This window comes from Vicugna pacos, chromosome 12 (assembly GCF_048564905.1).
Source record: "Vicugna pacos chromosome 12, VicPac4, whole genome shotgun sequence".
In the NCBI taxonomy this organism is placed as follows: domain Eukaryota; kingdom Metazoa; phylum Chordata; class Mammalia; order Artiodactyla; family Camelidae; genus Vicugna; species Vicugna pacos.
Window position 1 is genome coordinate 43,993,824 of NC_132998.1, and position 521,443 is coordinate 44,515,266.

General features: G+C 37.5%; 1 protein-coding gene, 2 long non-coding RNA genes, 1 other non-coding gene and 2 pseudogenes across 16 annotated transcripts; 3 read left to right on the forward strand and 3 right to left on the reverse strand.

The window, feature by feature from the left end:
• Positions 1-25,307: 25,307 nt before the first annotated feature.
• On the reverse strand, positions 25,308-435,965 carry TMTC2 (transmembrane O-mannosyltransferase targeting cadherins 2). 12 transcript variants are annotated; one of them, XR_012078575.1, is made up of 18 exons: positions 435,902-435,961; positions 402,447-402,515; positions 250,887-251,457; positions 212,724-213,552; positions 193,658-193,772; positions 165,785-165,870; positions 165,142-165,326; positions 163,972-164,050; positions 147,035-147,156; positions 111,171-111,252; positions 97,809-97,923; positions 86,442-86,505; positions 36,287-36,364; positions 35,706-35,924; positions 29,153-29,443; positions 28,951-29,052; positions 26,227-26,306; positions 25,308-25,367 (listed from the first exon to the last, which is right to left on the reverse strand). XR_012078575.1 is itself a non-coding variant. In XM_072973320.1 (13 exons), exons 1-13 carry the CDS (start codon positions 435,934-435,936, stop codon positions 42,043-42,045), a joined length of 2,532 nt encoding a protein of 843 aa, XP_072829421.1. In that variant the 5' UTR covers positions 435,937-435,959; the 3' UTR covers positions 39,537-42,042. The 12 variants fall into 12 exon arrangements, 10 of the variants coding, with proteins under 10 accessions (XP_072829421.1, XP_072829424.1, XP_006197932.1 ...); XM_072973320.1 differs by lacking the exons at positions 25,308-25,367; positions 26,227-26,306; positions 28,951-29,052; ... (1 more) ...; positions 35,706-35,924; positions 36,287-36,364 and adding an exon at positions 39,537-42,222 and having other exon boundaries at positions 435,902-435,959; XM_072973323.1 differs by lacking the exons at positions 25,308-25,367; positions 26,227-26,306; positions 28,951-29,052; ... (1 more) ...; positions 35,706-35,924; positions 36,287-36,364 and adding an exon at positions 39,537-42,222 and having other exon boundaries at positions 435,847-435,907.
• Positions 118,741-118,845, reverse strand: LOC116282729 (U6 spliceosomal RNA). Its single transcript, XR_004192310.1, has one exon. It is a non-coding gene; the product is annotated as a U6 spliceosomal RNA (small nuclear RNA).
• LOC140700230 (uncharacterized) lies at positions 255,013-256,667 on the forward strand. The gene is made up of 2 exons (XR_012078578.1): positions 255,013-255,077; positions 256,287-256,667. It is a non-coding gene; the product is annotated as an uncharacterized lncRNA (long non-coding RNA).
• An 8,921-nt stretch (positions 435,966-444,886) lies between the features above and the next one.
• On the forward strand, positions 444,887-446,212 carry LOC102540273 (large ribosomal subunit protein uL29 pseudogene; annotated as a pseudogene).
• Positions 446,213-447,205: 993 nt separating this feature from the next.
• On the reverse strand, positions 447,206-447,730 carry LOC116282707 (large ribosomal subunit protein eL21-like; annotated as a pseudogene). The gene has a single exon (XR_012078876.1). The product of XR_012078876.1 is annotated as a large ribosomal subunit protein eL21-like (transcript).
• A 574-nt stretch (positions 447,731-448,304) lies between these two features.
• On the forward strand, positions 448,305-467,234 carry LOC140700475 (uncharacterized). Its single transcript, XR_012078877.1, has 5 exons — positions 448,305-448,892; positions 459,123-459,310; positions 464,220-464,338; positions 465,019-465,103; positions 466,954-467,234. It is a non-coding gene; the product is annotated as an uncharacterized lncRNA (long non-coding RNA).
• Positions 467,235-521,443: the final 54,209 nt, after the last annotated feature.

Consider the following 521,443-nt stretch of genomic DNA (forward strand, 5'->3'; position numbering starts at 1 on the left):
ATAAGCTCAGGGTCTTGTCTTCAGTTTTCAGATTTAAACAGTCAGGGTTTTTGGACCACACAAGGGTCAACTCATCCACGAGAACGTCCTTTTTCGCCTAATAAAAACCCTAACCCTTCCCTCAATAGCAATACCCACCCCCACATCCCTCTTTGTCCTTTTCCCCCTACTTGATTTTTTTTCAGAGCATTTATCATGTATAAAATTAATTATTCAGAAGGCTATTTTGAGCATTTTTATAAATGTCTCTTGGTGTACTTGTTCACAAGGTTCTCTAGTTAAGAAGGCTTAATATAAAGTATCATAATTATTGTTTTGTACATTTGTTTAGATTTCCTCACATGCTTTATCATGTTCTTCTTTCTCCAATCCTCTTTGCATATCAATGTTCCTTCCCAGGTTAGCTTCCTTATTCTTGAAATGCATTCTATAGACATCCCTTTAGTAAGGATCTCGTATCAATAAAGCTTCTCACTCTGAAAACATCTATATTTCATCTTCCTTCTTCAAAATATATTCACTGGGAATAGAATTCCAGAATGAAAATTTTCTCTTAACATCTGTGTGGCTTTCTCGATCCCATTACTGAGAAATTCTTTGTTGTTATTGAGAAATTACCTGTCAGTCTAATTGAAGTTCCCTAATAAGTTATCTCTCTCCCTATTTTTAAGATCTGTTCTTGGTCTCTGGCAGTCTGTATTTTCACTGTGTTAGTTCCAGGTACAGATTTCTTTTTTTTTTTATCCTACGTGAGATTTGAGGGGGCAGGGTAGTGCTTCTTGAATCTAAGATCAGGTATCTTTCATCAATTTGGCAAATTTTTAGCCATTTATCTTTTTAATTACAGCTCCTCTCATTGCTTCTTTTATCGTCTCCTAAAACTTCAGTTAGTTTTACGGTGGAACATCTCTCTTCATTAAATTTTTCGGTTGCGTCTTCTCAAATTTCTTCAGCTCCATCTCCTGCTTACCATGTCTTCCAGCTTTGTCTAATCAGTGTTTATTACAGCTCCACGTTTTATTTCTAATATAAACAATTTTTTTTAATTCTGAAAGTTCTAGTTGGTTCTTTTTCCAATCAGACTTGTCAAACTGGACAATCAGAATTGATCATTTAAATAATGTTTCTTTCCTTCCTAAGCAATAACCATGTAAATTATGTAAACATGTAAACTATATAAATTTTTTAAATTCAGTAATAATTCAGAAAAAGATTATATTTAACAGTAAAGATAAGTCTTTCCTTCCTTATAAATTCAAGGTACAATTTCAATGTATAATTTCAACGTAGCTTTGTTTTTTAGGTAGTAAATACTTCAAATTCTATGTGTGATCTTTTCCCACATTGGCAGGTTTGGTAGTCTGATTCCATAGTTTGTTCCTAATGACTCTTATTGATGGTGTTTGTTTCCTTGTCTGTTTAGTCATTTTTGATGGTGATCTTCATATTCTCTGGAAATTTATCTGTAGAAATTCTTTGACTGGTTTTAAAGAACATCCCTTCATAGAGTATTTGCTTTTTTTCCACCAGTTTCCTTTACCCACAAGGTAAGATAGGCAAATACCCCTTACAACTAGGTGAAAAATATTTAATTTCTCCACTGTGGGTGTCACTCTGAATTTCCTGTCTTTTTACAAGGTTGTCTGTGCCAAGTATCTGTCCTCTTTGCTCTAGGGTTTTTCTCTTGAACTTTGAATAAGTGGTCTTGCAAATCTAGGCTCTACAAGTTCCAGAACATGGGGAAACTCTACAAGATTAACCATCTGGTTTTTCCAACAAATAAATTGCAAGGAAAAGAGACTGAGATAATCCTTGTGGATTATAAAAGATTTATCAATTCAATCACTGGCAATTTAAATCTTATTTGGGTTCTGATTTAAGTGGAAAAGAATTAAAAAAAAAGACAGACAAACAAAAAAGCCAAACCATTGGGGAAATTTGAACACTGACTATATATTTGTCGATATTGAGGAATTATGTTCATTTTTCAGGTGTGATAGTGGTAGTATGACTAAGTTGAAATAAAGAATGCTTATCTTCTAGAATAAAAAACTAAGACATTTACAGATCAAATAATATAATGTCTTGGATTTGCTTGCAAACAATCCCATGTAGGGAGGGGCATAGTGGATAGAGATATAAATGAAATCAAATGAGTCATGAGTTGATAATTGTTCAGCCTGGATGATGGTTTCACAGGGTTCATTAGACATTTATCTCAACTTTTGTGTATGTTTGAATTTTTATTTAAAAGAAAAAAGAAAAAAAGGCCCCTGAAGAATTTCTTGACTTTCAAACCAGATCATCCATACGTTTAACAAAAATTTCTTATGTTGAATCCAACACTTCTAAGTATGCTTTCCTGGGCAGCATCTCACTCATTATCTGATCTGCCTTATTTCAGGAAAGAAATGTCTCAAAATACTTCTTGAAGGTGACCCTCTTCAGTTGCTCAACTAGAATCTTGACTCTCTCGCCTGCTTCCTTCCATCAATAACTGTGTCCTGCAAATTCTACTTTCTAAATTTTTCACTTGTCTGTGCCCTTGAATCTCTCCATCTGCTTTGTCACCATTCTAGTCTGATCCACTGTCTTCTCACTTCTTTCACTCTGCAAATCGGACTAATCTTATCTCATTCAGTCTTGTCTACTTTAATCCGTACTTTATACAGCAGCTCAATTCATCTTTTGATCCATGCAAATTATATCATATCAGTCCCCTGCTTGAAACTCTATTATGCTTTATCGTGACCTGATTATAATTCTAAAATCCTTAAACAACCCCTGAAGCTCTGCACAAACTCACGTCTAGCCAAAAACTCCAGTTTCACACTGTGCTACTTGCCCTATGTTTATTCTTTACGATCCAGTCAAATGAGCCTTGGTTTCATTCTATGCTAAGCTCCTCCAGGGCTCCGAGCCCATGTGTATACTTTCTTCTGCCTGGAACTTCTTTCCTTTTCCCACAGCAACAAGCGACCACCTTACTCTTTTGGTCACAGCTTAATATCACTTCCTTAAAGGAAGATTTCCAAACACTACACTCTCACATGGGCAGTCCTGTATACATTTCTGCAGCCCTGGAGCCTTGTCTCAAGTAAAATTGCTTGATCAATATTTATCTTCCTCACTAGTCTGTAAGAATCAAGAAGGCAGGAACCACATTTTCTTGTTAACTATTCCATCTCTAGTGGCTAGGAAAATGATGACATATAACACATGCTCATTGAAGGTTTAGAATGAATAAACGTCAAGCACTATGTTACTTGCTACAAATAGAATGATGACCAATGTAAACACAGTCCCTACTTTCAGGGTGCTTACTGTGGAGAAGATGAATAATAAAATAGGAAGTTAATCTACAATAAATGTGGCAAGCTATATGATAAAGAGAATACAGTGTGCAATGCTTTTCTTTTCTTTTGTCATTTCTTTCCTGGGGCCAGTGAGGCAAGTGGTTCGCAGTTTGCATCATTCTATGAATTCACAGTAATGACTATTTTTACCACTGACCCCCAAATTTTTTAAGTCAATATTATTAAATCATTTGTTGCCCTTTCTATTTGAGATTGCTCCCACCTCCACACTCCATGCCAGGTTTTATATGTAACATGCCAGCCATGCAATAGACTTACAATTAACCCATGTCTCCATTGGAGACATCCAGGCATTAACATTACTGATGGGGATATTACAGAGGCCAGTTATAGGAACTAAGATAAACCTGGGGTTAGTTTCTACATGGAAGATTAACATTCATTCAGTTGCTACTATCATTTTTGTATTTTCAATTTGATTGAAAACTTGCTCACCTCACCACAACAGACACATATTAGGGGCCTAATTGACACTTCTGGATACATGGACTGAAACACTATTGGTACCACATTATAAATGCCTCCCAAGGCCAGGTGAATTGGAGTCAACACTCTTCTGTTATTAAGCACTCCATCAATGAATAGTATACTGCCGGCAGAATTTGGCAAGTGCTTAATCCTACACTGTTGGCACAATACTTTGGCTGTGTTCCAGTACTGTGTTCCTCTGGCGAGCTTAAAATCAGTAATAGGAGGGTTAATTCTGGCATCTTCTCAGCCCTTAAACTGAAGGTGTCTGCTCTGTAATAAGAAAAGTCACCTTTGTCTATTTACTTATTTACCTTTCAGGAAACAATGCTCGAGAGTGTGTGTTTTATCTGTATAGTGTCTATAAAATTTACAGCCATCTTTGCACATGAACAACAGTTTCTTGTAGAGCAATTCAATTTTTTTTTTCTTGTTTGTTTCTACAGAAAATCTGTTCCCCAGGCTCAGGACTTTTTTCTTTTTCCTTCCTTCAGGACATTGTTTAGAATGCCGAGGATGTTAGCCACGATAAGAGGATTCCAACAAGGACTTGTCATAAGCAATTGCATGTAATTTGGTTGAGTATGAGGTTGTGGGTGTGGATTTTGTCCTTGACACAATGTCTCTGCTGAATTACTGACAGTAATTTGCGGCTGTTCTGAATGTTCAGGAATCTCAAGCCCTGATACATATTATACTCTTCTTTTTGATGTCTGGAAGACCCACAAGAGACACAATATATACTTTCTAACTTATTCTTTCCCTTTCAGACTCATTTCTTGTCTCAAGTCATCTCTGTTATTTCCTTACTCATCTCTCTGTTTCTTATTCTCTACCTTAACTGAACTCCCTTTCGCAAAAGGAAAGACATTTCTTTTCCCCTTTATGTATTTGGCTTCTGATTCCACAAAGGGCAAGCACTACAAGACACTGTTTTCCAAGAATAACCTGAGGATGATTCCGTGGCTAAACTGATTTGAACCAGGAGCTCCATTCTTCTTGTTTTCTATGTGAGTCCCAATGGAGAGTCTTCTTTCCTCCAGAAATCTCATGTATTTTCCTGACATTTTTCTTGAACTTCTTTGGTGTTAAAATGAAGATGCCTAATAATAATATAAGTAATAATGACAATTTATCTTTCATCTCTAATTTTAACATGAAGTATCCTTTGAAAAAAATTTTTAATTGAAGTACAGTCAATTACAATGTATCAATTTCTGGTGTACAGCACAATGTCCCAGTCATTAACATGAAGTATCTGACTTAAGGAAGTACATGGGCATATATTTTTTGAAATGTGAAAGACAATTTATATCTTCCTTTGCTTTAATGTTAGGAGTAACTGGCCTTTTGAAAACATTTACAGAGCACTTTCCTAACTTGAGAATTAGTTTTCATATGATCTGCTAGACCAACGTTTATCAAACCTTAACATACAAATGAATCACCTGGGGGTCCTGTTAAACTACAGATTCTGACTCAGTAGGTCTGAGGAGGGCCTGAGATTCTGGATTTTTAACAAGCTTCTAGGGGATGCTGATGTGGTAGTACGCACTGTTCTTTCAATGCAAGTGCTACAGCAATCGCGACAAAGGAGAGAAGACCTTGACTTTGCTGCTCATCACTACACCTGTTTTATCTACTGTAGTGTCTATTACATGCTTGGTTTTCAGTAAATATTTATTAAGAGAATAATGAACACCCTGAATAGTTCACAAGGCACTGAGAGTCATGGCAGACATTATGTTCCAAAAAGAAAGACGTTTTTCCATTTTACAGACATTCCAAAAAGTAAAGGGTTTTGCCTGTAGGTTACACAGTAGCAGAACCACATAGCTAGCCTGCTTGTCTAGTTGCTGTTAATGAAGGATAGAAACCACTCCACTTTCCAGTGCCTGCTCACTTATTTTGCCTTTGAAGATGCCAGAGGTTTCCAGTGATTCTGGTGTACATAACTCTGCATTTGACTTCTATGAGTTACAGATGAAGCTGTCTAGGAGGAAGCAAATTTATCTTTGAAGTGCTTATATAGCCACTCACGTGGTCATGTATAAAAGCTCTTGTAAAACTGCATGGATTTTCCCAGAGACCATTTGTGCCTGTTTCTCTTTGAATGGTAAAATTTGGGAATATCATTTAGGAGGGAGGAAGATTTAAGATTCCAATTAAAAAAAAAAGGATTATTTAACATCACCATAACCCTCCTCCTAAAAAATTTCACAAAGAACAAAAATTCAAGGATATAATCACCTTGTTAAATTTGGAATTGCAAAAACAATGTGATCAGGAGGGAACATGAAGCCCTCCCATCAAGACTGTGATTTAGGGGCTACTATTAGTAGCTTCTGAAGTCGTGGGAGTAAATCATTTTCAAACGTTGGAAGCCAATTAACTGTAATGAAATATAGTTGAATAACAATTAGTAATTCTACTTCAAAGTATAGTAATGGATGGAAAATAAACTTTCCAAAGAAGCACGTTCATTGTGCAGTTCTTTAAAAAACCACTTTAATTGTCAGGTCCCTTTTGATTCAAGGTGTTCAAAACCACATTTTAGCAGGAATTGTGACAGCTGGGAAAAATCACCTGCTAAGTTACTACCTTTTAATTACCCAAAGAAAGAACAAAGTAGAAAGCATGACAAACTTAAATACAAGAAATGAATTTAAAGTTAAGAAAGATATTATTCATGAACTCTGAGGTTAACTTAGCTCTCCCACGGATGAGAGAAGAAAACCATGTCTCTTACTTACAACTCTTCCTGACTCCTTTCCCTGAACTCTCTCTAAGAAGATGACACCTTAGGGAAACTCCTTTGCCCTGCTGAATAGAGCAGCAGATAAGATAATTTTGGAGGATGCAGGGGAGGCAGGAGGCAGGAAGAGAAATAAACCATTGCTAAATTGTTCCAATAAGAGAAGGAAGTATGACTTATGAGAGGAAGGGTGGGGCAGACTGAAGACTGGAGTTGTGAAAACAGATGTGACAGCCGCCAAAGACGGAGAGCAGAGGTGATTAAGATGGACTTTTAAGGAAGTTTTATATGGTGATAGGTTTTGTAAGGTCCATATCCATCCAGTCTAGGGTTTCTCAGCCTGAGCATCAAGACATTTGGGGCTGGAAAGCTCCTAATTTGGGAAACATTCTTATGCATTCTATTAAGTTTCAGAGCATGTGCTACCCACTAGAGACAACAGCACTCTTCCCCTACAGTGACACCCAAAAATGTCTCTAGACCTGGCTAAATGTCTCCTGGGGGCAAAATCACCCACACTTGTGAACCACTGATCTAATCTCAAACCTTCTGATAAAGGTCTACATTATTTATCCCCGCCTCAAGGGTTTAGTAGGTGTACATATGTAGCATTTTAATTTATTTTAGTGTTCCCATTTGTTTGCTTTCCTCAATGTGCAGATGGGTCTCAGTGCAGCCAAGGGAAAAGCAGTGGTTTCCAAGTGGGTCCGATTACATTCAGATGAACCCTTGAGGCTTTCTGTCTAGAATATTTTGCCCTAAAATGCAAGTACAGCTATAACTCAGCTTGAATTATCAACTTAGAATCAAGGCAAAAGGGCATCGCCATAATGACAGTGAAGGACAAGTCAGTGCAGATCAAGCCAACAAGAGGTGTGATGACATCCAATTTAGAGTAAGAGTGTGGAAACCCCCCCCCCTCCATCATTCTTTCAGTTTTTGACAGCTGAGAGAGTTAAGGAAGTGTTCAAGAAGGGCCATTTCCATTGAAAATGCTGGTGGACACAATGCTATAAAATCTTATTCCAATAAAATAATCCAAGGGAATCCATGTGAAATTCTAGACTGAAAATGGCCATTTAACCCAAACTCTCCATACATCGTATGTCTTAATAAGTCATATTTTCCCTGGAAAAGAAAATCAAAGAAAGGTCAGGGATGAACAGATGTGTGATGGCAAATGTTTTACCAAAAGCTATTTGGAAAAAAAAAGCATTCACTTGGAACATAAATTTGCCCATGTCTATGGTGTAAATACTCCCACCACGGTCAGTTTCAACATTGATATTGTCATTAACATGATATCACTGAACAGAGGGATACAAATAATTGCACACAATTGGCTCTCTTGAACCCACAAGTGCAGGCTCTAACACACTACTAGGTGTGAAGCAGAAATGTTTGTGCTGGTTCAGAGCCTTGGTCTGCTTCACCTGCTCAAAATGATCCCGTGGAAAGAGAAATGCTTATAGGCTCTAGGGTATATTATAAAGTAGGTTTTAAAAACACTGATCTACCAGCCTCTGTGCCATTTCAAAATCCTTCCCTTTGGTATCTCTTCTCTCATTTTATAGAATAATTTAGTCACCTTTATCACTGAAATCTCTTGAGATGTTATTATCTGGCACAGACTGATGAGAAACACTGGCACTCAGGCGAAAACTTATTTTAGGTATGTAACATGTTTACATTTGGTATGTCATATGGCTAAAGCACTGAAATCTGAAAGTACACACATACGTGGGATGTTGCCTTCCAAGTCGTGATTAGAACATGCCTCTTAGTGCTGTATTGTACATGAAGCCTCACAAGTACACAAGTAACAGAGATGACCTAGGAGTCTATAGGATTCCAGTACTGTAATGATATGAGAACTCAATGCCCCAAAGCTCTCTGTCTATAGAAGAACACTGCATTTCATTCAGAAGAGCTTAAGAAAAGATGGAGAGATGTATGGGTTCTTATACTTATAAGTATATGTAAACAGTGGAGAGAGATTTGCCTGGAATATTTATACAGAGTCAAAAGATTCTGGTAGCAAGGTCTGGAAGGTTATGGGGAGTGCAGTTTAAAGGACTGGAAACGCCTGCAACAAGGTAGTCAATGATGTATCAGCACGTGGGCACAAGGGACTGAAAAAGCTTAGGACTCCCAAAGCTGGTACGCTTTTACAGATTATTGCAACCAAGTTAGAAAGAACGGGGGAAAGCAGAAGGTGTTTACCCTGGAGGAATAAATAAGAAAATCATGTGAAGCCCCAAGCTGGTGTAGGTCTGCCTTGGAGAACTTGGAGACCCGAGGTTGGCTTCTTGACCACTAAGGCCCTCAGGAAGGAGGCTCAACTTCCAACTCCAGTCCAAAGGCTCCTGAGAGCCAGGCTGGGCCCTCAAATCTGCATCAAACGTGGTGACATATGATGTAAGCAAGGTCACCATGATCACACGGGCGCTGTTCACTTAGAACTAGACCACGAGGCTGGCAGGAAAACTTTAAGATCACTCCACTCCCGGGAGATGGAGATCCTCCCAGATGTCATTGTCAGAAAGTAGCTCTGAACATCTGATCCCTTTTGAAGACATAGGTGGCACTAGGAGCTAGAGTGGACGGTTATTACACTCAGACCTGCTGAAGTTCTATCAGTGGACTTTCCTGAGTCCCAGGGTTGATTTGTGCCACAGAACAACATCCCCGGAGGTTTCAGTGATAATGTGGGGAGAGACTGTCAGAGTAAATAGTGCAACTCAGTGTAAAAAAGATCAGGAAGTTGGGATTTTTTTTGTTGCTGTTGTTTTGTTTTGTTTACTAAGAAGAATATGATGGAAAATATTTTGCTATATATCAAAAGTAAGAAATATATATTATAGCAACCTAGTAAACACACACACACAATTGTAGCAAAAGTCTTACAAAACAAAACGTCCTTATTTTCTGATCTACTATATTTCAATCAAAAACCACTGATCTTACCCTCTACACCGATTTCAGGATTCATTAATGGATAAATATCTATATTTTGGAAACGATGTTTTATAAAACTTCCTGTTTCAAGGTGAGTTGATCCTAAGGCTAAATTTTTCTACATAATAAAAGATCACAGACACACAAAGAGGGGAAAGATTTTTAGAGGTCAAGGAGTTTGGTGGATCAATGCAAAAAATGGTGACAAAAAAAGCAGGAAAAACTGATTAGAGAGAGAGGAGAGGGGGTGGATTATGTAACATTGACAGGATTAAGAGGCACTTTGAGAAAAGAACACATATGATTACAACGTATTTAAAGAAAGACAAAAAAAAAAAACTGGTTTCAGCACAAACTAGCTATGTGGCCTTGGCCATAATAGCTGAGCTCTCCAAAGCTTGGGTTTTAAAGGATGAATAATAATAATATCTACCAAAAGGGAGTTAGAAGAAAATATGCCTGAAGTATTCATAGTAAATTTAGCTATTATTAAAAGTTGTTGAATTTTTTAATGCTATTTTAACACATCTCAAAGAGCATAAAAGTATCTCTATCATGAGGTCCAGCTGTTTTACCCAATGGGGAAAAAACGCGGACAAAGATACACATCACAAGATACTGGTCACAGTGTGGTTCACATTAACATAGAGTAGAAATAATTCAGGTATTAAAAAACAGGATCACAGTAAGTAAATTAAGATATAACTATAGATAGAATATTTTATAGTTATTAAAAAGTGCTGTGATAATTTTTAAGGCACATTAAGTACAAACAACAAAACTTTATATTATGGTATGACCTTAACAAACTAAATACACCTAGAAAAAGACTAAAAGGAAATAGAGTGTGCCAAGATTATTAATAGTTGTTGTCTTTCCCTAAAAGCATAATGAGTGGAATATTTTCCCTATTTTTATGTCTTCCTACTCTCCAATATCTGTACAATGAATATAAATTCCTATAATGTTAAAACATTTTTAAAAAATTCTGTTACTTTCTATTTCTGGTCTTTATATAAAAAGATACAGATACGCATGCAGACATAGGTCTGTCTGTCTGTCCATCTATCTATCTATCTATCTAATCTTATTTTTAGGAGGAAACTCAGAGGTATAGACAAAATTCCAATGAAGGAAATTACACAGACTTTACGCCCTTCCAACATTTGAGACAGTAAGCTCTCCAAAGACAAGCAGTATTGCTTTAAAATCTATTATAACCCACCTAGGACTCAGCTCAGTGAAATATACTGAGTGGTTGGTAGTAAATGATTGACTATATGAACTAAATATGTGAATATGACTGAATGTATAAATAAATGAATACTTGTAGCATAGATCTGATAAAGTACTCCTGAAAATGATTCTTATTGCTTCATTTTTATTGTAAATTCTTTTGTACTTAGGACTTCATATCATGTGCATGTATCACTTACCCAAAAACGAAATAAACTTTAACTGTAAATAACTAAAAATATTAGTGATTATCCTATTTTTATAATACAAAATAGAATTCAGATGTGTTTTGATCATTCATATGCCATAAAGCACTGTAAGACTTAACAATAATTTGGAGATATAGTTCACTGCAGGTCCACAAAATTTTATTAGACATCTATTATATGATGGACTGTTATATACTAAGAACTCCAGAGATGCAGTGGGTATTCAAAGAACTATGAATACTCCAGGAAATAAGAATACCACACAAAAAAGAGACAGTGTTGTATTAACAGAGCCTAAGCAGCATGCTGTATTATCTACTATGGAAAATACTTTATTATAAAATTTGAACTATCCATAGCCATTTTTTTTAAAATTTCATTTGTATCACTCCTAAGTTTTTATTAATCTCAAATAGCTATATGAATAAAAGATACTTTATTATTTTTATATCTCCTTTCTCTTTACCAATTATTGATAAACATAAGATTTATCATCATGATGTGATATGCAGATTTTATGTAAAAATAAATAAGATCACAATGTAATAGGCAGGACCAAAACGTAACCAAGTTATTTCACACAAAAATTGATGGCAATTTACCAGCACATTATTGCTGAGGCTTTTATGAGTGAGAAATTAATCAGAAGGAATAACATTATTATTGTTTATGTTGTTAGGAGTACAAGAGTAAAAGTTGCATGGTGTGAAACATTGTTAGGCATTCATTAAGCACATTACTAATTAAAGCTCTTCCACAACTTGCTGTATGAATAAGTAGCTAAACAGAATTGGACTTCATTCAATTAAGAATTTCTTTTTACGGTTCTTCATAGATGCATTGTTTTAAAGAATGAAGAAAGTGGCAAGTTACCGATTGCAAGTTATTATTTTAATCATGCCAATCTTTGCACAATTGGTAACTGTTAAGACATGTCACTGATAAATGACTTTGGTCTCCATTTCCTCAATATTTCAGTATTATTGCAAAACAGGAGGTCATAATAATTGGACTGATTTTTTTTCAAGTAATATTTATTGAGCTATACAGTAAGGACTAGGCTAGATGCTAAGTGAGTAAAATCTACAAATTTATTGCCCGAATAGGGATGTCATTCCAGTGGGCAAGTTAAACATTAAATAAAGGAATAAAAATATAATCAAATTAAGTGTTGTTTTAAGTGCTATGAAAAATAAGAGTAGGTGGCAATGAAGCAGAAGTGAGGACGTGCAATCTATTTAGCTGGTAAGAGAAGTCCTCTCCCAGATGAGGATCTCTGAATGGAAACCTAGAGCATGAAAACTTGACACAGGATGGCTGAGCTTTATAACCAGGAGGTAAAGGGCCAGGATGAGACTGGAGACGTAGGGAGGGGCAGATCACGCCAATTCCTAGATTTTGCTGGAGATACAACAGGAAGTCAATGGAGGCTCCAAGAAGAGGGGTGCCATGCCTGAATCCATATTTTTAATACATGGCTGCTTTGGGGAGTAAGTTGGAATGAGACAAGAATGGAAGTCGGGAGAGCAGTAAGGAGGTTCTTACAGCAGCCCTGACAAAGTATGATGGTGGCTTGGTCTAGAGTGGTAGCCATGGAAATTGAAAGCTCTGAACATGTTTTGATCTGGGTTTGCTGATGGATTAGATGCAAAGAAAATGAAGAAGAGGCAGTACCATCAGGCAAGATGCCTACATTTCTACTTGAGCAACAGGTGAATGGTGGTGTCACTTACAAAAATTAGGAGTAGGTTTTGAGCGTAGAGAGTGGGATCAGTTGTTCAACCTGAGATGTGTTAAGTCTGAAGTGCCGTAAGCCAGGCAAGGGAGGTTAGATACACTAAGCGGAGAAGACTGAGACGTAGACATTATCGCAGGATCATTTATCATATTTATTCCAATAATCTACTGACGTATCTGCCTACCTTGATACAGTGTGAACCACCTGAGGACTTGTACATTTCCAGCTCATCACTGTTCCCCAAATTTCTGATGCTCACTACTGAATAAAAGAATGTATGAATGAATAAAAGAATGTATGAATGAATGAATACTATGAACTTAATCTCCAAACTTGAACATGTACATTTTTAATTGTACCATATAAGAATTAATAACATTAACAATGTTTAGCCTTTGTTTTCATGCTGCTGAACAGCTGTGTCAACTCCTAAAATTAAGATTAAGATCTGGAAAATATGTTAAGAATCACCTAATAAAACTCCCCTTTTCACAGGACAAGAAACTGGAGCTCAGACGAAGAGTTACTCAAGACTGTACTTGTTATTTGTTAGTGTCAGAGTTAGAAGTAGACCCCAAGTGTTCTTACTCCATAACTGGTGATCATTCCAGTATTCTGCAGCTTTCTGAGCAAAATCATGTAAAAATGGTTCAACCCGTTGGCATGGCACGGATATAACTAAAAGTTTCACACAAGATCACAAACACTTTAAATTATAGACTTGCTTATGAAATAGATTCTCCTCAGAAGTAACAAAATGTGGAATACTAACACACCACTTTTTAATTTACTCGCACAAAGAACTTCATAAATTAAAGAGAAAAACACCCACATACACATTAAATGACTAAATGTTCTTCGGTTTCCAAGGAATTCTCTCACTGGGCCTTACAGCAGAGACATTTATGATGGAAGATGAAGTCACTTTTGAAAAGAAAACACTGGCTCTTTTGACTATATGGAAAAGCAAATGTGTGTCAATATGTTGCTGACTCAAACAGACCACAGGAACCATATGAGAATACTCCACCGTGTTCCCAGACTTCTGAATACCTATGACATTTTCCCATGTTAAGACTATATCTAAATGACAACAACAGTAAAAATTTGTACAACATAAACATGGCCACACTGAAGAGGACACCACTGGTCCCGTATTTCCAGCACAGAGCTGGCGAAACCCGCATCACAGACTATATAAATTGTTCATGAAAAACAGAACTCTTTAGTCTCTCATTGTCATTTATAGAGAGCTTTAAAACACCGAATTCTTCCTTCAGGACTTAAAAACACAACAAATTTGGAAGTCCATGAATACTTCTGACACACAGAGAAATAGCTAAGCCTTAGAACACTGTCACTGTACAGGGTTCTTTCAACTCTGTTAGATCTAGTTTAAGAAAACAACACTGGCTCCCCAAAACTGACATACGCTTTCTAATGACTGCAAATTCAGGCATGTGTTGGCACATCTGAAAGGGCAGTCTGTCTGTCGGAAGAAATGAGAAGACTCTTGTGAAAGAATTAATCCAAAGGGAATAGGGTGTAGACACACAAGTGTGATCCAAAGAGATGAATCGAAAATTTCCAACCTCAACTTGGAACTAAAAAGTGACAGAAATTCTACGCTGTTTCCTTATCCCGAGTTCATTCCACCCCTCCAAACGACGACTCCAAACTCTGCTCTCCTGAAGCCGCTACGTCCTAGCCCTCTCCCTTTCTCTCCACAGATGGTTTCACCTCCCAACTCTAAGAAGGAATAGAAGCAACCAGGCTGGAAGACCCTCAGTTCTTACCAGAACTGTAAACTTACTGACAACCCCAGCCATTCTTTTTAATGCTTTGTTGCTATTCAGGAGGAATGACATCCTTCTTCCTAGTCATTAATAAATGACTTCAACAATAAATCACTGTAGAAGGCTTTGAATTCCACCTTCTTTGGGGAAACTCACTCGCTGGTTCTCTTCTCTTTTTCCTCTATCTTCGGTCTCTCCCTTGTTACTGAACCTTTCCCCACAGCATTTAAACATATTCAGATTTTCCTCATCTTAAAGACATAAACATACAAAAACAAAAGTTATTCCTTTCACCAGAGCTTTCGAGTCCCCAGTTCTTACCTATGGTAGCCCTTTCCTTCTCAGACAAATGACCCTAACAAGATGTCTCTACCTCTTTTTTAGCTCCATTTCTACTCCTCCACTTACTTTCCAACCCACCCCAGATGGCTTTCAACCCAACCATTCTTTTGAATATGCTCACTTTTATATTAACCTCTATAGAGCAAAATGCAACAGATTATTTTCATCCCGTCTCTGGCTTGGAGTAGCATCAGCATTCAAAACTGATAGATGCCCCCCTTTTCTTAAAAATAATTTGCTTCCTTGGTTCCCTGACTCCATATTCTCCTTCCACCTCTTCTCCCCCCATATTTCTATGGCCTCTTCCTCTCAGCCTCAGTACAGTGTGACATCCCTCAGGGTTCAGTCCTCGGCCATCTTTTCTTCTCCTCCTGTGTACTCTATCTAATCAACTCCATCTACTCTTACAAATTCGATGACCTCCCACACAGTATATGCTGGTGATCTTCAAACTTTGTCTCCATCTTGGAATTCTCTATTGACCATCAGACGTATTTTCCATACATCCCTGACTTCTGTAGTTGGGGAAAGCAACTCAAATTCATTTTCCAAAAACTGGATTTATTACCTCCACCCATTCCCAGAGCTGTCAACACAATCCTCATTCTCCTCCATCAGTAAAGAGGGGCACCTGTGACCAAGTTACTCACGCCAGGAACTTGAGAGTCACTTGACTCCCTTCTCCTCTTCACACCCTCATAGCCAAACACATAACCCAACACTGCTACCTTCTAAACAGCTCTAGAATCTGTCTACGTTTCTCCCCAAAGTTCCAATAACTGCTCAACTGCACTACTGTAATAGCTTCATAATGATCTACCCTTGTGATTGCATTCTCAAAGTGTAGCCAGACTGAGCTTTAAAAACAGTCTCTACTGTACACCTCCCTGCTTAAAAGCCTTTAGTGACTTTTACATTTTTACTACAGAAATTTGCTTCCATAAATAATAGATAATGTTTATTGATGTATTTAAATGTTTTATACATGAACGATATCCTGGATATTCCTCTGGAATTAGCCTTTTTAACTAAACATTTTATTTTTTAATATTACCCTCAAAAATTCACAAGCTCCAAGGCACTTTTTTTTTCAACTGATGAATAGGGTTCCATTCTATGACTAAACCATGGTTTCTTTATTCATCTCTCTACTGAGGGCTATTATGTTAGCCCTACTTTTTCATTGCAACAAACAATGCTGTGATTAAGTTTCTTGAAAACGTCTCTTGTGCATATATGTGAGATCTCTTGAAAATGAATACCTTGAAGACAAATGGCAAGGTCCCAGGGGTTGCAGTTTCTGAGCTCCACCCATTGCGTAGGGCTGATACATCCCAACTTCGGGATAGCGGTTATCTGGGAAGAGAGGAAGGGAGGGAGAGGGCAAGAAGGGATTTCAGCTGAAATGAAACAGTTTATTTCTTTAAAACATGTTAGATTCAATGATAACTGTGAGGTGCCCAATGTAATATTTCTTTTTACATTATTTTGTACTTTTATAATATTTTGTAATTTAAAGTATTTTTAATCAAGCTTTCAGTGTTTCTCATTATCTTAGAATAAAATCCAAGCCTTCTACTGTGACGTATAAGGTCCCCCTTGATCTGGTTTCTATTGGTCTTTCCAGCCTCACTGAAGAAAGCACACCACTTTTACCTGACCTCTTCACATGGGGTCTGTGCTCTGAGAGGGCAGGGTCTTCTCACACTTTGCCTCTGTTTGAGGCATCATCGCTTTTCCTCCAGTTTTCCCCACAGCCATTGACTTATTTAATTCCTTCTGTGCTCTCAGATCTCAGCCTAGATGTTACTTGAGGAATCCTTCCCTGACCTCTAAGGTTATTTAATTTTCCTCACTAGACCTTTCCATAGCACTCTTTACTTCCCATTTGCAACAACCCTTACATGTGTCATTATTTCTTTCATATCTATCTTTAAACCATAATTGATTGATTTACTTGTTTGCATCTATCACCTCCATTAGATTCTAAGCCCCCTTAGCTCAGAAATTGTCTGTCTTGTCCACAAAAATCTATTTCCAGCACCCAACCTGATGCCTAGCATACACATGTTCAATCAGTAGTCTCTGGACAATGAAGCTGTTGGAGGAACATTTGTGAACAGTGCTAGGCAGGGTATGTTGGACCCGCCAGATCATCCTCCAACCCCCAAACTACGGAGATCTAAGGCAAGAAGCATGAAACTTAAAAACAATAATAATAATAAAAGGAGAATCACATTGCTAAACATCCGTAAGACACTGAGAGCATAAGCAACAAGATCTAGTGGCCCATATAAGGCTCAAGTTGATGTCAAGTCAACTTTCCGCTTAGGGTATGACGGGTGGGGCAGGACAGAACAAGAATGGGCCACACAATGAGCTGCAAGCAAGACCAGCCAGATCTGGAATCAAACACTAGACTTTTGACGGACAGGAGACATCACTGGGCTAATTAATGGGAGAAGTGACCCAGTGGCAGGATACCATGGCTGAATCAGGAGTCCCACAGGTGTAAGCCCTTGGGAGGAGGTCCCACTTACCACAGAGTGGGTCGGGGCAGAATGGTAGAAACAAAGAACTGTTACTCTTATTGCTGCCCTATTGTGCAAACATTTGAGTATTTTGTCACAGGATCACAAAACGAAGACTAGGTAAGTGAAACCTTTTCATAATTCTACGTGACATGGCAGAGCTGGAAATCATAGGTATATACCATTAGTTTCATTTAAAACACAGAAATAAAAGCTGTGTCAGATCTTTAAATAAGGGCCAATCTAAGGCAAGGAGAGTTCAAGTTTGCAAACAATCCATGGCTTTCAGTAGAAACATCTGCTTTTAGCATTGTTCATACCTTATCAGCTGCTGTCAATTACCTACATCCTAAGAAAATACTTATTTATGTCACATATATGCACAGAGTGGAATAAAACATCTAGAAGTATCTTTCCCTTCAACAAATTATTTTTTCTAAATGGGCTATTTTGACTCCCTGGTCCTAAATCCCTGAATTGACTAAGTTCCCCTATTTTAGCTGGCTGTTTTATTCTGTTAATTATTTCACTGCCAGAATATCATTTCTGTATATAAACCCGGCAGAGATCATGAAAACATACGCAGTCTGAAGCAGCAGCTCTTTAAATCCACCAACTCCCTCGCTTCTCTTGCTCTTATCCTGGTGCTGTTACAAAACATATTACTTTCCTGACCTCCTGAGACATTTCTTGGGGCCAGTATACTAGACCCCATAATTCACTCAAAAGCTAAAGTTATTGTCAAGGCAGCAGTTATATTCCCAAGAGTTGTGATAAATAATTCATCCAATGCATTCATTTCCAGAAGATCCACTCAGCTATGAACTTGGTTCATCTTCAAGAAAGTGCAAACATTGCCTCAAAATTGAAGAGCTGCTTCAGTGTGGACCAAATACCGGGAAAGCTGGGGTAGAAAGACACATTTTAGTACATAAACATTGAAGAAGACTGTAAATTGCTTGCAAATGTATTGCTGTCTTCCAGAGGCATTTGCAACCACAGGGTGGGAGAGGCAAGGGGAGAATCCTCAGACTCTACAGGCAGTTCCCAGCAGTGCCCCAGGGAACAAGCAAAAACCCCACACGGCTGTGACCTCTAGAGAGACAAAGGAGGTCCAGAATCAGCTTTTCACCCATTTCCTCCTCTTCAGTTGATATGCATTCACGTTTCTCCAGATGGCCTCGCCAAAAGTGAAAAGTAACAATCCTCGTCGCCTGCCATTTACACAAGCAGAACTGTATTCAGTTTAACCCTTGTCACGTGAGGCACAGCATATCATTCAGCAAAAGTAATGGCCATTGTGCCCCTACCATTTGGAAGGAAAAGAATTTCCAAGGCATTTTATTTTCTGTGAACTTGGAGCTACATGTAAATACAATTTTTTTTCTCTTTTTTGATGAGATTCCCTATTATTGAGTAATATTTTTTAATGTGATCCTGTGCTATGAAAATAGCTTCCCTGGTTGAAGAGCAGACATAGGCAACATTCCAGGGCAGGCAAGTCCAAAAAACATATTATTACTATTATAATTTTATTTAAGTAATGCTAGTTTGAGGCCACTAGTTTGGAAAATGTGTGTGGACCTGCACACATATAGAAACACTGCCAGAAAATTGCAGAAACATTGACCATCCATTCAAGCACCAAAGAAGAAAGCTGCTGGACTCATTAATAACACATCTCTCAGGGTTCTTGCTACTTACCAGACCAGCCATTTTAATTTTCTTACATTTCTCAGAAGCTAGGCTGAAGATTTTCTCACTTGCACAGAGAGAGCGACAATAAACAAGTAAGAAACAAAATCTACGTTACTACCAGGAAGAAGGCAAACCAGGGATCTGAGGAGACGTGGTAAAAGGAAAATCTGGAAAGTTGGTAGTTTGATAGAATTTGACCATTTTTGCTAAAAGGAAGTCAAGATTTAAGGAAACATGAGGTTGCACTTTGACTTTCAGCACCGCTAGAGTTTCAGTACGCTGAAAAATCTGTTCTCCTAATTTGGATCTTCAAATTAGGAGACTGAAGGAGCCCCTGAGGACTTTGTTTTATGCATCAAGTTATCATCCCCTTTTGTATCAGGTCTGTTGTAAATGTTCATTATAATCACTGCTGCTTCCTGTGGCAGATGGTCAGAACTGAACAGTTCTTCTCAGAGGAATTAAATATGGTTATGTCATCTCCCAAGCTGACTTAAAAGAAGTAATCTGAGATCAAGCAATGTTTCAGCTTCACTATTAGTTCAGAACCATCACCACAGGTGTTTTCTTTCCTCCATTTCTATAATTTTGATTATCTGTGATGAATGTGCATGGATCTCCATTTTTTTTGGCTTGATGTTCTTCAATAAATAAATAAAGATGAATAAATCATTGTACCCTCACCCCACATTTTGTTACATGCTTCCTCAGGAGCCCCCATAGGGATTTTCCTATTATATTTGCACAGCACTGTTTCTCATCTGTTGTCAGCAAACGCAAGGTGGATAGAAATTATTTCTTACACCAAACTGCTGGTACGTGTAAATTCCACTTCCCATGAATACCTTGCACTGCTCTCAGGATATCGGTGGTCAAATATAATTAGCACGAAACACAGAGACTTCATCTAAAAAAATTCTCAGAATCTCCTACCTACTAAGAATGTCATCTGTTTTTTGTTCAACAGATCTTCAGTTGGCCAAGGGCTGTTTTAAGCAGGATGATACATTTTCAAAGACAAGAATCTGAAAAGGGAGAGACTGTAGCTCCCGATCTGTCTCTAAGTAACAAGGTCCTTCTCCCCACCCTGGGGTCTCTTTCGAAAAGGCAGTATTTCTAATCCAAGATTTCACCATTCATAAAGGCTTATTCTTATGTGTTACTCAACCTTTCTGAACTTCCAATGTCTATGCTCTCTCAGCCTCCAAATCTTCCTGTTGGTTTTCACCTCAGACACCACAGGAGACAAAGGGTGGGGGCTAGTATTTAAGGGTATGCATAGATGGTTGATAGAGTCAGGGGAGCTCTTTACTATGCCTTGTGTTTTGTATATAGAAGCTTTCTTCTGAGGAAGTAAAGGATCTTAATTTCAGATAGGAAGTTGGCTTTGCAATTCCCCTGTGAAACCGGCAAATTATACTAAAACAGACAGACATCTTCTAGCAAATGTTGGGACTGTAACAGAAAAGTAGTCAGGAGACCTGGGTTTGTGTTCGTGTCTGCCACCTGCTAGTGCTTTAAATTTCACATCTCTCTGTTTTAGTATCTTCTTCCTAACCACAAATTATGAAGAGGCATATAATAATGGGTATGTATAATAATGTGTATGAATAATGGACACACATTATTATATATATTTATATTTTATATCCTTTTATATATACCTATGTTATATATTAAATTATGCATATATACAAAGTAATGTATATATAAATAACACACATAAAATATGTATACATTCCGTATATATGGAAGCTATGAATGATAAAAATACTGTTTGTATATAAGGTATTTTTAACATTATCATCATCAGGAAACTCTCCTCACTCTGCAGATAAGTTGCAAGAAAGGAGTGGTAAGATGCCGTCCACGGGCATCCTTGTGCCCTGCCTCAGGCTGTTTTCACGACCGCTGCTTCCTTCTCGGCAACCCCTGAAGGAGAAAAAGGAACAGATGTACCCTCTGCCCTGTGCTTGGTCAGCTCCATGCTTTGTATCCCAATCATGAAGATGGCAGCTACTGTGCTGGTGATAAATAGCAGTCCAGCCTGGCTTGAATAGGTCTGCAGCTGGCCTCCCAAGAGAAACCATCTCCCTGCCTGGCACAGGGGAAACAGCGTACGTTTTATAGTCCGGGACAAACTCATTTTCTAATGATGGCTTATCTGCTTACCTATCACCAGTGGAATCCATGGCAGTAACTCAATCCTTGTAATTCTTGTAATCTTGGTTCCCTCCTCCTAAATTTGAAAGAACCGGACTCCCCTTTCAGGAGACTGTAAAGGTTAAGTGAGAAATTGGAACGAAGCTTCTGGAGAGCCGGGCCAAGATGGCGGGGTAGGAGGGCGCCTGTGGCTCCCCCTCCCCCCCCCCAGTACAGCGAAGGGCCATACGCGGACCCACCCGTTCGCTCAGAACACCTGCTGAACTTTGACAGAACACTGCCTTCTTCAAAAGACAAACTACACCACCAGTCTGGTAACACAAAAGGAAAAAAGAAGGAAGAAAAAGGAAAAGAGTGCGGGCCCAGCCCCGCGGGGAGGGAGCGGCAAAGGAGGGAAAGCGCCCGGTCGCCGGGGCTCCCCTCTCCCGCGGCGAGGCCAGCAGGCCGGAGCGGAGCCTGCGAGGCTCCGGCCTGTGCAGCGCCGCCCTTGGCCGACAGAACTAAGCGAAACGGGCACAGAGGGTCCCTGCGGCACCCAGCCCAAGACGCGAACTGGGCCGGGAGGGACGGGGCAGGCTGCCTGAGCCGGAGCACCCCCATAAAATACAAAAAAAAAAGCAAAGCAACACTGCTGGCGTGCCCTGGGGGGAAGGGCACCGTAGCCTTTGTCTCCTCAGACCCTCGGCGCTATTCATGGTGCTTCTCTGGAGAAGAGAGGCGGGGCGCAGCCACAGCCGCCACATCCTCCCAGGGGCTTCGCAACCTCATAGGCGGGACTGAGATTTGTTTACAGCCCTGCTGCCTCTGTGAACTCTTACCTCTAAGACAAACCAACAAGGAGCAGAGCTCTGGCACAGAGCAGGGGTCACAGCTGGCACGGCCATTTTCTCCAAGCCCGCCTGCGCGCCGCCAGGACGCGCGTTGGGAGGGGGCGGGAACCGCCCGCCTACCTTGCGTGAGAGCGCGGAGCCTAGACTCGGTGCTGGGAGGAGGCGAGATCCGCCCGCCTAGTGGCACTGGGGGCAGCACAGCCTGCGAGCATGACCTGAGGGCCTCTGGAACCAGTGAGCGGAGTTCCCGCAGCAGGGTGAGGGCAGGAGCGGCGACAACCACAGGACAAAAAGGATGCCCCACTCAGTAGCCAGGGCAGGCTCTGGGCACCAGAACACCGGCCACACCCCCAACCAAGAAACAGACAAAAAGCATGGAAGGAAGACTTGGCAACCATCCATACTAAAGAAGGACCTCTCAGCAAAATTATTAAGAGCACAGTCTCCATGGGAACACATTCACTTTTTTTCTTTCCTTTTTTCTTTCTTTTTAAATTTTTAATTAAAAAAGTTTTTTTATGTTTCTATTTTTAATCCCTTTTATCATTTTCTTTCAAAGTATTTTTATTAATTTTTTAAAAATTAGTCTCAAATTTATTTTTATTTTTAAATTTTATTTATGGAAATAACCTAAATGTCCATCAACAGATGACTAGACAAAGAAGTTGTGGTATACTTATACAATGGAATACTACTCAGCCATAAAAATGATAAAATAATGCCACTTGCAGCAACATGGATGGCCCTGGAGAATGTCATTCTAAGTGAAGTAAGCCAGGAAGAGAAAGAAAAATACCATATGGTATCACTCATATGTGGAATCTAAGAAAAACAAAAAAGAACAAATGAACTTATATATAAAACAGAAACAGACTCAAGCACATTGAATATAGACTTGTGGTTACCAAGGGGAAGGTGGGTGGGAAGGGATAAACTGGGAGTTCGAGATTTGCAGCTACTGACTGGCATATATAAAACAGATAAACAAGTTTATACTGTATAGCACAGGGAAATATATTCAATATCTTGTAGTAGCTTATGGTAAGAAAGAATATGAAAATGAATATATGTATAATCATGCATGACTGAGAGATTTTGCTTTACATCACAGATTGGCACAGCATTTTAAACTGACTAAACCTCAATTTAAAAATAAATGAAGCTTCTGCCACAGTTTTGATCACTTAGCAGATCTTAAGACATGGTGTATCCTGTCCTTATTCCATCCTCAGTTCTTTTTTCTATTCTTTAAGCAGCAGACAAGAAGCTGTCAGGATCATTCACTGCAGACTCTCTCTAGACACATACTTCTCAGCCCACCCCCTCAAAACCAGTATCTCCCCTAGAAAAAGTCTTCTGTTTTCCTTCCCACAGACATCAGTGACATTCATTGGAAAAGTTATCCTTTTGTCATAATTTTGTGATCCAAAGTAGCTTTCCAACTAATTCTTTATTAGGATTATTATTGTATTCTACAAAACAGAGGATGGGAGAAAGCATGAGAGACCTCTTATGTTCTTTTCCTTTACACCATAGTATTTGGGTTTATAAGTTTTTGTCTCAAACTGAGCTTCATTTGAAACCAAGGCAAAGCTTTTCATCTGCAGCCCATTCTTTTATAAGGATATGCAAGTTTTTATAGACAAAGTTTTGCTGTCACTTTGCATTTCTTTTACTTGAGTTTCCTAGTGGTTATGCCAGGAATACAATCAGTTGTGTGATTCAGAGATAAATTCTTCTAGCAAACACTGATAAAAGAGTAATGGTTATTAAAATTTCATATAATACAGTCAATTCAAAGAATCTGAATTTTGAACTATATGAGACCTTGAAGATCACTTGCTTCACTACCTTATTTTTAAACAGCAACCATTATAGAACATTTTCAAATGTCATGACATGTTCTACTAAATGTACCACGTGTACTGTTTAAATTCCACCTGATCACCATTTAACAGATGAAAAACTGAGGATCTGAAAAGTTTAATAAATTTTTCAAGGTCAAGAGGCAGAGAAAGATCTAGAAATTGCTGATTCTTCACTTTGGCTCTTTTTACTAAGCAATGATGTGTTGCTTTATTTATGTAAGAGGAAACACATATCAAGGGCTCTTAATTGGTTTGAAGAGGGCGACAGAGGTGGAATGAGACATCTCGGCTCCTGAACACCGGATTTAGTCTTCCTTTTGACCTTATTACCCATTAAGATATTATTAGATGGGTGTTAAAAAGTCCACAAACAATATATGCTGGAGAAAAGGGAACCCCCCTACACTGTTGGTGGGAATGGAGCTTGGTGCAGCCATTATAGAAAACAATATGGAGTTTTCCTTAAAAAAACTAAAAACAGACTTATGCTATGATCCAGTAATCCCACTACTGGGCATATATCCAGAGGAAACTCTAATTCAAAAAGATACATGCACCCCTATGTTCATAGCACCATATTCACAATAGCCAAGACATGGAAGCAACCTAAATGCCCATCGGCAGATGACTGGATAAAGTTGTGGTATATATATATATATATATATATATATATATATATATATATATATATATATATATATATATATATACATACAATGGAATACTACTCGGCCATAAAAAAGAATAAAATAATGCCACTTGCAGCAACATGGTTGGAACTGCAGGTCATCATACTAAGTAAGCCAGAAAGAGAAAGGAAAATATTATATGATATTACTTTTATGTGGAATCTAAAAAACTGACACAAATGAACTTATTTACAAAACAGAAACAGACTCACAGACATAGAAAACAAACTTATGGTTACCAGTGAGGAAAAGGGGTGTGGAGAGATAAACTGGGAGTTTGGAGTTTGCAGATACTAACTATTATATAGAAAATAGATAAACAATAAAGTCCTTCTGTATAGCACAGGGAACTATATCCAAGATCTTGTAATGGTCTGTAATGAAAAAGAGTATGAAAAAAAAAATATATATATATATATAACTGAAACACTATACTGTACACCAGAAATTAACACAATATTGTAAATCAACCATACTTCAATAAAAAAAAGAAAAAAGATATTATGAGACGGGCTTCCATCATATTTTCTTGAGGGTTTTCACTTAATATTGAGGAATTAAACACAAACATGGTCCCCAGTCTTTTTACTTTGTCTTAGTTTTCCACTTTTATTCACATTTTCTTTCTCATAATTCTCTACTTCTAATTCCATTGTATTGTTTCTTTTCGTTATGTAGGGCCTTTTAAACCTCCTCCATTCTTTATGAGCTAGATAAGGAATGAATGAATGAAAGTATAAATAGTTCTATAGAGAAATGAAAAATGCACAATCAAATGAAACAGTTTAGGGCTATAAAAAGTGTGATATTTGGAACATCAGATGGTACTTCTTGCCCTCTCTACCCTGTATTTTATTCTACTCTGTATAGTAAAGTAGCGCAGTCCACTGCATACCTGGAGAAGTACAGCCAGGCTGGGGCCCACAGAAGTAACCAGGAATTCTCCAGGAACTTTTACAGCAAGTGCGTCAATCACCTTGATTTGCTCCAACATTTTTACCCATAGCTCGGCTGTATCCCAGTTCTGATTTAGAGCTTTAACCCTGGCTTTTGATTCTACCTCCAGGACTGGGACTTGATAGCTGAGCAAGGCTGGCTCTCTGGGCTTGGATTTTCCCAGCTTTCCTAGGCTCTGGCTGAAGCTCACTCTTAGCGCCTTCTGCTCCCTTCTCCTTCAGGATCCATTTGTCTCCTGGTTCCGGGCCTACCCCCCAGGTCTCAAAATTCTGCTCTCTGCCAGATGGAGAACTATTCATGCCAAGACTGCTCTTCCCCCTTCATTAGACCTGTTTCCCTGAGGCAGTGATAATTTTATCCTTGTCTCTCCACCATCACATGGTCTCCTCACAGCAGCAAACATTAGCACAAGGCAAAACTTAATTTTTAACAAATTCAGGAGGTCAGAGGGTAAAGAATGTAGCCATACAGGGAAATAAAAGTCTTGATGTGAACAGTAACTTTGACATGGGGACAACAGACATAGCTAACCACTTGATCACATGGCACCAGGGATCATCTTAAATTCATGGGGGAAAAGGAGTGGAAGGACACTGCATCGTTTATCTTACCTCCCTGATGTTCATTCCTGCTACACCACCTTCTCTCCCAGCCTGCATCCATGGCCTCACAGGGAGTTCCCAATGATCAGCTGCCAGAGAAAGAGAAGACTTGAGCCTGGTTTATAGATGGTTCTGCACGATATGCAGGCACCTCACGAAGCAGTGGCACCACAGCCCCTCTCCGGGACATCCTTGAGGGACAGCGGTGAGGGGGAGTCCTCCGGTGGGCAGGACTTCAGGCAGTGCACCTGGATGCGCTCTTGGCTTGGAAGGAGAATTGGTCAGATGTGCAGTTATATACTAATTCATGGACTGTGGCCAATGGTTTGGACAGGAAGGGACATGATGAAAAAATTGATAACAAGGATGTTTGGGGGAGAGGTATGTGGATAGACCTGAGTGGGCCCAAAAAAGTGAAGATTTTTGTGTCCCATGTGAAGCTCACTAAAGGGTGACTTAGCAAAGGAGCATTTTGATAATTAAGAGGGAAAAATGACCTGTTCTGTACTGTGGATACCAGTCAACCTCTTCCCCCAGCCACCCCTGTCATCTGTCATCACCCAACAGGCTCCTGAACAAAGTGGCCATGGTGGCGAGAATAATTTTTTATGCATGGGATCAGCAACATGGACTTCCACTCACCAAAGCCAACCTAGGTAAGGCCCTGCCTGAGAGTCCAGTCTGTCAGCAGCAAAGACCAACACTGAGATCCCCCTGATGGCACTGTTCCCCAGGTTGATCAGCCGGCTACCTTGGAGGCAGGTTAACCACATTGGATGGCTTGCATCCCAGAAGGGGCAGAGTTTTTTTTCTTACTGGAAAAGACACTTACTTTGGATATGGATTTACCTTCCCTGCAACAATTCTGCCAAAACCACCCTCCGTGAACTTACAGAACGTCGTATCTACTATCATGCTTCGCATTTCTTATCAAGGAACTCATTTCGCAGCTAATAAAGTTTTTCTCCCGCCTTCAGACTCAGACTTGGATTCAGATTGGAACTTACATCTTTCACACTTCTGGTTTTTGGACTTGAACTCAGACTTGGGCTGGAACTACAGCATCAGCTTTCCTGGGTCTCCAGCAGATCTTGAGACATCTCAGCTTCCATAAGCTTGTGGGCCAATTCTTCTCGTGAGCCAATGTATCCTACCCATTATAGCTCTGTTCCTCTGGAGAACCCTAATATGCCTGCTCAACACTTAATCACTACTTGTCATTATACAATTATTTGTGAGATCATTTATGGTCTGACTACATGTCCCCTCAGTATAAGGATAATAGTCATAGCTGTTATTATTATTATAGTGTAATTGTTACAAAACTATCCACTACAGCAATAATAATAATATCCAACCCTTGTCTTACACTTAAAAAATGCTGGGCACTGTTTTAAGTACTTGACATGTATTAATTCATGCAATCCCTACAACAGACCTGTGAGTTAGATACTATTATGATCCAATTTACTAATAAGTAAACTGAGGCAGAGAGAGTTTAATTAATATACTCAAATACATACCACAGCTAGGACTTGAAACCCAGCAGCCTGGACCTAGATTTTCATCATACCAAGTGTATCTTCTATTATTCTGCTCTGGAATTCCTTAATGGAGGGCAGTGGTTTTCTTCATACTGTATTCCCTGCATCTAATACATCAGAGAATCAGTTCAGAAGTACAATAGTAAGTGGAGAAGCAGTATCCTGGAACTAGATCTACTGGGTATGAAGCCCGGTCCTAACACAAAGACTTTTTTTAATTGAAGTATAGTCAGTTACAATGTATCAATTTCTGGTGTGGCGTATAATGTCCCAGTCCTACATTTATATACATATATTCAGTTTCATATATTTTTTCATTAAAGGTTGTTACAGGGTATTGAATATAGTTCCCTGTGCTATACAGAAGAAATTTGTTTTTTTATCTATTTTTGTATATAGTAGCTAATATTTGCAAATCTCAGAACTCCCAGGTTTACCTTTCCCCGCAGTAACCGTAAGATTGTTTACTGTGTCTGTAAGTCTGCTTCTGTTTCGTAGATGAGTTCATTAGTGTCTTCTTTTCTCTTTTTTGTGATTGGGGGCAAGTAACTTAACCTCTCTGTGCCACAGGTTTTTCACCTAGATTATTGTTAATATTAAATAAATCAATACTTGTAAAGTACTTAGAACAGTATCTTGCATTTTGTAGCTACTCAATAAATGCTAGCTTTTATAATGATGCTACTTTTATTCATCGCTTTATCCCCATCACCCAGAAAAAGTAAAATAATAGGGACTCAGTGACTATCTGATAATTAAAGAATACATTTGTTGTATTCCACGTTGCGTTCTTTCAACTGACAACTGTGCTGCCTGTTTTCCTTCCCTTCATCCCTTCATGACCTACAGTGTATGAGGCACTGTGCTAGGATGACAGAGATGCATAAGTCATAATGTTCATAAGCATTTGGAGCTGAGACATAAGACACATAATATGGTGTCACAAGTGGAATAACATTCTAACCTAAACATTATAGGAGAACAGCGGGTGGAACACCTAACTTGGGGTGAGGGGGGTCTGGAGGGGAGTGGAGTACCACTACCAACAACAATGCAGATGACCTTCTCCTGTGAGCTATTTGTTATAACAAAGGGAAATAAACCGTTTTCCACCATTTGCCCAAATATCAAAATAATGCGGCTGGAGACACTGGTCTGGCAGGGTGAGCAAACTCAAGTGTGACTTTACCTGCAGAGAGATGAGACAGCTACTGACTTACTGCTTACTGAACGAATACCAGGAAGGGTTCCCCGGCCCCCACAATTCTTCTTATACGACTGAGACCATGGCCTAAAGGAAAGAAAGAGGGCACGTCGGTCAGGAAGGCACTGGTGTGCTGGTGATCGCATCCCAGGAAGACTGCCCTACAGACAGGGACAATTTTTCTCACATCGCAGGAAGTCCGGTAATAAGCAGGTGTTGGCCTTGGGTCGACACTTTTATCAGGAATTCAAGTCCTTTCCTTTCCTCTTGGGTGTCAGCTTTTACTACATTTATGTTCACCACCCTATGGTGGCAAGATGGCTGTTCTCACACCCAGATTTGACTTTCATACTCAAGACCTGAAGGGGGAGTTAAGATGCCAGCGTTCTATGAAGAAAGCAAAGCCTTTCCAGAATTCCCCCGGCAGACCTCTGCTTGCATCTCATTGTCACATGGGCACAGCCAGCTGGACGGGAGCCTGGAAAAGCAAGAGACAGGACTATCACAATTCGCTTAGACAAGGGGTCGGCAAACTCACTCTGTAACAGGCCAGAGAGTAAATATTTTAGGGTTTGCAGGCCACACAGTCCCTGCTGTAATCGCTCAGCCCTGCCATCCCAGCCGCCATAGACGACACATAAACGACCGAACGCTGCTGTGTTCCAACGGCACTTTATTTATGGACACGGAAATTTGACATAACTCTCACACACTATGAAATACTATTCTTTTGATTTTTTACAATCATTCAAAAATGTACAAAACAATCTGAGCTCACAGGCTGTATAAAAACAGATGGTGGGTCCGATTTGGCCCAGGCGACCATAGTTTGCCGACCTCTGGCTTGGGCCAATGACAATCCATCAACTGGATCTGGGCAGAAAGCTACGACAAAGCTGGCGTGCTGATGGCTGATTCCAAAGGAGGAACAGCTACTGAACAGGCAACTAACAATGTGGCAACAGAGGGCAGGTTTAATCTTCTATATGAACTAGGACGTGTGTAAACTATTTAGTGTATGGTGCTTCCTTTCTGTTGTCTCCACTTTAGTGTCGACTTCTTTCTTACTCATAAAGGCCTCTGCTCGGCCCCATTCAAGCAGCTGTTATCCAGACTCTGGTTTTTAAGTAATTAATATCAGGAAAGTTTCTCGGAGGGGTACCTATCTTTCAACCAACATGGGATTGATTACTTCCTATGGCCACACTTTAAGAGAAAGCTAAAGAGCTCTAAAAATTATGAATTAGAAACTCTATGTAAGTTTTATAAATGTTTCACAGTTTTCTTCCTGGCTTCCAGTGGTGAGGAAAATGCAAATAGAACCCAGCCTAGAAAAAGATATTCTGCATTCTGCTTTGGCCCAATCTCATTATCCATTCCCCATTTATAAGAGAAAAAAAAAAAAAAGGGAAGATTTGTAGCAGGCAAAAAATAGCCTCCCTCTTTATATATTTAATTACAAAGGCAATTTCCTTTATAGCCTACTTACAGGAATACCTCTTAGCATGTTGCCAACAGTATCACAACTTGTTTATTCAAAGGTTATGTGTGAATGAGAGCTTTTTTGATATTAATCAAGTAATTTGCTAGCATTGCTGGGAAAGGGAAAATGTTAGCTTTCTCCTAAAAAATGAAACAGCCCATTAATCAAGTTCACTCTATTGAAGACAATTATGGAGAAAGGGCAAACAGACCCTTTAGATAAGAAATTCCTAAACTGAATAAACTTTTAATATGGTTTGGCATAGACTTCTGCATAGCAAGTGATGATGTAAACTAACTTTATCACCTGACAAATTATACATAGCAGGTATTTACAGATTCAAAAATTATCGTCCGTTATTAATTGGAAAAAAGAATCCTAGTCAATGTACCAAATTCAAGAGCAAAATTCTGGTATATGGGCTACTTTGTTGGTGTTCATTTATTATCTCCAGTTAGAGTTAAAAGATGAAACAGAATATGCATGTTTTTAAACATCTGTCTCATTTTCTGGTTCCCTTAGCAGCACACTCTTGCTAGGTTTGAGACTGGGTCTCCATCAATCAAAATCAAATTCTGCAGTAGAAGGCATTCACAAGTATTTGTATAAATGTAGCCGAATGGATACGGTTGCAAGATAAGGGATATGAAAAATAACTCTGTGCTGAGGCAATATGGTGCATAAGGTGGGGAAGTCTTTTGTCTGATGAATAGCAAAAATCCATTAGTCAAACACCAACAAAGAGTTAAGCTTTATAAGCCAGGGATTATCTGAACTACCTAATAACATTAAGGCTAGTTGAAAGGAAAGAGAAAAAGTTTTCATAATATTGCCAATTATTCCAATTCATTTGTAAATTTTATTGTTACTAAAATTAAAAATTTCAAAACAGTATTGTTAGGCAGTCAGATAGAAATAAGCACCTGGGCAAGGGGAGAAGAAGGGGGAGGGGGCAACCCCCAAAATAACCGTACGCCTGCACTCAGGATAAGCGGCTCCGGAAACTTTCACTTTCTCTGAATGGGGGGGGCCAGCAAAGAAGCCAGCTAGGATCTAACGCTGTGGCTGCACAGTAGAGAAGGACCCGGCTTACCTGAGCAATGCTCATTGTAATGTAATGAACATTGCAGTTTGAGCCCCTGCCCGCAGGTTTCTCTGTGCGTGTCATGGGCAAAAAACTTGTGTAAAAGAGATGGGCGTGCCTGAGCACAAAGAACGTGGGCTGTCAGTCAGCCTGAGCACTCACAGAACGGAAGCCATCAATAATCACGAAAACGCCCCCTAAGCCAGGATATGAGAACAGGGAAAACAAAGGAGAGGTGCCACTTTTCCTCTCTTGCATTTGGCCTGCTTCTGATTCTCGGGGGTGCACTATATTTTACTACCTTTTTACTTCACCAGCAAAATCTTCTGTTTATATCATGCTCTCGGTCTCCCGTTAAAAATTCATTTTTTTCAGGTGACCAAGAACTGAGGTAACTTTTATTCTCCCCTCCCAGTAACAGTATGATGTTAGCCACCAGGAAAACGCAAATAAATACTACAATGAGCTACCACTTCCCACCCACTAGGATCTCTATAATAAAAAAAGGGAAAGAAAATATCAAGTGTTGGTGAGGACATGGAGAAACTGAAACTCTCATACACCGCTTGTAGAAAAGCAAAATTGTGCAGCCACTGTGGAAAACAGTTGGGCCATTGCTCAGAAGACTAACTGGAGAATAACCTTCTGACCCCGCAATTCTACTCCTGTGTGTCTGTCCAAAAGAACTGAAAACACGTGTTCCCAGTAGCACTGTTCATAACACCCCAAAACTGAAAACAACTCAATTTTTTAAAAATGGTATGATAGAATTTTTAGTCTTAAAAAATTTTTCAAATATTTCAAAAAATTACAGATAATCATCATCTTTGAACGTTTCCAATACATTTTTATAAGCTCATGTAGTGGAGAGAAAAAAAAGATTAACAGAAGATGTTACAGTCCCCCATTAAGGGAGGAACTGCCTTTGATTAGAGCAAGAGTCTTATACTCAAATGCATCTGGAGGTCAGGCAGAAGCTGGAGCGCTGGGGACAGTGACGTGCCTGAGAGTAAAGTCCTATCTGAACGGAGCAGCAGCTGCCGCAGAGATACGCCCCCGGTTGCCAGATATTTTGTATTTCAAGGAAAGTCAGACACCCAAGCCTTTTTTAATTTTTTTTAAACTCTAGATTTCTTCTTAAAAAATACATCAATTTTATTTACAAGCCAGAAATAGACTCAAGGACATAGAAAACAAACTATGGTTACTAAAGGGGCAAGAGGGGAAGGATAAATTAGGAGTTTGGGATTAACAATTACATAACACTATACATAAAATAGATGAACATTGAGGAACTACTGTGTAGCACAGGAACTATATTCAATTTCTTGTAATAAGCTATAATGGAAAATAATCTGAATATATGTCTGTGTGTGTATATATATATATAGATATATAGATAGATGTATGTATATGCATAATTGAATCACTTTGCTGAACACCTGAAACTAACATTATAAATCAACTACAGTTTGATTAAAAAAAAAACTCTCTAGATTCCTATTTGTTCACATTTTGGAAAACATGTATGAGAGGCTAAACTCAGGCTACAGGCTGTCAGTTTTCAAATTTTTTTAGGAAAAACACCTGGATAATCAGCTTTCCTTACAGTAGGACAGGTCTGGAGGCCCTCACAGAAGCAGGTAACAGAGTTTTGAGACTGGACTGAGCACAGGAGAGAGCACAGCCTGAAAGGGGGCTGAAACCAGTGGAGAGGGGGAACCAGGGAGAAAGAAACCCCACCAGTCACGGGCAGCTAGAGAAATAGGGGTCCAAGGATGTACAATATTCCATTTTAAGTTATTTGATTAAAATCACTTTGCCACCAAAACCTTCCAAACTGGCCACACACACAAATGCGAACGGTTTTAGAGGAAATCAGGAAAGAATCTGTTCTGCAACTAGTGAAGGCAGAGCAGTAAGAAGAAGCAGCCAGGAGAGAACAGCAGAAGCAGAGGCTCGGAGCCTCAGGATGTGAGGGGCAGGTATTTGCAAAAACTAGGCAACAGCATCCAACGTCTCACAGAAGATGGGGGTGAGGGGCAGGCTGAGCTCAGCTGACACCCGAACTGCAGGAGAAAACTTCAGAAGTGCAACATTTTAAATAGAAACAATTAATGCCAAACCCCTGATACTGAGAAGCAGAGAAAGATAACAAAGTGGTTGGACAAAAGTGAAATTATTTTTGTGGTCTGTGCACCTTACAGTTGAGTGATCCTCTCCTGTTTCTATCCTCCCACCATGGAAGGATGTAGTTTGAATCAGTCTCCAGTTTTGAGAGAAAATCTTTCAAATGGAAACACTCCTTCATTGTATCTGATCCTAAGGGGCTAAGGGAATAAGAAAGGAAAGCAGGAACCCCTGGTGTACTGATTGTACCCACACCCATTCATGCCTACCCAGGACTTAGACTAAAGTCACAGGATAAAGAGAGAGACCTGCTTTTGAACAGAATGTGATCTTGGGCGAGTCGTATGGCCATTCTAAGCTTCTGAGTTCTCCTCTGGAGTTTGGATTTGAGAATAATTATGTTTCTCCTGTCTACTTTACCAAACTGCTTTCAAGAGCTAAATATCCAAAAAAAGAAAAGAAAAAAAAAAAAAAAGAAAAAAGAAGCCTTTTGAAAACTGTGAAATGCTCTGCATGTAAAAAGTATAATTACAACAGGAACACAATCTTGAGAGTGAAGGAATGAAATAATTAACTCTCTTCATTCAGATTTGTATCTATGGGCAGGCCCCCCCTGCCCTGTAATTCCAAGGAGCAAGTTGAATGCTATGTATGGGATACAACGTCACCTGGGGAGCAAAAGCCAGTGGGGAAAGTGGATACAACTGGGGTGCTCCCGTGGGCACCTTATTTTCAGCAGTGCTCAGAATTACTGAGTGTTGGGTCCTGTACTAGATAATTCGCATTATTTAATTATTTGGTTAATGTCTCCAAGATGAAATACGTTTAAAACTAAGATATTTAAAGGTCACTTTAGTAATTTCTCTTATCCTGAAAATGGAGAGCTGCAAATTGATGCATGTCGTATCTTCTCTTTATCTGACTGGTTTTTCTTTTCCAGAAGGAGGGCTGGAAAGTGCCCCAGATAAAGGGGTGATTCAGCTTGATTGCTACAGGCATAGAGGCGAGTGTGAAGAGACATGCCAGGGTGTTTACAACAATGTCTTAAGAAATGCCTGCCCTCATCTCCTTTTGACTCTTCCTTGTCTAAATTTAAATCACTCATCTGAGGACAAAAGCTTTGATCTCACTTTATTTCCTCTGCTCATCAAAACATTTCAAATTATGTTTCAGTCCTCATAATGATTTCCATTAGTACAGATGCTTATGTTTGGACTCATAGTTGTAGACTTTCCAGCCCCACAGTGAGTGTGTGTGTGTGTGTGTGTGTGAGTGTGTGTGTATGTGTGTGTGTGTATATAACAGAGAGAAGGTGGACAAGGTCGGTGAAAGGCAATCACATAGATTGGCCAATGATCATAAAGACTTGTAGCAAATGTATTTACTGTTGTTACACTGCAATAGGAAAATGAGATGCTATCCATATTTTACAGTTATTCTCTGGCTATAAAAAAGCTTTCATGAAGCCAGTATGCTCCAAAAAATTTACAAAGAGCCTCAGGTAAAATAAAGGAAAAAATGCTGGGCAATTTCATCATGAAGGGTCACATCCAGTTTGGTTATGTCTACTGCAGTCTTGCATACTGAACCTGCTGTCATGGGCTCAGGAACTCTGGCTCCCTGATGCACAGTGGCCAGGTCAGAAGAAAGAACCATGCAGTATCATCAGATGACAGGGATGGCTCTTTGGAAATGGTTTCATCTACCCCAATGCTCCTCTGTACTACTGTTACTTAGACCAGCTGTGTTCAGCTAGTCATGGTTCATAAGTTTATCCTAAAATGAAGAATTCATGCCTTAAATCAAGGACCCAAACTAAATTAGTGTTACAGGATTTTCAGGAAGTAATGTCTTCCATGTCTGCAATCCATAAAGAAACCCTGATGGAACCTTCTCTGTGAGCTTTGGTTCTACCCTCTACTCCAAAGAAGAGATGTTTCACAAACCCTGGATAGGTGGCATGGGCCATGCAGGATGTAACCTGCAGCTGATAGTCAACACTGTACCTGCTACATTGGATCCACTGTAAATGAGAAAGCTTACCTATGTCATTTGACTGCCCTAAACTACAACATCTTCATTGGAAAGTGCAGAGGTCAAATCTAACGTTCTCTCCTGCTCTCCGATGTTGCTGTTACAATTTCTGTGAATGTCACTTTGGGGCCACTTGAGAAACAGCAGCAGACTAACTCATCTTCAGCATCACTCACAGGGCAAAAATTTTGGAATTAATAAAATTCCAAACAAAATTGAGTTCTTCATCTACAAAACAGAAACAGACTCGCAGACATAATAAACAATCTTATGGTTACCAGGGAAAGGGGGTGGGAAGGGATAAATTTGGGAGTTTGAGATTTACAAATTTTAGCCATTATATATAAAAATAAATTCTAAAAAAAGTTTCCTCTGTATAGCACAGGGAACTACGTTCAGTATCTTGCAATCACCTTTAACGGAAAAAAAAATGTATGTATATGCATGACATTGTGCTGTATGCCAGAAATTGACACATTATAACTGACTGTGCTTCAATAAAAAAAATTTTTTAAATAACCCTTCCCCACAAAAAAATGAGTTCTATAAAAGAGAAGTGACAAAAAAACTGATAAAGTTCCTTGACTCACCTTATAGAAAGAGAGAGGTTTTGTCGGTATAGTAGCATTTTATAAATATCATCAACAGAGTAACTGGGAGGGTCAGACCTGATGGGATATAATAAAACATAATATTGATGAGCTCTTCTCTATCATATAATGCAAGATTATTAAATTACATTTTAATAGAATAGTATGTTTAACATCTAAATATTTGGTGGTATAGAACAGATTTCTATTTTTTGACTTGTAGCAAATATTACTATCAAACTCAGCATAGAACCTATTTCTAAAAAGACACTTTAAAACATCACAATTCCAGTGAGACTTCCCAAATTGCCATCATTATCAAGTGGAGGCAAAGGCACATTCACAGAATAATAGTCTACTGCAAAGGAAAACACAAACATACAGACATTAAGCATGACATATTTAAAATGACACAAAAGGATTAAAAATGAAAGCCTACTGAGATTATTAATTGGCTTTATGTAATTTAATAAGTTGATGCCTGCAGAATTAAAAAGCTAATTATTACTAGAGTCAATATACCATTTCTTGCTAAATGAGATTAAAAAAAGGGCCCACAGTTAAATCCAAGGTTTCCACTCCTCACACACAAACACCCTCCTCCTCCCTCACCAGTTCTGATTTTCCAGTAATAAATGACCTTTTACACTATACAAGAGGAGTGTCCAGCTGAAAAAAGGCATTTTAATCCCTACATGACATTTTTAGTATTTTTGGAAATAAATTGCTTGATTTTTCTCTCAATCATGTTTTTCAAACTTTCACTATAGTCTCTAGCTGCTCAATGGTGTTGCCAAGAGAAAGTTCTCAGAGGAGTTATTTCATCTTGAGTCTTCTAGGATGGAAAAGAAAGATACATGGTAGAAAATTATTAGAAAAAGCATTTCTAGGAGTCTTGAGCTATTACTAAAATACAGAACTCTGTTCTCTCTGACAGGAGAATGGCTGATAGCTTTGTCTTGAATGAGGGATATTCCTGTCAGATCCAAAGGAGGCAGGTGAGAAATTAAATTTATTTCAGATCAGAATAGATGGCCAGTTCCAGTTGAGACTTCAAGTTGTTTGGACATTTTTTCCAGCATCTCCTTTGGTTATATTATCCACTCTCTTATTTGTTAGAGCTTTCCCCCGCTGCAACACAGTGGCTTAATCTTGGCAGGTTATTAAGCAACCAAAAAGGACACAATCTCAAACTATTCTAACCAAATCCTCCACCTCTACAACAAAAACTTAATGATTACTAATTGCAATTAACCATTAATTCCCCATGAATTTCCCCCCTAACTTTCACCTTTTGGGAATCACTAGAAACTTCCCAAATACCATTTTAGATATTATATTAACTTCGTAGATTCCTATAGTTTTTTTTTTTAATGACCTCAATCAAGTTGTCTCACGTATTTGAAACGTTCTCATTGGATCCATGATTTTCTTGCTAAACAAAAGCTCTTCTCTCCACTCTTTGGAATTATGCAAACGAATAACACAATAGCATCAGAGAGCAGTTGTAAGAAGTTAGGAGAATGTTTAGGGAAATGTAAAAGAAAAACTTCACAGAAATGTCATGTTACCAAGAAAGGTCAAATTCCAACAGTACTAGGTCAGGGATAGGGGGAATACTTCTCAAATCTCTGAAATAACAACAAAAGGCCAATATATGAAGTGGCAGATGGAATGAAAGCCAATTCAAAGCCCACTCTGATTGCATTCTGCAGGCAGACCACCCAAAAGGACACAGCAAGAAAGTTAAATGCATTTTAAGGCATGCATTTCTCTGCTGCAAAACTAAACCTAACAGAGTAGCCCGACGGCACTGCCATTTCAGCGTGTTCTTTCTTTACAGCATGTGCCCAGTCCAACGCGTAAGCCCAGTTTTGTAGCAGTACCCCTTCATTCAACTGAGTTGAGTTTTAAATAGCAGGAAGTGTACCGAAATCTACGGTAGTAAAAATATTTAAATTAAGTGAAAAGCACATTCCAAAGGTACATACAAATGAATTGGAATTATTACAATTCTTAAATTATCCATAGAAACCCTGTTTTTTCCCTGTAATATCACAAAACACACCAGACTGGGTAGTTTATAAACCACATAAATTTATTTCTTACAGCTCTGGAGGCCAGACGGGAGTCTAAGTTTAGGGCGCCGGCGTGGTCAGGTGAGGGTCTTCTTCCGGGTTGCAGATTTCTGTACCCTCACACGGTGGAAGCGGTGAGAGAGTTCATTAGAGCCCCTTTTGTAAGGGTATTAATCCCATTCATGAGGGCTTTGTCCCCATTACCTAATCACCTCCTAATAGCATCACCTGTGGGCATTAGGTTTTCAACAGAGAAATTTTGGTGGGATGTAAATAATCAGACCATAGCAACCTCCTTTCATCTTCGTGATCATTTGCAGTAAGAGAGGTAGAGAACATGATGTATGGAAGATCGAACAGCTAGAGAAACCCCCAAGGGGGTGAGAAACCTCATCTATGGATGCAAGTTCACTGCCTGAGTGCTCACATGACACAGGACATGGGCGTTCAGGACAGCACGGGAACAGGCCTGCTGGCTGGCTTTGGGCTGTGGGCAGGTTATTTCATACCACTGAGCCCTGGTTTCCTTAGCTGTAAAACTGGAACATAACTTCACAAATCTATAGGGTGTTTAGCATAAAACAAAATGCTTTTAGCTAAATTTTATCTTGTAATAAAGGAATTAGGTGATACATAATCATGTTATTCTATAACAACGATTTTAACAAGATTATTGAATGCTGCCAGTTTTCACCTTGTCTAGTGTATTTTATGTTCTACTCAACAACCACCTGCGATTTCCTTATAACGGACTCCTGAACGTGTTGTACCCATGTCTCCCAGCAGAACAGGGATGTGCTCTCCTCCAGGACCAGAGCTAGAGGAACAGCATCTTCTAATAATGGCCATTTTTACCAAACAACCTATGAAGTGGGGAATTGGCCCTGTTTGGGATATTTCCCAACACTTTTCTATAGGTCATCAATAAAACAAAACAGAATGAGAACTATGTCATCTTTTTAGAACATGGCAAATCTGCTATCAGCAACCCTTATTATTATCATAACTACTACAAATTAACGATCAATGATGATTATTGATGATGTATTAGCTACAATGTATCTCTAATTTGACTAACAATCTCTACCTTTTTTAAACTTTCTCCCAAGTCTGTTAAAATCCAAGTGTAGGTGTTGTTGCTATCGAGGATTTTAAAAAGGCTTATACAACGCATTTGTTATCAATGCTTTATTGTTGAAAACAAAATCGAAATTCTCTGGCACATAAAACAATTATTTCTACAAAAGGAAAGCCTACAAATCTTGATAATTTATACAAATAACAGTTTCTCAAAAAATAAAATTTTAATTTAGTAAACTTGTCTTGTGCTCTATATTTTTAGCACTGTCTGCAATAATCCACCATAAATCCCTGAGCGGAGACATTTTTTGACCATGTTCTATCGACCCTCCAGCCCTCCCCCCAAGTTGGTCAGTTACTAAGCCCAGCCCTGTAGTGAAAGGTGTCAGGGACATTTAGTTATTAATGATCCATGCATTTTATGACACAGACCCAATTATTAATGCTACTTGGGAACTGGGTCAACATGAAGTGCCTCTACTGTGCAATCGGCGAACCTATTAAGAACCAAGTGTTTGAAAGGAAGAACAATAACAACAGAAAGACATAAAATGTTAAGACTAGGAAGTCATCATAGGTCAATAACTATTTAAATAAATAAAAATGTTAGACACTGAATTCATCTCTATATCCTTATATTAAATTCTTTTTTTTCCTTTTTTTTTTTGCAATCTGCCAATGCACTGGAGGATGAAAAATATATTTCAACCCACGCTTTTTGTTTGACCGTGGGTTTGTTGTTGTTAAATGTTAAATATTGTTCTGAAAACACAGTGATTTAGTTATAATTTAACTTTTGGCCCTTCAGTTAAATGCTTACTAAATAATATACATATTAGAAGGGCCTTCTTTTAATGCCATCAACAAATCTCTCTCACTATACTGCCCTTCTCATAAAAACACCAATGCCATAGGAACACTACTTTAAATTCTTTATCCCACTGTATTCAGATATGCAGCAAAACATATAAAATACAAGGAAAACATAACATGATGTATTTGCAAGTCCAGCTTCCCTTTAACAGGAGTGCTGACCATATATACATGGAGTGTGAAAGGACAGGAGAAAATGCTAATTTCAACTTGCAAAGAACTGGTTTAATGAATCAAGTTTTGTTATTTTGCTATGGAAGAATAATAAATAAATAAATATGTAGGGTATTGTCTAGCTACTTTCTCTAGGAAGAAGTTTGAGAGTAGACTGTTATTTCTACAAAGTTAATTTTTAGTAGCGAAGTTTGACGGCAAGTCAAGAAATGTTTCTCTCTACTTCAATTATAGTCGTTTACTTATGAAATGATCATTAAAGTGGTTACTGATAGTTAAGGAAATAAAATGCCAAATTTACTAGTGAAAAAATAGTTTTCAACTGTGAAGAGCACTTGGCAGGAGACTTAGAAACACGTGGGTTAATGCTCCAGTCAATTGCAGCTTAAAAGAAGTCATTTTTTAAATGTTTTTTGGGGAGAACAAAATATGGTAAAAATAATTCCCTAAAAACTTATCAGCACTGCTGTTTAGGTACCTTTAAGAAAGTGATTAGTATTTCATACCAACTCTTCTCAAACTATAAAATCATTGGCAACCACTCCTTTGCACAGACTTGATTTTTAAACCTGCAACATCTTGGGAGTCACAAAGCATCTTCCCTTTTGTCTAACAGCTGCTCGTCAGTTATGGGAACCGGAACACTTTTTAAGCTTCTCTTTGATTTACTCCTTATATAAGTGTGAGCATTAACCAGGAATAGCCATTTTAAAAGGCAATATCAAAAGCCTAAGAATGAATACAATGAATTTTTCTAGGCAGTTCTGGGCAGAAGGCGGGGCAGGAAGGGTTGGGGACATTAAAGTAAAGAAACGCCTGCCTGGCACGACTACAGCCTCCCCAGCCTCTCCCACAAGACCAGTGAGAAGTATGGTTCGCTTTCTTCTGCAGATCCTTCTCAGAACACGAAAAGCCAAGGATGCCCAAATGACAGTGACATGTAAATCATAAACGTTACGTGCACTAGTCGGGAAACAACTAGATTCCGACAGATCCTAACACGGTATTTAGGAAAAAAAAAAAAAGTCTTCTACATTTTAGAAATCGACAAGCAGGCTGCCCCAAAGAGGGAAGACAGCAGCGCCAGGACGACGAGCCAGCTCACCAGGATTCACACGCACTACACTTGAATCACGCCCTGTGAACACTTGACCTTAATGGTTTACCATGGCTGAACAGACACTCTGACTTCCTCTCACAGTGTTTAAGGAACAATTTCTCAATTAGCTTTCAAAGATGAACAAAATTTGAAACTTCGACCCCCCCACCCCCCCTTTAAGAATGCCAAGAGATCCTGTGTTAAGTGCTCTGGTTCACAGTTCTACGGGTAATAGACGCATCCTTCAGCAGGTTTCCCACGTTCCCTTTTTTTGGTGTTAACGGCTGTGCCAACAGCGAAGTGGATGCTTCCAGGGGCGGCAGTGATCTCAGTGACCTCTCCCTGGGTCTTGACGTCCAAACTAGCTCTTGTCATAGCACGGCTGGGAAGCTCTGTTCGTTATTGAAGGCAGTTTTAAAATAGGGAGGAGGACGAGGTACCGTCCTCCTGTGTCAGGTCTTGGAAGTCTTTAAGCCTTGCTTTTCCATGATGTTCCAGAGTTTGCGGAGGTTGGATTGCGTGATGACGTCGTCCGGCTTGAGCTGCAGCGCCCGCAGGTAGTTGGCCTCAGCCTTCTGGAGCCGGCCGTTGAGGTGCAGGATGGCTCCCAGGTTCATCAGAGCGGCCGGATACTGGAACCAGAGAGAGGAAGGAGAACGATTAAGAGGCCGTTGCAAGCTTTCCTTCGTGGAAGACAAAAATCTTCATCCACTTATGCAAAGGATTCCCTCATGCCTGGGGGTATTTTATGGAAGCAATTTGCAATTTATACAAATAGACAAAGATAATCAGGAAGGAAAAGAAGTTTTCAAACAGCAGCTGTGTACTCTACGCTTTAAAGAAGGCAGGCAGCTAAAGAATTTTTTACTTCTTTAATGAGAGAGCATAGGTTACATATGAAGACCTAGTAACTTAGTCAAACAGCACTTTCTTGAGAAAATAGTTAAAAGGGATACAATTGCAGATAGAAAGAACTGAACATTTTTTCAACTCAACACCAAGAAATCAAAAATTAAGTGGGAAAAGTTGACAGATCTAGGTCTATCCATCCTTTGCTTTCTCTCCTTAGCAATATTCCAGGTCAATCACGGTAGTATAAAGAAAGAAATAAAACATACTGTAAAATTGTGCTGGTGTTTTCAAGAGTAAAAACTCTGAAAAAAAAATTCAAATACAATCACTAAAGTCCTTTCCAAATCTAACCCAAGTAGTTTTATGAGACAGTCTTTATTTTTAAGTCAAACAGCTTTTAAATTTCTAATGGTCAATGTTAACAATAAATACAGCAAGGTAAAAACACATCAAAATGGATAAAATATGGTACAGAAAAATGTAATCCTTATAAGAAAAGTTTTATATTATTTGTTTAAAATTAGTTAAGTGATTCTCAAAGATAGAATTTTCTGTGTTGTGTGACAATTGCAATACAAAGTTATCATGTGAAAAGCAAAGTTAAAAGTATGAGTTACTTGGAACTAGTTTAATGCAAGGGTTTCCACCCTCTAGTTCTCAAACATTAGTTAATACCAACGGGCCCTTCCAAAAGGAAAAAACACGTTGTATGTTATCTATGAATATGGGCTGTTCTGTTCTTGTCTTGTCCCTGGAACTTTCTGGCTAACAAAGAGTAGCTAATATTTTGGCAGTTACATAAATGCATATTTCAAACATCAGATAAAACTAAAATTGTTTATGCTAAGATTAGGTTTTCCTTCTACAGATGGTGTCAGCTATTAATTCTTCTGGCAACGCTATGATACAGGCGAAAATAATTCACAATTATTTGTACGATTTAGTGTTTTTACAATGCAAGCATTTTTCAGCTGAATTCATGTGACTCCACTCTTTACTGTAAAAACAATTATTTCTGAACCAAAAACAATGCTGGGGGAGGGCTAAAGAGCTCACAGTAAATCAACTGGGAAGAGATGATTAAATTTAGATTTTAAGAGATCTGGATTTGAGTTTTTCGTCAACTGCTGGCTGTGACCCTGGTGAGATCCCCTAACATATCTGTGCCCCAATTTCTTCATTTATGAAATACTGAAATAACATCAACTTTTTTGTGTGTTGTTAGAAAGATAAAAGGAGAAAATAAATGGAGCTTAGTACGTGCACATAGTAAACACTCCACAAATGTCAAGTTCACTTTTTCTTGTCTCATTTGCTTTGCACATGCATGTTTGTGATTTTTAAAGTTGTTATACATACTTTATAACTTTATTTCAATAGCTACATGTCTCTGGATGGACATCAAAGTTCTCTTAAGTCCTCAACTGCTGAGCATTATCTTCCAACTTTTTCTACATCTTCTTCTCTTTTCCAAAAATAATGTTGCAAATACAAGCTATTCCTGACCTTCAAAAACCTTTTGGTCAGGATGACTCCATACTTATCAAGAAAAATACAGATGGTCAATTTCTAATTTTAAATACCAATCCAAATAAACATAGCTCTAAAATTACATGTGCAGTAAATAGCTCCACGTTGGAAACCTAAAATAACACCACCAACTCTGTCTTCCTCAAAGGACTTTGTTATCCTACCACCCATTATTATCCTGAGTTTCTTGGTGCCAGGCCAGGACAGACTTTTGAACTATATCCCCTCCCAGAGCTTAGCACAAGGGTCAATAAACAGCTACTAAACTGATGGTGAAGTGTGTTCACAGCCTGACTTACTAGAGATGCTAAGTAGATGAAATGTTCAGACTTCCTGCCATCCTGAGTGGGAAGAGAGGAAATGGGGAGGCAGAACCACAGTTGGACACCATTCCTTACTAACCAGAAATAGAAGAGGCCCAGGGATGGGGCTGAGAGAAACCAGATGGCTCCGTGGGGTAGTGGTTATATTTTGGATCACTTTATCATCAGTGTCTGCACCTAACTATAACTGCGACTCGAGGGGATTATTAAAAACACTCAGAGTTTACAGAGTTGCACTAACTAGGTTGCAATGCTAGCTCTGCTCCAGAGACGTGGGCACTTGGACGAGTGCTCTCTGAGCACTGAGACCTCCATTTCTTGTGCAAATGGGATGGTAATGGTACTTTCTTCATAGGGTTGCTGATGAGATTTTATGAGGATACACAATTTATTGTCTTTTCCCTCTTCTGCCTCCTCATCATCTCAAACAAACAAAGCAGAATCTTCATGTCGATGTGCCTAAATGACCACTGAGTCCAAACACGGAGGATTTGTGAACTGGCTCTGCCTTTACTAGGTTTGTGGCCTTTCTTAGATTAAACTTGGAAAAGACAACTGTGAAAACAGGAAGTATATATCCCGCCACATAAAAAGACTTTATTCTTGTTATGAAATTGCAGCCTGGGGTCCTATTATCCTTAGAATACTTCAAAGTCAACTCTCTACTAACAAATGATGGAAAAAAAGTTAATATTATGCTAAGAAAACACAATTAGAAAGTTCAATCTGTTATCAAAATAAGTTCTGAGAGCTAATTATAATGGTGTTTTTGGAATAACTTTAATTTTGCATAATCCATGCTAGTGTATTACTGAGACAAAAATAATCACAAATTGACATCATGAAGTTAATGTGGGATAGCTGATCTCATAGAAGCTCACATACACTCATTAACTGTGTTCCCTAAAGAGTAAGAGCCGAAGTACACTAAGAATGTGCATATTTAAGAAATCATTCACTATTTTTAAGCAGCTATGGATTTCTATGTTCAGATGAAACATTTTGGTTTGAATGTGTCTATTTTAATAGAGTTAAAAAGTTTTTTTTTTAGTTTTAAAGATCTATGAACATACATTATGTAATACTTAAAACATCACTATAGCTTTGCATTTGAGTGAATAGAAACTGATGAAATTTACATACTGATGTGCTCAAACGTGAGTAAGTGGGGTATCAATGCCTTAGGTAACAACAGTTATTTTGACATAACAATTTCAAGTGTTTGATTTATGAGTAAAACTGGAGATAGACTATTTTTTTCTTACATGATTGTTTTCTCTCTTCAAAGACAAGGGCTTTATCGTTAAAGTCTGCCAAGTCTCGTCTCCACAGCAGTGGCTAGGGTAGCTTAGTGGATGCCCAGTGGACTGAATGTCTTCAGGTCTCCTAGCCTTGCTACAAAAATTGCAAGGAGTAGCATTAGAATTACCTGGGAGCCTGAAAGAAATGCAGAATTTCAAGTGCCACTTACTGAATTAAAATCTGAATTTTAACAAGATCCCCCAGTGTTACGTGTGCACGTTAAAACTTGAGAAGCACTATTATAGAGGTCATTTCCAGATTCTGGATTATGTCATTTTACAGTTTTTGAGATGAACTTTTCTAGAGGATGAGGAAGCTCCTATAGAACAAAGTATATCAAATCAAACGTCAATCCTTCCCTGAAGTAGAATTTTTCTCTTGGCTGTGCAATTATTTAAGGTAGTAAATGTTCAAATGAAACTATATTAACAGAAGCTGTAAATGACGAAATATTGTTAGACAGAAGGAGAGGGAATAAAAAGCCTTTCCATCACCAAATAAGAGCTTGTAAAAGTTTCTAAACAGACTTGAAGACTACCTAGCTATGTAACTGAAATGTGAGAAACCCAGGTGATGGGCTGGCTGAGTACATATCAGTGTCACTGCTCTCTGCCAGCTGTGACTCCCGGGCTGGGGAACAGGAACCCAACCACAAATGCTGCTGTCTTCCCTCACACAAATCTGCTCTTATGAAAGACAGCCGATGAAATTCTCAGCATGTTAACAAAGGCAAGTCAAGCAGCTTGCAATGCAGTAACATGGGGCTTGTGGCTCCACACAGCAAATGACCCTGCCTCTTACTTCACAGACTAGAAAGGAGAACCAGACCTTTCTGGTTTCCTTGAAGAGGGCAGATACTTTACATCAAAGGGGTTGTCTAGCCATCATACTGAGGCAACAAATGATGTCTTTTCCAAGTCTCTAGGGAATTAAGCCTTTTTTATTTTTATTCACTTATTTATTTTGCTAGTTTACTGTGGTCTCTGGCTTACTTCTCCAACACTGGAAAAAACAAGCAAAATTAAAAATAATAGATGTATACTGGGGTGGGATGGAGCAAAGGGCAAGATTGTGAAGGTTTGATGCTAGTCTAATGCCCTAAAGGTTCCCAAGGAAGCCAGCTGAACTCACAGGTATCCTGACCACAGAGGACTGGAAGGCAAAGAAATTTTCATGCTCTCTGCCTATTATGCAGTCTTGGAAAGATACCTATGGAAGAGGAAGAGTGAGACAGTAAGGGGATTTAGGGTTGGGAATTCATGTTTCCACTGGAAATAGGACTAAAATATAGAACATTGAAGAGAGGACTTGGGTGAGGCCCAGAAAGAGGAAAGGAAGGACTTGGTGGAAATGTTCTGGAATTGTAAACCCACACAGGAACTGGCCTCTCTGCATCCTATTAGTCCTTGTTACCACTTCCCTTTTATGAAAATAAATCAACAGGCAAGAGAAGCTATGAAAAAGAGGAAGACAGATAACAGACCAAGAGTTCTGGTTTTATAAATATATCTACTTTCACTCAAAGTGTTGCTGAAATTATCCATATAGTTGTATCTTTACTGCTGTATGAACTAAATAACTTAAGATAGAATGTCAGAAGTTAGCCTTACCCAGTTATTACTCAGTTAATACACTACACATTTGGGGGATTTTTTTCAAGATAACCACCTTTAACTTTCCTTTGGAATTAGCAAACTTAAATGACTCTGCAGAGTCTGAAGTTTTTAATGGAGTCTCACTCTTTTTTGGTACCAAATAACTTAATGAAGGCTGTGGACTGCCATTCAACTGTACTCAGTCGAAACTGCTTACCCAATTTAATTTACTGGAGTGGTAACGATACTACGATGCTTCAAAACTAATGGTGTAAACTTTTAAGAAACATTTTCATGAAAAAGAGTATTTACACATCAACTCAAGGGATTTCTTCATGTTTATTGTGCCCTGTACATGGCAATTAATTAATAAATAATTACTGAATTAAAGTTTTCAAGATTATCTATATGCCTTACGGAAAAAAAGTGTTTAACAGGGACTGAGACACAATGAGATACCTTATGCTCTGCAGTTCCAATAGCACTCCTTCTCCTTTGTCTCACTGGCATGCTTAATGGTCCGATGCCAGGCTGGAAACCTAAATTAATTATCCTCGATTCCTTGCCTTCCTCCATGCCCACACATATACATTTATCCAGCTGTTAAGTCTTGGCAACTTTACCCCCAAATCTCCCTTAACTCTGTCTTTTAATTATAGTCTGTCCGTTTCTCCCAATTTGGTTTAAGCTATAATCATCTTTTCTTAGATTGTTTAAATAAAATTATTTTGACAAAAAAGAATTAATGAATGGGTAGTTGAAACGACTGATGGGTGACAGATTAAATGAATGGACACAGAAGTAAAGCCTTGCGCAGGGTCTTTTATTATAAACATTTTAGGCATACACAAATTTCAGAGAATACAATAAAAACTGTGCCCTTAATAAAGACAATCAAAGCCCCCTGTCCTGTTCCTGAACTCACCCCCATCTTCCCCAAGAAAACCACTACCCTGAAGTTAGCATTTACCATTGCACTGTATGCGTTACATTTTTATTTTTTTGTATGCCTGTAACAAATACATGATCACATACATTGACAAGTTTTAATTTTATAAATTTCTCATTATCCTCATGGGAAGCCATCCTGCCAAGCACCCACCTGGAACTTGAATTTTTTGCTCATCATTTTGTTTTTCAGATTTATCCACATTGGTATATGTAAGGTTCGTTGGTTCTTTCCCATGAATTCCATTGAATGACTACTCATTCTCTGAAGGAGGGACACACAGACTCTTTAAAGGAGACTGCCATCAATATTCTTGTGAACATCTCTACACATATGTATGGGAGAGTTTCTAAGAGCAGAATGGCTGGATCACAGGGGATCTTCAAGTTAGCCGGGTAGTTTACCAAACTGCTCTTCAGGGTCACTGTATCCAAATGCATTAGCATCAACATGTGACAGGGGTCTCTGTTTCACATCCTTCCTAACACTCAATATTGTCTGGCTTTTTAAACTTTGCAAATTGAAAGTTGTAAAATAGTACCTTATTCTCTGTTTGATGTTTTTCCTGATGGCTAGGGATGTTAATAACATTTTCATAAGTTTACTAGTTTAAAAAAGCTAGTGCGTAAATATTTCCCCGTCAGTGACCACCTGTTCTTCAACACCTGGACAGAACAAATTTTGGAAGGGTTGTCAATGATGCAGTGATATTTGAAAGTTAATTACTCAGAGTTCCCACTACCTCAAAACGGCCCAGAAATAGGACTGTCTGGTCTGGTGTTTCCCTGGTCAGAGTCAGTTTCCCAAGACTGACAACCAGCTAACTGCTGTTTCTAAAGTGAAAAAATCAGTTATACACAAAATGGTAAATCCTTGATATAGGTTCACTTTCCACGTGGTGAGAAAAGACACGAATCTGGGCAGTGAGAGGGACAGCAGGAGCCACACAAATGTGTCACAGTACCTCTGGGGCCCTGGATCACTGTGTGTGGGAGGAGGATGGCGGCTCCCAGCTAGCGAGCACACGAAGCCGATTTCTCTTCCTGATCGGCTTCTCTGTCTTTATCCCGCTTTTTTCCTGCTTTCTGCCTTTCTCCTTAGTTCTTTTTCTCAGGGCCAACAAGAACATTTAAGATGAACAACGTGTTTCATAGTCTCCCTCCATTTCTACCAGTACTGCCTGGGTTAGCACTGCATCCAATTCCTCAATTCCGCCAACCTCCTAGTCTCCCCACCTTCCACTTCTTCCTTACTCCAGTGTCTTCCACCTGACCTTTGCCTTTCTTACACACCATGGGGCTTGAGAGGGTCAACTTGTGCCTACAGAAAAGAATCCAGACTCTTCTGCCCAGTACTAAGAACCCTTTACAACCTGGGACCCAGTAAACCCCCCATATACATTCTGCATGAGCCACGTGAAACTTCTCTTTCTGCCATGTGCTACTGTGAACATTCATTTCTCACCACCCTGCTCTCCAGACAAAGCTCTTCTTCCACTTTCTTTTCCACAACCTTCAGCTCACTTTTAAAATGAACTGAACAATCTCTTATCCATAGCTTCCTTCTCTGTGTTCCTAGAGTTCTGTCTCTATACATTAACTGCAATGCTTACCACGATGAAATAGGTCTACTTGTAAGTGTCTGTCTTCACTGGAGGGTAAGACAGAGAATTTAACTGTAGTTATAGTGTTAGGAGAGGTGAATTCTAGCCCAACCTCAATATAATTTAACAGACATTTATTAAGCACTTACTATACGTCAAGATTGCGGCCAGATACTCTAGGGAAGTGGTGAAAAAGAACAATATGCCTTTTTTAGTCTCTGTGGGACTTTAGCTAACTTTAGTAGCACACTTGGCATTTACCACAAACTCTTAGGAGGTACACATTCTAGTATACCATGTATGCTCCTGAAACCTATGAGGTAGGTGAAACTGACATTCACGCCCTGTTTTATAAACTACAGGGTACTGCCCAGAAGGATTCATCACCCTCAAGGAGTTTGCAGTCCAGTGCACGAAAACAAAGTCTTTTATTCCAGAGAAGAATCAGACATGTCCACAAGGGAGATACAAGGACTGAGCTATGGGGTGAAGGGAGATTATTTCCTTATAGGTGTGAAACTCTTAGACAAGATGAATTATCAGGTTGCTTTAAAGTCTTTCTATTCTTCCAAATTAAGAATAATCTATAAACTTTGGAAATGAGTGGGTCAGATCAAAATCAATTTTTTACTTTTTAAAAGGGTTTTTGGCAAACTGCTCAGAGCGAGCCAGCAGAAGCCCTAACAGAGCAGAGTGTGAATTTCAATTAGGCTTGACATTCAGATGTCAGTGGCGACAGCCATGCTAACCCTTTTGAGACAAAACCAAGATGAAAAAAACAAATCTTACTAAAAACCAAAATCTTAATACAACAAACTAAAAGACCTTTCACAAAATTTATGACCAAAAAAAAAAAAAATTTCCCAAAACCACAAGCACTGCAGCGCTCCCAATTCAGAAATGACAGTTCTCTGTAGTCATGTTTTGACTATAGTCATATTTTGAATAAAGCATCTTGGGAAAAAGATTTGCCAAACTGTACCTACAGCAAGGGACTACAACACAAGAAATCTGGTCATGGTGAGGCAAATTCTGACAATAACAGAAATGATTCATTCTGATTCTCAGTTTCAGCACAGTATTTGTGTTTCTGCAATAACTTTGAATAAAACAAAACAGACAGAGGTGACAAGCAGGACACAAAGCTGTATTAAGGGAGCAGTTTCAGCTTGTCAGTGCCACATTTTATCCTGTGTGCTGAAGCCTTCTCTCCTACATCTGTCCCATTCCAGCGGGTGTTACAAGAATGTTCATTTAACTTTTATGATGGGCGTGATTGCCACATTGTGGAGTGCTATTCATTTCTGTGGCAACCAAAATGCCAACAGCTGTGGTTTAGGGGACAGCAAACAGTGACTGTAACCAAGTCATTTCAAAGGTGGTGATTTCCAACACATTTTAAAGTGCGTCTACTAAATTAAGAACATGACCTCAGAAATTACTCCTCACTGAAGATGATCCTGTTCCAAAGATAGGTGTTCCTGATGTCTTTAATTTCACAGGAAGTCTCTCATATGATCCAAAAGGAAAACCATGATCTCAGGCCACCTGAACTTCACTCACAGCTTTTTTGTTTTAATTTTCATTGTTTTACTTTTTATTTTTTTTATTGAATGAAAGATTGTTGAAATTCTATGGTACTTTACAATTTTCAAAAGTTTCATAGACATGATTTCATATAATCTCATAATAACCCTATTTCTCGCTACCCCTCACTCACAGCTTTTATAAAACGCAGTCACTATACTGTTGAACTTGACCTGCAACAAGTACCTAGCTCATCACTTGAAGGAAAACTACTAGATAAAAGTTCTACCTTCGCTAGAAAATATATGATGACATAAAGTGCATGCAGAGTAGAAAAATGAAAATAAGTAGAAGTTATTGAAGGTTAAAAACCTGGAAGGAGAGAAGTTTAGAAAAAGACCTGCACAACAGACAAACATTATCTCCCTCGAACACCCAAGAGCTGTCTTCCCTTACTAATCCAGAGAGCTGCTGCAAAACCCCACAGCACCTTGTTCTCTTCTTTAAACCAAATTCCTTGCCTATTTCTAGTCCAAATATGATTTCAGCAACATAATTCACTCTACACTTTTTTCATTTCTTTTTAGCATGAAGGGGCAGGAGAAACATGTGCGGTATGCTTTCTCGATCACAGTCATATTACGCAGAAGGATTTCCAGCTGTACAAGAATCCAAATGCGTGTGTGTGAAGCGTGAGTCTGAATATATCTGATGCTCATTTCAAAAAGTTCATACATGTCACTGCAATAATCACATTGTTATTAAAATACATTTCAGGGATATGTTGGAAATTGAGATTTGGGCTTATGGGAATTAAGAACTCAACTGTCATGGAAAACAGAAGTAGAGCTGTTTTTTTTTTTTTTTGGCTGGCCTTTTTTTTTGCTATGCAAATTGATCTGATCAAAAAATACAATACACTAAGAAGTATAGACATACCGCATTGACAAAATCAAAGCTGTGCTGGAATAAAGACTTGACAGAGGCCACCACAATCAACTTCAGGAAATTATTTCTAACCTATGTACATCACTTCTCTAATTGACTTCTGTTTGCCAATAAATAGCTTTGATCTGAGGGAGGTCAACTGAGAGATACTAGTTTGCATGTTGTGGAAATGAAAAATGTGTTCCTGAATAGGATTAACTGAAAATATTCATTTTTTTATTATGGAAATGAGCATGTCAGAGACCTCAAAACAGGGGATTGAAATGAAATTTAGGTTAGGTGTACACACTCGAAAGATGGGTGAGACTTTTTTTTCCCTCTCATGAAGCAGATGGGGACCCTAGTGTGAATGAGCAGGATTCATGCAAGGGTGGCAATGTCACTCAGAGCAATCACATTAGCAACATGACATGAGAAGACAGCAACTGTCCACCCATAGAATGAATAGGAAAAAACGTCTCCCTGAGAGAATTCCCTGCAGGCTTCATGCACGCAGCAAGCGGAAAGCTCTGGGAACGCTCTGAGCTAGGATGACCAGATCAAACGTAACAGGCAGAAGCAGAGCAACCCCTCCAGAAACTGTAACTCTTTCCAGGTACTAAAAATCAAATGTAAACACACTGTCTGATGCATGGCATTCTATTTGCACTTTCACAGGGCCAAGACTTTGTTGATACATGCTTGGAAAAATAATGATGCAAGGTCTTCACACATCATTTCAGAAAATATCCCATCAGGACACACCAATCACGGGGAAGCCATGCTTTACTCCAGGCCACTACACTTGCCAAAGTGTCACACCTGCTGAAAATGTAGAAATAAACATGGCTCGTGTGTAGCTAACCTTATGGCAAATCAAGGGAGGGTTAATGTCAGAACTTCTGCCATTCACATGGTCTAAGCTCAAGTCTCCCCCTCAAGATCGTTACATTCGATTGTGCACTTTGCCTTTATTTCTAAAATGTTCAGATCTGAAATCATCACATTCAGATTGCACCTCATAAACTTAAAGCCTGTACAGTCAGCACATTACAGGAAGGTTTTAAAGACTGCCTTGATGACATTCCTCTGCATAACAGCTTCCAAAATTGTCTATAAAACAGAGTTTGTACTGCCTTGACCTACTCTACCAACTTCTTATCTTTCTGAGCAACTCTGTTTGAAAGTGCTACACACTTAGTTTTGTGCCTCCCTTCCTTGATTCCTTGATCTACCCTATTAATATAAAACAAGCAAGCAAGCAAGCAAATGACAAGCAATCAATAAAGCAATCTCACAGACCAAGAGTCCAAGCAACTGCTAGCCTCAAATGTATTTATTGAGTACTTATTCACCCATACTCACAAACAACAACCACAACAAGACCTGAACAGGAAGGCAAAACAAAATAAATGATTCCGAAGATTAATTCTCATATTCCAACTCTGATTTCTTTTAGACTCACCTTCAATACTGAGTTAGGGAACCACAATGATTATGGGATACATGTCAAATACGTTTTTACAAGATCATCAAGTAATAAATTTTTACCTACTCAAAAAATGTAATTTTGTATTGATGATGCAACAGCCTTGAATAGAGATCTGATATTTGACTACAGAAAAACTTGGCTACATATCCCCTCTACCACCTATGATTCATGTCTGAACAAACAAAATGAACTTCTTTAGAAGTACAAGAAAGGCACAATTTCTCAATTCTTGAATGTAAGAAACCAGAGGCAAGACCCTGTTCTGCTATTACACATTAGCTATGCTTGAAACAAAGTATGTTATGAATATTTCGCTAACTATCTAATTAAATTGGAGGCCATTTGTCTCATAAATGCTGAACGTCCATTACATATAATAACTAAATCCAATTTCAGTATCTTGAAATGGCTCATAGAAATTAAGCTACGCTTTAATGCCTGTAATTTAACACTTTTATTTATGTCAGGCAAAGACAAAAGTTTAAGAACTTTGTTAACTTCTTGGGTCAAGAGAAGTAGAAATTAAGCAGTAATTAGAAAGGCAATATTCTGAGAAAGTTAAGCCCTGGAGGCTAAGTGAGCATGACCACATCCAGCACCAACTGAAAGCGCAATCAATGTCCAGCAGAGAAACAGGGGGGCGTGTGGCTGACGTGCAGGTCTACTTAACTCTAGCACCTGGAGAACCACAGGAGGACAGGAATCATGGCCATCCCAACAAGAGGATCAATGTATTAAGGCATCTCTTAGGAAATAAATGGGGTTTAGGGAGGATGAAAAGAAAATCTGGAACAATGAAATAATTTCAATTTTAATAACAAAGTCACTGAAGGAGCATTCTGTAGGCTGCAAGTGGCTGCAATCTTTCTCCTGCAGTTAGTTCTATGACTATAATTTCTAAAATACATAGGAGTTCTTCAGTGATCTCATTCATTGTAGCCAATTTTCTTTCCTTTTTAATGTAAATTTGTTCATTCACTTATTCATTCATCTCATCACTGGGCACCCACATTGGGGATTCGGTAGTACACAAAAAAGTTCAAAATCCCAGGCCTCACAGAATAAAAAATAAGTAAAATATATAGCGTGTTGTATTTTGATATATGATAGGATAAAAAAATATAGCAAAGAAAAGGTTTAAGGAATGCACATAAGGAGAGAGGTCAACAAACTATGGTCTGTTGGTTGTCTAGATGATACATTTTCAAATGGTTTAAAACCCTCACATGGAAGACAAATACATCACGATACATGAAAATTACAAAAAATTCACATTTCAAGGCCTACAAATAAAATTTATTGGAATGTAGCCACATTCACTCATGTATGGATTATCTATAGCTGCCTGCATGCTATGGCATGCAAAGACCTGAGTAGTTGCAACAAAGACATAACTGCAAAGCCTAAAATATTTTATCATCTGGTCCACTGCAACCAAAGTCTGCCAAATTCTGGTTTACAATATAAACAGGGAGCTCACAAAAGGTCTCTGGAGAAGATGGCACTAGACTGAGGAACTGGAGGAGGAGGCTTCTCAAGGGGTGATGTGATCTGACTTATGCTTGGAACGCTGTATTGAAAGGAAACTCGTGAAGAAGGGGTCAAGTTCAGTGAGGTTGAAGTCTTTGACAAGGATAGCTGCAGTGGAAGTTGGCTTGTGCGACCAGAAGAATGAAATGACTTACTACAGTGGAAAAGACCATATGAGAAGAAGGTGTAGGAAGATGATCAAGAGGTCAGTTTGGAACCAGTAGCTTGAGGAGTCCCTGCAAGTGGAGATACTAAGAAGACACTGGATAGATTAGTCTGGAGTGCAAAGAAGAGATATCAGCCTGAGATGTAAGTTAGGAAGTCATCATGGCTTTAAATACTATTTAAATACTTTAGTATTTAAAGCCATGAGAGAAGATGAGATCCCTGACAGAGGGAGTGTACAGAGAAGAGTCAAGAGGCCCAAGAAAAGACGGGAATTTCAAGGTTAAGAGATTGGATGGTTGGGAAGGAACCAGCCAAGGAGATGACAGATATGAGGGATCTGAGTTAAGAGGCAGCAGACAGAGGGTGTGATGGTAAGAAAGTATTTCCAGGAGAAATGAGTAATTATCTATGTCAGAGGAGACTGATAGGACAAGTAAAATTAGAACTGAGAACAAACGGATTTAACAGTATTGTGTGTTGTTCCAGTAACTTTGACAAGAGCAGTTTTGGTGACGTCATTGGGGAAAAAGCCTGTTTGGAGTAGGTCCAAATGAAAATGGAAAGTTTTGCTATAAAGGGAAGGAGGGAAATGAAGCGGTAGCTGGAGGCACAAATGGGCTTGAGAGGCTTTTTGTTTTTCAGTTTTGGGAGACATCACATCTTGTGTAAATGCTGATGGGAAAAATCTGGTAGGGAGAAAATGTTTAATTTAAAAGTGTCAGAGATACAGAAACAGAAAAACAGAGGAAGAAGGAGAGACAGAGGAAGAGGATTCACGTTCTTTAGTCGAGAATAGAGGCATCTAGTGAAGAAATGAAGAGGTTGGTTTGAGCTAGAAGCATGGACAGTTTAACCATAACAACGGGAGGAAAGGTAGCATTTAAAGGCACAGATGCTAACAGATGGCTAGATTTGGTGACGGAATCCTCTGGAAGTTCTCTCTCATTGCCTTTAAATTCTCAGTGAAAGAGGAAGCAAGGCCATCAGCTGAGTGTGATGACGGAGGAAGAGCTGTTGGAAATTTTAGGTGAGACAGTAAAATATGAACAGAAAAATGCCTAGAAAAATGTCAGACAGAATAGACTAGAAAATTCTAGCATGTTTGCCACCCGGCACTGAGGTCTCACTTTGAAGTTGCAGTACTGAGCTTAAAGTGAGTTCTCTTTTTCTCTAGCTATGTTTAGCTTTAAGATGCAGACCTGGAATAGGCAGGGATGGATTTAACCAGGTGGTGATGGGGCCCCACAAGTACGATGAGGCAAAAAGAAGCAAAGGGGTTGAGGCTGCCTGCAAGGGCGTGATAATGATTGACCTTGAACTTTAATCCCAGCAAGGAGGAGTGCGAGGTATAATGGTCAAGAATATTGAAGCACTGGTGATTTCCAGGGGGTGGCTGAGGCATTTGGGAAGCTGGTGGTGCCAGAGCTAGAGACTGTAGGCAGGTAGTGCACTGTCTGAAATAAGATCATGGAGGCAGAGAAAACAGCAACAGGGTCAGAGGGCTCTCTTGAGAGACCACAGTTAATAAAATATTTCAAGAGTTGGGGAGTGATGGGTGATGTAGATGAAACACATATACCCAGAGGCTTATGGGAATTTGATCCTGGAAATAAGAGATGACCTGTGAGAACTGGGCGTTCTGGGGGTGACTTCTGTGAACAGGTATAGAAAACACGACTGAGATTAGTCCTGATGGTACCAAACGGAAAAAAAAATGACACAAGAATTTTACTAACAAATATTAGCAAAAAAGGGGCGTGCATTAGGATAATTTTGTTAGTAAAGTTAATTTTTTTAAAGATAATCTCTACTAGTTAACACCTAACTTTAAGCACTAAATGGGCTGTTACTTGAGCCTCTGCAACTTTCATCAAAAAGTAAGCATGGCACCAAAAGTATGCCCTAAGATGTTTCTAATAACTAATGAATACATTTCTTAATTTTATTATCAGATTGCTCTAGCAGCCTTGTATTTCAAGTTCTTAATCTTAATTTTCCATGTACTTCAGTAGCTGGCTAAAACTGTAATAGGGAAGAACAAATCTGACTCCATATTAGATCCGTTCCTTCAGCTTTATTTCCCATACTTAGTCATGCTGGCTCGCACCTTTGGTAAAAGAAGGTTGCCTGTAGCCTGAAATAAACAGGATAGCCCATTCTCAAGGCTCTGACCTTTAAGGGTATTAACACTTTTCCATTCATATGACAAGTTGCAGAATAGAAAATAACATTTGTTTGGTTGGAGGTTTACAGGGACATCATGACCTGACCCACATGGACAGCTGCAAGAACAAAGGATTCCAAAACCAAGAAGTTTGCAGTGACTAGCCACAGCCCCTCCCCTTTTTAGTATAGAAGCAGCCTGAACTCCGGCTTGGGGAAGATGGTTCTCCAGGACACAGTCTGCCATCTTCTTGGTCTGCAGCTTTCCGAATAAAGTCATTATTCCTTGCTCTAATACCTCATCTCCCGATTTACTGACTTGTCATGTGGCGAGTAGGATAAGTTTGGACTCAGTAACAAAATCAGTATTCTCCAGGGAGGATTTGTGTCTGTCTCTGCAACTAGCCAGAGAACACCACCACCTAAAACACTACATTTCTCCTGGAGGGTGTTGACCCCATCACAGGCCCTGCTCCACCATACTGGCACAGGCACAAGGCTCATTAATGGGAAGGCAGGACTGCTACTGGCCTCCATGCAGAAGAGAGCCCTGCTTCTCCAGGTGACTCACCACTTAGAATCTCAGTTTGAAGATGTTTTCTTTCACCCCTCCCCTACTTTAAAGGGTGGTTCTTACCTCTCTCTTAAAAGCCCAAGAGCATCTCAGAAGGAAAAGATTATTCCATCCTCTACCAGGAGAGAGATTCTCTGTACTCTGCTGGACTGACCAAAGTTGAAGTCTTTGTGATGACAAAAGTCATTGAAATTTCAACAGTTATAAGAATTGGCTTCAAAATTCCCAGGAGATGAAGAGTTAGTCAACAACCCCCAATTTGGAGTCTGCATTTTGTGCAGAAGACCACTGAGACTAAGAGGGGGAGTTAAGAGTAAAGTGGATCTTTTTCTCAAAATGTTTTCAAACTCAAAGGAAAGGAGGATGTGGCAAATACAGATGAGGAACATAAACAAATAAATGCGTACAGACAGCTCATGAAACACGCTGACATCCTCCTGAAATGTTATCCACTTTTGGCGGTACTCCACTTTGTTTAGCTTACAATTGAGAACCACTACACAACCCACAGTTTATGTATCAGAAGTATGCAGTGCTTTTCTCACAGAGAACGCTGACTGATTTGCATTTTGACACAGCCTTTTTCTTATATTTCAGTTTGATGTCATGTCAGCAGAGCAATTCTACTTCTGGCCAAGATAGAGTCTAATTTCATCCCCACAAAAAATGAGAACGAAGGAATTTGCTTTCCTTCAGCAGTTCTCTCCCTTTATCTTTAAGCAGCAAATGAGATTAGTGACCATATATATTTTGTTCCTTTCTTCACTTATAGAGAGTATAATGTGGTTAACTTTCCATGCTGCCAGGACTGATGTTCACAGGATGGATGGGGACTCAATGTGCTTACTTGCCTTGCTGTCTACTCAAAATCAAACTTTTTCTCACATGGTCACAAATGCACCTATAGGAGTATCTGCACCCCACGGGCCTGAAAGTGGCAAAGGTCTACCCAGTTGTAAGGAGCTGATGTCAATATGTAAGCTGGTTATGTATGCATGACTGTCTTTCAAATTTAGTATTTTGGAATTATCTTTATAATATTAATTTGTTACCTGCTTTCTACATGCAATTTCCCTAGTGAAAACAATGTTAGTCAGTTGTTAACTTGATAAATCACTTTCATTCTCAGTGTAATCATTTGGTCAATATGCATTGTACACAAAGGCCCTAGGTCTTCCTTAGTTTTAGTGTCTTAATGGGTCCAAAAGTCTGTCTTCCATTGTTTATACTATAGGTATCTTACTCTTTTATGTGTGCTATTTTTAAATCTTTCAAAGCACACATGCTTACACAGTCTCACTGGTTCCTTGTAAGTGACCAGAGAGATCTAGATCCTGAAGGATTAAGGTGTTTGCAGTAACACAGCCAGTGATCAGTACTGCTGGGTCCAAAACCCAAATCTCTCCACTCTCTTCCCACTTCTCTTTCCACTCCACTATTTCAATTGATTATGATGGTACTACGATGATTGTTTTCATTCTGGGAAACACGGACGGTGATTCACAATGTTTGTCACAAGCATTTGAACAGACTGGATTGATAACATCCTGTAACTATAGTGTAAGGACATAAGGCTAAGTGGAAGGACGGAGGGAATGAGAGACAGCGGTATTGACTGACACAGAAAGTCAGTCTGCACCAACATGAATTTCCTATGATTTTTCTGAAACATACTAAAAAGTATTTGAAGTTGATGAAATTATTCGGAATTTAACCTTCCTTTGTTGCTTGGTACTCTAAGAATAAAAATAAATCAATGTCTACTTGGAGAAACGTAACATTTATATCTTTATAATTGGCCCACTGCTCACAAACTATAGGGTTAAAATTATAATGCTTAGATAGTTAAAAACAAGACACCGCTGTTCAAGATAATTTAATCCCATCAAATATTCTATTGAAGTTTTATCTTTGAATGCAAAAATCATGTCATAAACAATCATGCTAAATGCCTGTTACTTTAATTTACTTGATTTATAAATTTACTTTTCATTTATCAAGTTCTATTGAATGAAGACTGATCAAAAATGTGATCAATACTGTTTTTAGCTACCTACCAACGTACAGGGAAAACTAAGATGGTAAGACATGAATTGTGAAGCAGTTCAGTAATAAAATAATTGTTAATCACTTAGAAGCATCTAGGATGTGCCGGTGGTGCCATGCTCACTTTCTGGAAGAGTCCAGAGGTTTTGCAATACTTACTTCAGTGTTTATTAGGTGGTAGAAGTGGAAAGATGACCTTACCGGCAGCTATTCTTGCTAGTATTTGCCAGTGGAAAAGAATACTGTTCTAGGTAAGGAAAATACAGAAGAGCCCCACATACATGACCTAGGTTAAGAAGCATTACAACAGGCTTTTTCTCCAATTTGTCTGACCTACACAGTTATATTTTGTTCAGCCAGATCGTTCTTACTGAAAATAACAAAAAGATCTCAGATTATAATGGTGTTAAGGTGTTAATAAATTAAATCCTAAATCAGGAGGAACTGTTTTAAGACAAATATACCAAAACAGTATCTATGTCTATGTGTGTCTGTGTATATATATATATAAAACGTCAAGTGAGAACAGGTCTGAGTTAGTAGTAGGAAGACTTAAACTTTAATTTTTACTTTGAGCTTTCCCTACCTATATGACTTTGGAAAAATTACCCAAAATTGCCGAGTCAGTTTGCTAACTGAAGAAAAGAACTGCAAAAATCGCTGCTGTTTCCATATTAGGTATTATGAGGAACACTAAAGTAGGTATTAGAATAATTTACAAATGTCTAGAACCCCACAGAACTATTAGATAATTATTTTACAGCATGTTACCAAAAGAAGAGCTGTAACACTTCAGTGGTAACGTGCAAACTTCCAGATGGTACTGCCTTACCAGAAAGACCTAGATCAAGGCTGACAATACATTATTTATAAGGGCAAGGTGACCCAAACTGGAAGAAAATCAACACTTTTCTTCTTTTAATTTGTGGGGGAAACATTTGTTTTGTAAATTCTTCACTTGAAGAAAAACAATAATAAACCTTGGAGAATCTCTCAGTCTGGCTTACTCTCAAGAGGCATCTGAGGAGACATAATTATTGGTGCACAGAACATATATACAAATACATTTCTTTTTCCTTCCTAATGCTGGAGGAATTCGGACTCTGGGATAAAGGAAAATATATTAATAGCAGCACAAGGAAATTCAGAACCGCATACGGTTAAACTTCAGCTCTAAATCACACGCGTACATTTAAAATCCAAAGTGCGGAAACTGTGTGGATGTTGTGCACAGTAAGAATTTTATTAGAGAAAAAAGTGAAATTGAACTCATCTGTCTGCCTATGGGGTTGTTTCTATGTAGTCTGGAAATTTTCACTACTGTTATAAATCTTGACCATAAATGCTAAGGAATAACACCTATGGTGTAAGAGAAAAAGAACAAAATTAAGCTTTTAATCAAGAAATTAGGAGCTCCCCGGGAAACAGCTGGGGAAGGCGGATATAACACATTTCATTCTTTCACAAAGTAGGAAACACTGAAAAAAATATTGAACCTTTATAGGAGGATAATGGCATTAAGAGAACCTGATGATTATGGAGAAAAATCACTTTCAGAGATAGAAATAGATTTCTCTCTCTCTTAGTATAGCATATTCATGAAAAATTCATTAAACAGACATGACATATTCTAACTTATTCTAAATTCCTTAAAAGGGTGTAACATACCCTAATCTATCTGATAGGTCATCTCAGTGGACATTTAGGCTCTTTCCACCTTCATGGCTATTAGAAACAATGCTGCAGCACAGATTAGATTATGGCATTTGACACAGATTTTCAAGGATGAATTCATGGGGCCAGTGAGAAGAACAGGGCTGGACATACAGGCAGAAGACTTCCAAAGAACAAAAGGGTAAATAAAGAGCATGGAACTTCAGAACACAGTTGGGTTCCTGGATGGCAGTGATGCTGGAGGTGGCGGGTGAGGAGAGTAAAACGAGGTGACTGGGAATGTTATGGTTGCAAGTAGTGGATAGTTTGGCACCCTTGCTATGGTGACCTCATTTTTTACATCTTTCGTTTCTGATGAAACTGCTTAGAAAAATGACTTTGCTGCCGCCCCCCCAATATGTGGGAAAAGATGATCAGCAATGAGAAGTCAAAGATCATTTGTAACAGTCATTTGAAAGAAATGTGTTTTAGAAAGATGCAGCTCTTGTGGCTTGATTGGAGGGTGGATTTGAGGGACATGAGATACGCGGCAGAGAGAGCAGTTAGAGACCTCTTGAAAATGGCATGCCAGGAGCTATGGAACCCTAAGCCAAGGCAGTGAAAAGAGAGACAAAGAAGAAGTATTTCAGCAAGCCATTCTAGTTGTTATTTGATAGGATTTGGCGATTTCCTGGTGGAGGATGAAGGGAAAAGAAGAGAAAGGTAAAAGTAACTTGGAAATTATTAGCTTGGCCACTTGAGTGGGTAAATGTAATAACTAACATGAAGCCATGAGGAAGAGATGTTCTGGGATGGAAGGACAGAGTTCTTTATTCTGAATATGTCCATTTTTGCCTTGTCTCTACACAGGACCAAACCATCACCGCCTACAGCACAGACCACTGCAATGGCTGGTTAAGGATCTCTCTGCTTCCAGCTTGTCCTTACGATTCATTCTCCAAGCAGGAGCCCCAGACATCTCTGTAACACTTACATAAAATTATTTTACTCCCGCTTAAATTAACCAAGAGATTTCCTTCTGTGCTTAAAATAAAACCAGTGATTCCTGCCTACGCCTACTTAATCTCCACCCTCCACTCCTGCCCCTCTCCCCCTCTCGTATGCTCCCTCCACACGGGCTCTCTTCCGGCTCTAAGCTTCTTTCCATCTCATCTTCAGTCCTTTACACAAGCTGTTCCCCTTCTTTGCATGACTAGCTCTTTGGTATTTCAGTCCCAGATTATCTCCCATTTTTCAGAGAAACTAAACAGCGATGATCCCCAACTACAGTATGTGCCCCTCCCCCAATTCTGTATTTTTTTATGGCTTATGCTTTATTTTTTCATAACATGCATCATTCACTAAATAATATTTCATGTTTTCATGTCCTTTCCACCACCAGAATAAAAATCCTTTCGTAAATAGAAGGGACTTTATTTACCACATTTACTGTTCATTCCTAAGGTCTAGAGAGGTGCTACGAATAGATGTTCAATAAATATGTGGTAAATAAAAGAATAGATGCTGGGTCTGAAGTGCCCATCTCTGCATGATACTGATGTGCAGAGAGCTGGGAAGTAGTTTTGAGCCCTGGGGAACGAGAAAGCCTGGGGAGACAGCTAGAGGGAGTAGGTCCAGCTGTCCTACAACTGACATGTACCTTGTAGGCTCAGTCGTCACCTGTGTTTGCATATGTGAGACCGTGTGTGTGTGTGTGTGTTTAAAAAGAATGATTTCTCCATAATAATTACTAGTAAATAACGTCATCATATACTTTCCAGGATACAGAAGCAAATGACAACTCATCTCTCCCTGATTTCTCTCCGGATGACTAGCAGCCTGAATTGAAACTGCAGCTCCACCACCAGTGAGGTGTGTGACTTCAGGCAGACCACCTACCTTCATATAGTCACCTGGCAACTATCTACTAAGCCCTCACCATGGAAAGACCCCCGTGCTGGCGTAATGAGTGTGATGCTGAACTAAACCTACACAGAACTGCCTTCATGGAGCCTATACCCTTGTGAGGAAAACGAACAAGCAATTCCACCACTAAATAGAGATCAATTCTGATACGAACTACAAACATGAAGCAAAACTGTAGGGAGCAGATGCTGTTCAGAGCAGGTGTCCCTAGATGATGATGGCCAAGTTGAGGTCAGATGAGTGAGGAGATATCAGAGATGAGGGAGGTGCAGGCAGAAGCTCAAGTTCCTCAGTCGGGACTGAGCAGAGCATGTGGAAGACCCCGCTAGGAAACCAGGCTGATGAGCGCCTGGAGAGCAAAGGAGAGAGAGGTGGGGGACGAGACTGCATAGATCGCTTGAGACCACACGGTGCAGCAGCTGAAGGCCATCTTAGGGACTCAGTGAATGAAGGGCCCCCTACGTGCTGCCTTTCCCTGGTAGCTTCTCACACTGACAACACCACGCGCACAAGGCAGAAAGCATACTATTCCAAACGGTGGCTCTAAAACTCATGAACTCTTTCAGATATGCAGAAGGTATATTTGAATAATCTGTAAAATACTTGTAAAGGGAACTGAATAAAAGTAACTTGGTTTGTGTTGGTTCAAAGTGATGTACCTGTGACATTTGCAAGGTTTTTCTTCTCTCAATCACACATGTGCTCGTGATGTCAAATTTCTCTAACAGTGAGAAGTCATCAGTTCTGATTTCAGATCTAGAGGCAGTCTTCCTCATCTGAGTGTAACTTTCCATTTCTAATATCTAACAAGAAAGAGCTTGTTAAGCAAATTAATATCGTGAAGAGGGTTTCCTGGAGGCATATTTAACCTACTTGCGAGGCCAACTACTTTATAATACATGGCTTACATGCAAATGAGAAGCTACTAAATGCAAATTAGTTTGTTCATTACAATGGTCTAGTAAGGCTCAGAAATACATTATCATTAGTTCAGTCACTGTGATAAACTTACAAAGCTGCATTTCTATTGAAACTGATTCTCTATTTCTTTCACTCATTCATTCATTCACTCAATAAACGTGCTTCTTGGGGAAGTCTTCCCCATCTCAGGACATGACAACTCCATCCTTCTGAAAGTTGCTCAAGCCCCAAGCCATGGACTCTTCTTGACTTTTCTCTCTTACACCCTACATCAAATCCATCATCCAAAACTGTAGACTCGAGATTAAACATACATGTACATGCAGACACAGACACGCATACGTACACCCACAATCATCTCACTTCTTGAAGAACTTCTTCTTAGTCACCTTTGTAAACTTCACTTCTAACTGGCATTAACATGTCAAGTTTGGAAATCACAAAACCTCCTGGTACCTTTCCATGGACCCTAGGTTTAAAACATTTATTCTACGTGTTCTCTCTGGGTTTAAAAAAATACAAAAAAACTTCCAAACCTGTATCACTAGCCCTGAACTCTCCTCTAATTTTCAGGCTCATATTCAGTTGCCTGATAGGCATCAAGCACATCCAGTGGTCAAGGTCAGCGCATTACCTTGCCTATCAGAATGCTCATCCTTCAAGATTCCTTATTTTAATACCAAGTGGCAGAGTCCACTGGCTCACCCAAGCTGCAAACTCCTCTCTCTTCCTTACTTCCTTGCCCCTATTAAGGAATCATCAAACGCTGCCCATTTGATCTCCTAAATACTTCTCAGAAATGCCTCTTGCTCCCTTCCCTACTTACTAGTGCCCTAGTGTAAGGGAGCTCAGATATGTTTTTTTCACTTCCTAGGCCTTAATGTATCTCCTCTTTTGTTCATGCAAGAAGGACAGGAGAGGAGGTTCCTCTGTAGAGATTTAGCAGCTATAAGCTTAGCATAAACTCATCTACTGCAATCCTTGCTAATTTCTAGACTCTCACAGAAACAAAGCAAACAACAAGCTGACAACTTATCTATACACAGAAAAGAGTCTAAAGGAAGAGTTATAAAAAATATTTTATTGTCTTTTCTTCCCTGTTTCACATGATACATTTGGGAAATAATTCACTGGAGGTCCTGTGCCATTCACTGAACTTGGCAGTTTTGACTCTCGGATACAAAGAAAATGGGAAAATCTGGAGATGTCTGGAGTGTTGTATTTGCCTTTTTTTTTTCTTCTTTTTTTTTTTTTTTGGTTAAGTTCAGCCAGGGCAGAACATAAAAATATGTAAAATACCACTTATAGACTTAATTACAAGAAATTTAGCTGTGCATCTTAGTGTTTGCAAGGATTTTCTTCTCTAACATTGCGTTACTCGATAACTTGCTGAGCTATTCCACATGCTTCTAAGGTAAAAGAGAATCTGACAGAGGAATGTGCAGCACACACACACACACACACGCACACACATAGTGATATCTTGAACAGGTAACAGTTTCTAGTATGCCTTCCAAGAGACAGTGTGGGGATGTCTGAAGCATAACAATACTTCAATACTGAACACATCATATCTTAAAAACGTTCCACGTTACCACCATTACATTTCAAACCAGCGTGTGAATAGCTGTCTACATAACCATAGGGGGAAGAATGTGTTATGCTTGTATTTAACTTTGCCACTTATCTATTTCTCAAGACAAAGGACATCCTAGCTTTGCTTGTCTCTTTACAGTCACTGTATTAAATACCACTGGATACTGTTTGACCAAGGGATGTCTGATAGGTGACCCATGAGAAAAGGTTTATTTTTAATCATGGCGACAGCAAGAACAGAACATGGATGCTATTTTTATTTAACTGAACTATGCAAAACAATCTATTATAAAAAGAAACATGTATTTAGGAAGATAAAAGTGATGAAAACCATATAAATAATACGGTGAAGACTGCTGACTGCTCCCCCAGTACAATCTAGTTTTCCCTTCTTCCTGGGTACAGGGTAGTCAGCTGGGTACCATATTCCCCACTTTCTCTCATGGCTGGGCTTGGCCAATTAATGAAGTTCTCACCAAGGAAATGTAAGCAGAATGGATGTGTGTCACCTGCATAAAAGGCAATCCTGACCCTGAACTTCCTTTCTTTTGTTCTCCAACACATGAGGACAGAGCCACGCCTGGGACTGCTTGTGACCATGCAGGTGAGGCTAACTCTCTGTGAGACAGCAGAATGACAGAATGGAAAGAGGAGTCCCTTAGACTCTCTTGGAAGCTGGGAGCAGCTGGGGCTGCCCTCTGTCTAGGTAAGAATACTGCAAAAGTATACCTTTTGGGAGAAAACAAGATGATCTCTAAAACACAGTGACAACCATGGAGACGCAGGCCAGTGAGGGATGCGCCAGGAGAACAAGGCTCTTGAAGAAACAAAGGTGCACTTTCCCAAAAAAGGCTTACAATTTCCATTTCTTCCTTTCCATCCAAACCAATACGTACATGTTGGGACTTACTCCCTCACACATATCCTTCCATCCCCCTTCCTCTATATAAGCGTAAACTCACATGCCATAGTGGGAAAGACAGACAGCTTGATAAGAAGAAAACCCAGTAGAAAATGAGCAAAAGATATATTAGAGGCAAAAAGATGACTAACAAATGATTAATATATAAAACACATGAAAAGATGTGCTACCACAGTAGTTGTCAGAAAGATGCAGCCTGAAATAACAAGATAGCAATTTTTATTCTCAGGTTGTTGATAATTAGAGAAGATGGATATTATTCAATCTGGCAGTTGTGCTGGTATAAATGGGAACTGCTGTATCTTTTGGGAAAATAATCTGACAGTATAGCAACTATTAAAATTGAGAATGTTCACTTTCTTTGACTCAGCAATCATACTTCTAGGAATTTATCAGAGAGAAGTATAAACAAAATGCTTAAGGAAATATGTAAAAGGAACCCTGCAGCACTGTTTATGACAGCATTTAGAGAGAGAGGAAAAAAAAGCAAATGAAATGCTCATCAATAGGGTAACATTTGCCAAAATGATGATAACACCTTAGTGAAGTTTTACTCTTCTTTAGAATGACCTTTGGTTATCCTCCAGCACCTTAAAATGTTTCAAGCCCAATACTGGTGTCTCCTGTGCAAAAGGCAGTTTAAAAAGGGGATTGCATGCAAAGCATGCTGGGAGGAGAGCAGTGACAGGAGGGCAAATAGGATGTTCTGGGCCTTAGAACAACGCAGGTTTGGATAGAGAAAGGAAGCTTGTAGGACTAGAAACCCCCCACCCACAGCCCCAGACACTTCTGTAAAACATGTAACCATTCTTTGGGGAGAAATCTTGAAATTATATAAAGGGTTAATTCAGTTGCTGAAATCTGTGTATTAAAGGAAATGTGACTTTATTTGGCAGTTAAGTTGAGGCTTGGAGGTATCTGGGTTATATATATGACCGAATGTCTTTGTTGATTTATCAACCTTTCAATGAAGCAGAGCAAAGAGGAGCTCTTGGGAGCGCTGGGTGTCAGAGAAACCTGACGAGTGTGAACTTCATTCCAGAGAGTAATGTGGCGAGATTTACATTTTATTTCTTTATTTCTTTAACTGAAGCACAGTCCATTTACAATGCTGTGTTGATTTCTGGTGTCCAGCATAATGATTCAGTCATACGTATACATACATATGTATCTTCCTTTTCATGCTGTTTTTTCATTCTAGGCTGTACAAGATATTGAATACAGTTCCCTGTGCTACACAGTAGAAACCTGTGGTTTATCTATTACATGGTAGTTAGTATCTGCACAGATTTACATTTCAGAAATATCACTCTGCGGCGACCCCGGACATGGATCTAAGCAGGAGGCAAACAACTCTGGTTGGTTGGATGGTAGGATCGTTGTGAGGGGCTGTGAGTGGGCAGTGTGGACAGAGATGGAAAGGGGGAAGGCGGATTTGAGAAATGAAAGAGGGAACGCCTAGCAAAAGGGCGGACTCGGGGCTGCTGTCTGTCTCTTACTCAGTGCCTGGGCAGATGATGACACCATTCATAAACTCTGGAAATTCAGGGTGGAAAAGCTAATCTCAGAAATTCATCTTATCCAAAGAGGTTAACTTTTTGCAGACACCTTTTTGTGATATGTCAGCTGCAAGACTCTAAATGCACAACAATGGAAATGGAACCTTCATATTAAATTACCTCTCAAATGAGTTTTCTCTCTAAAGGGCACAAACGTGACACTCGTAGCAGGATATGATGTTAAAAGAAAGTACTTCAGTGATTATATTTCATTTGATTTCTCCAACTGTAATTGGTTTCTTTTCTCCTTCACTCAGCACATGGTTTTAAGTAATTTCTTCAAGACACAGACTAAATTTAGGAAAATATATCTACATTTCCCCTTCCCCTTCTAATGCTTCTGAAAATTAGAGATTTTAATGCCACACTTCAAACATCTAAATCATGGTAACAGTCTCATAGTGTATTATGACTGAGCATAGTCTTTCCAACCAACCTATTAAGAACTTGGTGTGAAACTGGAGGCATAAAAATCGCTAAATATGGGGAGAGGAAGATGCTTTTTCTCTCTCTGTCTTCCATCACAAATTGAATTCGAGTCCATGAGCCCAAGTTGACTATAATCCTAGGGTGTATGCACTGAATTCTGCAAAATGTAGGAAGCAGAAAGAAGAGGCACAGCAGCACTAAAAATAACATAAAAATCTGCCTTTTTGTTTTTACACTATCAAGCCAACCCCTTGTTCTGCCTTTATCAAGTCACGAAGCATCACTGAAAACCCGAAGAGTCAGCACTGCCTATGGAAAGGTTGTGACTTAGACGAGGTCAGGATTTGGAGTTGAAAGGGGCTTCTTTGCTCACCACCAGGCAATACTTCAAACTGGGATTCTCATGACGAGCCAGTAAAGATTTTCAGAATGTAAAATTTAAGGATTTTATGGCTATGTTTTTGTTCTTACACTTCTTACACAGGCATCATGCTGGCTACTGGAAAGCAGGCGACTGCTCTTTGATTTAGTCCCAGAGGGCTTATTGTGCCAAAGTGATTACTTCGCTTGGCTAAAAGCACATAAAAAATACAAAAAATGTATCTGCTGTACTGTGAATTACTTATCTTCTGAAACACCACAGCTAAGAATAGCAATAGTACTGTAAAGTTAATAGAAAACAGTAATAATTACAGTGACATTTATTGAATGCTTATGAAGTGACCTTCAATTTTTTCAATTAATTCTCTCACCAACTCTACGCAAAAGATAAAGTGAGGAATTAGTTAATTTGTTTAAGGCAATACAACATTTAAGTGGCTGATCCAGAACAAAGGCAAAAGCTTCACTCAGTTTTCTAAGGGAGTGAAAGCACAAATGAGCAGATGTTCCAGAAGAGTCCAAGTCAGGAAGCACACAGAACGGAGCAATCCAAAGGGTCACTGTTAACACTTAGATTTTAAAACTGAGATGACAATGCTGATGACAGCTAACCTTTGGTGTGTGCTCATTACGTTTCAGGCACTATTTTAAATGCTTAAAATCTGTTAACTCCTTGGATTCTCAAGATGATTTTATGATTTAAGTACAACGAATGTCCCATCTGACAGAAGAGTAAACTGAAAGACTGAGAAGTTAAGAGACAGACCCAAGGTCACAAAGTAAATGGTTTAGCTGGAACTGGCTGATGGAAGCAAAGCCAATTAAGAACAGAATGCTAGCCTTTAAACTAGGGGTCCACAATCTTACTGCACATTAGAATCAACTGAGGAGCTTTAAAGACTAGGAATGATGGGCTCTGTCTTTGACCAATTAAAATCAGAGTGTCTGGTGAGACCCAGGACTCAGTTATGTTACAAAAGTTCCCTGGGCAATTCTCATGCAGCTAGGGCTGAGAACCACTGTATAACACAAAGTCAAGATGACTATTTCTCTCCTCAGAAAATAACATTTGTGCTCAAAGTCAATGGCAAGCAGTAGATTAAAAATTTAGTAGTAAATAAGAGAGCTATACCACCATTATCTTAGCTGTGGTTGAAAATTTACTAGCATTGATTGTAAACAAGAATATTATAGATAATTTAAAACACACTTCCAGAGTGAATGTAGAATACTGTGTTTATTTAAAGAGTCTCAAAGCCGACTTTCCCATCAGTTTTAACTGGACAGTAAATTTACCCTATTGTTTTCAGAAACAGTTCAGGAATACCATGTTAGGAGAGGCCATGCAGGATCTTTTTTAAATTGAGCTCAAACAGGGTTAATTCCTACAGTGTTAATTTCTAAGATGTTAATTTCATTCTGTGGCCCTATTTTTCATGGTCCTTTATTTCCAGTATACACAGAGGGCAATATTTTCAAAGCATAAGAAATATTCTCCCTGATTCAAGTGAATACACACCACTAACATCCCACTGTTTTGTGAACAGAGGTTCAAACAGAATTTCCTAAAGAGAAGTCTGAGATGCAAAACTATGTGTAGCATGATGGAAACTGTCTATGGATTGCCATTAAGAAACTAAATAAGTAAAACTCTGCCCTCTCTCTGGGGCAAATAAAAAACCTCCAAGGAAAAGGTAAGGCAGATAAAGGATAATGCTCGGTAAACCTTATCCCTCCCTGTTGAGGGAAGTGAGGACAAATACTGACTCCATCAAGACATTTCCTCAAAGGCATAGTTTAAAAAAAATGGAAGCACACTCCTTGGTTTCCGCTCCTTATTTTTCTTTTCCTCAACCAATGGAACTGATGGAAGAACTACTAGCAAATGTACATTGTGGAGGGGCTCAAATTGAGTACTCTTTTCCAGTCATGATGATTCAATGACCCCAGTACAAACAGTCAGAACACCACCACCACCACCACACCACGACATAGGATTGTAGTCAACATTCCGGTCCCTGCTTCGGCAAGACCCAAGAGACTCACTGCCAGGCTAGTCAGAGTGATGGCAGGAAAGGGTCTGGGAAAAAGAGAAACTCTCCCTGGAAAGCATGCATGCTAGTTCAGCCAATTTGTTATTTTTATCTTAAAAATTATTTAACCACAGTCAGGTTTCTTAAAATGAGGCAGTTTCTTTTCTGGAGACTATGGCCTTCCGGCTCATTCCTCTGGTTGACACAAAACCACGGATGCGCCAGGCTGCGGCTTGTCATATTAGGTCTCTGGCACGTTTGCCCTCTCAGTATAGGTGCCTCACCAGTTTTGCTTTTTGTGTGTTTGTTTTGGTTTTGTTTTTGTCATTTCCCTTTTCATTGATGCTCTCCTCCTACTGTGGCTCCAAATAACAAAGTAAGTCTTCTACACACAAAAGCACAGCAGAATAAATCACAAAATCTAGTCTTTTAATTTCCTCATATAACTGACTTATGGGGAGGAAAATGTTTTGGCTTATTATTCTTATCCTAAGTTTTTTTCACATATCTTTCTTATTTTTAGCCTTGAAATATTCGTCATTGCTTTTTCAGAAAGGAAATCTTACATAGTGTAAGTGATCTGTTGAGAGGGAGCTATGCCCTTTCGAGGTTCATTTTTTGAAAATCATTGGCCAGTTTTCAATCAAGTCTGAGTGGTTTTATAAATTATATGGATTATAAAATCAGCTTCTACCTTTCTATTTAGTTTGTGTTTTCCAGCATAAACGTGACGTCAGTAAAGTAGGGATACCATCAGGTCAAGCAAAGAAGTTCAAGGGTTATACTGCTTTTCTAGGTAAGAATAAATACACTTAAAAATCCAAAATTATACAGCTCTCTAGCAGCTGGTCCAAAGGTTTATATCTATTTATTCTGTTTGATTTGTTGTCACTTCAACCATGGGCTGAGTTTCAGAATCTAAATGTATGAACACTTATCAAGAGACCCAACTTTCTGGGGGACTCTGAATTTCCTGAGAGTATGAATTCATTTAAAATTAGATGGAGCTCCCAGTTCACAGTGATCACTGTCTCCTGAGACTCAAGCAGACTGACTAGAGAACAGGACTCGGGGATGAGGTGCACGTCAGGGGTCAGGAGAGATTTCAATGTTCTACCTTCAGTGAGAGCTAAAAATCAACTTTATTCCTGAAAATTTCTTTTTTAAAAAAATCACTGAAATCGTTCTTGAAGTAAACCACAGCACAGCCTCTCAACGTGTTCTTGGCAGCCAGTACTGTTGCGTTTGGTTTTACTTCCAGCATTGTAAAAGATCACCGTGTTTTGTGCTGAGCAGCCCATGTTGTGGTTGGCTTGCATTTAGAGGCTGAGTTTTATTGGGGGAGAGGACATGTTTAAAACAGCATGTTGAAAACACAAGAACCACATTCCGTACTGCAAGATGTCCACGCTGTGAAAGGACAGGAAGCCAGCACAGACTGAGGGGACAGAAGCTTCCCGGGAGTTCCTTCACAATATTGACTGAGCACCTACTGTCTTCCGGGCACCACTGTACGTGCTGCGGAAAGCCAAGTACAGAAAACAAAGTCCCTGCCGTCACAGAGCTCATGTTCTAGAGAGCAGAGGCAGATCATGTAAAGATATAAGAAAGTAGGTAGACTGCAGATGGTGATCAGACCAAGAAGAAAAAGCCCAGGAGGACAGGATAAAAGAGGTAAAGTATATTACTAGTAGTACAGGGATGTTTGCTATGGGGCAGGACGGGAAGTCTTACTGATATAAGGTGTTATTTGAGCAGACAGTTAAGAAATTGCCAGAGCTAGCCATGGAGGAGAGCATGGCAGCCGAAGGAGGGAGTGAGCATGATCATAAATGCCTGGAGGAAGGGAGCATGCTTGAGCCTAAGATGGGCAACATCAACTTATTCATTGTTTATGTGACCTGGCAAATGGAATGGACTTCTTTATTTAAAAATTATTGTCTCTAGAAAAGGGAACCCTACTACACTATTGGTGGAAATGGAGTTTGGTGCAGCCACTCTGGAAAACAGTATGGAGATTCCTTAAAAAACCAAAAATAGACTTACCCTATGATCTAGCCATGCTATTCCTGGGCATTTATCCAGAGGAAACTCTAATTTGAAAACACATGCACCCCAATGTTCATAGCAGCACTGTTTACAATAGCCAAGACATGGAAGCAACCTAAATGTCCAACGACTGACTGGATCAAGAAGTTGTAGTATATTTATATGATGGAATACTACTCAGCCATAAAAAGGAATAAAATAATACCATCTGTAGCAACATGGATGGACCTAGAGATCATCATTCTAAGTGAAGTAAGCCAGAAAGAGAAAGAAAAATGACATATGATATCATTATTATTTAGATTATATGTGGAATCTAAAAAATTGATACAAATGAACTTATTTACAAAATAGAAACAGACTCACAGACATAGGAAAAAAACTTGGTTACTGGGGGGAAGGGGGTGGGAAGTGATAAATTGGGAGTTTGAGATTTGCAGATACTAGCTACTATATATAAAACAGATGTACAAGTTTCTACTGTATAGCACAGGGGACTATATCCAGTATCTTGTAGTAACCTATACTGAAAAAAAGTGAAAATGAATATATGTACACATATGTAAGACTGAAACATTATCCTGTATACCAAAAACTGATACATTGTAAACTGACTATATTTCAAATAAAAATAAAAATAAAAAGTTATTCTGTGTTAAGAATACATAGGCAAATTGCTGTAAAGTAAATAATTTAGGACTGGCTATACACCAAGCAGTATGCTAAGTGCTCTGTCTGTATTGTTTCATGCCCATAACAAACCCTCTGAGGTAGTTTTTATTACCTCCATTTACAGAGTGAGCAAATGAAGCTGAGGGAAGTCCACAACATACTCAAAATCCCAGAGCCAGGTGCAGGTGAAGCCTGGTTTAGTCCACTCATGCCATCAAATTCCAATATCACCCACCAGGGCTGGTGAAAATGGCATGATTCCACTGGGACTTCACTACACAGACCGCTCTTTCCAAACCAGTGACATCACTGAAGGATGTTATTTACAGCAACACCTAGTAAATAGATGAATTCTATGTGCTACACGTGTCTCATTCAGGAAAGCGAAACCCCAAGTTTATTTTGTGAAATGTCATGCAGGAAGTAGATATCTTTTTTTTTTTTAATTCCTGCCACACCATGAGTGGAATACATTTTAGCCCTAAACATTTAAGAATTTGTGATGCTATTAAGGTACACAAAACATACATTCATGTTTAAGACTTCACTTTTTGACATATAGCATATATAAGCTATAGCATGTGGGGTGGGATGGATATAGGTTCCTGAAAATATATTAAAAGAAAAACTTGATACATATTTGAAGGTGCCACACTATATCAAATTTACACTGTATCAAGGATCATTTAGCATTACACACTGTGATTTTATGAAAACGTTTAGTTCGAAATAGGCGTTCAAAATCTGCAATGATGAATTGCCCCTTGACTGTCAAGCTTTACTGATGGTGCGTATCATGTTTTGTCACCATTCCTGCCTTCACTGGGGATCCTGACTTGTTCTAAGACTACTGCCAACACTCAACTGGCAGAATTTTGGTTATTCCCAGAGCCTAGCACGATCAAACACACTTTAAGTGCTATAGCATGCATATATTTGAGGAGGTAATAAATTTCCATTAAAGCAGAGTTGAAAATTCAAACCAAGTTTTAAAAAGAATTGAGTCATATAATATCTTCATGCTATAGTTCCTTTTACATAAACAGCTTTACCATATCCAGTAACTTCAGTTTAGCCATATAAGGAAGTGCTTGGAGCAGACTAATATTAAGGACTGAAAGATCAATTCTGAATTACTCAGTAAGACTTTATACTGTAATAGTCTATTAATAAAGTTTCATTTAACAGATTAACAACCTACAATCAATTTAGCATATTTCCAAGTAGGTTTTATTTTTTTTCAAGGAATTTGTTAAAGGAGAATATTAATATTACTTTATTTATATGTGGAGGAATTTTAGATTTCTGTGTATTTAAACATTTTTGCACTGGACATGAAGTCACAATAACCTTAATATACTAACTTTTCCTCAAATAGATGTCTAGACCATAATAAACATAGAGTAGAAATAAAATCTGTTGTGATACATCCATTCTACTATAACTCTCATTTAAAGAACAGAAATTCAGTAACAGCAAAACTTCACAAATAAACTGCCAGATAAGTAAGAACCTATTGTCCAAAGTACCTGGCCTTCCAAATCCTAAACCAACATTGCACTAAGTCATTTTGCTTGCTTCAGCTTATTAAAGGAAATAAAGTATCTTTAGGAGAAAATGAGAAGCGTATTTACTGCAGTTGTATGAGTCAGCCCAGGGTAACGTAACCAATGCCTTTCAAGCAATAAGAATAGTACTCTGTTTGATATGTTCCTTGAAGTCCCTAAATATTCTCTGAAGACTCAACATGGTAAATGGTTGAGTTCATGCCTTTTTAGGCATTGTTGTATGAGCTGTGGAAGATGCAAACTTTCAAGACAAATGACATAAACCACTCATGAAAAAAAAATTAAGACACAATTAAATGCTAAGTCTGCATCAGCTCCATCTCTGAAAGGGCAGGAATCACATTCTTGGTTCTCATTATATCCCTGGTACCCATTTGAGAAACTGACATAAAATAGGCGCTCTGCTTCTTCAGCTTGAAAACCTATGTCATTTCACTTTTTGCCAATCAGGGCCCACAGGCCATGTGGCGTGGGGTGGATATAGCTATAACTTGCTGATAGCTATGTATAATAGCATTCTTGTGGTTACAAAGAAGAGCACAGCCAGCTGAAACAGATGAAAGCTGTGATTACAAAAATTTAAAAAATAGTATGGCTCTGTGGGAAAAGACAGTTAAACTTTCTTAAGAAAAAAGGAAAACCACCTTTGGTTTCAGGAATGATAGTGGAAAATGCACTGTATATTTAAGAAAAATAATTTGTCTTACAGGAAAACTAAATTAATACTGTATTAAGGATTTTTATTCATTTGTTTCTGTAGCTTTTATTAGGATTCCCATATAAACAACCAGTGAAAATTACAAGTGGAGTCAGAAATAAATTGCAGTACAATAATAGAGTCCATGGGGAAAATCTGGTCATCTTTCATGTGATTAAACAATTAGATAAGGATAGAGTAACTTAGAGTGGAGAATAAGAAAAAAAAGTGATTGACAGCAGTAGCAGTGTTCTAAATCTATTCATTCTTGAACTTGTTGAGAATGGTCATATCACACTTGCAAAAACACAGCTTCTATATGTAATTTAAGCGATTATTTTTTTAGTTATAAATTGTTGTAAGCACTATATATATACATTCATATGTATACTTACATATTCATGTATTTATATATTTACATATATTTATAAAAATTTTGGTAAAGCATTCTAACAAATCTGTTCACAATTGCTTCTCTTTAAAATGCAGCATTTCTAAGCTGAGGAAGTTACTTTTAAAATGAAACCAATTTGATGATGGACCATTTCAAACTCTCATCACAAGGTCTTTAATGGCAGCATATTTGCGCTCTTTCAGTTACCACTCACTCTTCAAAAGGGCAATGTATCATAATACATCATAACACGTCACAATATGTCATAAAGCTCTATTTCTGGGAATTACGTCAGTAGAGATCTCACTTGAGAAAGCGACACAACAAAAAATGGAGATGAAAACCACAAAGGAATAGTGAGAGTTAGTGAAATATAAATGTCCTATTCTTAAGAAATTGAGTTCTCTATATTTTTCGATGTAACCACAATGTGGGATCAGGATAGCGGATAAAACTCGGAATACTGCACCACACTGGCCATTTGTTGGAACTTGGTATCTAAGGAAGTAACAGCTGATTTTAAGACAAAGAAAAAAATTTTGCAGCATACACGCTTTTTCCCCTCCTTAAAGATGTCATTATTTTCAGTTATTTTCTAGGGTTTGTTAGCAAAGACAATCTTACAGCAATATACTTAAGCAAATTTTTCTTACGTGGATAAAGAGAAACTCTTAATTGTGACATTATCTAGGGACAAGAAGTTTAGCACTGTAACAACTCAGTCTGGGGAAACAGTGTTGTCCAGGATGACGCAGATGCTCTAAGACTAAAGGAGACAGATGCCCCTGAGCCCCCTCTTTGACTAAGCCTCATCCTTGGGCCTTTTCTTAGGCTCAAGCTGTAGCAAGAAGTCTACTAAGTCAACTGAGTGAGACTCGCCCCACTCCTGGTATCTGATAACACTGGCTGGCCTTCGGCTAGACTTCTGTTAAGTTGCTTTACCAAGAATCTCCCTGCCCTTGATGTCCCTTAGTAATTTTCAGTCCACTGACCTTCCCCAGCTGCCCCTGCCGTATCCCAGGTTGAACCTCGTCTCTCTCCCCTACTTCCACAGTCTTGACACTTACCACAATAGTCCTGAATAAAGTGTTCCTTACTATTTTTATAAGCATCAGAATATATTTTTTTTCCTTTAACAAAGACACAGCACGTTCAAGAATAAAGTCATCTACCAATCTTGGAATTTTTCAGGATCTGCCCAACTTTTACTTGTCTTGAGGGTAAAGTATAAAATAATTTTTATCTGTAGATGTGAGAGTACAGATAGATAACAAGGAATTAGGAGCAGTGGAAACAAAAATAGGAGCGGAATGTTACAGAACAATCCAAAGAGGGAGGGGGTGAAGATTCTGACACAAACGCAGCTTTTTTGTTAATGTTTCCGTGCATATTTAGAGAAACATGACCCCATATGGCCAATCAAGGATCAGAAACATAAATGTCTCAAAGGTTAAGGGAAATGGGGGAGGCCAGCTGTGGAAATAACCAAAGGGGATTATGAGGAATGTGGTGACTGGGGGTAGCGGGGAGGTCACATTTTTGTGATGGTGGCAGCTACTGGTCCACCCAGGTTGATACTCCCAGGTATGAATGTGGGCTAATGTGGTTAGATCAGCTGAGTTAAAACAAAAATAAAAACAAAACAAAACAAAACGAAACAGAAAAAAACCCCAAACTCAGGAATTCAGTGTCTCTGGAGGAGAAGGGACTAAATGAAATTTTAGTGTGTGGTCCCACAATTGAAACAATTATAGCCATAAATCTATGCAAAAGATACCCCCACAAAGAAATGTGAGTAAAAATAAACATGCTTGGATTTAGGGAACATAATTAAGTGGAATTTCCCAAAGGTTTTGATGTTCCTCAACCCCAAAGTACTCAAGCTGATTTACTTTATAGCCAAGAGCCACGAGTTCCTGCCCAGGCCTGACACCCTCCTCACCGCCACCCCTCTTTCTGGTTGTGAATCTAAAACACACACACAACACATACACACACTTTCAAAAAGTGGTGCTCAGAAATGACTGCATGTGGACTGTGATGAATAACAATACCCTGAGGATGGGAAAATGTAAAGTCAGCTTCGTTCAGCCCAGGTATCTGACCCCAGTCTAGGCGACAACAAGCCCACACCAACAGTCAGTAAACAAGTGGGTTGTATGAACCATCTGTGTCTCCTAAGCCCAAAGAGCTATTATACAAGATGATAAACAAAAGAAAAACAGTAACCACTTCAGAAATACATTTTTTTTCTCCTGGTTTATCTAACATTTTGGAAAGAGAAGTGTACTATAAAGCAACAACAACTTAGGCAGGACAGAAAAGAACGCACCAAAAACTCAACTTTGTAACTTGTCAGAAGAAAAGCAACATCTAAGTAATTTGGAAATAGGATCTACAGGAGAAAGGGGCTTGAAGGGGTGTGATGGGACTGAAACTGATCTTGGCATAAGTGAAGTTCTCAGCAAAGTGAGCATCTCTTTTGCTGAAATTAGATGAGAAGAATTAGACATTTGATTTCTACTGCTGGGTTCATAAATATACATAATAACAATGAGATGAAGCCTGTTCATGAACTGAAGTAGAATTAGGGTTTGCTGACTTAATCTGGGTATGTGTGACTAAATATTAGTCTATTTCAATGACATCTCTGGCCCCATTTAGTAATAAAAGCAGGTAAAAGGTAGGGGAAGCTGAAGACGATTTCTCCCTCATGGAACCCTATTTATTCTGGGTTTGCCAACTTACTCCATTTTCTGACTGTAAAATAGATAGAAATATTTGAAACTGAAGTGCCTAGTGAGAGTGGGAAATCTATTTGCACTATGAAACACATTTTCCTCATAAAGTCAATCTGATGATTCTGGGATCCGTGTATTACTAATGCCTGAAAGTCAAGAGACACACGGTATGTAATTTTCCCACATCACAGAAGCTTGTGGAAAGTTTTGGAAGGGCCATATGGTTTTTCCTCCATTTACAAGCAGAAATGTGGTTTAACTGCTTCCCAGACAAATTATTATTAATGCTGTCATTTCCACCCCCCCCCCCAATGAAACAGCAATCTCAGTAATACCCCCTCTGCCCCAAATCCCTTGTATGGTCAAATCTGAATCTGTTTAAGTTAATTTCATGCTTTCTTATTCTAATTAGGGTTGAGGAATATCTTTGTCATCAGAAGACAACTGAGTATTTTCTAACTCTTCTATCAGAAGGTAATTCTTAACCTTTTCCCCCAGATCCTAATCTTAGTGGTGATTTCTACAGCAGAGCCATCTCTCCCGACCCCATTCCACTACCATATTTACCATAAAAAAGGGCAGTCCAAATTGAAAGTAGTGTACTATAGAATCCACGTACTAGTTCATAACACAGTTTCACTCTTACGGTAAGCTCATTTCTTTAAATCTCGTATTTCTCATTTGATCTTTTGACATATAATCATTGCTAAAGAGCTCAGATAGCATCAGCTTTGATTTCATAATAATGCTCTGATATAATTTGTGTCCTAAGTGCCTGGGAGAGGTATAATGCATGTGTGTAATTTTCTATTGTATAATCTGATCCTTGGAACACATTCCCCTTGAATTCATATGTCATGAATGCACACTGGGAAACATTTATAAAATAGTATACATAGTAGAGATATAAAAGGTAAAGTAAACATCTAGCATAAAAGTCAGAGAGTTGAATCAAAATTAGAAGTAATCTACTGGTGGTTTGAGAACTTCTAACCTCATATTTAAACACACACATACACACACCCTTTAACACCTGTCTTTAATATTCAATAAATACATACTTAGTATCTCTTTGGTATGGCCCTCTTTCATTTCCACTTACTTACAGAATAAGTTTATACTCTCTGCTTCCCATTCTCTGTTTCCTCAACACCTTAAAACCTCCTGCCCATGTCATTTGCATGAAACTGAACTCGTGAAGGTAGTCCACGTCACCTTATCCTCCAAAATCAAATGGCTTTCTCAGTCCTCTTTTTCTTTACTGTTTAGGAGCAATGGAAACTGCTCACCAGTGATGATTTCTACATCCTGCTGTTGCCTTATGTCTTCTGTGCCCCATATTCCAAATGCAGAGATGCTCAGGGGTGTGAAACTGGCTCTCTTCTCTCTTGGACATTCTCTCCTTTGATCATCTCATTCACAGCTTTGAGGCTATCTCCTTCCTGCAAACTTCTCTGTCCCTAAAGATGGCCTTCTCCCCTAACCGCCCACTTGATAGGAATGTACCACAGAAAATTAGAACATCCTCCCTCTAACTTAGAATCTGCTTGGTCCAAACTTAACACTTTCCTCTTAAAACAAACACAGTCTTTTGTCCTATTTTTGTGTAGGATTTTTTTTCCCCCAACACTTACTGGGCCAATAAATTTTCTTATTCATATCCTACAAATAATCTGCATATTTCCCCTGCATGTTCTTTTCCATTCTGCTGTGTTTCTGTACTTTAGGATCTATTATGCCTTCTGTCTACACTATTATAATGACCTTTTATTTGGTTTTCCCAAAGCTGCATCTCCCATCTCTACTTTCTCAAATGCAAGTCACATTCTTCATTACATCATATAAATGGCCATCCTAAAATCCCACTTTCATTACGTCATCCTGCTTAACTTAATCCTAGATTACAAACTCCTCATTCTTAGCGTGGTAGTCAATGCCTTTTATCTGATTTTCTATTATTTGCAGTTCTATTGCCCCTACCTTTTCTCTCTGCCCCGACTCCCCTCACTGGCAGTGTTAAACACATACGCTTACTGATTTCTGAGGCCATGTCCTCGTTCAGGCACATGCCTCTACCTGCCATAATTCTCTCCTTTCCTCTCCTCCTGTTAAAATCTTCACCTATAAACAACCAATCATTTCAAGATTCTCTAAGTTTGCCAACTCTGACTCAACGTCTTCTAGGCTCAATCCAGCTGAAAGTAATTTTTTCTCTCCTGTGTCCTTTTCCAACCCCTAGCTTACATCACTCACAGAGTACTTTCGTAGCATCATTTACCGCCCGAAGCGTGAGGATTTGGATCTGTGTGTCCTCTCCTCTACTCTCTCCCCACATTAGATAGCACATTTCTCAAGGTCAGGGCTAATTTTTCATACCTTTGAAATCCTACTGCACTTGGCATAGAATTTTACACAATGTTGGAACTTGATTAAAAAAAAAAGAAGTTGAATGAATTCAGACCTAAAACAAGTATAGGTAGAAAAATACAAATTCTAGAGACCTGATCATTAGGAAATACCCTCTTCCAACTCTAGAGTTTACTAAAAGCCAAGTAGAAGTGAATGACTTTGTACTATGCAAATTCCCCAACCTTCTCATTTTTAAAAAAAAATTAAAAATTCAGAAATTAATGTAGAAATTGGTTTACTTCCCACAGGAGGAACAGAACAGTTTCCTTTTAATGTTCCTTTCAGTCCTCAAGAGTCAGCAGTTTTTGATGTGCGTAAGTGGGAGAGAAGACACAGAAAAGTATTGCCTTTTTAAAGTAACTGCCACAGAAAGATCGATTTTATTTATAAAAATGGCAAACTGAAAGTGTGCAAACTTAAAATGGAAATTTTAGGAAAGAGCTTTCCCACTAGAAAAATGTTTTAATATGAGGTTTAATTTTAGAGCAATCACCCTCGACAAACAAATAAAAATTTTTCTGGTGTCATTTCTGTAATAAATATATTTCTCTAAATGTGCACTTCAGTAAATGGCAATGTATTAAATATCCCTGATGAAGAGACAATGTCAGAATCTAAAAGTTAAAATTACATGTGCCTGCTAATTTAGATTTGTCATTATTTTAGCATTTGGTCACCAGAATTCTTTGTATATGAAACAATCCAAAAAGTCAATTAATAATTTTAAAGTAAGTTGTACAGAAAAATAAGGCTTTTGTAGAATAGAAAAAATGAAGCAATTCATCATGGGACATACTGAAGAAATGGAATAGGTATTTTACTAAGAAAGAAATCCATCCTACAGGTAATCAATAATCTTAATATGATGATAATAAGTGCTCATGCACAAGGGTTGCAATCACTAATTGTCCTTTGCATAGTCATGATCTGACATGAGCAAGGCTGAAACATCCACAGAGTCCTCATACAGAGCTGCTGATTATTGTAGTTGAAACTAAACAATAGAAGAAAATGCTTTATGAAAAATAAGGGTAAAATTAGATTATGGTGTAGACAAGGAAGATAGAAAGACTAGTGAAACTAAAAGAGGGAATAATGAGGGGAGGGTATAGCTCAGTGGTAGAGCAAACGCGTACCATGCACGAGGTCCTGGGTTCAGTCCTCAGTACCTCCATTAAAAAAAAAGTGGAATAAGTTTGTTTTCTATGTCTGTGAGTCTGTTTCTGTTTTGCAAATGAGTTCACTTGTGTCTTTTTTTTTTTAAGATTCTGCATAAAAGTGATATCACATGATATTTTTCTTTCTCTTTCTGGCTTACTTCACTTAGAATGGTGATCTCTAGGTCCAAGGAGAAAATGGGAGTTCAAGATTTGCAGATACTAACTACTAAATATAAAATAGATTTTGTACAAGTTTCTACTGTATAGCACAGGGAACTATACTCAATCTCTTATTGTGATCTACAATGAAAAAGAATGTGAAAAGGAATACATGTATGTATATGGATGACTGAAACGTTATGCTGTGCACCAGAAATTGACACAACATTGTAAACTGACTAGACTTTAATAAAAAAAAAGTGGACAAAAAAAAAAGGGAATAAGAGTTGAGGTCTGTTTACTATGTTCTCATATAAACAGGTAACTCAAATATATTAAAGTACAGAAATAACATAGGATCTTTTTATGACAAAAGGAATAAACAGCTATAAACAAGATAAATGTCAGAGGGATGTTTTAATTTAGATCACATGCTAACTGCTAATAAATCATTACGTGGGGCTGTTGTTTAAATCAATCTCTTCATTTCAGAATAGAAACCTGTACTATTGTCAAGGTTTGTATTTTATCAGTGACAATTTGGTGGCATCTTACTTTCCTACATTTTGTACAGACACCCAAACACAATTCATAGAACAGATTAGGGGGAGACCACGTCTGTTGCTCCAGCAACTGTAGTATCAGTTACCTATTGTTAAATATAAACTTCCTATTCTATCCAAATCTACAAAATATTTAATTCATTGCTGCCAGATAAGGAAAATATTATTTGAATAAATGCATTTTTCCAAAGCAATCTGCAGCATGTTTATAAAGAAAGTTTTTTAAGGTTTCAGAAAAAGTGGCTTCAAGTGGGAGATTAAATATTGATTTTACGATTTGGCCAGTCATTTAAAATACATAATCTCATAAGTCAGGCTTACATCTTCTAGTGCTTCATTGTCTTTTTCATTTTGTAGGTAAAGTCAGAGAGTTCAGACAGCCCTTCTCTGGCTAATCCATTACAACGTGCTGAAGAAAACCATCTGATCAATGACTTAAAAATAAAAGTGACGGTCAAGGGAGTGCTACTCAACAAATAAAGGTTGAACTTATCATTCAGAGTATGTGTTTGTGTATAAGAAGTATTACATCCTTGTATTAATCAATGTGAAGGGAAAACAGAAGGGAAAGGAGGGAGTGAGGGAGAAAGGAAAGAAGGAAGGAAGAAAAAGGAGGAAAGAAAGAAAGACAAAAAAACTCTGAGTCCTATCATCAATGAATTTATAATAGTAAGTTAAAGGTCTAAAATCCAACCCTTTTCTTAGAAATGCTACATAAAGATGCCCAAACTCGGGGGTTTACAAAGCCGTGCCTCTAGGGTAACTTCCCCTGCCCGTCCTAATTCCCTGTTCTTGCTCCATTTTTCTCCAGCGCACTTACCACAGTAAGACATACTATAGACTTCACTTATCTGCTCTGCTCAGTCTCCTCGCCACTAGATTAAGGTCCTAAGGGGCAGAGACACCTGCCAGTTGTGTTCACTGCTGGGTATCCAGTGCTTGGAATAGTGTCTGGCACTTAACAGGAGCTCACTAAATATTTTATGAATAAATAAATGAGAGGACCATTATTGTTTTGGTTTCCTAGACTTCTGGCTTACATTTTCTTTCTAAGATATAACTGCATTTTTACCATCAAATTTTCTCTTATGCACACCAGCAGCCTGGGTTACAATGTGATTCCACTTTCTAGCTGTGGTACTGGGTGAGTTGTTAAATTCTCTGAACTTCAGCAGAATGGGGATCACAGAAGTATCTGTGGGTTGTTGGAGAAATGAATGAGAGAAGTCACATGAAGTACTCAGCACAATGCTCGACACATAGGTGTTTAACAAATTTTAGTGGTTATTGTTCTTACTATTATAACTAGTAAATTGTCCTCATCTGTTGCAAACAGCTCACTGATTCTTAAAGCACTTCATAATTAATGAAAGTGGGGACATTCAGATTCAGGACTAAGGTTTACATGATTGAGTCTCCTGAAAAAAAGTTAACTTCCTATGCGGGTTGCGTTCAGGAAGGATTAATCCTTCTCTTGTGCTCCCACAGGACTGTCTATACCTCTGTGTAGGAACCGCCACATTGTATTTCAATTAGTTGATTATGTTCAGTCTTCTCTGCTACACTGTGTGGTCTTTTAGGGTATAAAATTTCTGTATCCTATCACAAAGCAGGCATTCTATAGATGTTTGCCCAAAGGATGAGTTACCGTAAAGATGAGACTGATTCCATTATTTGTAGTCGCATCACATGTGCACTTTCATTACTGTTTGAAAATTACATTTCTCAACAGACAGTATAGATCTAGAGAGCAGGGCAGAGGTTTTAGAGTCGGAGAGTGATGCAGGGCAGCATGTGTGAGGATAAAAGCAATGCCCTGGAATTCAGTGATGGACTGTGAATAAAGAAGTGCTTAGAAGACCCATATAAAACCAGTTCTTATTTTCTCATAAATGGTTACTCTATTTCAATAGTAATGATCTCATTTATATCCATCTTACTTTATGGAAGTGTGACTACCCAGGGAAAAATTCTAATAAAAACATACTTGATCAAGTTGAAAAGCACAGTTATTAGAAACAAAGACTGGGGAAATGGAAAGAAACCCCCAGCTTCAGGTTTGACTCTTATGTAAGAATCAAAAAAAATTTGAAATGTGAGGAAGTCCACAGGTATGTAACACCACAGCAAAAATACTTTCAAAGAACTCATTTTAAAAGTCATCCAGATGCAAAATACTGAATAATGCTAAAACCTGTATTCAAATGATGAAAATTTACAGTGCTTCACACAGGATAGTAAACAGCAATTTGTACCTTTGGAAAAAGAAGGACGCTGGAGACTGGCAGATTTTACCGTTGAATCAGCCATTTAGTGTGTATTCAAAACAAAAGATCAGAGAGAAAAATACCCAGGATCATAAGGCTTCTCTGCCTCAAACTCTCACCTGCTGTGAGTCTATCCCTCTGAGTCATGCTTCTCATTAGGAAGGTACTTACATTAGGCCTCAGCCTGGCCGCCAGATCATAATACTTCTCAGCTGCTTCATTGAGGCTAGCCTGTCTGTTAAAAAAAAAAAGGCAATCAGATTATATCATTTATTTTAAAATTACAGATAGGTGAACAGAATCATTATGCAGCAAAATCATATTAACTTCAAAAAATTATAATCATGCCAATCAAATAATATGTTGACTAAGCAGAAAAAGGTCATTAAAAGTTGAATGCACACCTATACACCAGAAACTAACACAACACTGTCAATCAACGATATTTCAAAAAAAATTTAATGCACACAGTGGTCTTTAAGGCACACAGTGGTCTTTAAGGCATTGTAAATAGCTCAACATAACCCTATTCAGTAGGTATCATTATTTTAAACTTACATATTAGGAATTAGAAATGCTATTTTCCTTTCCCAAGCTAACCCAGATAATATGTTACAGGGTTGGGATTCTCTGACTTCAATACAATGTCCCAGAAAAATCTTAATTTTTAAAAACAAACTCAAGATTATTATTTCGTTGCTTTTGTTTTATGAAAATAGTGACTATTTGCAGGTTAAAAAAAAAAAGTCCTGTATCTATCTAGACAGCTACTCTTTTTCCAATTCAGGAGGGAAACCTTCCATTGTGTATAGTCTTTAGAAGGAAAAAAAAATTTAAAAAAAAGGTCAGTCTCCTCTCTGCTCTCTGGCCACCAGGGTAGATGCATGGCATTGCCTAAGCTAGTGGAATGTTCTTATTCAGGACTTGCATTCCTGAGTGAGTGACAGGAAAATGAAGGGATGGCTAGAATTTGCTCATCTAGCAAATTCTAGGGTGGATGCATCCATCTAGGGTGGATGCAACCAGGCTGGTCAAACTCCTTCCCTCAGGAGCTGCTATTGGATGTCCTGCTTTTTTACAGGAAGAGGCTGGGTGACCTTGTTTCCGGCTGATTCAAGCTGTGTCTTCCAGCCAGTAGTGAATTCTGTAATTCCCACAGCCTTCAAATAGCTACAGTCAGCTTTTTAAAATTACCAACAAACACCATGAGTAAGTGGCACAGCTGACGTACACAAATAAAATGCACACTGAACCTAATAGGTAAGTTTGTGCATTGTCCATTCTTGTAGTTCACAGTAAACCCCCTGGTTCAGCCAACTGGTTAGCAGAAGAAATCAAAGGTCTGAATCCTGTGTAAGCCCAGCCAATTAGCCATCAAAACACAGTATGTTTTTCGATCATGACACACTGCTTCAGAAAACCTTCCAAGATGGTAGGTGGTAAGAGCTAGAAGCTCTTGCAGATTGTGCTGTAGTTTGGTGACCATATTTGTAGGGTAGAGAACGCTATAGAAAAAGGACAAATTCAACTTCATGATGATGTAGATAGCTCAACTATGATGTGAACAGTAGTACTTAATGCCTTGGGGTCCTGTCATTAAAATGGAGGGTTCTCTTGCAACTGTGATGTTAAAGAAGCTTTTCAGAAAAGAAGATGGCAAAGAGGTCAGGGATAGAGGAGAAACAAAAATTAATTTTCTCAATTAGAAAACCACATTCAGGTTTTAAAAGAGAAGGCAAACTAGCCATACCTATAAAATTGAATTTGCACTTCGGTCAAGGCAGATAAGAACTATAAAGACATATGCCATGCAACAAAATAAATTACAGGAATAAGTGATGATAACATCTCTCTGGAGAGCAGGACAAATACTTTTTTCAATTTTTAAAGGAAAAATAATTAGAAACACTGCCATTTTTAATGGGGTTATAGAGAAAGTAAAACCCTTGACTTAAGGCTCTACTGGACTCATGACATGTTACAATGTGCTGTTGCAATTTATATTCTCATAAATGTTGAAGTTCAATTTCAATATGTCAAAAAAAGTACTTTAGTCTGGTAGGAAACAGTAAAAATTCTCTCGCTAGGGTATTTAATGACGGTTTCCTCCACCAAGCTATAGAATCACTTTGGTTCAGATTCATTTGGAAATCTGAACCAGAATTTGTTAGGTCATGCCCTGGAAGGGTTTTCTCCAGAGGAAAATAAAAGGCATGGAGGTAGGAAACGAGAGTAACTTAATACTACAAAGAAGTAATTGACTTTGATGCAGATCAACCAATAGACGTCTAACATAGAAAGCATAGCTACTACCTTTAATATTCATTTTTTTGTGGACAATCAAACTCATGAGGTAGATAAGGATCAAAAGAGAAAACAAGGAATTCACTAGGTAAAACGTCTTTAAAATAATAATCAATGAAATTGAAAAAAGGCTTTTCCCCCTAAAAATGGTATGTTTTTCAAGTCTTCACTGTCTTCAGTCTTCAATTGTCAAAGAAAAATCTCTAGTTTAGAAGATTTAGTTTCTTAAGCCAGAAGTAGAATTGATGATATTATAATGAAATAAAAATAGAGATAGTAGAACTTATTAGATTTATCATATAACTGAAAATTAATTTTGATTCTAGGACTTGGCTTCTAAAATTAAATGGTTTTTTTTTTTGACTACTAATCAGTGGGCATTTGTGGCAACACATGGAAAACTGTAGGGAAAAGAGTATGTCCATTTTGTCCATGAAATCTTCATGGATAACCTGGTTTTACGCTCTACAAAGAGAGAAAATGCATGAGGAGCTGTCCAGTGTCTATTTTACAGCGTAAGCTCTACCACACACTCCCCTCTGCAAGAAGCATCCTGGGAGTGCTTAATAAATTTTAATTGCAAAGTGACTGAGTCATTAATCAACATTTGAAAACTGAGGAAATTAACAATATTCTACCTATTGCTTAGGGCATTCTATTAAATATTGTCTAGACATCAACCACTGGATTGTTAGAGACTGAATGCCAGACTCAGGTTCCCGCGACTATTGGGATCAAACTATTTAAAGAAGCTGATAAAATATATTTTTCCTGAATACCCATATTTTCTCTTTGTTCACTCTGTCCTTTCTGGGACAGTAAATTCTCTATCTATGTATCACTGAAAAAATTCCATGGATTACTCCATTTTCCAGTTGCATCAATACCATGAATCAATTGCTATTATTAACCACATTTCAAACATGATTAAAATGAGGCTTGGAGATGTTGATTACTCCCCCAAGGTAATACAGCAGGTAAGTGATTGAGCTTGGAATCAAGTACTCTAACGCAAAATAGCTGAACAATAGGATATTTGTAAGAACCAGGATGTAGCAGAAGGACATGTAATACACTGTTCCGTGGTAGATGACTGCAACAATTCCTACATCAAATACTAAGCAAGGAATAAAGCATTCTTTTTGATTATTATTTTTTAAATGGTGATTTAGATGTCAGAAATGAGATGTGAAAAGGGGCGAACAGGGAGAACACCTGCAATCACAGGTTTCACTTTCTGCCCAACCCCAGCTCCCAAGCTGACAGCCGGGAGCTTCACCTGACCCAGGTGAGCAGAGGACAGTTTTTAGAACAAACAGAGTGAAATGGACTTTTGAGTTCCGTCCCATGTACCTCGTCCTCTCCCAGAAAGGGGGGGGGGAAGGGAGGACCTCAAGGGAAAGGCAAAGAAATAGGGAATGAGACAAAGCAAGAACTGTGTTTGGAGACTTACTGTCTTACCCCCACGATCTCCCATGTTTGGTGTGAGGGTGGTCACAGTTAGACAGAGGGAGGAACCATGAGTTTCTGACAGGTCCAAGTAGAAGACTCAGAAGGTGGGGAAAGGGGAAAGCTGTTGGCTCTGCCAAGAGATCCCCTAGGCCATATGGATGCAAGCTTGTGTTCTGGCCACAGCACACTTTACAAAGGCCAGGAATGAAATGGTGAGTAAGAAAAATTACTCTTACCAGCAAACAGCACTGGGTCCAGATGGGGAACTATCCTCATTTAACACGTCACCCTGAGAGTCGACATTACGTCCTATATCTAGAGAATACACAGGTAATCACTATACCAACAGCAGACTGATCAACTGGAGACCCATGGAGGCTCCTTGCTCATCATGAACTCCTGCCCACTGTGTAGGCGGGGCCCTGTCCCTCTGCCGTGATCTGTGGCTCCTCAGAGCCAGCAAACGCACAGAGCTAGCGAAAGCCTAGATGGTGTCTGTAGACTGGACTACGGAGCAAACCTTGAATTCTGAAGAAATCACTGCACTAGGTTGTTATATTCATGACGTCTTTAGATTCAGTTTTTCCATCTTCAGTGAAAAGGTAGGCTCAGAGCGAAAACGAACAGTAACAAAAGTCACAAACAAATGTCCTCGTTCGATTACTACAGAATTCCGTTTTTGCACATGGGACTACGAAACTTACATCTGTTAAAAAATACAGAAATACATTTCACACAGCTAATGCCTCTCTCTCGTATTATTTTATGAGAGAAAAGTATCTTTTGGAACACAGGGTTAGGGCTCAATACCCTTGTAAGAAAAGACGCATAAAAGAAATCTGAGAATCAATTACATTATGAAACAACAACTTAATATACCCTATAAAATGTTTGAGGAGAATCTGATTAAAAGAATCATTGATGATTACCTACGTTTGTATGTATTCTGTGAGGATTATAAAATTAAAGGTTGGCAAATTTAAAATCACTTCCTTGAAAAACTAAAAAATAAAAACTCAAGTAGCATTGAGAAGACTCCTTAACTATAATTATTAACAGTTGTCAATTGTCAATCTTGAATTAAAATTATTTAATATGGATAATAACCACTGTTTGACTCATACAAAAGATAGTACTTTATTAAATAAAGTCTTGGTGATTATTTTCAAGGATAACTTATGAGCAGCATTTTTTTTTCGAGAACTAGAGCTGTTTGTTCCTATATCATGAAAGTAGAGTGAACCCGTAGCAAAGATATCCTGGGTCCCTGCCAACTTGCTAAACTTACACTTAGCTGTAAGTTACTCAAAGCAGAGCTAAATTTTAATTCTAGTTGATAAACTGTACAGTAGCAACCGCAGTAGAACAGAAACAAACAAGAACATAAAAATGTAGAGAAAATCTTAAAATAGCAAAACCAGGGTCACATGTATGTAAAAATAATGAAGCAGGAAAGAGCCTTATAATGAAACTCCTAGAGTACACCGTTTATGATCACCAAGCCTTCTTAAATAAAACTTCTCAGTCAGGACATCATGACCAGTAGGCAACTGTTGCAACACTAAACATAAAGAACAGAGAGGCAGAGGAAATGGAGCAGTAACAGGAAAAGACTGCTGTTGGTTTAGTGTTACAAAAAGATTCCTTGAAGTCAGAAATTGCTTGATGCGACCATTCTTTCATGGCCTCAAATCTTTCAGGGCTGCTAAGGACAGGTGAAGCCGGTATCTAGAAAGATTACTAATGTACTGGATCTTGGTAATGTCAACTCTAACATTCCTCTATAGCAAATTACTTCTTATGTTCAAGGTGAAATGCTTGGGTGGGGATAAGGGGTTGAGAGGGATGAGAAGGAAATGCAAGATGCACCTTGCCTGCAGGGGTGGTCCAAGAACCAACATCATAAGCAACACCCGGGACTTGTTAGATGGGTAAAACCTCAGGTAGGCACCATCCAAACGCAAGAAATCAGAATATGCAGTTTCACAAGATCCCCGGGTGACTGACATATACATTCATGGCAGAGGGGCACTGGGTAGGGAAACGTCTACCTCCAACCTCATCTGCCAGCCCCTTTCCTTTAAAGACCTTATAACCCATGACTATCTAGTCGAAATAAGCCCCTCTTGACCAAAAGTTTGCGATAAACTACAATTTATAAGTGGAAAACCCACTAATTTTTCAAGTGGTCTTTGGTAATCTGGAAGTGTCGAAGAAGCAAGCAAATGGCTTAGAGGGCCTTGGAGATGCATGCATCTCCAATGTCCAACCTGTATATGCGTGTGTGTGTGTGTGTGTGTTTCCACAATCTGCGCCGAGAAAATAAAACGATTTTGTTCCTTTATCACTTAAAAACTTGAATTTCATGTCACTTTCAGTGAAATTATTTGAGAATGAAAATTGAAAGGTAATTCTTTCTCATATATTCACACTACTCTCTAGCAGCTTGAGAAACCATGGGAACCAGTTGGCAGAGTGCAATTTTGCGTTCTTTACTTTAGGAAGCAGTGATGATGTGGGCCCTTACACTTGGAAAAAAGGTAACTGCACACTTATCTCAGCAGTGTGTCCTTCTTCAGACAACATACCATGATAGTATTTCTAAAATCTTAATATCCCTTCGGGAGTACAGACTTAAATTTCTCTCTCCTATGGCTATAAATCTACTTTCTAAAATTAACTATAAAGGGATAATTTAATAACTTTGGAAAGATTTATGTAAGACTTAGACATTTGATGACCTATTATTCTCTATAAATCCTGTTTCCATTAATAAACTGAGGAATCACAGCTTCTAGGTAATCCCCCAGTTACAAAGATATGACGGAGCCAATGAGACACAGTGAAAACAGTATTATACTTGGTCAGAATACACTAAGTTTAAATTTCAGCTTTGCCAACTGTGGGAAATAGCAATCTTCTTTGACCCTCAGTCTCTTCTTCATCTGTAAAACGGGAATAGTGGTGTCTATTTCACATATATGCAATTATAACTAAGAGGGTGACATATAAAATAAAAAATATGATGCCAGGCAGATAGGAGATACTCCAATAAATGCTACTTTTGTTCCTTCATTACCCTGTAAGTGGATTAAAAAAAAAAAAACAACTTTCCACCACAGCCCATGAAAACTGTGAATAAGTTAAGTCTGTTTTAGTGCCTCTAGACTTCCTCTCAGGTGTAAAATATCTTCCTGCACTTTCTAGCTTCCCCAGTTCTGGGAGAAAATTGAATAAACCCATTCATGCTTCTAACAGAATAACTGATTCAATAATTTCCTTTCCCAACTCTATAGACATACCTCTACTTAGTTTTAGTATTTTAAAATCTTTTGATATTTTCCTTTGATGATAACCAATCTGCTTTTTTTTTTTTTATGCTCTCATCTGGAAACATTCAGTACTTTTTCCATTTTATTTTAAGTACTAGAAGTGTCAACACGTGTGGTCACCATTCATTATGTGAGGTCATTCAACATCTGTGATCACCCTCCCTGGAAATATATTTGGTAATTGGCCATAATGTGGGTCCTGTCTTCCTGAACCAGGCAGAAACCAGAAATTCCCTCATCTTCCAACTTTCTTTCAGCCAAGGTATCAGCACATGACCCAGGTTCCACCAATCATAGGCAACCTCAAAAGACTCAAAGTCAGATGAAAGCATCATGGGGAGACAGCTGCACCCAGAAGAATCATCTTCTAACGAACATGGTGCTTGCTCTACTTGGTTCCTCGTGGGTGGTGGTGGGAGAGCTCCAGACTGGAAAAGCTGCTAAGCCTCAAGGAAAGCCTGGTGGTTGGGCATTATTTCTGGCTGTGTAGAGTGCTCTTGAGCCTGTGGGAGAGTCTGGGGGCTATAGAAGACTCTTCAGTAAATCCTGTTTCTGCTTAAACTGGCAAGAGTGGATGCTTTTGTTTGCAAGTAAAAACCGTGACCCATACAAGTAGACAATTTTAGGAGCAGATTTATTTTCATTAATTTTGCTTTCAATATGATGATTAAAGACTTTCTTCTTATCTTGGAAATTTTCTCTATTTGTTGATGATTGCTTATCTGCTCCATGTTCTCCTTCAGAAATTTTCTATTTACATTAACTTTATATAACTAAACAAATGAAATTATATATGTATATATGCTGTATATAACTACATACCCATATATACAGCTTACAATTATACACATATTTATATATACACAGACAAAAGTATATATCACATATTACATAAACACTACATATATACTATACATATGTGTATATATTTAACTATATGACTATAGTTGTATATACTACATATAATTGTACAAACATATGTATATGAGTATATATACACTATTATCAATCTATCCTCAATCTTTCATCCTTTCAGTTATCATTTTTCATGTTTTTAGTATTTTCCATTAAGTTCTAGGAAAATATATATAACGTAAATTATCAATCTATTAATTATACATTGTCTTCACTGTAGTTATTAACTCAGAGAGTCTATTACTTGCTTAGTAATATTTTATGATGTTTTATATAGCTCCTCTTTCCAATCTATTTTATTTTCACAGATATATTCTGTATCAGTTAGGACAGGTTAGGGTACCCTGCGATAATAAACACATCCTAAATCTCAGTGAATTAAGACAAAATTTATTTTGCACTCAGTCAGCCTATCCAGTGTAGGGGAGAGGGGAGGTTTGTCTCTCTTTGCTTATTTCAGCATCTATTTCCACAATTTCCAAGGCAGAAAAAGGGAAAAGCACTGACTTTTACAGTTTTGGCTCAGAAGTGACATACATCACATTCACACACAATGACCTCATTAAGACCTACGAAGTTCTTCAACTTGGAAGAAGGCAAGAAAGTGCAATCCTATTATGCCTTCCAAAGGTGAAAGGCCAAATATATTTGGTGAATAGCATCAGTATTTCCTTATCACACAGTGTTCTTGCCAATCACTGTGACAACAGGAATTAGAAATGTTTTAACTCCAGACAGAAAAGATCTTTATCCATGATTGGGAATTAAATGAGTCTGTTAGAAATTTCTGAAATTTCAAGCCTCTTGAAGGTTCCAGTAAGATAAAGATTTTGCTCCTTGATGGCCTCTTCCAAGTAGGATGACTTTTTTTTTTTTTCTGACATTTGTGATAAACAGGTTTTTTTCCTCATTAATAGATTCTTTGGGTCATTTCATTGAGAAATAGTCAAGGAAAGAGAAGTTAAATAAGTGTGCTTCAAACCCTATCTTGAACTGTAACATTTTCTAAATTGCTGATTTTGGATGTTAGGTCAATCATGAATCTGGCTAACCAAGACACAACCAGGGAGACATCTGCCCTCTCTCACACCCAACTGATCACCAAACCTTGCCAATACTGTCTCCTCTGAATATCTTAGAAAAGAACACAGCTCTTGAAGAAAATATTAATACCAATGCAGTTTAGAACAATTTGGCATCCCCAGGGCGCCATGTTAGATGTAACATTGAATAAGCAAAATCTTGGCAGCTAACCATTCTGATAAGGCTGTATTCAAGGGAAAAACTAATAACCTTTCTTATTCTTTTCAGCAAAGTCCAAAATGCTCTTGATTAATAAAGAAAGAGGCTGGAGTTCAGCTTGCACAGTAAGCATTCAAGAAATACTTGAATTTGTCAGAGATGAAAAAATAAGTAAAAACATTCATAGGGACTGCCACCGAGTTGAACATGATATGGCCAGGCTGCTGTGGTCATACTTGCAATCAATATAGAAAGGCACTGACTGAATGTAAGTTAACGAGGAATGCAGACTGCAGAAAGCTAGAGAAGGTTTTGAAAAAGAAATCCTAAAGATTTCCACATTGCCAATGTATAACAAAAACTTTCCGCTGGTTTCTAGCACTATGGTAACTAAGGTAAAGTTACCAATGATAAATTTAACAAGGACATTTTTTATAATGTTCTTATAACGTGTTTCCACTGGTAGACCTTGAATTTCAGCTACTGATTTACTAGGTAGCAAAGCGCCTTGCTGATGAAAGTATCTATTATTATTAAGATGAATTAGCTTGTAGAAACTTGTGCATTCTCATCCTTGCAAATGTTTTGTTGTGATTAAAAGCACAGTATTTTATTCATGAAGAACACAAAAGTCCTCTTTCCAATAACAGCACCTAGCCTTGTCATGTAAAATTACAGTGTCTTTTGAAAATTATCCTTCCATTGAAGGTTCTTGCAAACTAGCTACAGTTTATTTTAAAAATATATCAACAACAAATTGAACCCTGATTTCTCCTTGTAGATATCTGCACTAATATGGAGTGAGGGTATGCAACTGAAACCTCACAGTACATGCTTTCCACTCAAATAAATTTTGAATTTTTTATTTAAAACTTACTAAAAGCCAAGGAGGAAACCACTAAAATACAGTTATAACAATAATCTCAAATTATAAATCCAAGGTAATCTATAAAACTTGCTTTAACTATTGGTTCCTGGGGGAGAGGGGTAGGTAGAAGGCTGTGGTTATAAAAGTACAAGAGGTATGCTTGTGGTGATGGAAACTGTCTGCATTTTGACTGGAGTGATGGATACATAAAACAATACATGTGATAAAAGTGCACACAAGTAAATACACACAGATACAAAGATACACAGGGGTACAAGTGAAACTGGGGAAACCCAATAAAACCAGTGGGTGGACTGCATCAGTATCAATCTCTTGGTTTTGAGACTGACCGTATGGTAGTTCTATAAGATATTACCATTGGGGAAACTAGATAAATGGTATAGGAACTTTTCTGTGTTATTTCTGAACTGCATGCAAATCTACAATGATCTCAAAAAAAAATTTTTTTAATGTTCCTCTACTTTTCTCAAAAGTCCATGTTTTAAAACCATCTAAATGTGGACCAACTCCTTTGTTATTTTCCGTCTCATGTAAGAGTAATCTACGTAATTAGAAACTTGTCCCTAGAAGCCAGGCTCAGAGCTCATAGTGTGAACATCACCTAATGAAGCATGTAAGTGGAGATTTAACAAAGTGAAATCCAGACAAGAGTGTGTGAAAAGGGGTATATGTATGGCTAATAGAACGAATAATACTTTTTAAACAATTGTTTAAAACATTTGAGTTTCTTAAAACATTCATCTTTAAACACATTGACTTTCATTTTATATTCACAAAATAATTGTTGATCTGCCTTTTAATCGTTTTGCCACTACTGTAATTAGCTTTTAAAATAATCTTTCTGAAAACATAAGCACTAATGGTCTAAAAACATATTGTTTCAATATATAGCAGCAGTGCCAATTATAGGGCCATTCTGAGAATTTCATAAGCCTTAAGTATATTTGTATTTTATAATCAGCTCCACTACCAAGCATAATAAAATGTATCCACACGCCCTAGTCAATATAATTAATATAAAATCACAAATACTGAGATGCAGTTGACTAACTGACATAATATTTAGCTTTGGAGACACTGAACTAGACAGATATTAATTTCAACTTTGCAATTTTCTTTTTGTGTTTTAGGGCCAATAATTTTTGAAGGAAAGGGGAAAGGGACCCTAATAATTTTCAGAGAGTCCTAAAAGCTCAGATATCCCATGTGCTGTGCACATAAACAATAATGAATTAAACAGACCTAATTTTAACACGGTTAAGTAGCATAATTCTCTTAATTTTCTTTCAAAATGTGCAATAAGGCGGCACGGTACAGAAATTAATATAATTAATTTAATTCTATTAGTTTTATATAATTAAAGCTATAGTGTGGGTCTTTTAAGGTACAGTGGCAAAAGCTAACCTGAGCATGTGGGCAGCATTGAAGACCACATCAAACTCTGTGCTGTCCAGTTCAGCTGCTTTTTTTGCCATCTCGGCTGCTTCTATGAGGCGAGCTTCTTCCAGAAGAAACTGACCTGCAAAGTAGGAAGTCAAGTGAGTTTAAACTTGGAGTAATAATCCTGTGAAACAATTAAAGCTGCTGTAAGAGAAAAGTGTAAGTACAGTGGGAAGGGTGATATAAAGCAAAGATTTATGCGTGCTCGACATCTGTGTGCTTATTATTCAGTCACATTTTATATGCTTTTTCCTTCATTGCAGGACATCACATTGTACCCAGTGTGGTACATTAACAACATTTTTTTCCTTACAAATCCTCCATAGACTACTGAGGCAAGAAATACAATGAACAAATTTAGGGATATATTACAAATATGAACATTTTAAAAATACATACATAAAAAAGACTGCTGGGAAGATTATGTTTTCTGATGGTCAAAGTATTTGCAGTTGAAGGCACTATATTAGCTCCACTGCTAAATCTACAGCCTGGGTGTAAGTTATTTCAATAAGCCACCAATCAACTGGTTTAAACACCATTTGTTGCACCTATAAAGTTGTCACTACAATAATCATATGTTGTACCACTAGTATAAAATTTAATTATTAGCTTTAAGCCTCTGAGATCCTAAGATGATAGATGCTTTGTAGGAAAAAAAAAAAGATACATTACAAGATACATTTGATTTTAATTACTGGTCCTTTAAAACAGCTTCTGTCTCTGATGCATATGCACAAACAGGGCTATCTCTACTGATTAATGTAACTGATTTAAGTTACATTAAAATTGCTAAAAGAACAAAAAAAAAGGTCGGTTTAGCATTACCTTAATTAGGCTGACTAATAAACATGGAAGAAATACTGACAAACTCAGATTTTTGAGATTACTTTCACGTTAGTTTTGCAAGGTTAGGATTATCGTGCATAGAATCACACAATTCTTTAAAACTGTACCTCGAGAATTGTTACATGATACTATTCCAGAATCATACTGTAAATTCAAAGAAAACAACATAAAAGTTGGCCCCAATTTTAAGGCTGTAAGTAAACAGAGAGAACAGGCTGCTTTTTTATAGCTGGGGATTTATTAACAGCAAAAGTAGTGATGTTAACCCTTATCTGATACAGATACTAAAATGAAAATCTAATCAACAGATGACAGAGATACGCAGAAACCATTCGCACAGCTGACAGGCTTCAGAGGTATTTTCTAACAGAGATACTGGGGATTGAACCCGGGACCTCGTGCATGCTAAGGACACACTCTACCACTGAGCTATGCCCTCCCCCCTTAGAGTTGTTTTCTATTTATTATTTCTTTTTGCTCTGAGATTCCTGTTTGCTTAAAGTTTAAGACTTTAACTGTATGGAAAATAGTTATAAAAATGATTTGCAAATCCCAAGCTACACATGGAAACAGAAAAACTTTAAGACTGGTAAGTCCTCCCGCCCCATGCCTGTTAGAAGCGCCCACTGTTTACGGCTTATCAAATAAATTTACCAATTGTCTTCTGACCTCAAGGAGCAGTTCTTGCGATACAAGGGGAAATTTTCCATTTTAAGGATTTACAGTAAACCGCAGCCACCGCTTCTACTTCGGCATTTCTAAACTTCAGCTGGGAAGGAGTGGTAAGTAAAGACAGACCTGGGATTCTCATCCTATTTTTTAAAAGGAAGAGACACAAGTCTTCAGACCGGGAGTTGGAGATCCTTCAGTTATTTCTATAAAAAGTTTGTATTACTTTCTTAGTTTGTCACCTAACATTTGGTGCCTTTCTCATCTCCCAAAACAAACATAATTGTTGGGTCAAAAAATAATTAAGAAAACAGAGTTGTAAGCAGTTGTGTTTATAAGTAGAAAAATGTATTACTTATGAAATTCATGTAGAGGTTAACTCTACAAACATGTTGATATGAAATTCAACTTAAAGTATATGTGGTTTTAAAAAAGTAAAGTAAAAATCAGATATTCTGTGGCATACTGAATAATTAATATCTCCTCATCTATATCTTAGTAAAGGACCCTAGGCTAACCTCATTTTTCAGTTAGCTATGTTTATTAGAGATTAAAAAAATTAAAAGAATATTAATTGCTACCTGTTTTCAAGGCATATATATCTAATTAAATGCATTCATAAATATATTAATTAGTCATGTGATATTTAAACAAAAAATAACGGAGGAATTTATTGTTCTTTTTCATTTTCAGACAGCTATTCATTCTAAAATATATTCTGTATTAATAGTTAGGAAAATGCAACAATGAATGGAATAATTAAGGTTATTTTCTTAAAATTCATTACTCCAGATGGTAAGAGGGAAAAGGAGATATATTAGCCCTGGTTAAAAAAAAAAAGAAAAGAAAAAGAGGAATGATGTCTATACTGTCCATACATAAACAGAGAGGGGTAGTGACAAGAAGTCTATGTGAAGAAGACAGTGATATTCAGTGGCTAACAGGACAGTTTACATGCAAGTTTCAGGGCAGAGCCTTTCAAGTTTTGTTAATGCTGAACACTTCTCCGATGCTCATCAATAAAAATTCATTAGCTAGCTGTGTAAAATCAAATATACAATTTTTAAAATATTTCCTTATGCCACAGAACATACACTTTGCAGCAGCTTCCAAGATCTCAGAGCTACATTTAAAACAGTAGAATTCATTTAATTGTATTAACACTCAGAAAAAAAAAAAAAACAGTTACACAACACATTAGTAAGGTATTTGCCTAATTCCCACCATTTTGTTCTCGACGGGGCCACATATCTCAGTAGTCCAGCCTTAGCATTCTGCTCTGATAAAGGCATAAAACATTATGGAGTGTGAATCATTTGGGATCTTTTTTTCTAACTGAATTTGAAAATCTGAACCAAAGGTGAAAGTAAATGATCATTCTGCTATGTTATACAATGATTGGTTGTTGAAAGAGTCCACAATTGATGGAAAATAGTCACAAGGATTTCAAACACACAGAATCAGCATAAATAAGGAAACAAAGACATACTAGGTTTCTTCTAAATAATTATCTGAAAGAGCCTACACTGGTATGTTATCAGGGGACTAATAGGAAACACAATTTGCCCTTTCTCCTCAAAGACTTCACCTCAGATCACTCCTCTGCCCCCAGCTTCTTCTGTTATTGCTCCCACTGGACCCTGGCTCTAGACTCTGAACTACTTCCACTTACCTTAGTCCCTTAATCTGATGTTTCACAACCTTATTTGTCCTGAACTCTCATTCTGTAAGGTTTCTCTGCCGTGCCCTACCCCAGCCTCCAGTCCGGTCTTGCCTATCTATTGCAATAGGATACCTTTCATTTTTATTCCCTAAAACATGTCCTTCTTGGTGAATCCTTCTTTGACCACTTTCCAAGTGTTAGAACTACTTATGATGTAAGTTCACTGTAACGTAACTTACCAGCTAAACTAGAGCACTTAAAAGAGTGAAAGGGAGTGGTATTACTAATTGTGCTGGAACAAGGGGGGATAAACCAGAATTGTCCCAGTATGGCTGCTCCACTTACAGCCTATGTGCTAGGGCTGTGGATCTCAGTCCTCCAGACTTGGTTGCTCCTCTGAAGTGAACTGTTTTACACAATAAGGCACTGATTTATTGTTAGGAGAAATGATCAATACTAGCAAGTGAGACAGAGGTGCTCTCCATCAAAGAACATAAAGTCGTGCCCAACAAGACTGAGCCAGGTCCTGAAGCCAGGTGGGCAGGAGCTGCTATGGGGGTTCCGGGGGTAGGGGGACAGACTACAAGTTGCAGCCAGGACACCATAGGGACTGAAGGGTGTTAGAAAAGAAAAGCAAGAAAACTTGAGGAGGGCAGGCATTCTGGGGAATCTACCGGCATTGGTGGTTTCTGTAAAGCCTCAAAGGTTGCCCACTTCAGTGGTTCTCCAGCTTTAGTGCACATAGAATCTCCCTTGGAGTTGATAAATAAAACAGGGAGCAAGGCCCCATGCCTAGAGTTTCAGATGTAGCAGGTCTGGGTCACAGCCTGCAATCTGCACTTTTAACAAGTTCCCAGCTGATGCTGATGCTGCCAGTCCAGTGCCCACAGCTGGGGAACCAGGTGTCTTATGGGAACAGGAAAGGTGTTTTGTACCATACTCTGGACTCCATGTCTGGGATTAGCTACCAGTTAGACAGAGTTCTTCTGGTAATCACCTGCATAAGGCATCCTCTTCCTTATATTATGGGCACAATGACCAGGTTCCATATACATGTGGAGCTAGAAATATACATGTGTATGAATCAGATATCCTCATTACATATACCTTTACCCTTTTAAACTCAAAATAAGGAGATTGCAGAGTTTTATCCCACATTTGTGGAATGATCTCTGAGAAATCATTTCTCTTTTATATAGTACAGATAAACACATTCTTGGGTTTGATAATTGAGTAGAATTTCAAATAAACAAACCACAAAAATTTAAGTAAAATACATCTTGTTCTCCTGGGTGCATTGTGTGACCACACAGTATCATTATTTCTTTGGTTTGTAATTTGTCTTACCCAAGTTAATTATCATCATTTAATTTGTCTCTAATCAAAGGGATGAAAAAAAACAAGATGAGAAGTTGTCAAGAACAAGAACAATGAAAAGACATTCAAACAGGGAAAACTAGAAGAGGATATAAAAAGAAAAAGCGTTCGTTAGAGGTCCAGGTATGAAGAGTGTCAATCTCCCCCCAGGGCTAAAATGGGAAAAGAGAAACAGCCATCAACAGTTCTGGACTCAACTGTTTTGGCATTAAAAGAGGTCTCCCATTTCCTCTCTGGACAAGTCTCTAACTGAACAATTCAAATCACCTGGTAGATTTTTACCAACACAGCAATATGACAATCCTATGAAGATCAATATTTCATTAATTCCTGGATTTAAATAGCTGTGTGAATAGTAGAAATCCATAAAATTATAAAGCTGGCCCTAAGCCATAGGCTCAAATTCTGCTTTGGAAAAGTTCTGCATAGAAATTCCCTAGATGAGTTGGGACTGTCATTTCTTACTAAAAAAAAAACATGAAACATTCACTGGTATGATCAATGCAACTAAAGTCAGGAGCTAAAACAATCTGCAATCAGCGTTGTGATGATCCAATTTTCTTCAGGAAAAATCATTCATATATAGCTTTAAAAAATGTTCGAAGCAAATGAAAAATTTTATTTATAAAATAACAGCTAGAACATAGCGTTTGCATGAAAAGAGCTCTCCTTGGGAGACGACATCAGATCATCAAAATGTATCCAGAACCGTCTTTTACTGATACCACCTTATCTCAAGCCATCATACCTCCCCACAACCCCAGATCACAGCAATCACTTCCTAACTGGTCTCCACGCTTCTGCCCTGGTTCTACAGGGTATTCTCAACACAGCAGTCAGAGAGGTTCTGTCAGATCCTGCTCCTCTCCAGTTGGCTCAGGGAAAGTGAAAGTCATTAACACTGGACTACACTGCCCCATAGGACCAGCATAGAGTTCTCCCTTGACCCTCCTACATCAGTCCTCTGACCTCATCTCCTTGTCTCTGACTATTCTCCCTCTTGGCCATGTACAATATCTATATTAGCCTCTTCCTGTTTGTCTAACACATCAGAGGAATAAACATCCCTGCTTCAGAGTCTCTGCCATTCCCTCCGCCTGGAAGGTATCACAGTAGCTCACTCCCTTACTTCCTGGCACACTATGGGGATTTAACAAACACATGTTCAATGACAGGGCTGAGTTAACTAACTATATCTCCCTATGTGGCTAATTGCTTCATCTTCCAGAGCAAGCTAGAACCTGGCCAGCATAGATCACCAGGCACTTTTCTATTCATGGCAGAGCTGCAGTGGATGGTCACACGTGTTGGGCATTGCGCAATCCCCAAGGACACCATTCACAATGAAGTCTGTGACTGTGCCTCTTGGACTTAAGTAACATGGTGGCCCAGGTCTTAGAGGTCTGAATTTCCCTTTTATACAACAAATAATCCAGATATCAACAATACCTTCAGAGATATTAATTCCAGAACAGTTCAGACTATGCAAGGTGGCTAAAATGTATTACATTCCTTTGTACTGTGGAATCAATTCAATAGTCTGGGAAAAGAAGAAACTAGTTAATGTATCCAACCCAAGATACATATATATTTTGCCTTGTATACACAAGATATAGTGATACTCGCTATGGGGGATACAAAGATGAATTCAGCCTTTATCCTTGAGCAGTTCCTATTTAGCAGAGGAAAGATACCGTGGGGATCGTTTAACCAATGGATACAAGCTTGAGAAGGGAGGCGTGCAAAGTATCACAAGCTAAGTGCATCACTTCTGTATGGAGGTGAATTGTCTGGTTTTGTTCAACTTATAATTAAATTTAAACATCCATAGAGTAAAGGGTACAAGTAATTGTTATCACAGGAATGTTTACAAAAACGACTCTGGTCATTTAATGAGAAGCCAGACCAAGAAAAAGGAGTTCACCAGCATCCAGAAGCAATTGTCTGTACCCGAGGGCTCTTTCCAAAGATTTAGATGACTGGAACAGGGACAAAGCCCCAGTGGAATTATTTGGGCTGACTGGCTTTGGTGACATTTAATGGTAACGGGAAAAGTGGGTGAAGTGGAACTGAGGTGAGTCCTTCATAGGCTGTTTCTTTGTTTATTTTAATAGAAGTATAGTCAATTTACAACGCTGTGTCAATTTCTGGTACACAGCATAATGTTTCACTCAGACATATACATACATATGTTCCTTTTCATTCTCTTTTTCAATAAACATTACTATAAGATATTAAATACAGTTCCCTGTGCTATACACTAGAAACTTGTTTACCTGTTTTACATATAGTAGTATCTGCAAATCTCAAACCCCCAATTTATCCCTTCCCACCCTTTTTCCCCCTGGTAACCATAAGTTGATTTTGCATGTGAGACTTCTTTTTTATATTATTATTACAGTGTTGTGTCAGCAGTCTGTTTACTATGTCGTGTCCGTCTTCATGGGTTGTTTCTATGGGCTGTGATGCTCCCTGGGAAGACAGGGTGGGCTATATCCCAATGGGCAGGATTTAGACTAGCTGTTGAAGAGAGATTCTCCTCCAGAGAGGCTACTTGTTCTTACATGCTTACTACGCCTGCGAGAAATAACGTTATGGAGGGGACTCTGCCCTTTTGCTTCTCTGAAGGGAGGCTTACTGAATGTCTGAGGGGGGTACGTTCTCAGGTTTCAAGCCAATCTCTCTCCCGTTCCCTTCTATTAGTTTCGCTGCTTTATGTGTTTGTGTTTTGGCAGCCTGAGTTAAGAAAAGCTCTGGTTTACTGAGACAGACCCAGTGTGATAAATGTGCTGCAGTTACTGGCTAAGAAAACAGGTGGGCCGGGGAAGCAAGGAAAGTACGCCCAGGAGGTCAATTAGACCGCCCACTTTGAGGCTGGAAGGCCTGGATCTGTCCCTAAGTGAATATGAGACCAAGAATTTGCCTGAATTGGACAGATGGCACAAAAGGTGTCTAGTGCAAAAGAGATCAGAGGAGCAGCAGGCCAGGGCTCCACGCTCAGCCAGAAGGGAGGTCGGGAAGACTGGCATTGCTTTATTGCACTGATTTCTCTCCTGACTCTTTTCAGAAGGATCTGAGATGCCAGAAAACCACTGAGAGAGTTAAAAAACTATCAGATGGGGATTGGGAATTGGGGGGTGGGGGGAAGGAGCAGAAGAGGGGAGACTAGGGAGGAGCTGAAGAGAAGACATGGGAAAGAGGGGAGGAGTGGGGGGAAGAAGGGTCAGGGAGGGGGCAGGAACCCAATCCCATTATAGGTTTAAGTAATATAGAGAGTCAGCAGGAATCAAGTGTGCTTTGTCACAGATAATCCATTCCTGCTAAGACTTCAATCTGAGTTTCATCACCTGAAGATGAAAGGTGGTACCACCTGTAGAAGAGGGGTACCACCTCACCAAAGGCAGAGGTAAGTAGCCTCATTTTGTTCTAGGATATTGTACAACCTGAGACAAGGGTGCTGGAAGGGAAGAGATGAGGTAGACAGAGGACTCAAACGCAGGTGCTGAAGTCACTAAGAAAGAAGCTGCCTCTGAGACTAAGTTATGTGGGTGGTAACGAGAATGGGGAGGGGTGGTCAACGAGCTTACATCCTCCTCCTAAGAAGTGCTCAGAGTCTTCTCATCATGCTCCCCACCATCTTCGTGGACTTTTCAAGCGTCCATGGGGATACAGAGGAGCTAATGGCAGAATACACAAACTTTGGGAACAACTGTTTTAATTACTTCTTCTTATAAGCTGTGATTCCCTTTCTCTCTGGTCTGTCTGCATGTTGATGGGTAAGGCTTTCTTCTTTCTTCTTCTTCTTCTTTCTCCTTCTCCTTTTTTTTTTTTCCAATTCCTAGGTGTTTACTGTCTCCTCTTCCCCTAATTTCTGTTTCTTTTTCAGATAGGAGGATATCAGTATGGTTTCCATTATAAAGTTAAAAGAATAAATGGTCATTGTTATAATTTACTGAGCCTTTATTACACACTAGTTACTTTATAAAATCGTAGGTGAACCCTCACAACTTGAGGCAGTAGCAATCATCTCCAGTTTAAGAAACTGAGGAGCAGAGAGGCTAGCAGAAGGTGGAACACACTCAAGGAGATGATAATCAGCTGTGGCTGGGTGTGCCTCATTCTAAAATCCAGGATCTACCGTCCAAAATCCAGTGCACTCTCTACTTCCAAACCCAAAATTTAATTCAGTTCTCATCATCTTGTGTTTATGGCTTCTTGAGTCCTATACAAAAACTTGAAAAGAATATATATAAGTTGTGGTTATGGTCTGAATGTCTGTGCCTTCCTCCCATTCATATCTTGAAATCCTAATCCCTAAAGTGATGCTATTCGGAGGTGGGACTTTTGAGAACTGTCTAGGTCATGAGGGTGAGGCCCTCATAAGTGGGATTAGTGCCCTTATGAGAGAGACCCCAGAGAGCTCCCTTGCTCCTTCTACCACGGAGAACACAGAGAGAAGACGGCTGAAAGTGAGGAGGCAGTCCTCACCAGACACCGAATCTACCTGAGTATGATCTGGGGACGTCTAGCCTCCAGAACTGTGAGAAATAAATTTCTGTTGTTTATAAGCCAGTGTGTGATATTCTGTTATAGTAGCTTGAATAGACAAAGATAGTGAGTCAGACCTGATGTCGTTTTGGAATCTCAGAAGCATGGTATTACAAGCATTTTCCATGTGGCAGAAGCTTCCTATTGGAGCAAAAAGGAAACTCATGGAGAATCCCTTGAATTACAGGGCCCATATGAGACATCCTGGCACCAAAAGCTTACCTTACATTTATAAACTAAATTCTATAGTGATTCCACATGACTTGTTTCATATGGACATGGGAATACATTGTAAGCTTGAGGAGCTATGAAGGCAACACTAAACACTTACTGGTAGCTTAGTTTGAAACCTATTGTTATACACTTCTTACAACTTCTCATGAAAGACCAGTGGAGAAATTAAGTTTATATTAGCAACAACATGAAGTACAAGTGCTGGAAAGCATTTTGGAAGCCCACACCCGTCCTTTTAGTTTACAGATGAGGAACCTTAACCCCAGAGGCTGACACTGAACCAACTTATTTAACCTATTTTATAAACCTCCCTAGCTTCCCTTCTTGCAAGCCAACCTGAAGAGAAAAGGCACCCTCTAATGCAATCCTTTCTCCCAAGACATAAAACTAGTGGATTCAAAATACAAATAACTAACAGTATTTTTAAATGCTGCCTTCTAATTGCCATTGCAGCCAGTATAAATTCCTGTAATTCCCTCTGTCCAGTTCCAACTGGATGGCACATTCCAAGTCACTTGTATCATTAACAAGCAAATCAAGCAAATTAAAAGTATGTAACCACCCAGCAGAGTGAATTTCCAAGAGAATAAAACTCACCAACTCTGACATTTTCAACGGCATTTGCAAAAGCATTAAAAAAAAAAGAGACTCAAAACAACATTTAATATTTCATTTACATTACATAAGCATTCATTCAACATTAACATTTCATTTAAATATTTATTTTTAAGCTGAGAAAGTGTTATTATTCATTCCGTCCATGGGTATAAATATCCTATCTATAACCAGTAAATCAGAACTTATGTAAGAATTATAGTATGTATCTTCTTGGACAAGAAGTAACAAAAATTCTAACAGAACAAACTTTCAGTCAATTTTGGAAACTACCTCCAATTCTAAAATGGAGAATGTAACTAACTGAGCTCAACATTTATTGCACATCACTGTGACACGGCAATGTGCTAGATATTGACGGTGCAAAAATGGAAAATAGGTCCTCCCTATTCATTATCTTAGCTTTTTCTGAATAAGGTAAATGCATAATTTTAGTATAAATATTTACATTCCCACAACCATTCCCCAGTTCAAGCCACCATCATTTCTTGCCCGTCAGACAGCAGCAGAGTTCCCCATGCTCTACTCTGATCTTTCTCTAATCCTATTGGCCACATGGTCCCTTCCGCTGCTCTTGAAATAAAATGTGAACTCCTCAGCTTGGTTACAAAGCCTCGGGGGCTCTAGCTCTGCCAGCTCTCCAGTTTCATGTCCTCCCACTTTCCCACCAGGTTCCATAAGCTCCAGTCACATGAGCCTCTTTCTCTGCTGGGAACATGAGCTTGTCTTTGTCTGCAATTTTGAACTTTTTGTTTCTTTTGTCTGCAGTCCTCTTATCTGGCTCTTCAAAGGGTTGGCATAAGCTTCAGATTTCAAATATCACCTCCTCAAAGATGCTTTACCTGATTTTTTGGTTTCAAGAAGGACCCTACTTCTCACCACATCACCTTCTAAAAATGACATCGTCCTGTTTATTTCCTACATAGCACTGCTCACTTTCTGCAAGTAGAACAGTGCTTTGCATCCATTAGGCACATCTTATATATATTAAAATTAATAAAAACCCTTCCCTAAGAACTTTAAGCTAAGTCGTGACTTACATGAATTTGACATTCTAAAATTGTGCACAGAAGGCCTGACTAATCAAAAATATCTGTCTACCTACACAGACACCTACCTGTCTGCCTATCTACCAATGTTGTAAAAAGAAATGGAATATACACTATAGAAGAAAAAGCAATGATCATTATCAAGGGACCCCATATTTAGTTACTACAACCGACTTGGGCAAACCAACTTCCTCTCTCTAGGTTTAATCTGCTTATTTTATACAACAGAGGTTGTATAAGGTAATTTTAACAGAACTTTTCAGTTCTAAATTTTAGTCATTTGAAGCAGATTTCTCCCAAATAAAAATATTAATATTCCTTTAAATGTTTATTTTTTAATAACCTGAGCACACTGAGTAGGAATATCAAGCACTCAGTTACGGGCATCCTGTCTGTTTGTAGATTATTTTACCTTAACTGTTCCTTTTTGATGCTGCACCCTGAGTTCATTTCCTATTACAGAGTGGGGAGAAAATATATTGAAACTATTTCATAAAAGTATATTGAATTAGGCAGTCATGCCTCCCTTGGAAAATAAACGTACTTCTAATAATGGATGTATGTAAAAAAAATTAAAATAATCCAAAAGTACTAAGAAGAATCAGTTTTACACATGTTTACACAGAACATCTACCACTCTTTTCCAAATAATGTACACAATAAAGAATTCGGTGCATTTTCTGTTAAATCTAAAACAAAAATTTCTCATAGGAGAAATACTCCCTACTACCACCACTGGAAAACAATTTTTTTTCAAGAATATAATGTAATATAAAAATAAATAAATAAAAAGTTAGAATTGGGTAAAGACAGACTAGCCAGTAAAATAAGGAGGCTAACTCTTAAAATTAATAGTAATTTTTTTTTCTAACAGCAATTTAAATGAAGCAATGATGAAGTTTACAGGACCTGAATGTGAAAAATCTAAAGCATATAATAAAATTATGGGAAACAATCTTAGACGATGCAGTGAGCAGAATTAGTTTGAGGTACAGGAAAAGAAAGCAACAAGATAGGAGAAAAAATTCCTTTTCTGTAAAATGACAAGAGGTCCTTCAGCGCTCAGAGAAAATAATCAGGGAACTGCTTTAGCTCAGTAGGGGTACCCAAAACAGTATGCAAGAGAAAAATACTAATTTAAAATATTTCATATAAGAAAGGATGAAAAAATAAAATAAATTCTGCACCAAATTTAAATTAGTTGACTATTGTTTTAACACAGCAATAAAAACTGCACTGTGAAACAAAATCAGGAGTAGTTACGCAGTATGCTGTGTGAAATTACATGCTGCAGGATGCTGGAAAGATAAAGTATCACAACACTAGGTTTATAAACATATATGCACAATATAAATACACAAATGGACCTGTGGTTGGTTAAGAGTATCCTCCATTTTATTATTCCCATTTTCCACACTCGTAGCCTGTCACTGATTTATTTTTTACTAGTTGGAAAATGGAAGGAAGAATTTAATATTATACAAGCATATGAGCTTTATTTCCTCGAGACTTTTCATTTCCATCCACCTTTAAGTTCACTACTTGATAATAACTAACACATCAAAGACAAGAATGGTCAAAAAAATTAATTCTATTTTCCAAGGGATCAGCAAAGTAAAGACTTTTTGGCTCCTTGAAAGCCATTCCAAATGCAAATCTGGGAGAAATCAGCACATTTTAACCAACACTAAACCAGATACACACTTCGTCTCTCTGAACATACAACTTACTCCTAATGATAGCGTGGAGTGTGACAGAGTTGTTACATAAGGCCATTCTGGACTGATTAAGACCAAGGATAAACTAAGTGAGAGAGACATCCTCTTACAGTTTACAGACAACCCTTTACAGTTTTTATTCTTGACCCCAATCTCAGGCACGTACAACCATATCTTCCAGTAAGCAAGAATTTGAGGCCAAAATGTAAGCCTCTAAAACTTCAAAATGAGGCATTCAATGAACAGTATCACTTAGAATGAAAAGAGAGCTAGTATTTTAATTATATCCCATGCATCAGACAAGGAGCGAGATGATTTCCTGGTAAGACCTCATTTAAACTTCAAACTGAACTTGAAAAAAAAAAACAAAACTGAAAATTCCTTTCCCCACTGAAGTCCTATGAAAATTACTAAAGGGAAACATAACGCACAGCCCTTGTTAACGTGACTGCTTTGAACAAGAACGTAAGACTACAGCACGAGGCAAACTCTGCAACAGCAAAGTCAACACCCTCTCAGAATGTTCTTTGACAACAAAACCTATATCTCATATCAACATTCATAGGAAATGTGGGGGACACGGAAAAAACTATCAACCACTCACCATAATGCATGTAACAGTTTCCTTTGGTGGGATCCAGCTCAATAGCCTTCAAGAAGAATTTTTCAGCCTCACTCTTACGACCCTTGAAAACAGAGAAAATGGATGATTCAGCAGCGGATCATAAGGGACTCGTCACCTCCTGGGCTCAAATGAAGCAGACTCATGTCTACTTGGTAATCATCTTTTTTTTTTTTTAAGTGTTTTGTTTTTATCTAAACGAGGATGATCAAGGAGGATATGCTGAGAGAGAAGACCAAGGTCAGAACCCCTGGGAAACATCAAGATTAGAAGAAGAGACAGTGAGAGTGAGTTCATCCAAGAAGGCAAAGAGAAGAGACCAGGAGAGCAAGAGAAAAAAGTGAAAAAAATGGTTTCACAGAAACCAAAAGGATAAGATAGTTTCAAGAAATGGTGGGAAACATATTTTTATTTTCTATTTTATTTACTCCTTTCAATTTGTTTCGTCTTCATTCACTGATTCTTCCTTGTAAAGGATTATCACCATCTGAGCTTCTGAGATGATTCTGTCTTCAGTTTCACACTCTATATATGAAGGCACTAAGTCATGATTTATTCAGTCTCAAGCAACTACTGTTTGACCTCATTGCTGTCACTCAGGACTACAACACTCCTAATCAGGATTTAATCTAAAGCTGCATCTTCTTCCCAGCTATGGTTTTAAGTAAACATTACTATCATCTTCAGAAGGAAATAAGCAAAAAGTAGGGGGAAAGCCTCATATGCAATAAACTCATTTTTCATTAAACAATATAATCCAGGCAGATTCTAAAACTATACATTCTTTAGCTTCTTGAACCAAAAAAGAGGTGGCTCAAGGTAGGAGAATAGCCCAAAGAAGAACTTTCCTATAACAGTTCTGTCTTGTCTTACAAGGTTGGAATGAAGATTTATGCTGACTGGGCGAAAGCAAGGGACTGGTTGGTGTCCAGAAGCTACAATGTTATCTGCTTACTCTTTCTAATTTATACACCATCTACTACATGAACTTCAGGTGATATCCTTTTTTCCTTTGCATATATTTTTAAAACCACTGTTATGCAGATAAATCTTCCAAATATAGAGGCGTCTAGTTAACCTAACATTCTACATTTCAGGCAACTTTGAGTCATTTCTCCATATGGCCTCTCCTTTTTGTTTATTCATTCATTTAAAACAATTTTTTAAAATAAAAATTCCCTGTTGCTGTATCCTTTATTCACCCATGATCCCTGAAGCTATCGATAACCAAACGACCAGTCAATTCACTTCCTCCTTTCCTCCATTTTAATAGTGCTACTCCAGCCAATGACTCCTCTTAAATTTACAAGTCTTGTCCAACCCCCAACAACTAAAAATTCCCCACAATATTTCTCACAGCATTTTAACTTCAAAGGAAAGCATAGACAAAATACTTGCCACACATCTCACACTCTGATAAAGTTAGTAAGAATCAGCTAGCATCTTAGCAAGTTAGGATTCTCTACAGGATTAAATAGCTGCAATGAATCGGGCAGTCTAACATATGAGTCAAGAGCAGAGATTCCCAACAACTGGACAGCTCCCACACTTAGGAAGCTATGTGACCCTTAGAAAATCATTTTATCTCTTGGCTCTAATTTTCTCTATGACAAAAGAGAGGACAGGTGGAGCACAGAGGACTTTTAGGGCAGTGAAACTATTCTGTGCGATACTGTAATGGCAGATACATGTCATTATACATTTGTCAAAACCCGTAGAACACACGACACAGAGAGTGAACCCTAATGTAAATTATGGCCCTTGGTCAATAATAATGTATCAGTATTGGCTCATCAATTGTAACATGTGCAACACGAGCTCAAGTTGGTACAATTAGGGAAACTGTGTAGGATAGTCGGAGTGTGATAATATAAGGCAATTCTGTACATTTTGCTCAATTTTTTTTATAAACCAAAAACTGCTCTAAAAATAGTCTACTATTTTTAATAAGGATAATAAAATCTGTTTTATGAGTACTGAATTATCTGAAAGGATACACATAAAGTAGTTATTCCAGTACACAGGCCTATTTTAAGTTTATAATAAATGTTAACTGTCATTTTATATGTAGATATATACATATGTATATGTGTATAGTCTGCAACTGAATGTTGAGTTCTGAGTGACACAGAGTATGTTGTGTTATTCACACAGCCTCAAAACACAGGGTCAGCCTTTAAATCATCACTGGGAAATAATGTACAAGGAACTTGCAGAAGATAATAAAAGATGCAAAATGAAAACTATCATCAGTGTAGAGACTGCACACATGTTACATGCAAAAGTATAAAAGGGTCTGTGAACTTTCATTTAAGTTTTAAGGACAGAAGAGAAGAAAGTGGCTCATTTATCAATGTCACAGTAAACAGGGCAGTAAAATTCTTACATGTAGTCCACTGGCAAAGCTACAGCACGTAGCTTTAAAAAATGCATTAGAACTCAAAGGACAGTGGTCTCAGATTACTCAAATGAATCAGGTTATTAAAGGCAATGAGTCCGACCACCTCCTAAATGCAAAACAAATACACTGAAGGCCAGAAGAGTCTTTTGAGGGGGAGTATCAAACCATCATGCAAGAACCGATCTTTCTGCTCTGACCACTATTTATTCAAGTGCCAAATAATGAGGAAAATACAATTCTCATGAGGGAATATAAAATCAAGAGTCAGCCGAATGCATAAGTCAACCAAACATACACAATACTGGGTCTTAGGAAGGGGTGGTTGGGAGGTAACACTGCATTTAATCAACTTTACTCTTCTCGCTATTACTATTATAGAGGGATGGTAGTTAAGAAAGTGAAGAAAAAAAGTCATTCTCAGCAGTTTTCTCTTGGTGTCTTTTAGATCATGTCAGTGTTCGCTACAAGCAAGCGATACAGATTAGTCACTGGTTGTACAAACTCCTGACACCAAACACCATTACTGGTTTTGTATATTGGTTGGGATGTTTGGGCACATGTGGTGGTTCAGAAAACCAAGAAAAAGTGACTGCAGTCAGCTGTGACAAACAAGAGAAGTGGGAGCAGAGAGGCTTGGTTTCCACTGCCAGGTCTGACTTATTTGCTTGTTCATGTGTTTTTGTAGGTTAATTTTTTTTTTTTAATTTGATGCCTACCATTTGCCTTGCACTGTTCTAAGGACTGGAAATAAAACATACAGCCGTGAACAACACAGAGTGCTTGCTTCCAAGTCCTAGTCACAGGAGGCACAGAGCAAACAAATAACCCAATCAGCAAGGGAATGTCACAGAGCACTGAGACCAAGGGCTTTCATCATCAAATAAGGTGGTTGGCAAGTGAAATTTCAAGTTTGCAAAGTTGTAATTCTAGGAAAGTATTTAACAGTTTGCATGTGACAATTCAGTATCCAAACGCAAGGCAGTTAAAATAGCAAAAACTAAGTATGCTGACACAAAGAGTGACCGACGGTGGAAAAGATGAGAGTCAAGGATATCAAACAGAGCTATTGAAATACTTGGTAAAAACTTTAATCTTAACATCAGAACTTTGAACAATTCTAGATAAGACATTCTCTGCAGTTAGCATATTAGTGCTGATATGCAGAATTAACCTGTCGTACTTAAAGCGGCACGAATGACTCTGGGATCAAGGGGAAGAGCTAGAAAGATAAGGAAAGAGGAAAACTGACCAGAACCAGTGCAAAGACATCTTCCTGGCCAAGGGCTGCACCAGTAGTTCGAGCTGAGGGATTTGAGATGATCAATATGTAGCCCTGTTATTATAATATTTGTAGCACTGTATTGAGTATTAAAAACACACACTCAAGATTAGTATCATTTAAATTCATGAAAAACAGTATCCTTAATGAGGACTAGGCTTTGTCAGGTCCTCTTCTGAATGGCAGCAATAAAACATACACACGTAAGATATTCAGGAAAGTTTAGACAGACTGTTTCACAGCATAGGATTCATTTTCAGCTCATTTATTTTGTTTTCTAATTAAACTGGAAGCTGCTACCACAGTTCAGAAATAGGTGCCTACCCCTGAGTGGGTGTACAAGGCAAACAGTATCTCTTCTGATTGCTGATCAATACCTTTCCAACTATAACATACAGAAATATTAAAAAAAATATATATACATATATTTATATACACATATCCCCTCTCCCCAAATACTCCTGGAACTCCTACTTGACAAAGCACTCAGGAATATTAAACAAGAGAGAATTATACTATTAATGGTTTCAGATTGAACTGTTGTCTTTTAAAAAGTAAACCATACACCAAATTTTGTACTTATTTTTAGTAATAAATTACTCATTGTATCAACCACCCCTCCACAGTGTGTTTTGATGCCATAGCTCAGAACTGCTATTTTACTGAATGAACCTGAAAACAGCACGACTTTGCACTGTTACGCTGAATTATGAATATATACACATACACGGTGTAATTACTGAATCCATCTTGTCTTATAAACTAGATTACTCACTCCTGTAAGATACTACTTTTCTCCTAGAGCCATCTGAGCATGCTGTAAATATAATTACCAGTCAACAAGTAAACGAGCTACTGCTGTTTTCTTATATATAACTTAATAGAATAAAGTTACTCCTTCGTTATCTAGTTTGCATGTTTTCAGTAAACTGCAGAGCTGTGAACACAGCAGTAACTTCTCCTTTTTACCTCTGGAAACTGGCATATGAACTAAGGTCTACAGATCTATACGAAGATCTTGGAACTAGCCTGATTCTCAACCAAACAGTCACATCCTAACGAGGGACCACCTGGGCCTCCAGCACTGGCAGGGACACCAATGAGACTAATACGAAGAGCAAACCACAGCACTGCCCTTAGGTGGCCCCACTCACATTTAGAAGCTGCTTTAAGGTAAATTGTAGAAGAATCTTCTTCTGTGACTGTGTGTCCAGCAGCCACTTCCATACACTCAGTGTTTACTTCAGAGGACTGTCTGACAATTGTGAATGTCAGTCATTTTTCACAACCAGTGACAATCACATCTTCAACTATGTAGCCAACAGATAAGAATGGGAAGCAGTCAATAAAATGGGTCCAAAAACTTATGTGTAGTTTGGTAAATGTGCTGTTTAAACCTGTCTTATAGTTTAATGAATATAAATGAAAAAGCAATGAAACGGTCTTGAAAAATTAATGTGACCCCCAACATTTACAAATAGAGAAAGCATTGATAGTCTATCTTAACATCAGTCTTTATATGCAGTGTGTCTTCAGGATATAAAAGTGTTTCTTCCTCACAAGAAAAATATCATTAAAAAAATCTAACAGTAGAATTAATTCTTACAAACCAAGATGATTTACATCAAGGCATTTAGTTCTAAAGTCCCTCCAAGTCATTATATATAATCAGCCAGAGTTAACCTTAATTAGAGGCAAAGTGAAGGGATGGGCAGTGGTAACTTTCATGATGAAATATTCTTATCTCCAAACTACTGAAACATTTTCCATCAAATTATTAGAGACCTAAAATTTGACCATGATATTCATTTTTTTTTTAGGGACAGATAATATTTCTTCTGGAAATCTTTAAAATAAAATGGAATAAGGCTACCAGATACAGAAATAAATGTGGGTAAACAGTGTACTGATAGTAGCTTGTGGGTTTCCTCCCTGTGTCCAAGTTTCACTTTCTATACATGTCAGACCTTTTGTTATCTGTTTTCCTAATTGTCCCAAAGTAGAAGCTGCCTGAGAGATACCTGGAGGTTATTGTCATAAGCTTAAGCTCCATGAAAATGTGTGTCCAATGACACAGAGGGCAGGTGCTGGCGACAAGGGGTGCCCTCAGTGTGTTCAGGAGCAGCATCCAGAGAAGCTGTTGAGACCTCAACTGGGAGGGATGGCTCTGGAGTGTACCTAGGGCAAGGCTGGATCCCAGAACCGGAACTCCCAACCTGAGCAAAGCTTCTCTGAAAAGCATCCCATCCCAGGTCCTATTTCAAGGTAGAGGTATCAGCTCAGGCTATGATGACCAAGACAACCTCCCTCATAGCTTTCTGAGCACCATTAAGCCTCCCAGATTTAGGTGAACACTTGGAAGGAGAGGAGGTCACAAAACTGGCTGAAATTAAATGACTGACCAAGTGGGATGAAAAGCTGCAATAGACCAAACTTCAGTCCAAGAAGTTAAAGTGGGCCATCCACATGCAGCTGGGGTCCTGGCTCAAATGTCAGCACGCTTCACGAGCAGCAGGCACAAATAAGCAGTTTGCAAATACCGAAAAATAGAGCCCGATATCCCCATTAAAAACATGTTAAACTTACTCAATAATCAGTTCACTTAATGTAAATTAATACATTGAGATGCTATTATTCATCTATCAGTGAAGTTGTCCCCAAATGACAGAACTCGATATTCCTGAGGGTTCATAAAAACAGACACTCAGATAATACATGGCTAAAACACAGTAAAAGACAAGACCTTCCTGGGAGCAATCTGATATGGATCAAAGCCTTTAAGTCAAAGATACACTTGGGCCAAACAATTCTATTTCCAGGCATTTGCCCTAAGGAAATATCTGTAAATACCAAGAGACGGCTATTTATTTTCATTGCAGTGTTGTTTATACAGATTCAGTGTCCACTAGCCCAGGCTTGATTAATCAAATGTAATTTCAATGAAATATTATGTATCTATTAAAACGACTTTGTAGAAATTATTTAAACCACAAGAGATTTTCATTATTTATTGCTAAATGAAGTAAGTAGGTTGTAAATTATAGTTTATACCCTAATGATAATTCTTTTTTAAAAAAAGCTGAAGGAATACCTGTATCACTGGCTCATTTTACTCTGGGGTTTCAAAGGTGAATGAGCGGGTTGGGCCTTTGGTGTTTCGAGACTGTGACTGAGGGAAGGACACATCTAGAGGGGACTCTTTAAAAACAGTGCTGTGTGAGTGTCATCTAAGTGTCTCAAGAACACAGAACAACTGAGTCTACTGAGAAGGGAAAGAGAATGCTTTAGAGATGTGACATTTCACTCCACAGAAATGTCTTGAGCTCCTGCTATGGAACAGGCTGTGTTCCAGGTCTTGGTAATGACGACAAAGTTCCTGCTGTCCTGCAGTCCACTCTAGTGGTGGAGTGATAGTTCACACACCAGCAGGGGACACTCTCAGCCTAACGCAGTTTGGTTAAAAAAAAAATAACACAGGCTAATAACACAGGAAAGAGTAATACATATTGTGGGTAGGGTGTTTTCGGATAAAGTGGTTAAGAAAGGCCTTTGATGACACCTGAGAAGTGACCTAAGTAAAGGGAGTGAGTGAACCACGCAAAGATCTGGCATGTCTGGAATGTTAGGGCTTACCAAGAAAACCAATATGGCGGCAGCAGAGTAAATGCCACAAAGAATCATAGGAAATGAGGGTGAGAGATAGGGACCAGACTGTGTAGGACATACGAGGCACTGGAAGGTATTTGGAATTAATTTTTCTTTTTTGGTAGTAAAATTCACAGTTTCAGGACTAGATGCCACATGTTGCTTTGATTCATAGCATTTCCTCAGTGTTAAACCAGCAAAGCATCGAAAAGCCTCTGGGAACTGCACAAAATATGGAAAAATTCTCAAGTGTGTGTCATCCTTGCATGGAGGCCATGCTAATTCTCTCTGTGTCATTTCAATTTTGGTATATGTGCTGCTGAGACAAGCCCTGGAATTTCTTTTGACTAGGAAGGAACACTGTGGAGGCTTTTAAATAGAGGTACAATATGATCTCACTTATATTTTTACCAGAATACACTACAGTTGTTGGATGGAAAACTGACTGGAGGGGACACAGAAGAGACAATAGGGAGATCACTTAGGAGGTTATTAATATTCCACGGCTAAGGTTAGGGTGAAAGCAGTGGAAAACGGTGAGATGTGGTTAGATTTGGAGTATCTTGCAGATAGGTGACTGATGGATTGGGTAGGGGTATAACCTAAAAACAGGAGTCAAAGATGACCGCACAGCTTTGGCTTGTGGCTCCAGGTGAATGCAGGAATCATTTATTCATATGGGAGAGATGTCATGGAAGCGAGTGTTGGTGGGAAGACTGGTGTGCAGTGGAGTAATCAAGTTCTGTTTGACCAGGATGCTGGGGCATGAGAATATGGAGGCCTACTGAAGAAGGACCGGCTGGGGAGGAGGCCACAGACTGAGCATTGGCAAGGAAGAGGAACACCCGATGTCTGGTACCCTGCCTGAGAAGAAAGTAAAAGAGAGCTTGCAAGAATGCAAAGAGGAAAGCAAAAATGGGCAAAAACAAAAACAAAAACCTCTTGTATATCAATCATGTTTCAATAAAAGGGGAAAAGAAGGATTTTAAATAATTATTTAAAATAAGTTACTTGCCATTCATAAATATTTAAAATATCTGATTAATAAAAAAATTAAATTATATGTTGCTTTCTACACAGATTTGACATTATGATTTCAAGTTAGATTTCGAGGTATAAATACAAATAGCAATTTCTAAAATGCGACATAACTGAAGGTGTTTAGCTCATTCAGATTTGCTCTTATATAACAAGTTTTCATCTCCTTTCTACAGCTGCTCACTTGTATATTTTCTCTTCAAGATTAAAGAGGTCATCCACACATACTGTAATAACATTTTAGTGGGAGATAATTAATTTGAAAGGACACAACCACAGCTTAGGCTCCATCTGGGCAAACTGCTTAGGCTGTTACATTGTACTGCTATACTAAACTCTAAGTCAAGTTAAAGCCAACATCTTAGCAAAACACTTCTCCATCCATAATATCAGCTGATGAGAACGATATTCAGATATGTCTGAGGAAGTTGTGGTGAAGTAAGGAGAAACTGTGTTTGAATCAAATTTATAATTAAATTGTAGATAAATACATACTAAAATTTTATCTGAAATTTATGCAAACCATTTTTAAATCAAAATTGGCTATTTTCAGACTTTAGAATAATACATATAATTTACCTTTGACTCACAGACCAACAGAAAAAATATGTCTGCTTGAAATTAAAACAATAAACTTTCAGCAATTCATTAAGTTTATTCATTGATTTCCTTAATTCAACAAATATTTATTGGGCACTGGGTCAAGCACTAGGATGAAAATGGTGAATAAGGACATGACCCTTGCCCTTGCGAAGTGTCCAAAATTGTAGCTGTTATGAGGATGACGAAAACAAGGACAGTGAATTTCACCTCAAATCTAGTTGAAGAAATCAGGAAACATTTCCAAAGGAATTGCTGCTTGCTCTAGGAATCTGAAAGCTGAGTATGATTAACTAGTGAAGAGGAGACCAAAGTATTCACAGTAGAGACACAGCAAAGGTAAAATCTATGTGGCAGGAACCCAAAAACACTGCATGGAGCCCAGGATGCCGGAGGCACAGAGGAGGAGTAGAGACAGATCATGTGAAAAGAACAGTCTGGCTAATGGGTTACAGGAAGGACTCTGTCCTGGTCTGTTCTGTAAATATCACTCCGAGGGCAGTGTGATGGAGATTGTGATGGGAATGGAAGGGATGTAGGCAGATTAATCTAGACTTTTAAAAGAGAGTGATGGGGTTGATAATGGAGATGACGATTAGGGGACCAACAGGAGGCATACTTGGGTAATCCAGATAGGGAGAGGGAGGGGGCGTGGGGAGGAAGGCAGAGGTTGCAAAGATGACCTCAGGTTTCTGATTCTGAAACTGAGACAAAGCTGGTAAATAACAGAAAAAGATCAGGTTAAGGAGACAGCTTATGAGCTCCGTTTTGAGACTTGTAGAGACTGAGGTGCATTTGAGACATCTGAGCTATCAAAGGTGTGGTTTACTAATCAGGCTGAATCAAGACACGTGAGGTATAGTAAAACCATATTTTCAAGAAGCTATAAGTAGTCAATTATGTCAATTGCTGAAAAACACCCAGTGGATTTAGTGACACAGAGACTGGCAGGTTCAGTCAGGTGTATTTCTACAGCCAAATAGGTCCTGAAGCCTGAAGGACTGAGGGGAAGTTTGGAGAGAGGAGTGAGGAAACAGATACCCTCAGTCAACACATCTGGCTCTGAAGGAGACGGGGAGTGACCGTGTCAGCAGACGGGGATGAGACAGAGTGAGTGCTTCGAAAAAGAACACAGAAAATCAAAACATAAATCACAACTGGGCACAAAAATTAATGCCTTGAGTTTTTTTTTTCCTAGTTTAACTGACCATTAAAAGAGAAAATACCCCCCAAAACTCTACTTCTAGAATTCTTCGTTAACTTTCCAATTACGGCCATGGCCAAACTAAAGCAGTCCAGAGTTCTTTACCCTGAGTCAGCTCCTCCTGGTGCTCTAACAGCACTTCATTCCCGCTTTTGTTGTGACACTTCCCATATGCAGGCTAATTACCATTTGTTATCTTCCTGTCTAATGGTAAACCACTTTGGACTTGTTTAGTCAACACTTAGCCAAGGGCCAGATGCATAGTAGGTGGTCATAAATGCATGAAAATGTTAAGTATCTTGGAAAAGCAAACACTCAAAACACTCTTCAGAAATGCATACTTTCACTGGGAAGTCCTGTTGCCTTAATGACAGAGGACATAAGTTTCAGTGGGTAAATCTGACTACATCTTGAGGCCTGAGTGATACCCTGAATGTCAACCCTGTCGTCACTGTCAACAGCTGCTCTATACAAGGGGGAAAAAATAGAAACCACAGTTTTTATCAGCATTCTGTGGTCCATGAGATGGCACCACAAGTTCACAGAAAATAGTTTCCAATAGGGAACTTTGCTTTAGGTGGAGAAAGTGGTCCCTGGGATCTCCGCTTAGGGAATGAGTGCAATTGGAAAGCCCCTGAACCTCAGCTATTAGCAACGACGCCACCCATTCGGCTGGGGTGTTTGTGCAGTGGGCGCTTCCGGTCTGCCATGAGAATTCACTGGACCCCTCCGTCGCAAGTGGTTTAGCAACGGCAAAGGAAAGCGGCTATGCTGATCGGTCCCCACAGAGCCGGCCTTGGCTCACGGAGCTCAGGGCTGACACGCTGGCTGCAGAAGTTTAAATCCCTTGGGGATGGTCAGGAGCGCTGCACTGTGAGAGTGGAAAAGCAGGAGCCTCGACAACAGCTGCTTTGCAGCTGGGTCACAAAGGAGGCGAGAAATCCTGACACCGTAAAAGGTAGCGGATGATGGGAAGGCAGTCTCTGCGCCTCCCCGTCTGTCACTGGCAGGGTGCCACTGGCTCTCAAATCCAAATGCTCTCACAGGAGAATAAAGCCAGATGTAAATAATTCCCTAATTTTAGACTTTTTTCTTTTTGGTAGAAATCTTCTGCAGTAAAGGATACAGAGTGTTATTTAACTTATTTAGACACAATTTTTTTTTAATGGAGGTGCTGGAGATTGAACACAGGACCTTGTGCATGCTAAGCATGCGCTCTACCACTAAGCAATTTCCCCTCCACACTAGACACAAAATTCTTTGACGATTTAACCAGGGTACCAAATAAAGCACTGGAATCCATCACAGAAACCAGAGTTCTAATCTGGTTCTGATACCACAGAGGTGAACCACCAAGGAAACTCACTAATTTGAATAGGTTTCATTTTTCTCAGGTGTCAACCAAAGGACCTGGGTTCGCTGAACTCTACTGGTTATGAGTCTCTGCTTCAAAAATGGAATTCAATTCAGGGATGTAATCACTGGTTAAAAATTTAGATTAAAGAAAAGTTAAATTCTTAATTCATGGCATCCTCCTTCGCTTCCATCACTTTCCAATTCATGACAGGGAGGAGGAATTGGCCCTTCTCCCCCAGATTCAGTCAGCTAACCCTGAGACTGGAAATAGTAGCTGAGACCTAAATTCAACCATAGTTGAATGTACTAACAAATGAAACGGAATGGAGTTGGAATAAACGGTCCATTTAGCATCTTCTGAAAGTACTTTTGAGGTAAAGATGTCTATCGAAGGTAGAATATCCTAGACAGGGCCTCATACCAACCAGACCACATACATATTTAAAGTGTATTCTATGTTTTTGATTTTGTAAGTAATTTTAGTAAGTAATTCTAGTTTCCCTGAAACTCCTGTCTACATACATCCACTGTCCCAGGGTAAAAGTAACAGCTCCCCAGCTCCCTCTTCCTGGTTGGGACAAATATTTTCTAACTACCCTAATTCTTACTTCCCTCTCACAAGTGTTCATCTAAATCAGACGAGTCGACAGTGGTTTCATGACACGGCAGTGTCCCAGCAGATGAAGCCAGTAGGCTCCATGAGCAGCGTCAGTGAGGTCTTACTGTGACCAGTGTTCTATCCCCCACCACACTCCTAACAAATAAAGCTTGAACAAAGATGTCCTTTCACAGCACAGGATGACCACGTGACCTCTGTCAAGCGTAATTAAGTTTCCATTCATCACTAATAAAGATAGATTTTTCTAGAAGTCTGTTGTCCGAGCACATTGCAATTCTACTTTATCTTTACAGGTTATATGATAAGAACAGAAACATTACAGAGCAGCTGACTGTACCAGGCATCATTCCAAGAACTTTCTGTGTAACATCACAGTAAAACCTCAAATTGAGATATTATTATCCACTTTACAAAATAAGAAACTGAGGGACAGAGAGGTTAAGTACCTTGCCCAAGGTGCAAAAGCTTGATTTGGCAGAGTTGAAGTTAAACAGGTAGAATGTGTGCTTAGCATGTGAAAGGTCCTGGGTTCAATCTTCATACCTCCATCAAAAAACTAAATTAAATAGCAATTACTATGGAGGACAGTATGGAGACTCCTTATAGAACTAAAAAAGACTTATCATATGATCCAGCAGTCCCACTCCTGAGCACTTACCTGGAGAAAACTATAATTCGAAAACATACATACACCCCAATGTTCATAGCAGCACTATTTACAATAGTCAAGACATGGAAGCAACTTAAGTGTCCATCAGTAGATGACTGGATAAAGAAGATGTGGTATATATACATAATGTAATACTACTCAGCCATAAATAAGAGTGAATAATGTCAATTGCAGCAACATGGATGGACCTAGAAATTATCATACTACATGAAGTAAGGCAGACAGAGAAAGGCAGATATCATATCACTTACATATGGAATCCAAACAAATGACACAAATGAACTTATTTACAAAACAAAAATAGACTCCAGACACAGAAAACAAACTTAGGGTTAACCAAGGGGGAAAGGGCAGGGGAGGGATAAATTAAGAGTTTGGGATTAACAGATATACATTACTATATACAAGATAGATTAAAAAAAAAACAAGGACCTACTGTATAGCACAGGGAACTATCTTCAATTTCTTGTAATAACGTATAATGAAAAAGAATCTGAAGAGAAAAAAATATGTATGTATGTATATGTATAACTAAATCACTTTTCTGTGCAACTGAAACTAACATTGTAAATCAACTACACTTCAATACAAAATCAAATTGAAAAAAATTAAAACATTAAGAAAAATATAATGAAGTAAAGATAAGCTTTATGAAGTAGGTCCACACTCATGCACCCACCCATCCACCCATTCCTCAGCATGTATTTAGGGAGTGTCTATCATATGCCTCACATGATGTCTGACACTGGACAGGTGAAGATAAAATGAGATGACTCCCACCTTTATAGACTGAATAGCATCATGGTGACTCTGAAAGTAGGCCCTTTCCAATTGCAAGATCATACTTAAATGAGCACTTGTTAGACATGTGCATAGGACATAAGGTGAAAACAGAGACCAAGGCATCTCTTCTGCCTGAGTCAGTCAGTGGAGGTCTCTGAAAAGGAGGCGGCATGCTTCAGCTGGCTCACAGATGGAGGAAGAGTTGGCCAAGCATTAAGACAACTAACTGTAAGGCTCTGTCCAAGTGCTTGGTGGCTCAAAAGTTCTCTTTACAAGATCCACGTTAAGAAAATTATTTAGAAATTCAGCTGAATGGAGAAAATTTTCCTTATTTTAGCACCATGAAAAGGACCAGTGGCTTACCAAGGTTAACTTGGACCCACCAACTCAAAACACATCTATTTAAGAAAATGAGTTTTTTGAACAACTGAAGTTACCAAATTTCTACTTTCTGTCCGGCTAACAATTCTTGAACCACTTTTGGGGAACAATAATTTTCTGTGACTTACAAAGAAAGAAAGATCTTTTGAAAATGGCATTGTTTAGTAAGCAACATACACTTTAATTTCTAGAGTGTGAAGTGAGTGTGAAGTGACCAGAGGTAGTATACAGAAGATTACAGGAACCTTTAATCTAGGCAAAAATGGGGAAGACACATACACACACACACACACACACACACACACACACAGACAAAATGGTCAGAGGCTGGCGCGTTACCAGCAGAACAGGTCTGTATGTATAAATTCGTATGACAAGCATATCGTGGAATTGGATCCTTCCCGAGTCCTAGAGGTACAGTGCACTAGGAGAAGTACACACACATGAGCTTTGGCATTATTACAGAATAAGATTCTTTTTCTCTCTCTCTCTCTCTCTCACAGTAAGAGAAAATGTACAGTATCACAAAAAATGTGGGTCACTAATAGGAAAAAAATTGAGTACAGAGGTGACATGGAGACGGAAAATAGGAAGTCTGAGGCAAAGTCTCCTTTGCCTCTAGATAGACAATTTAATAGTAGTGTGGCCGAGGGCTAAATTATCACTGTCAACATCTCAAACCCTCTTGACCCTGAGAGGAAAAATACACCATGAAGGCTGCATAGGACTCATTAAACACCAGCCTCCCAAACGGTCTTCATCACATTCTGCAGATTCATTGACACCTGCATTGGCACCTACACCTGTGAGATCAAGAGGGGCTGAGCTGACACTCCCAATCACAAGCGCATTTTTACCGAGGCCACGTAGAGGTATATAGGAGGGTGGTATAATCAACTTGACATCACTTCTTGCAAGACTGTGATAAATACAGAAGGGACTTCGGAAGAAACATAAGGACCTACTCAACATCTCCAAATGGAATCCATGTGCCCATTGGGGGATATGGTGTCATGCCATGAAAAACAAAAACATAGCTCTTTGAAGACTTGGGGGGAAAGAGAAGCTATTAAATTACTAAGTCATTTAAAGCAATTTTAATTTTAAAATAAGCATAGATATGTTATAAAAAGAGAAGCAATGGCAAAGAGGAAAGAATTCAGGCTTGGGGATTAGATAGATCTGAGTTTCCTCACCTCCTCAAGAACAGTCCCTAAAGAGTTGGGCCACTTGGGCAAGCTGTTTAACGTCTTCAGAAATTCAGCACTTTACAGGGATAAGATGATGCCTCCTGATTAAGTTTGTAACTGAGATAGCACATGTAAAGCTCTCACATGCCTGCACGGTAATACAACAAGTGCTGAACAGTCATTCAGTTGTTTTTTTTTTTTTTTTTTTGTATTTTTTTGGGGAGGAGGTAATTAGGTGTATTTATTTATTTTTTAATGGAGGTACTAGGGATTGAACCCAGGACCTCATGCATGCTAGGCACACACGCTACCACTGAGCTACACCCTCCCTTACCAGGTGCTCAATGAACGTTAGCTGCTAAGATGTTTGTGTCTCATAGGAACAGCAGTTGCTACTGTGCAATATCTTAAAAGGACTAAGTAAAATATATTTTAAAAAGCATACCACAGCAATATGTTGTGAGCAAAGAAAAAGTGAGTTCTATTCCTAACTAGATCTTTTATATTTAAATCCATTTACCAAAGGTAGGTCATGGGTATGCTCTTTACCACTCAGCTATACCCTACCCCCATTCATGTATTTTAAATACCATTGCTGTAACACACCCACATGAAGAACTTTCTGCTCCAAAATATTCAGCCATCAACCAAGCTGTCTCTTGTTCCAGAATGTCTTAGAATATCATGGACAAAATACACCTTTGAGTTTAGAAGATGTGAAGAAAAGAGAAAACAAGAATACCAAAGCTCGAAACTGAAGTTACAGTAAAAAGTACTCATGAGCACTTTTGATCAAACTGGAAAACCCATATAAATACCAGTGACAGTTTGGAAGAATGTATTTCCCCTTATTCAGACATATGTATTTTCCAAAAGGTCCATTTTCGCTTCAAAATCCTGACGTGATTTGGCAAGCTCAGCCGAAGTAGTTAACAGAGATCAATCTGTGACCAATCTTAGAATAAGAAGAAAGTAGAAAACTTAGAACTGACTCCCATTATTGCAATACACTGATACCGGGTATTTCGTGGAAGCAAAACTTTGGTTAATCAAAATACAATTTGATTCAAATCTGCCATACTTCCCACTTCTTTTTCAAAGTAAATGACTATATAGATGACCATATTAAGGGAGGAAGGAAATAGCTCAGTGGTAGAACACATGATTAGCATGCATGAGGTCCTGGGTTCGATCCCCAGTACCACCCCCATTAAAAAAAAAGGTTATCATATTAATATTTTATTTTGTTTTTAAAAACATAATAATGAAATAAGGCAATGGAGGGACAATAAAAGGAAGTACAGAAAATGCTGAGAGAGGACATTATTTTTGGCAGATGACTTTTGTACTGAAGGATAAACAAGAAACAGTAGAAAAGACATTTTGAGGATTGCGAGGCTTACTAGATTAATGATCCAATGAAGTTAGGAAAGCATGAGGAGACAGAGCTAAGTGCCTAAACAAGGGCCATTTAAAATAAATAGTATTATCTTTTAGAAAGATTTTATACAGAAGAACATATTCATTCTTTCCGGGATAGTGACTATTTTAGCTGTGGGCGGCTTACAAGAATATGACCAATCCACCCATTTCACAAATATTTGGATATCTGCAATGTCATTACAAAAAAAGAAAAGTTCCTCAGAGTTCCAAATAAAGATTTCTTAAACGTACAGTACTTATTTTAATATTTGTTTCAAATTGAGTAACATCGTATTAATTCAAAGTTAATACTTTTTAACATCACAAATGAAGTTCAGCAAAACTAGAGCAAAAACCCTGAAAAGAAAAGCGTGTTCTTCTGTAACCATCTTCAGTGTAAATTCCACCTAATCACTTCCAACAGAAAATATTTCATATTGCTCTCTAGCTCATCAAATTTATACATCAAGCTGACTCTTCAAGCAAAATGTATAGATATTATGATAGTCTCTATAAAAGATATTATTCCTGCTTGCCGTACATCATACTTAATAATAAAAAAAGAATGAAGGATTATCTGTATTCCATTATACATGTCAGAAACACAAATTCATTATCATCACTACCACTGTTCATGAATTTCTACAAATTCCCTCTGAAATGAATGATTTATATTACGCACTCTACTGAGAGTACATTCCAAGGCTATCAGAGAAAAACAGATAGTCAAAAGATCATATTCCATTATGTTACCAAACAGAAAAACATTCCATTTTGTGTTTTTTCATTTCTACCTTTCAATAACAATCAGGATTTCTATCTTTGTAGGATTACCATAACATTTTTACTGAGACAGAAAGGAGAGAGAAATTTTCCCAAAATGCTGTTATCCAACTATGTGACCCTTTAAATTCACTCATCAATCCTTTTTTAATGCTAAGGACTTGACATTTTTAACCAACAGAATAAAACAAAAAACTATGTTCTCACTTTTTTTACTCGCTTGAACCTACTGTAAACATCAACTATTATCCTTTCTCGTTACTTGTATACTATACTTCCTCTTTGCCATGTATTCTTTCAAATTTTTATTGTTCTTTTCTCTCACCATCTCCTTTCACCATGCAACACTAAAATAATTTGCCTGTTCAACAAATAGTTACTGCTGTACAAGACACTCCCTTGGCATCTAAAAAATGATTAAGACCAAGCTGATTATCTAGATTAGCTCCCAGGTTAGTGCAGAAGACAAGACATGAAAATAACTAACAATAATAGAAACTGATGGAGTCACGTTCATGGGAAAACAGGTAACAGAAGAGTTAAGTCGGGGGGGAGGGTAGGGATATGTCAGTGCTATATCCCAACAGAAGAACTTCACTGTGAACGGGCCGATCTCTGATTCAAAGCCATTTCATTTATACATATTCAATTAATATTTATTGAATAAATATGTGCTAAGCACCAAGCTAGTAAAAGCAACGAAGAGACAGGGTCTCTACTCTCACTGCCTAAAAAAACAAATGACAGTAATACATTAGTATGCAGCTATTTTAGATATTCACATGCAAACTCTAAAAGAAAGCACTAAGGCTGCATGGAAGAATCAGTCACTATTTTATGAACCAGAGTATTAAAGATGAGACTGGATAGGTGGGTGGCACTCTGCTAAGTGGAGAGACATAGGCAAAAGACATTCTAGGCCAAGGCAGCAGTAGACTTGGAAAAGACAAAGAATGAACAGATTCTGTCTTAACACACTTGAAGAGCCATCAGAAGATCAATACTGTGAGGGTCAATGGCTGATGAAGTTTAACAAGAAAGGCTGTGACCAAATAATAAACAATGTTCCATGTCACATAAAGACCTAAAGATCTTACTGAATGAGAATCTTAATATTGTTCTTACTGCTAGTGGTTAACAATTCCTCAGTCCTTACAACATCCATATGAGACAGTGTTCTAGATGCTTTTACACTGAGACTCACTTAACTTCTGGACCCTCTCAAGAGGGAATTATGTTTGCCCTCATTATAAACACAAGTAGAATGAGACAGAGAGAAGTTAAATAATGTGACCAAGACCACTGAGCCAGTAAGTGGTAGAATAAGCCAGGCAATCCAGAGCCAGTGTTCACATTGATGATCCCCTCCAAGATGAAAGAGGGCTAATGGAGAAGGGAGGCAAGTTATGTCATCAAATATATTTTTCTAAATATCTGTTTCTGTACCTTTGAATTACTAAGAAAATAACTACTGAGCACTTACTGCTTACAATACATTATGCTTTAAGCCATGGGAAACTAAAAATATATACTGCATCCTATCAATACCTGAAATTCCCAATATATTCAGACACAGATTGAGATAAACAGAGATAGACAAGAGCGGGTCACAGCCAAGATCTGCTTATCTGATGTAGAAGACAATGGAGCCATAAACTGGTAGGCCCAGTGGACTTTTGATGACTTGCTAGAGACTGAGTGTGGACTAGCTTGACACTGAAAATCTCCCGAAGGCCAGTCTTTGGGGGGCTCCCACTCTTTCATAGTCTTTACTTCCAGGAACTGGACCAAGTTCTCATAGTGAAGAACCAAAAAATAAAAAAGATCCCCTCCTGGTGAGGGCAGGGAAGAGTAATCCTTGTAAAATACACACAGAGACATCTCCATGACAAAGACCTTACTGTCCCAGGTGAAAGACGTTACTAGAGCCTTTTCCCAGGGCTATGGCCAAAAGGAACTGTCTGACTTCACCCTCCTCTAGCCTTTCTGTCTCACCTCAGGTGGTGAAAGGGGAGCAGCGATACAAGCAGAAAAACTCGTGAAGGTCATGGGACAGATACACAGGCTGAATCAAAGACTGAGATTTAACTGAACCATTACAGAACATTCCCCCTCCACCACACCTCAACACCACTACAACAGGGCTCCGGTATGATAATACCAAAGTACACATAAAACAGCTTCAAGACATAGAGTCTCACTGAGAAAGAGTATTAAGAAAAGCCTAACATCAATAGAGGAGATAAAAACAATGACACTATAGAAATTTGAAGCCTTTAGCACCAACAGCTACAATAAACACTAAACAATGCTGGACTCCCATCCAGATTAACATAAATCCTCTTATTAGAGGCTTTTTCACTTGAATTCCTATTATGAATTCAATATGTCCAACATTCAACAAAAAATTACAAGGTATGACAAAAAGAAAGAAAAATATAGTCCAAAAAGACAACGCTAGCATCATAATCAGACTGAGACACTGGGATAGGAAACAGATGTTGGAACTGTCAGAAAAGGAACTTAAAACAACCATGATTAATATGTTAAGGATTCTAGGGAAAAAGTAGATGACAGGCAAGAACAGATGTGTAATGTAAGCAAAGAGAAATTCTAAGAAAGAATTAAAAGGAAATGCTAGATATCATAACAGAAATGAATGCATTTGATGGGATTATCAGAAGACTCAGCATGATCAAGGAAAGAATCAATGAGCTTGAAAATTGGTCAATATAAACTTCCCAAACTGAAATGAGAAAAATGAACGAAAGTACAGAACATCTAAGAACTGTGGGAAATGTTCCAAATATGTAACACATGAGTAACTGGACTATCAGAAAGGGAAGAAAGACAAAAAGGCAGAAGAAATAATTAAAGTAATAATGATGGAGAACTTTCCAAAATTAACAACAGACAACAAATCATATATTCAGAAAACTCAGAGAACACTAAGCCAGATAAATTCCCCAAATAATAAGCCTAGGCACAGTATATCCAAACTGTAGAAAACCCAAAGCAAAGAGAGAATCTTGAAGTTAGAGGGGGGGAAAACTTACCCGTGGAGGAAAAAGGTTAAGAATTATATTGGACTTTTCATCAGAAACCATCAAGCAAGAAGACAGCAGAGTAAAACATTCAAAATATTGAGAGTATAAAGAACCTGCAAAACTTGAATTTTATATCCAGCAAAATTATCCTTAGAAAATGAAACAGAAACAAAAACTTTCTGGACAAATAAAAACTGAGGAAATTCACATGTTCATCTCAACTAACACAGAAAAAAAATGACAAAATTCAATATCCTTTCAAGATAAAAGCACTCAAAAACTAGCAATAGAAGGAAATTATGTCAACAATAATAGAGGTTAGGTATGAAAAGCCTATAGTTAAAATCACATTCAACAGTGAAAAACTGAAAGCTTTGGCCCTAAAATCAGGAACAAGACAAGGATGCCCACTCTCACCACTTTTAGTCAACATAGTACTAGAAGTTCTTGCCAGAGCAATTAGGCAAAAACAATATGTAAAAGGCATCCAACAGAAAGGGAAAAAAAAAAAGTAAGATTATCTCTGTTCTGAGATGACATGATCTTATATGTAGAAAATCCAAAGACTCTAACAAAAAAAACTGTGAGAACAAATTAATTCAACTAAACTGTAAGACACAAAGTCAACACACAATAATCAGATATTTTTCTATATACTAACACTACATAATCTGAAAATGAAATAAAAATAAATCCCAATTATAATGGCATCAAAAATACTTAGAATAAGTTTAATCTAGGAGGAGAAGGCCTTGGACGTTGAAAACTAAAAAAAAAATTGCTGAAAGAAACTGAAGAAGACAAATGAAAAGACATTCTATGTTCATGGATGGGAAGGCTTAATACTGTTAAAATGTCCATACTACCCTATGCAATCTACAGATTCAATGCAAAATCCAACTGGCATTTTTTTTTTGCAAAAATAATTTAAAAAACTTCCTAAAATGCATATGAAATCTGAAAGAATCTCAAATAATTGAAAACATTTTGTGGGGAAGAAAAAAAAAAGCTAGAGTCCTCACAGTTCCTGTTTTAAAACATCTTAAAAAGCTATAATAATCAAAAGAGTGTGGTAGTGGCATAAAAAACAGACCTATAGACCAGTGGAACAAACTTGAGAGCTCAGAAATAAACCCTTATGTGTACTGCTCAGGCTATGCAGTGGGGAAAGGATGGCCTCTTCAACAAATGATGCAGGGAAAATGGAATACCCATGTAAAAACCAATAAAGTTGGACCTTTACACCGTATACGAAAATTAACTCAAAATGGATTAAAGACCTAACATACGACCTGAAATGATAAAGTTCCTAGAACAAAACAAAAGGGAAGAGCTTCATGACAGTAGATTCCACAGTAATTTCTTGGATATGACACCAAAAGAACAAAAGTAAAAGGAGACAAATAGGACTACATCAAACTTAAAAACTCTGTACAACAAAAGAAAGAACTAACCAAGTGAAAAGGCAATCTATGAGATGAGAGAAAATACTGCTGACCCTTGAACAACTTAGGGGTTAACTGACCAATAATTTATAGTCTGTCCTCTGTAGCCAAGGTTACTCTGAAGCCACAGATTCAACCAACTATGAACCATGTAATGCTGCAGTACATATTACTGAAAAATACCCATAAATAAGAGGACCTGCACAGTTCAAACCCAAATTGTTCAAGGGTCAAATGTAACTGCAAACCATATTTCACAGGGGTTGGTATCAAGAATATATAAAGAACTGTAAGTCATTAACAAAAAATAAATAATCAGATTTTTAAAATAAGCAAATAACTTGAATAGAGATTTCTCCAAAGAGGATGCACAAACATGAAAAGGTGCTAAACATCACTAACAATTACAGAAATGCAAGTCTATCACCTCACAATTACCTCACATCGGTTAGGGATGACCACTGTCAAGAAAACAAACAAACAAACACCCCCCGGAGAATAACAAGTGTTGGTGAGGATATGGAAAAACTGGAACCCTTGTACACTGCAGGTACAAATGTAAAATGGTATAGCTGTGATGGAAAACAGTATGGAAGTTCCTCAAAAAATTGAACATAGAATGACCACATGATCCAGCCATCTCACTTCTGCGTATACATCCAAAAGAACTGAAAACATGATCTTGAAGTGCTATTTGTGCACCTGCATTCACTGCAGTATTATTCACAATAGCTATGAGGTAGAAGAACTTAAATGCCCATTCATGGATGAACAAATAAGGAAAGTATGGTAAATACATATGATGGAATACTACTCACCTTTGAAGAAGAAGCAAATTCTATTATATGCTACAATATAGATGAATCCTGGGGACATTATACTAAATGAAACAAATCAGTCACAAAAGACAAATGCTGTGCGTTTCTGTCGATAAATAGTCAAACTCTTAGAAACAGAAGGCAGAACAGTGGTTGCCAGGGACTGCAGGGAGGATAGGGGAGCTATAGCTCACCAGGTATAGTTTCAGTTTTGCAAGATAAAAAAATCCTGGAGATCCGTTGCACAATGTGCCTATAGTTAACACTATTGTGCTGTATATTTAGAAGTGGCTATCATGGTAAATTTTATGCTTTTTTTTTTTTAGTACAATAAAAAAATAAGGTGGAAATGTTAAAAAGAGAAGAAAGAAGCCTCTGGCAACAAATAGAAATCAGTTATAAACTTGGCTGACATTTACTCAAATACATCAAATAATCACTCTAAATGTAAATCGTCTAAAGGTACCAATTAAAAGAGATTGTCAGAGTGAATAATAATAATAAACATTCAAGTATATGTTGTCTACAAGAAAGCCACTTTAAATATAAAGACTGACGGTAAAGCAAAGAGGTAAATAAAGATAAACCATTCTAACACTAATTCAAAGAAAGCGATAATATTAATTTCAGACAAAGAAGACTTGGGAGCAAGGAGAATTATTATAAATAAAGAGGGGCATTTAGGAGGTCAGGAGATACCAAAATTAAAGATGGAATGTGACAAAAATTATCATAATATAATACAAATATATAAAACAAGCTCACTGAATGGGGTAAGGGAATGAGGTGCTTATCTGCCTAAGTCTGGAAATAAGTGGAGTCGTAAAACAGAAGGCAAAAGAAATTAGATATGAGAACAGCCCTCTAGTTGATAAAATTTCTTTCCATGGGGGCACAGGTTAACAATTCTAAAACTATACATGAATACTGGAATTTGAAAACCTAAGAAAATGTGTGGTAGATGGTGGAAGCCAGGTTTCTCTTTGTTGGAATGGAATAAACAAGGAGAGGAGGCTAGAAAGATCCATACGGTAATGGATTAAAGTTGAAGATATCACTATGAGCCGATGTTTAGTGAAATATATAGACAGTTACATACAGAATATATATTTTAGATGTGTATATATACATTGGTTAGTACACAGACACATGTCTCCCTGTTCTGTTATCTGGGAGATCCTAGAAGCAACAGCACCCAAGTAGCAATCAGCACACACAGGTCTCAGTTTCAAACCATTCTTCAGCAAACTGAGCCTTGGAAAATGTCTACATCTTGGGCAGGAGATACACAGGATAAGCCTGGAATACGTTATAGTGACAATGAGGGAGGGATGTCAAACAGACTTAGAAGCTTATGAAAGAACTCCTGGGCAACAGAACCAATTTAAACAATGAAATAAAACAGTATTGTGTTTTAACCTAATGTATAAATGAAATGTCCCTGAGTCCACACTAATATACATATAATTTTGAATAAATAACTCAGGAGAAGAGACAAATCCCCCATAAATTCCAAATTTATGTAGATAATCTGTCCTCAAGGAGAGAGAACATAACTTCCCATCCTTAAGTGTGGATTACATCTACTGACTTCCTTCCAAAGACTACAATAGGGAAAGCGAGGGAAAAAAGGTTTTACAAAGCAGAAATTTTACAAAAACAAACTCAAGCCGGATTATCAAAGTTAACCAGTGATATGTCATAATGATAGCATGTAACTTTGATGTGATGGAATAAGGACATTTTAGCTCTGTGGTCCTCCTCCCCAGAACACATAACCCTAGTCTAATCATGACAAAGGACTGCCAAATGCCAACTGAGGAATATTCTATAATATACATGACCAGTACTCCTCAAAACTCTCAAGGTCATCAGAAACAAGGCCGACCTGAGAAATTGTCGAAACCCAGAGGACCCTAAGAAGAAAACGCAACTCAAAGAAACGTGATGTCTTAGGTGGGATCTGGAAACCACAGAAGGACAACAGAAAAAACTGAAGAAACCCGAATAAAATATGGACTTTACTTAATGATAATAGGTCAATATTGGCTCACTCATCGTGACAAACGTACCATACTAATGTATAATGTGAATAATAGAGGAAACTGGGGGTAGGGCATACTGGAACTCTCTCTACTAACTTTGCAATAATTCTGTATCTAAAACTGTTTCAAAAGAAAAGAGTTTATTAACAAATTAATTTCTTAAAAATCTAATTAAATGCCACAAAATTTTAGCCTTTGTTTTATTTGAGTTTAAATACATGAATATCTGTCACACTATTGTCTCTTTCTCTATATGTTTGAAATAGTTTCTAACAACAACAAATTCGTAAGATAATTTTTTTTTTTTAAAAAAACCTTTTGTGACTCAAGCTGCTCAAAGGGAGAGTGAGAGCATTCTAGGCAAAGGGAAAACCTCAAACAACATCATCACTACTTCCTCTGATGGACTGATCACTCATCGGAGGACCGAAGTAGCAGCTTTTACCACATGTAAGTCTGGAAAAGATGTTAAATATTACAATGATCAAATGCTATTTCTCTTTCAGGAATTAAAAGCAATTAAAAGATAATTTGCATCTGATCACAAATTAATAAAGTGAAATTCCTCTTTCAAAATTATGGCTGAAATTTAGTGAGCACGAAAACAAAGTTGTTTTGTTCCACCTGTGTTCCAGAGACTATAAACACATCCTCATTCCATCATAACATTATCAACTGTACAGCTCACTTTGGTTTGGCCCACTTCAAACAAACGGCTATCTTTAGGGTAGCTCTAGTCTTGAGGTAAATAACAACTTTTTTTTCCTTCCAAAATGTTGACTTTGGTGGTATCTCCGTCCTGAGTTCCTGGAACTTTCCTCCTATCCTGTTCACCCACAACAGAGGAAAGCAATGAAGTACACTCAGTTTTACCAAATTCTTAGATGTTTAAAACTGAACGATGACTGATGAAAGAAAGAAATTACTAGATTTGCAATGGCTCAGATGTTCTAGCTCTAACCCATTGGTCTACCAGGTAAAAATCAGTGTCTTCTTCACTCAGGTATATTTCTAGAACGTCTGTGGTGTCCACTGTTTCTCCCGGCTCAGTTTGGTATATTATAAAGTTCCTCAGAGTTCATTCAGCAGTATGTATGATATGTATGATAAAAATGTATGTATGATAAAAGGTTCAACTTGAAAAAAGGGTTCCATGATAAATCTACTAAGTAGGGTTTTAAATACAAAAAGACTTTCAGAGTCTTTAACGGGCAATATGTCTATTAACATATTTATTCACATATGCCTATTAGCATATTTCCCTCTCCCACACTATCTGACTACTTAATTGTTTCTAAGGAACATCTAGACATACTAATGTCTGTGGAATACATTTTGGGAATGTGTTTTGTACCTTTGGGGAACACTGCTTTAATAGAAACTATCGAAGCAATAATGGCAGTGGTAAAATCTTGGCACCCTTAAATGTCACCATATTGAAGTTTCTCATTTTATTATCAAGTAAAAGCAATTGCTGTCATGTAACATTACTACTTTTTTAATTAATTTTTTTTATTTGTTGGGGGGGTAATTAGGTTTATTTACTAATTTCTTTAATGGAGGTACTAGGCATTGAACCCAGGACCTTGTGCATGCTAAGCACACACTACCACTGAGCTGTTACCCTCCCCAGTAACATTACTATCTGAATCAGCTTTGTTAATATTAAAAGGTATCAAATTTAGTAAGTGCCATATATATGCATTAATTTATACAAGTAAGTTGAGGACTGCTGAAGTGGCAAGGAGGGGAGGATGGAAAACCCCTTTTATACATAAATTGAAACGGAGTGGAGAAGATAATCACCACTTTGGGCAAAGATGCATCCTGGGTGGAAAAGAGAAAAATAGACATCTTCAGGAAAACTATCTGGAGCCAAAGCAATAGATTTCAACTCACTCCTATACCTCTGCTGAGGTCATCTCTTTGAGATATGCAAAGATATATTAAAACAGAAGACTACTCATCAGGAATTTTCTGCTTAAAGTAAGTAAATTTCTGTGTCAAGAAGACAGAAATTCTCTTCTTCTAGCCATTGTTTCAGCCCAAGAAATGAGAAGTAGAACAAACTCTACAGCAGATCACATCTTCAAGACCCATTTCTCAGGGACAAAATTTTCCCAGATTGACCGTATCTACCAACTACACTATCTATTTCTCCATTCTATGGCCTTATACTACATGGCTTTGTTCAATGGTCAGTGCCCACCTTAAACTCACTGCCACATGACTAATGTCAAAGGGACCAAAGGGTCCTATTTAACTGGGACTCCTCCTGCATGTTAACATCTTCCACCTAAAGTATTGTCATTACAGTGCACGGAGAATTACAGGGCAGGCTCAAGAGCATACCCCACCCTGTCACTTTTGACAAAGAACCTCAAATATACCTCAGAAATAAGAGTCCCGCAATTTTAAGTCTTTTCAAAGAATTATGCTTTTCACTGTGAGAAGAAATAAATTTGTAGGCAGGTATGTGCTCAGGTGCTCTGGCTCCAATAAAATGTTCTACCAGTTAAAGGTGTACCAGGTAAAAAGGTCAGCAGTTACCTCACTCGGGCCGCTGACCCTGTCCTTCACTTTAGTTTGGAATATCATCATGTTTCCTTCAAGACTTAAAATATGAGAGGAATTATACACCACACATGCTACACCACATTTAAATGAAAAATTCCACTTCAAATTTCACTATCACTATTTCCTTGCACACTTCACCTGTACAGATACCGAAATCCTTTTTTAGAATTACCTATGTTAAAGTTCTCTTTTAATTTAATGATATACATGGGGATTGTCTTTTTACTTCAGAACTGCATCACAAAAACACCTAAACGCTGAATGCAGATTTTCTTTAAAAATGAACTTTCATGCATTTTGAAGTTAGGCATTTGTGCACATGAGGCACCATGTATACACATTTTATCATGATAAACAAAAGTTAGAGAGCATATTAAATGGTACAGCTTTCAGAAGAATCGAGTATAATGCAGTAGGCTTTGGACATGGGTCTGAACCCCTGTGAACCTCAGCTTCCTCATCTAGAGAGTAGGTACCGAGATCATGGGATCACATGAGGTGGTGTTAGAACAGCATATTCACAGTGCCTGCTTCATTGCATGATAAAGAGTATGAGCTAATCCCAGGAAGTCCTGAGATTGATACAATCATTGAAGAGGTGGGGTAAGGGGCCACCCCATAAGTAATACTTAATTCTTTGTTAGGTAGGAAAGCAACGGATGAGGATTTATGTCAAGGGAGAAGGAAATGAATGAGAAGTACAGATGGGCCTAGGAGCTCAAGACTTGAAAAAAAGAAGTTGAATGCAGAATTAACTCTTGTTTGGAAGAAGTATAATTTTAGTGCAAAACTAAGGATAAAATCTACAAGTCTGAGGACTTCATGTTTCAGGCTGCTGAGGCTCATGGGCCTCAAATGTGGGTGAAGATAAGGGGAAATGACCAAAATGTTATGGGTTTGTGAACATGTTCATGGCTGGGCTGGTTTTCAACCCATTTAGGAGACTGCAAAAATGAAAACTTTCCCATCTCTGAACATATGTGTCTTCCTTTATATACACGCCTGTGTGTGTGTGTCTGCCTGCATGTATGAATATATATACCCACATCCAGATGCTACAGTAAGGAAAATAGGCAATCTTTTTTTGTGAAGTGTTAGTCCAGCCACTTAGTAGGAAAGATATTTTGGAGGATGTCGGTTGTTGGTACCACCTTTCTTTAAAGGTAAACACAGGCTTAGACAAGGATGCTGTTTTAATAAGGAAAGATACTCAAATTTTCTACTATTAGAAAAAAAAATGATCAAACTAGGAAAATGTAAACATAAATTAAAAATAGTTTAACTCACATTAAAATGTGTTCATGCTTTATTACATGATGGGAGCATCAACATGTCGCAGGAAGAGGAACAAGCTGGAAGTCATGACGTCACGTTGTGTTATCGATGGGGCTTATGTAACAAATTAAAGTACTGTCAAGTGGGAGAAAAATGCCTACTAAGTGGTGTGGAATCCCATGCGTATAATAAAAATTTAAAAGAAAATAACGTTAAAGTACCTACATAATTGTCCTTTCTGATACAAAAGCCATTTCCACCAGTCTTAAGCATGGCAGCCCACTGCGGAAGCAGCTGCAGACAGGTGCTGTGAATTTCTCCTAAGCAGAAGGCTCTGAGACCTTCTTTAGACTAAAGAAATGCCCAGCTGGTCTTTGTATCACCATTGTTTATTAGAGATCATGACCAAGTTCAGGTTTAGAAAATGTATGTCGAATACAGGTTTTTATAAAGCACTGCTTCCTGAGATTCCTGCAGGAAAGCCCAGCTATATTTAAGGGGCACAACCACTCCCCTTCTATATCCCCCACAACAACATGGGATATCAGAGTCCTGAGCGACTTTGAGGCCTGAGCCTGCTGGGCTATTTAAATTGCACTAAATGTTAACTATACACCAAATACACAAACCAAACAAAACAATGAAATGTAAGGTGGTTTCAAAGCAATATAATCTTATTTATTCCTAAATAAAAAAGCTAACATTTCGTTTCAAACATAGCATCATGTATATGTGGACATAAAGCAGCTAGAATTATTTCCTGTGACCTTTAATGTCTGCGAATGTGAGTATTTTGATTTTATCATTCCTGAAACTACCTGGCAAAAAAAAATCTCTAACAATGACTTTTAGAAACTGACATATAAAAGCAGAATAAAAGTCGAGGATACTTTGGAGCTATTTGGATTCCTGGGTCACTTAGTGGCAACAAGTAGAGAAATTTTAAGATTAATTCTACAACTATACCTCAATTTAAAAAAAAAAGACTGATTCTAGATATCAAAATGCACGTCTTAAAGTGAGGAGGCGATTTCTAAAAAAATGAACTACTAGATTCATTATGCCTGAGAGTAAAAACAATACAATGATAACTATATTGCCTCTAGAATGCCAATCAGCAAGTTTAGATACGGCAACTTCATAGAAAACGCTTAACTGCGTACTATATTGAGTTAGCTTTTCCTCTGTATCTCTTCCAATATTTCAGCAGCAAAATGTATGTGATATACGCCTTATCTTTTCGCAGAATACATTTTGCAACTTCAATGGTACATATCCATAATAATCATTCAGTCAGAGTCACAGGAAAATTTTTTGTTCCCTGCTCCCTCCAATCTAAACATGGCTGTGCAGTGATTATAATCAGACAAAGAGACCTAAATGTTAATCAACATGGACAATAGGAAGAACTTTGCTTTAAAGGACTAAATGGAAAAATAATCTCAGCTCTAAATAGTAACAATTATTATAAAAGGCCCAAGGAAACACACAGCACTGGACTTTCAGATAGACTACACTGACACCATGTTAGCCTGGGGTATGGAACTTTTCCATGGAACTTCAAGTACTTTCACAACTGGAGTTTTATGTAGCCCAATTAACTTTGGCTAGACACAGAAATCTGGCTCAGGGCTTCCATGCAGTAGCCAAAATAAAGGTTTGCTGTATCAAGAATTACTGTCAGAGTCTCCCATATCCTTCCTTCTCTCACTAACCTAAATCTGGAAAATAAGCTAACAGCCAAGTTGCTTTTACCACAATTTAAGTCAATATTAATTTTACTGGCTCACAAAACTGCAAAGTATCTGGCTTAAATAAATGGAACGAGACAAAAAGAAAGGATCAAAAAAAAAAAAAGTCAAAGTAAAAGATGTGCACGCAACTGGAGAACACACACGGGTTTGGAAGCAACTATAAAACCATCTGAAACACCATAATAATGGACGTGTTACTCCTTCCTTTCTCTCTTAATTCATGCCCAATTTTAAATTCATGGTATTAGCCCTAGGTAACAAAGGTCAAGCAAGGAATAAATCACAATTTTAAAGAGACCTTCTGCTTAGTATTTTAATTGGACATGACATTGGTATGAAAGTTCCACATATTCTAAAGAGATGCCATCTGGGTCCAACTATATCTAAACATGGAGGCTACCAGTGACCCTAAGGCAGAACTAACTCTTCCCTAGGGTACCCTGGAACATTTATATTTGCATTATAATGTAATGTAGGACCTAAAAGTGCCCATAGCCAAAGACAGAAGTCCTAAGTTCATGACCTATAATGCCTAATAATAAAAATGTGTTTAACCATTCAAACTAAGCTAGTATTTAGAGGTAATGACAAGAAAAAAGTTATAAAAAATGGAGAGGGAAGAAGCATTAGTTTACTTTTAAAATCTCTAATCAGATATAAAAGAGAAGGAAAGATTCTCTAACTGTGTATAAAAGGGAGGAAAATGCTCGACACTTAAAATTATTTAATATAAAGTGAAAATTAATGATGCTTAATTCAGAAGCCCTTGAGGATGTATCCAATTCTACTATTTAGTAGCTTATTTATTCTTGGGGACATTTCTTAAATCTTTAAAGCTCAGGTTCCTCATTTGTTAAAAAGAGGATAGTACTCATTATAAAGCTTCATGAAATAGCTCATGTCAGTCACAGGCACTCGAGAGACAAACATCTCTCTTTGTGACCACCTTTCCTTCCAGGGTCTTGGAAGATTACACTGTGTCCATGTTATAATCATGCCATTCTCATTCATATCATTGGGAATTAGAGTGATGCCTAGCATGGATGAATAAGTCTCAATACATGTGTTGGCAAAATGAAAGGACTAATGAGCAAATGAGAATCAGGCTAGGGAAACAAAAGTACTAAAAAGTCATGTGCCCTGTACACCTTACTTACACTTATAGAATGCTATGTGTCAACTATATCTCAATAAAACTGGGGGGAAAAAGTCATATGCCCAGCCATTACATAACTTAAAAAGGAAAACACACAAGGAGGGTACAGGGAGAGTTACCAAGATAGTGAAATGCCACATACAGAAGAGATAAAAAGATAAAGTCTTAGTCCCTGTCCCATGTCTAGGGTCCAAAGACAGAGATTTGTGTCTGCCATTCAATCAGAGAAATGCTGCTACAGAATTCTGAAACCAGTGCCATGAAAGCACAGAGAAAAATAACTGCATGAAAGACTCAGGCAAGACCTCACAGAGGACATAAAACTTGAACAGGCGGACACAGGCAAAGGGACATTTTTGTCAGAGGAATAAAAAGAGAATCTGATCTATGGAACCTGTCAAAGCATTCTGGGAAACTCTAAATCTCTTTGACCTTTTCTAAATACTATAAATACTACAGATCTTTAAAGAAAATTGGTATGAAAGATGTTCAGAGAGAATCACTCCACTGGCTATAATAAAAAGCACCCAAAATCAATTATTTTTTCTAATTTGTCTTATAAAAATATAGTTCTGTATATGAGAGCCTGTTCTATAATCTAAGTCTAATTTTGTTGCATGTCAGTTTTACATGTTTTGCCTTTGGTCAGTTTTGATGGAACAGTAAAAATACCATTCCATTTCTATTCCTCTTCTCTTGGAAGTAATAGGCAGTCCCATTCTATAATATTTTATATTTAAAGCATTCAGAAGTCAAAATGTGTGGCATTTTCCACCTTACCAGTTTCATGTTAAGTCAGTGGCATATTACCAGACCAAGAAACCCAAAATTAGACAAAGGCAATCTACTGGGATCAGAAATTTGCCAAATCTCATAATTCAAAAAGAAACTGTTAAGGATGGCTGTGAGGTTTTTGGCACTGTCAGTTTAAGCCATTCCATAACGGGGTTTGTATTTCATCTAATCAGCAAGTCAGAAACTATAAAAGTTCTGTTGGTGGGGGGGATTAAAGTTTGGATTGTAATACATGTGTCTTTCCTTCCCTTCCATATGTTTCAGTAAATTAAAACTGCTAAATCTTGTTTTTAAAAATGCATTCTAAAAAATAAAGCAGCCTGTAAAGTCGTATTTTGGGAACAGGAAACTTAAAATATTCAGGCTGGAAAAGAAGGAAAAGAAAGGACACGTGGTTTCTATATTCAATGTAGTGTCACAATTGAGGGATACTCAGAATTAAGTACATTTAAGCATTCTTTTTTTTTTTCTTTTTCTAAAAGACTTTTAGAGGGGTGGTAAATTAGGCATCTGAAACTTTTCTAGATGATTTTTGAAGGTGGCCATTTATCAGTCTAATCAAAAATGTTTCCATTTGAAATCCATAAGAACATCTCAAAGACAGTAGTTGAGGCAAGAGGATTCTACTCTTTTATGGAGCTGTGTGAATTATCATTCTATCAGAATAGAAAATGGAGAGTTTTCACGAGGTAAAACAATTTTTTAACTCATTAAGTTAGACATATTATGATCCTATAAATTGTCAAAATAGCATCTCATACCCTTCAATTCTGAGCAATGTCCTTTCCCTTTCTTTATTCCTTCTCTATTGGGCCCCCACATTGATTTCTTTCATAATTTCTTCTTTCCTGTTTCTTCATCTTTTTACTTGTGTATGAAAACATTTTCTCACCCTTCTTCTCCTATCCTTCAAATAAAAATCACTTTGCCATCATATTTTTAATTTCGAAAAACTTTTTCTTATTTTTCCCTTACTAATTTTTTATGGCATCCTGAACTTCACAAAATGCTACGTTACCATCTCTAAGGATTTTTTTTCTTCTGTTTCCTCCAGTTTCCTTCTGCTAGTCATTTGTTTCAGTTTCAATCTTTAACATTTGAGGTTTTCCTAATATGGCTGATGACCCTTGGTTACCTGTTGCCATTTAAAAGCTGAGTAAATAAAAGCTGGATGAATTCCTCAGGGATAGGGGTGCTTTCTAGACTGAAAAGATTCACTTTTGTATGTCTGGCTTGGGAGCTAGTCATTTACAGAGATCTCCAAATGTAGGTAGATAGAAATCTTTTCCCTACAGTGATTCACTTTCTCCAGATAAGAATTTAACAATCTCTTAGGAGGCGGGGCACATGTGTGTGTGCTTGTGTGTCTGGGTCAGTGTGTTGCTGAGGGAGTATAATCTCTCTGTCGCTGTGTTCTGCACGTGGTAGTGGAGAGGTATTGACAATCTGAGGACACTGCTGGAGGACGATCAATCCTCTTTTCCGTCCTCTCTGCACTCCACCTTCGGCTGTGCAAGCCGTTCCTGGGCCATCATAGGAGCACTCTCATCATCAGCTGCTCCACCACCGCGAACCTCCTTTCCCCTGACTCGGAGGTGAGTGCCTGCTTGCTGGCACCGGTGCGCACAGGGAGAGACCTGACCGTCCCATGCGCAGGTTATAACTGATGACCCTATTTGATACTCCTCAGCTCACTCTCCTTTACGCCAATTGCCTCCAAGTGTTGAATCTCCCCAGATTTCTTTTCATTGTTATCCCGTTTCCAAAGGCCATTTAGATGGTGGTTTACTCTGTTCCAACAAATCAATTGTTAATACTTCTCTCTTCTTTCTGACTTTTCAGAGATCAGCTTAAACCGCATCTCCCCTCCCGTTCTTACTGTTCCTGTAAGGTTATCCTCAATATGTTAGTTAGTGAAAGTTTATTCTGATGTTCACACATAATCACCATTTCTTTGTTCACCATTCTCTTTGCACCCCACTCAGTAACTCCTCCTAGATTAACTGTGTTCTTTTGAAGGACATCTTCAATAATGTCTTCAGCAAGACTTTTTAGTGGACTGACTTTTATTTAATTTCTTGGCCTAGGAATTCCCTGATCATTCCAAAGCAAAGTAAGTTCAAAACCCAAAGCCTGATAAAGGGAGGGCAATAGTGGCAAACTCCTTGCAGGGATTTCAGACTCTGTGCTGAGACAGGCAAACCTCACTCTGCCCTCTTGCATGTGAACTTTTCTGCATAATTCTTTCACTGAGGGTATGAATTTTCCTGCTTTATTTAGGTATCTAATCCCAGGCCTTCTGTGTGTCCAAAGCTTTGTCTCTTACTCCAAACAGAATGAAAACAGACAAATAATAAGCTCCTTCCCATAGTTGTTACAATGGGTAAACTATCCCAAATCAGCTGCACGATCAGCCTACTGTTGACTGTTTAGTTATTGCTTCACTTCCTCCCGGGGAAATTCTCATACGACTTTTTGAGCTGAGCTATGCAGTAAGAGCATATGTGTTAATATTTTATTAAGCATATCTAGATGTTTTTAGTGGGATGTTTTCTGGTTACTTAGTCTGTGTATATAATCTCTTTAATAGCATTTTAATGGTATCTTAGAATGGATACATAATACTTTTAAGTGTTTAGCCAATCATCTTCTGCGGGAGGTATTATTTTAAAACAATTATCAGATATCTTTCTATGAAGTCACTTTGGAATCACTTTCCTCATCTTTAATTCTATGTTTTGCTAGTGTTCACTTATTTTCATTAATATTGGAGAGAGATTAAGGGATATAACTAAAACAGCATAGATAATGGAGTCAGATTAGGATTAAAAGCTAGTTCTACCATTTCTTAGCTGGGTGAGCTCAGAAAATTTACTGAAATATTTTGAACAATCCCCCATTTTATAAAAAAAAGGATTAATTACTTTGAAACCCTATTTTGAAATAAATAAAATTACAATTTTTGTAATTTTTGAAATAAATAAAATTACAATTTTTGTAAGTCACAATGGTAGAATATCAACAACTTCTTATGCTTCAAACTAATACTGCTTTCACAGAAATGTGGCCAAGATTGCTTGTCACAGGGGTGGCCAAATAATGGCTCCCTCCTCTTACAGAATGATTTCCAATTAGTAGGACTTCTAGGTGACAGTGATGGACACACATGCAATTTCTTATACAAGCTGGTTACTTAGAAAGAATCAGACTTAATTCCACATTAAAGCCAATCTTGGGTTAACATTGGTTTGGAGAACATAATCTTTATACAAATATTGTTATTATGACAAGTTCATTGTACAATTACATATCTGCGGTTCTCCATTTACACATTTCCATTAAGTTACATCAAGGATACAATGTCACATTTTGTCTATGGCAAACCCTATAGCCAAAGGAGCACATTTTTCCATATTTTCTGTACAGAATTCTAACTTAGTATTACCATCGTTACAACCTAACAATTGGAGTTAACTAGCCAGGAACCAGTACCTCAAACCCTATCTACCTCAGTCTGCACAGGCAGAACCAACCTCTAAAGAGTGAGAAAGGTAGTTACTCACAGTGAGAGCAAGCAGTTTCCCATAGGTGAGATGAGCTGGGATGTGGTCAGTCTTAGATCTCAGTGATTCCATATACCAGTGCTCTGCTTCAGGGAGTTTGCTTAATCGCATGTATGCTTCACCTGGCAAGAGAATCGTGACAATCAATCTGAGGATACAGCTTTCCAAGAACATTTGCAGCGGCAGCACATCATCATGTTTATATTCCATAAATTTTCAGATTCTGTGGCAAGTGCTCTCATCCATTAGCTCATTCCATTCCCCAAAAGTCATCATTTCCATTTTACAGATGAGAAAATTTGTGCTGGGAGAAATTAAGCAAAATGCCTAAAAGTCAAAAATGCAGTAAGTGGTAAAGCTTTGATTTTTTTTTTTTAACCTAGAAACATCTAACTCCCAAGCATATGTGCTTCGTCATAATTTCTTTTCCTTTTCCTTTTTAAAGTCTGTTTTTTCTCATGTATAATCACTTGTTCTTTTTTATTCATATTCATTCAATTCCTACAGAAACTCAAGTATTTACAGAAAAACTACTAATTGGAGAGTACTACGCAGGACCTAGACAAAAGAAGTTAAAGGTCTTCCCGTTAAGGCTTACAACCTCGTTGAGAAAGTAAGACCCAAAGAAGGAGTTAAAAACATTCTGGATTAAGCACTGGTTGGTGCTAGATTTTAGTTTTTTTCAGAATTGATTTGCATTTTATCTTTTAATCAGTAAATTAAAATTGACCGGTTTCATTTGGAAAACCCAGTGAATACATGACAATTATTTAGCATGCCCATCACTATGTGCAAAGCTAGTCTAAGGCCCTTCAGCCATCAGCAGTTATTTTCAATTTACACAGATCTTTCCTACCAGGGAGCATTTCACTACCAGCCAAGCCAAGAGGAAAAAAGTTGGAAATAAAGCCAAAAGTTTATCAGTTGCCTACTTATTATTATCCCCCTCTCCCTTATATGCCTGTGGTATGAAAGAATATTCACCCCGTGTGAAAATTATATTTTAAGATGATTTGTGCATTTAAGTTAAATATAGTAGTTATAATAAACACTGCAAATGTAGAAGCTACTCGATTTCTGAGACCAGGCAGCAGACTGGTAATCTGCACTATTTCTCAAGCAGACTTTTATAGCTTATCTAATCATAATTATAGTGGCTTTTTCCATTTAGAGGAATAATCAGGGGCTTTTCCTAAATGTATTATCCACACTGGTTATGTATCTTTGCTTCAAAGGAAGAGCTAGCTTCCTTTTCTTTTAATCAAATTCTCTTTGCATTAACACAGCATTGTTAGTACAAATATGTTTGATGAATTGAATTGATTTGAGCCTCCTGACCTTTTGAGTGCTCTTTGCTTGGCTGGTTAGTAAAAAAAAACCAAAAAACAAAAACAAACAACAACAAAAATATATATATATATATATATGACAAATAATATGTAATATGCACAAAAATGTATGTACCACTCACACACATCTATGTGTTTCTAGTTCTGAGAACAGCCCTTAAACTAAACTATCATAACAGTCCTTAAACTAAACTATCATAAAAAATGATAGCTGAAAAAAAATTTTTTTCCTAAGGCTTAAAACCTGTTTGCATTTAAAGAATTTGGTTAGATGTAATCAAATGCTCAGGGTGAGATGCAGGAAGTATTTAAAGCAAACACCAGAATGAAATACACAAAATAACCATGGTTGTTAGAGTGGTAGGAATAGGCACGGATTTAACTTTTTTCACGTTTCTGTAATAATTGCATTATTTTTTTATTATAATATCTCTATAAGTGAAACACTGTCAAACAATTTTCTTCTTGCCATGTTGAATAAATACATGTTTCCAAATAAAACAAACCGTAAGTTTTCCTAGGGAGTGTGAATCACTTCTTCATACTAAAACAATATTAGATATGATTTATGTAAGAGCAAGGATGCACAATTCCTAATATTAAAATGTTTGAAAGCAATCAATGACAAACCATATCAAAATATCTCCAAAATGGTTTCTAAAGCCAGTAGGAAACATACTAATTTCAGAGTGAGAGCTGAGAGATGGGCCTGCATTATAGATTCTGCTTGGAATTAACCTAAAATTCTACTTTGGGTCTTCAGGTGCTCATAGATCAGTTCTTAGAAGTTCTACAACCATTGCATTTAATGTGGCTTCTCCTTTTCCTTTATTAAAACTTCAATTAATTTGTAGAATAGTAACAGTAGGTTACCTGTCTAGAAAAAGGCTTTGAGAGAGCCTCAATTCTAGGGTGCTTTCCAGGTTCAAATCTGTATATTTAAGTGGTTGATGTTTGAAAATCATGTCAGAAAGGGCACTACATTTTTTTTCAAGTCAGAAATTCATCATTATTAAAACTCATTTTGGAATGAAACATTATAAATTTGCTAACTGCTTAGCGTGGCCAATTTCATTCAGTAAGAAGTCATGAGAAGCTTATTAATTTATAAAGCTTGTGAGGTGAGGAAATATCAAAGGGCCACAAATAAATATACTGTAATAGTGCATCTCAGCAAGTATATGAAAAATGTAAATCACTGGCCTACTTAGGTACTACTCATTACAACTTAGAGAAACTTCATGTAACCATTCATTTCATTGCATCTCAGTAACAACAATGATGACAATGTCACTCACTGAATGCTTATTATGAATTCAGGTATCAAGCTACAGGGGGCAAATGTCTGGCTTAAGATAATACCCATTCCTCCCATTCTGTACCTTTTGGCATGTGGAATGTTTTCCCAGTCAGCCCTACAAGGAGCCTTAATACATCCTCCTCATCCAACCAGTATCAACCAACTTCTCAATTACATTTGCAAGATGAAACATATTTTCAATCTCTGTATTAGTTGCTTAATAGATGCATCTCATTTTTTAAATTAAGGAGTGTCCTTAATTACCTGGATTTTACAGATGAAAAAACTGAGAAGTGGAGTGGCCAAATAAAACACAAAATCGTAAATGTGGAAAGGGGTTAAGCTGCAGTTCAAACCCAGGATGACCTGACCTCAAAGCATACTGCCAGCCTGTTGGTACTGAGCAATCACAAACTTGCCAAGTCTCCAGCTCAGGTGAAAATTATACTGTGTTGCACTCACAAAAAGTTATTTTTGAGCTTGGGATACCCTGGCCAGCGAGTTCATTTCACTTTGCCTTGGGCTTATCTATTGAATTAAAAGAATAAAGAAGAGCAATAATCATCCACAGCTGACCTTTAAAAATGTTTCTGCTGCATATGTTCCTCAATGCATAAGAGGGAAATGGGTAGCACAGAAGATGCACTGCAGTTCTAAGGTTAACCTTAACACAAAAACAGTCTGTAAAAGTGGTAATAAAATCAAGATGCAGAGCCTAAAATGCAAGAAAATAATCATGGGTGAATTTCAATGTGTTTAAAAGGCAATTCAATAAAGATGTAGGCGACAAACAAAACAAGAACAGGCACCTGCTATATCCTGGCAGTGCCAAGGAAGGAGCTTCATATTTCTCACTTCTAATTCATATTCGGGGTTAGAATACTCATTTTATGGATGAGCAGCGAGGCTCAGGAATATGTGACTTGCACAGTTAATAACTGTATCCTAAAAGGTCTGAATGGGTCGAAAGCCTGTGCTTTTCAGCACTGCATCAAACTGCCTACTACATAAGGTTTATTATTTACTGAATACCTACTAAAGTATTAAGTATATTATCCTTATACTTTTAGCTTATTTCTACACTGTAATTAGCATTGGTTTCACTTTACAAATGAAGGAACTATGGCTTACTGAGCTTAACCAACTTGCTCAACATTCAAAAACAAGCAAACAACAAATTCTGATTCAGATTAGAGTTCTCTTTCTTTCCACTATACCATTCTGTCCAAATACTGTAAAAAATAATTAGAGAAGGGATAAAATAACTGTAAAAAGTACTATCAGTTTTAGGAGAGAATACATATATATATATATATATATATATATATATATAATCTCTCAAGTCTGATTAAAATCTGAAAATCACAAAAAGTCCATAAAGGAAATGGACACAGAGGGAAAAAAAATCAGTAAATTCAGTAAGGAAGGGAACGAAGATACTTGATCAGGAATAGAGTGGAGGGAGGAGGGTTAAACAGCCACCTTCTCTGGTCCTGTAACTCTTCTTAACTTATAATAGCAGACAGAAATGTTTATAGTACCCAGGAGGAAAGAAGCAATGATGACTATTTTTCCTTCCCATCCTACGAAAAAATGACATAATAGAGGCACTTTCCTAAGAATTCGAAGATTTGCTGTGTGATGATGCAGTGATCAGGTTCATCACCCAGATTTATTTCCAATTCACTCACAGACAAAAGGGATTTGGATGTCTCCAGGCTGGCTTCAGGCAAATATAAACTAGTTTCAGATGTAGAACAAATAATGTCACTCTTCCTCCCTAAAAAGCCCTGAGTCTAAATAACCCAGGCAAAGGCTAACTCCTTAAAGGAAAGAATGCTGGATTATTGATGATGTAATAGTCCAGATCTCATTGATTCTCGTGTTTCAAGTTACTGGACAGTTCCAGCTTACAGATAAAGAACAGAGCATGCAGTGGGGCCATACGGCCCATACCTGCCAGTGTTACCTTTTGTTTCTCCTGCCCTTGCTCAACATAATCTATTTCTATGTTAAGATTCAGTTTAGGTTTCCTATTTTTTTTTCTTTTGGTTTTATGTAGATATAAATGACATACAGCACGGTAAAAGTTTAAGGTGTACAGTATAATGACTTGACATATATTGTGAAATGATTATCACAATAAGTTTCATTAACATTCATCATGTCATACAGAGACAAAATAATTTTTTCCCTAGGGATGAGAACTTTGAGGATCTACTCTTTAAGCAACATTCAAGTATGTCTATAGCAGTGTTAACTACAGTCTTCATGTTGTACATTATACCCCTAGAACTTCTTTATAGATGGACAGTTGTACCTTTTGGCCACATTCATCCAGTTCCTCCAAAATTCCCTACTTAAAAAAAAATTTTTTGGACCACCTTTACCAAAAGTAATCACCCCTTACTCAACTCTTACAATAATTATTAAATCTCCTTTTTTAATTCTTAAATACACATCTTGCACATTAGTTTAGGTTAGCCACCATGAATAATACATTTGACAGTAAACCTGCTTTCATGGTCCTTCAATCTTGGGACAAAGAGATATACTTATCGGCATGTTCCAAAGGTTGATTTTTAGATGCACATGAAACAAACAACACAGAACCTTCGAAAGCATTTTAGTACTTAAAAATTTCATTCAATCTGGGTTTAAAAGTGAAATTTCATACACGTTTTGAATGAAGAAAAATATCAACTAAACAATACGACAGATGGTAAGTGGTTGTGAGCAAAATCACAGTGCATAGTGGAACATGAGTGAAAAGGTGTGAATGAGACTGAATTGCATGGACCTAGCCATAACTTGAGAAATTATAAAAGTTTTAGAAGTGTTTGCAAAATTCTGTGATACCAGCCCACTGGGGGGAAAAACTATTTTTGTAAAAGGCCTCACATGAGTTGGGGCATTTTTTTTTCCTGGCCTCTAAAGAATGGAAGCACTCAGAAAATGGCCCCACGTGATTTCTAGCAGGCTTCCTGCTGCTGGTATGGTGAAAGCATCTCATTGTCAATATTGCACATTTTTAGGACACTTTGCCTGAAGGTCAGGCGTCCCATGGTAATCTAATTTCTAAGCTTTCCAAGTTTGAGGACTTAGCTGGTCACTAAGGAAATCATTGCATTTTTTGGAAATGCTTATTTTCCATTTAAGACATCAGGTTTATTTGGGTGGTTTTTATACTTAGTGGTTTTCTGTGTTGGTCATTTTTCTTTCTTTCTTTCATTTTTTAATTGAAGTATAGTCGGTTTACGATGTTGTGTTAATTTCTGGTTTACAGCACAGTGATTCAGATACACACACACACACACACACATATTCCTTTTCATATTTTTTCATTTTAGGTTACTCCAAGGTATTGAATACAGCTCCTCGTGCTATACTGTGGGAACTTGTTGTTTATTTTACATATAGTAGTTACAAATAGGATCTGCAAATGAGCATTTTACTCATCGTCAAGTTTGTTATGATTATTTTTTATGTTACTTTTAATTCTTTCCTTATGAACTAATTTTGCATATAATTTAAAAATGAAATAAATATATTTTAATTAACTGACTGATTAATTTGGCTTTAGATCAGGACAACACTGCTGGTAACTGCTGTAGCTTCTTCTAATATGTTTAGTATCAAGTAGAGCAAGTCTCATCCATTATTCTTCTCTAAAACTTTTCAGCTCTATTTTCCTTTACATCTACCAGATAAACTTTAGAGTCATTTTTGTCAAATTTTTGATAAAATTATTTTTGAGATGGTTTATTGTGACTGAATTATAATCCAGAATCAATTTAAGGGAAATTTTACAAAACTGAGTCTTCCTACACAAGATTAGAACTCAATCCTTCATTCATTCAAACTTCTACTCTCCCCGTCTCTTTAATGTACCAATAGGACCTACCTCGCCAATTGACCTTCAACCAGACTATGAGATGTGCAAAGCTAGGAACAAAACCCTTCATCTCTTTATGTGTCCTCCAAGCCCCTGGCTCCAAAGAGTCTTGATAAATATCTGATAAATAACTGATCACCTGATGCATCAACTTGGATTTAGATGTTACATTTTTACCCAAGAATGTCACTGAAGAGAAATTCCCAAGTAACTCCCTTTTTCCAGAATCTATGGTCTGACAGAACCACAGAACATTGGGAGCCTATTATGTCAAAAGTTTAACTTGCTGTGATTTTAATTCTCACTTTTTACTTCACAGGGTTGGCATTAACATGGAAACATTAGGGAGTCTGGCTTTCTTTCTCTTTCTTCATGTTGTAAACTTGCTCTAACTATTGGCTGTTGAATTTTGTGAGTCTTTGCATTTCCATCCTAATCTTTCCCTCAGCCTTATCTTATTCTTATAAAAATAACACAGTCCAGTGGCCTTAGACATATTAGTCCTGATTGGAAATCCTTAAGAGCTAGTGTACAGAGCAGGAAAAGACAGAGAAAAAATTTAAATGATTCTAGAAATTAGAGAGGCTATTTAGTATCTGACAACAGATTTTAACAAGTATAACTTCCTTCTTTGGGGTGGAGTGATTGAAAGTAAATGAAATATAATCCAAGTCTTAAAGTGAGGGCTGTGAAAAAGTTCAGTATGTAACTCTTCAGTGAGCTCTACAGCATCAAATTTAAGGGGAAACCCTTGAAGCCAGAAAGGGTAGTTTTAAAGCAGAGATGAAACACAGCTGGGGGGGGGGGAGGAAATGAATATATTTCAGTAAGTAAAAACTAATCACGAAGAAAGAGATTAAACCAGTGAAAGTTAAAAAGGTTCCTAATAGCTACTGTGAGGTTAGACACCAGAAACATCTGATGTGCCATTGAAATTTAACTTGGAAAATAGCCAGGAGCCTGTGCCAATATCTCTCTTTTTGCAACTGGGGATCCTGAGATTGTCTAGGTAAATCAACTTCCTCAATGTTTTCAAGGAAATAAATCACTAAAAATAATCAATCAACAAATGTTTCAGCCAATCCCATAAAATGTTCAGAATTTTCCAAAAAAAGAGAAAGTGAGAATATGTGTGTGTCCATGTACATGTTGGAGATGTTGATCCTCTTCCCCAAAATATAGTACAGTCCTTCAAGAGAATTACAGTGGAATAAATAAAATGGCTTAATACAACTGAAACATTCAGGGAATCCTAGAAATATATTCAAGGAGGTGCTAAATTGTGCTTAGAAAAAAACAAAGTTTACACCAGAGAAAAGAAAAAAGAATGAGTAAATGTCATACTAGCTTGGAAAGAATTAATGAAAATAACAGTATTCTGAGAAATACGATGTAAATATTTGCAGGAAAATATCAGAATAGTATAATAAAAGCATTTTCAGTTTTATATACGTCTTCTTAGGAACACATTCCACATGTACTCCTGGATCAATCAATATGTCTCTATAATATGTAGTGAATAATTTATTTTATAGTATAAATTTTTTGTTGATGTTAATTACTAAGATACATCAGAAATTTTAAAATTCATCCTATTTTTAATAAATAATGTAAAAATAAGATTCTCCAAGAGCTCACAAAACCCGTGCTTATAATTTACATTTTGGCAAAACAGACTTGCAATCTGGAATCAAATTTTACATGCTCTGGTTTAATGCTTTATTCAATTTGAATATGACAACAGTTTCTATCAGTGTAAATAAATCAAAACTAAGTAACAGTTCACTGAGGAGTTAAATGAGATTTTCATGTAGAAAACAGCCTTTCTCTACCTATTAGGAGAAACAGATATAAATACACACAGAATAAAGTACATACCACTTGCCTATTCTAAATATGTGCAATGACTTACTGTTTCCTTGACACTGACTTTCAAGATTGTATCCTTCATACAAGATTTTCAGCTTCCTCATGATTATGTTCATCTCAATGCCATCAAAACTGGCATGTTTGAAGAATGCCAGAATTTGAAATTTAGTTAGTTTTCCAAGTCTAACATGAAATCACTTTTATTTTCTAAGAAGAACCCAACCCATATTTACTACTGAGTAAAAGATTCACCCCACAGATAGTGCCCAATAAAAGAGTAAAATACACATTTTTTCTCATTTATTTCTACTGAACCCTCCGAAAATATATTTTTCAAGTAGAACATATTGAAACTATTTGGGAGTCGGAAAATAAGAATATAATTAGGTATTAATTTGAGTATATTCATTTCCGTATAACTCAATTTAAACATAAAGTTTTTAAGCTTCGATCTTTTCCTTCACCACTAAACTGGCACAAGTAAGAATTAATGTAACAGGTGGGCTTGTGTGATTTTAATAGCAGTGAAATATAATCAGCTGTCTCATATCATATTTCCAGGAAAGCAAGCGACATCTAGACCCAGGCATGATCCTTAGGCAACCTTAGAATTGGCATGAAAGTATTCAACCTCCCCATAGGGACCATATATCTTCTGGTCCTGAGTTTAATTGAAACTTTAAACAAAATATATTACCTATTTAATGCAGCTAAACTGGAGGCTGGCCTTTGTAGTGTAGAGACTAATGCCTAGCAAATTAATGTTTGTAACCACAGTATATAAGGTAGAATTTATATCAAGCGTGAATGGTCAAAAAAAAAAAAAAAAAACCTCTGTGGTGTTATAACAACAAACGAATTTTTAGGAGCAAATTTTGTACATACATTTTATATATTTCTTCTCTGTGACACACAGCCAAAAGCTTGTGATTGCCTTATCTTACTGGCTCCATATCTTATAAAGTGAATTTCTACAATTTCTCAAATGTATGTTTCACTTTTCTGGACTGGTAAACTACACACCTGGCACTGGTCTTCTCCTTCCTCCTGGTCTTGTCCTTTCTGACGATGGAAAAAATAAAAGTGCAATGAATAGATTTATCTTAAAAATTAGAATAATATTCTTTTGGGGGAAATACAGATCAATGGCTAAGCTAGTTATATGGTCATATCATATGGGAAGAGCTGACTCACTGATTTTCAACAGTGCCAATGGAAGCAATCATAGGAAAATCACCAGAACTCAAAATAGGGGAAGCAGGTGGTATAAAAAGCTTAACACTACTGGAGTGTTAATGCTTCCACACTTGAAAGATGTGAAGTTCAAATCTCACACAGTTAAAAACCATCTCTTTCACAGTCGGCATGCTAAATGCCTTGAGCAATCCACTTAAGAACCAGCAGTCAGAGAAGAAAATATTCAGCATGTGAACCATCCTGTCAAAAATTTACTCTGAATATTTCTATTCTAAATATATTCTGGAACAAAGTGAGGTAAACACACACACATAAACACACTCACTAGAATTATCCAATGAAAATAAATGATTCAGCTAAAAACCCAGAAGGCTGAGAGAAAAACAGACTTTTTTAATAGCCCTTCTACTAACTGAACTCAGCATATGGTGTACATCCTTCAAGTAGAGTAAGGATAAATTTACAAGGGGGAATTTTTGCATCTTGTTTTCAGGAGCTGCATTTGACAGCTTGCTTGTCAGTTCTTCGCACCTAAGTAAGAGTACAGAATCTAAAGATCACTGGTAGCCGTTTATGACACAACTTCTTCATTTCACAAGTTTCTTTCTCAAAAATACAGTTCTAAAATTTGGGCAAGTGTTTTACTCCCAAAATTGCTCTAATAAATTCATCGTGTTTCCCATGTATTGGCTCTTTCACCATTCTTATTCTGACTAGTTCAATGAAATTAATTCTTCATTTAATTTCATAATTAAAGGGCTGTTTGAACAAAACTGAAAGTTAAAAGATTCTGCCCTTTTGATAGATGACTTAAATTGTCGGGTACCCCTTCACTCCTGTTTCCAGGATGCTCTTTGAAATGGGACAGTTTGATGATGCAGAAGACTGAGGTGCAGCTTTTGCCTGGTGGGGGAATGGGGGGCTCCTCTATATAAGGTCTCCTTCTTTGAGGTGAGATGTCACATTGAGGTGATTTCCGAAGTCAGGCACATAGACTGGTGTTAAATAAAGTCTGCTGTCCCCCAGTTCTGTTTGGTCATCGTTTTTAATAAGCTCCTCCCAGGAATTTGTGGGTCTACGCCTGTGTCAGGAGGAGTCATGTTCTTTATAAAGGTAGGAAAAAAAAAATATTCCTCCCTTCTTAGGAAAGAATGTGAGGAAAAAGCATCTTTTCAATTTTAAACCCATGTAAACAAAAGATTTGTTAGCTGCAGATTTGTGGAGGAAAATATATTTTCTAATACTGACCTGGGATTTCATAAATAACAGGGATGTGTATAAAAAAATACAGGAATTACTGGGAATAAGAGAACCAAAAGAGTAAGATCAAAATAAAGGCAAATGAGGTAATAAACAGCAATAATTGTTATCATGCAATTCCCCTGGAAGAAGAGTGTAATCTCTCCCTAACATACAAAAGCATGTCATCCAACATAAACACATTTTTTTAAAGGACAAGAAAATAAGAATATGTATACAACTGTTGGCACTAGTGTCATATTAGGGAAAAAAAAGGCTTGATATTTTTCTTTTTGTTTGGTTTCTTTGGTCCAGTCAACATAGCATAGCCTACATAGTTATAAACAAAATATTCTTGAGGCTAGAATAATATAATTATCCATTTACTCATAGGCATTTACTTATTAAGGAAAGATAGTAAAGAGCTCTAGATCAACTATGAAATCACCTGGAAAGTTCCATGAGAGCAGGAACCATATGGACTGCTTCCATTTCATCCACTACCACCTCTATAACCCCCCAACTCAGGATTTGTGACTGAAGTTGTTTTTTTTTTTTTTTTTGCACACAGAGGTTATTCTAAACATAGTGATTATAGGTTCCAAGGACAAGGCAGTAACTCAGGATTCTGTTCCTCCATGAATGCATCATGCCCTTTTGTTCTCAAGATATATTACCAAGGTGAAATGGCCTAAACTGCTTATATAATTAAACCCAACAATCACTTTGCATTGAGAAAGCCAACTAATTTTATGTTAAACAGTAAATACACTTAAAATGACCTTTGGGATTGGAAGGGCTCAAATTGGTAAAATTAAAAGTTACAGCCTAATTTGGTTTGCCATAATCTCTTAGGATTATTCAAAAGCAATGCTTAAGTATACCTACTCAGGGAAATAAACAATTAGAGAGAAAAAAAGAGAAAAACTGAGGGTGGTTAAAAATTATTCTACCTCTTAATATCCTGCATATTTCAGGCATCTGCGCTAAAGCCACAATTTTGTAGGTGTTTTATAAGAACTATATCCATATATCTATTTACCTGTATCCATAGATATAGATATTGCTGGGTTTTAATGGGTAAAGATAAGCTATATTGACATAGTAAAGAATGTGCCAGTTTTGGCAACACAGAAAGGCTAAATGAAAAAAGCATTTGAATGTAAATCAGTAAACTACGCTGCTGGTTCTAACCAAACAGTAATCCTAAGCAGATCATCCTAACTCTTCGGGTGTTAATTTCTAGCTTGTAAAATAAAAGACTACGTTAGGAGGATTTTAAAGATACCAATCTTCCATCTCTAACATTCCATGATTCTGTCACTTAGAATTTGAGAACAGAGGAGAAATTGAGATTCAATCAAAGCCTACAATAGGTGTCAGAATAAAGAATAATTTTGACTAAGTCTAGGGGAAAAAACATGTCATGAAAGGAAAAAGAGAAGAAACTCAAAACTGAATATGACAGTTTTAATTTAGATGGCATACTCTATTAATAGAATTAAGTTAACGAGTATGCGGTTTCACTTCTGGTTAATGTAGTTACTAACAAAAGGAGAATTTTGACTCTGGTTGTTGAGAAACAAGGGGAAATGGACTTTGAGTAAAAATACAGCAATTCTAGAAAGGACAGAACTAAATAGAATCCCTGTTAAATGTTGGTGACTCCAAGGCCATCACTGTGTCAAAATCTTAGCTACAGAGAAATAATATTTACATTGATAAATACAAAAAGAACTGCCAGAGAATACAGTAAGTGACTTTTAAAGTCCACAGAAAAGATGGTTAAAATGGAAGGTAATATTATGAAACACTTACTAGGTTGGAAATTTGGTCCAGTACACTTTATCTTCACTATCTCAATCCTCAAACTGACACTACCATTACAGGCACCTTATGGATGGGGAATCTGAGGCTTTCATTTAAGTAATCTGCCCAAGGTCACTCAGCTATTAAGTGTCAAAGCCGTAATTTGAACCTGGGCTATCTGACTTCACACTGTACTGAGTACCCATTTAATCCAATCCCTTCACTCAAAAGGAAATTGAGGTCCACAGAAATAAAGTCACATAACTGGCTAGGAGCAATTTTAACAGTTATTTTGTGATTTGGTCTGCTAATATTTAATATATTCTTATACCTTGCTAATTACAACTGCCACCTAGCTGAAGGTTTAATTTTTATTTGTAAAATAATATTTAGTATCTTTTAAAGTATTATTTGTATATGCTTGTAATTCACAGTTTTGGATGGGCTGATACTCCTCAGTTATTGTTACTCAATCATCTTGATCCTATGAAATCAGAGAAGAATGAGAATATACTTTTAAATAGCTTTTAAGTGTACTTATAAACTACCACAATAAAAATTAATAGTCTTACGATAAAATACAGAAAAATTTAAGTTGGGTCATCAATTAATCACACTTATTATTTGCTATTAATTAATATACAAATGCGAAAAATAGTCTCATTTGATGTTCAGGATAAGCTAACTACTGGTATGCAGCATAGAGTGATACATTTTTCATAAAGTGTTCAAGGGAAGAGAAAACGCAAAGGACCGGAGTGGCTTTTTAAAAAGCAGCTTCAATGAACTGAGATATCAGACTAACAATAACATTCAAATTTAACTATTTTTTCATATGTATTCCTTTATTTTTCCTAACCTCCAAATAAAAGAAAAAAAGGCTGAAAAAAATTATGTTTGCATATATGCATACAAGTGCTTGGGGGCAGTGGTCTTAAAGGGGTAAACAAATGAGCCATGAGAAAAATGAGTACTTGCAGCCTAAATCCCGCCAGACATTATAATCCATCACTGATCCCTAAAGGGCACCAATAATATGCAAATGTGAGAATTAGAAAACACATTCAAGGCTGTTGATAAACTTGATAGGATAATCAGCACATGCTGACAGGTTAATGAAACTGATGAACTGATAGCGCAGCTTATCTCCGGGGCCATTTTTTCCCCCTTGTCAAATGGAGGCTAATCAAAATGTACTAGGAGTTAAAGCAAACACTCAGAGGATTTCACCCATTTGATTAGGAGGTGAACTCACCCTCAGAGAAAATTATAGTTTTCATGAACAACTGAAATGACAAAACCTGGTCAGCTGACAGACCTTCACATAAAATTAAACAGAAGGCAGTCACCATAATTATGGGAGAAATCTGGAATTGTAAATTACATTGGGATTCTCCCCTCACAAACTGTCAGAGTGCTTTTCAGAGTCTGGGCAAAGCGACTCCCTCCTTCTATAATGGAAAATAAGACAAAGGACTCAGCACTAATAACCTAGGGACACATTTACCTCTTGCCGCCTGTATAGGCTGAGCGTCTGTGTAACCATATGAGACACAGATCCCAAGGCACCAGCTGAATTTTCAATCGAATTTATTTACATAAAATAATTGAATGAATTTTCTGAAATCATTAACTATCGTGAATACCACATTTCCTATTAACAATAAAGATGCCATATGCAGTCTGCTGCCAAGGATCTGAGTCCTTTCCTAATTTAAAAAAAAAAGATATTTTATTTGATAATTGTGGAAAATTGAGAAAAAGTCCTTCCCAAGTATTAACATAAAAAATAAAATTATAAACGAAAACCACTGTGCCTCCTTAGACAAAAATTAAGAGAAAACAATTCCTTCAATATTCATTTTGACATGAAAAACCATTAACCCAGAAAAGTTAATTCAATGGATAAATCCACATACTCGAGGCACTCGCTTTATCAACATGTATATTTCACCTGGGTGGACAGACTGATGGTAAAATGTTAGACAGTAAAAGGGGCTGTTTTAATTCATAAGACTTTAAGGGCAAAAGTACATTTAGGAAAGCTAGATTTTACCCTTTAGAAATTATACCAAAGAGAAAAGGAAACAGCAACTAAAAGTACTCCAGGGTCCTCTTTAACATAAGCATTAAATCACTTCTCTGCCGCCCAGGCTAACTGGCGGCGGGATTCCCAGCGACAAGCAGTGAATCTATGAACCTCTTCCAGGTTTTTTGTTTCTTTTCCCCCCTATTTACTGACTGGTGCCTCACTCTTTTTAAACTATTTCTAAATTTTCTCTCTTTTAGGAAAAAGAGAAAATGAGTGTACTTGCTAGGCGTATATTTTCCAGTTTGGGAGGATCTGGGATTTTCTGTGTGTACTCGAAAGCTATACAGCTACTATCAAATTTCTCAAATCACTGAACACAGAAGCAGAAAATAATCCTAGAGATCTTGTAGTCACATTTAGTTTATATGCATAAGGGAGGCCTAGAAATATTAAACAACTTCACCAAGTTTAATGAAAGTGTAAGGAAAATCTGAGTTTGCACTTTGTGTTTTGGTGAAAAAGAAATATTTGAGGACAAAACAACCCTTTCTCTTCTCTCTCTTATCAGGAAACAGCAAAATTAATCATCAGCAGAACAGGTTAAACTTTAGGGATTCTTTTCAAGAGTCACATACTGAATAGGCAGTTTTCAGTGGTGTCATCATCAATTAGCTGTCGTAACAATTTATTAAAAGGCAATCACAGATCAATTGCAGTGTGAAGAAAAACCGGGCTGGTCTGACAAGATAACTCATAAGTCTAGGAATGTGAAGGAGAGGCTGGGCTGGTCTAACAAGATAACTCACAAGTCTAAGTATTGGAATACTGATCTGAGTTCTGCTAGACTAACTTGTAAATCTAGGTTAATTAGCGTTGGTTTGCTGTTCATGTTTTTTGCTAGCCAGCTGGGTTTTCAAAGATACATATCTGGCTTTGGAATGTTGGTTTGCTGCCTCCCTGCCTCCACTTTTGTGATGATGCTGCTGCTAAAGCTGTTCCATGCCTACTGGCCGAATACCCCAAGTTGTACTTTACCCTATAAAACCTCATGCACACGTCTTGGAGGTGCTCAGAGCTTCGGAGCAGAAGCCCCTCTGAGCCCGCCGGCGTAATACATCTGAGTACTCCAACCCTCCGAGTGGTGCTTGTTTCTTGACTGGCCTGTCGTTTCCGTAACAGCAGGGGACGGGTAGATTATTCTGCTAGGAATTCTAATTCTTGACCCCTTGTACCTAGAAAAATCCATACACTACCTTACATATTTTCTGACAAATAAGAGAATTAAGCGAATTTTTCCACATAGAAAAGGGAATAATCATAGTAGAATATGTACATTCTTCACAGTATTATTTTTACTCTAAAATAATACTCTGAAAAAAGCCTCTGGCGATCCAAGTCTTTACCAAGGAAAACCATACAGTTGGCTCAGTTAATCTCATCTTTAATAAGCATCAGAAATCATATATCTCAGAACATCAGCTATATATGGAATCTTAAAAAAAATGATACAAACGAATTTATTTACAAACCGGAAACAGATTTACAGACATAGAAAACAAACTATGGTTACCAAAGGGAAAGGGGCGGCAAGGAGGGATAAATTAGAAGTTTGGGATTAACATACACACACTATTATATATAAAATAGATAAACAAGGAACTACCGTATAGCACGGGGAACTATATTCAGTATCTTGTAATAACATATAATGGAAAAGCAGCTAAAAAGGAATATATTTGTATATGTATAACTGAATCACTTTGCTGTACACCTGAAACTAACACAAAACTGTAAATCAACTATACTTCAATAAAAATAAATTTTAATGAATCTCTACATCATAGCATAGCCACTTTTAGGAATATTCTGATTAAGGAAATAGCATAATCAAAAATTATTGTGCATTTGATGAATTCATTAAAATCTATGTCTTTTTTATTCATCATTTTCAATCTCTAGAGTTTAGCTAATACTAAATACCCACATGGGTTTATGAACCCCTCAGCAACAACTCTGGGACCTGACCAATTTGTTGAGAATCCCTATGTTAACACGTTTATTAGCATCAGAATAAGGGTGCTTTGTGAAAATTCAAATGTGACACCCAACTGTGAACAGGGTTTTGTTTTTTTTTTTTAAGTGACGCTTAACAATATGATTTATTAGAATTACATTTAACAGAAGCACTGGTTTTAATTTCTCCACAGGTCCCTGAAACATCATTTAAAATATGACTGCTTTACTTACCCATCATGTTGTACAAGCTTTGGGGGGCAAACTGCCTTGGCATTTTCTGAATTGCTTCCTTGTACACACTCAGAGCATCCTAATTTAAGAAACAGAAAAAGAGTACAGGGATTTTCGCTGGAAATAAAATAATAACATCCTTGCAAAATTAAACTCTCCCATTGCTCTTTCTCAGTGGTTCATTTAGAGTAAAATAACTGAGCTGTCCTCTGATACCCTATTACCTCAATTTCATGAATAAAAATATTCAACCCGATCAGTGAAGAAGGTCATATAAAATTAGTTTAACAAGGAGTCGAATGCTACCAATGCTCTTTTCCTTTGCTATAAATTTTTCAGTTCACACAGATTATGGAATAAAAATAACTAGAAAAATTCACCCAGAGTCATTTAAATTCATAGTTACTTCGAATCAGGCAATCAAAGAGGATCTAAATAAAATATCAGCTAACCCCTCGTCTAGCTACTGAGACCGACTGAGATTATTAAATGCAATTATTTTTAAAGTAGTATCTTTATCTTTATATTGCAGTCTTGATACATTGTGTAAGAGTAAAAGGGCGTGTGGTCTGAGAGAGGCAGCAGAGGAATGAGAGAAGAAACCCATGAACGTGCAGGCAGACTTAGCGGGAGAGAGGGTGGGTGGGACTGGGCAAAACACACAACTTCCTGTACATGAGCCTATCCCCATCACTTTTTCTCTCTTCCCAATTAAAAAAAAAACAATAAAATTACTTTTCATTGCAATAGGATTTTAAAAAGAATTAAAGGGGTAGGATTCAACATCAAATCACTTTCTTAATAGAGTACAAAAATGTATTTTTTAACATCAAACAACAGATATAGGTAACAATAAGAATGTGTCTTGAAATGTGTCATAAAAAAAAGAAATCAAGGAGACAGTAAGCTAATAAGCTTGAGAAGCAATGCATGTTATTTCCCTTTCAGAAGGAGTCGCAATTACTCTGATGAATTCATAGTAAAGATCTGTTAAGTTTTGTTTAGCAGAATTCTTCAAAAGAATGGCACCATGAAACTCTTTTAATGAAAACATCGATTAGCTTCTTAAAGGATCATAGTGTCCCTACAATGAGATCATAGGTAGGAAACATTGAGATGGGATCAGAGCAATGGGAAGGAATAGGGCAGAGAGAGAGGTTTCAGCCTAACCTCATAGTGTCCCTGCTCATGGTAGAGCTTCCCCAGGTTGTAAAGACAGCTGGTCACCGAGCTCTTATGCGCATGCGGGTCCTTCAGGTTTTCGTCTGGGATCTCAGAACACTTTAGGAATGTGCGTCGGGCTTCTTCTGTCTTTCCTTGGTTCATAAGAATAATTCCGGTGTTTAAATATGCAGCTGAGGGGGAAAAGTGGAAATATTGGTGTAAGAAGATGATGTCCACTGTAGAAACAATAAAGCTCTCTTTACTTCAATTTAGTTTCTATGTATGACTTCTGATTTTAAAAGAAAACCAAGAAATAAATACCTCAGGAACAAATATACAAAAGAACAACAATATAGCAAAAAGTAGAGGTGTTACTGAAAAATACATGTTTTAGTCTCTGCCTTGAAGGAGCTCAGAACACCATGAGCTTAAAATTTAGATGAACAAGTTGTATTTATTTTAGTATCTTAGAATGGTAAACAGATGTCAAAACATTAAAATTGAGAGAGATGTCATTGTTAAGGGCTCATAATTTGATCAGCAAGTGTTCAGAAACAGAAATACCATGTTTTTTAATCTGTGAGGTTGTAGGTCACCATTTTTACGGAGAAAGAAAGAGATATTTTAAAACGATTTGACTATTACTTACAAGCCAGGGTAGGCCTGCTCCCGATCGCCAATTTGTAATAATGCAGTGCTTCTGCAAACCTGCTGTTCTCCTGCAGGAGTAACCCTCTGCATGAGGAAAATAGAAATTTGGAGACAGGACTGTATTACTAGACATAAAACCACAGATTTTTATTTTATATTTCAAAAATAAAAATGGTTAGCAGGGCCATAAAAATGACCTAGTACTATAAAAATAAATTCTAAATAGAAGGAAATGATTCCTCAGGAGAGAAAATACCAGAGAGGTATCAGTTGCATTTACGTTGCATTAGAAAGTATTAAAAAGTATTTTCAAAAAGCCCTTTACTTCCCCCACTGAACTTTCCCCTTTCCAGAAGTCTTTTCCCTCCCACTAGAATTACACACCACCTGGATTTCTCCTTGGAACACACACAGTTTTTCATCATTTCAGAAAGGAAACTTGTCTAAGGCTGTGAGATATATATACATATACATATATATATATAAAATTAACATGAGATGCCTCTCTTACTAGCCATATGGCTTGAGAAATACTGGCCCATGACTGCCCAAAAGGCAAAAGGCAATCTGAGTCAGTAAAATAAAGAGAGACAGAATCTAATCAGATGACATCAGGGAACAAAGACGGAAAATCATCCATATTATTTCCTTATTAGTTGGATTTGGTCAAATAAGCTTTGAATTTCAGAACACTGGGCAAATTTCAGTTCACTGTTTTGAGATACGCTTTTGTCTACGAACCCTCAGACTCCACGGGCCTCTCCAGGAGGTTCCTTTGGCAGTGAGGGACCATGTGGATTATTCCAGCATTTCCAAGCCCTGCCCTCCTGACCTCAATGAGAATTATAATCATAGCTATGAAAATGCAGTGTCAAGAAATTGGACTAAGTTCCAAAAGCAATCATGGAGGGCTTTCTGGTCTATCACTATTCTCTTACAATCAGCACATGTCTTTCAGACGTTTGGCACCTCTCTTGGGCCTGAGGACTGCTGTCATCAACCTCAAATTGCAAATTCCACTTGCCAGCTTCCAAGGCCTTCGAGAGGCTGGTAAAATGCAGGTTTGTGAAATGAGAAGGCTATGGGCAAAAACTTGTCATTCTGTAGAGTATTTTAAAAATACTCAGCTTATTATTTAATGGGCATGATTGAAAAATAATGAAGTAAATCATTTGTAAATTAAAGTTTGCTCACTTGTGTCATTAGCACATATTCACCTCATTATTCCTAATATTTGTTAAAAGAGCCATTTGAACAGATGAAACCATTCCAAAACTCATGAACACTAGCATGTATACAGAAATGTACATGTCTATAAGCATTTCTGAGCAACAATTTGATTAGGAAATTGATATGCTTCACTATTAAATGCACTTTTCAGTTGCTGGGAACAAGGGAGAATGAAGGTTCCTGCAGTATTCAAGAGCATGTGAATTTTTTTTTTAATTGCAGTTTACAATGTTGTGTCAATTTCTGGTGTACAGCATAATGTTTCAGTCATACATGTACATACATATATTCATTTCCATATTCTTTTTCATTATAGGTTACTACAAGACATTGAATATAGTTCCCTGTGCTATACAGAAAAATCTTGTTTATCTATTTTATATATAGTAGTTAGTATCTGAAAATCTCAAACTCCCACTTTATCCCTCCCCTCCTATCCTCCCTGGTAACCATAAGTTTGTTTTCTATGCCTGTGAGTCTATTTTTGTTTTATAAATAAGTTCATTTGTGCCTTTTTTTTTTTAGATTCTACATAGAGTGATAATCACGTGGCATTCTTTTCCTTTCTGGCTTACTTCACTTAGAATGATGATCTCCAGGTCCATCTGTGTTGCTGCAAATGGCATTATTTTATTCTTTTTATGGCTGAGTAGTATTCCATCATATAAATATACCACAGCGTCTTTATCCAGTCATCTGTTGATGGACATTTAGGTTGTTTCCATGCCTTGGCTATTGTATATAGTGCTGCTATGAACATTGGGATGCATGTGTCTTTTCAAAATACGGTTCCCTCTGGAGGGAATTCTAATTCGTAAAGATACAACTGTCTTTAAAAGCAAGTAAAACTGATAAAGAGAATACTCACACACTTTACAAATAAGGAATAATATGCTTTATAAAAATAATTTTGACAAAATGCTCTCTAGTGACCTAAGCTCATATACATCATCTCATTTCAGAAACTTATCTACAACCTTAATTGTCTTTATCACGTTCCTGTGTACATACGTCCAATGACTCAAATCTCATTTGCCCCTAAATCTAGTTTAGGCTCTTTCTTGGAATTCTGCTGAAATGTTATCATCAAATTTCCTCTAATTATCAAAACCCCCAAATAGTACGAACCACCCAATCAACTGTAGCACTTCTGACTGTTAAACCCGTCTTCCTTCCTGAAACTACATTTCCTCCACTTCTGGGGAAACAAGTCTCCCCTAGTTCTCTATCCCTGGGACCATATTTCAGAGAATGAAGAAAAGTGTGTATATTCCTTTAAAAGAAGCTGGCGTCTCACAGGACTTTGTCTTTTTCTCCTTTTCTTGGTAAATACTGTCCCCACAAGACAGCACGCGTACCTGCTGCTCATATGTTGACTGTTGTCAATTCTCAAATAGCAATTTCTCTCCTGACATCCAGATCTGTTGAAAATTCAGCAGCTTACCGAGCCCCTTCAATCTAGGGGCTCACTGGCATTTCAAAATCAACCCATCCAAAAATTGAAAACAGTATCTCCCACTGCAATTCTTCTTTTCCCTCAACAGAGGCACTGAGGATAGAACCCAGGACCTCGTGCAGGCCAAGCACGTGCTCCACCACTGAGCTACACCCCACCCTCCTCCCACTCAAAATTAACTAAAGAGATACATGAAATAGATTTTAAAAAGTCTCTTCAGGCATCAGAGGAGAAAAATCAGAAACCTGGTGATCACTCTTGACTTCTCACTTATCCCCACCATTCTAGGTTTAAAAAAGTCTTGAAAGCCTACCAGCTCTTATCTTCTAAGGCTCTTTATTCTGCCCCTCAAGGTTCACTTTTATGGCCCTTTTTATCTTTTCTGCCACCTAAATAACAGCAATAGCCCACTAATTAGTCTCGCATAATTACATTTCTAAAGGGCAATATGCTGCTAGGCCAGGCAGAAAGGACAGGACATGAGCACGAATCTTTGACAGTATGCCTAAAGACCAAAAACCTTGAAAATGATGTATTCAGCCTCACGGGCTCCCCAGTGCTGATGTATTACAGTTCCATCATTCTCCAACTCATAAAATATAGCTTGGGAGCCACACCTCGACAGTCCGGTCCAGCCCGTCCCATTCTTTGGAAGAAATAAGTCACACTGAGGGATGCAGCAGCCAAGTCTCCAGGATTATTTATCAAGTGGCCCTTTGAGTTAGAGACCATCATCTTCTGCCTGTATCATCTGAATAAAGTTAGCAATGCAGTGAGTCCAAGTTAGATGGCTATTGTGACTGATTTCTCATGGCTTACGGTTTAATTGAGCATCAACTATGCCCTAGTATGCATGCAGCAATAGGAACCAGACAAATGCACTCGCCTGTGGATGCACAATCTATTGAGAAAGACAAATAAGAAAATAAATGGTGCAGAAAATTACTATGACAGAGGACAGAGGAGCAACACCACTCCAGCTCAGAAATGGATGAGGGGAGGTTCAGAGTCCAAGTGACATTGGCAGAGGCTTGAAGGTAAGGAGCAGTTAGCCAGCAGTAAAAAGTGTCATCATCACTCTAAGGTTTCAGGAAGAAAGAGTGATCCACAGAGAATTCACCGACTAACTCTAGGTTTTATGGTTAATAAGAGGCAAAGCCAGGACTGGAACACAGTTTCTCTGATACTAAATTCCATGCTCTTTCTAAAAGGAAAAAAAAAAAAAAGAGAGAGAGAAAGAGAAGATAATTCAATTCTAGATACATGTACACTAGGCTACATTTCCTTTGGTCTCAAACTCTCCAGATTTCATATAACATAAACTTGAACTGATACTCTGAAAAGGAATGAAACGTCATTTTGGCAGTTCAGGATGAACTGGGGTCAATTCTGGTGCTGTAACAATGAAGCTTCTCTTACTGCTGTTTTCCACATTTATAGAATTCATTCTTCATTTTACTGAAGATTTGATAGAGGGATAGAAACCCTTCACATCATAATAGTTATGGTGATGATGATAATGATGATGATGACGGTAGCTAAATGTATTTGACACTTACAATGTTACGTATATTACCTTACACTTACACATACTAACTTAATTTGTACTTATCAATAATCTTATGAAATAGGTGATTATTACTAGCCCCGTTTCACGGATAATGAACCTGGGGCAAGAAAAAGTTCAGTAACATACCAAAGGGCACACAACTAGCACGAATTGTGCTACAATTCAAGCCCAGAAGTCCAAGTACAAAGGAGGAGCTGTATTTTAATAAAGCCTTCACAGAAAAGCCTTTTCCACAGCTGTTTAAAATTGATGACATAATTTGTTTACATGCTGATCATATCAACAACATTTCTGGTTTCTATGTATGTTAAAAACAAAAACACATTTTAATATACTCTCAAGCCAGAATCTAATGAGAAAAAAATTGTATTCATATTATGCGAAGTTGCTTTACAATAAGGAAACTGACCCATAATATACACTGATGTGAAGTTAAAGTGTCTTTTGGGGGAGAAATTTAAAAAAATGCTACTGATCTCTAAATAACAAGCAGCAGGATTACTTTTATACGTCTGTGTGTACTTGGCTATATGATAGTATTTTTAATAGAAAAAAATATTTTACTTCTCATATTTCTCCTTCAGTGATTTATCTTTCAGAAACACAGTCACTGAAATTAAGCAGCCAATGAAGAAGGATATAAATTGGGGAAACAAAGCATAAATACTTGTCATAGTCAAAGGAAGACAACACATCTGGATATACAAAGTACTGTTCACTCAAATTTAAATTCTAGGAGACCACTTTACTTCAAGAAAGAAACAATAAAATTCTCTCCTTCAAATCCTTTCTGCTTTTTTTTTTTCACATGAGTTTGATCACACATTCTAGGAACGGCCAGTGAGTGCGCAGAATTTCTTATCCTGTGAGAGTGCTCCCCTAACAACCCTGTCTTTGTCTAAAATGCCATTTAAAAGAATCACCATAATCTAGACACTTGATAAATGAAAACCAGTCAAACCCAAGGTAACAGTGGATTGGACAGAATTAGATGCAAACATTAAGTGTAAAAAGGCATACAAATCCCCAGCTGATTCTAAATATTGACAGAGACAGAAGAGGAACATTTTTTAGCCCAGTTGTTTCTCAACCAGGGGCAATTTTGCCCCCAGGGGACACTGGACAACTTTTGGAGACAATTCTGATTGTCACTAGGGAATGGATGCTACTGGGTAGAGACCAGGTACACCACTGAATATGTAAACATGTTAGAAGATAGCTCCCAAAACACAAAATGTCAATAGTGCTGAGGTTAAGAAACCACATGTAACATTTCATATATACTAAGGGCAACACATTTTTTGGGAACATAAGGTCCACATGTCCCTGACAATCACATACACAAACTATGTAAAGATTAGAAAATGTAAGAAAGCAAACTACAGGGAATAAATTATTTTTTAATAAAAATCTAATCTATCATTATTCCCACTGATTGTTCTCCTTTTAACTGGCAAAAAAATTTTTTTTCTAAAAATTAAAAAAAAAGCATGCCCTCCCCCACCTCAGTCAGTACAACCAAACAAAACATCAGCGGCTCTTTGTAGAAGACTGCCCTTCATACAGAACTGTCAAAAAAGCTACATATCTTCGAGTAAAGCTACCCTTCGCCTCAGGTTCTAACAAAGGACTTTAAAAATGATTGAAATCTGACATATTCAAAGGTTGGTATTGATAAAGCACATCAACAGATTAAAAAGTATACTTTTCAAGAATACATACTGATTGCAGTTACTAAGCCGATGTTTACACAGAACGTGGGTAACACAGGATGTGGTTTTACATAGAATCATGTGTCTTTAAAACTAAGGAAATACTATAGGATAGTAGCTTTCTTTGTTTTTCTGATTCCACTAAAGCATAATTTGTGGTACTCCTACAAAATATTACACATTGAGAAAAAAATTACCAAACAATAAATACATAGTTTTTGAATGAACTATCTCATGGTGAAGACAGACAAGTAAACTTTCACAGTATAGTGTAAATTAAGCATCAAATGTTTGGGGAACCCACAAAAGGGATATCTTTCCAAGATGACAGGTCAGGTAAGATTCCTAGAGAAGTCAAGCATGCATGGAGTGGAGTTCCAGGAAGATCAAGCTTCCAAGTGTATGAAAAATCAAAGTTACAGAGGATTGCATTTTGATCTACCAATAGCAACAATGACAGCTTCATGGGAACTAAATGACAATCTACGTAGGAAGCAGTTTGCAAACTGAAAAGCTGAGGCAACTTAAATTATGATTATATTATTGAGAATATTTCAGTAATAAGCAGTTTGGCTATTCCCTGGGCAAAAATTCTTAGTAATCCAAATAAATCAGATAGCTTAATGCTTACAAGCAATGGTACACAAAATAATTTATAATCACCAAGGTCAAATTACTAACAAAAACATCATGTTCATTTTAAATTGAGGCTTTTTTTCTGAATTTCATTCTGTTTGATTATCCTTTAACACATACGGGTACTTAGAAACTAAGATTTCTTTCCTGAGAGATAAAATATTATGTATTTTATTTTTTATATTATATATTTTAATGTTCAATTTTTTTCCAAGGTATTTATGTCTTTGGAATTTCCCAACTGAAATTAATTAGCACTGGTTTGGCATCATATTTGAACTTTGCATTCATCCAAATTTCCTAATCAAATTTGCTAATTTAGCTAATGACTCTAGTAATGAGATTTTATATAATTTAATTGTGAAATGGCATTACAGTGGCATTTCTTCTGTTATTCCAAGATTTATGCTTAGTTTAGGCTAAGTTTATAAAAACAGGGTATTTTTAAAATCTCTATTATCAAACAGAAGTGATAATTAATAGCATGTCACACTCATAACACAAAAATGCCCTCAAATCTTGCTTAATAAAATGGGTATCAGGCTAAAATCTCAAGTCACTATCCCAGTGGTAAATAGAATCAAAGCTCTTTTTTAAAGTGAAAACTGTAAATGAAATAAGTTACTACTGTTGGAATCAACTGCAGTAATTCCAAAGTTCAGAGTAACACAAGAGCTTAGAAAGTAAATACCTAATATGCACCAGCCATTGAATACAAACAAAGAATGCTGACCAATCAGGTTGGCGATCTTGGTCACGTGACTAAATTCTGTCCAACGAAATGAAAGCACAGCAGTCCAAGCACCTCCAGGAAAAATCCTTAAAGTGCAGGGAGAATGTTCTCCCTTACTTTTCCTCTGTTCTGACTATAAGGTGGAGGCCCTGTTCTGAGGATGGTGGAGAACAAACTGAATGGAGTCCAGGAAACTGAGCCTTTATAACAACTTTCCTATGATCCCAGGAATGCACACTTCTGGATTTTTTTTTATAAGACAGAGAATGCAACTTTAACTAGTTTAAAGTTCATTTTATTTGGGATTTCTCATCACTTACAAACCAACCTCTTCCCTACCGATAAGAAAGCACATGTATTGTTTTGTTTGTTTTTAGCTATGTAAATTCATAAAAACTGTAATCCCAAGTATGGCTCTTACAGAGAATTTTAAGAAAAACTTATTTTAATTATATTTGAATGAATACAAAGTATGAGTTGTCTGGTTTTCAGTGATAACCAGCCCAGGCAATTGCCAAGTGTGAAATTTGCAATTAAAATATTCAATTAAACTTATATAATTTAAGAGCATAATAGGTGCATGAAATTGGAACTCTTAAATTAAATGCCTAGACATCAGAGTGGTCAGAGTTATCACTGTTTTCCCAAAAGAGTAATGACATTCGTAGCACTTTTTTTTAAATAAAAGCATTTTAATTAATCTTCTCAATCCCCAAATAACTAGAAAAAAAGGAAACTCACAGGAATTATCAAGTGAAAAAGAAATAGGTAGGATTTTCATCTCAGAAAAAAGATTCAGTGAGATGTAAGTGATTGAATTTGAGCTCCACAGGAGATACCAGAGAAAAAATTATATAAATTTTCTGGTCTCACCTGGCACTTCTATGGCTTTCAGGTCACCCTAGGATAATAGACTTTGTATTTGAGAATCAAGCAAAAGAATTCTCTCTACTTATATTTTTTTTCCTCAGATCATAAGCTCATCTGTCCTTCTCTCCTTTCCCTTTTTTTGAACTAGACTATTTCAATTTAATAGGTAAAAATGACATTTTTACAAAGAGGGTCTGGGGTAGAAAAATACTAAGAGAGGAAGGGAATGTATTTTAAATAGTTAACTTTTTACAGAAAACACAATATTTTAATTTATTAGAATAATAATACATGTGCTACAAAAAGTATAATTTAATTGGATACTTATTTTAAATGACTGCTAAGTCATTATACATAATTATTATACACTATATGTACTGTGAGCAAAATCAAAAGATGCCACTTGTTGAAAAGGTTAAATTCCACGGGGCAGGGTAACGAGCGAATTGCTTCCCAGCTCTGTACTTTTATTGCATGAAGAAGAGTGGAAATGGAGATGCAGAAATAGACAACAACCATGTGACATGAACTAGACAGCTGTGCACACGTGATTCTATTACATAGCTCCCCAAAGCTGAAACCTGCTTCACTGGGTGGCACTTTTAAGTGTCACAGAACTGCGAAGTAGGTTACAGAAAATACAGTTAAGCCTCATCTCTGGTATCTTCTTTTGACAGAGACCTGTTTATTTGTTCTAAATTGAATTTTGTTTAGACTTTGACAGGTGAATAAAGTACAGTAATAACATCCTACTTCATAAAGATGCTTCTTAAAATTCTAAGCTGTCAAATATGGGCAGTAGGCATCCAATCAAAAAACTGGTTGTATATTTCCAATGCATTACTAAAAACTCTATCAATTAATATCAGGGGGAAATGAACAAGTTGTAGCTTTTATTTACATTTTTCATTTTAAAATTAGCTTTTGCTTAGGGTCTAAAGAAGAAGAAGTATATTCTCACTATAGTACAATGTCTGAAAAATAGGTGAAGACATAGAGCATTCACTACAAAGGTGCTTCTCCTGAGTTTGAACCTGGACTATGACATCTAAATAAGCCTTTATCCCATATAAGCCCATTTCTACTCTGAAACAGGTCCTGAACAAAAGGCTTGACAACAATTATCTTGTGTAATTCTCTCAATAATACTATAACGGTATAATTCCCATTTTACAAATAAGGAGTCCCAAAATCAGAATGGTTACTCAAATTCACGTAGCTAATTATTGTTGGATCTAGGAGTCACAGACTGCACTGTATATTAATACATGCATAATTCACTTTACAGGTGTCTTCTGAATGTATAATTAAGGCTATATTTTCCTCTACATGTCATACAATAATAATAGGTGTGAATATACCTTCCTAATTAAAAAATTGTACTTAATAGGAAGTAAGACAGAGAATTAATACCAAGTGGTTTTATGATAGTTTTCTACATTATTTCTTTTCACCTTTAAAATTAGCAGTTTAAAATAGTATTACTCTTTTCACTTTAGAGATATGAAAACATCAGAGAGAGAGTTAAACAACTTGCCCATGGTAACAACAAATGGAAAGTCTGAAGATGAGATTCAAATTCAGAGCTGCCAGGCTTCACACCACAGTCTTCCCACGGCCCCACACTGATCCATTGGAAGCATGTGCCTATTCTTTGTTGAAACTTTAATAACTGCCCCCTCTCTCCTGCTCATAGAGCCAGTGCTGTTTCATTTTTGGTATCAATAAACTTCTTTCTTTCCAGATTCATACAATATAAAACCTCTTGGATTTGCTTCAAAGGTGGATAAACTACAGCCTCCAATTGCCTCCAGTTGCCAATCAGCTTCACCAAGAAATGCATCCTAACCAATACACTGAGAGTAATAGCTAATTTTATGCGTCATTTTCACTGGATCATAGGATGCCCAGATAATCTGGTTACACATTATTTCTGAGTGTGTCTGTGAGGATGCTTCAGGAAGATTAGCACTGTATTCGGCAGACTGAGCAAAGCAGGTTGCCTTTCTCAATGTGGGTGGGCGTCACCCAATCTGCTGAGGGTCTGGAGAGAGTCAAAAAAAAAAAAAAAGAGAATGGGAAGATTTGCTTTCTCTCTCCCTGGGCTGGAACACTAATCTCTGCCTTCAGATCTCCTGGTTCTCAGGTCAACAGACTCAGCCTGGAATTTACACCAGGTTCACAGGCCTCTGAACCACATCACCATCCTTCCTGGGTCTCCAGCTTACAGAGGGCAGCTTGTCGGACTCCTCAACCTTCGTAATTGCATGAGTCAATGCCTTATAATAAACTTCTTTACTGTATATACATACTATTGGTTCTGTTCCTCTGGGGAGTCTGATTAACATATCTCATAAAGGGGTTTTTCTTTGTGTTCAGGGCCTACTTCTCTTAGTGGAAATGTTTACCAGTGAGTGTAGGCAATATCCCCGTGCAGGCATAGCTGTGAGTAGTTAGAATCAGAATAAGATTAACACCTAAAAACTCTTTAGCCTTTATTATTATACAATTATATCAAGCTTCCAGGTATTTTATTTAATCCTTGCTATAACTCTAGGCGGCATCATAACCCAGTTTTGCAAATGAAGTATAAGGATTAAGCAATTTGACCAAGGTCCATCACAGGATCAAAAAATGGGAGATTTGAATCCAAGCCTGTTTACTGCCAAAATTGATGCTCTTAGATATTTCACAAAGCTGCCTCCGTGTTACAAAGAGTTAAAATTTTTTAAAGACAAAATTTTTTCCCTCTTCCCCACTCTATTCCTCCCCCATGAAAACAAATACTATTCAGGTAGGTCTATATGTATTTCCTGGGATCATAGTCAAATCTCTTTCAAGTATTTCCTATGCCTCCAGGAGAATTCTGTGATATAAAACAAACAAACTTAAGAACTAAAATGCACCTAACACAAATTAAAGGCATTAACCACCAATGATTGAACTTCAAACCCATACACAGACTTACTATTTACTCTTTGCTATTTACAGGGGCTATCCACTATGGATGACTAATTACTATGTAATGTTTTGAAGGAGAAATATTTATCAGTTGGATGAGGTACCATCACTGTGGAGGAAATTCACACTGGGATACAGGCTTAGGGCAAAGCCTGACCTGCTCAGTAAAAGTCAGTGTAATTAGACTGCTGATTTGTTCGTTCATTCATTCATTCAAAACACATTTTGAAAGTACCACTACAGAGATTTAATGACTAGCTGAAAAGAGTCACAATAAAAAAGCAGGAACAAAGTTGTGTACAGGTCATGATACAGTATGATGCACCATGGAAATCTGTAGCAAGAAAACCTAACAAACTAGTTGGTTCAGGCACTTGGGGCGGGGGGGGGGGGTTGCAGGGGAAGAACATTTGTGACTTCTGCAGGAATCAACATACTAAAAAAAAAATTACAAAAAAAAAAAAAGCTTCAGGGTCTGATTCCATCATAGATATGGCTATAATTTGGGTTAGACATGCTCCCATGGGCATATAGTGATTTAGTGCAGTGTACTCACTTTAAACATAAATGTTCAACAAAGTGGGTGTTTTCTTTGTCCCTTAACAGCAGGGCTCTAACAAAAGTCTGCTGTTGAAGCAATAAATTATGAAAGGAGGAAAAGGGATCATGTATCTCACAGACCAGCAGGAATGGGTGTTAGGTCATACCAGCAGTTTCTAACTTAAGAATGAGCAAGAGGAGTTCCAATATGAAAATGTGTGTCTATCTCTTTTGGCTTGGAATCAATTTTACAACCTAGAAACAATTCACGCAGACATCCGGAAGTACTTGAGGAATTGAAGGAAAACACCATTTCTAACAATGTTCCTGAAATGGCCTTTGCAGGTTTAATTTTGGTGCTGAGAAGGGCTGCCCCTTCACCCAGCTCCAGGGTCAAGGAGAGCAAGGATCTTTTTGTGGCAGGAGTCATCATTTACAGGTTCTGGCAGCAGGAGAAGGAGGTGAATTAGTGGCTGGAGACGGGGAAAAAGCTGGAAGGGTGCCAAAAGACGCAAATGGAATGATAGGAGGTTGGAGATTGAGGTGCTCAGTGAAGAGAAAATTGGTGAATGCTTTCAGCAGCACTAGCTTTTCCTTTTCTTATCTTTTCTGTTCACTCCACCCTCATGTTTTATGAAGGTACTGGTCTTGCCCAGAGAAACTTCTCACCCCTGAATGCTTCCCATTAGTTTTTTTTTCTTTTTTTCAGGACAGAGTCTAGAAATTGGCCAGCTTGTTTCTTTCCTCGATATCAGCTGCTGCTTTTGATTAAAGTTCCATTCTCTTCTCCAACCTTAAGTTTCAGGAGACTGAGCACACGTTTTGCATCCCAGGATTGCACCCATCCCTAAATCTGGTCTTTGAAGATTTGGAGATTTTTCTAAAGATACTTACTTCAATAGGCAAAGATAGAGGGGATACACACACACACACACACACACACACACATGATAATTAAAACCAACAAACCAAAGGCTAGTCATAGAATATAAATGATGTTAAAAATTGGATTACCTCTAGATTTCAAGACAGCTTAGATTATTCCCCTAATCTGGACTTCCTTTTTTTTTTTAAATTGAATTATAGTTGATTTATAATGTTTTGTTAGTTTGTGCTGTATAGCATATTGATTCAGTTATACACACTCACATATATACATATATATATGCTCTTTTTCATATTCTTTATCATTACAGGCTATTAGAAGAAACTGAATGTAGTTCCCTGTGCTATATAGTATGACCTTGTTGTTTATCTGTTTTATACACAGTAGTTAGTATCTGAAAATCCCATATTCCTCTTCTCTGAGAAAGTGCCTGCCTATCATTTTTGGAGCTGGTCATCACCAGATGTGGTTCTACTGACCGCTGGACCTAGTTCTTCTTCTCTAGGTGATTGGTGATCATTTCCCCACACTGTCTTCCTTATATCAGAACAAGATAGGATCATTCCTCCCTCCTGCCTCTCATCCAGCCCCTATCTAGTCATTTCCAACAACCAGGGAACCTGAGGCCAAAGTCAATGTATGGACACTATAACTGAAAGCAATGGAGGAGTAAAGAGAAAAGGCACCCTTAGTACTCTTTGATTCCACAGAGGTCAACAGGCGCAGAGGGAAAAAGAAAAGGCAGGGGGGCAAGTCTCTAAAATAATCCATGATGCACCCGTCACATATGAAGAGTTTAAGGAAAGTGGATGTACCTAAATCATGGACAGCAGGTACATAGATACATCTATCAAATATTTATCAAGCTTTTACTGTGAACTAAGCACCATGCTAGGCACTTAGGATCTATATAAAAGCCCTGTCTTCTGGGAGCATAAGTGTTAGAAATATACAACATAAACTGTACATTTGCATTAATTTGAATATCACTATATATAGAACAGGAAATTATAAATTTCACTAGAAGGTGATAAATGTAATGTGAAAAGAGGAATTAAGTAAAGAAGAACAGGTGAGGGGCAGAGAGCGGTTGCAGCTGAAATAGGGCAGCTGGGGGCCCGCATACGATTCTTGGAGCAAGAATTGAAACAAGTGAGAAACATGAGATATAACTTAGCCCCAGTAATAATTTAATATATATATTATTTATATGAACAACATATAAGAGATAAATAAGCAGCAGATGACAAGATATTAATTTTTAAAATTCATTATCATCTTAATACCCAGATGGCTTCCCTCAAACTTCAATTATACTTTAAGCAACTTTTCCAACATAAGAGCAAAAATCAGATAGGCATTGTATACAAGAAAAAATAAGTTAAATGGAAGACAATGTTACTATATTTCCTAGTGTGTCTAGGAAATAATTCTTAAGTCACAGTAATTGGAAAACTGCAGAGAACTGATTGAAACTACACAGATAACAAATTTACATCTGCTCATTTTTCTTCAGGAGCAGAGGGGAAAAAAACACTATTTACATAAAGCAAAACTTCCTTCTGAGAAAACTGAAATTAATTTACTTGAAATTCTGCTGCATATCAGCCTGCACTTTCCACAGGAACATAATTTTAGGAACAACAAAACTGCTTCTGGTCATGACAGCAACTTTCAACCAGTTTTAAAGTTAAACCAAACAAAAGGCATTAAGAAAGAATGCAATAATGAACTTTATAAACCCCTTTTACGGGCCTTCTAACACAGGGCTTCAAATTTACCTACAGTGCTCTGGACAGAAATGACTATAAAATTAAAGGTCGTTTTAATGAGATTTCAGAAAAATGCCTTTCATCATTTTTCCATGGAAAATAGTTTAACTCTCTCTGTACAGTTAATTTTGAATGAATATTTCTACATGGAAAAGCATGATCCACACAGTGCCATTTTAAAACTACATTTATAATAGAAAACCTATAATACAAACAAGCGTATGAATGATTTAATATCCTCCTTTTTTTTTTGTCAGTCTCTAAGAAGATTCTCATTTCCCTCAATTTCACTTTGGGTTGCAGTGGGGAGGGCAAGATTTAACAGTTAGTTCCAGCAAGCAATCCTCAACACCAATACTACAATGTGTAGTTTCCATCGGTATAAAAGAAATGAGTGTGAAATTTTATGTGGTTTAATTCAACTCTATCCTCAAACATTTGTGAGTACCAAGGAGGTGTCAAGGACTTTATGTGCTAGAAACAAAGACATCAATAATTTACATCCCCAGCCCCCAAGGAGCTCCTAGTGTGAATTTCAACTCTTTGGCCATTGTGTCCATGCATCTTATAGGGTAGAATTACTCTCTAGGATATCCTGTAGCTATGTGATGACAAAATGTTATTCTCTACTACATTGAGGAGAAGTGAATACTATTTCTAAGTTTCTAGACTCATGATTGATGCCACTATTTCCACCCCGCCCCCAAAGGAACATAAAAACCTTATAGAAATAGTTAACTTCTCTATAGTACACAGTCTTTGGCCATTTCTCCCCTTACTGTCCTAATCATAGCATCAAACATCCAGGCTCCTTTCCTTCAACCTCAACATAACTTTATGCTTCCACTTTCTCTATCAAGTTCCTTCATTATTGGTACTCCCCAAGATTCCATCCATGGTCCTTCTTTCATTTATCCTTATACATATTATACACACATACACACACACATACATATTATTTACAGTCAGTTTCAGTTTTCATACTTTACTCCAAAATCTACATCCTCTATTTCAGAATACTCTCGTAAGTGGTAGAAACACATTTTAGTTGCCTACTGGATGCTCAACAGTCACTGGAAACTTACGTAGTAAAAACTGGACAATTCTTCCTCTAAACAACTTTGTTCTTTTATTTTTCTTGTCCTTTTTTTATTATTAGGTTTTCTTTTTCTTCAGGTTGATTTGAATCTCTGTCTTCTCATAATAATATAACCATCTCCCTTAGAAGAGATACTACCTTAATACTTAATATTTTTTAAAAATTCAAACTTCAAACTACTCGAGGGCAAAAAATACACTCTCCTGGTTAGCTTACTCTCATCATCTAATACAGTGCCTATCACTCTGAAGCACTAATATTTGTTAAATGAATTAATGAATCCTTATTTCCAAAACATGAGTTTGTAAATGTGTTCATCTCTATAAATGTACTCAGAAAATGTGATTCATGTTAATCAAACGTTATCAATGGTCATTTTATCTCATAAATGTGTGAAAACTGGTGATGTCTGACATAGGTGTTATAAGAATTGGAGATTTTAGAGCGGCAAGAAAACAGATTTCACCTTGAGAATTTAACTGTAAAAATCAACCCACAATGAATCGGAGAACTGGTGTACAAAAATGAACTATGGAAAGAAGGTGGCTCAGAAGCTAGCAGGTATGAAGTGTTAACTTGTCTAACTGTATTAACACAGCTGAGTACGAAATGTAAAAGTCTGCATGAAAGAGCAGTGGTGTAACTTAGAACAAAGTCTGTAAGTGAGGATTTACAGAGGCAAATGCCAACAGTACTCATTCCAGCACCTTCCAAGGAAGGAGGAGCTTCAGCCAAGAGGTTTCATAGCATCAGGCTGCCTTAGACTAATATCATTATAAATTAACTCACCCAATACTCTTTGGCCTGATGCTCTTATAAACTGAATGTTTTTAACACATGGATAGATTAGATATGTTTATCAAACTTAAGATTCCCACGTAGACTTGACTGGACTGAGTCTTTCTAGTACCTGTGACAATACAGTGGAGGAAATTCCATGAAGACACTAGCAGAGAGGAATTTTCTCATCCTTCTGTGTCTTTTTGTTATGTAAGTACATCTCTCTGGGACTGATCACCCCAGGCAACTAGGCACCTCGGACACCTGAACTGATTGTTTCTTTCCTCAGACCACTTGCAGAAATTTACTGAATACTTTAAAGGCTGCACAATGAGCTTTCATGTTACACACAATTTGTAACAATTTGTAAGTTGAACTATTAATCACATATGATGCTTTACACCATAAAAACTGCAGTAAAATCTTTCATCTTGTGCCTTTTTCTGTTTTTAATTGACCTGGATGTATTATAACTGCAGCTTCTCCATTAAATGTCTGACTTCCTCTTTACCATTCTGCAGACGTCCAGGGCATCCTATATTAATTCTCTTGCTTTAATCTATCCTGGCATCTTGACAAGACGGATTTGGCCAAATTTCTTGACTGTAGTATATCATGGCCAAAACTCAAGAATGGATAATTTAATGCTAAAATATACTCAGAATTTACACACACAAATGCATATAAATGGTTGATGAAGTCATTAAGCATGGTTAATTTGCCCTAGTTTCAAATCATTGCTAATTTTTACTTTTGAAAATATTCTCAAAAAAGGCTGCACTTAACATCTTTAGTTGATCTACTTGTCCTGTGGAGATGGCTAATGTTACAGTAAGTCTACAAATTCGAACTGAAAATTACTAAAAGCCAATTTTAAATAATGTGTTTCTATAAACAAATATCAGTTGTAGAGCAACTAATACATCTCAAGTAGGATTTCAAAGAGACTACTACTATTTTAAGAATCATGGAATATCTTATTACCACAGTTTTATTAAATCAGAATAGAAGTATACCCTTCATATTTGCTATTTAATTTTTTTGATTAACAAACTAAAATATTAAAATTTATTGTGTTCAAAGATCCCCTGGAAGGTTATCCAGTTATGTAACATATCCATTGTTTTATCTTACTGATTCTGAAAAACAGCTTGGTTTCAATATGTTTGTAATAAAGAAAATTTTTCGGGTTAGGTGGGAGAAAGGGAAAGAGAACTCAAGTCTTGACACTAGATGATATATTTCAGAATTGTTATGCCACATGAGTATGGAGACAATAACCATGGTCTCTGTGAGAGAATTTCACTACTCTTATGGTTTTTGGACAGTAACCCTTCATAGATATATATAATGGAAAAAGTTGTGGAATAAATCAACATGGAGAGTCAAATATGTGAACATGGCCAGTAATGAGCTGGGAAAGAAGTGGATCAGCAAGATATAACAGGTAGGACATGGGACGGTTGTCTAGCAAACTTGAACTTAGTTGATTTATTTTCATTCACTAATGTTGTCATTAATCATTTCACTTAATAGTTTATTAATTTGTTTGTTAGTTAATTAATCAACATATCCATAGTTTAATTCATTCATTAGCTTATTAATCAAAATGTACATAATTTAAAGCCCATGTGGTTGGCACTGTGCTTGGTACTAGAAATAGAATGGTACCTAAACATCCCCTGGCCTTAAAGACATTGCACTGTAATTAAGGGGAACATGGTATCATATGTAAATATGATTCACACTAAAAAGAGCCAAGTGTTAGCTGCTAATGGTGGCATCTGGGATGGGTAACTATCTTCCAACTCTGAAAATAGGAAAGGTATCGTCCCAGGAAAGTGTCACTTGAGCTGAAATAGGAAGGATGTACAGGTATCAGGTCAGACAAACAGGATGGGGAGTAGGGTGTAAAGCAGTCAGAAGAGGAGAAAATAGTAGAGAATGTTGCAGGCAAAACAAATGGTATGTGCAAACGTCTCCCAACAGATAAGAATATAACATATTTGGGAAAACTCCAAGAAAGAAACTTCAACTAAAAATCAGAAATATGATAGAGCAACAACAACAAAAATTTTGAATCAGGCATATTTAGAAAAACCTAAAATCTAAACAATCAGGAATAACCAGTTAAAAATGTAATGAGGGGGAAAAAAGGGATCTAATTCACATTAGCAAAAATACTCTTGAAATCATTGAGAATAAATTAACCTCAAATATGTGTGACCTTTGTGAACTAAAATACAAAGTTTTAATGATGGGAAACTTAAAAATTGAAATAAATTTAGAAATACACGTATCTGGAAGAGAAACTTCAAGAGTGTGACAGTGTCAGTTTCCCTCACTATAACATATAGACACTGGAAAACCAACCAAAAACCCAACTGGACTTCTAATGCAACTTTACAAGGCTATGATCAAGTTCGTATTAAAGACAAAACACATAGGGATAATCAAGAAATGCCTGGAAACAAATAACAAGGATGGGAAACTCGACTTTTAAAATACAAAATTTAGTAGATGTTACAGTAAATGAAACAATTTGTTCTTGGTGTGGGCTAACAAAAGACCAGAAGAAAGCCCACAACAACGAGCCTATATTTACATACAAACAGTCTAGGTGACATGAATGTAAATTATTACAAAGATACTAGTTTTCATTGTGGAAAAAAAAATATATATATACACCTTAATACAAAAAATAATATATTCAGGGTGTCTTAAGTATATAAAGAAAAAAACAAAAATAATTCTAAAACTATTTTAAAAACATAATAGCCTTTTTAAAAAAATTAGCTGGTGAATGGTCTTCATAAAGACACAAAATACATAGGGTTTAAAGGAAAGGACCTGTGGATTTTTTTTCTATATAGAAATTCAAGTTACGTACAATAAAGATGATCATAAGAAATGTAAAAACACAAGCCAAAACTAGGAGAAAGTATTTGTAGAACGATGTTTGTATACATACATATATACATATACATATACATGCGCGCGCGCACACACACACACACACACACACACACATACACTTTAAAACCTGCAAATCAACAAGAAAAACTTCACCCAACAGAAAACTAGGCAAGAAATAGGAACAATTAATTCCCAGGAAAACTACCAAGAACCAATAAACAAAGTAAACTCCCGTTTTAATTAGGCGCACAGATTAATTATTAAGGAACATGGTTTTGAAACCATCCCATCGGATATTTATGAATGCTGTATATGTAATGGCTCCATTAGGAACGATTTAATGTCAGTCAAAGCAGGGACAGTCATGCAAGTCCTGACACATCTGGACACACACAGAGAAGTAAGAAATCAATGGTGATGCACGTATACAGGGGAAAGTGAAGTGTGCATGTATGACTTCCATGCTCTAACTACATATATAAATGCTTATTAAAAATGAGAAGATATATACCAGAGGAGAGGAAACACATGTAATGACTTTTATGCTTTACTCCACATTCTTCTATACTGCTTCAATATTTTACAAGGTTATATTCGTGTATTAGTCAAGTAGTAAAAATTATCCATTAAAACAAAATGAAATAAGAGGCCTTGCTCTTGCCACGTGAACAGGAAGGCATATCTGTAAACCATCTTACCTTATTCTAGGAATTACTAAAGGGCCAGATGTGTTGTGTGCCCAGAACTCCAGTGATTGCAAGCCAGTGGAATTTCACCAGAATCTCTCAGTCCCATTCACTTTATCTTAGACACAGCAAGCACTTCCTGGTGCTCCTGTTTGATAGCCTCTCCTGAATTCTCTATTTTGGGAGATGAGTTTGCTCACCTGGTATTTCGTGGATACCTCCCCCCATCTCTCACACACACTCACATACCCACATCCATGGAACCTGGCAAGAAACCTTGTCCTGAACTGTAGCCATTTGGCCAAGGGTTATTTTCCCCTCATTTCTGCCAGTCCCCATTTCATAGGCTTCTCATGCCTTGTTTTCAATGAGGCTCAAGGAATAGCTTGGCCTCATTAACAGGTAGTGAGACCACTTCCATTCTGTAAACTCTAATCCTTCTAATCTCTCAAAGGTTCTCAAAATCAGGCCCTGAATGTACAAATAGATCTCTCATTAGAACCAAATCTAAGGTGACAATCACCCTACATTTCCCTCACTGCTCTATCCTCCTAAATTACTTCCTCCCAAGACAGAGTTCTTGGCATCATGAGATACATGAACTTGTTGAAATTCTATGCAAAATTAACCTCATAAAGGTGCCTTTTACCCAACCCCCTTTTCCCATTAAAAACCACTGTCTGGCTCTCTGCCTCTTAAATGGAAGCTCAATGGGCAGCTGTTACTGAATGAATTACGTCTCTCCAAAAAAAAAAAAAAAAAATTGTCGACATCATAACACCCAATACCGTAGACTATGACTGAATTTGGAAATAGGGTCACTACAGATACAATGTGACAACAGAGGTGGGTCCCTAATCCAACAGGAGTATCCTTATAAGAGGATGTGAGGACAGTTACCCACGGAGATCATCATGTGATGACAAAGGCAGAGATTGAAGTCATGTAGCTGCAAGTCAAGGAATTCCAATGAATTCCACAGGAAGGAGGCCAGGAAGGATCCCCCTACAGGTTTCAGAGGGAGCGTGTCCTGAGGACACCCAGATATGGAACTGCTGGCCTCCAAAACTGTGATACAATAAATTGCTATTATTTTAAGCCACCTAATTTGTGGTACTTTGTTATAGCAGCCCCAGGAAATTAACATACAAATCAACCTAACATAAATGTGTTTGTTTCTGAAATGTGAAGAAAACACAGTTCTAAATATCTAATTCAAGAAGGCTCTGACAACCCAGAACTGTTTAGTGACAATGATGAAATTATACTTACACAATTCAAAGAATGTGGTTATTTAATACCGCCTACTACTCTTATCACTTAGGTGATAAACGGAGTTCCCTTGCTCTGACATGGACTTCATAATTCATTCATGCAATCAACAAATACAGGTTTCCTCTAGGTATGGAGAGATATAATGACCAGTAAAAAATTTCCACCACTTCAAGAAGCTGAATATGGATGGTAGTGATCATATTGCTTCAGTATTAAATAGGATGTTGCTATTAACTTTAGACATAGATAATCTTTATGTTGTAGAAGTATTTATTTATTCCTGGTTTATTTATAGGTCTTGTTTTCTGAGGCAGATGTTTATCAAAAGCCTTCTGGCATTTCTAGAGATGATCATAATTTTTTTCCTCTCTTGACTTTTTAAATTGAAGGAGTATAGCGATTGAACTGTTGTACTGAATATTCCACTATAAATTTGAGAAAAAATCCCATCTGATAATGGTGTTTTAATCTTGACTATGCTGCTGCACCTACTGTATTAATTTTAAAACATGTCTACATTTATATTCACAAGTCTAATTGGCCTGTTGTGGCTCTGTTATTTATTCCTGCTTGTTTTTTGTTGGTTTTTTGAGTTTGTCATTGTTGTCATTATTCTTTTTGTGTGTGTGTGTAATGTTAAATAGGGTCAAGACCTTTTGCTGTCAGTTTTATCTAGCTTCACAAAATAAGTAAGAAGTGTTAACTAGTGCAAAAAATACCATTTGATTAAAGATTTGATAGAACTTATGAAATGTCTTAACTTAGTTTCTTAGGGAGAAAATTCTTTAATATGGTTTTCAAATTTTTCCAAGATTTTTGAATCAGACTGTCTACTTCTTCTTGGGCTAATGTTAATCATTTATATTTTCCCAGAAAAGTATTCATATTACTAAGATTTTCACATGTATAAAACTAACATTTTGTTACTTTAAGCTTCCATATTCCTGGTTGTAGCCCCTTTCTCATTCTCAATATTATATATTTAAGATTTTCTATTTTGTCCTATAATTTCCCTTGCCAGTTGCCTGTTGATCTTTCAAAGAACAAGCTCTTACATTTATTCATTACTTCCCATTGTTTCCCTAAATTCTACTTCATTAACATTTTCTTTTTGCTTCCTTCAAATTTATTGTTTATTTTATTGCTCCTTTTTTCCTAGTTTCTCAGATTAGATGATTACTTAGATTCTTAAAGAACAAAAATGAAAACTAACTTATAGTGCCAAATCCCTCTTACCCACAGAAATGATCCCCTTTGTTATGTATTGATTTAAATCACATTAAATTTATTATCTGCATTCTGAAATCTAATGCCTAATGAAATATTCAATGTTCTATTGAATTACCAGTTTAAATAGCAGTTGGAATAGACTGACTGGGCCAAATCTATAACAATGAAAGAACACTGAGAGTTTTTCAGACTAGAAATCAATTATATTTCAAATGGCAGTGAGTGGTGCAGTTAAAAGGTTGAAAGTCGACTATATATTTATAAAATTTGACAGAGTAAATCACTAAGCAATGGTCCATTGGCTTTGTCCCTGAAAATTTATTATGCTTGAAAAGAGAAACCAACATCATAAGGCAGATCTGTTAAACCTGGTCTTAAAGTTACTTGAGTGAACTACTGAATGTTAATAAATTGGCAATATGAATAAAAGGCTATGTAATAAACACAATACATCTGTTGCCATTAATGGTAGGGGGGGTAGGTGGAATGGGTGAAGGAGGTCAAAAGGTACAAACCTCCAGTTATAAAATAAATAAGTCATGGGGATGTAATATATACTATGACCACTAGTTAATAATACTGTATTGCTTATTTAAAAGTTGCCAAGGGAAATTTGCAAAGTAAAAGTTCTCATCACAAGAATAAAATTTTGTAACAATGTTTGGTAACAGATGATAACTAGACTTCCTGTAGTGATCATTTCACAATTTATACAAAACTGAATCATTATGTTGTACACCTGAAACGAATAAAATCTTATATGTCAATTATACCTCATCTCAAAAAAGTAGTACTATTTTACGTTTTACATTATATGACTATCATCTGTAAGCACAGATTGAAGTGATAGCAAAACAATGTAATAATGAATGGATTTAGATAATTCAAAACAATTTCTACAGTACTTTCTTCTTTTATAAAATTAAAGTTCACCTTTATTTTGAACAAATTGCTCTATCTGCTTTTTTTAATGGAGGTGCTGAGGATTGAACCCAGGACCTTGTGCATGCTAAGCAGGCACTCTGCCACTGAGCTGTACCCTCCGCCTTGTAATTCTTTCTTCTTGAAAGCAACTCTTGGCTCTGTTATGCAAACCCACGATCTTTCTAAAAGAATCTACAGCGTGAGTTTAGTCAACTCAGTAACTGCCATTAAAAATAACTTATACTTTCAATTAGATGTAATTCCAAGTATTTTTTTTTCCTACATGAAAGGTGATTTGACTTAATTTTTTTTCTGAATTTGAAAGCTGTATACTGAGGTTCCCCCCCCACCCTTGGTTTATTTCTGCCAGCTTGAGCAGAAAAACTTCTGTTGCATGGATATACAATCAGAACCTCTCAAATTCAAACACGGGATCCTTTACTATTTGTGTGATCTTCCACAAATTCCCTCCGAGTTTCCTTTTCCTCATTCTGTAGGCTTCATTTGAAGATGAACTGTCATAACATACGAAGGAACTAAGGAGAGTGGTTGGCACATAAAAGTTACTGAAGAAATTGCTATCCTCCCAAATTAAAATTATTTCATTATTTTATAAGTAGAAAACACAACTGTATATATGCACCTCTCAGGTATAACTTGGTATTACTCCTGCAAAAAAAGTCCTTAAATTTAAAATCTTATAATGCATGTTCCCTAAACTTCAGACATAACCACATATCATGTATATACTATTGCTTACTTTTTTCCAAATCATCCTTTTTTCTCTATCCTCTCCTAGAACATTATCTAGATGTGCTGGTTATATATTTTTAAAATATAAACATAAAAATAAAATTGTAGGGATTAATTTAAAGATTATCTCTGGTCTCTTAGAATCATCTTGTGTCTGGTCTGTGGTGGTATACCTCACTTTAGTAATTATTGTGTTGAAGTTATGTAATGATGTATGTCTCCAGGTTATATTTCCAAAACAATTTTTAGCAATAGGATTTTTTCCCACTATTTTGCAAAGCAAGTAGATTTATGGACACTGAATTATGTTAAAAAAAAACCTAGGTTACTGATTAAAAATTAAATAGAGGATATAACAGGAGCTTATGATTCCCAAAAGCTTCTAAAGTTCACTAATAAATACGGGTATTTCATGCCAACTAATATAATAGCTTCATTAATTTCAGCCTTTGGTCACAAAATGTCTTTAAGAGACAGAACTACAACCAATGATATGAAATGTGATTAATGACTGCTGCTACCACAAAGAAATGTTGTTGGGTTAAGTTTACTGATAAAACTGATCAAAGCAAATATCTTTCCTTTCAGAGACTTGAAATAGAACTAAGAGGAACTTCTGCATTGAAATAGAACTAAGAGGAACTTCTGCATTTCAGAGAAAATTATGTAATAAAATAGCATATAAATCTCAAAAGAAAAATTTGTAATTTGTCATATAGTCTCTAATTGTCCATGAGAAAAAACCTGGCTCTTTTCCTAACTATGTAAATAAACAGAAAGAAAAGTTTGCTCCAGGGACATATGATACTAGACGTTTTTATGATATTACAGATTGCAAAAAATCTATCTTGTTTCATTAGGTTAAGATTTGATTAAAAATCATTGTTAAGAATTCATCTATTTTGAAACCTAATTACTTGGTATGAGAATTTTGTCCACTACATAAGTTATATAATCCAAAGCTTCAAAATCATTGTCAACATTTCTTGGGGAGTTTAAACCTGTCCATTTGAGCTGACGGTTAAGTGTAGTTTAAAAAACCTGTTGCATTAGCAAAATTGTTTTGGAACTATATATGGTATTTATGCCATATCCCATTTTCCACAAATGGTGTGTGTGTGGTGGTGGGGTCTTATCTTGTTAATAACCACTTCTCCAGCAAGAATTTTTCTTTAGTGTTTGGAGAGGTTTATCTATATGCTTTTTTATTTTAAATTGAAAAGTAGTCAGTTTACAATGGTGTGTCAATTTCTAGCATACAGCATAATGTTTCAGTCATACATATACATACATATATTCATTTTCAAATTCTTTTTCATTATAGGTTACTACAAGATACTGAATATAGTTTCTTTATGCTTTCATAGTTCATATATGCATCCACAGGGGAAGTTATAAGGTACAGCTTTTAAATGACATGTAAAGGATAGACTCATTTCCTTTCTCTTTTAACCCTTGCCCAACAAGTATCACCAGAAGGTAGTTAACTTTTAACCAGTGGCTGTAGATAAGAGAGAGAAAAACAAGTTCCAAGAAGAGATACTGGTTGTTTAGCTTATTTTCTTCCCCAGTAGTGTATGAAGAATGGGCACCACAAGAAAACTGGCATCCCATATCACAGGACAGGAGGTCTCTTTGGTAACAGTATTTTCAGATGCAAACAAAAACAACCCAAAATATTTGTGTAAATTTATCAAATCGTTAAGGTTCTTTTTCATAAAATGAAAAAACTATTGATCAACAATATAGTAACATCACATTATTTAGATTAAGAGGACGGGGGAAAGCCTTTGTTGGAGTATCTAGATATATTCACTCAAGTAAAGGAAAAGATGCAGTCTCAAATTATTTCAGGGGAAAAAAGATTGTTGTATGTATGATGAAGCATGAAACACAGCAGAGAATGAATATCAGAGGTAGTGCAACCTGGAGAGGGAGTGCCCCATCTGAAGGCTTTCCAGGTTAAAGAGAGAAAATTGAACACTGTGCAGGTCAACAAAAAACACACGCTGACCTAATACAGACTATAGGCCATGAGACTGAGTCCCAGGGTTAAAGTAGAGGAGGTTGAAGACAAGGTAAATGTACAAACGGTAAGTTAAACTGAGCTCATCCTGTCTGCTTCCCCTTAAATATCAAGATATTTTGGTGTTTATTTTCATTTATTTTAAATTTTTTTTAACATCTGTGCTTTTAGATTTAGCCAGTACAAAAGATTTAGATGTAATCAGAACATAATAAACAAATACTAAAAATAAAGCTGACAAAGTAGTTTGATACTGTCAATATTACATACAAGTCATTAAACACAAGCAGGAAACATCTTATTATGCCTGGTTCCTTCCTGCAGGGAATTGCTCCTTCTCCATTCTATTCCAACTCTGGAGGCACTGTCAGTAGAGGGCTCTTATAGCCCCATGCCATGGGGAAGAAAGTAAGCTGAACAACTAGCATCTCTTCTTGGAACTTATTTTTCTCTCTCTTATCTACAAACACTGGTTAAAAGTTAACTACCTTTTGGTGATACTTGTTGGGCAAGGGTTGGAAGAAAAGGAAATGAGTCTATCCAGGCTTATTCTTTGCTGAGAAAAGAAATTTATTCAGTTGGACAGATAGATACACGTTACTTGTCATTTAAAAGCTGTACCTTATAACTTCCTCTGTGGATGCATACATGAACTATGAAAGCATAGAGAAAGTATATTCAGTATCTTGTAGTAACCTATAATGAGAAAGAATATGAAAATGAGTGTATGTATATGTATGACTGAAACATTATGCTGTATGCTAGAAATTGACACAACATTGTAAACTGACTACTTTTCAATTTAAAATTAAAAAGCATATAGATAAGCCTCTCCAAACACTAAAGAAAGAGGACACATGATCCCAGAAAGGTCAGAGACCTTTTTCCAGGATTAATAGAGGCATTAAGACAATTCTTTCAGAGACTGACAAGAGTCTATAAGCATAAAGGTGCAGGAGTCATCTCATTAACACCGAGTCCCACAGAGAATGGAGTGAATCCAGAGGGAACCAAAGACACAGAATGAAGACAAATTCCAAAAACATAATAAAACACCTGGATCTCATTGTGTCTACATCTAGTCAACTCCAGGAATTTTCAGTTATGGGGCTTAATAAATTCTCTTTTGTGTTGAAGCAAGTTTAGACTAAGTTTCTATTACTTATAAACAAAAGAGTGTGATAAATATAAGAGACAAAGAAGGGATTTCAGTTTAATTTGCATTTATCCACTTACATCTAAGTATACCCCCTATGGCTTTCCATTCAAAGAACAGATTTCTAGCCCACCCCTACTCCGGGATTTTTCTAACCCAACAGACACATTATCCCATTATCTCAACCTAATCATTAGTGCCTTTGTGGGGGAAAGTATTACCTTATTTGATAACACCCCAGGGCTAGTACATGTTCTATATATACTTGGACACCAGTAGTTCTTTAAAAAAAAAAAAAAAAAGAGGACAAAATCTATTATAGTAATTAAGATATCAATTATATAGAGTGTCATACATAACAGCCTTATTTTTTCAACCCAACTAAGTATTAACGAAGCAAACTTTAAAAAAAAAAATTAAAAGCATTTAAACGAATTTTTAGGGTATATGGCATAGTACTTCAAAAAAATTTCAGCCATATCAATGATGTGGCCCAAAACACAGAGATTACAAACACCATCCATTTACTAGTCTTAAGATTCACAAAAATACTATTTCAGAGCACAGCTATCATCATCTCCGTTTCCAGCAGTTAAACCCATAGTCCCTCTCACCACCTGTCAAAGATGAACCCAACCAGAGAAAGCAACGCATACTCACAAATTATAAAGCATGTCGGCCATGTTGCTTCGGTAGTACAAAGCGTTTCTATAGGCGCTTTCAGCTTCAGAAATTTTGCTCTGACTCTTCAGAACATTTCCAAGGTTACCCCAGGCTGCCAAAAACAAAAGAAGTATTCAGGCGGAGTGTCATTCCAATTATATATAACATAACATCAGGACATCAGGAAGTACCACAGGGAGAGAGAAAATTCTCGTAAAACATTCTTAAGAAAGAAAATTTGTATCCTTTATACTCTAACATTTCATCAAACCTGTGGATTAAATACAATGAAAGCCTAAAAAATATTATTATGTCTCAAAGCTGATATACACACACAGTTTATCCTAAGGCCAAGAACTACGTTATTTTAAGATCACCTACAAAGACTTCATGCTCTTTCAAATTTTACTAGGGGTCTTCATGGACTCAGATTATTGTATACCTACTGAATCAGAAACTGTAAGAAATCATCTTAAAATTAAAATTTGAAAGATTTCATTGAAATATGAAAACACTGATAAATGACACAGAACTGGGGATAAAAAGGAAGATAACTAAGTAAGATCAAAAACTTCATAGAGAGTCTTAATAGTCATCAGGACATATCAGTAAAACACTACACTTCTTAAAACAGTTAAGTATATATGTTTTATTCAGATACAATGTTCTTTTATACCCATCCTGCTAATAAATTCATTTGTGGGAAAAATAAGTGATTCAGTATTTTCGTACATAATCATGTTAAAAATCTTTATTTTCTGTATGTCTTTTATTTTTCACTCCAAATAATCAAGATTTCTCAACATTATAATGAACAAAATATATCCCATAAACATACAGCATCTGTCCCTCAAACCTGGGTACTTCTCTTGCCTTTCCTTCCCATAAGAAGATAGGGTGCTAGGCCTGAACCAGAGTCCCTCCCAGCTAGATGAGGATGAGAAGAAGGCTGACATGTGTCAAGATCTATTTATGTGGGTAATTACCAGTTTTATCTGAAGGATGAAAGGGGTTTTCAGATACCAATTTTTAATGCATAAAAAAGTATAGAATCTTTTAATCCCAGATTTGTCTATGTGCCCTGTAATTTAACACTCTGTGCTTTCATTCACTCACCTGTAAAATGGGGAAAATAGTATCTCCTGGATTTTGTAATGAGGATAAAATGAGTTAGTATATGTGGGGTATTTAAGACAGTGCCTGCCAGGTGACTAATACTCAATAAATGCTTGTTAATTTCATTAATATCATTGTCATTGATGCCTTTTGCAATTGACAATGCAAAGCACAGCTTTTAGAAACAGCATCAAATATAATGCACTTTCTGTCCTTAATATTATCTACAGCGAATACTAATCTTTCATATTTGGAAAGTCATGTATCTCCTTTTGTTTCAGATGGAAAACGGGAAAAGCACTCTACTCACAATTATACAACACCTAATCATGCATATTCACCATATACAAAGGTAAACTCCAGAAAGTTTTAAAAGATAAATGTGAAAAAATGAAGTTAACGGAAGAATATAGAGATTATCTCTGTGGAAGGGAAAGGGACCTCCGAACAGAACTCAACAAGTAAAAAACTGATGAATTTGAGTATCTCGAAAAGAAGAACTTCTATTTATTGAAGGACATTATGGACAAAATTAAACATGCATTAATATACCAGAAGATATTTCAAACATCTAAACAAGACACTATACTTAGGAACTAGAACTCCTAACAAAGCAACAAGAAATGATAAGAAATCCAACGAGGGGATAAAAATGGGCAAAGGATGTGAACAGGAATCTACAAAAAGGGAAACCATAATAAATACCAGAGTAAAGTTTAAAAATTTAATACTCAGATTCCTCAGTAAACACAAGTTATAACAACAAGACTTGAGATTGGCAAAAATTAGAAAACTGGATAAAGCCAAGTCCTGGTAGGGATATGGGGAAGGAATATGCATTATTGAGAACAGTGTAGCCTGGGGAAGCCATTGTGTTATGCCATCTGTCAATATGCTGTCAAATCAACAAATGTCATTTGACTACGTCATGAATAATCCCTGACCAGCAATCCCACTCCCAGAGAAACTCTCATCTAAGAGAACATGACAGGATGTTTCATGCAAGCCTCTTAGTGTTGGCCAACCACAGGAAGTAATCAACCTGCCCATCATGGGAGTATATGTGGGATGACCACACAACAGTGAGGACCAACAAATTCCATGTAAATATTGTGGTATGAATGGACCTTGAAAATTTACAAAAATTCAAAATATCTAAAATATTCTGTCACCAGTTATAAATATTAAAAATTTGTTCCCACTCAAAATATCACTACATACTTCACAAGGGTACATTATAACTCAAAGGATGCAACTCAAGTATGGTAGACCAGCTGCCTATGGTACAAAGGGAAATTGAAGTTAGGGATAGAGATAAAAGGGAATAAATATGTAAATAAAAGAAAGGAAATTTGTAGGGATCATCCTAAAAATTGCCCACAAACTGAGGGATATAATTAATTCAACTTCTGCAACTGGGTGGTAGGGGAGAAGAAAAATAAAAAAAGGGAGAAAAGGAAAATTAAGGCCAACAACTCACATTCTTTTAGAATACAGATGAAGTTATCCTATATCCTACTTAAGGAATAAGGAGTTTTAACATTCACTAAACTTTTTCTTTTACTATGACAATTTGAAACAGATGTTTGAGATTATCTTCAAATTTTCACTTGGTAATTATACTTTGGACTAACAAAACTTAAAGAGCTTATATTTTCATTAATATTTAATGTCATTTATATTTTTACATTTCTAAGACCGTATATTTTATTGATGCATTCATTTCATGACGTGATCTTTAAAAGTACAGTTTTACTGGAATAAAATCCCTGAAATTCTTCCAAGAAATTGTGATGAAGCCTAAAAATAAGTATCTCGTTTTTGTAAAGTATTTTAGTAGACAGCATGCCCAGATGAATCCAATTCACACATTAAACTCGGGAGATAATACAACACTTATGTGAAGTTCAGAAAAAGGTAATTATTTCACTCTAAAAATCTCAGTGTAGTTTTTACAAGTTTTTCCTGAAAGTGTTTAAAAATATTCAGAGTACTTATTTTATTCCTGTTGTTTGACACAATGAATAAGAAGTTGCTTTCATGTGAGGGACGTCTGTCCCATCTGATAGGTTTAACTTGTAGCACTAGGGGCCTTGGTGGAAAAAAAGAGAGAAAGAGGAGAAAAGGTGAAGGGAGAAGGGGAGGTATGGATGGAATAAAAATAGATGTATATTATGACAATAAAAATAATCATAGTGCTTTCATTTATTTAAAGTTTACCAGATACTTGACAGTGTCCAGAATTTATTTAACCTAATAATAACCTCACAGGTACAACACTAGACCCATTTCACTGATGAAAAAACTGAAGTTCACTCCTTAAACTGCAAAGTTCATTACAAGGGAGAACCCGATCTGTTTCCAGGCATCGGAAACTCACCCTTTCAAGACTGTGTCTGAATATAAAGTAGAATAACATATTATAGCACTCAAAATTTTCATATATTTAATTGAGGGACTAGAATCTAATATGAAAACCAAAAAAGTTATCCAAATGAGTCATCCCCTCAGAATGGCTAAAGGCAAAATACTCCAGAAACAATAAACTAAAGCTATCTGGTACCCATATTTCATAATGTATTTTCTATCCTACAGAAAAATTAATGCAAATAATATATCAAGTGTTTTCCATTTCTTTGGGAATGTAATTTTAAATGTTACGTTTTCTAGTTAATGCAATGGAAACAGAACACACTTTACTGATGGAAACAGATGGTTGCTGCTCAAAGATACTGGGGATTCAGGTACATTTATCAGTAAGTGCCCTAAGTGCCCTGAGGATGCCTTATGTGTGAAAGAGAGTTAAAAAGCATTGTTTACTACTGTGGTGATCATTTTGCAATATATACAGATGTTGGATCATTATGTTGTACATCTGTAACTAATTTAAGGTTATATGTCATTTATACCTGAATAAAAACAAAACTAAAAAATTTTTAAATAAATTAAAAAATAAAAGCATTGTTTACCAAGTACATGACTTATTTCTTAGGACTAAGCGTATATGATGATTATATTTTTTAAAGAGGCAAACAGATGCTTCTAGAGGGCTTTAGAAAATCTCATCGTGAAGTTATTTTCAAAAAGAAAACTAAAATTTTCTTTAAAAAAAATTCAGGAAGCAAAGAAACAAGAATAACTCTTATATCTCAAGAGCCCTACACACTGTTATTTAAGTGCATCTAAAAGGTGTCCACTTATTAAGAAACTTCACCTTAATTCACAAGGAAAGCTCCTCTCGTACTTTCTGCCACAGTTTATGTTCTTTGAAAGGCAGAAAAACAATTAAATATTCCCATCTTGTGAAAATTTTTCTAAAGATCAAATGTGAGCTCCTTCTGGAAATGTTAAGTGATTTATAGCAATGAATACCTCCAAAATTTTTTCAAAGCCCTCATTCAAATATAGTAGTTTTAAGTTCATAAAATAAATTCAAACTTACTGTAAAGTAACTACTGCAATTTCATAGCTCTTGATGTATTTCATAAAATCAATGTGAAGAGATTTAAGTCATTTTTTCCAAGGATGTTTTTACTCTACACTGGAAGTTTGAAGATATTTATATTCATTTATTATAAAAAATTTAAATAATTTTCTTATGGTTATGACATACTTTGCTCTTTTAAAAATTAGCTAATAAGATGAATGAATCTGTAAATATTAATATTTAAATTTTAGCTACTTAATATTCAGTCAAGCAATCATGCATCAGGGTTAGCATGTCAACATTTCCATTTCACTGGTACACTGAGAACACAGCTACCAAAATCAGTAAGGACTCCCTCCTATTTCTGACTTCGGCCTTCAGCTGTAATTTATTTTACTTTAGAATTTTGAGATGTCTTCAGTCCCTATGTTAAAATTTTGAGTTCTATGTAAAGATCTGGCAAAATCAAAACATTTAACTGCTTTAAGGTGCTAAATCCTAAATTTTGCTTCCTCCAATTCTGAGTTATTTGTTTGAAATCAGAAGCTATCATCAAAAAACAGTTAAACATTGAAATCTTGCCAGTTAGCCACACCAGCTGCAAAAGAAAATAAATACAGGAGCACAGCCTAACGTATCTGATAAGAATTGTTTCTCTTCCAATGATAGGCCTATTTTTAGGCTCCATTTTATGTGAATATCTCTTTATTCTCATAATAAAGATTATCATCCAGTTGGTAATGGATGAGGAAACTGTGCCTCAGAGAAATAAAATAACACTTAAAAGCTAATACAGCTAAAAGCTGTGTCTGTCTGGTTTCAAAGCTCTTGGTTGTTTTTGTTTTTTTTAATTGAAGTGTAGTCAACTTACAATATTGTGTTAATTTCCGGTGTACAGCATAGTGATTCATTTATGCATATACATATATGTGTATATATATATATATTTTTTTTCCTTTTCATATTCTTTTTTGTTTTAGGCCATTACAACGTTTTGACTATAGTTTCCTGTGCTATACAGTAGGACCTTTTGTTTACCTACCAAAGCTCTTGCTTTTAATCACTATGGGACACGTGGACTTCAGATGTGTTCCAAAAATGATGTTACCAAGGATATGTTAAATAAATCTACTTTTAAAATATAAAGGTTAATTATGTTAAACTTCCTACTCTCAATGGAAGGAAAAAAGAAGAAACAAAGTAGAGAGAAGAGAGAAGAGCCATTTAAGTACATGGAACTTAAGATAAATGTGAATGTGGTTTTTTTTTTTTTTTTTTTTGCCTTTTTAAACAGAAAGCTTTCTCACTCTATTCATTAACAAAGGTTGTAAGGGGGTCAACATCTGTAGTCTGGACTTTTTACCAATTATATGATAGTCATTTCATATGACTCCAGGGAAATAAGAGTCCTTCTAAGCCTACAAGAACTTATTTTTCCTAAAGTAATTTTACCTTGGATTATTACAAAAAGAAACATAATTTTAAATAGGTCAAAAAATTGTCCAGTTAGAATGTTAAATGGAGAAAGTAGACATAATTTAAAGATTACGATTCATATGATACCAGAATACATATACTATATACTTTTATGTAGTTCTAATTATAGCGAGTTTATAACATGCAATTATTTCTCTAGTTTCCCTACCTTTGGTTATTTCAGATGGACCTGAAAATAAATTTACTCCTAATCAGGGAAAACAGCATTAAAGATGAAAAGATAAAGTTTAGTATTCCAATGATATGTTAACATTGTCTTGACAATTCTGTTAGTCACTATAATATCTATGTGCATACTGCAACATTCACATATACAATTCAGTGCAGGTTTTTGGGGTTTTTTTTTTTTCAAACATATCTAGGGTTGTTCCTTAGCATTTTACCATCTGCCATAGCTACCATATTCCTAACTTTGACTATGAGCCACCTCCACATCAATGGTCCAGTGTCTGCGGTCAGTACCACCCATGGTCCTTGCGACTAGGTCTTACCTGTACCTGCCTTCACTCATTAACTTCCCATCTGTGTTCAGAATTTTTCCCATGGCCTCTCTATCAAAGCAAAACAAAAAATCTGCCTTATGTGCCTTTCTAATAGCAATGTGCTCTCTGCAAAGTTTCTGATTAACGAATCCATAGTACTATATGTGAAGACAGTAAATACAATTGCATCTACAGATATGACTGGACAAGGAGGAAGAATCTGGTAGCACCTGAGCTATGAAGCCCTCCTTGTATTTTACCATGAGGCCTTTTTTTGCCTATTACACTGTTGAAATTAGTCAATAGAACACTTAAATATATAATTGGCATGCCACAAATAGTGACCCTCTTTATACAAAAGACATACCACTTCAGTAAAGGCTCATTAGAAATTCCTCACATCTGGCTGATCTCTTGGCCATGAAGTTGTTCAATCAGTACTCATAGACTGTAAATTCTGAAGAGTAGTTGAGTTGCTTCTGATTTCCTATTGGGGATAGAACTGTCCCAAAGACTCTCTTACAGTTTGCCTCTATCATTTGACTCTGGGTCAGCTCTAAAAGAGGAAGAAGTTTGAAAAAGGCCAAGAGTTTGGGAATTCTAAACAACTCCAGAGGGGAACAGAGAAGCAATTAAAAAAAAATTCCCTCCTTTGTTCTTTTATAATCTAATCTCATAATCTACTTTATCTCAGAGAATCCAGTCTTCATTTGGATGGGTCCCCGCCATCTAATGGCCCTGGGTTAGTTTCCCACTATATGTCACTAAAAGGAAATTTGACATGGCAATGTAAAACAAAATATCCCAAGCCTATGTTTTTAGTTCTAGTCCTGTCACCAGTGAGATCTGGGTACAGTGAAGTAAATTACTTGACTCTCCTGTTTCTTGTTAGCAACAGTAAAAGCAATAATTTAGTCAGCATGTAATCTGGGCCAAACCCTGGGCGAGGCGTGCTGCACAAACCCTGAACCACTCGGTGGTGTTGCTATACTCACTGTACAGATCAGCCACCTGTAAGGGCAACGATGACAGTTATGAGTGTCCAGGTTAGGATCAGTATGGGTATCTACCCTCCTGCAAAGTCTGCACTCTCCCATGCCATTTCTCCTTCAGCATTCTGCCTCTCTCTCAGTTTCTCATCTGTAAAACACGAGCAGCAATGCTTGCCCAAGTTAAACTCCAGCATCACTGAGATAACTGAATAAGATAATAGACGTATAATTCTCTGAAAAGTGCATTATTCTGGAAAAAGAATAATATGTCATTATGAGAATATCATCCCTAGAAAGCATAACCAGTTAGATGTGAACTTTTATACTACATCTCCTATATTCAGAATCTAGGGGCATGCTGTGGAGAATTCCATTGCCAGATAAATCCAGGCCAAAAAAAACAAAACTCAGAGCAACATTAAATACTCTCAAAGCCAGTTTTAAGATAAGAAAAATAATGAAAGTCATAAAGATTACATTTTATCTAAAAAAAGAGTCTGCTCCTGAGAAAAAAAATATAGTACATCTCAAATATATCAGGACACCACGTTCTACCCTATATTAACTTCTAGATATTAATTTTTGACAGTCACCTTTAGCTCAGCAGCTAATGTTGAACACGGCAAAAGTTAATACTAGAGAAAAACGGCATTTTAAAAAGAAGTCATCAATAAAAATACAAATTACAAGAATAAAATATTTACAAGGGAACAAAAATATTTATGCATGCTAATGAGAAGAAAAGAGAAACTAGCTATTAAATAACTAAAAGAAAAGTCTAAGAACTATCAATTGCCTTTGCTAGGGACACAAATCTTGGGCAACTATTATTTTAATGTATTTTCTTCTGTACTTTAAGCTGACTGTGAACAACAGGAAAAAAGAAGGAGGTTAATTTTCTTTTTTTTTTTCTTCTGCCACAGGACATGAAAGGCCATGCAGCAAATACTTGTATGAGACATTTTTGCATCTCTTGAAAAATGATATTGAACCAAAAAATGCTATCACTCATTTAACAGTCATAAATGCACAACTCATAAAGATCTACTTTCAAACAGCAAAAGGAAGCAAGTACATAAAAGGCTAAAGTAAACAGGCAAGACCAGAAGTGTCAATGCACAAAATGACATTCCCACACCAGTTCTCTAAGAATGATGACTTCTATGAGTTCTATAGAAAAGAGGACTAGCCCATTCTCCCAAAGCTCTAATCTTAACTGGATTGGATCCCAACAGGGGATCCTCAGAGGCCATGAAAGGATCTTTCACACTGAACACATCCACTGGACACATATTAGTCACTAATGAATATTACCAACTAGAAATTATGACTACATTATGTGGTTTTAGAGGTATAAACCCATATATCCCATCCATGAGTCCGAAATAATGTTGTCATTCAGACGATTTTCATGGTAGGTGGATTAAAACCCACAGAAAAGCTGTATTTTCCTGTGAAATCATCAGGATTGGGGTTTGGATATTCTTCTTTAAGCCTGAACTTTTAACTTAAAACTTCAGAAGTAAATATCTACTCCAGGCTTAGTTTGGAAATGAGCTGAGAAACAAAGCCACAACCAAAGCATGGCAGGCCTCTAACCAAAGTACCACTTAGAGCCTCTTGTTTCTAGAATCGCACCACAGAGCCCAAAGGTATGGCACAAAAAGAATTTTAGTGACTGTACTGCTTGCCCCCCAAAAAACAATCTCAAAATCATTGTCCCAGAGTGTAAAAGGGTTTGTACACTATCATTAATATACTCATGTTTTCTTTATATAAGCCCAGAAAGTTACCTCTACTTTAAAACTGTTCTCAACACTCACATGAATATGGACAACATCACTCAAGTTTAACCACCAGAGTGACTGTGACTTGAAACCATCCTTGGAAAATATCCAGATTATTTGAAAAGTGAGTAAGTGGAGAAATGAGGTATTCTATACCAGTATTGCAAACCATCCAAACCACCAAAGCTTTATTTGTAAAACTCAAAGAGAGTAAGCCACCTGATAAAGTAAAACTAGATAGTATCTCCAATATCTCAGGCCTGGTCTTTGCTGGTAGTCTCCTAGTACAGAACTTGAGAAATTTACTTTCTTTTCCCAAAAAAGAGAAGAGGGGAAAAGAAGAAAAAAATGTTTATCACATTTCTTTAATATACATACTCCCAGTTACAACACAGAGGGCCCCAAACATTATAAGGCTGTGAGTTTCTCTGCCATCCAGGCAAAGAACTACACTTAAGAAAAAAAGTTGGTTGACACCTCAGTTATCTGCTCTTGTCAAAATCTGACTCTCAACTATTGTATTGTATATCTAATCTAGTTCCTTCTTCCTAAACTTACAATTTCTAGAGAAAAAGTTCTCCTAATTAAAATATATGGCTCCACTCCAATGTGAAGAAACCAAACTGTGACTGAATAAAATGATCAGAGTGGCAGCTATCATTGTCATTTAGAATCCTAAATATAAGACACAATAAAAGCCTCTAACATAGTTCTGCCCTCAAGAAGAGTTTGTTTGTTTGTTTGTCTTTTATTTTTATGTGTTTCTTTCTATCTACAATTTAATCAAATCAGATTGTGGTTTCTTACTCAGAAAACAGTATTATCATTTTTAAATCAAAACTTATAGCGTTTGATCCCTATTTAATTTTTTCATAAGCACACATGCGTTTTTTTGCTAGATGGTACCCTGGATGGTAAGATTCATATTTTCACATTACACATAAATACTGATAGGCAAAATTAAAAAGATGAGATTTCTAACTTAACACCCATATGTATAAAAATAGGGCTCATACTTTATCTTAGTCATCTTCCCATAGAGCTACATATAAACAGTCCTCTACATCCAAGTCTCTTCCAGGCATTATATGACTTGGAACATCTCAGGTTTTTCCATAATCCCTTGAGACTTAACTGGAATTTTCCTTCATTTCCATGGTCACCAGTAATAGGTGTGCATGTATATTAAGAGTAAAACTAAAAATATGTGTTTGTCTTCTCAAAAATCTGCTATTTCTGTGACATTATCTATAACTTTATATTACAGCAGAAAATGAACATCTTTTACCCTTCTATATTTTATAAGGGTCAAAAATACCTGTAATCTGATTCTGCCTGAGACAGTGCTCTAATACACTTTTTTGGCTTACTTTAGCAGTTTGGTTCCCTTTTGCTGAAGGAGAATTTAAAAATTCAAAAGTATCAGCTATGTCTTAAACAAACACAACTCTAGTCTCAAATGCAACTTCTAACATAGCTAACTCATTCCTTAATAGAGGCAGATCCAAAGATCTTTCTTAGGTTTCCCTTTTGGGTAGTATGGTGAAACTCAGAGAGGTTCCCTCCTTGTCCAGAAGACATAAAAAGGCTAGATAGAAAATACAATAGTTGTTAATGAATGTATTAACTGATGGGAAAGTAAAGGAAATCTTCAAGTCTAGAAACCACTAGAAAGCAGGAGTCCAGAAGGTTAAACTGTCCTGAAAATGGCATTCTGCTTATATCTGCGAAACTATGAGGCACCAGGGCTGGGGATTTAATTGGCTTCAAAAGGGAATTCGGACTGCAGCAGCCACACAAACTCAAGCCCCCTGAAGGGAAGTACTGATCTCACTCAGGAACATGGGTGAAAAGCAAATTTAGAAGACTATAAATACAATATTATAAGTAATGCATTCCAGGAATGCAAAGTAGGTTCAACCTTAGTAAGTCTATTAATAAGGGAGAGGTATATAGCTCAGTGGTAGAGTGTGTGCTTAGCATGCACAAGGTTCTGGGTTCAATTCCTAGTACCTCTATTAAAACTGAATATAAAGAAATAAACAAATCTAATTACCTCCCCCAAAAATAAATTTAAAAAAAGAAAGTCTATTAACATAAATCATTAACATAAATTAATAGATTCAGTGGTAGGGGATCCCTACCATGATCAATATTATTTCATTAAAAGAAATCTTAAATTAGAAATAAGAGGAAAACTCTACTGATAAAAGCTCCTACTGAAAAACTTATAAAATGCATCTAACTCATGGTGAAATATTTAAAACATTCTTCTTTAAACAAGGATGAGACAAAAATCCTCCTGTCATCACTTCTGTTTAACATAGTAACGGAAGTTCTAGCAGAAAATAAGAGAAAACAAGTAAAAGAAAGAAAACTGTGAAATAAGGAGAGGAATGGGGAGAGGTAATCAAAGACTCTGGTAATGACTTTTTCTTAATCTGCAAAATGGGTTATCTGTTTTAGTAGTATTCTTTAAATGGTACAAATATGATGTGTGTATATATTTCTCGGTGACTGACACATTTCATGTACTTAATAAAAGAAAAGCAAAGAAATGGGAGAGCATTTTAAGAATCAAATACAAAAACCATTACAGACATCAGAATAATGTAACTTCATACTTATTTTAGTCATATGTGAGTTTCAGTTCCTTTGAAATATAGCTACTGGTAAAGATATTCAACCTAAGGCAACACATTCTAGGTTTGAGGATTTGCAAAAACCCAGAACGATTCCAAGGGTTTCGTTACGGATAATTCCAAAGACAGGGTCAGCAGTATGTCAACTACTTCATCGGTAATATACCATAGGACCATTTTCACTGAGTCTATTGTGGTCTGGGTTATTTTTTTTTTTCCCTACACAACTATACTTGCAGGCATTAGAGCTGGAACCAAAGAAAAGATTTATGTGCCACTCCATTCTTAGAGGCAAGGAAACCATATGCTTTTGAACTTCTGTGACTTAATCCAACCTGAGAAACAACCATAGTTGATTTCCTCAAGACTAAAATGTTTAAAGGAGGCCTTAATTTAATAATTTAGCGTATTTAATTTTAAAAATATTTTAGTTGAGCCAATGAGACATTTTCATTTTATTCTTGTTTTATATTATTTCATATATATATATTTTTTTTCACTCACAAGAGACAAACTGATCAGAAAAAAACAATTTCTTTACCGTATGGAAGCCTGGGTCAACTTTGTGTTATTTTTCTCTTAATCAGCCTTTTTGGGGGCTTTTAGCTAGCTATCTCCTCCCACATTTCTGTTAAAAATGAAAATCTATATTTTCCAGCTTTTTAACTCAGGCCAGCCAATCTTAACAAAATATTATACTGGTTTTCCTTCCTGACTTAACTGCTAAATTTTATTTTTTTATAAAAATCTGAACCTCTTTTGAAATTTTTTCATCTTACTTTAGAAGCAACATGACAAATTACCTAAGAAGTATAATAAAATTTATTACACAGTTTCAAAGCGCTGGTTCATTGCAATTTACCACAGTTAAAGAAGACAGTCAATTAGAGGTAATCAAAAACTTAGACCATAAAATCCACAACAAATTAGTCAAGTTTCACATGACTTAGAGGTTTAGATTTCATTTAAACTATGAATTGTTTCCTATGTGAAATGATACTCCTTCAACATACTTATTTGTTAAAATCTGAAACCATGTGAAGTTGACACAGAAATGTCAATTTTACAGAAATCCAGGGGAATAGAAAATTGTCAAATGTGACATGGCTGAAACAACCATTTTGTCTCTGTTTTTCTATATCTAAATGAGAAATATTTTTCATTTGCATAAGGAGGGGTTGAATATAGGATGTCTGAAGTAATCACCTTGAGTTTCACATATGTGCAACATTCAATATAAATCATTTTTTAATCTACCATTCACATGTTTACATTGAAGCAGGCATTAAATAAACATTAGCTTGTTAAATTTTCTTTGGATGAACGCTGCTTAATTGTTCCTAATTATTCTAAGAAATTGTTTCCAAACAAAAGTCATAGTCATACGTTCTTAAAGCAATCATTTTATAGAGCTGATTTGATTTTTAATGTAAAATTTGAAAAAATGTAAATACCTTTTTAGCATACCAGATATGCTGCCTATATTCTATTGTTCTTTTTTATGTATATGTTCCTGTTTATCCATAATTCTGTTAGTCTGTGCCTATGACCTTTATTAATAAGGAAGTCAGCTAGTAGGTGGTTTTAGGGAAGACTGGTGATGATTTTGAGAGGCTGACAAATCGTCTAAGTGGAGAAATTCCACACAGATAAGAGGTCACGGGGAGAATAACTTAGAAATTCAATGACACATTTATTGACCCCCTACAGGTAGTTTTCTAGATTCTATACATAAAGGGAAAAAAGGCAGTCTTTGAACAGAATCTTGAAGAATGAGTTAGTTTTGGAAGGAGGCAAAACCATACAAGAGAGAGCTGCAGAAAATGAGAGAAAGAGAGTCAACATCATGTAGTGCGCCTTGAAAGCCAATGTAGCAGAAACCAGTGGTGCCAAATTCTATAAAAGCCAAAGACACCTGGGAATTTAGATGAGACCAGAGGCAAAAGCGAAAGTGATTATACATTTAACCACTCTGGCATGAATTAAGAAATGCTTTTTTCAAGCAAATACTCATCAACATGGTTAATCAAATACAGTATTTTAAACACACCAAAAAAAAAAAACTTACAAGTATTATATGGCTTGCTTATTAAAGCAGTCATCAGAGAAAATTTCCTCTTTCCAAAGCACAAAAATGCAAAGAGTCATTGTGAAATCAGCAAACTATAGTAATCAACTATGTCTAGTATTTTCCTGACATTATTAACCACATAATGGGATAGGACTTGTGGTTTACATAGTCCAAATCAGCTATCATTTCTCCACTATCCAGATTTAAACCATAAATTAGCAACACAGTCCCCATGACAGGCTCTACCCATCATCATTTGCATCCAATCAGCTAATGACTGGCAGCTGTCTGCAGGACCCATCACTGAAAGCAGACACTTTCACCTATAATGCTTCATGAGGCTTAAAATCATATTCTGTTAAAGCACATGGTAGACGGAAATACTCCAAGATTTGAAAAGGCTTTCAAAGGAGTGAAAAAAAAACCAAACCTAATTCAATGAAATAACTGTAATCTCAGACAACCTGACGAAAGACTGACTTTAAAGGGTTTCTGACCATTGGGCAGGCTCAAATAACATAACAGACTAAGGAAAATCTACCTTAAGGAAGATTACTACCAGTCTCATAATTGCTAAGGAAGTAACTGTAGCCACAGCTATATTATTAGCATGTTATAAATAGAAAAATTAAGGAACCTGGATTTCAAGAGCTTTGCATTGTATCAAAATGGAAGCATATGTCACAGAAGGCAGTCAGGGAATCCAAAGTTAACTCTGCTCCCAGTTCTACCCATCTTATACATGGAACATGCCTCAGTACCTGGTCTGTCAATAGCATACTGTATACTTTCACCTCCTTTAATGCATGTACATCTTATCTCTAAACAGGTTATATCAACTCTTTGAGGAGAAGGATTGTGATTGACATTGATTTGTCAGTGTATTCATTACTGAGTCTTCTCTCTCCTGGGCAGTGTCCTACTCACTACATACATTTTACAAATGCACAATTCCTTGACTTCTTATGTCACACATTTTAGTGTATACTGACAACACATTGAAACAGCAGAGATGTAAACATGGAAAACACAGTATGGCAAAAGATAATAAGTGTTATGAGAAAAACAAAGCACAGAAAGAGGATAAAGAATGCTGAATAAGGCAGCGGAAGAGGAAGAGCTGCAATTTTTTCAAAGGGTGGCCAATTTTACATAAAGTACATTTACTGGGAATGAAACATATGACTGAAGATCTAGAAGAGGTGAGGGAGACAGAGGTGAGACTATCCTGGGAAACACATTCCAAGAAGAAGCAATGACAACTGCAAAAGCCCTGAGGCAAGAACTTGGGGTCCAGGAGGGCTGGAGCGAAGGGAAGGCTGGGAGATGTAGTGTGGAGCCTATGACCGTGTGCTTTGACTTTGGGATAAATGAGTGCCCGTGGTGGGTAGGGGCAGTGAATGTCCTACTCTGGCTTATGTTTCTAAAGAATCATTAGGGCTGTTAATTTATAAAAACAGAAGCAGGAGTTCAGCTCAGACAGGTAAAAAGCTTGGAACTCATCACCCCCATTCCTAGAGCAAGAAAAAGCCAAACTGAAAAATCAATGGCTTTTCTTGGAGTCATCAGTGAATTTAGGTCATAGGGCAAACCATCACCTTGAAACTTAGAGAGATAGGAAAATCCAGTCCCGCAGAGATGAGATGACCTGGGGCAGAAGCTGATAGGAACAAGTAACTGGCAATTTTGAGAGTTTCTGGAAGCTGAAGGTGGACTTGTGAAGTACGAGTGAGAAACCCCTGGAGGCCACAGTCCTAATGCCTCTACTCTTTTGTGGCTTTTACCTCCAAGCACCCCACCAGGTTCTCACATGGAAGAGCCAAGAAAGGGGCTCTCCTGGCTCTGTAGGAGAGGAAAAATAAACCTTTTGAAATAAGCCCCAGTCCTCCTCCATAACAAAGGTGTACTTTCTAATGGAGACCTTCCCACAGCCTTTTCCCAAAGCTGTGGCAGACAGGCACTCCCCTCACTCCTGTCCCCTCTGCCCTTCCTGTCCCAACCAGGAGAGGAAGGGAAAGCAAAGAAATGCTCACAAAGGTTACAGCCCAGAGGCACGAGGATTGAATCATCAAGAGAACACCTCTCCTCCCAACATTTAACCAACACATCTATGGGGTTCGAGGCTCCGAGTTCTTAGGGAAGTCTGAAGACAACAGGGGGGACAAGAACAAGGACCCCAGCACAATATGATGCCTCTGGCACCTACAGCTACAGCAAATATTAAACCCCTATCCAACTCCCAGCCAGATTAACATTGAAGCTCACATTAAGCCTATCTGCCTAAGTTCCTATTACCTGACACATCATGTATGCCTTTCACTAAAACATTAGGAAGCCATGCTAAAAAGGAAGAAAACAGAAAGCAGGGAGATCAAGTGAGAGGCCTTTAGTAATAATCTGATGCGAGATGATGGTGGCTTGGGGCCATGATGGGAGGCACGGAGGTGGTAAAACGTGGTGAAGTTCTGGATGTACTTTTGAAGACGGAGCAGAGAGGATTTGCTGATGAAAAGAACGTAGGATACAGGGGAAAAAAAAAAGAGGAGGTATGGATGGATGACTTCTAAGTATTGGTCAGAGCTTGGGGGAAAATGGAATTGCCGTTAACTGGGATGGTAAATGCTGCAGTTGGCTGGGATGCAGGTTGGGAAGGGAGGTTATATAAGAATTCAATTTTGGGGAAGAGTGTGTGGGTATAGCTCAGTGGTTGAATGCATGTTTAGCATGTACGAGATACTGGGTTCAATCCCCAGTGTCTCCATTTAAAAAAAAAAAAAAGAAAGAAATTTTAAAAGCAAATTCACAAGAATTCAACTTTTGATATCTCAAAGGGCTTATACTACTGATCGGTTGTGTTAGGAGTACCTAAATACTATAGCACTTCTTAGGTAATAGGGAGGAGACATGGAAATGTACTGGAAACCAAGGAAATGTTTAATAATTATTTTACTGAGTGAATGGATAAATGAAGAAATAATCAAGCATTTTAACCATGTCACCAGAGTAACCCCAGCAAAGTCAGAATCATAACTGCCAGCGGTATGTCATATAGGAGTTTACAGAACGCTTTCGCCTTCTCTGGGACAGAGACTGCTGCTTAGACCAGCATCCCAACATTTGCCCTCTTCTTCAGGAGTAATAAAATGTGGCTGGGTACTTGGCTTCCCAGAATAAAGATAATATTTCCCAGCCTCCCACGCACATAGGTGTGGCCAATAGTCTGGGAGCAATTTCTGTGGTATGCTCTTGAACAGAATGGGTACACCCACCATTTGCCCTTTCTCTCCCTCTTCCTGTTAGCTGAAGTGCTGATGTGATAATGAGGTATCCTGGACCATGTGGACAGGGTGACAGTACTGAGATGGCAAGGGAACAAAAGCGAAGGAACAGGGATCCTGAAAACCCATGGCGCCATCTTATCAGCTCAAGACCGCACACGCTCAGATTGCTACATGAAAGAATAAAGCTTCTATCGTATTTAAGCCACTGTTATCTTGGCTCTTCGTTACAGTAGCTTAACCTGAAACTTAACCAATAAATTTAATAAATCCTGAGAACAACCGTGCTATGAAATTAACATGCTGGAGTTTTTCTTTTAATTCCCTAGCATGGATCTCTTTTAAACACCAAGAAAATAAACTGGCAACATAGCCTTGTTTTATATACATATATCTACCAGTAAAGAAAACTAGCTGAAAAGCCTTCTGAGAGAACTGATCGCAACAATTTTTACGGCAAGATTTGGGTTCAGGCACTCAATAAACTGTGCAGCACTCACAACCTACAAAAGGCACATGGTAAGGATTTTTCCATAAGAATTCAGGAATTCTATGCTAGGTACTAATTCAATTTTAATGTTTCTACTCCCAAGAAAATCCCTGCAATCTATTAAGCATTATAAGTACCAACAATTAGTCCCTTGGCTTAAAGAAATGTATAGTTGCCCACTGAATTCTTGATTTAATTGGTAATCATATAAGGATGCCAAAGTTGTTTCTGGGGTGTCCAAATCTTTGGATATATATCAGCAGGCCACTTCACTCACTTGGAACAGTTTCATACTTTCAATATTTGACTACTGGTACAGAACTGTGTTGGAAAAAAGTAGAAAAAGCCATGTATAAATGCTACGCAAGCAACCGTAATTTAAAGGATAAATCACTGAAAAATGGCTTATGAAGAACAAGATTCCCTGGCACTCTGTACTTTGATATATTTCTGCTCTTAAAATGTACATTTATTTTCATTCAACTGCTCTCTAGCTTCCATCATCATTTCATTGCCTAAACCAGAGAAACCACTGTTAACAGCTTGTTGACTATTCATTTATGCTTTAAAGTCTCCTTTCTACTCTAATGACAGATTCTGAGATTTGGTAAAATAATTTTCTACATCAAAAACAATAATGAAAAAGATGCTCAATCTTCCCTTGTATAGCGAAAAGTGTATTTCCTTAAGTGACTTTAAGGATTCAAAGCAGAATATGCTGTTTCGCAACACCCAGATTATTGAGCCTCTGCAAAGCTAAGGGTGAATCACTCTTGCACGCGTGCACACTGACGCCTACCGACACGATGCCAAGACTCAAAGGTAGCCTTACCTCCAAATCTCTTAAAGATGTCAGTGTAAGCCTTGTGGTATTTCCTCAGGTGATGTTTGGAAAACGGAAGAGCTAAAGTATACTTACGTAGGATAACCTGACTTCTATTACATGATGAAAAGAGATGTCGTCCATATCAGTATTTTAAACTGTGGCAACCAAGCATTTTTCTAAATTCTTATGATAGTATTTTTACACAACAGGATTGCTACTCCTCTGGACAAATATAGTCAGGAACATAGGGAAACACATCCCTGTCCCAAATATGGAATGCTGGATATGCCTCTAAAGCAGCTGTACTGCTCTCTCTTAAAAAAAAACCAGAAAGATACAGGTATTACATAATAGGACCTCTTCTTCCTTAATGCTGTGTTTTAAGGCAAGAAGTAAAGATATAAAAAGGCAGAAAGAGTAAACTGTCCAGGCAAAAGCATAAAATAAAATATTACCTTTGGCAGGGTTTACTTTTATCCCTGACCTATAGAGCATTTCCTCATTCTGCCAGTCTCCATTCCTGATTGCGGTCTTGAGTCCATAGAAAACAATTAATGTAGCCGTTGCATAAAAAATCAAGGTCTTGAGAAACCGCTTTTGGACTTTGACATAAAGGGCTCTGGCACCCACAGTAATGAGGAGGCAGAAGCCCATACTAGGAATGTACAATACTCGCTCTGCAATTACAAAGCCGACATAGAAAAACAGGTTCGTGGCAGGAACAAAGGGTATTACTAACAAAGATAAAGACAGAACAACAATGTTCTCCGTAGAAGGAAGCTGTGTTCTCTGTGATGCATTATTTTTAATGCCATTTTCTACTTTGGATGCAAAGCTGGGCTTAATCTCTGAGTTCCGGTACTCCACGTCTGAATGGCAGCTATGTCCATTTGCATTCTGCTTGCCGTTTGTTACAAATTTCCCGTTGCATTCTCTTTCTACGCCTGGGCTCTTCAAACAGTAGTAGGCGAGGAGGAGGAGTCCAGTATAGAAGGCCACAGTGTGTAGGTTTCTCCAATCACAAACTGTTTTGAGCAGAGGCACGGCATCCATCGACCAATCAAAACTGAGGGTGTCTGGGCATAGCAACAGCCACAGGTTCTTGGTTGGCAAGTAGAAGAAGGTGAGCGTGCGAGCCAGGAGGCTGTCCGAATCAGCGGCTGGGTTGTCAGAGTTGGAAAAGCTTGGTGGTTTGTTTCCCATCCAGTATAAACGGGCACCCAAAAGGAAAGTCCCCCAGAAAGTTAACAAACTAATGCTGAGAAAAAGAGACAAGTTCTTCCTCTGAAATCAAAAGAGAGGGGGAAAAAAATTAAGATCATCATCAGTACAGTATTGGAAGACTTTACTTAACACTTAGAGATGAAAAATACTTTTAAATGAACCTTTAAAACACAGCAATAGGTTTCAAATATGTGACTTCACTTCCATCTCCTTTAAACATGCTTATGGATATTTTGAGCTTAAGAAAATGGACTGTGGGATCCTATGCTGTATGTAACTTTTGATGAGTATCTTTTCTTCTTGTTCCTCTCTAAAATACCAATAACCAAACCTTCAATTTCTTGACCTCTATAAAATGGGTTGAATACATTCCCCTTTCCCTCTTGGAATTGGTGCCATGTCAAAATGAGACCATGATGCAGAAGTACTTAGCACTCTATATGAGATATAATAGACGTCTAGTGATTGTCTTCCTTCATTTTATAGTTTAAATTCCGGGGAAAACAAAGAACAGACATGCCAAAGAATATGCAGCATATAGGATTCTGCATGGCTCAAAGGAGAAATGGCATTTAGCAACAGGCATCCCCTGCTTTCCAAAAATTCACTTTGTGCCACTTTGCTTTTTACAAAAGCCCGAAAGTAGTACCTGTTTTCGTTAACAGAACAAAACCAAAAAATCCAAGGATTTTCACTATTACAAAAAAAGGTGAAGCGTGTAATAGGTTCAGCATTTGTTTTTTCAGGGGGCCATTTATAGAGGCGGTACGTACCCCAAGCACTGAAAGTGACACTGCCAAGTTTCTTCCTCGAGAACCTCACTCAGCATCTCAGCATCAGGCTGTCATAGCTTTGAACTGTGAGCATTTGAATTTTATCTTGATTTATTTTATGCATCATTTAGCAAGGTGTGTCCAAGGTAACTGTTCTTTGCTTTACGCCATTTCAGCTTACAAAAGGTTCCACAGGAACAATCTACTTTCGGATAATGAGGAAAACCTCTATGCCTATGCCAGTCCCCATATAACTGTCTTGATTCTCCTTGTAGAATTTATAAACCGGATTTCATCTGCTACTCTGGTACTCTCAATGACATCAGTGACATCAAACATTTAATAAGACTCCCTGTGAGAGGCTGTGGAGAAAGGGGAACCCTCCTACACTGCTGGTGGGAATGCAGTTCGGTGCAGCCACTATGGAAAACAGTGTGGAGATTCCTCAAAAGACTAGGAATAGACTTACCATATGACCCAGGAATCCCACTCCTGGGCTTGTATCCAGAAGGAAATCTACTTCAGGATGACACCTGCACCCCGATGTTCATAGCAGCACTATTTACAATAGCCAAAACATGGAAACAGCCTAAATGTCCATCAACAGGTGACTGGATAAAGAAGAGGTGGTATATTTATACAATGGAATTCTATTCAGCCATAAAAACCGACAACATAATGCCATTTGCAGCAACATGGATGCTCCTGGAGAATGTCATTCTAAGTGAAGTAAGCCAGAAAGAGAAAGAAAAATACCATATGAGATCGCTCATATGTGGAATCTAAAACACAAAAACAAAAACAAACAAACAAACAAAAACAAAGCATAAATACAGGACAGAAATAGACTCACAGACAGAGAATACAGACTTGTGGTTACCAGGGGGGTGGAGGGTGGGAAGGGATAGACTGGGATTTTAAAATTGTAGAATAGATAAACAAGATTACACTGTATAGCACAGGAAAATATACACAAAATGTTATGATAACTCACAGAGAAAAAAATGTGACAATGAGTGTGTATATGTCCATGAATGACTGAAAAATTGTGCTGAACACTGAAATTTGACACAACATTGTAAAATGATTATAAATCAATAAAAAAATGTTTAAAAAAAGACTCCCTGTGAATCTCAAATTTTTCATGTTGATGATAACTTTTCAAAAATAAAATAAAAAATAAAGTTTAAAATAAATAAAATAACTTTAATAATGGACTTACTTATTTTAAGAGAAAGACAAAATTATAAGAGAAAAGCCAAAAGACATCCATGTTAATGAGAATTTTCTGGCAAGCACTTTCAACCTGAGTAACAATTTGGTGACTTCACACAATCTAAGTCCTGAAGAGGCAGTGGGGCTGGGGGGAAGGACAGACACTATATCCCAATTTTAATGATTCACTGGTAATGCGATCTCTTACTGCACACATTCCAGCACTGCACAGAACCATCTTCCCCAAAAACATTCAGAATGGTGCTTGGAATCTTCCAAAGAATATGCCAAATATTTAGGTAAAAAAAACAATCCATAAAAGGCAACAAAAGCAAAAATAAACAGGTGAGACTATACCAAACTCAAAAGCTTCTGCACAACAAAGGACATACAACAAAATGAATAGGCAACCTACTAGATGTGAGAAAACGTTGCAAGTCATGTATCTGGTAAAAGGGTTAACATCCAAAATACATAAAAAACTCATACAACTTAATAGAAAAAAAAAAGCAACAATCTATAAAAAATAGGCAGAAGATCTGAACAGACATTTTCCCAGGGAAGACATGCAGATGGCCAACAGGTATATGAAAAGGTGTTCAACATCACTAATCCACAGGGAAATGCAATTCACAACCACAATGAACTCTCATGTCACACCTGTAAGAATGGCTATCATCAAAAAGACAAGAAACAGCAAGTGTTGACAAGGAAAGAAAAAGGAATCGGTTTACACTATTGGTAAGAATGTAAATTGGTACAGCCACTACAGAAAACAGTGTGGAGGTCCCTCAAAAATTTAAAAATAGAATGACCATATGATCCAGAAATTCTAATTCTGAGTATTTAACTGAAGATAACAAAATTGCTTTCTCAAAAAGATATCTGTATCTCCATGTTCACTAGAGCATCATTTACAATAGTCAACACATAGAAGCATCCTAAGTGAACAGATGAAGGAATCTAAAAGAAAATGTGCTATATATGTATAATGGAATATTACTCAACCATAAAAAAGAAAATCTTGCCAATTGCAACAATACAGATGGCCCTTGAAGGCATTATGCTAAGTGAAATAAGTCAGACAGAGAAGGACACATACTGTATGATCTCACTTATAGGTGGAATATTTTTTTAAAAAACAACTCATAAAGAGAACAGATTGGTGGCTGCCAGATGCAGGGGTTCGGGGGTGAGCAAAATGAGTGAACAGATAAAGGTGATCAAAAGGTACAAACTTCCAGTTATAAGATACGTCCTGAGGACGTAACATATAGCATGGTAACTATAGTAAACAATATTGTATTGCAGTTAAACAATACTGTTATCACAAGAGTAAAACAAATTTTTGTAGCTGCTTGTCTTGATGGATGTTAACTAAACTTACTAGGGTGCTCATTTTACAATATAATCATATGCCAGATCATTATGTAGTATACCTAAAACTGATATACTGTTAAGTGTCAATTATACCTCAAAAAAAGAAAAAAAAAATCTAGTCTACAAAGCAATCTACCTTGAGCATGTACAACTTCCATTAAAACAGTCTCTGTATTAAACTGCCCCTAGACTCTCCTCTGACTCTCACTCACCCTATTTCCAATTGCTGGAAGACACAGAACTCGTCATAAACCATCTGTTCCATCTCTCCTCTGAAGCCAATGGTCTCGGCAAGTTTCATGATTTTAAAAAATTATGAGTAAATACTAATAACACCACCTTAACTTTCCTTACCTGTTGGGCATAGTCATAGATACCTTAGGTACCTCAAACTCAAAATGCCCAAAATGGAAACTGCTCATTAATACAAGATTATGGTAATGCTAAATTCACAGAATTAATTCCCTCAGTGCTGTAGAAACACCTGTGACAGACTTCTGCTCAAAATTAATTTATATGATGCTATCGGGCATTTTTAATGATAGGAGGGGTAATATATTCAGTCATCACCAACCTTTCAATTTCAGGTGTGTCCTGGAAAAATGCAATGGTTTAAAGACTCATCATCTAAGAGTAACTTTTGCAAACTATTCCTTTGCTCCTCTGAAATTCTACCTAGCAAAAGTCCTAAAAGTTCTTGATTTTTAGGGAAAAAAACACACAAAACCATACATTAAATGCTGTAATAACTTGATGGATCAATCACATAATTAAGTATTCTTAGCTTACACAAGAAAATTACACAAATATTCTTAGATAACAAATATCATTTGGCAAAGATAAATGAGGCAAGGTATTAGGTATCATAAAGAAGACAAGTCTTGAAAAACAACTCAATTTTGAATTTGTACCAGAAGTCCATTTAGTAACTAAGTGTTAAGTAAGTATACCAAGTGTGATTAAGGCCATTCTATTACAGTATCTTCTGATGGCATAAGGAGAGAGGAGGAGAGGGCATTACAAAACAGCTATAATCAGGCAAGAAAAGCAAATGAGCAGGAGAACCACATGGGGAGGGAAGTGTAATCAGGTTTCTCTGCTAGTCACGAAACTCCAAAAGAACTTAGTCTCAATGATTACATAATTCTAGTTTATTCCTAAAGACAGAACCATCATAAGGCAAAACTATCTTATCCATTCATTTTTAGTAAGTCATCTCTATATTAAGTCATAGAAAAGTTATTGTCAAAATAAAATATTAAGACTGAAGATACGGTAACAATGATTCTAGTATTAATTATGCTGAAAGAATATTTGAATATATTAAACTCCAAAATAAAGATGTGAGTAATGAAAACTATTCAACAAAAAATATTTTATAAGATGACTAAGTGCTGAGAAAGTGATGAAAATGAAAATGCTAGCATTAATTTATGACATGCTTTACACTGTAAAACATTTTCATATAGTCTCCAATTGAAACAATCGACATAATAACTAAGATTAAGAGACACTAAGGTTTTGAAGTGAGATGCTCTTATACATTCATTCTACCTTAATGGTAAAGCCTGCCAGGACTGAAATAACACTATTAAAGGAAAACTGAGCTAACAGGCAAAAGAAAATTGATGTGTTTTTTTGGTGGGGGGGATTATTTTTATTTTTAATGGCGTAGTGGGAAGTGAACCCATGATCTGGTGCATGATAAGCATGCACTCTACCACTGTGCTATATGCCCCTTCCATGAAAACTGATGCTAAATGTTGAAAGCGGAAGATTTTCTAAGGCCTCATGATTGGTGGCCATCTTTTTAAGTATAAGCCTAAATTGGAAATTGCAACTTTCAAATCTCTTTAATGCCTTCTCATAGAATTTTGTTTAAAGTTGTCACCTATAAAAATGGGATTTTGATAAAGCTAAATCTCTCTTCTAACCTCACACTATTTTTCTGGAGATTGCATTAAAAATAAGGTAGGAAAAAAAAAGCATAGAAAGGTTTTATTTGTTAATTTCAGTCCCTATGCTTTGATTTTTGCATTAAATCAAACTAAAACTTTCATTGAGCTACAACCAGTAACTAAGTGACTATACAAATAGCCTCAGCATTTCTTCATTTTTGCTGTTGTTCTTGGCTTGGTGCATCAAATGGATTCAACATAGGTATTTCCAAGATAAGGCATGAGAGTTCTGATGAGTTGCCACCATAGACTTTAAAGTCAGAGCTCTTAAAAAAAAAAAAAAAGGCACATAGAAGATGAGACTCCAAAGTCTGGGAACTTAAACATAATCTGAGTAGTACCTTTGATTGGGAGCATTAGAAAATGAATGCAATTTAATAGCACAAACAGCATCAGTTCATCCAACATACATATCATTAAGGCTGCCTTATGTGCACTCTTCTACTACGTGCGGGACAAACACCTGTAAGAAGAGATGAGAGACCATGCGCTCTTCAAACTTTGTGTACTCTATTCTTTTATGGTGTGGGTCCAGAAAAACATTTTAGAAGGAGAAGAATCACTGTGCTTTAAATGATACTTTTCAAACCTAAAGGACCATCAATATCAATTGTAAGCTTTTAAAAATACCCATGCCTCAGTCTGAATAAAATCTCTATACGAGATTCTAATGTGGCTGAGGTTGAGAATTACTGCATATCTGCACAAGTCTAATTCTTAGTACTGCCAGTAAAAAAATACTGTTAGACTCTGGCTTTCATTTTACAAAGTCTGAAGCATGTTTTCCTCATTCAAAATGAATAAACCATAATGAAGTATGAATAATGCTTTATCCCAGGCTTTGGGACAAATTGAATTCTTAGCATAATAAATGAGTGTCATGAAGGTCAGGCTACAAAGGAATTGAGATCTTTGTAATAAATAGAACTCAGGGTTGAAATATTCAAGTCTTGTTGCAAAATATAGAAGGCAGAGGATTTGTTTCCAGAAAAGAAAAAAAGAGCCCTCTAAGTATGAACCACAAAAAGCAAATAATCCAATAGAAAATACAGATTTAAAAATACAGACGGAAAATCAGAGAAAAGACAATAAATATTTTAAAAGATGCTCAGTCGCATTCATTAATATAAATGAAAGGTAAAACAAAAGCAATATATTTGAAATGAATCTGAGTGAAAAAAAACTGGATATAAAAGTCACTGAAATTGTGTTGAAACAATAACTATCACACACTGGGAAAATATAAATTCTACAGTTTTGGTGGGAAATTTGGAAGTATTTAAGAAAACTAATAATTTGTATCGCCTGCTATTTGGTAATCTGGATTTAGTTACATATTCTCTAACAAAACCTCTTAGATTTAAATACAGCGCCATCTAATGCAGCATTATTTATAAAAGCAAAATAACGAAATAGCTAAAAATTTCAATAGTGCAATATGAAAATAAATCATGGTATAACCATGTTATCTAATCTATAAGGTAATTAAAAGGAAAACCACATATATAAACTATATGTATAACATATATAAAGAGATACCTATATATATGCATACATATACACCAACATGAAGTAACGCTACATAAACTAAGACAAACAAAATCACTATATAGTAGCATGATTTGTAAGAATCAACTCGCAGAATATGCATATTCTAAAACCATACTGGCCATTCAGAAAAAACACCATGTTTTTCACAAATGCATACGTATGTATGCAAAGATCTTTTTTTCCCAAGTCTAGAAATAATTACACCAAACATGACATGATGAACTCCCTGGGGCAGGGCAGAGCAGGGCAGGGCAAGGAGATGGATTGACTGACTGGTCGGTAAGAGACAAAGATGTCTTCAAATTCCTGAGTGGTTGCTATTTATTCACAGCCCCCAAAATTTTATTGTAAAAACAAAAAGGTTTGATAACCTGATATGCCTAAACTTCTATTTCGTGGGTTCAACAATTTTTTTGAAACAAATACACAAATAATGCTAACAAATATAAATTCTACTACAGGCACTTAAGTGTCTGATATGTTAGTTTCCATAGTTTCCTATCTTTAGTATTTACTGTAGCTGTTATTTTATAATTAAGTATCAATTTAAAAAAAAGTTTCCTTGTCCCTATTCAATCTACCTATAATTATTTTGTGATCCTTACCTTAATTTTGCTAGGAAATCTCGTTTCACAATTCAACATAGTTAGGATACAAAATTATGATAACATTACCCGAAAGCACTCTTTTATATCTGAGCTATAATAACTGACACGTCTTTGAATCCTCAGAGGTCAATACAGACCCTGACATTTGTAGGTATTCAAATAAATTATCCTTAAACTAACTCTGACCCTCAAACCAGAAGTCTGTTTATACCTGTCATCTCATATATTTTGAATCCTGTTATGATAAATCCTCACTCAGTACCTTACAAAGGCTCATATATTAAACAATGTTGCACAACTCCAAGGCCATTTAAAAAGAACTTAGCTGTCATCATATACAGAAACTTGGCCTTGTCACCTTTACATCATAATATTTTTTGCCTGTCTCCATCAGTCTCCATGAAAAGTATACATAAAAGCAATGACATGTGTTCTGGAGGAAAATTCTCCTGACTACAACTTCAATCCCAAACTGGAAATAGAAATAGGAAAATTACTGCATCCCTAAAAACATTCTTATCTGACATTTTATGCCAATTATTGAATGGATGGGGTTCCTTCATGGAACCACATTTACAGAATGATATTAATCTGCTTTCTAAAAGTCTAGCTTCTCTAAAAGTTCAAATTTATTTATCTTTTTAAAAGTTATTCTTTAAGCTAAGAAGAGAAATCAGCTAAGAATATAAAGTTCAAGACTGAAAATTTGACCTCTAGTCTTTGGATGCACTAATGGAAAACAAGAATGGAGTGCCAGCTTAATAAGCAAATAACAAGAAATGTATCGTAAAATATCAAATCCTTCCCACATGTCACCAGAAACATGAAGGCAAAGCTGGTGAGAAGATCTTGTCATGTTAACTAACCATGATGTCTTTACAAAGAGGCCCTGTAGTGATTTTCTTCTATGGAGAGTCTTTGACTACAGAAGTAACACAAGAGAAAAGCAAAAAGCAACTGTAAGAGCTCACCTCTCTACTATTCAAGGAAAACTGCCATTCGTGATGGCATCGTCAATATTGTCTTCTGATCTCAGATCTTGTCAGACATAAAGGAAGCTGAAAGGATTATTTTAGACTCAATGAAAGAAAAATGTAAACATTCTGCCTTAGAGTATTAAAAACCATCATGGGACTCACTTTTTGGCAAACTAATGGAAATAAATTACTTAAGCATAAGGCTCATTTAATTCCAAATTAAGCCCTTGGCAATGATAGTAGAGTTGTAATAATAAAGTAGATAAAAATCAGTATCTGAAAGCTATAAGAATAACTGAGAGAAAAGGTTATCCAGACATAACAAAAATTGAGCATCCTCTATTTTGTATCCACCATTCATCACTGACGTCAAAAGCTTTGCTTATAACAATAATATAGGATTTCTCCCAGCTGCCCTCCTTTCTAAAATAGCTCTTGTTGGAGGCTCACCCCAAAACATGAATATAAAAGCATGTTTTTCTGAATACGTGACAAGAAGACTACATGGCTAAAAGTAAAACTAAATGTTTTTTTCCTAGAATATTTCATGTGATGAATCAAATTTTGCCATAATCAAATTGTTGGGGTAGTTCTATTCCCCTGTAAGGAAAAAAAAATGGGTTTCCTTATTAATAAACACCTCCTATGCAACATTAGAAACTTTTATTCCATATCAACAGGCAAGATAAAAGAATTTTAACATCTGGTATTTCAAAAGCTATAAAGAGGTTCGATGGATGGGCACAACTAGTCTTTGTGAGGAAAGAATTTAAAGATTAAGGGTATAACAAAGTATGTTAGTGAGATACTTAGCACTTTAGATTATAAGGAATTCTTCCATTCATTCAAGCTGACGCTATAATACACCATAATACTGTCTGTTAAGGTCAGCCATCCAGCAGAAAGTACTTGCACATATCCAGATAAATATTTAGCAGCAAATAAAATCAATTATACGTTGAAATTCACTGATGAAAATGTATGGATTTTTTAGACTGGATTATAAGTTACCAAACCAGGTTCTCATCAAGGGAGACTAGAATTATATAAAACTGTACAGTGTCAAAGCATATTTCATGTAGTTGATGTAATGAATGACACACAATATTTTCCAAAGTTTAAAGTCAAACATATTTGGGTTGATTTGATAGTTAAAGGTCACCAGAGACAACAGGTTTTTTTTTCCCTTATTTTAATTACAATCACAACTATTAGCCTACTTGAAATCCCTCAGAGGATCTATTCATATATATGATAATAGCTAACACTAGTAAGAATGAACATTTTATTTAGAACATTTTAAAAATGTAATGTAAAGAGAAGAAACTGAAGATGTCTATCTATTCTTTCATTTAAGTATACCTGAAAGCAACTCTTCTTAATTTTACTTAAACATTTGTGGGTTTGTTTTTTTTTTAATTTCTTAAAAGGCATTACCTGGTGTTCACATTTTGATTTCTAATACCATTTTCCAATAAAAAGAAACACAGTTCCTTGGAGAAATGGACTAACTTTGCTATTGGGGCAAGAAGTATACAAGATGAGCCTGGAGCATTCTGTAGTGCTAGGAAGTAGGGAAGGGCACAAAACACATACACACACAGATGGGATATGTCGAAGTGTCAAGGGGACACAGGAGCCTGCTTCAAGAGCTCCCTTGGCCAAGGTCACCCTGCACTGTGGTAAGTCATGTTGATAGCATGCCCCCTTCATCCTTGATATTATGTGATGAAAAGGTCACTTTACCTATGTTCTTCCTCTCAAAACCCATAAACCCAGTCTAATCACGAAAAACCATCAGGCATATTCCAAAGGAGAGCATTTTGCAGAAGATCTGACTAGGAATCCTCGAAACTGTCAAGGTTATCAAAAATAGTTTGAGAAGCCATCACAACCAAGAAGAGCCTAAGGAGATGTGACAAATAAATGTGACATGATATCCCAGGTGGCATTCTGGAACAGGAAAAGAGCATTAGGTAAAAATGAAGGAAATCTCAATACACTATGAATTTTACTTAATAATAACAAATTGGCATTGGTCAATCTGTTGTAACATATACACTATACTAATGTGAAATGTCAATAACAAGCAAAGTGGATGTGAACTATATGGGAATTCTTTTCTACTCAATTTTTCTGTAAACGTAAAGCTGTTCTACGAAAATAAAGTCTACTTTAAAGAATGGCTGTTACTAGAATAAAAGCTGTTAGAAACCAAATGAAATGAAGTAGATGGGTTGGATAGCTATCTGAAAGCTGCACGTCAAGACATATTAATAACTGAAAATTAACAGCAACATAAGTGTCTTAACATTTTAAATGTCTTCAAACTTTAAAGCATAGAACAAAAGAATGAAATTAAATTCAGTTCAAATGACCACAGCTGTTTATATGGATTCGACGAGACATGATATATTGATTTCAAATCCTGTTTGGGTTTTGTCTGACACTCCACAGCTTTTGTAGTTTACTAGAAACCCCCAAATGAGAAGTAAGTATTCAGGGAAAGATGCTTTCTAAACCCATTGCTAGGGTGTTTTTGTTGGCATGGTGACCCATTCTTCTTCATTAAGCTAACGCGGGGAAATCGAGCAGTTAGCAATTTCTTGCATCCCCATGGCAAGCTGCTTCTAGAACTAACTATTAGAAACACAAGTACCCAAAGAGTTCAATTACTGGAACGGCAAGGGGTGGGCCACAGCCTCTAACCCATTACACTAAAAGCTAGCCCCCCCAGATGTCAGCCTTCAGAGTAATCTTGTTTAGCCAAAAATAAGAGGTTTAACACTTCCCACCAGGCAGTGCGCCATGGTCAAAAACAGCTTAGCTATGAAACAATCCAGCCTTTATGAAGAAAATATGTGATGCAAATATCCTTTGTGACCTAAGAAACAAAAAATGCTTTGAACAAAAGAGGACACCTCTCTTTAGCTATCAAAACACTTTTGGTTTGTATGAAACCTCTTTCCCTAGACTTTGAGAATACTTCTAATGAGGGAGAGATCAAGATAAAAGACCTCAAAATTCACTGAATTTGGAAAAGGAACTTTTTTCCATCGATCTCTCCTCAAGTTGGGCAACTGCATTGCACGTGGATTTCCTGGGCCAATGGATTAAACTGCAACATTCTTTTAACTCCGTGTGGCTTTAGTGCGACAAACTGGCCATTATGAGATGCGTTCCAGTCTCATTAATGAGTTAAGCATGTGAGCCCAGCATTTTGCAAACATAAAGAGACAAATTATAATGAGACTTCACTCTGTGGGGAGGCCAAGACACGGTCGTCCTCTCTCAAAGATCATATAATAGACAGCTATTTAATGAGTGTGGGAGACTTCCTATGAAGACACAAGACACCAAGGAGAAAAAGACGATTTTACACATATAAATAAAACAACATACATATCTTATGGGTAGATATTCACTAATAAGCATAATTGTAATGTTTAATGTTTTTAAATAGAAATATGTTCCCACTCTATAATTATGCTTGTCTTCTGCTAAACATAAAGAGTAAATTCAATGTCAAAATGGACAACTATTTACTCTTTCTCAAAAATAAAATTGCAGCCCTTTCTCTCTACATTTCTTATGTGGATTTTGTCTTTATTCTCAAAATGCCCACTGATTTATAAAAGAACACTTGTGTTTTTGATTGGGGAAACTGAGGCATTAGAGTAATTAGAATTTTTGAAAAAAAAACTTTTCACTTGTAAAAGCATCCATCAATTTTTAAATTCTTCTTTCCATATCTGGTGGTTACAACTATTCAGAAATTCCCAGAAAACACTCTGGCACATACTTTGGCATTATAATTATTAGTCCTCAATAAGAACCCCCGAGTAGAACATTCTGGTTTTCCTGAGTGAGCAGACCGGGTCATCACCTATCCTCCCCTAAAAGAAAACAGAACAAACAATCGCCCATGCCGTGCATCCTAATAGTAAGGGGAGCTATGGTTACTAGAATCTATTACAGAAAAAACACCTCTACTTTCAAATCTTTTGCTGGTAGACTATTTGGTTTGTTCTCTTTAATGTAAGAAGAGATGTAAGGAGCAGCAAAGTAGTGACCTAAGCCTAGTAATTTGAAAATACGTTAAAAACAAAAATATAGTCTAGGGAATGGGTGATGCGGGAAAAGGGGAAAATATAACTCAAATTCTCATGAAGAGGTATCTCTCACATCTATGCACTTATTACTCAGAAAGTGATATTCTTTTGAAAAGTAAATAGTAATCTAGATGGCACTACTTATTATAAATAAATGAGATTACCTTTCGAAGAGCACCAGTTAATACTGAATATGCATTTTTAAATGCACGCCTTTATTAGCTGAAATTAATCATACAGGGTGACCCTCAAATCCTACTTCCTTTATGAATAATAAACTAGTGGCATGTTTCATGTTATGCAGACAGAGAAATGACTGCTAGAGCAGCCCAGTGGCCACGAGCCAGACGTTTGAGAACAGACAAAAATACTAAAAAGGTTTTCAGTTCAGGTTCTGTGCTGAAGACACTCCAAGAGTGCCTTCCTGCCGGAAGCAACTTGGCAAAATGCAAATTTTGGAGCCTTCTGGTGATGGTGGCTACCAATCTAAACAGATGAAATCTTTGCGTAAGTGGCATCTACCTATTTTTCCTTTTTTTAATGAGATTTGCAATTAAATTTTAATCATACAGTAACTTAAAGATTACATATGGGACATGAGATATTCAGAAAGTTCATAGGCAACTTCACAAGAAGATTTTGAAACAGAAAGGAACTTGACCACAGTGCAACCCATGTAACCACTACAGTATTTGTCTTCCACTTGAATAAGACTTCAAAACAACCCACAAGTTTGATCTCACTTCATATTAGTTTAAAAAAAAAGAATTCTGCATTTATTAAATACCTATTTTGAGGGCCATTAAAACTCTCCCCATTAAGCATCCTCTTTAAGCATGTCCAGCCTTTGTAGCCATCATGAAAGTACTACATTTCAAATCATTTCAAACTGTGTAAAAATCTGGTATTTTTCATTAAGATGTAGATCTTTGCTTTTTAGCAGTATCAATAAAAAAATTCTAGAGTTTAGTAAGATTTATGGCAAAAATCTCTCATGAGTCTTCAAAACATATTTGGATAATTCATTCAGCCCGACACAGCTCCAATTAGCACTAATCATTGCCATGCCCTAATTATTTAAAATTAAATAAGTTGAATGTACACGTGCAAACATTTTGCAATTCACCCTGCATCCACTTCTCTTTTCAAGTTAACTCGTAAGATTAGACAACTTGTTTTAATAGATTATTCTCTTTGGATTCGGTCCAAAAAGCATTCATCTTATGGGAATTCTGTCTACTTTAACAGTTGTGGTTTAGTGGATGCTCCTTGACTGAACTGTCACTCATTTTGACTGGCTCATGGCCCTAAGAACCCTGCTGGGAGACAAGCAAGAGGTTTTTTTTCCAGGTGCGTGCCGGGCACTCAGGAAGTTCGGATGACGTACTTACAGGGGAAGTGAGAGGGCCTGGTTAAAAGATCTGACTGGAATGCTCTGGCTGGCTCCCTGCCCCATGCTTAACATGCCCTTGTTCAAATGCATGGGTCGTGCCTGTCCCTGGTACTGTGCCCCGTTAGACAGCTTCAATACAGCAATGAACTCCAGCATCACTCTGAAGTGCAGAAAACTCACGCCACCAACCCATGACTTCACCCATGGTGAAGTCAAACATTAATAAAACCAAAAGATGGAAAATCATAACACTGCGCTATAAATTTTGATAACCAGAAAATAATAAAAATTACAGGATGTGCCTGTGTCTTTATTTAGCCTCTATAATTGAAACATTCCCTTTTAAGTAGTATTATCAGGAAATTCCATTCTTGAACAGGTTCCGTAACAACTCCTAAATGAAACACACCAGAAATTTGACAGTGAGGATAATATTAATAAATCCATTTTTGTTCAATTTTGTACCATATCTCAAATCTTGTTCCTTCAATAATCTTAACAAGTGCAGGTCATCCAAATGATAGGCTAAAGTGAGTCTTAATTAAGCTCCATTCTTTTTTTCCATGAGAGACCAGATATTACGAGAAAAGAGAGAATTGTGTATAATTGCCTAATGAATTCAAACACCTGTTAAGTCATTTTATACCTCCCAGATGAGGTCCCAGAATCCAGTGAAGAGAGCAGTGCCTAGAAAACAACATTCTATTCTGTCATTATACTTCACTATGGAATGCAGGGGAAATCATTTATTAGTAGTAGTAACACTAATTATCAAGGTTTAGTAAACATGTCACAGAATGTTTTTACATAAATTATCTCAAGTAATTCTTTCTGAAACCCTGTTTGTAAACTTTGTGAATTAGTATTTTACAAAAGGGCAGGTGGAACTCAGATGAAAGATGTTGCCCACAATCCCACAGCTAAGGGGGAGAAGAACTAGGACTCCAAGCCACGTCCTTTACAAACCCAGGATGCTCTGCCCTGCCCCACCCTAATCCACCCAGTTCCCACAGTTCAACCACCATCTCCAGTCCCTCACCAACCACATTCCTCAACCTGCCCCCTCACCTCCAACTTTCAGATGAGATCTGACTTAAAAGACCATTAACTTCCACAGGAGAGATTCAAAACCATAGATGAGTAAATGCTAGAAGAGATCCGAGATCCAGCGATCAGAAATCCCTATTTGTAAAATTCCAGAACTTTGGAGATTATCTCATTTATATTTGCAGTGAAGAAACGAATGTCCAAAGAGTTTAAATGTGTTCCCCAAGGACTCAGAGCAACGGGGTTGAGGCCAGGACCAGAAATGTCATCTGCCTTTGTGTTTGTGGCATGTACTTGATCCCTTTATTTCTATTTTTAATCACTACTCTTCAACAAGAATCTACAGTAATTCTTGAAAACAGGAATAATCAGATTCCAATGTCTTTGATCTAGTATTCAAAGCTGTCCAAAATCTGGCCTACAATTACTATCTCAACTTCAAAACTCCCTAAGTAATATTGGTATCTTTGTTCAAAACTTCAAAACTCCCCCAGAGATATCAATCTCATTATTTCATATATAAAACAAATTTGTATCCATCTACCTAATGCTGCCACTATCTTAAATGTTATCCCTCACCTCCAGCTTCAATTTTAGTTCTTCCACAAGCCATCCCCAGTTTCTCCAGGCTATATTAATCCCTGCCTTCACAAAGCTCTTCAGTCTTATAATTTGTACCATACATGAAAGATATCATACACTGTAAAGGTCAAGTCTGAAGCTGTTAAGGCCCAAAGTGATACTAAGCCTACATCATCTTTTCAAAAAAAAAATTGTTTTTTTGTAATGGGAGAAGTAATTAGGTTTATTTATTTTATTTATTTCTTCGTGGAGGTACTGGGGATTAGACCCAGGACTTGTGCATGCTAAGCAGGAATTTTACCACTAAATTATACCCTCCCCACCCTAAGCCTACAACATATTAATGATTACCACATTCTTCAGAAATAAGTCTCATTGCTTCCACAGGAATACAAGCTCCTAGAAGGCAGGGATTTGTCTGCTTTGTTCACTGAAATATACTATCCACAGAAACTAGACTGGCACCCAACCCAGGCTAGGCATTCAATATAAGACAGATGAAGAAGTACATGAATGGTTGAGCAAATGACTTGAATGAATGAAAAAAAGAACAATGAACCAAGACAACAGTCTAGAAGGGAGCTAGAGGAGAGTATATGAGGGCAGTTTTAGATACACCAGAATCTTGATACAATTATCAAATTGTCCAACCTGATCTCTCTAGTCTATGTACCTAGTGTTTAAAACACAGAGAGGGGGCTCTTTATCCCAGGATTTTTGAAGTCTACACAGCTAGGTAGTAAGGTAGCGCCTCATTTCCTTAATATACATATTTGATGTCAATGTCTACAGTTTCTTTAACAATTTGATCTTTTTTTCCTGGTGGGTACTGAATTAATTTAGGAGTTAGCACAATGATAAAGCATTTAAAAGTCCCTGTAGCTAATAAGGCCTGTTTTCTTTATTGCAGGAAAAACTTCAAATGTTTTTTAAATACACTTGAAATATGAAGCTAGGTCAAGTTCTGAATCCTTAGGGCTATTTTTCATTACTGAAGAATAGGACAAAAATACAGTGTCTTAAGAAAGAAAAGAAAAAAGGAGAGGGAGAGACAGAAAGAGGGGGTCAAGGAGAAAAGGAATCAGGAAGACAAGACTTTTAAACACTAGACTGGCAAGTTCACCTGAACAAGATCACAGTAGTCAAACTACATGAAAGCTCTGGGCATCCTCAGCTCTAAATGAAGAGCCTTAAAACACCCATTTCGCTTCCTGAGAGCTTCAGGAAGTGATCTGAATTGTCAGGAAGGTTTGTAAGCACTGTAACACTGGACAAATGGGAGACATTGCAGATATGAGGGATGGATATTCTTGAAATAGCAATGTCAGTTCCTTCAAAAGGATGCTACTGTGGGATGTGAGATACGTCTAGGTAATCACTTATTTTCCAGTACTGGAGACTGTGATACCAGGGAGGAAGCTATTTTTAATCTCATTTCTAAACATCTCTGTTAAAAACGCAGTCAATTCCTAGTTTAGTGTCACAGGTAGTAGTGAATAGTAATATGTTAACGACTGATAATATAGAAACTGACTAATATCCTTGCAATGTTAGATAACCGTATCAGAGTAGTCACATTTGTTGCAATTCTATGACTTCTAAAAATATATATTAAATAACAGAAACAACCCTACATATGATCTTTATGGCACTTTATTTTGTTTTGTTTGTTTGGAACATATTTTTAAATCAGCTAATCTGCAGAGAAAAGTAACCATCTTAAATAAAAATAAAAACAGTTCACATTATGGAACACTTAGTGTGTGCTGGGCATTCAGAGATTTCTGCATATTAATTCATTTAATTTTCAAAAAACTCTAAATTTAAGATGTACTGAGTTACAAAGAGGTAAAATCAGAATTTCCAGGTCATGCCACTATTAAAGCAACAGGCATTATATTTCCTCAGGCAACCAGCTGCCTCATTAAGAAAGGGAAGAAAATATTACAAGTCACTGACAAAAAATTCTTAAATAACTTTGAAAAAGGCCAAAGGTAGAGTTGCACTTAAAAAGAACAATTAAATACTTATGAGAATGTATTCACAGAACATTGAGGACTGGAGATTTTGACTTGATGAGTTTGGAAGAAAGGAAACTATATGTCAAATTCACAGGGATCTTTGCAGATTTAGTTATCTTGGATTTTTAAAATTCTTAACCAATAATTCTAATGATGTTTGACTGCCCTAAGTGATCCTCATTTAGACAGAAGGAAATGGCTAATTATCAAAGAGATTGGATGAGAGATGCAACACAGTAAGTATAACATTGTTAAACTTTCTGCTACCTCACAACAGAAGTACGCCATAACCACCAACGTACTGATCACCAAGATCATTGAAAAAAAAAAAATCACTGCCAAAGCCAATAACTTCATATCCACTTAGGAAATAAACACAATAAAACACCATCATTCCACTACTTCCAGCACCAACTCCAGCCATGAAAAAGTATATTATTAAACTGATATTTACTTCTCAGTGTTTGTCTAGCGACAGCTCTCTTTCAGGGTAAAAGTGATTGGCCTCTGTATTAAGACCAACTAATAAATATCCTCAACATATCTTTCCAAGTAATTTGACAAAAAAAAAAAAAGGAAAATGAAAAAAAAGAAAAATTCAAGTACCCTCATATTACAAACTAAATTTCTACTAAAGATATATTTTTACAGCTGCTATGAACTTCTAAGAGCAGGTTATTCTTGGAAACCACCTTCTGCTTACTTGGGCTTCCTTTAGGGGGGAATTGTTACCAAAGTTTACTTTGTGTGATTATTTTGAATGAATTCAGTATCAAGAGAATAGTCACAGTGCTAAATCTGGACTTGAATTTACTTTGAAAATTTAGGGTAAAGGAGAGCATACTAACACAAAGCAGGACTGGAGGTATCTGTTCAGTGAACTAATTGGTACTCACATGAAATATAGAGCAAGAAAAGAGAATAAAGATCTTGCGTTCTTAGGGTTATCTCAGGCAAATTACACTGTAATAGAAAAGAACAAATCTGACTTCATGTTAGATCTGTTCCTTTGGCTTTAAGCCTGTGCTCTGTTTCCTGCTGGTTCTGCACCTTTTATAAAAGAATGTTGCCTATAGCCTGACATATACAGGATAGCCTATTCTCAAGGCTCTGACCTTTAAGAGTATTAACATTTTTGCATTCACATAAAGATTAAAAAACTGCAGAATAGAAAATAACATTTGTTGTGTTGGACGTTTAAAGGGACACCAGGACCTGACCCATGTGGACAGCTGCAAGAACAAAGAATTTCAACACCAAGCAGTTTTCAGTAAGTACACCTCCTCCCTTTTATAGTATAAAAAGAGCCTGAATTCTGACTTGGGGAAGATGGTTCTCCAGGACATTAGTCTACCGTCTTCTCCATCTATTGGCTTTCCGAATAAAGTCGTTATTCCTTGCCCCAACACCACGTCTCCCGATTTATTGGCCTGTCATGCGGCAAGCAGAACAGGTTTGGACTCGGTAACATCACTCTAGATTTCTTCAACTGTAAAAGAAGACTAATATCCTCTTGACAGAAGTATTAAAGATCCAGATAAAAATAAAAAGTGAGTGTGAAAGCCCTTAGTAAAATGCATGTGACTTGTATGAAATTGAATGACTGATACTATTATAAAGATATTATCCCAAATTTAGTCTCTCTGGAGAGTCTGTATGACTTAATTCACGTGTATTAGCTAAGTTACCAGACAGAGTCAGCAAACGGGCCAAATCTAGTGCCCACCTCTTATGTTCAGATAGTTTTGCTAGAACACAGAACATCCACTTGTTTGCAGTAATCCCACAAACAGTTGTAATGGAGCCAATGAAAATATTTACTCTCTTGCCCTTGACAATGAATGCTGGCTGACCTCTGGGACAGAAGATACAGTATGGCGGGTCCTCTGTCCAGACCACTGTTTGACACTTGACAATATTATTTCCTTTAGTTTTTTTTTCTTTTCTTCTTTAAATTTCCCTATAGAGAATGGCAAATTCAACTTGGTATTTCAGGAAAACATGCTATTTTTCTTGAATGGAAAAAAAGAATCAAAGCCAATTTCTAACTATATGCCTGAAATGATAGCACTGCACACGTAAAATGACATAAGGAAACAATTGTGAAGATTAGAATAGGGAATTAAACACTAGAAAGTATGATGGACTTCTTAACGTATCCATTTCAGAAAATCAAGTGTTAACTGTATTTAAGTTTAAAAGGTAACGAAAAAGATATATTCAAATCCTCATGATAAAAGGGAGATATGAAGATATTTTTAACACAAATAGATTCCTCTGAAGATGAAACAAAACATAGAGCCCACTGCAGTTTGCAATAAACACTTAGTCCTCAAAAAACATTATTATAAGTACTTAGGGATCTGATTTCTGTTCTTGGAATGAATGGAGAACTGCATAATAATTACATCTTTCCAATCAGATTGTTTCAAAGACAAAGAAAGTCATGATTTTACCAAAAAAGAAAAAAAAAGATTAGCAACAAAACTATCTTTCAAATTATGTTTAAAAATAGTATGATAAAAGTTGGTTCTTGAAGTATCCCCTGAAACTTCCATATTAGGAAAATAACCCCCAGAGAGGTTAAATGACTTGTCCACAATTACACAACTAGGTGGTGGCAGAAACTGTGAGAACCCAGGTCTGATTAGAACTGCAGGATTTGTCATTATGCTGTACGGCCATACTTTTCACAGCATGTTCCCTTTATCTCTGAAATCACAACTTCTCTCAAGTGTCTAACATTTTTCAGAGGCTCTCGTGTAATTAACCTAGAAAAGGCCACCAGCTGGATGCAAAGGTGTAGCTTCAAACAGCCTCTATATAAATCCGATGTAAATCAGCCAATGTCTTAATGGCATATTAAATTTTTACAGAATCGTTCTCCCATAATTAACTTTATGTTATTGCTCTTTTAAAATTGCTCAAAAGTAAATCTGCCTCTAGGAAATAAGCTGAAACCTATTTCTAGAATGGCCATTTCTTTAAAGGGGTAGAGAAATACTCTAAATTCTGTTTCATCTTTAAATATATTTAGTTTGTCTAAAATTATGCTTCCTATTTTCAAAAAGGTCAGGGAATGGAAATTGGGTGTATTCTACATTTGACAAGCACCTTTCCACTTTGATAAACCCCTGGTCACAGCTAAAAACAAATCAACAAAATGTGTTTAAATACAACACAATTACTCTGCATGTGTAAGACATGCGGAATACACACTGAGAGACATATATATATATGTCTATATATATATATAGAAAAGACTAAAAAGGACCCAGATTCCTATTTACACGACATGCCACTGTTCCTCATTCAAGAACCAAGGGCTGCATGTACCAAACACACAGCCAAGAAAGCAATCAAACACTGACGTCAGATTCTCGCTGCAGAAAATTGCATTTTATGTAGGGGCCCACAATTATCATAGTTTTGAAGAAACAAAGTAAGATCCAAGCATTCTGACCCAAACATAACCCCAGGGAAGATACCCTGATTCCCCAAACTCTGTTACCTATTTGCTAAACAGTAAATAAGACAGACAAGCATATTAAAGACACCAGTGAAAACATTCAGGAGTCTCAGAAAGACTTGAACCAGGTTTACCAAACCACATGGATTAAAGTCAGAATTTTTCTCTACTGATTCTGGTAAACTTGAAACGTTTTTTAAAAAGCAAAAAAAAAAAAAAAGAAAGAAAAAAAAGAAAACGAAAACAACAACAAACCTACCTCTTCGAAAAACATTAACTATGGATTCAAACTCCTTTATGCTCAACTTTAAAACACAGAATTAAGATTATGGTGACAGTTGCAAAAATTTGGTGAACACATTCAAAACCAATAAATAAACTGTACACTTTAAATGGACTGATTTCATGACATGTGAATTATACCTGCATAAAACTGTCACACACACAAAAAAAAAATACAAAAAGGCCTGACCTGAACTGACATGAGGCTATTTACAGTCTTTATTCCATTTATTGTAAACAGTCATGTATTTCCCTTCAGAAATACCAAAAAGTTTCTTACTCTGAAATGCCGCCATGTTAGGGGTATTACGTAATACAGAATTTATGCACCCTGTTACCTCTAAATAATTTTTTAAAAACCAGAATTACATCTGGCCTCAAAGGATATGGATACTGAATCAGGAAACCTATAGTCCTTTATTATATGAATAAAGGAAAGCTCTGATTCCAAAAACATTCTTTACAATCCACATCCAACAAGACCTGACATCCTGTGCAGGCAAGGACCCACTAAGACACACAGGCACTCGCTGGCATCACAACACTGCTAGTTACTCCAAGCTGTTTTATATTTGTAATGAAATTTACAGAGAAAAGTTTATATCTGAATTATAATGCAACCGCTGTAGCACAGACTCATCTTCCCCCTTACAAAGCCATTAGGAATGCATTGCCTCTCAAGGACACGTAAATCAGTTAATATGGTTGACGAGCAATGATGCAGCAACAAGAAATTCAGGGCCAAGCCAAATGTTTCAATGTGAACTGACTCCAGATAATTCTATTTTGCATGCTTGTGAGAAACACCATGCATTTCAGAGGCGGTAGAGGAAGTTGAAAGGAGTTTAAGAAGCAAAGCTAACCCAGCACAACCTCAAAGGCTGTATGTACAATGCCTCTCTTAAATCTGTTCAGTGTAGGTCAAGGCCATGGCAGAGATGCTATGCCCTTGCAGGCCAATGTGATGTTGACAATCAAACTCAGAATACTGATTATCTCAATGCCTGTTTCTCTTCTGGGACAGGGAGCTGCAAAAGAAAGAGTATCCTGTCCTTGATCTCAAGGTTTCTAAACCAACCCCACCACCCACTCCACACACACATTCAGTACTACTTATTATATACCTTAAATAATCAGGCCACATTTTACTTGAAGGAACTCAACTGAAAGACAATGATCTGCACTACAAATGATCACTGGATTTGGAATTAACATTGCCTCTGAAATCCAGTTTCACTGTATGCTAATCGATTAAGGGGAGTTCACTCAACCTCTTGTAAAATGGGTACAAATAAGGACCCGACAGTTAAGTTCGAAAACAAATGTAAATTTTAAGACAGCAGATTTGTCTGTTTTCTTCACTACTTCATCCTCCACATCTAGAAGAGTGCTTTATACCTAGAAGACACTCAGCGCCTATTTTTCAAAAAAATAAATATCATAAAAAGAGAGCATCTAGCAAATTCCTTGTCACATGACAGGCATTGAAGGAAAAAAAAAAGGAAGTTAATTTAACTCTGAACCCAAATTAAATGTAGAAGCGTGAAATGGTTCTAAACTCCAAAAAATAAAAATAAAAACAACAAAATCCTGGATGAACTGAGCTATTTAGATGCTACTACTTTTCTGTCACTCAAGACTCCTTCCTAACCAGGCTAAATTAATTTGTCAGGCATGTGTACTTCTCCAGTACTTTATATGAAATTCTATTAGCACTTAAAGCACAGAGATATAATTAATGCACCCGTCTTATTTTTCCTGGGGACTGGAGTAATGCTACACATCTTTGTATTTTTAGCACTTATAAAACCAGCAATTGCATGTGAAGTGTAGATTATTTGTATTGAAAGCTATTGTAGGCAAACAGCATTGGTCCCAAGGTCAATGGATGAGTCTTTCATAATCCTATTTAGACCTTCCATTTTAACCAAACTTGCACAAAACAGTACAATGGAAAGATCACGAGCTTTGGAGTCAGACCTCTGAAGGGAGACCTCTTCTCCACTATGTTCTCTCTGTGAATACTTGGGCAAATTACTTCACTCCTATAAACCTCCGTTTCCTTATCTGTAAATGAGTTTAATAATCCCTACTCTCATAGAACTGAACGAAGTAATGCACAAAAGACACAGTAAGCCTTGATAAATGGTGGTTGCTATCATTATTACCACCAGTTTTGTGTATATGCAAATGAAAGCTAATGAATTCAAGTAGGGTATTTCTCTTCCTCTTTAAACAATATGGAAGTCAGCACAGCCGTGGAGATTACACTGCAGAACGGGAGAAAATCCAAGACTACAAATTATCCTGTCCAAGAACCAGAAACTTTAGGCTGCTGCTTTGACAGCTTAAATTCAGCCCTTTTCTCACTCAGCTTGCCCATTTTTCAATGGGCACCTCTGCATTTTTCTCCTTTCTTGTAATTTTACCTCTAAAGTACATTCATTTGTGGAATCATCCTATTTTTTTGACATAAGAGTTGTCACCCATTCAAATATTCACCCAACAATGAGAAACTCAAGTCATGTTGTATGGTCAGAAGAAAGTTTAAACGCCTTTAAGACTCCAGTGTTGCCCCACCACATTCCTGGAATTCAGGAAACCAGGTACCAGGCTGAACAGTCATACACCCAGCTGATGAGTCTACTGCTAACACCTAAAATAGTTCTTGCTCCTGAGTTGGTGCAGTGGTGTCCTGTAGAGCAGGCAGAGGGTGTCAAAGAATAACTACCCCAGCATTTGTTAACTCTCCACCTCTAGACCAGTCTCAGGCTCAGTATCTTTCATCAAAGGGAAGATTTCTCTCTCGAGGGGTAACCTATTTCAAACAATAATACACGGCTAGCAAAGAAAATGAACCAAAATAGAAAGAAAAATTTACTGTGATTTTAGGTTCTTTGGTTAAGCTTCTGGTAACTATAAAAGTAAATAATCCATTCGAATGTGGACTTCAATCAAGCTGGAGCCCTAGCATGGCCACGTGCAAATAGCTGAATCCTCAACTGAAGTTAGTTTGGGGGTGGAGGGCACAGACAGGGAAAAGAGGGGCCTGGGAGGAGGGAAAGAACCACAAAATAAAAACCAACAGCCAAATGTCAAAAGCTGCCCTGGTATTAACAACAGAACAAAAGAGAAAGAACCGAGGGGGAAATAAGGGCAGAGTTGTAATTAATGATGAACTTGAGGGATGGTACATGGAAGTCTACTGCATGGTCTCTAGTCCTAACTGGCAAATAGAAAATTATTTCCAGAGTAACAAATTTTTATAAATTTAAGGCAGGAAAGCAATGTACCATGGCAAAAGCATTGCACCTAGAGGAAGAGGTCCAATGTCAATTCTACTCTCAACTAATCCTGTGACTAATTTCCATGGGCCCCAAATTCTGTGAAAAGAGATAGAGTAGCATATAGGTAGACAGGTCAATTCTAATGCCCCTCTCCAGCCATGAAATCTTGTGTTTTGATGAAAATCTTACGTTGAAATATTATATAGGGGATCTAATTCTAAACGTACACACATCACTGAATCCCAAACACAGCTATTCATCAAAATCACAAAGGGAGCTCTTAAAAAGTTGTTTTGAGGGGGGAAGGTATAACTCAAGTGGTAGAGCCCATGCTTAGTATGCATGAAGTCCTAGGTTCAATCCCCAGTACCTCCTCCAAATATAAATAAATAAACCTAATTACTTCCCTCATAAAACAAACAAAAAGCAAAATGTGTAAAAAAAAAAAGTTGTTTTGAGATACACACTACTCCATATAAAACAGATAAACAACAAGGACCTACTGTATAGCACAGGAAACTATCTTCAATTTCTTACAATAAAATACAATGGAAAATAATCTGAAATATATATATGTATATGTATAACTGAATCACTTTGCTGTACATCTGAAACCAACTATACTTCAATAAAAAACAAAATTAAAAAAAAAAGTTGTTTTGAGGGTGGGGAATAGCTCAGTGGTAGAGTGCATGCTTAGCATGCAAGAGGTCCAGAGTTCATTTCCTAGTACCGCCATTAAAATAAATAAATCAGTTAATTAATTAATTAAAATAAAAAGTTGTTTCTTTACTGCTACCGCTCCACCAGCTCCCTCTCTACACCTCAAAAACAAAACAAAACAAAAAATAAGCAGAGCACAATGTTCTTATTCAGTGGGTTCTGGTTTTGGGCTACAATCTCTGGTTTAAAATAGTTCCCCCATGAGAGGCTGATGATCATCCCAGTTTTAAATATTAAAGAAAACCCATGATGAATCCTAATCTTTAAACAGTCACTACCCTCCTGTTTCACCTCTCAATTAAACCCGATTTTTAAGTATTGGATTTTCTGAAATCAAATCCAATTTTACCTACAGACTCGTCTCAGCAAGTCCAAGCTACTAGGATTTACATTTCTGTAAAAATAATTTGGTCTGAATGTTATTAAGGGATCTAAAATATTTTCTAAAAATTTTGGCAGCCAGCAAATTGTACTGCTTTTAAAATAAAACTTTTTGCCTTCCCTACTCTCCCTAGGAGGTAGAGAAATAAACCAAACTGTGGAACAACAGTAACAGCAAAAAACAGGCTCAATGTTTCCCTGAAAAGGTTATAAGAGATTCTAGAATCAGCAGCAACAATATTGCCTGCCAGGTCGGGGAAGAATAGGAGGAGGAAAGAGATGCACGTTCACCCTTAGGTGATAACGGTGCTTCCTCTTTCTCCAAAGAATAGACTTGAACCACAAGCCACTGCAGCTACTGAACTAATCTTCCGTACTCTAAACCTTGCTAAGAGGAAACATACAAGAAACAGGGTGGTGGGGGGAACAGAACAGAAAAAGCTCCTCTCCCCTCCAGTTTCAGATATATAAGCAACAGTACCATCCTGAGCCTGAAGGGGAAAAAAATCAGGCTCTAAAAGTCAAATGATGGTGAGATATTATCAATGGAGAAAAATTAAGGAGTGACTATGTCTACTTGTCTTCAATCAATTAAACAAAAAGTAAATGATCATATTGTGTTGTTCAGAAGAATTATCCTTGATAAAAGTCCTTTTCTCAATATTTTTTAAATTGTCAGTATTGGTGAACAGTATAGCAAACGCACTGATTGACGTGTCAACCCATATGTGACTAGAAAAGCCACAGCTACACTGAGTGCTCTGTAAAATGACGGACAAGAAGTTTGCTACTACTGAAATGCTATGGAAATGCAGTAAATGCTGATGACCATGATGAGATCCACTACAGAAAAGGAACTTGGCTAAAGAGTGTACATTTCCAATACTCATATCTGAAAACAACTTTGCAAGGCAAATATTGTATTCCTATCCTACAGACCGTGTGACGGATGCTCAGTATGTTTAGCAGTTTATCCAAAGTCACATAATTTAAATCTAAATCTGCGGGCTCCAGTTCTCTGGTCTTTTCATATTGGCCTTACTTGCACCTATCCATGAGAATGCTAGCCAATCATCAAATGGTTATATTCAAAGTGAACAATACTTTTCTTTAATTAATTTTTGTTGTTGTTAATGGAGGTACTGGGGATTAAACACACGACCTTGTGCAAGCTAAGCATGTGCTCTTACTGCTGAGCTATGGCCCCCACCTCCTAGCATTTGTTTTTATAGTATTAGACACATTTAACTTTTTAATCACTCTATGCCATAAGATCTTAAGAAAGAAACTACACTTGATGGAATACGGAAACTGGTAAATTTTTGCCTGAATCTTCAAATTTGGAGAAATAATTCTTTGTAATTTGGAGTGCATCGTTTCATCAAAGTTATGGAAATACCTTCAAATCATTCATGTACAACCTTGGTATAATCTGGCTATTACAGAAGAATGTATTCATGCAGCTTATTCTGATAAACACACGACACAAACACACACAAACATACACACAGAAAACCTTTTAAGGGCAAGGGATTCAGTGTCTTATATATTAAAAACTAAGATAATGTCCTTAAAAGGCTGGGTTGGTATGGCTAATGGCTATAACTCAAAACTCACAAAATTAAAATATGAAAGTTTTTTTTCTTGTTTTTAAATACATAAAATTATGCTTATTTTTTAAATAGCCACAATCAATGTTGCATATAATCTAGGAGTCTATTAAATGTACTTAGTATTAGTCATCTTTAGCAATATATTAACGGAAATTCTGGATATATTTTCTATTTCTTCACATACTAAAAACTAACAGTCGTTTATTTGTTTTTAAATGTCCTTCATTTTTCTTTTGTTGCCCCTGCTGTTTTCTTTGAACCTCACATTAATTATGAGCAAAATGAGAACCACACACCAAAATGCAGGTATTGCACCTTTGTCAATCAAACCAAAGAGAAGTATTATGATCTTTGCATCTTATTTGATTTCCTGAAATGAAATGAATAAACATGTGAAGAAAGAGAGAAAGTGCCCCTTGGAACGGAAACACCAACTTCACTAATCAAGGCCATAATTACTGAGGAAACACGTATTAAATTCTGAATTCATGCTATTTCACTTGATGCAAGAGTTATAATCAGACCAGCAGAGCATACAGGAGCCATCTGGGTGCCGCAGAGTTGTAAAGACAAACCCTGAGAGCAAGGGCATGTTGACCTTCCCAGCACCAAATCATTGCAGACTTTTGTATTAGAAAGTGCTTTTGATTTCTTATTTTCCTTTTTGAAAAAAGGAATATTGCAATCAATAGGTATGACACGGGATGCAAAAAGTAAAAACATCACACCATACAACCGTTAACACTGGGTCATGTATCATATATATTTTAATCATTAATAAATTTGATTTAATATTCAGTTTTATCTACCCCACCTCCCACCCTGCTCATGCCTTTTAAGAAATCTCTAATGCACTCCTGGAATCTGGCTTTCTCCAGCTTAAATTTCATTCGCAAAATCAACATGAAATTAGCATTTCCATTGTTTCCAGGCATTTAAGACAGGAATCTGACTTCCAGGCAATGACAATGGATTTCAGATTTGTGCAAACCACATCATTTTCTGTGAAATTGACAGTACCATGTTGAATATGAGTAACCTGATAATCATGAGATCCCTGTCAGTCAGTCTGATTCCTCTGAGGCAGCAGGTTATTGAAAATTGAGCCGAGTGATGTAATACACATCCCCGACAGTGTTATGAGAACAGCATAGTTGATTTCAATGAGACTCATTATTTATTCATCACAAGGTCCAATTTGCGTGTCATTTTCACTGACGGTGTACTGAGTTAACTGGTTGAAATTCAGTGCTGATAGAGTATTTTATTCTGTATTGTAAAAAGGACCCTTTAAATTTTTTCCCTGTCTTCCTGTATGAAAGAGTACAAAACAAAGAGGGATTTTGTATTTGTGGCCATTCACGGTAACATCTGAACACCGTTCAGCAGTGCTGGAAGAAGGGACATAGGAGAAAGCCCTTAGGGACTACCTGTTTTTCTCATTAGGAGTGTATAATAATACACCAAGTATTACAGAGTAAAAAGTAAAATAATATTAGTTTTCAGAAAATAACTGCTTTTCTTTTAAATGCTTAAGAATGAGATAAACACAGATAGGAGACACACACACTGAATGAGATATAACCTCCACTCTGGAATCTGATCCTTAGCCTCATCATCGAAAGGACCCTCTCTCACGTTTGGGGGAAAATAGAAAAGAAAGTTCCCCAAGAGGCAAGATGGAGGTGGCCTGGACATTCTTGGGCTTCTCTGCATGGATCAGTCCAAATGCTAACACATTTGAAAACCATCCATCATCTCCCAACACTGTTGGGGTCACAACATCATTAGACACAGTAACTATCTCAGTCTTCCTTTCCTGATTCATTTTCCTCGTAGGCTCACGTGCTCTATATATCTGCCGAAAGAAGCGGTCCTTAGTGACTTCCTTGAGCTTCCCTCTGTGCAATGCTCAAGCCTGACCCTCCAATTTTCCTTGCCTCTCCAACAATAAATGCCTGTATCCAAAGACTCCTTTGGGGCCCTGATCAAACATCTCTGCTCCAGAAGATGCTTCCTCATCTCCTCAGCTGAAAGTAACCTCCCCTTCCTCTAAAATACCCAGTGCCTCCCTTACAGCCCTCACCTCTCTCCAGCTCCAATTTCAGTTCTACACTTACACATGCACTGTTCTCAACTTCTTACTGCTCTCAAATGTCTTCAAGGGAGAATCTTGCCCATCCATCTCTGAATCCCCACATCGCCTAATACAGTGCTTTGCACAAAGATGAATCTTCAAAAAATAATAATAATAATTTGTGAATAGATCACTGTTCCAGGTACCAACACTCTAACGCAAGCGTTGCAGAAATTTGCAAGGGTACAGTCAGCTTCCCAAATTTAAATGACTCAACTTGAACCTCAACTGCATATGGAATACAGAATCATCTTAAAGCAGCTGAGCGAAGAAGCCAACCTGTAGGACTAAAATACCTTATTAATCTTCAACTTTTTGAATTGTAAAAGATTTCTGAACCTCGACTTTGTTTGTGGTATTATCTGGTTAGTGGTGTTGGCAGCTGTTCAAAGTTCTAAAGCACTACAGGTCATGAATATTAAATGCTACAATAAGCCTACTGGGCGGAAATCCAAATTCATTTGTAAGTGCATGACAGACAGTCAGCCCTCCTGTTTCAACAATGCTAGGAAATACTGAGATCAGAATCGGAGCATCCTTCTCTATCTGGATTCTCACAAAGTCAAATGTAAGACAAATGAAGGAAAAACACAACCCTCAGAAAGCAGGAACGCTACTTGAAGGAGAATGGCCCAGATGTTGACTAAAGACAATCAGAAACAGGGAACGTATCACATTTCATTCGGCGCAATCAATACGAGGGTCACATCTTGAGTAAAACTATAACCTAGTCTAGAAAGCAAAGGGACAAAGCCACCAATGATAATAGATTCCACCAATGCCATCCCGAGCTGCTAATCAACTAAAACAGCACATGCGGATTCAATGCATAAGTACCTGCAGGCTATACGCTCTCTATTCTGTACATGGGGAGTCACACAAAATAGTCTGATGTACAGAAGCACCGTGTTGAATGACTTCAGTGTTCCAGCAGTGGCAAACCCAAAAACTTCAACAGAACATAAGCCCCCACCCCGAGAAACCATTCTCAAGATAAACCCTGTAAATGGTTTGGAAATATAGGACTGTTTGTTAGCGTGGGTCTGATCACTATGTCCTGATGTAGAATCCAGCTTGCAATAATACCCAAGATAAAGGTACACTTTGCTCACCATACGCAACCTCCATCCATCAAATCCTGCTTAGCATTAAAATAAAGTTTCTGGACAGAGATGACTTATTTTCCACATGCAGCAATGCCTCCCTTTTCCCTCTCTAATACTATAGACTCTCTATTTTGTTTATATGAAACAGAGCCACAAAATTTTATTTGAAGAAAAGGAGGCTGTCCAGATAATGCATATCTTAGAAACAACGACAGCAAAATAAATGTAGTCATCTTAAGAGAAAGTTTTAAAAGATCAAATTAAAAGGGCTTCATTTTTCCAAATTATCTTGGGCTATTATTAGAATTGTTACACTGGTTTTCAGATTTCCTTTTAAAAAATTTTTTTTTCACCTGTAACTGAATAAGTGATTATGGGGCTAATAAAGGGGAAAAAAAGATGTTTCCACATTAAAACAGTTAACAGAAGTTAAATAAGCACAGAAAATGGCCACTGGGCAAGCAATGACTGATGTTGGGTAAGTAAGAAAAATGTTGCCTTTACTGATTTTATTACCCATGTACCTCCTGGGGTCAAGAGGGACTTGTAAAAAATTTTGTGGGCAGATAAAAGTCTAGCATTTATTTGCAAAGTTAGTTTCATAGTGTTTCAAAGGTTTCTCCTCCACACCCCACCAACCATTCTTTGACAACAGAAAACAAAGAAAGTCAAAGTCATCCAAGAAAGGTGAAAATAATCATTTGGTGAGAGGCCAAGAAAACTTCTTTTTCAACATTTTTCTGACATGCATTTCCTCCAGTCTCACCTTCCAGACCCCACTAAACAGGAATGAAATTCTCATTGTAGAAACAAAAGAGGACAGGATTTCACTTTATAATTGTAGGTGGATATTTTAATCTGCAACAAGTGTGAAATCAGGAGTTTCCTAAATACCTACTATGTGCCAAATGGTGCATGAGCTGCCAAGAATAATGCAGGAAACACATTAAATAGACATTGAAGTGAAGAACTAGGACATTTTAAAATTTTATAAAAATAGTTCAGAACCCTTTGTTCAGACGTATTTCTGCAGATTTTATATTTAGTGTTTTCTTACAAATTTTCCTTCTGAAAACTATATTATTTTATGTCATATTATTTCATACCAAACCACATTATTTCATAAGTACTATTATTCTCTTGATAAGCACTTATTAAGTAAGTTAAATGTGTTCATCTTTTTGGCATATTCACAACAGTGACTAGCAGATATAAACACTATACATGGTTATTAAATACCCAGTAAAATACGATATTCTGGGTACTGTTTTTCACATACTTCTTCAAAGAAAAAGAAAACTTTCATATTTCCTTTGCAGAACTACAAAATTTGTATACATAATACTGACATGGGCACCATTTGCAGGGACTCTCAGAAGTCAAAAAATGGCAGCCATGAATTCTGCCCAACAGAGCCATCCCAAGGATTTCATCTGGCTCAAATGGAAATATTTGTTTTTAAATTAGCAACCAGTATGAAATAACAGAGATGTTATAGAAAATCCAGATGCCTGTCTATCTTAGAAAAATCTTAACCTCTACTGAACTGAAACCTGTACTTTCTTTTTTAATTCTTATGTTTTATTGAAGTGTAGTGTATTCACAATGTTAGCTTCAGGTCTACAGCAAAGAGCTTCAGTTATATATATAGATTACATATTTTTTTAGATTTTTTTTCCATTATATGTTATTACAAGAAATTGAATATAGTTCCTTGTGCTATAAGGCAGGTTCTTGTTGTTTTTCCCTTTGTACCTAGTAATGTGTAGCTGTTAATCCCAAACTCCTAATTTATCCCTCCCCCCCATTCCCCTTTGGTAACCACAGTTTGTTTCTTATGTCCATTAGACCCATTAGACTATTTCTGGTTTGTAAATAAATTCACTTGTATCATTTTTAGATTCCATATACAAGCAACATCACATGATACTTGTCTTTCTCTGTTTGACTTCACTTAATATGATAATCTCTAGGTCCATCAATGTTGTTATAAATGACACTATTTCATTCTTTTTTATGGCTGAGTACTAGTCCATTGTATGTGTGTGTATATATACACACACACCACATCTTCTTTATCCAGTCATCTGTTGATGGACATTTAGGTTATTTCCATGCCTTGATTATTGTAAATGCTGCTGCTGTGAACACTGGGATGCATGTATCTTTTCAAATTAGAGTTTTCTCCAGATATATGCCCAGGAGTCAGATTGCTGGATCATAGAGTAAAGCCTTTTTTCAATTTTTTAAAGGAACTTTCATACTGTCCTCCATAGTGGCTGCACCAATTAAAATTCCCACCAACAGTGTAGGAGGGCTCCCTTTTCTCCACACCTTCCCCAATATTTATTATTTGTAGACTTCTTAATGATGGCCATTCTGACTGGTGTGAGGTGATACCTCATTGTAGTTTTGATTTGCATTTCTCTAACAATTAATGATGTTGAGCATCTTTTCATGTGCCTGTTGGCCATCTGGATGTCTTCTTTGGAGAAATGTCTATTTAAACCTGCACTTTCTTATTGCTGTCATGGGATGGAGAGAAGTACTGAGGGAGGGCATAGCCTCTAGTTCCGCCCAGCTCTGATACCACATTTGAGTTTGGGGCCAAGATCTGATAAGAGGTAGAGAACTGAAAGCTCTGACGTTTCTGAAGAAATGTGAAGAAAGAAGCTGAGTGTGAACTACTATGAGAGAAGCATTGCTGATAACACTATAAAAATGGAGAGCCCTGCACTCTGGTTTTAATAATTTCCAGCTTAAGGAGGACCACCATTTTTAGATTTTAAACATTTGGCTAGTTCTCTAGTTTGCATAATAGAGTTAAACATTTGTGCACTGGAGTTTTCTGTTTCTGTATAAGTTATATTTTAAAAGGGCAGGGGACTTTACTTCATCTGGCAAACTATGATAACTATGATGCAGAGTTAATTGGTAAGATATTTAAGATGATTATTCTTTTAAGGTTGAAAAGGACCTTCTAAATCCACTTCTTTCAATTTCTCATAACTCACCCCAGGCATAAAAAATCTATATATTTTAAAGACAGAATATGGAATTTTTCTATAACTTCCATATGTAATCTATGCCAGTGTTTACAAGCCCCATGGTCATGAAATTCTAAATGAAAGTTTTTGCTTAAATATTCATGTTTCAGCTTTAGTGGATTCCTAATTCATATGCTTTCAAACCACTGCATGTTTAAAGACTACTAGGACTTTATCTCTTAGCCTTCTCTTTCTTAACATAAAGAATTATAGTTTCCATTGATACTTCTTCTCTCCCTTTAACTAATGTGTGTTAAGTGCCTTCCAAATACTGGGCACCCAGTTCACAATGAACACCCCACAACTTCACGTAATCTTCACAACATCTCTAGGAAAGAACACTAACTATGTTTCCACATGAAGGAACAGGTCACTGAACTCAGCCAGTGCAGGTTAAGGTTCAATTCCTTTTATTTTCTTCTCATCTGACTACCTTCTTTATTCATCTTCACAATTTCACAGTGTAGTAAAAAGATCACCACAAAGTCACAAATATGTGTTCTAGCTCTAGTGATTCCACCATTTTCTAGCTGACCTTCACATCTCTGGTTCTCTACAGCTCAGCTGGAAATAAGGGACGGGCATAGATGGTCTCCAAGTTCCTTACAAATCTATACAGTCTCTTATCCCAGTGTCCTCATTTAGCTCACTGGCCCAAAACCTAAGAGTGAAAGAAAGAGCTAAGTTGAGAGAACAATTATCAGATGAAGGATTTTGCTGCCATGACTACGTCCCATGCCCGCAAGCAGCAGTTGCCAGACAGTCTGGGCAAGTTTCCATTTGAAAACTTCTCAAGACACAGAACAGTCAAAGTATTAAGACCTTTCCCAAAGTGTGGGGTCCTTCACACTCTCTAAATCTTAGAAATTCCTTTGCCAGTGATGGAGTTCCGGGCAGGCTGCTCCAGAAGGTGCCACTTTGGCAGGTGGATTACTTGGACCAGGAGACAATTAAAGCCCAACAGATTCAAGAAGAGCTTTCTACCTCCGCCTTAAGTGCCTAAGAGAATTTAGATAGGAAGCCTGTACCAGGTAGAGAGCTATTATCAAAGATAACATTTTTACATAAGGAATACTCTTTGGCTTGGCATGGAAAACATTTGTTTACCATTTGCTCTTCCCAAATCCTGTGAATTGCCTTCCTCTCCTCTGAAGTCCCAAACCCTACCCCTGCTCCTTAGCACAGGATGGCACAGAAGCCTCAGTTGCCTGACTGCTGGGGAGCTTCTCCTGTCTTTGTGGGACTCCTTTATATACATAACTAAATTCATCTATCTACTGTTAATCTGCCTTAACGGTAACTTAATTATTAGGCCCCCAAAGAACTCAGATGGGAAGAAAGGAAAAGTTTTCCTCCCGTGCACTCATAGCACTTCTCATTTTCTTAAGCAGCAGTTACCTGAGTAAGGTTGCCAGATAAAATATGAGATGCCCAGTTATATTTTAATTTCACATCAACAAAGAATACGTTTCTATTCTAAGTATGTCCCAAATACTGCCTGGGCCATATTTATAGTAAGGAGCTCTCTCAGCAACTTTATCCTTGAAAGTCTGCTTAGAGAACTGAAAATTTCTCAGAAGTGAACTTCAAAGGTCTTCAAAGCAAGTCCTGAATTGACAAATCAAAATAATTTCTTAATTCATGAGATAAGTCAAATGAAGACTCTGGAGAAGAAACCATAGCCTGTTTCACAGGCTATCAAATGTAAGGTCTTGAAACCCCCAGTCTACATCCTCAAATAGTTCTCACCCTACACAGGACAAGGACCATGATTTATACTTTTTCAATTTGTATTTCCAGTAATACAAGAAAACTTGCTATGGTTGATGACAGGGTTTTAAAAGAAAAGGATCATTCTCTCTAAATTTCCTGAAAGAATAATTAAAATTGATTTGAAATTAAGAGCTTGACTTTCAAACCTTATGTTGTTTTCAAAGCTTCAACCTCTCACCAGAGTGTTCTTTAAAAGTTTCAGCATTTCACTGAAATTACAAAAGAACCTCATTAAGCGCTTGATACTTGGTTTCTAACTGAAAAGGTTATGCTTCCCTGCCGAGCCAAAGCACAGCAGCGATTACTCGCCTACCAAGTTAAAAAAAAAAACTAAAACTAAATAAATAAATGTTCCCATTTCTCAATTTTTTTTCTTTATTTCAATTTCTTCCCGACTTGGTTTTAAGTAAAATTAAGAATTGAGAGGGGAAAATGTGGTCAAAAACCAAAAAACTTCACAGCTTTCTCAAGGGAAGTATCCAAAACTATTAGGTAGTTGGATAAGTGGGGGCACCGGGCAGACAGATGGAGGAGAGGGAGGATGGTCCAGAAGATGGCCTTGTGCCCACCTCCCGCAGGCACAGTAAAGGGACTTTTCTAAACGAGCGCCAGCAAGAAACCGGTTAGAACCAGACAGCCATGACTACATGGTAGCAGAAAGGACTTAACCAGACATGACCCAATGTTCATTGTATTATAATTAACATTGTGGTTAAGTTCCCCCCACCATGGGTTTTTCTGTGTACACCACGCGTAAGGACATGCGCAAAGGGGCCAAACATGACTAAGCATTCCGGGGACAAGAGCCATTCATCGACTGAGACCACCTCTAAGGGAGGTTATAGAGAAAGGGGGCACAAAAACCACTGCTTTTTCCCCTTGGCTCAGCCCATCTCCCATTCTTGGAGGTGTACTTTTCTTTTCCTAAATAAATCCTTTAAAATCTCTCATTACACAACGCACCATCTCCCGACTATAACCTTAACTTTTGGGTATGACAAGAATTGGGGTCTTTTTCTCTTTCCTTTTGAGATAACAAAATCATAATCCCTTGCTTAAGAGTGTCCAAAAGGATGGAAGACAGGTTGAGGTTTGCAAACAATGACCAAGTTCAGTCCTTACACTTACAGTCAAAGCAAGGGTCAGTTTATTGTGAGGGAGGGAGGATGGGGCAATGAGAAGAGGTTTTTCAAGATGCTTTTGTCCACCCTATGCCTCCTCTTAATTCACTAGCAGAAAACTACTCAGTTCTCTTTAAATATATGGAATCTGAATGTGCTTATGTGACCTTCAAACAACATTGCGCTGGAAAGCAGTAAGGGAATACAGACGAACAAATACTAAGTCCTGAGGCAAAGGTCTTAATTGGCCTCAGGGCAGGACTTATAATAGCCACCTTCTGTTTTGACTCTTCTATTCTTACAAATGACAACAATAAAGAAAAGGTGAATGTGATTCATTGTTCAAAAATGTGAGTTCCTAGTGCACTTCAGAGGGGGTTGTCTTCTAAAGTCAGCTCAGGAAAAGTAATCTGAACAAATGGCAGAGGATTTCCTCTTCACAGAGTCTAGCATCTAACTCTATTATCAGCTGTATTATTTTTTCAAACACATATTATAGGCAATTCATTGGATTACTGGGAATTGGGGCTGAAATAAAGAATGAATAAAAATAAATCAATGATAAAGAGGAATATTCTTTACAAGGCAGAATTGTCCTTCTACCCTGCTTGGCAATCATGAAAATAAGTTAAGAAACCCAAGAAATAAAATCATCAGTGACTGAAACCCAGGTTAGTTGGGAAAGGTCAGAGAGGACACTTCCACCTACTAGAGATCAAAAAGTAACTTATTTTAAATTCTCTTTGAAGAGGAACACATTTGCTTTTTAAAAGGTGCCAAGGGGCCAAGCAAGGGGAAGATTTAGTAATCCAATGCCCAAGCCCCGACAATCACTTACTTTGTAAATGGTGGGTAGGATCTGGTTCATTTTCAGCCGGTGGAAGACAAAGACATCATAAACCGCTGAGACGGCAAGGACAGTCACTCCCTGTTCCTTCCACAACATGCTGCATCCGGCACACAGTCCCGTCCCCAGGAACCAGCCCCAGGTCCTGGCTGAGTAGCCTCTTGTTGAACAGTGTTTCACGTAGCAGAGCAAGGAGAGGAGGAAGAAGAGACTAGCCCCAACGTCAGCCCGTCCGACGATACCGGCCACGGCCTCCGTGTGAATGGGATGAGAGGCGAACATCACACCAGCCAGGACAGTCCAGTATCCGTCCCCCAGGAGTATCTTGGAGAAGCTGGTGAAGAGACCAGTGACAGCCGCGTGCAGTAGGACATTGACCAGATGGTAGCTCCAGGGATTCAGCCCTCCGATGGCATGGTTCAGGCGAAAAGAGAGAGTACAGAGGGGCCGGTAGGACTTGTGGCTGCCGCTGTGGGTTAGGAGAGTCCCCCAGAAATCATTGTAGAAAATGTGGGTCCATGGAGTTTCTGGGAGGAGGTCCTGATTAGTCTTGATAGCGCGGCTAAAAGACAAAATGTTAAAAAAGAGATCAAATGTAAAATGCAGAAAGGAAAAAAATAAGGAGGAAAATACATCGCTAAAATAGACTGCTAAAATACTGCCTTCTTTTGTAGTGCTGTCGGCATGTGGGTTTATGATGGGATTCCGGGTATATGTGATGAATGCTGGTGAGGCTCAGAGAAGGCATTACATAGACACTGAATTCAGCTCCTTAATGCTCACTAGCATCACAATTAAAGCTGTATTTCTTTTCCTCAAAAGCTTTCTTCTTTGAATGCAAATACCTCTGAAGAATAAATGCAAAGTTTCTATCAGTGGTTAAAGCCTCATAAAGCAGTGGCCACACAACTGCCCTCATACAGCATGTTGGCTAAAAATGCAGATTTCAGGCCCAAGGTTGACAGGAGGCCTGGGAATATGCATTTTTAAGAAGCAAAGTCCCAGGTGACACTGGTGCAGGGGACACACTTAGAGCAAGGACTAGCTCCCCTACTAGAAATAAATTCTAGATAGAGTATCAGTGCCCAGAGCAATGCTTGCTATACATGCAAACCACCTGGGGATCTGGTTAACTAGCAGGTAGGTAAAGGTTCTAATTCAGCAGGCCTGGGGAGGAACCCAAGATTCCATGTTTCTGACACCTGGAATTGTTCATTTACCTTCTATGTAGAAAAGCAAAGAACATGGCTTTGCAGGTACAAGAGTGTTCTGATGACCTAGTGCAAAGGATATCTTGGCCCAGTTAGCTGTTGCTGTTATTAATCTACAAAGACTGAGGTGTAACCTACAAAAAGTCCCTTATTAAATTCAGCTTGACCCACAATCTCTGAAATTAGATCCATCTGGGGACTGAAATTAACACAGATATCAACATGCATTAATAGCAGTAGATTGCCTACTCTGCCAAACACTATGCACTGTATATCCTTTCACATATATTATCTACTTATGAGAAGTAGCTGATTTTTTTTTAAGATGCATAGTAAAAAGGCAGAGGTCTGTTAAAAGTCACATCTCACAAAATACTGAATGTAACAGACTCCAGTTCTCCAATGTTTATATTTTCCTTTCCCCATACACATAGATCTTCAGTTTTTAGCTGAGTACATGGTCACCTGGAAAAAAATTTTCATTTCCTATCTTTCCTTGCTGCCAAATATATGGTCGTGCAACTAATATTTGGCCAGTGAAACATAAGCAGAGTGCTATGTACTACTTCTAAAATGTATTCTTAAAAGGAAAAATCTTAGCATTCTTCCTTCCTCCACCCTTATGCCTTGTCTTGCTGGAACACAGATGTAATAGCTGGAGTCCAGGCAGCCACTCTGGTCCATAAAGTGTCCTTAGGAACAGAAGTCATGCCAGCAGAGCAATGAGACTGGAGGAAATTGAGTCTCTGTCACAGGAGACCATACCAGCCCTGGGCTAACTATGTAAGTATAAGAAATGAACTGCTCTCTTGTTTAAGCTGCAATACTTTGGGTGTCAGCTAGTGGCAGCTGAACCTACTCATCAGTGAAATCCTTTGTTAACAGAAGACCTACTATATCACAGTGCTTTGATTTTCCAGTTTGATTTTGATTTTTACAAGTCTCCGTGTATTGACTGTGTATTAAATGAATTTCCATATAAATTGGCTTTTAAAATATTAGAAACAGATGTTATTCTGGATCCATTAAATTAAAACACCCTGTTATGACATTCATCAAGAGTCTAACCCAGAAGTAATTGCTAAAGACTTGATGGGTTATAATTAAAATTTTAAAGAAATATGAAAAACTGCCAAACAGTGTTGTCAGAGAGAGCTGGTTTCAAGCCATTGAGAATGAAAAGCCAACTGGCCTCTACTAAACACTAACCTAGATAGTGATGTGAATTTCTGTAATATCAATGCAGAAACACTCGTGCTATCAGTCAGGGCAGCAGAAAGCTCAACAGCAAAGTATTGTGGGAGGCGGCTTTGCTAATTTCACAAGGAAAGCTGGGAAGCATGTTTTGTTTAGGACAGTATTTCACCCTTTCAGTGGCAGATCCATTTGGAAGGAGAAGCATGTCCCTAAAGCAAGTTTTCTACATGCTATTAGTTCAGCTCCATAACCAACTCTATAGACTTTTTGAGGGAAAGGAAAAAAAAAAAAAACAAAACCATGCACTCTTTTAAAAATCTGTTCGAAGCCGCCAGAGTTTCTTATTTTCATAGTAATAAATCTAGTAATCTACAGCAGCCAACAAGATGTACTATAAGCCTAACTGTCACAAAACAAGGACTTCAACACAAAGAACAAAACTAACACATCGCATCGTTTCCCTGGGAGAAAAAACTTTGATGAGGCACAGCCCTAAATTTACACTGTAGAAGAAAAAAATTTCAAGGCAAACAGTATTAATAAAACAAAAGTAGAAAAGCAAAAGTAAACATCTCACCCGTGTTGAAAACATATTCCAGTAAGGGAGACTTTGGTCTGATAAAATGCTGTGACGGGTGTTATCTGATTAGGCAGGTTTTTGTGTATCCCATGAACGTCACGGCAGAACATGAAATAAATCGCACTGGGCTTTAGTACATAAGTCATGTCACACGTGCAAGTCCGTGAAAGGAGATGCACTATGTATCCTTTACATATTAAGAAAGATACGGATGCAAAGGGATTTAATGGAATCTTAATAATCTGAATAACCCAGCAAAAGAAGTAGTAAAGGTAGTCGTTCAACACTAAACATAATAGATTTTCATCCGTTTGCATTTCCTTACACAAATCCAAAATGGAAAGAGTGAACCCTCTTCAGCTATCTCTCAGCTAATGAAAACGCTCAACTCAAAACAAAATTTCATGCTGACAGAATTTCTGAGGTAACTTCTGTGAAGACACTAAGGAGTTAGGAAACGTTCCACTTCAGGAAAGGTGAGCAAGTAAAAGCAGCAGATGCGAAAAAGAAACAATCAGAGGCAGAATTCTCCTGAGAACACGACCCACCAAGAGACTGTCTTTTGAAGCAAAAAGATCCAGTCTCTCAAGTCTTCAGGGAGGTCTTAACCTGTTTGCAGTTTCATTCATTTGTGGCTCTTTGTTTTCGCTGCCCTGTGATTTTTCCTCTAAAAAAACGTTGACAAAGGCCAGCACTATTGTAAAACTGACGAATGATCTGACACTGCCCCCTCACCAGCCTTGTGCGTGTTCCTCTCACTGCAACTTCTGTCCGTTGACCTTTTCAGTCACAGCACATAAATGATGACCCTGAGTCCTTCAGGGCAGGAATGATGCTTCAATTCTCCAGACATCAAATGACACACACTCCCCAAGGGCTTACAATTGTTCTACTGAAGAGTGTCAGCCGAGGGGGGCTGGAGAGGGATTCGAGAAGGTGAGCTGCCCAACTGGAAAAATGCGCGAGGAGTCGACTTGGAGCGAAACAGCACTTTATTCTAGTACAAGATGGCGCGCGCGGGCGGCGCTCAGGTGTACACACTTATCCTTTTATAATGCTAGTGGCGCATGCGTGGTGGTCATAATGGGGGGTAAACACGCTGCTGGCGCATGCGTACATTTACCCCTTACCAGGTGCAAGCTATTGTGAACTTTGGCCTGGGCCCCACAGCCTACTCACTTAAGGCTGCTGACAGTAAGTAAAAGCCAATGTTTATATTATAAAAACAAAATTCCTTTTTTTTTTTAATACAGAGGTACTGGAAATTGAACCCAGGACCTCGTGCATACTAAGCAGACATTTCTGCCATTGAGGTATACCCTCCCCCAATCCCAAAAAAAATTTTTTAAGTGATGAGTTCAAATTTGTTCTGTAGGAGAAAAAAGAGAGAATGGTCTTTGTTAACGTATCCTGTTTCAGTGCTACCCAAGCACGCCTACCTATGCCGAGGAAGGGCAATGTAATGCAGCGGTTGAGAAAACTGATTCTGGAACCAAATGGACCAGCCCAGTCTAAGAGACAGTGGACAGAGTGACTCCACCTCTCCATACCTCAGTTTTCTCATCTGCAAAATAAGGATGAGAACTGTGCTTGCTTTACAGGATCATTTTGAGGAGTAAATGAGTTAGTAAGCAAAAAGCACATTGTTATATATAATATGTGTATATGTTATATTTGTAACATGTTAGCTGTTATCATTGTATTATTGTTACTACCATCAACACCAAACAACCAGTGTTGGCCATCAATGCAAACACTGTGCTCTTTCATCACCTTTACAGCCTTTAAAGTCTAGGTATCGTGGTCATGAATATTCCACTTAAAATTCCTTTAAGCTTTATTGACACTCTCAGCACAAAGTAATACACATTTAGGAAAGTCTTACCTTTGTTCTTTAACACATTACTCTTTCCGTTCCCCTTCTATCTTTTTGACTACCTCTTCCCAACTCTCCTTGGCTGGCATCTCCTTCAGAGGTTTCTCCCAAATGTGGATGTTTCACTCCTGGTCCTGTCTCCTGACCTGTCTACACTTTCCAGCTCTGTGGTCATCATCTCTGACACCTGCAACTCAAGAGCTGCTTTCTACTTCACTGCCTCCATCCTGGGTGTTGCTCATAAGCCTACAGTTCTATTTCCCCAGGTGATATCCATACCTGAATGATGAAATCCTGGCTCCACAACTAACAGCAGGTGTATTACCTTCGGCCAGTTAGTCTCTCTAAAGCGCAGCTACCTTACCTATGGTTAGTAGACAGTAATAATGCTTCTCACAAGCTGTTGTGTTGAAGATCAAATGAGGCAATGTCAGCTTGAATGTATGAAAATTACAGAGCCTGATGTCATAGACTGTTTTTTTCAGCCCTCTTCTTCTAGTTAACAGTGTCCTGTTTTTCCTTTTGAGAACAGGCCACATCCACCCTCAGTCCATGTGAAAAGAATGAGGCTATTGTCCTCACCTCCTGATGAAAGGTCATCATATGATTTGGCCAATGAGGGTACTGTATCGCCCCATCCTCATTCCCGGCCACAACAACTGACTTACCAACCCAGCTCAAAGTCAACACAGCTCCAATAATCTACTGGGAAAGGACATCTTCATTTGAGAATAAGATGAAATCCTAGAGCTGCTAAAGGATTCTCTGAAGACAGAGCAGAAGAATGAACCCAACATACACACAAAATCCAGATCAAGGAGACAAAGAGGCAGCTCTGAGTGCAGCTGGATCCCATCACGCCTGAATCTATCACTGTTAAATAAGCCAATAAATGCCCTTTACTCATATATTAGTTCAAACTGTTATTCTGACATCTGCAACTGAAAGTGCTCAATAAAATAGTACTGTGTTATCATCAAGTAAGACTGTTAGTTGTCCTTTCAGTATCTTCAGTTTAGTAAGAATGAATCCAAATAATTTTCCTCACAAACCATCTCCTTTTCATCCAAGCCCCTCATTAAGTGCCATCATTTTCCCACCACTGACATCCAGGCTGTACATGAGGGGTCCTCCTCTTTTTGCTCCTACATCTATTTTCAAGCTAGGTAAGGCTATTTAAGTGCTGTTCAGGACCTCAGAGAAAAATCCAACTCACAAGTCTCCCTTGAATCCGCCTCTAACTTCTCTTTCCTCCTATCCTCATTCAGACTTCCATTATTTCCTACCTCTACTGCTTAGTATGCTTCCTAAAAGTGCCTGTTTATTTTTCTCTTTCCTTCATTAGGCTCCAAGTCCCCTCTTGGAAGGAGTATGTTTTCTCCCGGTGCCCCACACGTCTGAGGCACAATAAATATTTGTTAAACTGAACTACATGGTCCTCCCTGCTGGCTTTTACTCCTCCTTGGATCCATTACACATGCTGTGGATAGAGAAACTTCCTGAAATAAAACTCCTGAAATATACCTGTAGCACCATCACTCTGCGTCACACAAATCCTTCATCATGCCCTATGTCTTACCATAATAAATGCCCTGCCCGGTCCAGCATTCACAACCATCTCTGCTATGATTTCTAGGCCAGTCTCCCATTATTTCTCCATTTGTATCTTCTTAATGTCAACCAAACTTCCCAGCTTCTCGGTCTTGACTCAAATCATTTTTTCCCTTCCTCTGCCTGGATTGCTGTCCTTCAACCAGTTGCATCTGTCCAAATATGCTCCAATCACCAATGCTTCTTTGTGATGCCAAAGTCTTCCCAAATGTCTTTCCTAGTTATTTTTGCAGACAGGCTGGATTTTGACAATGAGCAATGACACATTATAACACTGACTTCTTCTGACAATCATCATGGATCTTAAATGAGATGATACGCGGAAGACATTTCAGGAGGATGAGGAAATGTTAAGCATTGAAATGGGGGTACAAGTGATTCCTTTTCTAGCCCCTATTGAAAAATCACAGTCCAATAAAATGGACTGATTCTGCCTTAAGAAAATTATTCACTCATTCATTCATTCAGTGATGGGCGAGACACTATAAAGAGCCCTGCAGATAGAATGGTGAGCAAAACAGATTCACTGACTTTGAGAAATAGCCTAGGAGAGGAGGCAAAGATGTGTACAAGGCAATTTCACTGCAGGATGATAAATACTCTAGCATGAAATTCTGATTGCTGTGGGCGAACAGGACAGACTTCCAACAGTCTTTGTGAGTCAAGAGCTTCTTGGAAGAAAGCACATCTCCATACACGGGAGTTAAACAAAGTAGTAAAGGAGTTAGGATGTTGCCAGACATGTTGCCAGTCAATTTTTTTCAAAGACCATGAGGCAGGAGAGAAGTGGTGAGCTTGGGATCCGAAAAAGTACAATAGGCTGGTTTGGCTGGAGTGAAGTTTGAGGGATGCAGTGGCAGGAATCACTGGCATTACTCTGTCTTGTACCATGTCCTTCATGGGACGGAGGGAAATTTGGAGGGACATTAATCTCCCCAACGGTGTTCAGGTCTGACTTGGCTACGATCTTGTTACAATCTGCTTTATCTCCCCAGTGCACTGTTAACTTCTAAGAAATAGAAAAGCATCTCATTTATCTTTTGGATCCTTGCACATGTAGGCCTTCAAAATAAATTGTTTTGGGTTTTTCTTCATTTTTGTAGTTAATGTTTTTTTTTTCTGGTACTTTTTTTTATTGAAGTATAGGTGAAATAAAAGTATGATGAAAGAGAAGTATGTTGAAAATAGATAAACAACAAGGTCCTATTGTATGGCAGAGGGAATGATGTTCAACACCCTGTAGTAGCTTACAATGAGAAAGAATGTAAAAAAAAAAATACATAAATATATATATAAAACAATCACTATGCTGTACACCAGAAACTAACACAACATTGTAAACTGACTATACTTCTATATTTGATGAACTGAATTCTAATTAGAAATGATTGGTATTGATAAGCTGCACTCACCTTTTAGAAAAAAATTACATTAAGTATATACGGAATTATCACTTTCATCTGAAAGTAGTTCATTCACTGTGGGCACTAACCTCTGCTCGCTCAATGAAAATTAACTGAGAAAAACCATCAGGTTAATTGGCTTACCCAAAAGTCTTTGGCACTCACTTGCCACTTAACCTATAAACCCTTCATTAGAGTCCCTCTTTAGGGATAAGCCATTATATTTAGAAAGCTCCAGTTAATATGCAAATACTTAGCTACCAGGGTAGAGAAACGAGAAATACTATAACATCTTAGTTGGGGGGTAAGCAATGCGTTTCAAATTCCTAGAGAAAGTCTGGGCAGGGCAAGTTCATTTCAGTGCAGGGCGCTATGCTGTTTGGGGCGGTGTGAGCTTTCTATGCCCCGCAGAAACTGAAGGCCTTATGCTTTAGGCTTGAATTTATCATTACGCATGTAACACATTCCTCAACTTGCCTGTTTCCATCGTGATCTCCTCCTACTAAATTGTAAACCCTTCCATGGCAGAGATGCTGGCTTTCTAAGCAACTAGCACTTTTTAAAAATTGTTAAATTGTCACTGTCTAGATGTGGAATGAAAAGAGGCCGGAGAAGTAACAAAGAGCCTTTGTCAGACATCCAACGGACAGGGCCGTCCAGTAACTGCCTGCTTTGTGAAAAGGTAAGTCTGAGAATGCTCAGCCTTGTAACTAAAATGAATATTCTTAGTGGCCCCCTCTTCCATCCCTTTAGGAGATTTTCCTATAAGCAGTAAAGGAGTTTTACGAGCTACATCTGACACAGCAAGCCTCTCCAGCTCCCCCAAGAAACAAGAAAAGTAGGCTTCCGATTAAACATGGCCCCAGCTGCAGCCGAACTAAGCCCCAGAGCTGTTAGAGACTCTGATGCACTCTCATAGAGCCGCCCAAGTCTAGAGTTTCCCCAGACACTCTCTTGTCTTCATAGGAGAAAATGAAAAGGATGAACCTTGGCTAAATAAGTACCCTTAGTTTCCCAAATCAATCAACGCTGCCACTTTCAGAGTTTCGACAGGAAACAGTCAAGAAAAGAACTTTAAGTAACCCAGAAAACTAGTTAATAATCCATATAAAAGCAAGCTGATGATTTAAAGTTAAAAATTCAGTTACCCTAAAATGTTTTAAAAGTATTAATGTGAAAAGCATTCTGCAAGATTAACGCAAACACTGACAGCATGAGATGATCATGAAAACCATACTTCAGGTATTTAATTTCACTGATTAAAATAATCCTCTACCTTACTATGAGCTTCTTAGGAACTCGAAATACTTTTCAGTGCCTTGCAATTGGCATGATAAAAATATTAATGTTTTCCAATTATTTGTTCACTCTATCCATCTCATGCCACCCTAATAAAAAATACAGTACAACTCACCTCCTTCACACTGCACTAAATTGACTTCAATCACTCTCAACTTAAAAGCTTAATGAACATACCTTTATTCCTAGTTTTCCACACCTGAAATTAGTGACCACTAGCAGAGGTACGATGACGCTTTTGATTCCCCAGAGTTAACTCCAAGTCTAGGAATCACTTTAATACACTACTTTGTATAATTTATGAATTTCAGTTTCTTGGGTTTTCATAAATTCACAGATTCATGTTCTATAAAAAGGTGATTAACTTTTTGTTGTTTACATTTCATACTGTTTTCCTCTTGAGCATTTGTGGTATGTTTTAAAGTATGACTGGTTCCTTATAATTTTTCTATTTTAAAAAGTTTACAAATGTTTGACTGTTTTTAAGACAAGAATTAGTATCAAATTATAGTTTTTTTAATATAGTTCAAAGCTTTCAAAAATGATTGGCCTCTACTGAACACAAGCATAACCACGAGATCCCAAGAACACCTGCTTTGTGCATGGTCTTGATCTTTGTGCTTTCATAGAATAAAAGGTGGTGTATCTTTTTGTGCTTAAGGATTTGATTATCCAAATGCATTTGAAACTGGCAGGCATGGCACGCTGAGAATACACCTCCAGTTAAAATACTTGCCTTCGAATATAAATGTGCTGTACAGATTTCAGAATAGAGATCCTAAAGTACATGGAGGCTTTTCCAACTAGTCATGTACTACCTCAAAAAAAAAAAAAAAATCACATCCTTGAGGAGGGCTCATAAAACCTTCACTTAAGGGAAATAGGAAGTGTCTTCCGGCCATGACCACTGCCTGGGAACCCACTAAGAGCTCTCACTCCTAGACCACAGAAGACAGGGGAAATTTTTTTAAATCTAAGAAACTTGCAGGGTGGGAAAATATTCATGCTACATCATCCAGATGTTTGGCTTATCTGTAAGCCTACCTCCTGTCTTTTCTGAATTAAGTCTTAACCAAATCACCTTTCTTTGTCCACACCTCTCCCTCAGCCAACGAGACTAGCCAAGAAGCTTCTTTTAGCCAAATGTTTGCAACGATCTTTTGTCTTTCCTACTTCCACATGTTGCCAACGTACCCCCCCCCAAGGTCTTCATGTTATAATAGCAACTTGTATTTGTTTCACGCTTTTATATTTTACAAAATGTGCTCACGTTCAGGACTGTCTTGAATCCTTGTCACCACCCTCTGACTAAGAAGATGTGGATGCGAGAAGTTGAGAGTCCTGCCTGAGGCAAGTGCATCAGTCAAGACCAGAGCCATCCACACTGGAAGCCAAACCTCAGTTCCTTGTCTACGTCTGCTCTCCCTAAGTTATGGGCTGAATGGTGGCCCCCAAAATTCATCTGTTGAATCCCTAAGTAGTTCAGAAAGTGACTGGATTTGGAGAACAGACCTTTACAGAGGTGATTAAGTTAAAATGGGGCCTTCAGGCTAGGCCATAATGCAATCTAACTGGTGTCCTCGTAAGAAGAGAAATTTGGACAGAGAGACAGTAGAGCACAAGTGAACAGAAAAAAAGACTATGTAAGCCCAATGAGCAGGTGGCCATCTGTAAGCCAGGATGAGGCCTCAGGGGAAACCAAACCTTCTGACACCTTGATCTGGGGCTTTTACCCTCCAGAACTGTGAGAAAATAAATTTCTTTCTTTCTTTTTTTTTAATGGAGTTACTGGGGATTGAACCCAGGACATCGTGCATGCTAAGCCTGTGCTCTAACACTGAACTACACCCTCCTCTGAAGAAAGTGCATTTCTGTTGTTTAAGCCACCTAGTCTGCGGTATTTTGTCCAGGCAGTCCTAACAAACGAATACACCTACTAGACCACAAAGACTGCCGTATATAATCATATACACTAGGCCGTTTATCCTTCAGAGTTTCAGGGAAACTCGATTTCACACGAAAGTTATATTTGTCTGATACTGTGTCTGGGGCTCTGTTTTTGATGACAGAGGTTGAACTGCTTTGTGAATATAAAAAGGATTTTAAGAAGTATCTTATTCTTAGTTCTGCCAGGATTTGTCTACATTCTTTACTAGACAGGGAAAAAAAAAATTCCTAATCAAGCCAATGGGGCATTAACTCCAACTAAACACACGTAATAAAGCTCTAGCGCTACTTCACGTTTACAGTGAGACTGCAGCGCTCACACTGCACACACACGTTATCTCATTTCACCCCAGCACTGCCGTCCAACAGGAGACTGAAGCCGGCTGGGATAAGACAGTTAAAGAAGAGCACATACTTAACAGGAGGTAGAGAAAGACCCTGAACATTGTTCTCTAACTATTCCATTTAACCTTCAAAGCAGCTCTGTTCCTCCACATGGACAATAAATCTCCCAAAAGAAGTGTTTGTAAGACGATTTGAAAGTAAAATCCTAGTCTATTATTGCATTTTGTCTGGAATCCATATATCTGCCCTCAAGATGCAATAAAGCTATAAAAATGCTTTTGTGCCATATTCTTTTAATTTCTGCATTTCAAAAAGAAAGTCTTCTTTTAACACTAAGGAGTCTTGGAAAACGTGAGTCAAAGGAAGGTGTTAGTTGTCTTCCAGTGACGGGTGAAAAAGGCAGCTTTATGAAAGCCAAACACTAACCTATAATTTCATATTACAAAATATAATAGAAAACATATTCTGGCAGGAATTTTGCTGCCTGCATCCCTTCTCAGCTATAAAATAGTTATACACACACACACACACACACACATCTGAGAAAGATCAGACTTGAAACATATTGCAGCAACATACACGTACAACATGGGAAGTTTCACCAGGGTTGCCTGTGATGACAGGATACACAGACGCCCCTACAACAAAATCAGACTCACAGCTAAATCAGAGAGTCTTTTTGGACACAAGAATATATGAGCCCTGATGAAAAACAGATAGGCAAGGGGGAAAACACTCTAATTTAAAACTAACACAGTATCCAAACATTTGGTCCACAAAGCACCAGCAAGTCGCTAATTTGTCATGGAAGGCAAGAGATACTTCACCCAAGAATGAGGAGAGAAAGAGGTAGTAACTCCACCATTAAAATTTATCAACATTCTAATATATATTACTATCTAACAGAGATGTCATTCATTGACTAATCAAGAAATAAATTAAACTTCAGGAAGCCCTGACACTTTTTGCTCCACAGTCCTTTAAATAAATCACATGGTTAGGCACTAAAAATACACAGGCGGGATGTTAAACGCAAACTATCAGCTCTCTCAGATCTCGTGTTATAAAAAGACAAATTATGAAGCCCAAACATGTCCCTTTAAGACTCTCATGCATGGCCTATTTCACCCTTTTGCTGACCCCCGAATCCTGAAACTTGGAACAGTTGGGTATGAGAAGGGTCTTCTTTAGCTCTCCGTATCCGCAACTGCTAAATCCCCCCATCAGACCACAGGATCTTTTTTATTCAATCTTGACCCTCACTGCCTTCACTAAACATCATTCCTGTCACCAATAATTTTTTTTAAACATACAAGTAACCAGGCTAATTCAATAAATTCTCAAGTCAAGAAATGAACAAGTAGAACCTAAGTGTAAGAATGGAAGACAGTATTTAGTCAGAGGAATCTAAGCACAAGAGATCTAATTTTTCACTCCAATCTTTAAAAAAAATTTTAAAAACATACCTTCTGGGGAGAGGGTATCGCTCAGTGATAGAACACATGCTTAGCATATAGCTCAGTGATAGAACACATGCTTAGCACGCACAAGGTCTTGGGTTCAATCCCCCGTACCGCCATTAACAAAAAGTTACCAAAAAACCCACGTTTTATCTGAAGCGACTCCTAAAAATGCGTGTTAACGTAAAGCGCACACACTCACACACTTTAGAGCTAGCCACATCTCAATTCAAATTCTTCCTCTTGGACATACTAACTATAGGATTCAGTTTTCTCATCTATAAATGGCTGTTCCTGGTGAAGATAAAATAAGATAACAATTAAATAAAATATGGAGGTTAACTCCTGGCTCATAGTATGTCATAGAACAGAAAGAAAAAAATGTCACAGGACTTATGCCATGGGGTACAGCCTAATTAGGACATTCTGGGAAGCAGCCTCACCAGAAGGGTGACAGTTGCATATCATCAAAATAGCTAGACTTGGGTATTTCTATTTGACAAAAGATCATCAATTCTAATAAAATCATAATGTGATCTGCACACTATTTTTTTTTAAGCTTCTCAAGGCCTGTTTTTTCTTGCACAAAGTAGGAAAAGAATTACCCTAGGCATTTCCAATCTCTTTCTCTCTCTCTCTCACACACACACACACACACACACACACACACACTATTATGTTTTCAAAGACAGCAAGTTTTTTTTTTAATGGAGGGATTGAACCCAGGACCTCCTGCATGCTAAGCACTCACTCTTCCACTGAGCTATACCTACCCCCAAAGATAGCAACTTCTAAAAAGTGGGATAATATATATTAAGCCTTTCATATCTTTGTTAACAAAAAATAAAAGTCAACATGCTGTTTGAAAATGTCCTCTTTATATTCCTCATATAAGCCAACCCTATGCAGGTGGGCAGTAAACTGGCTAGAATTTGTGATGGTCTGGAATACGATCTAGAAAAGTTTGCAATCAGAAGTGTGGTCACCTGATGAAAAAAAGGTAATGTCACACACTCAGTCATGGTCAGTCCACTCAGAGCAGACGGATTTTCACGCTAAAACACTCACATTAAAAGTTGCCTTGGGGAGGATAACGGAGCAGGCAGCCCCCAAAGTATATGGGTCCTGCTTTCTAATGATTTCTTTTCTGCGGGCATCCTGGAGAGAAGTTCAAGCTTTCTAATGGGGATATAACTGTACTACACTCTCCAAGGGCATTTACCACTTTCAAAAGGAACTCCAAACTCTGCTGTCTTTAAAAAGCAGCAGGTCATTGGGAAAAGTCATTTTTCAAAGCTCCAGTGAACCGGCACTCTGCTTTTAGCCAGCCACAGAGATAAGGTGTGCAGTCTCAGCGACAGAATCACCTTTCTTTACTTTTGAATACTTGTCCATTTGAGGGCTCTCAAGAGGAATCAATGACTTACTCAGGTCATCGTAAATGGCTTGGACTGTGTGGATGCATGAGTTTTGACGAAGCAGAGAGGAAAATCATCCTCAACTACACATTTTAGATGACCCTTTCATACAGGTAATAAGAATCCAAGATAAAGGCATTTTCCTATCCACTCCTGCCAAAAAAAATAAAATCATAATCATCATCATCATCACCATCATTATCATCTCATCATGGCCACTGCTCAGAATTTAAGCGAAAATAAAGCTCCAAGAGGGAAAGGCATGTGTTTTTTATTTCCCATTCTGAAAGTGCACACAGGTATCTGCAGTTCAAATGGCAGTGAATTTGTCTGGAATGGGAGAGACCACAGGGTTCACACATATAAAGATCAACAGTTGTTTTAGAAATTAACTACACCACATCTTAAACTTCTACATAAGTTCTAAACTGATCCAGGTGTTATCATCAGGGTAGAAACAGATGCAGTGTTAGCACATTAAACTGTGAATCCGGCTCCAACTCTGCTTAATGGACTCCGCATGCTGAAAACGATCATCGTGGTAGGAAGTGTACTCAACCAAATGCCTGACTTTCAAACAAAACAAGAGTTTCATTACCTCCATTATGCTCACCAACAACTACTCTGGGACACATTGTTTTTACACTGATTACGGTGCATTAGTAGCTTTGAGGGCGGGAAATAATATTAGTAATGCAACTTACAGAAAAACAAAGCCACGGTTGTCACAGGGGTGCTGACATTGTGACCCCAATGCTGTCACCACAATAAAGTCAACACTGATTGCACCAGCCTGTCATAGCCTGTGTTTTCTCTGGATCCCCAAAGTGGCTAAAGTTGGTGAGAGGAATGATGAGGAAGTTTCTGTAAGAACCACCATTATTTGCTGCATGTAGAGAACTTTTTAGTTTTCAAGTATTTTCATATCCACCATGTGGTGGTACATACATTTTCTCTGTCTTTTTCGTGGAAACAGAAGACTCTCATCCAAGATCACACAGTGAGTAAGGAATGAGGGAAAACCATCAGATCTTTGCACTGGTGTTCTAGTGTTACTTCTGCCACTCCGATGTCTCCAGTCATGAAATTTCTGCACTGGAGAGGTCCCGGCCCCCATTTCATTTACAATTTAAAAAAAAACCCCACAAAAAACCCAAGCAATCCAAATAACAACAATAACAACAAAAAACCCCACCCTGGCTTATTCTAGAAGAACAGTAACGTACAAGAAAGCCATACGACTGTGTTTCAGTCATTTCCCTTTGGCCCACACCATTTCTTCTGCAACTAACAGCCCTGACTAAAAGGTCGAACTGATGCTAAATTAGTGCAACAAACTGGACAGCTGTCTGGAACAGAAAGGATTTCACCATGGAGTGTTCTGTGTTTACTGACTTATCTATTGACCAAAAAGCCTTTCAGTCTTTAAATAACAACTTCAAAAACAGACTATTAAAATAATGCCAAACTATTTCTTTATAGTTTTTCCACTTCCAGAGTTCAGCTGATGAAAATTAATGGAATTTTTAAACTCTACTGAGAAGTCACCATTGTATAGTTCTTGAACCAAGTCATTTGATTTTTAAATCCATCCTATTTCCTGAGCTTGAGCCTGAGTACTTATTTTGCGTCAAGCAGACTTCAGTAGATGGTTTACCCTGAGACAAGCCAGCTTCCAAGTATAACTCACATTAAGAATAAAAGCTTTTGTTATGATAAGTAGACAACATACGTCCAAATCACGTCTCAAGGGTTGGGGCTTCAAGAACAGGTATCAGAGTTTTTGTCCAAAAATACTTCTGAAAACTGGACCTCTATTTTTAATTTTTAATCTAACATTAACTTATTTTTTGCCCTTTTTGACTAATGCATATATCATATAGATGAGAAACTAAGTAAATCAGAGGATAGAAAGAGGAGAAAAATGATGGCAGAGTAGTAGAAAAAAATTCTGAGCAGATTTGGGAGAGAGAACACCAACCACACAAAATCCCAAGCCGTCCCATCTCAACAATGATGAAGGAATTAAGCCAAGTCAAAGGGTTTTGCTTCTTCTGTCCTCTGGCCTGTGCTTCTCAGTAGAAGAAATGAAGCTAGACAATCTTAATTACTGGCCAAAAAGACAAATTACAACCCCAAACATAGATGTTGCTGTCTGTATTATCTTCCTATTGTTATGTAATGAATTACTACACACTTAGCTGCAAAAAACCCCCCACAGATTTAACATCTTCCAGTTCTAGAGGCCGTAAGTCCAAAAGGTCAAGTTGAAATGAGCTCAAATCAAGGTATCAGAAGGATTGTGCTCCTTCTGGAGACTCAGGAGAATCTGGTTCCTTTTCCAGCCGAGAGAGGCCATTCCTTGATTCATAGGCTCTTTCTCCACCTTCCAACTCAAAATTTAATGACATCATACAATCTCTCCTCTGACTCTGACTCTTTTGCCTCCCTCTTTCCATTGTAAGAATCCCTGTGATTGCACCAGGCCCACCCAATCACACAGGATAATCTCCTATCTTAAAATCCTTAAAGTCTCTTTTGCCATGTGAGACAGCATAGTCACAGCTTGTGAGGATTAGGACGTGGCTATATTTGGGAGGCTGTTATTCTGCCTACCTCAGTGTCCTACTTAGTCAGGCTTCACCAAGCACATTGGCAAGCTTATCAAAATCATTTCCCGACTGAAATATACAAGGTAACTCCATCTCCGTCGGTAAACAGAAGCAGGCATCCACAGTTTATACGTGCAGATAAACCAAGAAAAATTACCAGCATTCCTTTTTTTTTTCTATACTAACCAAAAGAAAACATGATACAAAGGGCTGGAGCAACACATGGGTAAGACAAAGTGGAGAGTAAGTTTACATGTAGAACAAACAAAGACTCGACACTTTTTCTGATTTGAAGGAGAGGAACAATTTTCATAGCAAAGCTCCACTCAGCTTTCATCACTCAAATGCCCTCTAAAATCACTCTTGGACCTCAAATGAAATTTAGAGAATCTGACCTTGTCATTAAGGTAAGTCATTAGTTAATATTCAAAATGTTAACAACTAATGGAGAATGGGCAATCCTGGAACAGAGTTTTATAGGGCCTCTGCTATGTTCAGAAGTAATCGTTAAGTAGTTGGACCTTGGGGAGTTCCAGGTGGTCTCAGCTGAGGGCACAGAATGGTCAAGGAAGAGAACAGCCCCAGCAGGGTAGCAGGCAGTAGCAATTTACCAACTGCAATTGCCATACCAGTGAGAACCAGCTAAACGTTAATGTCCCAACAGAACTGAGGTAGTTGGCCAATGATTGCCACAGTGATTATGCATCATATTCCTAATCAGGGAAATAAAGTTAACTGGGAAAAAAAATCCAATTAAAAAAAAAAAGTTGATACCATTTTAGGCAGGGAGAATGATTAGATTAACAGAGCACAGTATCCAAACAGATCCTGATAAAATGGAATGACCAACTGAAGTAAACAAAGTTAAGTTTAAAAAGACTTAGATCCTAAGAACTAAAATTGGGCCCAGAGCCAGCAGCTGCAGGATGGGAAGATGTGAGTCAGCTACATATGCATGGAAAAATACTAGGAGATTTCAGAAAAATACTTGGAGATTTTTTTAAAAAAAGGGCAACTCAGTGAGTCAGTGTGATGTGTCCACCAAAGAAAAAAAATCAAATGCAAACTCATACTGCAATGAAAACAAATACAACGCATAATCAAAAAGCTATAGTATCTACAACAAGGATAAAATAAACTCACTATTATTATGTATTGTAATTAGCTATTACCATTATTCTTATTGATTGTTGCTGTTATACACACTAACAATAAAATAATAGTGATGATACATATTTATTACTTAGTTTTGTAACAGACTCTATATATAACAGAAAAATTAAAATTCACCATCTACTTTGTAGGATGCTCTAAGATTTAAATTAATATCCTCATTTTCAGAATGATTAAGGAAATAATCCAAGGTCACCCAACTTTAGGGAACCATTCTGGAAGATAACCTTAAAAACCAGAAAGCATTCAAAGAAACATACAAAATGACCTGGGGATCTTGAAACCATGTCACTTTGGGAAGATATAAAGAAAACAGGCTTATTTATCCAAGTAAAAAGTAACTGAGAAGAGAGAGTAAATTTCTTCAAATTACCATCACACCAAAGAAGAATTTAGACTTGATCTATACATAGCATAAAGTCAGAGATCACAGAATTACTATCTGATAGATGTTGAGCTACACGTGGAAGAACTTGAACTGTTACATATATCCAGTGATGGAACACTCCACCTCGGGTTTTAGTGAACTCTCCATCACCACAAGTCCAAACACAGAGGCTAAATGATCATGACAGACTCGTATTACATGAGGGCTACAGTAGACATACTTCGAGAGCATTCCACATTTTGGGATTCAGTGATTCAATATCCCTGGATACCACTTCTTCTAAAACACATTCTCATGACCCAGTGTTTCTTACTCACTAAGTCATTTATACAGAACTTTGATGATTTCTGCCATCCGTATGTACTAACTGTATTACTAATTTACTTAGTATCTTCCTTTAAACTGCCTCACTTTTGTTTTCCTTATTATATTTTGCCTTGTTCTTAGCACTATAACCATGGACTGTCTGACATGCTAATCATTTTTAATAAAACCCCACAAAATAAATATCAAAATCAAATGTTCAGGTGAATACCTACTAAAATCAGACACACGTACCACACTTTAAGCACACTGTTGTAACATCTCAGTTACAAAAGTGCATACGTTTTTCTAATTAGATACTTTTTCCACAAATTTTCTAAGCCTTGCAAATCACCTTTAAGAGACCTGGTGGGGAATTATCACACTTTGGTATAGTTGTGGTACTGTTGCTGTGTTTACTCTGTTTATAAGAGGACAGTGGGAAAACATTCCCCAGGCTTCCTACTTACTTGGCTGTATGCACCTCATGCTTTGGAAACCAATTATTTGTATAATGGACAACAGCCTTAAGTGTCAAGACAGACTCCTGATCACCATTAACTTTTCTTAAAGTTGAGCTCAAAAATCTTGAATACATTATTGAATTTGTCCACATTCCAATTAGCTAACAGATTAACAGCTGTATGTTTGGCATATTTGTTTGAGACGTCCATTTTTCTTGCAGACTTATTTGGCAACATACCAGACATTTCATGAGACTGAAACAACTGAATGAATAAAGTAGTATTTTGAGGAAAAGAAACAAGATGTATCTAACTGCTTTTCCTCCACAGCAACCTTGAGAAAGGCTCTCCACAAAGAGCAGAGACTTCTCAGAACCTCAACAACGTACATTCCCAAATGTAGAAACTTCTAGTAGACTTACTTTTCATTTCATTGACACGGCTTTGTCACCTCACCAGTAATTTTGAAAATATCTGCCATAAACTGAAACAAGGCTCGTAAGAAATGATCAAGGTTCAGATGGGGATTCTCACCCAGCTTTAGCACCTACTTTAGTTGATAAATGTTTGTCCAGCTGGTTTTATTGGTTTATTATGCTGTGGCGAAACAAAATGCTTTCCACCTTGCTACCTTAAAAAACAAACAACATTCTCATTAAAATACACTTTAGAAAACATGGCAGCATTCTAAGTTCCACTCCATAAAGTTTGTTGACATTTTGGAAAAGAAGACAAAAAGGAAAGAGGAAACCTTTCACTAAGAGAAAGCAGCCACGTCTAACGACAGTCAGACTGAGTTTTGTGCTAGATTGATGCCATCTTGGGTAGTCGTTGGACACTATTGAATCTCTTGGATAATGCCTTCCTTGACCATGACTCAGACTTTACATTCAGTGGGTGGAAGCAGTAGGGAACTGGGAATGTAAATCTGAAACTAGAACATTTGCTTCCTAAGTCAGACCTATGACATCTCCTTCTGTCCTCTATCCCTCTTTCCTCCTTTAAAGAAGTTGTTTCATTTCTTTGGGTGACAAATTCAGTTAAAGCTAAAATTCAGAGAATTTTAAAACTTTCTGCTAGGATTCAAAAGCTGCTTTGAATTAGGAGCTGCCAGTGGCATGCAATTTATTTGTAGTTATTGGGGTTTTGTTTGTTTGTTTGGTGAAGCCTTATGAATTAACCAGAGTTTAATAAAACTTTGCCACTGCTTTGCAAAAGAAATATTGGGGTTACAGAAGATATAACCCAGGTAATAAAGTAGGACAAATTATCACTCAGGACAAAACATAGAGGTATTTTAAGCCACTTACTAAGATAACATTTGTGATTAAAAAAAAAAAAAAACAACTGTTGAAATAGTCCCCAGTAGTAAATTATTTATTCAGCCTGAAAACTTGTAGTACAAGTTCCACTTATAAAAGAACTGCACACATAATTAAAAACAGCAACTGTATCTCAAATAAAATGTACATCAAGTCTGACTATAGCGAAAAAGGGGGGAAGGCTGAAGCAAGTTTAGCAAGGAACTCTGCTATGTAACAACACAACTTGCAAAGTTGTATTTCAGGATTCTTTTCCTTTTTAACTTCACATTCAAAAAGAATTTGGCCACATGGCCAGTGCAAAAAACTAAAGACACCAAGTACGTTCGAGTCCATGAAAAAAAGTAGTAATTAACCTGGTTACCCAGTCTGAGAAGCTCACCAGATCTTTAGGTCATTTCAAAATGGTAATGGTTGAGTATTTCACAGATGAAATATTCTATGTACTCCACTTCCTATCAATTATAAAGGCAACTCTGAGCTCTGAGTCCAATTTTCGTCAAGTGACGACACAGTAATATTAAGGAATGCAAGGAGGACATCTATACATCTCAAAGACTTTTCTCAACAGTTTTCAGCCTCACCAAGAGTCCTAGTACAATCCTTTAGAAGAGTCACAGTCCCAACGACATTCTTTGAGTTTGCACAGAGTCAGACAGAAAGAGAGAGTGCACAATGGAGCAGAAATCCAGGGCCAGGGGTTCCAGCGTCAGTACAACCACAATGTGTTTGAACATCTACCTCCTCATCTGAGAAAAAAAAATTAAGAGTCTGAGACCAATCTTTCCCCTCCTTTTGGGGTCATTAAAAAAAAAAACAACAACAACTATGAAAATTCCTATACTAAGCATTTCAGTAAAAGTACATCATCAATAAAAACGCTGACCTGAAGAGAGAGAGCACACACAAACCCAAAGCTCACAGAGTGACTGTGATAATCCCATTGCCTCTTAATAAAGATACACGCATTCAACAAGTATTTATTAAGTACCTGTGATCTACCAGGCCCTGTATTATAAGAGGACCAGGCCTGGGCTCTGGTCAGTGAGACACAATAAACTCTTCTGGGAAATATCTTCTCATTGGTAAGAGAGAAAAGCACTCCTCATCCCTTCCCCAATCAGTGACTTTCTATGAGAATGTGATGGAACTGCAGCCACCGTACAAAGGGGAGAGACACTGCTGACAAGGATGGACAGACCATGAGTCCTTTATACCATGGTTAAGTCATCAAACCAACACCTAGACCACCTTCCAATAGACTTCTTAATAAAGAAGAAATAACTTTATTATAGTTCTAGCCACTTTTAATCAGCTGTTATTTGCCCCCAAAGTTAAAGCAACTGACAGTACCTTTCTCTACCTATTTGATATTTCATATATCTCATTTGCCATTCAGAACTAACAAATACTCAATGTTTGTATTACTTATTTCAACTAAGCTTTTCTTTTAGAAACAAAAGATATAATTACAGTCTCCTTATCTCTATTATATTCCTCACCTTTCCTTTCAGAAGTTACTACCACCTTGAAGTTGGTATGATTCTTTACCCTGTGTTTTCATATTTTACCACTTAAATAGGTTTCCATGTAACATATATAGTATTGTTCTGTGTATATTTAAAACCTACTGAAATATACTTCATTTTACAACTTATATTTTTACCCAACAAGTTTCTGAAGGTTACCCATATTTACACAACTTTTTCATTGTAACTACTATAGAGTATTCTGAAGAATGAAGATTCTACCATCCAGGAATACAGATGAACATTTAGATTCTTTTTTTTTTTTTGCTGGACATTTTTTTCTAAACACATAAAACTCAAAGCTACTGCATAGCTTTCCAATTATGCACTAAATGGGGGGGGGAATAAACCTGAAGACACATAGTACACATCCCACGAGACTATTAGGATCTGGTGAGGTGGCATTGTAAGAAAAAAAGTCTTCTGGACATAGCTGTTCTTTAGGAAAGCACCACTGTTATCCAATATTCTGCTAACATCATCTCCAGCTATTTATAAATTCGTATCAGTATCACCAAAAAATGATTCTCAGCACTGAAGGACAAGATATAATGTGCATCAATGGGGCCCTAAAAAGCTAGTTCACCTAAACTGCAGACATTTATATTGGCTAAGGGAAGACTAGATCAATAAACACTTTAAGGCCACTGTGCTGGCAAAGACACAAAGGTACAATTATAAAAACACAACAGAATTCAATTTGAGGCGATACAGTTTAGTTTGTGAAAATGCTGTTTCAAACCTTCCAATCTTGCACTCCACATTTGGAAACCAAACAGATTCCCCCCAGAGGAAAAAAAAAAGAAAAGAAAAAGAAAAGCTATCATGTTTTGCAGCAAATCTGCAAACCTCATTTGTAACTCCATTCTTTAAAATATTTTTAAGTGCATCTCATTGCTCTTGGGACAAGAAAACCTTTACCACTGTCTACAGAGTTCAGGGTTACATGACTTCTGCCCACCTTTTTACCTACATCTGAGGCCAGTTTTCCCTGAATATCAAACCTTCAGTCACATCAGACTTTCATCCATTCTCTTACGGAGTTCTGAATGCCCTCGGTATCTTTAGACCTTCTAAAGCTTTTCCTCCCATCTTAATCCATCCACCTTTACCTTGCTAACTCCCTCTCATCCTTCAATGTACAGCATCCAAGTTGACCTCAGAAACCCTCCTAACATTTCTAAGTAGATGAGGTCTCCTTGTTTTACCTTTATAACACCCATCACAATGAGAATTACTTGCTTAGTAATTCTCCCTCCCATTAAGCCAAAAGGGCTGTAAGGGCAAAGATGATGCTTTGTTTTTCTCTCAGTGTATTCCTAGATCTTGGAACAGTGCCTGAAACATATTAGGGACTCAAATAACTTCTCAAAACCAGTAAAAATGCTATAAGGGAAATTGTCATAGGTTTTGACACAGTAGACGCTCTGTAAATGCTGGTGGAATAAACAAATCTCAAATAATACCAACTGCCAAACAGGAGCCAATTTTAAGTCAAATGTAGGCTTAGCATCTCTACAAAGTACAAATACTACAGGTTACATTCTGGTCTTTTCTTCCTCAGAAACATAAACATAACACTGTGATAATCATTATCATTAAATAAAATGACTCTTACAAATGCTCTCATTCATGGACCTGAACACTCTATAATTATTCTGTCCTGATTTGTGCACCATCTCTATTTCCATTGACATTTAATTTTATTCTGTTTTCAAATAACATTAAGTTGAATTTAAATAAATTAAGGCAGATTTATGAAGGTTAAGGGTAACCATGTACATTGTAAAAAAAATCAACCACCTAATATTTTTAAATTGTATTTTTCAGTTTGGTAATTCAGAATATTGAGATTTAATTTTTTTCCCTCCTATCTCCTCTCTAAAGAACTAGAAAGTACAGATATCACATATCACTATCTATTATATAGTTAATATTTATTTATGTATTTATTTAGAGGTATAATTGGTATATAACATTATATTAGTTTCAGTTGTACATCTTGACTCAATATTTGTATATATTGCAAAATGATCATCACAATAAGTCTAGTTAACATCCAGAACTATTTATTTAATAAGGACTTCTATAGCCCTTGGTACGTGCCAGGCACTGCTCTACTTTAACAAATATGAACTTGTGTAATCTTCTTAGGGTTTAAGAGGTTGGATACCAAATCATAATAATTATATATAAACAGCACTAAGTCGTCTATGTATAATGCTTTCTGAACTAGCATGGATCAATTAGGGGTGATATTTTCCAAAATTAGCTAATGGCATGTTTATTAGTACTAATTTCTATCAATGAGCTAGGACTGCTTTGATGCCTCTTTTCTTAAAGTCAACGATCTCTTCACTTGTAAAATATTTTTTAAAACATTCACAAAACCCCAAAACTTGAAGGGCACAGATTCTCTTTTAAATGAAAACAAAAAGTCACTCATTAAACAAAATTCAAACAAACAAAACCTTAGCAGATAATCCCTGATTTGCTACTCGCATCCTATGTAGGAAAAGGCCTTTTCTTTTCTTTTCTTTTCTTTGCACAAATGAGGAATCAAGACAACTGATTTGAAGGAATTCTCCTTCGAATTCCAGCACTGTCTCTCTGCAATATTACCATGAAAATAACAAACACTAGGAAGCAGGTTTGGTTCTGACTGTGGAGTTATGTGAGGATCCTGAAAAGCTATCTGAATCATGTCTCTGATTCCTCAATTGGAAATAAAACAAAACAAAAGAAAATTTTAAAATGTTGATGAAACCATAGTGCAGTCAGGAGATTAAGCATTTAAGATGTACTGCTTTAGATGGATAATCCTGAGACCACCTAAAAAACATCACTGTCAGAATAACGTAATCCCTGGTCTGCACATTAGACTTTATTCATCAAAACACTCACGTTATTATTATAACTTGGTTCTATAACAAGGTCTGATTACTTTTTCCATTCTTGTTTTCCTCAAGATTACTGAGAACAATGCTGCTTTTCAGTAAATAATACTTCTGCATGTATTTTAATCACTAGACTAAGCAGTACATAACTTCCCAAATTATTGCCCCTGAAAATAGCAACTTACTCCAGTTCAGTCTCTGATTGTTTTACTTAATGTCTAGTTCTCTTTTTCCTTAAATTGAGACACCTGTCATCATGATGGGCATTAGCTAATTTTGCAATTGTTTGGGTGCTGTGTATATGGTCTGAGGGTTTTATGGGTGTTAATAGTGTACTCCAATTAAATTGCAAATATTTCAAAATCCTTTACTATGTTTCTTTCTCAAAACAGCCTAGTAAAGTCTGTCGCTCATAGTAAATGCTTAAATATTTGTCTATTTTGCAAAGAATATTTCTCCCTAGACTGTATCAGGACCCTACAAAATTAAAAGCATTTAAGATGGTCATCCTTGCTCTATATCAAGCAAGGACATAGTTATTTGCAGACTTTGCCCCCATAGGAAACCTCCTTATCTTCTCATAACACTCTAGATTGCTGATCTGTTCCCCTATAATACAACAGGATAAAATTTAACCAAAGTTTTTTAAGCTAAATCATGTCTTCAAGCTTCACAGAAGTTGCAGACATATTTCCCTCTTATATTTAATGGCACTATCATTTGATGCAAAGATCAATAAAAGTTTTTAATGCCAGCAAGCATGAGACATGTCCCAACTTGGTCCCTTAGTGAGTGAAGTTAAGACATTTCCTTAACTCCTTGGGCCCCACTTTCTTCAAATGCTTGACAAGGGATAGGTGCTGAGTTAATGACTTACCTTCTTCTTGTCTCCTCCCTTCATAAGAAAGAAGAGAAGTAGGTATCACACCTATAAAAGTTTTAACTCTTATAAAAGTTTTAACTCTTTACCAAACAAACCAGCTTAATACAGTTCCTTAATTAAGATATAGTGGCTAGCCAACTTCCAATGTCTTTGATGTTTTATGTCTTACTCCTAATATTCCTTTTGAGCATTTATATTAGTAGCCCCACTTATCATTTCATCACACAGTAAAATTACAGAGTGCTGAATTCACAGTTACAGACAGGGCTTCAGACATCAGGCTTGAAAGCTCCTTACAGGTTTGGTCACCACAAAGCCATTCCAATCCCCAGTAAACCAGAGTGCATGTCATATGGCCACGTGAAAGAGTTTCAAATAGCTCATCAGAAAGGCCACGGATATTCAGAGAGAGGGGGAAAAAAATCAGTCCATCCAGTAATTAAGAAATACTCTCTACTCCCAGCAAAGATGTGCAATGATTTGAAGCAAATGTTGCTGCATAATTACATGTGAACATAATTGAGGCTCTCCATCTCTGCAAGTCCTTTTATGTGAGTAAATGATTTGAAATGGAATGCAAAATTAAAAATATCTTTTTTTAAGCAGACCATTAAAATTATACTTTGGGTTCTAAAACTTAGCCTGAGACAAGAAAAATCTTAAAAAGATGTGGAGTAAAAAAAATTAAAAAGAAGCACTAAGTTAAACAGCAGAAGATTGCATATTTAGTAAAGCCATTATGGGGACAGCATCAGCATGGTGCTCTTGGGATCTAGCGTAGGAAAACAGAAAGCATGTCGGTGCACTCCCACAGAGGCCTCCATCATAATGACCCTTTTAATCTACAATCTTCATAAGAAGGAAGGAGACACCAGGATGAGCATAAGATACACAGTGCTGTAATCAAAGCTCAAACCACAACAAAGCATGTATTCATTTCCGTTTCCTTTACTGGATGAAAAGACATTCAAATGATATTTCAGGACAGATGAATGAATCTACTAAAACATTCTGTTTTGAAAATGAAGTTTGGAAATCAACCTGATATGTGTAAATGTACCCCAGACCAGAATCCCCTGCTGTTTCCTCCCAACTTACAACTGTCACTCTGAAGTGAGTTTTTTAACCTATGGTAAAATTGTCAATTAGTTACTATAAATTTATGTATACTCTCTCACTAGTATTGAAGAAATTCAGTTATGTCCAGCAACCTGGTAGGGTTTTTTGTTTTGTTTCGTTTTGTTTGTATTACAGAGTGAACAAGTTGGGAAGACACACTAAGGCGAGTTAAATATAAAACCTCAGAATAAACAAAATTTATTAGAGGGAAATTTCCATTTCTTAAAGTTAAGTCTTCCCCAGAGTATCCTATTTGATTATCTGAGTAATTATGTTCATATTGCATTTGTAAATACACACACTTATTTGGGAGAGTTCTCTTGTTGTCACTGTGGTTGTTTTAAAAATACATAATAGGGTTTTTCTTCATCCTACGGGGTTGGGGAGATAGTAGACACACTGTTGGAAGAGAAGGGTCCAAAAAGGCGGCAATTATCTATAAAATGCATGGCAAGCAGAAAAGGAGCCCCAGGAACAAGAGAAAGTACCAGTCAAGAACTGAAAACGCTTAGTTGAACTGAGAAATTGAAATTACTTTAAACACAGCAGCATTGTTCCCTTACATCCCCTGGTTATCTACAATGATTTGCAAATCTGTACCCCTATGGCTGTGTGAATCTGGGAGTCCTGCCTGCCCTTCCCACTCAGATTCAGCAGGAAAATAATAAAAGAGGACACTCCACCTCACATTTCCAACTGGTTTTTTCCCATTTTGAATACCTTCTGTTTCCAGTGCTATTAAGAGATCAAAACTTTTTCAAATAAAAGTACTTCAGATACCAACTTTCAGTCAACTTAAGAAAAGACGTTTTCTTAGTTTCCTACCTAGTCTGTCCAAGGAAGCTCTAAATCATGATGAAACATATATAGTAGCTCCTAAACTACTCATATATCTATTTTTAATAGATGATGTCCAGAAAATACTCTCATCAATAATTAGTTTCCCATTTACTTAACTAGTAAATTTGAAATTCAAATACCAATTTCAATGATCACAAATCACAGAATCTTTAATAGTCATTTCTAACATTCTAGTGAACAGTGATTTCTCAGGCCATTTAATATTACTATATTTATACAGGTATGAAATTCCTATTAATTTCTTTCAAATCCATTCTGTATCTTTTCATTATATAAAATACTAGTAGAAATAGTCTCATGGACATAGAAGACAAACTGTGGTTACCGGGGGAAAGGGGACAGGGAGGGATAGATTAGGAGTCTGGGATTAAAAGATTCATACTACTAAATATAAATAGATAAACAAGGACCTACTGTATAGCACAGGGAACTATATTCAATTTCTTGCAATGAGCTGTAATGGAAAAGAAACTGAAAATATATGTATGTATGTATATGTGTAACTCAATTGCTTTGCTGTACACGTAAAACTAAGATTTTATGGTTCCTGTACAGCAAACTACACATTTCAGATGTACAATTTGATGAATTTTGATAGATGTATACACCAATGAAACCACCAACACAATCAAGATAGCTAACATTTCCATTACTCTCCAAGAGGTAAAAATTTCAAATGCTGTTTATCCCTTCCTATCCCCTTTACTCTCTGGTTACCATAAATTTGTTCTCAGTGTCTGTGAGTCTGTTTCTGTTTTGTAGATAAGTTTATTTGTGATCTTTTCTTTTTTAGATTCCACATATAAATGATATCACATGGTATTTAAGGTGTTAAAAAATAAAAATTAAATGTTATTTAAAATGAACATTGTAAATCAACTACACTTCAATAAAAATGAGAATTTAATTTTTTTAAATAAAATAAAATACTGGCAGCACCCCTTTTCTGCACACACTTATATATCTGATATAAGTTTATTTTCATCCATTTAACTAGCATTTCGGGTCTATTCATTCACACATTACTTACCGAGTGCTTGCTATGTGCCAGACACTTTGATTTAACAGATGAGTTACAGAACAATCTTGAACCAAATTATTATAATTAATAATGTACATTTTAAGTTTTAAAATTTATTTTATTTATTTTTAATTGAAGTATAGTCAGCTTACAATATTGTGTCAACTTTTGGTGTATAGCATAGTTCAGTCATACATATATATACATTCATTTTCATATTCTTTTTCATTATAATATAATAAACATTTTTAGTGTATCAAGGTTACGTTCTGACTAGTTTGGGCTCCGAAGTTCACTAGCAAAAAGTCCTGGGCTCAGCTAATGGTCTCAGCGTGTTACATAGATTATGTTTTCTCTCTTTAAAGGTCAAGTCTCTGCAATATAAATTATAAGACCGAGACAGAGTATCTGCTATTTAGGAGACAGAATAATAACCAGGATCTAGACCAGGACTTAATGTTTATACATTAATCTCTCTGAATCTCTTTTTTTTTTTTTCAGGGGAAGGACAATATTGAAGATTATTTTTTAAAATACTGAAATCAAACTAGGGGTGCATTTGAGTATTAGTTTGGTATTTCATACATCCTTCATGATCTTCGTAGACTCTCCCCCCGACAAAAGGGAGAAGTACAGGGTATATAAGCATACTTTTAAAAATAGAACTACTTTTTAAGAGTAGTTTCAAGTTCCCAGCAAAACTAAGCAGAAAGCAGAGTTCCCGTATACCTACTGTCTCCCCAACACATAACCTTCCCCACCATCAGCCTCCTGCCCTAGGGTGGTACATGTGCTACAATCAATGAACCTACATGGACACATTATCACCTCAAGTCCACAGTTCACATCAAGGTTCACTCTTGGTGTTGTGCTTTCTCTGGATTTTGATAAATGTAATATGACACATATCCACCGTTACAAGATACAGAATAGTTTTATGACTCTCAAAATCCCTTGGACTCTGCTTATTCCTTCTATCCTCCCCTCAACCTCTGACAACAACTGATCTTTCTACTGTCTCCATACCTTTGCCTTTCCCAGAATGTCATATTCTTGGAATCACACAGCCTTTTCAGATTAAATTCTTCCATTGTATTAGAGTACTTCTGGTGAAAATTTTATAGCACCTTGCCAAAGGTCCAAGGCAGAGGCCACATCTATGTTTTTAAAACATCACTGTTCCTATCACAGAGGAGGTATCCAGGAAATGACTTGTTGAATGAATATATTATTGATTAAATGAACGTGCAAATGAAGTTATTTAATCTTTCTAAGACTCATTTTCATAACATGTAAAGCGAGGCTAAAACCTTCCCTCACAACACTATATGAAAACTAGAAAATCTTTAAAAGAGAGTTATTTTCAGTAGTAACTATTCCCATGAATGAATTTAATTGAAACCACATTTTCAGTTAGGGGCCATGAATCTTTTATCTCCAAGAAAATAAAATGGTAAGGAAAGGAGGAAACCAGGACCAGGACTACAGAGAGAGAGACACCTGAGGCACAGAGTTGAAGGCAGCACTCACTCTCCTGTCTGCTGTGTCAAGATTCAAGACGTTTTCAACAGACCAGTAAAAATGACCAGAACGAACAAAATGACATTTAATGTTCCTGAACATAAAAACATAGAATCCAGATGCACAAGTCAAATGCCTCAGTAAAGGGCAAGAGAGCTGTGGCTTAATAGCAGAAAACATAAATGTTTTAATTATTCACAAAGTTATTAAGAATCTATAATATAATTTGTTTGCAAAAAATAATACAAACATAAGGTGAATTAATAACAATATGTAATTTTCTTAGTAAGTGGTATGAGGTCGGCAGCAGTCTCTAGTTCTACATACTACATTTCAAAAGGAACCAGGATAAATGGAGATTATTGAACTATCAAATCACTATGGTATATACCAGGAGCTAACACAGTGTCGTAGGTCAATTATATCCAAAAACAAACTCATAGAAAAAGAGACCAGAGCCAGGGGGGTGGGGGGAATACGGAGAATGAGATGAAGCTGCTCAAAAGGTACAAACTCAGGTATGAGATAAATAAGTACTCAGGATGTAATGGACAATGTGATAAATGTAGTTCACATTGCTATATGTTACATATGAAAGATGTTAAGAAAGAAAATCCTGAGTTCTCATCTCAAGGAAAAAATATCTTCTGTTTCTTTAATTTTGTATCTATAAGAGATGATGGACATTCATTAAACTTATGCTAATCACTTTATGCCTCATGTAAGTCAAATCATTATGCAGTACACCTTAAACTTACACAGTGCTGTATGTCAACTGTGTCTCAAAAAAACTGGAAGAAAAAAGAAATGAGAGAAAACTGATTGAGACAATTGTTAAATGAAAATATGACCTATTAAAGGGAGTTAATAGGGTTAATTGAAGGGTGCTAAACAGGGTAAATCTCATTTTTTACAGCCTCTCCTAAATTAAGTTAGGAAACCAGAGTCAAAGGAGTAAATAAAATAGCTAAATTTTAGTCACCATAAGAATAGTATAGCAAATGAATGCTTACAAAGGACAAATTCAAATACAAAAGAGAAAAAACTAAAAGTACGTTAAAAACCAATAATGTTAGTAAAAGGACAAAAAAAAAAGGTTACTAAAAAAATTCACTTTAAAAAAAAGGATAGAAAAAAGAACTCAGGTTACTCAGTGTTTTTTACATCCCCAGATATAGTATAAGTTAAATATAAGTAAATGAATAAATAAGCACACATACACACTCATATGCCTACTTTTACACAGTTCATTTAATAAATATTTAAAAAATGGAACCATAATAAATGAAAGGTTATCTAAAAGAATACCAGAAGAAAGAAGGGTCTAGGAACCATGCTATCCAAATGGTTAAAAAATGAGAGAGAGTGTGATTAAAAAAAAAAGTCACCATGTTATATGAGAAATTAATGTTGAAAGTAATAAGGAAGAAAATTCAATCTGAATTGAAATTAAAATGTTTAATAGTTAAGAGTTGTTCAAGAATGGCATCTTCCTTTCAAAGAAAAATCTTCCTTTCAAAGAAAGCATTCAAACAGGGACTAGGTGACCATTTCTAAGCAATATCACAGATACTATAATTCTAGCATATTCCTCACATTTAGAATGAAATATAAGTCATCCTAAAAACCATGTGAAATACTGCTTAAACACTATAGGATGCCCATAAGACTAATTCCTAGGAATTGTTTAGAAAAGGTGAGATCTTAATTTTATGTTTCCTGTGAATTTGGTCCATAAGTTTACCTTTCTACAGCACAATAAAAAATAATGAAAGTTCACAATAGCGGTAAGAAAGCTTATCCACTGCAACTATTTCTGATTTGAGGTGGTCTACAGCTGTGCATTTTGCCAGTGATCTACTTTTTATTTTTATATTTAATTAAGTAATTATTGGCTGTTCATGCAGCTTGAAACAGATATATTTTCAGGACAAGCCCCTGTCATCATAAAATTCTAATAAGCTGAACATGAAAGAGTAAATAAATGATGGTTAAAAATGCAAGAACACTATTTAACATCACAGAACATTCATTAAGCAGCTAGTAGTGAACACTGCCATATTAAATATTACAGGGATTCTAAGAGCCCTAATTATGTTGAAACGCAAACCAGGGGATGCTTTTCTCTTGATACATTTACACATGAAATAAACACAAATACTTCACCTACATCCATGCTCACTGCTACCAATAACATAGAGAACCCTGCAATTAACCCTCTATTGGATCACGGTCTAAGGCATGTGGCCAAGCGCCTGGGAAGAGTTAGTCAAAATTTTGTTACATGTTTGAGAAGAATAAAACCATTAAAGTTAAGCCATCCATCATTTTTTTAGACCTCCCATAAATAAGAAACAGTTTCAATTTTACAAAGATTTACTATGGAAAACTTACATTGAGAAGAAAAGACCACAACAAGAGCAAGGACAAAAGAAATTACTTTTTTATAATAAACATCATCTGGAAGTATTTGGAGTTCTACTTTCCTTCATTGATTAACTTAAAAAAAAAAATAGCCAGTCAGCAGTTCTATGGCAATTACTAGAATAAAGTAAAAAATTGAAACTTAGGTCTGGGAAATCCAAAAGTTAAGACTTTATGTCTGAGAAATGCTCAATTATTTTCAGAAGAAAATAGAAGATGAGATACAAGTCCCGAATGATGAGACACAAGGAAAAAATTAGCCATTTTACTTCCATCTTAAAAATCACAGCTCCGGTTCATTTCTTCCTTTAAGGGGTCAATGTAAGTAAAATATGCTGCCCCATACAATACAGAAAATGCCATCAAGACAGAGATGACAGAAAATAGAGTCCTAAAAATTTCCATTATCACAAAGGTCAACTACACACCCAGGAATGACTGGCATTTGCCACCAAGCTCGAGCCTGCCAGGAAAGAGAAGGCGGCTCCGACACTTGAGTTCCTCTGTACTATGCACTTCCCCACTACTAAATGAGCCTGAATTGATGAACTGACCCTGGGAGTGTCAGTTTTTAAACTTCAGAACCAGTTGCTTTTCGCCTCTCAGCATTTTCTCACTGGCAGACTGAAGCTTGACGGCATACTCCAGTGGTTTGGGGATGTGTACCTTGACCTTGGTGATAATGGAAAATTTTAGACTCTAATTTCTATCTTCTCTATTGCAGAGAGGCAAAAGGCAACTAACTAACTGCTCAGGAGTTTAAAAAGTTAACAGTTATCAGGGTCATCTAATTAACTTGGAACTAGAGGAGTACTTATTCTGGAGCAACTTTAGTGCCAATTTCTTGTTTTATGGTCTCACTCTGCACACTCTCTCTGAGGAATGAGACAAAGTTTAATGATTAAAGACACAAATGACCTAATGAATTGGCTTCAAACAAGTCATTGGTAGTAAACAGTCACACACATATATGGTCACACACACACACACACACACACAAAGTAATTCTTTTTTCCTTTGCCAAGGGCAATAGATTTTAACAGCACAAATGGCCTTTGGCATTCCACTTACAGAGATTCACATTCAAGAATTATTACATGACATAAGCCAAATGGTATTATATAGAATTATTGAACTACAGGCTCAATTCCCAAAAGAATATTATATAACAGAGAAATAAACACCAGACGGTTTTAGGGAAAGGAAAAAACTTCTTAGACACCAGGTTAAAACATACAAAATTGACCTTCATAGAAAAAAAAAATTCTTGGTTCTCCTAACTTGTGTTCCTATGTTCATATACTGCACTTGATTTCAACAATGCAACCTCAACTACTTTCAGGGTATGGACTAGAATAAGCAGAAGAAAAGTTGTATTTGCCTAAAACAAATTGTATCTAATGTTTCTTCCAAGAGAAGATTCCAACTAGAATCATCTCTAATTTTTCCTATCTCTACTAAAGGTTTCCAGTGCTTGGAAATTTACTAACTTCCAAGCCTGCTCTTCCCACTCTTAGAAACAACAAAAGGTCAGAACAGTCCTCTTATCTGTAGAAATAAATTTCCAGACCCAAGATAGAGCTGCTCATACCTAGGCGCCAGGTCAGCAAACCCAGATTTAGATAACTTGGTGTTTCTGTAAGCGGTTTGTTTGATCAGAGATCCAGTCTATCCAGTCAGCCAATCCCCAAATGCCAGGCCAACTCTCGGCCTTCACCCCAAACTAGGTTGACTATGTGACCACAACCAATCAGATTTTCTGTTTCTCTTCCTGTTCTTTATTCTTGATCCCATTTTTTGCCCTATTTTGCATTCTTATGAAAGGAGACTGTCCACTTCCTGAAGTGTTAAGTGAAGTTTGTATTCCCTAAATTGTCTTCTTCAAACATTTTTGAATCTGTCTTAACCTCACCCTATTATTATTTGAAGTAAAAACAGTGAATTTTTGGTGGTCCTGAGCTAATAGAGCCATACCCACCCCACACCCCCCGAAAAATAATGAAAGTCTATTGTTCTGGACACACATAATGGCTCATTACAAACTCATACTAGGTCTCAGAGGCCACATTTTAAAGCTATCATCAAGGCACCGTCTAATCAAGATTCTTTTGTCTTGATTTCCTGGTTGCCTCTTAAATACTCTGTGGCCCTCAAGGAATTAATGAGTATTAAAGTAGCCCCTGATTCTAAGGTGATGCAAACAGAATAAGTGGACTGCATACCTGCATCAAATAAAGGCCTTTCCACTGTAAATAAAGTCTTCACAAGTAAAGCTTACTTTCACTAAAAGAATTTGAGCTATTGCTATCATCGGTCATTTTGAAAAGATTCAAATTTCCTTAAGGTCCTAAGGTTTATACATTTTATAGCAACTAAAAAGTTCTCTAAATGGAAGATGTCCACATTTATTTCTAAAATGAAGAACTAGAAAAACTAGCACATTCAACTCAACAGTTTTTATTTTAATGGGTAAACTTCCTTTTAGACAAAATTTGTTCATCCACGCATTTATATGCAATTATTTAATACATATCTACTGTATCAAGTATTACGCTCTGTTATGAAAATGCCAAGATGAGCACCATCCACTTGTAGAGGGGAGAGAGATAGGCTAACATGAGTCTATCAGAATCCTTAGGTGGGGGAGGGTATATCTTAGTGGTAGAGTGCATGCTTAGCGTGCAGGAGGTCCTGGGTTCAATCCCCAGTACCTCCACTTAAAAAATCAATCAATCTAATTACCTCTCCCCCAAACAAACAAACAAACAAAAAGAATTTGATAGAATCTTTAGGAAGTAGAAGGAGGAAATGACATGCTCAAATTAAACCATTTTCACTCCAACCTCAACCCATGCACCTAAGAAGAATCATCCTGTATAACGTAAGTTAATGGAGCCCATGATTCTCTCCTGGGAATGGGCAGTATTATCTTTCACTGATTCAACATGTCCACCTGAAAGGCACTGGGCTCTTCAAATTTGCTGGGTCACACCTTCATTGTGCAGTTAATTAAATATTTTAGCCTCCAAACTTTCCTGCTTCTTTCTTAGACAGAGTAAGCAACAATGTATTTGTCTTCAGCAGAACAGTTGCCAACATCAATAAAACTTGAAGGAGAGATTTCCCACAATGAGGATTGAGTGTTATGATCCCTTTAAGGGAGGGATAATAGAGAATTCAATTCCTGACCTCAAACGTCAGAAGAGCTACACTTTCCCCTCCAATGTTAAATGTAAGGGCAGATCCAGCCTCAAGGGAATTCTTATTTGTTTCTTTAAAATCTGTAAACGTAAAAACATAGTATTTAAAAGAGGATTGTTTTAAACATTTTCAAAGGCAACAATCTTACCACTAATCAGTATAAATTTGATGGACTGCCAAAGGCATGTTAGGCCATGGATTTCTAAGACTCTGAAGACCACACAGGAAATCCCAAAGAAATCATTATCAAGTAATATAAATCAAGCTACATTTTGCCACAGGGATAGACTACAATGCTTTACAGCAACCTCAGCGAAATCAGTAGATGCAGTCTAGCAACAGGGAAGCATACATAGGGTTGCTGGCTGCAAGATGCTAACTAGAAAAAAGACATTAGGAATATGGACTCAGAAGAGATGGTAGACGCATATGTTACAAAAGTTAAGAGTTCAGAGAAATAACCATGAAGCATTTAAGCCAAGTGATGAAAGGAATGAAAATAAGGCAAGGATCTGGTTGTTAAATTTCAAGTAAAATCTGAAACTTTGGCAAAGATAATGGAATTAGCATCTGGTCTTTGTAATGAAGTGTTTGAGGTTGACCCAGTCATGGAATGAAGCGTAAAAATCAGGAAATGCAAAAATGAAGCGCTTAAACTAAAATGACATACAAGGTCCATAAGAAAATGGCCAAGCTGTTATCTGGCACATATTACTTTCAGAAAATCCCACTGGTCATCTCAAGTTTACAAGCAGCACCTGCAAGGTCCCCTCCCTCCTTCGTGCCCTCATACACTATGCTTCACACCTACCTCTTTACATCTAAAGGTGGTTTACATGTATTTAAAAAAAAAAAAAAGCTAAAAGAAACAAACAAGCAGGCCCAAAATGGCATCACTTGTGCTGAGCTCCAGGACAGCAAACTAAGACAGTATCTAATCAAATCGTAGTTTCAGCCTCTCCCAGTTATGTGACCTTTAACCAGCCATTCTGGAATTAAGTGATCAGCGCTAGTGAGGTAGTCTGCATGACAGACCCCAGCCCTTCCCTCAAAAGAAAGTGACCTTGCCTGAAACAATCCACTTTTTGTTAGAAATTTGTCTGTTTCCTTCTATCTTCTGTCTATAAGAGCCTTCCATTTTGTACAGCTCCTAGGAACACCTTTCTACATGCTAGATGGGATGCTGCCCAGCTCATGAATTGCTGAATAAAGCCAGTTAGATCACTAAATTTATTCAGTTGATTTTTTTAAACAGCAGCTCCACTTTTATCTTTTCTTCCATATCGCTGATTCTCAAACTGCCTATTGGATCTTTCCATCTGGATTTCTCAGCAGTACTTTAGACTTAACATTTTTAAAGCTCAATTACTCCTCACCTTCTTAAAAAAAAAAAAAAGTTCCTCAACCACATCTGACTATTTCTGTGAGAAGCATCTTCATTTTCACTTCTTGCTTACTCCAATATTCATTTGGTTTCAAAATCAAATAACTCAAACAACGCCCTGTCTTTTGTATCTGTTCTTTACGTTCTGCTCCTTCCAGTAATAATGGTAATTCTGGCTCTCATTATCTCTTATGTTTGCCAGCTCAAAATTGGCACTTGCCATCTGCCTCTACAAGGATTAGGTCATTAGCCACTGCAGCCGCTGACCTTCAACACACCTTCAAAGGAGTTCAGGGTCAAGATCAGGAAAGGAACAAGGCACTCTGCGCTCTGGGAAAAACTGGCGGAACAACTCTTCAGATAGGCATTTTCAGTTGAAGATTTTATGAGCACAAATTCTTGTGTATCATCATATCTAGAAAAGCACTAAAATCATTTATGGTGACATCTGCTCCTTGGGACTAGCAGCAAGCCTCTGCCAAAATGTATTTGACTGCACGCACCCACCTTCACTCAAACACATAGAACCGCCCTTCCCCCCAATCTCTTTGGAGTAGTTTCTCAGAGCTATCCATGATGCTGTCTCCCGGGCTATAGTCCTCATTTTGCTCCAAACAAACCTTCGCTCACACCTCTTACATTATGCATTTTTGTCGTCAACAGGTTGATTGCTGAAATGGCCCCTAATTTGTTTCCCGTCTGATTGTTTTCTATATGCTTCCTTTGTAATCCTCCCAAAATACTACATCAAGATTACATTTCTAAGGCGTGAGATAACTATGGAAGATCCCTGTTTGAACACCACCTACAATTTCCTATTCCTTACCAACAAAATACACTTGTTTTGGCTTAATGTGTAGGGTCCTGAACAATCTGTTTCTAGTCTCTTTTTTCTATCTCACATTCCTCAACATGCCTATGGTATGTCACATTATAGCCAAACTAGACAAAAAGGATTTCCCCCTAATGCTTTGTACACTTCCATGACAGTTCTCTCTACCTGGTGATAGTTTCTAGGCTAGAAACATCTCCCTCAAAAGCTTATTACCTCAAAGAAGCCTTTGTCATTCATGCTGAAGAGCAAAGTCTTTCCCTTACTTAAACTGGAGTTATAGAAGAGTAGTTAAGACAATGGACTTTGCAAGCCAACCATCGGGATTCTAAAGTTAGCTCTGCTAACCATTTAGCTGACCATCAAGTTACTTTACAGACCACAGTTTATTCATCTGCAAAGCAGGAATAATAATAATAATAGTAGTAGTAATAATAGTAATAATAATAATAATAACAACAACAATAATAATTTAAGGATTGTTTGAGAACTAAACGTACCAGCACCTGATAAGCACCTGCCAGCCATCACCATCATCATCATTCCCCATTCCTTCTGATGGTATAATCAAAATACTGTGACACCAGAGGAAATACGGTTGGTACTACAACTTAATCATCATGAACAACCAGCATTACTAGAATATATGGCACATAGGAGCTCAATAAATATTTGCTGGAATTATCCATAAATGAATGATTCTACAAACACGAAATTAATAAGAGATTAAAACTAAGTCTTAAAATTATGGTAAAAAAAATGAGTGCATATAGAAAAGGTAACAGAAAAAATAGAGCTTAAAAGAGTAGGAAGGGTAGGGAAAAAAAATTAACAAGCCCAGTACTGTAAACTTGCTGCCAGAAAAGCTTATGAAACTGCAGAAACATCATTGATAGATAAAGGAAGGTAGCAGTTTCATGGCAGTGCTCATTAGTCTATGGCCACATATTGACTGTGCTAAAGATTAAATGGAATATGTCAAGAGTAAGGTGACCAGAATGGTTAAGGACTGAAAAATAAAGCCAAATAAGAAATTTCTGAAAAAAGCAAATGGAATATTTAAACTACAAGTGAAAAGCTAAAGAGGAGATAGGACCATTGCCTTAAAATATCTGAACGGTTCTCACTTGGTAAAGGGAATAGCTGGCTTCTGCGTGGCTTCACAGTGAAAGGCTTAATAAGGGAAAGTGTAATGGAAAGAATGTTTTGACTCAATAATAATAAAACCATGAAAGTTGTGGGTATTCAAACAATAAGTGATGAAGAGGGTGTGGAGAAAAGGGAACCCTCCTATACTGCTGGTGGGAATGTAGTTAGGTGCAGCCAGTATGGAAAACAGTATGGAGATTCCTTTAAAAAAAAAAAAACTGAAAATACACTTACTCTATGATCCATCAATCCCACTTCCGGGCATATATCTGGAAGGAACTCTAATTCAAAAAGATACATGCACCTCAATATTCATCATATCAGCACTATTTACAATAGCCAAGACCTAAATGTCCATCACAGATGACTAGATAAAGAAGATGTGGTATATTTATATGATGGTATACTACTCAGCCATTAAAAAGGATAAAATGCCATTTGCAGCAACATGGATGGACCTGGAGATTGTCATTCTAAGTGAAGTAAGCCAGAAACAGAAAGAAAAATATCACATGATATCACTTATATGTGGAATCTAAAAAAAAGGGGACACAAATGAACTCATTTACAAAACAAAGACAGACTCACAGACATAAAAAACAAACTTATGTTTACCAGAGGGGAATGGGTATGGGAAGCGATAAACTGGGAGTTCAAGATCTGTAGATATAACTACTGTATATAAAATAAACAAAGACCGACTCTGCAGCACAGGGAACTATAGTCAACACCTTGTAATGCTATAATGAAAAAGAATATGAAAAGGAATGAATATATATATATAAAACTGAATCACTATGCTGTATACCAGAAATTAACACAACATTGTAAAGTAACCATACTTCAATTTTAAAAAAATAAAAGGATGTGGGCATATGTGAGACTAGATCAGCCTATTATTACACTGTAGTGAGTCCTCCAGAAACACAAGCATTCAAGCAGAAACTAGATAGCATCTGTCAGAAATGCTAGAAAATGTTTAAATATACATATTGCCCTAAGTACTATGTAATGAGTTCTTACACACTGAAAGGGAAAGATAATAGTAAACATTAGTACAGTGAGGCTAAGGAATAAATGAATGTACTAATCTGATACGTTTGTTAAAATTTGAGTTTCCACAGAATGATAAAATTGGGTACACAGTATGATTTCAATCAAGGAAACTATATATATATCAGTTAAATATAATAATCAAAAATAAAAACTGTTATTCTAGGGACAGAAGTTATAAATGATTTTAGTGTTTCTTTACTTTTTTTTCTTGTATATATATATATATATATGTATTTACTGAGGTATAGTAAGTTTACAATGTTGTGTCAATTTCTGGTGCACAGTATAATGAATGCTTCAGTCATACATGAACATACATATATTCATTTTCTTATTCTTTTTCACTGTAAGTTACTACAAGATATTGAATATAGTTCCCTGTGCTATATAGTATGAACTTGCTATTTATCTATTTTATATATATTAGTTAATATCTGAAAATCTCAAACTCCTAATTTATCCCTTCCCACCCCCTTGCCCACCAGTAACCTTAAGTTTGTTTTCTATGTCTGAGAGTCTGTTTCTGTTTTGTAGATGAGTTCACTAATGTCCTCTTTTAATCTTTTTTTAGATTCCACATATGAGTAATATATATGGTATTTTTGTTTCTGTTTCTGGTTTACTTCACTTAGAATGACAATCTCCAGGTCCATCCATGTTGCTGCAAATGGCATTATTTTATTCTTTTTTTATGGCTGAGTAGTATTTCAATGTATAACACAACTTATTTATCCAGTTACCTGTCGATAGACATTTAGGTTGTTTCCATGTCTTGGCTAATGTAAATATTGCTGTTATGAACACTGGTACATACATCCTTTTGAATTAAGGTTGTCTCTGGATATATGCCCAGGAGTGGGATTGCTGGATCATATGGTAAGTCTATTTTAGTCTTTTGAGGACTCTCCAAACTATTTTCCATACTGACTACACCAAACAACATTCCCATCAGCAGTGTAGGAGGATTCCCTTTTCTCCACAACCTCTCCAGCATTCATCATTTGTGGACTTTTGAATGTAGGCCATCCTGATTGGTGTGAGGTGATACCTCATGGTAGTTTTGATTTGCATGTCTCTGATAATTAGTGATATTGAGCATTTATTCATGTGCCTATTGGCCATTTGTATGTCTTCTTTGGAGAATTGCTTATTTAGGTTTCCTGACCATTTTTGGATTTTTTTTTATTAAGCTGTATGAGCTGTTTATATATTCTGGAAATTAAGCCCTTGTCAGTCTCATCTTTTGTAGACATTTTCTGTTTCTTAAAATTTGTCTTTAATCATTATAAAATCATGCTTTAGGTGAGTCACATTTCTTGCTTAAAAGAAAATCTAATTCTCAATATTTTTCTATAGTCTTACAAGATATTTATAAAAGAAATAAGGATAAAAGAAAGTAAAAAAGGGAAGGAGGGAGGCAGATCAAGCCAGTTGAGGATTTACAATCTAATGTGCTCATTGATTTCAATAATCCTTGAGACACTTTTTATCACATATAAAAGACAGCCTCCAAAATTCCATCTTAACTGTCTTTGACAAAACTATTCCACATGATACAGAAAAATATCCAATAGATTAAGTTACTAAAACTCCACTTGATCTTAGTTCTATCCACATTTCAAATCGATCTGATGTCACGTTAAATGCCCCTTCCATTCAAAAGAGTTAGTTAAGTCTCCTGACGGTTTTCATTAGATGGACAAGTTGTCGTACAAGCAGATTTCCAGTTGACCATTATTTTAAAGCAATTCCTTGCCTCTTATTGGGTCTTTTTTTAATTCCCCAGAAACTTGGAGATTTGTGAATCAATTTTCTTCATATCATCACTATTACAAGAGAGATACAGTTGAAGTAACACCCGAGGACAGCTAGTGTAAGACAACTGCAATAGCTGATTTTATTTCTAGCATATTTCAGTCAGGCAGATGAAGCAGCCACTGAGAAAGACAAACTAAGGCATCAACATTCTCCTAAAAGGTCAGGTATTTTAAAATAACTTAGGAAGCAGAGCATGCTACATATGGAAAAAGTCATATAAACCTCAAAAAAACACAGTAATGTTACCAATAGCAAGGATTTAACATCAAATGTACATGAAGTCGTACCACTGCAATTTAAAAAATTGTATTTTGAGTATCTAAAATAATTTGCAAATATATGGAACTTTAGACTTGTCCTATATTTGAAAATAACTGTTTACACAATTTTCCCCAGAGTATTCCTTATACTCATTTACACTAATGATTCTTTTTTGTACTTTTTCTAACACTGATTATGATTTATGCATATTAGGTTGAGAAATGTGTATGGTAAGTAGTCAAATTATCATTTGTGAAATCATTCTTGTAAAATTTCGTTCTTGTGAAATACACCATTCTTGTGCAACATATGTATGTAAGAAATTTGCCAAAGCCTCATTAATTCATTAGAGTACAGTTTTTGTGAGAGCAGATTTTTCTGGATCCCAATGTCTAAAAGGCCTTAGTACTCAGTAAGTGCTCAATAAATGTTTCCTCCATAAAGTGAATGAAAACCACTTGATTTGTTTTAGAAAAATGTGGTTGGAAAATATAAAATTTCCTACGCTTTAAGGTAGATTTTATAGGCCCAATTTTGGGATCAATATTCTGTGTGTGAAATGCTTGTTTTGTATTCTAATAGTTCTGCTATTAGTATAAATTATAGCTAATTTCTATGTTGTTTAAAACAGCTTGCAATGTGGAACTGATATAAACATGGTATCCTTGCTTTTTATATGAAAGATAAAATTTATTCAGTATACTTGAAGAAAAACCAACATCTTCCAACATTTGACAATAATCATCATAAGCTTCCTTTGACCAAAGCGGAGGGAAAACACATCCACTTTTACTTTTTTAAAGAAAGTGGTGTGTAAGAACAACTGATTATACTTCACTTCTCTCTCATTAAGCATGTATAGACTTTGATTATGAGCAGCATTTTCTCTTCATATACAAAACAAAAGTAAATTATCATTACACATAAGCAAAGCATTCCAGGTTTCTTCAGAAAAGGCTCTGCAGCATATAAATTCTCAGTTTCAGTTCCTCCAAAATGGAAGGAGATTAAGGTGAAATACATCAAAAGGACTGCCCTAATTTAATAATGTTCAATTTATTTAAACCTATACCACAAGTATTTCTATCTAATACAAAAAATAGCTGTGGAAATACTGTACATCCCAAGCCTGGAGCTCCTATGTTTCTTCTCAAAGTTTCCAATCCAGAGAAAATTTGTAAAAAAGGATTATTTGTTGTATATTACCCACCCCTGATATGAATCCCCAACTCACTGTCACATTCCAGTCCCAAAACCACTAGGCGCCAGGCAACTGGCAAGGACTGATTACATGTACAGAATCTATTCCTGCCTCCAATCCCTATCTATGCCCAGGGACCGTAAGTTTAAAAAATAAGAAAAAATGCAACTAAGTATTTGCAAGAAGCAATCAAATTTATTTTTTATTTTCTAGTTCCATTTATATCCTGTATCTTTACACTACTTCTGTGCTTTTGTTCCTTCTGTGGCATCATCTCAAGATGCCCATTTCCCCTACAGAAATCTCCTCCTTCAAAATGAGTTTCAATGCAACTTTCTCCTTAAACCCAACACTGTACCAAGAGGATTTAAGCATTCCTTCTTCTGTGCAGTCAAAAAGTGTGTTACACTTATTTTACTCCCCTCTGTAGTGTCAGCTCTGTGATGTACTACCAGTCCCTTCCTCCCCAGGTTACAATGACATTAAAAGCAAGATCTGAGGCTTTTTCTTTTTATTTATCTTATAAAGTACCTAGTATGATACTGAGTAGACATTCAAGAAAAAATTGTTGAACTGGATTTGGAATTGTCTTCCAGTGTATATTAATTATGTCAATGTAAATGACTAGTGATTAGCTGTAATATGTTTTATTTCTCACCATGGATGCTTTCATTTACTATTTCTAAATGCTGGCAGATTTATAAATAAATAATTTCAGAGTCAATCATTTTCTCTTACGCAGGATAGAAAGTCAATTGAGATATCTTTCTCTTCTCATTAAAATACATCAGTGAGTAACGGATTAAAGAGAGTTAAGAAATCTTTTTTTTTTAAATACGCATAGAGAGTAAGAAACCTTGCAAGCAGTGGCTAATACCAAATGGAGAGCAAGATTATATAAAAGTTTTAAGTGTCATTTGATATAGTAATGGACAAAACTTCTAGCTTATACAAATTTACACTTAAAAAAGTTAATTACAGAAAACCTATACACAAAAATGTTAACAGAGAAGAAAAATGTATTATAAAATGAGTTAAAACTGACTAGAAACTCTGCATAGTAAGAAGGCGTGTTATAACTTCTGAACTAAATAGACAAGAAGGGATGACTAAAATTATAATTTTGAACTGCACTTGAGATGTAACAAATGGCAGCAGAAAGAAACAGTGGACCAGAAAAGACTCAGCCATGTGATCAAGTAATTCCACTTCTGAGTGTATATCCAGAGAAAACTATAACTCAAAAAGATACCTGCACCCCAATGTTCACAGCAACACTACTTACAATAGCCAAGACATGGAAACAACCGAAGTGTACACCAACTGATGACTAGATGAAGAAGATGCAGCATAAATATACAATAGAATATTACTCTGCCATAAAAATGAATGAAATAATGCCATTGCAGTAACATGGATAGACCTAGAGATCATCATATTAAGTGTAGTTAAGTTAGACAAATACCTTATGATATCACTTATATGTGGAATCTAAAAAAAATGACACAAATAAACTTACTTTTAAAACAGAAACAGACTCACAGACATAGAAAACAAACATGGTTGTCAAAGAAGCAAGGGAGTGGGAGGGATAATTAGGAGTTTGGGATTAACAGATACACATCACTCTATATAAAATAGATAAACAACAAGGACCTACTGTTTAGCACACAGAATTATGTTAAATATCTTACAATAACCTATAATGGAAAAGAATCTGAAAAAGAACATATATATATATGTATGTGTATATGTATAGTTGAATCACTTTGCTGTAAACCCAAAAATTAACACAACATTGTAAATCAACTATACTTCAATTAAAAAAAAAACAACAAACTCAGTACAAGTTTTGCCTCCAGTACCTACAGAGGGCCTCCTGGCATGCAGAGGGTGATCTGTAAGTATCTGAACAGTAAACAAATGAAAGAAGTGAGAATGGGTAATGCTTGATGATTAATGCATTTGATCTTTCAGTCCAGTTTCCATACTTACAAACCAACAGCAATAATTCTTTTCTAATTTAGGAATTTTAGAGATTAAGTAAGATTATAAATATAATAGGGATTTTAAAACTACAAAGCAAGGTACAAATAAAAATCATTTTATTATAATTAACTTATCATTTACATATAGGAATAAAATTATATTGGCAATTTTTTTCAAGTATAATATCAAAAATTCTGGAAAAAAAACTTTTAAAGATAGACGTACACTAATTATATTACCATCCCCCCGCTTTTGTTTTCCTGAAGCATATCAAAAAGTTCAGGATGTTTTAGGTAATTTAGTTAATAATCTCCGAGGTATCTGGAATTTTAATAAAATTTTAGTTCAATTTATATTCATATAAATTCATATTCATTGCTTTTAAATCCCCAGAGAAGAAGTCACAACCATTTTTTAAAGACTGACTCTAGGGATGTCAACTTCTACATCCAATTGAAATAGTAAGTCTTTATAAAACAACATCAAATAAGACTTGAAATTTCTTAGAGCCCATTTTAAGTTAATAATGGGCTACTCACTTTCAGATAGCTACAAATATAAATTGGACAATTCTGCTTTAATCATCCATCTGTATTTTAAATAGTTTTACTTTATTTTACTTATATATTCACATAAATTCAGAAAATTCCCTTCTAGCCTAAATCTCAACTTAAATACATAAATACATGGATTAGGGTGACTCCAACACTCATCATACCAATATTCTGTTGTCGGTGCATTTATGATGTCCTAGAATAAATTAGTCTGGATATTTTGTGCTTGTTAGTTATTCCAGTGAGGTGAGTTTTGCCTCATCAGATGCTGTTCCACATACCCTCACTCAATTTGGCCACGCATTCAGAGGTCCTATGTAATTTATCTAAGGTCCAAGAACAGATGGACCTTTATGGAATATTATTTACAGAAATATGCACTGCCTCTCAGATTACCCTCTGGCGCATCTAAGTCTACCTTTTGTGCGTATGTCACACATGAAACTTGGACTGCACCATCCACTTTATCTCACAGAGGCAGCGCTCAGACATGACAAGGAGAGAAAATGGTATTTTCCTAACAATCGATGTTGAGCCAAGGGGATCTAGCTAGCCTCCCTTTTTGCTCCTCAGGAACAATACAATTTAGAGGTTTGTTCCTAACAGTCTGTTTTCAGCTTCTCTGCCCCTCCAGTCTTCTGTCAAGGAGTTAATGGTCTGGAAACTAACACTCAAATGCACTGGGTGAGACATCTAATTAAAGAAACCCTGGGTGAATCCTTTTATAAAGAAAAATCATTCGGCAATGAACACAATTACCTCCCTATGTGATATTTCATGGGTTTAAAAATTGTATATTGAGTAAGATAGCCCATTTGCTTTCTAGAATATTTCTGTTAATTATTTAGAATTTAAAGATTTACCTTCCCACTCCTGAGTGCTTCAAACAGCCTCTCAGTCATATGGATGAAGGGGCTGTTGATGTACAGAATTCATGTACTGAAGAATGGTGTGTATTTTGGCAGATACAAACTACTCTGTACAGAATAAACAAAGTCCTACTGTATGGCACAGGGAACTATATTCAATAGCTTGTAATAATCTATAGTGAAAAAGAATTTATATATATATATAACTGAATCACTATGCTGTACACCAGAAACTAATACAACATTGTAAACCAATTATACTTATTTTTTTAAATGAGGGGAAAATGGTGTGCATATATGTACCTACATTCTGCATTTCTTCTTCCCCAGGGAAATAAAATAAATAGAAATGCCAAATACTGTCATTTGAATATTTATTTGATCCTGGTGGGCAAGCTGAAAAGGAACTGAACTATAGGTATCAAGGAAAATCATAGCCCAAACTCCTAACTACTTGACTCCAGTAATTTTAATTTTACTTACTTGTGTGAGTAATTGAGCCATTTCTTCTTTTCTTTAAAAAAAAAAAACCTGCTGTTGATGGAAATAATCAAGGGAACAGAATTTTCTGAATCCTTTATCATTTGTGAACCACTTAGGTTGCTGCTCTCTGACACTGTTTAACTCAACTGCACAAAATAAAAGTCTCAACTTTCCTGGGCCTTCCCTCCCCTGTCCTGCCCCCAGAGCACTCTGTCCACATCCTATGATGGTTGAATTGTCTTGTATCTGTTTCCTTTGCTGTCTCTCTCAGTAGACTGAATATGTCTCAAGGATAGGAACTGTATCATTCATCTCTGTAGTCCCAAAAGTAGCATGAAACAGACCCTCAGTAAAGAGTTGTTGAGTTAATACTGTTTTAATTTCACAGAGCATAACTGATAACAACAATGTAAGACAAAAGCTTAAAAAAAATGTGGAAAACCAAACATACAAAAGGGCCACCTTGCTTTGTTTACACTGGGTCCTTTCTCAAGTCATAGATCTGGTCAAACTGCTACATGCCTATGTTTCTGAAGAATGCCAACTTCCAGTGTCTTCAAATGCTGGACTTCTCATAAAAACAAGTTACATATAAAGACATTTCTGGAAAACAAAGCCTCATTGGAATAACTTACTCTTTTTGAAAATTAAGACTTCAACTTTAAATTGGTATCATTTGATCAACAGGTATCAAAGGAGCCCTTGCTTTGTAAAAAGCTCTTTGACATTCATGAAGAGGTGAGGCAGGGCAAAAGGCAAATATTTATTTAAGCACCTATTATGTCCCAGACAAAGATTGCCCTTTGTTATTAAAACCCAAATTTAATCATCACTGCTTTATAAATTTCCCAGGGGTAAAGAACTCACCTTCTTTAATTATAAACTTCAAGATTTGTCTTTCAGAAACATAGCTTCCAAGTAACAAAAATAATACAACAAGACTTTTTCAAACAAGGAAATCCTATAAAATTTTAGGGAAAAAAAGGTCAATATAAGCAGTTTTCACTTTTTTTTTTAACATTTATAAACTCCTTAACTTCATATACTTTGATTTGGATCCCCTTCCTCTAGGCCAAAACCGTTTTCTGAAAGGTGGCCAACCTCCCTAATCCCACTAAAACTCTCTCCTCTACTATTCCATAAAACTGTATTCCTCTTTCTATTCTCAGAAGTTCATTTTCTCTTTTCTTCTGTTTCCACTTCCCACTTGAAACCAGAAAACTTTAAACTGTATTGTTTTCTCCAAATTACCACCCAAAAGAATTCAACTGTCTTGTCTTATCTTGTCAATGTCCAATATTTGTTCCACCAAAAAAATCTCTTTCCTATTTTCAATTGTTCTGCTCAGTGTATCCATCTGGAAGTCATGATGTCATGTGGGTCACTCAACTCAACATACCCAAATTTAACATCTTTTTAACTGTATTTCTTACATTTGCTAATGGTACCCAGTCTTCCCAGACACTCTGGACCAAAACATTGGGGCCATCTTTGATGCCCTCTGATATTCTAACCTGCATCAAGTCCTGTTGATAAAAAATACTTTTACAGTACTTCACACTTCTTGTCATTCTCCATACATTCCAGCTTCTATTAACATTCAGGCTCTCATGGCTACAAACCAGGAATACTGCAGAAGCTCCTTAAAGGCTCTCCCCATCCATCACCAGACCCTCTTCTCTAAGTATCCTACTTGTCAGACTAGCCTTCCTACTGTAGAGCTTGCTTAAAGGGGTTGCTCCTTATCACAGGGTCTAAACCCCTTAGCTACCAATTCTATCCTTCCACAATCCATTCTCATTCTGCCTTTCCAACATTATCTCTAAACTTTATCCATCAACCCGGGCAATTCACTTTTGTGTATGTCATGCCTTTTACTCAGAATTCCCTCCTTTTCATCCTATTTTCTTTGTCAAAATCAGTTTCATCCTTCAAGGAGAAAAGCTTTAAAAGTTTCTTTGAATTCCCCAACTGGGAATCAGCCCTTCTCCTTCAAGTGCCTTCAGCCTACTGCCTTATGTTCCTTATTACACGGGAAGCTGTCCTCATCCCCACCATGCACAGAGAGCCTTGCACATAAGAGATTTTTTTTAAATGATGGTCAAATATTTTGAAAGCTGTCAAAACCCTTGCCTCCTCTTTAAAAGGTTTAAAAATAAATACAGTTGATAAAAAAAATGAAATTTACAAAAAAATATAGCCTGGTACCCAGCACTTCCGTGAATATGTCTTCTAAGCGTGCCAATGTGTGTTTCTCATTTAACCCCCTCTTTGTTGTTTAAAAATGATCTACAACCAACAGGGACAGCGCTAAGCCACACGCAAACACTTTCCATATTTCCCAGTAAATGCTAACAGGAAAAATGTGTTTGTGTAGGATTCGACTCTACCAATCCAAAGATCAACAAGGACAAACCCTGTTTTCTCCCTACCCCTGCAAAGAGCGCGGCCATGACATTTTTATGATTTCATCAATGAGAATAAATCATACATTTCCAAGTTCTCAAGTGTAGGAAGACTAAATCTACTAAAATTTGGAGGGGGGCAGTTGTTAACTAGCATTGATTATTTTAGGAGCTTAAGTCAACTCTGACATTTGTACCTTTTCCCACTTTTCCTCTAATAATCAACTTCAATGACAAAAATAGGAGCTCTGAAAACACAACAAATTAAATCACCTGAAAGAAAGAAGCCTGATGTCCAGCTGGGTGCCGAGTGCTGAGATCAAGTGCCCAGATGCACAGCCGAACCGAGCAGCAACCACGGCCAAGCCGGACTAGTAGGCGACACAGGTGAGCAGCCCTGGGAGGTGAAGAACCAGAAGTTTCCTCACAGTCTGGGAAATGCTGGCTTCCCAACCCCCTCCGGCTGCATGTCTTTGTCTGCCTTCTTAGTAACACTCCTTTAGTGTGCTCACACTGCCGGCCAGGCGTTATAGTTAGAGTTTTAATTAAGAGTATTGCCTGGTTTAATCCGCAAACCATTTTTCAGGAGGAAGATACTGTCACTACCTTGGGTTTACAGAGGAAGAAATTAAGGCTAGAGAGGTTAACATCCTACCCAAGGTCACACACAGCTAGTAGCTGCCAGGGTTTGAAACCATGTTCAATTCTTTTTTTTTTACTCTTTTAAACATTGTACTAAGTGTATTAGTTTACCATTTTTTAAAAAATTACTGTCAGTCACAATGTGCCAATTTCTGGTGCACAGCATAATGTTTCAGTCACACACATATATATACACATATACTCATTTTCAAATTCTTTTTCATGACAGGTTACTACAAGAAATTGAATATAGTTCCCTGTGGAAACCACACTAAATTCTTCTCTGCTTCATATCTACAAACACTGATGATACTGGTTTTTATTCCCTTCTATGTATTTATAACTGATCATTATTATTTCACTACTTAGTCCTATGTGTGTCTCAACAAAGGCCAGAGGACTTGATTTGGCCTGGGACTCTCCACAGCAAAACAAGCCTGACTGCAGGCCCGTGCGCTGGGTAAAGCTTCGCCATGATGCTTCTCCCCCTGCTCCTCAGGGCCCCAACAGCCCAGTAAACAAGTCTAAGGGGTTCGCCAACAAGACCCTGCAGTGGGTTGAGCTGTGTGCTCCCACAAAACATACGCTGGAGTTTGAGCCCTCAGTGCCTCAGAATGTGACCTGTCTGAAGGGAGGGTCTTTACAGAGGTCATCAAGTTCAAACAAGGTCATTAGGGTGGTCCTCGTCCAGTACGGGCGGTGTCCCTATGCAAAAGGAGAATCTGGACACACACACACACAAAATGCCATGAGAAGGTGAAGACAGAGATCAGAATGGTGTTTCCACAAGCCAAGGAAGGCCACACATTACCAGCAAATCCCCAGAAGCCAGGGGAGAGGCCTGGAACAGATCCTCTCCGGACAGTCCTCAGACGAAGCCAACACTGCTGACACCTTGAGTTCAGACTTCTAGCTCCAGAACTGGGAGACAATAAATATCTTTTTTTCTGTATCACCCAGCTTGTGGTACTGCGTAATGGCGTCCCTAAGAAACGAATGCATCACCCCTTCCAAAAATTTAACAGACATGTGGCCACAGTAGCAAGTAACAGATCATATTTCTATTCCACCTCTGCATGGATTCCCTAGGAAATGACTCTTAGTATATTAAGCTCACTTTTCACCTCTGGAAGCAGCAGGGCACAAGCTCTCTTCCTGCAGCAGGCAGATTGGAAGCAAGAGGGTCACGTGACCCCCGTCAAGGCAGCTTTGCACCATTAGTCTACACCCAGCTGATCTCTTATTTGTGGGACTGAATTCATTCTTCATCACTGAGTGTATTTCTCATCAGTGTTGTCAAGAGTGTGATAAGTCTAGGTAAGTTTTACATTTATAGAAAGCTACTACAGATAATTTAATTCTCCGGTAATAATTCTCCCAAGGAAATATATAAGCTGGAATAGCAGCCAGACTGATGCACAGGCTGGCAGAAGGGAGTGACAGTAAGTTGCATAGGGGAGGAATGATATATTTTGCTGGAGTTACAAATGCAACATAGGCTTCTCTGAGTTCATCAACCAGAGATCATTGCTCTCTTTTTTTATTTTTTATTTTTTAATTGAAGTAGAGTCGATTTACAATGTTGTGTTAATTTCTGGTATACAGCATAGTGATTCATTTATACATAAATATACATATATTCCTTCTCATTTTTTATTATAGGCCATTACAAGGTATTAAATATAGTTTCCTGTGCTATATAGTAGGACCTTGTTGTTTATCAATTTTATATATAGTAGCTAGTAGCTACAAATTCCAAACTCCCAATTTATCCCTCCCACCCTCTTTTCCCCCTGGTACTCAAGGGCATAGAAAACAAACTTATGGTTACCAGAGATCATTGCTCTTGAAAGCAAAAATTTTCCGGCAAACATCATCACTGCCTGGATGTGTTTCTAAGGTATATTTTCCTTACCTCTAGCTGTCCATTAGTCACCATTTCTCTAAGGAGCAAACCTACCGCGTCCTAGCTCAGAAAGCAGATTGACTATGCAATTCACAGAAGTGGAAAATAAGAGGGACTGAGGCATGTTTTTACATCAGTTATTGACATGACTTTTTCTTTTTTTGTCTACCTAGACCTTACTTCACACAGCACCCATTTTTATTACGGTACCTGAAGAAAAGAGTTAGTGATACCTAAAAGACCGCATGTCAGGATATCACACGGTCACTTCTCTGAGAAGCTCGGCTGGCCAATTCATTTTAACAACAAGGAGGCCTATTTCTGGGAAGTACACAGGGGTGATGGTCTCATTCACTACACTACAGAAGTATAAAGGCTGCCTTCGTGAGTAAAACAACAAAGGAGAGGACAGCCTCCACCCTTTTTATCAAAATTATAATCAGTAGCACATAACCTCGCAGGAGAACCCAGGTTTTATAAGAAATAGTATTTCATCAAATTATTTTCCAATGAGATAAATAAAAACTCCAGTCACTTGCAGAACATCCATAATGTTACCAAAAACTGGCAAACAATATTGCAGAAAACAAGGTAGGAAAGACAATAAACAACATAACATATGAACAGTATAGTGTAAATAGTGAGTTTGAAAGGCAACCAAAAACAATGGTTTCAGATACTCTGTTTATATAAATCAAGGCATGAGCCAACATTCAACCTTTTATTACACAGATAAGCCTTAAATAATAATTTGTATTATTATAGCTTTTATTTTGATCTGATTATATCTAACTATATGATGATTTAAACAGAATTTCACAGACTTATGGGGTGGGAACTATTAGATCCCCACTTTACAGGTAAGGAAACTGAGGCTTAGAGGGGTTGAGTGACCTGCCCAAGGTCATAACCAGTAGCTGACAAGTTACAGAACCTGCACTGACATCCCAGACGCCCAAGATAAGTTGGTCTGGATTTTTAGGCCACACGGCTTCTCAACAGAGCTGGCCTGGAAAGAAAGGGGCTTGGGCAGAAGTTTCAGCCAAGGCTTAGCCAAAAAGCCTGTTCAGGAGGATACTTACAACCTCAGATAAGGCCTCTAAAGGAAACAAAACTGATCCTGGGTGGCTCTTCCGGACTTAACACAGCTTGGAGCGGCCGGGCACCCCCCCCACCCCAGAGGTAGCCACACCATCAACAGGTGGAGGAATCAGCCTGAGGTCAGCCAGGGAAACCCAACCACATGGCAGGAAGGGAGACCACAGGGCAGGACTCGTCCCATGGCTTCAAAGCTGTGTTTCTATTTCTGGTAACAAAGTCTCTGACAATCTACTAGAATGCATATTCTTGGTTAACAAAGGTATATTAATGGGTGATTAATGGGTGGGGAGGGCGGAGGGCAGTGATGACAAGAAAAGGTAAAAGACTAAATAAATTCAATGTACATCTACATGTCTACATCTGTTAGGCTGGAGGCTAAAGATGGTGCCAAGTGCTTTCTAACACACCATCTAATACGAGGAGAAATACGGGGAATTTTTTTCTCCTAGTGATATCTTTGTTCCAGGTACTATGTTGGACAGTTAACAAACAAGAACATTGAGGTTCTCAGAGATTCATCATATTCATCAAGGTCACATGGCTACTAGAAAGCACAGGATCCAAGCCCAGGTCTGCTGGATTTCATTATACCACTGTGACACACACCAAGACACTGCAGTGATTACCCACGACATGAAATGGCTCTGGACGACTGGGAGATTTCAGTCATCCCCCGCACGCCCCATCCCTTTGGGTCCAACTCATGAAATGGCCCTATTTTACAAATCATTATTCAAATATACCACATTAACATGTTCCTATTAGAGAAAAAATAAAGAATGAAAGCTAAGTCATGTGTTTAATACATAGTCATCATTAAACACAAATAGATTTGTCACTTTTCCCTCACAAAACTGTCTGCCTTATCAACTAAAATTCTTTGCCATCTTTTTTACTGCCTACCCTCCAGTGGTTGCATAGATTACAAATATCACTTCTTAAAATACTATTTTTAAGATATCTATAATTATGCCTAACTTCAGAAAGACACATTAAATTTAAGTTCTCTGTCACTTAGTATAACTTTATTAAATGTGCTATGCAGAATGTATTTTTTTCCCTAAACTAACCACCCCAACAGAATTATTCTTAGACCAACTACTTAAATTGCTGGAATAGGGTAAAGTTATTTTTTAATTTTTTTTTTCACCAAAAGATAAAGGAGGCTATTGAGCATGTTAAAATATATGTAATGGACCAGAAATAATTGGTCATTACATGTCTTAGAATAAATTCCATTAGCTTTCCCTGAATTTTTATCACTAGTAAAACCAGAAGCCAAAGAGTTCAATTTACCACCAGCACCTTCAGCTGGTATCAGTCTATTACAAAGCTTCTTGTTTTTAAAATAGTAAATAAAATCATTCTTCAGCCTTGTTTCAAGATACCTTAGTAACCAGCTCTATTTAGTGACCATCATCCCTCTGTAGTGCTCAAATTCACCGAAATACTGGCAGAGAATCTGGCAAGGTCACCTTGGCTACAAACACCCTCTCTTCTCAACAAACCACCCTCGCTGCTCTGTCTTATTAAAACCCAACAACTCAAGAGGCTCCTAGGAGGGAGGCCTCTAAAAGTTATTTCAGATCCACTCCCTGGGTGTCTTCTAGGTGGCTGGCACTGTTTTAAGTTTCTGGTGTACAGAACACACCTGATATTCTAATTCATCCTACTACCTCTGAAAGGCCAAAATCACTGATAACACATAAACTTGTATCTGTTTTATTTTATCAGGCTCTCCAACTGTAAACTGGCAAAAACCAACACTGGTGTCGGACAACCCAATCTCAACTCCTCAGATGCAAACACTAGGCTGAAGACACGACCAGGGTATCAAGGTGTAGGTGAGTTCTCTAGAGTAGAGAGAATTTATGGAATGAACAGGCTGCCTTATCACATAATTTCCCCAACTTCTTCCAGCCCAAGAGATTGATGAATGAACTATTCCATGTTGCCTTACATTTCTTAGGATCTAGGCTCTTTTTCTTTATTTTTCCAAAAGATTTCTATGGGCATCACTGGTACCTTTTCTGAAATGCTCCCTACAAGGCAGAGACTGTTACCAGTAACTTTATGATGGAGAAACAAACTCAGAGTAGTTAAGTAGCCTGTCTAAAGTCAACTAGTCAATAACTAAGGCAAGTCTGTCTGTCTTCTGGCTCTAATCTCTTAAAAAATATGTCAAGAGGTGGTTAAATTCACCTTCTCAAATATATTACAGTAACTGGAGTATCATTTTCAGATGTTTATAATAGAAGCCTTTATAAAAAGTAGGACTATACGTAACTCGTTGGACCGAACACAAACTAAAACTGGAGATGCTTTTATTTAAAACGTAAAACAGCTAAATGCACAGGAGGTACAGTCCTCCATTTGTCTGTGGAATCAACATCCTCTAGGTAAGCAAATGTCACTAACAATATAGCTCAATTTATTTCCCCCAACAGAAACCCTTTTTGTGTGTGAGTGGGGAGACGTCGTGGAAGAGGGGAAACGTGCATCATTTATACCTTTCAAGAACAAAAGGGGAACAAAAGCTCAACGACAGGCAGTCAAAAGAGAGGGGACAAAGGCTAAAGGAAGGAGTCAGAAGGAAGGCGTGCGCCCCAGGAGTCAGCACTAGCTGAACAAATTGCAGGGCTGTGCCCGTCCCACACGCCGGCCGAGGGCAGAGAACAGCCCCAGGACCAAGTCACATGTGCCCTCTTCTCACGCATCAACAGACCCGGAGCAAATAAGTGAATAGCTGCAAGTGAGAGACTACGGCACCCTGGAGGCATCAAATTGTAAAGAAGGTTTTCTATCAGGAAGCTGAAAATCAAATACGTAAGGTTGACATTGTGGGTACAAAGCAGCTGATGCTGAAACACTTCCCTAGAGATCAAGGAAGCATAAAAGTTAAGTCATTTTCCCAAGTCCCATATACAGTAGATAAGCCTATTAAGAACATTGTAAGCTATGCTAATTGGTTCAGAGGTTATATATCTCTTTTGTTTGTTCCCACTGAGCCTTCACACACTGCAGTGAATTGGGGGGAAAGACAGTGTAATAAATCTATCTGAAACAAAACAGCATTAGGGTTTGAAAGATGCTAATGAGCTGCAGTGTTCCAACTTGCAAACCTCCCATCCCTACCCCCACCCCTACACGATATTACTGACTCCGAAGTCCTTTCATTTCTAACAGGCCCAGGAAGAAGGCGTGTAAAAAGTCAAATCCTCATGCTGTTAATTCCTTATTACAATGAATAGTTTTAAAGTGAAATCAAGTGTCATTTAAGATGGTGACACTAATTTAGTCATTTAAAATGAAAGCATGTTCCTCTGCATTTAAAATATTAAGGAGAAATTGAATTTGTATCATTTCATTGGAAAATACCATTAACATTAATTAAATAATGCTTTTTAGAAGTTATTATTTTCAAAGTGAATCTGTGCCTAAATGTAGAATTGGAGATCTGTTTTAATTAAAAAGAAAAAAAAAAAAGACTGAGTCACTTTATTATCCTGGGATAGAGGCTGAGGAGACATGTAAATGAAAGAACTACACAAGATAACAAGCCCTTTATCATATGTTAAATATTATTCTGGGAGCTTAAGAACCCAAGACCTAAAAGGTGAAAGAGAGGGGGAGGGGTTCCTAAAAAAGAAAATAATGTTTTATCCTTTGCATACCAATATCAGGTTTGTGTAAATACCAGGTAGTGAGGACACATATATTCTTGAATAGGCTTCCCTCCTTAGGGCAGAAGCAAAACACACCAAAATGACTTGTTTGTTGGGCAGGATTTACAGAGTGCCCTCAGAGAGAAGCATCTATCTGGTCCTCTAATACAGCAGCCCAGAGGTGATGCCTTCCCCCAACCACTTCATTCGAGTGCTATAGATGAACTCATTTACCCAGATCTCCTGAACAGGGGCTAAGAGGCACTACTGCACTCCAGCAATTATTAATATTTGTTCTAAATTATCAAGAAAGAAGGAAGAAAGGCAGGGAGGGAAGAAAAAGAGGGAATGTATTCTAATACACTGTATCTGCTCCAGTAATTTAATTCTCCCCAGCTAAGTCAGCATCCCCTTCTTCGAAAAAGAATTCACAAGATGAAAATAAATGTTGCCAAATGACAATACCAAACCAAAGCTGAACCAACCACTGATGTTAGAGAAATTTCAAATCTTGAGTCTGTCAAACAGGAAAAGGAAACTACAGCCAAAGAGAAAACCAACTCCTACCAGTTTGACCCATTCCTTCCACAACTATGACAAAACTCCAGGCTCTCCATCATAAAGCAAGGGAATCTGGCCCTGACAGCATGACCTTGGGTAATTCACTCATTTTTCCAAGCAGTTTCCTTCTCTGCAAAATGAAGGATAATATCAATAACACTCGCCTTGCCTACTCCTCAGGTGAAATGTGAAAAGCAAATACAATACAACACAGAAAGCAAACTGATAGCATAATCTGTCACAAATGCTTATTTTATGTATTCCTATCATGATCTCACAAAAGAATCAAGCTAACTCTCAAAGAAGGGAAGATGAATCAAATGCCCATCAGCCAGAATTCTTTCTACAGTATTAACAGCACAAATTTCTTTAGATCTCCTGGCTTCTTTCATCACTGCTGTTTCTCCAGAGGTGATCAAGAGCCAGAATTGTTTGCATATCTTAGCAGAGAGCCTGACTCAGTCAGTATTTCTACATAATTTTAAATCAGGCACGGCATTTCACTTCAAGTCAATACTATTCATCCTAGATGGAAAGACAATAATAAATCCACCCATTGCTCATGTTGCTAATGCCATTAATATACTATAGTTATAACTTTTATCTACAGAGTTCATATGTCCACATGTCAGTTTATTTCATATTTCAAATGCTTCTTGAACATTATAGTATACTTGAACCTACTGGATCTTCCCTCTTTACTAACAACTTCTGGAATTCAGCATATGCCTAATTAGAGCCTACGGGATGCAATTCTTTTCCCCACACTGTTTTGGATGCTCTTAATTGCTTGGCAAAGCCCCATTTCTTACACCTGCCATTAAGAAGATTAAAAAAAAAGTGTTTAACTTTGTTAATCCCACGTTTCAGTGACTGGTTTCAAAAAGACAAAAGGAATGAATCTAGAGACTTTAGGAAGCCATTTGGCACAAGGAAATGCTTTATCACCTACAGGGAGCATCCCTCAGTGAGTAAGGAACCTCTGGCGACAGACAGAAATAGAAAACAGGCTTCTTCTAAAAGTCCATTCAGAGCCCCTTGGTTCTGAAAGTGAAGAAAGGGAGAAGCTACAGGCATTTACAATTTCAGAACTCTAGAAGGAGACAAACAACAGGCCAAGTGTTTACAGTGAAGTCAATGGGAGATTTTAAGGACATAATTATAACATCCATTTTCCGGAGTCACTGAGGTGCCAGTTGGAAAAGATGGGGACATCAGTTCTTAAACATGACAAGGGTCTGGGAGAGCTGTGAGGGAGATAAAGGAAAGCCAACGAAGCTAGTAATGTTTTTCTCATCACACTAGGAAGACTACAACTGAACAAACTGTAGATAGGGAAAGTGACACATGTGAAATACAAACGAGCATGTAAGCAGGGGAGCTGCTGGTGGGAAGGGCAGGGGAGGGCTGCAGAGGGGAAAACGAGCATATTGGCAGTCCCAGCACTGCCCACCCCCCCACCCAAGCAACTCCGCTATGTACATCACTACTGTTCTTAGCCTATCAAATATTGTTATTAAAAAGAAAATAAATCATGTAGCCACGAGAATTGAGCCTTCAACAAATATGTCACTTAATCTCAATTTTGCCAGTAGCTACAGGTACCTGCAATGATGTAAGAATTTTGAATATTTCCACTGAATTTGTAGGAAAAATTATTTTCCTTATTCTAAATATCTATGTAAGAGGTCAGAAGTCCTGTCATGTCCTCTCCCTACCTGAATAATACTGCTATAATAAACTCTTTCCCAAAATAAAAAGCACTTTGTCAAAAAAGGTATTTCCAAAATGTTACATAATAATATAATAACAGACGCTGTTATCAAGTCACATTTAAAATACAGAAACAGATCTGATTTTTTTATTTTTTAAGGAAACCCATGACAGACTTTTTGTAAAGAAATCATTCAAATATTATTGGGACACTGAAAAGTCTATTCCTAACTCACTCTAAAACGCCATTTTGGGAAAGTACATTCTACTCTCTTAAAATAGGACACACACTTTATCAGAATGGAGTAAGGAAAGAAAAGTTTAGCCCACTGTTGCTCCAAGGATATTTAACGTTCAATACCTGTCTTTAGTCAGCTAAGGGAATTATATACACACAGACCTGTGCCGATATGATAAAATAAATTTTACTTAGGTCAAAGATAACTGTGAAAGATAAAGACTTTAAGAAGCAAATCTTAGCAAGCAACAATCTGGGAAGATTTAGCAAACACTAACACTACAGGGGAAAATATGAATTCATTTCCATATAGATGGGTTCTGTACTATTCGAACCCTTTAAAAGTCTAAACATCATTATAAACAATTCCTTAGTAGTAGCTCCTTTCCAATTCAGAAACACTTAAAATAGCAAACAAGCTATTACATATAAAGTGAAAGTTCAGTTCAGAAAATAAGTACGATGACATTTCATAAATAATACCTCTTAGCCATCCCATCCTACTCAGACCATCTAAAATTAACTCTAAAATAAACTTCAATGGAAAAACCATGCAACTATAGAAAACGATAAAAACCGCTTCGCTGACTAGATAGCGAAAATATAAATATGAAAAAGATTTTACCAGTTTATATCGGGTATACTCATCAAAATGTACAACCCTACCACCCAACCAAAACATAACGTGTCAGACAGAAACAGCCTAATAAAGATCACTGAGCAAACAAAACACCGTCAGGGCCAGACACAAACTGCACTGCCACCCAGGCTTCCACAGCACGATGAAGACAAAGCAAATGAAGCACTTATCACTTCCTCCAGTTTGTAATAAAACAGGTATGCATGGGGAATTCTTTCTTAAATGCTATACAGACAGAAATCAACTACAGCATAACTGAAGAGTAAAAATATTCTTAGAAAGAAGAAAACATCTACAAGATCCCTTGGGGCTCGGGTTCCTCCCACCACAAGGTCCCTGCAGAGACTGGGGAAACTCCGGGAAGAGCTCTAGGGGGCTTGAGACATTATGTGGGTGTATGTATTCCAGTAACACTTTATTTGTAAACACTGAAACTTGAATTAAAAATGATTTTTCTTAATATATTATCTTTCTTATGATTTTTTTTATTATTATCGAAGTATAGTCAGTTTATAATGTGTCAATTTCTGGTGTACAGCCTAATAGTTCAGTCATGCATATACATACATATATTCATTTTCATATTCTTTTCCATTATAGGTTACTGCTGAATATAGTTTCCTGTGCTATACAGTATAAACTTATTCTGTTTTTTATATACAGTAGTTAGTATCTACAAATCTCAAACTCCCAATTTATCCTTTCCCACTCTTTTCCCCTCCTGGTAACCGTAAGTCTATTTCAAAGATGCCAGGCCCGGTCACTGCTGCAGACAAAAGGAAGAGACAGAGCAAGCAATATTCCAATCAAGGAATCCCCAATTAATGAGTCAGCAAAGTTCACATTTCAACACTCATCATTGATGTTACTTCAAAATACTGGTTGAGGCTCATTTTTCCAGAGAATACTTAACCAAAAAATCTACTTCCTTCTCAGAAATACCTGCTGGTAAAAATAACTCTCAAAGTACAAATGGGAGGAAATTAATTCAGTATTATTGATCTCAGTGTTGACATGACTAAAATGACGGCCACAGAAGAAATAAAATCATCCCACTTCTGAATTGTGAGAGATTACAACTTACTGGGTGATACATAATGGCCTACCACCTTGTGCCATCTTTCCATTATTGCTTAATACTGTAATTAAAACGGGGTGGGAGAGATAGCCTCCAGGTGTGTATGGTACTTTTTCAACTAGACTGCAATTCCTTTGAAGAAGGAAGGTAGAAGTTTAGGTGTGTACCTGTCTTTTTTCCTGACCCTTTGCACACATGGAGATAGATAACCCTTAGAACAATCTGATCTGTTGCTTCTTAATGGAAAGAAAACCTCAGCAAACAGAACACAAGGAATTCAGAAAAAGGTATCAGCAAAGCAACAAACAGGTTAACTTTCTATGTTGTTCTACAGGCAAGAAAAAGTAAAAACACCTTAAAGACAGTAGTCACAGCAATGACCAAAACTTGAGAAGAAATCTAAAAATCAGAGAGGATACAATACAAAGCCATCTTGCTTTCTCTCATTATTTTAATATTTACTTGAATCGAAACAGATATTAACTCTGACTCAGGACCTTCCACCTATTACATGGAGAACAAATATCTGCAGAAATGAACCATACCCTCCAAGGGTCAAGGGTCAGCTCTGAGTCCTGGTCTCTAGAATCCTTAAGACTAGAGAATTCTAAAGTAACAAAGAGAAACCAAGCTTAGGCTGACAACTCAGGTTTGACAATGGGAGATTGTAATTTTTTTCTTCAATGTCACTATTTTCTTTAGGGTATTTGAATGAATGTGGTAATAAACATTTCTTCTGTTGCTGCCCTATCTTATGAAGCCTGCTTAAATTATGCAGTCCAGTAATAAAGTTATAGGTATGCATGTACACACACACATATATATACATACACACGTGTGTGTGTGTGTGCGTGTGTATGCACAAGTATATGTAGAATTTAAGTTTAGAAAAACTTAAATTCTGTATCTGAGAACCAACTCCTTCCATCTGAAAAAAGAGAGGCGGGTGGGAGAGGCAGAGGACCAATCTTTATGGAATTCCATCCATCAAGAAAATTATAAGCTTTCTACAGTTTTGAATTCATTGGAAAAATTAGTAAGTGGTTTAAAAAACTTTCATCAATGGACAAATCATGTAGGAAATTATAAAAATAAGGACAAAACAACAGATTTTCTTAATAAAGGAATCAATAAAAGTAACATTTCAAAATATTAGGAAAAATTCCTTTAATTCACAGTATCTCTCGTATAATCCAATCATGTGGGTAAAAAAAGAAAGAGAAAAACTTTCAGTCATATAGTCTTTTATTTGTAAAACCTATTTTCCCATTTGAAAACAAAGAGCTTAACTGCCAGTAACTTGGTAAACCAACTAACAATCACATGATACAAAGAAAAGAAAAGGTTAAATTCTCATATTCCAGTGCAGAAGAACATGTTCCGAGTTTTGTTTTGGTTTTCTGGTTTTAGATTAAAAATGGAAATAGCTGATACCAAGAGAAAGAATAGGCTCAGGATGAAGCAAAGGACAGGGAAATTCCTATTCCAACAGCATTTCCCAATTGGGGCAAAAATCAAAGCAAAGTGGAGTTTGCTCCCTACATCTTTCCTATCTAAAGTTCTGATGCTCAAGAAATTCCCCAGCAACCTCAGGCCCTAAGGAGAGCTTGCCAAGTAAAACTGAGTCCTTTCCCACTGACCATATCTTGATGACTCCTCCATCGCTATACCTTTAAGAGAAACAAAAACTGTAAGGAAGGCAGGAAAAATGCCTTCCCTCTGTGCCAGGAAACATCCTTTAATTATTCACTCATATCATTCCCAAATGGAAACTGAAAATAAAGAAGACACAGTAGTTATAACCTACATTATTTTTTTGAAAAATCTAATGTGACTGGAATGAAAAGCACTCACACACACACACACATACAAGATAAACTGATGACATTCAGAAAGCTCCAGGGCAACTCCTGAGCATATATCTGGAGGAAGCTCTAATTCAAAAAGATACATGCAGCCCAATGTTCATAGCAGCACTATATACAATAGTCAAGATACGGAAACAACCTCAATGTCCATTGACAGATGACTGGATAAAGAAGTTGTGGTATATTTATACAATGGAATACTATTCAGCCATAAAAAATAAAATAATGCCATTTGCAGCAACATGGATGGACCTGGAGATTGTCATTCTAAGTGAAGTAAGCCAGAAAGAGAAAGAAAAATACCATATGACATCACTTATATGTGGAATCTAAAAAAAATAAAAAGACAAATGGACTTATTTATAAAACAGAAACAGATTCACAGACATAGAAAACAAACTTATGGTTACCGGGGGGAAGGGGGTAGGGCAGAGGGATAAACTGGGAATTCAAGATTTGCAAATACTAACTACTATATATAAAATAGATAACAAGGTCCTACTGCATAGCACAGGGAACTATATTCAGTAGCTTGTAATAGCTTATAATGAAAAAGAATATGAAAAGGAATATGAATATATATATATATATGTGTGTGTGTGTGTGTGTGTGTGTGTATGTGTATATATATGTATGTGTATATATATATATATATATATATACATATTGATCTCCACCTCAGGGATATACTCCTCAGTAACATACCGTGTCAATCTCGTACCATTTCCACTTTCTAAATATGTAGGTCCTCCTACCACACAGCCCACCTTCCCCAGGATGCAATGCCCTATATATATAACTAAATCACTATATTGTATACCAGAAATTAACACAATATTGTAGACTGACTATACTTCAATTAAAAAAATATAAAAAGAAAGCTTCAGGGCAGAATTCTGTAATAAAGCTGATATTCTCCACTAAGGAAAATAATTAGCTGTTAATTCCAGCTGAGTATTTGCTGGGAAAATTAAAGACCAAAAACCAGAAAATAAAGCCTGGAATTTGCCTGACAAAATGCTAACCCCACACTTTCTAACCCCTTTTGAACTTTCAGATAGAAGCCAAAAGGAGGTCAGCCTTGGCCTACAGCCGGAGGGAGAAAGTGGTGAGGTGGCCTTAAGGCACCGGGGTAAAAGAAAGGTGAGAATGTAGCTTCCTTTTAATGTCTACACATTCAGCCGGGTGACCGGCAGTGAGCGAGGACACCACAGCACATGATTAATTTGTGACCCTCTATTAATTTCCAACAGGCAAGTAGGAAACAGGAATTTTATCAAGCCATAGGAGCAGAGCAATTACATAGACCTAACACCCATCTCCACCTCAGGGATATACTTCTCAGTAACATACCATATCAACATCGTCCCATTACCACTTTCTAAATACGCAGGTCCTCCTACAACACAGCCCACCTTCCCCAGGATACAATGCCCTAACCAATGCGTTTAAAGGGGGTTTTCAAGCTCCCAAGGAGGGAAGTTGGTCCGAAATAATTAACTGGGGTATGGGAGAAATCTACTGAAGCTTCTATTTGTATCTCTTTATTTGGCTTTTTCCATTTTTGTCAGCTTCTCATATACGAGACATTTTACTACACTATATTTTCCAAATATTTAGTGCACATGTGTTTCCAAATTTTTTTGGAAAGACAGAGCAAATTAGTCAGAACAAGAGAAGAAAACCTACCAGCTCACAGGCAGGCCGGCCCTACACATTGCTGTCTGCTGAGGGGAATTCTCATCAAACACGGCTGTCATGGGAATTCTCATCATCCTGGGTGTCCCATTCTAAAGCTGGCAAAGTACAGTGATACACATTATCTCAGCATGACTCCTCGCCACCCTGGGACATAGCAGGTGGATGGGGGCGCAATGCCTGCTGAGAAAACCAAGAATGAGGAGGAACCATCTGAGGGTGATTCCGTCCTCTTCCTCAGCCTGCTGCTCCACTCCTGCACTGGGGTTGTGTTACCCTGGACAAAAATCACCCTCTTGAAGATCCTCCAAGTTCTGGGAAACAAACGGTAAGATGTAATCTTCCTGACATGACAACTTGGTATGAGCCCTTTGCTCCCAGGTTTTCATAACAGCGTAATCATTCTTCCAGCCAGATGGGGAAAAAAAAATCATGACTGTCACGCCCTCACTGAGAAGAAAATGAATTTAGGTAGAGAGGAAAACTCAGCGCCCTCCTAAAGAAAATGCACCATCAAGGCGGGAGGATATTGCTCAGTGATAGAGTGTGTGCTTAGCATGCACAAGATCCAGGATTCAATCCCCAGTATCTCCATGAAAATAAATAAATAAATCTAATTACCTACCCCCCACCAAAAAAAAAAAAAAAACCCCAAAACAAACAAACAAAAAATAATAAAGAAAGTGCCTAGAGTTCCACAGACAGGACATACTTCTACTCACTGGGCTACATATATTGTAGTGTCAGGTCAATGCCACCAAAAAAAAAGGTCTGTCTCCATCCACCAGCTTCATGTTAGTATTTAAGAGGAAGACAAAGTTGAGGGACAAGAGCAAGGGAGGATTTTTAAATTGGCCTTAGGACCACTGAGAGTGTCTGCCTGGCCCTCCCTCCCTCCCTCTCTCCCTTTCTTTCTCTGTTTCCCTCTCTTTCTCTCTCATACAGTCATACATCCATCTTTTGGTACAAAGAGCTACCAAAAAATTACTTAAACGCCAAAAACCTGCCCAACAACCAAAAAATAGGTATACCTTCTCATGCCATGAATTGTCTAGGTAAGGACTTTTCCTTTAAATGACCTGCCTTCCTTATTTTTAGTACCTATTAATTTTCCCCCAAATCCAGAAAGTTATTCAAACCTATTTGGCATCCAGTCTCCTCTGCCCTTAATTGAAGCATTTCTAATCAAAAATTCTAAATGTATCTAATTTTCATTGTAAAAGAAACTGCAGAAACAAGTTTATCAAGCCAAGTACCCTGTCAACATAAGATTTACTGTGCCCACAAAAGAATACACAGAAGCATCCTTCCCCCCATAAACTCCACATACTCTTTCTATACAAAAAGGAAGAGTCAATAATTTTTGTTAATTTCATCGCACTCAATATGTCACATTCTCAAAATTAGGAATAAAGAGACTACTCAGAAGTAACTCAAAGGTATCGTGTATCACACAAGCCTTGAATTCTAACTCTTTAAACAGCCATCATCCTTTCATCTAGGAAGGATAAAGAATATTAATGACCACAGGACAAGATTTCTTTCCATTGCCCTCTTTCCAGAGACAGTGTGCTTCAGTGACTATGCCAGATGCCGATCTCAGAGGTTCTGTCTCAATGTGGCTTTGTAACCAGCTCTCCAAAGGGACCGAGGGTGAGGTCTTGGACGTGCACTGGCTTCGGTTAACACTTCCATAAGACAAGAATGGCAGAAGGCAGTATTGGTCAAAGAGGTCTGTAATGCATTCCTGAGCCTTCCATTCCATTCGTCAAGCACCAGGAGGGCCTGCAGGACTCTCAGCTAAAATGCAGATTCAATGCCTATCAAATAAAGCCAGTAACAAATGCTGGACCTTTCTTTACCAAGGTCAAACACAAGCCAACCATTAGGTCCTCAGAATTTTTCCTTTGTGTCCAATCAGTTGTATCAGACAGTAGATAACCATATTGTAAATATTTCCTAAACCTAAGGCCATGTAACCCTCCCTCTCTTTTTCAGCACTCTTAACCATATCTTTACCCACGATCACAGTTCACAACGTTAACATGGGGGCCGAGATCATCTATTTTTTTCAGATCCCGGAGTCAAGGATTAAAGCAGCTTCCTAAGGAGCGTCTGTCCATCATTAAGAAGCACAAAGGCCAGAGAGTCAGTTCTTTCCTATTTGTTTATTTATGTTAATGATGTGATTGCTACATATTTCTAAATAAATAGAAATGTTAAGAGGCTTTTCTCCAGGGGTAGGGGGTCTTCAATCCTGCTAGTTCAGTTTAAGACCACCAATGTGGTCTTTGGAGAGGGTCCTGCTTTCTAAAGCACACAGTTGTTGTAAACAGCAACTGGTTGAAGGTCTAATTAGCATTAAACAGGCTCCACGAATGAACAGCAAGATGACAAGGGTCACTAAACTAAAGAAGAGGTCAAGCTACCCCAGTCCCACAGGACAATGCCCGAGGTACCCATGCAAATTAGGGAAGCAGCCCAGGCATGTCTGGGATGAGCAGCAGGACTAAAACCTCCAATCCGCCTTTTACTTTGCCTCCTACAAAAAAAAAAAAAAGGAAGAAAAAGAAGAAGGAAAACAAGGGAAAAGAAAGAGAACAAAAGAAAGAAAACCAAATGGCCTACTTCTTGGGAACAGCGTGATAGGTAATTAGTAATCACTTCTGCCTCACAGAAACAACAAATAAGAGGCAGCTAAGAACATCGCAATAGCAACCAAGAGGAATTACAGAATACAATTAGCATCTGTGTTAAGATGGGCAGAGGTTTTCTCCCACAACATCCCAGTATTTTCACCACAAAGAGGAAATCTGTACGACCAACTGCCAACTTGTTGATTTTTTTTTTCTGTTGAAAAAAATAATAAAGAACAAACTCCACACACATACTCCATTCAAATGTGACAAAGAACCCCCTTTTCAAAATGTACTACAGGGCTGCTGGTTTTTCTCATCCCCCCAGCAGTAAAAACCCTTCTCCAAACTACTGCAAGATAACTGCAGAAATTTGATTTGGAAAAGTTTGAGAGAGAGATTTTCAGAAAAGCGTTTGGAACCCTATTAAATACTTTGGTCTGGTCATCAAGTATAAAACCCTGCCCTGTTTTGATTTTTTTTTTAATCCCACTTTTGTTCATATCCAACTTGGGAAAAGTGTTAGCTACTCTGAATGAGAACAGACTTCATATCAGCAAGCAAGTTAGTTAAGGTCAGAAAATATTTATAATTATGAAGGCAAAACTTTTGCAAGACAATTCAAAAAAAAACAAATCAAAGTTCAGAAAACATAAAATGTAACATTCATTATTCTAGCCCTATTTTCTAAAATAGAAAGTTGTTTTTGTAGCAGAAACAAATGAGAGACATAACCCTCCAATCAGTGACTTAAGAACCAGTGTTTGCAGCCAGAAAGCCTATTAAATCTACTTTAAAAAAAAAAACTTCTGATATGTTGAAAAATCAATAATAAAAAAGGAAGATAAGATAGAACATTTTTATTTAAATACCTAAGTACTTTTTGTATCCTATGCATTAAGATTTACCTCTGAGAACACAAATACGTTTTTACCAAGAAACTGAAAAGTGTTAGTTCAAATTTCTATGGGCAAAATACTTTTTTTTTTTAATTTCTGTATCTAAAAGAACTAAAAAAATTTTTTTGTGGGGGAGAGGTAATTAGGTTCCTTTCATTCTCTTCCTATGGAGGTACTGGGGATTGAGCCCAGGACCTCATGCATGCCAAGCGCAACTCTCTACCACTGAGATACACCCTCCCAACTTCTAAGAGACTTTTTTTTTAAAGCATATTTCTGAACTGTTCTTGGTCATTCCATTTGACTACCAAAGAATATGCAAACTAACTTCATGAACTCCTCTTATATGATGTTACTTATGCTTTTTACTTATTCATATCACAGGGTATCAGTACAATACATAGAATTTATCATGTATTCAATAATATCTGTATAATATAAACATTCAATAAAAGAGGCTGCTATCCAAAAGCAGCACTGAGTCTAATATTTTAGGGAACCTATCACAAAGTCATTTACTTTATATTTCTTAAAAAAGGGGAAAATGAAATAAAGTTATTTTATTGCTCTTTAAAGCTAGAGAAAACTAGCTTTCCTAGATGTTAGAATTATCAGTTAAACTCGTTTGATTAATGAGAATGAGAAAGATATTCTCATTCACTTTAAGATTATCCAAGGCAGACAAGTAAGCAGCAATTTTGCATTAAACACTGAAAATAGAGGTTTTAAAAGCAGATATCAGCAAACACTTACGCTGTGCTTTGTTCAGTTTATTAATGACATTACAGTGGGTGTGGATGTGCTAAAAGGAAAACAGAAAAGAGTGAGTAGGAAATTAGTAGAAAAAAATCTTTCCTGTAATTAAATATTTACAAATAAATGGAACAGAAAGCAACTTACAAAACATCCATCTTTGAAGGAACAACCCCTACCCTGGAAGTAGAAATCTAATCGATGAGACTCCATTAATGCTAGAACTATGACACGTAACATCCTAATAATGAGGCTATTTTGTTTAATTGCTATGCTAGGTAAAACTGCTAAAAGATCCTTACTATTCTTGATCCCAGTACAACCCATACTTGCAAGTATACACTTTCTGAACAACAGAGATACTAATCATAAGCTTATCCTGGCAGGTTTTACAACGTACAGCTGTGCCCTGAATAGTAGGTTTCTAAATTACACTAAATGTGAGTTATATCTGAAAGGCTTATCATATGAAATACTCTTATTTGCTGTCTTCTATGTATGAATGCATGAGAATATTCTATTTAGTAGATCCCATTTGATACGGGACATCTCCCGTCTAAATCCTTCCGTATCTCCCCATCGGCAAGGTTACCTAGTAAGCCCATCAGCATCTGGTTCTGGCCAACCTTTCCCACCTCAGCTCCCACCACTACTAACACCATCTCCAGCACTGAAACCACTTCCAACTTCCTACACTTTCCACCTTTGCCTTTGCCCACTTTATGCCCTCTGTCTGGAATGTCCTTTTCAGCCACGTTGTTCGCCCGGAGAGCCACTGAGCCTTGAAGTGTCAGGCTGTGCAAGAATTCTTAATTGACTGACAATCACAATAAAAGGAACTCTCCAATTTAATACTTAGCAGGCCTTACTTCAAAATTCTTCAGAAGGATGAAGGTAAAGAAGAAAAAAGACTTTGGATGGACCTAGAATGCTCAGTATTTAATATGCCCATCACAGCTCTCTGGGCGTGACTGGGGGATAATGACACATTACAGTCTCACTGCTCTTAAACTATGTAGAATATCGTCAGGGTGGTAAGACTATGAAACATAAATTAGTAGACACTAATGAACTTGACCAAAAAAAGAGACTGGAATAAAAATGATAAAGACTTATAGAGCATTTTACAGTTTATACTGTAATTTTCCTCTATTACCAAATTTAATCCTTGTATCTGGATGAAGAAATGTTTTATACTATACCCAACTTACTAAAAAGAAAATTGAGTCACAAGTTTATACAACGCTTTTTAAGATAGGTCTAAGATAGGTCTGGAACATGCTTCTAGGACATTACTATAACTTACTATCACTTTACTTTCTCAACATGGTTCCACCCCATTGAGAAAGCTGACAGAGGAAAGAGACCTTTTAAGCTTTGAAGAACAGGAAGGATCTGACAGGGAGTAGGGAAGAAAATAGCTAAGATTTTCACTAGAAAACAACAACAATAGTATGAACATCAACAATTGTGGAGATGGTGAAGAGAGAAATCTGCAAGAGTGTAGCATTCAGCTGGGGAGGCAGCACATGGAGATGCAAAGCCAAGAAAAGGCATTTGGAATGAGATCGTATACAAGTCTGCAATGAAGAGTCTGCAAACAAGGCAACATCAGATTTAAAGCATTTAAGGAAGACTTTTTAAAATAAGTCTCCAGAATGTTTTACTGGGAAAAACCTCACCAGGATTCAATATAAATTTAACAGTTTAACTGCTGGAGGAACTTGGACATAGACAAATAAAAGAGTGGAACATTGTGACTCCCTTGGAAAGATGGCCACAAAACAGAAAATAAATGCATCCTCTAATGAGTTCTTTCAGAAATTACACAGTACGGAAAGAGGAAATCATTCTTGGTATGTTTCACTTTGATTCCTTTGTTTCACTGCCATATTATATCAACAGAAATGTTTTAAACAGAAAAACATATTTCACCTATCTTAATAATCAACCAAGTGGTATACTGAGTGTTACAATAGGAGAACCATAAGTGCCCCTTTTCCTAAGAAAATCTGAGTTCGTGCGTGTTGTTCTGGCGTCATTATTAGGTATGTGCCCTTTCACTCTCAAAACCTAGCTTAGACAATAGATGATAAAGTCATTCTATCTGTAACACACTACAATGAACAGAGCAATCTCAAGGTTGTGACCAGAGACATCAACGTTACATAACCTGAAGCATCGCCATTCTCAGAGATCTATGAACCTGGCAACACCAGAGCTGTGTGACACAGAGGAAGAGGGGCCATGAGATCAAAGTATGTTGGCCAGCTCCCACTCTCAGAACAGTTCAACATACACTTTTTAAAGCTTATTTAACATGACACACGTTTACCTGGCAGATTTTAATATCCAAACTAAATCCCCAGCAGGAAAGGAACAGAAATAAAATGTGCAGGTGACCCCAAATCCAGCACACACCCGAAGTGGAAACAGGATGCTGTGCAAGCACTCCCTGGGGACTAGTGTCATTACCACACCATCAGGTAACGACCAGGCACCATCAAGAAGACCTACATTGGCCCTTTCCTCTCTGCTCTACATTGCATTACGTTTAGCGTGCGTTATGTTAAAAAAAAATTATATATATATATACACACACACAAAAAGCAGGCGCTATTGGAAATGATAACATGAATAAGTCAAGACATTCCTAACATACATTAGCTCATATTGATATTTACATATGTATCCCTGGAAACTCAATATTTCAATTCAATGGGATACTCTACACAGATACATACTTTTCTTGATAAAACCAGACATGGGGTTTTATGCACATACATACAGACACCCATTTCCAGTTTTTTTTCCCCCTAAATTATGTTTCTTCTTAGGAGGAAAGAACACAATTCTCTCAACGAAAAATCTGCCAAGCCCCCAACTAGAGGCTAAAGAAACTGAAAGATTATAATAAATGTGTCAGAGAAACAGCAAATCAAGCATAAAGGGAAAATGGGCTGGGTTTTGTCTCCTTCCACAAGATATGACTTGGTACATTTACATTCCCTACCACAGTGCTCTTGAAAAAGGCAGAAATATGAGCATCATTATATATCACTGGCTTTTATGGCTACTAGAGACTAAGGCTGGGCTCCAGCAGAACATTTTTATTCTCCAGGAAAAATATTTTTCTTTTCGAGATGGTGAAAAAGTTCAGTGACCGTTCTTAGTTACCTAGACCTCCATGTGCTTCATGGAGCCTCGCATCAGCTCTAATTACTTTCCACACCCTCAACTTTCCCTTCTTTTTCACCTTTCCCATGGTTTACTCTGAGGCCAGCACCCATGGCTCCTGAGTATGGGATTCCTGTTTTATCTCCTTATTTCATGCAGTCCCTAAAAAATAGGCAGCCTGGCTTTCATTTTCCCCTTATGGTTAAATTAATATTATTAGTGGCAAAATCAACCTGAAAATAAAATCCTATTTACTAATAGCATTTTGGTGTCAATTTTAACCAATGGCAATCTTCACGATGTATTTGAAAGCTGATGGAAATCAAGTGGTTGGTTTGTGGCAGAAGCAACACGCTGTTCCTGACGTACTCCTCCCCTTATTTCCGTGGAGTAGAACCCCCAGTTGGGCGGAGGACAGGAATGCTCAAAATACTCCCTGGTAGCTAGCTGTGCCCCCGTGATTAAACTCTAGCAGATGGGGCCCAGCACAGTGGAGAAGGACGATCTCCAGGTTCTGCCTTTGGAGGAAAGTCGCCCCACTCACTCCCTCCTCCCCAGGACTGCCTGGAATAGAGACACAGTGCTGGAAGGCACCACAGCCGTCTAAGACATGAGATGGGAGCCCAGTCCTGAGGATGGATTGAAGGATCTCTCAGCCCTAGTCGGGAATTTTTATGTGTGAGAGAAACAAACTTCTGTCACACTGAGGTCACTGTTATTTTGGCTTTTAAAAAAAAAAAAAAAAAACAGCAGCATCAACCTATAAATGGATGACTAAATCAGTTCTTCATGTCTCTTCACTGTTCTTCCTTTCAAGGTAAAATAATAGAGGAAAAAGGTAAAGAAATTCCTGATGAATGAGAGATTTTTCCTAATCACCGGCAGGACAATATCAATTATGAAAAATGTCCAGTTCTCACAATTAAAAAATACATTTACATAGTCAGACCACATCAAGGGATTATGCTCTTCATTCTGACACAGAAAAATCTTCCCTAAAATTCTCATCTCTGAACCTGCCGGCGGGGGGGGTGGGGTGGGTAGGTAACATCTGCTTTAAGAAAATGGAAAAAGGAAAACAAAACAAAAAACAAAAAGGGGCCACCTCAGGGCTCCATCGAGCATTAACATCCTGGGTAAAGATATACCCCTCCTCATTTGGCTGTGGATAAATCACATGCTAGAAAAGTTTTCTTTAGTCTTCAGCACATAAGCTCCTACCTAGGATAACTCCAACAGTCCGAACAATATTAATTATTTATCGCAAATCAACAGATATTTTACCACAAACTGCAATACAATCAAAAGAATGTTAGGTTGAGCAGTAACAAATCACCATCAAGCTCTTGACTGTACATAATTTGAAACAAGGCTCTAAAACTGCCAGAAAGACATAGAAGCTGGTAGTCCCCGGTGACAAGCACAATAACTAACTGAGGAATAACTGTGAGGGGAAGAGTGTGGGAGAAAGTTTAGAAACAGCAAAGCGACATATAACATTTTCACTTGGGCTCAATTTTCCCATCAAAAAAAAAACCCAAAAAAACCCCAATATGGCATATAAATTATAGGAAGAAAAACTCTAAACTACATATACATCAAAATACCAGACCACTTTTAAAATGAAACAAAAACAACACCTTCTTTTAAATCTTTGTCAAGAAAGAAATAAAAACAATTTTTTTAAAGTAGTGAGTAATTATCCTGCCTCTTTCTTGCACACGTGGGAAAGATAGCCTCTCCTATGCCAACGTCACTTTCAACAGCTGAATAATCCCACGGATCATTTATGAAAACAAGGACCCAGTAAAGAATTTGAATACTTGTAAAATCCCAGAATTTCTTGGGGAATTAGCATTATCTGGCTTAGCTTTTGACTCCAGAGGAAAAAGAATTTAATTTATTTGAGGGTGGGGAGGGTGGGGACAGGAAATACTTGAAATTAACTACTCACTGTTCACCTGAACAGAAGTCAATATTTTCTACCTCCTGCAATGATGTGAACTACTTCCTGTGTCTACCAGCAGGAGACAGTAGACCTGTCAGGAGAACTTTCTGCAATAATGGAAATGTCTTGCAGTATATAAGCCACTAGTCAAGAGAGTTTGCTGACCTCTAGAAATGTGGCTAGTGCAAATGAGGACTGAATTTCTTATTTTATTTTAATTAATTTTAATTGGCACGTTTGGCTAGTGGCTACCACACTGGAAACACAGGTCTAGACGGTACTCCAGTTCTTTCAAGCCTCCACTCAAATGCTATCACCTCTAAGAGATATTTAAAGATACAGCCTAGAAGTTAGAAGTTTCCTCTGGTATGCCACAACAATTAAAAAATACATGAGGAAGTTGCATAGAGGTTAGGTCAGCATATAAAGCAAAAATTTTGTTTAATCAGAATGACTCAAGAATCTCTTATAAAGAACACCAGTAATTCCTAAGTCAAGTCTAGCCAAGTTTTCTTCCAAGTTAGAAATATATTCCTGATTGTTCAAACAACAAGTGCAGTAGCAGATTTACATTTAAGGGCCACGATATACGAAAAATTCACATCTAAATATCCAATTGGACAGCAGCAGAGTCGGAGGGACACAATATAAACAAGACTAATGGTGGGAATCATACTTACTTTTTTTTTTTAGATTGAAATATAGTCAGTTTACAATGTTGTGTCAATTTCTGGTGTACAGCACAATGCGTCAGTCATATATATAAATATACTGGTTTTCAAATTATTTTTCATTATAGTTTACTACAAGATACTGAATATAGTTCCCTGTGCTATACAGTAGAAACTTTTTATCTATTTTATATACAGTAGTAAAGATCTGCAAATCTTGAACTCCCAATTTATCCCTTTCCACTCCCTTCCCTGCAGTAACCATAAGTTTGTTGTCTATGTCTGTGAGTCTGGTAGGAACCACACTTATTCTGCTAAAAACATGAAGGCAGCACAGGGGAACTCATGCAATAGTACTCTTCCTCTTTCCTCATCTACTGCTACGCCACCAGCCTCGCTTACCTATCTTTCTTTCTTAACTACTTACTTCTTTTCCAGCCTCACTCTTCTGCATCCATCTGAGATATTTCAATTCATGTAAATGGAACGATGGAATTCTACCAAAATAGTCCTTATCATTTTCTACTGTTCATTATTTATGTATAACCTCTCTCTCCTACTCAACTATTTATCTTTGTCTTACCCATGCCAGTATAATTTGTATTGTCATCAAATGCAAAAGCATTGCATGTAAGCCACACCATTATTTGTTTTTATTTATAATAAAAGTAAGGGCTGATTTAAAAGCAAGGGTACTGAACTCCTAAGCCTTCAATGGCCAAGCAGGTTTAAGGAAAAAGAAAGGTGCTCTGTCTAACATGTGACAGTCATTACCCAGTCCTGCTGGTGATGCCATATGGTGATGTGAGGCCAGGGTTGCCAGCTCTTTCAAGTTTTCAAGGGAAGCCAGAAACTCAGGTGTTTATTTGAAACCCAATTTATAAAGGCTTAACTTATTTAATGAAAAGGAGAAAAAACAAAATAAAACAAAAAGGTACTGACTGTATCAAACAAATGTCTTCTGGAAAGATCCTGAAGTGCATCATATCTGATCTCTGCCCAAAGGAGAAGCTCTAGGCAAATTTCCTCTTGCATTTAAACTCGTTACTGTACACCAGCAAAAAATACTTTGGTGAACAAGACATTTAAGTTATTTGTTCTGGAACACTTGGGTTTTGAGAGTAGACAGGTAATAAACAAGAAAACAAATTAATAAGGCAATGTTAGATCATTATAAAGGCTACACCTGCAGTCGGGCAGAGAGATTAGATTAGAGAGGGATGGGCTCATGTAGATTAAGTACTTAGGAGCAAATCAAATCAATCCCCACTTGGCTCTTCTTGTACAAATGAAAAAATTATCTCAAGGGAAGGCTCAGGGGTGGCTATTCTAAAGGTCAGTGGTTGTGTTTATTTACTTTGCTTTGAGGATTAACACATCCTCTCTTTTGTAGGCGAACCTCAGTGGAAGAAAGTCATTGAATTCTCAGCAGAAGAATCCTGCTGAACTAGTAAGAGGACTCAGTTCTTCCAACATCGTGTAATACAGTAAAACTCTATCTGAAAATCTGAAACCCTAAATCTTTCAGATACCCTTATAAACAATGGGCCAAGAGCTACTAGAAGCAAATCAACTCATCAAACACATGTTTAAGAAATGTAATTGCCTAACCATTTACTCCAATCATAATGTATTAAATGGGATACTAAATTTCACAGGCTGGAGGGCTTATGACTTCCTAGGCAAACCCAGGTAAAAGTCACAGTCTGCCTTGCAGTTACGCATTTTATTAAGGGTATAGCAATATATTATTCAAGGATACTTCGATTTGAATGGGATTTCATATCCACACAATTAATCTCTACTAGTAGAATTTTATACTTAGGGTAATGTATCTAATTTTCAATAAAAAGTCAGAATGCAGGCATCTTGGTTTTTCAGATTTTTGAGAGGACTATATTAAAAGAAAACAAAACTCAGCTAGTCCATGAAAAGTAAGTATTCTGACATCGCTTTTCACGTTTATGCTTCAGAAACACCCAGGGAAGATGATGGCTTGAACATGTGCAACTTTGAGGCTATCATCATAAGTGTTTGGTGGTTGCACTTAACCTCTTCAGCTGATGCTGCTAAGACAGCAGGAAAGGGGGCAGGGCAAAGCCACTCAAGGAAGGACAGCAACCAAAATGGTGGAAGATTCACCTCCTAGTTGGCCTTGAGGATTAAGAGGTTTAACTTCTAGCAGAACTTAAGCTTCATTATATGCTCATTGTAACAGCGTGATCAAATAACATGCCCACAGGTGCCATGAGAGCCCCAAGGCTAACCGCAAAAGGCCAAAGAATGGGCAGTGGCCCAATTCCTGGGAATCTCAGCAGTTGGATTGATCCCACCTGTAGGCACCTGAAGCTACTGAGACCATAAAAAGTGACAGCAACCTAGGGGCCCTTTTTGCTCTCTCCCCTTTGGAGATGGCCCGTACTCTGTCTATGGAGTGTGTACCTGCTTTTACTTTAACCTGAGCACCCAATTCCCACACCTCTTTCCTTGCCTTTCTTTTGCCTTACACTCTATGCAGTGTGTATCTCTCTAAATAAATCTACCTTTACTCAACGGTGGCTCACACTGGAATTCTTTCCTGCACAAAGCCAAAGACTCACACTTGGCAGGGCACATCCCAGAGGCTCAGCCGAGACCTGGGACCGGCCCTCCTCAGGCCCCATATCCGTTTTCCTGCATCACTGCTATTAGATTGATATTGCCAGGCCCTCGTGGTCCCTCAACTGGTCCCCAGAGAAAAGGAGGAACTCAGAGGCTGGGCAAGCTGGGGACAGAGCTGGCTCCGCCCCTGCCTTGCACACTTCGGAGTGCACCCGCCTATAGACACTGTGTATTTTGGTACGTGCTCCTGGCCACACAGCAGCTAGGCAGATTCTGTCCTTGGAAAAGAAAGTCTCTGTCCAGTGTGTTCATAGCCGGGTGCAGAAGAAGCCTTGTTATGGTACAGTATTAAGACTTCCAAGTATCACAATCTCTGCCACATTCAAAACAGCTTTATGGGGGGAACGGGTGTGAGAGCGGTGGGTAACAGCTCAGTGGTACAGTGTGTACTTAGTGTGTATGAGGTCTTGGGTTCAATTCCCAGTACATCCATAAAAAATTAAAATAAAATAAAAATTAAAAGTACTTTAAAAATTTTTAAAAAACCAGCTTTATTAGTCATTGAGCAGAGTGTGATCTCCATCTGATTTCCTGTATTCTCTCTCAATTGATTCTGACTGTAGACAAAAAAAAAAAAATTTAAGCTCACAAGATCAACCATAATAACCAGTAAGTATACAACTCCAGAAAACTGTGTATCATAACACTATAAACTATGGAAGCAGCCATACCAAGATGCCAATAACTTTGAGGGGTTTCTCCTGAATAAACTGCACATGGAACCTAATTAACAAGACATTAAAGGCCAAAAAAACCTGGCCACACCACCACAAAATACCCCGTGTTGTAGGAATTAAACAAAGCGTGTCTGGCAGAATTCCCCTAACGCACCTTAACTTGCAGGGTTGGGAGCTGGAAGTGTGGATAGTCCATGGGAGATGGGGCGCACACCATGCAGCATAGCCCAGAGCAGCTGTGCCCACTATTCACACGGCCTCTACAAGCGAGTGTTGTGGGGCCTTACCCTTCTATCAAGAGCGGAAGTACCAGAAAGGAAGTTAGACATGGCCATAGTCCAAACCTGGCCCTGAGGTCACAGCAAAAACACATACTGATAGACGAAACAGCAGAAGGAAAGACAGCAGACACAACACTCCTCTGCTGGACTCTGTAGAGATCCATCTTCCTCACTGCCCCTCCTTTAACTTCTAGAACCTTCAATCTGTAGTGTTGATTTTTATCAACTAGCTCCCCAGCAGAAGTTCTCAGAGAAGAAGCCTGGTGGGAATCCTGCAGGACAGGGAGATAAACTCTGGTTCTGAACAGGCCTCTCTGTTTGCAAAGATAATGCCACAGGAGAAAGAACAGAATGAGACTTTGTAAAGACCTGGCTGAGAAAGGAGCAGGATTTAAAGGTAGCTGGGTTCCTTTAAGCAAACAGTTTACTGAAAGTGAAAATTCAAGAGCAGAATTTAAACCCTTAAAGATGAAATAAACAGTAGAATCTTTCCTCCCAAGGAAACGGCGAGGAAAAACCACATGAAGGAGGAGGGAAACTGGGGTCTGGCGTATAAACAACAGGAACCAAACTACAATAACCTCAGAAGGGACAGACAGAAGAAAAGGAGGCAAATATCAAAACTTTGTGAGGAAGAAACTTTCGCAGGCTAACACAAAGCTGACAGACTCAGGACAAGTGGTGATCAACACCAGCAAAATTAATGAAAACTGATCAAAGTCTAGCTATATCTTAGTTCATCTTTGAGGTATAAGAATTTTTCAATAATCCTAAAAGCATCAAGACAGAAGAATTTTTAAACTACAAAGGAGAAAAAGATCAGACTGGCTTCAAACTTTCCCAGAAGCTAAGGAAGCAATACAGTAACTCAAAATGAACGTACACAAGTTGTTTGTTCTATTGAAAATAGAAAATAGTAACAGATAGGCAAGGGTCCTTGTATATTTGTATATAAAGATGGTATTCACACACAGCTAGAGCCAACAGAAAGAGGAAATAAATAGCTATTGCAAAGGCAAGAGGAAAGAGAATGCAAAAGACCCAAAAAAATACCTAAAGAAAAAACACAAATACATGAAAATACAAAAATAATAATAATATGCCAAAAATAAACAGAAGAGTGGTAAGAGTAAGCAAATTCGAGTAAATATCGCCCGTCTTAAAAGAGAGTATCAATGCATCTTATAATAATAATGAAGAGAAAAATATATGTTCACATTCTTTAAAAACTTAAGGTAGATATTATTGGAACTAAAAAATAACTTAAATAACTTAAAACATAATCCATCAAGAGCATCAAACTACACAAGAGAAAAAGATAACAAATATTTCAGTCAAGCCAGTATATGTAACTTATACTCCTACATTTAAAGATAGTTTCTTAGGAGGAAAAGATAAAATACAAGTGAAGATAAACACATACACACAGAGAAATAAACAGGGGTGTGTGTGTGTGTAGACAGGGAAGATGGGAGGGAGGAAGGAGACATATACATATATGTAGTCAATTCTGTGGAACAAATGTAAGGACTCTGACATCTACATTGGACATTTGACCATTACTAAAATCTGTGCAGTAGGCATCATCCCTAAATTGTAAGTGAAAAATCTGCAAATTAGAGGGGTTTCATGTAGTGAAAAATAAACTAATAAAAATATGTAAGAAAAGAAAACAAATGCAGAAATGTAACAGGCTAGGAAATATTAATGTCTCATTCTTTTTCCATTTAAACAGGCCAAGGAAATGGATACACAGAGAATCTGAATATTACAGTTGATAAGGTTGCTTTAACAAATATGTATGAAGTTCTATGCTCTACAAAAGGTACATCTTTCATTGTTACAAAGTACTTTTAAAACTAATCCTGTATCACAGAAAAAAATTTCAGCTCATTTTAAAAAGGAAGTCTTTCATTTATCACAAATTAAAATGTATAAATGACTAAATTATTACTTTATTAGCTAATAAAAGTAAATCAAAACCAAAAATAGCATTAGAAAAGAATGAGAATATCAACACCTACACGTTATTGCCAAGTAGTAATGAGAGGCAATTTTATAAAAAGCTTTCATTTGTAAGCACTATAACATAGAAAAAGTTAAATAACCATTTTTCACTACAGAAGTTAGAAAAAAAAAAAAACTAACAAAGCTATAAAAATTGAGTCACAAGTATATGAAAAAGAGAACCCTGCTGATCAGTAGTTCTCACAACGGCACTGCACTTATAAATTACTTGGGGAAAATTACTTAAAATATACAGACTCACCTGCAGGAGACCGTGTCCGGGAACAGCCAGCCTAAACCAGCCCCCCAGTGCAACGGGGAAGAACAAGTCTGACTCCATACTGGATTTGTTTCTTTTACTTTAACCTCCTTTTTCTGTTGCTTTTGCTACAAGTTAATCACTAACGGGATGTTGCTTACAGCTTAAAGTATACATAGTGGTCCATCTCTGGGAACTCTGCCTCTCAAGCCTAAGTGTTAAGCTAAAATACATTTGTTTAAAGTCATAGGAAACATTCTGACCAGGCTCACCTGTGAACAGCTGCAGGAAAGGAGAAATTTAACACATTCCCTCCAGAGTCTGGCCAGAACCAGGAAATATTTGCAACAACTTATTGCCATTTTTACTTTACCCCCTCACCTCTTTCTCTTTTTTCCGTAAAAGAAATTAGTATCCAAACCCTGGCAAGATGGTTCTTTGGGACACTAGCCCACTATCTTCTCAGTCTGCTGGCCTGCTGAATAAAGTTGCTACTCCTTGCCCCAACACCTCCTCTCTCAGCTGACTGGCTTGTTGTACAGTAAGCAATATGAACTTAAGACTCGGTAACACCAATGGTTCTGATGCCTGTGGTCTAAGGACAAGCCTTTGAGACTCTGAGAATACGTTTTATACCCAGCTCATGTCTCTTAAAATAAATTTAAAAATATAAAATTAATAACAATAAGGGGACATAAACAAAAATATGACAAGGATGTTTCAAATTATAAGAAAACATTAATCACCATTTTATCCTAATAAACTTTAAATCCTCAAAGGCATAAATTACTCTCCAGGAAAATAAAATGAATGATTAAAGAAAAAAAATAACATTGAACAGACTAACAGCCACAAAAGCAAAAAAAAAAAGTTGTCCATGAAATATCTCCTAAAGAGAACCAAGAAGGTTATGTAGATAAATTCATACAAACTCAAGGGACACATACATGTCATATAAAACATTTCTGAGAACATAAAAACTTCCCAAATGATTTACAAATACAGCTTAAAAAAGGAAAATCACAATCCAATCTCACTCATGAAAACAACTACAAAAATAAACCACCTGAAAATGGACTCTAGCAATATATTAATATATTATCCTGTGCTTATTGGTCTTTGTCTCAGGTGCAGTATTCATTTAGTTATAGGAAAATTATTAGTGTAATTCTTTACATCAATCTGTGAAGATAGAAAAATAGATGGGGGGGTGTGTGTTTAATGGAGGGTGTCTGTTAAAGACAATAAAGTGAAAACACTTATTTACCTCTGCTCTCTCAAAAGACTCCAGGGAAACATCAGTAAAGGGGCATAAAAGCTCAAGGGTACTTGCTGAAAGGCCACACTATGCCATGTACTCGTTGCACCTTTCTATCACAGCATTTTTCATTCATTCAATAGATGTGTCTTAAAATTTCGTCTGCATCAGACAGTGGGTCAGGTGTTCTTAATGTCTCTCCTCCCCCCAGGTAGATTATTAGCTTCCTAAAACAGGTACCCTGTCATCACAGTCACTATTTCTCACCCTGGTCATATCACTGGGACTCAAAAGTGTAAAAAAAAAAAAAAAAAAAGGAAGAAAGGAAGAAAGAAAGGAGAAAATGAAAGAAAATTTAGAATCTATTTATTAAAAGAAAGTGCTCAAAGAGATTATCAAGAAATTACAAAACTCCAATGGAAAACCTGATGACTTCATCCAAATCAGCAGGAATTAATTACATGGGACTGAAAGAACTGATAAATATTATTTATAATTTTATGATTTTTTTCCTGAAATATTCTGGCCTTGAATCTTTGAAAGATTTCCAGAAAACTGTTCCTCTTACTCTAACATTAACCTAGAGTATGTTGATAAAGTATACCTTTGTAATCAAAGATGAAGCCTTTATCTTTTTCCCCTTTACCTGATCCCCCATCATTTGGCTTCTCCAGTGGGCTCCCCTGTGGACTTGATGGCTTATTGAAACAAAAATACAATTTGTTATACTAATAAAAATTTTTTTAAATAATTCTTAAAAATTTCTTAAAGATTATCAAACAAGATTTTTAACTGAAAACACTGAAAAATGTTCAAGAACTCAGTGGATCTCAACATCATTTAACTCTTACCGGACAAGGACTCTCTGGGATGGGACCTAGGATGCATACCTGCACAGGCAGCCAGGCTGCAAGACCTCCAGGTCCCAGCCCAGGCTCTGCTGGCCTAGAACGCCACGACAGCTTTAGCGTTAAGAGCCTCGTACTGCTTTGGATCTTGAAGCCTTAGAAGTTTCTCTGTGCCTGGGCTTTCAGTGCCGACTCAGGAAAGGTCAAGCCTTCCACCTATTTCCAGTATCACGGGGCTCAAGATGCTTCAGACATCAGCTGGCCCTCGCCTTCTCCCCTCCTTCTACCTTCAGGCTGCACACTTCACACTGTAGGCTTCCTGGAACATCCTCACAGATGTGCACTCTTATCTGTGACTACACACTTCCATTGCAGGAAAGAACCCCAACCAAGTCACCATGTCTCCCCTTGCTTCCTGTTTTTCAACAAATAAATACTCCAAAGGAAAAAACATGCTGTTGACTCAGTGCTTCCTTCTTTGATGACTCTGCCTTAAGCCTGAAAGAGTGGACAAACATCTGCCCAGTGACTGATCACTGGTTATATTGTTTTGACTTAGTTCCTCCACTTCATTTCCTCCTTAGAGGAACCACAATTAACAGTGAATGGGTTTTGCTGCTATCAGCCCTTCCATAGCTGCATTTTTAGCCTACTTCTTATAAACGTAAGTATGTATTCTAAATCTAGGTTGATGGAAATACCGTATTTGGCAGAGTTCCTGACTAGTCCAGATTACTATCCCCTATATCACCCTGTTGGTGTCCTTTACCAGTTATCCATTTGCCTTGCACACAACCCTCCTCCTCTAGTCTCCCAGTGTAGAAATTCTGGACTCATTGTTGATTCTTTCTTCTTTATCCCCTATATTCAATAATATCTCAAGTCTTATCAAAGGAAATAAAGAGGTTAAGTGGCCACAGCATTCCTCTCAGGAAGGTAAGTTTGTTGGGAGTAAGGCTGGTGTTATGTAGGTAATGAAAACCAGCATGCTTCGGGACAAAACATTTAAACAGCTCTGTAGTAGAACTGCACAGGCATTTGGAAGAATGAGGATGAGTGAGGTACACAGGACAGAGAAGATGGCCAGCAACGTGACAGAAGGCTGGTCCCTAAGTAGAAAGTTAAAAAGAAACAATCAGTGAACATTTCCTAGAGCAATGATGGCTGAGGGGCTTTTTTTTTTTAAAGTATAGTCAGTTTACAATGTTGTGTCAATTTCTGGTGTACAACACAATGTTTCAGTCTTCCATATACATATTCATTTTCATATTCTTTTTCATTATAGGTTACTACAAGATATTGAATATAGTTTCCTGTGCTATCCAGTAGAAACTTGTTGTTTATCTGTTTTATATATATCAATTAGTATCTGCAAATCTCTAACTCCAATTTATCCTTCCATACTCCCCTTCCCCTCTGGTAACCATAAGTTTGTTTTCTAAGACTGTAAATCTGTTTCTGTTTTGTAAATAAGTTCATTTGTGTCATTTTTTTAGCTTCGACATATAAGTGACATCACATGGTATTTTTCTTCCTTTTTCTGGCTTACTTCACTTACTATGACCATCTCCAGGTCCATTTATGTTGATGAAAAGGCATTATTTTATTCTTTTTTATGGCCAAGTAGTATTCCATTGTATAAATATAACACATTTTCTTTATCCAGTCATCTGTCAGTGGTTGCTTCCATGTCTTGGCTGTTGTAAATAGTGCTGCTGTGAACACTGGGGCACATGTGTCTCATCAAATTAGATTCCCTCTGGAGATATGGGAGTGGGGTTGCTAGATCATATGTAAGTCTTTTTTTGGTTTTTTAAGGAATTGCCATACATGTTTTCCATAATGGCTGCACCAGACTACAGTGTGAGGGGCTTCTAAAGACAGAAATTTCTAAGGGTCTATTTTAAGTTGTTGCTGTGTTGCATCATAAAACCCCTCACATCAAACCTTCAAGTCTGCGTACACAGTACTAACATCAGCAGGAATCTGGGAAATAAAGAGATCATTTCAGCTAAGCAGGGTCCCAGGGGGTGGAAAACAGACACTATAAGCAGGAGATACAATGTGTAAAGAGATGCAGACCTCAGCGAAAACAGAAACTTAAGAGTTGGCAGCGACTAGGGAAATGTGAGCCCTCTATGAACGCCTACAGATAGTAAGGTCACAGGGAATTCCATCACATGCGGGATGGGAATTCAAGCTAATACTTACATGAATCTCTGAGGATGGATTTGGCCAAGGCTTGAACAACGTGTGTCTTCCCTGTCGAGCCATCTCCATTTCAACCAACACCACACTCTTCCCAACTCTCCCTGCTCTGCGATTTCTCCTGCCTGATCTGGTGCATCTCACGGTAACAACAAACCATTAACCATTACTAAGCATCATGACATGACAACCGGACAGGTTAGGACTTTCTATTAGCATCTCCTGTACCATTTGGTACAGTGAAAAATACAGTCCATTCAGTCAGAGGTAAGAAAATGGAGACTCAGAGAAGTTACCAAATTTGATCAAGACCACACTGCTGCTGAGTGGCAAGGAGAAAAACTGAACTCATCTTTCTGAGACAGAACCCTACATTCCTTACTGTTCCTGTCCTGTATCCTCATGCTAAGCTGTCTCTTTCTATAGGTGAATGCTGAGCTTCTAACTGCCAATTTGCCATTGACAGCCCTCCAAAGGAACTTTGGGCACAGTGCAAGCTAAAGCCTCATAAGGAACAATTTTAGTAGATGAATTAATACTCTCCTAGTCATTGAGTGAACACCTGAGAATATTTATGCATATGTGTGGTTTTTCACACTGGTTGTACAAGGAAAGATACTGCCAAACGACTGTTAGAAATCTTTCTGGGAAGATACTATAAAGTATCTGTGTAGAGATTCACCTGAGAACTCCTCAAAAATGCTTACAACACATTTTAAAATAAAAATTGAGAAAATCCCATTGTTTTCTGCTATAAATTCATTACTTCTCAAATTTACTTGGTTAATTTGTTTTTTTCTAATCCTGAGATTTGGCTTTGGACAGAAGTAACAGAATAAGTTGAATACTGCAGAAATTAGAGTAAGGAAAGGAGAAAACACAGGAAATGACCCAGTGGCATCATCATTCACCAGGTAGTTATTTTAATATATTTCTCTAAAAATCAGGTTATTAAGGTAACTTGAAATCTGTAAAATACTATTGTTTGCATTTAGCTCAGAGGAACACCAAGTGTTTAAACACCCTCACATTTACCTAAATCACTTTATACATTAACTCCCAGGTTTCTAACCCACAGGCATTAATTCATCCAAGCATTAACTGGAGTTGATATTTACAAGTTATTTATAGTTTATAAATGAGCTTCTCGGCTGCCATTTATAAAAGGGCATGGCTTCTCTTTGTTACCGGTGCTTGGAAAACCAATTTTTTTTTTAAACTTTTTACATTTCCAACTTTTCACACAGCAAGATTTTAAAATTATTATTTACAAAGTTTATAATATGTCAATCAAGTACTGGAATTTTGTCAGTACTTGAAAGAGAACTCAGTGCTTATATATTAATCACATCAGATAGTTACTAACACAAAGTATCAAGACTTCAATGTCACAGTGCAGTCTCACCATATAAAAGTGCTTTGTATCGTTCTCAGGGATTTTTCCATCAAGAGCAAAGGAAGTATTCAAAATTTACAATTGGAATCTTATCTCTTCTAAGATAAGTCTTAGACAAGCCATCTGAAGGAGAGAAAGTTACTTTAAATTCTTAGAACAGCTTCTTGCTCATTTTATGCAAGAAAATAAAAGCAAGATTAATTATTAAGCAGGGCTCAAGACATTCTTTAAATCAATCTGTTTCAGTACACACCAGATCACTGAGACGTACTCTAAAGGTTGAAAAGATGTGATCTGAATTCATTTCCTAAAGCAGAGTTCTTCAAGCAACAATGATGGCAACAGGAATAGTAAACACTCAGTTTATACAGCACTTTATCACTAAATTTTCCCATATTCTATTTCACTTAATTGATACACAGCCATGAAAGCAAGTGTGGTATCATCTCCCCTATTTTATCAATGATGAAACTGATGTTCAGAGGTTAAGATCAGATGAGGCTTGAGACGGAGAGTATGTGTACAGATCCCAAGTCTTGACACCTAATCCAGGATTCTTCACTTTACAGCTACACTGCCTCCTACAGTGACATCTTATACAGTGATCTGCATTTCTCACATCGAGTTCATGCTAAATGTTCAACAGATTGGAAGCTCTACTGGATATATATTTACATCAAATCATTCTAAACTAACCAAAATGACTTTATGATATATTCAGCATTCTGATTGTTAAAATTTATTCTTATTATAAGGGATAATACACTTTGAATTTAAATTGCTGTCTGAAAAGAAAATAATTATACCACAGCTTTACCTTCATATTAGCAGTATTAGTTATAGGTCACACACACAACCTTCTATACTACATTTATAAAATGAACACCATCATAAAAGTTTTTATAAAATTCAAATTTATCATTCCAGATCTGGGATCTCTAACTAGGAATGAAATTCCACAAACAGTTTTAAAAGTTACTGTCAAACTATTTTTCAAAGCTATATACCAATTTACACTCATACCCATAATATATAAGAATTCCCACAGATCGATATTAACTCTTGGTATCCATATCAACTCTTGGTATTGTCAGTAATATTGGAGAATATTACATATACACCATTATGAATCAATAAGATAGTGCTACGAATCACAACAAAGATGAATTTTTAAAACATTGTACTGAGTTTTTAAAAAGCGAATGGCAAAAGGCTTTACAGAGCTCAATACCATTTTTACAAAGTTCAAAACCAGACAAATGTAGAGAGGTATATACATATATGATAAAACTATTTAAAAAAAACAGCAGAATAATAGACACAAAATTCTGGATGGTGTTTTTTCCAGGTGAAAGTAGATATACGGGATTTGGGAGAAATACTTAAATTTTTATATTTTACTCTTTTGTAAGCATAAACTAATGTAAAATTTGTATTTTTTTTTATTGAAACATAGTGGATTTACGATCTTGTGTTAGTTTCAGGTGCACAGCACAGTGATTCAGTATTTTTGCAGGTTATACTCCATTATGGGTTATTACATGCTAACTGGTGTAATTCCTTGTGCTGCACAGTATATCCTTGGTGCTTAGCTATTAAAATTTGTATTTGTTAAGGTGGCAACAGCACCATACAAATCTTACTACACACCACAGTAAAATCTTAAAACACTATTTCTGCCAAAATAGTCTAGAATCTTCTAGAGACTCTCAACTAATCCTTTGATATTTCAATCATACTCTTTTGAAGGGCCTCTCTGGTCATTATCCATGGTAATAACTCCCTGATCCCTCCCTGTCATTGCCCCATTTGTCTATGGGTTTATGTGTTAACTCAGATCTTACTGAGCCACTTCCACTGACTTCATGGAATGTTGCTTCCTTCATAAGATATCCAATTTAAGTGTGCATTTTGCATAGCATTTGCATATGATTTTGAGATGTTCACAGAAGATAGCAAAAGACTTATCAACTTGCTACCAAAGAGCAGAGATGCTAGTAGGCTTAAGTAGAGAGAGACAAGCAATAAGGAGAGATCACTAATAAGTATTTTCTTGGTTTTGAGAGCAAATCTCATACCCGCAGGAACTGTGATAACAAGCACTGTACAAGTTGGATTTCTGAGCATTAAGTACATTTCCTAACCCATACAGAGCCTCAAATTGTTCTTCAATGAACTGACTGATGAAAACATTACCAAACCGCTGGCCCCTCAACGTCACTATAAAGAAGGCAAGGCAATTTACATGGAAAACTCTGTAAACATTCAAGCTCATTTAATCAAATGTTAATATTTTAAAGAGATTTTTATTCATGAGCAAATTGCCAGAGAAGGCAATTATCCAAATGAGGCAACGTTTATTTCGACTGAGAACCAAAATGAACAAAGCACATCACAACAAATAACAGAGGAATACCATCAGCCCTCCATATCCCTGGGTTCCACATCTGTGAATTCAACCAACTGCAGACTGAAAATACATATATTTTAATTCCAGAAAATCCCAAAAAGCAAAAATTGATTTTGCCTTGCACTAGCAACTACTGACATAACATTCATATCATATTAGGTATTTTAAGTAATCTAGAGATGACTGAAAGCATAATAACAGGGGAAGATGTGTGTATATGCAAATACTACATTATACTACATTAGATCTGAGACCCTAACCCCAGCTGATATCAGGGACTATTTCTGCTAAGTGTGTCCCAAAGATCACTAGAGGAGGCTCTCATTTGTTTCCTAATAGATTCTCAGTAAAATTACTGAAACTGCAAGCTCTTCAACTATGTTGAAAATGGGATCAACTTATTTTCAACTTTGAAGGAACATACCTCTATTAAATAAAGTTAAGGCCATCTACATACTGTAAGCCATGCCCAAACTGATAGTATGTGGGGTTTGTCATGCATTTTCTTTTTATCCCTGGAAATCAGGATTTTGTTGTAGGAAGAGAACCTGAACTGAAAAACACAAGGGGTGTTAAGTAAAATAAAGCTTCTAAAATAGCAATATTTTCATTCTCACAGCTAACACAACGATTCACATTTTCTTTGCAGGAAAAAAAGGCCCCTGAGGCAAAGGGCCCCGTTAGAGCCACGTGCACGAATCCTCCTGTAACAGTGTGATATTTGGATTGGAAGTTGCCCATCTGTGTGTACAAGCAGTAGAGCCATCACTTCCACTATGTGGCAGATTCCCTTCAAAAAAAGTAAATGCTGTTAGGCCAAAAGAAAATGCTGTCAAAATCCAAAAAAAAAAAAAATGTCTCCGCAGTCAACAGAGCTGGTGAGTGTTGCTAAATGACTCCCGAAAGCCAAATCTCTCCTGGTCCTCTATCTGCTTGCTTTGTTTATATTCGATCACTGTTCAGGATACTACTCTGACGCTAATTATTCATAGGTGGGAAGGAGGTCTATGTATTCCTTTGTCTCTTGCTGGGACCAAATCTGGACACACTAATACCTGCCAAGGCAGAGAGGCCGCAGCGGTAAGGTGAAATCCTCATGCAGCTTTACCCGCAGGAGGATTGCTCCTAAGCATTCCCAACCTCTTCTTTTCTTTGAAAAAGAAAAAATGCATGCTTTCTTTAACTCTTTGACAGACTAATAATCCAGCTACTCTGCTAATCAAGGCTTGATCTGTCCTTGGAAGGGTTTCACAGATCTCAAAGTCCTGCCAGTAAATGGTAAAGCATCAGAGATGGGAAGGACATTGAGGGGCTAGGGTTGTTAATTTTTTTTTTCAATGGTAAAGCATCAGAGATGGGAAGGACATTGAGGGGCTAGGGTTGTTAATTTTTTTTTTCAATCTTACATGCTTTTATTAGTAAATACAGAACATGTACTAAGCATTTACCTTAAGAAGTTAGAAAAATAAGACAGAAAAAACCCAGAGAACATATAAGGAAATGATAAAGCTATTACTAGGGAGTTTTAGAGATAATTTTACCACATATTCAAAGAACAAGTCATTCTTTTGCTACACAGCTGACTTTGTATGAGCTACCGTATCCCTGCCTCCCAAACGAGACAAGGGCCCTCTATGTCACTTATGAGCAAGGATGTAAAAGTTGTTTCTTCTATTATGTCATTTTCCTGTGGTAGTTGTTTACTTTCTGTATCATAATAAACAAAAAACACACTTTTTTTTAAGAAAAATTAAATTACTAACCAAAAAAAAGTAATGGTACTAGAGACAAAAAATGTTGCTGGCCACTTCAGTAAAGAAAGAATGTTACCTGCCATTCTAGTAAACCAGGAATGTGGTCACCACCAAGCCATCAGCCACTGCAGCTTCCCACAAAGGTTTGCCCTGAGGGGGGTTTAAAATGGAGAAAAACAGGATGCTGGCCCTACAGAGTTAAGATGCAGATCTAAGGAATAATTTCAATGAGCCTAGACTCTTGCATCTTCTCACATACAGGAAACACTAAAATCATGAGCTTGAGATGTCCGTATTTGCGATTAGCAGTCATCTTTTGATGTTCAGCTACATGTTGTTTTGTTTTGTTTTTCAACAAAAACTCATATACCCTCGCTCCTCCCTTACCTCTTCAGAACTGTTCCTCTGAGCTATCTGAGAGGCTGTCTCCTGGACTACATAGTCCTCAGTAGGGTCCCCAAATAAAATTTGACTTGAAATTTTTAGGTTGTACGTATTTCTTCAGTCGACAATACATAACACTAAGTTAGTTCTGAGGATAAAGGTAGATCCAATATTAAATAGGAACGTATCAATTAGGTCTATTTCAGTTACAAGTGACAGAAACCCAACTTAAATTGGTTTACAAAAAAAGAGGAATTTATTTGTTCTTGTAACTGATGAGACATTCAGACTGGACTGTCAGGATTCTTTGTTTCCAGCTCAAGCTCTGACTTCCCCTCCTCCCCCAGGAATGATGGGAGCTCCCACCAACACCAGGCTATCTTACTACAACATGCTAAGAAATTTCAGAGGAAAGAAGTTAAAAGTCTCCTTTCCAATAATTCCAACCAAAATGCCAAGAATTGAGTCTTACTTGATCAATATCGGTTACTTAGCCATCAGTTCATCCCTGTGAGCAAGAGATGGGTCCCTGGTCCATTAAAGCAAGGGGAGCGTGCAGGCAGCCCCTCCTGATCTACACAGACTGAGAATATAGGAGGAGAGTTTTCCCAAATGAAACTGCAGACACTATAAGGACAAGAAAAGGGAAATTGATGCTGGAGAAACACAAACAATAGATGCCCATCACAATCAACTACTGCTCCATACATTAAAAGAACAAAGGGAAAATCGATGTACTGAGCAGCTCAACTTACCTGCCAACGCCTACTGTATAATACAGTTCCCAATAATCAGAATTTAAACCGCATTTCAACACTGATGGAGCTGAAGAATTTTCCCCTCAAAGTGACTGCAAGTTGGAATGTTGGCAGGCATTCCAAATACAATAGTATACAGATGAATTTTGATTTTTGATTCATAACCTCTATTTCAAGGAAGCTTTGATTTGTGCAAGCTGCTCACAGATAGCACTTGGAAAATAATTATGCCTCGCATGACACTTTTTTCTGAGATGCTTTCTATAGCTCATTTAACCCATCCTCAAACGTTCCTGCTCATGAGATGAGGGCAATTGTATCATACTTTGAGCAAATCAAACAGAAGAAAACCCAATTTCCAGGCCATGTAAATTCAGGAGTGCTTTTTCACATTCCAAAATGACACAGCCCAGAGGGTTAGGCATAGCTCAATGGCAGAGCACACACTTAGCATGCATGAGGTCCTGGGTTCAATTCCCAGTACCGCCACTAAAATAAATAAATAAATAAATAAATAAATAAAAATAAATAAATAAGGGGGGAGAGTATAGCTCAGTGATAGAGTGATTAGCATGTATAAGGTCCTGAGTTCAATTCCTAATACCTTCATTAAAAATGAATAAAATAAGTAAGTAAATATGCCTAATTACCTACCCCCCAAAACAAACAAAAACCAAGATGATACAGCCCTACATGAACTGACTCAGATGAAGTACTTCTGAAAAGTACTTCTAGTACAATCCAAATACTTAATTTACAAAGTTTTATTCTACAAACAAATTAGCAAAGCCCACCTATTACTTTAACCGAGGGCCGTCCACTTCTGATAAAACAAAGTCGCTAAGCCTGATACCCCACGGGTTTTGGTTTTGGTTTTGTAACAGCTTTCTTAACTCAGTGAATTAAACGATTAGTGAGAAAAATCATTAACAAATTATTTGTTTCTGGGAGCCACCAAGAAAGGAGTGCATTTAAAACAATGCAATTACTCTTTATTATTATTATCTAAGAAAAGCCTTAATTTCTCAATTTCCTCTCAAGTTAATTCTAATAAACAAAAGGCAGAATAATGGAAATATGAGCAGATGGTATTCCCGTGGGGTATCTCCTGGAAAAACAGGTGGACTCCCAGGCATAAATTTCAATCTCCCAATTCTGGTGACATTTTCATTTGTCCCTTTCACAGATGTAACTGTAGGATTTCAGAATGTCCCAATGCCGAGAGAACCTGCTCAATGATGGCTCTAGCTCCATCAATCTTTTCTATTTAATGTAGTGCAATTTATTTTCACCTTATTCTCCTAGGAGGGCCAACCACTTTCATTGACAAGACACAGGCTGTCTTTTGAAATCAATTAACTTCTGCATCAAAAAACTAGAAATGCATTTTGGAAGACCTCTGAAAATTTAAACAGCTTTACACATTAATCAATTGGGTCTCCCAGAGAATTTATTATGCCTTTGGCTCTCTCACATGAGAGACCTACATTTCAGAAGTTTTATGTAAAGTTTCCAAACCTCTTTTAAAAGAAATGAGCTTTAGACATTTTCTTTTTTACAGATTCTTCTCAACTTAGCAAACAGAAATGAACAATTATTTTTCTAAGTCTGTTCTCTCCGATTAAAATGACTAAGCCAATCAATATATAAAACACTGGCCAATATATAAAATCAGTTATAAACACTTGTTATAATAACTTTTAAAATTCAACCCTCCTCTCTGTAAAGCCACATCTGAGGAAATCATTTAAAGGATGTTTACACGTGGTCAGTCTTTTTGCTTTTACAAAGCTTTTTCCAGTATTTAAAAAAAAAAAATCCCATTTTGTTTTCAGTGAGCAAACTGACCTGACAATATCAAGACTGCAGCAATAAGTGATTTCCTCTTTGTACATTTTGTATTAAAAAATAAACTTTACTACAAATGTCATATGATATCACTTATATGTGGAATCTGAAAAAAAAATACAAATTCAATTTACAGACCAAAAACAGACTCACGGACACAGGAGATAAACTATGGTTACCAAAGGAAAAAGGGCGGGGAGGGATAAATTCGAGGTTGGGGATTAACAGATACACATTACAATATATAAAATAGATAAATGACAAGGACCTTCTGTATAGCATAGGGAACTATATTCAATTTGTTATAATAATATATAATGGAAAAGAATCTGAAAAGAAAATACATATATGCACATATATGTATAACTGAATCACTCTGCTGTACACCAGAAACTAACGTTGTAAATTGATTACATTTAATAAAAATTTTTTAAATAAAAATAAATAAATAAATAAACCTTCCACAGTTAATCTTTGGAGTTACTTGGCTCCTGAGGGTAGGAGAGGAAAAGTGATGAGTAGAAAAGACAGCCTACAGGATGAACTGTATATCTGGTCTGTGCCCCAGTGCTTCTAAACTGGAATAGAAAAACCAGGGGACTAACAACATATATGTCCCCCACCCTGCTGGCTTAACAGAACAGTGCTCATTCCACAAGGTGTGGAAAAGACCTGGACAGATAAACCGTCACTATCGCAGGCCTCAAGGACAGCAGGAACAAAAGATCCAGGTGCCTGGAACTTGGGCGTCTAAGGACAAGACAGTAACATCTGACATGGGACATGTCAGAGCAAGCTGCCCCACCGCGCAGCACAGCTACGAGCAGGGATAAAGAGAAGACAGAGGGGACGCACCTTCATATATTGTTAAATCTACCCCTGCAAAGTCTTAGGTTATTTTTTATGAAGTTCGTTGCTCCTATGTAAAACAAAAGCCCTATTACAGTGCTTATTTTCTTTGAGGTTACATACTAGATGTTTACTCACGTCGACTAAGGTATACGAGATGTTATGGAGATGTATATATATCTCTTATTCAAAATCAATTTGCTGGTAGTGGCTGGTCCTTATAAGTTCTTTAAATTAAAAATATTCCAAGAGTGGCTACCTACTCCCTAGTTTATGCTCCAAAAAAATATAAATAGCTCACCTATTAGTAACTTGGGATAACCTCATACACGTGATTCTTGTAACCAACTAGAGTGAAAAAAACCAGAAACTCCCAATAAATGAAAAAAATTGAGAGTCTATAGGGGAGTCTGTATCTAGTTAATAACCATTTGGAAAATTGTTTAACTTTACCAAAAATACAGAGTGCAAGTTAAAATGGAATGCCATTTTTCTCCTGTAAAAATTGTACTAATCTTGAAAACTAATAGCCAATAATACCAATTACAGTAAAGTGTATGATCTGGAGGCCGTGGAAATTGGCACAATCTTTTCTGAAATACCTTGGAATTCTGCCCATCCCTTTAACACTAAACTGTTTAGTTGGAAACACTCAAAATATGTAAGTATCAAAAACACATTTCACACTCCATACAATGTACATGTTCATAATTCCAGACATTTTTTCTAAAAGGGAAAAAAAATTTAGGAAATAGTAATGGTAGGAGCTAAAAAAAAAATCAATAAATTTTGAAAATCTACAATTTTAAACATGTATACTTTATGAAATAGTAAACACTGGCAAATTTGCTAAAACTATGCTTTCAATTTTTCTTTCTTTAAATGGACTAAAAACATTATCGTTATAGAATCTTAATATATTCACATATATTCACATACATATTAATATAGTCTTACACATTCATATTCCCATAAACAAGCAATACTCACATTATTCATGATTTTTTCAAGATTTGCCCTTTTCAATCCATTGCTTTTTCATTAAGAGATGATTTACAATAATTTCAAAATGACTTTTTAAACAGTTTTGAAAATAACTTTATACAACTTTTATTTTAGAAATCTGGGATTATATTTTGTTCTGCCTCAGAAATTAACATTATCCCAGAAATTTGTTAGTACAAAAATAACCCCCATAAATGCAAATCAAAATTACAATGAGGTATTAACTCACACCAGTCAAAATGGCCATCACTTAAAAAGTCCACAAATAATAAATGCTGGAGAGGGTGTGGAGAAAAAGGAATCCTCCTACACTATTGGTGGGAATGTAGTTTGGTGCAGCCACTACGGAAAACAGTATGGAGGTTTCTTAAAAAACTGAAAATAGACTTACCCTATGATCCAGCACTCCCATTCCTGGGCATCTATCTGGACAAGACTCTAATTTGAAAAGATACATGCACCCCAATGTCCATAGCAGCACTATTTACAACAGCCAACACATGGAAGCAACCTAAGTGTCCATCAACAAATGACTGGATAAAGACAACAATGGTATATTTATACAGTGGGATACTACTCAGCCACAAAAAGAATGCAATACCATTTGCAGCAAAATGGATGAACCTGCAGATTGTCATACTAAGTGAAGTAAGCCACAGAGAGAAAGAAAAACACCATATGATATCACTTATCTTAAAAAAAGACACAAATGAACTTATTTACAAAACAGAAATAGACTCACAGACATAGAAAAAGAACTCATGGTTACAAGTGGGGGGAGGAGGGTGGGAAGAGATAAAACGGGAATTTGAGATTTGCAGATACTAACTACTATATATAAAAAAGATAAACAAGTTCCTATGGTATAGCACAGGTAACTATATTCAATGTCTTGTAACAGCCTATAATGAAAAAGAATAAGAAAAAGAATATATACATGTATGTATATAACTGAATCACTATGCTGTACACCAGAAACTAACACAACATTGTAAATTGACTTTACACCAATTTAATTTTTTTTTAATTTTTAAAAGTATCTCTTATAGCACACAGGTAAAGATTCCAGGCTCTGAAGTCATACTTGCCTGGGTACAAATCTCAGCTCCATCACTTGATCTTGAGCAAGTTATTTAACTTCTCTTTGTTTAACAGTTTCTTCATCCAAAAACTAAAAATGTGTTCACACAGTAACTCTCTACTAAATATCTTAACAGGCACCAGGCATGATCACATCCACTGTCCTAGGATTTAGCCCAGAGAAGAAAACTAACAGTCACTGACCTCCCAGAGCTTATAAATTGGTGGGATAACTCAGAAGGCTGCAGGGAGCAACTCAAAATATATTACACACATAAAGCACTTTGCGTGGTGTTGGAAACGAACATATGCTCAAAAGAGGAAAGCTATAAAGTCACAGGATTGATAATAGTTATTATTATCTCATGCGACTGATGATGGCTCTAATTATCTCACAGGGTTGTTGTGAAAATTAAATGAGCTAATTTACACAAAGCACTTGGCCTTAGGTTTAAAAAAATTCTATACATATCAGCTATTATTATAAAATAATAAACGTCAAGATTATTTCTGATGGAATCTCTATTCACTGGGGGTGGGGGGAAGGGAGTGAGGGATACTAGGAAGGTTTTTCACGTCCTGCAAGAAATGACAAACCCCATGCTGTGTCAGGTCACCTCTCAAAACATGAGGAAAGATGGCAAGGGCCATCTCATCCTCCATCTCAATCATGCATGCTGGTCTCTGACAAAAGCCTCCTGATTGGGTTGGCATTACAGGAAGTATTTAACATCAATCATTCCCTATTTTTTATTTATTTATTTATTTATTTATTTATTTATTTATTTATAGTTATAGTCAGCTTACAATGTTGTGTCAATTTCTGGTGTACAGCACAATTTTTCAGTCATACATGAATATACATATATTCATTTTCATATTCCTTTTCACCATGAGCTACAACAAGATCTTGAATATATTGCCCTGTGCTATACAGTATAAACTTGTTTATCTATTCTATATATACCTGTCAGTATCTACAAATCTCGACCTCCCAGTCTGTCCCTTCCCACCCCCACCCCCGATCCTGGCAACCACAAGTCTGTACTCTATGTCTGTGAGTCAGTTTCTGTTTTATATTTAAGTTACTTTGTCTTTTTTTTTTTAAGATTCTGCATATGAGTGATATCATATGGTATTTTTCTTTCTCTTTCTGGCTTACTTCACTTAGAATGACATTCTCCAGGGACATTCATGTTGCTGCAAATGGCATTATGTTGTCATTAGAGCTGAATAGTATTCCACTGTATAAATATACCACAACTTCTTTAGTCAGTCATCTGTCGATAGACATTTAGATTTTTTCCATGTCTTGGCTATTGTAAATAGTGCTGCTATGAACATTGGGGTGCAGGTGTCTTTTTGAATTAGGGCTCCTTTTGGATATATGCCCAGGAGTGGGATTGCTGGAATCATTCCTTATTTTAAAAATAGTTTTACAACAGATTTCTACTGTATAGAACATGGAACTATATTCAGTATCTTGTAGTGACCTGTAATGAAAAAGAATATGAAAATGAATATATGTATGTATATGGATGACTGAAACAAACATTATCCTGTACACCAGAGATTGACCCAACATTGTAAACTGACTACACTTTGATTAAAAAAAAAAAAAGCAAAAAAAATTGTTTTAACCTTTAGAGCTCAATGATATAAAACTTAGGGGGTATTTCATAACTTGAACCAAATATGATTAAAGGGAAGGAAAATAAAACTACAAATAGTATGGCGCGACATCACACAGACATTTGGAATTAGCCAAAAGGAAAAACAGAGACACTGAGTTCTCTGTGCTGAGGCTGGGTTTCAAAATCAGGAATTAAGCTGCTGCACAAAACAAGGACCACATGTATAAGGCGGAGCTGTGCTCACATTTTTAGACTTAAGTCAGAAAGGCTGAGAAGGTAGACTACGATAAAAAATGGTTTTTCCTCTATCTTTCTCATGAGGATGTAAGTTGAGGACAACAAAGATTTAATTTTCTCACTATGTAATACAAATGAATGTCTAAAGTGGAAGCAAGTCCAAGTTGAAAGAGTCTGACAGATCTTAATTGTTCTCAGCGCCAGAAGAAACGTTAATTACATAACACAATAGAGGTGTTAGCTAACCTACTATGGTAATCATATTGTACTATAAATACAGTCAAATCGGTATGTTGTACATCTTAAATGTACACAATGTAACATGTTAAATATATCTCAATTTTTTTTTAAAAAAAGTGGGGATTGGCACACTCAGGAAAAACCAGAGTGATTCCACGATAACATAGGTCCTCTGGAAAAGAGGGAAACCATGGTTATGAAAACAGAAAACCGCCCACTCTCCCTCCTATAGGGAGCAGATATACTCCAGGGCATCAGCAAAGAGTCTCTACACAGATTTAGTACAAATTGGTAAAGAACGGAATCCACAGGGGAAATTCTATTTCTTGGGTTCAAATAAAACAAGAAGCTACTTGCATTCACCAAACCTGGACACAGAATTTAACTACCACTAAAAATGACATTTTGAAAAACAAACTATGCTTAAGCACAAACTATGTATGAAGTTTATATGTAAGAGAGATTTATACAACTAGTATCATCTAAGCCGATCATTTCATTCATCTATTGAGTAACTCCTAGGTGACAGGCTTAAAGTGAACGCTATTAGTCTCCATTTTACACACGACAAAATCAGGGTCTGCAGAGGTTAACTCACTCAGGATCCTACAACTAGAAAGTTGTCAAGATTCGACTCTCTCCAAAGCACATGTTCTGTTTAACTACTTACTCCAGTCATGCCAACGTTGTTCCAAATGACTTCTAAACTTTTTTTTTAATTTAAGAAACAAATAGAAAAGTTCATCTTAATACATGGTAGCAGTATTTTCTTTTTATATCACCAGACCAGTTTTGTTACATACTCCCCAGATTGATTTTTATTATGTTATTTGGACTGACTACTAAATCTGACTTGTCATTATCAGAACCACCCAAAAGCTATTTGAAAACAATTATCAAATGAACCCTCAAGGGTAAAATACTGCTATCACTGCGGATGCTTAAAATAAAGTGCTAAAATCAAAACTACAATGAGGTATCACCTCACACCAGTCAGAAAGACCATCATCAAAAAGTGTACAGATAATAAATGCTGAAGAGGGTGGGGGGGAATGGGAGCTGGACAAAAGAAACAAATTATTCTGTCACAGTTCCTAATTCAGAAGGCTGGACCATTTTGCGATATTTCTTGAATTTAAAAGATGATGGGTGGGGTGAGGTTACAAAATGTGCACCATATTCCTAGATCCTCTGAATAAGCTACAGAATTAATATCAATTCAAGTAATTTATTCTTGAGCAGCTCTGTGCCTGTTTTGCATCTTCATAAAAATAAAATGGCTTTTTTCCCAAAGCATAAATAATCCTGTTCTTTTGCAGGCTGATGTGACATCTGCATAAAGATAATTAATTCCCATCTTCCGCTATTATCTATTTGTCCATTACCAAAGGGTAAATGGTGTTTTCAATAGGCTCTTGTGCGCTAATGCATGATATTTACTGGTAATAAGTATTTTGAGCTATTGAAGAGCAGCTTCAAAAGGACATGAAATTAGCTAAACATACATCACAACACTGTGGTATTTACAACAGACTCCCATGGATAATGAAACTTCACTTAGGATACTGGATTTCTGTTCAGTCAACACATATCAAATACTACTAAAGGGATTGCTACCTGCAAAGGACCTCAGCTGATGGAATTTAAACTTTATCTTGTAACACAGGGGAGTTTAGAGCGTTCTTTGTGACAATCATCTTTTCAGATACTACAAAAGGTTTTCTGCAACAACTGTTATCTGCCCATCTCCACAACAGCCAGATAAAATTTAATCATCGTGTGCCACATGCCTTGAACTGCTTTAATTTGGGGTTGCCTCAGCTCTGCTTGAGGAATGAAAAAATTAAAGGGCACGCACAGGAACAGAAGGACAAATAAATCCCTGTTGTGTTTTTCAAGATGCTCATTAATGCTTTATTCTTTTTTTCCCTTCCAGCAATAAAATCGGGTTTCTCTTCTGAGTATTTCTCCAATCCAAACCCAAGATTGCAGTATCTTTTTTTAGACCATCTTTTAACCACAAACCAAAATCCGACAAGCATCAGAGCCCCCCTGAAAAAAGTATAAAGTTCCCTTCAGAAAGTTACATTAGTAGTTTCCTTAGCCTGAGAAGTTATTTTTTCTGAGAGATCTCTAGTAGAGGGTACTTCCAAAGTGGGGCTTCAGTTGGGAAGATCACTATTTAAGCTCTTGCTTAATATGTGGATGGGATACTGCCGGTGTCCGCCCCAAGCCTCATCTGCCCCCTCACCACCTTCCGGACAGACATCACCGTGGGGCACTACACCACACAAGAAAAAGCAGAGGTTTGCAGGCACAAGTTCTACAGATGTTTCTGTTGCTTCTATAAATAAGAAAATGTTTAAAGACCTGGGAGATGTGCACCTTCCTCCACTTTACTTTCTCTGCTTGTCTCTGCCCAGAACATGGACCTGGTGCTTAGAAGGATAACGACGACCATGCAAGAATGGAGGGCTGTGGTGAGACTCAAGGCAACACACCAAGGATGGTGGAAGAGAAAGGAAAGCTCCGGTCTGCCGTGTGGAGCAGCCCCAGGTCGCTGGCCTCTGAACTTCTTGTTCTTTGAGAAAAAGAAACCCTTATTTACTTATTCTGTACATGGGAGTTAGTATCTGCCTATCCCAAACTCCTAATTTATCCCTCCACCCTGACCCTGTAACCCTAGGTTTGTTTTCTGTCTGCCTCTTTCTGTTTTGTAAATAAGTTCATTTGTGCCACTTTTTAAGATTATGTATATAAGTGATATCATATGATATTTGTCTTTTTCTGTCTTCCTTCACTTGGTATGATCATCTCTAGGTCCATCCATGTTGCTGCAAATGGCATTATTTCCTTCCTTTTTATGGCTGAGTAATGCTAGCTACTTTTGATAGATATTGCCACTAGAAAGTTATAGAAGTCTAATACATGCAATTTACTACTTATTGCTGGTCAACAGTAGTCAAATTTCTGTATTATGGAATAATTGGTTACAAAGCACTTAACATATGCTTAATCATTTAAAAAAGGAGGAAAAGAGAACAAAACTTTTCTCTCCAGGAGCATAGTTGAAGCAGCTAAGGAAAACACAGGAAAATAATGGGAAACAATGAGAAAAACTACAATATATATACTTGAAATGCATAAGTCACAATGCCTTGTGACTAAGGAGTCATATTTTCTACACTGTTAAAGCAATTAGAAGGGCAGATTTGTGGGAAATATAACTATCAGCAAAGCATTGGTAAAATAAATAAGAATTATGACAAATTCTGAAGGTCAAAAATGGACATGGGATATTTAAGAGATTATCACAACCACTCTGGTGAAAGGAAAGACTTGTGCTGGGAAACAATGAAAAAGAATAATAAGAACTACCATTTATTGAGTGGCTGATAGTCCTTATCTGGCATAATGCCAAAGGCTATCTGCTCTTGCATTTAACTCTCACAATAATTGTATGAAACACCTTTTATAGTCCTTGTTTACCAATGGGTAAATCAAAGCTCAGAAAATAACTTACCAGCCAAATGCTACACACTACTACCAGAGCTGCAAGACAAAGTATGTAACAAAGATGGTGAAAAGGTGTAGACACAGCCAAAACTGTTACAGGAAAGTACCTGTCTACACATGAAGCAACCATGATGCATTAGAGCGAGCAAATACTAGAGGCAAGGGGGTCCCATGGTCTGGGTACAGATGATGAAGGGGGGGGGGTCATAAAAAAGGACTGGATCTAGGGAATGAAGAATGCACAAGACAGAGTGGAACATCACCTTCTTTAGAAGACAGCTATTTCTAAACTCATTTCTTTTCGTTTGGACTATCTGGTTACTTCCTGTTCTAGTCTACCATATAGTGATGGTATTTAATGTAAATATTATAGATATCACAATATTTTTGAAGGACATCCTTGCCTCACTTAGGCTTAGCCTTGTCTCATTTAGGCTTAGCCATGAGACTGAAGACACAAAGGAAGATGATGTGACATTAAGAGAAGTCTCCAAAAGGAAAAAAAATTAAAACCTATTTCTGTCTGCCTTGAACGATTTTGATCACAAGGATGCAGAGCACAGAAGAGTTCATGAAAGTCAAGTACAGGAGTCCTGCATCCAAGGGACAGGGAGGTGCTTTGGGAGTAGCCTCCAAAACATCTGTGGGAATGAGAATCTTCTTTGGCCTACAGATGTTCATGACGACCTCCACATGGTACACAGTGGACCCAGAATTTTACGTGACCTGGGAAGGAAAATGCAAATGCTAAGAAACATACATAGACTGGAAGAACTGTCCTGGGAACCAAACAAAGGGATTTGTCCAGATTCTCTCAATAGAAAGACAGAACTACTTACATGTTAGCAATCACTTGTTCTTATCACAGGAACAGATGAGAATTCCAAGGGCTCCCTACAGATCTAAGGACCTCATCTCCTCCTCGACCCAATGTCTGAATTTCTTCTCCATACACCTGCATGACTTCTTGAAGGGAAGCAGACAGACAGGAAGGCAAACCCTAGAGCCTCCCGTTTTACCTAAAGATTTGCTTTAATTGTGTGGGACTAAGTTTCTTCTACCTGACTAAGCAGTGATTTCCTTCCCTACTATCCAGGAAGCAAGGAAGGCCAGCTCCATTAACAGAGTAATGAAAAAGCTCTCATTTTCTCTGCACATCTGGGCTGAGACTGAATAATTTAACCATGCACAGAAACTCAAAAAAAATCAGTATTACCCCAAGGAAAGTCCTCTTGAGAGAGAATACAAATAAACAACTTTTATATTGGAAAAGTATGTGTAACTGGATATTAAAATAAGAGCTGTGGTCGAGGCCTCAGAGGATAAATATCAGATACACAGGGAGATGCAAACTGAAATGCAAACTTCAAAGTAGGCTTCACAGAAGTATTGGACCCCGTGCTGACTTAGCGGGCCCCAACTGTCAGCGATGGAGATGGAGGGAAACAGGGGTGATAGTGTGAGCTCCTTCACTTCAAGAAAGAGGAACTCAAGGGCACGTTGAAAGCTTGTTATGTCGTCCCAGAGTAGAAGGCAGCACTTACTGGTGTTCCTAGCCTGAGGAGTATCAGATGGCCTGGGGTAGCATGACAGTGCTGCACTGAACAGCACCTGATGGTTTCCCTTTACAAGAGTTGGTCAAAGATAGGCAACTGTTCCCTGTGGATTAGCTGCGGGTCTGGCAGCAGGAAGGGCCAGCTTGGAGCCACCTTGAATTCTTTCAAAGATGGCCACGTGGCAGGGTCACCAATAAAGGCTATGATACAGACCATCAAAAAACGGTGGCAGAGGAGAAAGTGTCAACCAGAGGGAAAAACCAAACACTCCAGGGGAGCTGTGGTCAGCGGCTCCCAGCAGGGAAGGCCCTGATGGATTCACAGACACACCCACAAGAAAATGAGTCAGCTCTGAGTATCTGCCGGGTCTCGAGTAGGCAAAGCCAGTGTGAATCCACAATACACACAGAAAGAACTTTCCTGTGGACCCTTTACACCAGTCTGTATTTCAGAAGAGTCTCTGACAGAAGACAGGAGAAGAAGCAGAAAGGAAGAAGCATGCGCCAAGAAGCAGCAGACCCCCTCCGCTTTGTCACTTACCGTATCCCCCAGCCCAGAACTAGCAGGTGTTCAATGAGTCACACTGCCCGTTCCAGAACGCAGACTCCCTTTTACAGCAAAGTCCACCAGAGGCAGAAGATTTATTTCCCAAATAAGACTATAACTGCAATTTAAAGGGATTATAAGGCTTTCTAGTACCAGAAAAGTCAGAATTTTGATTAATACCAGGGGATAAACTTCCCCCTTCAAGGACATTTTAAATGGATAGTAGTAAGCACAATTTCAACTTGTATTATGATTTTATCCCGTGAGTCACACATGGTCAATGTACTAATTACTCAGGCTATGGTTTACAAAGCAACTTACCATATATGTTCCATTTCATCTTTATATCAATCACACTTTCATAGTTTAAGGAATTAGGACTCAATGAATAGTAAGCCCCAATGTTGGTTCTATGATACACGTTTTGTAAAGCCAACTCTACTGCTCTTTGCAGTACACCTCCTGCTTTTCCCTTAGGTTCTCCTGAGTAAGTCTTCCTGGATTCCTAGCTAGCAATTCCTACCTACAAAAAGATGGATAACCCTGGACTCTTGCTTTAACTACACCCCAGCTATTCCCAACAGACAGTCCTTTCATCCACTATTCGATTCACTTAGCCTACCTGCCTTCCAGACCAGATTAAAAAATCTGTCTCATCAGATTTAACACAGGATTAAGTCCAGCAAAAATAAACAGAAATTCCAAAATAAGAGTGACACAAACAAGATGGGATCTTATTCCATCTACATAAATATACAGTCCAGTACTAGAAATGGCAGGTCCCTAACAGTAAGGGACCCAGACATACCCCTGTCTTGTTGCTCTGCTATATTCAACTCATAATTACCTGCCTTTTGGTCCATCCTGGCCCTACCATCACACCTACATTCAAGCCAGCAGGAAATAGGGAAGGAAATCCTGTCTATTAAGGTACACACATCTCTTCTGCTTACATCCCAGTGGCCAGAACTAAATCAAATAGCCATGCTTACCCACAAAGAGGCTGGGAAATCTGAGCCCTTAAAGGGCCAAGGTGTGTCTTATTCAAGTGTTCAACATGGACTAAACACTGTTTAAAACACTGGCCACTATGATTCTTATAGTCACCGCCATATTCATTCACACAATAAGCATTTATCAAACAACTTTCTAGGTATCATTTTTAATCAACCAAAGAGAAGACGTACTAAGGATCATTTTACTAATTTTTTTTTTCATCACCTACCAAAACAGCTACCACTGATATTTAAATAACTAACAACAATAGCTGGTTCTACTTGGCCAGAACAGCCTCAAAGTGTTTAAACATTTGGTGGTAAATGATCTGGAAATCTCACTCCATGTGAAAGAGAGCATATTCAACTCTCACGTTTTCATACTAAGTCAACAGACAATTCATTCCAAGTGTCAGAGGAAAATGTTCCCAAGTCTGAAACAAAACTCATCACACAGCATTAAAACTTGAAAAATGTTATGAAACTAAAATGAACACAAGAGCCAATCGTTGTTTATATCTATTTAAGAGAGGAAGTAAGTATTAATAATTCTTAATGCATTCATTTGGAAAGCAAAACTCTCCGCCACTCAGTAAGTGATCACAAAAGTTAACAGGCAACAGATCACTCTTCTCAATCAAAATCACAGGAAATACCCTCATAAACTAACTGGAAGGTAGGAAGTCTGATGAGGCAGCTAAAACCACAGGGTAAAAGTCAATTCCTCCTTGATATTCCACTCCAACTACTCACCACAGGAAAAGATGTAGTGTTACGAATAATTAAGACGCTCTGATTTATTCACTAGAGATAATATAGGTTTGTCCCTGGCATACTAATTTAGGGGAACAAAATCATTTCTGCCATTTGTCCTTTGCAAACTTGCAGATGGATAGAAAAGGAAAAAAAATAATTATAGTAGATCAAATGACTTGCACTATTTTATTTAACTTGGAACTATTAGGAATTTCTAAGAGAAGCAAAAGGAAAAACACCAAAGTAATTCAATGCCTCCTGTAAATTACCATTGGGAAAGTTGAGAACGCAAAGCTTGCTTCCCATACCAGTGGGCTTTCCTCCCTTCTCCCAACATATATTTATTATTCCATATCACTGCCTAAAATGCTTTCTTTTGAATGTGATCCTCTGAAGGACATCAGGGAACTGTCTCCCTTGGGGGCTCTGATATTTCTTCTTTCAAATGCATTTAAAAAAGTTCAGTAGGGTGATGGTGGCTTCCTATCAGGAATTTTGAGCGTCACAGATTTAAATCTCTCTACAATCAGATTTGTAGTTGGAAACTTCTGTGTTGTTTTAATCTTTAACTTCTATTTATCCATTTTTATATCCCAGACTATTTGTAATATGTATATAAACAAAACCAAGAGGCAAGCCTATCATGTTGCTTACAGTGGCATGTACTTCCTGCTCCTTTCCTGGGGTAGGGAGAGCTGCCTTCCATCTTAAATAAATCTATTAATCATGTGGCTGTTCTTCAAAGTTTCCCACAGAGCGGTTGCTTCAGAGCAGTAAACAGAACTGTCCAGTCTCCCAGGGTGGATGCTCTGTGTGTATGTTCAAACTCATTTCTAAACAGAGCTACACATAACAATTTTAATCATTAACATGACTATCCCTGTAGTGTCATTTCAGACCTGACATTTAAAAAAAAACATGTTACAGATTATTCAGTTGAACATAATATAGGAAAAAATTATTTGGCCAAATCAGTGTTACATTTACCATTATTTAACTTTATCATTACATCAATGTAAATTAAGTTTCTTCAAAGGGTGGGGATTAAACAATACCATAATTTTACAATTCTAGACAAAATTTTATTAAGGAAAAGATTCATGGCATTGGCCGCTCAACACTTACAGCTATTCAGCACAATTTCTTAATGGAAGTACTATCCTCTCAGTTCGATCAGTATTACCTCCCCTTGGACATTTTATTTTAATGGTCATAAATTCTAACTCATCTTTAGTTGCTTATATTTCATATGATTTAAGAACATCTCAAATCATGGATATATTAATGTATAAAAGCGGAGCACTTGTTGTTTTGTAAGGTAAAAGGAAGATTAATAAGTCTGCCTACTCTATGTATCTTAAAAGCTATATAACTGGGACATTCATTAAAGACTTCACGTCAGCTTGGATTAATTAGAAGCAACCAAGATTTTCCTTTTCCAATTATCTATTCTTAGGTAAAGTCTATTGTTTCGGATACACATCAAATAGCAAGTGGCAATCTTGGTTTGTACTTCTCAGAAAGATTAACATGCTAGCAATAATATAGCAATCATGGGACGAAATATCCATCATGGGAATAATGCCAAGACCATAGAAAATGTTAGCCTTTCCTTAGCCTTTTCAGACAAGACTGTGGAAGGAAAACACGATGGAGGAAAGATTTGAAATAAAAAAGTCATTCTGATATTATGCGGCAGTTGCCCTCACCATTTACATTACTGGAAAGCATGCATAATAGAACACAACAGCTAAAAAGAACGATTATAAAGCCACTGAAATCAAAGAGGAATTAAACAAAAAAGTCAAAACTGGCGGACTTGATTACATGAACACAGAGTAATGGTACTTTATTGATGCTGGAAGATGTTTAAAGCAACTCTAAGACAAAAAGAAATTCTGTTCTTTATACATAGGAAATGTTTGTCAAAAATAAGTTAATCACTTTGACAACTTGATAATTATTTTAATAAATGAGGAAATGAAAGAACTATTGAGAAGAATGGCTGGATGCTAACCTAAAATAACATTTAAATGTAGTCAAAACAGTATTCAAAGTGAAGTTTAACTTTGAATTTTCGGTACCATTTATTTCCATTTATGTTCTATTGCTCCCTTCCAAGGTACCTCAATGGAAAAGAAAAGCCCTGCACCAGGTGTGCAGGGCCTGGGCTATGGTGAGGTGAGAAAGGCTTTTATCTCAGGTGCAAAATTTAAAACTCAGTAATCAAGATCAAGAAATTAATATAATACTGTAAAAAATAAAGTTAATGTTAAAAAAAAACATTTAAATAAACACAAGATCAGTATTATAACTGAGCAGGATCTTATAGGGTCTTCCCGGGACAGACCTCCCATATCCTCTGCCTGCTTCTTGTTTATAGAAAAGCTGTCGTCTCCTAGGCCTCTCCTAGGCCTCTCTGGAGTTACAAAAGCCTGGCTCAGGAATTAATGATTGAAAGGATTTGAACAGGTAGTAACAAAAGTAGCAGCTGGACCAGGAGAACTGGTAACAATTCAAACAGTAAATCAGCCATATGACAGTCACAGAATCTTTAGTTCCTGCCTGAAGTACATAGATAACAGTTATCTGATGCATGTTTTACACATACTACAACCTCCACCAAATGGAAGAAGTTAACTACATGATTACTATGAGTGTGTAACCCCTAGACCAGCTGCAGCCTGAGAATTGATAATCTTAAATCCTGTGACACCACCATCAGCCAATCACAGAACTGTGCACAAGCTGATCTTATACCTTGTGACCCTCCTCCTTCACCTGGTCTTTAAAATCACTTCCCTGACACCCATCAAGGAGCACAGGCCTTCTGAGCATCAGCTGTTTGGCGCCTTAAAATAAACACTGCACTTTGCTCCACCACAACCCTGTGTCAGTAGATGCGTTAGCTTTCCTGTGAGCCGGTGAGCGGACCTGTTTGGTTTGGTAATGGTGTTACTGACTTTTTCTTTTGCCGCAAACCAAAATGTGGCTCACTCAGCACAACTGGTTACTGATCCTTCCTTTAATGTGATATTTGGTTTGTTATGGAATTTTTGCATTGACTTGACTGATGATTACATTAGCATACAATGTATCTTATTATGATAGTTTTGGGCACTATCCCCTCCCTCTAAAATTTCGTGCTCAGGGCAAGTATCTCCTTCACTTCCTCCTAGTCTCAGCCTGCAGTTTAGGATTCAATAAATATCTGTTGAATGAGGGACAGAAGGTGCAAATTAACCTATGTCAATATTTCCTTGCCACCTGCAACAAATCCCAGGCTCTTTCAATATACTCCCTTGATAGCTCCATTTATACGCACCCTTCTTTGTCACATACTTTATTTATATTACCTCTAATTCTCCTAAGAACACTTCCAGGTAAATATAACTCCTCCTATTTTATGACTGAGGAAATGAGTTTCTGACAGTGGCTTGCTCACAACACAGGCCCTCAGTAAATACTGGTTGGATAATAATGACAAAGCCAATAAGCAGAGACCTAAACTTTACCCCAAGTACACGTCCCTCCAGCTCACCAATCGTCAACCCCATGCAGGCATTTTAAACTTCTCTAGCTGGATTTTGGTGTTCCTCTTCTATTTCCAGTAACAGATGTGGGAGACAGAATACTAGTATGACCCTCACGACCTCTGCCCCTTGGTGTCATTGCTGTGATCATGGCAAAAGACTGATGATACAGGTTGGACTAATCTAATCAATGAACCCTTCAAAGGCAAAGAGTTGTCTGTGGTTGGTGACAGAAGGGGAGGTCGGAGAGATCCCAAACACGAGCACTTGACACACCACTGTTGGCTTTGCAGAGCACTGCCCTCAGCAAGGAGATGGGAACTTCAGACCTACAACCACAAGGACTGGACTCAGCCAACAACCTATCTTTCCCAGAACCTCCAGATAAAAGCCCAGCTGATTCCTTGACTTCATCCTTATTAGACTCTCCGCAGAGAACACAGCCAGGCCTGCTCAGACTTATAGTAATTATGCAGCAACATAAAACGTACATATCAACTCCAGCATAACTTCCTCGTAATATTACCAAGCATGACGATTACCCATTCACCTGAGCCCCTTAGTATTAAGGCCTCGGGATGTGCCCACACACCCTGGTGTGACTTGCCCAAGGTCAGATACATTATGGGGGCACAATTGCTGCTGAAAAGATAAATAAATTCACACACTGGTTCTTCAATAAAATTTTAAGGTTTTGACAGTAAAGATGAGAAGGAAGCAACTTATGTCTAACTTACCTCAATTAGCATCTGTGGGCTAAACTTTGCCACTTCATATCCTGGTATGCAATCGAAGGAACACAGATTTCATAGGCCAGTTCCACTACTATGTAAACTCGGGCTATTTACTTGGTTAAACCTCAGCTTCATTTTATACTCTATAAAAAACTATGCAAGTTTAGATATATGCACAGTGTCCCCCACAAAGAAGACACATAAAATATCCCTAATGTCACCACATTCTTATTTTTCTTCACTCTAATTGCCCTGCCTTCCAGCTTCTTCATGGCCATCAGGCTAACACCCAGTATCATAATCTCTGAAAAACCTTCCCTCATAACTACTTCTACCTTCCCCTCATGCACTGTTGGTGAGAGTGTAAATTGGTACAGCCACTGTAAAAACAGAACCACCACATAATCCGGCAATCCCACTTCTGGGTATTTACCTGAAAAAAATAAAAACACTAATTCAAAAAGATACATGCACTCCTATGTTCACTGCAGCACTATTTACAAAAGCCAACCTAAGCATCCATTAACAGATGAATGAATAAAGAAGATGCCTTACACAAACACACACAGGAATATTATTTAGCCATGAAAAAGAATGAAATCTTGCCATTTTTGACAACATGGATGGAACCAAAGGGTATTGTGCTAAGTGAAATAGGCTAGCTAGAGAAAGACAAATACTATATGATCTTACTTATATGTATAATATAAAACAAACAAACAAACAAAACAATAAAATTCAGATACAGAGAGAAACTGGTGGTTACCAGAGGGGAGAGGAGGGTGTGGGAGGCAAAACAGATGAAGGGGATTAAGAGGTATAAACATTCAGTTATAAAATACATAAGTCATGGGAATGTGAGATACCACACAAGGAATATGGTCAATAATATTGTAATAACTTTGTATGGAGACAGATGGTTACTGGACTTGTGATCATTTTGTAATGTATTTAAATGTTGAATCAGTATGTTGTACAGCTGAAATTAATTTAATATTCTAAATGAACTTCAATTAAAAGGATTAAAAAAAAAGATAGACAAGGTTCTACTGTATAGCACAGGGAACTATATTCAATACCTTGTAAAAGCTTATAATGAAAAAAAGGGAAAAGGAATATATATATTTACATATATATGTAATTGCATCACTTTGCTATACACCAGAAACTAACACATTTTAAACTGACTATACCTCAATTAAAAAAAATTTTTTTAACTTCTATTTCCTAAGAGAGGTATATTCAAAGGCATGTCACAAAAAGAAAAACATAAGAAGGAAAACTAATCACTTAGACTGCCCATAATTAGTTATTAGAATGTAAATACACACAACAAAGAAAGGAAAACTCAAACCACTGAATTAGCTGCTTAATGTTGACTTCCATCCATAACCCTAAATTCTGTACAAAGAGGGAGCTGGCACACACACTGTGTATTTAGTCACCTTTTAATCTCAAACACTTATAGTGACACCTTGTAATGTAACAGGTACTCAGTACATGTTTTTTTTAAATGTGTGTAATCTCATTTTTATATAATATTTAAAGACTACACTTATTTAAAAAGTCTTGCTATATTACAGTTATTAAAAAAAGATTAGCTATATTCCCTATGTTGTACAATACATCCTTGCAGCCCACTTTACATCCAATAGTTTGTACCTCCCACCCCGCACCTCTATGTTCCCACTCCCCTTCACTGGTAACCACTAGTTTGTTCTTTTATCTGTGAGTCTGCTTCTTTTTGGTTACACTCACTAGTTTTTTTGTATTTCTTAGATTCCACGTATCAGTCATATCATTTAGTATTTGTCTTTCTGTCTGATTAATTTCACTCAGCACAATGACCTCCAGGTTCATCCATGTTGCTGCAAATGGCATTATTTCATTCTTTCTGATGGTTGAGTAGTATACACACACACACACACACACACACTCTGCATCTTCTTTATCCACTCATCTGTTGATGGATATTTACATTGCTTCCATATCTTGGCAATTATAAATAATGCCGTCATAAACATTGGGGTGCATGTATCTTTCTGAATTAGTGGTTTGGTTTTGTTTTTTTTTCAGATACATATGAGCAGAATTGCTATTAATATGTTTATTGAATTGAAATAGCACTAAAATCTGTGAAGACCTTTGGTATCCTTAAACACATATGCTACCCTCATAGTAATGAATTCACTGTTTATAATTGTGCAAGCTTAAAATAAATGATATTTTCTAATATTTACTCTTTCTCAACTGTCTTTCTGTTAGTCACCTTGCTTTCTTAATTGTATTTATGTATACATAATGAGTAGGAAAAGTGCTTCACCAACAAAAAGTATCTTGAAGAAAATAAAAAGATGCTCTGTAAGGAAAGTTAAAACTATAAAATTTTTGAAAGATTTCTTATATATTAGTCAAAGCCTTTAATTGCTATAATTATGTAAATACAGCCCACTAACATCTCACAATGATGCTGGTATTAGTATTCATGCTTTGAAAATTCCCTTACAAGGTCCTCTTAGGGCAATTAACCCAATTTGGACAGCACCCAAGAGGAATCTGTTTTATCATACCCTAAGCTCCAGCTCAGAGGTAGGTGTTGGCATATTCCAAATCAGAACTATAAAATTACTTAATTGTGAGATGTACAGAAATACAGACAAACCATGCTTCCACACAGCTAGAAACCTAAATTAGCCACATCTGTCTGTGTATAACTACCATGTTCAGTTATTCGCTGAGTCTTTAAGATCATGAGAAGCAAAATGCAAAGAGGTGAGGACTGTCCTTCAATGAAACAGAAGCCAGAATAAAATTTTTTAAAGCTCCACTGAGATATTTACTCTGAAAAAATCTGTATACAAATCGATCATAAAGCATGATACAGAATTTTAAACTTCCAGAACCAGCATTACACAGCCGGAATCAACTTGAAATTGCCTTTGGTAAAGAAGTCTGAATAATTTTTCAACTACATTAAAAAAAATCCTGAAATTTAACACCAGCAAAACACTGTAGCAATTTTTCACTTCCAAAACTACCAACCACAATGGCCACCAACTAAATTTCCATCACTCTTCCATCTCAACCTTTTCTAAGCATTACCTTCTAGTTGACACGAAAGTAAGAGGGAAAGGGGAGGAGGCAATGAACAAGGAGAAAGAGAAGCTCTCATGCCTTACAAATTAGGTAAACTTCCTATTAATCAGGAAGAATTGGCTCTGTGTTGTTTTTGCATACATTAGCATGACACAAGAACTAAAGCTGAGCCATTTCTAACACACACTATTCCTTATAAAATAGAACCTTGCCAGCTAAACACTGGGTTTACTAGTTCCTTAATACACAGCATTCTGATTGCAGTATGCACACGTAACTAAACCGTACGGCCAAGACATCACTTTTGCTAAATCCCCCATTTGTTCTTTTTCTTGACTTTGCCAAAAATAAAGCCTATTATCGTCAAAGCTTAAGACTTTCAACAAATTGATAAGTAAACAAGTTAATATCCATATCAAGTATTTAAATAGAGGCTTCTAAGGCCTACAGCTTTGTTAAGAGCAAACAGCTCTAAATTTTTAGCCAAAACTCCCCACTGTTCTAAAATGTGTCTATGGCCTACTAAACACTTCTCACAAATTATGTCCTGACAGCATGTTATTTCTCCTTACTGAAAATATTGCTGTGCTCACTAACATATAATTTTCCCTCTTTAAAAGATGAGGGAAAAAACCCCATACTCTTACATGCCAAGTCTCACCACCACACGGCCAGACACTCTGGAGCCCCACGTTGGCAACCTCCAAAGTCACATTCACTCTGTTCGGCGATAAGCCCGTGAGGTTGCCCGACACAATCTTCTGGGCTCCATGTTACACAGCAAATTTTAGCAGTGACAATTATCAAGTACTGTGCTTTTCAAACACTGAAACAATGCACATTTGTAAAGGTAGCAGCCAATATTCAATAGGTGTTTTTCATTTGTTGAATATATAAAACCTGATAACACTGCAACTTGATTCTCAATTCACCAACTGTAATTACAAACACATGTGCACATTTCAGAGCTACAGATGCACTTAAAATAATTACCTCACTGAGGATATCTGCTTCTCCACAAGGTACTAGAAATAGTTGCATCACCACTCGGAATGCAATAGTTTTCCATGCGCAAACATATTAATCAGAACAATTTATATGCTAGGAAAGACAATATACGTATCTGTATGCCACACTTCATTTTACTTCCCTAGAAAATTTTATCCCACAGTTTCCAAGTAGATCTCGTTTTGCAAGTGTGTCCAGTGGGATGCTAAAGGAGAAGATGGCTATAATAATGTAAAGGGCACTGATGGATGGTGAGAGCTTCCTTTTCAGGATAGCTTCATTAAGTTTATCTTCTCATTCCGTTGACTCTGATTCGGAGACACTTAACCAGCTCCCTCTTAATGCCTTCACTGGAGAATATTTATGTAATACACAACTGTACAAAACAATATGCTAAGGCTGTTCATCTCCACAGTGGACATGAGTTGGAAAGAACGGGCAAGAGTTAAGAGCATTAATGGGAGACCCGAAGATCTATCAACATTGTGTAAAACGGACAGAGCTGTGGACTGGATACCTACCACCGCTTCCTTCTGAGAGCACACCACTGATAAGTGGCCCTGGGGCCACCCTCCTATTATCCCAATACACAGATACTTATCCAGGAGAAAACTCAGAGATGAAAGTGGTTGTCTGGGGGAAACACAAGTCTAAGACAGGGAGTGGGGTGAGGCAGAGTCTGTTTTTCATTAAAAGTCTGACAGTCTCTTTGACTTTGCAAACAAGAAGGATTACTTTACTAAAAATAAACTTATAAAAATTAAGAAAGTTAAATAATCTCAAAACCAGTTTTAAATAATAATGTTCCTACTGGATAACAGACTCTGGGGGTACACAAAGTAAAAAAATAGACCAGGCCCTTCGTCTCTATTACCTAAGTTCTCACAGCCAGAGGGCCAGAACAGAACCAGGCACTCGGGCCAGGTAAGTGATACCAGGGGCCAGGAGGGGACGACAGGGCCTGGTATTTCCAGCTACTCCGTGTGTGTGCTCCAGATGCTGGGGACTTCTTCACACTACCAGGGGTCAACAGGAAAACAGATCCTCAATTGTGGCTTTGCCACTATGTGAGGTGTTTTACCTCCTTGATTTAGGTTCTCAGAACTCTGCCTCAAGGGTAAAAAGGAGACACCGAAATAAAAGACATCAAAGTGCTTAACAGCTATTCAGCAATTTAATATTCTGCCATTTTGTTTTCTTTCGTCCTTTCCTTTTCTTCCCCCCTACTCGTGTGCTTTAAAGCGGAGCTGTGTTATGGAATAACCTTTCCCCCCACCCCTCAGGTTTCTGAGTAAAGGCTTGAATTAAAAAAAAATAAATAAAGTTATATATCCTGTGTGTCGGGCATCTCTGGAGAAGATTCATTCACACCAATCAAAGAGAATCAGATTGAACATCTAAGGCCCAATAAGCAGAATGCAAATGGTTTTGAATAATTAGTACAGTTTAATCTCAGTAGAAGAAATAAATCAATACATACATGGAAAAGGATTAGAAGAAAATACAACAAAAGGTTAACACTGATTATAAGCTTGAGGTGGTAGAATTACAGTTTAATTCATCTTTTTTTCTATTTTTTATCATGAGCACTATGATTGGGGGGAAATAAACATTACCAGTTATTTTTTAAATTATTTTAAGAAAGCCAATACAAAAGATCAAAATTAGAAGGCAAACAATAAAACGCCAGACTTTCCTTATTTAACAAGTCACAACTGTGTATCAGTGAAGAAAAGGGGCTTTCCTAAGGATATAGAGCAATTGAAAGGCAGAGTGATACTGGTTAAAAGTATACTATTTGAGCTCAAATCCTGCCTTTGCCACTTTCTAGCTATGTGACTTTGGGAAAATTGTATTACACCTGCGGGCTTCAGTTTCTTTATCGATCGATAAGATACAGGTAACAACAGGACCCTCCTGCCACGGTCATTAGGAAGCCTACGCAGAGTGTCCAGGGAATGCCTGGCTCATACGAAAAACTCAAAGAATATTTTCTTCACTAGGAAAAAGAATCGCAGTGTCTTCATCATCATCTGGCAGGTATACCTCACACCTACTGTTTGGTCATCTTGGTTTTCCCTGTATTTTGAATCTCAGTCTGTGAGCATTATTAACAATTGGGAACCACTTTCAGGCAAGAGTAACAATTTTTCTTGATATAACATCTAAGTACTAATGGGAAAAAAAAGTGTTGTGAACTACTCATCCCCAAAATACAATCCATAAATCATAAATTCTGCACTCCAGAAATTAACATAACATTGTAAAAAGACTATACTTCAATTTTAAAAATTTTAATCATAAATCATAATTTCAATTTCCTAAAGCAACCTGTTCAAAGGAAAATTAATGTTCAGAACAAATAAATTCGCACTTAACAAAAACACCTCCAGGTATTAGGAAGCTGACAGAAAATAAAAAAGGCTAGAAAAGTGACTGGAACAAAGAAAACTGACTTTGAATACACAGATTAGCAAGATCTTTTGGAAAAATAATCTCTTCTCACCCCACTTTCAAATCTCGATGTATTCCAAAAAATATTTTCTACTGATGGTTTAAAAAAGAGAGAGACATTTTATTAATTTTTTTTTTTAAGGAAAGGGCCTCTAGCTCTAATCTAGTTTATAATTTCTCCTCCTGCTCTCCCCCTACGACTAGAAAAGAACATTCTGAAATTTTGGATAATTAACAGGAAGGGCTCTCAAAAGTTTCAGGCAATTAGCTTATAAGTACCTTTGCCTTTCCAGATGCTCTATGGTTTACATGTAACATCTCCTCAACTCTAAGAGCAGAGAGGTGTTTACTGTACAAGCATGAACTTCGTTAAAATTAAAGGTCATGAAGTCACTCAATATTTGTCCTAGGGAAGTATACATGGGATACTGCGATCTACAAGAAACAAAATAGGAGACAATAATGTCTCTCAATACTGGCCATTCTCAGCGAGTCAAACCAGTCTATCGCTCTAAGATTTATGATAGAATATAAGTCTGACAATTGATTATCAGTCTCTTTCCAAGTCTCCATCCAACAATTTTATTTCCTTCAAATCTAACAAGTAGGATAATTATGTCCCTCCTCCTTAAGACTGACCGATGAGAGGCTTTGACACAATCGGCAATCTCCCTTCATTCCTCATCAAGGTCATGACAGATTCTTAATGCACATCATGGCACTCTCATCTAAGCCTCCAAAACTAATAAATTTTTTATTTCTGAATTTCTGGTCTGGCATGTACATCTCAATGCCCTGTGTTCAAAGCTGAGCATGTCAGAAGGAAACTGGACAAGAGATTCCTTCCCTGGGGCCATTAATCTATATTACCACTAATTCTTACAACAAATTGTGAGAATAATTAATTCTTATAAAAAATCCAGAAGTTCTTTGTTTTACTGATGAGGAAATCAGACCTCAGAGAATTAAGTGACATACCCAGCGCTATATGTGACAAGGGCTGGCACGCAAGTGGTTACTTAGCAAGAAAGCCTATTCTGCTTTTCAGCACGCTGAGCAGGCTAGGTGTGTTCTCAGAAGTCCAAGCATGCTTTGTAATGTACTCTAGGCTAAGCTTTGGTTTGGTAATGCAGAAAAGGACAGATTAGATCTCATCTCCCAGAAGGCCTTGCACAAACACAGCTAAGAGGGAGCAGAAAACTGCAGGAGGGGCGGTTCCAAACTGAAACAAATGGAAACTTCCAGCCTCTGGTTTTCCCCTCACAAGCAGAATCCCTGCTTCTGAGTAGATTAACTGTACCAGCTACTCTCAGCCTCAAACCCCTTCCTGCATCAAATTATAAGACTTGAGGTCTAATAATTAGTATAGTTACAAACTTCTCTTCAGTTCTATGGCTATGTTCCTCTTTCACATCAAATGATGTACAACTGAATCCTAATTCATTCATTCAGTATATACGTAATGAGTGCCTATTATGTGTCAGATTCTGTGTTAGATTCTATGAAGATGAAGTGAACAAACTCTAGCCATGAAAAACGTACAGCCTTACAGATGAGTTAAAAGAAGCATGTTCAATTTAAATGATTAGAACCAGAAGCAGAAAGTGAAGGTTGCTTCTCAAAATCTGTTTTGTTTCTTAGGATGGATTTTATTTATAAAATGGGGCTATCAAGAACTTCTGGACTTGTTATAAGAATTAATTATTCTCAAAATTTATTATAAGAATTAGCGGGCACTCAATGAAATCAGGAGCGAGAAAGCACTAGAAGAGAATTTTTTTTAATGTCACTGAAGTTAATTTTCCTGGAAATTATCTCTACCCCACAGCTTCGTAAATCACACATTTCTGAAGCGGCAACATTATAGGAGGTCTCACACTAGTATTTAAATCATTCTTTTATAAACAATCTTTAGGGGAAGAAAAAAAGCACGTAAGAAGTTTGTTTCCATGTGAGAATACTACTTAAATCCAGGTCCTTTGATTTTTCTTTTTAAGTCAAATACTGATGCATAATTCATTAGGAGAGTTTTTACAATGGCAGGAGTGAGAGAGCTAGTGAACAATCTGCAAAATATATAAAAGAAAAAAAACCTCACAGTTCTTCCAGCAGCAATCCAGCCAAAGGGAAAACAGCCACAAAATGTCTGAGAAAAAGCCCTGATGACGTCAGAGGACCCAGATGCTAATCCTCGCTCTCTCAATAATCAGATAACAAATCTGGGGAGGTCATTACCATCTGGAGACTTCAACTTCTTCATCTCCCAAGTGAGGATAGAACTGCGTGTCCTTTTTATAACCAGTTCTCCTGAGGAGTCAAACACAATACTGGATGGGAAAGCACTTTGAAAAAATATTATATCCTACCAAAATGGTCACACATGTCATCACAGTAAGCTTAGAAATTTAGTCAGAGCAAGGCATTGACTTTTCCATAAATGTTTAAATAGCTTGCATGTTTTAATCTCTATTTCTGTCTTCTCTCACCAAAATTAACTTGGAATTTTTTTCAAGGAGTTTGTTAAAATCAATCAGTTGTCCTCTTCACTATTTTTAGAAATTACCTCATAGTCAATTGCTGGATGCAGAGTCTTTTTTTAGGCAATGGGGTCATTTCATAATTGTAGACATAGTCCCTGCTCGATAGAAAACTATAATGAAGAAGTCTTATTTCTTTGGGTTTTTTTTTAAATGTGAATACTGAAAGTACACAAAACAGAATTTGTGTAACTCAGAAAAGAAAAAAAATTTTTAAATACAATATAAGCTATTATGAGAGCAAAAGCAAGTAGAAATCTTATTTTTCCCCCTACTTTCCCTGTTCCTTTGTCAAAATACGCATGTTCTCTGGCCCAGATGAAAACTGAACAAGCATGAGTTTCCCCCATCACTGGGTGGCAGACACCAGTGAATCTACCACAGATGCCACTCCCAGAAAGCCTAGGAAACAAGGAAGTAAAACGCTCTTCTGATGAGTAACTTTTATTTACCAGAAATTGAAGGGGGGAGGAGGGATTTTAGCTATTTTACTGGAAGGTACACAGATTAAACCCAATGATTTGTGTGTCCTTTCAAATTAACTCCATTTAGAAAACCTCTCATTAAATGTAATCTAATTTAAATGCGTATCGGAACCACTTACATTTGTAACTCCTCTCTTGATGAGCAATTAGTTCTATTCTTGCTTTCTTTCCTGATCTACTTACAGCGAAAAGACAGCCGAGGTGAGAAACATTTATTAAATTATCTATTCTGAAAGCTGAGGTTTCAAGATCAAAATAAATCTTTCTCCTCCTCCAACCCCCACTTTTCCATTAGGAGTTGGACAAGACAAATAAGACAAAAATTAGGTTTTTGCTCTATTCACAAGTCATAATTAAATGACAAAGAGACACATGAAAAAGATGCTCAATAGCACTAGTCATCAAGAAAATGTAAGTCAAAACCACACGATAACCATTTCACAACCCCCAATATAACAAGAATGAAACAGACAGATAGTAACAAGTGTTGATGAGGGTGTGGGGAAAATGGAACACTCATAGACTGCTAGTGGGAATGTAAAATAGTGCAGCCACTTAGGAAAACAATATGGCAGTTCCTCAACTGGTTAAACATAGAATTAGTGTTTTACCAGCCACTCCACTCCTAGGAATACATCCAAAAGAACTGAAAATAGATATTCAAACAATAACCTATAAAGGATTGTATACAGCAGCACTATCTCCGATAAACAAAAGGTGGAAACAATCCAAATGCCCATCAATTGATGGATGGTTAAACACATCTGGTATATCCATACAATGGAATTCATAGTGTGAAATATTAGTTGGCCATAAAAAGAATGAAGTACCAGTGCATACTACAACATGGTAAACCTTGAAAACATTCTGCTAAGTGAAAGAAGCCAGTCACAAAAGATTACATATTATATAACTCCATTTATGTGACTAGTCCACAACTGGAAAATCTATGCAGAAAAGAAGATTAATGGATGCACACAACAGGGGGGATGAGGGTATGTATAGGGGGTGACAGCTAAAGGATGTGGAGTTCCTCTTTGAAGTCACTAAAATGTTCTAATCATGGTGACAGCTACACAGATCTATGAACGTATTAAAAATCCACTTCTGGGTATATACCCAAGGAAAATAAAAGTAGGATCTCAAAAAGATATCTGCACTCCCATGCTCATTGTAGAATTATTCACAGAGGCCAAGATATGGAGACAACCCAAGTGGCCTTCAAGATGAATCAATAAATACATATATGTATGTGTATGTACATATATATAATGAAATAATATTCAGCCATGAAAAAGAAGGAAATCTTGCCTTTGTGACAGCATGGATGGACCTTGAGAATACCATGTTAAGTGAAATAAGCTAGATGGAGAATGACAAATACTGTATGATCTTGCTTTTATACAGAAACTGAAAATAAGAACTTGAACCATAGAAACAGACATTAGAACAATGGCCACCAGAGACTGAGGGAGGAGATGTTGGTCCAAGGGTACAAAGTTGCAGTTACATAAATAAGTGTAGATATCAAACATACAAGCATGATGACTATGCTTAAAGCTCAACACTGGAAAAATGCTAAGAGAACAGATTTCAAATGCACTCATCACACACAACAAAATGGTAACTATGTGAGGAGACATGTTAATGAACTTGACTATAGAAATCACTGTACTATGTATATGTATATCAAATAGTCATCTTGTACTTTAAATATATACAACTTTTACTAAAAACATATAAGTGAAATCACTGAATTGTATTATTTAAATGCGTGAATTGTATGATATGTGAATATATTTCGATAAAGCTATTAAGTCCCTCCCCCCCCAAAAAAAGAAAAAAGGACAAAAAAAGTAGAAAGTCTGCAATTTTAGAGATTAGAGAAACTAATCATTGTACAGCAAAACTGGAATCACTTTCACTATAAAAGTCTTTTCAACAACAAAAACAGTAATAAAAACTACCATTTATCTAGCAGGTACTATTTGCCAGAAACTTTACACTCCTCATCTCAAACTTTCTTAACATTCGGACATTGTTATTTCCATCATGCAGTTAAATGAGTCTCAGAAACGCATAACTTGCTGTGGTCACACAGTTGGGAAACCAGTGGCACCAGAACATGTACCCACGGTTACCTGACACCAGAGCTGTGCTTTCTCCTCCATGATGACATCATGGTTAAAGGAGATAGAACCATCTTTTCTCTATCAGGCCCAAAGGAAACGACCACATGAGTAATTTAGGTATGAAGAAGGAAAACACATTTGCCCAGTGTTGCACCTGTATTACCCGATGTTTTCACACATTATTTACAGACATTTCCTGAGATTCTAATATCTGCAAATTTGGGAGGTGATTATTAAATCTTTTTGGGTACTTTATAGTCAGTCTCCACTTATGGATCTTGTTACTATATTTCATGATTCAGGCTTATTTTAAATATGATCTTTAAAAAGCCACAGCAATGTAGTCAAGATCCATATCCCAGCACTCAGTAATACGAGTATTTGTGCTAACATAGCAAAGTGCTGCTTCCTATTTGCAACAACAGGATTAAGCCCTCCAGAATCCAGAAGGGATATGAATGTGCTATTTGCAGGTGTAAATCCTAGGTGTCTGCTTATTTGGATCCACAACTTCTAACTGGGTCTTAATAAACTTGCCCTGAACTTCCTATTTCCATCTTCCTATGAAAGGTTAAATCTCTAAAAACATCAAGTAAAACATGCCAAAAATAATGGTAAATAGATGGTACCCACTGAGCCACATGAAATTGCTGATCTGTGACTATTCTTGACACACAAAAGGACACTTTCCTATGATTCACCCTACACTTAAGAATTACACATTTCCTGAACTCAGTCTTAATATTCAGACTGTTGGCCAACTCTTGACCTCCATGGTGTTCTAAGAGCTCCAGCACCAGAGTCCAGGGGATCAGGGTTCTAATCCGACGTGGTCACTTAGGAGACTTGTGACCACGAATAAATGTCTCCCTGAGCCCCCATATCTTCCTTTTCTGAAACCCAAGAATTAAAACTGCCTGGATTTATAGGTTGATTATTGGGATATACTGGTCAAGCTCAGACTTAGCAGATTTAAAGCATTCCTACATGGCAGGAATATTAGTTTCCCTCCTGCTTTGCTTTGCAACCTCTACAATACTCTGCAACATGAAAGAGTAGAAGGTGCTTTTTTGGTTTTTAATTGGATTAGAAGAAGTTTGAAGTCTAACTCCACAACAACCAGCTTTGGGTCCTTGGGGATGCTGCCTAACAGTGTTCCTTAAACTGTCTCATCTATAAAACTGGTAATGAGGGGACAGCCACTCTTTAGCTCCTGCTAATTGGTTCCATGCAGGAATAAAGGCTCACTGTTGTCAAATTCTTTTTATTTTATTTTTTTAATTAAGAAAGCTGTAAATACGAACCAGGCAGTAAAGTGTCCTAATTTTTAAATGTTGGCTACTAACTTTTTTGTTTTGTTCTGTTTTCTCTTGCTTTTTACTTTTTTGTAACACAATTCTGAATAAATAAAAACTAGGCTGCCAATTCACAACTGCAAAAATTTACAGAATGCCTGATATACTGTCAGTGCTAAACACCTTACTGAATGAATGCCCCCTGAATAGTTAATAGAAGTCCCCTGACAATTTCAAAGTATTTTGTGTAGTTCATTTCCTGCTTTATTTTCCAATTGTTTCCACCTTTTCAAAGAACTGATTTTTTTATTTGTTCAAGTTAGGTGACTAAAATACACCTCTTAAAGTACACAATATAAAAATTTCCCTTTATCTATTACTCTTACAAGTAAAATCAGCAGATAATAAATTTTACTTGGCAGCAGGTTCACAATGTAGTGAAGAATTTTATCACTGAATTGCTTGAAGGACCTCAACTTCCAGGCATGCCAGGGTAGAGGTGATAAATTCCTCATGGATACAAACACGCCAGCATTCTAAATCACCTTCTCATCTTCCACCCTGCGATTCGTGATGCTTTAAATATGAAGATGTTTATTTCTGTTTTGCAAGACCAGGTAAATATTATCTGCTCTATACACATGTTTCCTTCCCTGTCTTTCAGTAAATTTTGTAAACAGCAAAGCTTGTATCTGAGAAGCAGAAAAGGCTCATGGGCATTTCCATAACTAAGTCTTGGTTTTATGTGTCAACTTCATCATTTTCTCTTTAATGAATGATATGGTACTGTTGTGCACAGCCTTAAAACACTCTACTTAGATATGGGGATAAGTCCAGGGACCTGACATATGTCTGTCCGCACATTTAATTGGCACTTGCAGAAGTAATTTAGCAAATATTTCAAAGCATTCAAATATGAATGCACCAATAACACTTGACAAGTGTCCCCTAATTCTGATAACAGCACCATTATCATTACTAACTCTACCACCAGCAATTTGTGCTACTCTCTGATGGCACAAACAAGAAGAGATGATTGGAAGTAAAAGCTTGCTCCTTAGAACACAATATTGGTATTTCATGTAATAAAATTTAATAAAAACTTGACATCTTGCCCAAAGATATGCCAGATTTGCCAAAGATTTACCAGAAAGGTCTACTGCATTCAAAATTGGATTCACTTGACAAAAAAAAAAAAAAATTGATTTAAACACCAAGTTTTCCAAACTAGATAAAGTAAAAGAACTGAAACACCTATTATCCCTTTTCTGTTAAATTTTATATAGTATTGGATAATTTAATTTTCACTATTTCAAAATGACAAAAATAAAACTAAGTGATGAGAATGTGACAGGATTTGGGAGGGTGGAGAAGGGGAGGAGGAGCTTTTGTTGTCATCATCTGGCTTTTAGAGGTATCAGAGCTAATCCAGTTACAGGGAACCCTTTTCATTGACAGTAATAAAATGTGAACTTTCTACACAGGGTTGTGCCCTACTTATGTTCAAGTTCCATGAACCAAGAAACAACTCAAGACCAAGAAACACAGAAGCAATCCTGTAAAGATCCTCCCAGGACTCTGTGAGGGGTGATTTAGAGTCCCACTGAGTCCCTTTTAATATCTAATTTTTAGAACGCCAATTATGAGAATGTTTTAATTATCTTCTTTTTTAAAAAATTCCTAGTCCCTAACACAATTCCTGAATATAGAAGGAACGAAGCAAGCAAAGGAGACTCTGAGGGAGGCAGAAGCCAGCTTAGCCATCTCGTACCTTATCCCAAAGGAGACCAGAAACAAGCAAGTTATAAGAGGCAATAAGAAAATGCTTCACAGATAGTAATCAAGCATCAGCTGAAAGACTGGCATTAAAAAAAGACAAAAAAAACTTTTTTTTTTTTAAGTACAGGTACAGTTTTCAGGGCACCATTTCTGTGTACTCTGACAAGATACCTTTAAGAGTGCTTTTCTATTATGGTCCAGTGAAAACTACAGCTAAAACAAAATCTTCATAATGATCCCATCTTCAAACACTTTTTTTTTTTACAACTTTACTAAGTTTTATTTTATATCATAAAATTCACCCATTTCAAGTATATCATTCAATGATTTTTTTAGTAAATTTACTGAGCGGTGCAGCCATCACTATAAATCAGTTTTAGAGTATTTTCAGAATCTGAATAAGATCCCTAATGCTTTCTTGCACTAATCACATTCCCACTCCCAGGAAAACACTCTTCTGCTTTCTCTTTTCTATAGAAGTAATCCTTTTCTGAGCATCTCATATAAATGGAATCATACGATATTCTACCACTCTCTAGAAGAGCATATGATATTTAGGTCATTTAACTTGGCTCTGCCCCATTTTCCTCACAATAATCACACCTACACCTCATAGAGCTATTATAAAGAAGAAATGAGATAATCCATGTAAAATGCTTAGAAACCCTAGCTGGCACATGCCAAGCACAATACGGTCTGCTTGTAACTCTACCACAGCTTCCATGTCAGCAGAGCCTCAGTTTCAACATGTCCCAATATGAACTCTACATCTCTACCTTCAAAACTGCTTCCCTCCTAAGTCCCTTCATAAAGAACACTCTAAGCATCCAGACAGTTATCAGAAAGTTCCAGAAATTTTAAACCCTTTCTTACTCATTCTCACATCCAGTCAGCAAGTTCTAGAGTCCTCTTTACTCCCCTGAATTTGCCTCTTTCTCTTCATTCCCTCAGCTTTAATTACAGCTACAATGTTTTTTTTTCCCCCTGATTTAGTGCAAAATCTTCCTACCTGTTCTCTCTGCCTTCAACTGGGTTTTCCTCCTATCTATCTTACTTCTGTCAGAGGAGTCTCTCTTAATATACAAGCCCTTTCTCCTTCAAGGGCTCCCCTAGCCTTCAGTTTAGCTCTTCAGCTTGTCACCCGTCACAAACTGGTTTCTACCTGCTTGTGTATTTCCACCTCTGGCCAGTCTCCCTAACACACCCTTGCTATTGGTCATCCTGCACAATGTGCCGTTTTCTCAACGTATGAACCAGCCTTAGGGCCTTTGGCAAACTAGATGACTCACAGCACTTGGGAGACTGCCATCCGTCTTTTCCAAATCTCAGCTCCAGTACCACTTTGTCTATCAGATTCCCTGGCATGAATCATCATGATTTGGAGGTGCCTTTTCTGTCCAGAGTAGAATGAGGTAATATATAAAAAGAAGCTCTCACGGTACCATCAACCCAATAAAGTGGTTCTTCTTAAGCCCAAGTTCAGCATCACTTGACCCTAGGGAAGGAGGGGGGTGAGGAAAGTATGGAGGAGAGAGGGAGGTGTGTGGGACAGGGAGAAGCAGAGAGGAAATGGGGAGAGGAGAAGAGAGGGCAAATGAAAGGACAGGAAGGAAAAGAGGAAAAATGGAAGTTGGTAAAAGAAAAGGACACTCCCTGAGGACAAAGGATGACGGAGTAAAGAGGAAGAAGGGGTAGGACACATATCCCTGAAGGCAGGCTTTTCTTTTGGGCATGAGCCTTTAATAACAATGTGAACCCCTTCTGTTCCTCCTACCTGTGATGATAATCATACAATTTTTCTTTCCACTTTTCCAATCCTGAAACACTCCCACTCACAGTGATTCTAGCTCTAAAGTGGAGGGGAAATTTACACACTTTCATCTGCTGGAGACAACATTTCATTTCCTTTCTAAAGCATTCTCCACATTTACTGTCAATCAACCAAAAGTTACTTTTCAGGTTCTCCATCTGTTTTCATTTTTTTCTTCTCTTTCATCAGAATCCATGGAAAACTAGACTTATTTCAATACACCATAAATATCGAGGATATTTGGGTGAAAGAATCAAAGTTAAAAGAGGTATTAGAGATTATCCAAATCAGTGGTTTCCAGTATTTTTTACCCAAACCCCTTTAGGAATACCCACCCACACACAATCCAAGGCCTGGATTTCAAATAGTTTCTATGCCTAACTTTGTATTTTTCACAATGTATTTCCCAATTTTATTAATCAAAAGTCAAGGCTAATGATCAGATTTTCTGACCAATATAAGCTACTCAGTGCTAAGGCTCCTGAATTTTTATAATTATTGATCAAAACCCAAACAGAACAAAATCTCAACATTTTGTTAGCCTATATGATCCAGTATTGGATAACTATAGCTTTGGGGTTTTAATGGAAGTCAATGGTGAATTCTGATTATGAATTTCCACGTCCCTTCCCATGCTTTGAGCTACTGACCGCAGCCAAACTCCTCAAGATTAGAGAGGTCAAAGCCCAAGAAATCTTCGAGCTCTCTGTACACGTGATGATCCTTACATTCTGCAATATTTCTTCACAGCACCTTCAGAAATGTTTTCTTGTCCTACCAGGGGTTCTTATCTTGGAATGCACAGAGAAAATTTAAAGAGTCCATGAACTTGGATGGGAAAAAAAAGAGCACCTTAGTTGTCACCACTCCTACAGAAATTTAGCATTGCTTTTAATTATGAATAAAAGCAACAAACCACAACAGTGACTTCCTCACCAGCAGGAATCACAGATGCTTTTCTATCACAGTAAGTTGTTGCAAATTTCTCAAAAAATCATTTACACTCATCACTACTTCCATATTATGACAGTTAATGGGTCTCCCACTTGGTTTTTTTTATTAAATAGATTAATAAAGAAGGATATATTTAACTACACAATAACTTGGTGTTTTCGTATTTTGATAAATATATTTCAATTTCTTTGGCTTCTAGATGTTTTGTTTTATGTAGTTAATACAGTTTTTCAGGAAGAAGTCCATAGGATTCACTGATGGGCAAAGGGATCCATGATACACACACACACACAAACTGCTTGGAAAGCAAAATTCACTGAAATTCATCTCTGTGCACCCTGCAATACTAAGATGGGGTAATACAAAGCAAATACTTCGGTGAGTAAATTGTGCAATCTCACACAGTTAGTGGGAAAAAAAGAAGATTCAATTTCAGATCTCCTGAACCCTCGTGTATTCCAGTGCTTTCAGAGAGGGGGTTCAGGAGCCTGACCTCCAGACACAGACGTGTGTGGGTTCAAATCTGATAAATCATTTACGGGCCAATGACTTTAGGTAAGTTACTTAACTTCACAGAGCCTGTTTTCATGTTCGTAACTGCTTTATTGGGTTGACAGGATTAATTAAATAAAATATGTAGAGAACTTATCATGACATTTTACACATAATTTAATAATTAAAGAGATACAATCATCTACTTCATGTCTAAATATCTTTATGGAGTTTTCCCTTATACTCTTTATGTTCCGCACAGCTGTATCATTCTCTAAAACTTCACTGCTGTCAGTGTGATGCCACGCTCCATGTAACTCTCAAAATCAGAGCCTACTTTCTTCTCAAAAGAACTCGTGGCCCCAGAAGATCTGAAGGCTGTCAGAGCCAGAGCACCATCTCCCTGATCCTTGTTTCCATCTTCACACGACTCCCTTAGAAACATCTCTAGGACCCCACACATCTTTGGACTCCACAACACTAAGCCACACCACCTCCTCCTGCCCCCATGATCTGTAAGGCCAAGGATCATCATCACGGCCAGCTTGCTTTTTTTCATCTACCATTATCCACGCTGAGGACACACACAAAACTTCAGTCACAGATTTGAGGTTTCTATCATTCTAATGACTTCACATTTTCTCCATGAATCCATATGATTCACCATTGTGCTGCCATTCCACTAACATAGTGCCTGACAGATGTGATGGAAAATTAAAGGGTACAACTCTGAATTGGATTTCATGTTCCTAACAACTCTATGAGATCAGAGGTTACTGTCCTTTTCACAGATGATCAGCCCAGGTTGAGACAAGTCACTGACCTGCCCAGTGCAATACTGCCAGAAAGTCAAAAATTGAAGAATAAATTCAAGAACTCCCATGAGTCAATGATCCATCACGCTTGATTTTTATTCTCTTTATTAACAAGAAATATTAAGCCTATTTTCTCAATTTCTTATTCCCTTAGAGAATTTACAATTTCTAAATACTTATTTTTAATGTATTATTCATGTATTATGTTCCTAATGATCACGATTCATTCAAATCTTGATTTAAGTACCAAAAAGGTGAGCTGGAAATGACTTGAGATGGAAATACGGGGCTGCCTAGAAAAGACAGAAGCATCACTGCAAGGACCCAAGACAAAGACATGCACTATGACAGTCAGATCGAAAGAAGAGGAACTAAGAGAGAGACTGTGATGTACTTTGAACTTCACAGGGGAAAACAGGGCATCCAGGTTGGAAGGCACGTTCTCCTTGACGATGGCTCAAAATGATCAATGTGATCAGAGCAGAGCCAATAAGATGTCTAGCTTCAGATGTGAGCCCCTGCCAGAGGAGAACTGCGTCTCCACTGATCACACAGCGCCAAGCAAAACCTTTAAATCTGCAGTGTGAGCTGGGAGGGTAACTTCAATATAAACACTGATTCTATGGACATGATTTCAACAGCACAGATTTTCCTATCACTCCCATAAAGTCTTTCACTGATAGCAAAATACCTCCAAGCTGTACATAATGTAAGTGCTGCCTGGACACGTTCACATATCACCATATTTTTGGCTCAGAGCAACATCAGCAATTCACTACTTGAAAAGTGAAAAAAACTACAGAATTACAACAGGCCTAGCACCGCTGCCAACAAATTTACTGCCTCTGTGTTATTTGTAAATTGATTGTTTCTTCTTTGGCTTATGGCAAGTAGAGAATTGCACATACGTGCGTATATATTATATATCAACTCATCAAGTTTAACATTAGAATTGAACACTCCCCACTCTTAGAATATTATGCTACCCTTTAAACAAGTATTACAATGTATGTTCGATTTCATGTGTCTCTTCTAGCCTAATTTTTTGTTAACTGATTTCACTAGCTCCAGGTCAAAACCCTTCTACTTGTCTTTCACAGAAACCGTTTAATTCTCTGGCTTACGAATTAAGAATTTTCAATAGGCCCCTTTTGAAAATCAAATTAACAGGGTTTTTTTTTTTGGTGTTGTTCTTAAGTAGAACAGGAAGCTGGTCGCTAAAATGTTATTCCATTTATTTACTAGGCCTCACAAGTTCATTTCATATGCAGGCAAAAGGAGTTATTCTTCAAATTCACTATTGAAAATACTATCAAAGGCAGCATTTTTCACTCAATAAGGATTAATCTAGCTATCATTTTAAACCTGCAAACCAATCTTTGAGGCACAAATTTTGCAAAGCCAGGTAAGACTGTTTTTGTAAAACTTACACTTCTAGCAGCGCAAGTTAACAACACTCCTGAAAAGTGGAATAGGATATAATCCTGCAGTAGGCAGTCCTGGGCCTGACACCAATTTTTCTACCTGAGGAGTACTGCACCCAAACTGCAACCATGTGACAACTGGAGGCTCTGGAAGAGTGTGCAAGATGACAATCCAGGTCAAAGCAGAAACATCCGGCCTTTTTCCTTGCCAATAAGAAAAACTCTCCTATCACTGCTGCGCATTAGTGAACACATTTTATCAAGGGTGCCCCAGGGGGCACCCAAAGAACAAAAAAGCATCAAGGCTGTCAACAACCAAGCAGCGATACAGAGTCACTTTGCAGGTGTCAAAAACCTCAATCGCAGAAAATTAGGACCAGCCGGCCAACCACAGGAGAAAACGGATACCAGAAGAATACCAAACAGCTGCTTAGGGCCCAGCTAAAGCCAGTCTAGTACCCAGGGGGAGGTCAAGCAAAACACTCACAGAGCACAGGGAGCCTGAAACAATGTAACAAAGCACAGACAGCTGGGCAACAACTGGTGGGAAACCCAGGCTTGCGGAGACAGAGGCGGGGGGGCCAGGTTCACAACACCCTCCTCGAGCATCCCAGCGGCAGCCACTCTGAGATGCAGCAGCAGGCGTTTCCTGCATGCCCAACGGGACTGCCGGGCCGCGCGGCAGGGGCTGGCAGCACCTGCACACAAAGAGGTACTGTTGCTGGAAAACCCACTGCTCAGCAACCGCACTCAGGATCCAGGACGAGTTAGGACACTGCCCGTCAACGATCAGACGGGTGTGGTGTCTACACCATCTAGTCACTTACCCTGGTCCAAACAGGCCACACACTTGCCAAGCTCTACCAAACATCACCGGGGAGGGCTCACTGCAGTGCCCTCTCAGAGAAAGGGAAGTCAGTACAATTTTACATCTGTCAGTCTGACTCGGAGTTTTAACTCCTAACAATTGTTATCTTCCATGTGTAAGCCCCAGCGAATGTCAGGGAACCCCCAGGAGTGTCCCGATGTGTTCTCAGGGACCAGTAAGATCATCACTGGAAGAGTTTTCAAAGGATGTGTTTCCATTTAGAGCAGGGGGTGGCAAACTTTTCAGTGAGAGGTCAGATAGCAAAGATTTCAGGCTTTGCGAGCCCTAAGGTCCCTGGTGGAACTACCCAGCTCTGCCATTGTAGAGAGGAAGTAGTCCCAGACAATACTACACAAATCTGTGTGATTGATCAGAAAACAGGCTACAGGGTGCATCTGGCCCACGAGGATATAGTGCCCACTCCCAATGTAAATGATAATCCAAAAACCAAAATACACACAAACACACACACACATGAATCAATGTTCTACACCTTGTATATGTGATCATCTCATAACTAAGGCCACATGACTTCTAAGATTGCATTTATGATCAAGCTGGCACCACAGGGTACTACTCAAATGGTCAAGGGTATGACTAGACAGGAAGTGGACATCATGGGTTCCATGGACATCTGTGGTCTCCCCTTCTTCTCAGAATACCTTCCTCTTCCTTCTAACAGAGGCTCTGTTTCCTGTAATGCATATGGCACAGGCCAGGCAAAGCTACATCCTCTCCACTCTGATGTCAGACCAGAGGTGCAGGCACATGGCCTGACTGAAGTAGCCCATCACTCTCCTGGTCAGCAACTGCGTTTCATGGACGAGCTTGTGATCTAAGTCAGGATAACTAAGGTCCCCCCAGAGCTATTCTGGGAGAGCTAGGGAAGAGACCTGAGGTTGTCACTGTCACAATGACCGAGACGGCCAGACCAAGAGATGGAGAGGGAAACAAAGTCCTAGTGGCTTCATTCGGGCTCTTGGGTTCAAACCAGCAAGAGCCTCTACCTTTCCTGAACTGGGCTCTGAGCACTTGAAACCAAAAGTATTTATCATCAAAATAACTAATACGCTAGCCAAACTAAAGGGCCAATGACAATGTTTCAGCAGCAATTCAAAGCAGCAATACAGGCAAGCCTAACTCCAAAGCACCCCTACCACGTCCATGGTGTGACATCTCACTGCTCCTCTTACCCCCAGAGGAAAGCAGACACATCCCTCTGTCTCCCAAACTGATCTACCCGCGTGCTTCCTTTTTTACCCGCTTTCTCAAGACAGAAACCCGGGAAGAGTCTCTCTCCTCCAACTGTCCACATTCAGCTTGTTATCACATGGGATCAACTTTTCTTCACCTCTCCCCATTCTAATACCCCCAAATTTCTTTTTCAACTCTGTTCCTAACTTATACTAGTCCTCGTCACCACCAAACAAATCCCCCAATATAATCCTATAACGGGGACCTTTGTGATTGCTCGGCTTTGGATTTCAGGCTACTTCAGACAATTCTCCAAATTTTATCACAGAACCCAAGACCTTCAGTGATCCGGTCCCCACCTACCTGGTCAATTCATCTTTTTTTTCCTCTGCTTCCTTCCCTCTGCTCCAGCTTTACGCCCTTTTCTTTGGACACCATGCCTTTCTCTTCCCACACATTTTTTCCCCCAAATAATCTTCCCTCTCTCTCATCTTTAGTAAGCTACTTATTTCTTCTTCAGGAATCAGTTCTCACAAGGGCCTCTCTCATCCTTCCCTCCCAGTTTGGGTCAAATGTCCCTCTTAAATATACTCACTCACAATCATGTCTCCCTGTTGGAGAAATTATCTGTTGACATGGTCTCCCCCTAGACTCTAAGATCCTTGAGATTATGGACTACATCTTCTTCTGGGTCAGTGCCCCCAATATGAAACATGGTTGCTGACACAGCTCAGCATTTACAAATGCTTGCAAAAGGAGTACAGGAATGACATGAGCCAGAGCATCCCACACTGATGCTTTCTTGGGAGATAGGACACTTCTAGATAAGAATAACTGAACATTTTAAATCAAAGGTCAATGTCTATTTGATCAGATTTCCTGAATTTAAAATCAACCACATTCAAATCTTTCTCCCAAACTTTGAATAGAATTATCCTATTTTTCTACTACAACTGGCAGAAATCAGGCTACTTAAATGGTAAACATACCCTTTCTTTTTCTTTCTTTCCATCACTTCCAGTAACAACAGTCATTTCTGACCTCTGAGGGAAGCGCTCAGAATATCCAAAACAATTTACAGTGTTATTCCTAAATATCCTTATATCTTTTGGTTGGCATGTGTATAAGGACAATTACCTCTGTGTAATTTTTGTTGCTTTCTTAATTTCTACTCATCTCCTTTTTCTAATACCAATGCTGATACAAAATAGAGGTTACCAGCATGTGATGTGATTTTCTTGCAGAAAAAAAATCCTTAAAATACAAATAATCTTCTTTAAGTGAATGAAAACCAGTAATATTTCACAAAAGAAACCATTCATTAGTTTCCATTTACTCAAGACTGTGTGAGAGAATACCATTCCAGTTTTCAATAAAATTACAGCGACAGTGTTACTCTGGCCTATTTCTACCAATTTCAGTCTATTCTGGTAATCTCTTTCTGAACACGCAAATAGGTTGCAGACGTACACAAAAGATTTTCTTCAAATGCAGTAGGTAAGCCGCATCCAAAGCATTCACTCTATTTTTATATTGTTTCTCAAAGATGCTTAAACAAAAAATATTCAGGCTAACTTCTAGTTTGTGGGGGTTTTTTTTTTCAGGTTTAGAGAAAAAGTTTAAAGGAAATGATGTTCTTGTCATATCATGTATTTTACAGGAACTCTCTGAACTTCATTTCCAACCAGTTTTCATAATTAATGATGACACAAAAAGAAATAAAAATGAAAATTCAAACTTTAGATTATTCTTAGTATTAAAAACTATTTTCAGTACCATTTATAGTCTACCTTGAATCTGTAAGGTTTGTGGTGGATGAATAAACTGTCCAATTTAATGTTAATTTACTAATCCCTTTGGGCTTTAGTTTGAAAAATAAACCGAACCCCCTCCTCAAAATAATATATTCTCAGATTTCAAATTCTAAATACACAAGATGAACAGGGGGAGGGTATAGCTCAGTGGTAGAATGCCTGTCTAGCATGCATGAGATGCTGGGTTCAATCCCCAGTACCTTCATTAAAACGATAAATAAAACCTAATTAACACCCCCCTAATCTTAAAAAAAAAAAAAGCAAGAAAAAAAGGATGAACATATGGGTATTTATTATAATAACTGCCCTTAAAAAAAATACAAACAAGCTGCTATTTTATAACACACATCCAAAACTCAGCATGCAATCAAAATGTATCACAGAATTTTTTTAAACACCAAAGACCTACTTCTCACAAATACAGCTGAATTCAGAGGACTTCCATTCTAACACCATGTCTTGATTTCATCGCAAGAAGCTGACAGTCATTTGCTGCCCTGGTTCCAATTCAGAAAGGTACCAATAGGAGCAACCCATCTTCCATCACAGTGCCTCTGTTCTCCCCCTAGCAAAGAAAGTTCATCCCAATTTCTCCATAACGACCCCCCCTCTATACCATAGAAGGAAATCACTGCCTCATAAGCAAGAAGGGGGTAAAGTCCTCTTCAAGTCAATTTCTCTCAATTTCACCAAAGTTCATTTACAGGGCTGTCATATTCAACCTTCTCCTCCATAGCAGATAACCCCTCCTTCCCATGCAACCCTTCACCCTGCAGAAATCCAGCTGCTAGTCTTTTCTTTAGTCCTAAAAATCACCTGCTGAGGGCACGTTTAATAAGGTCCTGAATCACTGCTTTCTCATACTAATTTAAATTAATCCCAGAGAGTTGAGAGCCATCCTGCAAAAACCATTTGTTGGTTCCCTTTAATAAATTAAAACAGTATGGCTGATTTTTTTTTAACCCGTCAGTAACAGAATCTGGTTTATTAAAACACTTGGTGAATTTTCACCTGAATATTCTAAAAATGTTCCAAGGAACAGATGTGCGCTAGAGAAAACCAGGCTGCTATCCAACAAGAACCAAAAGTGTTCTCCTTTTTAGGAGTTTGCCACTTGCTGTTAGAATTTAGTATCAATAGGAACAGAGTAAACAGTCCAACTGAGAAGAAGGTAACAAACACATAAGAAATAAAATGATGATTATGGCTGAGGTAAAAATTGCTCCCAAATGGCCAACTTCAAATACATTTCTTAGGCAAATGAATGCAACCGCTGAGAACCCCAGAAAGGAACCTGGGAATCATCAGGGCCACACCCTGACCCTGAAGAGAAAACTGTGCCATCAACACGGTGAAACTTCAACATACTAAGCTTACTTGCATTTTGAGAAAGTATTTCGTCTTCTGGAGTTGCAGGGGCAAGGGAAGCAAGAAATGTTAGTATTAAATGTTAAGTAAACGGGTGAAAGACCTGTTTTAATTGAGAGTGAACAATATACTTTTTTGGAGGGGGTAATTAAGTTACTTCTTTATTTGTTTGTTTTTAATGGGGGTACTGAGGATTGAACTCATACATGCTAAGCATGCACTCTTCCACTGAGCTATACCCTCCCCACCCTGGGATCAATATTCTTGAATGCAGAACTACCTGTAAATGAATTAATGCAAGTTGTAGGCCTTAGTTAGAGAGCAAGTTAGTGACAAGTTTCCCAGAAAAGATTTCAAAGAACAAACAAAGCTTTTATATCCAATTTTACTCACTGTAGACAAAAGATATATACAAGTATTCCTGGGATTTGAGCTAACTCTTAATTTAACATAATTTTCACAACATAACTGAAAACAACTCTGTATTTTTATTATAATTTTTTCCTTATTAATAAGGAATATCTTAATTTTAAGATATTTCCCTAAACAATGATTTTCCTTAAAAACCTAAGCTACACATCATCAAATGAAACAACTCTTATAAGATGCTAAGAAATCATAAGTTTGCATATACTCCTACACAGTATCACCTAAAGAAGAAAGTTATAATGGTGAAGAAAATGGAAGACACCTGAGTTCTGTTTTTTCAGCTGTATACATTTATACTGCAAAGATTTTATTGGCAAACTTTGTGTGTATGTGCGTGAATGCATGTATGTAATGGTTAAATTTCAACATTGTTTCTCCAAACTTATAAGCCAAGATGAAAATTGAATTTTATAATTAGTAATTTAATATAGTTCACCAGACTGTTTCAGTGACACTAAATCTATATGAAATACTAAGTTAACCATTACCAGAAATAAGTTTAATTTTGAATATTGGCTTTAAAGAAAAATCCCTAAATGTTCTATAATATTTTCAGATGTTATTATACAGTGATTTTAAACTATCAGCTATAGAGTTAATGAATAATTTATTAAGAGAAATTCTTAATAAGTATTCTAGACACCAATGCACCAGGCACTGTATAAAACTCATCTCATTAAATTCTCCCCAAAACTCTGTAAACTAGGTGTTACTATCATCATCATTCTATAGAACAGGGAACAGAGGCTAAAAGAGTTTTAGTAACACAATCAAAATTACACAATTAGCAAGTAATAGTTCTGGGATTAGACCCCTACACTATCTGATTCCAAAATTCTTGTGGTCTTTTTTACTTTTTTGCCACCCTATTGCTTGGAAAAGTGTAAAAGAAATATTTTCTAATTAGTTACAAACATGTATCACCAGGTTTATGTATCAGATGTCACCACCCGGTGTATGTTCTAAGCATACTCACTGCAAATTCTCAGTACACCACTGAGAAACACAAACACTTCACTGAAGAAAAACTTCAGCTCATCTGACATATATCCTTCCTGATCACTAGGCTGCCAGAACTGCTCTGAATCTGAACGTACTCCAAAAAGAAAAAGGGTTTCATTGAAGAGAGAGACCATGAGTACCCAGTAACAATACGCCCTGCCAAGCAGAACCGAAGTACCAAAGACTATTTACACCCGATGCACTGTAATTGGTCCTTTCACCCCAGAGAAGGAAACAAGTGCTCAGACTGGCCAAAATGTCTATTCAAAATCAGCCTTCATGCCCAGAGACCAGAAACACAGGGAAAGCAACAGAAAAGAAACAGAGGAGAGCAACACCTGCTTCTGTGTTCAGTCTAGGGACAGCTGACCAAAAGGGTAGACAGAGATTAGAAGCAGAGACAGGGTGTGGGGGTGGCAATAGAAGCTGGGGCGGCAGGAGCTCAACCACTGAGTCCAAGCGGAAAAGTGAGCAACAACGTGGAGCAGAGCACAGCTCTGTCCTCTCGCGAGGGAGAGTAAGAGGCAAGTCGTTCACCCTCAGGTCCAACACCCTCTTCGTCTAATTGTATAATCGTACACCTTCCTAAGACACACAGAAAACATTCATCAGACTCTTTCATTTGCTCCTCACTCTGTGGTCAGCAGTTGTTATCTTCACTTCCTGACCAACTATACGATCAAGTTTTAGAGGCTCAGTAGCTCAAGTACGAGTTAATAACGTGTTAACTGCAAGACTAAAACTCTTCTATCGTAACCAATGTTCTCTCACAATACTGTCTGTAGAACACAGTATGATATTTTAAAAAGAAAGAAATAATTATAACTTATTTTAGAATAAGTTCCTTAAAAGACTTCTGAGAAGTAGGAAAGAAAAACTTCAGATATATAAGGTATTCACCTACTCAGAAGTCCCCCAAAGTGCCTAAAGACCAAGATTTAGTGCACTAGGCTAAAAAAAAAAATCACAGGAACACAAGCATCTCTAATCCCACTTGGATATACCGTTACCCAGTAGCATCACCCAGTGCCTGAATATCGTTAATATATCTTTCCTACTCTCAGCTGCCTAAACACCTGTATTTTGCTGCCTGCCTAATGTCTATAGACTTCATGCAATGTATGCCAAGTTTCGTTACAAAGAATTGTTCAACAAAAGTACAAACCCATAAAGGCAGTGACTGTAGACTCAGTTTGGGTACCAGTACCTATTCAAGTCATAAGCCTAAGGCAACCACCTATCAGTTCATCTGTCAAAATCAGAATCCAGCATCTGTCTCCACAGTAAGGTTATAAAGAAAACGATATTGTAATACAAGACGGTGACAGATATTTCAATAGAGATCATCTCCTGGATTTTAACAGGCTCTCTACCTTTTCAAAATATACACCATATCTCAAACTCTTATGATCAATTTAAAGATGTCATGATTGAACAAATACAGAAACAAAACAGAAAGAGATTAAATAAAATAGCTAAACTCCTACGCTTCTGAGATAAAAAAGATTATCCTCAATCTTTCTTAATCCAGGAATGTAGGCAGTCTTTCCCAAATGTCTGTAAAACACACTGAGCTAATGTGTACATTACATGAGCCGGCAGCCTCTACTGCACCTGGAAATGATAGAAATGTAGCTCCTAGGCCCACTCCAGGCAGAATCTGCATTTTAACAAGCTCAGGTGACATGCAATTAGATTGAAGTTTGGGGAGCACTCATGGAAAGAGATCCAACAAGAGGCCCAGCTCAAAAATGTCCCTTTATGAGAGATACAAAGAGACCCACCTGGTTCAAAGAAATGGAGGATTTAAACTCCATTTTAAAAGACTTTTTTTTAAAGGCAATCATCCATATCAAAGGATGAAGGGGGGACGGGGATTGAGGAGCTAGCTATGAGAGAGGACCAGGCCTACAGCTCTTGCTGCCACAGGCATCCTTAATATCACATCAGGCCTGAATTTAAAAGTAGCTACTCAATACTCTCTCTGAGAAATGGTTTACTTTATGTTGATGACATACAAGAGGTGTTAAAACAGTGAAATTCTTTTTCTATTCAACATGAAACAAAAGCAAAAAAAAAAAGCAACCCACTGTTTTTAAAAGAAAAATCAAAAAGATTTAAAAATTATACAGATAGAGGAAGAATCTAAAACCTAAAGAGATCATTTTTAATGGAACATTTCAAACAGAAGACTAAATATCTGTTGCAAACTACAGTTGGTCGTTTCAGGCTGCACACTAGTGTCTTTTTAACAGATTTTTGTTCAAATCTCATTTTCTTTGGTTAAGTCAGTACATATCCCTCTAAGAGTGGTTAAAGGGTAAAGCCTTATTTCTTTCGTATGAATTCAGTGACACAACTCAGCATCATTTTTTTTTCATTTCAATAGAATAACAAGAATAACCTTCTATTTTAAATGAGGTTTACCGAATGAATTCAGGTATACCAGTTTTTCACATCAGCTATAAATAATTGCTTCCCTCTAAAGGGCCTATTTTTGCAAATAAAAATGTCTTTTTGCCTGATTAAACTTCTTCATCATCGGAGAACTTTTCTTCCGCAAATTTGTAGCTGGAAAATTCGTCATTAGAAGCTTGTTTTGTCAAAATGAGCTCTTTTCTATTGCTTTGGGTGAGCAGTCTTGTAGTTAATTATTCAGAGGAGGAGAGGAACATCCTATTTTAAAAGAAGCACACTTGACAAAATATTTGGACCCAAGTATTCTACCTTAAGACATCTTTTACATTCCAAGGCAGCAGGGTTCAGTATTTATAATACCTTTAAAAACCTGAAGATAGGAGGGCAGAAGTAGACAAGACAGTTTATAAAACAATGAGAGTGGACCCCAGGGGAACATCACAGCTGCCGGCCCTACCTCAAGAACGCCTTTTCCCAAATGGTTCTGGAATGACAAGTGTTCTTTCCAAATGGAGAAAAGTAGCCAAGCCTATGAATGCAACCTCTATGGCCACCACCACAGGCACCCCCTGTGGAGGACACATTTTGCAGGAATGTTGCTTCAATATGCACTGAGATTGTAAAGAGTCAGACTACTGACTCTCATTTTTAATCCAAGAAATATCCCTAAGAGACAAGAAAGCAGGGTAGATGTGAAACAAATTGGAAATTAACAAAAACAAGATGTTTCCTTTTCCCAAAGTGTTTTCTGCCACTCACTCAGAGACTAGTTTTATACCCTTGGTTTTATAATAGATGCCCAATAACAATGGGCTTTATAATAATATCCTAAATACAGACATGTAACCCAGAGAGAGATGAAAGCAAAAACAAGGAACAAGGCTATGGTCTGCACCCTTTCACTCTCTTTATAGGATACTTATAAGCAACTGAAAAAAGAACACAAAAGTTCATTAGACTCAGCTGTAAAAACTGTATTAGCCATATTCATCTTTCTTAAAAAATGAAAAAAAATTATTTTATAAAAAGCAAACTTGTGAACTGCATTTAAAATTAATACCCCAAGAATTCCAAGTATGCAGAGTTGTAAGGATTGCCATGCTTCCCACTAGATTTTTAAACAATGTTTAAACAGGGCTGTTTGAAATACTTCAGTGGCATCATTTAACCCTGTTCAAAATGTCAAGAGTCATCCTGTGCCCCAGTGGCCACTCTTCAGCAAATAACACATCCTTTGAAGTTAAAATCCTCCTAAATGATGCCAATTGAGAATTTCTAGGCTAGGAGAGTTTTTCTACTTTGAAAGAAATCAATAATCTTTGTAATGACAATTAGGAAAAAAGCCCTTTCATCATCAAACTTGTGAATTTTGCAGTTTCAAATGTCAGTAAATTCCTTTACCCCAGGGCAATATTTGTAAACAGTCTTTCCTAATTAAGCCATAATCATAAACCTAGACTGAACTTGCTTCTTTTTAAAAAAAAAAAACTTGATGCTCTTGAGGAATAATTATATTTATTATAATAAATTCCACAGAAATAAAGGGTAATTATCAAAGACAAAGGGATCTGACAGAAATATTTTATTTGGCCACAACATCTACCACATAGCTGCTATTCCAAGGGCACTGATGTGTGTTTCTCTTGATAAATCACGTAATTTACTCAGTCTCCTTGACTATAACTACATGCTGTGCCATGCTTCGAACCCTGCCTCCCTCTGATAGCACAAAATCCCCAGCAAAGAAATCAAGAAACAAAAGCTTTCATCAAATTATCATAAGCAAATAGTATCTCCTCTGCCAAATACTACGGTACTTTTAAAACAGATACAGTAGCACTGCTCTCAAGCATTGTGTACAGCCTTGGAATAAGTAAAAGTACATATAACTTCATTATAAATGGAATCTAAAGGCAGAGTTTGAATTTTCAATTCTAATCTCTTTCTCATATTAATGTTTTAGATATGAGCAAGTCAAAAATCTCTCTCCGTCTTCAAAACAATCATTTCTAAGTTGTTCAAACTAACTGCATCTTATGAAATGCCCTTAAATAAAATAATGCCTTTAAATAAAATAAATTACTCTAAAAACATGATAGCAACTTTTAATGTAAAATCTTGAGACTAAATCTTCAAAATTCTCCTGAGTAGATAGAATTACTCAATTCTTCCTCATTTACTTGTAAAGAAAAAAGGTCATAGGTGAACCCAAAATTGTAATTCCAGAAAGTTTCTAAAAGACTGAAATGAAGATCCAGACCTTTTATTCTAAGAAATCTTGAGCACCAGAGAAATGGACAAATGTAACTGAAAAGCTAAAATGTCAGAGAGGACAAGAGGTTCATTGAAATTTGACAGTGTTGCAATTTATTGGAATTAACTGCCTCGAAAATACAGCCAAAATAATCTCTGAGGCAAGTGTCTTCAACTCCTATGACCAGTCAAGGCAAATCTAGTTAAAGAGCCCAGCCTCGGCAGTCCTCCAGGGGAAATAACTGACCTGGACAGTTAGGAAGAAGACATTTGGGAATGGTATTCTAAAGCTTCCACATGTAAGAATAAAGTGCCAACGAGCACCAGATCAAGGATAAATTCAGTTCAAACCATCCAAATTCAGTTCAAACCATGTACCATGGATCCTCAGCAGAGATGTTCCAGAAGAAAAGTCAACAGAATCCCAGTAAAAGTTTCAAAATTTGAGTACCGCTCAAAATAAACATGGGTAAATACAAGCGAAATTCTGCTAACGGACAAGCTATCAGTCTTTTTTAAGTTCCTCATCAGACTTGCAGATTCAAACATTACATAGTACCTGGTAAAGTACAAGCAGGAAAGGTCAGACAGGTAGGGATGCTTACGGACCAGGGTGAACAGCTGCTGTGGGTATTATGTATCATTTATATGGGAAGCCCGTGTATAGCGATATTCACAATTAGTGAATTAAGGAAGATAGTCATTTATTCCTCAAAAGCACATACAAATCAAATCTTCCAAGAAACCATCCAGCACTGTGCATAATTACACCTGTAATTATTCAAAATATTATGCCTTTTTCGTCCTATGAAGAACAGAAGGTATGTAGCCCCTAGCAAAAGGCCTCTCCCCTTTTTTTTCAACTAGGCTCTTAATGAGGATGGCTATTCATAGAAGGCAGGTGGTTACATTCAGTAACTCACTTGTCCTTTGCATCAAAGCTGCGACACTCGTCACTTTTGCGAGGCCATTAAAGTAAGTACCCAAAGCTCATATAAGACCGTTTCCAAGACAGAATCAAAAAATTTGAAAGATGAATGTTACTAGGTTAAAAGTAGGTTGGGGGTGAATAATGAAGTTATAAGAAAGTAGGTTTGTCAGCCACAGATTTATCAGAGCGCCTTAAGGGTAAACTCTGTCCTTTCCTCTTATTAGGAAGGTGCCGGTTTTAGAGAAAGCATACCGCTTGCCTGTGATAAACAGCTGCACCATCGAGGGCATTTTAAACAAGTGCTTTTAGTGCACTGAACAGCCACAAAGAGATTAGGAAGACAAACTGCTCCTCATTCACGTTGGAATCCGAAAGGTTGTAGCTGTTTTAGAATTACAGCGGCAGGGAATTCAGTGTTACCGTAGGGGCACATTAGCACTGAAAAACTAAGTGCAGACGATGAGATGACGTAAGTGAATGATATGCAATGATACAGCCCCCCAAAATATAGCATATTTATACACAAAAACAACTGAGACAGATGGCTGGCAAGCGATTTTCCCTGTGGCATTTCGACTTGTCCGTTCAGTGCTTGTATTTGGGTCATTTGCTAGGATAAACCCCATGTGACAGGCTCAGTGGAGGTAAGGCAAAGTGGTCCATACGCACTTAGCCTAATTTTAATTTTAATTTACTGTTAAGAGATGTACTTGTTCAACTAGCAAAAATAACCTTTTCCACATAGATTTGATTATATAGTCAAAAAGGAGCTAGAAAATAAAATGTCACATAAAATAGTTCATAAGCTATAAATTGTACCTGCTGGCCTTTTTTTCAGTATATGATCAACTGGGAAGGAGATGAGAATAAAATAAACTCTTGTACACACTGGCTTCTTTCAATAAAGACCTAAAGAGACGACCTTTGATACAAAGCAAACGTCTCCCTTATTTACTTTGATTTTATAATAATTCTTTCTAAACATGCTTTTACTAAATACCAGACATACCTTCAATGGTTGAACATACTAGAATTTTAAGATAAGAATTCCTGGATTGGTCCAAGGTGAGTCTATTAGACCTTTTTAGAGAGAAGTTTGAGGGACTGAGCATTTCACAAGGGATTCTTACACCAGGTCAAAAACCGAAACTGACAATAACACTGAAAGACCAAGTAGAAGGTCTAGTTGAGTATCTTTAGGGGAACACACACACACACACACACACACACACACACAGGTTTTGTTTTTTTTTTAACTTGTCAGTATACCTTAAATCCTCCCTCCATTCCTTCATTTTAAATACTGTTAATCAAAATCTTTATGACTTTAAGGAAAGAAATCTTAACAAAGGTTTCTGTAAAAGCTGAGATTTACATTTATATCTGAACAAGTAACTGAACTAGAAATGTGCTACTGAAAGTTTGCGGTAGTTTTGATTCAAGAGCAGAAATTCCTGCTGTGGAGTTCATTCTCCAAGTTTCACACAATCACTGCATCTCAATAACTAAGAAATCTAAAGGTAATGTTAATGGTCATGTTTGGATTTAACAACTGCAGAATGGGCAATAAGGAAAAAACTTTCCAAAGCAACCACAAACCCATTTCCCACTTTCAAAAATTCAAATTGTCTTTTTTTTTAATAACCAATGCATTATTTTACTCACATGAGAATAAAAAGATGTATTCATTGCATTATCTTCTTATTCACTCGTTATCTATCGTAAGTGGCATGCCGTCAATTAGATGACATGTTCAAAATGAAATCAGACTAGAAAACAGTATTTACAGTTTACTTTTGTTGCTTTAAAGTAAACTGACTCCTCTTTCAGTATTATCTCTGTGCAAAACATAACAGGACTTTTAAAGAGGATGAAGGGAAAAGGATGCGATGGTTATCCTCAACAAATATGTAAGAGAGCAGAGAATTCAGGGTCAGCAAATTTTTTCCACTGACCTCAACATCAAATTTCTCCAGAAAATGAAAGGGTCCTTCAAGAAGTCGCAGGCAACATGACTTAAAATTTGGCAAAGACAGCATATTTATAATTCCAATTCTACTCCAACCACAATTTAAGATTCAATACAGTCATTACCAGATTGAAGGCAGGGGATGAAGCTGAAACCGTATATGCTTTTTCATTAGATATGGTGAATTTGACTCTTTTACCGTTTGTTTCATCACACCATAGCCATATTGTTAAGTTTAGCACAGGAACACTTGTAAAATAGTAAATTTTACCGTAGGGAAATTGATTTTGCTCTAAGAAATTTTCAGATTACCCCTTAATCTCAACCAAGCTACAGCAAACGCTGAAAGTAATTATACATATAGTTCATAAAGTAAACTTGATCACTGTATTTAAAAGAAATGATAACTTTGAGAAGTACCACAGCAATAATGTTTAAGCTGAAGCAATAGAAAGCCCTCCTACAGTAAATGTCAGATTATTCAGGGAAAATGCAGTCTTGACTTAGTTAAGCAAATCAAGCGTAAGAGCCATCTCCCTCCTCGAGCTGCTGCCCTTTCCCTTCTAGCACTGCCCTCTCCCTCCAGACCCACATTTCACAAAAGGTTTGTTTGGGGGGTGGGGGGAGGCGGGGAGCAGAATCCACATCCGCAGCTTAAAATTTTACTCTTGGGTCTTTGTCGTCTGAAATGGAGTAGTGGAAATAAACAGGTTATCATCCTCCTAAAGTTTCCACTTGACTCCCCAGCTCTTTCCCCCTTTCTCCCACCAGTGAGGTAGAACATCTGTCTCGAAAGACACCACTTACAGTGCACCTTGGCACTGAATCACCTGAACATGCTATGCAGACCCCAAACAAGCTCCATGCTCCCATTAGTACACATTTCATAATTTCTAGGATACATAAAAAACAAGTTTGGTACCTGTAAGATTTCATACTCTTCAGAGTGGGTGACTACAGATGCAGTTCTGCTACTAAGAAAATTCGAGTCAAATACACTCTTCAAATTGTAGCTAAGTATAATTTATATTTACAGGCCTTCAACATCACATCGGTGTACAATGTCTATGTATCATATACTGAGTATGCCAGCCATTAGATGATATGGTCAAATCATCACATTAAATTCATCTACGTAGGTAGGTGTAAGTCAGAAATTTGGCACTCCATTCAATCTATATAGCAGGTAAAGAACTTATGACAGTTGCCCACCCCCACCCCCGCAGCATTCAAAGCACAACTGACTTACCCCTCACACCACTCTGCCCAAGTTACAAAGTCCCAACACTTCTGATAATAAAAGAACAGAGTAAGCATTAAATCTATAGAGAAAATGTACATGCAAATTTAGTTTACTTCCAGCCTTAATCTGAATAGCTTTTTCTGACATGTATTTTTTTAAAGAAGGGACAACAATAAAGAAAAGCTATACCAGAAATGCTTGATTTAGCACAATGTTCTACAATAGTTACAGTATTACAGTAAATTCCTTTTTTCTTATAAGCTCTAAATTACTGGTTTAAATTCTTACTTTTCAAACTGTCTCCAGCAGAACCAGTAACTGCCCAGACTCTTCCCTGAGCTCACTTTAGTGAAAAGTCATCTGTCTTTGGAAGCATGAGCTTTTCCTGCCAATGCTCAAGAAATAGCAGGTGCACAGTAACACAAAATTGGAGGGAACAGAAGCAGCTTACCTCACCCTTACACACAGACCATTTATTTCTCAGAACATGTAGCACAGCTGCTGAAATCTGCATACTGCTTACAAGTTGAGAGAAAGTTTATGTCTAACAGTGACTTCCTATCAACTAGTCTCTGATAGACACTACATAAAATGCATTAAGAAGGGTTTGCTGGATGTTTTTGTACCTATGATCGGGGGATTTCATAAGAGACAAGACATGGGGTTGTGAACCAAGATTCGCTGACTTAAGGCATACATGCATGAACATGCTTTTAGCCGGACAGTGTGCACATCAGAGAATACAGAATATGGGTAATTACCCCCGGGAACAGATTCTGCCTTCATCTCCCCTCACTGTCAACCACTTTGCTTAAGTTCACTCACTGCCTTGCCCTGACCCTGGGGAACCATTCACTTTCCAGAGTCCAGAGAGGCTGCTGAAAAGCTGTCAAAGTAAATCTGTGCTCACTTTTTGGATGGTTTAATTTCAATGGAGCATGAAACACCCCAGGACGGTTAATAAGTTAAGCCAGGCGTGCTGGTCTCCCTAATATATTTTAATTATGCATCTGTTTTAATTGTAATCAGATTAAGTCACCGGAAAAGCACAAACTGTAATTTTCCCTAATGGCTATTGGAACTTTTCATCAGTTTCTAAACATTAACAACGTTTAAAAAATAGGTAGAGAGACACGAGCACAACTGTGCCATTTTCCAGAAATCGATGCAGTTTCTTTGACAACACAGCTCAGGTCTCATTAGCCACCCAAACTAACCCAAGTGCAAAGACAGCTTCAGTCTCTAGGGGCATCTTCTTCCCCAATTAGCACAAGAGAATCGCTAACGTCTAGTGTAAAACTCCCATACAGAAAGGGAAGCTCAGGCTTTTACAGAGTGCCACTCCATCGACTGGTGAGGGAGGCGGGGGAGCGGGAGAGAGGAGCAGCACCGATCTCCTTCCTGGCTTAAAGTAAAGTGCACCATACGTCAAAAGGGAAAGTTGAAGCAGAGTGCGATGTCTCCACTATTTTGGCAACTGTCAAACGTGTTTTAACCTCGGGAAATAAAAGTGTCCCATCAATAAAAGGAAACGCTACGGGGAAGATCTATTAGGGGGCGGGGAGCGGCTTCCTTCCAGTCCAGACGTAAAATCGCTCAATGTGCTTTTGTTGTACCAAGGAATACCTAAGACTTTTTAAAAATAAGCTCATTATACAGTTTCCCAAATTGCTGTGATTTCCGCTAAGAAACTTAAGCGTCTGCCAAGAGCCGAGAAGGAAGGGGAAGGAACCTGCCGCAAACTAGGAACACAAACTCCCTCAGTCCTCCTAGTGCGTCCGCGTCACCGGTGTTTGCTTCAGGTGTTGATGTTTACGCGTCTCCTAAACCTTCAGGTGCTAGACTAGTTCCTCCAAGACGAGGCTTAAAGCGGGAAGCTTCAGAGCCACCGCGGAGTCCCCAAGCAGCCCGTGACCCCTTCTTCTCACCCCCTTACCTGTCATCATAGCAGAAATCCGCACTCAGGGTGTTGAGATACAAGGCGAGCCCCAGAGCGCTGCTCACCAACTCTGCAATCATCTCTCCACCTCCTTTCCTCCGGCTGGGCTCTCAGAGCAAGGGTAGCAGCGGCAACAAAAAACAGAAGCATCAATCCCCACCTTCCGTCGCCTTCTCCTCCCAGCTTCACTTTTCCCTCGCTTCTCTACCCTCCTTTCCTTTCTCAGGTCCTTCCAATCCACTACTCTCCTCTTCCTCCTCGTGCCCGTCTCCGCAGCTCCTGCGTCCTTCCCGGGTGCGGGCTCACACGGCGCTCCCCATGCCCAGCACCGAAGAGCGGCGAGCGGCGTTCGGGCTCCGCGCCCCCCGGCGGATGCACAGGGCTGGTCCTTCGCGCAGCTCGTGCCGCCACCCTAACCCATGGCAGTGAGGGGCACCCTAGGTGAGGAGTGGGACTCAGAGGAGGTGGAAGAGTGCCGGATGGGGGCAGAGGGACCGGACCGAGCCGGGCTCTGGGACCAGCTGGAGGAAGAGAGAGAAAGAAGGGCGGGTGGGAGGGACGAGGCGAGCCGCCTCGCCTCGCCGCCTCCCGGGCGCACGGCTCCCGTGACGCTCGGGCGGACTCCGGCCGCCACAGCAGCTGCAGCTCATCCACTCTTTACTACCTCCCTCCCGGCCCCAGCCCCTTCTCCAGTGAAGTGAGAAGCGGTGGCTGGAGACTCTAGAAGCTCCCGCGTGGGGTTCTCGGCGCTGCCCCCGCGCCTGCGTAGCCAACCCTCCATCCCGGGTTCGCCCAGCCCCTTTCTCCACCCAGGCCCGCCCCTAAGGTCCCTCCCACACTACCCCCTGGGTTGGAGGCTCCTCCCACCCTCCACGGGGCTGGAGGCTCCTCCCAACCACTTCCCGCCCTCCCCTTGTTTCTTTCACCTTCGATTTCACTCTGGGAAGCCCCTGGGACCCAAGGGCTACGGCTGGAAGGCAGCCCAAAGGGGTAGCTGGAATGCGCCCTGGGCGGGGGAGCTGCAGGAGAAACGAGACCGAGGAGGATGCGGTCGCTCTCCCCGCTTCTGCCGGGCGGCGTCTGGCACCGGCTGGATCTCAACCCCGACACTGTGTGTGCCAGGCGCTGCCAGGCGTAAGTCCGGTCAGCTGGAGAGACTTCTGGGGACCGGGAGGGGAAGAACAGGTTTGACGAGTGCTACAGTCTTGGTTGCCACAAATATACATGCGACCTGTCACACACCCTCTTGCGTGAGTCAAAATGCAGTGGGAGTAGGGGAATTGGAGAGCTTGAGGGGCATCTTAGGAGGCAGAGATTTCAGCTCTGAGCCTACCGTTGCCCCAAATGTCAATGGAAAGACGTGGGGCGGGCGGGGTGGGGGGAGGATGTTCGCGCAATCAGGTTAAAAAGAAAGGATACCAAAAGAGGAAACAAAGATTCGCGCGCACATACATAAACACGCCGCAGGGGCGGGGGCTTTTCGTGGTTTCAAGGGGACTGTCAAACTGACCCCGAGAACACAGAGAAGAGAATACCGGTGCAACCCAGTATAGGCTATCCTTAAACCTAGGAAGGCGGGTAGCTAATGCCCTTTCCTTTACGCCTGGATGCAGGACTGGATGGAAGGCGCCCAACATGATGAAATACGGTGTAGAGGAATGGTCTGTGTAGAACGAGCCCTGGGTACTAAAGTTGCAAAACCAAAGAGGACTGTGGGCTGCCTGCCACACCTCCTCCTGGCTTGGCCCGCTTTCTGGCTGGATGAGTGGCTCCCTAGGACCACGATGAACACTACTGCAGCGCCCTCTGCTGCATGGTAGCCACAATGCATCAAAAACAGACCTGTAGAGCGTTGACGACCCTCAACACCTCTGCCACCACACTCCAAAGGCAGCACCTAACCAGCAAGCTCTCCAAAACAGAGGCAAGAAATTGAGCCCCTTGGATGTCTGGCAGTGGTCTGAACAGCAAATACCATGGTTTGGGTGTCTGCAAAACAAAGTTCCATCTTTTCCTGAATTCACAAGGAAATCTATGTAGACACAAATGAAATGATGAATATTTATTATACCTATTATGCCACCACGATGGACCCATTTATGGGACCTGGGGAAAAACATAAATGCACATAAAAGAGTACTGTATCTTTAAAGGCAGGGACTGATCTTTTATCTTTTTTTTAACCCATAATCTCTGCTCACTGTCAAAATGTTTTTAAAATCATATCAATTGGCCCATCAAGGTCCTCTGTCTCTGTCCCTCCATTGTACTTAAATGTTGATACTACATCCTAGAACACTGGAGGAAGTGCACCCTCTCTAGAATCTGATGCCTGAGTTGGTGTCCCTGCTCTGCAGCTATGAGATTTTTGGCCAATCACTTTACCTCTCTGTGCCTCAGTGTTCTCATCTATAAAACAGTGACGATAATACCTATCTATGGGTACTATTATTATGCAGATAAAAGTAGTTAACATGTGGGAAGCATCTCAAAGGATCCTAAATGCAATAGAGGTGTTAGCTGCTATTATTAACATTATTATTGTTGTTGTTAGTATTATTATTCTCTCCAACTTCCTCCTATCCTTTTAGTTGTTGACTAAAAATATAGATGTTTACTTCCAAAACATATACCATTACATCCACACTGCTCCAGTCCTAGTCCGAGCTACCCATGTTTCCTGTATGGACGAACGCAGAAGACTTCTAAGTGGTCTCCTTCCTTCTCCTGCAATCCCCACCCCCTCTCACCCACAGTCATAATTTCAGGTATTAGACAGAAGATTCTTTGGAAATCCTACAATCTCTCTGCCAAAAAATGTTCAATGACTTCCTGTCGCACATAGACTAAAACTCGAATTCTTAACCATGACCAGCCAGACCTTCATCTGACCCTGACCGCCTCTCTCCTGAGTCAGTGTGCTCCAGCAAAACAGACATCCTTCTCCCCTGGAATTTACACTTTTCCTCCTCCCTTATGCAATGCTTCTCCCCAGCCCTCCTCCAGTTTGTTCCCAACGTTCAAGTCTTAGTTCGAATGTCATCGCCTCAGGAGGGCTTTCCCAGATTTTATCATGTAGCCCCTCCCTCATCGATCTCTGTCCCATCAGCTGCATTATTTTCTTCGTAGTATGCTTCAGTATCTGCACTCACCAGAATGGCAGCTCCAAGAGGGCAGGGGCCTCCTCAGTCTTGTTTTCTGTGTGATACCTACGTAAACATCTGGGCAGGGAGAAGGGGGAAAGTTGACAATAAAGAAAGAAATGTGCTTCGCAGAAACTGTAAAATAACTGAAAATCCACCAATTTTTATCATGAGAGAATAGGGTAAACTGATTTGTGGTCGACAGTGAAGAATTAACAAAGGAGGGAGGAAGTAGGTTAAAAATTCTTAAGATTGCATCAGCTTTGCAGGAACATGATGGTGAGATGTCCAGACAGCTCTCTTCAATAATGAAGAGGACTGAGAGGCATAAAAGTGTGAGAGGGGTTTGACTTCAGCCTGCTAAAAGCTTGTAAGCACTTTGCAGAGCTGTCTCCATTTTCAAGGCTCCAACAGTTCTAAAGAAGTCTTTGCTAGCCTCCTCCTCCCCCACCTCCTCCTTGTCTCCTCTCCCCACCCCCAACTCCTCTGAATTAGAAGCACAGGGGACTGTGAGAAATGCCACGAAGTGGCACATCTTGCCATCCCTGATGAATGGAAGGCTGAAAATCCAGCTGTGTTTGAGAAATCCAGTTGCTTTTAACAAATTTTCCTACTATAATTTAACGTGGGTCTCACTACTCTTCCAGTGCATTAAGCCTTGGTCTCTTTCAGACTGTTCTCCAAGCAGCCAATGCCTGCATTTTCTCCCTGCCTGGAACAACTTTAGTGTGGGAAAATCAGATTAAAGATGTAAATGTCATCACTATCCTGGGAGATCAATTCAAACCTGAGGGCACTGCTTTTTAATTTATTAAGGTGTACTTACCCATCGGGAGATTGCTGCATGGGTTCTGAATATTTTGTATATATATATATATATTTTTTTAAAGCTATTTAAAGCTACTGTTGCTCTCCACGGATGAAGGAAATTAGGCTGGCTGGCTTGAGTTTTTTACCTCAGACACAAGACTGGCCAAAAAAGTGCTAAGCCCTTATTTTCCCCAAGTAGGTCCCACACATCTGCTACCTCACCACTTCCTCAATGAATTATTTTTTCATAGTCGCCCTGACCTACCCGGCATTTGTTCTGCATTCCCAGCCCTTTATTGTATAATTCATACCTTTGCAGTGCTAGTCCCTCGGGGTAAAGATTTCCTTATTTGCCTAAGACATTTTTAGTTTATTGTGCAATACCATCTTCCCTTTGGGTGTTGCATAAATATTAACTAAAACTCCACATCTGGTCTTGGTCATCATTTCTATTTGTCCTAATATAACTTCTCTTTGAACAGTTCGTTGGGAAAGTGTGCCAAGGGTGAGATGTGGCACATAAATTCTCCTGCTGCCTAGAATGCCTTTTAAAATGCCCACAGATTTGGTTATTTATTAACAGAAGATTTGCACCTCTTCCTTGCTCTCTCAATTCTAAAATTGTCCCAGGCCAAAGTAATTACGATGGCCCATATGTTTGGTGAAAAGGTATCCAGGAATCTCCTGCTAAAATCTTAACAGATTGACTAGGAAGCAGAAGCATACTAGCCCAGCAGGTGGAACTGCGTGTTTAGGGAGGTCAGAACAGAGCTCTCTGCTGCGGAACTCATAAGTTCTGGGCTTCACTCAGGAAATAACCCTGCGGGAGAAAAAACGGCAGAGCACGGATGAAATGTGGGTCAGGGAGCTGATAGAGGCACCTGGACTGCTTGGTTAACTAGTGACAGTAAAGGCATCGGCTACACAGGTTACCTTTAGATGGTTCCCAGCATCCATTTAAATGCTGCCCTGTGGACACTACAAATGTAACATCGCTTTATCCCCAGACTTGTGATCCATTAGGAATATAATTAGGACAATGCAGCCACAGAAAGAGATCCTGTCACCTGTCACAAACCCAGGGCTATTAAGAACCAACTGCTACTACAACGATGATCATTTTAAGAATCTCGGAAGCTCCCAGCTTCCAATTCAGAGGATGTAGAGATGCAGGAGGGGGAGGAGTGTAGAAATAACATGTTAATAACTAGATATGGATAATTGCAGAGATGTTGAGGCTAATAATAGAATTCAGAAATTCAATCAAGAAAAGCAAAGACAGCCTCCTTCCTAGAATCCCTCTGAATGCATTCCCATGCACTGATATAAACAGTGATCAAAAATATTTGAACAGCTTGAAGAATTGCATTGAATCTTGGGTAACACAGTTTTGATAAATCTCAGATTCTGGGAAATTAACAATAAAGAGTAGAAAGATGATTAGTTTCAATGGGGACATTAGGTAAATTAACCAATTTTTCATGAATGTTGCCTTGACGTTCAGACCAATATGGACCCTTTAAAGCCAGCATTATCCAGTAGAAATTTCTGCAAAGGTGATTTTATATCTGTCCTCCCCAGTGTATTAGCCATCAGCTACACATCACTATTGAGCACTTAAAATACAGCTAGTGGGACTGAAGAACTGAATTTTAAATTGTGTTTAATTTTAATTAATTTTAATTTCAATAGCGACATTGGTTAGTGGCTACCACACTGGACAACGCAATGAATTCACGTCAAAACCAGTTGTCTGCTCTTCGCAGTGGTCAAAGCTTTAGTCCCAAACCTCATGCTCTGATCTGCTCCATACCCACATGCCACCTGTTTTTATTTAAGAAACAGCTACTAGCTGTTGAACACTTTGTAGGCATTAGGCATTTGATTGAGCAAAATCTATATTCATGATTGCATCTAACCCTCACAATCGCCCTGGGAGATAAGAGATAGGTACCATTACGACCATATTTTACAAATAAGGAAATGGAGGCTCAGGAAATTGTCCGTGGTCTTACAGCCTCTAAGTAGTGGACCTAACATTTGAATGTATGTCTTTTAACTCCAAAATTCTACCTTTAACCACTACTCAGTATAGCCTAGTTGCTCCTTCTCCCATTCAAAAGTCCACGTCTGCATTAGGATCTATTTCAGGAAAGAGAATTCCTGGCTGCAGCCAAGGTGCCTTGATTAAATTCATATTCTTCCTCCTCCACTGTCCCTCAGATGATTCAGGATAAAATACTGTGGAAGTCTTTCTTGGTCTACCATTTTTGCCTAATTTTTCCCAAATATGGCACAGACACCTGCAAAGACTGCACTCTAATCTGCAGTAAAAACTCTCCCTCATAAAATATACACACATACCATATATTTTTAAGAATAAATGTATTCAAAGCAGGCATAGACTTTTTCCTAAGGGAATCCACACCATCTATAAGGAAAATAACTGGGATAAGCATAATGCAAACTCCAACACAATAATGAAAGTATCAATGCAAATTAAAATTTGGAAAACAAATAAAGCATTTATAAAAGTGACTTAATACTATGTTTAAAACCCCACTACAAATTTGCACCTCGTAAAGCCTATTTAATCCAGTTATTATTCCTATTCAATGATTAGAAAGTCTATTTGCAGTTTGGCCTAGTCATCCAATAATAACTGACCAAAAATTAACTCGTTTAGAACTTTTGCAATAGATTTAATTTGCCCATTTGAATGAATGAATATCTTAAAATTTGTGATACTTTATTTAATAATTACAAATGAATGACTTATTTATGGCCTTACATATAGACTTCCACCATCCTATAGTTTTCTTCCCAAATGCTCTTTATCTTCTTCATCTTTTTTTTTTCAAGTTGTTTGCAAGATTGGTTCCTTCTTCTTTTTTTTTTTAACATTTTTTATTGATTTATAATCATTTTACAATGTTGTGTCAAATTCCAGTGTTCAGCACAATTTTTCAGTCATTCATGGACATATACACACTCATTGTCACATTTTTTTCTCTGTGATTTATCATAGCATTTTGTGTATATTTCCCTGTGCTAAACAGTGTAATCTTGTTTATCTATTCTACAATTTTGAAATCTCAGTCTATCCCTTCCCACCCTCTACCCCCCTGGTAACCACAAGTCTGTATTCTCTGTCCATGAGTCTATTCCTGTCCTGTATTTATGCTTTGTTTTTGTTTGTTTGTTTGTTTTTTAGATTCCACATATGAGCGATCTCATATGGTATTTTTCTTTCTCTTTCTGGCTTACTTCACTTAGAATGACATTCTCTAGGAGCATTCATGTTGCTGCAAATGGCATCATGTTGTCGGTTTTTTATGGCTGAGTAGTATTCCATTGTATAAATAATACCACATCTTCTTTATCCAGTCACCTGTTGATGGACATTTAGGCTGTTTCCATGTTTTGGCTATTGTAAATAGTGCTGCTATGAACATTGGGGTGCAGGTGTCATCCTGAAGTAGATTTCTTTCTGGATACAAGCCCAGGAGTGGGATTCCTGGGTCATAGGGTAAGTCTATTCCTAGTCTTTTGAGGAATCTCCACACTGTTTTCCACAGTGGCTGCACCAAACTGCATTCCCACCAGCAGTGTAGGAGGGTTCCCCTTTCTCCACAGCCTCTCCAGCATTTGTCATTTTTGGATTTTTGAATGACGGCCATTCTGACTGGTGTGAGGTGATACCTCATCATAGTTTTGATTTGCATTTCTCTGATAATTAGTGATATTGAACATTTTTTCATGTGCTTTTTGATCATTTGTATGTCTTCCTTGGAGAATTGCTTGTTTAGGTCTTCTGCCCATTTTTGGATTGGGTTGTTTATTTTTTTCTTATTGAGTCGTATGAGCTGCTTATATATTCTGGAGATCAAGCCTTTGTCGGTTTCACTTGCAAAAATTTTCTCCCATTCCGTAGGTTTTCTTCTTGTTTTACTTCTGGTTTCCTTTGCTCTGCAGAAGCTTGTAAGTTTCATTAGGTCCCATTTGTTTATTCTTGCTTTTATTTCTTCTAGGAGAAAATTTGTGAAATGCATGTCAGATAATGTTTTGCCTATGTTTTCCTCTAGGAGGTTTATTGTATCTTGTCTTATGTTTAAGTCTTTAATCCATTTTGAGTTGATTTTTGTATATGGTGTAAGGGTGTGTTCTAGCTTCATTGTTTTACATGCTGCTGTCCAGTTTTCCCAACACCATTTGCTGAAGAGACTATCTTTATTCCATTGTATATTCTTGCCTCCTTTGTCGAAGATGAGTTGACCAAAGGTTTGTGGGTTCATTTCTGGGCTCTCTATTCTGTTCCATTGGTCCATATGTCTGTTTGGGTACCAATACCATGCTGTCTTGATGACTGTAGCTCTATAGTATTGTTTGAAGTCTGGGAGAGTTATTCCTCCAGCCTCTTTCTTTCTCTTCAGTAATGCTTTGGCAATTCTAGGTCTTTGATGGTTCCATATAAATTTTATTATGATTTGTTCTAGATCTGTGAAATATGTCCTGGGTAATTGGATAGAGATTGCATTAAATCTGTAGATTGCCTTGGGCAGTGTGACCATTTTAACAATATTGATTCTTCCAATCCAAGAGCATGGAATCTTTTTCCATTTTTTAAAGTCTTCTTTAATTTCCTTCATCAATGGTTTATAGTTTTCTGTGTATAATTCTTTCACCTCCTTGGTTAGATTTATTCCCAGATATTTTATTACTTTGGGTGCTATTTTAAAGGGGATTGTTTCTTTACTTTCTTTTTCTGTTGATTTATCACTTCTTCATCTTTTTTTCTGTCCTTTTCAATCTGATCTTTCATTTTTTTCATATTTTGCTCCTACCAAAAGACTTAAATCTTGGTGCACAAAACAACAAAGTTACTCTCCCACATGTGAAGATCTTGCCCTGAGATACACAAACTAGTAAGAAAACAGGTTGTCTGCAGTGGTAGATTTGAAGCAAAGACATTTATTTTCTTGGCAGTCATTTCCAGAGAGTAGGTCCTTGGATTCAAGTCGACGAATGATGAAGACATTGAATTCAGCAATTCCAAGCTGAGCACCAACGCGAACCTGGGGCAGGAACTTCTTGTTCCTCTAAACCTCTTCTCTGGAGTTAATTACATGCCAGCACTAGGCTAGAAGGTTATGATCCATTACCTCGGGTAATTTTGGCCAAGTGTCTACCCTGATTTATATTGCAAACACGTGACGCCGGCAACTACTGATCTGCTTTCTGTCAAATAGATGGGTAGATATGCATTTTCTAGAATTTTACATGAATGGAAATAATACTACGTACTTTTCAGGGGTAAGAGTTACCTTCTTTCACTAAGTGTAATTATTTTGAAATTCTTTCAGTTTTTGTGTGTATTAATAGTTCTTTTTTTTTTTATCTTTGAGTCATATTCTATTTGTGTGGCTATACCACAATTTTTTTATCCACAGATCTGTTGATAAGCATTTGAATTGTTTCCAGCTTTTGGCTACTACAGACAAAGCTGCTGTGATCGATATAACATTTCCCATTTTTCCCTGGTTCCTGTTCTATCGTCAGTTTTACTTTTGGGAGGTTTCGGAACAAGACAACATCTTTGGAAACATCTTACAGTGCTTAAATTTCTGCTGTAAATCACTGGTTCTCAGCAAACAGCATATACCCTGTTCTGTAGTCAGTTTTAACCTTTCAGCTAACAGGAACTACAGACCTGTCTCCGGGCTATTGCACCAGGCCACCTGCTTACAGAAGCAGGCCACAAAAATACCCAGTGGAGATGAGCTGATAATGACCCAAAGGGATTTTTGAGTTGCAAGTCAACATATCGATCATCTTTACATCTTGTCAGAAAGGAGTCAAATATGCACTATATTTCCAATTTATTTCAGTTGTGGTTTTTGTATCCCTAATGGATCAAGCACTAGACAACTGCCTGGTTGACCCATTTTTTTTAACCTGGCTCTGGGGACAGGAGCCAATTCCTTTGCCCAAAGAGCACAACTAAATGCCAAGCATACGGATGTCCACATGTATGCCTATACCCTGTTGAATACACTGTTTTTTTCTAATCATTCCTCCCTGTCTCCCTTACTGTCTTTCTTACCCACTGCCAAATTAAATAGGGTTTCTGATGTAGGGACAGAGAGAAAAAGGCATTTGTATTCACTGAGCCTCTACTATGTAGCAGCACTACGCTAAGTATTTAAAATACACTATGCAACTTAGTTCTCACAGGAGTCTGACCAGATGGGTTTTATCACTGTCTTTTCACAAATGACAAAACTGAGGGTCAAAGATGTTAAGAAACTTGTGCTAAATGACACAACTAGTAAGTGACGACCCAGGATTCTAATCATGTCTGTTTTGTTCCATTTTAAATTTTACACAATGTCCATCTCATTAACAATATTGAGAGCCATCTTCAGAATAAAGTGCCTTTTTTCAGATTCTGACTTCTTTAAACCCTTTGTAAGATGATGAAGAACAGCTTTGGGGAGGACTTCAAAGTGTCATCTTTGCTCTGCTGATATTTTTATAAAATCATGGAATCAAAGGCATGGTCCATACAAATGCAGCCATGTTTAGGTTTTATATAAACAAAAAAGGAGTCAACTCCAAATGGCTACTGAAATTTGGCAGAATATGCAGAATTTGGAATATAAAAAATAGAAATACTAGTGTCAGTGAATTTCTGCAGAGAACACCAAGAAGCTCACATGTCTGCTTGCAAATGACATACCCAATAAAGGGCTAATATCCAAAATATACAAAGAACTCATACAACTCAACATCAAAAAAACCAAATGACCTAATTAAAACACGGGCAGAGGCTGTGAATAGACATTTTTTCAAAGAAGATATACAGATGGGCAACAGGCACATAAAAAGGTGCTCAACATCACTAATCATCAAGGAAATGCAAATGGAAACCATGGTGAGATGTCACCTCATGCCTGTCAGAATGGCTGTCATCAAGAAAACAACAAATAACAGATATTGGCCAGGATGCCCTCTGCACTGTTGGTGGGAATGCAAATTGGTGCCTATGTGATAAGAAATAGTAAGAACATTCCTCAAAAAATTAAAAATATAACTACCACACTATCTAGCAATTCCTAGGTATTTATTCAAAGAAAACAAAAATACTAATTAGAAAAGATATACGTACCCCCATTATCATTGCAGCATTATTTACAATAGCCAAGATATGGAAGCAACCTAAGTGCCATCAACAGATGAATGAAGAAAATGTGGTGTGTGTGAGTATACACACACACAATAGAATATTACTTAGCCATAAAAAGAATGAAATCTTGCCATTTGGAACAACATGGGTGGACACAGAGGGCATTACACTAAGTGAAATAAGTTGGACTGAGAAAGACAAATACAGTATGATTTCACTTATATGTGAAATCTAAAAAAATTAAACAAATGAACAAACACAACAAAGCAGAAACAGAATCACAGATTCAGAAACAAACAGTTGGTTTCTAGAGGAGAGGGACCCGGGGGAGGAGAGAAAGAGGTGAGGGAGATTAAGAAGTACACATTTCCAGTTGCAAACCAAATGAGTCACGGGTATGAAATACATACTGTGGGAAATATAGTCAATAATTATATAGTATCTTTGTGTGGTGAAAGATGATAACTAGACTTATTGTGGTAATCATTTTGAAACATACAGAAATACCAAACTACTAAGTCATGTAATGGGAACTAACATAGTATTGTAGATCAATTATACTCCACAAACAAACAAACTCATAGAAAGAGATCAGATTTATGGTTACCAGAGACAGAGGGTGGAGGGAGGGGGATCTGGGTGAAGGCAGTCAAAAGATACAAACTTCCAGATACAAGATAAATAAGTACTAGGGATGTAATGTTGAACATGATAAATATAATTAACACTGTATGTTATATATGACAGTTGTTAAGAGAGTCAATCGTAAGAATTCTCATCACAAGGAAAATTGTTTTTGTATTTAATTTTGTATCTACATGGATGATGAATGTTCAGTAAACTTACTGTAATAATCATCTCATGATATATATAAGACAAATCATTATGTTGTATACCTTAAACATACACAATGCTGTATGTCATTTATATTTGAAAAAAAATAGAAGAAAAAAATTTTAAAGAAAAAGAAGCCAAGATTCAGGCAAGTAATGGACTAACTCTAACTGCTGGAAGTTTTATCTCCCAATCTAGTCTTGAGAGCCAAGGGGGAGATGCCGCTCTGCACAGACAGACATCAAGAAGTACCTTTTAAAACTATTTTATAGATAGAGAAAAATTAGCCTTTTACCTTGAGGCCAGATGCAGAGATTACAGAGTATAATGTATACACAAAGATGTCCTAATTACATTTCCTATCTCTTCATCTTACTAAAATTACCCCTTAAAATTATTTTTATAACAGAAACCCCAGAAAACAAAGAAGTCAAAACTGGCCATTCATTCTTGGAAAGCATTTAAAAGTTCTGGGAACAATTATTCAGTAAAAGCAACTCAAAATTTTTTTAAAAAATCTTTAATAATATGTATAGATACTTTTGAAAAATTCTGTAACTGTATAATATTAAATAAAAGTGATTCATTCATCAAACTTGATGCTGTGAGTGGTCCTGGGGGATGGGAGGAGGGGGAGATGGGGAGTTCCTATTCACCAGGTATAGGGTTTCAGTCATGCAAGGTGAAAACATCTTAGAGATCTGCCGTCCTACAATGTACATGTAATTAACAATACTATATGTACCCTTAAAAATCGTTAAGAGAGTAAATTTCATGTTACATATTTTTTTACTACAGTTAGAAAGAAAGTGATGCTGGAAATCAACTTTCAGTGATAATTAATGAATACTTGCAGTGTACCTCTTGTAATGCCATTTCACATTATCAGATATTAATGGAATTAAGTTACTACTCATCTATGTATGTTTTTTAAAGTTACCCTACAAAATGCACTTTTAAAATACACATTATGGCATATTTCTGTGGTATTAATGCTTATTTCAATAATGACTGTTGGTAGAATAATTTCAGCAAAATACATCATGTATGTAAAGGAAGACTGATTTGTTGTTTATATTATAGGAAATGATATGAAACTAGAGTTAAAGTCAAAGTGTTTATCTGAATATCAGCAAAATAAAGCTTCCACCAAAGCAGTTTCCTAGGAGAGGTCATTCCCTATCTCAGACCAGTCAGTGGAGCTAAAATGTTATTTAAGATAGGAACTTTTTGGGAAAAGCATCAATAAAAATAGTTTCTACTTCCTATGATTCACTAATTGCCACTTACTATTAAAGTGCAGAGTCCCCAAATCTAAGTGGCTCCTGTGTCATAGAAAGAAAAAGGCTTTGGAATGTGAAAGTCAGTAAGAACAGGCAAATATTCCACTATCCTCACCAGTCCCTTGAAACCCAAGCTCCAAATCCAAAGCTCTTTTCTTTGAAATCTCGTATAGCATCAGTATTACTGACAGAATTGAAAGCCATCTTTAGAATGTGAAGTAATCTAGAATTACTTTCCGGGATTTGAAAGAATATGCCTTGGCTTTCTTTGAAAATCTTGTGTTCAGAAATTTTGTGACCCATGGGTCAGCTTAGTTTCATAATAGACATAAGTTTTTATACTTAATACTAAAAGGCAGTAACCAGTTTTAGCTATTCAACATTGTCGTAAAAACTATTCATATTAAGATAATTGCAGAGTCATGGGGCCCTGGATTGACTTATAGGGAACAGCAGTTTCAAGAGTCTTAAGATGTATATTAAATATTTTACAAAATTGATTTTATGATATACATCCACCTAAAACAAATTAATGAAAATTTACATAATGTTTTAATTCAAAATTTACCCATAAAAATCAGGTCAAAATGTCATCATAGTTAAATTAAACTTCACCAATATATTGGACCTCTAGATTAAAACCATAATAATTTCCACAACAATGCCACATATGCACTTTAAAAAAATATGGCATGCCATGGCACTATTTTAAAATTATTCAGCCCATGTCTTCTTGAGCTCCATTCAACACTAATCACAAATGCCCTTTCCATTCAGATTCAACCTCAACCAAAATCAGAAACAGTTCTCACCATGGCAGAAAATATAACTGCATCATCAGCAAGTGGAAGGAACCCGGGGTCCACATGCTTCCTGAGTCACCCTCACTGTTTGCCTATTGAATCAATGCTTTCCCCCTCACCCTGGTTGTGTGGGTTGAATCTATGTATATATACAGACATCTGTTTTGGTTTTCTCTCATCATTTCAAAACCCATCTGGATGGGGAGTTTTTCCCTGCACCTAAGCCCATTTGGCTGGAGCTCTGACATCCTGCCTAGCTTTGACAGGCTTGTCAATGGAGGCTGAGCTCTGTTACCTGGACCCTCCCGCTACTCAAGGAGGTTCTGCTATGTATCATTTGAAACCACAGTTCCATCCATCTCTTGACTTCTAGTGTAGCCTGATGCCTACGGACTCCTTTGGATGTGTTCCCACTGAGCAGATTGAGTCTCCTCCAATAGTCATACCTGCTGGAATCAAGCCCCAGTCCATCCAACATCTCTGGAATCTGTATGTTGGATAAGAGAGTCCCCTCATGAAGTCACCCAACAGCAGGGCGAGTTTTTTGTTTCACAGTAACTGCTTTTTCATCACCCTCAATCTTGTTGCGTTGGTTAGGTCCCAGTGTGCCTTGCTTGCTTACATATTGCCACTCATGATTCTGTCCGTTCTCACAAATTACTGTGATAGTCTCAACTGTTGCACATGGCAGCTGGACTATTATGAAACATTAAACAATTCATTTCTTTTAAATTTATTTTTGTAGGTCTAGTAATAAAATGTGGTACTGATTCTTTACACTGGCAATTACATGGACCTTAAATGGTAGGATTATTAATTGATTTATTTTTATAAAATTCTTTTATGAGATTTATTTAAAGAATTTTAATTTCAAGCATTTATATTTACTAATTATACTTTGTATTTTCCCTATGAATATTTTAGAAGAAATATAATTCATTTCAAAACCAACATAATTTGTCTTTATATTTTTTACATAAATTTGTTTTTTTGATGAAAATATATTCATATTTTTTATACTTTGAATATAATTACATATTTAGTTCCTTAGATCATTATTGTTATCAGAAAACAAATTATGCAAAAATCTTGATTTCAGAGACATAATTAATGAGTTTGCTGAGATGAAACATGGATGCGAGAAAATAAATTGTATAGAAAACATAAAATAATGTATATATTATGGTTGTTTATTCTATGACTTATCAAGACATCACTGGACTATCAACTGAACGCCCAACATGAACAAAAATAATTAAATTCATTCAGCTCTGGCAATTTGCCAAATTTCAGTCATAAGAAAAAACAGCTTTTCACATATTTTCCAATTCTGTTGCTAAGAAAGTACATTTGTCACAGGAGAAGAACTGCTTGCTTGATTTAAAAGGTAGATGGTATGTGTTTATACTCCATTTATACTCTTGCCTAGGGCTTCGCAAATGTTAGGGGCAGCCCTAAGTTCCATTTTATGTCACAAGAACTGAAAAATAATATGTATTTAAAATAGAGTAACAGAACGTTGCCCCTAACTTCCCTGAGCTGTGGTTGTTGCTGTTATTTGTTTTCGTTAGTGGAGGTGAAAGTGGTATTCTATATCCTAGAGTAGGGGCTTATGTGAACCTCTGATTACTGATGTTAAGAGGTATTTTGAATGGCTTCCTAAAGAATGTCACAGAAATACTCATTTGTTTTGCCTGATTCTTCTACAGAATACACTATTTCATGTGAGATGATTTCACCTCATGGGTAGGTCTCCTGTACTTAAATCAAAGACACACTGTGACTTGTGAGGACATGATGCAGGTGGAGGGGTTATATGTGTGTCATAGTCTGTGTCTCTTCATTTCTTGGCAGCTTCTTTGTCCTGTAGAGGGGAAACTTAAGGAACAGCTGAAATCTGTTTCTTATCATCATATTTTCCAGAGAATGGAGCAAGTTCTCTTGTCATCTGTTGGCTCCGTATCCACCTCTGCCGTTCGTGCTATAAGATTTCCCTTGAGGTAAAAACATTGAAAGACAGCTTCATTCCTTTCGCGTTCCAGTCCTTTGCATAGCACCTGCTCCATAAATGCCCATCACTTGAGTAGGGTTGTAAGTGGTCCAGTTATCAACTAGTCTGTTTTAAAATTTTAATTTGTAAAACAAAAATACTCTATTTAATCTTTTCACCATACTATAACCCAACAATTTTATCTGTCCCGTTGTTTAGCTTTCCCTGTGTATTCTGCATACATCTGGTTTTATAAGCTATGAAAATGGCTGTATGCAAAACATACATTTTCAGGAGATGGCATTCATATATCGTGCAGGGCACTTTTGAACAACTGAAAAATCCTACACCATGGCAAGTCAGTATGAGAGACAGTACTTGAGGTGATGGTGACATGGTGCAGGGACATGTCTCTCTCTCTAAAAAGAAGTGTTAGCTGCAATACTCTGGCCACATTCCCAGATCAAGGGTATGCTGCCTGTGTAAATTCTGCAGTTCCAATTACATTCACTGTCCTAATGTACGTCCTGTCAGGAATGGTTGTGTTGATGTGTCCGTTGAAACAGGTGTTGCATCTGATGTGTGAGACGCTGTGATCAGGAGAGGAAAGGGATTCTCCCATACAATGCCAGCACAGAAGTCAGAGATTTGCCAAATAAATAAATAAATAAATAAATAAATAAATAAATTATTCTTTTGAGGTATTCCCGACTGTTCTTCATATATTTAAATATATTCCTTCATGCTACCACAACTCGTTTATTAATTTTCAAAAGACATCCTGGTTATACTTATTTTGAGCTTTCAATATTTCCCAGACATTTCCATTAGAATAGTCAGACCGAATCCTTGTGGTGATTCCACTGAAAACGGGTGGCTTTTGTCAGTTGTGTTGTGTATACAAAAACGGCACCACAAAAAGCCATCAGCTGACCCCTTTTTGTCAGCATGGTGCTATTTTACCTAATACATGGTTCCTGCCTTTAGGAATACCAAAAATGGTGTTTCCAAATGGGTATTTTGATCACAAAATCATCTTTATGGTTTTTCTTTAAATAATAAAATGGATTTGTCTATTTTTCCACTTCTAGGCAGAGAAGAAATAAGAACCAGGCTCTGAACACAGTTAAGTATGCGGATTGTTTGACCTTTTCCTCTACTTCTATGCTGAGCATAACGATTTTTAAAAAGTTCAAACAGCCTGTGAATATCCAAGTAGATTGAAAAAAAGAAACACAGAAATTTGCTTCTCTTATTATGGTTAAAGGTAAATTCCCAAAATTGTGCTGGCACCCAGTGGTTGCATAGTAAGTGCTTGCTGGACTGAAGTACTGTACCCTTTCCCTGCGTTTATCTCTGCAAGAGGCAGTTTAAAATAAAGTATCAATTTAAGAATTGATTTTTTGTTGTTGTTAAAAATAAAGTGGCTTCTATGATAAAATTCAACTTAACAGCATATGTTAAATCATTAACTCTATTAGAAAGTGATGAGCACAAACACTGGAAAGAAATATGCTATAGTTATTTATATTTAATAACTTACTTATACACAGTCTTCCTATTTTTTTATATTTTTTTGAGTTACTAAAATGAAACCATAAACCATGGGGCAACTCATTCCTTTTCTCTACCACCAGATGCACATAAAAGAACTATTGCTTGTGAAGAGGATGCTTGTTATTTTCAACATGATCATCAAGAAACAGATGGAGAGTGATCATAAGGTCTATGTGCTGCTCATTGTTTTAAAGCAAGTAAACGTTAATCTGTATTCTCTGAGTTTGGGTTCGTAAACAGTGATCACTTGGAATGAGGAAGATACAACTTCAGAAAATTATCACAGATATAAAATGATATCTGGAGGTTAGGCCTATTTAGCTCAGTTACACAAATCTCAGTGGAAGTGGACCGTTGTTGAAGTATCTGTAGGATAGGTCTCAAAGTTCTTGTATAATGTGGAATTCATTCGCTAATTCAATCCACCATGTGGTTAGGGATATTTTGAGTACATTCTATTTACATGATTCTGGGGATGTAAACATGAGTATGACATAGCACAGTTTCCACTATCATGCAAAAGCATGCAAAACCGAGGGGCTACCATTACCCTTCTGATGGTCTGCCATGGGTGGCACCCTTAAGCCAAGCTTCTAAGAACACAGGAACTTGGTCAGTAGCTGTCCGATAGGTGACTACTCTGCAGAAGTTATGGTGATGCCCCCTCAGGAGGGTTCAAAGGACTGATGGGAATTCATTATTTTGGCCCTTTGGCATTTAAACCCCTCAGTCCTCTTACTCTTCAGTCATATTTTGGCATTCTCTCCTTCCCTCAGGTGCAGGCTTCTCTCCTCTTACAATGGTCCATCACACTTGGCATAAATCTCTCTCCCTTCTTCTCTCTCCCTCTAATGCTATTTTAGTAGAATAAGAATCTTAGTTCCCCCAAGCAAGATGTGTAGGGAACATCAGGTTGTTAAATTAATTTAAATAAAAAAGAAACTTAACTGGAGTCCTATCACACCAGGTTGTTTGGAGATTAAACTGCAATCATTTGATGGGTAACTGCTCTCTCCCCTGGATGCTCTGGAGTGGCCCGTGGCTCAGGTGTCTGACTGAAATGGAAGGGAGCCCTTTGTATTCAACCTGGCATGGTTGCTGCAGGCAAGTCTCATCGCCTAAACCCATGGGAGCCCTTGAAGGTCGCCAGCCTTTCTGCTATGCCTGGGGCCTAAGAATCTCTTTGGCACCAACATTTCACAACCAAATATTCAGACTTCCAGGATCAACAATGCTTTCTTTTTAAGATCTTGTCACTTCCTTTAGGTACTGCAAGGGAGTGGGTTCAAAGTGTCAGAGTCCCCACTCATCCCCTAAGACTTTAATCTTAGATAACAAATATTTTAATTTATGAGTTTAGACAGGAAGTGGGAATTCTCTTCAGATACTTTTGTATTTGCTGAGCCCCATGGATCCTCTTATGACAAAGGAGTCTAAAGGCCCTGGTTAACTTCTTAGATCTGGGAAAGGGATAGAAAATTATAAAGAACAAAACATGATATCTCATAGTCATTATGGTTCTCCCTCTCTCTTTCTCTGAGGACTTAATTGTCTGCTTCTTCTGGTTTCTTTTTCTTTCTTTTAATGTAATGATCAAATGCTTGCTACAGGCCAACCTCACAGAAATCTTTAGAGATCAATATTATCAATTCCATCTGAGAGTTGAAGAAACTGCATGACAGAAAAGATAAATAAAATAGCAGAGCTGAAATCTGAAATTGTGTCTGTTTACTAATTTAAAAGGAAGCATATTTAAATGGAAAGAAATTTCTAATATTGGACTAGACCCCCCCTCATTGCTGCCCAAGCTCTTACAAAGAGGGTGATCCTGACAAAGCTCCTTAACCTCTTAGATCCCTAGTTTGCTATCTAGAAATTGATGTACTTGCTCACAGACTTTACTTGGTTATTAACTGAGATCATGGACAATAAACTACTTTACGAAGGTGGAAGCACTGTACAAATGTCAAACACTTGGATCGTTCTACAATGTTATGGCTCCACAAGCTACACATCCCAGGTGATCAGTTAGCCAGTGAGCTGACTGACATCTCCCCAGGAAACCAGCAAAAGAGAATCTGTGCATAGAATAACAGGAAACTGATTCTAAGAGGCGAGGAGATTAGAAAGATTCTCCAGAGCATTGGAAAGTTTGACCCAGAAGAAAGTAACAGGTTTGCCTGGAAGATTGAAGTTATGTTAATTCTTTAGGCAGAGTAAGAAAAGCATTAAAAATCATATTCAGTGATCTCAGACTACTAAAGATACAAGAAATAGTCTCTAAGCATAGACAAACATCAATTAAGAAATAAACGGAAACCAAGTGGAGAACCATCTGTGAAGCATTTATGTACATTAAATTCAAATTTAAAAATCTAAGCATTCTGAAAGAACAAGTTATAGATTACAAGTGAGACTAGAACGGCCGTATGTGTTGTGACTAAAGACAAAACAAGACACAAACAAAAAATTTAGGCCCCAAATTGAGGGTAAAAACTGGAAAATATGTAATATTTTCTATTTTTATCACATCTAGCATGGACCAGGCACAGTCCAAGGTAAACCTGAAAGTCAGTGTTAGATGACCATTGATATAACTGTTCCTTTTGCATTCAGTCCAATTGAGACATTGTAGACAGAGTCAGAGAACAACAAGACCTTTTTACTAGTAATAATAATTGTTCATTTTTACTAAGCATTTACTAAGTGCTTTACAGGGATTAATTAAGCTAATCTTCTAACAGTGCTTTGAGGAAATCTCTGTATTTATTCCCATTTCACAGACGGGAAAATAGAAAGGGATTGATTTTGCAAAGGAATGAAACATGGATACACAGTAAGTGGCAGACCAGTACTGGAACCCAAAAATCTGATTTCAGGTCATGGTGCTTAACCAGGGTGTCATGAAGCTGGACTGGAGAATTTAACTTAGCCGTGAAGCCAGCAGAGGCCTCTTAATATAGCAGCCCAGATACGTATCTCTGGACCCACAGTTTGTGAATTTGGACTTTCTGAGAGAATGTCAGGGGGAATTATCACCTGCCTCAAATCCTATCAAGCAGAGAGCAGCCAAAAGGCCAAAAACCTGAGAAACTTCTAGATTTTCACCCAAATCTCTGAGGTAGGCTGTACTGGACCAAGACTTCTAAGAAGGGGTTTTGTCCCTCCTCTCTATCTTTCCCTTTCTTCCAGTGGGATGCAGAAAACTACAAGGCTGGGGGACAGTAGAACCACAGCTGAAAGAATCCTCAGCCTCTAAATCACAATGTGTTGGAGAGCTCCTTCCTGCCCCCACCATGTCCAATCCCTGCCAACCAGGAACACCTGCCTTGGACTGTTTATAGGAGGAGAAATAAACCTTTATTGTCATTGACCTGTAAGACACATTATGGGACTATTTGTTACTGCAGCTAGCCTTACCCTAACCAAAACAGAGAAGCAGAGAGAGAAAGGCCATACATGTATTCACCAGGCTTTAACACAGACCCTCTTCATCTCACCAGTTGTTTAAGCTGCTTCTTGTCCTGTACGGACAAGCTAGTGAGAAAGGTGAAAGGAAGAGCAGAAAGCTTTAATCCAAAGTCTTTAAGAGGAAGAAGTTTCTATTTTGAGGCAGCAGTGTGAGGAGAGGGAGAAAATTGTTTTCTTTTCTGTTGGTATTATTGTCCTTGTTTGAGGGATGAAAAAATTGTGGTACAAAGAGGTTAAGTAACTTGTCTACATTTGCTTCTCTTTATACTTTTATTTGTAATTCGATTACGTGACAGCAAAACAAAAGGTCTAAAAGCAAAATATGTCAAATGTGAACATAATTATGGAGATTTGAACATACATTCACTTACTAAAGACCCAAATTAGGGAAGAGCCTTTTTACACAAAATGCTTTTGACAATAAAAGGATAAATCAAAATACAATAGATTTGCCTGTTATACTTCCCTACTATAAACATGAATCCGCGTGAAGCGTTTAACTATGAACTGCTTTTCTTGCAAAAAGAACATCTGGAGACATAATGAGAAAATGAAGGCTTGCTTCCTTGGTACTGAGGAGGAAAGTCGTGTTACAGAGCAGTCCGGGTTTTCCAAAAACTCAGAATCTCTACCTCAGATTGGGTCTTCACTGCCAAGCGATCATTAACGCATACTGCCTTGATTCCCTAGAACTTCACCTAATGCTTATTCCCAGCCATCTCCATCTTCCTCAGGGTTTGGGTCTCTCCAGAATCTCTAGAGAGTGGGATCTTGCTTTCAGCTCCATGGAGACTGGAAGCTGGGATGTGAAAATAAGGAAGCATTATGGGAGCTGAGAGTGGGCTCTAAAGGAGGGAACGTTTGGCTAGATGTGACCCTCTGAAAGTGACAAAGGCCCTGAGACTCTCTCCTGGGGGATTCAGAGAGACTAACGCACCATATCCTAAAATACACAAAACTAAGATAGCAGCCGAGTGCCAATTTACTAATTCAAATTATAAAATATAACTGTCGGCAGGCACATTGTCTCCTCAAGTGTACCCCACACGAGAACCTATATCATTCTCAGGAACAATGTTTGAATTTATTTTGTGAAAGGGCTGGCACAGGAATGGGGACACTTGACATCTCCAAGACTAGTGTATTCTCTCCCTGTAGCCAACTCACCCTGAATGTGAAGGCTGCTTAGAAGGCAGGAACCAGGGAGAGTGGGGTTGGAATAAATGTTGAATGTTCTCCAGTTTTGCTCCTTGGCCCTCTTATCTATATCCATTCTCCAGGCTACCTCACCTACACACGTAACTTACATCATGGAATGGAGACAGGTGATTCACAAACTGGTATCTCCCAGTCTCAACCTCTTCTCTGAGTTCCAACCCATCTAACTGTCTACTTGACATTTCACTTGAATGTCTCAAAGGCATCTCAAAATAAACACATCCCCGAAACCAACTCATAAAGTTCCCCCTCAAAACCATCTCTCCCAGTGTTCTGTCTCAGTGAATGGCACTACATTCATCCATCTGCACAAGGTAGAATCCCAGAGTCATCCTTGATAAGATCCTCTCCCTTACCACCCTCATAACTGACTCTTTTCCAAGTCCTGTTGTTTCTAGCTTCTAAAAAAAAAATCTCACCAACCTTTATACTTCAATCCATCACCATCAACAAAATTGTGTTTAAATTACCCTCACGTTTCCCCTGGCCAGCTGATCGCCACGCTTCTATTCTCCAATTCATTCTTAATATTACGACTATAATGGTTTATTTAAAATATTTATCATTACCCATGCCCCTATCGGCAATGATTTCCCACTGTTATTGGGATAAATAACAAATCTTCTAAATGCCATTTGAGGTTCTGGCTGGTCTCAGTGCCTCTCTCCAACTTCATTTCCTCTGCATGCCTCCACCCCCAACAGCCCCGAACACCCTGGTGATTCAGGATCTTGTATTTGCTTTACTTCCCTGAGTCCCAGCAATGCAGCACGTACTGTCTCACGCTTGTGCTCCTGTCCCTTCTTCATGGAGTCACTGTTACACGTCTTTGTCTATCTTGGCTTAAACAGCACATCGACAAGCAATGTTTCGCTGGCCTCACTGACTTCAACAAATTGCTCTGGTTTAGCTCCATTTACCTCCTTAATAGTGTTTGTCACCATTGCCATTTTATATCTGGACACTCCATGATGGAAATAATTATATCTGTTTTCATTTATGATTTTGTATCCTGATGCTTTGCACAGTTTAGCCCATAGAGGTATTCAATAGTGTTTACCAAATTAGTAAATAGAAAAGGATGAGTAGAAATAGAACTACCATATGACCCAGCAATTCCACTCCTGGGTATCTAGTCACAAAAAAACAAAAACACTAATCCGAAAAGATACATGTACCCCAATGTTTATAGCAGCACTATTTACAATTGCCAAGATATGAAAGCAACCTAAGTGTCCATCAATAGATGAATAGATAAAGAAGATACGAGGTGTATGTGTATATATATATATATATATATATATATATATACACACACACACACACACACACACACAATGGAATATTCCTCAGCCATAAAAAAAGAATGAAATGTTGTCATTTGCAGCAACATGGATGGACTTAGAGGGCATTATGCTAAGTGAAAGAAGTCAGACAGAGAAAGACAAAATGTATGATATCACTTATATGTGGAATCTAAAACATACAATAAACTAGTGAATAAAACAAAAAAGCAGCAGACTCATGGATATAGAGAACAAACTAGTGGTTACCAGTGGGAAGAGGGAAGCAGGGAGGAACAGTATAGGGGAAGGGGAAAAAAGATTTATTATGGGATCATATGAAATCAATTGTGTGAAACTTTTGAAACTTATAAAGCACTACAGAATTTTAAAAATTAAAAACATAATAAAGTTGGCAAAACTAGGGGAAAAATGTGATGAGTGGCATATCTACTGGTGGCACCAGGATGAGACTGCTTGATGAATCTCTCTCACCCTAACCACAGGCACACATTAAGAACAAAACACTTGACATCAGATATCTTTGTTCCTTGTCCCAGAGGCCCTGCGACTATCTGCATTGGCCCTGGAGCCAGGCTATCTGGATCAGAACTCACTCTCCACCATTTAGTTGTTGGCCAGGCTAAGTTATTCAACTGCACTAAGTCTGCGTCTTCTCATCCATAAAATAGGAATAAATTTGGTACTTAAATAACTGGATAACTATGAGAATTAAATGGTACTATGGTTGCACACATTCAGTTCTCAACACATGTTAGCTATTATTTAATAATATACATTTCTCTCTTTTTCTGTGCTGCTTTTTTTTTTTCTCTTTTGCTGTACTTCTAAGTCTGATCAATGGCTTCACAGTCTGACTGACTTAGTCTTTGTGTAGTTACATTAGTATTTAAAGTCAGTATTCCCTGTCCTTTGAGAGGTGGAGGCTGGTATCTGGTATAACATAAAAGGATAAAAACCCCACCCCCACCCACCCAACAGTCAGAACCCTGCTTCTCACATACAGGACAACATACTTGTGATCTGTGTAACTTTCAACCCAGTCTTCTTAGTATTTCTTCTCTGAAGGGACAGTCCTCCTGAAGAGGGGTACGAAGACTTTCCAAATCTTCTCTTCTCCAACAGAGCAGCCCATCCCCAGTTATTATCCATATAACACTCTTTCTAAAACCTTCATAACCATGTTCACATCCTGATTCAATTACAATCCCTCTCACGACTGATGGACCCCAAACAGAGTACAATGCATGAAATGTAGTCTAATGATATGCCTTGCTCACGACCGGCCAGTAATAAATAACTTGTGAGTATGTTTATGGATCCAGCTCCTTATATACACACACACACACACACAAATGCAGCCTATTTTAAATTAAGAGTCAGGGAAGGTGTACTGGATTGAATAGTTCCACCCCCCCCCCAAATTGATGTCCCTCCCAGAACCTCAGAATGTGACCTTTGTTGGAAGCAGGGTCACTGCAGATATAATTAGTGAATATAAGGTCATGCTGGGGTAGACTGGGCCCTAAAGAGTAGACTGGTACCCTTATGAAAGAGAAGAGACAGAGAGAGAGACAGGAGAATGCCATGTGACGACACAGATGCACCAAAGAAAGATGGCCCTACAACGACAGAAGGAGACACTGGAATTGTGCAGGAATGCCAAGGACTGCTAATGACTACCCCAAGCTGGGAGGCAGCACAGACAGACGTTCCTTTCAGCCCCTCTAAAGAAACTAATCCTGCTAACACCCTGACTTGACACTTGTAGGCTTCAGAATGGTGAGAAAATTTCTGTTGTTCTAAGGTTCAAAAAAAGAAACTGTAAAATTGAACAAAAAATAAAGTCAGTATTTCCTGTAGGTCTCTCCCCCCGCACCCCCACAACTCCACATGGACCTTGAAGCAGTAGATGGCTTCCGGTGACTTTGCTTATCTCTGCTTGGATCTACTCTGTGTTGGGATCAAAATACCCCAGCACTCAAATTCTTGGGACCACCTTGCCACAGCCCTCAGAGCTAACCGCAAAGGAAAATGTGGCTGGATCTGTACTTGATTCTTGCTACAGGCATTTGCAATACTACTGCATTTGCCTTGAAGAATTGAAAGGCTTTCAAAAATAGGAAACAACTTTGTTTATGCTCCTCTTCTATTTTTCCCAAAACATATATGTAAGAAAAATTGAAAATGGGAACAGATTGGACAGTCACCTACCTGTCTTTCCTTAGATGGGAAAATTACACTTTGACATGATCTTTGCATGTGGCCAAAAGCACGACATTCAGCTTCCTGTGCTTTCTCTCAGGTCCTGGAATCTCTATCTCCACTGTGGTCCTCGTGAGCTCCCTGCTTGCCAACTCTGATCGCGTTCTCCCTCCTTTTTGCACAGGTTGAGCCTGGGAAATCTAGTGATCTTCATTTTCATTTCAAATACGAGGCTATTTCTCTAAGGAAACGTTTTTTACAAAGTATGCTAGCCTTACCAATCTGATGCTTCTCATAGTGCAAGGGCTTGCCGTGGGCCAGGTGTAGGTCATGGTAATAGAATTCTCCTTTACTTGGGGGCCTCAGACCACTGGCCCCTGAAGGAAGCATTTCTGACTACATGCATATCTTGAAAAATCTACATCTATAGTAACACTGCAGCCAAAGAACCAACATACAATTTACTGCTATAAAATGGGATGCCCAAACTAAAACCACAACAAAAACCAGTGGCTTTGTGGTCTCAGTAAGGGACTGTCAGAAGGAAGAACTGTTGCTATTGAAAAATTATAGGAAAAGCAGAGACATTAATTTTGCATGTCTTTTATGACTGTGTTTACAATCTGTTATGTTTTAGATAAAGGTCTAGAAAAGATTTCTCATACTTTGTGTGCAGCTTAGTTTCAGTGTGCTCCTCCAGGGAAAAAGAAAGGAAAAATCAAACAAATATGTTTGTGCATAAGGAACAAATAATTTGGTTGCCAAAGGGAAATTTCATTAGGTTGAAAGTTATTCTCTATAGTTTTTGTGAAATCAGAGTTTGCTTTTTCTCTCCTTCAAAATTTCTTTGATCTTCTACTTTGTCATTTGTGGAAAAGCTCAATGTCATGAAAAGTATCAAAATATATAATCTTTAAAAGCCTTGAGTTCTGAAACAAAACATATGTAAAATATCAGGAATTCAAGTTCTTAAAAAAATACCTAATGTATCCCAAAATCAAAGCAGTCTGTTATATCATTAAAATTAAGGCAAAAAGAGCAAATATTCATTTTATGTTCCTTTGGAGCAGGAGGATTTAATCTTTCATCTCTAAGGAAACTATGGTTGGATGATGGACTTCAGGGGGTCCCTGAGCCTCATGAATTTGATTACAAAATTTTAAATGTGGGCATATTCACTTTTTTCTGAGACAAGAGTCTACCATTTTGTCAGATTTTCAAGGGTCCGTGACATTTCAAAATTAAGATCCACTACAAAGGAAACTCCAAAGCTTTAAAATAAAATGTTGGACTATGGAACTATTATGGAAGTAATAATTAAATATTAGAAAATAGAAATATTTCTTTTCTTTGGATTATGAGAAAAAATTAAGATTTTTATTAGTTTTCTTTCAACCAAGTAAGGAAGAGAAAAAGAGAAGTAGAATATTTTCTTTCTAGAAAAGGGTAGTATAGCTACAACTTAGATTGGAGGGCAGAAAGTCAAGGAATTCTAAAACCTCCTATAAATTTTCCTAAAGTACGTGACATATTTCATCTAACACCTCCTGATTAAACACAATGCCGCCTTCCACCAAACTCTAAACTTCTTGAAAATCATCTTCAATTCTCATTCCATTCTCTCCCCTCCTCACTCAGAATGTTCACCACTATCTGCTAATGATCTTTGTATTTCTCATGTTAGATCTCTCTTCAAAGAGACAGGAACTTTGTGCATCTCTACTTTGTGAGCCAACTAGTTGGGTGTCTAATACAAAAGTCATATCATTATTTTGCATGTGGCTGTCCAGTTTCCCCAGTACCATCTGTTGAAGAGACTATCCTTTCCCCATTGTGTATTCTTGACTCTCTTCTTGAAGATCAGTTAACTGTAAATACACAGGTGTATTTTTGGGCTCTCTATTCTGTTCCATGAGTCTGTATAATTGTTTTTATGTCAGTAATATACCATTTTTTGATTATTGCAGTTTTATAACATATCTTGAAGTCAGGATGTGTGATACTTCTAGTTTTGTTCTTTCTCACAGTTACTTTGGCTATTAATGTTTTTTTTTGTGGTTCCATATGAATTTCAGGATTTTTTTTCTTTTTCTGCACAACATAGTTGTATAGTCAACAATACTGTACACTAAAAAAAATTGTACACTTAAAAATTTCAAAATGTAGAATAGATAAACAAGATTATACTGTATAGCACAGGGAAATAGATACAAGATCTTGTGGTAGCTTACAGAGAAAAGAATGTGACAATGAATATGTATATGTTCATGTATAACTGAAAAATTGTGCTCTACACTGGAATTTGATGCAACATTGTAAAATGATCATAAATTAAAAAAAAAGTTAAAAAAATTTACTAAAAGGGTAGACCTCATTTTAAGTGTTTTTATCACATAGAAAAAATTAAATTAAATTAAAAATCATACCAAAGGAGCACGTCCTGAACTAAACACATGCTATTCCTCCCTCTAAACTTGGACTTCCTCTCATGGTCCTTATATCATTAAAAGTCTCATCCAATTGCACAAACTAGAAATTGAGGACCCATTCTTGATACCTCCCTCTCCCCTATCCTCATATTCTATTTTTCACAAATTCCTGCCAGTTTTAAACATCTCTCAAATCTTTCTCCTTTTCTCTATCTCTGCTATCTCCATCCTGATTCAGGCTACCAACATCACTTGCCTGGATGAAGAATACTCCATTCTGCTAGCTTCACACTTAGTTGCTTTCTTACAAACCATTCTTTCTGTGGCAGCCAGAATCATTATTCTGAAACATAAATCAATAGTCTCCAATAGCTCTTAAGACAATGGCCAAGATGTTTAATGTGAATGCAAAATCCTGGCCAATGTTGTCCCTAACTTGTTCCCCATATTGTCTTCTACCATTCTCCTTGTTCAATAAAACCCAGTTTCACTGGTTTCTAGATTTTGCAAAACTGTTAAGTTCTATGTCTTCTCAAGCCTTTGCACATTTTGTTTTTTGCTTGGAACTTTCATATAACCACATTCTGTGCTTTCCCCATTCCCACTTGTTCTCTGAGTTACCATTGTCTTCCTTCAAACCTCAGCACATATATCACTTCATGAGGAAACTTGCATTGGCTCCTTCCAAGGTCAGTTAGCACTTCTACTTCTATGCTCATAGTTTCCTCTAGTTTTTTTCTTTTATAATAGGTGAGACAGTTTGTAATTTTATGTTTGTGTGATTATTTGCAAACTGTCTCCCTCCATGCCCCCTACTTATCTATAAGCTCCAACAGTGTTTGTTTCACATATCAGTGTAATAAAACCAGTTTTATTACAAATAAATATTGAATAATGAATGAATGAATGGGTAGTTCTGATCTCTGTAAGGAAACTATACAATATGAGGGTGTGAGCTAAAATGCATAAGGAGAGAGGGTATAGAAAACCCTACTGGCTATCACCTTTCCTTTGTTCATGGCCATTTTCATACATCAACAAAGCAGAACTTTCAGCTCCTTTGAGCTGCAGATCTATTTGTTTTATCATTAACAAAAGATAAAAATGCCCTTTTGAAAATTTCCCTGAGGATATTGTACCAGTGTTCCAGCAGGAAACAAAATTCATTTCAAATGAAGAGACTTGTTGAAAAACTTTTCATAGAAGTACATATGGGAAAATGAAGGAAAGAAACAAGGAATGGCGATGCTCCAGAGACCCTTGATACCAAAGGGAAAAGAGGAAGAAAGATGGACCAGCAGCTTCCCAGTGATCTAGGAGGAACATGGAATCAGCAAATTTAGTAATTTTAAGTAAATTTAGCTCTGAAGCAGGAGGGTGCAGGGGAAAAATACTCTAAGCTCCCTCTCTTCCCACTTTTATCTCCAATTAGTTGAATCCATTTAGAAGCCAGATGTAAGCAAGTCTGGAATTTGTGGTCCACAGGGGCCAGCCTCTTGTGTAAACAATGCATTACAGACAAGAGTGGAGAGTGGATCTGGGGCCGAGTGTGGACACAGGCACATATTTTCTACTTATGCCATTGGGGGGAAAGTGTCTCTTTTAGGAACAGAGCCTTTTATTTTACTACAATAAAGAGGTGCTTAAAATGTCAAAAGTTTTGAAAGCCTGGAGAAATGTGGTTGACAGTATCTGTGTACTCAACAAATCTAGATCACAAAGGTGGGTTAGCCACATAGCAAGACTATAATAAAAATTCAAATACTTTTAAAACAAAGAATTTTCCACCAAAGTCGAGAGATTTCTTTAGCTAAAAGAAATGGAAGAATGAATTGAATCAGCAATGAAGAGCTACAGGATGAGTAGCAAAGATATATAGTCATGGAATGAATCTAAATACTGGCAGTGCCAACTTGACATTCGTAAGCCTCAGTTTCTGTGGTAGGTAGAGTAATGGCCCCCAAAAGATGTCCCAGCCCCAATCCTTGGAATCTGAGAAGATGCTGGGTTACACGGCAAAAGGGAATTAAGTTTGAAAGTAGAATTAAATTTGTTAATCAGTTGACTTTAAAATAGGGAGATTATCCTGGATTATCAAGTGTGAGCCCAATGTAATCACCCAGTTCCATAAAAGTGGAAGAGAGAGACAGGAAAGAAGTCAGACCGATGCTGTATAAGAAGGACTTCAAAGCTACTATTATTGGCTTTGAAAATGGAGGAAGAGATCAACAAGACAAGGAATATGGGCAGCCTCCAAAAAACTGGAAAGGAAAGGAAATGGATCCTCTCCTGTAGCATTTAGAAAGGAATGGAGGCCTGCAGACAGCTTGATTTAGTCCAATGAAACCCATGTCAGATGTATGACCTATAGAACTGTAAGATCATATATTTCTGATATTTTAAGTCACTAAGTTTGTGGCCATTTTTTTCCAGCCTCAGCAGAAAACTAATGCAGTGTCCTCATTTCTGAGATGGAGGCCTTTTTCCATCCCCTTTCTTAAATAGGCTCTTGAGAAGAAACTTAAAATATGACTGAACTTCCTCTAAAAAATATATTGTAGGGCTAAGAACTGAGGCTTATGAAATGATGGGCTGTTTCTTAAAGATGTGTCTTAATTTCTAGTGCAGAAGATGTCTCGAAAAGCCTAGCTGGCTGAATTACAGACAAGTCTGTTAAAAAGATTTTTTCCCTACTTGTGGAGCACAACTGCTCTAAATCAATCAGTCAGCTAGACACAATTCTATTTCCTTTCATTAATTATGTATCATTACTTACATTGCTAGTGACAAGAAAAAAAACTGCATATGTTAATAAAATTAATTACAAAATACAAACTAAAATCTCTATGTGTTAGGGTAGCTTAGTTAGGGTAACTTAGCATATAGTACCAAATAGACTTTGAAATCTCATATTATAGTCCAGGACAGCTACCCAAGTAGCCAGACTAACCCTCTTCTGGGCTCTGTCCTTCTGTGCTCCCCCTTCCCCTATGCTTTATCACTGTGTCCATCCAGCCAGTGGAAGAGGAAAGAGCTTGGAGCAGCAAATGGGGGAGGTTTGTGGGCAGGGTCTAGAAGATGCCCATATCACTTACCATGGATTAAAACTCAATCACTTAGCTACATTTCACAACAAGAATACTTGGAAATGTAGTCTAGCTGCATGTGAATCCACAAAGAAGAGAGACCCAATTTGGTGAATAGCTAGCGGTCTTCACCTCACACACAATGTAACAAAAGCTAAAAACCTGTCACCATCTATATATAAAAAATATGTCTTATTGGTTCAGCTCTGAGACTTCAACAACAATTAGCTTTGTTTTAGTAGGAAAGCCATTGTTTGATGATCAATTACCAGTGGAAACAGGTTATTTTCTATTTTTACTCTAAGTCCCAGCTCATAGTTGTTTGAAGATTAAAGTGGTTATATACACTTCAATTATCATAAAATTTGGCACACAGTAAGGATTTCATTAAAGTTAGATCTAATATATTGTTGAAATTATTGCCACAGTTAAAATTGTCATTATTTAATTTGTGATAGAAAAAGGAATAAAACTGATAAATTAAGATAAAAAAATAATAACACAATAGTAGGGGACTTTAACAGCCCACTTACATTAATGGACAGATCACCCAGACAGAGTGACAAAAAATCAATAAGGAATCACTGGCCTTATATGACACATTACACCAAATGGACTTAATAAATATACATAGAACATTCCATACAAAAGCCACAGAATATGCATTCTTTCCAAGTGCACATATGTCTCAGTAAATTTAAGGAGACAGAAATTCTATCAAGTATCTTTTGTAACCACAATGCTATGGGACTAGAAATCAACAAGAAAAAAAAATGCAAAAAACACAAACATGTGGAGGCTAAATGATATCCTACTAAACAACCAATGGATCATTGAAGAAACCAAAGAAGAAATGGAGAGATACCTGGAGGCGAATGAAACTGAAAACACATGATCAAAATCTATGGGCTACAACAAAAGCAATTCTAAGAGGAAGACTTTCAGTGATACAAGCCTACCTCAGGAAATAAGAAAAATTTCAAATAGACAACCTAACGTTACAGCTAAAGGAACTAGAGAAAGAAGAACAAGCAAAACCCAAAGTCAGCAGAAGGAAAGAAACCGTAAAAATCAGAGCAGAAGTAAATAAAAGAGAGGTTTTCAAAAAAATACTAGAAAAGATTAATGAAACTAAGAGCTGGTTCCTTTAAAAGGTAAACAAAATTGATAAACTGTTAGCCAGACTCATCAAGAAAAAGAGAGGACCCAAAACAATAAAATCAGAAATGAAAAAGAAGTTGCAACTGACACCACAGAAATACAAAGGAACATAAGAGACTACTATGAATAATTATACACCAATAAAATGGACAACCTAGAAGAAATGGACAAATTCCTAGAATTGTGTAATCTCCCAAGACTGAGCCAAGAAGAAGTAGAAAATATGAACAGACCTATCATCAGTAATAAAACAACTCTAAAAAAAACAAAATTCTAGGACCAGATGACATCATAGGTAAATTCTAACAAACATTTAGAGAACAGAGAATACCTGTCCTTCTCAAACTATTACAAAAAATTGCAGAGGAAGGAATACTTCTGAACTCATTCTACAAAGAAAAGATCATCCTGATAACAAAACCAGATAAAAATATCACTCACAAAAAAAGAAAACTGCAGGCCAATATCATTGATAAACATAGATGCAAAAATCCTCAACAGAATATTAGCAAACAGAATTCATACATTTAAAGAATCATATATGATCATCAAGTGGGATTTATTCTGGGGATGGAACCATGGAAGAATGGTTCAGTATCCACAAATAAATGTGATACACCACATTAACAAAATGAGAGATAAAAATCATATGATCATCTCAATAGATGCAGAAAAAGCTTTTGACAACATTCAATGTCTATTCATGATAAAAACTCTCAACAAAGTGAATATAAAGAAACATACCTCAACACACTAAAGGTCATATAGGACAAGTTCATAGCTAACATCATACTCAACACTGAAAAGATGAAAGCATTTTTTCTAAGATCAGGAATAAGACAAGGATGCCTACTCTTGTCACATTGTATTGGAAGTCCTAGTCACAGCAATCAGACAAGAAGAAGAAATAAAAGGAATCCAAACTGGAAAGGAAGAAGTAAAACTATCACTGTTTGCAGATGACATGATACTATACACAGAAAATCCTCAAGATGCCACCAAAAAACTTCTGGAGTTCATCAATGAATTTGGTGAAGTTGAAGGATATAAAATTAATATACAGAGTATGTTGTATATCTATGCACTAACAATGAACTATCAGAAAGAGGAAGTAAGAAAACAATCCCATTTATAATCATATCAAAAAGAATAAAATATATAGGAATAAATCTAACTAAGAAGGTAAAAGACCTATAGTCAGAAAATTGTCAGACAATGATGAAAGAAATTGAAGATGACACAGGTAGAAAGACATACTGTGTTCGTGTACTGGAAGAATGAATATTGTTTAAATGGCCATATTCCTTAAGAAAATCTAGATTCAATGCAATCCCTATTAAAACACCAACGGCATTTTTCACATAATTAGAACAAATAATTCTAAAATGTGTATGGAAACACAAAAGACCCTGAAGAACCAAAACAATCCTGAGAAAAGAAGACAAATCTGAAGAAATTATGCTCCCTACTTTCACAGTGTACTACAAAGCTACATTAATCAAAACAACATGACACTGCCAAAAAAAAAAAAAAGACATAAAAATCAATGGAACAAAATAGCCCAGAAATAAATACACATGGGCAATTAATCTATGGCAAAGTAGGCAAGAATAAACAATAGGGAAAAGACAGTCTCTGTAATAGATGGTGTTGGGAAAACCAGACAGCTACATGCAAAAGAACCAAATTGAACTGCTCTCTCACATTATGCACAAAAAAAAAATTCAAAATGGATTTAAGACTTAAGTATAAAACCTGACACCATAAAACTTCTAGATGAAAACATAGGAAGTAAGTTCTTTGACATTTGTATTAGTAATATTTTCTTGGATATGTCATCTCAGTCAAGAGCAACAAAAGCAAAAATAAACAAATAGGACTATATCAAACTAAAAGACTTTTGTACAGTGAAGAAAATATCAACAAAAGGCCACATACTGAATAGGGGAAGATATTTGCAAATGCTATATTTAATAAAAGGTTAATTTCCAAAATATACAAAGAACTCATACAACTCAACATCAAAAAAGTTTTTTTAAATGGACAGAAGATCTGAAGATATTTTCCCAAAGACATATAGATGGCTAAAAGGCACATGAAAAGATGCTCAACATTGCTAATCATCAAGGAAAGGCAAATCAAAACCATAATGAGGTATCACCTCACTCCTGTTAGAATGGCTATTATCAAAAAGACAACAAATAACAAGTGTCGGCAAAGATGTGGAGAAAAGGGAAACCTTGTGCACAGTTGGTGGGCATGCAACTTCATGTAGCCAGTATGGAAAACACGGAGATTCCTCAAAAAATTAATAATAGAACTACATATGTTCCCGCAATTTTACTCCTGGGTATTCATCTGAAGAAAATAAAAAGACTAATTAGAAAAGATATATGTATCCCCATGTTTATTGCAGCATTATTTACCATAGGCAAGATATGGAAGCAACCGAAACATCCATTAATAGATGAATGGATAAAGAAGATGTTTAAATATATATATATATATATATATTATTATATGAGAAGTATAATATTTTATATGAGAAGTATAATATTTTGTATTATATGAGAAGATGGATGTTCACTAAACTCATTGTGATCACTTCATGATGTATATAAGTCAAATCATTATGCTGTATCCTTTATGGTGCTTATGTCAATTATATCTCAATAAAGCCAGAAGAAACATAAATAAAGTTACGTTGTGTTTTGTAAAAAAGTAATATTAAAAAAAAAACTTCTAAGGATAAAAAGGAACTTCCCCATAACATCTGATTAGTAACAAAGCTGGGAATGAGGAACTAACCCAGCCTGAGCCAGAGAGCTCTCTCCCAAGGTTTTCTAAATGGATCTTACGGAGAAAGTTTCTTTTCCTCTCTGGTCATGAAACCATCCCCTGTCTCCTGGGAGAAAGCTCGAAAGAACAAGGCCAACATCTGGAAAAAAGCAAAAAATAAAATAAAATAAAATAAAGAGAGAGATGCTACATTTTCAGTTTCCAGTGACCCTGGAAGCTATCCTGTTTCTTTTAGTTCTTTTCATTTTGGGAGCTATTTCAGTATCTTTCCAATAAATCAACATTTGCACCTTATCTAGCTCAAGTTTAGTTTTGTTACTTGGAACTAAGGAGTCCAAACTAATACAATACAGATGCAAATTTTTTGAGGTCTTGGTTTTAAAAGTTTAAGAGAAATACTAAAAACCTTCGCTATCCAAGAAGGAAGATGTACTCTCCTGAAAGAAGAGTAAATGCCAGATAAATACTAAGTAAGTAAGTATTACCTACAGAGAAAAGAATTACTTACAAAGAAAGGAACCAGAAAATTGAAAATTGCCTCAGGACAATTTCAAACTACCAGCTGTTTTATCAGCACTCAGAGAGCTGTTGATTCCACACGCTGGTGAGCTGGAGAGAGTGCAGAGAAAAACTTCGTTTTAGCTATCAGTTTCTGTTGTAACTTCATAAGAATTCCTCAGAAGCAGCAGAATTGATTTCATTTTTTTCCCTACTGTCACCGGTTCTTTGAGAGTATTCATCAATGACTGACCTGAGAAAGAATACAAAGCCAAAAAGAAAAAGAAAAAGCACAGACAAACCTGGAAACTTCATCCCAGGTCACTGAATGATGACTTGAAAATGGAGAGAGGGAATTATTTAGTTCTCAGAAGGTAGTAGTCTGGAGGATAAAAAGGAAACGCAGATGTTGAGACTAACATTTTGGGCATAATCAGGTGTAGGGAAGGAAAAAATTTCCTTGACCTTCTTGGGGTATGAAAATGAAACTGACAGAGACAGATTAACAGGAGGAAAAGATAAAAAATTATGTTTTATGTGACATAGGAGACTTCATAGGAAGTGAGGACCCACAGAAAAATTTAGACCTGAGCGTTTACGTTGGTTTGATGACGAGAGGGCAGTCATGGAGGAATAGGGTAGCTTAAAGAGTAAGAGGGAAGTACAGTGAACTGGCGATACTCATCAAGGCCTGTTTGCTTAGATTCTTCTCAGTCCTTTGTTTTTGGAGATAAGGATGCTTCTTTCCTCTGGAGATATGAAAAGCACCTTTTACCTGAGAGTTTTATGACCAGTTTCAGGTGAGACGGAGTGGGTAAGGTCACACTGACCTTCTTGCTTCTGCTGTTTTCTCAGACGTTTTCATTCTAAAATCTTCAGTGAAATGCCAGGGTGCCATGTTTTGGCCTAGCATGCCCAGAACCCCAGATCAGCTAGTAGAACACGTACACACTTAAAATAACAATGACGAACATTCTAGAACATTCTAAAATTACGATGCTGGTCGTCTCCATCAGTTAAAATGGTACCTCATTTTAAAATGTGACCCACTAATAGAGACCACCACCATGATCATTTGTTGCCAGTCTTTTTGAAGCTGACTTCAGAATAAAGCTTCTTCCATCACTGTTTATAAATATATCATGACTGAGGAGGTTGCAGCATGCTGTGCTGGTCTTCTATCTGAAATATAGATCTGCAGGCCCAAAGACAGAACTGTACCAGTGAGTGCAGTAGTCAGTACATGTGCTCAGGTCTTGAATAATTTCCAGGTCAGGCGACTCACATCACAGTTAGGTGCATCTGTTCACCTATCTTTTCTCATGCGATAATATTCACTCCTGTAAATCACAATGAATCCCCCACCACGCTTTTCTATGTATCAGAAATATTTTCCAGTGTTCATTTTAGGTTTTGGCTGTTTCAAGGGAAGTAAGCAATCGGTAATTATAGCAAGTTGTTAGATTCTGAAATAAACAGTTTATGGATATTAAATTCTGAAGTAAAATGACTGGCTGAAAAAGGACTTTAAGATTTTTTTTAAAAACTGTTAGTGAGATTAGGAAAAAAACCAGGAAAATGACGTTACACATTTCTGTCTTCTTAATTTTAAACACTTGTATTTACCTTTGAGGTAGATCACCCATTTATTTTTGGGGGTAAAAACACACACACTACAATGGGCTTTTTAGTGATGAAATTGTGAAACTCAATCCCTCAGAGCACCCTGACGACAGGGAAATTACCTGAATGCAGATGTTTCAGGTCAAAGTCATTTGTTCTGTTTAGAAATGTAAATTGAGTACCTTTTAGCAGAACCTGGCCTCTGTGGATTTGGTTGTCTCTGGGAGAAGTGCTCATTTTAAAAAAATTCCCAGTGCTATAGATTATTGCTTAGTCTCAGAGTTGTGGGTGTTCTCCTTCCGGCAACTGTTTACAGGAAATCTGCAACGGAGGTCACAGGGAGTGCTGGAAACCGCAGCCGGCAGAAAGCTTACCCCGGAGGACACCTGGACAGAAGAACTTGATTCTTCATTTGAGTAACTTGGCCCAGGACAGTGGACCCTATTGTTCTTTTGAGTCATAGGACCACACCCTTGTGGATGAGTTTCCTTAAAAGTTCCTTAATCAATGTTCCCACTGTCCTTCACACAGAGAAAGGTTAGCATGAGGACAGGAAGTGAAGCAAGCCTTAGTGTGAAGTGGGGTCTGAGAAAAGCATTTCTCTCCCGGGCATATTGGCAGTTTTGTCTAGATTCCTGAAGTGTGGAATGAAGTCTGATTGCTTAAGAGTTCAAAACAAAACTGTGGAGTCAAAGGAATCTTGATCTGCTACTTAAGAATACATGGCTGAACTGTGCTGCTCTGAGATCTGTACACCAGGGTTGGTCCAAGAAGTGTGTGCTATCCGCTACTGCCTGAGAAAGTACAGGAATGTAGAATCAGAAATGTTTAGAGCAGGTTGATAGAGAAATTTTATGTTAAATAAATTGGGGGTTGTAATTTTATGGCTTTTTTTATTTCATGTTTACTTCTATTACATTTTATAAAGGTTTGGTCAATGACAGACTAGAAATAAAAATAAAATGGTTCTTTACCACAGATAGTTTGAGAGCACTTGCATTAAACTCTTTATTGAATTTTCTTATCAGAGAAATAGCATAGAATTATTGATTTATTGTAAATAAGGAATGTTTGGAAAGCGCTGAGCCTGACACCTAGTAGCCATTCAACAGACTAGTTGTAACATACACAGTTTATTGCTCTTTAAGTTGGGTCTTAAAGAAAGAGGAGGAACTCAAAGGCGAAGGCTAATGAGCAGCACCAGGAAATTGAAAAATACGGATTTATGAATTTATGAAAGGGTATTGTTAACCTGGCTGAAAATTTAAATGTGCAGGTAAAAGCCCTAAAAACTAAAATATAGTTGACTTGAACAACAGAGGCTTAAACTGCACAAACCCATTGATATGTGGATATTTTCCATGGTAAATACCATGGTGTTACACAATTCATGGAATATTTAATCCTCAGACACAGAGGAACCTTGGATATAAAGGGCCAACTGTCAGTTATACTTATATTTTCGAGTGTATGGAGGGTCAGCACCCCTAACTGCTTTGCGTCCATTACATACAAGTCCTGGGGTTTGATAAATAGTCTCAATTAATAGTCAGGCCTATTCTCCTTTAAAATTATTTTCAAGGTCCTCAAAATTCCAATATATATGACTTTAATATTTGACCTAATTTTAGTTCTGGAAGTATGACCATGCAATATAATTGGCAGTATTCGACATTCTCACACTGGTGAGATTCAAATGTATAAGATATGAGCATTAGAGTTTACTTTTGTAAGATGCTCCATGTATCTACATGCAAAACCAAATTTGTTTAAAGATTATAAAGGAACTATTGTAGGCATTTAAGAAGATTAAATTTTTATAAGCACTCTATGATACTTTTCATGTAATCAATACTTTTCATTACAAACACTCATAAACTGTGGACCTCTTTTTAACCTCTGCATGGAAGAATGTTGTTGTTCATTACATTAAGTGAGAAGGTACCCTTGAAGGTAAAAAATCTGTCTTTATAGATATCCATTAATCACTGTTCCTTCATAGAACCATTCAGAATAATGCAGGTGCTCTCATGTTTTAGTAAGAGGCTCAATAACATCTTACTTTTCATTATTCATATGTCACAACACACCCATGATGTAGGAAATACGCTACAATTCTCTACATTCATAATACTGTTGAATGACAAGTACAGACCATAATGAGTTAATAGCAGAAACTGCATTAAAACATTGAATTCTTCATTCTTTCCTATTTTCCCTTTTCCTGCTGAGACAGCTTGCCTACAATTTTTGTAGGCAGGTTTGTGCTGTTATTTGCACTCTCCACCCCGCTACCTTTTACTTTAGACTTTCATTCCTCTGAAACACATTCTCATCTCATTTTTAACTAAAAACAAATGAGTCTTTCATTCTTGTTAATGAGTTATGGTCTTTGGCTTTAATGTTAGAAAGTGATCTTTTTTTAAAAAAAATTCTAACAGCAGCACAAAGGACCTATTAGCAGTTGGGAGTATGGTCCCCTTCCATGACTGTCACGGTTGTGTTATTTGATGGTGTGGAATTGGCATTGTTTTCCTGACAAAATGCGTGTTGCAGATGGTGGACAGCCAAATCTTGTTGAAATGCGCAATTGTAAGATGGGCCGAGTCCTGAAAAGCCCTCAGCCAGTGCAGAGAAGTGGTTATATTATTTTACTGGGGAGGAGAAAAAAAGGTTGTGATTTGGGCCCTGAATGACTTGAATGATAAATCAGAAGCTCCTTCTCATCTGTTAACTACAGTTTGTCAGGGAGATTTTGCTGGACACAAAATTGCAAATTGTCTGCTGAATTAAAGGGTATGAAAATTAAAGTGGCCAATTAAATGCAAATCATCCTGATCTCAGGACAGGCACTGACTGACCTAATAGGTAAGCTGTGCTTTGATGATTACAGCAGTCATTGCTCTTTTAATTCAGAATGGAATTCAAACAGACATCATAAACAATGACTTGTGCGGTGAACCAGCCAGCTCCCTGCTGACCCTTATATTTGCTGTTCCCCTGCTTGAAAATAAGCTTCTTTTGTAGTTTTGCCTGGCCAGCTCCTTCTCAACATTCTAGCTTCAGCCCAAATCTCTCCTCTCTGAGAAGGCCTTTCCTCTCCATCTTCTCTAAAATAGCATTCCCTGCCCACCACTCAAAAAAAAAAAAAAAAGTTTTATTTTAGTCATAGCTCCTACCACCAAATGATAGTATCTCATTCATAAAATTGATTCCTCACTATTGTCTGTTTCTATAGAACAAACACTTCTGAGAGTAGGGGTCGTATTTGCGTGTTCACTGTTTCCAGTCCATGCTTCTGTACGTGCTCAATACGTTTGCATGACCAAGTGAAATAAAAATTTTTAATGGGGTGTGTACGAAATCCCTTTAAAACAAAAATGACCCCCATGTCATTTTTAACCAGGCCCCAAAAGCCATTGATTTATTATAAAGCTTTATTGTAGAACCATAAGTGTTCTAAAACCATGCCCTCCTCCTACCAGTTGATGTGAAAAAAGAAATATATATATATATGTATAATGTATACATATACATATTTCGAACTTGGTTTAAAAGGATTGTTATCAGAAAAAAAAAAGAGCTTTCTATAAATAGGCACACGGAAAGAAATCCATTGACCATAATGCATAACTATATAGTTGTTTTCCATTTGTTGTTTTTCTCTAGTTGGGAATTTAAGCAAGAAAAATATCATTAATACAAAGCTGTGAGGGGATTTGGGGATACCATTATCATATCATACAGCTCTCTATATAGTATTCCTTTTCTCAGTAGCTAGTGTTTGTTCTCAGTCAAACCCTGTTATTCAATCTCTTTAGCCTACATTTAATCCTTATTGCTCCTTCTTTCATAAAAAGAGAAAAATCAATTTTCTATTATGTTTGTTAAATAGGTAGAGTAAGACTGCAGTGGGTACGGCAAGAAAAGCAATTGATAATTATTTGCTGAGTTGTTCAGCTTAATATGTTAAAGGGAAACTATGAATACGATAATAAATTGCCACTTGGTCTCCATTAGTACTTCTGTTTATCCCGAACACCGCAAAACACATGTGTTGATTTGAATGTTAAAAATTTTAAAGCAATTTTTTAGAGGAAGCAGACATATTTAAATATATTTACAAATTACGTTTTGAACTTTAATGTGTCCCCTGTACACGAGTTGGAAAACAAAATGAGTATAGGCACCAAAACAGATTAAATTAGCCCAAGGAATCTGGCATTTGAAGCTGAGGTTATCTCTGCCCACCATTCACATATAGCACTCCCAAGGTACCTATGTTCAAGGATCTGTCATTCTCGTGCTTTGGTTTATTCAGAAACTGAAGCTTATATAATTTTAATGTTCAAGGATTTATACTGTTCATTTCTCCTAAGTTCTGGAAAACAACACAATGCAGGATCTATTACGTCATCTTGCCATTCGATAACCACACTTTCCTTTTTCTAACAGAGAAAAACTGCCCATCTACAAGGAGAAACTAGGCAGGGGACATTTGTATGCATTTATTTTATGCACCTGTTAAACATCCATTATGGGCAGATTACTGGATAGTCACTCGAATACAAAGAGTTATGAAAAACAGATCGCTATGTTTAGAGCTTAAAGGCAAAGGAGATGATGACCTATCTGTGAACCCACTGACAACATATGTGATGCTGAGGGAAAGGGCCCAAAAGTTTTTCTCACAGGAAACTTTATGAGACAGTGGCGTTTCCATAAGTGACCCATACACGCATATAAGTGTCTTCCAGGATTAAGTAAGTAGGACGAGGAAAGAGCGTGCACATGGGACTCATTTGAAGGGCACGATGAAACTTCTTTATAATGATAGCCTGCCTATTATTAAAGCTTGGGCAGCATTAAACACACTTATAAAACGTGGCTACAACTAAAAGAGGCTAGAGTTATCGTCACTGTGCTCAGCCTGTTAAATAAGATATACTGTGTCTTCTCAGCATCTTTATCCACACGACTAGGGGGAATGAAAGCAAAGAGAGCCAGTAAAATTTGCACAGTGTCCTGAAATTCAAGACTGTAAAAAAATTAATAAACAGAAACTCAAATCAAATACAGTTGGGACACCAAACGGGGGAGCTCTCACATCCTGTGAGGACAGCAGAGCCCAACAGGAAGAAGAAAGACTCTTTCCTGGCCAGGAGTCAGCCAATGAAAAGCCATGGACTCTTTGTTTGCCATATCCCTCCTAACTTTTGTTCCATTCTATAAAAGCGTTCTCCTTTTCTTGTCATGGAAGATGGGGGAGGTAGGGTGGGACTTGCAGGTGGTTCCCCATGGTTGTAGACCCCAAATTGCAATTTTGATCTTGAATAAACCCATCTTTGCTAGAGAACTATCTAACAGTCTATTTATTTCAGGTCAAGATCAAGCTTTGCTGGGGCAAGGTTAGAAAACAAACTTCTGGTGTCTTGCTTAGCACTGGCCCTACCATAAAGCATACCTAGGAGACCGACCTGGTTATTTCCAACTCTGGTGCCTCTAGCAGCCAGAGACAGACTGTCACCAGAAAGCAAGCTGGTAGGGGGGAAAAACAGGAAGAATCTATTGTCTTCAGTCAATCCCCAAATCATACTTATGACCAGTGCTCCCTACCCTGGTTGTATACTGGAAAAAGCTAGAAAACTAGTTTAAAATACTGATGCCTGAGCTCCATCCCAAAGATTCTGAATTGAATTGCTTTGAGGTAGGGCCTGGGACATTGACTGGCGCTGGCTTCCCCAGGGGATTCTAATATGCAGGTAAGACGGTTAATCACTGTTCTAGGCAAAGAAGTGAGACTGACATTCCCAAGTAAAGGCATTAGGCCAAGACTTGCCCTTTTGAAAATCCTTTCAAACTATTATTTCATGACTTTCCCTAAGGAATACTACCCTTGATATTTATTTAAATCTGATTTTGTATAAGTAAAAGTGCTCAAGGCTTTGGGAGTAGAGGTAGCGGGGAATAATTGTGTCATACACACTGGACTTCACAACCAAATGGTAAATGCACTTTTGACCAAAGTTCCCAACTTGGAACAAATCAGGCTGTTAGCTATTTAAGGTTGGAAAGTGATAAAGGACATGGAACTAAATGTATTGCAGGAACTGCACATTTTCATGTTTATGAAATAAATGAATAACCAGCAAAAAATCTTGGTGTGTGCATTTATTTTGGTCTGTCAGAGAAAAAGAATGTCTTCATTATCAAACAGGCCTTGGTGTTAAGTGTCTTGGAGCCTTTGGGACTGTTCTAGATATTAGAAGTCTTCAGTAAAATCATAAATGAAAAACACATTGTATCACACAGAGTCTGGACGTTCCAAGCACATATGTCAATAATCTTGACCAAATCCTTAGAAAAGAAAAACTGCAACTAGATTTTCAAGATGCCTAGATCTAGGGGTCTGGGAAGAATTAGTAGACAGTGAGGTGAACAAGAGTAGTTGTGTGTAGTAACAGCCAGAGCTCACTCTTGTCTAGCTGGCCACCATAGGTCAGCTCGACCGCTGCACGTTGGGTTGTCACTTTTGATTCTTTATTTGCAAAGGTGGACAAGCCAGGTACACATATTCCAAATTTTGAGAATTATCAGAGCGTCCCAACCCCAAGTCTCCACATTTGCCTTGTTGTAGTGCCGAAAATCCCCAACAGTGTACAACAGAAGGGTTGGCAATCAGGTTTTGTTTCAGGATCTGCTGCAAACCAGCTGAAGAAAATTGGGCAAGTTGTTTAAACTCTTGAGTGTCAGTTTCCTCAAATGTAAGATGACACTGCTTTTTTAAAAGCCCTGCCACACCTAACTCCCAAGTTTATGATAAGAAAGATTATAATTTGTTTGGAAGAAATGTAGTGTGCAAAGTACTGTGTGATGGGGGAATACTGGCATTTTTAAAATATCAGCTTTATAAACTTGCCTTTGAAGAACTACCATGAAAACAGTAACTAAGTCACCAGTTATCTAATGCTGCATAACAATTATCCCCAAACTTTATTATACTCATAAAATCTCAGGATTAGGAATTTGAGAAGGGCTCAGCCAGGTACTTCTTATTTATGATTTCTCATGGTTACAATTAGACTTCTTTTGAAGCTTAGTCAGTCATCTGAAGACATGACTGGGCCTGGAGAATTTACTCAAGGTGATTCATCCCAGGGCTGGCAAGCTGGCACTGGCTGTTGGCCTCAGCCCCTCTCCATATGGGCCACTGGGCTGCTTGAGTGTCCTGACACAATGACAGTTGGCATCCACATAGCAAGCAATCCAAGAAACCATGGTGAAGTTGCATTACTACTTATGGCCTAATCTTGGAAGCGACACACAATCACTTCCACTTTGAACTCTGATTCAAAGCAGATGGTACTACACAAAAGTGTAAATCCCAGTAGATGAAAATCATTGAGGGCACTCTAGGAGGCTTACTACCAACACTTAGCTATTTATATTTCTCTAGTGGGTAGATTATCAGGTGTTCTCAAATGGAGTTTGGTAGGGAAAAGAGAAAGAAAATTCAAACTATGAAATCTGCCCAAAGTAAGACTTGTAGGTGCTGTCACAGCACATAACACAAGTCAAGAGGATTCCTAGAAGAGAGGGCATACCAAAGTGTGGAAAACCATGAATAAAAAGATGGAGGACTAGTAGAAATAGCCTACACTATAATACATGATTTTTTGAGGCTAGTCCAGCTCAAAAACAGCTAAAAAGTAGTCCATGTTCAAAGATCTTATAATCATATTGGGCCTCTAATCAAAGAGAAAATATTCATTAAATAAACAATTAGCTATCTTTTTAAAATAGCATATGCAGTAAATATTTGATTAAGCAGGCTGTGCTAATGATTTGACTATTCTCAAAACAATTATCTACCCTTCCTTTGCTTTGCTCTGAATTGCAGGCAACTGAACTCTGCCAGTCATATTTCTCAGACTCCCTTGCCTATGACTTCTGACTGCTTTCTACCAGTGGGAGGCGTTGGCTGGAGACTGGAGTGTGGGACAAAGAAGCCAGGGTATTTTTTCCCATTTCTCTCTACTCCAGGTAGCATCTCCGGCAATAACTGCATCTTTTCCATATTTCCAACTCTCACCGGACAGCCACTCCCTCTACGGTACTAGTTCCTGTTGCACAGGCTCTGTCAAGGAGCAGTTCTCATAAGGCAACATTAACTCTTTGTCATTTGTACAGCCATGGCCAAGATTAAGGCTTGACTTTCACGGCAAGAAGGAGGAGGAGCTGCTGAAACAACTGGAGGACCTGAAGGTGGAGCTTTCCCAGCTGCACGTCGCTGAAGTGACAGGCAGCGCGGCTCCCAAGCTCTCCAAGATCCGAGTTGTTTGCAAATCCATTGCTCATGTTCTCACCATCATTAACCAGACTCAAAAAGAGAACCTCAGGCAATTCTACAAGGGCAAGAAGTACAAGATCCTGGATCTGCTGCCCAAGAAAATGCATGCCATGCACTGCCGGCTCAACAAGCTCAAAGAGAACCCAAAGACCAAGAAGCAGCAGCGGAACGAGCGGCTGTACCCACTGCGGAAGCACAGGGTCAAGACCGGAGCATCTGGACGTCAACAAAACAAACAAACTGGCCAAAAAAACAAACCAAAAAAAATTCAAGAGCACAAAAAGATGAGAAATTTACTTTTTATAATGGAACGTCCAGTTTGGCTAGAATACTAGAAGAAAAAGCTAGAATAGTAGGCTGGGTCCAAAGAATAAAAGAATGTAAGTAATACTTTTGAGTCCCAGGTCCTACTTTTCATACAACCATGACTTATAACTAGTGCAGCAGTGACACTTCTGATTTATGTGAGAAAACAGTAGGGCCTTTGTTTTGTTTCCTACCCAATCTGACATGCCTAGTAATGTTCTTGGCATAGTAGGTACTCAGTAAATGTCCGTCAAATGAATTAATGAGGCACAGTCTTCATATCACAGTTCACAGGAAGGATAAAACTATTTACTCATTCATATAAGATCAGGCACATCCTAAGAGAAGGGCATTATTTAAACGTCTTCTACAAACATTTCACAAGAACAAAGCACAGCATTAGAAAAACACTTTAACTACATTATCAAGATAACTGCCAACACCTCTCAAAATGTGAACTTCGAAGCATATGAGTCTGCAAGATAGGGGAGATTATTTAGTGCAGTTCTTTCTTAGCACAGTCTGGGCTTGGGTTCAACAGGATTCAACACTTATTTATCCCTTAAAAAATGTTCATACTAAAATGTGGCCCTAAGCAGGGGTTAATGGATCTTCAAACTGGAATGTCCTTCCAAACTTACACAGCTGCTCTGAGTAAGAACACCAGACTCCCAGATGCCAGGCTTGTGTGACAGCACTCTGGCACCAGCTGAGTTTGCTATTCATTATTCCATTGTCTCACAACACACCCGGAAAACAAAGCCCTATAGATGGTTAGTTGTTTTCCTGGCTTGTGAAAGAGCACGGGCCCAAAGGGCAGCGCCTGGAAGAAAGCCACCTGTGGGTAGGGACTTTTAATTGAAACTTCAAATACACTTTCGAGCTCTGGAACGCCACTTCTTGGAGCTATTGCTACTCTTCCACGCTGGGCACATCCTTACCCTGCCTTGCGTAAGGATACACGGCAGCCTGGTAAGTGCGGCAACAGGGAGACAGTAACAAATCCTACCTTTGGAAAAAGTGCTTCTGACCATGGACATTTGCTCTGAGCCCATCCATTTCAGTTAGTGAGATTTCATTTCCTACTATGTCTATTTTTAATAAGCAGCTAAAAACCTAACAATGAACCTGAGGAAAGTTGGCATTCTTTGTAGTGGGAATGTCCTTTCTTCAAACGTTATTTCAAATTAGTGTGTGTGTGTGTGTGTGTGTGTGTGTTTTAACAGAACTTTTCATCATAAGGGAATCTGATCTTTAGAGTGTCCTTGACACTCTGGAAAGAGACAGATAGACAGACAGACAGACAGAGACAGAAAAAAGGTTACACTGGTAAAGTGTGAAAAAGGGAGAAAGAACAGTTTGTATGATGATTGCTTACTAACCTGTTGCCAGAGTTCTACATTGCAGCACTTGGAAAACAAAGTTTATTTTGTTTCCTATGAATGAGTGGAGACCATAGACATGATAATAGAAAAATAGTAACACTCTAGGGATAGAGCTGAGAAGATATTTTTACTTCCTACTCTTCCCTAAGAGCTAAGGATTTTACTTGTCAATGGTAATGTTTGGTTTAGCAGCGAAGAAAACACTCAGATGTCATGCTGAGAATGGGTCCTGGTGGGATTGGGACTAGAGCCCTCAGCTAGGATTCTGGAAATCCAGAATGTTATAGAAACCATGATCACGGCCACAAGGACCAAGTGACCATCAGTTATCACATATGATCCTAATTAAAACTTTAAGTATCTGAGATTCATCTGAGGAGGACTTCTGTGTTATGTAATCCCTAGAGCTATTTCTGTTCAACTTCTTTTTTTTTTTTTTTTGTACAGTGCAGGTCTTTTATTTTCTTTACACCTCTCATGCCATGAATTCATAGGGAATGGGTTCCAACAGTTCAGGCTCCTTTCCATTGGTTCTCACGAAGTGGGCTTCTCTGGGTGGAGCAGGCTGGCGCTTCAGCTGAACCCAAGTACCTTTCTCTTTGGCTTCCTTCTTTTTCTGATCATTTTCCCTCACTCGTTTCAGGAAGCTATCTCGGCTTTTAGAGTGCTTAATATGCTCAACACGCACATTAATTCTCTTGGCAAGAATCTTGCCCTTAACTTGTTTGTTTACAATAATGCCAACAGCATGCTGGGTAACATTGTAGACTCTTCCAGTTTTGCCATGGTAACATTTGTGGGGCATTCCTTTTTGAACAGTACCGGTTCCCTTGATGTCTACAATGTCACCTTTCTTATAGATTCACATGTATGTGGCCAAAGGAACAACTCCATGTTTCCTAAAAGGCCTAGAGAACATGTAGCGGGTGCCCCGCCTCTTTCCTTTTGTGTTGGTCATTTTGGCGAATTACTGGAAGATGGCGGTTCCGGCCGAAAGGAAGCTCTGTTCAACTTCTTTCCGTAATATATGAAGATAAGTAGAATCTCAAAAATGATTCCCTGTTCAACATAACAGACACCCCCAAGCACAGTGGGTAGAATATGTCTAATTATCAACATGAGTCCTCTCAAAGCATGGGCGAGATTTGATTTATAAACAGAAGAAAGAAGGTGTAGTTTGTCAAACTTAAAAATTTTTACATCCATAGCAACACTGTGTGTGTGATTATCTTAGATCTTGGTAAATTGTTTCAGTGTATGTAGTTTGCTCAAAGCACCTTTAGTATTAATTTCTGTAAGGAAACTAACATGGGATACAAATATTGGGAATAGTTTACAGCAATCTTAAAAAGTTTCTAGTTGTAATGTTTGTCAGCAAAAAATACGATTTAATTCTGATTTAAAATCTATCGCTGATTTTTTTCTATTTATCCTCCTTTGTTCCATTGTGCTACCAATACTATATTTGTTTATTATTCTTGTTTTATTATGACCTCATTTTTTGGTAAAAACTGTGTTTGCTCATCATTTTTGAAAACTTGAAGCAATACAGACAAGTCCCACTAAAGTTTTTTAAAATCCCATTACCTAGAAATAATCATTGTGAATACTGAAATGGGCTTAATTTTACCATCTCTCATGTGTGGTAAAGAAAGACAAATATATCAATTTATTATTTCTAAATTAATTAGAAGTGTTCAAAGCTGAATTTCCCAGATGCTAAGATAGAATATAGGGAGAAACATATTTCTGAGGGATCACCACTCATGAAGGGAAGCAGCAGAGGGAGCAGTCAAGCTGTGATGGAGGCCCAGGAAAGTCCCTGGCCAATCCAGCAGGGAACCCCGGGCAGGTAGGGCCTGTGGAGGGTCCTGCATGGAGCCCCATGAGCCCACTTGGTCAGAGGATGCCCACTGGCCCCTGAGAGACTGTGACACAGGCACAAGATTTCCATGCCACTGTGGCTCCCCTCGAAGGAGCTGGGGGCCTCAGTCGCTCACTGGGCAGTGAGTCCTTCCTTGGAGGAGGATCTGGGCAGAACACCTCCATGCCCACTGCAGCAGGAGTCTATTCCGGTCTACATTCACAGAAACATGGCCAAAGACCCAACTCCTCTAGTGCTGATATCAAGTCCAAGAATTGAAACATCTTCAACAGGTAACTTACGTAACATGAAACAAAGTACATTTAGATTTGCTCTCACATCATCCCTCTAGCCGAACAATTGCTTTAGTAACCTGATCGCCTTGTAGTTTTAGAAATGAATCTGTCATTGTGGCATATGGAAGTTTCTTTATTAATTATCTGCTAATTCCTATTTGTAAGTATTGCTTATGCTACATAAAATATAGATTCAAGGTGGGGAGGGTATAGCTCAATGGTAGAGCATGTGCTTAGCATGCATGAGGTCCTGGGTTAAGTCCCAGTACTTTCACGAACAAAGCAAACAAAGCATAGATTCAGAATTGGAAAAGACTCGAGAACTCATCTTGTCTAATTTCTGCATTTTACATCTGTGAACACTGGCTCATAGAGGTAAAGTCTCTCATCCTGGGTTACCTGGTGGTAGAACCAGGGCAAGAACTTGTCCCTTAACTCCTGATATAATTGCTATTTTATAAATGATAAAAGCAGGGTTTAAAAAACCCCATTAAAAATTAGGATAAATGATGAAAATGTACATCAAATCTAATTTCATAAAATTTACCCCACCAATTTTTCAGAGTTTATCATGATAGTTTTCATTATAAAAACCACTATTTGAATAGGTGATTACCAAAGAACTAAATCATCTCAGATGTGATCTTATGTGAAAGAGATGAGCTGTAAGTTTGCTCTAAGAAATTTAGCAACATCTATACCCTATAAAAACTCAAGAATTCTCACAAATGGTATTTAATATTTAGTTTGTGGTATCATTGTTTAGAAATTTTAGAAAATTGGGAATAAATTTGAACCTATCTTTCGGTCTTTTCAATAAGCGTCTATAGCGACTTATGTAAAATTTTAAATCTTGGAAAAGAAAAAAACCTAAAAGCCTAGCCTTAATAATTATGCATTAGGTCTTTTCAGGGTTACAACGTGGAGGGGAAAAACCCTGGAGACAATGTGGGGTAGTCTAAAGGGCTGAAGGGGTACCGAAATTTGACACCCAGCACTAAGTATTTGTAAAGACACACGATCAGATTTGTCTACCATCTCTTTACAATAATGCTCACCCTTCTGAGTCCTTAAGCAACATAGAGAAGCCAAGACCAGTGTATCTCAGAATCTCAGGAGGTTCTAGCAATGCCATGATGTTCAGAGGACTCTCAGGGCTGTCTTATATCTCCTAACCAGTTCACGTTTTAAAGAAAAATATTTCCAAATCCTTACTATCTGCATCCTTCTATCACTATGACAACCAAGAGTATTGTCAGAGAAGTCAGCAAATCACTAATATCTCCTCAGCAAATCCTGAGACATGGAATTTCAGCAGCCTTACCTTTTCTCATGAGTTTTTGGAATCTTGTGACAGTTGACACTAACCTATAAGCATCCACATTTTGGTGCCAACGTAGTTAGTCAAGATTTTGGTTCCATATGTCAAAAATCCAACCTAAATCAGGTTAGGGCCAAAAAAAGAAAAAAAGGGAATTTGTTGCCTCATGTGACTGGCAATTCTAAGCAATGATGAATTTAGGCGTTGGTAAACCCGAGTTCAAAGGTGACTTCATTAAACTACTCCCTTTTCTCCATCACTAATTTCTGTTTTTCATTGTAATGGTCTCAATCTCATATAGGCATTGAGTGCCCTCAAAATATCCACTGTCAGATTTAGATTTACATATATACAACCAGCAATCCCAGAGAACAGGGTAATCCTTTCTTTAGCTAAAGTCACAGGGCAATCTCTCATTGGATTGGTTTGAGTCATGCGCCCCACCCACCAGGAGCTTTGGGTAGAATTAGCGCCACGGCAAACAACTGGGCTAAGAATGAAGGAAGATGATTATACAAAGAGACACTGGGCATTAATAAAATGTTCACTGAACAGCCTGTGGTTTGGGTTGTCTCTCATAAATAGCATAGTATTGAAACAAACAATGTGCAAATTTTACAAATAACCGGAGGAAGGAAGAGACCTTCTAATCCAAAAGTGATCAGGCTGAAAGACAGAGGGCGGAACACCTGACAATCCTAAATAATCATAGAAACACAGTATTATCTGGAGTGACGGTGACTCTATACATTCCCTGAAAAACACACGATTGTTTACTAGGATTACACCGTATTTTAATTTTGATTAGTCAAATCACTTTCTATTTCAAGTCAAACAAACCTTTTAAAACTTGACTGAACAAAAGAAGGAAATTATTAGCTCCTGTAACAGAAAAAAAACAGGTCTTGGTTTCAGGCAGGTCTAGGGCTCAAATGCTGTCACTTGGATTTTGTTTCTTTCTGTATCTCAGCTCTGCTTTCTCTATATTGGCTTCAGAAAAGTTCAGAGGTTGCCACACATCATCTCTGATTGGCACAGCTTAAGTCATGGACCAGCTTTGAACCAATCACTGGACCAGAGAGATGTGGTACTTTGGCCAGATTTGAGTTAGGGGCTTATCTCAGAAGCCAGGAGCTAAGGCCAGTTTTGTTCAAACCGCACTGACAGGGGTTGGGGATTATGCAAAGAAAAGTTAGGATGCAGTATCAACAAGAGGAAAGGAAGATATTCCCTGTAGCTTAAGCAGCCTCTTCATATTCTACCAACATACAGGTTGTAGCATCTTGGAGATAACAGAAGAGGATGAGGTCAAGTGTTTAGATGATTCTGTAAGACTTAAGTAACACTTAAGCCACATAAGGACAGGAACTTTCAAAAATCTATAAGGGTGAAAGGGTGAAGCAACAACCTCTGGGTCACCAATGACTAAAAAAAAAAAAAGGCTTTCAGCACAATTTACAATTTACACTTGTATTCTTTGATCCCTGTGGCTGCTTTGACTAAATCTATTTCCATCCTTGATTTTTAATGTCTTTCCACTTGGCTATAAACTCAGCTACTGCAGCTCTGTTCTCATTCCATGACTTCCATTTTGGTGCCTCTCCTGGTCTCTCAGATCTTAATGAACTGGATCCTGTGATTCACCCCTGTTTCAAGGTACCCTGTCATCCACACCTGTCCCTCCAGGTGCACTCCTTTGAGATCACAACCCTCTCACCCCACAATTATTCCCAATACTCTCTATCATCTCTCTCGCCTCCATCTGCTTATGGGCTGCAGGAATCATTCTTCCTCCTGGAAGAATGATTATGTTATGTTATTTTCTCTTTAAAGTCCAAAAGGGCTTAAAGTTTTAGGATTTTAGCAGGGGTAACCTTAGGAAAGAAAGAAGGTACTTCTTTATCATGCACAAAAGATGCAGAGGTAATACGATGATAGAAATGTTGAGATGGAGAGGAGGGAAGTTGGAAGCGCTCGTGCTATCGTCTCCATTTTCTCAGACATGTAGTAGAGAAACAGATGCTCAGAGGGATGGAGGAACAGCCTGCAGAAACAGCTGTGGAGAAGTGGGAGGTAATCCTTCAGATGACTGAAAATATTTCTGAGCCACTGTGAGATCCCAGCTGAGGTCACATAGCATGAAAGTATGTTGCAGGAGGAAATACATTGCATTTGCCTTCTCTTGGTATTTGAAGATAATTTTTAATATTTGTGCATACATTCCAGTAATATTCATATCGGTTGAATGGCATAATCATGCCTCCTAGGTTGGTAAAATCACCAATAAGTCAATGATAAATTGAGTCTAAAAATAAGTTTGTGATCTTCAAATATCTTTGATTAAAAAGTTGTGTAGAAAAACCAGACCATTAACAGTTGTTTTTTTTTTTTTTCGGTTTGTTTTATTTTTTTAAATGTATAGCTTATAAGCTTATAATCCTTTACCAATGATTCTTCAAACTTTGTGTTCAGAAGAGAGATTCTGATTCAGTAGGTCAGTGTCAGAGATTCTAAATGTACCTTATTAAAAGCACCCTATGAATCTCTGAGAGCTGATCCCTTGATGAGGCTTTAAAAGCACTAATCTACGTGAAAGAACAGGCATCGTATCTGTCCGTCTATGGAGCCTCTGTGCTGCAATTACCCCATCAAGTCATCTTCCCCACCAGTTTTATCCTGATGCCAAAGGGTCAAATTTACCCTTCTTCCATTTCAGTGAAGTACAGATATTTCACCAGCTTTCAGAAATGGAACATGGTCCCCAGTAACAAGCAAAGCAGTTCAAATGGCAAACTGTATTTACAAAGGAATCAAAAGATGATAATGAGCAAAGCAAAAAGGCTTCAGGCATCACATTTTAATGGTTGGATGACGGCGGCCTCTGCTAATTGACTGCCTTTTATAGCCACACTCTAATAAGGAAATTCATCTTGAAGGATTGCCCAAATTCCTACAGGTGAATTTCTTAGAAGTGAGAAAGTAATAGTAGAGATAATGGCATATTTTACAGACAGGAGCTTATTATGATAAACGTGACTCTTATAATATGAAGCTGGGGCCTCTGAGCTATGATTTAACAATCTAAGAAGGGGGAAAGCTGCAACTGTGATGAAACATTTGTCATAAACTTAGAACAGTAACTCAAATCACCTGTCTAACATCTCTTGCTGAAAGAAATGTAGCCTGGATCAGGGGAAACTTTGATATCTTAGTTTGGGGAGCCCATACCACCAGTGGAAAGCTGCGCCTGCTCCCTGCAGTGAGGAAGTAGTGGAAGTTAGATTTCAGGGAGGAGGAAAGGGAAGAGACGGGATCTGGCTCATTTTTTAAGGAAATGGACAATTTTCATTTTACTTCATCATTTTTGAGTGCACGCATGCTGCTCTGACAGGTTCCTCTTTGATATATCTGAAATCCAACGTGAGGACAGAATGAGGCAGAGGAGAGCCTAGAGATGGATGGTGATGAGTGATGGGACAGAGTTCAGGAGGGGATGGAGTCAAGGTGGAAATAAAGGAGGTATATTGATGTGCTGTTCCTTCCCTAATCTCCTCATCCAAACAATAAAACCCAACGGGAATTCCAATTACCATTTGTTAGTTCTTTCAGTTATTTATTCTACAGTCTTCAGTGAATGCCTCTTATGTGCTGAGGTTTGTTAAGCTCTTGTCTAAGGGGACACATCAGTCCCTTTGCATTTTATGAGCAAGAAAATCAAAATGCAGACCACAAATCAGCACAAAAATCTATCCTTAATACCAATAACGAGATAGAGAGGGAGGGAGAGAGAGAGAATATCATCTCAACATGAAACATACATAACTTGAAGAACTCTTTTAAAGCTTTTGAAGTGCTGAAGACTTAATAGTTGTGCAACCTATGATATAACAGCTAAACAGAATATTATTCAACCATTAAATTCTGATGAAAAGCATAAATAACGTGAAAAATGCTTATAATACTATAGAAAATAAAAAAGATTAACATAAAGTACAAATATGCCTTAAAAACAGAATAAAGGCAAAGGACATTAATCAAAATATTAATTTGGCTATGTTTAGGTTGTTAGGGATATGAACATCTTTCTTTTCTAGCTTTTCCTTCTTAATTTTACATGTTTCCAGATTTCCTCTTGTGAAAACGTAACATCATATGAAAAGATGTATGGTCTACTAGAGAATGTCTAAATCTGGCTATGTATTTTAAGCATATACCATTGCATGTTCCTTTTGAATTTTTGTTACTGATATTTATAAATACCAGTTTCAAATTCTAGCTTGGGTTTCCTCTAGCCTTTGAACCCAAGCATATATAATGCATCTATCTATTGCTTTTGTACTTGTATATCAGCAAATTGTCACCATAATTCTTATATAATAGTAGAGAGAGAGGATTAGCAGATGTTTTAAGATTGTGGTACAGTAATCTTTGCTTCTCTATCTGGTGATACCCTATTTTATTTTGAAATTATCATTACAAAAAAAAAAGATTACCTAAGAGCATAACATAAATTCTTTCAGTGGTTTTGAGGTAGTTGAATTAACCAGTGTCCACATATGTTAATGTGTGGATTTCATAACATGAATGAAATACGCAGAAACATGCTTTCCAATAAACAAAATTTGACATATAGTGGAAGTTGAAAATAACCATATTTGGCTTGAGACCCACTGACTCTCAGTCCTTCATTGACTAATTCTGTGCACTAATTTTAACATATTAAATGACTGGAAACTCATTTACTTATTCCAGGTTGAGAATTTATCATCATTACTTGAGCTACCTATCAATGAAAATATTTTGTAAGTGTCAGAGAGACCTTTTTTAAGATATAAACTTAATAAAACATTTCAAATACTTGAGAAATAACATTTGTATATATTTGGGGGACTCTATTTTTATCCCTACCCCACCATGGCTGGGGCCTAGTAACCATTTTCAAAGTAGGCTTAAACTCATTTATACTGTTTTTATCTTAATTAGTTCAATTCAGTGTGGGGTTTTATTAATATAGCAGAATAATGAATATTCAGGATAAAGGTGTTGATACTCCATTGTACGTGCATGAGTGTGCATGTCTGCGAATGTGACTGTGTGTCTGAGAATGTGTGTGCACTTTTCCATGATGCAGGACAGAGCACTGATGGCACCAAGGGTGGCTTCAGATAACTTTAGCCTCTCCTCCCCATTTCCATCAAACACTTTTCTATGTTTTCTATATGCACGTATCTGTGGTATCGGTTATTTCTTCTCTTTCATTGCTTATTTTGTTTATTTGGGTCTCTCTTTTCTTCTTGGTGAGCCAGTCCTGACATTTGTCGATTTTGTTTACTCTTTCAAGAAACCAGCTCTAGGTTTGATTGATTTTTTTCTATTGCCTTTTTAATCTCTTTTATTTATTTCCTCTCTGATCTTTATTATTTCTTTAGGTTGTTTGTTCTTTTTCTAATTCTTTTAGGTGGTAAGTTAGGTTGTTTATTTGAGATTTTTCTTGTTTTTTGAGGAAGGCCTATGAACTGCCCTCTTAGGACTGCTTTTGCTACATCCCATAGATTTTGTGTGGTTGTGTTTTCATTGACATTTGTCTCAAGCTATTTTTTAATTTCCTCTTTGATTTCATCCTTGACCCACTGGCTTTTTAGCAGTATGTTGTTTAGTCTCCATGCAATCTTTTTTTTTCCCCTCATTTCTCTTTCTGTGGCTGATTTTTAATTTCACACCATTGTGCTCAGAAAAAATGTGTGAAATAATTCTATCCTCTTAAATTTTTTGACTGTATGCATGATACAGGTTTCCTTAATCTTATGAGAAATGCTATGCAGATGCACCATCATGATTCATTTCACCGCTTTCTCTAACTAGATGGCCAACCCTAAGACTCAGAAATATCACATAAGTAAAAATTTTAGAGCTGCCCTCCCAGGGTGATCAAGAGACTCTAGAGATTCCTTCTGCTCTTCCTTCTATTACCTTTCCTTGGACACCAGGCAGAACTTAGTGCCCCATGGGTACATTTTTGTATGGGTGTGCATTCTGCCCCCAAACTGTAGTTGTGAAAGAACAAACTAAAGCTGACTCTCAGCCTCTATGTTACTAGAATGGTAGGAAGTACAATGTAAGTCACTATTTTTTTGAGAGGAAGTGGGGCTTGTCATTCCTCAGAACCCCCCAAAATTCAAGAAACTTATGTAATGCCTCAGAAGTGAAAGGGTCCACTTCAGTTCATGATGCTCTCCACTGATTTTATTCATTTATTCAACAAGTACTGAGAACCTACTAATGGACAGGCATTGCTGTAGGCACTAAGAGCACAACAGTGAGCCAGACATCACCACCCAGCCCACTTGCCCCTTGCAGGCAGGCAGCTCTGTGGCTCCCTCCAATGTCGAAGTGTTTGCGGATGCTGCATGGCCTAAGCCCAAGGTCCAGCTCCTCTAAAAGTCTGCTTCTCACTCATTCCCCACTGCGGTCTTGCTTGCTGCAGCATCACTGCCACTCTCTGTCTTGCTGTATTGCCTGTCTTTCCTCTCTTTCTTCCCTTCACTCTATACGAAATGCACTCTCCCTTCCTTCAATGTGTTTCTAAAGCCCAGAAGGCAGATTTTCTGTAAGCAACATTTGCTTTTTTTGTCCTCTCCAGACCAACCTCCTTTCTGGCAACCTGACACAAAGGTCTGGTGTGGGAGAAACGGCATAGGACAAAGGGCATGGGAGGAGAAAGAAATGTAAGTTTATGTGACCATAACAAATCTTGAAGGAAGTAGGGTGAGGTCTTAGACAGTCCTTGCTTTCCCAAGGCCAGTTCACCCTTGGCTTCCTGGGGAATTTTTTACAAGCTCAGTCTGATCTTTTGTGAAATTGAGATTATTTCTGCAATAAGTGAAAGGATTTAAGGTCAGAACTCATGAGTTTTATGTAGGTTCTAGTATTTGTGTGATTCTAGGTTTTATTTCTATAATCTGATCCAAAGAAAAATAGATGAACCAGAAATATTCTGGGCCTTTTAAAGTCTATTTTTAGTATTAAAGCTTCCTATATTCTTTATTCTTTACTAATTCTCTATAACCTGGACATATTTAATGTAATTATTAGGGATCAAAGCAATTGAATGTAAGAGAATAACACTTATAGTTACTCCTGCAAAAAAAAAAAAAACCTACTTCATTTATATCTCAGGTAGGAAAAGGATATTCAGTCACTTAGCTAAAGGGAAATCAAACAAATCAGAGGGAATTTTAAGAATGTATGATATTCAAGGCAGTCTGTGATCATTTAGCTCTTTGAGAATCAAAAGCTAAACTGGGGTTTTGAAGCCAGCACTTATCTGAAAGTCTAGACGTCAATGAGCTGATGTGAGAAGGAATATAATTTGGTCTTGGGATGGGATACAAATAGCAGTGTGAATAAATGATGGGTACAAATGCTACAATTTGCCCAATTTTCTAAATCATCTTCACAGCTAGTTTCATGGAACATAGCATTTAACTTTGACTTTGGACAGCTTTGGCATTTCTGAACTTGAGAGTGACTACTGATTACTTAAATCCTAAATTATAGCTATTCTTTATTCTCTTTCTCTTTTTGGCCTTTTTGGGGTTCAGAAGAAAGCCTTGTGAATGGGGTAGATACCCCTTTCTGGTCAACAGTTTGTTTTTGCCCTTTTTCCCGTCCCTGCCATCCTCACCCCAAACATTTCCTTGTCTTGCCCCCTGTATGCGCCCCACACAATCCCCTTCCCTATACTCTTTGGCAGGAATCCACATTTTATTTCAAGAACTAGACATTGTGAGAGTAATACATGAAAACAAAACAAAAATGCCTTTAATGCATGCTGGCTGAGAGATTTGGTCAGTTCAAAGATTTATTACCCTCAAGGCAAATGTTTAAGAGACCTCTTTTCAAGTAAAATCTCTATGGAAACTGTGTATTTGCCTAGGAGTTATTTGTATACTAGTCATTTACATCTAGCTGGATGTGTGTATAAGAAGAAAATCCACAACTCCATCTCTGCCATGGTAGCACGTAGGAAAAGGTGGGCTGAAACCACTGATTCGGTCCTCTATAAATTTAGCAGTGAAATGGGTGTTCCAGATCAGTAGTAGTGGTAACTTTACAACCGGAGAGGTATTTTTGAGAGTCAATTTTTGTTGTCCTTCTGACTTACTTAAGTTTAAGGAATATTATTTGAAATTTGTTATACTTCCAAAAAATTTAACAATATTTACTGCTTCTCCAAATCCTTTGTAGAAAGGAAGAAGGAAGAAAGTAGGGGATGAGAGGAAAAGAAGAGGAATAAATGTGATTAAACGTATATCCCACAATTAACTCTTGTCACTATTTTCACAAAGCATCAATGCATAGATCTAGACAATTTGGGGTTAAGTTTATTATATTATGTATATTTTTGGAAACTTATTTAGACTTTGAGAGCCTATAATTTCACACAAGAGCCTGAAATATTAATTTACACATATTAAGTAAGCACATTAATCAGCATCATTGTCAAAATGACCGAAAGTGACTGAATGCAATGAAGCTGAAATGGATCAGACTTTCCTTTTCAAAAATCATTCTTAATAATTAAAAACACTTCTCAGAGCAAAAAAAAAAACTAATTCTTTATAAAATTTCAAACGCATGCCATTAAGCTTCACATCTAAAACATAAAAAGCAAGGTTCTCTCTTTTTTTATTAAAATCATAAGAGCATGTATTGAGTTCTAACTGTGTACTAGTATTTGTGCTAAGGTCTGCATCAATCTTCCTTCACTGTCACAACCTGAGATAGACACGGTTCCCTTCACTTTACAAGCTGGAGTCAGAAATATCCAAGGTCTCAAGGCTGTTATGTAGTAGTCTAGGAGCCCAGCCTATGACTGCCCAACTTTGTCCATGCTCTTCCTTTAGGTATCTTACAGCTTTGATATGACCATAGCATTGAGGCCAGAAATGAAACAACGCTGCTCAGAAGAGAAAGCATCTAGAGCCTCGTGCCTGTGTCAGTGAAGCTGAACTGATCACAGATCAAGCTCAGACTGAGGGAGCACTCAGGAGCTGGTCAATTCTCCAAGCCCAGACAAAGCCTCTGAAATAGAGTAAGTGTTTAAATGAAGGCAGTGAGGGTAAGTAACTTCAGGAGATGAGACATTTCTATCTGACTTGTAAGCAGGTCAGGAACATAAGAAGGTCAAATTATTTCCAAAACATGTATTGAGTGTATCCTACATGCCAGGGCAAGAAGCTGGTACCAGGGATACAGAGATGAGTCTTACTGGGAAAAGCAGACAGTGTCTCTGTTAGGACTCCTTTGGTTATAACTGATGGACACCTGACCCAAACTGGCTCAAGCAAAAAGAGATAATATTGAGATCTTAATTGAGATCATTGAGATATTCAAGGGGCCATCTGGTTTCAGGCATGGCTTCATTTAGGGCTCCAACAATGTCACCAGATGTTTCACTACTCCCAGTGATTTCAGGTTTATGTTTGCCTTTACTTTGTCCTACGGGTGGAGAGGTTGACAGACACAAAATAACTTTATAGGAGGACAGGAGTTCTGGAATTGAAACTATCAGCTCTGATTTGCCTGGCTTGGGTATATTCACCCATCCAGCAGTCACTATGGTGAAGGGGATGGAATGAACCCATTGGCTTAGCCAGGTGCTGGAGTTAACACAGGAGGTAGAGGCTACACAAACCAAAATCAGGATCTTAATGTCACAAGAAAAAAATTGGACCCTAGGTGGCAAAACAAACGTTTTCCACCTGTATGCAAATAATTATTTCAATGTGATGAGTCATCTAATAGAATTATAAGGGAGTAAAATCAGGGAGTAGGAAGTTTCTAACTTGATTAAACACAGTACTTATGCCAAGTCTTGAAGATAAACAAAAATATCTCAGGCAAATAGGGGGAAAAGGAAAAGTTACAGCAGTGGTTAAAATGAAAAATCAGTGTAGTTTTTTTGGAATGATAAGGACTGTGTGACTGGAGAACTGGGAGTTCAGATTGTTAGAGGCAGAGGGAAGGAGGAGGGGGGGGTTGAGTAATAAGCAGGTTTATGGTTACTTCATCATGGCTTTGGACTTTATTTACTGAGGGATGTGGTTCACTGAAGGTTGTCAGTGCTCTAAGTCAACAGTTTGCAAACTTTTTTTGTAGACAATCAGTTAGTAAATGTATCAGGTTTTGCCGACCATACTGTCTCCACTCCTCACCTCTGCCATTCTAGTAAGATAGCAGCCGAAGGCAATATATAAAATAAATTATCATGGCTGTGTTCCAAGAAAATTGTATTTATGGACACTGAAATTTGAATTTCATATAATTTTTACATCCCAGAAAATACTATTCTTTAATTTTTTTTCAATCATTGAGAAGTGTAAAAATAAATTCTTAGCTTAGGATGGTTAAGAAAATTTAAAAAGAAGAGTTAGGCCAGGTTAGACATGTGCACCTGGTCATAGTTTTATTGACCCCTGTTCTAAAATGATCAATTCTATATCTCCAGATTACCTAGAGCAAATACAAAAGAAGCAATAGAATAAAAAGAGAGGAGAGCTATTAGGAGACCACTGCACTAATCCAGGTTGAAGCTGGTTCACTGTAGATGAGAAACTGAAAGTCTTGACACTTAAGACTTTAAGTCTTTAGAAAGGAGAACTGTGAGCTAAGTGACAAGGTAGCCTTTGTTATTGAGTTAGGCCTATCAAAGAGTTAACCTGGAGTGATTAGACAGAGGATAGGATGGAGGTTGATGATTCAAGCCAGGAAGGAGGGAGTGACACAATCCTAGAGGGTAGAATGTATTTCCTGAGACTTGAAGGATGAAGCAGAGATGGTAGGTCAATTCTGTTGTGGAAATACCAGAGGTGCTTGGACCTCAGTGTGGAGGGAGATTGTGGACAGCTCTGTAGATGTTAGAGTCAGTGGTTGAGCTTGGCACCCAAGAAATGGATGCTATTAGGGGAGAAGATGGTTTTGAATTGATCTCCAATGGACTGGAAAAGACTCTCAGTGGTGACCATTATGGACTGAATAGCCAAAGTCTTCCCTCTTCTCCTAGATTTTATAAATCCTCATCTTCTTTAATGACTTTAAGAGAGGAGGAAGTATCTTTTGGAAACAGACTAAGTTGAGCTTTCCATTATCTGGGGTGGTAAATCCTGAACCAGATTAAATTTGAGGAAATGTGATATTTTCTGAGTTCTAGTGTTGTGGGCAAATTCATACCAACAACCAATAGCACATTTCAATTTTTGCCAAAAATCTTTTAACTGGGAGGTTGCATCTCCAGGTGATTCTGATCTACACTCAAGGTTGAAAACCACTGGTCTAAGGAAAATAATACAAGCCAACACACTTATAAAACATTCTGATTTCTGCTTATTGATTTTAGTAAGTTGGAATATAGTATGGGATAAGAAGATTTCATTCTTAACTAAGTAAAACATTCCAGCTACATATAGCAGCAAAGAAATATTCCTGCCATCTTGAAAATTTAGTGTATAAAGTGAGAAAGTGAAGATCACTTGATATAAACAAGATCCATCTTGGAAAAAGAAACTCCAAGCATGGGTCCTTCACCCTCTGAATTCATACAGAATCCACCCATGAGAGGTATAGTCTGTGACTGAAGCATTCAGCTATGAAGTATAGCATAGTGCTACAATGAATACAGACTTTCTGTGTCAGAGAATTTATCAAGTAGAAAAGAATTTACAGACATAATGTAAGAGAATGCTTGCTGTAGTACTGGAACTTTTATTCAAGTTGTAGTGTTCATTATATGAAGGTTAAATTCAGTAGGCTTTATATGAATAAATTCTTTCTGAGATTTTTTTTTTCAAAGGGCTTATTCAATGAAGTATTGCTAATAGCCACTTAATCATCCAACTAAGGCACGGATATAGTGCTGTGGAAAGTACAAGGGATTGCTCAAGGCTACTCTATTCATGCAAGGACTGGAAAGCAAATGGAAATATTGAAATTCCTAACTTAGCTCTCATCTTTACCATTATTGTTGTTATCCTTCATTTTTTTCTCCCACAATTTATACTAATATATGCACCTTTATTATCCTGGGTAATTTCTGATGAGGAAGAGAAAAAAAATTATTTTGCTTAGTGTATTTATTTTCCCTGTACTTGTAATTTTTTCATTCCTTCATTCTTTTGTTTGAAAATAGTTAATGAGTACCTGTTCAATAACAGACATTGGACTAGATGTTTGGGAAACAAAGATAAATAATAAATAAGCCAAAATCATAGTCCAAAGCAGGGGTATTCATAATATGGCCACAGATAAGCATCATTACTCTGGAACTTGTTAGAAATGCAAAATCAGGCTTCCAACTTTACCCAACAATTTGTGTTTTAGCAACACCTCCAGATGATTCTGACCTACACTCAGGTTTGAGAACCACTGGTCTAAGGAAAATAGTACAAGCAAAAATATTTTGATAAGGTGAATAAGATTCATGTATAAGTTCCTATTGGAGCAGACAGGAGAAAGCTTCTAATCTCTTCTACATTTGGTTTAGAAAACACACACTCTCTAAAATTCACAGATGTCCTCAGCATCCTTCCTTTGCATAAAACATTTCACTGCTCCCTATTGCCTTCAAGATAAAATCCAAGATTTCTAGCATACCATTTGAGGGGTTCCAGGATTTCTTCTTTCCAATCTCATCTCTTGCTCCTCCATCAACATTGTACAACTTGCAGTACACACACACCATGCTGTTCTCACTTCCCCTGTGCCCAGAATATCTTTCCCTCATGCCGCTCCACAACATTGAACAACACTGGGACTCCGCTGGAGAGAAATTTCCTCCGGGAAATCTTCCCTAACTTCCCTATGGCCTTCATATCTCCATCTGTGTATAACTCTATCACTGAATGTATCACATTACAGTGTTTCTCAGATTATATGTCCATCTCTGCCACATAACCGTTAGTTCCTGCAAACAAGAATATTTAGTACTCATTTTAGTGCTTGTAATGCCAATGCAGTGCCTGGGACCAAATGGAAGGACAAAAAGGGTTCAACAAATGCATTTTAAGAAAGGAGTATATTTCTTTTATAGAAGGTCTCTACTATATGGCTAACCATTCAGATGTATTTTTGTCCTTCAACTCTGGGATTATTATGAAGTCTACAGATTGGAAAGTTCCTACGATTTTCAAATGTTTTGAATCAAAAAAGTTGTTGGAAAATTACTAGAAAGCATTTTAAAATAAGAATTTCAGACATTCTCGTTGACATCAATGGCAAGAATGTTTATAACTTTCTTTGGAAACCTCTCTGTTGATATCTGACATTAAGTGACTCCCTCCCCATCTCAACATTTTTTACCAACTTCAGGATTCTGTGCAAGTTAATGCTTTGTCTCTGCCATTTTTACATACTGTTACTCAAAGATTTAATGGATCCCTATTATGTACTATGTGCTAGAGGTAGAAAGTAGAGTTCTATAAAATAAATATCACATACTGGGAAATTATGTTCCCAATATAGAAGACAGGCATTGAGAATACTTTATACATTATATGGATTTAATACTACCTGTAATCCATGAGGTAGGGGCCACAATATCCTTGTTAAAAGAGAGATTAAATAATTTGCTAAAGGTCATATGCCTGGTAAGTGACAGAGCCCCAGACATGAACTCAGGTTGCTCTGAGAATATTATCCTCTATTAACTGTTTCTTGCTTTTCTTGGCCCCCTTCTAAGTTTCTTGGAACTATTGGTTAGATATGTTTAACTCCATTCTCATAGATGCCTCTGTCATGTACAAAATTTTGTAATGTCTAGCTATTAGATTGTACTTTAGAATGGAAACCTCTAGAGGTGGACAACATTTATTCCTAAGTCCCTTGTACAAAGAATCTATATTACTTTGCTCTGTCATATATTCACAGTGACTATAAAAGATTATTTGGAAGATTATATACCACAAATTACTTCAACTCAATTTCCATATGATTAATTCATTCCACAGCTGTTGATTAAGCACCTATTATGTACAAGGTATGTCTATGCACTGGAGCTATACAGAGAAAGAGATAAGGTGTCTCTCTTTGGAGAGATTATATCAAATGGACAAAGACAGACAAACAGGTAATTACTATACAGAGTGTCCTGGGAGCAATTAACACAGAGTGCTGTGGAAACACAATGGATACACGAAGGAAGGACACATGACCTAGACTTGGGGCTGGAAGAAGAGTTACAAATGAATTTCTAGAAAACTAATACAGCTGATACCTGCCACTGAAGGACTAGTGGAAGCTATACAAAGGGAGGAGAGTATTTCTGTGTAGATAGAATTGCACGGACAAAAGTCTGGAGGTCAAAATTCACATTCATAGTGCATATGGGAAAAGGCAAGGTAGGAGGGTGTGCTGGAGGTCTTTTATTTTACAATGAGATTAGATCCTGTCCTAACAAACATGGGAAACAACAGAAGAATGACAGATTTGTGTTTTATAAAGTTCCTTTGGTTACTGTGTGGAAAATCAAAGGGATAAAGTAAATATTGAGAGCAAGGAGATCCTAATCCAGGAGCACATGATGGTGGCCTAGAGCACAGGTATTGGGATTAAGAGAAGTCAGTAGACTTAGAGATCTCTAAGAGTTTAAGTTGACAAGAGTTGGTAGAGGATGGTAGGTGGTAGAAGAATTAAGGGCTGAATCAGGGATAATGTTTAGGTTTCTGACTTGGACAGCTTTTACTAGGTTAGGGAACTCAGACGATGGCTGCTTTTAGAGAGGATGATAATGAGTCCCATTTCTGATAGATTGAATCTGTGAAGCTGGTAGAATACCTTATAGTGGATTTGGACCCTGCTGGTCACAAAGAAATGTACAGATGACTTAAAGAAGGTAAGTATCAGGAAATGTCTATAACATGTCAAATGGTTTCTTAAAGCTTATTATCATTATCAAAGGTTACCTCCTTTGAATTTAATGTAAGCCTGAATTCCAAAATTTTCTTATAACCCTTGAAAATATTAAATGTGTACCTTGACATAATGCTCAGTACCCACTTAAACTTAATTTTGATTAGCATGATTCCAGTAACTAAGAGTATATAATTAAAAACAGATACCCTCACTTGTCTTCAACGTATCAGCCACTCCTTGGGCACCACTTAACAGGTATTTTCTTAATATTTCAGAATTCCTGAGTTCAAATTTTAAATTTTCATTAAAGATAAGATTACTGAATTGAATCCTAGAATGGCTTAAATTCAAGAAGAATATTTTGAAGGTATTTTCATTAATTGAAACAGGAATTTATTGAGGAAAGAATAATACATATGCTCACAACATTTTGGAAGCTAGTGGTTTTTTTTTTTTCCTCACTTTCACAAAGCCTTAATCTCAGTGGAAATCCATCCTCCTTATTTTATTTACCTTAATAAAAGTGAAGAAACAGCTCATTGCCAGGTAATGGGAAAATGTCACTGAATCATCAGTATCTAACAAGTCATACGGAAATTTGCTTTAGTGAACTCTAATATATTACAGTTTGTTTTTTTATTCTGTTAACTGACTGATGATAAATGCTGCTTTTAAATGTTGAAGTTGAGTCTTCACTTTGTACCATTTTGAATACATGAGTGCTCTGTCCTTGGCATGTGAAAAGCCTCCACCAGCTCATATGGTGAATCAGCACAACCAACTGTGCCCCCAGAGAAGTCTGCTACTGTCAGAGTGTTAACTCAGGTTTCTATGGCCCCCATACAGTATCCCTCCTAAAGAACACATCAGCATACGTGGTATCAAATAATGAAACATGAACAAACTCAACTAATGTTGGCCATAAACACAATAGGTCTGATGAAAATGATTTGACTCAAATCTCTGAACAAAGACTGTGTCACTATTAAGTTCAGTTGAAGCACATGCTTTGCAGGTCTCAAATAAAAGTTCATTTACTCCACAGTAAAAAAAAAAAAGAACACTTGAAGGATTTTCATGTTCATCTGGCAGAGTCATTTAAATTACAGCAACCAACAGTGAAAAGTATAGCACCTAGCAAATGCCGTTAAATTTGCAATCTTCCTAGGTTACAACAGAATCTTTTAAAGTCCCTTTTCAGTGCTGTTATCAACCTGATACTTAAAAATGCAGCAGAGAAAAGAAACATAATCAGACAGAGTATTGTAAGGTCTATTAACAAAGCAGCTCAGTCACATCAGCTGAAGGGAAACAGCTGTGGATGCTGAAACCCTTAATAAATTAACCCTCCTGTTGCTATTTACAAAAACTCTGTTATCATGCCTGTTGTGTCTGTCATTTGCACCTGGTATAAGGGTTCTTTGGAGCAATCACATATCATGCACTCAAGAGCCACTGCATTGTAGAATCATTATTTCTAAATTCTGACTCTTTTGAATTCAAAGAAAAGACTTGGGTACATTTTAAATTAGCTAACACACTCCACTTAAGTTTATTAACTGGAAGATATGCATAACCTTAACATTGTTTGAGTTCCTATTTTTTTTTGACTGATGATGCTTAATTAATCCTAGTCATTGTCATGTCTAACCATGATTTAGAATGCCACTCAAATGTATGCCTCTGCTCAGAATGAAACTGTCACTCAAATACATATATATATATATATGCTTTTTCCATTTGTTTCCCTTTCTTACTTTTCTCCATGATGATCTTAGTTTTCTTAGAAAAAGTTAATTTCTTTGTTCTTTTTTTCCACACCTCCTTTAGCAAGGCAACTACCTGGTTGAAGATTTGCAAAGTTCTTTGGACAATGTGGATCTTTCAACTCAACTACAAATAATTAGCAAGAAATAGACACTGATCAAACATATATAAAGTTCTGATGCTACATCCCTCAAACACAAATCTCTTTGATTTGAAATCCTTCTGAATGATCATTTCTGTGGAGGGGAGCAACACGAATGTATATTGTAGATAACGCCACGTTAGTCAGTAAATGTGGCCAAGATGCTCATGCCAACAAAAGCCAAATAAATGGCTTTCAGTGACATGATTTATGTTCTCTTTTCTTGAGTTTTTGTTTATTATTGACAAAGACTGTGGTTACTTGGAATGTATGATTAGTTCCCAGAAGAGCCTTGAGTTCTACCCTGCTCCCAATTTTGGATTTGACATACTCAAAGCTCAGCCAAATACCAAGGGAGAAAGACAACTGGTAAAGTCACTACACCCGTATCACAGAAGGAGAATTTCACTTTCCGCCTACTGCCTCCACTCATGTGGGTGAGGGTAGATCTTCTTTACTCAGTCTATTGATTCCAGTGCTAATCTCTTCCAGAAACATTCTTACAGATGCACCCAGAGGTAAAGCTTCCCAGATATCTGGGCATCCCTTAGCCCAGTCAAGTTGACACATAAAATTAACCATTTCATAAGGCAGTGGTGGAAACTATGTATTAACTCAGAATAATTTCCAACCCCTGAGAACATGCAGACACACACACGTTTTTTAGACAACCTTGCAGTTGGGGCTTCTCATGTGACTTGAGTTTCACCAACAAAATATTCTCATTCAACTTTGAGTCAGAATTGAAACCTCTCAGAAAAGAAGCACAGTGTGAGATCGCCAATTAGCAGGCATGGATCAAGGCAGAGGTGGCTGGTTCTGGACCCAACAGCCTTGGGGACAACTTCCCAGTTTAGCAGATAATGTGCTACTTCAGTGGTGCTACCAAGTGAAGGCAGCTTCCCTGAGTATAGCAGGAGAACAGTTCTGCAGATGGGGGAACCTGCTCTGGGTGCCCAGCATGGAGACGGGTCCTTCAGTCCAGCTTAAGATTTTATAAGCACCCAATTCCCTGAAATCAATTCCCTTCTGTTTATAGCAGGTTAAGGGATTCTATTTTCTGTGATTGAAACCTGACTCAAAGAAGAGCCAGGAGAAAAGGAGATTAAACAGAAGTGCCATTAGTATTTGTTGACTACTCATTTCCCATTTACTGTTCTAATTTAATTTCAATTTCGAGGACAATACTTTGGAGTAGGCATTATAATTTTATAGAAAAGGAAATTAATTCACAGAGAGGTGAAGAAAGAGGTCACATAGTGTCTAAGCAATGAAGCCATGATTTGAAGCCAGGTCTGTCTTATATTAAGCCCCATGATCACCATCACTATGCTCTAAGCCTCTCCAGCAAAAAGGAAAACTGAGTCACTCTCAGTAACTTGGTAGGTTGTGATTGAGGGCAAGTTGGTCAAGATTAAGAAATAACAATTTATTGTGTTCTTGAATACAACCTCAGATTATTACTTGTCAGTATTTGTGCTTGTTAAAATATTACACATCTCTTTATTCATCTGTAGGAAACAACTGGTGACTTTGGGTGAATATCTATGATTTTACACAGTGATGGCTCATGGTTAAGTGCTAGGTTAATGTATCATCTCAGTGTTCTGCTGGGACATCTGTGTTCAGCATATGGCTTTGCTGCCCAGCAAGTAAAACTTCAGTCTGCCCAGAAATTAAGGCTCAGTTTCTACTTAGGGGGCCAACCATTCCAATTTACCCAGGACTGTCCTAGTGTTAAAACTGAAAAAGTCTCACATCCTGGGAAATCCTTGAGTCTCAAGCAAATGAGGATGTTTGGTTACCTTATTTGTCCCCTTCTTCTTGGTCTGTTCTCACTTCCCTCCACTCAGTTTTTATGCCCTGTAAATCCACTACAGCTAAGTTTTTCTGTCGATAGTCTTTTCAGAGAGCCAACACCTGTCACCTTTGTCTCCTAATGAGCCCAGTTCCTCCGGGCAGTGATCTGTTCATTTCTTCTTTTCCCAATACCAAACCAGCCCCATCCAGCCTTGACTGCCTGGTTCTTCCTTGAGACACAAATGGCACAGAATAGCCTCCAAACTAGAAAAAAACTAAAGACCGGCGTAGAGCTTACTTTTGGTAGCATGGCAACCACTGCGGGCTGCTTTTGAAGCTGCTTGTTAGTGTGAAAGTTATTTTGCATAACCTTATTTGTTAACTGGGCTAGAAACATCCAGCTCTCTGCAAGTCTTGCTTTCTTACAGATTATCTCCCCTCTCAGGAATCTTTCTGATCCAAGAGATGTGAAGAGATCACACTAATAAACTATCTGCCAACACCCTTCCAAATGGTTGATAGTATCCCTGCATCCTCAGCCTTAATTACTGGAGGTTATTTCTTATTCTTTTGACTACCAAATGATGGAGAACAAAACTGCACTCAAATATTCTTTCCCTTCAGTTCAAAATTATAGCTTGCTTTCCATCTCATTCAGCCAGGTATATGCATCACAAGGCAAACTGAAAATTATTAGAGGAATTGTTTGGTGATTACCCACCCACTCTCACCTCCAACAAAGAAAAAAAATGACTGGTCTTAGTAATTTGAAGTCTACTGTTAATTCATTTACCCAGGTTTATTCCCCATTACTTTCTAATTCCTTTTAGATTTTAACTAGATGACCTCATTGATCGAAAAATAAACATGTACGGCTATTTCCTAAACTCTGTCCATCCTGTTGCCACCATTAGAGCATCCTCTCCTCTACTCTTTGTTCATACTCACACTTCAGCCCGAGTAATTATTGTTATGACTATTGTTAATAGTGCTGCTGCCACCACCACCACTACTGCTAAGACTGGGACCATGACGGCAGCCACTTCTGCAACAGCATTCATCATTAATTACCTCGCCAGCATTAATAAGCGTCTTGGATGGGCCTGACTCTATTGTGAGCACTTTGCAGTAACTGTCTTATTTGAATCTTTGCCACAACTCAATGAGTGACTATTATTTCTGTTTAATGGGTGAGGAAATTGAGACATAAGCTATTAAATAACTTTATTCAAAGTCACAAAGAAAACAGGTGGTGGGAACTGTTGTGAATGCAGGTCTTTTTGACTTTGAAATTCATGTGCTCAGAAACTCTCCACTGTTGCTCTGCCCGGGCAAATCGTCCTTCATAATTTCAGTCTTACTACTTCGATATTCTTTCCTCTATGGCCCTTAGTTTCTATAGCATTCATATAAGAAATGACGGTATGTTGCTTAATGTTTTTCACTAACTGGCATGCACATTTATTTTCATTCATTAAAACAGTAAGAGGTTTGCTTCCCCACTTCTGAGCCAATAAATGATAAGCCAATAGTTAAAGCTTAGTAAATGTCTTAAATTGATTTAACTATTGAATCTCTATGGTTACCTTAGCAAAGGAACTAAAAAATTTCTAACAATACCCTTTGAATTAAAAAAATATAGGAAGTGTTTTTAAATAAATGGAAAGACAACAACCTGCCATAAATAATACATAACATTTTGTGGGCTTAACGACACACTTATAATTGGTATAACACAATTATGGGGTTAAACATCAGTATTTTATAAATAGTATAAATTTCAAAGCATGTGGCAATAAACTGTTAGGGATATAAGACCCCCCTGAGAGATGATAATTATAATCATCAGCCTGTTGGCCAACTCCATTGGGATTATCTCTCCTTTTTTTGAAGTTCTCTAGAAAAATATTCAGCGTAACCCTCCTTTTGAATTTGTAAGCTTGATTTAGGGGCATGATGCCCAAGCCACTGCCTCTCTAACCACCCTCCCTATTACCGCATTATGACCTAATCAGCCCTTTCCTCAGTGCCAGTCCTTCCTCCAAATACCAGCCCCTAGTTAATCCTCAGTGAATTGTCCTTAGCAAGTGGCTCAGTTCTAGGTTCTTCACCCTTCTATTGCCACACTTCAGTTTGACTCTGTTAAACATTTCCTGGGCACCTCTCTGAGTAAGTATTTTACTGTTTAACTTTTGACATTCTAGAAAGGGAGCCATCATGAAAAACATGATGTGATGAGGGCAGTTGTGTTGTTTTACTTAATACTCACTGTGGGAACAGAACAAAGAGATATTGTGTTTTTTTAAAGGGACTATGAAACATCATGGTGATTGAAAAAAAAAAACAAAAACACTGGCACCAAAATATGAAAAGACAACTGCAAAACTTAAGTACCAAAATACGTACTTAAATATCTATGGAACACACCATCATGTCACAATAGTTAAGTGGTAAGTTCATGGTGTTTTGAACAACACTGCCCTAGGCTAAAATTTTGGTTCTGTTATTTACTAGTTATGTGACTCCTGGTAAGTTACTTACGTAAAGGATGGCTGTGACAATGGAACAGGCATAAAGTGTGCCTGTGCCTGTCAGTAAGTAAGTGCTCCAAAAAGGTAACTATTTTTAAATCATGTCAACTTTGCAGGATGTGGATGTATTTTAATGTTTGCTGTAGGGCAGAGTGGGATTACCAAATGTATGATTGCCCAGGACCTTGATGGTCTTAGAATGTTCTGAGGCAATTGTAGAGGTCTGTACGTCTTGGGGAGGAAGAAGCTGGGATGTGGATTCTATGTAGAGAGGTCAGGGAGGGATTGAAAGGGAAGGGAAAGTTGGAGATGAATCTTAGTCTTCCATCATTTGCCTCTTTGATGCTGGTGTGATTCCTTATCCCCAGGTCAGAAAAATGAAACTGAGGATATAGCACTGGATGAACTATTGCTTTTCTCATTTTTCCAATGGGATAAATTTGCCTTTCCTTCATGTTTTTGGACCTGGACCTGACAATTTCTTTTTTAACTTTTTCCCAGGCTTTTTGTTTTCTTTTGTTTTCCTTAGGTCTCTGCTGTGGTTTGTCCTCTTGGGTTCTCTCTGAGAATATAGGTTAAGAGCAATATTTTTTCCTTCTTTTTAAAAAAATTAATTTCTTTAACTTTTATAAGGAGCTCAAATATGCTTGTTTTTGCTTAAACAGTTTGGTAAAATAAATTGGAAAACTTCTTGCAGAATGAAAACTTCTTGTAGAAGGGCAGACAAGCTTATAATGTAGAGCTAATAGTTGCCATTACAATTCAATTTATTTTCTTTCTGTGGTGGGAAAAGCTCAAAGGCATACTGTGACATGAATTCTTCAGTGATTCTTAACACATGAAGGCATTTTCAGAAAAGTATCTTGTATTCAGTGCCTCTCGTTAATGGCAATGTGAAATCTTGACAGCTAGAAATGAGCTATATAAACTAGCATTTGAGTTGTCTGGAAATATTAAGAATTTTAGAGATGTCATTTATGTTCTCAGGCTCTTTGCTCATGCTAAAGACTGAAAACGTCTCCCTATCTGCTTTACTGGCATGGGATTTTTATTTTTAGAACCTGAAAATAATTACATAGCAGATCAAGCCCAGACTCCTGAATATGGAAACAACCCCATGCAATGGGAGTTCCAGCTTTGTCAAAAGCTTATCTTATATTGCAATTTGAGGAGAGTGAAAGTAAAAGATACTTTCCTTTGAAATGAATTCATTTGGGAATTTTTTTAATAGGGAAAGTTCATACTAATACAGTTTAATGTTCCTACATGAGCTATAATAAAGTTTTGGAATCAAACGATATTAATTTCAGTTCAAAGTTTTATCTCCTATTAAGTTTTCCAGTATCTCCTGGGATATGTTTCCTATTTGTAAAATGAAGTTGATAATACACAATTTTATTTTAAGAATTGAAGGAGAAAATCTGTGAAACACGTAATATCATTCTTGAAACATATAAGGCCAAGAAAATATTTGTGTCTTTCCTCCTTTCTAAAGGATAATTTTGAGTTTATTCCCTTAATTTAGAAATTCTGACCACTCATTTATTATCAAATGTCTGTAATTTATTTTAAAGTTGGTGATAGAGAAAGAGGTGAGAAGAGTCCAGGACCCTGAAGAGCCCATCTTATCCTTCCACAAGTCACTGTGTCCTGGAGGTCACCAAGAAGACAAGGCCATGCTGCGCATGTCCCCTCTCACTCCGAGGCTTTGGTTCTAAAGCCCAGGCCAGTGTCCCAGGGCTCAGCTAAACTGAGCCACGCAGGTGACTGCTTTCCACAGTCCAGGGGCAGAGCAGTGCCCCCACTGCTTCTTCTCTCCTAAACCCCACATGAATCTTGCCTTCCTTCTGACACTTATCAAACAGTGGAGAAAAGTCTTGAACTAGGATAATTGCTAGAAAGGACTGCTTCTTCCCCACTTGAAGAAAGTACCACCAGCAGAAATTTTCTGTTTCTCTCTACTGCCCTCCCTCGGCTCCAACTCCCTCTTTATGAGTTTGCCATGAAGGACAGAGCATGTGCAGCTCACAGCTTGTCAAAGGAAGAAAAACAAGGTTTGACATATGAACTATTCTGCTACCTATAAACATAGAAAACTAGATATAGTTATTCATTTCTCATTAATCCCTGGTCAAAATAAAAGTTCCCATTCATCAACAATATAAGCTCATATAACTTAAAAAAAAATCCAAAAATGGGCAGAAGACCTAAACAAGTAAATTCTCCAATGAAGACATACAGATGGCCAATAGGCACATGAAAAAAAGGCTCAATATTGCTAATTATCAGAGACAGGCAAATCAAAACTACAATGAGATATGACCTCACACCAGTCAGAGTGGCTGTCATTAAAAAGTACACAAACAATAATTGCTGGAGAGGCTGTGGAGAAAAGGGAACTCTCCTAAATTGTTGGTGGGAATACAGTTTGGCACAGTATGGAGATTCCTAAAAAGACTAAAAATAGATTTACCATATAATCCAGCAATCCCACTCCTGGGCATATATCCAAAGGTAACTTTAATTCAAAAAGATACATCCACCCCAATGTTTATAGTAGCACTATTTACAATAGCCAAGGCATGGAAACAATCTAAATGTCCACTGACACATGACCAGATAAAGCTGTGGTATATTTACACAATGGAATACTATTCAGCCATAAAAAATAATAAAATAATGCCATTTGCAGCAACATGGACGGACCTAGAATTGTCATTCTAAGTGAAGCAAGTCAGAAAGAGAAAGAAAAATACCATATGATATCACTTATATGTGGAATCTAAAAAAAAAAAGACAATGAACTTATTCACAAAACAGAAATAGACTCAGACATAGAAAATAAACTTATGGTTACCAGTGGGGGAAGGGGGAAAGAAGGGATAAACTGGGAGTTCAAGATTCGCAGATACTAACAACTATATATAAAATAGATTAACAACAATTTTATACTGTATAGCACAGGGAACTATATTCAGTATCTTGTAGTAACTTATAATGAAAAAGAATATGAAAACAAATACACGTAAGCATATGTATGACTGAACTATTATGCTGGACACTAGAAATTGACACAAATATTATAAACTGACTTCAATTTTTAAAAACGAAATATATTTCATAAAGCAGGATATATATTTATGAATATAGTAATTATTATTTTTCTTTTATTGATAGCATTTAGGTAGAAAATAATATAACAGAACTCCTCTTTGTAGACCACAGCTCTGTAGCAGTATGATGAATACTAAATACATCAGTGTATGAATTTTTTGGTGGGTCCTATCAATCATAAAAAATTCAATCAACCTAAGAACAGGCTGAATTGTCTTCCTATCTTCCTACAGTTTCTACAGAAAATTTTGTGGAAGTATCATTATTGTAAGAGGAGGCAATCAAAAAGTATGCAACTAAAAATATAGGAGAAAAATTTTATCATGATGTTTTAAGCAATTAATAACATATTCACTTTCTAAATTTGGTGACTTTTATCAGATTTTAAAAGTTTATGACTTACTGTGATTTTTTTTCTCATTCTCAATGACTATGTATTTTTCTTATCTAATTTTGTATTCAAACTTTTGTGTCTTTTTTCTTAAAAAGGAGAGACCAAAATTATATAAAGCTTCAAACCTATAAAACATGATTTTTGCCACGGGTTGGTTGGCTAACTCCTTGCTGTCAAACTTTTGTTTACAGATCCTTAAGTCCAGATTGGCTTTGAAGTTGAAGATATGTTATCTGATTATGCCTTTAGATTTTGTAAATACAAAGTGTTAATTCACAGATGGAGGTAAAGTAACTGAGAATCTTGTGCCTTGAATATTTCAGTTCTAGGAATTAGTTTTGTTCAGGAAACCAAAGAGAAACCAGAGTAGTTTGAAAAATATCCTGCAGTCTCGTTATCAGAAAAGGAGCAGCAGGTAAGAACAAAGAATTAAGTTAGAGGGAGAATTCCTCCTTCCTTAGAAGGAAATTAAAATTTTAGAGGCAGACCAGAGAGATACAAATGGAAAAATGATTAAGAAGGCTGGGACAGAGAGAGATAAAAGTACACAGGAGACAGATCTAGTTCTAACCTTTCTGAAAATGTGATTCAGAAATGGAGCACATAATTGACTAAGTGATACTTGTGTTGGGTTCTGACAGAATCTAGTGGAGAAAGAGAGAGAAGTTCTCAGAAAACTTTCTGGGAAAACCTCCCCAGAAGGGATAGAGATCCAGAAAAATTCAGAACAGAAGGAAACCCTGTTAAAATCATAATTAGCATCTATGGTAAGAGTTATCTGGAAATGACCCCTTAAAGATGGTCACAGCTGTTTGAAGTGGTTAAAATGAAGTGGACTGGTCTGCCAAAGGAAGACCAGAAGACCATCATAAAATATTCAAAGGATTACGGAAGACCAAAGAGAAATGAAGCTCTTACTGTGTGTGGGGAGGCAACAGCTATTGCCTATGTCCTGGGGGAACCTGATTAATAAATTTAAGTCATTGAGGTTCCAAAAGAAAGTGCATTAACTTTATTCAAGGGAAGCCAAGCTGGAGAATAGATCAAGGTCAGGGTTTGGACAGATGTTGGTCTGATGGGAGAATTCCTCCTGGGTGAGAATATCCAATTCACAGACATGGAGGTGGCCAAGATTTATTTGAAAAATAGTTGCTTTGGCAGGACCAGCACTCACTCATTTCCTATTTCTTATTATAAAAGATCCTCCCTAAACTAAATTTATGAAACATTGTTAGACAAATAAATGTCTGTCCAGAAAGCAGAGTAACAGTGAAAAAAACCAAGATCTTGAAGTTCTGTAAACAGTACTAATTTTATATTGGTTGGAAGAAAAGGATCCATTTAAGAAGCAGATTCAACTTTCTGAAAATAATTGAGATGATTGAGGCAGAAAAAGATACAATAATGAGAGAAACACTGTCCATGTTCAACACATTAAAGATGTGAGAAATTTCCATGTCTAAGGAGCACACAGCAGGAATGTCAGTCTATCTTAGACCCCAGAGGTACATACTAAAGACTCAAGAGAAACTTCAGTATTTGAATAGGTTGAGGATGATTTCTGCTGAAATGAATGTGGAGATGAAGGAGGAATCTTTCTAGGAGGCAGGTGCCTTTGACTTAAAGACTTTCACAGCAAGAGGCATTGTCAAAAGCTTCTGCAGCAGGACTGAAAATACTGGATGTATTATAGACTCTGTCAGTGGGTACAGCTTACATTCATTTCAGCCTTGGAGGACCAGAAACACCAGGACCAATGAGCAAATGGAAATTAATAAGTATTAAGTATGCAGAAAAGATACCTCAGTTTAAAACCTGATAACTGGGGCTACCACCACAAGACATTTTCAAGCTTTGCAAACTGCAGTGCTGTCAAAAATGTCCCTCTCTGTGAGAGAAAATCATAAGCATAGGTGAACTTCCTGCCAGTATAATCATACAGCCAAAATGAATCTCTAAATGGGAAATTTCCCGTGACTAAGTTTAAGGAACCTAGGCATAGACCCTGGACACTGACCATGGATTGATTCCCACCTGGTGAGGTTGAAATACACAGGGTGTTCCTGGTGTCTCCTTCTTTGCTCCTGAGTGCTTGAGTTTCTACTCTGGTTTTTGATAACACTAAATCCTGGGTTTGGGAAACTGCATCAAGTCCGTGGATTGGATTGTTTTCTAAATTTTTTGGATCCAGATTTCTGTGTCCTATTAACCTTTGGACTCTGAAGCCCTGGACTCTATTTGAATTTTAATTCATAGGAACAAGTACATTAGATTTTAAGTTTTAATTCTCTTAAGACTTTAACTTATAGGTTTTGTACTTTCATTTCTTTGGCAATTTACCTCACTGGTAAGGTAATTTGATTTCTGAATTTATCTCTTTAGATTCTGTAATTTTAAATGAGATTTAATCTTTGAAATTTAATTTTTCCCCAAGAAATGCATAACAAGAGAGGTTTACATTGAAATTCTGGTCATCTCTACGTTGTTAGCAATTTTATTTCAGGCTGTCTCTTTATCTCACTGTAGAAACCTTGAATAGTTGATTAGGAAGCAAAGTTTGACATTATTTGGGACAGACTATTGAATAGAGAATGACTTTAGAGTTATTACATTGATTTATCGTTCTGACAAATTTCAGAACATCAAAGGGCCAAATAAACACTGGTGACCAGCATTCGTGGTGGCTGCCCAAAAAAGAAAAAGTGGTGCTGTGGAGACAATGGCCCCTTGAGGTTGGGAGTGAGACTTTCTGGATAAATTCCTCCCCTGAGGGGAAAGCCACACTCCTGGTCAGGGACAGGCTCAAGCCAAATGGATTAAGGAAACAGAATTCTGAGCAGTATTTCAAGGGAAACTCTTCTTGCTCCTTGCCTCACGTACCTGTCTTAGAGGAAGGACATCCAGCAGTGTAACCAGAACAGCAACTCTCCACTTTGTTGCCCTCTTCCACAATAGAGATGGAATGACTTGGAAAATTGGATGATATGGGATAAGGGTCTGTATCTCACCCTCTTCCTTCTCCTTTTAGGAGGTAGCTACTCTTCTGCTTGTTCCTATACACTTTAGGTTTCCCAGAGGCAACTCCCAACCACCACCACAATCCCCCTAGAGGTGGTCTGCAGTGTTCTAGGACTTCCAGTGACAGGGCGATTAGTCTGCCTAAGTCAGGTGCTCCACGTAAGGAAGGCTGTTTCTAACACCTAACACCTAGGCTGTGTTCTCCAATGTCATCTTTATCAGTAAGAAAAACTGGGTAGGTATTCAGCAGGAACACATGAATAGGATTGTAAAAATGGTTAAAAATCAAAATACTACTGTACATGTTTTATAAATACTATAGTGGTAACTGCAAATGGTTGTGATGTTAATTAATAATTAAACTATAAATGAAATAGTTCAAGGTAATGAGCTATTGTAATATTTAAAAATCCTTTACATCCAGTTCAGCCCAAATCAGGGAAGGCAGGCAGCTATGCTGCAAAATCTTTGCCAAGTACTCTGCACTAGTTTATCATGATCTATGCATTAGCTGCTATTATTTGTAAATAGTCTAATTTTAACTTTGGCTTTAAGTTAGTGTGTTGCAACTCATATAAGCAGAAAGTGTGTAGCATTTTGATATACTGAAATTCAAGAATTTACAACAAAATAATTTAAGTGAACTTCTAAATTTAAGAGATCCCAATGTTTGAATAAACTTCTTAACGAGAATTTCAGATTGTGTAGAATCCTCTGATACTGTAGGGTAACGAAGAAGAAATGATACTAACATTAAACCATAGCCTGAAACTATAACATGCAGAACAACCTGGAATGACGGGTGATATTTAAGGAGCAGTCCAAACTTAAGTGAACAAGGCGTATATATGAATAAAAAAATTTTAACTTTGACTTTTTTAGTGGCATTAATGTTGATGCAAATGGTGCCTAAGGTTGCATTATTCTAGTTAAAGAGTTCCACAATATATTTCTTAAGAGTCACATCACATTTAGGTTTGGCTAAAGCTCATGATTCAAATAAAGAGAATGTACTTTGGTTGTTCTTGGACTTCATTTTTTTCCCCTTCAGGACAGAAAATGGGGGCAAGGAATATTTGGGCTCTAAATCTCAAATCTTCTGATCCCTGTTCCTAACCTTAAACAGAACTAGAAATTTTTAGTGGGAAGTGCTTATAAAATTTACTTTTGAAGACTCTCAGGTGTGAAAAAGGTAACTTAAAGTTTTTCTATATACAACACAATGTAACCTTGTTCACAAGGCTGTAGTCTGCAAAAGGTAGATACTAAAATTTTACCCATTGAGGAGAACTCAATCATGCCCACTGTGAAGTTTAGTCACCTCACCTAATCAGTCAATTCAGACTGTGTTTCTCATCCCCTTCTCTTTCTCCTGTTCTCTATAGAGGGAATACGCATTCCCTGGAGCTTATTCACAGGGGCAAGTTGCTACCTCTGATCCAGCTACCATCTTCCGTTGTCCCTGGCCTCTCTGGGGGCAGTTCAGTGTGTCTGGAAACTGGCAGCTGGTCTTTGTAGCATTCCCTGCTGGAGTTTCCAGTGCTGCAATAGCCTCTGGTTAACTTGAATGTGGACCCTGCATCCTTTCCCCCTGCTATTAGGTTTCTCCCAGTCCACTGGTCTCAGCATCTCCTCTCTCCTCCTTGGGAGTCAGGGGAGCTATGAAGCTGCCCTTAGACCCAGGCATTGGTACACCCTCTCCCGCATTCTGCTTTACTGCTCAGGGACCATGCTGGAAACCCTGCAGAAACCCGTAGTCTTTTATATTCTGGGAGACGTATTCTCAAGTATGTTTTGGGTTTCCATCATCGTTTCCATCATGCCACTGCCCACCCAGCCCCATTCCAGAAATGTGGAAAAACCCATGAGCACCCTGCAGGGATTCACAATCTAAGGTCTAGGCATGTCCTTAATAATTCTCCCTTATTACCCATTACCCTAATTTCCCTATCTCTTTGAGACAGAAAATTACTTTTACATTGTCACAGATTCCCCTTCATTCTCTGATTTATACATAAACATTGTGCTCTGAGAATTCCAAGAATTTCAGGCTTCAGAGACCATCAGAATGTTTTATCACTCAAAGAAGCCTAGCTTCTACATTAGAAAGGCTTGCTTTCAAGACTGTAGCTTATACCATGGACTTTTTACAAAGCCTAATTTGAAACTGGAAGATGAGCAATGCCTTCTTCTCAGTTATACTCTCAATGGCCCTGAGGGCATTCACAAGCAAAGCTATTGTGGCTGCCTGGATGGCGAGAGAATAATTGGTATGAGAAACCATGAGGAAAAGAAGCAGAAATCAGTTTATATCAAAATATTAACCACAATACTTTACACAAGGCATCAGCAAAAAGGAAGCACTGTTCAAATCTTTTAAAATATATTTTCCTATTCCTCCTATCTTTAAAATTGTAGTGAGAGCCAATTTTTAGTAAAACAGCTACCCGTGGTACACATGGCCAAAATGGAATGTGAGTTAGCTTATGTATAAGAGAGAAAGATTTATTATAAAGGCACAGATCTAACTTAAGTAAATCAAGGACAAAAATGGGATTGCTGGGCTTATAAAGCAACTGAAACCAGGCACACGTACCATCAGGACCACAGGTATACCAGAACCAGCCCTACCAGCTCGTCAGAGTCAATGATTAAATTTAGGAATTTTGTAAGCTGTTTGTAAAACACAATCGTCATTAAAAATAAAGCAAGCTTACAGCTAAGTAAATTATGTTATGCAGTAAATAATCAGGCCTCATCGTTCCCTAATTTTTTTTACTATTACTGATTTCAATATTATCTATTTGTTATCTTACTATTATCTATGCTCTTCAAATTATTTAGATTTATTGTATCTGTATGTTGGACATATTATATAATGCGGTGTTCCTGGAAATCTCTTTCCAACTCACATTTGGTGATATTCCATTAGTAGTATTTTGAAATCAGCCATGCTAGAAAAATTCTTGCCATTGTCAAGGCAAGTTAAAGAGTTCTTTTTGCCAGATTCAAATGGCTAGACTGGTCTCTTTCTCTGAAAGTGAGACTTTGACACAAGTTTAACTGCAGAAGTCGTCTTTCAAGCTGCCAATGGAAGGCCAAAAAAACAGAAAGATTCTTTGTGAAAACAAGTTAAACTCTCACTAACCCCAGGAAGTTCAGAGGACTTATTTTCCCAAACTCTCATAATTCTAGTTAATTTGTCAAAAAATGTATTCTGCAAAATATAAAGGGTTCTTTTTCAAAATTACTTCAAAAGCTAGGGACTCTCCTGAGCTTTCTTCCTAGCCAAGATGATAGAAAAATGCTTACTGTACAGAACGATGCAATTCAAGTCCCTCTACAAATGTGACATATTATTCCAATTGTTAGACAGTAGACAAGTGGGAGCACTGGGTAGACAGGCGGAGGAGAGGAAGGTTAGTCCAGAAGATGGTGATATGCCTGCTTTCAGCATAAGGGGCTCTACTTCCTCTAAATGACTGCCAGTAAGAAACTGGTAGGGACCCAACGGCCAAGACTGCACAGTATCAACAAGGACCTAACCGGACATGACCAGATGCTCACTGCCATATAATTAGCATTGCAGTTTAAGCCCCCTTCCCATGGGCTTTTCTGTGTGCAAACACATGTGCAGACGGGGACAAGCATGACTAAGCACATCAGGGCCAAGAGCCACCAATCAATCAGGAGACTACACATATGCAAGGGTATAAAACAGGGGACTGAGAAAGACTAGGCCATCATCTCCTGGATCAGCCTGCCTCCTGCTCTTGGAGGTGAACTTTCACTTTGTTAAGAAACTCTTTAATATCTTTTGCTACACAACGCTTTTGTCTCCCATCTTCTCTTTCAGGCAAGACAAGAACTGAGCCCTTTTCCCCTTTGGAGAGTAACATAGTTACGTGACAAATCTGCCTATAATCTCATTGCTTGACATGAAGAAAGCAACCACTTCAGGAATTCCTTGTTGAATTCTGTCATATGAGAATAAAATTTTAGCGGTTCTGTTATTCTTCTTTTTAAAATTTGAAGAATCAGCTGAATCTCCTAGAAATCCACTTTTGACTATGACAAAATATTTATTGTTCTTCTGGATGACTTTCATCCCTAAACTGTCCGCAATAGCTTAAAAAAATTTGCAAATGAAATAACTGCAAGTCAATTCAAAACAGTTCATGTTTAAATGCTAAAGATTTTCTGATTTTTCTTTTAATTCCAATAATTCTATATAAACTTGACTTTCAAAGAAACCATGAACAAATTGAGAATAAACCATGTTATGATGCAATACAAAAATGTGTGTTTTAATTTTCAAAATTAAAACTCTTTACTATTCTAATTAATATGGCCCTGGATCATGTCTCATATCTACTTTACCAGCTGTAACATATTTAGATAACTAGGTCAGAGCTCCTTTCATTTCTCTTGTGAATGAAAAATATTGCCAGCCATATCAGCAAAGGAGGCTGTGGCCATTAAGTCATCAGCCACAACCGCCACCCTTGACAGCGAGCAGAGGGAACGCAGGGTGGAGACAAGCGGGCAGCCCGGGATCTGCTGCCACCCCCAATGGTGAACCCTGAGGGGACTCAGGATGTTGGTCCTAGATAGCTAGGTACTTATCAAAGGAATGAGTTCAATGAGCCCAAACCTTTGCATATACTGAGATATCTGGTTTTCTTTAATTAACAGTAATATTTTGATGTTCCAACTACCTAGTCTTTGTTGCCAAAACTCCTATATATCCTGGCTTCTCCCTTGCCTGGGCAAAACAGTCTCTTAGAGCAATCTGAGAGGCTGCCTCTTGGGCTCGAGCCGTCAGAATGTCCGCCAAATAAAACATAACTCTCAACTTTTAGGTTGTGGATTTTATTTCAGTTGACACACTCTTCTAAATATCTCTGCCTAGTTAACTTATCTCAAAGAATGGAATCCTAGATTTTGTGGGAACTGTGATCAAATCCAAGACAGGGATATTAATGTGTATTTCTGATTAAATAGTAATTAATGCAGTGGTTGTCACTGTTTCTAGGCGTTTTCAATATAAAAAGGTATGTAATAAGGTGTTATACTTTGTTATTTTTAGCAAGAGAAAAAAAATAAGCTGAACTGATATTTCAGTAAAAATATTACATGACTTTTACTTAATATTTTGAATTTGTATTTTTTATTTTACAAATCTTGGTTCCTAAAGATATTATCATAATTGTTCATTTCTTCTATTCTCCACTGGGTAATTAGAAATTTAAAATATTACGTAATGATACTCAATTTTTTATGACTTTGTTTTTAGAATAAATTCTGCTAGGAATGTACAGTCAAATTACTATGTTTTAAAGTCACTTGAATTAATTCTTCTCAATATTCATTCATCTCACAATGAATCACCAATTTTTGATCACCAATATTGCAAATGCCTAATTTGTAAGGTGGAAATGTGAGTGTCTCTAGCTTTTCTTTCATCTCTTCAAATCTTTATCTTAGCCTAACTTCTAACACTTACACTTTTCACTTTTATACAGTCAAGGTTATTAGCATATATAATTGTCTCTACAGTCAGTTATCGGAATTTGCTGTTTGATTTGGTTTGGGTTTCTGGAATTTCTAATTGCCTTTCTTTTATTTCTTGAACAATTTGATTTTATCGTGTCTTAAACAGATAACTTTTTATGAACATCTTTCAGAGAAAGGCCTCCATTTTTCTGCTCTAATATGCATTTTTTGCTCTCCAGCAAGGCAGCCTTGCTTCCTAGCTGTCATTCTTCCTTTCATTGACCCTCAGTTTTGTTTCTCCATTTCCTGCCTCTCACATTTATTCCCTTGTTTTGCTAGGCTAAAGTAAACTCCTGAAAAAGGTGTTTGGAAGGTGCACTGGGCTTAGTGTAAGTACTCCTGCAGATCCATGCAGCCACTCTGCTCTCCCTGTGTGCCTCAGTCATCCCTTTGGCCTCTTGCCCAGAGCACATCCACAATGGCTCAATCCATCCCCGCAGTCGCAGAGCCAGGCCTCTGCTGCAGTCGCTGCTACAACTACAGTATGAAGAGGCCCAACCACGGTGCAGTGTTGGCAAGAAGACCCGGACCAAGTAGCTTTACTGGGCCTGTAGGGGTTCCAAAACTGGCCCAGAGAGGTAGGTAACACAATCTTGACATGGTGCTGTGACATGGCGTGGCCTTGAACAATGGGAGACCTAAAAAGAAGCTAACAGAACACTTCTCTCCTCTTCCCTGACTATGGACTGTGCTGGGACATAGTAACTCATATGGCCTCTCTGAAGATCTCTCTGAAACCAAGAAATCTGTTGCCTAAGTTAAAAAGGTTCAACCAGCTCAGAGATGCACCACTTTAATTTTCTACTCCTTCTTCCCTACTTCACGTCTCTCTTTCCCTCATTCTTGCTTTATGGAACTGAACCACCTCGTAAAGTACTGGTACCTTACATTTATTACTATGAGTTTATTTCCATTCTTGTTTTCTTGTTCTATTTTTCTGTAATTTTACTTCAGCGATGTAAAATTACAAGACTCCAGAGGGACAGTAGGCAAACTTTCGTAATTAGTTTGCCATTCTGAACAGCATGTCAATGCCGCTATTTTAGGAGTTATGAGTATCACACTGGGCAAGTTCATGCATTTGGGCCAAGGCAAGAGTAACTTTGGTTCATTCAGTTATTCAATGAATATTCATTTGTGATAAACCTATGCTAGATGCATGGGATTCAGAAATAAGAGATATGTTCTCATCCTCAAACTGATCATTTCTAATGGAAATAGACATATTTTCTGAAGAAATACTCTGGTAATTTCTCAGTCATAATACACATTTCTTGCAGTTTAATTTTTGTCAAATCTCTTCCCAGAGCCTCTGTTCTGTCCTTATTTCTAGGAGCTACTAACCTGAAGGCTGGCCTTAACAGTCTTAATCACCTTTTCTTTAGCTGTTTTTTTTTTTTTAAACTTCTTTCTGCCATGGCTGAGAAATGACTGTTCATAACAAAGGGTGGAAATGATGCCAAAGGGAAAGTAACATTTTTCTCTTGGTCTTTTTTCCTAATTTACTAAGCTATTGCATCCATTTTCTCATGTGTTTCTCACAACCCAGAAGGTTAACAGAGCGGGTGTTGTTTCTTCGTTGTATAGCAGAGGAAATTAAGGCCCCGTAAGATGAACTATCTGGCTCAGGGGTAAAAAATGCAAAATCAGGCAAGAATTCCAGTCACATCTCTTGGACCATTTTTCTCCAGTGACATTTTAATAGAGCTCCAAGGCCCAGGTGAGAGATGGAAAGACAGTACAGGAATCTCTCTGCCTTCTGTTCCTAGCACCCTCTATGGACTCAGCTACCTGTGATCTCAGATGCAGAGACCAATTTCAGAATTTCCAGGATCAAAGGAAGAGTGAAAGAATCAGGCTCAGGAGTAAGAATACGGTGGCTCTGGGGGTCAGAGCAGCTCAGTTGTCCTGTAGATCCTGTTCTGATGGCTCCTTTCCCAAATCAATTAGCCCTTGCTTTGGGTCCCCCTATCTTTGCATCAGGCTGTCCAGCTCACCTGCTGAGTCCCTGACATGTGTTGTGGGATCTCTTTACTTCCATTCACTTGGATGCCCACTTGTTATCTCATCCCTGCCAGACAGGTTAGATATTTAATAAAAAATGTATTAAATCAGTACATGAATGAATACAAGTACATCCTAATCTGAAATTCTGCTTCAGTCTTATTTGTAAAACTTCAGTTCTGCCATTTCTTTCCCTTTCCCCTATTTCTTTAATTTCTCCTCTCATGTCTTGCCATGTTTGTTTTCATAGAAGAGCAGTAATTTGAGTTTTTTTGGTTGTAAGCAAAAGAAATGGATTTTGCTAGACTAAGCAAAAACTTTAAAAAACATAATAAAAAATAAATACATGTAAGTAACAGGGGGAAATTCAAAAAATAGAAGGAAAAGTGAAAGAACCAGGCCCACTAGGAGCAAAAATGAGATGGCTCCAGGGATCCAAGTAGCTGAATTGGACGGACAGGCTTGTCAGCTTGCCGCTGCCACAATGATTCAGCTTCCTCAGTTTTCTTGTCCTAGAATAAGTGTGTCAGGAGCCAAAGTCCCAGAGAGTGAGCCTGACCTGTCTAGCGTTGGGTCATATACTAAAGCCCTAGCTAGGGGACAACTTGACCAAACCGTCCCCTAAGATGGTAGACAATGGCAAGAATGAATTTCCCCAAGAGAGCTGAAAGTATTGTGACAAAAATAAGGGGAAACAGATGGTAATCATCCAATTTGCAGAGTATACTGGCAAGAGCAAGGAGCAGGAATTAGAAAAACTGGGTTCAGTCATACATATACATACATATATTCGTTTTCATATTCTTTTTCATGCAGGTTACTACAAGACATTAAATATAGTTCCCTGTGCTATAACAGAAGGAACTTGACACAACATTGTAAACTGATATACTTCAATTTAAAAAATAATAATAAAAGAAAAAGAAAAAAACTGGGTTCACATTTTAGCATTTCTATTACTCAGCATGCTGTTTCATTTCCTGCAGCTCCATTTCCTCATCTACAAAATACGAAGCTTGGGTAGATGATAACTACTATTCCTTTTTTTGGCTGGAAACTGTTTTTCCAACTTCACAGAGTTCTTCCCAGGTAAGTAAACAAGTTTATACCCTACTGGTTTTATTGACCTAAAGCATTTTCTCTGCTTCTATTCAGAAGTATCATTAATACATCCCTCACGTCACACACCTTTGAAGTCTTCTTCCTTCTCACCCATGCTCACCATTCTGTGCTGACCCCAATATATCTCCTAAGTCCTGGCCTTCTCTTGTACACCTCATTCTCTTCTGATACATGATATTTTGTCCCTTTAATATTGTCTATGAAGTGCTTTCTTAATTTCTTTTCCTACCAACAACATAGAATACAGAAGCTACTGGTTTCTTTCTTCATTTTTTTCAAAGGACTTTGTCAAACTGACAGTAACATTTTCAATACTATTTTTCTCACCTAGATTAATATAACCCTTTTTTTTAAAACAGATCTATTTTCTCTGTTTTATTCACAACAGACATTGAATTGGTCCTGAATAAAAAGTTGAGACATCTAGTTTCCCCACCTTCTTCATACTTTGTTAATGTGAATTCCAGCAGTCATTTATTTTTTAATTCTTTCAACAGTTATGTGGATTGGAGCTGAACTGATTCTATGTGTTGCCACTGAGCTAAATAAATAATTTCTTCCTTCTCATGTACTATTCATTTTGTATTAGCCACTCAATTAAGCTCTGTTACAAACGCAAAAGATATACATGGAATAGTCACTACCTTGTAGGATCTTAAATTCTAAGCTCCTTAAAATACAAAACTGAATATAATGAATATCCTAAGGCAGTAGCCACACAATGTAAAGAAGAGAGAAATTATCTCCATTCAGGTGAGCAGAGAAGGCTTCATGGGACAAGGAAATATTTGCACTAGAATCCAGATAAAGAGAGAACTAGTCTCCCACCCTCACCTCTCGCTCCCCAACAATCTACTCCCAGAGAGGAACAATGACTAACAAGTTAATTGATTCCTGACTGTTTTGCGTCCAACCTTCCAATGACTTGTCATTGTGCTGGGGATAAATCTCCACCTCTTGCTGTGGCTCACAGACCCTCCATGATCTGGTCTTTTCTCCTACTATTCTGACACTCACCTATCATTTTCCAGCTGTTCTGGCCTTCTTTCTACATCTTGGATACAGCAAAGGACATTTGCTTTAGGACACTTACTCTTGCTGGTTTTTAGCCCAGAACTTTCTGCCCCCATATCTTGATAGGACTGGTGTTTTCTGGTCATTTAGATCTCACCCCAACATCACAGTGTCAGTGAGGGCTTCCACGACCCCAGTCCAGATCACTGTGTCTCTATGATTCTATTGCATTCTACTTTGTTTCCGTCAAGCTCCCTGAAATTTTCATGCTCATTCATTTGCTTATTTTTCAAATTTCTGCTTTCCCTTGACTAGAATTTTATCAGTAGCTTTTATTGTGTGATGGGCCTTTATGTGGGAGAGCACTATTCACTGATATTTGGCTTTATTAGTATGTAGTTTATTAACCTTACAATTATGGTAAATAGTTTAATTTCTATAAATACTACTTATAGAAATTAATGAAACAAAATGTATGAATTTAACAAAGTAAATTTCTCCAAACTTTTAAATATTGTTTATCAAAAAAAATCTTCCGAACATTTTGTATTTTGGGTTACTTTCAATGTCTTAAACACTTTCAAAGATAGACAACGCATTACTACAATAATTACAAAATTAATAAACACATTCATATTAAACCAGGAATAAATTTAAATATTATTATATATTACATTATTATATATATGCTATATATAATATTATTTTTGTCTTTATTATTTCATATCTTATCTTCCTAGGTTTCCACAAAAATCTCTGCATGGGGTTTTGATAATCTTTCCAGATCTTTAAGAAAATGGTATCATTTTAGCCTAATCAGGTTTTGAAATGAGTTATGAAAAGTTTAATTCTTGGTTGGGACATAGCCCTGGCTGGGCCATCTAAGGTGATTTCCAGGTTGCTAATCAGTACTAAATTCCTTTTTTATAGTAAAATTCTAACCATTACCTGGTGACATTTTTCATTTTTTTGTGTTTTGTTTATAAAGTTTAAATTTTTTGAGACTTGGTACCTTTCAAAGAAGTAAGGAATTCTTCTAAGCTTTATCTCACCCATTGCGCTGTCATGTTGATATATTAGTGTGGTTTGTCAGTACTATTAAAATCTTATATATTTATTAGCAGTATTTTATTTTAATTAGTTGGACCATCAAGAATTGTCAGCTCCTAGGAGATGAGGGATTGTGTCTGCAAAGTCAGCTTTACTCTTTTGTACATTTAGTTAATTTATCATTTTAGAACACAGTGTTGAACCCTCCTTTTACTTTATTATTGTATATGACCAGTGAAGCTGATTAGCTGTGGCCACCCTTTGAATGTGATTAATTATATGTGCTGATCAGGCTTTCCTCTTCTTGCTACTGAATCTACTTTTACTGGGATAGCTTGGCTTTCTTATGTACAATTTTGATCACAAGAGAAAATCAATAAACGCCTTAAGAGAAATAGAGAGCAAAAGATAAAAAATAAAGAAAAGAAGTAAGATGTTAAAAAGTATTTGAGAGACATTGATGGTTATCAATGGCAGAAAAGGAAGACCAAACACACACATAAAAAGGAGATCCTGAGGACAAAAACTAAAGCAGTGGAAGAGAACAAATATTAGAAAACATACATCAAGGGAACTTTTTTTGAAACCAAAGATGGCTAGAAACTACCAATTGGAAGAGCAGCTGAATTCATTCCTGCTTATGAAACAGCTCATTCTCTTCTCAGCTTGTGTATTTCTTGTGATACTTCACCAAATGCAGTCAATGGAACTAACATTTGCTCCTAACATTTAGTCTTTCAACTTCTTCCACTAAGGCTTCAATTACAATACTAATTCCTGGTACTAAGACTGTATTAGCCAGGATAGACCAGACGATGCTGTGGTTACTAACAATCCCCAAATCTCAGTGGCTTAAACAATAAAGCTTTTTCTTTTTTTTCTCATGTTTTGTCTCTCTTGCAGATCAACTGGAGGCTCTGCTTTATGGTTTTCTTATTCTAGAATCCAGATGAAGATCTGGACCACTGCCAGCAGTCAAGACAAAGGATGAGAGTTCCCAAGGACCTTGGATCAATAATTAAATGGGCAATTTGGGAGGGATTCATGTCTTATTGATCCTTAATTTACAAAAACTATTATCATGGCCCCATCTAAACATGACATGGTCAGGAAATATATTCCTATCCTGGAAGAGGGGTGAAACAGTATTTACCAAACAACACTCATGATCTTCAATGTAATTGGACACAAGTGCTATTTTATACTATGCTTTTATCACATAACAGTATTTTAGAATTCTTCCTATCAGCAAAACTTTGTATCATTTTTCATAGCCTCATTAGTAACCCATTATACACATAATAATCATTGATTTAGCCTTTCTGCTGCTGGTGAATATTTAGAAGGTTTTGCTATAAATATCATTATATTGAACACCTCTGTACATAAATCTCTTTGTATAAGTCAAAGTGTATCTTTAAGATATAAGAAAGAAAAAGGCAGCCCGACATCACCGACAGATAGGCTTCAGTGTTGTTTGAAGCTAGCAAGTCACTCACAGCTGGACCATATTGTTCTTGTGTTGGACATAAACAATCTCACAGAACACCAACATCAAACAAGTTCACTCTGAAACCATCCTAAAATTAGTCTAAATAAGACCACTTCATAATTTTCTCTAAGCACAGACAAAAACAAGGTCACTGCACAAACACCACAAAATACCAGTATCTCTTCTGCTTAATAAGACTGGTTACTGTTTCTTTACTGATTACAGCTTTTGCTTCATTCTAGTCTACCTTTCCTCTAGGTAAGATTGAGATACTCAATCATAGACTGGTCCTGACTTTCTGACAGCACCCAATCCAGAGCAAAGTCTCACTTCTTGGATTCTCCCCCAAAGCATCCAATCAAAGATGAAATCTTGTAACAGGGAGTTAGAAATGAACCCTCTCACTGAGGCATCTCACCACTTCCTGTAGTACACATTCTGTTTTGCTGTAACAAGTCATAAATCCAACTAGTTCAACACCAGGCATGTTCCTGGTACAAAGACATTGGCAGGTACGATTCTTGAAGTTAAATTACACAGCAGTAAGGTAGTACAATTTTGAGCAAAACTGGCAATTGTCCTTTAAAAAGACTGCACCCATCAAAGATGTGTGAAAAGGTCTATTTCCTTACAGCTTTGTATAAAACCAATTTTAAAAAAATTTTTGCTAATCTAATAATATGAAAAGTAATGTCCACTTTTGATTTATATTTCTTTAATTATAACTGAAGTTAAGCATCTTTTCATATTTTAAGCCATTTTTCCTCTTAATAACTTACACTCAGTTTCCTATTGGGTTTGTCTTTCCTTTTGATTTGTAAGTGTTCTTTCAGCATTAAGGATATTTTTTCCCTTGTGTGTCATATGAGTTATAACTGTGTTACCAGTTAGTTACTTGCTTTATTGTTAATAAAATTGTTTTACTGCAGACATGTAGTTTTATGTAAAATTTTTTTCTCCTTTATGGCTTCTGATTTTGTATGTTACCTAGTTCTCACTTTAAAATTATAAAAATAAAAAGTATCCCATGTTCTCTTCTAGTACTTTTAGAGCAGGTATTTTCTGTTCTTATACTTCCCCCCGACAGCAAATGCCTTTGATCCTCATGCCTTCCACATTGACAATTTCACAATTATTAGTGCTATCTTTTCTTAGTTTGTTCCTACTAATTTGGTGTTTTACTTTCAGTTTCTTTAAAAGCTTCCCCTGGTCTGGTGCATAACTATTGTTTATGATTCTGTTTTTTTCCCTTTCTCTACAGCAGTAATCCCTAAAGAAAATAGTGAGAAACTACTCTGCCATTCTCAGCTATGTATTATTGGGTAAGTCTGCTCCAGAGAAGCCCTCGAAACTCTCAATGGCTTAAGTTGAATAGTGATTGCATCTCCTGGTCATTATGGTCCAAAATAGGGCCAAGGGCCTCACTGGAGATAGTTACATACAAGGGACACTTTTTTGCCCTTTTTAGAAGGAGGAATTTACTCTCTCTTCTGCAGGAGCTAAAGAACCCTTCTTCTCTTAGTAGGTATGGTGTGAAGATGTGAAGCTTGGAACAAGGCAGCTACTTTTCAACTCTAATGGACAAGCTTGAATTTACTGAGGTTTCCATGTGAACCCTGAAGGGTAAGGCAGACACACCTTGGGAGGCTGAGGGAAGGACTAGAGAGAAACAATGCTGACATTGTTGGAATTGCTAGATCCAGCCCTGCCTGAATCTAGTCTTACATCTGGATTTTTCACTTAGGTGAGATAATAAATATGTCTCCCTTTAAAAAGCCAATGTAAGTTGCATTTTATGTCATTTGTAACCAAAGAACTCCTGATGCATCTTTTTCTTTCTGTCTATTATCTGTTAATGTTTCTAAAAGTTCTGCCTTCTAATTTCATTTCACTCTAAGTCAGAGCTGCCCCTGGTGGGCTATGTTCTGATTCTGGCTTATAGCTACACACACACACACACACACACACACACACACACACACACTACTGCCTTACACTGGGCACATGTCCCTTTGTTTACTCACCTGTCTGGTTTCCCTGGGTTTTTGGGTTTGTGATCCTGATCTACAGCATGGTAGATAAGAGGTATGAAGAAGAGGAGGGAGTTCAGGCTTGTTTCCATGTAGAATAAGAAAATAATGACCCCTATAGGATATCTTCACTACTTTAGAGTAATCTCTATTTGTCTTTCTCAAAGTATTGAGTGAATTGCCAGCCCTACAGGGAGTCCTTAATAAAAAGATTAATTGAAAAATTAAGAATTTCTTTTCCAAAATCTGTGAAATGCAAAGCTAGTTAAAATAAGAAGTCTTAAAGTTATTTTCTCTCTGCTTAATTTGATACATTATATATGCATAAAAACCCATCTCATAATTGAATGATACTTTAATGAACGTGCTAATGGTGGCATAAAGCTTTTAAATTTAAAAAGATCTAAAAATATCTCTCCATTCTTATTTCTAACACATTCTACTTTATATAAATCCAGCTTGACTGAGTCTAAATGACACTCAGTGGCACACTTTAGTTCTTTACAAAAGGCTGCACTAACAAGCAAATGTAATCGCAAGATGCTATCAGCCCTTCCAAGCAGGAGAAAGAAATCAGTCCTAGGCTGGAGACATGTCTGGGAGGATTGCTTGCCCTCTCTAAGTCAAAGAGGACAGGGATATTTTCTAAGTGAGTCTGATTTCTGTCCTGGTAAATGACCAGGCACCCTGACCCTTGGTGGATTACAACTGGCAGTTATAAAAAGTAGCATTATACAGATAAGAGCTTTTATTTCTAAAATAAAAATCTATCATACTGAAAATAGGGGTATTTGAGTAATATATATATATCTAGAAAGTATTTTTAATATATACCTCTACATTATGTGTGAAAGTGTACTTTCATAAATATTTCTATAAATATTTTATAAACATTATTCATGTATCATGTTCTTATAAGAAAGATATGTTTCTTTCTTTGTGTTAAGATTCAAGGTCAAGATTAAGGTTAAGGACATAAATTCTGTTCAGTGTTCAAAATCTAATCATTTCATTGATCAGTTTGAATATGAAGTTGGACATGAGAAAGGGGAAAAGTGAAGTCAAAGGCTCCTGAATCCTAATAATAGCTGCCATCACTGAGTACTTACTGTATGGCAGTACAGTATCGAAAACGCTCTATTTTTTATGGAGCCCTTCCAAAACATCCTTATTAATCCCACTTTCCTTGCCCGAGGACTCTAGAAGAGTTTAAATTGTTGATTTATGGGCATGTGGTCTTTGTCAGGAATCCTGCCCCAGAGATCAAGAGGAAGATATTCATGAGGAGAATGCAAGTAGGAGATGTTGTTATGCACTAGCCCGTGCAGTCGCATGCTCCTTTCTCTAGTGTTTCCGTGTAGTTAAGTCTAACGCAAACACTGCAGGCCAGGTGAGCCTCAGTAATATATATGCTGCCTTTCTGCAAATTAGAAAAAGGACTCCTCTCTGGGCAGGCAGGCCAGGAAGGGCTGGCCACAGGAACATGAGTTGTATTTCCACCAACACTAGCTCACTTTGTCAGGCGCCCTTGTGCAGAACACAACCTAGCATACCATTTCCTGTTTCTCGGCTGAGGAAAAATACAGGGAAAATGAGGATAATCCAACAAAGCTGAAGCAGGGGCCCCTGAGGTCATGACGGCAGTGGCACAATGAGTCATCGTGACCTTCAAGAGAAGCTGAATCACAAGGTCAGTCTACGGATCTGTGACCCCTGTTCATGTAGAGATTGTTTTTCATTTGAGAGACTTGGGAAGCCCAAATTTACTTTTATCAAAGAAGTTATAGGGGTCGTTTAGTTACAGAGACTGTCTTTTAGAAGAAAAGGACCTCAAATAGATTAGAAGTAAACTACAGGGATATGAAAAAGCAAAGAGATTGTCAACTGGTTAACTACAAACTATGGAAGTTTGCACCATGATCTACTTGGAACGCTTCCTAGAGAAGAGGTGATTCAAAGAGTCAAAGAAGCAGAAATAGTAAGATCAGTGTGAGGAAATTTTGACCAGGTACATTGAAGACCCCTGGAAATGGTACAGTGGACAAGGATATTCAGACAAAAGAGAGACTGAGTGATATGGGAGCACTGAATACAAACAACTTGAAAAAAATTTATGCTAATGATGTCTATCCATCAAGTCCCATCTTGATTGCGTGCTGTTTGGTTTTTACCAAATCATTTGCCCTCTCTGAGCTTTTGTTTATTGACCTATAAAAGAATACTGAGGATTAAAAGAAACGTAAGAACAACATCCACCCACTTCTGATGATTAAATCAAACGAGGTGTATTGAAGTGCTTTGTAACCTGTGATGCACTATGTCAAGTGGTATATCTTTTTATAATTTATCATTTATTTAAACAGCCTCTGCTCATAAGGCAGTATGTCAGATCCTGAAGGATGTCAACTGCCAACTCTCAAAAAACCTAGGTAACCACTTGGATAACAAAGCAACATTAAGTCATTATGATATTATTATACTACTATTGTTATTGTATTATTATATTATACTATAGTAATATACTGCTAGTATATCACCTCAGTGAAGTCTTAATAGGAACTCTGAAGGAAGAGGTCAGAGACAGATAATTATGGGGGTTAAAGTCTGGGCTCCTTGGTTTAATCCTGGTCTTTCAAGGCAGGGATCTGTTTGGGATTGGGAAAATTTCATGATACAAATAGTTTAAGATTGGTGGTCATAGACAGGTGAGGATATTGAAGTGATTTTTGATGAGTAAACGATTATTTCATCATCAAGCCGCTGGCCAGATGAGCAATCTCTTGTCCTAAGAAGGCAACTGGTGGAATAGTTTATTTTTCTGAATGAATTTTCTTTAAGTTCCTGAAGTAAGCTGGAGAGTAGCAGAATGTATGCCTACCAGAATATGCCTCTTTAGTATAATGATTATTTTGCACTGATCATTTTTAAGAAACTGCAGACACTGGAGAAGCCCTGAAAACAGAGTAGCAGTTACCCCGCTCTGTAAGGAAAATCTCCATTTATAAAGGAAATTTATGTGAGAAGGGGGTCTATACCTGGAAAAGAGCTATTACCAGAGAGAATCTTTTTTACCTGACTTACCTGGAAAGCAGGATAACCTTTATTTATCTAACATTTGCTCCCTCCACCTTTCCGTGAATAGCCCTGCCCCCTTTGAAGCCTCAGTCCGCTACTTGCTGTCCCTTTCCTTTGCTCTAGAAGCCTCTGTCGCCTGCCTACGTTTTAAGTCTCATATCTTTGTGGAGCTCCCCTATGTGTGTACATAATTAAAAAATTTTTTTTCTCTTGTTAATCTGACTTTTATTACAAGGGGATTCTCAGCCAAGAACTGTGAAGGATAGAAGGAAAATTAATTTTCCTCCTCTACAAAGCAATGAAGTAATCTGGTTTATAGCCTTATCTTCCCAGAAAAAAAAAAAAAAAACAGTAAAGTCATATTGACATAGGCAGTCTTACTTCTGTTGCAATAAACCATCCAGGCCCAAGATGGAGCTGCTCCTGCCAAAGTGCCATGTCAGCAAATCAGAATTTATAAAACTTTTGGGGGGAGGGTAATAGCTCAGCAGTAGAGTGCATGCTTAGCATGCATGAGGTCCTGGGTTCAATCCCCAGTACTCCAGCTAAACATAAATAAATAAATAAACCTAATTACCCCCCCCAATAATAAAAATGAGTAAATAAAATTTAAAAAAAAATACAGTTCAGGTTAGCTGAGCCCAGCCCAGCAGTATACCAGCCAAGCAGTTTCCTCCTAGGAAAAAATAAGTGTTTATTGTCATGTGTTTTTCCAAAGTGCTGTGTTCATTTTTAATGCAGCAGTATAGTGGCACTGGGTAACTGACGTACCCTCCTGCCGTCTCACAGCCACTGAGAAGAAGGAATCAGAGGCCAGTTCTGGTTTCTCCATGTCTCCTCTCACCAATACTCACAGATAAATCCAAAATGGAAATTGAATTATACTATTTAACCATCATGTTTTCATAAAACATTAAGAGGAACACAGGGAAACCAGAGCAACTAAATTTATACATAACCACTGGCTAAATTTACTTGATCACTGTCAACTTTCCTTTACACTGTGTGGCTTCCTAGTTCCCGGCGCAGAGTCTACTTAAAATAAAATACCCATTAGTAACCATCTTAAAAACATACAGCTATAAGCACATTTTAAGAAAGCGGTTTTCGTTAAAAATTATTTGCTTATATGGTAAGTATAAAAACTCTCCCTTTCCAGCCCAGACAACAAGCCAAAAGTATCTCCTCAAGCTTGGAAATTACTTTTCCTGAAATCAAAAAAAAACATATGAAGTATATAGCTTGAAATCAGAGCTGAGAACTAGCACTTTAAGTTTTCCAAGTGATATTTATTAATATATATTGCACAGCGATGGGACATTCTGAACTCTATACCCCTATATACTTCTGCCTTATGTTTATAGTTCTTGGATTCAGCTTCTTTTTTTAGGTTCCTTCTGGAGCAGAAGGTGTTCAGCATCTGTATTTATGGCAGAATCAAATTGCATCCTCACTGCTAAATCTTTGCTGTTTTTATTTGCCCCAACTAAAGATCTCAACAGAGATTTCTGAGCCTCTTCCATTCCCAGATCTCTCCCTGCTTTCTCCTATTTTACTTAAAATAAGTCAAGATAATTTTAAAAGCAAATGAATAACCACTCCTAAAGGAAGCAATCAGAGTGGACAGTTTCCCAGTGCTTTTTCCCTGAGGACTCCGTGGATGCTAGCTTTTCTCTTTACTCCACGTTATAGCAACTTCTTACAACAAGTTAATAAACAATCATCTGACACCAGATTATGTTCTGGATAGGCTAAAATGAAAGGAGTCAATTCCCTGAATATAAATAGATGACATTTTTCTCTTTGAATACTCTAATCACAAACTTTTTAATGATGGACTTTTCACTGTAGCTTAGCACCCTTATCAAATAATTATTTTCCACCCATTACACACAACAGCACCCCCAAAGGACTGCATGGGTTAATCCATGCTTAATAGAGAGCTATTTTGTTTTGCTCACTTCCGTGTTTCAAAGAAGGTACAAGGATGCAAAATACACCCTGTACCCCAAAGTAAGGATGAAAAAGACTGGCTACTCCAGGTGGGGAGTGAGGGCAAAAGGTCAGGATCTGAAATACTACGGACAGACAGGTGTTTCAAAGAGAAAACAATGGAGAAGTCCAAGGACAAATTGATAACTTGTTTTTTCAAGATGAAAATATACCTCATGAACACCTGACGGGGGTTTGGGAGGATGATGGTAATGAAAAGGAGATATGCAGATTTTGTGCTGAAAATGTGCTCTTGGCTGGAGGAGATCTTGCCTTGAGACAGTTGATACCCAAGGGTCTAGAATTGTGAAGTGGTAAAGGATATTTTCAAACAAGACCTAAAAGAAGAAAAGAACAAAAAGAAGAAAAGATCTAAGGTCAGTCAAAAAAAATCAACATCTTGGGAACAGCTGGAGAGCTGGACCTAAAAATACAGATTGAAAAGAAGAGACAAAAAAGAAATACTGTCACCTGGGTCTGGCCTAGGTGGACGGCAAACATGGTCAAGTGTGTGAGTGAGTTAGAATGGCAGAGAAGCCAGCTGAGAACAGACCTGTGGCCTTGTCTGAGTAGGATCAAGTGCGTATAGAAACCCAAAGGAAGGCTAATAAATCACGATCTGGACCCAGAACAAGGAATTAGAAGTTGAATGGGCTGTTTGAAATCCCAGAACTGCCTCTGCAGAGTAAAAGGGAGCAGATACAGAGCGTATGAAATGATTTAATTGTGTGTCAAGAGACATGGCCTTAAGCAGCCTCATGGCCTCGCATAATCACCCTTGGGTGTAGTCACTTCCCTTATACAATGAAAAGGTTGCATAAAGTCATCCCTTTAGATGTCAACTCTCATGCTCAAGGAATCTGATGCTTGTAAAACCCTGGTTGCCTTTAGTCTGTAGACCTGTGTTTCCAAATGGGGGAGGGGGAATTTGGCCGTATCTGGAGACATTTTTGGCTGTCACGACTTGGGGGGAATGCTACTGGCATATACTAGGTACAGGGCAGGGAGTCTGCTAAATATTCTATAGCAAACAGGACAGCTCCCACCCCACCCCCACACCCCCGCTCCCTCAACAAAGAATTATCTAACCCACAATGTCCATCGTGCTGAGGTTGAGAATCTCTGCTAAAGGCCAAAATTCCTTTGCATTCAATTCTTGTTTACTGATCAGTTAGTTCTTCAACTTCTCTAACTGGGGTAGAAAATATTGTTGTAAGCATTCCATTAGAGAGAAAGGCATAAGCTGGGATCAGAGATTTCTGAAGGAAGAAAGCTTCCCCTTGAAAATACCCACTGATAAGGCAAGAATGTTGTGACCACATTTATCATAGAACAGCAATGAAAAAAATTATGTGTGTCCATCATTCTCTACCGAGGCCTATTCAGCATTGTGAACAGATTTTGGGAGCCAGAAGAGATAGATTCCAATGTGTTTGGTCTTGTTCTGTCATTAGTTATCATTAGAGCAAGTCACTCAGTCACTGAGATGTAGTAATACAGAATTAATATCTGTTTTACCTTTCATCAGGGTTGCTATGAAAATCAAATGAAAGGAGATCTGAAAGTGATTTGAAAATAGTGCTATAACTATATAAAAAGTGATTTACGCTTGTGTTTGACATTATTTAAAGCATATTCTCTAGGTAAATCTTATAAAATATTAAATTGAGCTCAACAAAAATTTGAATTTCAATTTGAAGGGCATGGTAATAGATATTATCTATACTACAAACAGAAAATCAGGACAAGTAACTTTCTGTCCACTAAGTGTTCCAAGTCTATTTGGGAAAGGTTTCAGTTATCTATTAGCACAACAAACAATGACAAAAACCTAAACATCATACAGCATTAAATAGTCATTGCTCATGTGTCTAGGATCAGCTGAGGTCTAGCCGGGTGGCTCTGTCTTGGCTCATCTCACTCATGTGTATCTGAAGCTTGGCTAGCTGTCAGCTAACCTAGGATACCTTGACTGGGGCAATGAGCTCTGTTCATGTGTCTCTCATCCTTATGTAGATTACTCTTGAGCATCTTCTCATGTTCATAGTACAAGGCAAGCTTCTGCTTCCTTGTCTGCTCCCATCCCACTGGTCAAAGCATGTCATGTGGCTGAGCTCAGAGTCAAAGGATGGGTGCAACATTTCATCCACCGTGAGTGGACACTGTGAAGTCACATGGCAAGGGATGTAGACAGAAGGAGTGGTCAAGATTTGGGCCAATGATGGAATCCACTGTAGGAAACAAATATACACAATGGACGATGAAGAGTCCTATCTATACCCAATGGAGAGGGTTATACATCTCTGAGATTTTCTGCACTTTGAGTTGGATTAATTTACTGAATGTAACTCTGAGCTGACTTCCTTGAAGAGGTAATGATTTGTTTAACATATAAGAAGGGTCTACACAAATGTTTAGTGGTCAGAGGGATGGATGGTGGAAAAGACAGCTAACTGTGCATCAAAGCTGGTGCTTCCCTTTCTCTCTAGATCTATATGGAATCATATGACTCATTCTCACCAATGGAATGTGAGCAGAAGTAACTGTGTCATCTCCAGGATAAGATAGTTAAGCATTCCCTATTCTTTCTTTCCCCTTCTCCCGCCTGGAGGCAAAGTATTTCAAGGCTCCAGGAGATGATGAAGTCACAAAATGGATAGAAGCTGAATCCTTGAATCTCCACATAGAGGAAAGTACACCACAAGCCATCAATAAACATTGGACCAGTATGTGAGTTTGAAAGAAATGGTTATGTTAAGCCACTAACATTTTTAGACTTATTTGTCACATCAGCTAACGTTATCCTAATATCATACAATTTTAATATAACACTATTACCAATTTAAAATGTTTTTAAAAGAATTTAAATTGGCCTTTTTTAGAAGTTTATTACAGCTTCTCACCCAAATCTGAGAAATTAAATCTCTAACACATTCTCACCAAGGGAATATCCACTTGAGTAATTCCAGCAACAGTAAGCTTACTAACTTCTGAAACAACCATTTTTCTGTAAGAAAATTCTGTCTATAAGGAAACTTTTTCTGAGTTTGAGTTGCATATCCCTAATATATCTACCCATTTGTTCATTCTAGAATTTCTAAGCTTAACTTTATTCTCTCTTCTAAAGGGCTGACCTTTTATTATTTCAAGATATCTACACATTCTGCCTCCAAGCTATACTGTCTTTTCTTCACAAATCAATCATGCCTTAAAGAAGATAAACTTGAAACTATTTTTGGGAAACCCAGCAGCAGTAATTACATATAAAGTTTCAATATTCTTTGTGAACTGTGATAGTCACTGGTTACACTAACTCTATGACAGGGTAAATTTTACTGTTAGTTGAGAAAACACATTAAAAAAAAACTTATGTACAGAATGAAAGTCACAGTATATGCTGGGCAAAAACATTTGAGATTTTAAGTGTTCCAAACACAGTGGTAGACAGATACCACAAAGACATTTTACAAATATATGGATTTTAGCATGCCATGATTTGATAACTGTTTGACCTTTTTGTCCCAACATTTTGACATAAAGAAGGATTTGTATTAACTAAGTCAAGTGGAAGAATTTTTAATGTAATTTCTAAGAAATTCTGTTTTTTTTTTTGAAGTTCTGTAACACCAACATCTTGTATCCATTATTTTTATTTATACTTTTTTCTCCTACTTGAATATTGATTCAATTATGCAAAGCTTCCAAGAGGAAAGCTTCGTATTGAAAACTTCTGACCCCTTTGTGCATTTTTACTAACAAATCAAACGTTCAGGAGTTTTTCCCTCCCCTTAAAATGCTAGAAAGTGGTAGATGGCGCCCTCTGCTGGTTCTCAGATAATGTAGCCAAAGTCACTTGGACAAATTCAGCAACCAGCAGATGTTCTTTATGATGCGTAGGGAAACTTACTAGCATGAATTGAAAAGTAAACGTTTAAGAAAAATAACAGAACTCTGCTGGCTTTAATGCAGCTTCAAATTCTATATTCAATCATTTCTTTAGTTCAAGCAGTATGTTTTGGATTTTTACCTCCACCTCCCATCTGTGTTTTACTTATACTTGAGAATAAAAGCAGAGTTGCTATAAAGAGTCAGTACAACACATATTTCCAACTTCAAAAACAATTCTTGATAGATTTTTACTTATTACAAAAGGGAGACAAGCTTGGTGATAAAAAAAAAATTACCGATACCAGGAAAAAAGTGAAGGTCCCTTCATCAGCACCTTCACTCCCTAGTCCTACTTCACAGGATTCAGATTAATTTACTGTGGGGAAAAAAAAAAGTGTTGGTGTGTGAATTACTTGCTGAGAATTTTAGGCTTAGTTTATGTAGATTATATTTTCAATGTATGTTGGCTTTTAGAGTAACAGGGGAAAAAAATACTCTTTCCCCGGCCTTTAAGAATTTAATACTCAAGAAGACTGCTCCCATACAAACACAAGACAATGCCAAAAAAACAAGCAATCTTTGTAGTTTCTTTGAGTTCATGATTAGATTTAACCTGTAAAAGAGCTTTCTTATTCAGGATGAAAAAAGGAAAGCAAGAATGAAGAGTATTCTGTGCATGTTAAGTTACAAGTTTCCTAGTGTTTCAAGATAAGGTAATAATTTTGCTAGAAATTATTCAAAGAGGAGTAAAATCCTAGCCATATCAGGTCCTTGAAACTGGAAATTTAAAAAAAAAAACTGTATTCTAAGGAATTTATTGAATGGGGACAGAATAAAACACCATTCCCCAATAAATGCAAACACTCATTAGAAGATTTAATCACTTTGCCCTAAATTACAGGAGTTTGCTTTCTAGTTAGATGTTGGAAGTTTTTGAATTAAGTTTTAATGGTTGCTTAGGGTAGAAAACTAGCTCAACAAAGTGACTCAAGCTAGTGGTTTTCAATTGTGGGTCTGCAGACCAGCTCTGGTTTGCCGCAACATTTTCCCTGGTCCATGATGAAATTAGAACGCTAAGATAAACCAAGATGATTTTTCATGAAGCAAAGCACATTAAATTTAAAGAACTGCACTTGAAACTTTGTGTTTGTGCTATCAAGTATCCACTTTACAAAAAAAAATGAATAAAATAAAAATTAATAAAAATAAAATTGAGCAGATTTGGAAAAAAAAAAAAAAGGTTGACAATGCTCTGGTTCTCCCCACCCCATGCTTTGAAAATTTTTTTTTCTCATCTTTAAAATACCAAAGACTGTAATCACTGCCTTGTCAGTCCTTGAATGTTTTCAGAACAGTCATCACACCCTAACATCTGAACTTGGGATGTAACTTCTGAACTAAGTTTGCTCTGGTCAGAGTTGGTACAGCACTCACAAAATCCCCTACTTAATAGTAAGAACATGGCTAAAATAACCTGTGACTTTCCATAAATCCAAAATCTTATAGAACTTTGCATTTTGTGAAAAGAATTTTTTTTTTGTCTTACGGTTTTTGAGAAACACTTGTGAAATCCACATGTATATCAGTGGGATTTATCTTTCAGAATTGGGAGGATATGTTTTGCCAGTCATAAATGAACTGTAATCCCTGTAGACTCAAGTTTAATTCAAAAACACTCTCTCCAGAGCTGCTAAATTTGGCAGTCCACCGTCTCTCCTCCATATGCTATCCTTAGGGGATTTTACATACATTGTCCATAATGGTTTCTACTTAGGATGTCTGGAAAAGTAGATATTATGGTCACAGAAGGGCCATTAAAGGGAATTTGAAAACAGATCCATTAAGTTGAAGTATTCCATTGTAAGAGTCTTCAAGTTGGATGGGCTATGCTAATTGATATTCAAGGAATAACTCCATCCACTCGCTGCTTATAATGGCATCTAACTACTCATACTTGTATCACTAACCAACCTGGTTTGGTTGTCTCCCTGGAGAGAGGAATATTAGCAGGACACAGCGTGCATAAAAAGAAGAGCAGATAAACAATGAATTGTCCCGGAATGTGGGCCTCATTTCCATTCCACTCTGTTGTTCGGTGCCTTTACTGTTTCAAATGGCCATCTTTTTTTCATTAATTACATCAGCTCTGCTTTTGTTATGTCTTGTTGGAAAAGAGGAAAGAAAGTTTCCATTATTTCTCTTCTAGACTGTGGAATGCAACAGCTGTTGTGTTTTGCAAACATCCAGTCATATCCTAGAATCTCTGGTCAGTTTTTGAGTGGATTTAAAAATACTTTTCTGCACTGTTACACTCACTGTCCCCGAACGTGCGAGTTTGGGCTTCTTTTGTCTCTCTGCTCGTCTGTTGTGGCCTCACTGGCTTCCTCCACCTGGCTCTCATTTTCAAGCCTTGTAATAGTTCTCAGGAGTAACAAAAGTATCCCAAAGGTTTCTCAGCATGGCCGGTCTCAGGCATGCAACACTATTTTTGAGGTTTTGGTTTCGTTTTGTTTTAATTATATTTCCTTTCCTCCTGTTTACATGATTTTCCGGACACAATCTCTTCTGCCCTGCACGCTGGACAGCATCTCTGTGATCCTTGGCATGTGACACTGGGCAGACGATAAGCCTGCAGGTTTACCTATAGCAGCTGCCTTCGTGGGATGGGAATCACAGTTGTGATGATTTCCCGAATGTGGACAGTACTTGGTGAGTTTTCAAATTTGTTCCCCATCCGTTGTCTCATTTGAACCCACAAGGATCCTGTAAAGCAACTAGGATAGATGCCATTCTTCCCATTTGGTAGATGAGGAGAAATATGGCCCTAAAGAGCTGTGGAATTGGACCAGCCAACCCTGAGTACTAGTAAGAGCTGGGATAGGAACAAGAAGCCTGGTCTTTTGTCTTCAGTGTTTTCTCCCAGGGCATTTTCTTGGGCTTCTTTCTTCACCTGTAAAATGCGAAAACTACTACCTTGGTGTTACGAGGAAAGAATGCAAGAATCTAGGTAAGTGCACAAAGTGCATGCTCAACAAATGTTGATTGTGATCCTTTGTCATACAGACACAACAGCTAAATTGGCTGAATAGCACATACATGCAGCTCTCCCTGGCTGCAAGCATCAGGATATATTGGTCCACAAAGGAGAGCTTTTGAGTAGCCAATGACTGAAATACGATGATTGGCAATTTATGTTGGGTTCCAACTGTTCAGCAGCAACAACCCTCGTCCCCCTGCTCCCACAAGGAAAATTATACTTAGGCTGATTGGTCTCTATAACAAAACCAGCTGACCCACACAGGATGGTGCATGTGTGGATAACAGATTCCGGATTTATATCCAGTCTCACCGTTTACAAGCTGTATGGTCATGGTCTGGACAAATGATTTAATCTCTCTGGGCCTCAGTTTTTCCTACCCATAAAATGTGGAAATTGAGGCTTAGATGGGTTTGTTGAGGCGACTGAGGAAAACTGGGAGGTTCAACTGAAATTTTTGACCAGGGCACCAAGGTATGGTAGCTATCAGATATGAGACCTTCAAAAGACAAGACTATAAAGAAAATACTTGGGTCCATTAAGATTATGAGCCCTTTCCTTGTGGGTCCTTTACTTAGAGCACCAAAATGGAAAAGCCAGAAGGGCGGGCTGGGATTTGGAGAGGATTTGGCAGGAGACTTTTTTAGGTGAGAGCTGCATTCTCATTCGCCTCCCTGGAGAGGGGTGCAGTGGTTCAGCCTCCCAAAGCCAGGCCTGGCAGGAGGGGATTACCTGGAGCCTCTCAGAGAATGTGCTGGGTGTTCCTGAGCCCCATGGACCCCCTTGGCTTGAGAAAGTGAGAACAGCTGAGGACAACAGAGCAGGAGCTTCCCCGGGGAAGTAACGGCACCTACCCCCGGCAAGTTAAAGGGGCGGGGACCCTGGAGACAAGCTGTGGAGACTATGGCTGTGATGTCGGCCTGCGGCTGTTGTTCAAGGGATCCCACTGGAGTACGCAGTCTGACTGGGAGAGGAGACAGCAGGTACACAGGACTACCTTGCTGGGGCAGGGCTGAAGGCCAGGCTGGAGGCGCCCAGCCCAAGATACGTGAGTTGCAGCGGAGGGAGACTGAAAGGGTCCCGTGAGAGTACAGGTCAGCACCAACCCGCACCCCCACAACCTCCAGAGGACATGCAGTACCTTACAAAGTACCTGATGGGGAAAACGTTTCCTCAGCCCCTAATTTCTCCTTCCATGAGCCTTCTTGCTCTCCAAGTAGCCAACCAAAGGCAGACGGACCCGTGTGGACGTGGAGGCAGGAGAGTTTTCACTTTAAATCAAGTTTAAACTTTTGATTATAACACAATGATGGATGTTTTAAATTATAAGCTAGGTTGTGTTTGTGACTTGAAGTGACTGTAGGACTCTTAACTAAATGTAACTTGTAAAGTCATAGGCTGGCTCAAGATGGCATCCAAACAGGGAAGGGGGCAGCCCCACTCAGGACTAAAAGGAGGGAAAGGGACAAAAGCAGGTTATTCTGTAATTACATCTGTGGGGTTTGATTACAATCAGTTAGGTAAAGAACCTTAAATATAGTATGTTCACCAAACGACTAGTATTCTTTTTTTATTGCTCTGAAAACCGGTTTTATCTGAAAAGTTAACATTTTGAATTCAAAAGATTAAGAAGAAAAGTTTAAATATTTGAAATCTTTCACCCAATAGCATAATAGGAGAGTCATCGTGACTTCCAGGATTAAGGAGCGCACCACCTGGTTAAACTGCCAATTAGAAACCTACAGACGTTAGAAAGTTTGTTCTTACAGCAAAACAAAATCCATAGTCGTGTAATTTCTATCCGTTTGTTCATGTGTTATCCACTCGAGGAATACAGATCATGTTTAGCTGAAATTTTGTAGTTTCAAGGTTTTTTTTTCTCTCTTCCACATATTGGAAGACAGTTACATCTTCCCTTATTCTTTATTTTCAGCCTGAATGTTACTGTTTTCTTCAACTCTTTTGCATACAACGTAGCATCCTTGTCTTGATCTCCCTCCTCTGCAGGTTTTCCTGTTGGTCAGTTTCCCTCCTCCTGCCTTGAAGACTGGTCCTGGATGTAACCTAATGGCAGAGTTACTTCCGCCATCATATAACATGCATATTAGGTTCGTGGGCAACTCAAACTTCTCCAGGTATTTGCATAGGAAATATCCCGACAAGTCAGGTCCTCTTTATTCTGTACTCATACAGTTGGTTATTAAAAAGTGAAGGGGAAAAAAAGTGCCCTTGTTATACTCCATTCTATCAATTTTACCCTAGTTTTCCAGGCTTCTGCAAGTATCTGGAATCTCTTTTCTGATTCAGACTGGTTTTTTAGAAATTATTTTTTCTCTCTCCCAGCTTTGGCCATGTGATAGGTTATAAGCATCCTATAAATGTGCACTTAAGACACTGATTTTAAAAAATTGAGAAGGATAATTATTTTCCAATGAACATACCTGGGTTGTAAAATGTAACCATTTTCATTTTTAGTAGATGTTGATAAAATGCATATTTTTAAGATAATTTAAATACAACTGGGTTACAATTAACTTTATATAAGGGAGTCGCTGTTCATGAAGTCACTGTTTAGACTATGTGTATAACAGGCTATAAGTACACCAGAAATTAACAATATTGTAAATTGACTATACTTCAGTTAAAAAACAAAAAAAACAAGCCATGAAACGCATGTGGCAAAGACACCCAGTGTGCAGGGCTGAGCCAGCCAACTGCACGATCCAATTCCCATGCAGGCAGCAGTGGTGATCTCATCGCACTGGCTTGTAGCAGGATTTTGGCTCAGTTCTGACCTTGTTTCTGCCCACATTCTAAGCCTGGTTTTCTGGCTTTACAGTGCTTCTATGAGCTAAACTTTACTCATTTAACAAACTCCATTTCTGCTTAAATGTCAGGCCAGAACTATTTACTGTTGCTTACAGCTAAGAGAATATTGCCAACTCTTTCCCCATTGCTACTTAAATGCTTATTTCCATTTCTTTCCCCAACAATTTCAGAGCAAGATTTAACACCTCTGTGAATACACACATTCATACATATGTAGGCACTCCTGCAAACGGAACAACTGCTATCCCAAATGAGATTCAATTTCGTTTTGTTTTGTTTTGTTCTGAATGTCCAGGCTGCTTCTTCAGCTAGGAAATTCAGCAGAAAGGGGCCTCAAAGCCTTCTCACACTCTGTATTCTTTCCTCTTTCTTACTCTGCTGTCAGTTTCGTTTAGATTTTGTTCCCATGTTTATTTCTCACGCAGGCAACAAAACAAAACCCAGAAATAAAGAAATATGATATCAGTGGCAGTTAAAATGAGCAAATTTAGCAGTGATCAATACTTGGAGGAGAAAGTTGCAGGTGGATGTTATACAACTACACAGTAGTTCTTATCCTATCGGAAGTGAGCATTTTCAGCCCCACATATACATGTTGTCACACAAATAAAATAAAAAGAATGCATTGCATGCTTGCTGTCCTGCTGGACTTAAGCTCCATCCTGGCTCCTTTAGTTTGCTTTGCATATTTATGCTCTAATCCATTGACTGTGTAGCTTATAATTTGTTTCTCAAAGGACAAATTTATTTCTTTCACTTGATAGTTTTTAGGGAAAGGAATGTCATTTTTGGTACACAGCTACATCTTAGGAGTATTTGACACAAATATTCAAAAGTAGCTGAGCTGGGAGTCCCTAAAACTCCTAGTCACCAGTGCTAATGTGTGTGCACAGGTGTTTCCACACTACCAACAAACAATTCTCCAACATCAGCTGCGAGTCCTACAGTTCAACTCAGTTCTGACACTCCCTAGAGAATAGCACCAGCGCCCACAGATTAAGGGCTCAATCTCACAAGATGCCCTTCCCACAGCAGATGCCAATCACAAGCCCCCGTTGTTACCTGTGCTTCTGAGCAACCAGCTATAGATTGGAGGTTCCAACAACACCCCCTGGCTGGGTTCAATTAATTTGCTAGAGCAACTCACAGAACTCAGGGAAACAATTTACTCGTTAGATTACCTGTTTATTATAAAGGGTATAATTCAGGAACAGTCAGATAGAAGAGAGTGGAAGGCAAGGTACAGGGAAGTGTCATAGAGCTTCCATGTCCTCTCCCAGTGCACCACTTTCCCCAAACCTCCAAGTGTTCACGAACCCGGAAGCTCTCTGAATCCCGTCCTTTTCGGTTTTTATGATGGCTTTATTATAGTTGCATGATTAATTGAATCATTGGCCACTGGTGATTGATTCAACCTCCAACCCAGCTCCTCTCTCCAGAGGTGGGGTAGATTAAAAATTCCAACCCTCTAATCACAGAGCCAGTTCCCCTGGCAAGAAGCACCATTTAAGTGCTGACAAAAGTGCCCTTACTAATGTAAACTCAGGTGTGGTTGAAAGGTGGTTGTTAGGAATGTTAAGACAAACATCACTCTTATCACTAGGAAATTCAAGATTTTCAGGGGCTCTGTGCCAGAAACGCGGAGGAGACCAAATACATATTTAATCACATGTCACATTTTTGTTAGTTTCTAGTAACTTGCACCTGAAAAACCTGAATCTCAGAACTAAGTTACAAAATGAAAAAGAAAAGCATCTCAGACTGGAGTCCCTGGGTCCCTGCAACCTTGGTAGACTTCTGAACAAAGCGCCTAATCAGAACCTCCGAGGGTAAGCCTCTAGCATCTCACTCTTACACTGTTCCCAAGTCACTTCAATGCACAGCCTCTGGGGGTTAGTGGTCTAGGAGAAGGTCAGTAACACTGTGACGGACTTACTGGCATTGCTGGCCTGGTATCCCTCTCTCTCCCGGTGCAGCCATCTTGATTTCCTTCTGGGGAACCACGCTCCTCCACTGACAGCCAATAGCTCAAAAGGGGCTGACCCCAGGCGGCCTGCTCTAGGGGGAGATAAGTAACCCAGGCTTAGTCAATTCATGGTGATCGGTTCAGGGATAGGTAACCAACCCAAACTAGCTCAGTAAGGCTGAGATGCAACTCTTATTAGAACTGTGGGTGAAGAGATGCATTCTTTCCCTGGGATTTCACTAGGCTCAGGCACTAGAATCACTAGGTTAGCCTGGGGAGCAGGGGCACCTACAGGATGCTGAGCTGAGTGCAAAGTCAATTCAGAGGAAAGTAGAACAAGAGTGGGTGAAAGGGACAGAGTGAGTGAGAGAGCAAGAGCGCTAGAGCGAGGATCGTGTGGCATTACTTGAGACCCTGAATCCACCTGTGTCTGAACTGGATTGGCCCTAGGACTTTTCAGAGCCACAGTGTGTCTTAGTCTGCTGGAGCTGCCATAACAAAATACCATACACCGGGGGACTTAAGCAATATAAACGTATTTCTTATAGTTATGGAGGCTGGGAAGTCCACGAACTAGGTATGAGCAAAGTAGATTTCACTCGAAGACCTCTTTTCTTGGTTTACAGGCAGCCTCTATGCTCTTGTGTGTGAGAGAGAGGAAGAGAGAGAAGGAGAAAAAAAAAGTGAAGGAGGAGAAGAAGAGTGGGGGAGATGGGAAGGAGAGAAAGATCTCTGGTGTCTTATTCAAAGGTCACTAATCCTACCACATCAGAGCTCTACCTCTATGACCTCTTTAACCTTAATTCTCTCATTATAGGCTCTCTTTGCAAATATGGTCACACTGCGGGGGTCAGGGCTTCAACGTACGAGCTTTGGGGAGGAGACAACATTCAGTCCGCAGCATGACACAATAAATTCCCTCTCTTCTGTTTTCCCTGAAGGCACTGGGTTGGATTTTCAGTCATTTAATATGACAAGAGTTCCAAGCGCTACACAGTCACTGCTACTGAGTCCAGCACTCAGCTCATTCCATGTCTGTCCTCATGAGTGTGTCCACCTTGCTAAGCAGACTAGGGCGGAGGGCAGCAAGGCCTTTGGGACAGAACAGACCATCCAGTAGGGTGCTTCAGTGCATGGCCTCTGGAGTCTGACCCCTTAGCTTTGAATTCCAGCTCTGTCATTCACTTTACCTCCCTCTGGGTGAGTGAACTCACCTGTGAATGGTACAGACAAAGTCTCTACCTCTGAGTTATTATGAGGATTTGATGCGTTTATCAACTACCTGAAACAGTGCCTGGCACTGTGCTACACAAATGTTTGTTAAATACCTATACAGACCTGCCTTAAATCTCTGCTTGTGCATTTATTAGTGTGTGGCTTTCACTTTGAACTTGAGTATATATTTAACTTGGAACTACTTCATAGATTTATCCAATTCATCTATTTTTCTCTCTTTACTTCAGAAAGCATCAGCTATCTAATGCTCAAATGTAATTATATGGAAATGACAGTTGTGCCCAAATGAGACAGAGTAATTTAGACGAGCATTTGGTAACAGTGCGCTTCACAATTCTTAAGAAATCTGCTGCTGAAAAAAATACCAAGGTAAAGTGGAAGTCTACCAGGAGTTGTGTAAGTAGCAATTACTTAGACAGATTACTTTTCTAAGAAACTTTCTGTAATGGAACAAACCTTAGGCCGCCTGTTAAAATTATACTCTGTATTAAAAATAAAGACCAGAAAGTAGAATGGATTGCCTCTTTCGGACTTGTTTAGTCGAAGCAGGGGTTTGTTCAAAGTCAAGGTTCTACCAGACTTTAGATGAGATTTATATCAGGGAATTTCACGTCAAAGATTCTCCTGAACTGTTGGCTAGAGTTAGGAAATGAAGGTGATAATTGTGGGATTTCACAGCCAGATTCACATTAAAAATTAAATTTTTCCACTTTGCCCAAGTTGGTGAGTCTCAGAAGCAGATTTCTCCTTACCAGAGAAATGGATTCCCATCCTAAATAACCAGACCATGAAAGTTATTACAGTTTTTGTTTCCAATATGCATTTAAATTTTTTTCTATTTAAAAATTATTCCTATAAAAAGTTAAACAATAAACATATGTTTAAAGGAAAAGTTAATAATCTTTCTTTCACCACGTCCCCCTCTAGTCTTTTATCTGCCTGAGGTAACTAATATCATCAGTGTACTTGAATTTTTAGTGAAAGTGGAATATTGTACACATTAGTCTTCGCCTTGCCCTGCCTTACCCTGCCCCCTTTCTTCCTTCCTTCTTTCGTTTCTTCCCTTCTTTTGTTCTTCCTTTCTTCCCTTTCTTCCTTCCTTCATTACTGGTGTGATTAACATCCCTCCTCCAGGACAGTACATGTAGCTCAAACACATTCTTTACATAGTGGCGTAAAATTTTAAGTAAGCAACACCAGATTTTATTCACCAGACCATTTAAGTTTCTTTTCAGATTTTTTTTGTCACCAACAAGAACATGTCAATAAATTTTTACATGTTCTTACACTGACAAAAACATGAAATGAGATTTCTCTAATGTGCAGTTATTTTAGGGTAATTCCAAGATGATATCACATCCCTCCGAGACAGTAAAAGGAAATAATGACCTTTGTGGACACTGGATTTTGAAAATCAACATAAAAAAAATGTAAGGAATAAATTTAAATAATTTAGGTCACGACTTATACCGTTCACTTTTGCAATGAGGTGCTTGTTGCAGTCAACCTTTAGAGGTCATTTCTAGATCTGTACATAAGATCCTGAGTCTCAGTCCTCACCGGAAGGCCTTGGGTAGTTTCTCAAATGTGGTCCTAGAGCCTGACCAGTGGGGATCACACACATGTTCACAGTAAAGATTCCACTGCTCACCGCCCAGAGAGTTTCATTAGTGGGTTTGGAATGGGACCCAGGTAGCTTCCTAGTTCAACAAAAAATTCCCAGGTGGAATTCCTGGGTGAAAGGACTTGGGACTAGATCAGGGGTCAGCCAAATTCAGCCTTCCACCTGTTTTTTATGGCCCATGAGCTAAGACTGGTTTTTACATTTTTAAATGGTTGAAGAACAATCAAGAAGAATGTTTCATGATATGTGAAAATTAAATGCAATTTAAAATTTCACTGTCCATAAATGCTGTGTTACTGGAACACAGCCACACCCATTCACCCCACACCTGGGGTGCCGCAACAGCAGAGCTGAGTAGTTGCCACAGAAACCATATGGCCACAAAGCCAAAATATTTACAGTCTGGCCTTCTACAGAAAGAGTCTGCCAACTCCTGCACTAGATGATCTCTCAGGTCCCTGTCATCTCTGAGTGTGTTTTATTCACTGTATCATTTACTGAGTTCAACATGCAAATACACTGCCAAACTCTAGAGCCTGTGCAACCCCAAAGAGGTAGGTATGGGTGCAGGCCAGACACCGTGTCAGCTGAGGGGGGCTGAAGGGGGATTCGACGAGGTGAGCTGCCCAAACTGAAAAATGCGCAAGGAGCTGACATGCTGGGAAACAGACTGCGCAAGGAGCCGACATGGAGAGAAACAGCACTTTATTGCAGCACAAACGGGTGGCGCGCAAGCGGCGGGTGGTGGCGTGCCGGCGCTCAGCACTTTCTTCTAGTTCAACAAGATGGTGCCGCCCGCATGGCACACTTGTCCTGCTTTTATTTATTTTGCTCGCACATGTGCATTGTTCATTTCTTTGTTCATACTGCTTACATAATGCTACTAGTGCATGCGTACCTTTACTGCTTTGTTCATAAGGCTTACATAACTGGTGCATGCCTACATTTACACCTTACCAGGTGCAAGCTATTGTGAACTTTGGCCTGGGCCCCATGGCCTACTTACCTAAGGCTGCTGACACACCAGGATGAGTTATAATCCAGGAGGTGATGGAAGCCACACAGACTAAATTATAAATCAGCACCATCAGAAAGTGAGTCATTACTGCAACAGCTAATCCTTCTGTGGTACCTTACAAGCACCAGGCCCTGTTTCCAGTGCATCCCACATACTGACTCATGGAATCCCTATGACAACTCTGTGATCTAAGATAGGTATCATCTTTATCCTCCTTTTACAAATGAGGAAACTGAGGCCTGGAGAAAGTAAGTAACTTGCTTAAGGACACATTATTATAAGGAGTAGAGTGGAAATGTGAACCCAGGCATTCTACCTGCAGTGTCCAGGCTTAAAAGCACTGAGCCATTACTGCAAGAGATAAGGTAAAAGTAATTTAAAAGTAAAAATCACTGTGTTTGGATTAGGATCTCAATTCCAATTTGAAAGTCAGTTGAGTGGGACATTACCCTCTGATGAACATTACCTCACCTTTTTACCCAGGGTCACAAGGTCAAATATCCTCAGGGCCAGGTGGGAACATCACTGAATAAGGAACGCTGCCTTCTCAAACCAAGTTCCTTTTCCTCCTAGGAAGAGCCTCGTGGAAACAGCCTTTTCATCCCAGAGAAACAGCTGTGTAAGGCGAGATGGTAACTAGTATTTGCAGGGCAAGGAAGCAGTCACGTGCGGTGGGGGGGGGGCACTGGATACAGCCAGAGAGGGCATGCCCCATTCACAAAGGACCCGCCCATCATCTCTAGCTTACTCTCACATGTAGAAATGAGGGCAGTTAAGATTTTGGTTGTGCAATCTTCCAGTAGTTCAGAGTTCAGCAATTAATTCAAATACTAAATAAACAAACCAACACAGAAAACATGCCGTCTGGGCCAAACAAAATAAGACTTCAAGCCACCAGTGTGGGACCCATGCTTTAGTAATCTTCTCTTTAGGCTAAATCATCTTAATTCCAAACCTTTCCAAATGGATCTCTAGGCCCAGACCTTTCATCAGAATTATGGCCGCCCCCTTGAACGGATGCCAAGCTTTGCAGTCATCTGTATTTGGTGGGAGCTACATAGTTCCTTCCAGAAGTCGGAGTCCCACCTGGCAGATGGTTATGCGGTGATCAATCCTAATGCCCTCCTCGTGTATAAGAAATGTCTGCTTTATATTAGAGTAGATGCTCTTTACCAGGACTGGCAGCATTGATAAGTGCTTTTCCTTAATGGAAAAGCATATTTTCATAGCTTTTCCAGGAATATCTTGCTGCTTTTAATGGAAGCAGGATCCATTCCCTTAGTTAATCTTCCATCACACAATGCTTATTTCATTGAAGGTAACAGCTCATGCATACTCACTCATGGCCCACAAATAAAAGACCTTTTTAAAAAATTGAAAGTGCTTCAGAGTAGCGTAGACAACAAGGAAAATAAACAGAAAAATGCCAGTTGTTCAGCTCAAGTGAAAACAATGATGTTTGGACTGTAAACTTGAGTGATAAACCACTGTAATAAAATGATTAAAAAACATTCATCATTCTAACAATCGGACATCGTATTTAAATCACTTGGACATTTTACTAAAAATCTACCTAAAGTACTTTCAGATCCTGTAGGAAAGAAATTTTTATGAAATAATATTTTAAAATATTTTTCCATAAGAATCTGTTCAGAAAAATAGTGCCTTAAACAGAATTCCAAAATCAATAAAAATTTATTGCTCAATTTTGACGTTTATGTGTTCATGGACTTTGCACAAAGTAAGCATTATTTTGAATATTTTCAGTTACTTTAATATAAAGTATCATAAACAAGGGACAAGTTGTCTTCAGAGGCCTGCTTAGGAGTATGGAGTGTGAAAAACATGGCACTATGGCACTGGAAAACAATTCTCAAATGAAAACTAAATGATTATATAGAAGCACAAACAGGACACTGAATTAAGAAATGTGAAACTTTGCAAAACATCAAACAGAAAAATCACAAAACAATGTAGTATTCTGGATTAGATCATGAAACAAAAAAGACACTAGTGTGAAACGACGGAAATCGGAATAAAGTCTAGAGTTAATACTAATGTACCAATGTTGGCCTTTTAGTTTTTACAAATGCATGGTATGAATGTCAGATGTTAACATTAGAGGAAACTGGATGAGATGTATATGGGAACTCTATGTTTGCAACTTTTTTGTAAACCCAAAATTATTCCAAAATAAAAAAGCTTATTTGAAAAATCACAAAACAACTGGTAAGTGTATCAATCTGAGCCCTTACAGCATGTAACAGTATAGGGTAAGATGATAACATTTACGTGCAGCAATTAGTGCCATCTGTGTACGTACATGTGGGTGGTGTGTGTCAGTGCATTGCTAGGGATGTGTGGACACAGCTAACCTACTTCCATCTTCTCCTCAGTTGACAGCCTGCTACTCAAAGTGTAAAAGGACAGAAATGAGGGTGGAGAGTGGGTTTCTGAACATTCTACTAATAAAAATAAATATTGAAATATATTAATAAAATACATTAATTATATTTATATAAATTTAGGAATCCCTGTGTTAAAAAACACAGGTCATCATAACTGGACAATTTTAAACTTTGGCTTTTTTGGGTGTTTTTGATTTTTTAAAAAAAACTGTTTTATGTCTCTTTGTGGTATCTTTAAATATATACACCAATGAAAAGGCTTATAGTTTCCAGATTCTATAAAGCACACTTTACACTCATTTCTATCCCTTCACCAAAGAGGCTACATTGCCACAGGTCTCCCTTTTGCTGTACAGAACAGAGGCATTAATGAGGGGGAGTAGACATGGATCAGTATGTTAAAATAACTTAATAGGTCTGCTTTTGGCCAGGATGTAGTAGGTCATGGCAAGCCAACACTTTTGCTGCAACCACCAAAAAAGGGGCAAATAACTACAAAAAAAGGCGCATATTTTAAAATATATCAGAAAATAAGGAAATAGTGTAAACAAAAATTCCAGGGGGAGGAGACCCACTGTCTGAAATAAGCTGACAGTTGTTGGCCATCATTTTCCTTAGGGTCTGAGGATTGATCTTGTCCGATCAAGATCAATCTGCTGCGGGAAAGGGAGCCCAGCCAGTTTTTCAGCCTTCTTCTGCGGCTAGAGGGATCAAAAGGAAACGTGCAGGGTCTCAGTGATAGATGGTGACAGTGGAGCATCAGAAATTCAAGTAGAAAGTCGACTTGTGCCAAAAGACATTTTGATATGGTTGAGATCTCAAGAATCAGGATTAGGACACAGTGATCCACCTGACACAGAGTCTACACAGAAATGAAGAGTGGAGCCGGTGAGCAGATGGGACACAGCCCAGTCCTCCTACCTCATCACCTCTCACAACTCCAGAGGCTGGTTCTGCTCCTCTTCTACCTCTGCACTAGCACCAATTCCTGCATCAAAGGTACGAGCAGACGGAAACCGTCAGAGGAGCACCGGGTTCAGGGCTGACGGGTTATGTGAGTGAACCAGAGCCAAGCTCCTTCCTGGAGAGCAAAGGAACCTTGGACGGAAGCACAGGATGAGCTCATCTACAGATTTACCTTCGGGTGCTTCGAAGCTCCACGGTCCAGGAGGAAATCTATGAGTCTATCCCTGATGGTATTAAGACCTGATGACTGTGCCAGGCCTTCCACCCACTGAGTCAAGTAGGTATGACTTCTTTTCTCTCTCAGGAAAGATGAACTGAGGACATTTTCCTTGAAGGGGCCAGAATCTTTCATTCTTACCAAGAGCTGCATTACAGAATCCCAGCAGCAGCTCTGGGCTGCCAGCTGTGCAGAAGTGACAGAAAAGCAACGCTGTAGCTAGTGATTCACAAGTGGAATCTTTCTGTGATAGATTCAATCACAATCAAAAATTTTGTTTTTAAACTCCACTATTCTTGGCATTATTCCAGCATGTATTTTTGCTCTAAGAAGCTGTAAAAAAGAATGTCAAATTCCAGTTTCCTGGTGCACTTCATCTGTCACCATAAAAATACAGTTGAAACTGGAGTCAGCAGAAGGACTGGTTTCTGGGTCTGTTAACTTTAGTGAAACTGAAGAATTGAAACTCTATGTCAGGACCCTCGGAAATATTTTATCCCCTTTATTTCATCCTCATCTTGATGTATAATCAGCCGTATGTAACAGTTTAGTGTTTATTTATTGAAACGAAGCAGATATATGGTGCATGAATTAACCTGTAAACAATTTCAGTTTGGTCTACTTGTCATTCAAGGTGTGTACTCAATTTAGAATGGTTTCTGCTCACTCAAGTCTCCCTCTCACATGCTTAGTGATTAAATATTTAGATTTACATCAAGCACCTGACACCACCATAAAAAAGACCACACTGAAAGGAACTACAAAGTGCAATAAAGGCCTCAGAAAATTAAATACAATCTTGAGAAACACTGCCAATATATGAGAAGACAGGATAGCATATATTTTTATTTTGTTTTATTTTGCCAATTATGTATATTGAGTTCACATAAATAAAAAGAAGCCACGTAAAATCTTGATGGATTCTAAAAAATACTCGAAAGTGTTCTAAAAAAAATCTGTCAAAGCCTAGCTTAATGTGTATGACATTGTTTTGCTTAATAATGGCCTCAATTCGAATTTTGATATAAAGAATTCATAGAAAATTAGGGCCATTTTAGGAGTTAATCTGAGGCAAGTTTTTCTGGTTATAAGGAAACATTTAATTTATATGTTTTTATTCTTATAAAAATTCTAGTAGAGGAAAATAAAACACCAAATATCAATGTCATTAGCAAATATAACTTTTATCATTGGATGTACTACTAGTTTACATATATAAAACAGATAGTGTAAGAATGTTTTATCTTTGAATGTAAATCCATTTAGAAATACCTAGATTTATTCATTTTCACGCTGCTGTTTGCACATGGGTCAGCTGGGAAGTTTAAACAGTTGCCATGTATTAAAAATATAATACTAGTTGCAGATAATTTTTAGAACTCAATCTTTTATACCAGTTTAGATTCCCCTGTTACTTCCTTTCATAACACCCTTTTTATTTCCTTCATTTCATTTGTTAAATTATAATACGTGATTAAGTGTGTAATTTTTGGTATAGTGACTTTCCTGTATGTTCTGGATTCCATGAGAGCTGGGACTATGTTTTCTTGCTCACTACGCTATACTTAACATTTAGTCCAGTGCTTAAAACATAGACGTGTTCAAAAAAGATGCTCTTAATGAATAAAGAACTGAATGATCTGCACCAGGGGTGGGAAAGCTATGGCTCAACTCCAGCCTGCTGCCTGCTTTATATAGCCCATGACTTAGGAATGCTTTTTCCATTTTTAAACAGATCTACTTTTCAAATGGTTATATAAGTACCTCAATAGTAACCTCAATTTTGCCTGTTGGCCCATAAATTCTAAAATCTTTACTATCCAGCACTACAAGGAAAAAAGTTTTCTGACCCTGATCTAGACCAGCACCGTTCAATAGAACCACTGTGATGATGAGAGAGTTGTAGATTTGTGCCGTCCAGCAGGACAGCCACGGACCGCCTATGGCCAGTGAGCACATGAATTTGTCCTGTGTGCGTGAGGGACTGAATTTTTTATTTAGTTTTAACTAATTAAAATAATCCCACATGGCTAGCAGCTAGTGTGTTAGAAAGCAGCAGACCTAGAGATCAAAAAGAATAAATCTCATGTAAATACAGCAGTTACCTGGAGATCAAGAATATCTATGGAAAAAAATTAAAATATGAGCCTATTTAGCAGTTAGTTAGTCTTTCTGGTAAAAAAAAAAAAAAAGAACACAAAAATAAGCTAAATTATCTACCACCAGTTCATTAAAATAACTAATGTTATGACAATACTTTGAAAAGGCCCAAAGGTAAAAATTAATTCATTTAATTTGATAGTTACACAGAGACTCATTTAAAATAAGTAGTGGTCCTTCATTCTATGAACTGTGGATGAGAAAAGCACTCTTTTGGATAAGGTAGATAATGTTAATGCTCTATTAAATAAATGAAGAATTTTGCTTTTATGAGGATTTTAAAGCTTTTCTTTGCCTTGTTGAAGGACACATCACTTATTTACAAAGAAATTCTTGAAATACATAGAATCCTATTAAAGCAGAATGTTCTACAGCACAGTAGGAGAATATCAGATTAGCAAAAGCAGTGACATAATCTGATGATATCCTCAAATAGTTAGCATTAAAGTAGGTATTAAAGTATTTGAGAAGTAAAGATCCAAATTGCAACGTGAAGTTTATTAACACCCACGTTCACATAAGATTTCAAGTCTTTAAGTTGAAGACGCTCTTAGTAGGAAATTTGAATTATGTGCTATTTAGGATTGAAATTGCTTGCTGCTGTTATTTATAACACTTGAAATAAGTTTAAAAAATTAAAAATTGAAGCAATCTCCTTTTCTTGCTTATGCTGTTTCTGACATGTCTATGTATGAAATAGTATCTCCCTGAGTAAGACTACTTTGGCTGCCCTCTTTTGTTTCAAATGATTTTATCATTAGGGAAAAATCTGAAATCACAGTGGACAAATAATCCCTTAATGCTTTTTCTGGCTAGCAAGTAATTTGTCAAAACAATCCAATTTCCAAATAGCAAGCACACTCAATAAGACACTGAGCCAATACATCTGTTCCTCTCTGTATTCAGAGTATGGACAAATGCCTTTCATTTTGGGTTGAATTCTCTAACTTGACAATTTAGCTCTAGCAACAAAATATCCTTTATAATTTCTCTTCAATAAAACTAGAATTTTATAGAAGTCAGGTTTTATTGAGATATAACTCACATGCAGTAATATTCACCTTTTTAAAGTATATAGTTTAATAAATTTTGCCAAACATGCAAGTTGTGTGTTCACCACTCAAATTAACATGTGGGCCATTTTCATCACCCTAGAAAGTTCCCTATGCCCCTTTGTAGACAATCTCTCCCTTTACCTGTAGCCCACTGGTAACCAGTGATCAATCTGTTTCTACCATTTTGACTTTTGTAGAATGTCGTATAAACACAGCATGTAGTCTATTGCGTCTAGCTTATTTCACTTAGCCATTTACTGTGATGCTTTGGAAATTCATCCATGTTGTTGCTGATGTCAGTAGTTCATTGCTAGGTGCTGCTGAGAAGTATGCTGTTGTATGAATATACTACAATATCTTTATCTGTTTTTCTATTGATGGACTTTTGGCTGCTAAGAATAAAGCAACTATTAACATTTGCTGTACAAACCTATGTTTTCATTTCTCTTAGGTAAATATCTATGAGTAGAACTGTTGGGTCATATAGTAAGTAGGTTTAACTTTATAAAAATCTGTCAAGTCATTTTCCAAAATAGCTATCATTTGCATTTCCATCAGCCTTCTTTAGAGCTCCAATTGTTCTACGTTGTCTCCAACAGCCAGTATCATCAATCCTTCTAATTTTAGCCATTCTAAAGGATGTGTATTGGTTCTCTCCTTTTAATTCATATTTTCCTGATGATTAATGATATTGAATATTTTTGTATTTGTTCATTGCTGTTTGTATCTCTTCTTTGGTGAAAAGTGTGTGTAAATTTCTTGCCTCTCTTTTTACTGAGTCTGACTATTTATACTCTACCTACAAGCTTTTTATCAGGTATGTGCTCTGCAAGTATTTCTTACCAATCCGTGTTCTGCTTTTCATTTTCTTAAGTGTCTTTTGAAGAGCAGACATTTTAAATTTGATGAAGACCAATTTGTCAAATTTTTTGCTTAGGGTGTATGTTTTTTATGTCCTAAGGAACATATCCTTAACCAAAGGTCATAAATATTTTCTCCTACATTTTATTTTGATTTTTCTTTTTAATTTGCACTCACATATTTAGGCCTAAAATCCATTTCAAGTAACTTTTTGTATGTGATATGTGGTAAAGGTTGAGATTCTTTTTTTTTTTCTTTCATTTTGATACCTAATTGTTTAATTGTTAGCACCACTTGTTAAAAAGAGTATTTTTCCCCATTAAATAGCTTTGACACCTTTGTCAAAAATCAACTGACTAAATATGTATGGGTCTGTTTCCAAACTCATTAGTTTGTTCCATTCATCTGTGTAGCTATCTGTAAATAGATACCATATTGTCTTGATCTATAGTTTTATAGTAAATCTTCATTTTATTTTTTAAATTTTTGGGGGTTTTGTCTGTTTGTTTTGGGGGAGGGATAATTAGGTTTATTTGTTTGTTTGTTTATTTTTATGGAGGTGCTGGATTGAACCCAGGACCCCCTGCATGCTAAGCATGCACTCTACCACTGAGCTGTATCTTCTGTCCTATAGTAAGTCTTTAAAGTGAATACTGATATCCTCCAAAAATCTAAGTACTCCTGAAACAGTTGTCTATTATATAGTGTAGGTAGAAGTTTGCACTGATGTGAGAAGATATCATTCCTCCAAAGACGGAGGAATGGCTATTCTTACTAGTTATCTTAGGCGGTCTGCTTTCCTGTGTTCCACAGACAGGGGGTTTACTGAACCCAGGGGGGTTCACAGATAGAATTCAGGGCATCCATAATCTTGGATCCTGGAGAAAACTTACTTCTTTCTCATCTTTGATTGAAATTCAGTGTTTCCTTTAGGTATAAATGCGGACAACAAAC

Bases quoted from the DNA above. Each gene is read 5' to 3' on its own strand.
- TMTC2 (XM_072973320.1), bottom strand. From the start codon at position 435,936: ATGAAAACGTCTGAGAAAACAGCAGAAGCAAGAAG. The intron at 402,516-435,901 runs GTCAGTGTGACC...CTCCCTGCCCAG, and splicing joins AAAACAGCAGAAGCAAGAAG to ATGTTTACGTAGGTATCACA. The intron at 86,506-97,808 runs GTTAGCTTTTGC...TTTTTTTAACAG, and splicing joins AATGCTGCCCACATGCTCAG to ACAGGCTAGCCTCAATGAAG.